This window comes from Camelus bactrianus, chromosome 11 (assembly GCF_048773025.1).
Source record: "Camelus bactrianus isolate YW-2024 breed Bactrian camel chromosome 11, ASM4877302v1, whole genome shotgun sequence".
Taxonomy (NCBI): Eukaryota; Metazoa; Chordata; class Mammalia; order Artiodactyla; family Camelidae; genus Camelus; species Camelus bactrianus.
In genome coordinates this window covers 10671193-11247908 of record NC_133549.1, presented here as the reverse complement: position 1 = coordinate 11247908, position 576716 = coordinate 10671193, and the positions used below count along the sequence as shown (strand labels likewise).

The window sequence follows — 576716 nt, the reverse complement described above, 5'->3', positions numbered from 1 at the left end:
GCTCATCTGAGTTCATTTTAACCCTGCAGCGTAACTAAAATTTCCCTAGTATCCACATTAAATAAAAGAAAAAGGTAACATTATTTTTAGTGACATTTAACCCAATACAGCTCAAATGTGATCATTTCAACATTTAATCAAAATAAAAATTCTCAATGAGATCCTTCACATTCTTCTCTCTGCACCAGTCTTTGTAGCTCAGTGTGTATGTTATCCTTACTGCCTGCATGAGTTCAGACGAGCCCCGGGGTGTTGTGGCCCCACCCTGGACCGCACAGCTACAAAGCATTCTATTGCATAAATCCACCAAAATTTGTATCCCAGGAAAAAAGGTGATGAGCTAGAGTTGAAGAGGTTGTTTATTTTTACTGCGGTACTTCTCAGAGCTTATAGCTCAAAGGGCAAAGTGAAACTCCCGAACCACGGCGAGGGGCACAAAGATTCAGCATCTCCCAAACCGACTTCACCAGGGACCACTTCTTCCTGGAGCTCTTTGTAAAATACACTTTGGGAGCAGGAAGAGCCCAGGTACTAGCTCTGGCTCAACCTAGGTGGAAGCCCGTTCTGACACTTACTAAACACTTCCCCTCGGGGGCCTTCCTTTCCACATCTGTAAACGGACAATTGATGCTGCCTTTCCAGCATCTTGTAAAGAATAACGCGATAACGTGTTTTAAGCACCCAGGGCATAGTAGGGGCTTAACAAATGTTAGGCTCCCCTCAGTTCTTCCCTCTTCCCTTGCCCCCTCTCTCCTAATGAAAGGAAACCACCTCTTAATAGGGAAAGATATGTGATTGGCCAATTCACATAACAATGAGCCGTTACCAAATGAATATATAGGATATTGTATGACAACTCTATGAGGTGTTTTTTTGTTTTGTTTTGTTTTGTTTTTTTAATGCAGATAACAAAAAATGAGGCACAGATGAAATGCCTTCTCCTTGCAGTAGGCGACTCGGAGCCCCTCTGTCATCGGCACCATGGTAGCACCAGTTCCAGGTTCTGGCTGTCCACTCTGTTCTGTTCTCCTGTGTCTTACCCTTTCGGCCCTGGACACACCCTCCGCAGCAGCGCTGTCTGCGGTGCTGCCACTCTGGCCCCATGGGTGGGACATCACCCTGCCCTGTGGGTGGGACATCGTCCTGTGCATCGTAGGCACCCAATGAGTACTGTTGATGGAGGATGATTAAATGAACCATGTTTGTGCAAATGGATGAGCATTGGAAAAACACGTGACAAACTAAAAATGGCTGGATGAGCGATTTGCTCTGAAAAAAAAGTTATGCCAGGTATTTGTGCAAAAAACAAAAACTATTTTTTAATTCATGCACCTCTGAGAAGGGCAACAAATTAATTAGTCATTAGTAATTGGTAGGAGTTACTCAGCAGGAATTTCCCAGTCTCAGGTGGAGAGCCAGCTCAGGTAGGGGGCAGGGTGGAGCCTGTGGGTGCTGGTGCAGGGGAGTAGGGGTGCTCGCCCACAGCACCACCTCCAGCATCGCGTTGACTACAGTGATCAACTGAGGGCCAGACCTAGAGGTAATCACACGTGATCCCTGGAAGGAGGAAGGAGGCTCTAGGGGAAGTTGCTTTGTGGGGGGCAGGCATTTATTACATTTATTTTTAATGGAGGGACTGGGGATTAAACTCAGAGTGCATGTTAGGCATGCGCTCTACCACTGAGCTCTACCCTCCTCCTCCCAAATGTAACTTCTTATTTCTGCTTTCAAAAACCTGTAATGCTATGGTTGAAACTAACACTTCAGGTCAGGGAGCAATTAATTTGTTTCTCTTAACTTGCTTTCTTTGAAAGAAATTTCCAATCCATTGACTGCTTTCCAAGAACTTCCACATGTAGTATCTCATTAAACTTTCCATCCGCTCTTCCAAGTGGGCATTACTGTCTTTACAACATTAATGGGGATGAAGGGCCCACCCAAGACCTGGAGACCGCAGAGGGAGGAACAGGGGTCTCTGCCGGCTCGGGGCCTGGCCCGGGAGCCCACATTCTCTCCCATACACCTCCCTGCCTCCTGCTCATTCCACCTCCCCAATCTCTGCCTACAGAACTCAGCAATGCTGGGGGGGCGCCAGGAAAGGTGGAAATTTACAGAGTCCCTGAACTTCCTTTAAGTGAACTTCCCTAGTGACGCCAGTACCCACTGCTTGCTGCTTGTTTTACAGACAGTGTCTCATCCAGTCTTCACATACACAGAAACAAAGCTTTGCCATAGGCATTACCTTCTCCCATTCTACAAATGAGGATTTTCATTTTGAATGATTTGCCCAAGGCCTCAAGCCGGTAAGAAGCAGCTGGATGCAAATCTGGGCCCTGAGCGTTTGACCCAGCCCAGCGGGACCCAGGATGGTCTAGTCAATCGCCCTTGTCCCAGCTCCATGGTTGGCAGTCTTACCCCTCCCTGCCCTCTGGTCAGGGGAGTCTGAGGACCCTGGAGGTAGCTCGGGGGTAAGGGCCAGAGGCAGCAAAAGGACAAGGATGGGCAAGGCCTCCTGGACACTTCACACCCAGCACACACACTGCCTGCGCTCTCCCTGGGACAGTGCAGTGCTCCCAGCTGCCGCCAGCTTTTCTAGTTTTCTTGGCAATTGGGTCTTGCCAGGTGGCCCCACTTTTCTGAGACTCCTGGACAATCTCCATTCTTGATCCTGTTTCATGAAGACCTGGCCTTGCCAGCAGGCTAGCCGGGCAGACAGGGGTGGCCCTGCACTGCACCCCGACCTCAGACCAGCTTGTGGGTTGGGGGCCATGCAGGGCCTGGGATCTGAGTCCAGGCACGTTCAGGGTCCATGTCCTACCCATGATCCATTCTCTCTCTCTTGCATTGTCACATCTTTTTTTACCCTTGTGTTTCTGCATCAGCTTCTCATTATTTTGCCCAAATTCCTCCCGAAGAATGTTCGTGTCTACCCTACTTCTAAAAATACATGAATTGTAGCTAATAAGTATCGATGCTCAATTTGTGAAAATCGCCATTGTGCTGCAGATTCTTTTCTATTACTCTCCTCTTTGCCCTCAAAATATACTAGTTCTTTCTTCCCCAGCTGCTCCATCCAGTACAGCTCCTGGCCGGGCACTGCTGGGCAAGCCCGCCCTCTCCCCAGCCTCACTCCCATGGCCAGCCTGGATCCAGACTCCAAGTTCTCCGCCCTCTCCTCAGGCCACCTCTCAGGAACGGAGGACAGACACACCTGTCCTTGTTTTGTTTTATTTTTTTAACTTGATATTAAACAAACATATACAAAAGTACAGACAATGACCCAATGTAACCATTACCTGGCTTCAGCAATCATCAGCGTGTTTCATCTATTTATGAGGCAAATACAGCCGACACTCACATCATTTTGAAGCAAATACCAGGGGTATCCTGTCATTGCATGTGCACATCTAACAGATAAAGCCTGTTTTAAAAAGTGTATCACCATACCATTCTCATCACATCCTTGAAAAAATTAATGTAAATCCTTAATCTCATCAGATATCCCACCATTGTTTCCTCTTCCCCAATCATCTTACCAATTTTAAAATTTCATTCAGTTGACTTGGGATTCCAAAAAAGAGCCATATGTTGAGGTTGGCCGGTGTGTCTCCAAAGTCTCTTTTAATCTGTACCTCCTCCCCTCCCTCCTTTCCTTTTCCTTTCTTTGCACGTTGCTCTTGTTGGAGAAGAAGCTGGGTCATTGTCCTGGAGAGTTTCCCACAGTCTGGATGTGCTGCTGGTTCTCATGGTGTCATTCAACACGGTCCCCTGACCCCCGGCTTGTTAAAGAGCAGTGAATAGATCCAGAGCATCCAGATTATACTTGGGGTTGATTGCCTTTTTGTGGGTGTGTATTTGCATCAGCACTGACCTTGACTCTTAAGACCCTTGGGTAAAAATAATCTTAATAACTGGGGACTCCACTTGGAGGTGGGGCGCTGGACAGGAACTTCCCTTCTGACGTCTTAGAGTGGAAGTCCTGGAAGTTGGCGAGTACTGAAAGTTTCCCACTCTATTTCTGATGCTGGGCACGCTGATCATCCCAATGCCTGAGTCAGGCTGGGGCCAGTTCTGTGACGTGCTTCAGCTCAAGGACCAGAGCAGTTTCAGGATGGAAAGTCATCGTGTGTCACAGTAACAGGAGGCCAGCTCCATTCATATGACTGCCTTGCCACAGAGCTGGCCCTGTGCCAGCTGAGCAGAAGGAATACAAAACAACCTGGCTTATCTGAGGCCTGTTTCATGTGCCAGAGTGACGTGTATAGATGCCACCTCCACGAATGGTTGTCCGTGCATGGTTGTAAACGTGCCGCTGTGGACAACTGTCCCTTAGAGGGACTCCCTGGAGCCTTCCCCGCTTTGCCATCAGGTGGCTGTGGGTTCAAATCCAGCTTCTGCCACATTCTAGCTGAGTACCTTTGCACAAAACCTTCATCTCCTCATCAGAAGAATGGAGCTCCTGTTATTTACCTTTTGGGTTGCTGTGAATATTAGGGAAATTAATATGAAATGCCCAGGGCAGTGCGTGGCCCAGGGTCGGCTCTCAGTAAGTGAAGATGTGTTACGACTGTCTGCTGGGGCAGCAGGCCACGTTCTAGGAAAACAAAATGTGAATTATCTACTGGGCATTGGGGAGGGGATTATTTATAAAAACGTTGGAGCCATCTAGACACAGTGAGTGGGAAATGTAATTTGAGCTTGGGAGAGGAGAACTGTCAAGTCTGTTTAAAGGACTACAATTTTATTAATTCAAAATCCTGCTTGAGTCGGGGAAAGTAGGGTCCTGGGAGAGATGCCAGGTGTCAAGGTCAGGCCCGGGGAGTGGAGGAAAGTTTTCTGTAGCCAACTGCCTCCCAGGGCCCCTGGAACAAAGTGTGCATTGTAGCCGCTGCCTGGGACTCTGGGCCAGGAGGAGCGCCTGGGAGTCGGTGGACCTGTGTACTGGAAAGAGGCTGGCGGGGGCTAAGGGGAGGCTTGGATCCTTGGGAAATAGGACTTGATCCATTCGTCTTGATGAAATCTTCCCTCCTGATATGATTTCCTTGAGCAGAACAAAAGGGAAATTGAAGGCATCTTTGCCAAAGCAGCTGGAGAAAGGAAAGCTGGAGCAAAGTTAATCATTATTTTCCTCCTGGCTTTCCAGACCAGAGATACCAGTGATGGGAACAAGCACACTTGTGGCCGCCCGCTCGGTCTCCGCAGAGATAGGAGCCCTTTCCTTGCAAATAAGTAACACAGAAACTCTGTCGGCCGCCTTGCGGAAGTGTGGGGGTGTGGGGATGTGGGGGTGTGGGGGTGCGGGGAGGGTGTAGCCAGAGTCCATAATGTGCTATTCTCTGCAGATCAAGAGAGGCACCTAATCTTACCCCAAGTCACTGACTCATCCAGGCAGCAGCTCTCCCCTGCAAAGCCCCTCCTTGCAGGAAGGCAATGTCGGGATGGGAGAATTCATGGCAAGTACAGTGGCTTAGTCCAGAGAGTCCCAGAGCTCCCTGGGGAAAGGCCCATCACTCTGGTCCTGAAGGAAAGACCACACTCCATTATGACTCACAGATGGCCAGTCTGTTCCGCCAACGTGAAAGTACCCCGAGATACAAGATGACTCATACACCTTGCATAGCACCGGCTTCAGCATTCAGCTTTGAGTTCAGAATCTGCCACTTTCAAGCTATTGGACCTTGATCAAGTCCTGGACCCTCAGGGAGCCTGTTTTCTTGTCTGTGAGGTGGGAAGAATCACAGGATGGTGGTGGGCAGGGAGCAAGCGGAAGGATCTCCTGCCGCCTTCAGGGAAATTGCAGGTGGCCGTAAGTCCATGTCTCAGGCGGTCGTCCACTCTGTAGATCATCCCGGTGAGCACAGCTGTCCAGCAGCCACGGCCTCCCTGGCACGGCCTTCGGTGGAGGCAGGGACCCAGCAACCTGGCAGTGCTAAGCTGGCCGTGGACATAGACGCGTGCTCAGCCTGGGCCGCGCAGGTGCACTGATGCCGCATCCCGGCAGCCAGGTCCTCCTGGAGCATGGACAACAGGGAACTCCAGGATCCACTTCTCTAAAGCTCAGGATGTGCACACTGGGCACACAGCCACCACACACACCCTGGTCATGCCATGGGCAGCCCATGGGAGGGCAGTGTCTGCCATGTGGGGCCTGAGCTGCAGCCAGATCTCGTAATTAGGCCAAGTTCCAGAGCAGCCAGACACAGAATGGAGGGAACTGCTTCATTCTGTAAAGAAATAGAAAATTGAGTAGTGCTCCTTTGGGTCCCAGCCCTGTAGATTCCTGTAGATGAGCAAGGTTAAGAAATTCAGGATCACAGGTTTATTCAGAGGTTTAAAAGTCCCTAAATGTGTAAGTAAAGTGACCAATCAGAGGACATTATCATCAAGGACAGCATCCTCGAACTAGACCTGACTCAACTTTTAGGTCTGTTTGGGCCCATAGCAACCCAGCCACAGTGAGGTCCATCACTGTATCTCCAAGGTCTGGTCACTGCAGGCCCTGGGAAGTGAGTAGGGAACAGGGGAAGCCCGCCTTCCAGCTTGCTGCGTGTCCCAGGGCTCCGTCTCCTCACCAGTAAAGTGCAAACAGGACTAGTTGCTGCCTCACTGGTTGCTGTGAGCGTTGAGCGAGCCGGTGTAGGTGATGCAGTCAGAAATCTCTGGAAGGCCCGGCCCCTCAGTGTATGGGGCACAGGGTACCAGCCTGCAATGCTGGAGGCCTCGGCCTCTGCCGGGTGGCTCAACCTGACCTCAGAGATCTCTGACCAGGCCCTGCCCCACCTGTGCCACGGGGCTGACACCGTCCTGACGCCACTCCCCCCACTCCCTGATCCTGCAGAGCAGAGGGCTGTCTGTCAGGTCCTGGGCCAGCGGCTCTGCAGGCAGCCCTGGTGACGGCGAGCAGCAGCACCTGCAGCTCCCAGGCGGAGGACTGGGGCCCTCTGGCTTCTCCTGCCCTGCCCCTGGCCCCTGGCCCTTCTCAGCGATGAGCCTCGCCCCACCCTGGGGCCCCTCTTCCAGCCTGCTCCGGGCACACTCCCTTCGGGTGCCTGGTACTCACACTCACCTGCAGGCCACTCAGCGTCTCTTTTTAGTTCCCTGTTGCTCTGCCCTCCCCACCGGGCCCTGGGGGAGGAGCAACGGTGGGGAGGTGGAGCTGCACTTGGCGCCATGGCCACAGGATGCTGCCCCCGACCCCAGCCCGCTCCCAGGCCTTCCAGGATGACCCGCCCCTGAGCGGCTGGAGGGAGCTGGGGTGCTTGCAAGGTGGGGCTCAGTGCTGCTGGTCCTCCCAGCAGGAAACCCTAGGTTTCTAGGCCTCATAAGACATCTCTGCATCACCTTCCCCATCAGTCCTCCCTGCCCCCTTGCCTTTCTCTTTGTAACTAGCCAGCTGGGCAGAGGCTTGGCTTCCCTGGGCCTCTCCCATCTTCTCCTAAGGGAGAGGCCAAGACAGGCCGCAGGGCGTCAGCCTGGGCTGCGAGGGAAATGTCCTCTGGACTCCCTGCCTCCAGCTGGGCCACCCTGAGGTCACAAGGAGAAACCCCAAGACTGATCCAAAGGAAGCAAGTGAAGCCGGCAGGAGCCGCAGCTGCTCCAAGTCCCTGGGGCTCTGGGGAAGGAGGAGTGGGGATTGTCCCCACAGAGAGAGATGGCAGGCATATCGTTTCTCAACCGCTGTCCATTTCCCCACTGTGTTCTAAAACGAGAGCCTCACTGAGGGTCGTCAGGATGTCCCATCACCCCTCTACCTGAACATCATGGGTTTTCCCCTTTTCCCTAAGAAAGAGGCTTTTGAAAATTTCTCCTTTGATGTGAGTGTGTTAGCCTGAATTAAACGACCCTCCCCCTGGGCTGGCCTTGGAGGCAGAGGTTACAGCTGCGGAAACAGCCATTAGCTCGCTGGCCTATTAGACGTGGGTTTCTTTGGACAGAAATAGCCTGTTCTGTGCAGTTTCCACATGGCTCTGGAAGCGCAGGGCCTGCTTTTATTTTTAAGTAAATAAAACATAAAAAATAATAATCATAAAAACATTATTTTTGTATAAAATAAATAATATTTTTGTATAAAGTTGATACAATTTTTATATAAAAATAAATAAAAAATTTTAAATAATAATAAATAGAATAATAAAAAAATGTCAGAGTTCATCTTGGAGCTAAAGTTCTACTTCCCTGTGAGGCTCTGTGGGTCCTGCCCTGTGTGAAGGGCCGTGCGGGTCCCAGACCACGGTTCACATCCTTAGGGGCACTGGGAGCCCTTGCATGGCCACCGGGCTGGACCCCGAGCACAGATCCAGACTTTGTTCTCTGAGAGGCTGAACTGCTCCCTCCATGGACCTGCATTTCATCTGGGATTTATTTCATCGTTCTGTTTGTTTTTTCTAGATGTACCCTCACTATCTGATCTGATCTGTTAAGTCTAATGGGGGATAATATAGACTGGGAATGAAAAGAAAAATTTCAGTGAAAAAACTGTTTTAGAAATAGAATACGTAGGTTGATGTGAATTCCCGATGCTTGTCATTTGACTAACGGGTCCTTTGGTTAATGTGACCTGTAAAGGATGAAAGGCAAGTGGGTAAGATGCATTCCTTAAAAATCAAGACAGGAAAGTCATCTGCCAGGCTTGCTGGACGGAGGGCGGCTGCCTGCGGAGGTCTGCTGAGTGTGGTCTGAAGTTGCCCTGGAGCCCCCTGCCTGCTGGTGCCCCTTAGCACACGAGTGTGCGGAGACAGAGACCCTCACTCTACAGGATGGGAGCTGAGGCCACCGGGCTCCACTGCGCTCAGGCGGGGTTAGAACTGGAGGCTCACTGCTCCGCCCGCCTCCCTCCCCCTGCTGCCTGTCCTGTCCCACAGCCCCTCACTCCCGTGTCCAAGTCCCCTGGCCCGGCCCCTCTAGTGTCCTTCCCTGGTCCTGTCACAGAGCAAGGCTTGCCTGATGATTACTCCACTCTGGAAATTACCCTGTCTCCAGACCCAGCTACCCAAGACCTCAACTTTGAGAAGCATCTGATACATCAGAGAGCAGCTTTCAAACTTTTGTGCTCATGACCCACAGCTCAGTACACCAGCACACACACGCACACATCTGAATCAAGATTCAGAAGCAATACTTTCCTTTACTACGCGCAACGCCTTCTGTGAGTCTTTTCTATTCTCTCCGCCCCACCCCCACATCTCAAACAGACTGGCTGAAATCCACTAAAGTGATTTCCAATCCCCTAAGGCCTATGGTCAGCAGTTTGAAAGCGCTGGCTGGAGCGCTAATGAAAGGGCAGGAAGGCGTCCACAGAGCCCTCCTCTCTGCCCTTCACCCTCATCCCACCTGTCACTTGTGATTAAGCCACATTTTAACATCTTTAAACCCCACTTTCACTCAAGGACTAACTCAATTAGGGCTGAGCTGGTGGGAGCCAGAGCCAGATTCAGGGAAGACAAAGGAAGCTGTAGGGTTTGTCTTCAGCTTTTATGTTTCTAGGAGCTCTGCTCTCTTCCTGGGCTTAGTCCCAGGCATCAAAGGGAAGGAAGGAAGGAAAGGGCGGAAGGAGGGATGGACAGATGGAAGAAGGATGGAAGGGAGGGGAGGGAGGGGAGAGGAACCCCTCACTGTGCACCCTCACCTGCTAAGGGCAACCAGTGCAGGAGTGGTCACTCCGCCTGGCTCCAGCTCCATCTGTCCAAATGAGCTAGGGCTGACCTCGGGAGTCACGTAGTATTCAGTGGAGGAGGTCATAGGTCATGCTGCTCTCAGGACTTGTGGTCAGAGCTGACCCCCCACTGTCTCAGCCCATGTCTTCTGTGGGATGACCATGACTGTGCTAGACATCTGGGGGTTGTGACATGTTTAGGACCCACTCCCAGGCTGGACATTCTTAGGGAGATATCAATGGTATGACTCAGGGTACCCATGGGTGCTGCTCCCCAAGCCCCACAATGGGGCCATTCCCTCCCTGGCCCTTGGAGCATGTAACCTCGCTTCCCATCTCCAGCAGCTCAGTGCAGGCAGCTGCGGGTGTGATGAGGAAACGACCCCCGCCGGTGCCTAACACAGGCACACAGAAGGTGCTCAGTGAGTATCTGCCCAGTCAGCCGAGATGGTCCATTCAGGCCTCTTTACAAGTCTGATTCTTTCTAGGCCAGTGCCAACCGATAGAATCTCAACATGAGCCACACGTGTGATCTTACATTTTGCAGTAGCCACACGAAAGGAGAAAGAAACAAGTGAAGTTAATTTTAGTGATGTTTTCTTTAACTCAGCATATCAAAACCGCTATTTCAATGCATAATCAGGATAAAAGTAATGACTTTTTTTACCTTCTTTTTTCTTTTGGACTGAATCTTTGAAATACAGGCTATGATTTACACCTCAGCACATCTCCATTTGGAATCGCCACATTTAAAGTGCTCAACACATTATTTTCTATAAACAAGACATGGAAGCAACCAAAGTGTCCATCGACAGATGAATAGATAAAGATGTGGTGTGTGTATATATATATACAATTGAATATTACTCAGCCATAATAGAATGAAATAATGCCATTTGCAGCAACATGGATGGACCTAGAGATGATCAGACTAAGTGAAGTCAGACAGAGAAAGACAAATACCATATGATTATCACTTATATGTGGAATCAAAAAAAAAAAAAAGGCACAAATGAACCTACTTACAAAACAGAAACACTCACAGGCATAGAAAACAAACTTTTGGTTACCAAAGAGAAAAGGGTGGAGGAAGGATAAATTAGGACTTTGGGATTAGCAGACAGAAACTACTATATATAAATCAGATAAACAAGATCCTGCTGTATAGCACAGGGAACTATATTCAATATCTTAAACTATGATGCAAAAGAATCTGAAAAAGAATATATATATAGATGTAAGACAGGATCACCTTGCTGTACACCTGAAACTAACACAAGATTGCAAATCAACTATACTTCATTGAAAGAATAAAATAAAACAACAAAGCACTCAGTAGCCACATGTGGCTTGTAGCCACTGCCCCGGGCTAGGCTTAGAAGGAAGGCAACAAGCAGGGCCATCCTGTCCCAAGTCACAAAGCAGGCTGCTCCCCGGAGCTTTTCTTCACAGCCCCCTCCTCACTTTCCCTCCCCACCCGGCACTATACCTCATGAGAGGAGAGGGGAGGGGAGGGGAGGGAATGAAAGGAACCCGGAGAGGACTTGGAGATGTGTGAGCAGCTGGCACAGGCCATCTGGCCACCCCCGGTGAGGAGCTGACCCCACGCTGGCCTAACCCCATCACCTGTAGAGAGCAGCCCGGCAGCACAGCTCTGCGGGCTGCATTCGGCTCCAGGTTGGCGACAGCTGAGTTCAATTTCTGTATCCATGGTGTGGTTTCCAAAGACTCGCAGCCCTCAGTCAACCTCAGCTGTCTTTTCTGGGACAGATTGGCAATTCAGTGTGATCTCATTTTATTAGAAGCAATCAACCATATGGCACTTTGCAATAAGTCAATCAGTGTCGTTCGGCCTGCTTGGTTATGAGCTGTTCCCGGTGCTGCTCTCCCGCAGAAGAACTCGCATCGCCAGGAGGGTGAGCTGGCCTTTGTCGGGGGGATGACTTGGGGTGCAGCCCGGAGCTTGCCACATGTGAGGCCACAGTGCCTCAGTTCCAGAATGTCAGAGCTGCCCCAGTTTTCTCCTTGTCCTGAGGTTTTAACTTTTCCTTGTAAGTACAAAGCCTTCTGCCAAGTGAAGGCAACGGGGACCCTGATAGAGACAGGTGACCCTCTGTCCCTGCCTCCTCCCCGAATATCTCTGTGTCATCCAGGCCAGCAGCTCACTGTCCCCATCAGCAAAGCACAGCCCAGAGCGGTTGTGGGTGACGTGGTCACATCGTTCTGTGACAGAGGCCAGAGCCACACACTCAGCTTCCAAGGCCTCTGTTTTAGTACCGTGTTTTCCCAGAAAGTCCTGGATCACTTTGCAAACAGGCAAGTGATCTCTTACTTGGAAATGAGATATGGAGGGGATGGTTAGCGTTTACGGAGAGCTGCACGTGGGGCCTCAGGAGGGGGAGTTCACATACATTGGCTTCCGTTCTCACAGCGATTTGATAATTTGGCTGTTGTCTTCACTTCACAACAGAGGGGACTGAGGGTCAGCTATCCAACCCACACAAGGCCGTGCGGCCAGTCGGTGATAACGGTGGGGTTGGAACTCGGCCTGACCCAGACCCAAGCCTTGCTCCCACGCTGCCTCCCACAGGCCCCGGGCTCAGGCTGTGGGTCAGGTGGGCAGACCGCCAGGCACATTCTCACAGAAGAAGCATCATTAGCTGCAGTCAGGGTCCCTGCCAGCTCACAAAGTCCAAAATGCAGTCAAAATGGTGCCAGAGCCCCAGTCGAAACGTGGCCATTCCCACCCGCCCTGAGGACTGGGAGCCACTCGAAGCCCAGCCCCACACCCCCAGAGGCCCAGGCACCTGGGGCTCCTGGTTCCTGAGCCCCGAGCCCCTGGGAGGCCCTGAGTCTGTGGAGCCTGGTCCTCTGAGAAGATCAGCTGGAGAGGAGACTGGGCCCCTGCTGAGGAGAGGCTAGGGGAGTTTCCAGGCAAAAAGGCAAGGAGGGGCCTCAGGGGGCCCTGGGAGCTCCTGGGCACAGCAGAGGAGGGTTCTAGATGGGGTGTGGGACGTCAGGGAAGATGCTGCAGGGGTGGGAAGGCAGAATCCAACAGATGGGGACAGGGCAGCTCTCATCAGTCAGGTTTACGGGTCCGGGAGGGCTTTTGGGGTCTGGTTACAGCTTGGGGACTGTGTGTGGCAGGAGAGTAATGGTCCATGGGCAGAGGCCTGGAGCCAGACTATGGACGCCGTCGTGACCTCTGCTCAGAGGGACTCCTGGGGACTCATCCACTCCCCATCTACCTCTCGATCTGCTCAGACTGTCTCTAACCAGTGGCCACCATTGTCCTCAAAGAGCAGAGGTGCACAGGCCAATGTCAGAGACCACAGGGGCACAGAGGGGCCCACAGGGAACAGCAGGAGGGACTCAGTCCCAGGGGTGAGGGGCGGGCCCCCGGGAGGCTGGCTGGCCTCGTCTGTAGCCAGGGCTCAGGACTGGGCTGCCGCCTACCCTGAGCACCCGTCGGGCAGGACACGGAGCCAAGACAAACAGTGTGCGTGAGCTCCCTGGCCCGCGCCCTCAGATGTGCTGTCGGAAATGTGGACTGTGGACCAAGGTCTCAACCGGAAAAAAAATAAGCCTGAACTCTTGAAACAAAAGAAAATGTTAGCTCGAACCATTTCACTGTATCTCCCAGCTCTTCAGATCTAAACATCACTAAGGGCAAAGCCCAGATTTAAATGGGCCTCCTGGGAAAGAAGTGAAAGGGGGGCATTTCCAGAAAAGGATAAGGAGGTTAGAACCTGCTGTACGTTAAGATTTAAAAAACAAAAGATAACAAACCAGCCCCAGGGGGTCAACGTGGATTCTGACGTGAGGGTTGGAGCCCACAGCCCCTCCCCGTCTGCTTCTTTGTCTCTCTTGCACAAGGCAGTTTGGAAAGTGGGGAGGACGCACTAGAGGAGACAAGGGAGGGAGGAGGAGGCAGTGCGGTAAGGAGGGGAGACTCAGACTCTGGGAGGGCAGCTCCTGGGAGCCACAGGCGAGGCCTGGACATCAGGGTCCTCACACCTGGTCGGGGCAATGGCTCACAGCCCACCTGCCCCTGTGTGTCTTTCCCTTTCTTGGGGAAGATGTTAGGTACCTGGAGATGAGATGTTAGGTGCAGAGAGATGAGACCTGGATGGTGAGTGGAGGCCAGACCTCAGGAAGGCCCAGACACTGTGAGAGGGGAGGGCCTGGCTGTGTCAGTGAAGGTGTGCAATCCCTACAGAGCCGCCTTCTCACAAGGGAGACAAGCACCCAGCCAGTGGATTCCGTGGCGGGTGATCGTGATGCGCTCTGACCGCACAGAACAGGGACCAACAGGAGGAGGCCCAGTTTTGGGGAAAGAAGTGTGTTCAGTCGAGGAAATGTTGAGCTTGAAGGGTCTGTCGATTGCAGGTGGCAAAGTGAAGTCAGCAGCTGAAATCTGTTCAGCCACACAGCGAGCGCTGGGAACGGAACAGAGAGCCTCAGACGCAGGTGGAAGTAAGCAGTGGACAGGGACCAGATGACCCAGGAACAGAATAGGGAAATGAGAGGGTCTGGAGTGGGGCCTTCCTGTTAGCACTTAACAGCTGGATAGGGAAGGCCGAGTCAGCAGACAAAACTGAGGAAGCCTGTGGGGTCGGACGCGTGAACTACTGTCTCCCCAGAACCAAGCCCAGGGCTTCGCACAGAGCACATAATCCATCAGTGTTCATTGAATTAATGAATCGATCATCTTGGCTGTCTTTACCAGGGAGGAAACAAGGCTTGTGCTAGGCAGCTACTGCTGCAGTGGTGCTGGGTGACCAATGGCCCCAAAGCACAGTGACTTCGGGCTCCAGTCTGTTCCACGTGGCCCATCTTGGGACTGAGCCTGAGGGACAGTGGTCACCTCAGGCAGGTTCTGTCATGGCAAGCACTTCTAGAACCACTGCCCACATCATGCCCACCCAAAATCCATCGGCACATCGTGGCCCAGCCGAAAATCAAGAGGCAGAAAGTAGATGAGAAAAAAAAGAAGCGCATAAGCATGAGCTGCAGAGCCCGAGGGCTCTGGGTTCAAAGCCTGAATGGACCACTAAGAAATGTATGGACTCAGCCCAGTTACTTCGCCTACTTAAGCCTCATCTTCCTCACCTTTCAAGTGGGTGATATAAGAGCTACTTTCAGGAGTTCTGGGGACGGAACGTCACACACGTGGAGCACCTCCCGCATTACCCGACACTCGGTAGGGAGCCTTAGCCAGGACCCACTGTGGTCTGTGCGCTGTCTTCAGCCTTGGCCCTGACTCTGAGGAGCTTGCGCGTCAATCTGAGTGCCGCTGTGCCTGTATCTGCCCACAGCTCAGCAGGAAAGCCCACCCTCAACGTGGTCCCCGAGATGCACCGGGGATGGGGGTGGGAGGGAGGCTGGGAAGATTGAGAAGTCTTGAGGCAGCGGCGATCAGCCCAGCTGTTGATCAGATCCCTCACAGGTCTGCCAGCGCCGATGCTGAGTTTCTACCCCTGCAGACCCACGCTGCTGCCTAGAGACATTCTTACAAGAAATCCTCTCACTTCCCAGGCCAGCCTTTAGTTCTGCCTGTGTCTTGAGTGAGACCAAAATATTAATGAGGAATACAGTTCTGCAGGCAAACAGCTTTTCCAAATGGTGCTTTTCCCAGATTGCATTTGAACTAGACCTTGGCCTGAGACGCAATAACCAGATGCAGTTTTATAGCTCGTGAGGCCTCTTTCCAAGAATGCTTATGTAAAGATGAAGAATTCATAAGATCCAATGACACGTCTGGCACCAGTCCCGGGTTTATCCACAGAGAAGGCTGTTTTCTTTTGCTCTTCTCCACTAGTTAGTAAATTACCAGCTTCGCTGTCACAGAAACAGAAGCTAAGAGCTGTTTTTCTCATCCTGATGTCATAATGATCATTCAAAAGGCTCGTCTCTATCACTCTTAAGAGGTATATTTTTGTAATTCAGCACTCCTTCTCAAATCTTCAGCGACAGGTTTTATTTGACATTGAGTCATTCCTTCCACAAGTATTTTTTGAGCACCTACGTGTGTCAGGCACCATGCTAGGGGCTGGGAGTTTAGCAGTAAATAAACATGCAGCCACTGCCCTTGTGGAGGGAACAGATGAGAAAGTAGAGGCCCAAAGAGTGGAAAATTTGGCCAAAGTCACAGGTTTTTAACCAAAATTGGAAGTCATATATCGGTAACAGGACCAGCAACGTCATTGGCAAAGGTGGTAAATGAAATCATGGGGTCCCTTGTTCAAAAATTATTAAGAATTTCAAGACATCAATAGCAGAGCATGAAAACAAATGCAGGGCCCTCTGTCTCACAGCTATGCAGCTGGCCCAGTTCTCTGGGTTGTTTATTTTTTTATCAGGTTCTACTAATTGCATCATTAAATGAGTCTGAAAGAAAGAGGGAGATGCTGCTGAGGAAAGATGGGACCACCATCTACCCTATACTTGCATATATTTGCACACACTAGTTGAAGTCAAGTAAGTCAGTGATGGGGTTAAAACCCCATGCTCAGCCTTCCTGTAGGGTGAACGAGGCAGGCCACAGCCCCAGAAAAGAGGACCAAGCCTTCCCTTTTAATCAGCATGACTTTGGTGCACAGTCTCAACCAAAGGCGGAGTCGTCCTGAGCCCCCTTCCTTTGATAGCTGATACTTCCTTTAAAAAGAAAGAAACCAGCAAGGCCACAAATGCAGCCTGTGCAAATAAGCCAGTGAGTGAACCACCAGCCAAGGGGCGCGCTGGGCTGGGCTGGCTGTTCCCATAAGGTCTCTTTCCTCGGAATCTGTACACAGACGAGTGTGCTTGCAAATCCAAACTCCTTTACATGAAAGTATAAAAATGCGTCTTCTTCTTCAAAAAAATCCACTATGGGAGCATTCTGGGATTCAAGCTTGGGTTTTCCACTGCTTTGTGAGACTAGAAAAATCACTCCGCCTCTCTGGGCCTCTGTTTCCCCATCTGCCAAATGAGGAAGCCGGAGTGGATCAAATCTAAGCCTCCTCCCAGCTGGAACAGTCATCTGAGTCATCCACGTCCTCCAGGCTGGGAGCTGCTTCTCTTTCTCCTAATCCTAGGAAGGGGAACGGGGCTCATCAAAGAAAGAAAACTTTCAATGCCTTTTTGCTGTTGTTTCACAACTGGAAACCAGCAGGCCTTGTAGCCTGGACTGGATGTCCTAGGGAGGTTTCCTTCCCAGTTTCCTGGTCCCCCATGGGCCAGGTCCCAAAGATGCAGAGGATCTGCCAGCAGCCTTTGGGCTGGATGGAGCTCAGCCTCAGCCTCAGCTGGAGAAGTGGCATCTGCCAGCACTGGGAACTGTCCTCCATGGGGCCAGATGTCCTCTCACCCACTCTCTCTGCATCTGTCTTTGGTTTTCAGGCCATGACACAAAGTGTGACATCCAGCGACTCTTGGGCTCACTGTCTTACGGGGCCAGGCTGATGGAAGGAGGAGCCAGACTTTTCCTCTGGCCTGGGAGCGAGGCACCTGCTGCAGCAACTCCAAATTCTCCACATGACCTGTCAGAGAGGAGAACCCTGGGCACCATCTTTGGCCATGGAGGGAGTTTAATTAACTTGGGCTCAGGTGGCACTCGAGCCAACAAAAAGCCTCCAGCTCTGTTCTCACTCCAGCTCTGCTACTAATTGGCTATCCAGTCCCGAGCAGAAAGCCCTTTAGCTCCAAAACCAGTGCAGGGCCTGATTAGGGGCTGAGGGGATAGGAAGACCTTGTCGCAGGAGGTTGTGAAGGGATTTGCAAGATGTTCATCAACTTTTGAGGTCCTTGGGGGAAATAATGAGGCCAGGTTCCCTGGGTTTCTTAGGGTGGCAGGTAAAGGGGGGACCAGTTGAGGGGACAGTGAGGTGGGCACTCTCTATAGCATGTGTGGACATACATACACATGCAGTGGGTAAAAAATAATAAGAAATAATAATAAGAAGAAAGTAGAAGTTTCTACCAGATTGGTAAACTAGCTGCAGAGAATTTCAAATGCCTGTGGGTAAGTTTTCCTAGGAAAAGGAGAGGCATGACTTCACAGAAGTTTACCTCCAGAAGCACTCATGGGTCCCCATATAATCCCCTTTCTTAAATTTCTCAGTGAAAACATCAGTATGAAGTGGGGTTCGGCCCTCACACTGGATGTCCTTGCAGATGGACCCAGGATGCATGGTAAGTTGTCCAAGTGCTCATGTATTTATTCCGAGCTACAACCCACAATGATTCAAAAAGGCTTTCAGCTGAAATGATAACATGTTAATACATAATTAAAGATTTTGTTGGAGGAGGGATGTCAGCAAAACGGCAGACGTGAAAGCTTCAAACTCTCTCACCCCACAGAATTATCACACACATAAAAACAGAAACTGTCTGAACCAATTTCATTGGAGTTCTGGAAAACAGCCAAAGATTTACAGCAACCAAGTAAATTCCCAATCAAGAAAAAGTGGTCTTCACAATGGTAGGAGAGTTTTGTGGTGTTCTTACTCCCCTGATCCCATCCCCTCTCCAGGCTACAAAACAATTCTCCATAAATTTTAAATGATTGAGATCATATAAAGTCTCTTTTTCCAATCACTATAGAATGAAACCTGAAATCAACAACAGAAGGAAAACTAGAAACTTCACAAATATGTGGAAATTAATCACCACACACTTAAATAATCAATAGATCAAAGAAGAAATCATAAAGGAAATTAGAAATACTTTGAGACAAATGATAATGAAGACACAACACTCCAAAACTTATGGGATGCAGCAAAAATGGTGCTAAGAGAAAATATATAACTCTAAATGCGTACATTAAAGAAGAAAGCTCTCAAATCCACAACCTAACTTGACACCTAAAGAACCTATAAAAAGAACATACTAAATCTAAAGCTAGTGGAAGGAAGATATTAAATAAATAATAAAAATTAGAGTAGATAAATAAAATAAAGAATAGAAAAACAGTAGAGAAAAATTAGCAAATCCAAATGTTGGTTCTGCAAAAATCAACAAAATTGAGAAATCTTTAGCTACATTGACTAAAAAAAAGAGAGACACTACAAATGACTAAGATCAAAAATGAAAGTGGAGATATAATGTTACCACCAATTTTATAGAAATAAAAAGCTTTATAAGAGAATATGACAAACAATTGTACACTAACAAATTGGATAATCTAGATGAAATGGAAAATTTTCTAAAAACACAAAATCTACTATAACTGACTCATGAGGAAATAGGAAATCTGAATAGACCTATGACTAGTGAGGAGATTGAATTACTGATCAAGAACCTCCCCAAAAAAGAAAAGCCCAGGACCAGATGGCTTCACTGGTGAATTCTACTAAACATTTAAAGAAGAGTTAACACCATCCTTCTCAAACTCTTTCAAATAATTGAAAAGGAAACACTTCCTAACTCATTTTATGAAGCCAGCATTAACTTGATGCCAAGAACAAAGAAACTACAAGGGAAAAAAAAAATAACAGACCAATATCCCTTATGAATATTGATGAAAAAAATCCTCAACAAGTACTAGCAAACCAAATTTGGCAGCATTTTGAAAGGATTATACACTATGACCATATGAGACTTATTCTTGGAATGCAAGGATGGCTGCACATATGAAAATCAATCAATGTAATATACCACATTAACAGAATGAAGGGGAGAGAAAACCACATGATCATCTGAATTAATGCAGAAAAAGCATCTAACAAAATTCAATGCCCTTTCATGATAAAAGAACTTGACAAATTAGTACTAGGAGAAAGTCTCCTCAACATGATAAAGTACATATATGAAAATCCACTACTAACATCACACTCAGTGGTAAAAGACTGAAAGCTTTTCCCCTACAATCAGGATCAAAACAAGGATTTTCCTTTCGGCACTTCTATTCAACATAGCATTGGAAGTTCTAACCAGAGCAACTAGGCAAGAAAAAGAAATAAAAGGCATACAAATTGGAAAGGAAGAAGTAAAAATATCTCTGTTCACAACCACATGATTGTGTAGAAAGCCCTAAAGATTACACACACACACACACATACACACACATGCACAAACCCATTAGAGCTAATAAACAAATTCAGCAAAGTTTCAGGATAAAAGATCAACACATAAAAATCAGTTGCATTTCCATATGCTAATAATGAACAATCAGAAAATGAAATTAAGAAAACAATTGCATTTACAATAAATCAAAAAGAGTAAATTACTTAGAAATAAATTTAACCCAGGATGCAAAAGACTTGTACACTGGAAATTACAAAACATTGCTGAAAGTAATTAAAGAAATGTGTAAGTGAAAAGACATCCTATGTGCATGGAATAGAAAACTAAGATTATTAAGATGACAATATTATCCAAAGCAATGTATAGGTTTAATATAATCCCTACCAAAATCTCAATATTTTTTGCAGAAATAGAAAAACCCATCCTAAAATTTATATGAAATCTCAAGGGGCCCCACATATCCAAACAATCTAGAAAAAGAAAAACAAATTTGGTGTTCCACATTTCCTGATTTCAAGACTTACCTTGAGATACAACAGAAGCAAAACAGCATGGTACTGGCATAAGGCGGACATGCAGACCAATGGAATGGAATAGAATAGAAAGCTCAGAATCAAACCCTTGCATGTACGGCCAGCTGATTTCAACAAGATCGTTCAATGGGGACAGGACAGTCTTTTCAACAACAGTGCTGAGAAAACTGGATATCCACATGCAAAAGAAGAAAACGGAACCCTACCTTACACGATATATAAAAATTAACTCAAACTTGGCCAAGGCCTAAATGTGAAAACTGAAACTACAAAACTCTTAGGAAAAAACACATGGGAGAAGCTTCATGACACTGGGTATGGCAGTAATTTCTTGGAAATGACACACACACAAAAATGTATCAAAAGGAAAAATAAATGGGACTTTATCAAAATGTAATACTTTGGTGCATCAAAGGACATTATCGAGAGAATAAAACAAAAACCCAAAGAATGGGTTTGCAAAGAAAATATTTGCAGATCATATATCTAATTGAGGATTAATATCGAGAATATTTAAGTAGCTCTTAAAACTCAACAGCAGACAACCCGGTTGGAAAGTGGCAAAGGACTTGAATAGACATTTTCCAGAGTGTATGTACAAGTGTCCAATAAGCATGAGAAAAGATGCTGACCATCACTAGCCATTAGGGAAATACAAATCAAAACCACAATTAAATATTCCTTCACACCCATTAGGATGGCTTTTATTTGAAATAGAAAAAAAAAAAAAACAAAACAAGTCTTGGCAAGAATGTGGAGAAATTGAACCCTTGGTTCATCAGCGATAAGAATGTCAAATGAAGCAGCCACTGTGGGAAACAGTTTGGCAGTTCTTCGCAAACTTGAACATGCAATTGCCATGTGATCCAGCAATTCCACTCCTAGATGTATACCCCAAAGAACTGAAAGCAGGGGCTCAGACTGACACTTGTGCACTCATGTTCACAGCAGCATTACTCACAATAGTCAAAAGTTGTGAGCAGCCCAAGCATCCATCAACCAACAGAATGAATAAACAAAATGTGAGTTACACATTTATAGAGTATTATTCAGCTTTGAGAAGGAAGGAAACTCTGACCCAGGCTATAACAGGGGTGAACCTTGAAGACGTGATGCTGAGTAAAAGAACCCACAAAAGGGCAAGTACTCTGTCATCCCACTTATAAGAGAACCTAGAATAGACAACTTCTTAGAGACAGCAGGCTGAGCAGAGTTTACCAGAGGCTGGGTGGAGGGGGAATGAAAAGTTATTGTTTAATGTGTACAGAAAGACACTCTGGCCTCATTTCACCAGATTGTTAATATTTTAAGTTAATCCTAAGAGTCACCCTCTTCCCACTCCTACTATGATGGGGCTGCTCCGCACGGCAGGGTCCACCAGGTTCAGACGTGGGATGTGGTGGGACCCTCACTTTCTACTGTGTCTCGGCCCATCCGCACGGCCCCTCCAGCCGGGTATCCAGGTCAAGTTTGGGCTCAGGGTTGGGACATCACCTCTGTGCCTCGGACACTGGCCACCGTTGCTACCTGGGGTCTTTCTCGCCTGTCACACTGTCAGGACAAAGGTGTCCTCAGGAGCCTCAAAGCTCTCCTGTTCCCTTCCCCTTTATCTTCTCCATCTTCCTCTTTCTCCTGCTCCTCCTCTTCCCCCTGCTCCTCCTCTTCTGCTCTCAGGTCCTCCTTACCCCTCCAAGCCCCAGGGACATCTTTCCAGTGTGAGGGAGAGGGCCCAGACTCCCTCCCTGTTTCTGTCAAAGACATTTTGTTTATACGCATCAATCCTCTCTCTTTCTGGGACTTAGGTTTTTGGAAAGAAGAGTCAGAGGACTTCAAACCCATCTCTTCTTGCTGACTTCCAGGGCCACCCTCAGAGTGCTCCCTGCTGGAATCCAGGGTGAGGGGCGTGGAAACGGAGGGGGAGAAAATTTCATGCAAATCAGGGTCTGAAAATATGACCTAGGCACGATGGCCCCACTTCACGGATGGGCAGACTGAAGCCCAGAGAGGATAAACGACGCACTCAAGATCGTCAGTGGCAGGGTCAGCGTGCAAAGCTGCCTGTCCTGACACTGAGGCTGGGGGCCTCCCACTGCAGCTGCTGGCCTGGGGCTGAGCACAGCTTCTCTGGGCCCCACCCTGGTCCTCGTTCCTGAGCTTTAACCCGGGAAAGTGCAGAAGTCCCTCCTCTTCCTTTTGGGCCCCATGGGCTGCTGTCTTGCAGCTGTGTGCTAATTTGACACAGCTGCCCCACTGGCATCTCTGGAGTTAGCCAGAGAATCTGTGCCAGCGACACACGTGGTTTCCCACTGAACTTAGTGAAAGTGTCTCCAGCCGCAGGCTGGGATGTGCGGCTGATCCGCACGTGATGTGTTGGGCGGATTCCTGCCTCTGGGTGTGGAGGTTCAGGTTTTCTGCTTCACATTACAACCAAGACCAGCAGAAGGTCCCAGCTGAGCACACTGCCCTGCCGGGTCATTTCACCTTTTCTCTACAGAGACTGAGACCAGTTAAAAACGAACGAAACGAAAACCAAACCTTCCCCCCATCACCCAAGTTCAGTGTGCTCACTGCTGAACTTGGGCAAGGTAGAAGCATGTCCAGAGGCAGAGAAGATCCCCGCATGCAGCCCTGGGGCCTCCAGCCGCTTGTCAGTGGGTCCCTGCCACCTCGGAGCCTGCTGCGCACGGAGCCCACTCCCACCCCACTGGCTGCACGGCTGCTCATGTCTGCACGGGCCTCCGGATCTGATGGTTCTGGGCACCCCAGGGCGCGTTTCTCATGTGCTCAAGTCCAGCTGCCCCCAGTAGCATCACTGTTCATTCTGCCCACTTCACCGCCCTCCTGTGCCCTCGTCACCTAGGCTGGGTGCTCTGGTTCCCACCGCATCCTCACCAGGGTGCCCACTACATCTTCTGGGCATGTGCACTGGGCATACAGCATACTGATAGAAACTCAGGTGGGAGAAGGAGACCATGCCATTGAAAAGATAGTCTGTTACTCATGGTTCCCAAGAGGAGGGGACACACCCCACTGCTCAGGGGTCGGAGGTACCCGGCGAGGCACCAGGGAAGTCAGGAGGCAGAGGTGGGGGGAACACGGACAAGAGCCTTTACTGTGATTCCCATGAGAAGGAACAGGCCAGGCAGGCCCAGCACTGGCTGGTTTGGGTCATTCCAGGGCTCTGGGGTGGGGGGCCATCCCTGGTTGTCTGGTGCCCGGCCCTGAGTGATTAGGGCAGGGGGACAGTGGCCCATGGTGAGACCCCCATAGAGTAGGTGGGGACAGGGGTGGGCTCTGGGTTGGTTGCTTTGCATCTGAAAAGCACACCCCTGGGGCGAGTGGTTAATCTCTCCAGGAACTGACCAGTCCTGGGAGGGGCCACCCCTCCAGGGTCAGCAAGGCCCCAGAGGTCAAAGCATCAGAAAACAAAAACAAAAGACATGGTTAATTCAGTACAGCAGCCTCTTGAATAGGGTGACACTAGTCCCCAGGGCCGTGCTATCCCACCCCTTCCTCCCAAGCCTCTGTAGGAGAGGCAGGGGGCAGCCTGGGCAGAGCGGGGGTGGGGGTGAGGGAGGGCACCGGCACCTTCCTGTCTGATCTCTGATGGAAACGCACTCAGGCCTTCCCTCCCATGCCCCACAGAGCCCTGAGTGGAAGGCTGTCTCCTGTGCATTCCCAGCTATGTCCTCCTGAGGACACAGATGGAAGTCCATGGGGCTGGACCAGGGTGAAGGGCCACGCCCCTCTGCCAGGCCCCTGATACTGGCCAGGATCTCTCTTCCTCCAGGCAGAGTCCCTCCTAGCAAGCTCCTCCATGTTCTGTCTGCCCACCCAGCCCCCAGACCCCTGGACAGGTGTGATCCCAGCACTGGACACACCACAGGCTCCCACTCAGGACCACTGTGGCCCGTGGAGCCCACACTGTGTGATATGTAATTTTGGAGAGTGCTTTTGTAGCATAACCTCATACTGTAAACGTTTCTCATGTTACTGAGAACGCTTCATAAAACCATTCCCTTACTTGTGGAATGATCCACCTGGGAGCACGTCCTCATTTACTGCGCCATTCCCCACCACTGTACTTGGGAAGGGAGAGGGCCCAGGCTATGGTCAAGGGTTCTAACGCTTGCTTGCGCCCTCCTAATGCTACTTCTGCTCACACACAGTGACAAGGGAAGAAATTAATGAGGAGGCACTGTGCAATCCTGAGAGCCTGCTTATGACCCCTCCCCAAGGCTGGCTATCAGCCAAAAGAGCATGTCTCAGAGCTCAGGGGTGGATGAAGACACAAAGCTGTCCTTTATGTCTTGTTCTTCTCTGTGGACATGATGCCGAGGTCCCTGAACCAGCCTCCCAGTGTCCCTGGGCTGGGGTGATTACTCCTGGGGACACCAGGTATTTTGTTACTTCTTTGTGCCCTTCCAGGTGCCCAGCACTGTGCTAGGCATGCCCTCGCTGCACCTCCTTGAAGGAAGCCTGCATTTCCCAGGGAGGTAAACTGATGTCCCAGGAATGGAATCAGCTTAGTGAGAGCCCAGTTGCAGGCCCCGGACAGAACAGCTGCCCGGATCCACATCCTCATCACTGTGGCTCATTCCAGAAAATGGAGAACCGCTGCTGTTCAAGGTCCCTGAGCTGCCTCAGAGGAAGCCAGGTAGGGCCACTGGGGGAATCTGATGTGAGGGGCACTTAAGGGAACTGTAAGATGTTTGGCTCATTGAATATTGAAATGACAAGCTTCTGCTTCCTAAATCCTACAACTAATTTCCAATGAGCATCAAATTCATATTATGTACAATTAACTTGGAAAAGGCAATGAAGAAGGAAGAGAGGCTCGGGGAGAGAAAAGGGATCAGATTGGACAGAGACGTGCAGGAGGGAGAGAGCCGGAGAGGGCGGGTGGGGCAGCCTGGAGGAGAAGGTGAGGGACACGAGTCTGGGTCCTCACTTCTGCCACTGGTTTTGCCACTTCAGGGTCCACAGCTTCCTCTGCCAGATCTATGAGATGCCAGCTGGTCAATTAATAATTGTCCAGAGTTCTAGTCTATCATATCTAGTCTAGTCAAAAATGACTCAAAACAGGACGGCCTTAGCTGAGCCCGGTCACTCTGGGGCAGGGGCTGCCCCAGCAAGCTGAGGGTCAGCTCTGAGGTGCAGGCGGGGCCAGGGTCTTCCACAGGGCCTTCCTGCCAGACGCCCACCCACAAGGCCAGGGCAGGCCAGCATGGTCCATTCATCACCTCGCCCTGTGCCACGAGCCCAGTGTGCGGCACAAAGCAGGCTCTTGAATGAATCAACCAATCAGTGAATCAATAAAATGCCTCACTAGGAGCCCTTTCTTTTCCTCCCCCTTCCCAAATGACACAACCTGGAAATTAATTTGATGAGACAGTATATTCAGTATTTTAAATGTGCTACCGATGCTTAGGAGAAAGAAAACAAAGAGAAAGGGATTTTTAAAGACCATGTAAATGTGTGCCTGTGTGTGCGTGCTTGTGTGCCTGTGTGTGTGCCTGTGTGTGTGTGTGTGTGCCTGTGTGTATGTGTGTGCCTGTGCGTGTGAAAGAGAAATGGACAGATGAGCCACAGACATAGCACACAGACAGTGCTTCCAGGGGCCCTTCCTGATGGTGGCAGAGGTGGAATTGCGGAGCTGGCATCTCTCTGCCTCTTCTCAGCCTCTCTTCAAGATGTTCTTGGGAGAGGAGTTCTGTGGGTATCGGTTGGTTAGGAAGCACCATGTGAGAAGTGACTTTGGGCACAGGCGATCGATGAAGTTCACATGTCATCTGCCACGGGGAAATTGACTTCAGCAAAGCCACAGCTGTTTCAGACCTAGTATCAACTCTGGACCTTGAATCTATTCTGCCAGCCATGAGACAGATGCCTTCATAGGGGGAGACAAAGGCCAGGGAGCCCACAGAGGGCTCACAGAGCCTGGGACCAAGTACCCAGGAGGCTAACTTGTAAGTGGAAACAAGGCGATTGTTCATGAAAAGTGGTCTGAGCGGTCATCCCCTGGAGGAGCTGCAACCGTCCAAGCCCCACCTGTGCTCCCTCCCTGGTTCCCAGGCCCTCTTGTGCAATGAACCCCAAAGTGAGGCTGGGTTTGGGCAGAGTGGCAGCTCTTTGGGGTGCACAGACTTGTTACTGGCACAGTGTGGCACACCTGAGGCACCCCCTCACAGGTCACCCAGCCTGTCCTCTGTACCAGACTTGTGGTGTCCCCAGCTTCCCCACCTGGTCTCTCCGCCCTTCAGATTGGAGCGGGGGTGGGTGAGCCCATCATGTCCCTCTTCCCTGTGTCACTGCAGGAGCCTGTCTTGTCCCTGCCGGGTCCAGGCTGTGCCCTCACGTTCTGTCTTATTTACCAAGGGGAGCAGGGCCCACAGCATTAGCCTCCACGAACTTTTCTCCAAGCTTAATCCTACTGCGACCACACTGTTCACAGCAAAAAGATCCAGAGTGACGGTCTGTCAGCAACAGAGTATCTGTCGCGCAGTCTGGAGCGGGTGGCCGGCGGCCTGGCTCACCTCCACAAACGCACACAGCAGGCACACAGGCGCAGAACAGGGGTGCCTCGCCTGCCTCTTTCACGCCGTGGGATGATTCAAGACTTTCCTACACAAATAAGCAGAGCTTGGATCCCACTCCTTCCCAGTCAGCAGCTGCCACATTAAACAGGAATCAATTAACCGCCGTGTTTGGAGCCCTAAGAAGCTGATTCGGTGGCGACGCCGCCCTGTGAAGTGTCTGAAAAAGACCTGCTCTTAGATGGCGACGTGCTCCCCCAGCATGTCTAGCGAGAGCTCTCCTCCTCGGCAAAGCACCCCTTAGCCGCGGGTTGGCTTGGCCTTGGCCCAGTGCCGCTCTGGCTGGTGGGACCCAAGTGTCCCTCAACGTCTCCCAAGTCCTCTGTCTGGGCAGGGGCAGCTCCCGCATGTGGGCCACCAGCTTCGTCCTCACAGCAGTCCTGAGGCTTGACAGAAGCAACAGAGTTCAGAGTTTGCAGTTAAGCTGAAACGGAAACCCCTTTTCAACAGAATTCTTCCAGCTCCCCCACCCCGCACCCCACTGAGGCCGCAGTGCAGGCGGTTATGGGACACTCAGAAAGCGCAGAAAGAATGTCTGAGCGGCGGCAGGGGCGGGGACCGGGCCGCGCAGGGAAGCCCCGGCCTGGCCCAGCTGCGCGGCGCGCCCTCGGGGCGGCCGGTAAACGGGGGATGAGATGTTAGCTCCAATTAGAGTTCAAATCAGAAAATGAAGCCTCATTTTAGGGGAAGAAGGGGACAAAAGGACCCCGTGAAAGAGCTCTCGGCCAGGAATCAGGAAATCAGGACGCCTCGGGTAAGATACCCTGAGGGCGCCACGTAAGCTGGAAACAGAAGCAGCCCCGCAGTACCGACCAGCAGTCGCCAACCCTCTTTGGTCGCAGAACCCCTTACGAATCTGATGGAAACGTTGGGTCAGACAACTGAGAAAACCACACATAAACACTCGCAGAGTTTTCACGTGCAGATTTTCAATCGCATTGGAAATAATTTGGGTCATAAGGACAGGATGTAAAACCAATGCAGAGTCGGGGAAGGTAGAGCTCAGTGATAGAGCGCCTGCTTGGCATGCCCGAGGTCCTGGGTTCAATCCCCAGTCCCTCCATTAAAAAAATAAACAAACAAATAAATAAACCTAATTACCTCCCCTTCCAAAAAACTATTTTTTAAATCAACACAGAGAATGTGACAGGATGCTACGCGAGGACTTGTCCTGTTGCAGTAGGATCATTGCTGAAAAGAGCTCTTACCAGCACCGCGCATTCTAAAGAGAGGCACTCAAAATAACAGCAGGAGGTGTGGAAATGTGGCCAAATACTAGTTTTTGGAATTTTAGTTACTCACCCACTTCCGGGCTACATAATGGGGAAAGGAGTTCACTAAAGGGGTGCGAAGATGCCTTTAAGGACAGTTGAGGCATTGGGTACATTTGTCCTGCTTCAGGAGAGGACGGACACCCTTCCTGCATCCCGTTCAAGCCAGGCGAGGGGAGAGGAGGCTTGAGGAGAACCAGCCCCAGAACCTGGAGGTCTAGGCCCGCAGGGAGACCGGTGGAGCCCGGAGGTTCTGCCTCCTCACCTGAGGACGCGCTCAGGGCCCAAACCAGGAGGGAGTGGAAGAGAGAACGAAGGGCATGCAGGTAAAACAGAGGAAGGAAAAGCACACAGTCGAGGCACAGTGCTGGCTGCAGCGTCCTGCCTTCACCCACAGGCCTCTCCCCTCTGGAAGCCAGCCAGGGCTGCAGCTCAGCCATGAGTTCCCACCCCCGTGCCCACCCCAGCACCTTGGGACCCTTCTCCATCCCTGCACGACGTTTATCTTGGCAGCAGCACTAGCTGGGCTCTCAGCCGGCTCCGCTTTCCGTCCCCTGGGTCTGAGGTGCTCAGCCAACACTTCAGGCGGGATTAGGAAAACTAATTGGCAGCTAGTTGGGCATAATTCTGTGGGGCATTTGTCTAAAGACAGCCTGAGACCAGCTAAGTTATCCCGAGCCGGACACCCCCACTTCTCCCTGCTCACCCAGCTGGGTCCTAGAAGACACAGGAAGCCCCTTTTCTCCAAACATACCACCCAGCCTGGGATCCCGTGTCCCCAATAGAAAAGCTGAGAATGTGCTTAGGGCAACGTCAACACAGGGACCTTCCCCTCAACACCTTTTTTAAGATTTTGATGATTTCCATTAAAAATGTTTTTTTGATGTAATCATCTTGAGATGCTTGAATCTTGAATGTTTTGGATTTTCGTAAACACACAGTTCAGAGTTGTATTCATCTTTAGTTGCATGTGGGGGGGGGTGCGCCCTGGGCTCCTGGCCCAAGGCCACCAAGAGTCCAAGAGTCAAAAAGGCGCCTGCAGCTCTCCCTGCGCCAGGCCCGCTCCCAGGCTCCACACTCACGCCCGGTCAGCCCACACATCAGGAGAGGGAGGCCCGGAGAGGTTTTAGGGAGTCGAGTCCAAGACCCCACAAGTGGCGAGCAGCAGAGCCCGGCTTCAGACCCCAGCATGCGTTGCCGAAGCCAGATACAGGATACACCCACCCTTCTTTCTGTGGCCCGCCTCCCTTGGGGCTGCAGCTGCTCAGAGCAGCCAGTGAGAGGATGACCCCAGGGCCTGAGTGGACCCCATGCAGGACCACTCCCAGGGAAGCCCGCTGTCAGCCTTTACCTGCACGCCACTGGGAAGGGGCAGCCGGGCCCCATGACACCTGAACAACTCGCCCCCCTTCTCTGGGTCTCCATTTCCTCAGTTACAGGAAAAGATGACAAGACCACTTCAGCCATAGTCAGTTAGACTTAAATGCAGCGGAAGAAAAAAGGCTGAGCACTTGCCAGAATCTAGAACACTCAGGTCTCCTCTGGGCGGGGCCGTCAGCCCGTGTGGGGCTCCGGGGACAGCAGGTCCCACCCTGGAGCAGGAGCGGGAGCAGGGAAGTGGGGCCCGCCTGGACTAACAGATCTAGAACTCACACCCCCGGGTGAAGCCCACCCAGGCTCCTTGGGCAGCACCGGCTTCCGGCTGCAAGTGGGCTTTGGGCACAGAGCCCCAGGCTCAGGACCAGGGTCCTGGGTGGGGCCCGGGCAGCACGGCTCATGTTCCATGGGTGCCAGGGCCTGCAAACCCCCAGAAACTATTCAGAGTAAGAGTAAGGAGCTCCGGGCAGAGGCCAGAACCTGAACACAAAGCTGAACCCAGGACCTGAGGGCTGGTGTCTGGAGTGTCAGAGCCTCAGCTTCACAGCACCAGCCAGCAGACTGTAGATCCATCCGTACTCCCCTCCCTCCCCAGGGCCCTCATTGTCTCACCCTGGGAGATGTCTCCAGGTACAAATGTTATCATTTGAAATGGGTGAAGGATGCGCTCTCATTTTTATGTAAACGTTGTTCTAAATGAAGCATCTTTGGAAAACCGCTCTGTCATTGTCAGGGGTCCAGCAAGCTTTTCCCTTCCAGGGCCAGACTGTCAGTATTTTCAAGCTTGGGCAGGTCATACGGTCTCTGTCACAATTACTTTCATCTGCCCCCAGCACGAAAGCAACCACAAATAATCGGTAAGTGAATGGACATGGGGCTGTGTTCCAATAAAACTTTATTTACAAAAGCAGGTGGTGGGCTGGATTTGGCCCACTGGTCCGAGCTGTCACCTCCATGCTCTTTAATTTGGCATCGAAGTAAAGCCAGAGCTTGCTGTGCAAACACAGCTGTAGCTGGTGATGCTAGCACCTTCCCCCCAACCCCCCAACCAGATTCCTGCCTCCAAGCCTTGTCTATGTAAAAACACTGGAGTTCCCCTGGTCCTGGATAACCTTTTCCTGATACCAGCCAAGGCCTCCGTCCATGGCACCCACCCAGGGTGCCTGCCTGGCCGGGGGGCGGAAGGAACCAGTGAGTCTGACTTAGTGCTGAAGACAGCCAGTGAGCAGAGACGGCTCATGATCTCTGCTGTTCAGATAGGAAATTGTTTTTCTGGTCTTTCTCCAAAGAACTGCACTGATAACAAACAGATTGATGCCAATTAAAACAAGAAGGGAGAGCTGGCCCTGTCCCCAGTAGAGGAGCTGGTGGCAAGCATGTCCCAACTGGAAAGCATTCTGCTTCCTTCTTCCCACCAGCACCGAGTGGGGAGGTGGGAACTGGGGCCACCAGGACCCAGGCGGACAGGCCCGAGGGACTCACATGTGCCCAGAAGGACACAGGGCTGAAAACATAATTGGAAGGATTTAGTCTAGGGGCGCTAGGTTTCTGGAAAAGGCCTGGATGGTCTCATTTCCTTGAGGTTTCTAAGAAAAGGGAAGGTTTTCACTGCTTAGAAGGAGTGGAGATAAGATTTCCTAAAGGCAAAGAAGGCGAGACTTCTAGTTTCTCTGTGGTGATAATCATCGTGGTGTGGATGAAAGTTGCATTTCTAATTTATTAAGAGTTCCCTCAGTGCCAGGCCCCAAGCTAAATGTGTAAACTCCATTTGACAGAGAAGGAAGCAAAGATTGGGCATAGTTGTGCCCAACACCTCCCAGCTGGGTTTGAACCCAGGTCTCCAAATCTCATTTGCTAACACAGTGCACTACACTGTCACTGCACAGAGTGCGGTCTTGTAGCAGTCAGGGCTCCCCAGAGAAGCAGAAAGTTGCACCAGTATGTGCAGGGGGTGGTCTCTGTGAGAGAGATTTATTTTAAGGCACTGGCTCACAGGATTGTGGAAATGTGGTAAGTCCAAAGTTTGCAGGGCAGGCCAGCATCAGGAGAACCAGGAGAGTCACAGTTCACATGCAAAGGCCCTCGCGTGGGCTGACAGAATTCCTTCTCCTTCCAGGAAGCTCAGTCTTTGGGCTCTGATGGTCTTCAACTGATTGGGTGAGGCCCACCACATTATGGAGGGTCATCTGCTTTGCTTCATGTGTACGCATTTCAATATCAATCTCATCTTAAAAATACCTGCACAGAAACATCTAGAATAGTATTTGACCACATATCTGGGTATTGTGGCCTGGCCAAGTTGACACATAAAATTAACCATCACAGGTCCCTTCAGCACCTGCATCACCTGGGAGCTGGTTAGAAACCCCACATCAGCCCTACCAGACCTACTGAGTCAGCGTCTGCGTGGAGAGTGGGAAATGCTGCCCAAGACCGCTGCTCTCTGCTGTTTCTAAGACTTACTACCTGCCTCCCACCGACACCTACAACAACTCGGTGATTTCTCCGGTCGCTCGGATTCCACAGTGAGGGGAGGTGAAATCTGGATGTTCCGTGATGGGCTGCGCAGGGATTCCTGGTCTCCACTGTAGAGCTCACTGCTTCACTCGCTCCACGCCTCCTGAACTCCTCCAGGTCTGATGCCCTGGGGTCCCAGAACACGCCCCCTTCCTGGTCCACAAGGCATGGAGATGCCCGCCGTCTTCCGTCCTTCACACTGGGGAGATGGCCCTGTGGGAGGGGAGGACCCCAGGCTGTGAGTCAGGAGAAGTGGGTTCTGCATGGATTTCTGACTCTGTGTGATGACAACCCATCACTAGCTACCTTCTCTGGCCCATCATTGTCTTAGGTGTAAAAATGAAGGCTTTGTCCCACATCAGTGGCTTTCAAGCCACTCTCTCCCTGCCAGTGGAATCCTTTTGGGTAACTGAAATATTACATACAACCCCAAAATGCAAAACAGGTGAGACTGGAGAGTGATAAATAAAGGAGAGGAGGGTAGATAACCTTGGCCGAGCCCTACCCAGGCTCCCCCTTCCCTCCCTCATACCTGCAGGCCACTCCTGAATGTGAGTTTGCAGGGAGCAACCTGAACCCCACTGCCAGGTCCCAGGAAGTGGAGGCCTCTTCCAGCCTCTAAATTCCTCTGCTGAGTCCGAGAGGCCAGGCCCTCCTGAGGCGGCAGGGCGAGTGGGGAAGCGTGGGCTTTACCACCAAGCAGTCGGGATTCACAGCCCCAGCCTCATGCCTACTCAGCCTTGTTAGTCCCCTCGGGCTGCAGTGACAAAGTACACACATCCAAGATCAAGGTGTCGGCTGGGGTGGTCCCTTCTGAAGTCCGTTTCCTTGGTGTGTAGATGACCGTCTTGTCCCTGTGTCCTCACACGGTCCTCCCTCCACGTGGGTCTGTGTCCTAACCTCCTCTTCTTATAAGGACACAGTCAGATTGGATGAGAGATCACACTCATGAGCTCATTTTAGTTTAATCCCCTTTTAAGGACCCCATCTCCCAATACAGTCCCACCCTGAGGTATGGGGGTTAGGACTTCAACATAGGAATTTGGGGGACACAGAACCCATCATAGCCCCTCTGGCACTGATTTCCTGTGAAGACACCACTGCAGGGTTCAGGGCTCACCCCAGGCCACTGCCTCAGGCACTCCTTCACCCACTGCCCTCCCCCAGCCCCTCTAGTTGCCCTCCCACCTGTGCCCACCTGCGGAGGGCTGGGGGGACAAGGACTGGGCCTGACTCACAGAGTGGACAGCGAGACATGGGCAGGGTTTCTGTGGCCTCAGCCACTCGAGCTGCTGGAGCAGGGCCCATGCAGGGGCTCGGCTGCTGGTCCTCAAGGCTCAGGCAGGCGGCTGGGCGCTGGGAGTAGGGTCCACAGCTCCGCTAAGTCACCCAGAGCAGAAACCAAAGTAGCAGGCTAGCCCCGCAATCAGGATGTGGTGGGGAGGGGACTGACTCAGGCTCAGAGACTGAGACTCAGGAGCACTGGGGACAGTGCAGGAGCCCAGGACTCGGTGTTCTGGGCTGTGTCCAGGCAACCCAGGTGGGAGGGTGTGCCAAAGCCAGCCCACTCATCTTTATATATAGGGGGGGGGGGGTTTAGCATGTACATCACTGCCCAGCCCGAGGCTAGATTTCCTGATCTCCCCAGAGGCTGTGCATGGCATCAGCCATGGGGTCGAAGTAGGAGTGGAGAGGGCACCGTGTCTTATAAAGAAATCCAAGGCTCCTCTTCCCTACCTGCGCCCCCAGGCTAAGGTGCAGACGAGGCCACAGGCAGACAACAGCAGGGCAGCCACTGTGAAGGATGTCGTGGAGCCAGCCACCTGCTGGACCCCGCCTCTGGAGGCTGCTTCCCACTTCTTTTGTAGTCCGGGAACAGGAGCTGGAAAATGACTCCAGCTGAGATGTCAGGGGACAGAGAGTGAGGCTGGGAGGACCACTCCTACTGACCAGCACCCTGGCACATCCTTAAGACGCCCAGGAGCCTCTGGGAGCCTGCAGTCTGCTCACCTGAGGCTCGCTCCCCATCTGCCTGTCCCGTTCCCTCCCCCTTCCCTCTCCACTAGCTTTCCCGACCTCAGACTGCAAAGGCGCCAAGGTGTCAGCTGTCTGATTTGATCAGTTACTCTGTGCCAGTGACAAAGGGCCCAGGGAACAAAGCTCCTTCTGATTTCAAGTTTTTTAATAATTAGGACGCATTGATTTAGAATGTTGTCATTTTTTACTGCATGTAAGAAAATGATGCATTTTCTACTTCCATCTATTAATATAATAAACTATATAAATTAGGTTTTGTTAATGTTATATTCACTTTGTTTTACTTGGTCTCAAGGTATCTTCAGAAAGTAGGGGAAAAGGGAAAGTCCAAGGTTGGAGCTCAGATCTGGAGGCCTGGGCGGTGACGTGTGCATGCTCTGACCACACAAAAGGTGAAATCTAAGGTTGTCAGCATTTTAAGAGTACATTTTTATACAATTTGGACAAGTAAATAATTTTTAAGGACAGATCACCTGGATTAAATGGGCGATTTCCTGGAGGGCAAGAAAAGTCTTCTCTAGTAAGATCCCGTGTTATCCCCTTTGTAAGGAAATTTACTCTCACACAGGGGCCTTGGCCAACTAGCAAAATATCATTGTCTTGGAGACACAAGAGATTGTTCAGTTTACCAATAAAAGGTCAAGGTCTCGGGTCTTTTTTTCTGGACAACAGGGCACTATAAAATACCCGGAGACCTGTGTCCCCAGAATGTGCTGGTGAATGTGTTCCAAACACCCCAGTGATGACCACATCAGGACCAGAATCCTGCTGGGCAAGAGTGGGGCATCAATTTGTGCCTCCCTTGATCCAGGGGTCTATCTGAGGGCTCCATAGAAGCCTGGAAATGGTGGCCAATGGTGTCTGGTTTCGTGTTTAAGGAAAGGGATGGCGTGGCAGGGCTTCCTGGGGAGTTTGGTGTGGTGCACGTCACCCCTTCCCTTGGAGAAGAGGGCAGGAGTGAGGAAGGGTCCTTCACCTCCTCTGATGCCACTGCCCGGCCCGGTGAGTCAAGGAGGGTGGGTGGCAACAGAGCAAGTGCCGAGAGGCCTGGGGTGAGCCAGGGAGGGAAGCAGGGAGAAAGATGAAGGCAGGAATTAGGTCACCATCAGGGAGGCGTGGCCCCTCTGAAAACCCATTCTGGATGGGCTGTGGGGGCGGAAGGATAAACAGAACATTCTGGGGCTCAGCTCTGCCTTTTTTGGTGCCACTTAAGCTGAGCAGCATATGGAAGAGATTTTATTTCTTCTCAAATGTTGATGCTAATTTTGAAATCTTCTATTCGAACAAGATATCAAACTATATCATAGGAGAACACACAGATTGTTACCCAAGTGACAGCTCTCCGAAGACAAGCCCACATGCTCTGTTCACTTGTTCCAGACCCTGGACCGCCTCGTCAGGGCCCCCACCCGCCCCTGATGCTGAGATGGGAGGCGGGCGGCTCCACTTGCCCTGCCCCCAGGATTGCCACACCCTTCATACTTGTTCCCGGACATCTTGTGGGCTTAAATGTCATTCCAGACTAGGGAGCAACACCCACCAGTGGCACCTCTTGAGAAGTGGGACCCTAGCAAGGCTGTTTCCTGGCAAGACACAGCTTCCAAATTTTTACCCACTGAAAGGACTTTCCTCCTTCAGTTACAGGGTAGCTGCCTTGCTGGTTCAAAAAAGTCCCCCGGACACTGCTCTCAGCCACCGATGGTGGGCAATGCATGGCCCTGCCTTGTCCAGGTGGGGAGGGACCACGGATCGGGCCGGCGCCCTCCCTGTGGCCAGCCCCCAGCCCCACCCTGCCCTTTCCCATCCACCCTTCCCGCTGGGGCTTCACCCACGTTCACAGCACTCCTGTCATGCTACTGGGCATGGCCCACTTGACTGCAGCAAACGTTTTCAAGATAATCATCCTGGAAAAACAGTCTTTGAATTGGACAGAACACAAACATCTGGACTCCAGAGGCTGATCTAGAAAGGAAATGTGCTCCAGCCCCCATCTGCCCCCTCGGAGTGACGGACCCTCCTCTCAGGCTGCAGTAAGGGGTCTGGGGGGTGTGCTTCCTGGCTTCGGCCGGGTGAAGGGTCTCTCAGTCTTGAAGGCAGCCAGTGGGTTCTTTATCCTGACCCAGGTCTTGTGTGGGGAACGATGCATACCCTTCCAGCTTCCATTGATTGCCTGTGCAGCCTGTGAAAGAGTAATGATGGTCACCAGAACTCAGATGTGTCGGTCACCTGCTACACGCCCCACCCTGTCCTAAGCCTTTTATGTGGCTTATCTGATTTGAACCCTCATCACCGTCCTATGCAATGATTATTGCTGTCCCCATCTTACAGAGAAGGAACTGAAGCCTCAAGGACTTAACTTCCGAGATGTCACAGCCCATGGACAGAAAGCTTTTTAAAGCCAATTCCCTGAATTGTCACATAATCCAGTCTCCCTGAACCCACACCAACAACCACCTGCTAACAGAGAAGCAGTGAGCCTCCTGACTTCCTGGACTCTTGACCTCTGGGACACGCTCCCGGCCTTCCCAGTGATGCTCTAGGCCACAGGGTGGGCCTTGGGTGATGAGTGTGGCAGAAGCTCTTCCTTCAACCAGGCGGCCTTCCTTCTGCAGCTGGTTCGCTTTCTTGCCTGGGGCTCTGCTCTCGGCCAGTTCTGCCACCTGAGTGCCTCCCCGGTCAGCTGTGTGGGTGCCTCTCTGTGCACCCCAACTCAGCACGCTTCCTCCCTGCTCTTGATTCCAAGGCCTTGAGTGGGGTTCCTCTGGGTCCTCCAGGCTCAGCCTCGGGACAGCAGTGGCCCCTCGCTGGCCCCGCGTCTGCCCTGCGCCGGGCTGGCCGCAGATACACCAGCACAGCCGTGGCACCGCGCTGCCACCGGCTCCCGGCAGCTGAGCCCGACTTGCTGACACTTGGAAAGGGCTTTATAAGCTTCCACGCACACTCATTCATATTCATGACCAGTGTCCCTTCCTCCTCCCGATGGTCCTGGGAAACCAGCGTTATGATTCTCATTTTATGGTAAAGAAATGAAGGCTCAGAGACACTGAGTAACATGTCCTGGGTCCTATATCCCCTATAGGGCCCAGTTTGTCCTGGAGCCCAGGTCCCCGATCCAGTAGTACTGGGCTTTCTCCTGTGCTTTATTTGCTTCAGCGCTGGCCTCTTCGCTGGCCGGCAGGGTGAGGCAGGCGGAAGGAGGCACCAAGGCAGATTCAGACAGGTGGCCCCTCAGACACTGCTGAATGCTCTGGGGTCCAGGGGGTCTGGCAGAGAACTCCCTGAGAGGTAAGTTGTAAGCCTGATGCCGAGAGAGCTAAGGGACGTGGGGTGGGGGACACGCATCCCAGAAGGAGGAAGTTGTGCGGGTGAGGAGATGCATTGTCCTGACCCAGCAAGGGCAGCAGCCTGGCCAAGGTGGACCCCACCTCAGGCTGGGGGAGGAGCTGAGTCAGAGGGGACCTGGGGATCAAAGAGGGGTGGGCGGTCAGTTGTGTGACCAGTGCTGCAGCGGAGGAAAGTCTGGGGATGGGAGAGCAGGAAGGGGTTCGGTGCAATATTCCAACCTCTGTGCACACAACCTTTGGCCCGGTAGGGAAACACCAAATCTTCCCCCTAGTCTACCACGTGGCTTCACCACCCCAAAAGGCTGGGCCACAGCTGGGGCTTGAGCAGCCAACCCCCGCCCTGCACGGGCCCCCAGGCCGGGGGCGTGGCCACTTCAGCTGCTGTGGGGCCAGCAGAGGGGACCTTCACCTGCAGCTCTCTTTCAGCCTCCACCAGCTGCCGGAAGGAGCTTTGCTCCTCTGAGCATGACCCACATATCCTGACATCACAGGACATGAAAAGTTTTCAAAGTGTGGATTTCTAGGCCCAGCTCGCCAGTGCGGCTGAATCAGTCTCTTTTGATTGGGCGAGTGGATCTCAGTGATCTGGACTTTTTTTTTTAATAGATTTATCTTTCTAGAGCAATTTTAGGTTCACAGGAAAATTGTGTGGAGAGCACGGATTCCCCCATAAACCCCCTTTTCCTGTACACATGCACAGCTTCTCCCACTGTTAACATTCCCCACCAGACCGGTAGGTTTGTTGCAGTGGATGAACCTGCATTAATGCATCATTATCACCCAAAGCCCAGAGTTTGCCTTCAGGTTCCCTCCTGGTGTTGTACACTCTATGGGTCTGGACCAATGTACACTGAGTGATGTGTATCCACCAGTATAGGATCATACAAAGTCGTTTCACTGCCCTGGAAATCCTCTGTGCCCCACCTGTTCAAGACTCCCTCCCCCAGCCTCTGACAACCACTGATCTCTTTACTGTCTCCATGACTCTGCCTTTTCCAGAATGTCATGTAGTTGGAATCACATAGCGTGTAGCCTTTTCAGACCGGCTTCTTTCACTGAGTCATATGCATTGAACATTAATGTGTGTCTTTTCGTGGCTTGGTAGCTCATTTCTTTTTAGCACTCACTAATATTCCATTGGATGTACCACAGTTTATCCATTCACCATGAACATCTTGGTTATTTGCAATTTTGGGCAATTATGTATAAGGTTGCTGTTGACATTGCTGTGCAGGTTTTCGTGTGGACATATGTCTTCAGCTCCTTTGGGCAAACACAAAGAAGCACGATTGCTAAAGCATTCGGTAAAAGTAGATTTAGTTTTGGAGGAGATCGCCAAACTGCCTTCCAAGGTGGCTGTGCCATTTTGTATCCCACCAGCAGTGAGTGAGAGTTCCTGTTGCCCCACATCCTCACCAGCATTTGGTGTGGTCAGTGTTCTGGTTTTACACCTCTCTCATCACGATCTGTAATCTGAACTTTTAACAAGAAGACTGAGAGCCACTCTCTGGAGGTGCGTACCCTGTCTAAGACATCGGGAGCAGCAAACTGTGTTGCAGGTATGGGGGGAATTTGAGAAAAGCAGCCCCAGCACCTCTGGAATGCCAGCTGTGGTCCCAAGTTTGGGTCTGCATTTAGTGTAGCTGCACTGGATTAACAGCCATTGGGTGATGCCTTAGCTGGGGATTTCAGAACTCCTAGAACCTTCTAGAAGTTTTGTGAAGAATCCTCAGGTAATGGTGGAGGTTTGCTTTATTTAGCTGTTTTGTTTTGTTTTGTTTTGTTTTTTAAGGGGCCAAATTCAAGCCTCCAAATGTGTATTCCATCCCGCACTGGCTCACAGCAGCCGTTTGGCCTTGGTCCCGGTTAGTTATTGCTGGAACACAGAGCAGCAGTCACGCTCAGCCAGCTTGCCAGGGCCAGGATCCCCGACCACCCCCGAGGGCCCTGTGATGCAGGAGGCTCTGTCAGCAGTTTCCAGCACTGAAGAGGCATTGGCCTTGAGCCAGCCCAGACACGTGGGGGCTGGGCTGCCCTGCACACACCGCCTCCCTGCCCCAGGCCTATGCTCAGGGCTTCCCAGCCATCAGGACCAGTCTCATTAAACTTGCAGAGCGAGCCTGGTGGGTGTTCAGCTTGCTCAGAGAGCCTTCCAGAATCTTCCAGCAGAGCCTGGCCCACTTCCGGATGTAAGCCACAGGAACTCAGCAGCCCCAGATCTCAGCACTGCTGTCCGTGGCCGTGGCCCTTTCTGGCCCCGGCCCTGCCCGGTGTGGGTGTGGAGGGGAAGGGGCTGAGGCGGGATGATGGAATCTGATCTTGCTCTTTGGGTGAGATCTGACCCTGTTCATTCAGTGCATTTAGGAAATGGGACTGAGGCACCTGCATCCTCTTCCTGCTGGGGCACTGAATCCCTGATGCCCTCCCCACGCCCTCGGGAGAGCAAGGTCAAACAGTCCCTCTCGGTGGGCCCAGCTTCACGTTCCTGGGGACTCTGCACACCTCTGTGGATTTGTAAGGTCACCTCCGCAACAGAGCCTGGCTCAGCAGATTTAATCCAAAACAAGCTCCATCAGGCACCCCATTGGAGAGACTCCGTGAGACAGACTTACACTGGGGAGAGCGATTTGAAGGAGAGGCAACTAAAATGCCCCTGGGGCTTGGGGAGGAGAGTCACCTTTTTCCCCAGATTCTGCCTCTCACAGTGGAAAAGACGCATAGCCTCAGACACCACCCAGATGTGAGCCCCCAGGCAAGGCCCGGGCCCCGCTGACGGCAGGGCACGCCTTAGTCACTCCATCAGCTTCAACTGCTCCTTCTACTTTCTCCAGAGAATCATCCTGCTGCCAAAATCGAACCCCAGGATGATGGTGATGTCAGCGACGCTCTCGGGAACTGTGCCAGAAGGACGCCCAGAAAGCCGGGCCTTGGCTGCAGTCACCAGGGGTCTTGGGTGTTTGTCTTGACTCCTCCTGCAAATCCACCACCAGGGGTGGCTCTGCCTGGGCCTGGGGAGAGTCCCCTGTGGACAAGGAGAGTTTTTCTGGTGATGTGAGCTCCATGAGCGACCAAGTTCAGTTACTAACGCACCCTCTGTGAATGTCATTCAAAGCAAAAACTCGGGCCTGGGGCCGGCAGGACGCCTGCAGACAGAACAGAGACCAGGTGGATCCGCCTGCTGGGGCCGGAACGGGGAGCCCCAGACCCAGCAGCTTAAACGACAGATGCCTGTTTTCGCCCAGTTCCAGAGACGGGAAGCCCCAGGTCACAGTGTCGACAGGGCTGGTTTCTCCTGAGGCCTCTCTCCTCAGCTTGTGGGTGGTCACCATCTCCCTGTGTCCCAAAGGACCAGTCACACTGGACCAGGTGCAACCTGATGACCTCATATAATTTAATCATCTCTTTTAAGTCCCTGTCTCCCAATACTGTCACATTCTGAGGTTCTGGGGGCTAGAAATTCAACACTGGGGAGGAGGAGGGGACACAATTCAACTGATAACACCTGGGAGCCTCTTCTGTCCCTGCCAGCATTTCCCCTGCCGCCCCTCCCTGGCCTTGGCCTCCCCAGGACTAGAGCCAGGGTGGACAGAGCCTTGGTGGGAGGGAACGGTTCTCTCTGTCTGGCTTTGGATCCCTGTGGCCACAGCGCACGTGGAAAACTGGCCTTTCTCTTGGGAGTGTCTACTTGGGTCCTTCAGGGGCCCTCTCCTGGGATTCCTGGGACCCTTCCACCTCCAGTTCTCCTGACAAGGGCGATGCTCTGCCCAGCTGGCCACAGCAGCTCGCCTTCAGTCCCTGGCTTTTGGAGGTTCATCTGCACACAGGAGGTGGGGGCATCCTCTTTTGGGGTGTCGAGGACAGAGGCCCCAGGCCTGATCTCTCAGGAGAGACCCGTTCCCCTTCTGGTGCAGTCCTTGGCAGGCTGACAACTTCCCACCCGCAGCCAGTGTCTCACCTCCTCCAGCCGCCTCACCAGTCCCTCACCCTTTGACTCTCAGGCCAGTGTCAGACCTGTGTCCCCCTGTCAGCACCTCAGTGTGTCTGCTTAAAGCCCCCTGCCCTAAACTGGAGGTGTGGGGACAGACCCCCACTCCTTCCCCACAGAAGGGGAAGGACTCACTGCACACCCACAGTATTATGAATCCTCTCTTGAACCACTCACCTCTCTCCATCTCTTTTATCGGCAGCCAGACACTGCCCAGAGACCTGTGACAGGTCAGCCGGGGGGCTGGGAACTATCCTCGGAACGTGGGGCTACTGGCCACTTACTGACTGGAGCCTCGAGTGAAAATCAGGCAGAGGCCCGTCTAATTACCCCTTACAAAGTGCAGCGTCAATCAAGGGTGGAAGTTGGGGGCTGTGGATGGGACGGCGGGAGCGACACTCACCACCAGCTGACAGCGGGCCGGGCGGCGGGCAGCCAGAAGCAGCCTTTTCCTCCTAATCTCAGGCTGTGGGTTCAGACAGACCAGCGCCTCGGGCTTTGGGCTTTGGGGTCTGAATTAACTCCTTCCAGAGGCACCTTTAACCGAGTGGTGGTGCTTTTCTAGCAATGTGCTCGCCCTGTTCAAATACAGACCAGTTAAGACAGCAAAATGTCATGGTAACCTTAGCATATTTTTTTTAAATATGATGCAACTTAGATAAAGTTCAAAGAAACACAAACAGGCCTGGAGGGGAGAGAGAACAAGTGTGGAAAAGAAAGTGAGGAGATGGGTGAGGACCCAGCCGGGGCCAGCGGAGGCCTTGGTCCGGGATTTCGCCTGAGGGGTCAGCGATCGGTCCCTCCTATCACCAGCTTCAAAGGGTCAGAATCTTTTTTTGACATTGGGTTAAAAACACCAGATCTGAGTCTCACTTACAAAGTCGTGATGTTCAATGCTCCTCAGTTTTGTAAACATTCCTGGTGTTCACAGCTGGAGACCCTTGGCGGCTTGTTTGTTCTGTTACAGAGGACGTGGCTGTATATCTTTCCTAATCCCAGAAAAAAGATGAGACTGTTTTTCCCTGCACCACTGCTCAGAGTTTCTTCTTCCTTCTTCTTTCCCTCTGGGGACTGACACACTGACAACACAGACCTCTCCCCAGGCGCCTGCTCTCCCCTTCCCTGACTCTGCCCCGGGGACCTCAGAGCCACGTCTACAGATAATGCACCTTGAACTGTGTGCTTTTCCCTCTGGGGCTGCAGTTGAACAATTCAGCTACCAGTTCCTCAGCTGGTGGCCCGACACCATCCTCTGGCTCCATGAGGCTGCTCAACACACAGTCATTCAGTCCTCGTGTCCCTTTATCCCCCACTCCTGCCCTGTCTCCCCTCTGCACAGCCTCGTGGTACCACAGCCTCCTCCCAGCCCTCCTCCCACACTGGTTCCTGTAGGGTTCCATTAAGTGTGATGTCAGCTGTGGATATTTTGTAGATGTCCTCCACCTAATTGAGGACGTTACCCTCTATTCCTAGTTTGATGAGTTTTTTAAAATCATGAATGGGTATTGGATTTTGCCAAAATTTTGTCTACATTTATTGATATGATCATGTAATTTTTGTTCTTCAGTCTATTGATATGATGGATTATGTTATGGACTGAGTGTTTAACCCCCATCCCAGATTCATATGTTAAAACCATAACCCCCAATAGAGCTGTATTTGGAGATGGGACCTCTAAGGAAGTGATCAAGGTTAAATGAGGTTGTAAGCATGAAGCCTTGCTCCAACAGAATTAATGTCCTTATAGGAAGGACTTCCTTATATTAGTGCCCTATATAAGAGACACCGGAGAGCTCACCCTCTCTTTTTCCATGTGCAGGTACCAAGGAAGGCCACGGGAGGGCCCAGTGAGGTGGTGGCCGTCTACAAGCCAGGAAAAGAGTTCCCACCAGAAACCAAATTCCCTAGCACCTTGATCTTGGACTTGCAGTCTCCAAAACTTGGAGGAAATACATTTCTGCTGTTCAAGCTACCCAGCCTGTGGTGTTTTGCTATAGCAGCCTGAGCAGACTAAGACAAATTACATTAGTTGATTTTCACATATTGAGCTGGCCTTGCATACCTGGAATAAATCCAGTCATGGGGTATAATTCTACTTGTGCACTGTTGGATTCAATTTGCTAGTAATTTGTTGAGGATTTTGCATCTGTGTTCATGAGAAATATTCATCTGAAGTTTTCCTTTCTTGTGATGTCTTTCTCTGATTTGGGTGTTGGAGTAACACTGGCCTCATGGAGTTAAGTGTTCCCTCTGCTTCCATTTTCTGAAAGATTGAAAAAAATAATACTATAGTGTCCTCCTTTTTTTTTGGTAAAATCCACCAGTAAACCCAACCTGATTCTTTCTGTTTTAGAAAATTATTAGTTATTGATTCAATTTTTAAATAGATATGGATCTGTTCAGGTTACATATTTCTCCTTGTGTGAGTTTTGTGTGCATTTCAGTGGGTTGTGACTTTCAAGGAATTAGTCCATTTCATCTAGGTTACCAGATTTGTGGGCATATATTTGTTCATAATATGCCTTTATTATCCTTTTAATGTCAGTGGGAGTAGCAGTGGTGGCCCCTGTTTCATTTCTGATACTATTTGTGTCTTCTCTCTTTTTTTCTTAGTTATCCGAGCTAGAGAGATACCAATTTTTTGATCTTCTCAGAGGACCAACTTCGATTTCATCGGTTTTCACTATTGTCTTAAATTTTATTTATTTCTACTCTAGTTTTCCTTATTTCTTTTCTTCTGCTTGCCTTGGATTTAATTTGGTCTTATTTTTCTAGTTTCCCAAAGTAGAAGCTTAGATGATTGATATTAGATCTTTCTTCTTTTCTAATATGTGCATTCAATGCTATAAATTTCCCTCTGAGCACTGTTTTCACTGCATTTTGCACACTTTGATAAGTTGTATTTTTATTTTCACTTAGTTCAAACTATTTTTAAATTTCTTCCTAGAATGTTTTTTTACTTCTGTGTTATTTAGAAGTGTACTGTTAAATCTTCGAGTATTTTGGACCTTTCCCACTATCTTTCTGTTATGATTTCTAGTTTGATTCTATTGTTATCTGAGAGCAAATTTTGTATGATTTCTATTCTTTTAAATATGTTAAGGTGTGTTTTATGATCCAGAATATGGTCTACCTTGGGAAATGTTCTGTGTGCCCTTGCAAAGAATGTGTATTCCGCTACTGTTGGCTGAAGTATCCTATAAATGTCAATTAGATCCAGTTGACTGATCGTGGTGTTCAGTTCAGCTGTACCCCACTGGCTTCCTGCCTGCTGAATCTGTTCATTTTTTGAGAGAGGGGTGTTGAAGCCTCCAACTATAATACTAGATTTATGTATATTGCCTTGTTTTCTATCAGTTTTTGTCTCGTGTATTTTGAAGATCTGTTGCTGGGTGTGTACACATTAGGGACTGTTATGTCTTCTTGGAGAATTGGCCTCTTTGCCATTAGCTAACATTTCTCTTTATCTCTGAAAAGTTATTTCTTTGCTCTGATTTCTGCTGTGTCTGAAGTTAATGTAGCTAATCCAACTTTCTTCTGATTATTGTTAGCATGGTGTATCTTTCCGCATGCACTTACTTTCAATCTGTCTGTGTTTATATTTAAAGTAGATTTCTTGTGGACAACATGTGATTGGGTCTTGGACTTGGTTTCTAGTTTGTTTGCTTTTTCACCTACACTGCAATAGGTGACGTATCAGTTACTTGACATTTAAAGTGATTATTGACATAGTTGGATTAATATCTGCCTATGTTACTGTTTCCTAGTCATTGCTTGTTCTTTGTTTCTTTTCTTTCTTTTTTTCCCCTTTCTGGTTTTAACTGAGCATTTTATGTGATTCCATTTTCTTTCCTCTCTTAGCAAATCAATGTTGATGGTTAAATTTTATATGTCAGCTTGACTGGGGCACATGGTGTCCAGATATTTGGTGAAAGATTGTTCTGGGTGTGTTTGTGGGAGTGTTTCTGGATGAAATTAACATTTAGATTGGTAGAATGAGTAAAACAGATTGCCTTCCTCAGTGTGGGCAGGATTCATTCAACTTGTTGAAAGCCTGAATAGAACCAAAGATTGAGCAAGAGAGAAGTCACTCTCTCTACTTGATGGTCTTGAGTTGGGACACTGGCCTTCTTCTGCATTTGGATCAGTTGGAACTTATATCATTGGCTCTCCAGTTCTCCAGATTGCAGATCTTGGGACTTCTCCATCTTGCACGAGCCAATTCCTTATTTACACACAGACACGTGCACGCATATGCACACACACATGCACACGCACACACATATCCTAATGGAGAACTCTGACTAGTACATCAATTGCAGTCCTTTTTAAAATCTTTATTAGTGATTTCCCTAGCAGTTGCATCATACATGTACAACTAGTTCAAGTCTACTTTCAAATAACACTACACCACTTCACATGTAACACAGACACCCTAGAACAGAGTACCCTCAATTTCTCTCTCCCATTCCTTATCCCATTGCTGTCATTCATTTCAATTATCCATAACCTATAATTACCAAACACATTGTTCTTCTTATTATTTTGAACAAACTACTTCTGTTAGAATATTCAACACTGTGTGTGACAAGCTGAAAAATGAACAACTTGGTATGAAGGGTTTCTGTCAGCAATGACAGGGTGTGAGCCGGAAATACTTGCACTAGCATGGATAAATCCCAAAGACAGGTAAGTGCGAAAAGCAAGTTGCATGCCCCACATATAAAGCCTAATTCAAAATGAACTACAGATCGAAACATAAGACCTGAAACTATAAAAGTCCCAGAAGAAAACAGGGGGAAAGCTTCATGACACTGGATTTGTCAAGGATTTCTTGGATATGACACAAAAAACACAAAGGCAACAAAAGCGAAAATAGATAAATGGGACTACATCAAACTTAAAAATATTTGCAAACCATATATCTAATAAGGGGTTAATATCTAGAATATAAAAAGAACTCCTACAATTCAGTAACAGCAAAAAATAACCAAATAACCCAATTTAAAAATGGGCAAAGGACTTGAATAGATATTTCTCCAAAGAAGACATACACATGAAAATATGCTCAACGTCACTGATCATCGGGGTAATGCAAACCAAAACCACAATGAGATATCACCTCGCACCCATCAGGATGGCCACTGTTAGACAAAAATAAAAATAAAAATAAAAATAAACAGGTGTCAGTGAGGATAAGGAGAAATTGTAACCCTTGTGCCCTGTTGGTGGGAACGTAAAATGCTCCAGCCACTATGGAAAACAGTAAAGAGTTTCCTTAAAAAAATTAAAAAATAGAATTATCATATGATCCAACAACCCCACTTTTGGGTATACACCCAAAAGAATTGAAAATAGGATGCACACCTCACAGCAGCATTATTTACAATAGCCAAGATGTGGAGGCAACCTAAATGTCCATCGATGGATGAAAGGATAAACAAAATGTGGTCTACCCATGCCAAGGGATATTAAGTTTGGTGCAGCCATGATGGAAAACAGTATGGAGACTCCTCAAAAAACTAAAAATAGACTTACTATATGATCCAGAAATCCCACTACTGTGCATATATCTGGAGGGAACTCTAATTCAAAAAGACACATGCACCGCAATGTTCATAGCAGCACTATACACAATAGCCAAGACATGGAAGCAACCTAAATGTCCTTCAACAGATGACTGGATAAAGAAGTTATGGTATATTTATATAATGGAATTTTACTCAGACATAAAGAATAATAAAATAATGCCATTTGCAGCAACATGGATGGACCTAGAGATCATCATTCTAAGTGAAGAAGCCAGAAGGAGAAAGAAAAATACCATATATCATTTATATGTGGAATATTAAAAAGAAAGACAAGTGAACTTATTTATGAAACAGAAACTGACTCACAGAGATGGTAAATAATCTTGTGGTTACTGGGGGGAAAAGGGGTGGGGAGGGATAAATTTGGGTGTTTGAGATTTGCAAATGTTAACCATGATATATAAACATAGATGAAAAACAGATTTCTTTTGCATAGTACAGGGAACTATATTCAATATCTTGTAATAACCTTTAATGAAAATGAATATGTGTGTGTATATATATATATATATGACTGAAACATTATGCTATACACCAGAAATTGACACATTGTAACTGACTGTACTTCAATTTAAAAAAAAAAGGAAGGAGAGTCTGACATGTTCCACCAACATGGATGAACCTTGAGGACATCATGCTCAGTGAAATAAGTCAGTCACAAAAAGACAAGTAGTCGATGGTTCCATTGATGTATCTATTCATAGAATGTTGAAAGGTGGCTGCCAGGGGTTGGAAGAGGAGGAGGTGGGGAGTTGCTGGGTGGGTATAGAGTTTCAGTCATTCAGGATGAGGGGATTCTGGGGATCTGTCATCCAACGATGTGCATGTGGTTGGTACTGTATTCTTGGCAATTGTTGGGAGGATAAATTTTATGTTGTGCTTTTTGGCCACAGTTATTCTTAAAAAGCAAGTTGCAGTACATGTACAGTAGAAAATCACTTAAAGAAATCACAGAAGTGCAAAAGAATATCATACACAGTTGTTTTTATAGATGCACACACATGCCATAAAGATATTAAGCAAGCATGGGAAAGATAAACATAAACTGATGGTAGCAATGAGCTCTGGGATGAGAATTACAGCCTATGGTTTCTAGTGGAGCAAGGGCGTTTTATTTCTGTTTCTTAAGATCGGGAGTGAACTAAGCAAAATTAGTTGAGTTGTTTTTAAAATTGCTCTATCTTTTGTTTGAGAAAATCTAGCCCCTCCTTCCTGTTCTTTTTCTCCAGAATTGCTGGTCTGGAGCCCTGACAATCCTGCCGGCTTCCCCACCATAAGTGGTGGCCTTTCTGGGCAGGCTGGGCTGGTTTCCTTCTGCCCCTGTCAGTGTGATCACCAGCTGGCATGCATTTGTGATTATTGGAGCTGGTTTCTGGGTTTATTTATGCCATGAGCAAAAACAATTATTCCTTCTTGAGAAACTCATCATGGCTCTGGAATGTCTTGGGGAGAGCATGTCTTGGGAAGAGTGAAATGGAGAATGAGCCTCTTGGGAGCCAAGACCGAGCACACAGGGCCCTGCTCACCTGGGCAGCCCCTGGGCACCAGCCTTCACAGCGGAAGATGCACCAAAGAATACTCCATCCCTGGGGAACTCCTTTTCCTGGAGAGCCAAGTCGGAGCTGGATAACCCTTTGTCAGAGTCCAAATAAATCCCAAATACACATCCAACCTGTCCATCTCTGTTTCCCCAAGGACCCCTTGGTTGTTAGTTGAGGTTACTCCAGGCCAAGCCCAGGATCAGGATATCACTGAGGAAGAGTCGTCTCCAGTGCCAGGACCAGCCCCTGACGTTCCGTTCTCCTCAGTGCTCCTCGATGACTTAATCTCGCATGCCTATGTGAATGTGGTGAGGCTTCCGGGAAAATCCCAAAGGATGCGGTTTCTACAAATTAATCAAACTCGAGGAGTGGTTCATTGGAACCTCCAATCGGTAGCCCGTTGGTCTGAAGCCCGGGTGACAACCTGGAGTTCTGACTGGTATCTGAAGGGGGTGGGTGCGGTCTTCTAAGACTGAGCCCTCAGCCTGCGGGATCTGGTGCCACCTCCACAGACAGCATGAGAGCCGAGCTGACCTGGAGGGCACCCAGCTGGTGTGGGAGAACTGCTGGGGATGTGGGCAAACTCCTGAAACACACACTGAAACCGGGCGCAGAAACGATGTCATTCAGGCAAACTTTAAAAACAAACATTGTGCTATTTACTGTTTATATGTTGTAATTCCCATAAACAATATGCTGAACATGTTAAAAATAGAGGGTAAAGTGACACAAATTCATAACAAGTTGCCTTTGGGGAGAGGGATGGAGGGAGGAATACAATGAAGGAATTAATTAAAGGGTTAACAGGGCCTTGAGCTTTGTGTGCACAGATATACTCCAGAGGGATAGGAAACAAATAGAACAGATTCTTAGATCAGCTACTCTGAGGGGTGAGTACCTCAGCATTTGTCATTTATTCTTGGTATGGTCCTTTGTCTTTAATTTTTTTTTTTTTTCCAAATGGCAGATTGGGGAAAATGCCTCCCACTGAAGCTGGCTTGGTTCCCTGAACACTTCCTTACACAACTTTATGCTCCTCAGGCAGGACGGGCGGGACACCATCCTTTGTGTGTCACAGGTGAGGGAAAGGGCTCGCGGAAGTGGATGACTCAGCCAAGCCTGGGGAAGGTAAACTTAAGATGACTGGAGCTGGCCTCCCTGACTCCAGGTTCAGAGCCCCTGGCTCTGCCTCACTTGTCCCGGAGGTCCAGGGGTCACCTTGGCCTCCTGGAGGAAGATGCTGCAGGTTTTAGGGGAGGCCAGACAGAGGGACGCCCACATCTCCTGTGGGCTTTCATGCCCAGCAGGGAGGGATCCCAGAGCCGGGCCATCCATGGGCTTTTGATGAGTCCACTCACTCACTCAACAATCGTCTAGCAAACTTGCATTGTGATCCACGCCCCTGCTAGGCATTAGAGATATAACCCATAAGCCAAACAGAAGGACAGAATCCCCTTACATTCCAGAGGTAAACGTGGGATGCTCTCGCACTCCCTGTGGGGGAAGACAGAGACTCTTCCCTGGCAGGGGGTCCTCACCCCTCTCTACAGCATGACTCTTCCTCGGTTCTTGGACCAGGCCCTCCCGCAGAGCATGCCTGGGCAGCTCAAGCCACCCTCCCGCCCCACTCCGGTGGGGAGGCACCAAACACTCCAGAGGGTCCCGCGCTAATGAATCTTCTTGGTATCTTCCCCTGGGCGTCTGGGCGGGGCTTCCTCCCGTCACCGCCACAGTTTTAGTCTCTCCATTTACTCTGCTCCCCATTTGTAAGATTTACTTTAAAAGCTTGCATAATTAATATCCAAAATCAATTCCTGACTTTCCCCAGCATCCTGTGCCCTGAACTGCTTCCCCTTCCCTTCTCCCTCTTGGTAAAGGTGACTGTGCAGCCACCCCGCACTCCTGTCTGTTCTACGGCTGGCCGCGCCCATCCTTCCTTAAGTGCCATTGGCTCTTCCTTGTAGAGGAGGCTCACCCTGACCACCTTTTTCCATGTCAATCGCTCCCCACCAACCCCAGGTCCTCCTCATCTTGCTCTGTTTTCATCCAAAGCACAGTGTCTTCTAACGCAACACTTGCTGATTATGTTTGCTGTTTGTCTGCCCTCCCTCCCACCTCAAAGTAAGCTCCATGGAGCCAGAGTTGTATCCATTTTGCTCCAAGTGTGTGGCCATAGAGGTCTGGGCAGCAGGTGGATGGTGCCAGGACAGACGCGCCCAGGTGTATAGAAATGAAGGGCTCCCCGAGAGCCTCACGTGTCCTTTAAGTGAGTTGGACCAAGATGCAGGGCACGGCCCCCCACGGGGTAAGGCGTCTGCTGGGGACAACAGCACCTGCAGAGGAAGAGCAGGGCTTGTCCCTAACACCAATGCTGATCCTGCCAGGCTCTCAGGTCTCAGGCTGACGGTGCTATTCCCGCAGCGCTGAGGACAATTCAGGCCCATTTATCTCGAGGGAGGAAGGTAGGAGGTGATGAAACTGATGCAAGTAAGGCTTTTAGGATGAAAACTGCCTCTGTTAAAAAACCTCACTCCACAGCTCACGCAGAATGCGGGGTATACACTGAGCACAATCTCTCGGGGGTGGGGGTCACTGAAGAAACCAGCTCTTAAATGCAATTCAAAACCAGTATTTATGGTGCATCCACTGTGTACAAGGCTGTCTTTGGGGCTGTGGGCAGGAGTCATTACATGTCACAAGGGCACTGACAGCCCTTCCGGAGGGGAGGGGGAAAGAAGCCTCAATCCATTTAACATGCAAATGGGATCAGTACTCCTCTCCAGGCAAAGCTCCATGGCTCGTGTTTTGTTATGGAGCCTTCTTTCCAGTGAATGGAGCATCCCAAGGGAAAAACCCATTTTCTGTCTGCATTGTTGATTTTTCATGGTCTCCCCACCCCCACCAGCTCCTTCTTTGCGAGACTGTTTTTTTCAAATTGAAATCTAGTCGATCTACTATGTTGTGTTAATTTCTGGTATAACGCACAGTGATTCATTTATGTGTGTGTGTGTGTGTGTGTTTGTATTCCTTTTCATATCCTTTTTCATTATAGGCCATTACAAGGTATTGAATATAGTTCCCTGTGCTGCAGGACTTAATTGTCATAGCTGGTTCCCACCCCCACTCCAGTCCCATCCACAGGATTTCATATGATTCACCTCCAAGCCTCATTTCATCTTACAGTCACTGTTTTCTGTCTTTTCTATCAGCAGATGTGGCCAAAGCAGCCGTTTCTCAGGTCAGATCACCCAGGAAGGATCTCTGACATCCAAAGAGCTATTTGTTTCTTCAACACTGCACATTTGGGATTCACACCAAGCCCTTGTATTTTATTCATTAAGTTTAGACTTAAAAATTCTGATGTCAGCTCAGGCAGTAGGTCTGACACTCTTAGTTCCCACCTGGGAGTTGGCGCTCCACATACTGTCACCAGGTGAGGATCTGCATTTCTCTGTAAGCCATCTCTCTGTGTGATGCACTGATACCCTTAGCATATTGGGATGGTGAGAACAGGTGGTCCTTCTGGGGAAGTCACAAGGGGGCTTCTGGTGTCCTGTCCTGAGTCATAAATGCTGAGTTACCTGTGGGTCATGGAGTGGCCTTACCCCTAGCTGAGCCATCCTGACTCCTCAATTCCTGGCTGGCTGGGCACCATCCAAGTCCACTCTCTCACCCTCCTGGAGGGGCTTCCAACTCCCTAGGACAATGTAGGAATTCCTCCCGACTTAAACTAGACAGATGGGACTGTTGGGACAGAGGGGAAAAGTCTATCAATTCCAGAGTCAAATCATTTAATAATTGTTCCTAAAAGCAATGGACAATATTTTCATTTGAAAAGGAACTTGAGGAGACCGAAATAGCCATCTTTCCTAAAAAGGTATCCAGATGGTCAACAGGGGCATGAAAAGATGCTCAACATCACTAATTATTAGAGAAATGCGAATCAAAACTGCAATGAGGTATCACCTCACACCCGTCAGAATGGCCATCATCAAAAAGTCTACGAAAAAATGCTGGAGAAGTTGTGGAGAAAATGGAACCCTTCTACACTGTTGGTGGGAATGTAAATTTGTGCAGCCACTATGGAGGAGATTATGGAGGGTCCTTTAAAAACTAAAAATAGACTTACCATATGATTTAGCAATCATACTCCTGGGTGTATATCTGGAAAACACTAATTGGAAAAGACACATACACCCTAGTGTTCACAGCAGCACTATTTACAATAACCAAGACATGGAAACAACCTAAATGGCCATCGACAGATGACTGGATAAAGAAGATGTAGTGTATATATACAAAGGAATATTACTCAGCCATAAAAAAGAATGAAATAATGCCATTTGCAGCAACATGGATGGATCTGGAGATGGTCATTCTAACTGAAGCAAGCCAGAAGGAGAAAGAAAAATACCATATATCACTTATACGTGGAATATTAAAAAGAAAGACAAATGAACTTATTTATGAAACAGAAAGACTCACAGACGTAGAAAACAAACTTATGGTTACCAGGGGGTAAAAGGGGTGGGAAGGGATAAATTGGGAGATTGAGATTTGCAGATACTAACTACTATCAATAAAATAGACAAACAACAAGTTTATACTGTTTATGCAGGGATCTATATTCAATATCTTATAGTAACCTATAATGAAAAAGAATATGAAAAGGAATATATGTATGTACATGTATGACTGAAAGATTCTGCTGTACACCAGAAATTGACACAACATTGTAAACTGACTATACCCCAGTTTTAAAAAGGTTAAAAAAATAAAAATAAAAGGGACACTGCAAAAATTGGCAATGTGTTTTTCCAGTTTGAGATTTTTGGTTTCAGCCTGAATATTATTTGAAAATCTCTAATGCATCATTTATTATATTTAGATCTTAAAAAAAAACTTTGCACATAAAACTAAGAGAAAGCATCCAGGTAGGAGGGTGTGAAGGGGCAGTTGTGGGAGTAAATCACCTCTGACCTGCCTCCCCTTTTAAAGTACATCATATAGCTTAAAAACCAAAACTAAGCAAGACAGTGGTTCATTTGTAGGCCTCTGGAACTGCCCGTGCAGCATCCCTGGTATTTTCTCACACAGAAGCAGACTGCCCATCAGGGTGGGTGCAGCCACAGATGCCTTCTGGACACTGCGGGGCTGGAGACAGGAAGCCCTGAGTGGCACTTCTCAGACCCATGGGAACCTGAGCTAAGACTTGCCATCCAGCCCACCTGTGCCTCTGGCTCCCCTGCAGCTCCTTCTTCTCTAAGCCTTACCTCCCCAACACCTCCCTGCCTCGGCCCTGCAAACAGGGGTGCTGGTCCCCTTCAAATAAACATCACTTTCCTGCATCTCCACCCACATCCCAAGACACACATCCATGTGGACAGATGCAGCTGTGGGCTCATCCATCATGCACATGGGACGCATGTTAGGTGTGGGGTCACAGGCCTGGGCTGAGCCTGCCAACGTCTGGCCTGCTGCATTTAAGAGTGAGGGTGCCAGAGGGGAGTGCAGGGGAGAGTCCTCTCCCTTCAAGGAGATCCAGTGTCCCGATGCCCTGGGACTTCGGGGACAGAGAGTGTGGACAGCAGGGGTGGGCGTGAAGAAAGATAATAATCTGCTTCACAAAAATGTCCAAGGGGCTTTATATAAACAGCTAATCTGCTGCATTTTCAGCACAATTCAATCTACTGAAACTTCATTTATACACAGCTTTTCTGGAACACATCTATTAATAGGAGGCGTGACTGTATATATATGCAAATAATTCCTAAATGAAAGCAATTAATCATGGGCTTTGTGATCCTTACAAGGAATCTGTAGGCTTGATTTTGCAGAGAATGTGGGAATTCTTGGGGCCAGAACCACTGAGAGAATGGGGCTTTTGCAAGAACCCTGCTCCCTGGGGGCCTTACAGGAAGCCCGGCCTGTCATTCAGTGACCTCACCAGTCAGGTGAGTGAGCACATCTGAGTCCCCTGAACCTCTTTCTAAGAACATTTTAAAATTATGTTTTGTCAAAGTAATACATATTCATTGATTCATTGATAACTGGAAAATGGAGAAAAACACAAGAAGAAAATTAATTCCATTATTCTGAGGTAACTACGAGTAATATATTGTATATATATATTTAATATATATGATATTTATTTAATATATTAAGTAGTATATTTAATTAATTGATTGAAATAGTTAATTAATATTAATATATCTAATATACATATTTAAAGACATGCACTGTCACCCCTCAGTATCCAGGGAAGACTGGTTTCAGGATCTGCCTTGGATACCAAAATCCACAGATGCTCAAGTCCCACAGGCAGCCCTCCATACTCTCAGCTGCAAATTCTCAAATTCAACCAAACTTGATTCATATAGCACTGTATGTATTTACTGAAAAAAACTATGTGTAAGTTGACCCATGTTGTTCAAGAGTCAACTGTATATACATATTTTAAGGTTATTTTTTGTCTGATAATATAGCATAATTCTTATTGGATGTCACTGATTATTTTTCTATAATGACAGCTTTAATATTTATGGCACATTCACTCTGTCACTGAAGAGCTATATCACTGTATGCATTGGAGTCCTAGGGCTGCTGTAACAGATTACTACAAACTGGGTGTCTTAAAACACAGAAATGTATTCTCTCAGCCATGGAAATCGGGTTGAAGGTGCCAGCAGGGCCTCACTCCTGCTGTGGGCTCCAGGGGAGGGTACTTCCTTGCTTCTTCCGGCTTCTGTGGCTCTGGGCACTTCTTGGCTCTTGGCTGCATCACTCCAAACTGCATCTCCATCTTTCCCTTCTCTTCCTCTGTCTATCATAAGGAAAATTGTCATTGGATTTAGGGCTTATCTTGGTAATCCAGGATAATCTCATCTCAAAATCATTAAATATATCAGAAAAGACTCTATTCCAAATAATGTCTCATTCACAGGTCCCAAGAATTTAGATATATCTTTTGGGGGCCACCATTCAACCCACTACAGTGACTTTGGGGAAAAAAATCTAACCAAAATCTCAGTTTTCTCATCCATAAAATGGGAGATTAGTAATCACTCTCCCAAACAGCTGTGAGGATTGAATGAGTTACTCCAGCAGAAGTACTCATCTGATATATGCCAAACACTCAGCGATGGTTAACTAGCTGTTATTTTATTCTTCTTCCAGTTTTATTGAGACATAATTGACCTACAGCACTGTATATGTTTCAGGTGTCCAGAGAAATGATTTGACTTACATACATCATGAAATGACTATCACAATAAGTTGAGTGAACAGCCATCATCTCACAGAGATACAAAATTAAAGAAATAGAAAAAAAACTGTTTTCCTTGTGATGAGAGCTCTTAGGATTTGCTCTACACAATTTTCATATATAGCACATGCCTTGTTAATTATATTTATGATGCTGTACATTACATCCCCAGTACTTACTTCTCTTATAACTGGAGCTTTGCACCTTTTAATCACCTTCATCCAACTCCCTCTCCCCTCAAGTCCTGCCTCTGGTGATCACAAATCTGATCTCTTTTTCTATGAGCTTGTTTGTTTCTGAAGTATAATTGACCGACAACACCGTTATGGTCCCTGGTACACAACATAGTGATTAGATATTTCTATACATTACAAAATGATTATGATGATAAATCTGGTTACCATCTGTCACTATACACAAATATTACATAATTATTGACTATATTCCCCATGCTGTACATGTCATACTTGTGACCCATTTATTTTGTAACTGGAAGTTTGTACCTATTACTCTCCCTCACTTATTTCTCTCCTCCCTCCACTACCCTCCCCTCCAGAAACCACCTGTTTGCTCTCTGTATCTATGAATCTGTTGCTGTTTTATTATGTTTGTCCCTTTGTTTTATTTTTTAGATTCCATGTATAAGGAAAATCTTACAATATTTGTCTTTCTCTGTCTGATTTACTTCATTTAACATAATACCCTCTAGGTCCATCCATGTTATCACAAATGGCAAGATTTCAGCCTTTTTATGGCAGGTAATATTCCATTGTGTGCATGTATTGCACATCTTAATCTATTCATCAGTCGGTGGACATTCAGGTTGATTCCGTGTCTTGGCTATTGTAAATAGTGCTGCAGTGAACATAAGGGTATATGTATTTTTTCAAATGAGTTTTTTCATTTTCTTTGGCTAAATACCCAGGAGTGGAATTTCTGAATCGCATGCAATTCTATTTTTAACTTTCTTAGCAAACTCCATCCTGTCTTCCACGGCGGCTGCAGCACTTTACTTTCCCACCAACAGTGCACAAGGGTTCCCTGTTCCCTGCATCCTCACCAACACTTGTTATTTGTTGTCTTTTTGACATTCATCATTTTGACAGATGTGAGGTAGTATCTCACTGTGGTTTGATATGCATTTCCCTGATAATTAGTGCTGTTAAGCAACTTTTCTGTCTGTTGGCCATCTGTATGTCTTCTTTGGGAAAATGTCTGTTAAGGTTGTCTGCCCATTTTTTAAGTCAGATTATTTTTTGATGTTGAGTTGTATGAGTTCTTTGTATATTTTAGATATTAATACAGGTAATAAAATATATTTTGTATATTTTAGATTATCCCCTTATCTGATACGTCATTTGCGAGTATCTTCTCCCATTTAGTAGGTGGCCTTTTTTGTTGTGTTGATAGTTTTGTTCACTGTTCAAAGCTTTTTAGTTTGTTTATTTTTGCTTTTGTTTCCCTTGCCTAAGGAAACATATCCAAAAAATCACCACGAAGACTGATGTCAAAGAGTGTGCTGCCTATGTTTTCTTCTAGGAGTTTTACGGTTTCAGGTATTACATTCAAGTCTTGAATTCATTTTGAGTTAATTTTTGTGCATGGTGTAAGACAGTGGTTCCATTTCATTCTTTTGCGTGTGGCTGTCCAGTTTTCCCAGCACCATTTATTGAAGAGATTGGTCTTTCCCCATTGCATACTCTTGGCCCCTTTGTCATAAATTAACTGACCATATATGCATGGATTTATTTCTGGGCTCTTGACTCTGTACCACTGATCTATGTCTGTTTTTGTGCCAATATCATATGGTTTTGATTATCCAGCTTTCATTCTTCATGACAGTGCTGTGAGTAGGGAGAGATAGAAATCTTGAGGAAAAAAATCACCGGGTACCAGTCCTTAATATACCTCCAGACGTGGGATCTAGTCTGAGCTTAAGTCTCCAAATGTCCACAGTTTCCTGAAAATTAAGAAAAAGCCATGTGCTCAAGATTTCTAAAGGTTTCCCCACTCTGTCCTGCGAACTCAGCTTGAGAAGAGAGAAGGAGGGGGGTGGCCGGGGGACACCAGCCAATTTCCCAGCCTATGTATTTGTTCTACTCTATTTCCTGCAAACTTCTGAAAACCCACCCCAGGGAGCAATAGTGTGTGCATTGCACAGCTCACGAGTTTTGATCAGGGAAACTGTTGCCTCCAACTGAAAAACAGCCAAAGTTTGGAAACGAATCTCAGAGCAAGAGAGTGGGGGAGAGAATGTCAGACCTGCCAGAGGGGGGAGCAGAAAGGGGTCCTGAGCCCCGCAGTCCATCCCCGGGTCAGTGACCTGCAGGGCGCCTCCCTGTTCCTTCATTTCTTTATGAAGATGACTTCACACTGGCTCTTTTCAGAGGCCGTTACAGCCCCAGTTCCATCTCACAAGGGGAGGAATCACGATCTTGCTGTAGGAGAGTTTGAACCTCCCAGCCTTTCCCCCAGCTCCAACGTGTGACTTTTGGCGAAGCTCAGGCTGCCTGCTGTCCGCTTTGGCCCTGCTCTGAATCCCACCCCCACATTCAGCTGGGAGGAAATGCAATCCATGTGTCTGGGACAGAGTCCGCCTGACTCATCACAGTGTGTCTTTGTCACGGAGGGTTGAGTTGGCTTCTCCTTGCAACCCCTCAGACTTGGGAAGTGCGGGGCCAGCCTCAGGCTCAGAGTAGTTGAGGGGCCCGTGGGCTCTGACCTTGCAGAAGCCCTAGCTCGGGGTCCACCAGCTTCTTGGCTCTACCCTGGTCTTAACTCATCTCCCCTCCCCAGCTACTTGGCCCTCAGCCTTCAAAATCTCCAATGACTCCCTTATGGCCAGTGGTTTAAGTGCTAAACACCCTTTGCATACATGTCAAGATGACCCACGTGCTGCAAACCTACCAGAAGTTGCAAGTAGCGGCTTTCCTCCTCGTCAGCTGTGAATGTCACAGTGACCACAACACGAACGAGACTGTTGTCAGCAGGTACAAAAACAGCCACTGCCCCCAGCCCCAGCGCTTTGGCAAGGTCCTGCTCTGTGTCCTTTCAGGCTCCCCTACAAGCATCTTGCCCGCAAGGTGCGCTGCGAGCCCGACACTGTGAGCGCCTCCGCACCAAGCCTTCTGCTCAGTCAGGTGACAGTGTCCCCCGCAGGGAGGGGTGGGGCTGAGGGCCCAGCAGAGGCTGCACTGAAAGCTCTGCTGGAGGGGAGGGCTTCCGAGACCCTCGCCCTCACACCTCATCATGTAGGTGCTCGTGCCGTCTTTCTAGCAACCACGTGTCCTAAAGACCACTTATCCACCAATGAAAAATTATTTCTAATACCTCACAGGCTAACAGGCTCTCTGTGCAGATTTATACAATGACGTCTGAAGCACTTGCTAAAGCTGCCTGTCGAGTGTTAAGTTCGTGATTGCTTATTAACCACTCACAGGGTGTGAAGTTAACATCTCGCTTTTCTAAACACGTCACAGGGTCGCACGGCAGTATTTTGAAATCTATGGCAAACAGTATTATAGAGTGATCTGGCCCTAACCAACTTCTTCTGGCTTCTCTCTGATTACTTCTCTATACAGACCTCCAAACTCTAGTTAGACTGTCCACTGTCACAAGAATAGAAGAGGTTATTTTTTCTCTGAATTCATTTATTTAAAGATAGAACACAGCCATTCAACATCATGGAACACAATATCAACACATGGAATAAATCTGGAGAATTAAATTGAATTGGTATATTTCATTTACATTAGTAAATATCTTAAAAGAAGCAAAAGGAGATTTTAAGATTCGTTAAGAAATGAGTGGCACAAGTAACTAAGAGTTTCTCCCTAAGTTAACAGTGGAACCGCCCGATGTTCAGGTTGAAAGATTCCCCATCCAGGAACTTGAATGTTTGGCCCAACCCACATCTCCTGCGGGACTGTGGATGCCTAGTGCCTTCCCAGAACTGCCCGGTACTGCCTCCCCACTCCCACCTCAAACTCCTGCTCTTACCTGATCTCTCAGCCCCTCCCGCCTCATCCCTGCAGCTGCACAGCTCCCCCTCCCCCACAACCTCCCTTCCCCCTACTCTCCATCACCCCCTCCCTGGACCCCGGCTTTCTACTCCTTCCTCCGGAGCGCATGCAGCCTCTTCCTCCTCCAAGCACAGCACACAACATGCTATTGGATCCAACCATCTTTACCTGATGTTTTGGGATCAGGAAGAGCTGAGCCCAAATGCTGGCTCATTAGTTCATCAGTTCCTTCCTCTCCTGGGCACTGGAAACCCTGCCCCTTCTCCTAGGTGCCAGCCTGTGGCCATATTGCTGGGACTCATTCCTCCCCTCTGCAGGGAATCTGCTCCCCTTCCCCATTCACTGACCCCAAGGTCAAATCCTCTGTCCCTCCAGGACCACCAAGGAATGTCTGCCATAACCTCTCCCACTCAGGTTAATTTTTATATAACCAAAGAGCCACTGAGGTATTCCACAGACCCAGGAGACTTTTCCTCCCTCAGAGGAATTTTGCTAGACCAAATTGTCCTAGAATTTGGCATTGGACTAGACCACAATGCCTCCATTTCCCCATTGCTGAGGCTCTGTGTGTGTATGCTCACAGGGGTGCTGGGTAAAGACAATTTCTTAATTATTTTATTTTCACTGCAATAATCTAGAAATTCAAACTAAACATATTCCAGATCACCTGGGTAATCTAGGAGATTTTAGTAGCCCTGCTGATATTTCACGGTTATATTTATTTATGATCAGGTTGGCACGAGTGAGGTCATTTTGCACACATGACCTCAAACCCTGAAGCTTGAAGGACTAGTTCCAGGATCTGAAACCGTTTTCTTTAAAAGGACAACACAGTACTTAATGGTAGAATATATATATATTATAGTGAATATATAGTGACTACATATATGCTATAAATAATGACTAAATATATATATGCGATATGCTACATATTTCATATGTGTGTGTGTGTGTGTGTGTGTGTCTATTACATACTATAATAACTAATTTCCAGATCCTGAAGCTGGTCACTATGGGGGAGGTGTGGTTTTATATATAAATATTCCATTTGGCATACATACAGGCGTCATACATAAGTGGCCAGCTTCAGGGTGTGGGACCGTAGACCCCTCCCCCTCTACACCATTGCCCATGTCTCTCTGCCAAGTCATCCCACTCACTTCCCTTCCCTCCACTTAGTCACAATGCAGATCATCTTGGATAAGCTGATTGGGTGACTGTTTCCAGTGTGAAGTCCGTGGCCCTCACGCAGGCTGCAGCAGCCTCTCCGTCCTCTGGTCACAGGCTGCTCTCACTCCCCGCACCAGGACCGGCACAGCCAGCCCCTGAGGACTCTGCTCCGAAGGGGGAGAAAATGGAGCTCATCAGGCTGCCTTACATTGTTCCCCAAACAGCCTCACTTTCTCATTACAGTGGCCTCATTGTCCCCTAGAACTTATTTTTATGTATTACTTATTTGTCATTTGATTTACGCATTCATTAAAGGAAACGTGTTTCCCTGGCAAAGACTGATGAAAGTCTACTCCTAGGGTATGAACTTGACTCTTTCTGGACAGATTAAAAAAAGCAGTCTTCTTCTTACTTGCATTTTGGGCATTTTCACTCACTCCAGGCAAAGGGAACAGAGTGTTGAAAGGCATGCGGGTGGGAGAATGTGTGTCTGCTTTATGCCATGGGGCCAGATGAGAGGCCGTATGGAAGGTCAGGATACAGGGAGAGGAAAGAGGCTGGCGGCAGCCAGACCAACTTTATTAAAGGCTTACTTACAGGCAAATCTTTCTGACCTCAGAGCCTGTGAGGAATTGTAAGCGGGGACTGGTGGGACTGGTGGGACATCTTCTTTGGTGCCAGTAGAAGGAGGGTTGGGAAGTGCACAGGAGGCAGGCACCTGCAGCAGAGAGGGACCCTGGTTCCTGGCTGGCCTGGACTTGGCTGATTTTAACACCTGTGAGGTTGACTCACTTTCCTGAGTGTTTCTGGCTCATCTCCTGGCCAAGGTCCAAGCTCCTTGAGGACAAGCATTGCTCCTGCACTGCTCCTGGCTATGGGTCCCTCCCTGTGTCCCATAGCAGGTGTTCAAGAATGCTTTGATCATTTTACTTACTTTTCTTTTTAGAGGTGGAGGTAATTAGGTTTATTTGCTTATTTATTGAATTGATTAATGGAGGGACTGAGAATTGAACCCAGGACCTCGTGCATGCTAAGCACAAGCTCTACCACTGAGCTACACCCTCCCCTCACTTACTATTTTTGCTTTTTAAAGAATCACAAGTCTGCTGAAAATACCATTGACAAAGGTGTTGATGGTTATCTTTGATTTCGACTCTCAGTCTGGGCATTTCCACCCAAACAGGAGCACAGGTTATGACCCCATACTAGCATGGGTATGCTAAGTGAGCTTGGAAAAGCACTGATTTCTCTAGGGTGCTGTTTCCTCCCTAAAGGATGAGACTGTACCCCCACCTCCCTCCTGCATTGTGGAGACAGACGGACAGAAAGGCGTGTTAGAAGGATGTGGCAATCAGTGTTGAAACCGGACCATTGACTCTTCTCCCAGGAGACATGTTTTTCTCACCCCACCACCACCACCCAGGCCCCCAGGGGCAAGCCAGCCTTTCCCAGAGCACCTGGCCCCTCCCCACCACTTCCCAAACCTCACCAACCAGATGAGGCAGGTCGGAGGTTGTCATTCATTTCACAGGAATGTGTGTCAGTTGTGCATCATACAACTCCCCTCTCTCTGATCCCAGATCCTTGCACATTGCCCACCTGGGCTCAGTGGGCCCCCCAACACCTGCCTGATGGCAATTTCTTCAAGTTGATCTGCAGCAAGACTGCAAGGGTAGGGGCATTGCCCATCGGAGCTCCCATCTCTGCAAAGAGCAGTGGATTCATCATGAGGACAAAGCTAGGGGTGACAGCCCAGAATTCCAAAGGAGCCCAGGGTCAGGCTCTGAGGATGAGCACCCTGTCCTGCTGGGCTTCCATGTGGACCCAGGATTCATGCCTAATGCCCAGGGCCTGGTGATAAACATGGGCAGGGTCCCCACCGCACACTCTTCCACCTCCTCCCAGCAGCCACCAGTCCTCCCCTACCTGCCAAGCACCCACAGGACCTGTCACCCACAAGTACTGCTCACCTGGTAGCAGGTCTTTTCCCCTCTTAATGCTCAGTGCTGAGCTCACCCACTAGGCTGAGCTTGGAAAGAGAACTAGCAATAAATTTCAAATGTGTTCCACATAAATGAGAGTAGCAAACATGAGTTGTCCATTGGAAGACCTAGCTTTCTATAACCACGTTAGTGTTTTACTAGCAATGAAGTGTTTTATTTGGGACTGGAGTGACATGAAAATCACTGTTGCCCAGAGATTTCTCCATTTTTGTTGTCAGGCTTCCACTGTTTACCCCTGAACTGCTACATACTCCTAATAGTATTTTCCCCCTTCAGAAAAATGCCCAGAAGTGGAATCACTGGATGGTATGGTAGGTCTATTTTTAATTTTGGGGAGAAATTCCATACTGTTTTCCATAGTAGCTGCACCAATTTCCATTCCCAGCAACAGCACACAAGGCTTCCCTTTTCTCCACATCCTCACCAACACTCATTATCTGTTGTCTTTCCAGTAACAGCCATTCTGACAGTTGTGCAATGCTATGTCACAGTGGTTTTGATTTGCATTTTCCTGATGATTAGCAACGCTGAGCATCTTTCCATGTGTCTGTTGGTCATTTATATGTCTTCTTTGGAAAAATGTCTGTTCAGGTCCTCTGATCATTTTGTGATCGGGTTGTTTGTGGTTTGCCTTTGGTTTTGTTTCTTATGTTGAGTTGTATGACATCTTTGTATATGTTGGATATTAGCCCCTTATGAGAGATATCATTTGCAAATATCTTCTTTCATTCAGTAGATGGCCTTCTCATTTTGTTAATTGTTTTCCTTTGCTTGCAAAAGCTTTTTAGTTTAATGTAGTCCCATTTGTTTATTTTTGTCTTTGCTTCCCTTACCTGAGAAGAAATGTTTTAAAAATATTGCTAAGATCAATGTCAAAGAGCATATTGTTCTTCTAGGAGTTTAAAAGTTTCAGGTCTTACATATAAGTCTTTAATCCATTTGAGTTTATTTTTGTATATAGTGTGAGAAAACACTCCAGTCTGATTCTTTTGCCTGTAATTGTCCAGTTTTCCAAATACCATTTATTGAAGAGACTGTCTTCTCCCCATTGTATATTCTTGCCTCTTTTGTGGTGGATGGATTAACCATATAAACGTGGGTTCATTTCTGCTCCATTGATCTATGTCTGTTTTTGTGCCAGTACCATGTTTTGATTGTTATAGCTTTGCAGTGTAGTTTGAACTCAAGGAGTGTGATGCCTTCAGCTTTGTTCTTTCTCAAGATTGTTTTGGCTATTTGGGGTCTTCTGTATTTCCATGTAAGTTTTAGAATTATTTGTCTTAGTTCTATAAAAAGTGTCATTGGCATTTTGGTAAGGATTGCATTGAATGAGTAGTTTGTCTTGGGTAATACGGTCATTTTAACAATATTAATTCTTCCAGTCCATGAGCACAGCATATCTTCCCTGTGTCTGTGTCATTTTCAGTTTGCTTCATCTATGTCTTGTAGTTTTCTGAGAACAGGTCTTTTACCTCCTGGGTTAGATTTATTCCTTGATATTTTACTCTTTATAATGTAATTATAAATGGAATTATTTTCTTAATTTCTCTTTCTGATAGTTTGTTGTTAGCGAATAGAGGCGTAACAGATTTCTGCATATTAATTTTGAATTGTGAAACTTTACTGAATTCATTTATCAGTTCTAATAGATTTTTGGTGGCATATTAGGATTTTCTCTGTTTCGTATCATTTGGTCTGCAGGCAGTGACAATTATGCTTCTCCTTTCCAATTTGGATTCTTTTAATTTCTTTTTCTTGAAATAGAAAGTGGCTAGGACTTCCAATACTAAGTAATAGAAGTGGTGAGAGTGGGCTTCCTTGTCTTGTTCCTGATCTTAGAGAAAATGCTTTCAGTTTTTCACCTTTGAGTATGATGTTGGCTGTAGGTTTGTCTATATGGCCTTTACTTTGTTAAGGTATGTTCTCTCTCTCCCTAATTTGTTGAGTTTTATTCAAAAATGGATGTTGAATTTTGTCAAAAGCTTTTTCTACATCTATTGAGATGATTATATGATTTTTAGTCTTCAATTTGTTAATGTGGTGTATCACACTGATAGATTTGTGGATGTTGAACCATCCTTGCATTCCTGGAATATACCCCCTTGATAATGGTATATAATCCTTTTAATGCATTTTGCAATTTGGTTTACTAGTATTTAAACTGAGTTGAAGATTTTTTTTTGCATCTATGTTCAACAGGAATTGTTGGTGTAAGTTTTCTTTTTTGTAGTGTCTTTATCTTGTTTTGGTATCATAAAATGTGTTTGGATGCATTCTTTCCTCAATTTTTTTTTTTTTTTTTTTTTTTTTTTTTTTTTGAGGATAGGTGTTAAACCTTCTTTAAATATTTGGTAGAATTCACCTGTGAAGCTGTCCCATCCTGAACTTTTGTTTCTTTGAAGTTTCTCTTATTATTGATTCAATTTCATACTGGTAATCAGCTAATTTATATTATCTATTTCTTCCTGACTCAATGTGGGAGATTGTACACTTCAAGGAAGAAATGCCCCAGTCATCACTTTCATTCTGTGTGTCTCTTTAAACCTGTAGTGAGTCTTTTATAGGCAGCATGTCTATGGGTCTTAATTTTTTTTTAATCAACTCAGCTGCTCTGTGTCTTTTGATTGGAGCATTTCTTCCATTTGCATTTAAAGTAATTATTGATAAGTATGTACTTATTGTCATTTTGTTAATTAGTTTTCAGTTGTTTTGTGGTTCTTTTTTTGTTGTTGTTGTTCCTTTCTTCTTCTCTTGCTTTCTTCCTGTGTGATTTGATGTTTTTAACTACCTTTGGTGTTGTTTTTGGATTCCTTTTTCTTTTGTGTGTGTGAGTGTGTGGGTGTATCTGTTATGGATTGTTTGTTTTTGGTTACTGTGAGGTTCAAATATAACTATATATATAGGTGTATATATAGTTACTTTGATGATCTCAAGTTTGAATATGTTCTAACCACCCTACATTTTACGTACTCCTCACGCTTAGTGTTTTGACATCATATTTCACATATTTTTGTTTTGTGTATCCCCTAAATACTTACTGTGGATAAAGATGATTTTACCACTTTGTCCTTTAACCTTTATACTAGTTTATAAGTGTTTGATCAACTGTCTTTACTGTATGTTTGATGTTCCCAATGGGATTTTTCCTTTTGTATTTTCATATTTGTAGTGGTGGTCTTTTCCACTTGGAAGTCCCTTTAACATTTCTTGTAAAGCTGGTTCAGTGGTGCTGAACTCTTTTCACTTATACTTGTCTGTAAAACCCTCTATCTTTCCTCCAAATCTGTATGATAGCCTTGCTGAGTAGAGTATTCTTGGTTGTAGATTTTTTTTCCTTTCATCACTTTAAATATATTATGCCACTCCCTTCTGGTCTGCTAGTTTCTGCTGAAAAGTCAGCCAAAAGTCTTATGGGAGTTCCCTGTACATAATTACTTGACTTTTCTCTTGTTGCTCTCTCTTTCTCTCTCTATCTTTAATTTTTGCCATTTTCATCATAATGTGTCCGTATACACCTCTTTGGTTTTATCTTGTTTGGGGCTCTGTCCTTCCTGGACCTGGATATGTTTCCTTCCCCAGGTTAAGAATGTTCTCAGTTATTATTTCTCCATATAAGTTCTCTGCCCCTTTCTCTCTCGTCTCCTTTGGGAACCCCTTTAATTTGAATGTTAGTATGCTTACTGTTGTCCCAGAGGTCTCTGAAATTATCATCATTTTAAAATTTGTTTCCTTTTTGTTGTTGTTGTTGTTGTTCAACTTTAGTGATTTCCATTACTCTATCTTCCAGTTTATTGATCTGTTCCTATGTATCACCTAATCTAATCTTGATTCCTTTCAGTGTATTTTTTATTTTATTTATTATATTCTTCAGGTCTGTTTGGTGTTTCTTTATATTTTCTAACTCTTTTGTTAAAATTCTCACTGTGTTCATTCATTCTTCTGAGTTCTTTGAGCATCTTTATGATCATTGCCTTGAGCTCTTTATCAGGTAGATTGCCTATCTCCATTTCTTTTAGTTCTTCTTCTGGGATTTTTGTCTTTTTCCTTCATCTGGAACATATTCTTCTGTCTCCTCATTTTGCCTAATTCTCTGTGCTTATATCTGTGCGATAGGTATGTCAGTTACATTTGACCTTGGAGAAATGACCTCATGTAGGAGATGCCCTATGCATCCCAGAAGCACACTCCCTGCTGGTCACCAGAGCTGTATGCTCTAGAGAGTGTCCCTTATGTGGGCTGCATGGAACCTTCTGTTGTGGTGGGCTGACTACTAGGGGCACCCTGGTAGATAAGGCCAGTCCCTACCCCTGTTAGTTGCCAGGCCCTGCCTTGTGCAGAGTCTGCTGGCCAGCTGATGGGTGAGGCTGGGTCATAGCATGGCTGGATGTGGGGCCCCTGAGGTCCCAGGGCTGATGTCAGCCTGCTGGTGGGAAGGGTTGGGTCTCAGGGCGGCTGACTGATTGGCCTCTGAGTCCTGGGACTGGTGCCCACTGGCTGGTGGACAGGTAGGCTCCCAGTGCTAATAGGCTAGGAAGAAGACTCCAAATGGCACTTGCTGGCACCAGGGTCGTGGTGGCAGAAAGCTCCCGAACGGCCACCACCAGGGTCCATATTTTCAAGGCAAGTCCCAGGTGCCTCCTGCCTCTCTGGGAGGCTTCCCAAGATCAGCACATGGGTCTGAGCAGCTCCTTTCACATTCCTGTCTCTGTGCTGAGACTGCTATTCTGTGTAAGGCTGTGCCCCTAGAGGGTGGGGTTTGCTTTTACAGCCTTTGTCTCTCCTGCATGCAAGCCCTGCCGGCCTTCAAAGCCCAATGTCCTGGGAACTCCCTTCCCAGGGCAGGACGCCTGGGCTGGGATGCCCAGTGTGGGGGTAAGGCCCTTCGCTCCTTGAGGAGGACCTCTGTGACTGTGACTACCCTCCTGTTTGTGGGTCGCCCACTTGAAGGTGTGGGTCTTTGTTAGACGACGTCCCCACCCCTCCTACTCATCTCACTGGGGCTCCTCTTTTATACCTGCAGCTGTAGAAGATCTTTTCTGCTAGTCCTCAGCATATTCGCATTGATAGCTGCTCTGTAAATAGCTTTAATTTTCATGTGCCTGTGGGAGGAGGTGAGCTCAGGGTGTACCTCCACTGCCATGTTGGCCACACCTCCCTCCAGGCTGGCTCTCTTGAAGCAAGAAGCCAGTCAAGGGGAGTGAGGCCTTGAGTCCATCCCATGAGTTCTCAGGAGGGACTTTGTGAGGCTGGAGGTTCAAGCAGCACCGTTTTGGGGCCCACAGGACCAAATCAGCCCATAGCTGGGGAAGGGTTTGTGCCCCATCTTTTGTGTGAGCTCTGGGCCTGTGGGTGTCCAGCAATCCCTGGTGGGAAAGCATCAGTGTGTGGAGGGGGCAGGTTTACACGTGAGCATGCCTTAGACATCCTCTGGGGCCTTAAAGGAGTGAGTGGGAGGATGCTGTGGAGGTCCCCAGATCCTACATCAATGACTGTTAATGTAGATGTGTTTTTCTGGGCCTTCTAGCCGGCGATGCCTGGGAATATTTGGGTTATGAATAGAAAACTGGTGACTAGCTGATAACACTCTATTGTGTAGTTGAAGTTTGCTAAGGAAGTGGAACTTGAATATTCTCACCAAAAAAAAAAAAAAAAAAAAAGACAAATAAGAAAAAAGAAGAAAACTGGTTAAGTCAGTAATTTGAACCACCAATCTGCTGAGGTTGTGGAAGAAACACTGGCTCTTCAGTTGGTCAGTTTTGGAAATAATTTTCCATACCCCCAACTCTGACACTAACATTTCTTTGCGGCCCCCACCCATGTGACTGTTTTTCTTCACCAGGTGTTCTGGAGTGATCCCAAGTTTAGAAACAGGACAACATCCTCACCGTGTATCCTCTGTGTTATAAGATGTCTTTGCTGTGCTGGTGTTTCAGACACCATTGTCAGTGTCCTCCAGCCAAAGGCCAGGAGGCCCCTGAGCTGAACAAGCTGAGTTTATGCCCTTTTGCACTGAGGGAAAACGCACACAAGGAACCCCCCTGGGCATCTCAGTGCAGGGGGTCGGAAAGCACTTCCAGGACTGGGCTGTGCTGGGTCAAGGGGGGAGGGCTGGAGGAAAGGGATCTGTATTGGATGCTGTCAGGGAGCAGGAGCTGTTGAAGACTGGGTATCTTAACCAATCTCACACAGAATGAGGGCAGGAGAGGCCCAGCTCCAGACTGGAATTGACAAAGAAGCAGCGGCCTCTCACATCAGCTGAGGAGGGGCATGTTTGGTGTTTTGCTGTTGGAGTGTGCGCATTGTCTGAGTTCAGACCTGATGGCAGAGGAGCCTTGCTTCTGTCTTGCTGCATCACAGCCACAAGCGGTCTTGTCCAATGTTGGTGTCCTGAGAAAATGTTTCTGTTCAGTAGGAGAGCAGCATGGCCCGGCCTTGAGGACCCGGCCCAGAGGACCAGGCCACCCCTGGGGTGGGGCTACTGCTTTCCCCACCCTGAAATAAAATTCATTCTACTTTGAATTTATCTCTGTGGCTTTTTTTTTTTTTAACCACCTGATCTATTATCTAGGACACAGCTGTAAATTCTCTGTCTGTTTACTTGAGAAAAAAAAAGAAAAACCTTGTCTTTTGGAACTCATCTGTGTGGCCTCCTGAAATCCACAGGGCTCTTCAGTCAGGCAGAGGTCATGACGGCGCTGTTTGGGTGCTGTCCTTGCCCAGGGCCCTGAGGTATCAGCCAGCCCTCAGGGGGACACCCTTCTCCTGCGTCAACATTCTAAATCCAGGCTACATCTCAAACATGGAAGAGAATAGGGTCGCAGGAACCTCTCTGTCATACTGGAGAGATCTCAAAGTGACTAGCTCAGAGGAGAGGGGCTGCATGGGGGAACAAAGCAGCTGTCCCTGGTTTAGAAAGACCCTCGGCAGTACTGGGTGCCTGGGTCTGTTGCCTTGAAGGGAAGTGGCCTGGGCAGTGGGGTGACTCTGGTCCTCTTGGAGAGTCTGCGGGTTCCGTTACCCTGCACCAGGCGAGCAGAGGGTGTGTTGATTTCACAACATATTGAGCTGTGTTCATCTACCCTCCCTCCATCCCCTGTCGCTACACGACCACAGCACAGTTGTGTCTGTTGCCAATAAGACAGGCAACCTGCTTTGTGCTGCAGAAATTGACTTTGGCAGGTGGCCTTTCCAGGCAAGGGGATACGAGATGTCCACCGTGAAAATCTCAAGAACTGACCGAAAAGGGGTCCAAGTGCCCCACAACCCAGACCACCTTGCTCCCTTTGCCTCAACATGGGGCTGGAGACTGGCCAGGGATCTCTCCATGCAGGGATCCCCAAAGCTGCTGAGTATGCAGATGCCCCAGGAGACATGATAAAATACAGATTCCTGGGTCCTGTCCCAGGGGTTCCAACTGAGTGTGTCTGAGGAGGGGTCCAGGAATCTGAGTTCTTAAGCTTTCTGGCCCGAGGTGTTCCTATAGACCACTGGAAGCTTGGGAACCGCTAATCTGGTTTAGTGGTTCTCAGCTAAAGAAGGGGATAGTCAGGCTAGGGAGCTTTATTTTCCTCCAAAAAAAATATCGTGTGTGTGTGTGTGTGTGTGTGTGTGTGTGTGTGTGTGTGTGTGTGTGTTCCTTCCGTCTCCTTTCTCCTTCCCCATATGCTGAAATGCTCTCTAGAGAGAAAAACAACGTGAGAATTTTGGAAAAGCTCCCAGTGATTCTAATATCTTCCCTCGCACCCTCCCTTCCTGCTTTGGAAACCACAGAACGGGAGCAGAATCTGATACCCCAAAATGTGCCTCTTTGGCATAAGGATTATTTTGAGCTGATTATTTTTAAAAGACAGCTTTCCCAGAAGAAGCTCTGAAATCCAAGTGGAAGTTACCCTTCATGAGCGGTATTTACATTTAGAAAGGAAATCTGCATTGGTAAGGGTGTCACCCTCGCTGTACCAGGAAAAAGGGGGGGGACCTCTGAATCTCTGGGAACTCTCATCTGTGGAGAAGGCAATAACTTAAATCTGCGTAACAATTCACTGGGCTTTGTCTGGACATCTCCCGTAGCTGGCTCCCCACCCCTCCCACCTTCTTTTGTCTTAGATGGAGGCGTTGGAGGTAGTGGCTGGGTCATTTGGTGGGGTCACTCATTTTCCTGGGCATCTCCCTTGTATACAGGAGGTCACATGTTATTAAACTTGTGTCTGTTTTCATCCTGTTAATCTGCCTTTTTATTGCAGGGAGGGTCTCAGCCAAGAACTCAGAAGGGTAAAGGGGAAATTATTTTTCCTCCCTTACCCAATGGAGCAAGAGCGGGTTCGCAGAGGCAGCCCTGAGGTCTAGGAGGGAGGCCGCCTGCTCACAGGATCAGCTAGTGAGGGAGCCAGGCCAACCGTACCCCCAACTTGGTGCAACTTGCCCGACGCTGCTCACAGGCCAGGAGCCCCACTTCAGTGCTCTGGGGATGCTCCCCGCCCAGCAGGCGAGAGGCAGGCGGGGCCCGGGAGGCAGAGGAGCACGCATGCGCAGCTCCACCGAGCAAAAAAAAAGCCTGCAGTGAGGTCCCACCTTGGTCACCCAGCCCCGGAGGGGGAGGGACGGCGACATCTGAGCCTCACCCCTGACACACTGCGCACTCTCAGCCAGCCCAGCGAAGCGACACTGAGCTCCCCTTACAGGGTGCGCAGGGCCTGGCTGGCCTGGGAGGCTGGGGTTTCGAGAACAGTGACGGGGGCGTGGAGCGGAGGGCCGGGTCAGGAGGAGGCCGAGGGGCAGCGCCTCAGCCACGCGAGCGTCTCAGGAGCCTAAAAGGATGAAAAGCCAGCGGGGCTTGGGCGGAGTCGGCCCGCAGAGGGAGGGGCCAAGCTGCCTGCAAGACAGGGCCCTGGGAGGCCCTCTGAGCTCATCAGCTTGTACAGCGGGTCTCGCCCCTTATCTCTTCCCCGCACCTTTCCCGGGGCCGCCTGGGGGATCTGCCCCAGACCCTGCTGCTGCTTCAGTGACTCAGTCACCCTGAGAAGCCGCTGGTGCGCGCAGCCAGTGATACGGGGGCCCCTCGACTGTGAACGCCTCCCAGCACCCAGAGGTCCCTCAGCGCCCGAAAAGGAAGTGCAGCTTCCAGAGGCGCCCGGCCCGCCGCTGGGGAGGCGCAGAAACCGAGGCCGAAAAGTTCAGCCTGTGGAAAGAGACAACTCAAGAGATCTAATTGAACCTTGTGGGTGAAAAAGGCTGTGATGCAAACAGCTGGGAAATCCACGAGCACAGGTCCCCCTGCCGCTCCCGCTGGAGCCCGGGCCCCGCCCTGGGAGGCAGCGGGCGGAGTGTGGTCCTCCGCCGGGCTGGGCACCGGGGTTTGGCGGCTGACCCTGCCCCAGGCCTGTCCACTGAACGTTCTGGCTCAGCATGCACCCAGCTGGCTGTTCCCAGTGCAAAAAGATTTATTCCAGGCCCTCTTAGGGTGTAAACCACAGACAAGTGGGGCAAATTGCGTTTACAGACTTGTTAATTAGCCAGTTAGACAAGGTTTGGTTCCATTATAGGGCTTTCCTGTTCCTCTTCGTTTCTCCTGTCAGCCTTTGGCTGCGTGGTTGCCCAGAAACAACCCTGATTTCTCAGGTACGGTCCAGCTCAGCCACTGAGCCGTGAGCCTGGGTCTGCTCAGCCTCTGTTCATCATGTAAGTATTTCCGCTATGAAACTTGTCCTCCCTTCTCATGCCAGCATTTGGCAACTGAACACAGAGAAAAGGCTTTAAGGATGCACTGGAACTGGGAGGTGGGGGGGGGGGTGAAGGCGGGGGAGGGAACCGAGTCTCCTCTTGGGAATCAGCTTCTAGCATCTCAACTGTTTCTAAAGCCGCTTTTATAAGCTTCTCAGTTACTTCTAAAAACCAGACATTCTATTGCTTGAAATTTTCATGGGATTCAAGGAAAAGATTTACCAGAGTCCTTAGCTGCAGGCAACTGGAATCTACACTGGCTCGACAGAGATCTAGACAATTCACAGAATTCTCAGGAGGGCTGAAAACAAAACAGACTGTAGGCAGAGTTTACAGCATAGGGCTTCTCTCCCAGCATCACCAAGAGGTCACCCCCTCTGCAGTCACATGCAGTGGATGGGACTTTTACAATAACAAGAGATAAATTTCCCTCCCAGGCCATCATTCTTTGAGGCTTTCGGTCACTCTCAGCTAAACGTATTTGTGACTAATTAACAGTACATTTGATTTCATCAAGTACTTGCCAACTAAAGAGTGCTGCTCACTACCCAGCTCTGCCAGGACTGAGTCATTCACTACTGCACTACTGACCTTCAGCACGGCCCTAAGGGAGCTCAGGGATGAGGCGCTCTGTGCTCTGGGAAGGTGGGCAGAACAGGTCTTCAGATACATAGTTTCAGGAGAAAATTTTATAAACCTGGATTCTTGCATCTTCCCATACTTAGAAAAGAACTAAAACCATTAACTAAGGTGTCTTTTCCTTGTGACCAGCTGCAACCTTCTACTAAGATGTGTGCTTACCCCCTTCTTGCATGTTGCCCCTTCTCCAAAGTCATATGTCTACTGACATCCCCTGGTACCTCTTCAGAGCAATTTCTCATCTGAGAGGCTGTCTCCCAGGCTATGGTCCTCAATAGAAACTGAAGAAACTCAATTCACAGCTTTTACTCTGTGTGTGTGTGTGTGTGTGTGTGTGTGTGTTGACAACACCAAACCCTAATCACTTATTTCTTCTCATTTTTCCCATTCAGATTCATTATTCATGTAATACACATTGACTGGCTGCCTTCTATGTGCTTGCTCCGTACATCTGGTGCCCTCACAGGAAGACCAGTGAAGAACCGTGGTCCTCTGAGACAGGTGCCCGCAGAGGGATGTCCCGATGCACCGTGGGAGTGTGTCAACTGGGCGCCTCCCCAGCCATGCAAGGGGTGGGGAAGGCTTCCCGGGGTTGTCCTCTGCCACCTGGGTGCTGGAGGGGAGAAAGGAGTTAGCACTGAGAGCTTAGCAGGGGCCTGAGCATGGGAGGCCCTGGGAGCCATGGGAGGAGATTTGAGTTTTATCCTAAGGTTAATGAAGAGCCATTGTCTGAGCTGGGGAAATTGATCAGGTTTGCAGTTAGGAAGCCCCAGCGGGCCGAGCGGTGGTGAGTGGACTGACAAGGGCAAAGGCATTCGGGTGAAATGCTATCTTGGTGTTTTCAGCAGGAGAGGAGCTGGTTTCCGTGTGAAGGCTGCTGGTACACAGGGCCAGCCAGGGAAGGGAGAGCCTCAGGGACCATGCACTCAGTCCTCACCCACCCCTCGGTGAACAATCCAGCAGGACAGAGGTGATTGGAGATGAGGGGCTGTTTCTGGGGTAACTGGTTTTGCCTCATTGTTCCACTTGTGAGTGACTCAGAATGACAGAGCTGGACCCAAGCTTAGAGCCCCCAGTTTTACAGATGAGGACACAGATGAGCACAGGGATGCAGCCAAAGTCCTGCAGGAGAAGTTGTCCAGCATGGTCCCCCGGCCCCCGCCCCCAGCCCTCCGCACCTTGCAGGCGGGCTCCGTGCTACTAGAACACGACTTTCTGCTCACACCTCCTGGCGTTCACATCTGCCCTCCTCTCACAGGAATGCCTCTTCCTTCTTCCCTGGCCACCCCCAAGGTTCCTTCATGGACTGGCTCCAATGCCACGCCACCAAAGGCCCCACTGCCTGGCCCCTTCTCATGTGGACAGATGCAGACTGGAAGCTTCCAGCACAGAGCTGTTCCAGCTGCTTTTCTGCCGGGAAGACCCTCATGCCCATCGCCTCTCCAGTTTCCAATACTGGCTCCCCCTTGGCCTCTGGTCCTGGCTCAGGTGCCTTCTTCAAGTGCTTCCCTGTCTGTCTCCCACTGTGTTGTCTCTCCCAGTGAACCTGCTTGTTGTTTTCTCAGCACTCATCACTGACCGGCATTTTATATTTGGTTTTGATGTATTTAATTTATTGAAAAAGATGTATTGCCCTCCTACTACATGCCAGGCATGTGTGGATAGATCTGGATTAGTCCAAGGCAATTCTGGTGGGAAAATTCACCCGACCGGTGGCCAGTGTGGGCCAGCAGGTGGTTTAGGTATGGACATGTGGCCCAGCTCTGCTCAGGGTGATGGAGGGGATGATGGGGAAGCTCCCTTTGCCCTAAAAGTTAAAAAAAGAAAAAGTGCACAGCAAATAATCATTGCCTCCTCCCCTGGGAAGTTTGTGTAGAGTCAGTGACCCTGAGCCTGCATGTCCACCCCGCGTCCACGCAGTGGGCCTGGGGCAGAGGGGCACAATGGACATGAGCCCCACCATGGCAAGGTGCTTCCAAGCCCGTCAGCCCACCAGCCATGTCCATCCTGTTGCTGGAGATCATGAGCTCTTTGGGGTTACTTTTTCTGCTACTGGATCAGGCAAGATGGATTTGGCTAAAAGTAATTAAAAAAATTTTTTAAAAACCCAACTAGCTAATGACTTAAATCAGGAATCAGCAACCATTTTCTTCAAAGGGCTGGATAGTAAATATTTGAGGCTTGTGGCCATGCGGTCCCTGTCACCACAGCTCAAAAGTGCCACCACCACCACGTCAGCTGCTGAGCCTGGCCGTGTGCCAGGAAAACTCGGTTTGCAAAATCAGGCAGCAGGCTGGACGCGGCCAAATGGTTGAAACCATAAAAGCATCCGTCACTGACCTGAAGGCAAGACTGAAGAACGTTCTGGGGCTGGTCCAAAACTATCACGTGGCAGCTCTGTGGTTCCCTGTCTTCCCACCCAACGCTCCAAGTCGGCTTCCCCAGATCTGAGCTTTATGTGGTGTCACCCACAGGAGATGGCAGGGATGAGGGAGGGGCCTCAGCATCCCCACACTGCCTGCACACTGGCCCCTCCGTTCCCCCAGGCCATGCTCAGCCAAGTGAGGAAATCTTTGGAGACTAAGACTGTCATGATGAGCTGTCAATGAGACAGAAGGTACAGTGACTCAGAGCAAGGGATCATTGGGGGAGGAGCAAGCTGGGCCAGCCTCCCTGGGCTGGGACAGCGGCTGCGCGGCACATCTTTTGACATATTAAATGCTAATATTTATATTTAATTAAAATTAATTTGAAACTTAAATCTTAAAAAGATAATTGCAGATGTAAGAAGGCCACTGAGGAAATTATTAGAAGAAAACGCCTAAGGGGTTGCATTTCTAACCTCATGTGTGTAATACTTTGCAAAATGCGTTTACGTACATTTTCATTTCATGCTTTTCACAAGCTTGTGCAGAGGTTTGGGGCCCAGGTTGCAGGTTAACCTTGCAGAGTTGGGGTTCAGATTTGGGTCTTCAAGGCCCTGAGCCCTGGCCTGCTCTCTCTACCGCACCCCGTGAAGACGAGGCGCAGATACCGTGGGAGGGAGGGGCTCATGAGCGCGGGCTGGGGCCCAGGTGTCCGATCTGGGAAAGCAGGTGCAGGAGGGGCTGCAGAGGACGGAGACTAGCTCAGAATATGCTCCGCCCGTTGCCTTTGTCTCTATGACAACACAGAGCTCAGCTCAAGCTAACTAACCTAACAGGCAGAATCCCTCCCTCCAGGGGGCCAGGCTGCCGGGGTGATGGGCATCAGACTGCTAAGGAAGGGCCTTGGGAGGAGCCGGTGGCCCCAGTCCAATAACCCTAAGCCCCGCCAGCCATTTCCACCTGAGGTTTGAGGAGTGTGGACAAAGGAGCATCGAGGAGGTTGGGGGGCGGGGGAGGAGCCACTAAGGGGGGCCAGCAGGGCCTGCGGGTCAGACTGGGCTTGGGGTCCAGGCACAGGAGGGGCGGGGAATGGTCCACGCAGTCAGAGAGGCCGTGGGAACTGCTCCGTCACCTCTGAGACCTCAGGCGGCCTGGGCAGAAGGGGATGCCGCCCACTGTTTTTTTCTTTTTCTTTTTAATTTTTTTATTGAAATGTAGTTGATTTACAATGTTAGTTTCAGGTGTGCAGCAAAGTGATTCAGTTATACATACACGTACATATATATTTTTTTTCTTTTCAGATTCTTTTCCGTTAAAGGTTATTACAAGAAATTAAATATAGTTCCCTGTGCTACACAGTAGGTCCTTGTTGTTTATCTCTTTTATACACAGTAGTGTGTGTCTGCTAATCCCAAACTCCTAATTTATCACTCCCTGTCCTTTCCCCTTTGGTAGCTATAGCTTGTTTTCTATGTCCATGAGTCTGGTTTTGGTTTGTAAATAGAATTTGTATTTTATTTTGGATTCCACATATAAGTGATATCATATGATATTTGTCTTTCTTTGTTTTACTTATTTCACTTAATACTATAATCTCCAAGTCCATCCATGTCACTGCAAATGGCATTGTTTCATTCTTTTTATGGCTGAGTAATATTCCACTGTGTATATGTGTGTGTGTGTGTGTATATATATATATATATATATATATATACACACATATATATATCACATCTTCTTTATCCAGTCATCTGTTGATGCTGCCTACTGTTCTATCCTCTTACACCTTTGGTTGTAGAAGAACTCAGACCTGCCCATACCCTGCCCTGCAGAAGTTTCAGGGCTGAATGGAGCCTCATAAATGGTTCTTACACATGCCTCCACACCCCCATACACAGCCACACACATGTGTGCATGTCCATCAATTCTGGATATTTCACAGATAAGAAAACTGAGGCTAAGTGGTGCTCACAGTCACATGATGTGTATGGACATTGACCAGGTCCAGATCTGAGGGCTTGACACAGTCCGCCTTTCTCCCTCTCCACCCTCAGCTGTCCCTGTCTCTGATCTGATGGAGGAGGAGAGGGGACAGGATGGCCCCATTGCCCAAGGACCCCACTGCCTACAACTGGCTGCCTTGGGATGGGCCAGATTATTAGGACTCTGCCTGGTGCAGTGGGAACTCTCTGAGGGGTGTACATCTAGACAGAAAAGAGAAGAGGAGGGATGGGGATGGGGGCTCAGGTCCAGCCCATCATCTGGGCAGCATCCCCCAGGCAGAACTCTTGAGGGTTATTAAGTGAAACCTAGTCAAAGAGAACAGCTCCCTGGGGTGCGGGCAGAGACTCGGTCTGTGGCTGTGGGCTAATGGCCTGCTGCCTCCCGGTCAGGGCACCTCAGGCTGGAGAAGGAGGCCTGCATGAAGCTGGTCTTGGCAAGGAGGGGACCAATGCCTCTGAGCCTAGAGACTGTGTGTCATCTGGGATGCATGTCTCCTGCTGTTAGCTGTCACCTCTGGTCCCCTGGCTTTGTCTCCAGGTGGGAAGGCCTTCCTGGGGACCGAGCACGTCCCCTCTGCCCGTGGGCCCTGGGATGCACTTCTGCAAGGGAAATCGAGGCCTCAGGGCCTCCCACACCATCTGTGCCTCATCTGGGCCAGAGGACCCCTCTGCGATGGAAGAAGGGACAGCAGGCAGACCACCCACATTCTGCTGAGAAAAGTGAAATCTTTTTGAAGCGAGCAAGGGTGGAGAACCCAAAGAAACCTAAGAGGAAGTATAAACGTTGTTTCCAGATTTAGAAAGAGACCCTCTCTCTGCCTGGAGTGGTTTTCTACAGGGGAGCTCAGCGCTGGCTGGTGGGTGCTAGGGAATTCTTTAGTCCCTGCCAATCTCCCCTCCCTCTTGGGGATGTGGGAGGGCCCCTGAGGAAAGAGGGATCAATCTTTCTGGAGGTGAAGAAACAGATTGTTTTTAACTCCCACGTACTGCAAACCTGCTAAATTTTGCAGAGGCATTTAGAGAAAGGATTCCTAAAGTTGAACCAAACTGGTAACAGGGCCTCCAGATGAGAAAAAACTTCCCATTTCATAGAAATCACATGTGAATTCTTTCCTTCTGACGGTGCCGACCCCAGCCAGTGCCTCAAAGCTGCATGTTCTTCCCAGATCTGGCGCTCAGACGCCGGGGGCCGTCCTTGGCATCCGAGGGAACATCACGGCTGAGTTGGCAACAGGAGTTCGCAGGTGGCCCCAGCCGAGCTGCCACTCACGACCCTGCCCCAGTGAGCTGGCCCTAGACCCAGGCCTCCCTGAGGCGGAGCCCCGAGTCCAGACCTCCCCAAGTCCCTGTCTTCTGTCCTCACCCATCAAGCCCCTGCTTTGTGTGAGTCTAACCAAACATCCCTGTGAGATATTATGCCTTACTTCCCTCAGATAACTCCAAACAGAAGATTTCCCACTTTTCAACTGATTTCCACACACGTGAGTCATGGCCTTCTCTGTGCCCAGCCCCCTGCGGTCATAATGAGGGATAAGACAAAGTTCCTTTCCTGGAAGAGGAGCCAGTGAATTCCGCCTGGGCCACATTAAGAAAGGTCTGTGGATGGAGAGGGGCCGATGGCTACTGAGCACGAACTCAGCGCCAGGCTCCGGGGAAGTGGGAGGGAGACTGCCTCGGAGATGGAGGTGAGAGGGAGGTAAGTCTTCCACTGAAATAGGAGGACCGCAGACTGGAACAAAGATGGAGATGCCCCCAGAGGAGTGGGTGGAGCCAGCCTTGTCTTTAAAACAGCATTTAAAGCAGGAAGGAGGTGGGAGGCTTCTGGGGGAGGGCAGGTGGGCCATAGGAAAGCACAGGATGAGCCAGAAGGATGCCCCTTCCTCTGTTTCTGCTGCAGCATCCGGCCCTGCCTCTATACGTGTTCGGGCCTCGGTACTAAAAGTCCGGGGGCTCCTTGACAGTCACCTCCCTTGCTGCATCCCCAGGCCTCAGTGAATGTCAAGTTAATGAATGAGTAGATGTCTTTTGTCTCATAAAATCCATCAAAAGGAGCCACAGGCGAATGGCGTGGTGGGATGGGATTTTAGCGAACTACCTCTAGCAGTGAGGAGGAAGGGGGGATTCGGAGGCAGGATGTAGGTCAGGCATCTTTTATGATACTCCCCTGAGCCAGGCCCCCCTGAACCCCTCCAGGGCTTCAGTGCTGCCCACCCTCAGCCCCCCAAGCCTGGAGACCTGACCCCAAACCCTGTCTCAGTGGCCCGGCCACGGCACCCCCCAAGGCCAGCCTGGACCTTCCTGGCTCTCTTGGCCAGTGCCTCGGATCCAGTCCTCAGGCCCAGCCATCACCTGCTCAGCCCACATGGATTCTGAGCACCGCTGTGTGCCAGGTGGCCCGTCACTCACCAAGCCCTGAGAGGGCATTCCCTTTGTGCTTTTGTTGTCACGCCTGGTGACAGAAGTGCCTGGTCACCTGTCAGCTGTGTCCTGGGGGCGTGTCCTGCTCCCTCACTCCCTGCAGGGTGAGACTCACAGTGAAAGCACCGGGCCCCCTTAGACAGTGAGCCTGAGCAGGTAAGGGGCATGGGAGCCTTGGCGTCTACCTTTAAGCCTAGTTATGGGGTCCAGGTCTTTCCATCTGGGTGGCAGGACATGCAGGTAGGCCGGGGCTGGGCTCCTGCCCCTTCTGCGGACTCTGACCTCGGCCCCCCTTCTCCTCGGTGTCCCCTGTGCTGCTAGGGTGTGCTCCTGCCCAGGCCAGAGGCAGCCTCCCAGGCAGTGCCCGGAGCAGCAGGAGTGGTACCCCACTCCTCCCAAGAGATCCACCCAAGCGTCTCCTATTCTTTCCTCTCTCATGTCCCTTCCTCAGCACCCCTTCCCTGTTTGCTTTCCCTTCCCCACTGCACAGGCCCCAGGTCCCCTGACAGTGCTGCCTGGCCCCCGGGGGGCCAAGTGCAGGGTGCTTGCCCAGGACTGCAAAGGGAAGCTCCTCTTTGCTCATCCAAACCCACAGGTGAGCGAAAGCACATGTCCACCCACGTGGTCTGCAAGCTGACAAAAAGAGGAGGTAGGGAAACCCCTGTATTAAAAGCTCCAACCTTTAAAAATCACCTCCACTTAGAAGCAAAAAAAGGATCCATTAAAGGGTCTTTGCTGCTCCCTGACACACATCACTGTCTCCCCTCATTGCTTGAGAAGAGCCATCACATCAGTAAAGGGTTCCAAGCAAATGTCATGTGGGGCCCTAACGGGCACCTGTCAGGTCGCCTGGACGCCACGCATGGGTGGGCTGGACCGCCAGCCAGAAGCGTGGCCGGGAAACCAGAGAGGCAGACAACAGCTTGTGGGCAGCCCCCACACTCTGTACCCTTCTGCTTGGGCTTCTGTAACAAGTGCCACAGGCTGGGGGACTTCTTAACCCATCAGAATTCACTTCTCCCAGTTCTGGAAGCTTAGAAGTCCAAGACCAAGGTGTGGGCCCATTCAGTTCCTGGCTCACAAATGGCCACCTTGTTTCCATGTCCTCACTGGCAGAGAGAGCAAGCGAGCTCTGGTGTCTTCCCTCTTCTCAAAGACACTCATCCCATCACAGGTGCCCCACCCACATGATCTTATCAGAACCTAATGACCTCCCGAAGGCCATCTCCAAATACCATCTCACTGGGGGTTAAGGCGTCAACATCTGAATTTGCAGAGGATGGGGCAGCCCACAGCACCCTCCTCATCTCAGGGGCATCTCTCTAAGCAGATGACCACTCCAGGGCAGGGGCTTGTGGTCCGCATTTTTAACCATCTTCCCATGGGACAGGGCCAACCAGGTGGCATTCAGAATCCCACCAACCTGCCGGTCGGAAAGGGCAGACCACCTCGAGGGAACCTCAGGGAAAATTGACCTTCCTGGACTAAAACTGCTCTTCTGTGCCCAGTCCCAGGGCATCCAGGGGCCCCTACAGCTGTCTGAGTGGGAATGACTAATTCAGAAAGAGAGAAATGACAGTAAAATGGTTGTTTCCATGTGATGACAGCCTTGATGCAAGAACAGGAGCTGAATGCCGACCCCACTGACCCCCCAGAATTGTCCTCCCAAGAGCACACGTGAAGATGGATGGGGTCTGGCTAATTCTGAACCACTTTGAGGATTAGAGGGTCGGTTCCTTAATAATGAGCTGCTGTCCAACTTGCAATTCTCTTTGCTCAAGATAACTTTTTTAGGTCAGCTTTCTTTCTATTTCCACTAACAAACTGTTAATCATGGTGATTTAGTGAGAAATTTTCAATAATTTCTTAATGAAATGTAGAGAAAACCGACTTAAAAAAAATTGTCTTAAGCAACAGAATTGTGAATCTGTTAGAGACAATCATTTTTTTATTGTTAAGTAAAATACTTATGATCATATAATAGACATGTGGTTGATATGATTTTGAATCACACAGCTAAGGTTTTTTAAAATGCTTCATTGTTCCCTCCCCAAATTCCTCAACTCCCCCAAATGTATGCTGGGAAAATTAACCTTTCCTACTTTGTTTCCTTAGGCCTCGAATGTAGATTTTGCTTCCTTTCCGGCCCCAGAAGGATGTGAGCTGGCCCTTTTCCAAGCCCTCATTGTTCCCCAAAGAATCTCTGTCTTGGTGATTATATTCTTTTTGGAATATAATTATGTTCCAGGCTCCCACTCAATCGTTACTTCCTGAGGGTCACAAAGACTCGGGTAATGTTATGGTTTATCCACAATCCACTATAAATGTGTGTGAAATGCCTTAAAGAAAAATATGACAGGAAACTGGCCCACAGAGAAGCTACCCAGAGCACCTGAGACCTGAGCATTATGTCCTCAAAGTGGAATCTTCATTTTACATCGCATTCCCCTAAAGAAGGTGGGTTTTCCATCCATCGCTGTGCACGTCTAGTGGTGGGAACCCACATTCTTCTTCCTGAACCCCAAATCAGGGTCTAGAATTGAAGCTCCTGTACCCAACACCAGCTTATCCTTTAAGCCAGCGTGTCCTGCTTAAATGGGTGGACATCTTCAAAGCTCGAGTTTTCATGTTTCTAAGGGTTGTTTTCATGACAAAAGGAGCTAGGAGATTTGGGAGGTGGAGAACAGACAAAGGCTAGACAGAGAATCAGTGTGACCATAAAAAAAAAAATCAAATAAAGAAAGAACCATGTGGTGTTTTTAAAGACGAAGAAAAGACATGTGTTCCATCTGCTCTTTGGCTCCAAGCGTTGCAACTGGAGACGCAAGAATTCCTGAAGGAGCCTGAAAAGTGATTTTCAAATGTTGTTTTGAGATCCATTACTTCACTCGATGGTATTTCAGGGAGCATGCGAGGGCCTGAGAATGCCAGCGTTCTTTGTAAGTCAGGTGCAAGATGGAAAGAAGTTCAGCAAGACGATGGGGGCAGAGGCTCCCTCGGCTAAGAGGTCTGGGAGGAAGGAGGGGGTGGGGGATACCTAAGGGAACTCGCAGAAGAGTGGGAAACGAGAGGAAAACTTTAACTGAAGAACATATGTAGGAAAAGAAATGTAAAGATAGGGTATATTTAACTAAACAACTTAGACAACAAAGACAAATGTCCCCAGAAAGCTAATTCTAACAGGGACGGGTGGTGTAGCTCAAGCGGTAGAGGGCCTGCTTAGCACGCGGGAGGTCCTGGGTTCAACCCCCAGTCCCTCCTCTAAAAATAAATAAGTAGAACTAATTACCTCCCCCTCAAAAAATTTTTAAAAAGCTAATTCCAACAAACATAATTCTTAATGACAGACGCCAGAGCTTAGGAATTTTCAGAAGAGGGGCAGGGGCAGAACATCTTAACATGAAAGGTTGGGAGCCACAAGCGGGTCCCTGGTGGGAAGGTGGAGGGGGTGGGGTAGCCCCAGGAGGCCTGGAGCCAGCCCTCCAACCCAAACCATAGCCAAGCTCACCACGGATGGTGACTGCTGCTGGGGTCCTCAAAGGCACACAACAGAGCTCTAGTTTGACTGCCCAGCCTCACCCCCAAATGTTGATCTTCTCAATGAAGCCCACAGTGAACTTCTGATGGTTAAGAAAGCCTTCGATTAAACCTTTTAAGAGGTCTTCCTGAACTTCCCTTCTGCACATACTTCATGTTGTGGGTATGGTGAGTTGGAGATTGTTGACATCAGGGATGGATTCAATTTATTCAGATGAATTTACTCAAAAATCTCATCCTAAAGATCAAATGTGAAGTAAGTGTGAATCAAGAAGTTGAGAAAACATTTGCAGAAGAGGTTTAGATGGACAAACGTGTATTTCTTCCCCTCCTTTATATCACTCCATAGTTTTGGACAAAACTAAGAAAAATCTCCCCAGCCTTCAGTATCTGTGAGGCTACATAATCACCAGGCAAAGGGGATTGTCCTTGCCTCTGATGGACCAAGGAGACCCTTCTACACCCAACTTAGGCCTTACCCGCTGTGTCTAGCCTGATGATGAGTCTCTGTTAATAACACAGAATTTATTTATCCCAAAGAAGGCTCATTTGGAAACATTTAACAGAAATAAAACACTCACTAAGTTGGAGTCCTGGGACCCTAATTGCTGTTGGCTCCTTTGCTGAAGTCTGGCCATGGTGAGAGAGAATCCAGCACAATTCATCTGCCGTCAAGGGAAGAAGGCTCTCGAGAGGGGAGAGAGGCAGGTACAGACAAAGCAACATCCCTGCAAAGCACCTGCTTCTTCCCTTCCTGAGCTGCTGCTCCCAGAATCCACTCTGTCTCCTCCTCCCCCACCCCAATGGGCTAATAAACCTGCAGGAGGGGCTGATTTGAGTTTGCCTTTTATACCTCGTTCTAGAGCCTGTTCTGTATTAGTTCATTTTTAGTGTTTTACTATTTGTTCCTTTAACTGATGGGGGAAAAAAAGGAGGCTAATTACAATCAGAGCTTTGATTCATTAGGTACTTCATGGTACCATGTGCTATTCAAATTTTTATCTGCATTATCTTATTTGATATTTCATAACAATCCAGTAAGCTGGGTGCCAGTTCTATTACCAATCTGTAGATGAGAAAACTAAAGCTCAGAGAGGTTTAGTTACTTCTCCAGGGTCACACAGCTAGTGGGTGTTAGAGCCCAGATACAAAGCTGCTCAGTCTGACTCCAAAGCCCCCACTTTCTTATCTTCCCCCCATCCCCCAGTATCTCTACTTAACCACAATGGGAAGTTAATAATCCAAATAGACTTTTCAACATTTATATTTGCTCTTGGAGAAAACTGAAACCCAACACATGAGAGACATCAAAGCACCAGACCCACCCTTGGATTGTTTTGGAAAATCAATGTAAGAGAAAGCATAAAGGCTTTCATGGAACAATTTAGCTAAAAATAAAACACCAAACAGAGGGAAGATTCCCAGGCCCTGGGCAGGAGGGGGATCAGGACAGCAGAGGCAGAGAAAGGCACAAGCCGAGCCTAGGGCCATATGTCACAGATCCTGGTTCATGGGTGCTTCTCACCGGTGCCCTGCCTCTGCCGGTTGTATGTCAGCAACCAGGTTCCAGCGGGGGACAAAGGGAGAAGGCAAAAGGAGAAAGACAAGGGGACTGGCCAGCCACAACTGTCCCTGTGGCACTGTGGCCGGAGTCCTATCACAGAGCCAGCCCTGGATGGGGGCAGGCTTCTCACTGCTGCCACTAGATCAGTGGCTTCTAGGTGGCAGGTGGGGCTCAGGGCTCCGCCGCAGAGACGGTAGATGGTTGAGAGCAGAAGAGGGTGGCTGGGAGGGAATCCAGCAGCTCACAGGATCCCAGGGAGGCCAGGCAGGGCCTCGGGCCCACTTCCCGCAGCCACACTGCAGGACCGGGCACTAAAGGCCTGCCTTCCTGCTATGATCAGGGACCTCCTGCCACCAAATCAGAAAGCCAGGGCCATGACTCGGTGCTTTCTCTAGGAGCCCTGCCTGTGAAACCATGCCTCCTTTCCTGCCTCCGTCTCCCCACTGAACTCCATTTCAGGTCAGTGTCATCACGTACCTCTGGTCTGCAGAACAGACATCACGTCCAGAGCCCTCATGCCGAGGGACTGGGAAGGACAGATTGGTTTCCCAGCGTTGGCAGAACTGGAAGACCCGGCAGGAGGCCATCCGAGGGGAGGCTGAGTAAACTGATGGATGAGCCACACACTAGCAAAGAAGCTAAGTATTTTGGCTTCTGAGCTACTGGGGGTGGTGGCAGCTTGGGGTAAGAAATACACCTTGTTTTCCAGTTTGGAGGACTCAGGACCAGGCCCATTGTCTGGTGAGCATAGCACGGGGTAGGTGAAGAAAAATTTTAAAAGAAACATGGCCCCGGGCTCCTGTCCTGAAGAGGGGGCTGCACTGTCCTCACTTACTTCATGGCTCCTCAGACCCAGGACCCACCAGAGAGTGCACACGGGCCTGGCCCCAGGGGCTGTCAGTCTAACAAGAATGCCAGGGCCAGACAGAGTGGGCAAAGCCACTTACAGATGGATAAGCTGAGGCCCCTGGAGGCGGCTGGCCCTGCCCAGTGTCCTCTGGGGTAAAGCTGGGACCACCAGCACAGACCCCACCCTCCCAGGAAGGGTGTCTCCTGCCAGCAATGAGCTCCCACAGTGTCCCCGGCTACAGAGCAGCTCCGATTTCCAGAGCCTTCATACTCCAAGTGCCAATTCAAAGAAAGAGCCATTTGACTAGAAATTTTAATTAAAAGCAGTTCAATACCTAGATTTTCAAGAGCACATCAGAGGATGGAGTTTCATGTACAACAAAACTTTTCTTAAATCCTCTTTCCCCATCTCTTCCACTGACCCTCCAAAATGTCTATCCAATGCTCTGCTCCTCTGTTCCCCAAAAAGCCTGTCCCCTTGTCGCCCCACGTGGATGCCTGTGTCTCCTTCCCTGCCTCCTTAATTCCTCATCCCCTCTTCCGCCACATCCTCCAGCCATCCCCTGCTACCTGCCTCCTTAATCCCCCATCACAGTCCTTGGACAGCGGCTAAGTCTTCAGAACGAGTCAGGACTTGCCGAGGCTCCAGGCAAAAGCGGATGTACACATACTTGGCAACTCCTGGCCCCCAGCTGCCCCACCTCCGCCCTGGCCTCTTTGCTGTCAAAATCCTTCAAGTGCTTTCATTACAAAATGTGATGATTTCTGGTGTCGGCCAGACTGGAAGCAGCAGGTGCCCACACTTTAGACCCCCACTGCCCACAGTGACACTCAAAGACTTGAGTTAATTAAATCTGTTTACTGCTTACTCTGTACCTCCGCACAAACGTTAGTTCATACCCTGTTCAGAGATCGAACCCAGGAAATGTTTAAATATAATCTCCTGCCCAACATGACACACGAATCATTTCCATCATGGAAAAAAAAAAAAACAAAACAGGCAGGAAAACAATAGCACATTGAAACCGGTTATGCAACAGAGCCCGCACGGTCAAAGTCCTGGCACTCAGCTAACACAGGGCGTCCAGGTAAGGGGCCGCCGGCCTGGTGCTGGCTGATGGGTTATGATATGAAGAAGCCTTGTCTTCTCCCTGGGTCTCCCTGTCAGCTGCGGCCCGGAAAGGAGACGCTGCCTCCAGCACCATCCTGCAAAGGCAGAGAACATCCCATTGGTTCCTGATCTCCTGGTGCCAGCACCCCCACCTTACCCCTGGAACTTGGAGCGGGTGGAGGGAGGTGGTCCCTCCTTGCTTCGCCTCCATCTGCGACTGCTCCACTGTGTCCCATCCCCTCCCTCCTTTACTCCAGCCTCTGCCTTTGCCTCTCTCACCTGGGCAGTAACTCATCTTTCTGGATCTCAGACTGGATCCCCATTACCCCACAACAAAAACCCTTCTTTGGCCAATGAGATGTGATGGACATGATGTGTTTCCCCCCTGGAGCCCCTGGGACCCATGCCTGCCCTGTGGGCTCCTCAGGGCCTCTGGCCACAGTGGCTGGCTATGTTCTAGCTTCTTTGTGAGCCTGGGTCCCCATGTGAAGGCGCCGAGGAGAAGAGCAGCACCCACCCACGAGGTCCCCACGGCACCCGTGCACAGCAGTGCTTTGTTCTGGTGAAGCCTCTGGACCTGGGAGCTCTCTGTTCCTGCAGCATAACCTCATTTGCCCTGAGTGATCGGGACATGCAAGCGGCTCTGGGTGTTTCCTTCTTTGGAGAATGTCACGACTTCCTCAAGCTCATGGTTAATGCGCACATTAGAATCCAGAAAATAAAACAGGAAGGCTAAGGGCTAGTATCATATGATAAGAATTTGACTAGCCGTTGTCCCAGGTCCCTGGGAGGGAGGCTGTATTTTTTTTAACTGAAGTATAGGTGGTTTACAGTGTGCTAATTTCCGGTGTATATCAAGGTGATTCAGTTATCATGTACATCTATATTCCTTTTTATAGCCTTTTTCATTATAGGCTATTACAAGGTATCGAATATAGTTCCCAGTGCTATACAGTAGGACCTTGTTGTTTGTATATTTTTTTTAACTGAAGTATAGTCAATTTACAATGTTGTGTCAATTTCTGGTGTACAGAATAATGTTTCAGTCACACATGTGCATACATATATCCGTGTTCATATTCTTTTTCATTATAAGTTACTACAAGATATTGAATATAGTTCCCTGTGTTATACAGGAGGACCTTGTTGTTTATCTATTTCATAGGTAGTAGTTAGTATCTACAAATCCTGAACTCCCAATTTATTCCTCCACCCCTCCCTTCCCCCATAACCATAAGTTTGTTTTCTATGTCTGTGAGTCTGTTTCTGTTTTGTAAACAAGTTCATTTGTGTCATTTTTTTTAGATTCCACATATAAGTGATATAATGTGGTATTTTTCTTTCTCTTTCTGGCTTGCTTCACTTAGTATGTTGCTGCCAACAGACTCTATTCTATTCTAAATCTAAATTTCCCAGGGAATATGAGTGTCCTCATTATTCATGAGCTCCCTGATCACACCTGAGTTTATGCTAATGAGGTGACTCACGTGACCCTCCCAGACAGTGTCAGGATGGGCTGGTCACGCTGAAAGACCGACCACGTGATTGATTAGAGGGCTGGGGACTGGAGCCTCTGATATGAGCCTAACCTCCCGGCCTCCAGGGAGGGGCGGGGCCTGGATATGGAGTCGTCACACGGCCAGCAAGTCAGCCCATCAGGCAGTGAAACCCCAGTCCAGACTCTGGTCCCTGAAGCTGGGTGGGCTTCCTGGTTGGTGAACGTATCGATGAGCCTTGATTCCATGGGGAGAGAACACTTGGGGACCCTGTGGAACCTGCCCTAAGGACCTCTTCATTTGGCTGCTTCTGATTTGTATCTTTTATAATAAAACAGAAAATGTAAGTTACAGCACATTCCTGAGTTCTGTGCCTCATTCTAGTGACTTATCACACCCAAGGGGATCATGGGAACTGCCCAGATCAGCAGCTGGTCCGTCAGAAATGAAAGCAGTCTTGTTGGAGACCATGCCCTTTAGTGTATGGGGTCCACTCGGACTCCAGGTGGGTGGTGCCAGGAGTGAATTGCAGAAAACCAGTTGGTGTCAGGATCCATAGGAAAATTGGTCAAACAGTGCATCAAGCTGGGAGATCCAGCGGGAGTGAAGTCCCCTGATGATGAGGTGTGGATGAGGAGACGATGAGCCTCTGGAGGGGCAAGGGTGTCTCATTGAAACCCAAGCTAAGTCAGCTTCTTAAATCTCTCACAGTCCCATCTCCTTGCAGCCAGAGGGGACCATATTTTTCCCCAGGGACTGGGTTCAGCCTGGCTTCAGTGGCTCTAACAGGGAAAGCCACCGAACGTCTCACCTCCTGGAGGGTGTGGTGTACCTGCAGGGATGGTGAGACCAGCCCTCCCCTCGCCCCAGTCCACTCTGTTCTACCCACTTTCTTATTCTGTGCTCCTCGAGGGCCAGATCACAAGCCACAGTTCCCAGGGACAGCAGGTCCCTCAAGTCTCCTCCTAATTTACCTTCTAGGAAACACTAAAAGCTCATTTGAACATCAGGACAGGCCGGGGAAATATGCATGCCTCCTAGGACAGTCCAGTTCTCCTCTGTAAGCTTCAAAAACTGTCTGCCCAAAAGGTGGCCCAGACTGAAAGTGTATCCCCTCAAAAACAGAGCCAGGTGAGAGCACAGACACCACTCACAACCTCAGTCCAGTGTGTGGTGAGCGGGGCCTCGAGCCTGGCCGAGGTCTAGAAAGAGAGGAGCAGGGTTGATGGAAGCAGCACAGCACGGCCCTTGGCCCCCAGACCTTGACCATCTATTTGTAGAAATAAAGTTTATAAATGGAAAAAGCACTGCAAGGCAGGCCATGATTACATTTCCAAGCGAGCTGGACAGATCGAAAGTCAGTCTGGGGAAGAATTTAAAGAAAGAATTGAGCCTTCAGTAAATGTCACAAGCGATGCAGGTCTTGAATGAGCTCCTGCCAAAGAAAAAGATCTTTTTTTAATTAGTTATTTTCATTGTATATTCTTCACCTACTGAAATTGCATCAAAGCCCACATCCCTGTGTTGTCACAAAACATGTGGACGCCATGGTCAGGACGGCTGGGACCACCATGCTGACCCAGAAGACAGGCTGAGTTCTGGAGGGCGACTTTCCTAAAAAGAAGGCGGACCAGCCAGTCCCCCTGCCATTCAACTCCCCTCCTCTTTGCTCCCTGAGAATCTGCCTTTTGCCTCTTGTGTTAGAGCCTAGAAGGGTACACAAGTTACCCCCAAAACCAGCCCATCGGAGGTCAGGAGCAGAACAGTACTAAGAGGATGCCACCAGCTCCAAAGTGAGTGGGCGGAAGTAAACTGAGGAGACATCCCAGAAATCAGTGCGACCAGGAACAGTGTAGAATTCTCTGGGTGTGGTGAGAATGGAAGTACAACCTGAAAACCTCCTGCCTTCATTTTGTAGGGGAGGGAAATTTTTCCTCCCCTCTTCCAGGTTCTTTCAGCTGGGCTGGTAATTAAATTGACATAAGACAGATTAACGAGAGAAAAACAAATTTAATTCTGCATATGCAGGAGCCCCACAAAGACCATGAGAGGCTCCCTAACAGGCAGGCAATTGAAGCTTCCAGGCCATGCTGAGCTGAGAAGAAGGAGCTAGGGGTCGGGGGCTCCAAAGGGAAGGAAGACAATTCACAGGAATGTGGGAACAACAGATGTTCTCCAGACCAAGCAGAGGCTGGGGGACACAGAGAGGACTTTGAACAAACAGGCCTTGCCAGGTTCTTACCATGAAGGGGCAAAACCCACAAAGGGACCAGCAAGACCGCCCAGGCAGGGCCATCACCTTCCTGCTTTTGCACTTCTGTAAAACTGCTTGCTTCTAGGAAAATGAAACTTACCCCTAAAATTCCATTGATCACTCTCTGTTCCCTCCATCACTAGATCAGGGTTCTCTGCTAAAGGCATCAGCAGGGCTCTGTTCCCATCTCTTCCTTTATTACCTGCACTGGAATGCTCCATTTTCCATCTATCTCCCCAGCTAGAATGGGTGTACCTTGGGGACAGTGTCTGTGACTGCCTCATCTTTATAACCAGCGAACAATGTCTGACGGTTGACAAGTGCTCGGAAAACATTGGTTGCTGCTGTTGCATGTGGACTGCAAATCAGGGGATTGAGTCAGAAACCTGGTAAGTAGGCTGATCTGCACTTAGGGAGCCAGTGGCCCTGAGACCACAAGCAAGGCTGGAGTGTCCACTAGCAGATGAGGCTTCAGGCTGCCACGGACACTTAGTACAGAGCCACCTGCTTACTCAGAGCAGCTCAGAAGCTCAGAGGGGCTGAGTCTACAGCTGGATGGTCAGTGTGGTCCCAGGAACATCAGAGCCTGTGGTCATATGGTCAGTGTGGTCCCAGAAGCATCAGAGCATGTGGTCAGATGGTCAATGTAGTCCAGAAGCATCAGAGCATGTGGTCAGATGGTCACTGTGGTCCCAGGAACATCAAAGCTTGTGGTCAGATGGTCACTGTGGTCCCAGGAACATCAAAGCATGTGGTTGGATGGGGCTACAGAATGTCACAAGCTAACAATTTCATGAGAACACTCTGTTAGGTCTCCACTATCTGATTAGTACAAAGACCCACTCTTATGATTGGAGGAAGACACGGTCGTGGCTGCTGCAGAACCTCTGCCTGCCGGCTCCTGCTCCTGACTCATCACTGTTCTCTCTCCCACAGGAACAAGTTGGCCAGGAAGCTGCACTGCAGCCATGGTTTTAAAGATCCCGGAAGACTCCCATGGAGCCAGAAGTGGCAATTTACCAGATTAGAATAACCCTAACCAGCTGCAATGTGAAGTCTGTGGAGAAGGTATGTGCTGACCTGATCAGAGGCACAGATGAAAAGAATCTCAAAGTGATAGGACCGTTCGGATGCCCACCAAGACTCTGAGACTAACTACAAGGAAAGTTCCTTGTGGTGAAGGTTCTAAGACTTGGGGTCATTTTCATGAGGCTCCACAAGTGACTCACTGACTTGCACAGCCCTCGTGAGACTGTTAAACAGATTACTTCCACCAGTATGGAGCCAGGAGTCAAGGCTGAAGTCACCACTGCAGATGCTTCCATCGGCCTTTTTAATAAATTGATCATCAGTTGTTTAAAAAAAAATCTGGATAGCAAAGTTTACACCAACCATGCTGAAGCCATAAAATCCAAAATTTAAGACTGTCAGTGCAACCATGGCTCTGTCCGTCCTCCACTTCAGAGTGAAGGAGAGATGCTGTGTTCTCTGTGTCTGGACTCACAGCAGGGTATGCACTGCACCCACGCATAGCCACCCTCCAAATGTGCACACAGCCCCCTCCCAGTCATGCTGGGCACAGGCCCTGGGCACTACACAGGCACACGCCCTTACCATCCATCACTGCACCTTGCCAGAGCCTAAATAACACTAAAATTAGATACAAAATGGGATGGGAAGGGAACAGTGAGGAGGGAGAGTCTAAGCAACATCTTTGTGGCTCAGGACAAGGATTTTCCTGTGGGCCTGTGAGCAGGGATGGAAGCATACCATTACAACGTTTTTATACTACACATGGAGAGGTTTACTATCACATAACTATAGACTATGGTAAGTTAAAGATAGATACTATAAGTGCTAAGGCAACAACTAAAACAACTAAAAGAGTAATAAATAATAAACCAACAAAGGAGTTAAAATGGAATAAAAAATACTCAAATAATCTAAAAGAAGTATTCAATTAAAAAAAAAGAATAGGTGGGACAAACGGAAAATACATAGGAAAATAACAGACTTAAACTATATAAAAATTATATTAAATGTGAATTCTACCATTTAAGGAAGAAATAATACCAAATTTAAACAAATTCTTCCAGAAAACTGAAGAGCAGAGACTACTTCCCAGTGCATTCTATAAGACTAGCATTACTCTGAAAACAAAGCCACGTAAAGACATTATAAGAAAGGAAATCTACAGATCATTATCTTTCACAAGCATAGACTTAAAATTCTTAACAAAACTTTAGCAAGTAAAATCCAACAACATATAAAATGGCCAGTGTCAAAAACGATAAGATGATCTCAGTTGGCATGGAAAAAGCATTTGACAAAAACCCAACATCCATTCTTGACAGCAGCCCTCAGCAAACTGGGCACGAAAGAGTATTTCCAGCCTGGCAAAGGTTGTCTATGAAAAAATCTACAACTAATATCACACTTAATGGTGAAAGACTGAATGTTTTGTATAATTGGAATGAGATGCAGGTAGAAGACAAGCTCCTGGCTTGGGGTGCCTTCGGTGACAAACAGCCGTAAGAAATGCAGAGGAAGCTGGCTGCTCTGTACTGCACTGGAAGCCTTTTGAAAAACAAAAATAATAAACTTAGGGCAGCCAACTGCCAATTCAATTTGGGTGGCTGAGCCTGAGAATTTTGAGCCCCTAGGTCCTGAACCCAGTGGACCACCCAATCTTCCTTTCTAGAAAAGAGTATCGCTTTGCCTGGAAATTAAGCATGAAAAGACCTTCCTGAAGCAGGTGATTTGCATGGTGGTGATGCTTGTTCTCAAGCTTTGCCCATACCTCCCCTCACTGATTCCAGGACAAAAGCCACCTGAAGAGGAAAAAGTAGCCCCTGCCCCAGAACGTAGTTTGCATGTTAAGGGAACTGCAGTCCTGGCTAATCAATACAGCCAAGAAGGAAAACATGCGGAAATAATTTTGAAGATGTTGGCACAGGAGTGGGGAGACTCACGCTGGGTAGGGCAGAGCGTACTTGACATGGGAGCCCTCACGTGGAACTTCAGGTCCAACGTTCTAACAACGACGCCTAGGAGCCAGACCTAGGAGTCTGCTGAGATGCCTCCTTGAAGATTTGACAGAAAGAAAACCTATATTTAATGAGGTAGAGAGACCAACTTCTTTGTCATAGTAGCGAGAAGAGGGTCAGTCGGCTCAGGGAGGTAAGGAGGTGAGAGGGGATGCCATCCCTCCATCCCTGTCTATATACCCTGAGACCCTCCACTAAGATAACAAGGGATACACTGTGCATGGCTATCCTGACATCTCTGAAAAGCCTAGAGAGGGCTGCACTTTTTAGGGCAGGGTTGACAGTGAGAGATGATGTCATAGAATTGGCCTCCTTCATGTCAGTGAGGATAATGTAATGAGAGAATCACAGAGGCCAGGGGGCACTCAAATTTCCAAAAAAATATATACTGGATGTGATGACCCAAGACAAGACTAGCAGTCAAGGCGCTGCTGGCGCTTGACCTGTAGGGCTGTGTGGTGATGGCTCCTCCACCACGGTGTCGTCAGACACAAAATAGACAGAGAGCCAGGTAGGGTGCCACTCAACTTGTACAAAAAGGATTGAGAGCTGGCCCTTCACTCAGTGATCAGATTTAAATCATTCACGGATCTAGTGCCTACTGACCAAAGGCGAGCCTGGATGCCCTGGAGGGAAGACTCTGCAGCGCCCTGCAACCATCTGTAGTAAATTTCCCCCATCCTTTCCCAGAGTGACCAGAGGTCACCTGCCAAAGTCACCAAACCCTGGGGAAGGGGTCTAGGCAGACTCTTCCTGAACTATTAGATATGGGTCTGGGCTGACACCAATCTCTGGGTAGCTGAAAAGCCATCACAATCATCCAGTTAGCGTTGAGAAATATATGAAGACCAGGTGACAAATAGACTATTTCCCCAATTCACCTCTGCCTGCAGAGAACACTGCCCAGAGTAAAGGACAACTTACTGCAACTTGCCCTTCCCATCACTAAGAAACACAGCGCGTGACAGGGCTCTTTGGGTTTTAGAGGCAGTCTACGTGGCACTGAGAATACTCCCCTGAGCCATTTGTCAGGTGACATAGAAGGCTACCAGTCTGAAGTGAGTCACTGAGTAAGAGGGTCCAGGCTGCTTGGGTCATATAACCCACCAGACCCCTGAAGATGTCCTGGAGCTGGAAGTATCTTTGGTGGGCAAAACCACCATGTGGGGCCTCAGGAAGTTCCCAGCAGGAAGGTCACAGCACAGATCTCTCAGCCTGAGAGTTCTGGGACAAGGCCTTTGCCTGTCTTTGGCTGAAGACGATGCCCTGCAGTAACCCCAGTGAGCAGTCCAGACCACGTCCCGGAACTTCTTGGGGGCCACCAAAGGTTAGGGACTGGAAGAGCCTTTAGAATTGAACCTGGTATCTCCATCAGATCCTGCCCCCAATCCTGCTCGGCTTCCCTGAGCTGAGTGCTGACTTCAAGCGGACATGAACTTGAATCCTGGCTCTGCCTCTTAGCGGTGGTTACTTAACCTCCCTGGGCCTCTCTCTGTTTCCTCACCCGGGAGGTAAAAATGAGGTCAATCATCTCCCAGAGCCCCAAAGACTCCTGCCACTTCTTTGTCCCCAGGGCTGACTTCCAAGGGGCCGTGTTTGTGATCCATCATGATTTTGTTAACCTGCCAGTTTTGATTTAAGCTTCATTGGGATTTTAAACTCGCAGGGGCAGAGCTCCTGGCTGTTCAGCTGCCTTTGTATTCCACTGAGGGCAGGACCTCAAGCCCGCTTGTTGGAGGAACAGGCCGACTCTGTGGTCCCTGCACCAGCCCCCTTGTCACCAGGCATTATCTCAGCGGCCACAGACCCATCAGGGAAATCTGCCCTTCAGCCCGTGCCAGGCCGTCCCGCCCCAGACTTTCAAATCAGGCCATTACCAGCCTGGGAGCTCAGTTGTTCGTCACTGGGCTTCAGAGTCCCAGCCCTTATCTAATCAACACACAAGCCCAGTGACTCAGCCTGGATTTACATAACCCCTTCCCTCTCCCAGCCCTCCATCCTCCAGCTGCTTCCCTGGGCACAAAGCTCTGGTTTCACTTAATCCACTGTGGCCCTGGTAACAATCCACTCACCCGTCCGTGTCAGCAGGACTGCGAGGTGCAGAAAAGACAGCACTGAGGTCTTCCTGCTGGAGCTGGGCCGGTGGAACGAGCTTCCTCCCCGGGGCCACTGGAGACAGCTCGTCCACGCAAAGTCACCCCCTTGGTGTCCGGAACTCACATGCTTGGGTTCCTTATCAAGCTCTGTCTCCCTGAGGACTGAATGCACGATGGGTGAGCAGGTCACCTGCTCCCACGGGCTCTTCCCCCACATGTGCACCTCACCGTGGGCAGGCAGCAAGCAGCTGGGGCTGGCTGTGCATCAGCTTTCAACTCCACACCCAGCTCTTCGCACGCAGCGTCTTCTCTAACCTTGACCCCAGCCCTGCCAAGTGTTGTTACTCCTATTTTACAGATGGGGAAACTGAGGCTGGGTAACTTGGCCTTGTGAGACAGGAGGGAAGGGGGCCGGGCACAACCCTTAAAAGAATAATAGAGCAATTAGCAGCAAGAGGACAGAAGATTCAACTCCCAGTAGAACTTGAGCTTCACTATCTGCTCACTGTAACACATTAGCTGCTAAAGGACACCCCCACAGGTGCCAGGGCAGTTTCAAGGCTGCCCATTAAACGTCAAATGTGGGAGGTGGCCCAGTTCCCGGGAATCCAGCCCCTTCCCCAAAGTAGTTGGAATAATCTTCCCACTTTTTAGCATATGAAGACCCCACACCTCGGGGTCTCATTTTTCGCAGTCGACCCCATGCTCTGAGGCTGCCGCTCTCCCTTCCGAGTAAGGTAGCCCTCATTCTCTCGGCCCTTTTCTTGCCTGTTGAGACGACCTGTCTATGGAGTAAGTATCTCTCTGAATAAATCTACTCTTACTCTACTATGGCTCGCTCTTGAATTCTTTCCTGCGTGAAGCCAAGGACCCTCACTTGGGGATGCGCCCCACCACGTCTCTTCCGAGACCTGGGAAATGGCCATCCTCTCATGCCGCATTTTTCCTGTATCACTTGGACAGACAGGCGGTGAGTGGCAAATCCACTCTGACTGTAAAACTCGTGCTGGATGGCTTGGCTGGGCAGCGCTGCCCCAGCTCAGCTCCATACAGCTCTCTGGGTTCCACCCCCTGGAGATCCTGATTCAAGAGATTTGCGGTGGGCCTTGGAAATCTGCCTTTTCAAGCCACTACACATAATTCTGCTGCATCACTAAGGCTGGCAATGCCTGATTTGACGAGCCCCAAGTTTCCTCCCATCTTTATAAGTTCTGATTTTGAGAGATTTTAATCAGAAAGGGCACGTTGGAGGCCCCACCCCCCTTCTCCCTGGTGACCATACCCATGTGCTCTCCTGTGCCCTCTCAGCAGTCCTCCGTGTCAAGTCAGGAGACAGGCTTCACAGAAGGACGACAGACATCTCTGGCTCTGGACACCAGTGCCAGCTTCCTTCTGAAGCTCTAGGCCTGCACATGCCCCTGAGGGGAGGGGACCTAGGCTGTTACCTCCACAGCCCCCAAAGATGAGGACTGAGGTCAAAGGGCTGGTGGTGGTGCCGGGACTGGGGCAGGACATAATTTACAAATTTACAACATGAGTTTGTCACTTACCAACATATCTTCTGAGCCTAAAAAGCAGGACGGAGACATTTCTGCTCAGGATAACACCCCTCTAGTCTTACCCCATTAGACTGGGCTAATCTCGGGCACAATCTACAGAGAGGGCTGAAGATGAAAACCATGAAAATGGGAACTTTGGGAGATGCCCTTAATCTGGGGTCCCATCCTGTAGTACACCGCAACAAACTGCCTGCAATCAGCACTTGTCAAGTTCAGAGGTGACAGATCTCCCTGCTGGGGGGTGGAGGAGGCTATGGGGGACTCAGCTCGGGGAGAACCTGTAAGAGCAGCTGGGAGATCCTCGGAGCTCCCTCCTCCAAAGCTCCCTGTGGGCACAAGCGAGTGGGGGGGCTCTACACACAGCAACGGCCTCTGATCTGGCCAGTCCGCCGGGCCACGGTCAGCCAGACCACACCGCTGGGATGAAGACAGGAAATCTCAGTGGAGTCCACCTGCGCCGGGCATGCTGACCAGAAGAGGCTCGTGGTGCCCAGGGATGAAGCTGGTCTCCAAGGAGGAACAGCGCCGCTGGGCAATGATTGGCTTCAAAATCACGAGCACAGGAACTAAAGCCGGAGCATCGGTGCGGGTAAGAGGGTCCTCTTTGCGGACTCGCTCTCCTCCATGAGGCATGAGCCGTAAGGATGCTGAGAAGGCGGGCGATCTCGCAGGCATGCGCACACGCGTCCTCCCACTCTGCTCGCCCCCCACCCCATCTGCTCACGTTCTCACTCGCTCCCTGCTTGCTCCTTCTTTCTGTCTCTTTTGTCTGTAAGTGGGGGACCACAGAAGAAGTGGGTCTTTCCCTTGTCCCTCCCCGGATAACCCAGAAGAAGTCTAGTGGGACAGGAAGGAGGCTGTGTAGACTGGCCGTCTGTGCAGTAGAATGCCCTCCTGCTCCCTGTGACGTAGCAAGTCCCAGAGGATGGCACAGAGGAGGCCAGGGCCGAGGTCTTGACTCGCCACGGAGCGAACTTTCGCTTGGAACTGCTCTTGGCGTTCATCTCCCGCAGGAAGCTCACAGACTCAAAGGCTGAAGGCAGTCCTGGGCCCTGTGCTCCCGGGCATCGGTTGCTTTAATTTCTGAACACACATGAAAGAATGTCTTTTAACTCATGACTTTGCACAGTCACAATATAAGGTGAATAGAATTGAATTCATTCTATGGTACAAAATATCAGCAGGTTATTCAACAGTTCAGTTAAATACAGACATCTAGATACACATGACCTTGAAGTCCTGCACTCACAGAGCTACACCGTGAGCCTGTTCCTACCTTCCACCCCTGGTCCTCAGCCCTGGCCCCGCCCTGGTTGGTCCAGCTGCTTCACTTTTGTCGCCTGGCTGTGTCCTCCGCCTGCGTGTCCTGAGCTAGTCCACACTAGCCTCTGTCAGGCTTGTCTCCTCCCCCCGAGTCAGCAGGGCCAGGCTGACTGCAAAGATCACTCAGTTCTTTGTTGTCCTCACTCAGAGTTCAGCTGTAAAAGTACAGAACCTTCCTACATGAGCACGCTGCGTCCTCAAAGCCGATCACTGTCTAGCTGCTGGTGGCTCTGCCTGCCTTTGCAAAGGAGTTTAGCACACGTTCTGTGAACCCCCATGGCATGCCCGCCACTGGAGGAAAGCCCGTGGCTGACCCGGGTGGTGGTCAGAAGTGGTGTACAGAGCTTGCGGGCACCCAGAAGGGCAAAGTGCCTCTCCTACCAGCGTCTCCTGTGTGCCCACCGAAGCCTTCCTCTCTGTGATGGTTTCCTGTCTTCTCGCTCAGTATCAAGACTCTCCACTCACTGTCCCCAGGTGTAAAATCCAGAACTAAAAAGCAACCACTCAGGATAAAATGATGCCTCACTGAGGTTGTGGATTTACTGTTTTCATGTTGAATATAGAGTCACCAAGACGTAGGGAAGGGTAAGACTGTTACTGAAACAGTTTCATTTGCGTTACAAGCAACAAGCCAAACACTGAGATGCCAAGGTTTGCAGCAGAGAAAGGGTTTATTCACGAGGCAGCCTAGTGAGGAGACGGGAGAAAAAATCTCAGATCCCCCTTCCCAGCGACTAGAGGCTTGAGATATTTATGGGATAAAGAACCTGAGTGGCTTTGGCCATGGGGGAAGGTGATCGGAGGTGGGGAAAAGGTGAGGTGATCAGTGTTCTGCGCAGGTGTATCTGAGTTACATGCTTCCTCATGGGATGCATGTTCAAAAATGGAGACGCTTAGCATGATATGAGGGTGGAGTTTTCGGGCCCCTGACATGAGCAGGTTGCTCACCAGAGACCTGTGCAGGCCCAGTTTTAGAGTCTGTGGTCCCAGCCAGTCTTAGCCGGCTTGAATTGGACAGGAGCTGATTCCAAGGTCCTGAAAAACAATTTAAGCATCTGTTACTATAGTAACTCTACATCCAAGGTATTAACTATAGGGGCAGTTAAGGTGTCAAAAAGAATAATTAAGGCGAGTTGGTCGTGAAGCAAGGTTACAAGCCAGGAGTTTTTAACAAGTTGTTCCCTTACCTGCTGTTCCGTAAGACAAACTCAAGAATTTTCATTAGTCACCAGTTTCTGTTAACCCTGTGGGGCACAGTGCTTGAGGAATAATCCTGGAGAACCATAAATACTTGTTAACTGGGTTTTAAACCTTTGTTTTGTTTTAGCCCTTATGGGTTTTTTTTTTTTTTTCCATCTTTCTAAATCTTTTTCTCTGGATCAGCTGAGACCCTGGAATTCACTCTTCTTCATTTACTAAATGCCTGATAGGATCTGGTTTTCTTAGGATTGATTTATTCTTGTGAGTTAAGAATAGACTCGATCTGTAATCATTTGAATTACATTCGTCAGAGCAGTGGGTTTAGTCTCACGAGAGAAGGGGCCAATCTCGTCAGAGGTTCAGATCCCTGTTGTAAGAGAGTTTTAAAAAGTCCAGTTTAGAGAAGATTTCAGTCAATTGGGAGAATCTGCTTGGTAGTAATTCCACCACGTGCAGCCTCCTGTGCCAAGGCCCCCAGCCCTGAGTACGTAGGTTTGACTGCTTCCCGCAGCAGCCTCTGGTTACCCCAGCAAGACATGACACCCCAATGCCAGGAGAAAGTTCCTTTGCAGGGATTGCCTCTTGCTCTTGGTTCATCGATGATATTGGCCTCTAGTTTCTTTTTTGGTCATGTCTTTGTCTGGCTTTGGTATCAGGGTGATGGTGGCTTCAAAGAATGAGTTTGGGAGTATTCCCTCTTCTTCAATCTTTTGGAAGTTTGAGAAGGATCGGTATGAGCTCTTCTGCTCTTCTTTGTATGTTTGATAGAATCCCCCAGCGGAGCCATCTGGTCCTGGACTTTTGTTTGCAGGGAGGTTTTTTTAATCACTGATTCTATTTCACTTCTAGTTAACAGTCTGTTCAAATGATCTATTCTTGATTCAGTTTTGGTGGACTGTATGTTTCTAGACACTTGTCCATTTCTTCTAAGTTGTCCAATTTATTGCTGTATAGTTGTTCATATCTTGCTCTTGGTTTTTTTCAACAAAAGTGGGACAGGCAGCCAGGAGGAAATAGTTTCTGCATCTGCATGAAGTTCTGATATGCCTTCCACTTCACTCTCAGTCATCATTCACTTCCTAAACTACACAGTGTCTTCATCCAGCTGACTGAACGCATGAAGAACAATCTCCCTGATGTACTCAAGACTTTAATGGGTTTTCCCTTCTCATGTCTCTCCTCATCCTCCTTCCAGCCTCCTCTCACCTCTTACTGATTCCTGGATGGTGGTACCTGCCACAGGGACCTAGGTCTTTCTGAAGTTCACCGTGCATCACAGGGGAGCTCTCCTGAATTCACTCAGGACGGTCCACACCTACAGCTGGTTTTCTGTTCCCAGACAGTGTTTTGTTCACTCATTCTCCCAGGAAACATGTTGTAGATGGCTATGCGGTGCCAGGCTCTATTTAAAGCACTCAGGACTCAAAGATAAACACATGTACATTTCTTGCACTAAACCTAAATATGATATAGTAGGAGACGGACCGCTATCACAACGTATAAGGATGCTGAGAGCAGCAAGGACAGGGGGCAGGGCCCCAGAGATGGGGCATCTCACTCAGACAAGGAGACAGGCAGAGGAAACCTGAGAAGTCAGTCGAGAGCTGCATCCTTGACACCCGGTGCTTTGGCAAGGAGAAGATGGCTCAAAACATTGACCTCTGCTTCTCTCCCATAGGGAGCAGTGGCCTGTGCAAAGGTTCGGCCAAGGTCCTACCAAGCACTTGCTCTGTCGAGAGGTGCTGCCTGTGAGCAAGTCCATGAAGGTGCCAAATTGCAGGCGTGTCACTGCTGGGACAGGGTGGGGTGCCAGCTCTCGCACCCAATCTTTAGGGTCAGGGAGGAGGCCCCCAGTCAGCCCAGCCTGTCCGCAGAGGCAGGTGACATAGGACCCTTGACCCTGCTGTCAGCCTTCCTGCCGCAGTGAAAGTGCAGACCGGCAGTCCTGGCAGCGCAGCGTCCCCAGCAGGAGGTCGGCAGATGCTCAGGGCAAGGACAGAAAGAGAGGCTCCATTTTTTAATTGATTTGTAACAGCAGTTGTAGACCCTTCATGGAGAAAACTAGAACTTTGCTGGACTCTCTACACGTATTTCTAGGGCTTAGGCTTGTTTCAAATGCATGGGGAAGTGAAGAGACCGAATGGTCTCGGTGCTCCCAAAGACCTCAGTCTGTTCCGAGTTTAAGGAACCTGGGCGCTAACACAACGTGGCCGGCCAGCCTGCCCGCCAGGTAGCAGGGAGGGCGCTTTGTGCCGCCCTCGGATTGCTTGGCGCCTCCCTCGGATTGCTTGGCAGCCAGACCTCGGTGGGGGCTCTCTCCACGTTCCCCTCTCTCCCTCTGTCCTTCATGACCACTTCAATGAGCATTAAGCAGATTTGGCAACTTCTACGAAATGAGGAAATTTCCCCAATGGTGGAATGGGGAAACAGCATTTTTGAAAATGTCTCCTTATCGGAGACCAATAGAATCTCATTCAGTGTCTTTGAATACGCCTGGACTTGTTTTTATGGCTCTGGGATGCAGCTCCCCATTTGGATCCAGTCACTTTCTTCCACCCCTCTGGATCCTGCTCAGATTTCAAGGCCCAGGTTAAAATGCCAGTTAATCTAACCCTTTGTTGGCTCTCCAGCCTTCCCTGAGTACCTGCCTCTAGATTTCTAAGCCATTTACAGTTATTGCTACACAGCACACACTCATGACTGTCCCTAGTGGATCCTAGGGCCCCTGTGAGCCAGTCTCAGCAGCCTTCCATGCAAAGATTTCCTGTAGAATCTTTTCTTTTAAAGAGCACCAAAGTGATCTGATTTAAAGTCTAGAGCAGCATTTACAAAACATCCCTGTCCTCTCCTCTCCTTTTTAACTCTCTTGTGTCCACAAATGATCTAAAGCCTCCCACTCCCTGAATGCCTCACCCTTCGCCCCCTCTGCCTCAATGACACCCCCAAATCTAAAGTCTGCAGTTCTTCTGGATCCCTTGCTCCTGTCCCCTGTGTACCAACTCTTGGTGATATACAAAGAATTAACCTCTTTCTCAGCCACCTCAGGCAGATTTACACTTCCCTAGCTGTTCAAGGAGCAGCTCCTCCCTGGGACATGCTGGTCCCACAGCAGAGGGACAAGAGAGATGGTGTAGCCATGCCGTGACTCTTAAGTCCTCTACTTGGAAATGGCTCCTTGTCGGCCACCCCATCCCAGGGCATTCCATATCCAGGAGCGGCGATGACCCCAAGATTCCCTTCGTGATGCAGTGGAAGGCTCATGGCGAAGGATCTTGCAGATCAGTGACTGAGCACATCACCTGGCCCAGGTGACTCATTGCAGGTGGTCACTCTGCCCCCAGTACCCTCCCATCCAGCCATCTACCTGGGGCCTGGCTGTCCACCTGGTAGCAAATCTGGAATCCAACCAGTTGCAATACCTCTTCATGCTGCCAAGAAACCATGTGCCTACACCCAGTAACTGGAAACCATTTGCCCCAGGCCAGTGGTGGGGACCATCCTGTCTTACAGCCTAAGTTTTATAAGCAGAGCCACCTGGTAAGTGTTCTTTTAGTCTGTAGTCCAGCTTTCACTGGATTTTATGAGAAGCCACTTCCACAGAGGTGGGATAGACCAGGGGGGCTATTGTAAGCCAAGGTAAAGTTACTCTGAAGCAATTTACTTAAGTTTTCTTGTCTCCCATGCCTGAGTTTTCTCGTTCTTCACTCAGGAAATACATTCGAAGTAGTTCAAGGAAAATAGCTGACTTGCTGGAGGAAGAGGGAGGGCCGTTGAGAAGATGGGTCTTTGACAAGAGTTCAAAGCTCCCTGATAAGCATTTTGGTGAGGACATTCATCTTTATTCTTCCTGCCAAAATTAGGAACCACCCTTTTCTCTCTGTAATAACAACTCTGAGGCTTACTCAGCAATTGTGTTGGAGAAAGAATTGTGTCCTTTAAGTCTGGAGGTTCACAATTCAGAGGAGGGCTGAAAATTTCCAGAACCGCCCTGTCCAGGAATGATTTTCCCTTTAGCCTCTTCCCAGATGTCCCTGAAAAACACCTGCTCTTCGGGGAAGGAGGGAAATGACACAAGGAAAAAGGCTCCCACAAGTAAGTAAACTTTGCCCAGGAGGTCACTTCAAGTGGGGTGGGTGGAAAAGTGAATCAGTTGAAAGACTGAGAGAGAGTGAAAGAGGGAGTCTTTGATAACCTCGCCAGCCAGCTTCAGAGATGCTCCAAGTGCCCAGCCAGCTGAGCTCACGTGCACCGCCTCGCCCCTCAGTCAAGGCGCATCGTATGTATTTGAATCCCTTCCCTTTGAGGACTGGGTTATGTGAGCCACCCGGCAGTAGTGGACCTACCCTTACCACGCAGGGGAGCAGATAAACACGGAGTGACGCACATGATTCCAGCACCCTCGGCCTGGCTGTCCGGGAAGCTAATTTTCACAGTGTCACCTTCCAGCATCCGTGTGGTTAGGGCCGCAGCTTTCAGATGTGACTTCCACGACCTCACACTTTCTAGAAAAGAGGCAGCTGGTGCAGTGCCTGAGCCCAGTTCACAGCAGCAACTGAAGCAGAAAGAGGGGTTTCGGGAGGCAGATGTGAGTGTCAAAAGCAAGTGCAAAACCAAAGCAGGAAAGACACTGACTCTCGGGCAATGGCATTTCAAAGAGCTTTACTACTGGGAGGGTTGCACTGACCCCCGAGGACAGATGCAGGTAGGGTCAGGCCAGTGAAAGACACGATGTCTCAACACATGAGGACACATGTTCAATCTAATTCAATATAAAAATTCAACTTGTTTTGCCTCTTTTCCCACCTTCCATCTGGGTAGGCAGGGGGAGGGGGAGCAACCTTTCCCAGAAAGTGCTCAGCAAGCAGAGTGTTGGGGAGCAGAGCCTTCCCCACAGCAAGCACAGGACAGCTGCTTCCTTCTGTTGCTAACGACTAGGAGTCCTGTTTTAAAGCATCGTTCTGATTTAGCCATCAGGGCTTTCTGTGAAAGAAAAGCCTGGAAGATAGCTTTAGAGTGGAAGAGAAACAGTGAACCCAGGTGGGGAAAGGCAGGAAGTGAGAAAGGGATCGAGAAGCGGGGAGAAGTGTCACGTGCATGGACTCACGGCCACGGGGACAGCGGTCAGAGAGGGCACTCGCTCAGCGCTGCAGCGAGGGATGTCCTCCTGGGCCAGCGCAGTGAAAATGCCCGGAGCTCCTTCAGCTCAGGCGTCTGCCCCCGGAGCTCCCAGCCTTAACCTGGCCATCCCAGTGCACCCTGGCCAGGCTCAGATCACGATCTTGGCTCCACACACCCGTTACACACTCATACGCACACACACACACCCCCCTACGCCCTGTAATACAAAGGCATCTCCTGGCGCCATGCAGGGTGGAAGACAGCAGCTCAACCTGTGCTAGGGATTGAATTGAGCCACTTGGGCTAGAACACTGGGGGGTCAATACACAGCAGGAGTAAGAATTCCTTAAGAAACAAAGGACTTTGTGTATCTGTGATAAAGCAAGTTTGGGGAAAACTACAGACCATAACCTCTCCCTAAGATTGTGTCACATCATAGTAGCCTGCTTCCAGGTGGCCCCACTTCTTACTCCTTATCCCCTTTCGTCGCCCCCTCTCAGTTGATTCAAGGCTGGTAAGGGTAACCAATCGAGAACAGCACAGGTGGTGGTGTGTGATTTCCAAGTGTCGGTTAAATAGGGCACTGCATCTTCCACTTGGTCCTCGGGGGAAGGTGGCCACCATGCCGTGAGAACACTGAAGCAGCCCCATGGGAAGATGCATGGGGGCAAGAACTGAGGATCCCACCAAGAACCAGCACCAACTTGCCGACCAGGGGAGTGAGGGATCTTGGAAGCAGCTCCTCCACCCAAGTCAAGCCTTCAGATGATGCAGCCTCAGGCAATACCTTGACTGCAACCTTAGGAGAGATCCTGAGCCAGAACCACAACCACGCTGCTCACAAATTCCTGACACACAGAAACTGTGAGCAGCATTCAGTGTACATTGTTGCTTTGAGTCACTAAGTTTTAAGGCAATTTGTTACCTAGCAATAGATAACTGATACACGTACATCTTAACATATTTGAATCTCAGAGGGAATCCTGCATTTTTAAAATGCATCTTACTGTGTTTAACTCAGTGTTTCCCAAATGCTTTGGTTATGGAACAGTTTTTCAGAGAATGCTTCATTAACATCTTGGGATGCTAGCATTCCACAGAGTATAGTTTGGGAAGAAATAGACTAGCTGTGGTTGTATTTATTACTTAAAAATTATCTCACACACCTTGTATGCAATAGTTTGGTGCCAGGTAAATTATCTCTAATAAAGCACATTTGAATAAAAAATAATTCCAATAATAGAAACATAACATTATATGCATTATAGTTCTCCATATAGTTAGCTCTCCATATAAAGGAATGCTAAAGGAATCCTTTATCCAGGTAGCATTTTGAAAATGGCCATGTTTTTCCTACCCCCCCCCCCATCTTTTAATGTATTGGTGTAAGCTGCCAGATATTTCTCCAGCAAAGGAAGAACTTTATTCAGAATCAGCGAAGAATTGCAATGCAGGGTCTGCAACCTTGGTGAGCCACGTGCAAGTCCACACACAGCATGGGAAGGAGAAGGCTTTAGTCCAAGGAAAAGGAAGTAGGAAAAGCTATAGTACAGAAAGGTTTCATGGCTTCTTGTTGGCTGAGTTCTTGCCAGGAAAGAAGAGGAGTCTTTTCCTTCTTCCCATTGGGCTCTGCTCTATCATTGCAGGTCATGAGAGCGCCCCCTCCTGGTGTCCTAACTCTATTTAATTGAGGTTCCTATGTATTAATCTTTTACATTTTCCCCTTTTGGTCAATTCTTTCTTTGAAAGCGTCATTGACAAGAGCCAGGTTTTCCAGTGTCAGTGGCTTTCTGCCCCCCCAGTGCTAGGAAGGACGTTTTCTGAGTGTAGCAGCCCACGTTAGAGAGGAAGAGCACAGATGGGGAACCTGTTGAGGTTCCAATCGAGCAACAAGGAAGGGAAGGAGGGAGAACTGTCAGGCACTTTTTTAATCTAAAATCTATGTTATCAAAATTACAGTATTATATACTCAGAGAACATTCGAAGTGTTATGTCATCATTGCCCACAGGCGTGGTTAAGATATCTTGGGAAAACTGTCTCATTAGATGTCATCTGCTTCAAATGAAGAAAATCTTTACTTTCAGGTCACAAGATGATGTCCAATCAGGGTTTGACACTTTTTTAGGCACATCGCATGAATCTAAGAGTCCATTCTCTGGAGTTTGACAGCACGAGGATTGGTTATCAGTACCAGACAGGACCTTCCCATTGAAATTGAAAAGAGTTCTCCTGGAGGTGTCTTTTCCAATAGACGAAATCCCCAGGTTGCAAGATGTGATACTCAAGGTCTTCATCTTCTGAGGACATACTATGAAAAGATTGTTCTACCAAAACATGGTTATTTTTAATAGAAGCAATTAAGCCTCTGCAATATTGGGGCATTTCTCCTTTTGTCAGTTGTGGGTGAAAACAAGCAGGATCCAGGTGCAGTAAGTATCCTGTGACTGTCTCAACTGGTGAGTTTACGAGTTCCAAAAAGGGTGGATCTAAGATTTAGAAAGTCTAGTGGTGATGCATTTTGGCCGAGGTGTTTGGAGGGCCTCTCCACATTTTGCCAATTGAGTCTTAATAATGCATTAATACATTGGACTAAACCAGAGGGTTGAGGGTGGTCAGCACAGTGAAAAGTGTTGTAACAGATTTGTTGAAGCATCTGGCAAGTAAAATTGGTTCCTGGATCACTATGAAGTTCAAAAGGAGCTCTCTGGGTAAGGATACTCTTTTCCTAAAGGACTTTGGCCACAGAAGAGGAAGTAGCATGGCTACAAAGGAAGGCTTCAGTCTAATGTGAAAATATAAAGACCAGGACTAAAACATAATTTATACCCATTAGACAGAGGAAGTTGTATGAGATCCATTTGCCAGAACTCAAGTGGTCCATTAGGCAGTTTAAGATGTCCCAGAGCAGTACAAGTAGGCTTTCCTGGGTATATTTTGGACAAGTGGGGTAAGTAAGGTAGGAACTTTTTGCGACCTTGTTAATGATTCCCCACCACATTGACTCCCGAAAGCTATCATTTTGTTAGTAGAGCAATGATTTAACGCATACACAGTGGTGAGGGGTGGGAATTTTAGAGTCTCCATTAGGGCTGGTTTATTGTTTGGTCCAAACCAGAGCTTTCTCTTTTTATCAAACCAACAATTGTTGAATTTTCAATCTTGTTTTTTATTTTCTGAAGCCGATTATTGGGCTTCCTTTTGCAGTTTTTCTAAATTTTCATTTGTGGAACTATCCCTTTGGTCCATGGCAGAACTTTGGCTGTTGTTGGTCCCTCTAAGGGCAGCATTCCTTGCAGAAATTTCATCAAGGTACTTTCCTCTAGCTTCCAGAAAATCAAGTTTAGAATGCTCCAGAATCTTAATAATACTTCAAGCAGCAGGTCGAAGTATTGCCTCTAAGAATTCCTGAACCTAAGGGCCAATTTTAATTTAAATTTCCTCTGAAAGTGAGGGAGACATGCTGCTTCCACAACATTCCAAAATCATGAGTTACTCCCAAATTATATCTATTATCAGTACAAATACTGGGAGTTTTTGTCTTGGCCAAAGTACAAGCCCGCTTAAGAGCAAGTAGTTCACCCTGCTGCGCTGAAGTAACCATAGTAAAGATGCCGCCTGGACAGTGTCAAAAGGAGCTGCGATACCCAGCACACCCAGCACAATAGTTTTCACCTCACCTTTTAAATAAAACCATCACTGAACCATTAGAAGTCTGCATTGCCTAAAGGAATTTCCTGCAGATCATTACCAGGAATCAGGAGGCAATCCGTCAGTGTCAAGCAGTCACGTCAGATTCTGTCGGTGATGGAAGGGAGAAGGGTAGTGGGGTTAAGGTTGTTACACTGTAAAAGAGTCATGTGAAACGTGGTTAACAAAAGGACTCCATAGGAGGTGAGGTGACTGACTGAGAAATACTGAGTGTGATAAAAACTCAAGAGAGCTTCTTCTGCACAAGGTGCAAAAATGGTTAAAGGAGATCCCACAATGATTTCCTCAGTGGCCCAAGTAAAAGGACAGTGGCCGTCATGGCTCTAAGGCAAGGGGGTTATTCCCATGCCGCAGGCTCCAGTTGCTGGCTATAATACCCTGAGGGTCATTAGAGGTCCCTGGTGTTTTGAGGTGAGTACCCCAAAGGCATTCCCTTCCTGGTCACATACAAAAAGGAATAGGGGAATCTGATATTTGGGGTGCCTGAGGACAGGGGAGGTCATCAAACTCTCCTTTAAGACCTTGAAGTCTATCCTGTCCAGCTCTTGCCATAAAATTGGGTTGGAGTTGTTACTGTTAAGGAAAACATATAGAAATTTGATCCTAAAGAAGAAATTTGGATTCCAAGTTTGGCAATAACCAACTAGCCAGAGAAAACCTTGCAGTTGGTGGTTCATTTTAGGTTTGGGGAAACTTAGAATGCCATAAAGCCTGGATCTAGGTGGACCCCTTGTTCTGATAGCAGATGCCCTAAATATTGAACCTGGATTTGGGCAAACTGCAATTTGTTTTGGGCAATCTTAGGCCCCTCTAAGGCTAAAAGCTTGAGCAAGTGGATGCTATCTTCCTGTGAGGAGGCTTGTGAAGGAGAATAAGGAAGCAAGTCATCCACATAGTGCACCAAAGCGGAACCTCTAGGGAACTTGACTTCATCCAGATCAGCCTTCAGGATTTATGAGAGAAGAGAAGGGCTCTCAGCAAAACATTGGGGCATTGCTGTCCAGGTGAACTGCTTTTCTTCCCAGGTAAAGGCAAAAAGACATTGGCTAGCTTCATCGACTATGTAAAGAATATACAACATAAGTCAATTACAGTTAGAAATTTACTTCCAGTGAGAATGGATGTTAGTAACACAGGCAGGCTAGGAACAGCAGGGTGTTGAGGGACAACAATGCTGTTTACTGGTCAGAGGTCCTGGACAAACTTCCACTCTCAGCCTGTGTTTCAGGGGCGAGTACAAGGGATAATGAAGCCTTGAGCCTTGTAATCTTCATGAGCTTTATGTCTTAAGGAGCATCTTCACTTATAGGGTATTGATTAATTCTGGAAAGAGGTTTTGAGGCGTCTATTTGAATTTTGATGAGAGATGCACTGTGAATTTTGCCAACATCTGTTGGAGATTTTGCCCATAAGGAAAGTGGTAGCTGATTCAATAAGGACAGATGATCAGTGTTTCCAGAATCAGCCCTAATACCATCAGAGATGGAACAAAGAAAAGATGTCAAAGGGTCTGGTGGGGATTTGATAGCTACTGTCAAATACTAGAATTATCTGCCCTTTTGGGAGAAGGAAATTCCAACATGTTACTTTTCCAAGAAGCCTCAGCCTAATAAATGCACAGAGATGCAAGACCTAAGGAAATAAGGGTGTGTCTCTCTCAAGGACCTTAAAGAAAGAGACCGGGTCCATGACTGGAACCTCCTGAGGTCCGTCAGAGAGCTGTTGCGGCGCTCCGAGGCAGGAGCTGCTTTGTGCTAGTGGGGGAGAGCCCTGGGAGTGTGGGTCCAGTGTCAGTCAGGACTAGAAGCGTTTCATCCCCAATCTGGGGAAGTATTTCTTCAAACTGATTAAGAGGGAGGATTGGAAGGAGCCCCTGTAATTCCTTGCAGCCCCACCACTGAGAATTGGGAGGACATTTGAACAGTTAGTTAGAGGGCTGAAGGTGCTTAAAGTGCTTAACTTTGTGACAGTCTTGCCCAATGTCCTGGCTCTGCAGTAGCAGCAGAAAGTAGCAGAGTTTGGGTTTATCTGAGGAGACTTTGTTTGACAGAGTTGAAGATTAAGAATTGTGGTGCTCTTCCTTTTAGATGACTCATCTAGTGTGTGAGAGGGCTGCCTTACCAGATTAACTAAATCTGGAATGGATGTGGTTTCTCATTCCATCCTGATCCTTTTTACTGGAAGGGAAAGGTCTGGTAAAGCCCTTTGGTAAGTATAGAGTTAAAAGCTACCTAGGTGGAATCAACATCTGAAGGAAAACCAGAATTTTCTTTAAAAACAGTCTGAAGCTGACTGTAACCAGTTCATCAGATTTTTGTGTGCAAGCCTGAATTTTGTTCCCATCAGCAGGCTTTGGAAAAGCCTTAGAAATTGCCAGAGGACATAACCAAGTGATTGCACGAGCCTGGTTATATAATAACTAAGTGGGCCGGTCTCCGGGTTGTAATTCTAGAAACCTTTCAGGATTTCCCCCATTAGCAGTTTTCATCCAGTGCTGGGTCAGGCCTTCACCACAGCATATGAACCAGCTGATATAAGTCAGAGAAGCCAGGTTGATGAGTTTGAATGACTCTATCAAATTCCTCAGCAAATCTGTGAGAATCTTTGGTCACTTTGGGAAAATCTTTGACTGTGGCTCATAGTTCAGTTTCAGTCCAGGGAATATAATAAATTAAGTGCTTAGACTCTGGATTATTCTCAGAAGGCTTAATGTTAAAGGAACAAGTTCTGACAGGTTCAAGGAAAAGAGAATGGGGAGAGTTTCAGAGAGGAGGAAGAGGGATTGGGACGAGGGAACTGAGGGGACAGTGGAGGCCCAGTCAGCACTGAAGAGGAAGAGGAAGAGGAAGATGGCCCCGGACGTGGCGTCTGGCCACGAGGAGCTCAGGGAGAGAGACAAGGCGGCATCAGAGGGGGCGCCTGAGGCTTCAGGAGTCACTTTAGCTTTCTCCAATTGTTCACCTCAGTTAATCTGAACGTCTCATCCTGCAGACTCTCCTGGTAATATTGGAACACCTCAAAATACCAATCAAATTAATTGTTCCACTCAGTTCTGGACATTTCTGAGCTATTATAGTCTGAGCCAGCTTTAAAGAAATTAAGCCTGGGGATTTCAAAAGCTCCCATAGTGGCCACTGATATTCTGAGTTGCCTTTGGTCAGGTCAGTCCTTTCAGTTAGCAATGTGTGTGAGGAAGGGCCATGGTTTTTAAACGTAAAATCAGTCAGCCTCCCTGCGGGGGGTGGGGCAGGCACCTGAAAATACTCAGATAACTGGGATTCCCGCATCTCAGAGGTTCCTCCCTAAAGAACAATTTTCAAACAGCTTGAACAACTACAGCACAAGTGGCTCAATTCAACCTGTTCACAAGCCAATCCCAGTCAGTTCTAAGGAAACAGCTTGGTCCTGGAGGAGGCAGACCAAACGCATTTTTAGCGAGTTTCCAGAGAATAGCCTTTTCAGAGGAATGGGCTGAAGGCTGAAAAACCAGCACAGCTTCAGAGCAACAGCCCCTGTTCCTAAAGGAATGGAGTGGCAGCTAGTCAGTTCAGGAGAGGCAGCCCCTGTTCCAGAGAGAATGGGCCAAAGGCAGCTCAGCCAGTGAAACAGTCTGATCTCAGTTCAGACCAAAGTCCCAAATGAGTTCTCACATACAGAACAGGGCCTTATTGCGAAAGATGAACTTATAAATAGATATCGAATAAAGCTTCAAATGCAAGAAGGGTGGGAGCTCAAATCCAGGAGAAAGAATTACTTTTAAACTCCCAGGTAAGAAAGCAGCGAGCACAGTGGGCCCCGTGTGGGTACCATACATGTTTCTCACCAGCCCTGGAGCCATCTGGGGTTTTCCCTGGTCCCCGAAGGGGCCACCAAAGCATTGACCTGAAACAAATAGACTACCAGTTATTTCACTTGAGATCAGCAAAGAGTTGAGAGTCAGGGTCTGCAACCGTAGTGAGTCGCATTCAAATCCCTGTGAGTTGGGGAAGGAAAGGAGACCCTTTTATAGACAGGAAAAGGCGGCTGGGAGGGTGATAGTAAGCAAAGAGTCCATGGCTTTTCACTGGCTGAGTCCTTGCCAGGAAAGAAGTTGAATCTTTTTTCTTCCTGCTTGGCTCTGTGCAGGGCATGAGAGCCCCCCATTCTGGTCTCTGAACTCTATTTATTTGAGATGTCTATTTATTAATTTTTTCATGTCTTTGTGAATTTGAATTTGTGTGTGTGCGGCTCTATTTAAAGAGTCTGTAAAATATGAGAACTCCTGGTCATTAAGAACGTTAAAACCAGGCAACTGAGCTTTTTGCTGCTCTATATCATCTGGTTGTCTGGAAGGATGGCCTTCATCCTGGAGAAGAGAAAGTAAAGGAAGAGGTGACCTGGCAGAGCCCACAGGGGTCAAGAGGGTTGGGAGAGAAACACTGAGTCACCGTTCATTTTCCACCAATCTTCGTGGCCACAGTGGAGCCCCCAGGGAAACTGTATCCAGAGAGAATCCATTTCCTTTCTTGAAGGATACAGTGCTCAACCCCAAAAATGGCTCAAAGAGCTAGAAGCGAGGGTGGCCTTCAAGTACAGCACCTAAGTCCATTGAAAGATGTGGATAAAGAAGTTGTGGTATATATAGATAATGGAATACTACTCAGCCATAAAAAAGAATAAAACAATGCCACTTGCAGCAACATGGATGGACCTGGAGATCATCATTCTAAGTGAAGGAAGCCAGAAAGAGAAAGAAAAACACCATATGATATCACTCATATGTGGCATCTTAAAAAAAAAATGACACAAATGAACTTATTCACAAAACAAAAACAGACTCACAGACACAGAAAACAAACTTATGGTTACCCAGGGAGGAAGAGGGCAGGGAGGGATAAATTGGAGAGTTCAAGATTTGCAGATACTAACTACTATATATAAAATAGATAAACAACAAGGTCCTACTGTAGAGCACAGGGAACTATATCCAATATCTTCTTGTAACTATAATGAAAGATAATAGAAAAAGAATATATGTATGTATATGTATGACTGAAACATTATTCTGTACACCAGAAATTGACACAACATTGTAAACTAAATATACTTCAATTGAAAAAAAAAACAAAGAACGGCACCTAAATTGCCCTCCAACTTTACTTCCCATTGAAAGGCCTGGATACGGAGGCCTGTGAGCACCGGGCCTGCCTCCAGGCTGGGTGGGGATGCAGCTTTGGACTGGGTCCTGGCATCTCTCATACCTTCTGTGCCACCTCGGACACAGACTTAACCTCTTCCAAACCTCATTTCCCTCATCTGCTAAGTGGGGTAATAGTACCGGCCTCGGGACTCTGGGGAGATTATGTGAGAGCAGGAAGCACCAGGCTGTCGGTTCTCCCCAGACCACCCTCCTTCCCCACTGCACTGCTCTACCCTCAAGAACCAGGTACACGGTGAGCTAATTGTAGCACGTTAACAATTATTTACAAGAGAAAGCCCGTTTATTTGAGGGATCAAGCCAGGGAGAATAAAATAGGGTTCTTTGCTTTACAAAAGGATTTACTTAAAATAGCTTATTGCTTTAAATAGAAAGTTCCCACCCTCACACATTTACAGACAATTAGCTACTTAGGAAACCAAAAGAGAAAGCGTTCAGGGATGCTTGACGATCAATCAGAAATGATACTCTGATATTATGTCAGCCAAAGGGAAAATATTTATAGGAATCAATTTGCACATAATTTTTCAGGAATATTCTTAATACAAGCAGCCACTCCAGCATGGATGTACTTCCCCGGTTCTCCAATTTCAAAGACAGTGTCAGTTCACTGCTGAAAGCAGAGGCAGGCCACTCTTCTCTGATGCTAACCAAAATTGGGCCAGTGCCTGGCTAAACAACCATAATTTAGTGGTGAAAAGTGGCCTGTAATTACACTGTCAAGAAGTCATGATCTCCCCAGCTTCCGTCTCAAGTTCTCATTAAACAGAACTTGTGCCTGTTTCATGTGAAAATCCCCCCTCCTGTTCCAATGTTACCCTTGAAAATGCCACAGGGTGTGGAAGCAGGAGACTGGCCACCACTGGGGAGTCCTCTGTCCCTAGTGGGCACCCAGGCCACCGTCCTCCCCTCCACCAGCCACAGATCTGCTCTGTGCAAATCCAGCTCTGGGGGTCTGTCCAGCTTAATTTAAGCACCCCTTAACTCCAACCAGAAGATTTTTCCAAGTGCCGTGAGCATGCAAAAGGAGCATGAAGGAAACTCGCCGTCTCTGTCCTCAGAAGCGAGCACCCTAGGATGGCTAGCTAACACAGTCACTGCAGGGAGGATGTTTTAGGGCTAAACTGGGTGCCCCCGCTGCACAAGGACTTGATTGCTGGGTCTCTAGAGCAGGCGGAGAAGCCCCATGAAGAAGGCAGGTGTGGGATGGAACTTACAAGTGGACGATGACAGTAACCGCAGCCATGTCTCCCAATTTTCCAGACGCCACACACAGTGCCTTTCATGTGACTCCACCACATCACCCTTCTGTCGGCAATTAGGAACTGCTAATGCTATTTTCATTCTACGCTCGGTGACCCTGGCCCTGAAGGTTAAATGAGCTCACACACAGCCAGCCAAGGGGTAATCACAGAATTTTAACCCAGATCTCTGTAACCCCATGGCCCATGTTCTTAACTACAATTATGCACATTAGGATGCGCGGGAGGCAGGAAGAGCTGTGCTTTTCAAAAAGGCAAGAGGAAAGGTGGGCATTTGAATGAGTCTAGGATCTGTGAGGGGCAGAGGGAAGGGCACCCTTGTTAGCCAGCAGGGGTCAATTCACAGAGGAGGGGAGAGGAGGTCAAATGGGTTGGGGAGGGCAAGATTGCAGTCTGTCCTGAAGGCCGACCAGGGGGCCTGCCCTTGGGAAATACGGTAGTAGAACCTACAATAGGTTCTGGAGCAGAGACTGGGCTGGGGCCACCAAGATGGGACCAGGGCCAGCCAGGAGGTCATTGCAGAGATCCAGACAAGGACAGCAAGCATCTGGACTGCAGCTGTGTTAAAAGCAAGCAAGAAAGGAGAAAGCAGAGAAGCATTTCAAAAGGAGGAGCAGAAGGATATGGAGAAGGGAAAAGGCAAGAGTCAGGATAAGGTTTCTGTGGTCCCAACAGAGCATCTAGGCCCAGGGCAGGGGCCAGATCTGCCACGCTGTGTCTGTCTCCCCAGCTGGATGGAATGCCATCAAGGCACAACTTTGTTTTAGTTACTGATGCATCCCCAAAGGGAGGTCTCCTTCCCACTCCAATTCTTTCTCCCCGTACACACAAACTCACACCTTCCTTAATCTTCCATGTGTCTCTAGATCTCAGGAGGAAGAAAAAGAGGGATGGGGGAAGGCAGACGCCTTAGTTGCTGTGTGGATATTTGTACATTTCATGACCTCTCTAAGCCTCAGTTTCCACATCAGTAAAAGGAAGGTAGTAACCTCCTGAAGTTATGAGGATTAAATTAGATACCAAATAGATGAAGAAGATTTCAAATTACATATGCATAATTATAATTTATATATAATTTAATATGATAAAATTTATATATAATTTATAGTTTATATAATTTATGATTTAACATATAAAATTAGAAGTTTTTACAATAATTATCACAGCAAGTCTTGTGCCTTCTATCTACCTGGAGTCTATTCTGGGTAGAATATTTAGGCAGACATAGAGAAAAATCTCAAAAGCAGCAAGAGAAAATAACTCATTACATGAAGTCATCCCGATAGGATTAGCAGCTGCCTTTGCATCAGAAATCGTGAAGACCAGGTGCAGTGGATGCTGCAAAGTGCTGAAAGGAAAAAAAAAAAAACCATCAACCAAGAATTCTATATCTAGCAAAACTATCTTTCAAAGCCCAAAGGTGAAATCAAGACTTTCCCAGATAAACAAAACCTGAGAGAATTCATTTCTAGAAATACTAAATACTAGAAATACTAAAAGAAAGTTTTTCAGGATGAAAGCCAGTGACTCTAGGCAGTGAATCAAATCCTCCTAAAAAAAAGCAAAAAGTAACCAATAAAGGTGACTATGTAATTATAACAGATAGTGTAAATTCATATTTCTTTTTTCTTCTTTTGACTGATTTAAAAAGCAATTGCATAGAGACTATGCGTATAACCTAGAGTTAAAGCTATGATGTATAGAAGTGTAATATACTTGAAAATAGCATCCCAAAGGAAGGGAGTGGGAACAAAGTTGTGCTGGAGTAAGGAAATGACACCATATGGTAAAGCAAGCCCTCAAGATCAAGTGAAGAGAAACAGAAATGGTTTTTTTTAAAAGTTAATATAATCAACTCCATAAATATATACTTTGTACTTGCTTTCTTTTCTCAGTTTCTCTAAAAGGCATAAAGTTATATAAAGTAATAATTATAACAATGTATTATTAGGTTTGCAACGTTTATAAAGCAACAATAGTAGTATGTGTGATTGAAGAATTATGCTGTACACCAGAAATTGACACAACATTGTAAACTGACTGTATCCCAATTAAAAAAAAAAGAAAAGAAAGCAACAATCTTAGAGGCAATGATGATTATAAAAAAAAAATCCACACTTCGGAATTTATCGTAAGGAAATTATCGTGGGTGTACACAAATATTAATTACCAAGAACTTTACTGCAAAATCAGCTTTCTCTTTCTGACTTTTTTAGCACAGAGAATTAGCTATGTATTTTACATTATATCCATAAAATGATGTAAATCAATGACTGCAGTCAGCTAAAATTTTGTTGCAGAATAGCATTAAAAAAAACAATAACATTAGCTTACAATATAAATGTTAAGTGTTATGAAAACAGTATGTCCCACTTTGGGAATGACACATATTTTTGCAATTTAGAAATGCACTGTTATCACATCTTACTCTTTATGAAATGGGTTCATCTTACCCCTGAAAGAACTTTCTTTTCTCTCTAAAAGGCTATTCATTGGTCAAGTGTGTGTCTTAGAAATGATGGTATCTCAGAATCAAGAAAACATCCACGAACGCATATGTCAAAGAACACATGCCAACATGTTACCTGCAGTTAAGACTGTGATGATTTCTTTTCTTTGTTTTTATTAATCTTTATTTTCTAATTTCTCTGCAATAAGCATATATTGCTGTAGCATCTCAAAAATGACAGTTTGTTATAGTTTGTCGTTAAGAAATGAAAACATAAACACATGAAAAGGAAAATAAAAACAGGTGACAGGAAATATCTTCAGGGGCTCCATGGGTAATTGTAGAAGGGACAGTACAAACAGGAAACAATAGGAATCAAAGGTGGAGTCACAGAGGGTGGGAGAGGCTGTCAAAGACTTCACCAAGGGTGTGGGGACACATCCAAAGCCAGCCTGCCTGGCCCACCCAGCCTGGTCAGCAGTGAAGGGTCTGGGGGAGAGCACCCTGGAGGTGTGAGGTGGAAGGGAGGAAGGGTAGGCATCATGGGGAAAATTCTCCACCCTGGAAGGAGGGGTTTGAGACTTGTCCGGGAAGGAGAGAAGAATTTTGAGTAGAGTCGCAACAAAATGAACAAAGTGAATTCCTTTTAGGATGGAACAGGAGAACTGTGTGGCTTCCTCACAGCTGTGCAGGGCTGGAGCTCATCTCCAGTAAAGAGCTGCTTTCAAACGCACACATGCGCGCGCGCGCGCGCACACACACACACCGGCCCCGCAGTGCTCAGCCTGGACGTGAGACTTGCCCGTGGAGAGCGACCATGCATGACCCACACAAAGTTCAGGTTAAGCTTTGAATGTCCCCGAGGGTTTGCAGGGACTCCGGGAGGAGCAGTGCCCAGATGGCCAGGCCCCTTCCCCAGGCGTCCCCACACCGACCCCGACCACCAGCAAATCCAGGCAGCTGCCCCGCCAACCCCGGGAAGAGAAGGAGTCACATTAGGTGTGAGTTGCTTGTTGCCTCAGTGAAAAGCTGGCTAATATCTTCTCCCGAAAGAAAGTCGAGTGGAGGAAGGGACACATCGTTCACCTGAAAGGTCTAGTCAGTTAAGTTCTGGTTACGCACAAATTTGCAATGGGTTTCATTAATACCAGTATCAAAGCGGGTAAGTGCCAAACCTGCCCCAGGCCGCCCCGCCCACTGCGCGGGTCTCCGCTCACCCACGGCTCCAAGCGATGGTCTGTTTTCACAGGCTTGAGACCTTACAGTGGCTTGTTCAATGTGCCCTCTGAGGTGCCTGCGTCCTTTGACTTCAGGCACTGCTTTGTGTCGCCGTGGCCTCGCGGTGTAAACGTGGGGAGGACGGGGTAGCCCTTCGGTATAGCCCAAGACCCCTCCACTCAGCACACTCACTCTTATGGGTCTGCCAGGCACTGTGATCGCCGCTGGAAACACAAATGTGGGAATGCAAAATCCAGCCCTTTAAAAGGCTGTGAATTGGTCAAGAGTGTGGATTTGCATGTTTCTTCCTCAGTTAGTAAATAAGCAGTCATGTCACCCACAGGGCACACATCCTTGGATCTTTGTTGAAAGTGGCCCTTGAGTTTTCTGCCCTTCCCCTGCACAGGCGTATCAAGGCTGAGTCTACAGCAAAAAGCCTGTCTCCACCGTCTGGGGACACAAAGTGCCTGCGTGTTTCGTGGACATCTTGGCCACTTCTCCAACCGTGAAATGAGCGAGAGTAACGAATCCCACTCTCCAATCTGTGGTTTGATCCAAGGAACCTCAGCATTTCAAGGCCACTTTGAGGAGGCTAGAGCATCAGATGAAACCCAGAGGAAGGTAGTTGTGAGTGGGGGAGGGTGGGAGAGCGCACGCGCACAACCTCCCACCACCTGCCGTGGGAGGAGACGAGCACAGGGCCCTCACCCCGCCCACCCCGCCCAGCTCAGGGCCCCTCGCGCCGCGCAGACTCCCCTCACACAAATAGAAAGAGCATCAGATGGGGCTCAGACCATCACGCTGTCATTCTCAGAAAGGCCTTCAATTTTCTCCACCTAGGTTTCTTATCCCCAGAGTGAGAATCAGAGGGTTTATGCGAAAGTGTGGGGACATCTTTGATTGACACCATGAGTGGGGAGGGGGCTCTGGCCTTTAAGGCAGAGGAGACTGGGAAGCTATGTATCCTGTGACACAGGTTTCAGTCCCACACACGAGGGACTGTCCAGGTGAGTGGGTGTCCCTTGGTAAGACACTCAGATTAATGGTACGCTGCCTGGCGTTTGATGCTTCTCGGATCATTTCTAATGGAGCATCTTAATAAAACTACCAGAAGGCACCCCTGATGACGCACCACAGGTCTGCTACCTCTGACTCTGCATATACAGGTTAATATTTCCAGACGGTGTCGGCATCATGAATTTATTAAGTGCCGACTAGAAATCTGCTCTTCCTTCTTCTCTGCCCTGAACTGGGTCTCTCAGGCTTCAAGGGTGCCCACTGGCTCCCCCGTGGAGACTGCAGCCTCGGGGCGCATTGGCCAGGGCCGGCCTCAGCCAGGACCTGACGTCATGGCGCCATGACGTCCACAGAACATGGAGGGGCTTTGTGTCCACAGATGGTTGAAACAAGCCTTTTACTGCAGACTCAGCCTTGATACGCCTGCCCAGGGAAAGCACAGAAAACTCAAGGGTCACTTTCAACACAGATCCAAGGACTTGCCCCATGGAAGAAACAGCTCATTTACTAATTGAGGAAGAAGCATGCAAATCCAATCAGGAAGCAACTGGATTTGAAGGCTTAAAATCTGGGATTGGATGTGGGTACAGGAAATCCTTTCAATTTAAACATCAAGAAAAATAGAGCCTGCAGCTGCAAGAGACAAAGCTACCTGCCAACAATGTAATAACAAACAAGCAGAAAAATCAAAGACACTGTCACCTTCGCTTTGCGCTTGGGTGGGGGGCTTTTTACTAGCCTGCTGGGTTTAACCTGCTACTGGCGACTTTTAGCACTTAGACAAAGTCATTGATCAAAACATCTGTTCACATGTGAATCCAGCTGGTGAGCCAAGAAATTAAGTAAATCTACCGGGAGTGGGGGGTGGAGAGAGACAGAGAGGGAAGGAAGGGGAGGGAAGAGGAAGGGAAAGGAGGACAGAGAGGAGGAGAAAAGGAGGCGGGTGGGGGCAGGGAGTGGGAGTGAGATCAGAGCTCAAATCCATAGGTTCAGGGTTTTCCTAAATTATTAGGCTCCCCCTTTGATGGAGAATAAAAAAAGAGCATCAACTTTACTGAGGATTAAAAACAGCGTTACTGAAGGCAAGTTCGTGTGCCCGGCACACCCTGCGGCCAAACAAACCACATCCCAGTTTGGAGGAGAGAAGGCTGACTGCAGGGCTGAGCAAGGAGGACGGGGTGGCTCATGACTAAGAAAACCCTGAACTCCCAAAGGCTTTCAGCAAAGTGTAGTTAAAGCCCAGGTGAGGCAGGGGGTCGCAGGGTGTGTGATCAGCTCGTGCACAGTCTTCTGACTGGTTGATGTGGAGGGAACAGGGCGTCAGCACCATCACCCCCAGGAGCCAGCAGGTCTGGGGGCCACGTGCTCATGATAATCAAGTAGTTCCTTTCTTCCCTTTGGAAGTATTTAGTATTTAGTATTTCCTGCTCACCCCACCCTTCCAGGAACTTGAGGAGGGGCTGGGACGTCAGCCTCAGCGCCTACTTTGAAAATACTTCAGGAAATGATCGGATGAGCCCCAACAGACATTTTACCTCAAATCGACTTCATTAGAGATTCTCTGGTGGGGGAAGCCGTTGGTAGGAGAGGGAAGATCAGAGTGTGCAGAGCACATTGTGCGTTTTTTACAATAAAACCAGAATCACTGGTTTGAGACAAAAGAATTTTTAATGAATCAGCTTAAACCAAAGTCAGTAGATAAAGAGTAGCGATCAAGGCTGATTTTTCACCTTTTAAACATGGGGGAGGGGAATCAAAAATAAACATTCATCCCAGGTTATACCAGGGCAGGTGATTTAGCACACCTTTCCCAAACTCTAATGGCTCAAGAAGGCAAAAGTCATGAGCAAACATGTGTAGAAAGCTTGAACTATCAGCTCTAGATAGGATTCAACACCTAACAAAGAGAAGACACACTCTTTTCAAGCAAGTGTGGAATCTATAAAAATTGACAGTGTACCTCAATGAGTTCTAAGGAAACAATATTTTATATATATATATATAATTATGCATATTAGTGACGTGTAATATATTCTATTACCATATAACAAAATTAGAAATCAATATTAAATGAGTATTTTTACAAATCCCATCTATCTGGAAACCAAAGAACATACTAACAAATATGCTTAGATTAAAAATAAAGCTGAAAGGGAGATTACAAAATACTTAGCAGCGGACTAACAATGACAATGCATATCAAAACCTGGCAGCTTCAGGCCCAGACCATTTCATAGGAAAGTTCTTCAGATTTTTGAGAAATAAATAATATGTTTCCATAATCTGACCCTAATCGGATATTAAGAAAAGATTATAACTAATTAAGCTTTATCTCAGGAAGGCAATAATGGCTTAATGTCAAAAAATAATGTGTCAATGTCATTTTTAACATTTCTAGAATAAAGGAGAATAATATTGTCATTATCTCAATTTTTGCAGAAAACACTCAATAAAGTCCAATACCTATACTTTAATTTTTAGTTTTTTATTGAAATGTAGTTGATTTACAATGCTTTATGTGTACAGCAAAGTGATTCACTTATACACATACATATTATTTTCAAATCCCAGGGTCCTTCCATCTAGCCAAGGGTGACCCTGCTCTCAGGACAGCCACATTCCAAATGCCAGGCGATGCATGGAATTCTAGAGACTTGTGGGAAGAGGTGGTTCTCACCCATTATTAACTATGTGAGAGTCTGTGTTGAAGAGAAGGGCCTTGGATCTTTGTAAAATCCCATGAAAATCTTCTGTCCTCTTTCACACTGAGTCTTTTTTTTTAATTGAAGTTAAGTTGATTTACAATGTTGTGATAGTTTCATGTACACAGCAAAATGATTCAGATATACAGATATATAACATATATATGTTCTTTTTCAGATTTTTTTCCATTATAGGTTATTACAAAATATTGAATAGAGTTCCCTGTGCTCTAGAGTAGGTCCTTGTTGTTTATCTAGTTTATATACTGTGTAGCAAAACCTATTTTAAAAAAAAAAAAAATTTTTATTGAGTTATAGTCATTTTACAATGTTGTGTCAAATTGCAGTGTAGAGCACAATTTTTCAGTTATACATGAACATACATATATTCATTGTCACACTTTTTTTCACTGTGAGCTACCACAAGATCTTGTATATATTTCCCTGCGCTATACAGTATAATCTTGTTTATCTATTCTACATATGCCTGTCAGTATCTACAAATTTTGAACTCCCAGTATATCCCTTCCCACCCCTCCTCCCCCCAGCAACCACAAGTTTTTATTCTATGTTTATGAGTCTGTTTCTGTTTTCTACTCATGGTCATTTTTTTTTTTTTTAAGATTCCACATATGAGCAATCTCACATGGTATTTTTCTTTCTCTTTCTGGCTAACTTCACTTAGAATGACATTCTCCAGGAACATCCATGTTGCTGCAAATGGTGTTATGTTGTCATTTTTTATGGCAGAATAGTATTCCATTGTATAAACATACCACATCTTCTTTACCCAGTCATCTGTTGATGGACATTTTATAAACACCTATTTTTAACTGGGAAAAAAAGAAAAACCTCTTCCAAACTGGAAAAACTGCAACTAGAAAGGAAATGCCTTAACTTAGAAAAAGTGATGCACCAGAACACTTACAGCAAGTGTTACACTGAGGGAGAAAGTTTATCCCCAACTCCCTTTGAGACTGAAAATAAGACTACACTCTCCCATCACCACCACCCTTTCCTGTAACACAGCCCTAGGGGTCACAGCCAACAGTAGAGGAAAATGCTTTTTAAAGGCGTAAGATCTGAAAAAGAAAGGAAAACTACCATTATTTGCAGACAATGGGATCAGCTATATTAAGACAAAAATAATGCAGCTCATAAAAATTGCCAGAGACAAGAAAAACTTACCAAAACCATTATGGAATTTTCTGTTACCAACAATAATCAACAGAAGTATCATCATAATAATAGAAAGATGACTCATGATAGTGCCAAAAATTATATTTTATATATATATATATATATTATGTTATATCCAGGAATATCTAAGACCTTCATGGAGAGCAGACAAACTCTTTTAAAGGACGTTTTGAAAGATCTAATTAAATAGGGTAGCACTCCATTCTCTGAGTTGGGTAAACATAATATTAGAAAGATATTTACTCTCCCTCCAAATTAATGTATGAATTCAATGCCCTGGCATTAAAATTTACAGTCGAAGTTTTTGAGGACTTTGATAAACACACACTAAAGTGTATATGGAAGAACAATGTTCATATGCACTAAATCTGTATCGAAAAAGAAGGGCAAAGAACAGGGACTTGACCTGCCAGATAGTAGTACCTCTCCTAAGGCCCCACTAATGAGGCAGCATGATGATGACTCAACAGCAGTAATCAGGACAAGCTTAGCAGAGAGCTCTGGCCAGTCCTGGTGTGTGTTGGGGGGGCTGTGGCAAGGTGGACGGCAGTGGCTGAGGCCAGGATGGTCTGAGATGGGGCTGGAAACTGACCCCCTCGGTGGCAATAAAGTAAAACTGGATGCTCACCGGAAGCACCGGAAGCTGTATAAAATGGCTGGAGCCAGGTGGCTCAACACCCCCAGCGTGGACAGTAACATCATACGCCTTATAGACGATAACGTAGGAGGGTACCTCTGTGACTAGCAGTGGGGAGGAACAACTTGAACAGATTCCCCATAAATGAAATTATTGATGAATGTGACTGCATTGAAATTAAAGAGTTCTGTTCACCCGAGAACTCCAGAGCCAAGGTAATGTTTTGTACTAATTTAACAGACACTTACATAATGCATACTGTGTGCCAGGGACTGTTCTAAGGGCTTTAAAATACTGACTGATTTAATATTCTTAGCAACCCCATGAAGTTTGTGCTATTAGTATCCCCATTTGACAGATAAGTCACCAAAATGCACAGTGGTTAATTAGCCCAGGGTCACTTGGGTAATGGTGTGGCCAGAATGGAAAGCCAGCCGTCAAGGTGCAAACATTGAGAGCCACGGGTTTTTTTTTTTTTTTTTAAATTTTGGGGAGGGGGTAATTAGGTTTTTATTTATTTATTTACTTAATGGAGGTACTAGGGGTTGAACCCAGGACCTCATGCATGCTAAGCACACACTCTACCACCGAGCTCTACCTTCCCCCGAGAGCTATGTGTGCTTCACGGCCACTCCGCAGAGACAAGATAGGTGCCATGTCCAAGGTCACAGAAGGACTACCATCTAGAAGATACTAGGAACTCCTGCAAACCAACCAGCAGAAACAGGAACGCCCCACAGAAAAATAGCATGCGTGCAAAGTACAGAAATGGGCAATGTACAGAAGAGGACAGAGAAGAACATGGAAGAGATACTCAAATGCATTATTCTCAGAAATATGAAAGTTATACAAGAAAACATCATGTTATGCATATCAGATTGGCCACAATTTAAAAAGGGGAGGGAACTGGCGCAGTTATCTGGAACCAGCATGGTGGCTGTGACTCCTAAAGTAAGAACTCATAAGAGTACTTTATGACCCGGCAATCCAGCTCCTGAGGAGTCTTGCCTTAGCCCATTTGGGCAGCTACGACAGAATACCATAAACTAGTTAGCTGATAAACAACAGTAATGTATTCCTCACAGTCTGGAGGCTGGGAAGTCCAAGATCAAGGCACCAGCAGAGTCAGTGTCTGGCGAGGCTGCTTCCTGGTTCATAGACGATCGTCTTCTCCGTGTCCTCACATGCCTTTCACATGGGGCAGGGAAGCCCTCTGGGGTCTCCTTTATCAGGGCCCTAATCCCATTCATGAGGACTCTGCCCTCACGACCTAATCACCACCTTCTAACACAATCACCTTGGGGGTTAAGACTTTAACATACGAATTTTGGACCACAAGCCTTCAGTCTACAGCGAGTTCTCCCAGGTGTCCTCGAAGGGGATCGGTGCATGGGTGTTCACCTCAGGTTTTTGTGATGTTGGAAAATGCGGGGTGATCTAGGTATTCATTTTTAGAGGAAGCAACATATTGCATGAGGAGGAAGCTCGTGGAATCCCGTGCAGCGTGGACAGACCTCCGGAGCATCGTGCTGAGTAAAAAGGAAACAGGATCAGACCTAGACAGAGCACATTCATTTATGCAAATTAAAAAGCACATGCACACAGAACTCCTGCCTGACTTATAAATTATATTTATACACAGTTTATGCATGAACTATATATTTTATAAATGATATGTTTGTTTACAATCATAAGGACAGATACAGATATAGATTGAAAAAAAGGAATGGTTGCCTATCAAGGGAGAAAAATGGGAGTGGGAAATGCCTATGAAAGGGAATGAGTAATGAAAACTAGGAACTAGGTTTGGATCTTGAGCAAAAAACTGATGACATTGTGCCCTGAGCCAAGAAAAGTGATTAGCCCTGCCCTCTGTACCTGGAGGTTAAAAAAAGCCCCAAACTATGAAACACTTAAAGGGGCTGATCATTTGTTTTACACAATGGGTTCATTTATCATAGGGTCACAAGATTCCCTTATCTATTTAGACTATTTTGTTAAAAAAAAAAAATGAGGTTTCCGAGCGATTACATTATACATCTGTCAAATAGGGCTACCCCCACATGCCTTTGGGGAGGTTTGAGTTTTCTTTTTGAAAAACAGCTATATATCAGATGTGCTTGTGGTGTTTGTCTTAAAAAGGAACTTTGGTCTAATGTTTAAAGCAGATGGTCTCCAGAGTAGGTGCGTGGACCTCAGAACTAGTCACGGCCATCCACCAGGGGATGGAAGGAAATGTTAGATATTTAATTAATGTTTATCTTACAAAATGAGAGGAAGTTTTATGCTATTTACTCTATGATGGAAGCAGCTGCTCTCTGTTTCTGTACCTCAGATTGTCCCAGGTTGGATGCCACACACAGGCCCCTAAGGGACCCCAGAAGAGCCTGCGTGGGATTCTCCTTCACTCCTGCTGTGGGATGTAGGGATGTTGCCCAGTTAGATTGTCTGGTTCTGTCAAGATTCACTCTTACAAAATGGCCCTAGAAGATTACTGCATGAAGACTATGGAGCGAGGATAAAGTTAACCATGCAAGCCCACGGAACGACCAGAAAATGGCAGAGATGACCTTCTTCCCAACCCTGATACAAATCCTTCATCAGCCACGCGAACAGGTAAAAACAGAGACAATCTAATCAGACCCGATGGAAAGTCAGCCACAAATATTTAAATAATCAAGACGATGACCTGAAGAATGGATTTGCAGTCACTCTTAATCTCCATGAAGAGTGTATTATGCTGAGATACTGGCTAATGATAACACGAAAACATCGTGATTAGCAGGACGTTTGAAAACTAAACAAGACTCTGGATGCAAGGATAGACCTCTGTCAGGTCTTCAGTAATGTTTAAAGTGAGGGAATATTTAATCCACTGCCTTTGAAAACCTCACTGGACTTAATGATAAATTTTAAAACTTCTGTCAAGGTTTCTCACTTCATTGCAGTAGATCAAAAAAATCATACTTGAAAAACACTTATTTTTCCCCTGCTTGGGAAAAAAATGACTGAAATGAAATATTTAAAACAACAACAACAACAACAACATGGCAACAAATTAAAATATATTCAAATCCTGGTGAGCATTTGAAGCCTGCAAGCATTAGAGCAAATTAATTAGTTGAGGAGATTGATTATACAATTAAAGTACAGATGTCCCCAACAGATCTCAGCTAACAGTATTTGTTACACTCTATGAATAATAAAATACATCTTAAAAATTATTTTTTGTGTGTGAGCTACTAAAAGATGTCCTGGAGAAGATGTACTCAGCAATAAATGACATCTTTAATAAAATAGCATCTTATGAGAGGAGGGTCTAGCTCAAGTGGTAGAGCACATGCTTGGCATCCATGAGGTCCTGGGTTCAACCCCCAGTACCTTTTCTAAAATAAGTAAATAAATAAACCTAATTACCTTCCCCCACCCAACAACAACAACAAGAAAAGTAGCATCTTATGGGAAGACTGTGTAAGGTACAGCCTGGGAGAAAGCTGCTGCTTTAGCCCAAATTCAATTTTTGTTAATAAAAGAAATTATGGGGTCAGGTTTACAAATAGAACACCTCATTTGATATTCACTTGCAGACAAGTGACTGAGGCATGGAGGCTGACATCACACGCATCAAGGGCTGCTGTATGTCACCGAGGTGGAGAGTTTTATAAAAACAAGGACTTTAGACTTTCTATTTGAGCAACCATGAAATTTTTGTACCACAGTGGTTGCCTCATAGCAAGATACTTAAAAGGCTTGTCAAACCAGCCATTTCCTTGTTCAAGGTGCTCCAAATTGGCTAGCATTTCCTATGATGACAAGTGGCACCCAACAGTATGCTTGCCAGTGGATATTATTAAGCTATGTAAATACATTTTTAAACAGTTTTAGGCACACGTTGTACCTGACTATACTTCAATTTTAAAAAGTAAAATAAAAAAATTAAAATTAAAATACTCTTGGTCTGTAAGGTAAGAATAAAGTTGTAACTGGGAGTGAGAAAATAACTCTTTTAGAAAGAAAATTGTATATTGGAGGAGGCATTTTTAAACCTGATGTTTGGCAATGTTTCCCTCGTTATGTGACTTCATTCCTGAAAACCATCTAAGAGTGACAGCTGCAGAAACCCCTCTGTCTGTATGCTTTAAAACCTTAGAAATATCAAGAAAATGAAAAGACAACCCAAAGGATAAGGAAACATATTTGCAAGTCATGTATCTGATATCATATAACATACTAAGAATGCTTACAATTCAACAATGAAAAAACAAACAACCCAATTTAAAAGTGTGCAAAAGACTTGAACAGGCATTTCTCCAAACAATATAACCAAGTGCCCAATAAGCCCAGGAAAACGTATTCAACATCATTAGTCATTAGGGAAATGCAAATCAAAACCACAGTGATGTACCCGTTTCACATCCACCAGGGTGTCCATAATAAAGAAGACAGACAATAATAAGTGTTGACAAAATGTGGAGAAGTTGGACATGTTGCTGAAATTGCCTCATATGTTGCTGGTGGAATATAAAATTGTGCAGCCTCTTTGGAAAACATTTGGGCAGTTCTTCCCTCAAAAAGATAAAACATAAAATTACCATATGTCCCAGCAATTCTACTCATAGGTATATGCCCATGAGAAATGAAAATGTGTCCACACAGAAGATTGTACATGAATGTTCATAGCATAATAGCCAAAAGTGGAGGGGAGGAAAGAGGGGTGGCTGCTATGGGAACAGGGTTTCTCTTTGGGGTGATGAAAAGATTCTAAATCAATTGTGGTGAGGATTGCACAACTCTGTGAATATACTAAAACCTACTAAATTGTGTACTTTAAATGGGTAAATTGTTTGGCAGGTGAACTCTATCTCAATAAAGCTGATACTAAAAAAATCCTCTCCACCCTATTTGTAAAATTTCTAAACAATGCATACATAAAAGCAATCCAATTAGTTTTAAGAACTTCGATGATCAATGCAAGAAAGGTAGGAATTTAGCTGCCAGATTTCAGTGGGGACCCTTGTATAATCAGTAGATATAACTGAAAGATGGGCAATAAGGCTTAGCGAAGGCCTAGTACATACCATCAACCATGAGTGGCTTCCACTTGGACCCAGTGTATCTTCTTTATGTGTGGCAGCCATTAAACCCAAGTATCCAAACAAACTGGACTTAACCTGGGCTTTTGAATCACCCCATCACTCAGAGTGGAGCCAAGATGTCAAACAAAAATAAAAGATATTCAAACACTTTCCCTCACTGAGGAAAAAATATTTTTTGACTCTTAATAAATGTTATTTCAAAATATTATTTAATTCATCACTTTAGTCTTTATTTTGCATACAGTTTTAGCATACAAAATATACTAACACAGTTGTGTACGGAGAAAATGAAATGCATACCTACTTTGGGGGTACATGCCCAAAACCTTTCTGCTGACATGATAAGAAAATGTAAGGACCCAGGTTTGGAAGAGGAAGCTGAGGTTGGAAAGCTGGGGGAGCCCGCCTTCCCTCGACCTGTGTATGACTCCGAACACAGTGTGACTTTGAGAGCCCAAGCAGCACTCAGGCTGCCCTAAGAAAGAGGCCCCATCAGAGGCCAGCTGCCTGATGTGGCTGTCCCCGTCTCCTGGCAGAGCCTCAAGGCCAGCCTGTGGGTCATGTCCCACACGCACACAGCAACCAGCTTGAAGCTGCTTCCTTCCACAAGCAGGGAGTGAGCAGGGAGGCCGGGTGATGCTGGTTATAGCAGGCATTGTGCCTTATAGGGCGCCCACAGTAGACAAAAAAGAAACACCAGGACTAGCAGGGACCCCCAAACAGCCCATCCCTTTTCTGTCGGGCTATCACCTCTGCCCTTTTGAAGGGCCTCGAGATCCCACGAGGTGGGAGTCCAGCTCTGCACAAGGAGCTCAGCCTCTGCACCTGTAGTTCTTCTGTGCAGAGTGCCTGGGCCCTTCACAGGTCCCAGTGAGGATTAAGAGAGTCACTGGGCGAATCTGAATTTTCCCAAAAAGAGTCTGGCCATACTCATGGGTATATCAGGATACCAGCTCAACAACCAATTGAGATTTCTTAGGGGTCTTCCTGACAAGTCCCTTTCATTTGGACTCCAATGGAAAAGCATCCAGAAACATCTCACGCCTTCCTGAGTATTCCTCTAATGTTGTTCTCAAATGCTATGTGACAGGTGTTCCTGACACCCTGGGGACAGGCGCAACATAGACTCACAGACAACCACAGCTGAAAGGAAATTCAGCCATCTATTTCTAACTCCCCATTTCACATGGAAGGAAATTGGGGCCCATGGATGGACAGTATCTTGCCCAAGTTCACAAGCTACGTAGACATTTTTCATGATACAGACCAATGTTCCGGAAATGGCTGGCAATTAAGAATGTTGGGAGGAGTGGCCAAGATGGCAGAGTAGGAACCCCTGAGCTCATTTTCTCCCTCAGGCACACCAGGGGTGCAACTATTAACAGAACCATTATCTATGAGAATGATCTGAAGGCTAGCAGAAAAGATTTTTCCACAACTAAAGATGTAAAGAAGAAACCACAATGGAACAGGTAGGAGAGGCGGAGTCATTGTATAGTTAAGACCCACAGCCCCAGGTAGGAGACCCACAAATGGGAGAATAATCACAATTTTAGAGATTCTACCCAAGGAGTGAGGGATCTGAGCCCCACAATGGGCTCCCCAACTTGGAGATTCTGCACCAGGAAGGTAAGGCCCCAGAACATTTGGCTTTGAAGACCAGAAGGGCTTGCATACAGGCAAGTCAAAGGGTTATGGGAAATAGAGACTCTGCCCCTCTTAAAGGGTACAAACGAAGTCTCACACCATCCGAGTCCCAGCGCAGAGGCAGTAATTTGGACAGAGCCTGGCTCAGACCCTCTTGCTGATCTTGGAGATGCTCTCAGCAGGGCAGGAGGCAACTGGGACTCCCCATTGGGACATAGACACTGGTGACAGCCATTTGGGGGAGCTCATTCTACCACAAGGACACTGGTGCTAGCAGACACCATTTGAAGTCCTCCCTCTAGCTTATTAGCACTGAGGCCTTATCCATCCACCAGCAAGCTAACACCCGCCCTGGGATCCCTGGGTATTTCACCAGCCATCCCAGGACCTGGCCCACTTACCAGTGATCCCAACCCATGAAGAAAGGACTAGAATCCAACAGGGCCAGGTCATGGCCCAACCTACCAGCACACCCACAGTGGTTGGCCTGGCCACAAAAGAAGGGCACATGCAGCCCGCCTAGGGGACACTCCTAGAACATACAGCTCCAGTAACCATGGGAAGTGTGCTACTGGGCCCCATAGGATGTCTCCTACATAAGGCCACTTCTACAAGATAGGGAAACATACCAGACCTATCTAATATATAGAAACAGAATCAGGCAAACTAAGGAGACAGAAAAACATGTTCCAAACAAGGAAACAAGACAAAACCCCAGAAGAACTAAGAGAAGTGGAGATAGGCAATCTACCTGATAAAAAGTTCAAGGTAATGATCATAAAGATGCTCAATGAATTCAGGAAAAGAATAAATGAAAACAATGATAATATCAACAAAGAGTTAGAAAATATAGAGGAAACAAACAGAGCTGAAGAATATAAAAACTGCAATAAAAAAATACAATAGAAGGAATCAATAGTAGAGTAGATGATACAGAGGAACAGATCAGCAAACTGGAAAACATAGTAGTGGAAATCACTCAAATGAAACAAAAAAGAAAAAGAAAAAAGAATTGTTTTTAAATGAGACCTTAAGAGAGAGCAATATCAAGCATGCTGACATTCATACTCTAGGGGTCCTAGGAGTAGAGAAAAAGAAAGGGGCAGGGGACTTATTTGAAGAAGTAATAGCTGAAATATTCCCTGGCCAGGGAAAGGAAGCAGACATCCAGGTCCAGGAATCACAGAGAGTCCCAAACAGGATCAACCCAGAGAGAACCACACCAAGACACACTGTAATTTAAAAAAGCAAAAACTAAAGAGAAAAGCAACTAGTTCCATACAAGGGAACTCCCATAAGGCCATCACCTGACTTTTCAGCAGAAAATCTGCAGGCCAGAAGGAAGTGGTAGGTAAAGTGATGTAAGGAAAAAACCAATAGACAAGAACACTATCAGGCAACACTACCATTCAGATTTGAAAGACAGGTGAAGAGTTTTACCAAAAGACAAAAGCTAAAAGGTTTCAGCACCATTAAACCAGTTTTACAATAAATGTTAAAGGGACTACCTAAGTGAAAAAGAATGGACTACTATAAATATGAAAATTACAAAAGGAAATATCTCATTTAAAAACATATACATGTAGTAAAGATAGTGATCAACCACTTAAGAAGTTATTACGATGGTTAAAAGACAAAAGTAATAAAATCATCTATAAACACAGTAAGTAGCTAAGAGATACACAAAACAAAAAGATGTACACTATGATGTCAAAAACATTAAGCATGGTGGACAGTAAAAATGTAGGGTTGTTGGAATACATTCAGACCTAAGTGATAAGCAAATTAAAATAATTATATATTTAGTTATATATGATCCATAAATGTGTACATATATATATAGGTATGGTACGCACAAACCAAAAATGTATGAGACACACACGAAAAGAGAAAGGAATCCATACATAACACTTAAGAAAGCCCTTAAATCACAAAGGAAGAGAGCAAAAGAAGGGATAAAGAAGAAAGGATTAAAAAAAGAACTATAAAAAAACTGAAAAAATTAACAAAATGGCAATAAGTGCATACCTATCAATAATTAAATGTAAATGGATGAAATGTTTCAATAAAAAGACATAGAGTGGCTGAACAGATTTAAAAAAAAAACCATATACATGCTGCCTACAAGAGACTCATTTCAGATCAAAAGACACACACAGACTGAAAGTGAGATGATGGAAAAAAGGTATTCCATGCAAATGGAAACACAAAGAAAGGTAGAGTAGCAATACTTACAACAGACAAAAGAGACTTTAAAACAAAGACTGTTACAAGAGACAAAGAAGGACATTACATAATGATAAAGGGACCAATCCAAGAAGATATAACAACTGTAAATGGATATGCACCCCACATAAGAGCACCTAAATACATAAAACAAATGTTTACAGGCATTAATGGAGAAATTGACAGTAACACAATCATAATAAGGGACATTAACATGTTAATGGATCAATGGACAGATCATCCAGACAGAAAATCAATATGGAAATTTTGTCCTTAAATGATATATTAGATCAGATGGACTTAATAGATGTTTATAGAATATTCTATCCAAAAGCATAGAATATTCTATCCAAAGCACAGAATACATGTTCTTTTTAAGTGTACATGAAACATCCTAGAGGATATATTACATGCTAGGCTACAAAACAAGTCTCAATAAATTGAAGAAGATTGAAATCATATCAGGTAACTTTTCCAACCACAGTGTTATGAGACTAGAAATCAATGACAAGAAAAAACTGTAAAGAACACAAACATGTGGAGGCTCAACAATATGCTACCAAATAATAAGTCACTGAAGAAATCAAAGAGGAAATCAAGAAACATCTGGCCATATGAAAATGAAAACACAACAATCAAAAATTTATGAGACACAGCAAAAGCAGTTTTAAGAGAAAAGTTTATATTATAGCAATACAAGCCTACTTCAGGAAACAAACAAAAAAACAAAAAACTCAAATAAAAACCTAAACTTACACCAAAAGGAATTAAAAAAAAGAGAATAAACAAAACCCAAAGTTAGCAAAAGGAAAGAAATCATAAAGATCAGAGTAGAGATAAATGAAACAAAGACTAAAAAAATCAATAGAAATGATCAATGAAACTAAGGGCTGGTTCTTTGAAAAGATAAACAAAAATGACAAACCTATAGCCAAACTCATCAAGGAAAAAGAGAGAGGACCAAAATCAATAAAATCAGAAATGAAAAAGGAGAAGTTACAACTGACACCACAAAAATACAAAAGATCATAAGAGATTACTCTGAACAATTTTATATCAATAAAATGGATAATCTAGAGGAAATGGACAAATCCCTAGATATGTACAATCTCCCAAGACTGAATCAGGAAGAAATATAAAATAACAACAGATCAATTACCAGTAATGATATTGAATCAGTTAAAAAAAAAAAAAAATCCCAACAACAACAAAAAAGTTCAGGACTGGGTGTTTTCACAGGTGAATTCTACCAAACATTTAAACAAGAGTTAACACTGATCCTTCTCAAACTATTCCAAAAAATCACAGAAGGAATACTTCTGAACTCATTCCATGAGGCCAGCATCACCCTGATACCAAAACCAGAAAAAGATGCCACATATAGGCCAATATCACTGGTGACCATCAAACAAAAATCCTTTGAAAAACAAAACAGCTGACCCTTGAACAACATGGGAATTGGGGGCACCAACCCCTTGTGCAATCAAAAAGCTGTGTATAATTCAATCAACTAAGCATCATGTGGTACCATAATACAAACTTATTAAAAATGAATCCATATATAAGTGGACCCAGGCAGTTCAAATCTGTGTTGTTCAAGGGTCAACTGTATTAATTAGCAAACTGAATTCAACAATACATTAAAAGGATCAGACATCATGATCAAGTGGAATTTATTCCAGGGATGCAAGGATGGTTTAATGTCCACAAATCAATCCATGTGATACACCACACTAACAAAATGGAGAATGAAAACCATATGATCATCTCAATAGACACAGAAAAAGCTTTTGAAAAAAATTTAAATCCATTTATAATAAAAATTCCCAACAAAGTTTGTATAGAAGAAATAACTCAACATAGCAAAAGGCATGTATGACAAACTGAAAGCCACCATCATATTCAGCAGTGAAAAGTATTTCCTCTAAGATCAGGAACAAGACAAGGATACCCACCCTTGACACTTTTATTCAATGTAGTATTGGAAGTCCTAGCCACAGTAATAAGACAAGGAAATGAAATAAAAGGAATCCAAATTGAAAAGGAAGAAGTAAAATGGTCACTGTTTGCAGGTGACATGACACTATATATGGGAAATCCTAAGGACACCCGAAAACTATTAGAAGTAATAAATGAATTCAGTAAATTTGCAAGATACAAAATTAATATACAGAAATCTATGTGTTTCTAAATGCTAACAACAAACTATCAGAAAGAGGAGTTACAAAAGCAATCCCATTTACAATTGCATCAAAAAAAAAAAAAAATACCTAGGAGTAAATCTAACCAAAGAGGTAAAAGACCTTTATTTGAAAAACTATAAGACATTGATGAAAGGAATTGAAGCCAACACAAATGGAAAGATATACCATACTCATGGATTGGAAGAAGTAATATTGCTAAAATGACCATGCTACCCTAGGCAGTCTACAGATTTAATGCAATCCCCCATCAGCATAACAATGGCATTTTTCACAGAATCAGAACAAATCACTCTAAAATTTGTATGGAAACACAAAAGACCCTGAAGAGCCAAAACAATCTTGAGAAAGAAGAAAAAAGCTGGAGGTATCGCGTACCTTGATTTTAAACTATACTACAAAGCTACAGTAATCAAAACAATGTGGTATTGATTTTGGCACAAAAACGGAAACACAGATCAATGGAACAGAATGGAATGGAAATAAATCCACAGTTACATGGTCAATTAACCTATAACAAAGGAGACAAGAATATACACCAAGGGAAAGACAGCTAAGGTTTGAGATATTTGCTACAGAACAATAGGTAACTAATGCAATGGCCTATTCAAGAGTGGAGGGGGGAGGTCTTCACAATGTCTGCCCAGCAGGAGTTCAAATATTCTGTGTGCCCACCCCTCTTCAACTTGTGCCCGGTTCTATATGCCCACCACTCTTCACCTTGGCGGGTGTGACCTTGTACTGTGGTTATCCTGTTCCCATCCCACCAGCGTACATGCGGTTCATGAGGACATGGCGGGGGCTGGGGAGGGAGGGACATACATCATCTCAGTTCTCAGGGCGTCAGACCAGGAGTGGCCACTTGTACACAGATGGGGAGACTGCACATCACTGGAGTGTGACTGCTGACCTGGACGCAGAGGCTGGGCGGGGTTAAGCCGTGTTTCCCTTGAGGAGGAATGAGTGTGGGAGAAAGAATGAAACAGATGTTTGATGGCCAGAAAGATTCCAGGCCTGGCCCCTAAAACATCTCCTAGCCATTCTTGTTACTACCCTCTTCCCTCACCAGCTGGCTGTATGCAGTGGAGCTGGTGCAGGACTCAGAGGCCCAGGGAGTGCAGAGAGCCCCAGACAGAAGGGGCCTGGCCAGCGCACACACACACACACACACACATACATACACACACGCGCACACACACACACACACATACATACACACACGCACACGCACACACACACTCTGGACTACAGAGTAAGACAGAAATAGGCTTTTATTTTTATTTTGTTAAGCCACTGAAATTAGATGTTCATTTGAGCAGCTAGCCTACCCTTACCAAAACAATTTAACTCGTCTGCTCTAAACCGCAATTCTACTGAGAGTCGGCACCAAATACTTCACAAATATGTGAAAGGAATCCTGGAGTTTGGGCAACCCACATTTACCATCTCTGACAACAACTCCCGTGATATTTAGTTCCAGTATTTAAAACCAGCAGAAAACCATCTCTCCAGGCTGGCTCTTGTCTTGACTCAGTACTACGTTCCTCCTTTAGTGATTAAGAGCATAAACTCTGGAGCTCGGATTACTTCTGTTCTCATATCAGCCATGTAATAAGATACGTTCTATCTGGGACAGTCAAGGCCCTAAGAGCCTTTGCCCAAAGCCACGCATCCAGCTCTCCCGGCTTCACATCCAACCGTCTTTCTCTCACGTCCCAACACAAGGGGGAAAAGAGAGCCCGTCAGTCTGTGGCCTTGAGTTTCTTCCCCTCTGCAAGTCTTACTGCCATCTGACTTCAAACACGTGAAAACATCAGGCAAGCCCCTCTTCCCAGTTCTAACGAGACCCTTCTCAGATAAAGATGATTCCATCCCAGCTGGAAATATTTTCCTGGAGCAGGAAAAAAGCCCTCCCACCTGAATTTCCCACCAGGCCAGACGCCACACCCCTTCCTCTGAGCGCAGTCTTCCGCGCTCTTCCCTCCCCGGGCAGGCCCCGGGGAGGGCGGCAGTCTTCACTGCAGGAGTCTGCACTTCTAGAGGTAAACGGATCCTAAGCCCCAGTCACTAAGCCAGCAGTCTGCCCCTTGGTGACACTAGAGACACCACCACAGGAGCAGGGGAGCCCACCTGCCGAGCACTCGAGAAGGCACTCTCAGCGGCCCTAATGTACACACAGCATCCCTGTCTGTGCAGAAGAAAGACAACACAACGGTCTCTGGAAACAGGTAACGCTCAGTGCTGGAAGCTGGGCAGAGCATCACCGTGGGAGGCGCTGTCTCCCCCACCCAGGCAAGTTTTACACAGAGCCAGCAGCTTGGGGGTGGGCCTCAGAGGCCAGACAACCAACGAGCCTTTGCCTTCGTGATGTAATGCTTCCAGCGTGGAGCGTCACTGGCTGCAGGACTTGTCATGAACTCACCAAGCTTTACAAGGACGAAGTCAGTGGAATCCAGGGTTTTCTCCCATAATGAGAGGCTCGGTAAAGCTCTGGTTGAACTCGGTGGCTGTTTTTCTATCCTACAGTGCACTTCTGAAATCAGGCACACAGTTTGTGGGGTTTTGGGGCTTTTGTGCATTTTCCTTTCCTTAGCATAAAAAACCCTTCAATTAATAGATTTTCCAAAGCAGTAAATATTTTCTGGACATTAATGCCCCATAATTTTCAGAATCCTGCGGTGACTTTTATTATCTCTATTTTATCCATGCAGAGAGCCTGGAGCAGAAAAATTCCCCAATGGCACTGATTCTAGGGGTGAGGACTGTTGGCCCCAGATTTGAAAAGCAGAAAGAAGAGGAAGGAGCCACGAGCCTGGGAGCGGCTCTGGCAATACCCTCCGGGCTGTGGAGGCACCGTTTCCCGTGTGTGCGCTCACTCTGCAGCCGGCTGCCGCGCCCCGGAGCGCCGCCAGGGGCCTGTGTGCAGGGCAGTGCACTGGGAGAGGTGGGCCCAGGGCGGGCTGAGCTGGGCTCGTCCCAGCAGCCACCTGGCTCTGAGCAGGTCCTGTGCTTGTGGGAGTGTCAGCTTCTGCGCCATAAAGTGAGCCTATGAGTGTCTCCCTGACAGAGAAACTGTCAGGAAGTAGGAGCGCTCATGGGTGAGTCCCTGGCACAAAGTTGCTGCTCGAAAAAGACTAGGTTGGCTCCAAATGGTGTCTGTCCCAGGCAATGAGCTTTAGGAGAGGTGGGGGTTCAGCCAGAATCCACGAGAGGCTGGGATGAGGCAACCTCCCGGGCTGGCCCGGGCCAGGTGCCCAAGGCAGTCTCATGCAGGGGAGACCACTGTCCCAGGAACATGGGCTCAGCCTTGCCCTGTGAACTTCCACAGGGGCCCTGAGGCGGAGCAGCCCCGCCCGGCAGTCACACTTCCCACAAGGTGGTGGCAGGGCCACGTGCTCTCCACCCAGATGTGCCCGCAGGACTTGACCAGCCAGATGCCCAGGTGTGTGACACATCTCCCTGGCACACGCGGGGGCTCCCTAAGCTTTGAGAAAAGCAGGAAGGGAATAGAGAGGCAACGTTCCTGGTTTCTTAGGACCAAAGTACACTTCTTTGATTTAGCATGGCGTTAGATCTGGATATTCAAAAACACGCCAAGCAGATGTGGGCTGGACAGCTATCTTTCCTCCAGTATGAGGACGAGATGAGGCAGCAGCCTGGGGAGAAGTCGTGTTGAAGATGGACGAGCCTGGGTAGGGGCCTCCTGGGAGACGGAGGGACATTGGCACGAGGGCATGTTTCTGGGGATGGGGAAGGGGGTGTGAGTTCAAAGGCTGTGTTCTCAGCCCTGCAGCCATCCTCTCTCCACACCTGATACCCAGCCACCAAGATGGCCTCCCAGCCAGCCCTGCACCAGCTCATGTCACCTGAGGGAACAAAAAAACGCTGCCATCACAGAATCATCTCAGAAACAGGAAACCCTGAAGCTTTTGTCCAGGCTGAAGAGGGAGTGAGCTGGAGAGCGCAGCCCTGGGCCCTCCCCCGCCCCGTCAGCGCTCAGGGATCATGAACAGGAGCGTGCAAACACCACACCTCCCGCGGTACAGACCACAGAGATGAAGCTACGGCATGTCACACTTGGCATCTGAAAATTCCCTTTTACACAGTCATCCAGACGACACCAAGGAGCTTCCAAAACTTCCCTGAGTGACACAATTAGTCACGCTTCACTGCAAGGCTGTTTCCAATTTACAGCGCAGCTTCCCCAGCATTTGGCACATGCAAATGTGAGTGCCTTCTGCCTCTGACAGTGTGTCTCTCAGAGGCTTACCACATGGGAGGGTTGGTTTCTTGCTTGGAGGAGCCACAAAGATGACAGCATCAGGAGCTCTCCCCCATCATAAAAGCCACCGACCCCTCCCTGCCACCCTCAGCACGCACGCACATTTGCAATGGGATTTTTTCTTTCTTTCTTTCACAAATGGGGACTCTGACAATTGGAGATTTTCTCCAGGACACGCAAGAGTTAAGTGATTAGACCTCGATTTCAGTCTGGCCTGTCTCCCTCCCAAGCAGAGTGTGTTTCTCCTCTGTAGCCACAAATCCAGAGACAGCACTGTTGTTGGCCACTTGCCACCACATCACTCAGCCTCCACACCCAGCTGGAGCTACATTTCTGAGTTGGGCTGGTCTCCCAGAGGCTGAGCTGCTCGGTTCTCTGACTCTGCAGTGATGATGGGCAAACCAAGAATTGCAAATTGGCTCCCTGTCAAACTCCTGCACTGTCATCCGGTGGGAGGTGGCCGCACACCAAGAGAGCCCACTGGGTCAGTCCAGTGATGGCTGGCGTGTCCTCTCTGCATCAGCAGCAGGAAAGAAGCCCTCGAAATGGTCTGAAATGACTGCCTCCTTCCTTCCCCTACCACCCCTCCCCCCTGCTGTCTTTTGGCTGACCCCTCCCCCATTTCAGGTCCTCAATTCACCCACCCGAAGCCTGAGTCTACTCTCCCAACCCATGGCCATCTCTGGCAATGTTCAAAGTGGTCAAAGTCTTCACTGAGTCTTAAACCTAGTTTTGAAGTCCATAACTCAAAACCTGGGAAAAGCCGCCCTTGGACTTGGTGGCAGAGGTCAGCGCCTGCCATCTGCTTCCTCCACCCTGATGAGCTGGAGAGGTGTAGTGAGACAGGTCACCACGCCTAGGGACAGGGATGGAAGGGTCACTCCCCAGCAGCAGAGCAGATTTCTCCTGGGGGCATCCGCCTCCCACCCTCTCTGGGCCCCGAGCAGCTCTCCCCTGAGTCACACATCCTTGAACTTCCCTGTGGATTCTAGTCGGGGATCTTAGAGCCTCAAACAGCAAACCCCTTTACCGAGCATCATTCAAGCACCAGGCACGGCGCAGAGCATGCACCGACCCACACATCGCGCAGCGGGAACATGCCGGGCCCTCCACACAGCGCAGGCCCCAGTGAGCAGCGGGTCTCCTCTGACATTCGGCTGTGACCCTGCTCCTCCCCCAGGCCGGGGCAGAGGGTGCTCTCGAAGTGGACGTTAGTCTGTGCTGTCGACAGAAGCCGTCCATGGTAGCAGGTGACTGCATGTCAGCTTTCCCCAGGGTGGGGGTCTGCACAGGGCCCATGAAGACCAGCCTTTCCCCTCCCATCATCACAGCACTACACAGAGCACCCACCTTCTCCTCTCTCCTGTGGGTGAATTAAGTACTGTTCCCAAGGTTTCGGGAAGGAGCTTTACTAGGAAGGCTCGGCAGGCCCTTGCGGTGTCACAGGATCTAGGGCAGGATTTTTTTTTTTTTTTTTCCAGTGAAAAGGCTGCAGCCATTTGTTCCTGGTCACACTCCTGCTAAACGGCCAAACATCACTGCTGCCTTCAGGGAACCGCATGATAAGTGATACTCTCAAAGAGCTCTTGCTGGATCCTCTGCAGTTCTACACATAAAAATTCTAATTTATTCGCCCTCTAAGTCTTCCAGAAACAGGGATGGCACATCCTGCCCCGGTGATGACTGCCCAGTGACATTGCAAATTAAGGACAGGGTGCAAAGAATATCTAAAGACCCCACCACTTCATCTGTGAGTCCTTTCTAAAGACTTTTTGTTAAGTAAGTAGGACTTTTCAGTCACTTTCCAAATCTCTGGACTGTGGTCCAAAGATGAACTGGGTCCACTGTTGGGGAGGGAGGGAGGGGGAGGAGGGGGATGGTAATACTCTCCCTCTGTCAGCAGGACAAGCCACTCCTGGGCAGTCAGTCCCTCACTGTGGCTGAGGGACTTCGAGACAGGTAAGAAAAGCCCAGGGAAGTTGAACAACTACTCCAAGATCAGAAAGAAAGTTGAGGGGTGAGTCCAGAAATAAGCCCAAGGTCCAAGGTCAGGCCAAGGCATCTCTCTCTCTGTCCAAGATGGATTTGCTTAGAAGAGCTGTGCTTCCAAGGCGGAGACTGGAGGCAGTGCTCGGGGCCCAGGTTCTTGACAGGAGAGCTCCAGAGAGGACCTCTTTCCTCGGATGCTGCAGAGAAGCCCCGCCTTTCTTGGTCACCGAGCACCACTCCCACCACCACCGCCACTTGCAGAAGTCTGAGAGCAGTCTGGGGGCCACTGCCTCCCAGACTCAGCCCTCATCCCCTCTGTGCCTCCTCCTGTGGCCCTGGAGCTTCTGCCGGGCAGGACAAGCACAGACATGGCCCTCGAGCAACCTCGGGGTTGTCTTTCCCAAGGAAGGGGCGACTCTAGTGTGTGTAAAGCTATGGCTTCAGGCGAACCGGAGCGCCCTGGTGTAACCACAACAAGCGAAGTGAGGAAAGGGGCTGTGGCTTCCATTCTCAGCTGTAATTAAATTGGAAACAATGGAGAGTTTTTATAATGAGTCTGTCTCATTTCTTGGCCTTGTGATGCAGGTCAGGCAAGATACCTGTTGATCAGGAAAAGCAACTATGCTAATGATAGCTTATTGGGTCTAACTCCCTTGTCCCCAGATGCCAGCTCTCTCACCTGACCCGAGCATCCTGCCTGAAATGTTTCACGGTGGAGAGGTCACTTAACCCGTCTGGGGTCACCAACACAGAGGGAGCACTAAGTAATTTACTTCTTTATCAAATGCTTATGTAGCAATTACATAACACTAAGTTACATAGCACTAAGTTTACGTAGCTCTTAAGTAACACTAAGTTTACGTAGCACTAAGTTTACGCAGCACTTACGTAACAACACTGTTTCACATCTCACAGAAGCACTTTACGTGCACTAATTCCTTAAGTCTTGAAAGAATCTTACTGGGTAGCTCTGATTATTGCCTCCATTTAAAAAATAATGGCTCCCTTCTCACCAGTCCTTTCCAGTGTTGTACTGGAAGTCCGAGCTCACGCAGTAAGAAATGGAGATCGAAGGTATAAGATTGAGAAGAAAGAAATCAAGCTGTCTTTGTTCGCAAATGGCATGATTGTCTGTGTAGGAATCTGTAAGAATCAATGACACAACAACAAAACCCCTGGAGCTAACACGCAATGACAGTGAGGTTGCCGGATATAGGATTAATGTACAAGAGTTGAATGCCTTTCTATGTGCCAGTTACGAACAAGTGGAATTTGAGACTAAAAACCAAACCCAGTGCCATTCATATTAGCACCCCAAAAATGAAACACTGAGGTGTAAGTCTAACAAAATAGGGCCAAGATCTACATGAAGGAAACTGAAAAGTGATGGAAAATTGAGTCACAGAGAGGGTGATTGACCTGTCTAAGTTCACACAGCTTATACGGGGAAGGTAGGATATGAAACTAGGAAGACTGGCTCTGACCCCCATGCTCTGCTGCCTTGCCGGTGAGGACTCCTGGCATCCAGGCCCGAGGTACCAAGGATTTACACATATACACTGCTCTCTGCTGACTCTAAGACATTGAGCATGAGGGCTGGCACTCAACTGTACAAACCACAGTCAGAGAAAGGGCCTGGAGATGACGTTCATCCCTTCTGCTCACATCCTATTGGTCAGAACCCAGTTCCGTGACCCTGTCTCTCTACAAGGGAGCCTGGAGATGCAGGCCAGGAAGAGTAAAGGGAAACAGGATTTGGCCAACACGTACAAGTCTCTATCCCTGCCCTTTACATGAACTATCTTTGGGGGAGGGGAGGAGGGTGGTAATTAAGTTTATTTATTTATTTTTCCAGTAGAGGAACTGGGGAATTTGAACCCAGGAACTCATGCATGCTAGTCATGCACTCTACAACTGAGCTCTACCCTTCCCCCTATATTATATTTAAATTCACTCTGTTGACTGCTGAATGTAATTGGACCTCCCTGGGTTGGCCTGGAATTGCTCAAAGGACAGGCTTTGGTGGGTTAGCACAGCCTCAGGTCAGCCATGTATGACCTCACCCTACTCTCCTCCAGCTCAGCTACACTCAGCTCACACATGCTCCTGGGACGCTTTAAGGACAGCCCCAAGGCTGCCAAAAGCACTTATGTGACTTAAAAAAAGCCCTAAACCCTCTGTCAGTTTCAGAACAGCCCAGACCTCTGCCAGACTTTCTGGGGAGGGATAACTACATGAAAGAGGAAAGGGTATACTTCAATAAGTAAAAGAAAGAAAGAGAGAAAGAAAGGAGGAAGAAAAGAAAAGAAAAAAGACATAACATTGTACACTGACTACACTTCAACAGGAAAAGAAAAGAGGAAAGTGTGACATGTGGGAGAAACATGAGAAGAAACTGTCTGTTGGAGGCAGAGTGTGTGTGCGTACACATGCTACGTGTAAGCACCACAGTAGGATGTTTAAATATCATACTGAGGAGTTACACACAGGTGAGTGCGCCCCATTCAGGTATCTGAACATCAGCTTTGATGAGGGAGGCAAGTGGAGGCCACTCATCGGACACTGAATAGGGAAGTGATGACATGAAGTGGTGATGGAGAGCTTGGCTCTGGCTGAGCTGTGCACAGTGGACTGGAGGTAGGGAGGGGAGCATGGGAGAATCTCTTGGTTTTGAAAACACGACACTGACCCCATGGTTGAAAAGGTCCTGACTCTAGTCTCATCTTTATCAAATGTGTCCTCCTCTTCCAAGGTCCCAATTGGCCCCTAAATCTGTGTGTATCTCATTCCTTCACTTTCAGATGATTGTACCAGTTTCCTACTGGTCGCCCTTGACATCAAAAGCATCTCCCCCACCACATTCCAGTGCCCTCAGATTAATCACCAGTAAGCGTGGCTTTAATCTTGAAAAGAACTTCCCACAGGTCATCATGATCCTGACTGAAGCTCCTTAGCCAGGTGTGGACGGGGTCCCAGGCAGGTGTAAGCAGCATGAACCACCACTGCGCACTGGGCAGCTTTGGGTCTGCACACCTTGGAGGAGAAAGAAAGTGGCTAGCCTGGATGGCAAGGGAATTATCCTTGCCCCGTGCCCTCACCCCAGTGGACTAGGCCAGGTGTGGGGCACGGGAGGGCAGTTGAGAAGAACAGAAGCGAAACCTCTTGGGAGAAACCTCCAAGAGAAGAGAAAGCCTGGGGGGAGGTGTGAGGACCAAAACGTCCGCATCCCGGGGGCGCTGGATGGTCCGCACCAGACCTCCTCAGTCAGGTGCTGCGGCATGGGAGTCAAACCTGGCATTTTTAACAGGATCCCAGGCTCTAGGACAGTGTTTCAGCTGAACAGCAAGAAAGTGGGACTCTTCCAAGCGTACCTGTTGGTGGACTAATGACTGGTCTTCATACAAGTGGATGGGGCAGTTCTCACCATTGATATGTGGCTCCAGCATGAACAGAGTGTCTGCTGTGTCAAGGTCCCCAAGACACCCCTGGGCTTGGTAACTCCCTAGCAGGCCTCACGGGCTCTGTGTACACATGTACGCGTCACCTTGAGGACACAGCACAATCGTCAGAGGGAAAAGGCACGTGGGGCGAGGTCCAGAGGAAACCAGGCGCACTTCCAGGACCCCCCAGGGGCACACGCAGCACTCATTCCTGTGTGAGATGGGCATCAGACACTCAGAGCCCAGGGATGTCCCTGGGGGCTGATCACGTGAGCATCCCTGCCTGGCAAGTCCCCAGTCCCCAGACCCGAGCGGGGAGCAGGTGTTCAGCATGAACCACACTGTCTGGACACACAGTGCAGGTGCAGGGAGCCACTCTCCTCGGCTTGGGGCAAGGTAGGGAGCTCCCAAAATCCACGTTCCCAGATGCCAGCCCAGGGCCAGCCTGGTGAGCTGGCCTCTCCGAGGACGGGCCTTCAGCCCCCCTAACCCCCCACCATGTTAACTCTTTTCTGCACACTAGCCAAAACAATTAGAGCAGAGAAAGAAATTAGAGATAAAAAAAAAAAAAAGACAAAGGACATACAAAACTACCATGATTTTCAAACAAGATGATTGTTTCCCTGAAAAAGAATAAGAGAATCAACTGAAAATGATCAAAAGTGAAGTCAGTACTTGGAACGAGCTAGTTTATTACCCCATCCCAGTCCTGACCTGCAGAAAGCCCAGCAGGGGACACAGGGGTCGGTGCAACTTTGAATCGAGTTAGCTTTCATTATTACACAGGCCTGGACATTCAAATGACCTGGTTGAGATGGTGTTTTGTGACCAGAATTTACCAAAGGACCCGCAGTTCTCTGAAGAGAAACTAGAGAAGCTCAGGGCCTCCGCAGGTGCAGAGGCAGATTGCACGAGGCTGGGGAGGCCGGGCCTCAAGCGTTCCCCTGCGCCCGCCTTCCGAGGTCTGGGAAGACCTCCGGCTTTCACGGGGTTGCATGTTGTTGAAATTTGCAAAGATAAGATATTGTTACTGCAATCAGTTAGACCACTCTGTCCACTCTGTCTCGGAGCAGGTGGCCACAGAATGGGCTCCTGCATCCTCATGGTCAGCACAGGACTGGCTGTAAGATGCTACCGGGAGCTGGCCCCCACCAGACACTGACAGTAACTGAATACACATGGAAGTGACTGCAAACCACTAAACCCAGAGTCCCAGCTCTCATCAGGGTCTCCAAAACGCACAGTCAAACCCCACCACATGAGTAAACAATGTTTTAAGGAGTCTACAATGTATTTTCCAATATAGGGAAGAGAAATCAGAACACCCCAAAATGCAAAATGTTTATTCCAAGCTTGTGAAAACAAATTTGTCATGATAACCACAACTGGAAACTATTTAGGAACATAATTACATGTTTGTGATTTGGACAATATGAAAGAGATTGTCTTCTCTCATCTTTAAGTTTATCTATTAAAAAACTGAAGGAAAGTCTAGATACAAACTAATGAAATATAAAACAATAGTGACAAATAGAAGTAAAGAAATTAACAGAAATTGTACCTGCATCCAGCAAATTGTAACCAAAAGAAACTTCAGACCATACCCAAAACAACAAGTCATGAAATAGGAAGAAATGGATTTCTAGTAGAAGCAATAGATTATAACAAATAGGCTCTTGGAACATTTGATAAATCAGCTAGTGATGAAAAGTGAATCACAGAAACCACTGGAAGAATATTTAATTTTTTTGCCTATTTGACAGAAAAAATACTGGCATCAACATAAATAACATAAAATTTCTGATACACCAGTACAACTAGGGAGCCATCCAGGACAAATCAATGAGCGCTGTCAGAGCTTTAGGACATTAGCCACAGGCCCAAGCAAACTGGAATTGACCCGTGAGAGAGAAATAATTTATCCCGTGAATAAAGATTAAAGGGAAGAGGGGAAAAAACTGGTTTCTATTGATTAAAACTCCCACTCTGTGTTCCTTATTCACAGACAATAAGACAATTCAGTACGGAGACTGAAGTTTAAATTAATATACAGAAGTAATTAACCTGAGATCCTTCACCATCCACTAATCATGAGTTAGAAGATACATTAAAGAAAAGAGTAATTTACAGTAGAAAAAAGAAAAATTATGTAGAAAAAACTCAAGAAATACGTAAAAAATCTGTATAAAAAAATTAAAATGTTACTAAAGGACACATAAAAAGTATCCTGAGCAAATAAAAAGGCCTGTCGTCCTCCTGGATTAGGAAAGATCATAAATGTCCCTTCTCCCTAACTTATATACAAATAAGTAGCCCATGAATTAGCAATCCAAATAAAATACTAACAAGGTAGTTGAACTAGATAAACTGAGCCTAAAGACCAGATAGAGAAATAAGCAAGCAAAGCAGTCTGGACTTTTCTAGAAGAAAAGAGTGATAATGGGTCAGCACAGGCGAATACTGACTCAGTGTAATTAAGAATTAGAATAGTGGGGTACTGGCGAGAAATACGTGGAGAGATCAACAGGACAGAACTAAAAGTCCATAAAGAAACCCAAGCACATACATGTGGGAGTTTGAGATTTACAAATGTTAGCCGCTAAATATAAAAATAGATTTTAAAAAAAGTTTCTTCTGTACAGCACAAGGAACTATGTTCAATATCTTGTAACAACCTTTAATGGAAAAAAATATGAAAACGAATATGTGTATGTATCTGCACACCTGGGACATCGTGCTGTGCACCAGAAATTGACACATTGTAACTGATGGTACTTCAATAATGAAATTAATTAAATTTTAAAAAAGAAACTGAAGCATAAATGAAAATGCAGTGTGTGAAAAGGGCAGCACTTTGAATCAGTGCAGAAAATATGACGTTGGAACAAAAGGATAACCATCTGTGGAAATAATGAAGTGGAATTCACACCTCATATCTTACACCAGGATAGATGTAGTAAGGATTTAAATTTTTAACATAAGAAATTAAATCATGAAAGCATTAGAAGACGCCATAGGATATTTTTTAAAAATAATTTTGACATAAAGAATACCTTCCTAACAATGAAAAAAAAATAGAGGACATAAAAGAAAAAAATGATCAACTACATACATACAAATATTTTAGAATCTGCATGGCAAAAAGCACCATAAAGTAAAGCTAAGAGACAAATGGCAAACTGGAAAACACATTTTGCAACTCATATCACTAACAAAGACGTAATCTGTCCTAATATATAAAGAGCTCCTTTTTGATAAAAACATAACCCAATAGAAAAAAAAAAATGGCCAAGAGGGAGTTCTTCCAAATAAAATGAAAATAAACATGAAGAGATGTTCAGCTCCACTTATAATAAGAGGAATGCTGGTTAAAATGTCATCAGGGCACCATTTATTTCACCTACAAAACTGCAATGTCAAAAAAATTGATAACTATCATGCTGGCAAGGATGTGGTGAACTAGGCACTTATGAATGGTTGGCAGCCACATCAATTGGTACTTCAGTGGAAGGAAACTTGGCAGTGCCATCGATATCCTTTGACTCCACAATTCCACTTTTAGGAATTTAGCCTGCCTTACATTTGTGTGCATCATAATGGGAAGAGTTTGAAGACAACCTAAACAGCCATTAAGAGGGAATCAGTGAACCAAAGCATAGGTCATCTATATCATGGCATCCTAGGAAGTCACAAAAAGAATGGGGGAGCTCCTTACATACTGATGGGGCATTATCTCCAAAAGAGATTTAAATACGCTGAAAGAAGCAAAGTGCAAAACAGCACCTAAAATGTACTAGAATTTGTTCTTAAACATGAAGAAAAATCCACCCCTTAATATAAAGAGACTGTCTCTGGAAAGATACACCAGAAACACGTCCTCTGGGAAGACTGATGACCGGGAGGCGGGAGCCACAGTGGTGCCGTTCGTGTGCCCGTCACACCTTTGATTTTTCAACCCCGTGGCTGCATTACCTACTCAACAAATAACTGTCAAATAAAAATAAGTACATAGGAACCAAACAGATGCATTTCCTTCTGGAGAAGGGAGGTTGGTGGTTGAGACCTTATCTACACAGAGCAGCCAGAGGCAGCCTGGAGGTGACAGTGATAGGGAGCCCGGGGCTGGGTCCCAAAGAGAGGGACCCAGGGGAGCCCCAGAGGGGAAGGGCCCCAAGTTTCCAAAGGCCACCGGTGAGAACTTGAGACAAAAGCTTGGAATTTTTTAATAGTTACCATTATCGGGACACATAGTGTGAGTTTTACCTGTCAGGCTGCAGGAAAGTGGGTTCTCTAATATTCAGGAATTCTCTTCTCATTCCCCATCATCTGGTGCCAAACCTTCTACACGGTATGGTTTCCCATTCACCCGTCCCTTTCATGAAGGCATCATTACACATCAGGGCTGGCTTGCCCACTCCCTGAATCCACCGGGAGCCCCAGGAGAGAGCAGAGGGAGGAGAGGCTGTATCCACTGTTACTCTAAGTGCCTCATATAGTGCCTGGCACACATGTGGTCTGTACCCATAAAATATTTGGTGAACAAACAAGTGAATAACCTCAAACACATTTTGTGCTTCACCCTCCCACCTTGTACCTGTCTTTCCCTTTATCTGGTGTTCTTTATACCCTCACCCCCAGCTCCTTCTTTGCAGGAGCACATCGTTTATGGATGGTTACAGATGACAGCTTACCCTCATCACCTCCACCACCTTTTAAGGAGCCCTCCCTTGGTGTCAGTAATATTACCTCTGGGTCCTGGGAGGACTGAATGACTCTGAGATCATCTCTAGGGACACCATGTCCACTGCATCAGCGAAGAGACACACTGAAGAGCAGAGGGTCCAGTCGACATGGGACCACCACTGGGTTTGGGTGGGTACACTGACTTAGTCCTCTTGCCTCAGCAGCTAGCTCAGAACTGAGTCCGAATGTCGTAGGCATGGTTAAGATGAGCAGGGACAATGGAGGCGGGAGGAAGAGGTTCTGACCAGGCGCACCTGTCCCCCACCCGCCTAGATTGTGAGCACATCCCCCTGGAGGAGGCCATGTATCTTAAAGTGACAGCTGCTGGCTGCCTGAATCCGATGCAGGTCCTCAGGCTCACCCCAAACCTGCTGGAGCAGACACCCGGGGGGGGGGGGGGCAGAAGCCCTGAATCCATACCTTAAAGACCCAGGGATTCTAACACAGACAGCTGGGAAGCATACCCCCAAAACATGGTCCTGAGAACTCTGCACCCTCCGCTTGTTTATTTTGTAACTTTTTATCTTGAAGTCATTTCAAGCTTCAGAGAAGTGATTCAGGAATAGTACAAAGGACTCCCTCATACCCCTTATTCACCAGTAATTCATATCTTGCTTGCTTGCTTTCCGTATGTAATAGTTGTTATTTTCTGAATCAGGTGAAAGTTGCAAAGACATCATTCCCTTTTGCCCCTAAATGGCTCAGCATTTTCCTTTAAGAACAAGGATATTCTTTTACATAATAACAGTATCATTTTCAAATTCAGGAAATTCAAAACTGATACAATTATCTATTCTTAATCCAAATGCCAACTTCTTCCAGTTGTCAGATAATGTCCTTTAGAGCCATCTTCCTGACCCAGGATTCAATCCCGGCTACACACTGGCATTTAGCTGCAAGCACACGGTCTCTCTGCATCCTCCTAATGGACCCCTGCATTTGGGCCTGTCTGTTTCTCCTCTCCCTGTGCACAGATTCTGTCCCTCTGAGGATAGAAGATGGACATCGGAGGGAACAGGAATGGGACGATGAGGACATCCAGCCCTTAAGACCTCGCTGTGGGGTCCAGCCTGACCCTGTGACCAAGCGGTGTGGCTCCAGGAGGCGGAAGGGCTGGCTCCCAGAGCTCCAGGGAAGACAGACACCATCGCGCCCCAGAGACCTGGTTGGCAAGCATGCAACTCATCTCACTTTAAACGGCACACTTCCATCCGCGGGAGACTCCTGGAAGTGAGCTGGCCAGTTTCCTCCTCGTGAATAATTCGACCTCCAGCCTCCAGCCTCCTGCTCCCGAACTTAGGGAGAGTCTGAAACTGCTGACTTCTCCGTTTCCTCCCACACCTGTAAGGAAAACATTTTGCAGCCCCCTCCCCCACCTACAATTCTCTCCTTACGTCTTTCTTTTCCCTCCCGCTCCTGCCACACTTGCTGTTTTTCTCATCTTTCTACTTCAAGACCTGAGCATTTGGATTTGCTCCTAAAATACTCCTTTTCCGGCCTTGGGGAAGACCAGTAATGATGGGGAGGGGCCTGGACCTGGAGCAAGTATCAAGCCTGAGCTGCTAGCTACATGATCAATATTTCATCCCTATCAGGGAGCCTCTGAACAGGGAGCCCTCATGGGGACCCCACGGGCCTGGACCAGATTTCCAGGAAGCCAACAGAGCTCCGGCTTCTGGCTGGAACCTGGTGGGGGAGAGGGGGATTGAGTGAAGAGGCCGGCACTACAGCATTTCTGGAAATTTTTGCAAAGTAAGATCCTTTATATTTTTTTTGCTTTAAAATGCCACCGACTTTTATAAGCTACCACCCTATGAAACCGACACCCATTCCTGTATATACAGATAATTTGTGTACGTCTGTGTGTGTGTGTGTGTGCACATGCATGTGCAATAGGAGATACAGATAGATATGTAGACAGATGGGGCGTGTAGTAATAGTGTCCACCAAAGAGCTCTTTTAGGGAGAATCCAAATTTACATAAAACGGTGACTGTGACCTTCCTGATTGTTTTCACACAGGCAAGTGAGAGACTATGGAGCCGATGGAAGCGTGCCTGTTAAAGAACTGTCCTGAATCTTTTGAGCCAAATTCCAGACTGCAGGAAGCTTTTTATTCTCTTTCTCTCTTTTTTAACATTCCTGGATTCTTTCTGGTTTTCTAATCCCAAAACCACTTCTCCAGCTTTCTCTTTACCAGACACAGTCTATGTGATACAGAAATCTGCAGCTAAAAGGCACAGCCTTTGGCTACAGGAGCCAAGAGCACTGCACAAGTAACCCAAAGCCCAGCTGAGGAACGGCACCCCAAGAGGGCAGTGGGTCCCCTCTCACCCCTTTTCTGAGTCTGAAATACCCAAGTCAACCCATCTAAACTCATTCATTTTGTCCTTTTGTTCCATAGGCAGTTCCACTCAAGAAAATAAAGACCTTTTTTTTTTTTTTTTTGGTGGGGAGAGGTAATCAGGTTTATTTATTTTTTTCTTAGAGGAGGGACTGGGGATTGAACCCAGGCCCTCATGCATGCTAAGCATGCTCTCTGCTGCTTGAGCTAAACCCTCCCCGCATAAAGAACGTTTTTCTTCACACTTGTTATTCCATTGGAAATATTCTTACTAAATAAATTAATCAAGTAAGTCATTACGATCATTTCAAGTAAGTCACATACAGTCATTTTTCAACTTTTCCATAATAATTCCAAGAAAAGCCTTGCACCCAGTCACCCTCCCTCTTCTTAGGAGGGTTCATGGGACAGAAGCAGGACGTTCTCATTGTTCCTCTAGTTACAGAAACAGCTTGTGTTTACCAGGCCGGGTAATAAAGCCCGCAAGGTAGTGGGAATCCAGGCCAAGAAAAGAATCTAAGAGGTGATGCAGAAAGGTTTCCCATTAGAACTCTCCTACACTGTTAGTGGGAGTGTAGATTGGTGTAGCCACTATGGAGGACAGTATGGAGGTTCCTCAAAAAACTAAAAATAGACTTACCGTGTGATCCAGAAACACCACTCCTGGGCATATATCCAGAGAAAAGTAAAATTCAAAAAGACACATGCACCCCAAGGTTCATAGCAGCAATTTTTACAATAGCTAAGACATGGAAACAACCCAAATGTCCATCAACAGATGACTGGATAAAGAAGTTGTGGTATATATATATGTATATATATATATATATACATATATATATATACACAATGGAATACTACTCAGCCATTAAAAAGAATGAAATCATGCCATTTGCAGCAACATGGATGGACCTGGAGATTGTCATTCTAAGTGAAGTGGGCCGGAAAGAGAAAGAAAAATGCCATGTGATATCACTTATATGTGGAATCTAAAAGAAAAAAAATAAGGATGCAAATGAACTAATTATTATTTTGATTTCTTGAATATGTGTGAGCACATCTGACTGTCCTTTATGATTGGGTTACCGCATTCTGTTGATTCTTATGTTGTAGCTGGCTTTATTCCTTTGATAACTATGTAAGTTTAAAAGGCTAAAGCTCTAATCTGTTGTTAGAAACAATGATCAGTACATAGATGTAAACTAACAAAATGTGCAGTCTTTTGTATATATGTATTTACATGCAGTATAATGTATATGTGCAGTCAAACTGTAATAATTCTACCTAATAAAACTGGAAAAGAAAAAAAAAAAGAAAGGATTCCCATTAAGCTATGCTGCTCCCTTCAAGAACCTCAAAGCTTGACATGACCCCAAGCCATTTAGGGCCTTTCCAGAGCAGAGTTGAATACACCACTCCCGTTCAAAGCCACACCCATGGAGTCCCAGGGCCAGTGATCTGTGAGGTGACAACTAGGAGTCTGGGTGGCTTTTCTGAGAAAATTGTCACTTACTCAACTTCTACAGAAAGAAGCAAAACCTGAAATACCAAAAGCAGCTATGATGTCCTGAGCCAAGACTATGCTGTGTGCTTTTCATCCATTCGCTCATCGAACCCTCAAAAATAAAACTATGGAGGGCTATTACCAAAAAAAAAAAAAAAGAAAGAAAGAAAGAAAGAAAATAATAAGTGTTGGCAAGGATGTAGAAAACTCGGAACACCACAGGTGCCGGTGTAAGATGGTGCAGTCACTATGGAAAACAATACGATAGTTTCTCAAATAATTAAAAGTAAAATTACCATATGACCTAGGGAGTCCACTCCTGGGTGTATACGCAAAAGAACTGAAAGCAGGGACTTGAACAGGTATTTGTACACTCGTGTTCATGGTGTGTTATTCATACTAGCCGAAAGATGGAAACAACCCAAGTGCCCATCGACAGATGAATGGATGAACAAAATATGGTATCTACATACAATGGACCATTATTCAGCTTTAAAAAAGGAGAGAGATTCTGACACATGGATGAACTTTCAGGACATCATGCTAAAGGACATAAATGAGTCACAAAAGGACAAGCATGTTTCCACTCCTATGAGGTGCCCAGAGGAGTCCAGTTCATAGAGACAGATTGTAGAATGGTGGTTGTCCGATGCTGGGGGTGCGGAATGGGGAGTCAGTGTTTAATGGGGACAGAGTTTCAGTTTCACAAGATGAAAAGAGCTCTGGAGATGGATGGTGGTGATGGCTGCACAACATTATGAAAGTATTTATTACCACTGGCCAGTGGGCTTCAGATGGTTAAGATGGTCGATTTTTTGTTATGTAGATTTTACCACAATAAAAACAAAATTTGACAAGTGAGGTGATATTATTTTGCAGATGTAGCACCTTAAGGACAAAGGCAGAGCCAGGACCATCACCAGACAGGTGGCCTCTAAGGTCTGGGACCAACATTGCCATCAGCCTTCGACCACTGGGCACAGTCATTAACCATGGACATTGGCCATTGACCACTGACCATCTACTTGTTTAAAAAAAAAACAAGTAAAAATAATAAATAAAACTATCCGCCCTTGCTCTGGGCAATCAGGGGTCCAAGTGGCCTTAAACTGTTGACATGGTCTTCTCAGAAGAGCTAGTTGTAATCAGAGACTAACCCTCCACCCAAATCAGTGGTCCCGTGGCTGCAAATTAGCAGTTGTCTTACTCTACAATGTGAAATGAAATTTGAACCCAGAACTTACAAAAGAAGAGTAAATTCTAATAATTCTTCATCAATTCACTGACTCCCCAGACTTCAGTGAAGAGACAGCCACCATCCTGCCCCTCCCAGCATGGTCCTTCCCCCGACACATCCGTGCCAGCCCCTCGAGTCATGGAAGGTGTCAGGTGGGTTGTCTGCCAGAGTCATCGCGAGGCTCCTGTGACTTGGTCATCTCCAGAAGGTCATCGGGCACTTGGTGACTTGATCTATGTACCTGGAGTGAGCGACAGTCCAGCAGGCCCTGGCAGGGGCGGGGCTGGGACCCACCTCGGTTGCACATCGCAGCCACGTGCTTGTCTCTCCAGGTCCAGGTCCCAGTGCCACTCTCACTTCTGAAGGAGGATGGGGCTGGAGAGCCGCACGTCTGCCAGACGACCCCCACCCAGGGCCACAGTGCACAGGCCGCTGATGTAAACTGCGGTGCTTAAACCCAAACGAAGGAGGGAAGGAGGCAAGTGGAGAACCTTCAAAGTAGCATTAGAAAACCTCCAGATCCAGAGGCGGGGGCGCAGGAGCTGTGGGACGCGGCCAGCAGCTTGCTCTTCCTCTGAGAGTGTGATGTTGATTTAACTGGAGAAGAGAGCCTGACGGAATCGTGTGTGCGTGTGCGTGTGCGTGCACAAGCACATGGCAGCCAAAGGGGGCTGGGGTTCTCAGAATGTCCCCTCTCTGTGTCACAAACAGGCCAGCGCTCTAAGTCAGTGACTAAACACGGGCCTGGTCTTGTTTCCAGAAAGAAAAGGAGGGCGGGCATAAATAACCACGTTAAATGCCTGCTCAGACTGGGCACATGCAGGCTGTTGGCTTTAAACATTTTATGCAATGACCCACATTTCACCATAGCCCAGCGCGCACCCGTGTACACACACACACACACACACACACACACACACACACTTACACAAATACTTCATAAAAGCAGTCTTGCTATTATGACTGGGACATTGAGCTGTACACAGAAATTGACACATTGTAACTGACTATATTTCAATTAAAAAAACTCTATCTAAAATACATATTAAAAAAACCATTGCTTGCTCTTACTACAGGTGAGGTGCTTGGTTGTTTTTGTTTGTTTGTTTGTTTTTAGGGGGTAATTAGGTTTAGTTATTTGTTTTTAGAGGAGGTACTGGGGATTGAACCCAGGACCTTGTATATGCTAAGCAAGCGCTCTACACTTGAGCTATACCCCTCCCCTACTTGGTTGTTTTCTATTCTGTTTTTTTAAATAATTTTCATGTGTGTTTTTTTTCTCCTTTTTTTTTTTTTTTTTTCGGTTTTAATGGATGGACTGGGGATTGAACCCAGGACCTTGGGCTTGCTAAGCACACACTCTACCACTGAGCTATATCCCCACCCCCCTATTTTTTTTATTTTTATTTTTAATTGAGATCTAACACCCCATAATAAAGTGCATAAATCTCAGACACACAGCTTGATGACTTTTGTGGGGCTCGCTAATCTTTTTGGTTTATAGTTCTATTGAGATATGATTTACGTAGCACACAAGTCACCCACTTAAAGTGTAGAACTCCGTGGTTTTTAGTACAGTCCCAGAGTTGTGCAGCCGTCACCATGACCTAATTTTGGAACTTTTAGAATTTTAGAATTTTCATCAGCAAAGAGAAACCTCATTCTTAATATCTAGTCTACTTATTTTCTTAATGCTGGTCACAACCCACCAGATTTATTTCATCACTGCGTCACAACCGCAGGTGATGAAACCAGTGTCATATCTCATTTGCTCTTCACAAGAGCCCTGAAAGACAGGTACTCCTGTCCTCAAGTCGCAAGAGAACCAAGGGGCGGAGCATCACAGTAATTTCAAGCTTCCAGCACTCAGTAGGGACAGAGCTAGGCGTCAAAGCCAGTCCGCAGGCTTGCAAGGGCCACTGTCTGTCTCTGAAGGATGGAGGCTGGTCCAGAGGACCAGCCAGCCTCCCCAGCTCCCCATCACAGGGAGTCAGAAGGATGACTCACTGCCCCAAGTGGATCACAATCAGAAAGGGTACCAGCCAACCTGAATTCAAACCTCACTGGTGGAGAACTCAGCAACGATACTCATAACCCGGGTGGGGCTGGGCGATGGCTACCGTAGGGGGATTTGGGAGCCAAGTTTGAGAAGCAATTGAGAACATAAAAAAGACTTCAGGGATGCTCTCTGCCTCAAATTCTTTAAAGAGGCAGCAGATGACCATGTTTCAGAGGTTACTTTTCTAGCATTAAACTGTTACCGGTAAAACGTAGAGCAACTTCCGTCAGACATATGTTGAAAATCCAACAGAATGATTGTTACGAAAAAGTACAGGTGAAAAGTTCATGTCTTCTCTTATAAGCCCAACCCTCCAACCAGTGGGAGGATGTGGGGTCATTGGGGTGGGGAAGGGGAGTATGTATATGTGTATGTGAATGTATGTGTTTGTGTGTGTGTGTGTATGTGAGTCTGTGTGTGCATGAGTGTGTGTTTGGGATAAGGGAGCATTCAATCCTCACCTCCACTCTGAATGGTCCAGACGCTGGAGATGTGAAGCAACAGGCAGACCTTCCAGCCCAAGAATGATGCCACGAATGATGCGGCACGATACCACATACTTGCCCTTTGGCTGCAGGGGGCACTCGGTCAAACACCAGACAAAAAGAAAACTCTGAGGGTCTGGTCCTGGATCTGTGACAAACTGAGCCATCGTGGAACAACTTGACCCCTGAAGGATCAAGGCAGAGGGCTGAGGGGCAGAAGACAGGCTTCCAGAAGTGGAGGAAGTGCCGCCCGCCTTCCACTGCGCATGTCGGGGCATCATGAGGGTACCTTATTCACTACCATTGGTCTGATGGGCAGGAGAGGAGAGCAGAGGTCACTAAGGGAAGGAAAGGGTGTTACAAGCAAGTTTCCCCTCCCACTCTCACCCTGCCCTGTTTCTAGGTACCCATAAGTAACCAAACCAGGTTCCCTCTGGCGATCCCAGCATCTTGTTCTTTAAGTGAAGTTTATTCATCTGCTCAACAAGCATTTCTTGAGCACTTCGTAAGTGCCACCAACTGGAACAGAGGGCACAGAGCGCTTTCATTGTCCCCTAGAAAGTCTCCACTGTCCTGAAGCCTCAGGTGGAGTTGAAGATGTTTGTAGGCAAACATTCCGAGAGCCTGCGAGCCCTGCTCCCAACCTGAACACACCTGTGCCTGCCGCGGGGAGGCTCGCCTGTGCCCCGCCTCCCCATCAGACGTGGGGTCCAGGGGCCCCGGCAAGAGCAGAAGTGAGCTGGGCTCTGAGCCGGCGAGGCAGCATCTGACCGAGCAGGGCCGGCCGGCTCACCGTGGTGGATTTGCTGGGTCTTGTCACACACGTGCTCTAGGGTAGTCCTGACATCTGCCTCGTGGCCTCTGTGGCCGGGAGGGCTCCTGCTGCGAGACACAGTATGGGGTCAAAGGGCACAGCCTGATCTCATAAAACCAAACAGATCTGGGCTTGGCAAGGTGGGCCTGCCCTCCCCTAGAGCAAGGGACACTGACACTGACAGGCCGTACAGGGCAGGGGCACCTCAAGTCCTCAGGACCATCAGATCCACGTGCCTTGGCTGCTGGCTCTCCCAAGGATAAGGGTTCCTTTGAACTTTTCAAAGGTATGGAAAAGAGCCTGGCTTTTCGCAAGCTTGGCTGCAGGCAGAGGAGGTGACTATGTGTGGAGAAGGTGGCCCATTAGAGGCAGAGGTGAGCAAGCTGCTGTCCTGTCCACCAGGGCAGCTCCGGGGCCCTGCTTCTGAGGGCCAGGCCCCCAGACAGAGGCGGGAGGCCATTCCTAGGCATCCACTTTTGGGAGGCGTCTGCCTTTGACGCCCTCACTGCTGTACTCTGGAAGATGGTGCCCTGGCCCAGCTGCCCCTTCATTAGGTGCTGTGAGCAATGCATTTCCTACAGGCCTCCTTGGCTGAGATCTCTCCCAGCCACACAGTGACTCTGCGACATCCCCCCAGGGCAGCCTCCCGGTGCCTGAGGGAGGAGGGACCACTGGCCCAAGGAAGCAGAGCTATGAGAGAAGTCTCACCAGAGGGACAGTACACAGCTTTCTGCTTCATAAACGTCTGTGTGCACAAGTGCACGGTGGATCTCCATGCCAGAGGGTGCTCCGTCCTCCCCAGGAGGGACCTCAGGTGCTGTGGGACTCTGGCTGCCCGCACAGCCCCGGCTTGGAGCTGGGAAGCAGCCGCTTAGCTCCCCCTGCTGGCTCTTCCGAGAGCACGTTGACCGCGGGCAGGACATGTGGACACAGTGAGGATGCTCCACAAAGACCCCACCGCCAGACGGAGACTGGCCTGGGTTAGGAATGTTTCATCCTGCAGACACAAGAGGGGAGAGGCCCTCAGCCGAACAAGACTTGTTCCTAAAGCGCAAATGACCTTCCAGATTGAAAAGTCTCAAAGACAGGTAGACTGTGTTCCCACCGTCCAGATTCCAAACACAAAGACCAGAGATGAGATTTGATCCTTGACTAAAAACAATGGTAAAATCCACACATGGATACGCAGGAGATGTTGACGAAGATGACTTGAGCCCTTTCTGTGTGCCAGGCACCGTTCTAGAGCTGCGCCTTTACTTCTCATTCAGTCTTCACAGTGATGATGATGTGATGATGTTAATTAATTTAGCAGATGCGGGAGGTGGGGCACAGAGGGGTAAAGTGACTTGTGCAAGGTCTCACTGCCCAAGCGGCAGAGCAAGGAGAGCTACAGCCAGCAAGGGCCGTGGAGGCAGAGTGTCTGCTTAGGAGACATCTGCCTCTGGGTGTGCGGTGACGGTGTCCCCACCCTGGGTGTGCGGTGACAGTGTCCCCAGAAACAGCAGGTGCTTGTCTGTCTACTGCTCCTTTCTGTTGTTCTTCCCCTGGTGACCAAAAACCAACCTGCCAACAAAGCATTTGTCAGCCCCACAGTCAGGGTGGCACCTGTCTGGCCGCAGCAGAGAGGATGCTCCCCACGCCCCTCCCAGAAGGGGACTTTCTGCCGCTGCACCGGGAAGTGCTGCCATCCCCCCCCTGCCCCCCACCGTCCTGTGGGCTGAGCAGAGGGGGCCCAGGCACGGGGGGCTTTCCTACAGCAAGTTATCTGTTGGGTTTGTACTCCAAGCGCAGAGACACCTGAATCTTATTCTTCAGATCCTGCAAGTCCCTGCAAGGTCTTATTTCCCACCCTGATTCCTGCTAAGCGATGAAGTTGTACCTACTTGCCTAACAGGAAAGGTAAATGAGTTCAGGGGGCAAAGTTCACCATGGCTGACCTCGCTGTGACTCCTGCCTCTTTCATAAACTACAAGCCTGCTGGAGCATGCAGCGGAAGGAAATAAAGAGGAGTCACCGCCTGGCCCCTGGCCTCAGTGACAGGGTTCTCTTGCTTTTAGGGGGCCCCTGAAGGCAGCCTGAGCCCCAGATCTTGCCCTTGGGTGGCCAGAGAGTGGATGAACTGGGTGGAGGCTGGAAGCTGGGGCCAGAAATGAGTTTAAACCCTAAAATTGAAAACATCTGGGGATCCCGGCCAGGTTTTAGCCCTCTCGTTTGCCTTCGGGGGAGGGACCCCAGGCCGACCTTCAGACAGTGTCCCCAGGATTACGCAAGGGCCGAGCAGAGCTTTGGCAGCAGGCCGGAGCACGGACGTGCCTGGGACATGCTGTGAACAAAGCACAGAGGAGAAGGAACAAACCAGCCTGTCCTTGTTCAGAGGGCGCCATTGTGTTCCTCCAACGTGACAGAACTGTTTCATCAAACCGCCTCATCACCGCCCCACGAAAGGCACATCCTCCCAGACCAGAACCTGAGCACCACACTGGGGCAAAGACTCTGAGCCCCGCCGTCAGGAGGCGGGCCACCGCCGGTCCCTCTGGGAGCTGCGGGAGGGCAGGCGGCAGGGGCAGTGCTCGCCCCGCGTGAGGAACCGCCTCCTCCCACTCGTGAGGGCAGAGCGGAAGGGAGGGCGTTTGCAGGGGCTGCGCCGTCCCTGATTGATGGTGTCCTTTCAGGGTGAGAGTGACAACAGCCACCCTCCACCTACCTCCTGCTAATTTGTCTTCTCGGGGCTTTAAATCACGGTGACAGCCCTGCAGGCGCTCTCCCCAGTCCGGGGCTTCCAGAGCCAGCCTGGCTGCTCCCAGCCCTCAAGGTGGTGGCCAGGCCAGGGGGTGGGGGGGACACTGCACTGCCCTCCACTCCCCCACCCGCTCCAGATCACACCCCAGCCCTTGCCGCTTGGGCCTCAGCTCAGTCGGATAATCAGTAAAGCAAGGACATTCTTTCTGTTGCCCACCCCCCCCCCAAAAAAAGGAAAAAGTCCTTGTCCTACCCAAAAGGCAAGATTACAGATGGGAGATGGAGCGTGTTGTGCAGCAAAAGATTTGTAAGGATTTATTTAGGGAAAGAAAAGTGCACCTCCAAGAGCGGGAGGGGGGCCGACCTGAGGGAGGGAGAGCGGCGGGTTTCGTCTCTGCTTCCTCTTACACCCTCGGTTGGAGGTGGTCTTCTGACTGACTGAGAGCTCTTGTCCCTGGAATGCTTAGTCATGCTCCCTTCTGCACACGTCCTTACCCCTGGTGTATACAGAAAAACCCACAGCGGGCGGTGCCCTAAACCGCGATGTTAATTATAATACAATGAATCTTGGGTCGTGTCCAGTCAATTGCTTTCTGCTACCGGGCAGTGGCTGTCAGGTTCTAATCAGTTTCTTGCTGGCATCATTTAGAAATAAAGCCCCTTTATGCTGGAGGCGGGCAGAACGCCATCTTCCAGACCATCCCCTCCTCTCCTCCATCTATCTGCCCAGTGCCCTCACTTATCTAACTACCCAACATTTTCATTGACTTAGAAGCTCCCTCAATTGAAAAAATAAAATAAAATAAAATAAAATAAAATAAAATATAGAAGCTAGAAAAAATGATTGACATTACGACTCACACTTAACCGTTGTATTACTGCTAAGCTTCAAAGCGAGCACCTGCTACTGTCAATACAGTGAACGCAAAAGCCCCAGGAGAGCTAAGTTCTTTTTAGAAAAAACAAATAACAAATTCTTCCACGTCACTTAAATCTTGCCGGGCTACGGGAATTTCCAACTGCCCAAGGCATCTGAGTGTCCGTTATCTCCACCCCCACCTTCAGTGCCAGACCACATCTTCGAGGTCTGCTGCCTCCTGCAAAAAAAGAAATAAAAACCACAGCACACTAGAAACCCTTTTTTCATTTTTCAGGGCAGCACCAAGGTAGCTCGCTCTCCGTATGGTAGCTAGAGTCACAAGCGCAAAAAGTAAAGCTGGTAGAGGCAGAAATCAGGTAGGAAATGGAAACCAGGCGAGCTTGAAATGGGAGGAAAGCTTCAGGCAGCGACGTGACAGGGCAATGGGGAGTGTGTGGGTGGTTTCTTCTCTGAGATCCGCCTTCCACAGCTAAAGTGAAGGCGAGCCATGCAATTATCAGGCAGCCAGGAAGCATTCATTATGCTCCCACTGGATGCTTGCCATTGTGTTTGGAATGAGAGGTTGTCTTTGAGATGATGTAGGCTCTTCTAGAAAAAGAAATCCAGCCTTAGAAATCGGAATCATCCAACGACGCCCAGGGAACCCTTCCCGTCCTGCTTCTCATGACAGAATAGACTGTTTCTGACACGGGGAGGGAGGCCGGAGATGCACTGTGACCCACTGATTCGGCTCAGAGGAGGCTCTCCTCCCTTTATGTTCGATGGGCTATCACCTCACTGTTCACCCCAAAATTCCAAACAGGAAGTGAGGGCTGTGATTTACTTCCAAGGGTCTTACGTCTGTCAAACGCACTGCAGCGGGAAAGTTCTAAGTGCCACAGCCCCTGATCGCCCCTACCGTGGAGTTTGGTTTTTGAGTTTGATTCTAATATGATCAAAGCAGTAACTAGACAGGGGAGACACTGCCAAATGGGGTTCTGATTAGGACTATCTGAATTTATATTCTATCCGGCCAAAACCACATCTGAGCCACGGACAAACTCCAAAATTCCAATGATTCTACAAGCTATCAGAATTAGAGACACATCACACCCAGAAGAGTGAAATGACCAGCGGCAGGCAGCGTGGGACTCAAAGCAGAGGCCAGAGTGGGCAGGGATGGCCTTGGCCTTCTCACTCAGGGGGCTGGGCTGATTTGGGACAGAAAACGGCAAAGACATCACTGTCAGGGGCACTATGGGCAAAGACATGAGGTGAAAATGAAACCAGCAGGCTTCTGAGGACGTGTGACCAACCCAGGAGGCGGGGAAAGTGCACTTGAGGGGGATACAGGGGTGAGGTCATCAGTCACACAGGGTCATCGCGGAATCTGCATGGGGGAAATCAAGATATTGAAGTAAATATTTTACAAATAGTAATCTGGTATCAAAGTGTAGGAAAGATATATGAATGTATATGTGTAACTGAAACATTATGCTCTGCACCAGACATTGACACACTGTAACTGACTATACTTCAATAAATTTTAAAAAATGAAAAGATAGGGGTAAAGATAGAAGAAAGGCCGAGAAAGTTTCTAGGAAGCCCCTAAAGTCATCCAGCCCCCCAAGCCCCAAGGAAGTGCAGACAGGGAGGCTCAGGTAAGGCAAGAGACCCTCGAGATCAGAAAAGGCAGGATGCAGTGTCTGGGTGACTCCAGAAGCCAGAGCAGGAGGGAAAGGCGTGGAGATGTTGAGCTCTGTACTTCCAACTAACCTGGTAGGACTTTCCATGGAAGCTGCCCTTGCTGCCACCGTTGTCGCATCCAAATTCTGCCTTCAAATTGGAGGCTGACCCTGCAAGAAGACTAAGGTCTGAGGTCTCTCTGGTGGCTGTTTTCCTTGGGAGAAATTTCAGATGTTCTAACAGAGACCCCAAAGAGTCAGGACGTAGGTAGATGTCAATTTCTCTCTCCTGTAATCGTCCACGTGCGACAGCCCGGGGCTGGTGTGGCAGCCTCCCAGGGCTAAGACCAGGTCTCCTTTTCCAGTCGCTCTGCCACCTCTGTGGTGCTTCCTTGTGGGCATTCTCCAAACAGGCTCGCTCCACCCCGCCACGGTCTAGCAGCAGGATGGAGGCAGGGGTGGAAGGAGCGCATACTCCTTCCTTTTCAGGAAATGACCCAGGAGTCGCACCTAAGAATCTCCCTTGCAGCCCTTTGACCAGAGATCAACAGAGTGTGGCCACACCCAGGGACAGGGAATCCAGGAGGCTGAGTCTCTATCCTGGGCAGCCCAGATGAAGATCCTATCTCTGTGGGAGAAGGCACAAATGGATGTTGAGGGGGTTGCCTGCAGTTTCTGCTACGAAAGCACCTCACCTAAAGTAATCAATCAGACTGTGTTTGAGCAGTGTGGAAAGAATGGTCCAAGAAAATGATGGTACTGTTCACGTAACCCGAGGGATGAGGAGGGGGCCAGCAAGTGAAGTGAGATGCTTAACTCACATGGGGATGTTGCGATGAGTCTCTCAAGGAGCATGGCTCCTTCATTTAGAGACCTGGCCCTGTAGCTCAGGACAGGTTTGAACACCCAGGCGACGATGGCAGAGACCAGGAGTGTCCTCTACTGGGACCAAGAGGACGTGCCTTCTCTGAGACTGTCCAGCCAGTATTGTGGGTATGTTCCTCAACTGTCTCTCAAAAGGTAGTGTTGCCTATTCCCAACGGCACTGGAGCTTAACCTTGAGGAAAAAAAGAGTTCTTTTTCCTACTGGGTCTGCCTTTGAACCCTTGATAGATAATGATTTCTCCTTACTAAGCAAGCTGGCACCTTCCCGATGCCAGTGCCTTCTAGTGGGTGTGTATATTGGTGGGGAGGGGACGGTGAAGACTAGAACAGAAGCGTTGAGAATTTCCAAGCCATCTACTGTAGCACTCGCTGCCTTTTCTTTGGCAGTCGCTAACAGTTTTTTTTTAATTTATTGAAGTATATTTGGTTGCAATGTGTCAGTTTCTGGTGTACAGCATAATGCTTCAGTCATACATACATACACATACATATATTTGTTTTCATATTCGCTAGCATTTTTAAGTATCCTGAATTTTTCACTCCCCCATTGTTCATTCACCTATTTTTAAAGTGTTTGTGTCAATAAATAGGATCAAGGCCAAATGGACGGGCCAGCCCCTCTCCTGGTGGCCAAGATGGAGCTCTGGCTGGCAGGAATGAGGCTGGCTCCAGAATATAAAGTCGTCTCCCGTTCCAGGCTGCTTGGCAAAGTCCTAGCTAAACGGGGGAGCCAGCAACCCATCTCTGTAGAAGATAGATGTAATTGTCAACGCTGAAGGAATGTGTGCGACAAATGTGGTGCCAAAGAAGGGCCATGTTCCAACCCACCACTCTGAGGAAGGCTCTCAAAATCACAACTGCAAAGAGCACTCTTTTGTCTGGCGAAATTCTGAGCATCAAAAGATAAAAATGTATACTGAATTCTTTCTGTCTTGGGACAAGATCTGAAAAGTCACACAAGATGTTTTGATCTACCTGGGGTGCAAGGTAAACTAACAGCAAAATGAAGTCCAGGTGATGCTTGATAATTTGGGTTTGTGGCCAACCAGCGAGGTACAGTTAGCAGAGAAGTAAGGTAATGCCCATTTTTAAGAGTTCTGTGAACTAATGAGGCAAATGTAATGAAGGCGCAACTGATGACTTTGCTTCCAGTACAGGAGGAAACTAATATTTACTGAGTACATCATACATGTTAGACACCAGAGATGCCACCTCATTGATCATCCCAACAATCCTAAGTGATGGATCTTGTTATCCCTGTCCTACAGATGGGGAGCCCCAGGTTCTGAGAGGTGAAGTAACTCACCCAAGGTCACACAGCTAGTAAGGCATGCGGCCAGATTATGAACCCAAGTCAGTCTTTCTACGGTAACTTACTTGTAAGGAAAGGAGGTTTATGAGTAATCAATGCTGGAATATTTCAGCTTAATATTTATGCCATGTTCTTTCAATAGAGCAGGATAAGACAAAACTTCAGAGTGAGGTATTGGATACCATCTCATAGGATGAATGAACAGTGGTAAAAACACACTGTGAAAAAGAAATGTGCAGTGTAGACACAAAGAATTCTTCACAGTAGTATATAAAAAGGTGAACATTATCATAAAATACCGAGAATTTTTATTAGAAAATATTGCATAAAATCTTGAATGTACAATGTTTCTATAAAATGTAATAGCTATAGATTAGAAAAATTAAAATATCTATTTTAAAACCAAACTGGGAGGGAGGGTATAGCTCAGTGGTAGTGTATGCTTAGCAGGCACCAGGTCCTGGGTTCAATCCCCAGTATCTCCATTAAAAATAAATAATTAAGGAAACCTAATTACTTCCCCTCCCCACTGAAAAAAAGCAAAAAACAAAAAATTAGAAAAAAAAATAAAACAAACCAAATAAGAATGGACAAAGTAAAAATATTCTATGTGGCATCAAATTAGGTTATTTAAAGAAATATGAAAACTACCAGAATGATGATTAAAACTAGAGGACTGAAAATACCAAAAGTCAGTGAAGATCTGAAGCAGCTAAGTTCTCAGACACCACTTGGTTGGAGGTTAAACTGTTTGTTTGGTTTTTTTTTAAACTGTTTAACATTATTCACTGAAACTAAGCATATACCTACACTCTGGTCCAATAATTCGACCCCCAGGTGAATATTCAACACAAAGCAAGTGATGTGTCTACCAAAGACCCAGGCACTCCTGGCAAGTCTGTTTACGATGACCAAAAACTGGAGAGAACCCAAATGTCTCTTTCCAGTAGATGGATGTTTCCCATCTCTTGGCTTTAAGGCCATCCAGGATTTCGTACTGTTTTCCTGATCCAAACTTATTCTCCTTAAAAGCTCGCATTTCCAAACAAGCAAAGTGTCGCAACACCAGTCCCCACCGGGCGCAGTAAGGAAACAACATGGGTACCCCGGAACTTGTGCCGGCAGGGCAGCCGAGGTCAAAGGATGAAGGACTGAGAAACCAGCCTTGGGAGTCAGAGGCAGAGAATGAATTACCCTGGGAAGGTTTGCCTGTGCTTACATTTCAAAGGGTAATAAAACCTGGATCCATCCGCTTCCGTTCCCAAGAGCTGTAACAATCCATGGACAGTGTTTTTATTTAAAGAAGGAAGCAATTCACAAAAGGGCTAATAAACATAAAACTGTCCAAACGCACTGATACTCAAAAAAAAAAAAAAGCAACAAAAGTCAGTACTATTTAGTACTATCAGTTTAGCAAAGAGTTCTTAAATGTTTTGATATCTAGTGTTGGAAAGTTGAGAGTAAGCCTTCTCACACACCAGGGCCCAAGGGTCCCTCAGTAACAAGTCATTCAATGCCTGAACGCGGATCCATGCAAAGATTGCAACTCCAACGGCCTCATCACAGGGGTATTTGTGATAGAAAAACCTAATAATCCAATAACTTGTAATAGCCTATAATGAAAAAGAATATGAAAAGGAATATATATATATATATATACACACACACATATATATATAAATACATATATATATATAACTGAATCACTATGCTATACACCAGAAATTAACACATTGTAAACTGACTTTACTTCAATTAAAAAAAAGAAAAACCTAATAATCCAGCCATAGGTGGTTGATTAGATAAATTATGGCATACCATGTGTAACTGAATCACTTTGCTATAGACCTGAGACTAACATTGTAAATCAACTATGTACATTTCAATAAATTTTTTTAATTATGGTATACTGATCCATTTTGAAATGCTGTAGGAAAATATGTAATGACACAAAAAATATTCACAATATATCATTCAATGCAAAGCAAGTTATGAACATTATGCAAAGTATATAAACATAGATATAAATGTATGTCTAGAGACACACATAGAAACACACTGGAAGCCTGAATACCAAATTGGTGAGAATACAGGATATTTAAATTTCCTTCCTTCTGTGTATCTGTATTTCATAAGTTTTCTAAAATGAGTTCTCATTACTACTGGATTAAGGAAAATGATAAACGCTATTATATTTAATAACATAAAGGAGTCGGCGGAGAACTGGATGCTGCCTGGTGGTTCCTGGGCAGGGCTCTGTCCCACCCCAGCTCCTCTACCCATTACCCTGGGGCGCAGAGCTGGTCCTTCCTCTTCCTGATCCTGGGCTCCTCCTGTCTTGGAAGCCACCGCTAGTCTCTTGGGGGGGGGGGGGGGAGGTGAGAAGGGAGGGAGCTTCTCGTGCTCCTGGGGGTTGGGTAGGGATGTGATGCCTCCGATGTCTTCTGGCCCCCAACACTCCCAGCACAGGCTGCTCAGGTTCTGAGTGCACAAGCGAGCAGCCACCTTACCACCATCCATGCATCCAATGTTTCTATGAGATACATTTCAGGCTCAAAGCAACTGACGTGCTAGCAACTTCCAGCACCTAGCACTCGTGTGAACTGGGAACTGCCCACTTACCCCTTTAGGTAACTTGGGGTTGCTTGGTCACAGCCAGCAGTGGGGATTCCTGAAGGAGAGCAGCTCTCAAAGTTTCCACTGGCAGTGACCACATCCCACTACTGCCCTCACACCGGCCCTGTGGTCATGAAGACCCACAGCCGCGTCACAGGGGAGTCAACGGGCCTCACTGACCTCACCTCTGAGACGGCGGGCGTGGGAGCTGCTAACCCTGCCCTAATCGCCACCTCCTAGGGTACAACACAACTAGGACTTGCAAGACCTCACTGGCTGCTGTCTCAGGAGGCCCTGTGCCCTGGCCAAGAATGGCTTGTAGAGAGGAGAGCCCAGGTCAGGGCCCAGGAACAGTCCTCCAGGCCAGGGAGCCAGCAAAGTACGGCCCAAAGGCCTTCTTGTAAATAAAGTTTATCGACACCCGGTCTCCCTCATTTGCCAACTATTATCTATGGCTGCTTCTGAGCTACAGAGTTACGCAGTAGTGAGAGAGGCCTTGCAGCCTGCAAAGTCTCAAATGGTTACTCTCTGGCCCTTTGCAGAGGGTGCCAACCCCTGCTCGAGACGTTGGGAAGCGGCTGGAGTCCATCCTTTTCTCTGGGCACAGTCCCCAGGAGATGCCCTAGCACCGCATCTCAGAAGCCATCACTGCTTTTTTTCCCCTTAATTTTTTTTTTGTTGGGGTGGGTGGGGGATTGGGTTTTATTTATTTTTACTTACTTATTTTTGGAGGAGGTACTGGGGATTGAACCCAAGACCTCATGCGTGCTGAGCATGCGCTCTGCCACTTGAGTACACCCTGCCCCACTCCCCCACCCACCGCTTTTCAAGGACAGATGCAGAGGGGTTGGGGGTGCGGAGTTTGGGGGAGAAACAAGTGAGAGAGAGAGCTAAAGATGATTTAAGATCAGTAAAAGAGAAGGCATCTCAAAAAATTACATTAATTCATCAGTGTATGTAATTAGATGTAGAAAATTATGGTCCTAATGCAAAGTTTTCACTAGTGCCTAAGTCAAGTACATCTGTTACAGGTCAGCAGGCGTAGTAAGAATTATAATAAGAATAACAAATCACCAGTGTCTAGAGTGATTCTTCGTAGCTGGCCCAGAACACTTTGCCCTATTCCTTCATCCACTGTCAACACCCGAACAGGAGCTGCTAGGCCCATCGACAGACAAGAAAACAGATTAAGCTATAACAGAACTGGATTTGAGGTTTCTCAACCTCAGGTGACCACACAATTGTTCATCTAATAAGCCTTTTGTGAGTGAATGGGGGTACAATGAATGCACTCAGACAACAGGTAACCAGAACTGTCCCGGGCACACAAGAATCCTCACACTAAAAACTGGAGTCCAGAGAGAAGCTGGAAGAGGAAACTTCACTTTGTGTAATTTTCAGCAAGTCAAATACCACCTAACTTATTTCTTGGGACTTTGGAATGCAGAAAATAGAAAAACAGAGGTTGCCGTTCAGAAACCTCACGTGCCCTGAATCCTAGGAAGTGTCTCAGCTGCCCAGTTCCAGGCCTGGAGCCACAGAGCAATTAACCCATCAAGCCGTCGCTGGAACTTCCGAAGCAGGCAGAGTTCTGAGGAGGGAAAGGCGTGGAGGCAGGGAAGCAAGACCTGTAGCCAGAGGCACTCTGAAATCAGCGGGGAAGGGGGGCAGGTCGAGGGCTGAAAGTTTCTATTCTTGGTGGGGCCAGGGACCAGCCTTTGTGGGCTATTCATCTTCGTATCTTTTACTGTCACACAAGAGACATCCTATGTTTTGTCGACTGAAATAAAATGCACAACCTAAAGGCTGAGAGCTATGTTTTACTCGGCAGATTTCTTTAGGACTGGAGCCCAGGACACAGCATCTCAGTTCACTCTAAGAAGCTGTCCCAAAGTGGCAAGGTAGAAGCCAGGATATGTGAGTTTTTGCAACAAAGACCAGATAGTCAGTACATCAAAAGATTACTGCTATTTAAAGAATACAAGTTATCTCAAGTTAAGGAATTTGGTGCTTTTCTATATATGGGAAAGTGCAAAGGTTTGGGCTCATGGAAATAAGTCCTTTGAGATGCGCCTGGCTATTCTGTTCTTCCACATCCTGAGTTCCCTCAGGGTACATGGTTGGGGGTGGTTGCAAAGGCCAGGCTACTTGCTTATCTGCATCTTAAATTCCCTTCACTCACTGTAGAGGGGGTAGTGGTTGATGACTTGATGGCCACTGCATTCTTTGTTTACTAGTATGGCTGGCAATATTTACAGTTTGATGAATGAATCATTGAATGTATTTCCTTGAAAGGGACTTAGGCAACAGAGTTACTAGGTTCAATATTGAAACAGTATTTGTAGTCATAAACCAAAGCTTCAGAGGCCTCCATGACTTATACTGTTTTCCTCTACTTTATCCAGATAATTCTCCCAAGTTCTATAAAATTAGGATAATAGTAATATGTATATAATTATATTATGGAGTTGATGTGATGATTAAAAGAGTAAATATATGCAAAGTGCTTAGAATAACACCTGCCCCATAGTAAACATTATGTAAGTGGAGATGAAGGTAAGTTGACGGTGGAGGCGGTGTAAGTGATGGAGATGGTGGTGGTGGTGGTAATGATGGTAATGGAGTCATGAAGGCAGCTAGGAGGAAAATTACCTACACAGGGTGAGAAACAATAATGATTATAGCTGCCTTCTTTAGAAACCGTGGGAGCCAGAAGACAATGGAGACACATTTTTGCACTACTGAGAAAAAAACCCTGTCCGCCTAGAATTCTAAACCAAACAAAAATGTCTTGCAAAAATGAAAGAAAAAATAAAAGATTCTTCACACAAGCAAAAGCTGAGATAAGTTATTGCTGGTTTATCTGCTGTATAAGAAATGTTAAATTCCTTCAGGCAGAAGGGAAATGATACCACATGGAATTTGGGATCTCAAAAGAGAAGAAAAAGAGAGAAAAGAAAGAAAGAAAGCGTAACAAGGTAAATATGTGGGTAAATATTTTTTTAAATCTTCTTTTTTTAAACATAATTTTTGACTATTTAAAGCAAGGATTACAACTATAGCCTCTAGGTGACAACCTACCCACTGCCTGTTTTTGTAAATAAAGTTTTATTGGAACACAGTCACACCCTTTACATACTTGTCATGGTGGCTTTTGTGCTACAGTAGTCAAGTTAAACAGTTGTAATGGAGACTATACGGCCCTCAAAGCCTGAAATATATACTATCTGGCTCTTTACAGAAGTCTGCCAAACCTGGTCTAAAACAAAAAACTCCAGAGGATTATGGGGTTTATAACATAAGTTGTAGATATGAAATAAATGGCAATAATAACACAAAGGAGGAAAGGAGAAATGGACTGTTGTATGATTTTTACACTGTGCATGGAGGCAGACTGTGACAAGTTAAGGATGTATATTGTAGACGCTAGAGCAGTCAGCAAAGAATAATAATAATAAAGAAAGAAAAGGTATGATAAATAAGCCAAGAGCAGAGATAAAGTAGAATTGTAAAAAAATTTTAAAATAATAATAATAATAATAATAAAGTACTGAATTAATCCAAAAGAAGGCAGGAAAAAGGACAGAGGAAATAAGAGACAGATGGCACAAATAAGGAAAAACTGCAAGACAGTAGGTTGAACTTCCTGAAGAATTACTTTAAATAAATGGTCTAAACACTCCAACTAAAAGGAAGAGCTGGTCAGGTATATTTTCTTTCAACAAAACAAGTCTCAATCTATGCTATCTACAAGAAACCCAATTTAAAGTTATAAATAGGTTAAAAAATAAAAGTAAAGGGCTGGGGAAAGATAAGCCATATAGACAAAATAATTTAAAATGGTGAAGAGCCTCTATTTACAGCAGACAGAGTAGACTTCAGGACAAAGGATATTATCAGGGACAAAGATGAATGTTTTACAGAGTAATGTACAGAAAAGTTGTCAACAGAGTAGTTCTGAATTCTCATTACAAGGAGATTTTTTTCTCTTTTCTTTTTGTTCTATCTATGTGAGATGATGGATCTTAACTAAACCTATTGTGATAATCACAGATATGTACATCAAACCGCCATGCTCGGCACCTGAAACTTACACAGTGATGTACGTCAATGACTTCTCAATAAAACTGGGAAGAAAAAGATAAATGTTACATTATAACCAATGGGTCAGTTCTTCAAGACATAACAAAGCCAAATACATGTGCTCCTAATAACAGAGCTTCAAAACACAGGAAGCAGAAGCTGATAGAAAGAAATAGACAAATGCAAAACTGTAGTGGGAGATTCCAACATTCCTCTCTTAGTGATTGCTAGGACAAGCAGACAGAAAATCAGCCAGGATAAAGAAGGTCTCAACAGTGCTGTCAACCAACCTGGCCTAGCTGACACTGACAGAAGTCTCCACCCCACGATAGCAGAATCCACGCTCTTTTCAAGTGCACCCGGAACATTCACCAAAATAGATGACGTTCTCGCCTAAAACAAATCTCAATGAACTTAAAGAGATTGAATTCATACCAAGTATATTTTTCTGACCACAATAGAATTCAACTAAAAATCAACAACAGAAATAAAATTTGATGACAGCCAGTGTTGTCTAGAGTGTAGAGAAACAGCATTCTCATGCACTGAGACAGGATGGAAATTAGCATAATGTTAATAGCACAATTAACACTCAGAAGGTTAATTTGGCTCCGTGTACCAGGAATTTACAATGTGCATTCATTTAACCCAGGTTTCCTAGTTCTAGGAATTGTGCTAAGGAAATAACCACTGATGTGGCCAAAGGCTTAAGTACCAGAAGGTTCAACATAGTGGTATCGTTAATAGAAAAAATGTGGGGAGAATATCTTAAATGTCCAATAATAGTAGATAAAATAAATCTTCATATGGTCGTCCAGTAGAATACTATGTAGTAATTTTAAATATCTTTATAGAGCAATACTAGCATAGAAAAATGTTCACCCATAAAATGTTAATGTGAAAGAAGTGGATTATGAAACAATATATACAGTATGTCTCACGTGTGTGTGTGTGTAAAAATGAAAAGACATAACATGGTAATGTTAACCTCAATTATCTCTGATCATGGAGTAACAGATCACTATAATTTTCTTCTTTATGCTTCTCTATAAAAGCCAAATTCTCTGGAATTAATATGCATTGCTTTGAATCAGGAAAAGAAGTTTTATTTAAGAACCGTGTTCTGTTATACTCAGTTTGAAATACATTTTTAACTGAAATCTACTGCTACATTTATACCGAGGTTTTGTTTCTTTTTTGTTTAAATGAAACTAGTAACCCATCAGCACTCTGCTATTAATAACTCTGGGGGCAGGAGTGGGTAGGAAATGAGGGAGGGGACAGGAGAAAAAAGCTTCTAAGAATCAGAAGAGGTGCCAACTAGGCAAGGGGGACTTCAGAATGCCAGTTTAAGCCACAGAGCGCACACACACATACACACGCACACACACACTCATGGGAGTGGGGGGGGGGGTACAGAGAGACCTAGGCAAAGAGACAAACAGAGAAACAGAAAGACGAAGAGAGAGAGAGCTCGAGAGCGTGGGCTTTGACCAGCAGGCAAGAGTAAGTCCCTCTGGGTCTCCTCCTGGCAGGATCACCTGTGACATTGTGGCACTAGCCTAGCTCTGTCTCGAGACTCATCACAGCTAAAACTCTACCAGAGGGCCTCTCCTTTAGGTTAAAGAGCTACTTTCTAGAGCGATGACCCAGAGGAGGAAGGGCTACTGGAGTTCCAGGGAGGATCTCGAGGTTGCCTGAGAGCCCGGAGGTGAAGCAGGCTGGGATGACGCGTCCTCTGAACTGTGAGAGCTGACCTCGTCACCCACACTGGGACCCACCGCCCCAAGGTGTGGGCGGAGACCACAGACGTTGGTGTTGCTGTAAAGGAGTCTGTGTTCCTCAGACAGCTCCTCCCCAATCTCTCTCAAATCTTCAGCTTTCTGGAGACAGCTCTTCCCACTCATGCACAACCAGAGGACGTACTTGTAAGCCCTGGCACCTGTCTGCAGTAAGTGTCATGCAGGGACGCCTGCTGTCATCCTCATGGTAAACCAGAGCTTCCTATAGACAAGGTCACCTGTTCCAACAGCCGCGTCACGTTCACAGAGTACGACCGTATACATCCCTCTGCCCTTTTTCTTCAAGCTTTGTAAAACTGCATTAGGACTGTCAGCCAAACTCAATACTTAAGAGGCAAGTGTTGGTAGAAATGGGAAAACATTGCTTTTAATCAGAAAGCCGACAATCTGGGGAGAAGGCAGACCCAGTGTGCCCAAAAACCAACTCCAAAGATTCTGTTTGGCCGTGAAAGTTTTTAACATGTTGATCACCACGTCACCCAAATCTGGGTGAGAGCTGTGTTTCCTCGGGGGCACCTGATCCACAGTGGATGGTCGATGTGCTAAAGGGAAAGGGGGAGTGACCTCAGCTAATCATTGAGCTTGGGGGTCGGAGTTGTTGCCATCCCCCACTGCGTGCTTGTTGACTTCTTGTGATCTTTCTTTTTTTGTTTGTTTTGTTTTATTTTGTTTTTGTGATCTTTCTTTAGACTCTCTTGTTCACACAGTTTGTTCATGGGATTACTGAAGGGGAAGCTAGGGCAGAGATCTGGTCATCTGTTAATTATTCCATCTTCATTTCTGCTTCTTTGATCTATGGAAAGAACCAACAGGTTAGGCAAGGTATAGTGTGATCAAAAGATTTGAAAGGTGTGCTTGGGTCAGAGGTGAGTAGAGCATGGAGGTGCCTAATTTAAAAGTTAGTTACAATGTAGCTTTGCTCAACCGACAAGACAAAGGGATTTCCTGCTGAGGGTGGTTTCCCTGCAAAGAACTGCTTACAAATCCCCACTTGTCACAACATCATTCCGTTTCTTTGGGATTATGGGCGAAGTTCCGTCTTCTGTAACTGCTTCATGCTGAGAAAGGGTGTCGAGGTCTTAGAGTGAAAGATACCAACGTGGGTTTGAAACATCTCTTTGCTGACAGTTTTAGGTGTCCAATTATATACACAGACAGAACAAGCTACGATTGTCTTGATGGCCACAAAGATATTGATTATTATGATCAATAGTGTTAATCCCATTCTCTTAAGACCAGTTCTTGGAACTGTGCTGGCCAGAGATTCAGTCCTGCTCAAAGTGGAGCAGCCTGTGTCATGGCTGCAGTGTGGTCATCATGCAATTAGCTTTTTCCCTCTGGTGGCAGCTGTAGTATCTTTAAACGACTCAGAAGTGTGAGTCAGATACTGAGAGTCTGTGACTTCATTGTCCTAATCATTATCTGCTTAAGCCTGCTCTTCTGTGACTCAGGAAGGCCTGAGAAACTTCAGGAGGCGGAGGACACAGAGTGGCCTTTGTACTGGGGTGGGTTTGGGGGAGCCCACAGGGTTCTGCTCAGTTCTAGGACCAGCTTCTGTAGCTGGTGTGTTCAGTTAATCAAAATGATTTGTGAAGCCCCCTGATTCCTGAGAGGTCAGGCTTTGTGAACAGAAGTTAACAGATATTGGGCTATGGTGGCTCAAGATAAGAGCCAGCCTCCCAAAGGACTTGGGAACTGGTGAGCTGGTAGGGCTCCCTAACCCCTGTCTGGGAAGTAGGCAGAAATCAAGCCCAGAGTTTTGGGGTAACTCTGTCCTCCTGTCCAGGCTATGGGGCTGCCCTGCAGCTGAGAGACCTCAGCGGTGGGCTCAGCCCTGCCTCACCATCCACGCAGGCAAGTCTAGAAGCAAGGCCAGGAAATGGGAGCAGAAACTAAGTGCATTCCAAAAGTTTTAGTGTGTCCCTTCCCAAAGCAAAAAATATAGTGATTTTCTGTTTTGTGCCCAGCATTGCTGGGTTCTGGGGCTGCCAAGAAAAGCACCCAGGGTTACTGCCCTGAAGGGACTGGCTGTCTGCTTGTGATAAACAAGATAAAAAAAAAAGAAAAAAGTACACCTGCTTTGTAGAGCAGAGGACGTTTAAGCTGGACTTGGAAGGATGAGTAGGAATTTGCCAGAAATAGAAAAGAGGAATGAAGCCCTGGAGAGGTGAGCAGGTGTGGCATGTTTGGGGGGTTTGAATGGAGTAAGCAGAATATTACAGGGGTTGCTATCACATGAGGTTGGAGAGGAAAGGGCCAGATTATGACAGGTTTTATGCGCCATGCTGAGAAGCTTGCGCTCCACCCTTTTTGATAGTCAGGCATTTAGTCTGATCATAAAATAAAGATCCGATGTTTAACTAGAGCCTTGCTTTTTAAGCTTCATCTGATCTCTTAAAGATGAAAAGTGGCTTTCTTAACTCATTTCTTTTCTTTCTTCTTTCTTTTTTTTTAACCTCTAGTGAATGTTTTCACCACCATCACTTCTTAGATTTGCTTACGCTGACACAAATTTGCTTAACAATGGAATCATTCATTTCTTTATTTCTCAATATTGTCCTTTTGAAGGTTTTCAGATTTTATAAAAATCTGAATACTCCTGGCTATTGTTATTCAGGGAAAGCCTGAAGGTACTCCAAAGCATAGCAGAGCGGACAGCTTCGGGGTGGGCAGGGGAGGGGGGAACAAAAGAGACTGTGTTAGATCTACTCATGGACTCTGCCACCAGGAGGGCTGGGAGCAAGATAAAAATGTGCAGCCGGAAAGGGAGCTGAGTTCTATGCTAATATGAGCAGTGAGCCCTGCCGCACGGTATCCGCAACGTGTCCCCCACAAAGCTAAGTACATAACCACCCAACAAACAATGAGTGCCTTTTTCTTTCTCTTTCTGGTTCGTACTGTACAGCACCGGCAACTATATTCGATATCTTGCAGTAGCTCACGGTGAAAAAGAATATGAAAATGAATATATGGATATTCAGGTATGACTGAAGCTTTGTGCTGTACACCAGAAATTGACACAACAGTGTAAACTGTACTTCAGTATTAAAAAAAAAAAAGCGCGACATAAAAAAAAAATGATTCAGTGCTTCCTAATCTCCCCCCGCCCACCACTCATCCCAGGTGGCTTTAATGCCAGCTCCGCACCGAAGCCTCCACAGTTCATTTCCCTGACTCTGACCTCTCCTGACTCGTACGTCCACCTGCCTACTCCGCGTCCCTGCTGCTCACACCTGACAAATCTTGCCGTCTGCATCCCTCGTGTGGCAGATTTCATTTCTTAAAAATGGGCACCACAGTGTCTCCCACCCCATATGCTCCCCCACGGTGTGGTGCTGACACCCTCCCATCCAGTGCCAGGGTCCGTGTCCCCTCCCTTTGAACCTGGCCGACCTTTGTGACTCCTTCAAGCAATAGAGGACAGTAGAAATGAGCCAAGGGACTTCCAGGGCTGGGGCAGGAAATGTCTGGGGAGCCTCACTCTCAGAGCCCAGCCACCAGGCTGTGAGGAACCCACGCCCACACGAAGAGGGCAGGTGGGAGCTCTGGAGGACACCCTCAGACATGTGAATGGTGAGCCTCAGATGCTTCCAGCCAGCATTTGAGCTGCCTCGGCCCATGCCCCCGGGGCCCACTAAGTGCCCCCTGAGCTCTGCCCACATGGCAGACTTGTGCGCAGACCTGAGGTCTGTGACTCAGCAGTAGACAGCTGGAGCCCTCCAACCCGGCTCCTCCCACACCCTCCCTTTCTCAGGTGATGGAACCATCATTTACCCCGCGGCTCTGGCCAAAATCCAGATTCATGGTCTCATTTTATATCTCATCTATCAGCAAATCCCCCTGATTGTACCTTCAAAATATATATATATCTCCAGAGTCCATCCACTTCCTATCACCTCACTGCCCACCACCCAATGCCCCAAGCCTCCACCACCTCTGGGACTGTTGCCGCAGCCCCTATCTGCCCTCTGTTCCTCCAGCTCGCCCCTCGACGGCCTGTTCTGCACACAGCCATGCAGTCTCAGTGCCTCCTGTGAGTCGTTCACTCACAGTAAAAGCCAAAGCCCGCTCAGCAGCCAGCGACACCGCACACCCACCCTCACCCTTCACACACCCAGCCATGCTGTGGTCTCCCCAGCCCCTGCCTCTGTCCCCACACACCCAGCACACTCCCAGCTCAGGGGCTTTATCCTGCCCCCATGTCCTCCTGGAGGGCTCTCCCGGACATCCACAGGCGCTGCTCCCTCCCCGCCTTCAGGTCTCTGCTCAAAGGTCTCCTTATCAGAGAATCCCGTCACTCTCCATAAAACTGGCCCCCAGCCCCACCCGTCCGCAGCAGGCTGGACCACCCTCGGCTGTATGTGTCACATTTATTTATTGTCATGGTCCACATTTATTTATTCATTTGCTGATGTTCTGTCTCCTTACACAAGCGAGCGTGCTGTCCGAGGCAAGAATGCGGCTTCATTCTCTGCTGCAGCCGCAAGAACCAGGACAGACCCTGAAACTGGCAGGCGTACAGTATGTGCTAGCCAGGTGAATGAACGGATGGCTCTGAAACCAGCAGCAAAGGCACTGTCAGCACCGCGGGGGTCAGTCAGAGGAGCCCACCTTTGCTTCTGCCCCCTTAACACAGGTTTATTTTTTTTTTTAAACTGAGCAGCACAAGACAATATGATTTCTTTCAAAGAAAATCCACCAACGCGTCCATAAGATGGAACATACTGAGAGACTGGCCTCACTGCTGGGTGCCCTCTGGTGTTGAGTAAGACGTTAGAAAATCCCCTGCCTCTTCTGCCTCTAGGCTTCCTGGCGCTCCTCAAAGACATCAGATCTAAGCCGCAAGCACCCACGTACACGATTGCCGAGCGGAGCAGTTACACACGGAGCCCTGCCGGAAGCCGCCCTCCCGCTGCTCTGCAGACCGCTTCCCGTGCGACGTGCAAGCAGCGTGACTGTATCTGTGTTCAGAAGGAAAAGTCACAATTTACAGTAAGAGCTTACCTTATCGCAGGCCATTATTCTTTTGACAACCAGAAGATTTTTAAATCACATGAGTAATGTATACACCTTCTAGAATCATTAGAAAACACAAATAAAAAAATATTTCAAAATCCTACCACCCAGAGGTAACCATTGTTACCATTTTGATGCGTATCTTTTTACCATTTGGTCAATGTATTTATATATTTATTTGTATTTTTTCTTATTAAAATGGAACCATGCCAAGGAACTGCTTGAAATCTGCTTTTCCCCTTAACATGCAGGAAGATTTTCAAAGCTGGGTAGAGCCTTTGCAAGTCCTCAAAGCGGTTTCTCGCTTCTCTCATACAAAACATGATGTTTGGGGGAAAGAAACCAACACGTGGGCTCAGGGCATCTGGATCCTGGTCCCTGTTAAGCAGAGCATTAAATGATAGGACATTGTGGGTAAAACGCTTCAATTTTCAGAGCCTCTTGTTTTCCCTTTTTGTTAAAATGGGACGAAAAGCTACTACAGCTACACACATATCAGCTCTGAAGCTTTTCCCTTTGGTGCTAACATGTTAAGGAACAAAAAATGGTAGAGAAGTTTCAGGTGTGGCATTACCCCGCCACCCCACGCATATCAGGGATGCCCTGGAAACAGCTACCGTCCTGGGGACTGCTGCAGACCCTTACCACATTTATTCAAAGGCTGAGTACACGGATGTGCTGGTTGGGTATTCTTGCAGAAAATGCCATTCATTCACTCAACAAATACACATTGAGCATCCATCCTGTGCCAAGTGCTGGGGAAGAAAAGGTTAGATAGACATGCCCGCTACCTACCTTCAAGGAACTCGGTCTGGTGGTAGTACACAGGCAAATAAATGGGCCTCTGACACAGCCCAGAGGCCGCTGTGGAATATGTAAGGCTACTAGAAAGCCACGGCGGGGCTGCCAGCTGTGACCGGCGGGGAATCCACAGAAAGCTTCATGGAAGGCGTGACACCCTGAGTCTTGAAGAAGGAAGAAGACACCAGACTACAATGATTAGAGAGGAAAGCTGGAGATGGGAGGAAAGGACTTTAAGGAAGAGAAACCTACCTGTGCAAAACCCCACAGCATGTCTGGAAATTAGGAGTCATCCTGAAGCCCGGGAGCAAAAGGTGTGGAGTGCGTCCTGCAGCCGCTGGGACGCAGCTGAGGGTGGGTCAGCACACTGACAGAAGGACTCCAGCTTGACCGTCAAGAAACTGGGCTCCATCCAAACTCAGCCAATCACTTTTTTTTTTTTAATAGACTTTATTTTTTTAGAGCAGTTTCAGGTTCTCAACAGAATTAAGCAGAAAATACAGAGTGTGAACATAGCCCTCCTCACTCACACACATATACTCCCCTGCCCTCAACACCCCTCATCAGTGGGGCATATTTGGTACAATCAATGAATCCATATGGGCGCATTATTATCAACCAAAGTCCGTAGTTTACATTAGGGCTCACTCTTGATGTTGTACATTCTGCGGGTTTTGACAAATGCACAATGACATGTAGCCACCACTATAGTATCATACGGAGTAATTTCAATGCCCTAGAAATCCCTTGTACTCCGTCTATTCATTCCTCCCTCCTTCCCTCTCCCCAAACCCCTGGAAGCCACAACCTTTTTGTTGTTTCTGTAGTTGTGCCTTTTCCAGAATGTCATTTGGTTGGAATCGTACAGTTTGCAGCCTTTTCAGACTGGCTTCTTTCATTTAATAACACGTCTTTTAAGTTTCTTCCATGTCTTTCATGTCAGCTACTCACTCTTGATGGGGCCTTGGAGCAGCTACATCTCAGCTGCAAGACTTTCCTGATCTCTAAAATGGGAATAATAGGGGGAGGGGAGAGCTCAGTGGTAGAGTGCCTGCCTAGCACACACAGGCCCTGGGTTCAGTCCCCAGTGCCTCCACTTAAAAAATAAGTAAATAAATAAGCCTAACTACCTAATATTAAAAAAAAAAAAAAGCACTCTTAAAATGGGAATAATACAACTCACTCCTTGCAGAGGCCTTCTAAGGATTAGAAAGAATATGGAAAGTCCTGGCCACACAGAATACACTCAATATATTAGAGTTGTTGTTACTGTTGTAAGTTGCAGTCACATTATGACATGCTGAGGAGATTTTTGTCTTGCAGGTACTGGGGTCATGGAAGGATTTTAAACAGGGAGTTAACATAATTCGATTTGTGTTTTATAGAGCTCTCTGTGGACCAGTGGAAATGTTGCAGTAAAGTGTGTTGCAGCTCAGTGTTACAGCTCAGTCGTGACAGCAACTTGGATCCCGGTAAGAGACCAAGCAGCACTCGGAGGGTTGGACAACTCGGGTTTATCACACCAGCTGGCCCAGAGGAGTTCACACTCCAAGCTCTGGACCCCATCTGTAGGTTTACACAGGCTTTTATAGGCTGCCAGTCTACACTTAGCAACATCATATGCAAATAAGGTGTAACAAATTAGACTAATTAGGAACGAGCTTTGTAGAAATGGACCAATCAGGAGTGGTAGAAATGTACCAATCAGGAGTGAGCTCCATGCAAATGAAGCACTACAAATGGACCGATCAGGAGTGAGCTCAGGGAACCAATAGAATCTTAGAGGTAAGTTCCACTTTCCTAGAAGTAAGCCGTTTCAGAGGCAAAAAGCAAGATAATGCCGCAGGGCCAGGGAACCGGATGGTGCTGGCAGGAGAGTAGTGGCCCTGCCTGGGGGTCCTGCTGGTCTTTTTCATGGGGCTTCCCACCTCAGTACTTAACCTTGGAGCCTCTTCAAATTCTCTCTAGGACATTCTGTGTACATGTATATGTGTCCTTTACTGGTGGGAGGGTCCCTGGTTCCTTTTAGATCTCAGCGAGTCTGTGGCCCCATAGAGATCAAGAACCACTACCAAGGGGAAGAACCTGGTGAGGCAGGCAGGCAGGGGAGGCAGTAGGGATGAGGAGGTGCCCTGTAGTGAAAATACTCAAGCAGACCTATGGAGAGGACCACACAGTAAGGAACTGAGGCCTCCTGCCAGCAGTCATGTGAGTGTGCCACCTTGGAAGTGGTCCCTGCAGCCCCGGTCTGAACTTCAGATGATGCAGCCTCAGCCAACGACTTAACTCCAGCCTTACAAGAGACCCCCAAACCAGAAGCACCTAGTTAAACTGCTCCAGATTCCTGTGCCACAGAAACAGGCAATAATAAATGTTTAGGTCTTGGAGAAGCAAGATGGCAGAATAGAAGGGATGTGAGGCTCACCTCCTCCCACAAATACATTAAAAACACATCTACATGACACTGCATCTCCATTATCTATTCAACTATTGATGCGCACTTAAGATGTTTCCATATCTTGGCAATTATAAATAATGTTGCTGCTAATAGCAGAGTGTGTGTATCTTTTTTAGTTAATTCTTATTTTGTGGTTGACTTTATTCCTTTGATAACTATGTAAGTTTAAAAAGCTAAAGCTCTAAATGTTCTTAGAAACAATGAACAGTAAATATATGTAAATTAAAAAATACATGTGCAGTAAAAAAATAATGATCTATGAAGTCATGAAAGACATGGAAGAAACTTAAAAGACATATTTACTAAATGAAAGAAGCCAGTCTGAAAAGGCTATAAACTGTACGACTCCAACCAAATGACATTCTGGAAAAGGCACAGCTACAGAAACAATAAAAAGATCGTGGTTTCCAGGGGTTTGGGGAGAGGGAGGGAGGGAGGAATGACTAGATGGAACACAAGGGATTTTTAGGGCGTTGAAATTACTCTGTGATACTATAGTGGTGGCTACATGTCGTTCTGCATTTGTCAAAACCCACAGAATGTACAACATCAAGAGTGAGCCCTAATGTAAACTATGGACTTTGGTTGATAATAATGCGCCCATATGGATTCATTGATTGTACAAAATATGCCCCACTGATGAGGGATGTTGAGGGTAGGGGAGTATACATGTGTGGGTGGGGAGGGCTATGTGCAAACTCTGCATTTTCTGCTTAATTCTGTTGAGAACCTGAAACTGCTGTAAAAGAATAAAGTCTATTTTAAAAGAAAAACCAGGAAAAAAAAAAAAAAAACCATCTACATGTGGAAAAATTCTCACAGAAAACACACTGAATGCTGGCAGAAGATCTCATACAACCAAAGCTTCAAGAAAGATCACCACATAACCACGCAGGACAAAATTTTTAAAAAAGGAATTGGGGTGGGACCTGCACCCCTGGGAGGGAGCTGTGAAGGAGGAAAGATTTCCTCACCCTGGGAACCCCCTTCACCACCTGGGGGATCAGCTGGGAGCTTCAGAGGCTCAGAGAAGAGTACGCCTGCGGACTGCAGCAGGCAGAACAGAGGAATCCAGCACAGAGGGCCCTTGCCACCTCCAGCCGGAGACACACGCCTGTTGGTGTGTGCAGTGGCCAGGTACTAAAACTCCGGCTTCAGCAGACAGACCTGGAGAGAAGACTGGGGTTGGCTGCATGCAGACAGGCTGAAGGGGCTGGTACGTGGTTCGCATCGTGACCGGGGGCGTGCACAGGACGGAGCCCGGGTCCCCCATAGGAGCCTCATTGTTAACATGCACACAGAGGGAGCAGCGGGGGCCCCCACGGCAGCCTCATTCTCGGGGTGTGCTCCCAGCGGGCGTGGCTCTGCCTCGGGGAGCTCTGGGCGCGCACAGCGCAGGGAGGCTGCCCGCACGAGGACGCAGGGCTGAAGTCCGAGCCGCGTCCCAGCAGCAGTGCTGCTTCAGCGGTTTCACATCTCCCCGCGTGGCTTTGTGAGCTCAGCGCCTGCAGGACATGCAAGCAGGTTACTGGTGCGCCCGCGGCTGCGAGGGTCCAGAGTCAGCCGTGGGCTTTACGAGCGCTCTGTGCAGAGGCAGAGCTGGGCTCTGGGCTGATCCCACAGCTCCCTCGGGGGGTCCGGTGCGTGGCTGTGGTGGTCCCTGTGCCTGCCTTGGGCGGATCTACACTGGGGGATCTGCGCCGGTGGCTCTGAGTCCAGCGTGTGAGACACCCGGCTTAACTGCCATCAGTCCCACAGTTAAGGCGGGGCTGAGGGCAGTGCCAACAACACTTCCTCACATCATACATAAAAATAAACTCAAAATGGCTTAAAAACTTAAATATAAGACATGACACCATAAAAGTCCCAGAAGAGAACATAGGCAAAACATTCTCTGACATAAATGATAGCAATGTTTTCTAAGGTCAGTCTCCCAAGGCAGTAGAAATAAAAGCAAAACTAAGCAAATGGGACCTCATCAGACTTATAAGCTTTTACAGAGCAAACAAGCCCCATCAACAAAACAGAAGGACAGCCTACGGTCTGGGAGAAAATATTTGCCAACCATACAATTGACAGGACTTAATTTCCAGAATATACAAGCATTTCCTACAACTGACTCAATAACAAAACAAACAAACAGATAAACAAAAAGCCCAATCAAAAAATGGGCAGAATACCTAAATAGACGTTTCTCCAAAGAAGACATACAGACGGCCAACAGGCACATGAAAAGATGCTGAACATTGCTTATTATTAGAGAAATGCAAATCAAAACTGCAATGAGGTATCACCTCACAACAGTCAGAATGGCCATCATTAAAAAGTACAAATAATAAATGCTAGAGAAGGTTTAGAGAAAAAGGAACCCTCCTACACTGTTGGTGGTAATGTAAATTGGTGCCAGCAATCCCACTCCTGGGCATATATCCAGAGAAAAATATAATTCGAAAAGATACATGCACCCCAATGTTCACAGCAGCACTATTTACAATAGCCAAGATATGGAAGCGACCTAAATGTCCATCAGCAGATGACTGGATAAAGAAGTTGTGGCATATTTATACAATGGAATACTACTCAACCATAAAAAAGAATAAAATAATGCCATTTGTAGCAACATGGATGGACCTAGAGATCATTATTCTAAGTGAAGTAATCCAGACAAAGATAAATATCATAAGATATGACTCATATGTGGAATCTAAAATATGATACAAGTGAACTTATTTATAAAACAAAAACAGACTTACAGACATAGAAAACAAGCTTATTTGGGGTGGTGGGTATAGTTCAGTGATAAGAGTATGTGCTTAGCATGCACAAAGCCCTGGGTTCAATACCCACTACCTCCATTAAAAATAAATTAATTAATAAACCAAATTACTCTCTTCCCCTCAAAATTTATTGTTCCTAGAGGGGAAAGGAGAGGGGATGGATAAATTGGGAGTTTGGAATTAGCAGATACAAACTACAAACTACTATATATAAAATAGATGAACAATAAGGTCCTACTGTACAGCACAGGGAACTAGATTCAATATCTTGTAATAAACATAGTGGAAAAGAATACATATGCATATGTATAACTGAATCACTTTGCTGCACACCAGAAACTAACACAACGTTGTAAATCAACTACACTTCAATAATAAATAAATAAATAAATGTTTATTGTTTTAAGACACTAGTGTTGGTGTGATTTTTTTTTTTAAGTTTTGTTGTAATTTGTCACAGAGAAAGACATGACAGATCCCTTTAACCTACTCCAACTCCATTCCTGAGCATCACTGCCTTTGGCTCATTTGACAACGCAGCTTCCACAATACCCTTCTTCATGATATTTCCACACATGGACCAAGGCAAACTGACTTCAGAACTGAGCTCCCAGCCTCCGTCCTGTATAACCTCCCTGCTTCCCTTACACAGTAATACAGCATTTGCGAGGCACTCTACTTACGGAACGCGTGATCACACTTCCTCCTCACAGGAACGTTGGCGTGAGAAACACTTATTTCGGCTTTTCTCTCTCTTTTTTTTTTTTTTCACATTTTATTTATTTATTTATTTATTCTGTGGGGAGAGGTGATTAGGTTTACTAATTTATTTTTAAAGGAGATGCTGGGGATTGAATCCAGGACCTTGTGTATGCTAAGCCTGCATTCTACCCTCCCCCGGCACTTCTCCATTTTGTAGTTTATAGAAATGAGGCTCAAAGAAAGTGAAGTGATTTGTCCAAGATCACACAGGGAGTGTAGCTGGAATTCAAAACAGGTCTTCTGGCTCCAAATCCCAGGCTCCTTCTGTATTAGTTTGCTGGGGCTGCCATAACAAAACAGCACAAACTGAATGACTTAAAACAGTAGAAACGCATTTGCTCACAGATCCAGAGGCTGAAAGTCCAAAATCAAGGCCTCAGCAAAGTCCTTCTGGAGGCTCTGGGGGAAGGTCTGGCCACACCCCTCTCCCAGCTTCTGGTGCTGGTGAGAGTCTTGAATGTCCCTTGGCTTGTGGCCACATCACTTAATCTCTGCCTCCGTCCTCACATCGCCTTCTCTCCTGGTGTGTCCCTCTCCTCTTCTTATAAGGACACTGGTCTTCCTGGATTAAGGGCTTGCCCTAAAAACCTGATCTTAACTTACTTCTTACACCTGCAAAGACGTTATTTTCAAATAAGGTCACATTCACAGGTACCAGGAGTTAGGCCTTCACCATATCTTTGGGGGGAACACAAATTCGCCCACAAAACTTTCATAAATTACATTCTTCCCTAGCAGATAATCCGGGGATAATCATCAAACTTACCCCTCCACTGGGAATTCTTGGGATTGTCCTTGCTGGCCTGGAGGAGTACACAAAGCATCCGCCAGGGGGCACCCCTCGACCAGAAGATCACTCACAAATAATTGGGTTTATTAAATTCCTTAGCTGAATTTGCTTCTTAATTTTATTTCTTAAATCAGGATCTCAACTTTGATAGTCCAAAGAGATTCAAGAATTTCCTGGGTTTCCAATCACAGATTTCTGAGCAGCTTTAAAACTCACTGTTTCTGAGTTTGCAGACCTGGAGCTGGAGTCACCCTGTGCTGGTAGGTTATCCAAGGAGACGGATCCCCTCAGTGTCTTAAACAGGAGACGCCCTCGGGAAACCAGGAGAGCTAAACTAGAGGGGCCAGAAGCCCACTGGGTCCAAGATTCAAGTGAGATCAGGAATAGAAAAGCAAGTTGAACAGTAGGACAGCATTTGCTTCGGGCCTGGCTCAGGCTTCTGTCTCTCCAAGGTAATTTTCAACTCTCAGCAAACCTGCCCGGTAAGAGAAGTCTGCTTCGGCCACCACCTCCTCAGGGCTGTCACTGCACCCTCCATCCCACTCAGACACACGTCCCACAAACTTGCCCCCAAACCCCACTGAGTGCCAATTCCCAAGGAGCCCCCGAGTTCCAAAACCGCTTCTCCCACAAACAACATCTCCCCTTCCCTTGGGGTCAGGAGTGAAGAAAGGCCATGTGAGATTTGTAAGCTGAGCAAGAAGGGGCTGGAAGGGGCATGTACAGAGGCAGCCTCAGAGGAAGAGCCCTGACTCCAGGCCCTGGGTCGCTCTCCCGTCCTGGGGATTTGGGCGCTAAGCCCCAGCACAGACTCTGAGCGCATCTGAGATGTCTTAAAGGCTCACCGTAGTCTCCGTGGCCATCTTTCCTGTTTCCTTGCAGGTGGTCCCAGCATTCGCTCATCCATTCACTCATCCCACAGATATTTGGGGGGGGGCACCCAAAATGTGCCTGGTGCTGAGGCAGGTGCGAGAAGGGAAAAGAAAGAAGCAGAAAGGAGGTAAAGTCAGGCCTCAGACAGGTTACACTCCTGGCTCAGAGGCTCCAGACACCCTGCCCAGTGGACAGTGAGCCACTGCTAAATCATGGGGTCAGGAGAGTGAAAGAAACAAAGAAACGGAACAGACTGCACCTTAAGAAGGTAAGACTCGGTACATCAGACCCTCTGGAGATGAGATCCAGAACTCTGTTTCTGCGGGTCCCCCAGGTGTCAGTGTTTCAGAATCTGCAGACGTCTGCTCTTCTGAGAAGAGAGGGGGGCCTGTACCAATGCCTAGCACTGCTGTGCTGTGTTTATGGCTTTGGAGGTCACCTGGGTGACAAAAAGTGTTACGCATTGAGTTGTGTCCCTGCTTTCCAGACTCACATGTTGAAGACGTAACCCCCAGTACCTCAGACAGTGACCTGATTTAGAAACAGCATCTTACAGATGTAATTAGCTAAGATGAGGTCATTAGGGTGGGCTGAATCTGGTACGACTGGTATCCTTATAAAAAGGGGAAATTTGAACACACACACACACACACGCACACAGGAAGAAGAATGCCCTGTGAAGATGCAGGTATAGATCAGGGTGATGCTTGTAGGAAGGCCAAAGATGGCCAGCAGTTTCCCAGAAGTTAGGAGAGCGGCTTGGAGCAGACCCTCCCTCGCAGCCTCAAAAGGAGCCAACCTTGCCAACACCTTGATCTCAGACTTGTAGCCTCCAAGGCTGGGGGACAGTAAACGTCTCCCGTTTAAGCCCCTCAGTCTCTGGCCCCTTGTTACAGTAGCCCCGGAAGGCGGAATTGTGCAAACACTGCACGTCTGCCGGCTGGGTCTACACCATCTCAGGCAAAGGAAGGGAGATTCTAACGCCTCTGACCTAAATCTCTCCTGTGAAGTCGAGGGAGCATCACTAAACCCGGGAAGCTCCTTCTCTTTGGTCCCATTAGTCTTCCACGAAAAGGCACACTCCACCGAGCTGATGGGTGGAAACAATATTGGCTACTGTTTGTGTCCAAGTAAAGATGGAGAGGCCAACACAAAGGCGGAGTTGGAAGGAGGGAGGAGGGCAGGCTGGAAACGGAGGACGTGGCAGGTGTTCACAGCAGTGAGAAAAAAATCCCACCACAGTCTCATGGGACTTGCTATACGTTCCCATGGGAAAGCCAATCAACTCCTATCAGAACTTCTTCAAATCAGCCTAGAGAGGAGCCCAAAAGAGCATGAAAGGGCTTCGGGGGTGACATAAAATCTCCACATCATGAAGACTGTGGTTGTCTGCCACACAACTGTGTAAGATTTGTCAAGATTCATTGACTCATACACAAAATCAGTGAATCCTGTTGCATGTAAATTATACCTCAGTAACACTGATTGCAGTAAAACATCAGCCCATAAAGGAAAATTTGGTGCAATGTGTTTGGTGGTGACTGGGGAGAAAATCCAAAAAGCCAAGCAAAACAAAACAAAACTTGTTTTGCATCTTTCTAAGGAGCCAGACTAAAAATAAGCCATTTGATTTGAAACACAGCATGGAAAAGAAATGGAAAAATAGAAGAAAGATAATTCCACGGTACTTTTATCAGAAAATGGAAAGAAAACACACGTATTTCAGTATCCTCAGGAAGCGAGTTAATTTGATATATAAAATATAATAAAAAGAGGAAATGGAAAATCTTCTTCTTCTGAATACAGAACAAAAATTAAGAGAACTCACGAATAATCCCTGAATGCTGTTAATGCAGAAATAAGCACAGAACTGCTCTCATTAGAACGAATGGAAGATTTGCTGGTAAGTTTCAAATTAAAAGATGGTTGTGCGTAATTACCACGTCTCTGAACTGCACCCGCAGCTCTGCAGCCTCCACTTAACACGCTACATTGTACATCTACATCGAGCACTTGCAGTATGGACCCGTCAGATAGAGGAGCGCCCCATGCTTTTAGAGGAGCCTTGAGTTGGGTGTTGGAGAACTGGATGTTAACTTCAGTGATGTTTTCTGCCTCACAACAGCCTGGGCTTATGCTTAAGTCCCAGAAGTGCTCTGGGAACTTGCTCCCATAAGCACTTCCCCACTCACATCTCTGGACACATCCAGCATCCTAGGGCGGAGAGAGCCCTGGTTTGGTGCCATTCTCATCTGTAAAGGAGGGTGAGGAGAGCTACCTGGGCAGGTGTTGTGGGGGTCAAGGGACGTTACAGAAAGCACCCAGACACAGCGTGGCTCAAACGGCGTTGTTTTGCTTAGGTTCCTTACATTAAACAAGTCGATGCCTTTTCAGGTCACACTTCTGTATTTTGGACGTATTATACTGCGTTTTTTTTTTTCTTACATATTATCGATGAAAAGGAGAGGTGTCTCGTTTAGTGTGGCCTTAGAGAAAAACCCCACCATTGGTACATATTAGCAGTGAGAACTGGGGCAAAATATGTAATCCATCCGGACCTCCGTTTCCTGATCTACAAAATGAAATAATACCTACCTCATGAGTCTGTTGTAAGGATTGGGTTTTATAATACACATAAAGCATGAAGCACTACACCTAGTGTTTAATTAAGTACTCAGTAAATAATATTGCTTGATACTTCTTTTTTAATTGGAGTACTGTCAGTTACAATGTGTCAGTTTCTGGTGTACAGCACAGTGTCCCCGTCATGCATACACATACACATATTTGTTTTCATATTCTTTTTCATCAAAGGTTATTACAAGATATTGAACATAGTTCCCTGTGCTATACAGCAGAAACTTTTTTAAAATCTATTTTTATATATACTGGCTAACATTATTAGTTGATACTTTGAAATAATTTTATTCCAGGCTTTCCACAATTACACGGTGCCATACAAAAGATTGACTTTTAAATTTCCCATCAATCAGTAAGTTTAAAATTAAGTTTATGACATTAAATTAAATCCAAATTAATAAAGAGCTGCTGAGTTTTGTTTCATTCACTCACTCATCCAACAGCTATTTGACTGCTGAGGGTTTACTAGGTGCCACATGTTATTTTAGGCATGAGGACAGAGCAGGGAACATGACAGACACAAGCCCCTTCCTTACAGAGCTCACAGAGGGGAGCAGAAAATATACTAACAAATGATGTATGCGATAAATGCCGGGGCAGGAGGTACCCAAAGTAGGAGGTATGTGGAGGGCTGGGGAGGAGAGGGATTGCTATGTTAGGTCTGAAATGGGGAGGCCTCACTGATGAGGTGACATGTAAGAAGAAAAGATGACATTTGGGACAAGAGCACTCCAGGCAGAGGAAGAGCATCTGCAAAGGCCCTGGGGCCAAAGCCTGCTTGGTGTGCTCAAGACCCAAAGAGAAGCCAAGAGGATGGCATGGAGGGTGGGAGGGGAGGGGTCAGAGCAGAGGCAGACCACGGAGGTCTCAGAGACCAAGGGCAGTAATGAGATGAAGGCTTCCGTTTGAGCGGAGAGCAGCAGGGCAGCGTGAACTTACATCCACCCCTCCCGAGCCCCCCAACACTGGCCACTGTGAATTGTTCTTTTTGGTTGTTTACCACATATTCATAGGTCCGCTCCCGCGTCCCTGTTCAGGATAGACCGCAGGGAGGAGGAGAGGCCAGGTGGACGCGGGACACAGCACAGGTGGTGAAAGGGCGGAGATTCTGGCTGTTTTGAAGCTGGAGCCCTGGGGACTCGCTGAGGGTCAAAGGCAAGCCAAGCCTGAGTGACAGGTGGAGTCAAGAAGGGCTTCAGAGCTTCCACGGCTGCAGGGGGTGCAGGTTTGTGGGAGCTTCGGATGTTAGGTTTGTTAGTATTTTTTAATTGTTTAAAATTGACTAATTAATTTACACGTATTCTTTGAGGGGGAGGTATTGAGGTTTATTTACGTATTTGTGTTTAGAGGAGGCACGGGGGATTGAACCCGAGGCCTCGCGCATGCCGAGCACGCACCCTACCACTTGAGCTATGCCTCCCCGCTGTGCTGCGGGTATTACGGAGCGCAGTAGGCGTCCGAGTGGCGCTAGGCTATGAGCACCCGGAGACGGAAGCCCGGGCAAGAGGGAAATGGAGGAAGCAGCAGCTTTACAAGATATTTAAAGGCCTGTGACTGGATGAGGTCTACAACGGGGACGTGAATGAGGGGAAAGAGGTCCCCCGCCTGCCGAGGGAGCAGTGCTCCTGGCTCCCCCCGGGAGACAGCGGGGGGCGGGGCTGCTGCTCAGGGCCGGGCGGGGGAGGGGAAGCTACCCGGGGTCAGGTGACGGGTCGCCTGTGCAGACAGGAGGGAGGACCCCCCCAGCACTCCCTCAGGAGCGCTCCTAATCCCGAATCAGTGGCAACCCGGTAACACAAGGAAGCCAGGGTGAGTCATCGGAAGGGCCTGGCCTCAGTAACGGGATAAAACGCCGCTCTGGGCCCAGCAAATGAAGCTTCAGAACAAGACCTGAAAGCATCAAATTTCTTTCCAAGTGGCTTAACTGTATCCTAGAACAGAGCTTAAAAATCTTTTTATATAGAAATAAAGTAAACTTCTCCACGTCTGGCATCCAATCAGAAATTACCTGGCACGTAAGGGAGGAAAGTACTCCAGTGAATGAAGAATACGGCCAGCCCTACCAGTCAGCAAAGGACGCTGTGCCATCGAGTCATCAGCTGCTACTGCCACCCCCTCCACACACACACACACACACACAGTGAGCAGAGGGAACTGGGGATGCAGACAAGCAGGCAGCCTGGCCTCTGCAGCCACCCCCAGCCAGGTACCCTGAGGGAACTCAGGATGTGAAAGAACACAATACTGGCCCTGGATAGCCAGGTGCGTATCAAAGGAATGATTTCAATGAGCCCAGATCTTTGCACCTTCCCAGAAATAGAAAGCACTAAATTCCTTAACTTGAGATGTCTGGTTTTCTTTGATTAACAGTCATCTTTTGATGTTCCGACTACCTGGTCTTTGCTCCAAAAACTCAGATATCCTGGCTTCTCCCTTGCCACTTCGGAGCAGTCTCTCAGAGTGACCTGAGAGGCTGTCACCCCGGGCTTAAGTCCTCAGAAATGTCCACCAAATAAAAGTCTCAAGTTTTAGGTGAATTTTATTTTAGTCAGCACTGCTCATAATGAGGACAAAAGCCAATCAACAGAAACTGTTTCAGAAATTACTCAGATGACACAGGTAGTAGAAAATGACATTAAAACCATTATTAGAACATTCTCCGTAGATTCAAGGTGCTAGAGCTGAGACTGAGTATGAACATGATCTCCATATCCCCAAGGTGAACCTGCAGAGATGAAACTACACTGTGTGACATGGAAAATACACTGGCTAGGACTGACAGCAGGTTAAACCCTGCAGAAAAGATGAGTGACTTTGAAGACATGGCACTAGAAGAATATCCAAAATGAAACACAGGCAGGCAAGAAACAAACAGAGCAGCAGTTAGCCATGGGGAAAATTCAAATGGCCCAAAATATGTGTGATGGAGTCACCGAAGCAGAAAAGAGGGAGGGGCAGAAAGGATATTTGAAGAAATAATGGCTAAAAAAATTCCTAGTCTGATGAAAACTCTAAACTCACCAGCCAAAGAAGTTTAATAAAACTCGAGGACAAAACCGTGAAGAAAACCCCACCAAGGCACGTCACAGCACATCACAATCAAACTTCTAAATCAGTGACAAAGATAAAACCTTAAGAGCAGGCAGAGATAAAAAGACACATTGCACACAAAGGGATACAGAGAAGAATGGCAGCAAATTTCTTATCAGAAACAATATAAACATCATAAACAATATAAACACTGTATTCAGAAAAAAACTGTCAACTGAGAAATCTAAACTTAGCAAAACTATCATTCAAGAGCGAAGGTGAAATAGACTTTTTATATGAAATAAACTTTTAATATGAAAGTTGAAAGAATTCGTCACCAGCAAACTACAAGATCTGCTAAGGGAAGTCCTTTAGGCAAAAGGGAAATGACAGCACACAGAAATCTGAATTTACACCAGGGGCTGAGTCCTAGATATGGTAACTATGGGCATCAATACCAAAAGCTTGATCTTATTGTTTAATCTATTTAAAAGGGAATCTGCTGGCAAATGTGGTTTTAAAAAAAACAACATAGCAGAATATACAGGAAAGAAATGCTGACCCGTGCCACAGCATGGCTGTACCTTGAGGACCTTATATTCAGTGAAATAATCAGTCACAGAGGGACAAATGTGAGATTCCATTCACATGAGGTGCCCAGAGGAGTCAGATTTGTAGAGACAGAAAGTAGAATGACGGTTGTCAGGGGCTGGGGGTGAGGCGGATGGAAGTTGGTGTTTCATGAGTGCAGGGTTATATTTTTTACAAGATGAGAAGAGTTCTGTGGATGGATGGTGGTGATGGTTACACAATGTGAACACAAGTGACCCTTGAACAATGTGGATTTGAACTGCATGGGTCCACTTAGACACAATTTTTAAAAATAAATATACAGTTAACCTCCGTATTCATGGATTTCACATCCACAGATTCAACCAACCGCAGATCGAAGTTTCTATCCGTGTTGTTTGAGTCCACAAATGTGGCATCTGTGGATGTGGAAACCACGGAAACAGAGGGCCGACTGCACTACACTATTCTATAAAAGGAACTTGAGCATCCATGGATTTTGGTAACCATAGGGGTTCCTGGGACCCATCCCCTATGGGTATTGAGGGACTTAATGCCTCTGAAGTGTACACTTCAAGAGGGTAAATTTTGTGTGTATTTTACCACAATTTTAAAAAGAGAGGAGATTGCCTGCTTAGAGCAAAATTAACAACAACGTCATGGGGCATATAAGACATGCGGGAGCAGAAGAGCCACTGGACAGTGCGGGGTGGGGGGAGCTGCTGCGAGGCGCACACTCTCCATGGGATGGCACATCACCTGCAGGCGGGTTAGAGCAGGCAGGTAGCTAGATATGAGCGGAGAAAGGGGCACGCAGGGCAAACAGCAGGAAACCCTCCATCATGTAAACAACAGGGGCCCCTGGACAGAGAAAGAAAAGCAGAAACCTCTGGGCTGATAAGCGGTCACACATTTTGGGGTGACGAGAGGCCTGGAGGCCGACAAAGAAAGGTGGGAAAAGGCAGGAATCTCCAGTATCCGAATGTAACCTTTTGCTCATGGTGCCCTCATTACAATAAAATTAGCCTTGCAGATTAGAAGTACCCACCATGCACTGACGACATGACACTTCCGATCCAGACTAAATAAGGACAAAACTCCCTCCTCCCTTTGGGAAGGTGGAGCTGGGATGAAAATCAGGGAATATGACCCCAAACCCTTCCCTCCCCAATGAATATTCTGCTGATTCATTTTTACACCCTATGTAACCAACTTGCCAAAGAAACTCAGGGCAGCCGCTCACCTGGGCCTGCCCGCGGTCCCCTTGAGTGTGCGCTGTCCATCCCTTAATAAATCCTCGCTTTACCGTCTTAATCTCCGTGTCCTGACTCTGAATTCTTTGTGATGGGACAAGAACCTAGACACCCAGCAACAAGTGGACTTTGATGAATTGAAAACCTTACTGTAAACCCCAAAACAACCACTAAAATAACCTTACAAGTGTTACTCCTAATAAGCAAAAAGGAGATAAAACAGAATCAGAAAAAAATGCCGCTGTCCACTGAAAAGGCTTAGAAGTCAGGGACATCCCAGTAGCAGAGACCACAGGTGTTCACAAACACCAAGAATGATCAAAGTGTGTACTTGAAACACACGCAGCCATGTCAGTTATACTTCAATTAAGTTGTTTAAAATAAAAGCAGAATGAGCTGCCTGGACAGGCGAGAGCTCCTGTGGTCGCTGTGTTGGTCACGGGCGTTTTTGTTACTACAGCTAACTTAGCCCGTCCTGACTAAACATTCCTTAACAACACACATGTCCAATGACAGAGGTAGTTCTGTTTGGTACTAGAAGGCAAACTGGTCCAGCGGCCGCTGAGGGCTTTTCTACCTTGAAGATGTGAGTTATACGTCACAGGTGTCACCAGGCTGGGTGTTTAACTAAGGTACCTCCTGTGCCTAGGAGTCTAGATGGATGGATGCCCAGTGCCCTTCAGCCACTGTCCTTCTGCCCCACTGGTCCCTCCAGAGACAGCACTGTCCCCACCCATGTGGTTCTCTGCCCGTCCCAGTGTGCAGGAATCTCTGTGAGTCTCGCAGCTGCTGAGGCTCCTAATTGGTCGTTAAATGTGAGGCACTGCCAGGGAGCAGAAAGGAAAACACCAGGTGCTCCCAGGTCTCACTGACCTGAGGAGGAGTGGGCGGGATCTATTCTGGAAGAAATAGATCCTCATTCCCTTAGACAAATCTCCAACGTGCTTGGGCTTTTGGAAACCACCCTGAAGAGAAAGGAGAAAATAATTGGAGAACATACAAATTAATTTTGCAATAAATTTTCCTTCCATACAATCAATAGTACCTCAGAATCAAAGCAGGCTTCAAGAATATTTAGGAGAAATTTATTTTCCCCCAAAGATCCAAAGTTACTGAGATGCAAATAATCTTTCACATCATGATTCAAGGAAGTTTGGCTCCTCAAACCTCAGTTCTTGAGCATTTCCTTTTCCAGTTGTGATATGTGGCTTTATATTTACAAACTTAATGGGTTCTTTGGGTGGTTTTTCCAAAGCAAATTGTCTTTCCCAAAGGCCTATCTAAGCATTCGTTTTCCGCAGAAAAGAAAACTGTTCTCAGCTTTGAAATAGTTGCTTAATTTTTATTTCTATCACCCTATCCATGTTTCACAAATTATGAGGTCCAGTATCCATCAAGAACCCACTTATTCTTTTCTTATCCACAGTAGTTTCTGACAGGAAGAAAACAAGACGTACAGAAGAGGATCTTTATTCTGAAATAGTTCTAACCAGAGTCAGTCTGCTACACTCAGGAGTGTAAATCAAATCTGACTTGCAGAAAGCCAGACAAGAAAGCAACAACGTATCCGAGCCATTGAACAAGGGATATGCACAAAATAATCCTAGGAAATTACAGGTCTCATCGTGTTTCAGCATGGGGCCTTCTCTGTGATTTAGAAGCAAGGTTATCTATTTTCTATTAGAATCAGAGAGGAGAGTGAAATGTAGAGCCAAATAGCCATAGGGGAGGAGTGGGAAAGGCCTCAGAAAAGGTCAGATGCCAATTTGGAGGACAGAGCCAAATTGACTTGGAAAAAAATGTATTTACTGGCATTTACCCCACAGTCCAAGTCACCTGGGAGCTTAGCCAAGGCATATTTTTAGTATTCCACTATGTCTTTTGAACAAGGTTGGGTCTTTTAAGATACCACGTTGCCCTGATCATGTTCCAATGGAGCAAAATCCCTACCAAAATTCTCTTCCCAGTAAACGTTTATCTTCACAAGTGCAACAGGAAATTCTGAATTCAGCTGCGCTCTTTAAGTCAAAATATTCAACCAATGACTCCTACCCTTAGAAATGCATCCGCAGCCGAACGCCAAGAGATGCTTCCTGCCCACTGGCCACATTTCCCCAAGGTGGGGTGCAGAGGGGCCGGTGTCTACAGGCTTCTGTCAGGTTTCCCCAGGCACCAGCTCCGCGCCACCGGAGGGCCTGGCAGGTTCAGGGTGGAAGCTCAGTCTCCCGGCAGGTAAGCCTGCCTCCCCGCCCGCAGGGCTGGCCTCTGCCTGCACACCTGGGGCCACTGCCTTCTGGTTACACATTCACCGCGTTCCTGGGTTGGTCATTACAGCTTAAAGGAGTCCTTTCCTGGCTGAGAGCCCCAAACAATGACGACCAAGTCTTTACTGAGTCGGACCAACTTGGCAAAGGACTGTCTTCCTCCCCAGTGCAGGCACTTTGCCTCCTCTGCCCGAGAGCTGGACCCCGCTGCCCCAGCCCTCCGTCACCCGCCAGCCTTTGGACCGCCCGCCCCTCCCCGGCCCTGCAACCCGGGCTGGGCCAGCCGCACCCCTCCGCCCGCCCGGGTCTCCGCACCCGCCCGCACCCCGCCCCGCCCCGCCCCGCCCTCCTCGCGCGCCCGCTCGGGCGTCCCTGCGCCCCCTGGTCCGACCCGCCCGGCCCCAGAGCGCAAGCGCGACCACCGGCGGGGGCCGGGCCTCGGGCCCCCTCTTCTCCTCCTCCCCCTCCCCTCCCCCGCGTCCTGACCGGCGGGGGGGGGGGGGGGCGGCGGCCGTGCGCCTGCGCGGAGCCGGCAGTCCGGCAGGGCCGCAGCCGCGGGGTGGCCGGCAGTTGCCGTGGGGACCGCGGGCCCCTCCCTCCTCGGGTCCCCTGCCCCTCGCCGTTCCGCACCGAGGCGCGGCGGACGACCCTGGCCTCCCCTGCCGCCAGCCCGGCCACAGCTGCAGCCGGTGCGCCGGCGAGAGGCGGTGCCGCTCCCAAGATGTCGCAGACGGCCATGTCCGAGACCTACGGTACGAGGGCGGGCGGGCGGGCGGGGGCCGGGGCCGGGGGATCGGGGCGCGGGGCGCGGGCGGGGCGGGGGGCTCGGGGTGCGGGGGGCGCGGGCCGCGCTCTGTGTAGCCCGCGTACGTGATCTGCTGCTCCAAGTTTCCTCTTGATTTTTCTTTACGCCCGTAGGGTTTTCCTTTCTTAGTCTGATTTCAGTAGCTCAGGGCTTGGGAAGCCAATTCGACTTTCATCTGCGATATTGTCCCCAGCGAGGGATGTGAAGGACTTAGGGCGACGCCTGCATTTCAGTGTGCTCCTCGACTGTTGCAGTTTGGAATTCTGTTCTTTGCACTGGGATTACAGACGAGCAGTTATCGATAGGCGGTTTAATCCATTTTTTCCTCCGGAGACCTTTCCAGGTTGCATTATGGCTGTTTTCAAACATGGCTTTTTAAGATCATAAACACCTGGGAAGCAAAGCCCGGGCTGCTTAACCTTTGCTTCCTCTGTAGCACCCACACCGGGAGGTGCTCCACAGAGATTTTTTTTTTTTTTGAATAAACGAAAAAGCCTCCCCAATTCATAAACTGTGTGTTTTGTTTTTGCTTTAGTCCTACATGGTAAAAAAAAAAAAATAAACAATACAGTACACCTCTGCTCTGTCTCAGGGTGGAGGAGGTGTTTGCCAGTCTGGAATCACCCTTTCAGATGTGTGCAGTCTCTGATTAGGTCTGATTTGGATTTTTCCAGTCCCAAAGGGAGGCTCAAGTTCAAAACTGTGTACTTCTTGTCAGATCAGTCATGTCTCCTCCGTTTGTCCTGGCGTGCTGCTCCTTGCCGGTCAACAGAGAGGTGTGAATGGCTTTCTGGGCCGGCATGGTGCTCTGACAAGTCGGGGTATACGACAGGCACTGCTCTGGATGGACTCAGGGAGCTTACAGTCCGGTGGGGGATACAGTGTTAATCCAGTTACGACAGTAATGACTGATTAAAAACCCAGGTAGAGTTCTGAAGGAATGTGGTCTCTGAAGGTATGTTGGAAAGAAACCTGACCCAGACCTGGCCTGGGGAGGCATTAACCAGTCAGCACCTGCCCAGGCCCTGAGGAGTTCAGAGTTCCTTTCTTGGAAGGGGAGTGTGGTTTAGACCCACAGCCCCTGGGAGAGGGTCCTTCTCCTCAGAGGGGCGCATTTGCTCCACCTTCAGCCATTCCTGGGTCTGGTACCTGCCTCTTGGTGACACTGGGAGCAGGACACCTGTTCCTGGAACGCTTAGGAAACCCTACAAAAAGTCCCTGGCCTGTAAGGGTCAGCGCTGTCAGAGCTAAAGCTATAGCGGGTCGCATCCACGTGCTCTCTCTCTGTGGAGACCACAGTCAGATTTTTTTGTAAAGAAAACCCATTTCTCCAGCAGATTTTCACTCTGCTTTTGCTTTTTCTTTATTTTCAATAGCTCCTTACCCCATGCTTTTTTTTTTTTTTTTTTTTTTTTTTCTCTGACCCGGATCAGGAGCACAAGGAGAGGTGGAAAGTTCAAGTAAGAAACCAAGCCTTGGGGCTGGGGAGGTAGAGCTCAGTGGTAGGGCACATACTTAGCATGCACGAGGTCCTGGGTTCAATCCCCAGTCCCTCCAGCAAAAATAATGGTAAATAAACAGATAAACCTACTTACCTCCTCCTCCCCCACCATTTTTTGAAAGAAACCAAGTAGGGTTTCTAAATTAGTGAGAAGGACTGGAAAACAGAGCTTTTATGTTTCTTTTGTCTTATATGAAACGATAGCCTTGATGCAATATGGCATCTCCACTTCAGATGGAGTTCACGGAGCATCATGGATTGACTGATTCAATTCTGTTCCTCAGACTTTGGCCTTTAGTATGCTTATTTCATGATACCTTCCAAATATATTTTTACCTTTCACTAACTGAATTTAATCCTTTCCTCTAATAGAGGAAATTAAACAGAATTAGTAAAAAAAATTAGTTTTAGAAAGAGCAAGTGTGGTACTTTGAAAGTGCCAACCCAAAATAAGTCACCTCAAACCAAGTCCTAAGCTGTCACCTTCACTTACCATTGACATATTTGCACAATATTGTTTCCACAAAGTAAAACAGTCCAGTTCCCTCCTCCTGGGCGTTTGCCTGTTAGTAGCTGGTGAAGGAATGTTTGCCTAATCTTTAAACTCCTTTGTGCCCTGTGCTTATGTTCTCTCTTCCGGAAAAGGAGTCTCTGTAGCTTGACAGGGATATGATGAAAAATAAAGAACCAATGTTGACAGTGTACTGTAACGTGCTGGATCAACACTGCTTTTCAGCATATTAAACAGTATTTCACCTTCCATTGACTGATTAGTGTTCCACATTTTGCTGCTCTGAAACCGTGAGCCACGTGAATACTGTATGTTATGTAATACTTTATATAATATTGTAATACAAAAAGTGAAATCTTGAACATATAGGTTCCTGATTGAAAATCGTCAGTCCGAATATCCCTAAACTGAAACAGTGTTTCCCAAATCTTGTTTGATTCAGAACTTTCTCAAAGCCCCGGCCAGTTAGAATGGCTTGGGGCTTCCCGAGGGGCTCCAGCCATCTGAGACTTGGGAGATCACAGATTGGCCCTAAAGAATTTGTGATTCCAAGATGTGAGAGAGAAAACTAACAAATCAAGTAGGTGATAGCAAGCAGGGACGTTCAGAAAAGAGCTAAAAAGTATAAGTGATGTAGAAGATGCTGGCAGTTGAAGAGTGAGGAAAAATCTCAGACAAATCTCTGTGCCCATTGGAATCGATGCCTTCTACAGTAACAGCAGTTTATGAAGTAAGAACACAAATTGTAGCTTTGATTACAATATACTCTTAATATTTTTATTTTGTGCTTTATTTTGAAAGTATAGCGCTTACCACATCATTTTGAGAACTATCAGGATATTTTCTTTTAAAAATGTATCACTGTAGGCTGCTGTGGGTTGAGTTGTGTCCTCCGAAAGGTACATTCAGGTCTAACCCCACGTAACCTGTGGATGTGACCTTATTTGGAAATAGGGTCTTTACAGATGTAATCACATTAAGATGAAGTCATATTGGATTAGGGTGAGCTCTCATTCAGTGGGGTCCTTATAAGATGAGAGATATTTGGACTTAGACACACGCAGGGGAAGTGAAATGTGAAGACAGGCTGAGGTTGAAGTAATGTAGCTGAAAGCCAGGGGTCACCAAGGATGACTGACAGCCGCCAGAAGCTAGGAAGAGGCAAGGAGGGGTCCTTCCCTGGAGTCTTCAGAGAACATGGCCCTGCTGACACCTTGACTTTGGACTTCTAGCCTAGATCCGTTGAGACAATAAATTTCTTTTTTAAGCCACCCGGTTTGTGGTATTTCGTTACAGCAGTCATAGGAAACTAATGTGTAAGCTTCTGTAGTCAAAATATGATTCAGGGAGAAATGGAGGCTTGGTAAGGCAAGGTGGAGTGAGGAGGGTATTCCAGGCAAAGGAGATGACATCTTCAGAGTCACCTGGTTCCAGTAAAGTGTAAAAACCTTGCTGTTAGGGAGTCACCTAAAGTGCCATTACTTAATTTCTTTGGACAAGGCATGTAAAAAACATCAGCAAAGGAAGCATACCGTATCAGAATAAAGGACATTTCTCTGGGTTGAATGAATGTGTCGTTTTAAATGATTGTACTCATTTTTTTCCCATTCATTGAAAATTGGTGAAACAAGGACCAAAGTTTGGGGAACACTACAACTGTGCTTCTCCAGTGACTGTGCCCCGAGCCCCCTGGCGTGCAGATTCCAGTTCAGCACGGTCGGCTCCGCACCCGACCAGCTCCCAGGCCATGTGGGTGCTATTGTTCCAGGGACCACGATTGCATTCAAGACACTATACGTGGGGGGAGGATACAGCTCAGTGGTAGAGCACATGCTCAGCACACACAAGGTCCTGGGTTCAATCCCTAGTCCCTCCTCTAAATAAATAAGCAAAACCCAGTTACCTCCGCCTCCAAAAACAAATAAACAACAACAAAACAACAGCAACAACAAGAAAGACACTATACTATATTAATGCCTCCATGCCATAGAACTAGGAAAACGTTGTTCTTTGGAAAATCAAAAGTTTATGATCATTTCTCTTGAGCATTTGAACTACAAAGCCTTCCAGTCCTTGCCTGTCACTTGCCTTTCTCTGAAGTCTCCTAAATATGTTAGTCATGTCAGTTCCTCAAGATAAATATCTTGTCTTCAGCTTCCTCACTATTCGTTTTGGATGGCCTAGGGGTATCCTAATATATGTCCCAAACCTAGCTGATTACCCACTGCTGCTTTCTGATCTCCTGTTGTTCTCATGTGCCCATTGCCTGAGAGAGGATCTCTTTTCTAGTGAAGTATAGTTGATTTACAATGTTGCGTTAGTTTCAAATGTACAACAAAGTGATTCAATTATACACATATATATACTCCCTCAGATTCTTTTCCATGATAGGTTATTACAAGATATTGACTACAGTTCCCTGTGCTATATGGTAGGGCCTTGTTGTTTGTCTATTTTACGTATAGTAGTATGTGTATGTTAATCCCAAACTCCCAATTTATGCCTTCTCCCCTCCCTTTTCCCCTTTGGTAACCGTAGTCTGTTTTCTACGTCTGTGAGTCTGTTTCTGGTTTGTAAATAGGTTCATTTGTGTCTTTTTTTTTTTTTTTAAAGATTCCACATATAAGAGATATCGTATCTTTACTCTGAATATTTCTTTGGAGTGAGAAGGGAGCTGCTGCTGTTTCTCTCATTTCTTCTCTTAAACCATCCTTTAGAGATTAGTCAGACTGATGTAATTAGGGTTTATTTCCCATTCTAATAACTCCATTAGAATATTTGCCAGTAAAAATAATTTGAGGGAAAACCTTTGGCTCTTCTGCATCCTGTAACTTGTCTTTGGACGTCACTGCTTTCTCTGCTGGCCTAATCTTGGGAACAGACTGAATTCCGTTTGAAGAACACTTGACTTCTGCTTCTCTGCAGCTGTGAATATGGATCAAAAGCTAGAATGACGTGCAGGGTATTATCATTTAAAGGCTGGGTAAAGTAAGGCAGATGTAAAGGGTAGCTCACTGCAACGCAACACGTCAGTCAAATTAACGCTGTCTGCAAATCACCTTCCCTTGTAATCCCTGCTAAGCTTTCTAAGCAAACGTAAGTTCATGTTGAGAGAGATTTGGCCAATATAAATAAATCCCTGATAGTGCCGATATGATACGTGGAGGACTCATCCTTTGTTATTCTGCCACAGCCAAATGCAACCCTCCTCGACTCAGATTGGTGAATGCTTGTATGACAACACTTAGTAATCTTTGTCTTTTAATACTTTCTTTCTCATGGGCTGTGTTTCTGGCATTTAAGAAGTCTTAAAAAGCAGCTGATGATAGTTAGATATGGGGGAGGATACTATTCATAAAGTGCTAGTAAATTATGAATAAGAGGATGAGGTGGGGGAGGATATAGCTCAAATGGTAGGACGTCTGCTTTAGCATGCACAAGGTCCTGGGTTCAATCTCCAGTCACTCCTCCAAAAAAATAAATAAATAAATAAACCTAATTACCACTCCCTAACAAAAAAAAAAAAATATGAAAACGAATATATGTATGTGTATGCAAGACTGGGACACAGTGCTGCACACCAGAAACTGACACACAGTAAGTGACTGTACTTCAATAAAAAATGAAGATAAAAAAAGAGGGTATATTTTAGAGGGAGGTTTATCATTTTTCAAATATGAATGTTTAATCTTCCAGAAAAGAAACTGGGAACTTAAAAACACAGCCTCTCTCCCTCTTTTGTTGTAATTAAAAATATTATGTAATTAAGACTATTACTAAGGTGTGCTCACTCAGTTACAGTACTGTGGCTTTAGTTCACTTGCTTACGCTGGTTATTACAGGAGTCCTCATAAAATAAACACCCCATCTTTGCTGCAGGGACTTGGCAGATCTGTTTTGCACTTCAGTCAACTCCCGATTGTGACAAAGCACATCTCTTTCAAGCCTAGACCGCAAGCTCTTTGAAAGCAGGGGACCGCTCACGTGGCTTCCCGACCCGTTCCTGACTACAGCCATCAGGGAGTGCTGGGCAAGCCTTTGGTCTGATTCTGCTTGGGAGGGGGTGTATTATCCTCTCAGTTACAGAATATGAAGCAAAAAGCCAGGATGAAAAGGACACCCAACTTGAGGATGTACTTTAATTCTTGTCTTTATGGTAGAAGTCGAACAGTTTTTTATATTGTGTGTTATATAAATGCAAATCTAATGAACACCTCTCCACAGACTGTGTTGTCTGAACTAAAGCGGTCACATGAGCGTCCTTTATGAAAATGGACAGCCCTCTGAGAAGTCACATCTGAGACCAGCCCCCAGCGCAGGGCAGAGGTGCCTTTGCTCCGCTCCGGGGGCTGCAGCCCTTGACCGCTGCCTGGTTGAATGTAGTTCTGTACCTACCGAGAGAACTGGTTGATGGAAGCTGGTCAGTCTGGGGGTACAAGAGCCCAGAGGCGAGTGTGCCCGTCAGGCACTTTGGGGAGCTGAGCGCCCTGCCCTGGGGGCAGACATCAGGCAACCTGAATCTGCTTACCAAACATTCAGATGCCCAGTAGTTATTGGTAGTTATTAAGTAAATATTTGTTGAATGAGCTCTTCTAGTTCTAAATCCATGTTTACTAAACCACCTTCTGACTATAAACTGACTCTACGTGACCAAAAATAAAATATTTTTAAAATTATGCTTCAAGGAGATTTCTGTTTGATAGATACTACATGGTTAGTTCTTGCGGTCATTTTATCAGGTGGAGGGTTTCCAGCTGCAGGTGACAGGAAACCCAACTCAAATGCTGTGGGGGAGGGCAGAGCTCAGTGGTGAGCGTGTGCTAGGCGTGCACAAGGTCCTGGCTTCAATCCCCAGTACCCTCTCCAAAAATGAATGAGTAAGTAAACCTAATTACCTCCGACCCCCCCAGTTTTTTTTTAATTCCGCCCACCGTAGGGGATACCTGTAGACGAGGTTCCAGGGCTCGTTGGTGCAGAAGCTCAGCTGTGCCAGCAGGGACCTGAGGTCTTCCCGCCTCTCTCCTCTGGCAGCATTAGCCTCATCCCTCACCCTCTCCGAGTCATAAAACAGCTACTGTTTGTCAGCTGGGTGCCCTTCCTTGTTTATGAAATAAAGTCCTCCCTCCCAGTCTGTTCAGGCCGTGTTAGGTCAGATGCCCGCCCTGGAGCAGTTACGGGGCCGGAGGAATGCCTCGCACTGATTAGGCCGATCCTGTGTTTCTTTCTGATCCAGGGAGGAGGGGGCTGGGAATGACCATAATTGGTTTACAGTAACCAGCACCTGTCCCGGAGCGCTGGGGGTCATGTCCCCCTAGATACTTAGGCCTCTTGGGAGAATGGCTGTTGGGCAGACAACTTCTGCAATAACATCTCCTCTAGTCTCCAAAAATGTCGGCCGCACTGCGGTTTGAACGTGTCGGCACCAGCTGGTGGTCTTCCTAGAGTAGGTGACGGACTTCGGCGGTCCTCCTCACCCCCTCCTGCAGCGAGGACGCGGTCAGCGCAGCACAGCTGCGGGCTCTCCGCCTAGGGCACGTACCGGTTAGAGTCCCTCGTCTTCTCGGAAAGATCAAAATCTCTCTTGTTATCTTGCAGACACAGTATACTTGCATTTGATCTTAGCTCTTACTGTCTTGTGAATCTGATAAAAAATATTGGGTGCTTTGAAGACTGCCATTCACAGAACCGCTTTGACCGCGATGCTGCTTTGGAGGGAAAGTGGAAGCTGGTTATTTGGTGACCATTGCTCTTTCCCCACTTTTCATAAGTTAGCACCTTGAGTAGTTTTGTCATGAGTATGTACGTAAACTAGGATGCTCTACCTGTATGAGAACGAAGCCCTTATTTTGGATTCCCTTTTAATATTAAAATGCAGAGACCTTAGTCTAGATGTTGACTGATCAAACGTTATTGGTAAAATTGATATTAAAACCAGTTCCTTTAATTGTTCACAACTGGGAAAGCATGAGCTAAAAGTGACCCATCTCTGTATTTCTTCCGGTATGCATTATTGAGTAATAAAGTTAATTTTCCCTCGTTGAGCAGGGTTATTTCATGTGACTAAAGGAGCTTTCAGATCAGTATCTCTGAGTAAGAGTCTTCTGATATTTACCTATTATTCTGTTTCCGTTGTACCTGGAAATCTTCCCTTATTGAGAAACCATTGGTGTGTTGGCCTGAATTACAATGCTAATCTCTCGGTAGAGGGGGAAGTTAGAATAATCCACACTAAGTACTTGGCACCATGTCGTCCCCACAAGAGCCCCCCACTCCCCTTTTCAGGCCATGAGCTGCTCCCTCTCCGGGTGTGACACCCGCCGCCTCTCCGTCCACCTCTTCCTCCTCCTTCAGCTGCACACGCTCTGCAGATCCTGACCCCGGCCTCCCAGCCGCCCGCCTTGCCTGCCGCTGTGCAGACAAAGCTCCCTTTAGATGGAGGTCGCTGTGGATTCCTGGTCTCTGCGGCACACAGTAATACTTAGCAGTCCTTTTTCCTATCCTGGCCATCTCACTTTTTCTCCATGTCTGCTGTTTTATACTTTCACTAATCTCTTCAAGCCTTTTGTCTCACCTCCAGGACATGCCCCTTCCTCCCCTCCCCTTCTCCAACCTGTATTTACCTCCAGGCTTAACCTTAACCCTTTTCCTGTTGTCTCAGAAGAAATGATAGCGGATACAAGGACCCTGAAATTAGGAAGAGGCCCACCAAAGTGTGGGTCCTTGCCGCCAGATGTGAAAGGGCTCACAGCAGAGGCAGAGGGACAAAGTGAATGACTGCTTTATTGCTTCAGAAGAGGAAAAGGAAAGAAAACGTTGGAGCAGGGAAGAGGAAAGCGCTGGAGCGGGGAGCCAGCAGCCGAGATGGCCCGTCGAGACAGCTCCAGGCTGGGCCATGTGGACTTTCATGGGAGGCTTCTGTCCTCATGTCTTCCATCTGGGTGTGATGGAGCCAATTGCCCTGTCTTCCATGCTTGTACGGGCTTTTCCTGTTGCTGTCATGGCGCTGGTGGGTGTGTCGTTTAGCAGCTCATACACTGCAGTGTGCTTGAGGCTCCACTGGAAGTCAGATCCTCTGCCATCTTGGGCTCAGTTGGTTCTAACCAGTTCTTGTTTCTTCTCTTTGCAGCAGCTTCCTGAGACTTAGATAAGAGTAATTGGTTTCTATTCAAAGGAGGGGTAGGGGTATAATCCTGGGGACAGCAGCCTTGGTAACAAAAAAGAAAGTTACTTTGAATCAGCATGCTGGCAATCTGGTGGACCCAGTGTCTCCCCTGCCCTCTCCAAAAAACCATCTCCAAAGATTCTGCCCAGCCAGAAACAAGAAGCAGGGGTTGGGGGCCAGAGAGGGGTGGGGCCTTAAGGAGGACCTGGGACCTTGCCCCAAGGCTGCACTGCTCCTCCCCTGTCTCTGCACTCCCTCCCTTCCCAGATTAGCTCCTGTTTGAGTCTGCCCTTCGGAACTCAGGGAAGATGAAGGAGGCGGAATGAAGCCTATTTCCTACAAACAGGAAACAGGGAACACAGAACGATCTGTACCAGGGAGGACCCCTCGGGGTCCCGCTCAGTATGAGAAAGGAGGTCTCTCTTCGTTTCTGAGACTAAGGTCTACCTTCCGCCTCAGACCTCATCTCTCAAGTCTCAGAAACTCCTGTCCCCAAGCATCCCTTTCTTTTTCTGCTGGTACCTTCCTGTCTGCTGGCCGTCCGCACCACACCCTCCGTTCCGGCCCCATCTCCTTCCATCACAGCCAGGGTCCTGCTGAGAGTCGGCAGTGCTTTTTACCTGCGGCGTGTCACTTCCTCAGCTCTTGGGCTGACCGCTCTCGGCCCCCCTCGCGTGGACCTGGTTGTACTCGGGGCGCCAATGGGTGCAGCCAAGGCCTTTGCAGCCTCTGTAACTTAACCGCTCTTCACAGCCAGCCCTTATAGGAACTGCTTCCCGATCTCCCCCGTGGGTCACAGGTGTTTGATCTTTCATCTCTCTGGATCTGCGCTCAGTATCTTGTCACAAAATGGACACGTCCTCAGAACCCTCAGTATTTCTTATCTCAGTTAGCAGTGTCACGAAGGAGCTGCTTCCCTAAGCCAGAAACCAAGGAACCTTCTCAGATGGCTCCACTGTCCCTGCACCGTTTCTGCCAGGAAGTGAACTGCGTGGAATGAATCCTGCAGTCAAGGCCATCTGCCTTTGCTCCTTCTCTGACCTTTGGGAATCTTGTGGGAGAAGCTACAAAGGCAAAGGTCATCTGGTGTACTCCCTCGGACTGAGCTTCCCTCAAGGCTGAAGGTCATCGCTGACTGTCAGTTGTTGAGCAAACATACTGTGCTCTTCAACACACTTTCTGGCCGGGTTCCCACTGTCGGCGGTTGTCGTTGTGGCTGGAGCTCAGTCTGACTTTAGCACATGCCACCACTCAGCTGGGGTCTGGGAAACTCAGCGTGGCTTGAAATGAGTGTGAAAACAAGTCAGTAAGTTTCAAATGAGGTTTCTCCCCTGGAGTTAATGCTTCGGCTTTGTGTTACCTATTTCAATGGAAGCCATTTTTTCCAGACCTATATTTTTTGTCTGTATTCCTGAATGGCTGACTTTTGCCCAAGACTGATTTCTAATTATTTGATACCATTTCTTTTGTCTCATTTAACATTTCTCATGCAGAATGAAAAATAGCGTAGTAGCGTGTAGCTGGTTTAGATTTTCTATTTGGGGATATGCTCTTTCCCCCGCCCTGAAGCTGCATTCCTTCCGAGGACACCCTCGTCAGGTGAATGTAATTATCATAATTTGGTTGCAAAAAATTTCTTGGTGATTTTGAGCAAATTAACATCCGCTATAATGAAACAACATCAAAACCAATTAAAGTAGACACAATTGTTTAAGTAGTTCATACTTAAACTATCTTATACAACCTAGCAATGTATCTTGCACAGCCCTCCATTCATTGCTCTGTCGTATGACTGTGTACCTGCTCCTCTGAAGACTTTTTGTAGCTGTTAAGCACTGTACACGTGACATATATACATGATGTGCAATGTGTATGTCATTTCAACTTCAAGAAAGGAAAGAGAAAAAGAAAGAAAAAATCCCACAGATTTTAAAAACAAAATAAGTCAGTATAACTGGTGCATTTTGTACCGGAATCACAGATGTGGGCGTGGTGTGTGAGAGCCTCACTGCTGTAAAAAACCAGCGAGCCTCACACCCCGAGGAGAGAACGTCAGGTTTTGTAGATCCGTCTCCTGGCTCTCGGTTCCAAGGAGGGCTGTGAAATCCAAATTCCCTCATCAGCAGGAGGAGTTTAACTGAACCTCTTCATAAAGTTGGATCCTTGTCACCTACGGGGAATGTGATTGCCCACTGGGGTGCTTGGTTTTATTTGTGTCAACCAAGCTCAGATATTTCCAGACAGAAAAATACCAGGATGCACAGCCTGGTGCCTCACCTGCTGCTCCTTCCTTCTGGGTACCGTTTCCCCCTTGAAGCACATCCTTTGGTAATCCTTTCTGTTTGAATGTGTGTAGTAAACTTACAGTCATTGTCTGATAACATCACCTATTCTTCTAATTTTTATAAAACTTTCTGAGATCATCATGGATTCACAGGCAGTTTTAAGAACAGAGATCTCATGTGCCCTTTACTCTGTTTTCCCCAGTGGTCACATTGCAGAACTGTCATGACATCACAACCAGGATACTGATGCTGCCCCGGCTACTGACACAGATCACTTCTATCAGCACAAAGATCTCTCCTGTGCCCTTTTGGAGACACATACTCTTCCTCCCTGCTCCCCCCACCTCCTTAGCCCCGGGCAACCACTGATCTGTTCATCATTTCTGTAATTCCTTTGTTTCAGGAGTGTTCTGTAAATGGCCTCACGCAGTGCGTAATCTTTCAGGATTGACTTTTCCACGCAGCGTGATTCTCTGCAGAGCCATCCGGCTTACTGCTTGTAGCAGCAGTTCACTCCCTACTCACTTATTGCCGAGTATTATCATTCTTTGGTATGAACGTACTCATTTGTTTAACCAGTCACCTGTTGCAGAACATCTGGGTGGTTTGCAGTTCGGGGCTATGACAAATAAAGCTACTGCAGACGTTCATGGGCAGGGTTTTGTGTGATCGTTAAGTCTTCAGTTTTCTGGGATAAATGCCTAGGGGTGCAGTTGCTCAGTCATGGTGGTTGAATGTTTAGTTTTTTTTGAGAAACTGTCAATTTTCCAGATTAGCTATACCATGTTATATTTCTACCAGCAGTGTAGGAGTGATCTAATTTCTGTGCATCCTCGCCAGGATTTGGTGTTGTCACTACTTTTTATTTTAGCCTTTCTGATAGGTGTGTAGTGACACCTCAGTATGGTTTTAAATTACATTTCCCTAATTTATTGGCTAACATTTTTTTTAGTTGGCTAACGATCTTAAACATATTTTCACATGCTCATTTGCCACATGTGTTATCTTCTTCAGTGAAATGTCTCTTCATGTCTTATGCCCATTTTCTACTTGGGTTGTTTGATTTTGTAATTAATTTTTTTGTTGAATTACAGTTGATTTACAATATTTTGTTAGTTTCAGTTGTATAGCAAAGTGATTCAGTTATATATATATTTCAGATTATTTTCCAGTGTAGGTTATTACATGATATTGAATATAGTTCCCTGTGCTTTACAGTAAATCCTTGTTGCTTTTCTATTTTACATATAGTAGTTTATATCTACTAATTCCATACTCCTAATTTATCCCTCCCCCTCTCCGTTTCCCCTTTGGTAAACATAAGTTTGTTTCCTATGTCTGTGAGTCTGTTTCTGTTTGGTATATACATTCATTATATAATTTTTTAGATTCCATATATAAGTGATATCACATAATATTTGTGTTTCTCCATCTGACTTAATATTCTCTATGTTGCTGCAGTGGCATTATTTCATTCTTTTTTATGGCTGAGTAATATTCCTCTGTGTGTGTGTGTGTGTGTGTGTGTGTGTGTGTGTGTGTGTGTGTGTGTGTGTGTGTGTATCCCACATCTTCTTAATCCAGTCATCTATTGATGGGCACTTGGGTTATTTCCATGTCTGGGCTCTTGTAAATAGTGCTGCTGTGAACATTGGGATGCATGTGTCTTTTCAAATTAGAGGCTTTTTTCATCTTTTCTGTATATATGCCCAGGATTGGGATGGTTGGATCATATCATAGCCCTATTTTTAGTTTTTTGAGGAACCTCCATACTCTTCTCCATAGTGGCTGCACTAATTTACATTCCCACCAGCAGTGTAAGAGGGTTCCCTTTTCTCCACACCCTCTCCAGCATTTGTTATTTGTAGACTTTTTTGATGACGGCCATTCTGACCAGTGTCAGGTGGTACCTCACTGTGGTTCTGATTTGCATTTTCCTGATGATCAGTGACGCTGAGCATCTTTTTGTGTGCCTGTGGGCCATCTGTATGTCTTCTTTGGAGAAATGTCTATTTAGGTCTTCTGCCTATTTTTGATTATGTTGTTTGCTTTCTTGTTATTGAGTTGTATGAGCTGTTTGTGCATTTTGGAAATTAAGCCCTTGTTGGTCACATCATTTGCAAATATTTTCTCCCATTCCATAGGTTGTCTCTTCATTTTGTTGATGGTTCCCTTTGCTGTGCAAAAGCTTTAAGATTGATTAGGTCCCATTTGTTTGTTTTTATTTCTCTGCCTGGGGAGACTGCTCTAAGGGAATATTGCTGTCATTTGTGTCAGAGAGTGTTTTATCTATGTTCTCTTCTAGGAGATTTATGGTGTCATGTCGTGTGGTTTTGATTTGCATTTTCCTGATGAGCAGTGATGCTGAGCATCTTTTCATGTGCCTGTTGGCCATTTGCAGGTCTTCAAACCATTCTGAGTTTATTTTTGTATGTGGTGGGAAGGCGTCTAATTTCATTGATTTACTTGTAGCTGTCCAGCTCTTCCAACCCTACTTGTTCAAGAGACTGTCTTTTCTCCATTGTATATTCTTGCCTCCCTTGTCATAGATTGATTGACTGTAGGTTTATTTCTAGTCCACTGATCGATATGTCTGTTTTTGTGCCAATACCATGCTCTTTTGATTACTATAGCTTTATAGTACAGTCTGAAGTCTGGGAGGGTCATTTCTCCAGCTTTGTTCTTTTTCCTCGGGATTGCTTTGGCAATTCTGCGTCTTTTGTGGTTCCATATAAATTTTAGGATAATTGTTCTAGTTCTGTGAAAACTGTCCTAGGTAATTTGATAGAGATTGCATTAATCTGTAGATTGGATAGTATGGTCGTTTTAACAATATTAATTCTTCCAGTCCAAGAGCATGAGATATCTTTCCATTTCTTGTTATCACCTTCAATTTCCTTTCCAATTTTTTGTGTTTTTCAGTGTATAGGTCTTTCACCTCTTTGGTTAAGTTTATACCTTGGTATTTTTTTGGATGCAATTTTAAGTGGGATTTGTTTTTTAACTTTCTGATATTTCATTATTATTGTGAAGAAATGCAACAGATTTCTGTATGTTAATCTTGTATCCTGCTACCTTGTTGAATTCATTTATTTGTTCTAGAAATGGGTTGTTTAATTTTTTTTTACTGTGTTTTGAGAGGTTTTTTTAAAAATTAATTTATATATATTCTAGATGCTAGTCCTACATTGGATATTTTGCAGATTTTTCACTCAGTCTGTAGCTTGTCTTTTCATTCTCTTAACAAAGTTTTCTATAAAGCAAATGTTTTCTATTTTGATGAAGTCCAATTTATCAATTTTTCCTTTTATAGATTTTGGGGGTGGGGGGCATCCAATCCAGTCTCAGACCTCTTTACTTTGTCCTGAGGATCTTCTCCTATTTTTCCTAAAAGTTTTATATTAATGTTGTACCTTTTAAGTCTGTGGTCTATTTTCAGTTAATTCTGCATAAGATATGAGGCTTAGGTCAAGGCCCTTTTTCTTCCCCCTTGTGGATGTCCAGTTGCTTCAGCACCATTTGTTGAAAAGGCTAACTTTCTTCTATTAAATGGTTTTTGCACCTTCAAAAGCAGCTGGACATATTAATGTGGGTCTGTTTCTTAGTTCTCTGTGCTGTTCCGTTGATGAATGTGTCTCTCCCCCTGCTCACCCCTCACAGTTGTGATTACTGTGTCAGATGAAGTGATTCCTTCCACTGTTTCTTTTTCAAAGTTGTTTTTGCTATGCTAGTTCCTTTGTCTTTCCATATAAATTTTAGAATCATCTTATCTGTATCTACCAAAAAGTCTCTTGCTAGAAATAGGAAATTTTCTTAAACATAGGCATCAATTTGGAGAGAATTAGCATCTTTGCTTTGTCCAGTCTTTAATCCATGGACACAGTGTGTCTTCCTATGTATTTAGAGGGGTTTTTTTGTTTCTTTCATCAGCATTATGTCGTTTTTAGCATAGAAATCCTTCCCATGTTTTGTTAGATTTATGCCATTTTTTTCAGTGATTATAAGTGGTATTATATTTTAAATCTTGATGCTGATGTGTTTGTTGTTAGTATATAGAAATACGATTGATTTTTATATCCTACAGTCTTGACCTTGCTTAACTCACTTACCAGTGATAGGAGGTTTTATTTTTTTTTTAAGAGTCCTTCAATTTTTCTTTGTAGACAATCATTATCTGCCAATAGGAACAATTTTATTTCTTCCTTTTTGATCTGTGTACCTTTGTTTCCTTACTTTGTATGCCTTACTCTTATTTAATATCAAACAGGGATATTAAATAAGAGTGGTGGGATACGATCCAGCAATCCCATTCCTGGGCACATATCTGGAGGGAACTCTAATTCAGAAAGATACATGCACCCCAGTGTTCACAGCAGCACTGTATACAACAGCCAAGACATGGAGACAACCTAAATGTCCATCGATAGATGACTGGATAAAGAAGTTGCCTATATTTATACAATGGTACTCAGCAATAAAAAAGAATAAAATAATGCCATTTACAGTGACATGGATGGATCTGGAGATCGTCATTCTAAGTGAAGTAAGCCAGAAAGAGAAAGAAATATACCATATGGTATCACTCATATGGGGAATCTAAAAAAAGAGGAAAAAAAGAAAGAAAAAGGATACTAATGAATTCCTCTACAAAACAGAAACAGACTCACAGACATAGTAAATGATCTTATGGTTACTGGGGTGGGGAAGGGGTTGGGAAGGCATAAATTTGGGGGGTTGAGATTTGCACATGTTAACCACTATATATAAAAACAGATTTAAAAGAAAAAAAGAGTGGTGAGAGCAGATAGTCTTACTTTGTTTCTGGTCTTAGGGAGAAAGCAGTCTTTTCACCATTCAGTGTAAGGTTAGCTGTAGAAATTTCTAAATGATCATTATCAAGTTGAGGAAGTTCCTTTCTGGTTTTTTGTTTCTGTTTTTGAGAGTTTTTATCATGAATGAGTGTTGATTTCTGTGAAATGCTTCTTCTGCATCAGTTGATAGGACCATGTGATTTTTCTTTTTAGCCTGTCAATAGAGTAATTGCATTGATTGATTTTTCAGATATTGAACCAGCCTTTCATCTCTGAAACAAAGCCCACTTGGTCATAGTGTATAATTTATATGTATATATAAAACTGAATTCTGTTTGCTAATATTTTGTTAAGTGTTCATGAGAGATACTGTTCTGTGGTTGGTGTTGCTTTAATACTGTCCTTTTCTGGCTTTGGTATCAGGGAAATACTAACTTCAGAAAATGACTAGGGAAGGGTTCCCTCCTTTTCAGTTTTCTCAAAGACGTGGTATAGAATTGGTGTTGGTTCTTTCTTAAATGTCTGTAGAATTCTCTAGTAAAACCATCCTGGCCTGAACGTTTCTTTTGTGTGAGTTTTAGAATTACAAATTCAGTTTCCTTTATAGTTATAGGACTATTTAAGCGATCTGTTTTATGTTGGGTGAGTTGTAGGACTTTGCGTTTTCAAAAAATGGGTCCATCTCTTGTAAGTTGTCAAATTAAAGTGTGTGGAGCTGTTATTGCTCCTCCTTTGTCATCCTGCTGGGTCTGTAGTGCTGCACCTTGACATTGGCTATTTGTGTCCTCACTTGCTGTCTTTTTTTTTTTTTTTTTCTGTCAGTGTTTGTTACATCGCTGAGTTAACAGTGGCCCCTGCACATTGGCGCCTCTGTGGTTTTCTTCTCCCCAACAAGCTGAGACGTTAGTTCAAAGCCTGCCAGCGCCAGATTCAAATTCTTACATACTCAGTTGCTTTAAATACGGCCCAGAGAAGCACATCATTATTTTTAGCCATAAGTGGCTGCCTGCTTTGAATACCCGGTGAAGCCGCGCTCACTGTCTGCTCACCTCTGATCAGGCAAGCTCTGGGGCTGTCACAGACCTCCAGCAGATGCTGCCGAGCGACGTCACCTGGACACGTTAAGCCCCCTTGGAGGGGGTGCTCTTCTCCCCAGGTGTCCCCTTGCCCTGTTGCCCGCCGGGCACCTTGTCGGCAAGGCCTCCTGCCGTGAGGGACTCCCCTCCCACGCAGCCTGTCTAAGTTGTCACGGTGCTACCCGGACGAAGGTAGGTGTGTGCCGTGACCGTCTCAAGGTCATGCCCTTTTCCTTGATCAGCCCCCACATCCTTCAGCTCACCAGTTTTGCTAGAGTTTGTCAATTTTATTGATCTTTTCAAGGAATCAGCTCTTTGTTTTTCTGTTTTCAGTTTCATTGATTTCTGCTCTTGGTTTCCTTCTTTCTGCTTGTTTTATGTTTATTTTGCTCTTCCTATGCTAGGTTTTGAGGTGCTTCGATAATTGAGACTTTTCCTCTTTTCTAATATATGCATGTAGTCGTGTAGTGCTCTGAACTTTCTTTTCAGCACTGCTTTAGTTGTAACCCACAAATCTTGATAAGTTATATTTTCATTTCCATTCAGTTCAGTGCAGTTTTCGATTTCCCAGGAGACCCTCTTTAAATCATGGGTTGTTTAGAAGTGTCCTGGTTAGTATCCGAGTAGTTGGAGATTTTCCTTTTGTCTTTATGTTACTGATTTCTAGCTTGATGCCATTGTGGTTGGAGAACACATTCTTTGTGATTGCAATCATTTTAAATTTGTTAAAGTTTATTTTATGGCCCAGGGTGTGGCCTACCTTGATACACGTTCCATGGGACCTTGAAAAGAATATGTACCCTGCTCTTGTTGGGCGGAGTGTTCTATAAACGTTGACTCAAACCTGTTGGTTGACTGTGCTGAGTTCTTCTGTATCTTTGCTGATTTCTGTCTAGTTCTGTCAGTTGTTGAGAGAGAGGTGTTGACGTTTACAGCCATAATGGTGGGCTTGTCTGTTTCTCCTTTCGGTTCTGTCAGGTTTTAGTTTGACTTATTTTATAGCTCCATTTTTTAGTGCACACATTGAGGATTCCTATATCCTATTGGGGGATTTACCCTTTTATCATTATACAGTGACCCTCTCTGTCTCTGGTCATTTTCTTTGCCCTAAAGCATGTTTTATCTGATAATGATAATGATTGACTTTGATTAAAATTTGCGTGATATTATTTTTTTTCATTCTTTCATTTTCAACCTGCCTGAAATCATAATTGAAGTGAGTTTCTTGGAGGCAGCATGTAGTCAGGTCATGTTTTTCCATCTGACCTGCCAATCTTTGTCTTTTAATTGGTATATTTATATGGTTTATGTTTAATGTAAGTATTGAGCTATTAAATTTGTTTTTTCCATTTTATATTTTTACTTTCTATTCTGTTTTTTTATTTCCCTCTTTTCTTTTTCTAATCTTTCTGTGGTTTATGAGAATATTTTTTAGAATTCCATTTGATTTACCTATTTTTTTATTGAAGTACAGTCAGTTACAATGTGTCAATCTCTGGTGCACAGCACAATGTCCCAGGCATGCATATACATACATATATTCATTTTCATATTCTTTTTCATTACAAGACATTGACTATAGTCCCCTGTGCTATACAGAAGAAACTTAGGTTTTTAAATATATTTTTATATACAGTGGCTAACATTTGCAAATTTCAAACTCCCAAATTTATCCCTTCCCACCCTCTTTCCCCCATAACCATAAGATTGTTTACTAAGTCTGTTATCTGTTTCTGTTTTGTAGATGAGTTCATTAGTGTCCTCTTTTTTTTCTTTTTTTTCCGATTCCATATATGAGTGATACCATATGGATTTACCTGTTTCTGAGTATGACCTGTTTCCCTGATGTTCTGGGGTCTGTCTCTTCGCATAGTTGTTTTAGTGGTCGCTCTGGGTATTAGACTGTATATACATACCACAGTCTACTGGTATCATCATTTTACCAGTTTGAGTGAAATATAAAACCCTTACATCCGTTGACAGCCATGCCTTGTGCTTCACAGAGTGCATTTTTTACAAATTGAAGGTTCACGGCAACTCTACATTGAACAAGTCTGCTGGCACCATCTTTCCAACAGCATTTGCTCACTTCACGTCTCCGGGTCATGTTCTGGTAATCCTTGCAACATTTTAAACTTTTTCATTATTATTATAGTTGTTATGGTGATCAGTGATCTTTAATGTTACTGTGGCCAAAAGATTATGACTTGCTGAGGGTTCAGATGATGGTTAGCGTTTTTTACCAATGAAGTATTTTTTAATTAAAGTATGTACATTGGTTTTTAAGACATAATACTACTGCACACTTAACAGACTACAACGTAGTGTAAACATAACATTTATATGCACTGGGAAGCCAAATCCAATCCTCCATGTTACTTAAATTCTCATATTTTATTTCTCTTCAATTCTCTGTTCTGCCTCCTTGTAATTTTCTTCATTCTCTATTCCAGTTCACTAATTTTCTCCTTAGTCATGTTAATTCTGTTCTTTAACTCATTTATTGACTTTTTAAAATTTATAATTCAGTGATACCTAAGATTCATAATGTCAGCATTTGTTAAAGGATGAGACAGATTTGTGGAACAATCTCAAAGCACACGTTTTGCTTGTGGTGTTTGTGTTTTGTTTTGTGTTGTTTTAATGAGGAGGAGGTAATTAGGTTTATTCATTGATTTCTGCTTGGAGGAGGTACTAGGGATTGAACCCAGGACCTCTTGGGTGCTGAGCATGGGCTCTACCACTTGAGCTACACCCTGCCCCCTATTGACTGTTTATTTTTAAAGACTGCAGTTTTTATTTCTAGACACATTCTAGAAATCTACCTCTTTTTATATCACTTTATTCTTTTCTTATGGATTCAATTATTTTTTACAGTATTAATCAGCTTGAGTATAGTTTCTTAGGTTCTTTTTTTAATCAGATTCTTGAAAGTTTAATGTTTTGGGATTGCTGACTAATTGAAGATGGACTGTTCCCTTGAGTGTTTTTTAATTTTAGATTGTGAGCTCATCTTCAGAGGAGCTGTAAGTGTGGGAATCCTCTATACCTCGGGCTGAGGGTGTTTCTTTCCAGAGTGATCTGCATTTGCTTCTTCCAGGCATCCCATTATTTTAAATTTCTTGACTTGAAGATTCATTTTCCACATTTTTTAAACATTTTTTATTGATTTATAATCATTTTACTCCACATGTTTTTTAAATTTGAACTTCAGACTCACATGATAAACCTTCAAAGTGGAATGTTTTTTTGCTGAGAGGCCAGGCAGAGTCAGAGAGGGCTCCTTGTCTTCCTGCGCTGGGGAGAGGATTTTTCCCCAGCCTGTCCTTTCACTTCCGGCTGAGCCCTGAAGAGAGTTGCAGTTCAGCTCACTACTCCTTCCTTCACGTGGGCACATAAGAAACATTCCAATTTGTGTACACAAATAATTTTTTCTCTCAAGGCTTACTTTTGCCTACATAGTGACAGCATCTTCACCTGATTTTCATCTTTCTTTTATATATTATATATATATTTTATATATTATATATATATATTGATTGAAGTATAGTCAGTTTACAATGTTGTCAATTTCTAGTGTACAGCACAATGCTTCAGTCATATAGGAACATACATATATTCATTTGCATATATTCACCGTAAGTTACTGCAAGGTATTGAATATAGTTCCCTGTGCTATACCATATAAACTTGTTGTTTATTGGATTTTGTGAGAATCCTCCTGTACTTCAAAGCGAGAGACACTGTGCCACAGTTCAGTAGGCATCTGTGTGATTCAGTTGGTTTATAGATGTAATTCTTGGTGTATTCATGGGAGATGGTGAGCTATGAGTCTCTCTACACTGCCATCTTGGTTCAACCTCTGATTTTCATCTTTTTTTATGTAATGTTTGGGGCTTTATTTCTTAAATAGAAGGAGATATGGAACCAGAGTGAGAAATTCCAATATTTCCATTTTAACCTGACCATCTTAACCAGCTTCCCTTCAATTTCTTGGTTTGTAAAAGCTGTTTGATGAAAATAATTAGACTTGGCACATTTTATTTTGTGTGTGTAGTGAAACATACATTACATAAGATCTGCCATTTTAACCCTTTTTAACTCTACAGTTCAGTGGCATTAAGTACATTCACATTGTTGTACAACCATTACCACCACCATCCATCTCCAGAACTTTCTCATCTTTCGTATCTACTGAATGCAAACTCTCCATTTCCTCTCCCCCATCCCCTCCCCAACAATCACCCTTCTACTTTCTGTCCCTATGAGTTTGATGACTCTGAGTACCTCATGTCCTGGAAGTGGAATCTTCTGGTATTTGTCCTTTTGTGCCTGGCTTATTTCACTTAGCACAATTTTCTCAGAGTTTATCCATGTTGTAGCATGTGCCAGAAAGTCCTTCCTTTTTAATGTTGAATAATATCCCAATGTATGTATATACTATATTTTGTTTATCCATCTATCCATCAATGGATATTTGAGTTGGTTCCATCTTTTGGCTACCGTGAGTAATACTGTTATGAACACTGATAGGCTTGCTTTTAAAACGGGCAGTGGGAAGCATAAAACTTGATATTTTTAAATGCTGACAATTCTAATAGCACTGCCCTATAAGTTTAATTGCCTACAACCATTTGAAAATCATGAGAGGCTGACAGCTTAATCTTGGAGTGATATGAATGTAGTTCTTAGGAAACAGGGCTAGCCCAGGCACCGGCAAAGAAATAGACTATTTGGGCTTAACTGGAAGGAGCCAGGGCCAGCAGTGCTTGGTCTGGGCTGGACACAGGAGTGCAGAGGTGACACCTGCAGGGGTGCACACAAGGGAACCAGGAATGTGGAGCAGGGCCTGCAGGGCCAGGGGATGAGCCTGGCAGCCAGGGGTGAGCAGTGGTGGGTCAGGATCAAAGGGTGATCGTGGGAGACGGGGTGGGTGCTCTGCAGGGCCTGGACTGAGCAGAACGAGAGTTCTTTCCTAATAAAAAGCAAAAATGAATCTCCAGGGCCGTATGAGGCTCCTAATGCTACATCACTCTAATTTACAGACTCCGTGCTGGAAAGCCTCTTTTTCCGGTTATAGAAAGTAGGATCCCAAATTAAATGTATTCCAAGTGGGGGAGGGTGTAGCTCAAGTGGTAAAGCACATGCTTAGCGTGCAGGAGGGCCTGGGGTCAGTCCCTAGTACCTCCTCTAAAAATAAGTAAATGAATAAACCTAATTGCCTCCCTCCCTGCCCCCCCAAAATAAAATAATAAAAATAAATAAATAAATTCCAACATGTAAAGAAGAAATGAAGAGCTTTATCTACACTGAATGAGGCAGACTTCTCACGTGGAATACCGACCCCAGCTGGGCTTAAGCCAGCCTTCCCACAGGTCACAGATGAGGGGACAGAGGCAAGGCCACAGAAGTCTGCAAGTACGGGGAAAACTGACACCTATTGTTTTTTTAAAAAAAAAAAAAAAAAAAAAAAAAAAAAAGGAAAGCGACTTCTCAAAGCCTCAAAGTCTACCAGGTTTTTTCTTTTGTACAGAAAACACTTGAAATTTCTAGGCGACTTTCGCTCGTCATTGTGTGTGTGTATTTTTTTTGAATAGTGTAGCAGAGAGACAGATTTTAGTCATTATAAGAAGTTTTCCAACTTTTAATATCAAAACAAATTGTCCCCAGTTTGAAATGGCGCTGAGTTAGCACGCAAGCCAGATACAGAAAAGGTGGGAAGGTAAGTCAATGTGTTTATTGCCGTTTTCACAAAATACTGTTACCTCTTTTTTTTCTGTTATATTAGCAACTAATATTTCATTAAATTTTTATGATTGTAGCGTAAGAATAAATTCATAGCACCTGTTTTAAAGTTGCTTTTCACAATCTCTTTTTGTCTTTCAGATTTTTTGTTTAAATTCTTGGTTATTGGCAATGCAGGAACCGGCAAGTCTTGCTTGCTTCACCAGTTTATTGAAAAAAAATGTAAGTGATGCCATGTGGTCTGTGTTCACACACGTCTCCTTCTGAGAGCACACTCCTGCTCGGATTTGTTTACAGCTGGACTTATGAATAGTTTTTTCAGGAAAAAACTCGTAGTTTAAAAATATTTTTAAATGACATTTAAAGTCTGTTATTAAACTTTTAGTAATCTGATTTTTATTTAGCAGTTCAGCCTTATAATGGTTCATAGTTCATTACGTAGTGTACCGTCTGTACATTTTCCAGATACTGAAATACAGTGGGATAATGTGGAATTTCATTTCCCAGCAGGCTCGTTGTGCATTTTGAATGAAATAACATCTGTCCTCGGCAGCCTTGTGTTGTCATTAAGGCAGTTGTAATCTTCAGTTCTATTTTGCAAGTAAAGAAACAGAGGTTCAGAGAAGTGAGTGTGTACCTCTTCATGGTGACCTCATAATTGGTGAGACTCAAACCCAGACATTTTGACCAGAGGAAATAACTTTTGCAACTGACTCACACTCTTGGTAAAGGGGATTGAATTTTGTATTCCAAACTATTGTAAAAGGTGGTAGGTTTGAAAGGCCCTTAAAATAAGTAGTGCTTTTATAATAATGGAAAGAATTGTGGAGAATGGCCTGTCTGTTTGGTAGTCAGATGAAGGAACGGAAACAGAATTAATTTCATTTAATGAAGTGCATCTCGGGGGGAGGGTATAGCTCAAACGGCAGGGCACATGCTTAGCATTTGCAGGGTCCTGGGATCAATCCCCAGTACCTCGTCCAAAAATAAATAAATAAGTAAACCTAACTACCTCTGCCCTGCCCCCAAAATTTTTTTAAATTTTTTAAAAAATGAAGTGCATCTTAAATATGTATGAGATACGTCAGGTGGTAGGTAAAATGGGAAAAGAGGCAGCATAGTGTGTCTTGGAAAAGAGCTTGAAGAATAAAATTCTAGAAGTGCATTTTGCTCATTGCATTTTCATCAGCCAAGAGCTTGCTGGAACCTCTGTATAGCGACACGGACCCAGCATGGCTCAGTCACGGAGCCAGTCCTTACTGAATTGAACACGTCTTCACTCACCGGGCGGTCCAGGCTTCTTTGCCAGTTACCAAGGCTTTTCCTTGCTCCGTCTCAGAAGCGAGCATCCGGACAACAGTGGACCAAGCGCCCAGCCTGCTGCTCTCCCCCTCCTCTGTGGGGATCTCCCCCTTGGTCGCCCTCCCTGTCACTCCTCACTGTCACAGTAATGTTGTCACAAGGTTTCACTTTATCTCTCGTGTAGCCATGACCTAGTCAGGATGCCCTTGGCCTTCGGTTATGGCCCTCTGAAGGCTTTTACTCCAAGGTGTGCGCAGTGGCTCGGTCTAGCAGGATGTCCAGTTCTGCACTGTCCAGGCGTGAGACAGGCTGCTGGGGTCCCTGTTCCCCTCCCCAACCCCCACGCTCCCAGGCAGCAATAAACATAGCTGTCAAGTGGCATTCCTGACTTCTGGTACAATTAAATTTTATCCTGTGGTTATAAAATATAAGCCAGCTAGTGGACCATATGCCCACGATATCCATCACAGAAATTTTCTTTTATAGACGGCTTATTCCAGTTGAGTTTAGCAGGCTACTTCGCCCGCCGCCCTGCCCATTCAAACAGTATTGATTTCTCCAGAGGATTCATTCCAGATTAGCGCCACGCAGTGCTAAAATTCATGAAATCCCAGCAGCTGTAGATGCATAGAGTTTTTGTTTTTTGGGTTTGTTTGTTTTGTTTTTCACACTATCTTTTCCTCGTTTCCCCTTAATCTTTGATGTCCATTAAGTTTCTTTGTTTCTTTCTTGGGCTTCAGTGCCTTTCCTTCCCTTTACTTTTATTTCTTTAGGAGATTTGGCGGAATAGTTAAAACCATTACTGGCCAAGTTGCAGGTCTGCCCCTGGGTGGTGAGGCCTCCACGTGGTGCCCAGGCTTCCGTGCAGCCGCCATTCATGAGAACCTTAACAGTGGACGGGGAGACACCATCTCCTGTGGTGTGGCCTCGTCCAAGCCCCGGCTTTAAAATACATGGTTTGTTTAGGATTTTTGAGGAAAGCTTTTATTGTCTCTTTAAGAACAGGGATTGTATGTGCTCTCTTTAAAAGAACAAGTACCTGTTATCATCTGACTGTTGGAGAAATGAATGGCTGAAGTAAATTGCATTTTCCATTGACTTAACTCTTGATTTTAATGTTACTCGTTTAAATCTGAGCCTGTTTCCTTAGTGTTCTAAAATGAAATTTCTTTCTCTTTTTCAGTCAAAGATGACTCAAATCATACAATAGGAGTGGAATTTGGTTCAAAGATAATAAACGTTGGTGGTAAATATGTCAAGTTACAGATATGGGACACAGCCGGCCAAGAACGATTCAGGTAGCTTTTTCTCTAAATTAAGAAAAATATTTGAAAATTGGGTTTGAAATAATCAGTTATATTCTCCTAATATATATATAGTCCTCCCCAACTCCCTCCCCTAGATTTTAGAAATTTTGCCTCTGGAAGCTATAAGACAAGCTAGAAGTCAGTTTTTCTCCATGCAGCACTGATTTATGAAAGAATGCATTAGAACCTCTTCCAAGTGAATGCGCCCTAATTTGGAGGCTAATTTATTCTTCGAGACTAGTGAGTGCATTAGGAGGGTGTGGCGTTGCCTGTTCCACACTGTACTTTTAGATTCAAATCAAAGCAAAATAGTAGCACAAACAATTCTTCTCTGCATTTTACTTTAAAAGGAGAATTTTTTAAAACTTCTTTGGGGGCTGGTTTTGTTTTACATTAAAACATTCCACAAAATATTCTCTCTTCTCTCCTCAACACTTTCATTGCACTATAGTCACCATCGATGTTTGCAATGATGGCCCCAGATCACTGCGGATAAGGTTACAGGTTTAATATTCTGTAAGTACTAAAGCAAGAAAGTAGATTAATATTTCAGTTGTGCTTTTTGAACAGATACCCAAAGTCAAGCAGAACAGATAGTCACAATTTCAAAATTCAGTTAAATAAAATTTAATCCCAGTGCAGGCATTTCATTTAAAGTCAGGTATATATTCTCTGCAGAAAGATGAATAGCCCCAAAGGAAAGGCTTAAGGATGCTAATATTTTGGTTTCCCCAGTGGAATAGCCCAATCTCTGTCTAGCCATTTCACGGTAAAGCCTCCAGCCCACACATAAAGGGGTGGGGGTTTTTTTAAGACTTTTATAATTCCTTGTTCTTGAATATAATTGATCAACCAAGGATCACCAGACACTTGAAGGAAGTTTTTAAAATAAAAGAAAGAGCCCAAAATAAAGAAAATAGAAACTTCCAGGGAATAGGAGAAAACTAAAACTACAAAAGAGCGATCAAATAATATATTAAGTAGAGTAATGATCTTCCTGAAAGTTAAACAGCAAACTTGAGATGGGAAGGGGAGGAAACAACAAAGAATCATCCAGAACTAATTCAGGAGGTCCAATGCCTGACTAATTAGGCATTCCCAAAGAAGGGAAAACAGAGGAAACACTAAAAGAAACAATTAAAGAAAATTTTCCACTGAAGGAATGAGATTCCACATTTATTGGCCCACCTTGCACCAAATACAGATGAATGGGAGAAATTCCAGACAGGGGTGTGCCATGTAAAATTTCAGAGCATTATGGATGAAGCGAAGATACGGAAAGACTCCAAGAGGCCAAAACAATCCCAATAAAGGATCAGGCATGGACTGTTCAACAGCAGCATTTGGAAGCTAGAAGATAATGGAAGCATCACCTTCAAACCTCAACGTGAAAAAATTTTTTTCCAGCCTAAAATTGGAAACTTGGCCAAACTATCCATTAGGTGTGAGAAGAAGAATCAGAATATCTTCAGTTATGCAAGAACGGGAGAGAATTGTTGTATTCTTTCTTAGAAACTTCAGGAAGCCACACCTCACCAACACAGGGGAGAAAGCCAGAGAGGGAGAAAGCAGCCCTGGGACCCGGCCCTGCAGGACGGGGAGGCAGCAGGGGCAGGCGCCACAGGCCGGTGCCTCTCTGATGCTTCTTCTCTGGGAGCTGGAGCTAAAATAGAAAAGAGTTGCCTCCTACTACATGTGGAAAAGACCTGCCCCCGGGGGCTCCCTAGGGGAGAGCTGACAGCTGGCCCCCCTCACCCCGCTGCTCTGCCCTCTGCGGTAGCGTCTGTAAGGAGACGGGGGAACGCTTCGAGCCTGGGAAATTTAAGGGCTAAAAAGTAAATTTAAAAATAGCTGCCCTTTTCAAAATATCAAAGAATAATGAGCAATTCTGTTTGTTTTCTGTAAGTTCCACGGTTTTCTTTTTCCCCAGAGGTAGGCACTGTTTGTTTCTTTGGTGCCTGTTTTTCTTTTTTTTTCTTTTTTTTTTTTTTACCTTTTTGTTGAAGTGTAGTTGATGGTGGTGCCTCTTATCTGACCCCAGGTGAGTGGCCTTTTTCCACACCACTCTGTGACCGACAGCCCACTTCGATGCTGACGGTACCCGGAGTGAGCACCAGACGCCGCAGGTTCAGGGCTCAGGCCCCCGACTGTCCGCCCTGCACACACCGGTCACTCTCGCGTCTGCCCAGCAGTCAGTGAATTCAGGGCTTCCATGGCCCTGCCCCCAGGCTCCCAAATTCACTGGAACGACTCACAGAGCTCAGGAAAGCACCGCATTCGATGTTACCAGTCTATTATAAAGGGTGCAAGTCACAAATGGCCAAATGGAAGAGGTGCAGACGGCATGGGTGTGGGGACCCAGCGCTGGGCTCCCCGCCCTCTCCACACCGCCATGTGCTCACGAACTCGGAAGCTGTCTGAGCCCCACTGCCTAGGGCCTCTTACGGAGGTTTCGGACTGCAGACATGATCGATTAAAGCGGTTGAGTCACTGACCATTGCCCCATTCCGGAGCACAGGAGCCTTGTAGACCTTGAGGAGGACTTTTGTTGCTCTGGAGGTCGCAAGTGACAGCGGGGACACCAGCTGTAGGAGCCTGCAGGGGTCCAGGCAGAGAGCTGGTGGCGTGGATTAGGACAGTGCTGGTGAGGATGGAGAGACATGTACATTGTGGGGCGTGAACAGTTGGTGAGACAGGTCAGGACCTGATGGACTCAGTATAGAGATGGGCATGAAGAGGCGTGGAGGCTCCGAGCAGAGATTATAAACAGATTATAAACAGAGTGGATGGTGGGACCTCCTCACCCCTCACCCCACCCCCCGCCAGGAGGGACCTGAAGGCTGGGAACCAGGGTTCTCTCTTACAGATGTTCATCATGTGGTCACATGGAGATGCTGGGGTAGCAGCGGTTGGATCTTACAGATGTAGTCTGAGCTGAGGATTAAATCTGAGTCAGGACTGTTGGTAGATAAGAGAGCCAGAGCCCAGCCCTGGGGAAGGAACTCTGGTACCAACAGGGCAGATTCAGAGGAATGATTCAGCGTAGCTGGTGAGAGAGGAGGAGGCCGGGAGAGAGGGGGCTGCAGCAGCGGAGCGGGGCAGACAGGTGCACTGGGTCTGGACCCACAGAGCTGCGTGACCTGGACCAGCTGTGTGGGAGGAGCGGCAAGGCAGGGCGGCGGTGGGGGGAATAGGAAGGGAGGGGCACTGGTCAGGCAGCTCTGGGGAAGGTTGGGTGTCAGAAAGAGAAAGCGATGGAACAGTAGCGGGGGATCAAGCCTCCTACTTTGTTCTTTAAGATGGGAGGTGCCGGAGCAAATTTGATTTTGCTAGTGGGAAAAATGTAATGAACCAGGGAGGGATTCGTGCTGCAGGGGAGAAAATGTGTTACTGAAAGAAAAATCCTGGAAATTGTGGACCCGGACAAGATACATTTGGGCACTGTAGAAACAGGTGAGGGGCGAGAGGAAGGTCATGCAGGGCAGCGCGGCTGTGGAGTCCGGGAAGAGGTCCCCTCTCCCCGGGGGGAAGACACAGGACCCCCGCGCCAGCAGAGGGGGACTGCCGAGCACCCAGGGCCCACTCAGCTTCTGAGAGGGCTCCCTCTCTGCCCGCCCTGTAAGTTCTCAAAGATGCCCTTGGCTCTGCGGAAGAGCTTCATCCACCCTTTAGGGAATATCATACTTGTCCCAGCTGGACGTCCCCACCTCCCTGCCATTTCTGTGACACGATTTCAGGTGGAATAGCTCATCATGCATACTTTCAGGTGACCCTGAATCATTCCTCTGAAAGCAACGTCTGCCCCTGTATTGTGGTTTTCAAGGCAAAAACAGGTGCTTTCATATGAGCGGATGGTGCTCAGGAGTCCAGGCTCTGGCTGGTTGAAAGTAAAAGCGTGTAACTCTTCCAGGTCTGTGACGAGGAGTTACTACAGAGGTGCAGCGGGGGCCCTCCTTGTCTACGACATCACCAGGTAACAAGCCCCCGGAAGAGGCGCCGCCTCTGCTCCCTGGGTCCGCGCCTCCCTGCAGGGGATGCTTTGTGCATCAGCAGTGGGGGGGGGGGGGGGGCGGCGGGCATGGCTGGGGGTCCAGAGCCCCACAGCCCTTTCACGGGGAGTCTTGGAGGTTCTTGGACCCGCCACTACTTTACCACGTAAAGAAGGATGTCCCCAAGGTTTTAGATGAAGCATCCATGGTGTTTCACTGTGTTTCTTAACATGATGTTTTGACACTGAAGGCTTGCAAAAAAACCCCAAAGAACAAACAAAAGAACTTAGAGTTTTCCTTTGTGGTAAATCATTAGAAGTAATTGCCGTCCATCAAGCACAGGCTCTAGGTCACGTCTGGTCACTGTGTGGCGTCCTCAGACAGGGCACTCTGACTGGACTTGAGCTTCCTTGTCTGTGGAGTAATGATGATCGTGTGAGACTCGTGAGACTGCTGGGCGGTCAAGTTGGTTAGTATAAAGCTCTTGGCACGCAGAAGGATCTGAGTGCACTGTCCTGTGTGTAGCCATCACCGCAGCTATCGCAAATTAAATTAAATTAAATTTTCAGCTGCCTGGTCTCACTTGCCCCATTCCCAGTGCTCAGAAGTCACCTGCGGCTGGTGGCCGCTGTATTGGACAGTGCAGGTCATAGAAGGTCCCCGTCCTCGAAGGAATCCCATCAGTCTGTGCTGATCTCATTGTTCGCCAGCACCACCTCTGAAACGTCAACTGAACTGTGTCATCTGGGGGCTCCTTCTGGGAAGACGCTTGTGAGAGGGTGTCTGTTGCACACCCGGCCTGTATTCAGAATGAGGGGCTCTGGCGAGGAGGCGGGCAGCCCTGCCGCCCTTGCCTGGGGGTGAGGGGCTCTGCCTGCCCGCGTGTGAGGCCGCCCCGTCAGAGTGTGCCAGCAGAGGAAACTGGCCCTAGATAGATGAGGGCCGAGAACGGTCCTGAAGGCGGACGGACCTGGTCAAATCCTGGCTCTGCCACTGGCCCAACGTGTGACTTTGGGCAACTTAGTTTCTTTGGGCCTTGGGAGTCTCAGAGAAAAGGGAGATAATGAGAATCTATGCCATAGAGTCCCTTACCAAGAATCCAGGTGATAACTTCCTGGGAAACAAGGTACCAGCAGGTTGCAGGGATTCACTGAGTGGCAGAGGCGAGCTCTCAGGTGTCCCTCATCACCTTGCATGTACTGAGAGCTCCATAAATACTGTAAAATGAAGGGAGCAACTTCTGTTTCCTTTTGTACCCCGGCTGGGCAAACAACAGACCGCAAGCTGTCAGACTCCCCGTCTCATTCTCCTGGAAACAAAGTGAAACAAACGGTGTGGGTGTGGAGCACGCTCGGGGCATTCAGGTTGTCTGAGTTCCCTTCAAGGTTGCTGGCGTCGCCCCACGTGTTTGAAAGTGGTGTGAGTAGTGTGAGTGCCTGGAAAGAGTTGCTAGCTTTATAAAATACATGTACTATTTCCACAATCTTATATTACGCAGCCGAGAAACCTACAATGCGCTTACTAATTGGTTAACAGATGCCAGAATGCTAGCGAGTCAGAACATCGTGATCATCCTCTGTGGGAACAAGAAGGACCTGGACGCCGATCGGGAAGTCACTTTCTTGGAAGCCTCCAGATTTGCTCAAGAGAACGGCAAGTGACCTCTCACCTGTTACCTCTACTGGAGTTTTAAGATGAAACTATATTTAGGAAATGTGGAACTTCCTCTTGTTCTTACTGTAAATTTAGACTTATTTAGTATATTTTCGCTGTATTGCATTCTGCCTACAAAAGTTACTATAATGATAAAAGCAGATGTCTTAGTGTTCTGCAATGACTTTTCAGTCTAGGATTTCTGAATGTTACAGGTCTTGGTTTCAAGTGAAATTTATCACAGTAATTTTCAAAGGCCTTAATCAGATGGTGTCATCTTTCTTTTTTAATTTTTTTTGAATGGGGAAGGTAATTTTATATTTATTTCTTTGTTTATTTTTTTAAACAGAGATACTAGGAATCGAACCCAGGACCTTGTGCATGCTAGACATGCACTTTGCCACTAAGCTGTACCCTCCCCCCAATGTCATCTTTTTAAAATGTGATTTGAAGCTAAGTTGGTGAAATACTAGATCTAAATAGAAAGGGAAGCAGTAGAAGAAATACTGGACTTACTGGCTTTATTTTACTACATTAATTTTAAGTCATTTGGCTATAGTTGCCTTTGAAACTTGTCTGAATTTCTCTATGGAATACATTAGAGTGATACATAAAATTAATAGTTGCTTATAGATAGCAGAGTAAGAATTCAGACATTTTAAAATTACTTTAATCTTTAGAACCAGTCAAGAACTAAAAATATCCTGATATCAATTTTTAACTGGACTCGGGCTGCCAAATTATACTCTCACAGATTAACTGGTTTTCTGCTAAGAAAATTAACACGTGGGATAAAAACATGAGTTTACAGAAACAGACTCACAGACATAGTAAACAATCTTATGGTTACTGGGGGAAAAGGGGTGAGAAGGAATAAATTTGGGAGTTTGAGATTTGCAAATGTAAGCCATTATATATAAAAACAGATTTTAAAAAACCAAATTTCTTCTGTGCAGCACAAGAAAGTATATTCAATATCTTGTAATAACCTTTAATGGAAAAGAATATGGAAACGAATATATGCATGTATATATATGCATGACTGGGACATTTGTGCTGCATGCCAGAAATTGACACATTGTAACTGACTGTACTCCAGTAAATTTAAAAAAAAAGAGTTTGTAAAGAAGCTATTTAGAAGCATGCAAGCTTAGAATATTGAAGCTCAAAAGGAGTTTATCTGTCATTTAAATGAACCTGATCTTTACAAGTAAGAAACAAGCGTCTAGGGAGCTTGTGTTTGCTCACAAAAGCAAGGAGAGTGGGCTTTGTACCGGGTGAGTGACCACCTGATGGTCAGAAGAGCGTTTGTTCATACAACATTCCTTCACTGTGAGGACGTCACACGGCCACGTAGTCCCCCCAGAGTGTGAGCTCCTGTAGGTTGTATTTGTGGTGACGTGAAGGTGATTGGAGAAGGAAGTTGCTAGTTTATTTCATATCGACCCCTGGGCGGTTTCAGCCAGCTTGCTTCCTTACTCAGCGTTGCTGCCTGCTTAGTTTCTTCAAAAGCTTTAAGTGCTGGCACAAGATACTGGTTACTTTTTGGGAAAAGTTAGAATTCTTCTAATATTTAAAAACATTTTTGACATTTATTGATTTTATATTTGCAGAAATAATGGTTTTAAGTAATAATTCTATTTCGCCCGCTATTCCAGGAGAATACTAAACAGGCTGTTATTAATTGAATAGTTGTGGTTGTCTTCTAAATATGGCTTCATCTTTTGTTTGATGTCAATTTTAGAGCTGATGTTTTTGGAAACAAGTGCCCTCACAGGGGAGAATGTAGAAGAGGCCTTTGTACAATGTGCCAGAAAAATACTTAACAAAATTGAATCAGGTAAAACACTTTCCATTCATAAACTTTTCTTCAGCATCTTTCACTCCCTGGCTCAATAGTATCCATTTTCAGTATTTCCAGGAGCAATTTGGTCAAAGAATGTTCTCTCTACACCTGCCAACCTACACTTGCCAGTTATGGGTTTGAAGGTCTTGTCCACGTGGCTGAGGGGAGAGCCCACCCCTCTCTTCCAGTGGCTTCCTCAGTCCCACTGATGCAGGGGGCGGGCCTTCAGGGTGTCAGGCTGTGTTTGCTTTTAGAACCACAGCCTTTTTTGTATCCATCACTTAAGGAAGACTGGACCTTTGTCCCCGCGCTTGCAACACCTCGCTGGCTTCGCTGGGCCAGTGGTCGTGTGTCATGGCGGGGGGGTGAGCTGTGTGATGTTAAGTGAGTTACAGGTACATTGCATGACGATGCTGGCTGTGGATGGGGCATTGTGGAGAATTTTTTTTTTCTTTGGTGGAGGTAGTTAGTTTACTTGTTTACTTATTTTTGGAGGAGGTACTAGGGGTTGAACCCAGGACCTCATGCGTGCTGAGCATGCGCTCTACCACTTGAGCTATACACCCTCCCCACCGAGAATTTATTTCTGAAGCTAACCGAGCATACCTCAGTAGTACTCTGTCTCATTACTGTTGTATTTGTTGCTTCAGTAAAAATGAATTTGAAATAACCCTGATTTAGGCAGCTGACAAAATAATATGTAGTTGTCACTTATTAAAGCTGATTTTTATTTAAATATCACCAAAATTGTATGTGGACATTCAGTTTTTAATTGATTCATTCAAATATCTGAATGCGTATTCTTTATCAGGTCCAGGGATACAAAAATGAATTTAATCACAATCCTTGCCCTCAAGAAACTGTCTTTCATGGGAAACAATCAAAAGATAATTCTAATACCGTGTGGTTGATACGAAAATTGAGCAGTGCATGGGATCTGGGGTCACACAAGGACGGGGAACCTGCCTGTCCAGGAGATGGTGTCAGGAGGGGCTTCCGGAAGGAGGTGGTGACTGAGCTCGGGCTTTTGAAGTGTGAGGAGGGGCCGGGCAAGGGGGTGAGGAGGAGGGTTAGACCCCAGAGGGCCTAGCATGAGTTGAGATTGGGAGAAAAGTTGAAGGAACAGAAGGACCCGGCGGGGAATGGTGGGAAGGAGGATCGGAGAGAGGCAGCAGCCAGGCCAGTGATAGTGACCCGGGGTCTGGAACTCGACCTTGTGGGCGACTGACTCCCCACCCTGGGCAAACGCTTGAGTCACTGGGGTGCATGAAAATCTGAATTCCAGGGCCCACTTCCGAGATGCTGAGTTAATTGGGCTGACGTACGGTCAAGGCATCAGCATCTTTAAAAGCTTCCTCACGTGACTGATCCTGGTGTCCATCGAAGCCTGAGAGCCCCTGCTGTGGGGGCGGGAAGCCGCAGGGGTGGTCGGCAGCGAGTGATGTGGTCAGGGTGTGACTGGAGACTGATCGTGGTAGGCGGTTCTGTCAAGGACAGACTGAAGGAATAACAGGGCTGATGGCCAGGGTACCGATGAGGGCGTGTTTGAGAACTCCAAAAACCGATGACCGATGAAAGCCTTGACAAGGATGTGGAAGTAGAGATGAAGAGATACAGATGGATTTAGGAAGAATTTTGGCGGGGGCATCATGATGGTCAGTAAACAGCAAAGCAGGGCAGTTGACCTTGGGGAGGAGAGAGAAGTGGGGGCAGGAAGGGAGGAGGAGCCACACTTGAGGTCACATTTGAGTAACTCAGTAAAGAGATGGCAAAGCCAGAGGATAAGTCAGTTCCAGGGAATAAAGGTGGTTCTGTGTGGGGCATGTTCCCTTGGTGATCTCACTGGAACAAACACGTGGAGGTGTCTGGTCAGCTTTGGGGAGAATTCCGGGCTGCCGGTACCCATTTGGGAGCCATCAATACATGGGACTAGTTGAGACTCTGGGAGGAATGTGGTCACCCAGAGAGCAATGGAGACAGAAGAGCGGTGACCCAGAGCGAGACCCCGGAGAATGAGGATGAAGGAGAGAAGGATGGAAAAGGTCAGAGATGTGTGACAACAGCCAGGAAGGTGGGTGTCACTTCAGCCGAACTTGAGCCAAAGGATCGTTCGTTACCACATGCAATAAAGTCTCATCAGCTAAGACCTGAGCTGAAAAATATCCCTTGGGGTGGGCAGGAGGAGGCCACCGGTCATCTTTGCCAGCAGAAAGATGAAGGTAGAGGACAGAGAGCAACTGAGCGCAAGGAGGCGGTGAGGAGGCAGGAAGTGTTGGCCCCGCCCTGGAGGACGAGGGTGCAGGTGGTTAACTCAAACTGAGAGGTTCCAGTAAGGGAAGAAGTTATGAAGATGCTGGGAGAGGAGAGAGGCAGGGAAAGGAGGGAAGGGCGGGAGGGGGGCTGACAGAAGCGGGGGCCGGGAGAGGTACCCGGGAGAGCCTAAGGCCCAGACAGAGGGCTGGTCTCTGCAGGAGGAGGGACTCTGCATCCCTCTGTGCTCTTTTGATCTGAAGACAACAATAAAAAACCTACTCAGCTTGGTACAACACTGATTTTTAAAGACTCTAGCATAAATGGTTATCATTAAAATTGGCAAGGTCTTGAGTAGTAGTAAGCTCAGCATGAGGTTTCATTTGAACGACCTTCCTACTTGAATATTGCATCTGTGAAAATCATGCATGGAAGTGAGCTCACACAAAACGTTCGAGATCTTTTTCTTCTGGTGTCATCAAAATCATAATGACATCTGGTGAAAAACTGTAAGAATATAAATTAGAATTCTTCAGTAGTACTTTTTAATTTTAAATTTCTAAATAGGCAGTATATTCACATGATTCAAAAACCATTGCTTTTTCTCCCCCGTTTTTTAAACAAAAGTTAGCATACTATAAATTCTGCCTTTACTATACCTACCGATCATTACAATTCAGTATGCAGAGACTTCCATCCACAGATACATGCTGACACACACATATACACGGTGTGTGTGTACTGTTCAGTTGTGTGTAATGCCGTAATGTATTTAAGCAGTCTGCTTTGGACATTTGGGTTGTTGCCAGTGTTTTGGTGTCACAAACAACATGGCAGTAAATGACCTTTTTTATGTATCATTTCACCTGCGTGTGACTGTGTGTGTAGGGTAAATTCCCAGAAATGGAATTGCTGAGTCAAAGAACATAAGCATTTGGAATCTAGGTAGAGCCCGTCAGATTCCTCCGATCAGGACTATAGCAATTTATCGCCCCACTGGTAATGAATGAAGGTGTTTATTTCACTGAAGCCATGCCTTCGGGGTTTGTTATCATACTCTGGCTTCTACCAGTCTCATAAGTGAAAAATGGTATTTTTGTGGTTTAATTCTTAAATTAGTCTTTGTATACATAATATGTTCACATAATTCCAAGTTCAGAAAGTACAGAAGAGGATACAGTGAAACTCACCCTCCATTCCCCCGTCTCCTGTCCCCTAAGCCATCTAGAACTCTTTCTTGAAGTCAGCCATAATTATCAGTTCTTTATGTATGTATCCTTCCAAAGATGTGTTTATGCCCTCACAAGCAAACGTGTACATTTTTTTTCCTCTTTATGCAAAATTGTGGTGTCTGTACGCAGTGTTCTGCACTTTGCTTTTTTCACTGAATGTGTTCTGGGGCTCACAGAAACATGAAAACTTTTTCTAAAGACTTGCTTGGTCCTCAGGTGAGCTGGACCCAGAACGAATGGGCTCAGGTATCCAGTACGGAGATGCGGCCTTGAGGCAGCTTCGGTCCCCACGCCGCGCACAGGCCCCGAGCGCTCAGGAGTGCGGCTGTTGAAGCAGCGTGGGAGCGCCAGGTAGGTGCCACCTCGCAGCGTCCCTGCTGCCCCCGGCCTCGCGCTCTGGTCACCGCCTGGAGCTCTGCGGCTTTAACCGTGGGGGTTGCCATTGCTTTTTGCAGCGACATTATGGAAAGGAGAGGGGACTGCATACTTAAAAGTTAGATATTCTTAACAGCGAACTACACATTCTTCTCACGCTCACGTGGAACCCTTACCAAAACAGACCACCGTCTGGGCCATAAAACACACCAGAACAAATTTAAAAGAATAGAAATCATACAGTGTCTGCTCTCAGACCACAGTGGTATTAAACTAGAAATCAGCAACAGATAACTGGAAAATCCAAAATACGCAAGGGTTAAACAACACACTTCTTAATAACAGTGGTCAAAGAAAAAAATCTCAGTAGCAATATGAGAATATTTTGAATGAAAGGAAAAAACACAATTTATCGAAATTTGGGGCGAATTCAACAGAAACAGTGCTTAGCATGAAATACATAGCATTGAATACATATATTAGAAAAGAAGAAAGATCTAAATGTAATCATCTAAGTGTCCACCATAGAAAACCAGAAAAAGAAGAGCAAATTAAATCCAAAGTAGGCAGAAGAAAAGAAATAGTAAGAATTAGAAATGAATGAAATTGGGGGAGGGTGTAGCCCAAGTGGTAGAGCACGTGCCTAGCACGCAGGAGGGCCTGGGTTCAGTCCCCAGTGCCTGCTCTAAGAATAAATAAACCTAATGCCCTCCCCCCGGCCAAAATAAAATAATTAAATAATACAATAATAAATACATAGATTTTTTTTTTCAATGAATGAAATTAAAACCAGGAGATCAACAGAGAAAAATCAATAAAACCAGAGCTGGTTCTTTCAGAAAGACCAATAAAATCAATAAGACTCTAGCCAGGCTAAGGAAAAAAAGAGATAAATTACTAATATCAGAAATGAAAGAGGGGACATCATAGCAGATTCTATGAACATTAAAAGGAAAGAAAAGGACTACTGTGAATAACTCTGTGCCCAATCCTTCAAAGACACAGTTGGCCAAAACTCACACAAGGAGAAGCAGACAAGGTGAATAGGCCTCTATCTATTAAAGAGAGTGGGCCGGTAATTAATGACCCCCCAGAACGGAAAGCGCCAGGCCCACGTGGGCCACTGGCGAGCTCTATCAAGCACTGAAGGAAGAAAGTACATCCGTTTTCTGCCGTCTCTTTCACAGAACGAAAGCAGCACAGGGAGCCAGGTTCTCCCTAACGCACTCTGTGAGCCCAGAATCACCTTCATTCCCAAACCAGGCCAAGACAGTACGAGAAAAGAAAACTTCACGCCAGTATCTCCCATGAACATAGGTGCAAAAATCTTCAACAAGGTACTAGGTTGAATCCAACAATGTACACAAAGAATTACATACCACTCCCAAGGGGGATTTGTCCCAGGCGTGGAAGGCTGGTTCAGCATTCCAGAATCACTTAGTGTGATTCACCGCATCAACAGGTTCAAGAACAAAAACCATATGGTTACATCAAGAGATGCAGAAAAGTCATTGGGCAAAATCCAACATCCATTCATGATGAAATCTCTCAGTAAACTAGGAACAGAGGGGAATCTGTCCAACTCGACAAAGAAAATTACAAAAAACCTACTGCTAACATCATACTTAATGGTGAGAATGTGGACGCTTTCCTATTAATATCAGGTACAAGGCAAGGATGTCCCCTCTCACTATTTCTCTTGAAAATCATACTGGAAGTTCTAGCCATTGCAATGAGAAAAGGAAATAAAAAGTATGCAGATTGGGAAGGAAGAAATTAACTTTGTTGCAGATGACATGAGTATCTATGCAGAAAATCCTAAAGAATCCACAAACTCCTATGTAAGTGATTATTTAGCACACTTGCAGGATACAAAGCTAACATATAAAAGCTCATTGCTTTTCTATATACCAGCAATGAACAAGTGCAATTTGAAATTAAAAAAACACAATACCATTTACATTAGCGCCCCCCAGAAAGGAAATACTTAGGTAGGACTCTGACAATATATGAGGAAAACCAAACTGATTCTAAAGTTTACGTGGAGAGGAGGCAAAAGAACCAGGATAGCCAACACAGTGCTAGAAGAACAACGTTGAAGGACCGTCACTACGCAACTGTAACACACTGTAAAGCTGCAGTAATCAAGGCGGTGCGGTGTCAGTGAAGTAACAGACGCGTAGCTCAGTGGGACGGCACAGAGGGCCCAGAGGTACAGCCACACGCACACGGCCAGCTGATGCTTGATAAAGGGGCAACGGCATACAATGGAGCAAAAATAGTCTTCTTAATAAATGGTGCTAAAACAAGTCATACACCAAAAAATATATATATAGATATATACCAGACCTTATATCCTTCACAAAAAATAACTCAGAATGGATCATAGACCTAAATGTAAAATACAAAACTCCTAGAAGTTAAAATAGGACAAAATGTAGGTGACCTTGGGTATGGTGTGGACTTCTTAGATACAACACTAAAGACACGATCCGTGAAATAAATAATGGATAAGCTAGACTTCATGGAAAGTAAAAACTTCCGCTCTGCAAAAGACAGTGTCAAGAGAGTTAGAAGACAAGCTACAGACGAGGAGAAAATATTTGCAAAAGACATACCTGATAAAGGACTGCTATCCAAAATATACGGGGAACTCTTAAAACTCGACAGTAAGAAAACAAACAACCCAGTTTAAAGATGGGCTAAAGATCTTAACAGACCCTCACCAAAGAACATACCCAGATGACAACAAATGTCTGAAAGGAGGGTCCACATCATATGTCACGAAAGAAAAAGCAAATTAAAACAATGAGATCCCACTTCAAACCTATTAGACTGGCCCAAATCCAGTACACTGCCAACACCAAATGCTGGTGACCACGTGGAGCAGTGAGAATTCTCGCTCACTGCTGGTGGGAATGCAAAATGGTACAGACACTTTGGAAGACAGTTGGGCATTTCCTTATAAAACTAAACATATCCCTACTGTATGAGGCAGTAGTCTCACTCCTTGGTATTGACCCAGAGGAGCTGAAAACTTACGTCCACCCAAAAACCTGCACACAGATGTTTACAGCAATATTCGTAATTGCCAAAACTTGCAAGCAACCAGGATGTCCTCAGAAGGCAAATGAATAAACTGTGGTACATCTAGAGAATGGAGTATTTTTCAGCACTAAAGAGAAATGAGGTATCACGCCATGAAAAGACATGGAGGAACCATCAGTACTTGTTACTAAGATAAAGAAGCCAACCTGAGAAGGCTACATACTGTATGATTCCAACTGTATGACATGGGAAAAGGCAAAACTATAGAGAAAGTGAAAGGACCAGAAGTGCCAGGGGTTGGGGATGGGAGGGGTGAGTAGGCAGAGCACAGAGGATTTGGGGGACAGTGAAAGTACTCTGTATAATACTGTAATGATGGATATGTGTCATCACACATTTGTCCAAACCCATGGACATCCAACACCAAGAGTGAACTGTATGTAATTCAACTATGGATTTGGGGTGATTATGGTGCATCAGTGTAGGTCCATCGCCTGTAACAAACACATCAATCTGGTGGGGTTCTTGATAATAGGGGAAGCTACTTATGTGTGAGGGGAGGGGGTACATGGGAAATCTATGTGCTTTTCCAGCCTCAATTTTGCTTTGAACCTAAAATGCTCTTAAAAAAAAAAAAAAATCCTAAAGCAACCAGTGAAATCACACAACAGAGAGTTTGGGCTGTTAAGCCAACATGGGAATTAAAATGGAATAAACACCTGATTAATCTAAATAATTCAAGAGTAGGCAGAAAAAGAGAGGGGGGAAAGCTTAAAGAACAGGTGGGAAAAATACAAAACAGTAAGCAAAATGCTGGATTAAACCCAGCCTCGCCAGTTAAAAAGGCAGTTACATACTCTGCTTGGACTATTTATAGGAAATCCTTATGTTCTTGCTCTGAAAGAAGGGAGAGGTGGTAGCTGATGGGAGTGACTGAGTCAGACATTCCTCTGGCTCTTCTGCCTTAATGGAAGTGAGGAGTCTTCCTTGCGTTAACTGAAGTCTAAACGAATGTGCCTGTAGCTCAGGCTCATTTATAAAAATTGCAGATGGAGATTTTAACTTTGTAAAGCTGCCTCCTTTTCCCGGTTTACCACAGTGGACCTTGTATGTGTGGTCAACATTATCTAACAGGCATAGGTAAGTTTAAATAAAAGCTGGCAGCAGTCCCTGATGAATTCCCTTTGTGACTATAAGCTGTGTTTGCTTGTACATTTATTGTCATGCATATTTCTAAATTATTCTTAATATTTTTTAGGTGTTCAGACAGTGGTATTTGGGACACAATTGTTGGAGCTTGAAGAAGAAGTTTTTTACCACCATCTTTTTCTACTTTATACAGAAGTAGATCTTTGTGCGAAAAAAATCATTTGGGGTGTTATGCAAGCTAGTAGATGTGGTACAGCAAACCGTATAATAAATCCAGGTCACTGGACAAGACCATTAAGTGTGTACATGTATGTAAAAATGTTCCGTTCTGTATTCTCCCTTCCACCTTTGGTTTGACTCCTGGCTCTGTACTGTATATATGCTAGTCCAGTACGTCTCCACAGCATGGTTTCTGATGTATGATATGATAAAAAGTTGCATTGATGCAATCTAATATTTTATTTTTTTTAATCATATGAACTAAAATCTGTTAACTGTGAGGTGTGCTTCGATCATCAAGTCGATTATATTGCACAGTTGGTTCTATTTGTAACCTGATACTCAGAAACTGGCAATTGGTGGCCAGTGCAGTGCTTAGCTAATTCCGTTGACCACAGTCCACAAGGCGTTTACGTGAGCTACACTTGAAATATTAGATCGGTAGTTACTCACAGGCTGAAATAAAATGAAGCATGGAGTTTTCCCATGAGCCTTACATGCTCCTGATTTTAAGGCATCTTCATCCAGATCAGTTCAGTAAGTCCAGCTGGGTACCCGCTCTGTCTTAGGCACCGTGATCAGCAGCGAGGACTCGGTACCTTTAACCAAGCTTACGAGGCAGCCGACGCTACTCTCAGTGGCTGGTAAATGCAGTAGATAAACCACGCCACTGGGAGCTGCTGGCCTGTTCCCAGCTTGCTGAGCTGTATGGTCTCCCTGTCAGAAAACACGCTGTTGGCCACTGTGCTTTTTCTGGGATCCAGTATTAGAGCATCACTGCCTCTTTTTCAGTCTTTTATCGTTTTGTGTTCATTTTAAGGAAACCCACTAAATCAAGTTAATATCAAAGGGATGCCACTGAGGAATTCTGTATAGCTGTTGCTGAGTACTTAAATGCCTTACTACAGTTACCAAGTCGACCTGTTTTTAATTCACATGAGGTATATTGAAGTCTAATATATATTGTATTACAAAGACTTGTTCTAATGTCTTAAAATGTTAATGCAAAAAATATGTAATAGCACTTTTCTTTAAAGTTAAAATACAGTACTATTTAAAGCTGAAAGGTTAAAGAAAGCATTCTTCACCTTTTATATGTTCTTCCACTGTGACTTCTTAACTGCATAAATTCCATTACCTTTTCATTAGAAGCTGCCTGTTGCTTTTTAATTTGTTACTTTAATCAACAGAGCGCAGCGGCACGTAGACTCCGGGAAGTGACTGGATAAAAGCATCAGAATGTTGTCCTGTTAGGTATTTTAATTTTGCTTTTCTTCTGTCTTGAATATTGGATTTGGAGAAGTTAGAATATGAAGCAGGTTCTCAGACCGAACTACTCCTTGGACCTCACTGGGAGAACATTTCATTCGGTGTCTCATTGGCAGTAGGTCTGCAAGCCGCTCAGTTTCAAACAACTTTTTGCATGGGTTAGGAGCATGCCCAGTCGACCACATCAGTTTATTCAAAAGCAAACAAGTTTCAAATAAGATAAATGTTAAGTTGGTTTATAACGAGCCTGTTAATGAAACCACAGGTACTGCATATAATTCCATACCCCTTGACCAATAAAAGTTGCTAGAGAACCAAGCCGTGGTGGTTCTTATCAAGGCCTTCAGGGAAAATGGAAGAGGGGACATCACGTGGTATTGGTCCCTGGGGTGCTTTCCACCACCGCCAACCTGGCTCTGATTCTTCAGACACCAGATGGGTGTTCTGCGGTCCTCTTCTGACACAATCTACCTGGAGATGGCATCAGCTCCCGCAGGTTACGGGCTAAATCTGCACCCCCTCCACCCCCACCCCCACCACCAGACACACACATTTCAGGTGCCAATCACGAGTCCAGGTTGTCACCTGTGCTTCTGACCAACCAGCTGTAGATCAGACATTTTCATGAGCCCCTACCTGGGTTCAATTCACTTGCTAGAGCAGCTCACAGAACAAAGAGAAACAATTTACTTATGAGATCACTGGCTTATTACGAAGGATGTTAAAGGGTACAAATGAACAGCCAGATGAAGAGATACAAAGGGCCAGGTCTGGAAGGGTCCTGAGCACAGGAGCTTCTGTCCCCATGGAACTGGGGATGCGCCACCCTCCCAGCACACGACGTGTTCCTCTTTACCAACCCAGAAGCTCAGAAGCTCGTCACATCTTGCTGTTGAAGAATTTTCCTAGAGCTTAATCTTCTCCCCTGAGGTCAGTTCCCACCCTCTAATTCTTTGACCTTTCTCACACCTGGAGGCTTTCCAGAAATCAGCTGATTAGTATAAGTTCTGCTTAAGAGGAAATCATCACTCAAGGAAATTCCAAGGTTGTTAGGAGCTTTGTGCAGGCGCCAGAGACAGAGACCAGATACATCTCGTAGCAAATGCTCTGTGTCCATTTCCCACAGCTTAGTACGTTTTCAGGATGCTCTTAACTTGCATTTCTAGAAGAGCATTTTTCAGTCTTCCTAAAAAGAGATTCTAGACTGCATCTAGACTTGAGGTGGCAATTTATTCTTTCACAGTCCAGCGTTTAAGTGAAAAGAAAAACATCACAATTTGGGAAACTATAATGGTTTTATTGGAAACACATTACTTGTGACTTATGTAAGAGGTTCTGAAATCTTTTAAGAACATTGACTCCTAGCAGATCAACATTTTTCAGAGTGAAGAATCTGATGCTTAATTTAGTGACTCAAATGGTTTGTAAGTCATACTGTGACACAGCACATGGTTCTTCATTTTCTGTCAAATTTGTGCTCTTCTTCCTTTTTCTGGAGGGGAAAATTGGAGGGGCTTTAAAACACCTGTGAATTTTAAATAATGGTTTTGCTCTGGTTATAAAGTGATTTCTCTTACTAATCAACCTACCTATTCACATGTATACGGTCTGAGTTTGTCCCAGTTGTTGCTTGGTTACAGCCTGATTGTATTAACTTGAAGGAGTTGTTTTTAGAATTTTAGAGAGAGCTATTTATCTAGGAACACTCAAGTTGCCAGATCAGGAAGAGGAGTGACTGAGTGGGCAGCCATCGCCCTCTAAGGTTGGAAAACACTGCTTAATGCCAGAAAGTAATGTGATCAGGGAAACTTTGTTTTTTCTTTTAAAAAAGCATTGAAATTCTTTTCTTTTTTTTTTTTAGTATGGAGTTTTCAAACATACACAAGTATGGAGAAAAGAACACACAGAACCCCTGTATCAGTTAGCGTCCACAATGTCTACGGTGTGCCAATCTTGTTTTAATCTGCCTTTACTCCACTTGTATTATGCTGTAGTATTTGAAAGCATCCAAAACATCTGTCATTTCACCCAAAAATAGTTCAGTGTGCATCTCTGACAAGAATATATTTTTTTAATTTTATATAATCAACATACCATTGGGAACTTCTTAAAAGATATTATTACGAGCCAAGAATGTTCTTTTTTGTTGTTGTTCTTGCAATTATATAAAGTTTTTCTGGCATGTACTGAAAAAACAAAACGCAGGGGGAGGGTGTAGCTCAAGTGGTAGAGCGCATGCTTAGCATGCACGAAGTCCTGGGTTCAGTCCCCAGTACCTCCATCAAAAAAAAAAAAGAAAAAGAAAAATGCACAGCTCTCATACAGTATTATGAAAAATGATTTCCCAGTATGTGGCTAACTGTACCAGAAGTTCTGTCCCCTGGCGCAGGGGACAGTGGTACCTGCAGCAGGGACACCAGGGCAGCCAGCCTGCGACCCACAGCCAGTGTCCCACTGACGGCTAGGTGTGCTCAGTGTCACCCCCACCGGTGCGGTAACATGGGCGCACTCGCTTTCAATGATCTCAACATGCCTGTATGAAGAACGTATTTAACTTTGACCCGCGCACCTCCGGAACTTAGGCCAACCGAACACCAACCGAGTGTGAGGCGGGCTCAGCCTGCAGTAGTCTCAGCATGTGCTCCTGGACCTGTGGGAAGGGCCTGGAAAGGAGATAAGCCTGTGCTCTGACAGCACCTTTCTCTAACGTCTTGATGTCTGGTGTAAATTTCATTTTAAAGGAAACTAGCATTTTAAAGAAACAAACACTAAATTTCCGAGTATTTGATAGTCCAAAATACCATAGAGACCATTAGGTTCACCACGTATTTAAGGACCAGCTACCTCTGTGTGAGAGTAAAATGCTAGTTTCTGTGTGTTGGGTGGGGAGCCCTTAAATCCGCTTACACTGAATAGGGAATGTTGTGATTAATTCAGGGTAAGTCCGCCACATCACGTTCCTTTCCAGAAGGGTCATTCTGTTGGTTTCTCTGGCCACAAGCTAGTGTCACGTGCCCTCATGCTGTGTCTAGTTCCTGAGGAAAATGGTGCTTTTACCAGTCACTCTCGTGTTTCTCTGAATGCCCCTTGCTATCTCATAGCTTCTGAGACTTTGCATGGACTGTTTTGTTTCCCTCACCTGCCACGCACCCTCCCGGCTCTCTAAGTCTGCCAGGCTGCAGCCCCTCATCCTGTAGGGCGCAGCATAAAACCTGTCCACTGGGAGCCTTCAGTGACCCCCTCCCACCCTGACATACACAGACACACAGCCCTCCAGTCACGTGCTGTCCTAACCTTTCTTTTGGTTCTGATCACATTGATCTATATATTGTCTTTATTTGTCTTCTGTCCTGGGCTAAGACTTCCCTGTAGGGAAGGGCTGCCATCTGATTGCCCAGTGCCTGACACATGGAAAGGACTCCAGGGCTTGTGGGAAGGACAGACGATCGGAGTCAGTTGTGTCCCCAGGTCTTTCTAAAGTACCTGGAGATCAAGCCTGTCCACTGCAAGATGCCTGTTTTGCAAAATCTCCCAGAGGGTGGTCATATGGTCTTGCTTAGTCCTTTCCTTTCCTAACTCCAAGAGCCCATTTTCAAGCAACATCCCCAAGATGGCAAGGTGGAAGACACCAACCTTCATCCCCCTCAACAAAGATCGACAGGGTATCCGCAAAGAGACACATCTCTGGGAGAGCTCAGGAGCCCACTTAGGACACTTCAGCAGCACAGTGGACCAGAAATCTGAGAGTGGTCACACAGAAAGGGAAGCAGGAACAGCTTCGTGCTGCCTGCATCATCCCATCCCCTGGGCTGGCACTGCTCAGCACCAAGAGGGAACTCCCCCACTAAAAGAAATTGGAAAGGGAGAAGGGGATGAGTGACCAGCTCCCCCAGCCTTGCAGGGCTCTGCGCCGAGGACCTGCTTCAGTTTCACCCCAGCTGGAGACCAGCAAAGCTGACAACAAGCTGGGAACAAGGAAGAAGGGACGGGGCTCTGCCAAGGAGCCCAGCAGCTTTCACTAGTTTTCCCTCCCCCTCCCCCCGGTATTCCCATTCGCAGGCTCCAGATGCCTGAGTCCCTCCCACCCTCCCCCTGTCCTCACCAGAGCCCCGGATCTGCACTGGCAGCCTGCCCAGGCCTCTGCAGCCACACACTGCAATATGCCAGCCTGGGCCCCCACGGCTGACCCCCCCACTATGTGTACACGTGTGGCCAGCCCCTTCCAGCTGTGTAATTGCAGGCTACCAGCCTGGCTCCTCAAGGCCATGGGAGTGCACGCTGAAGCCAAGGCCCCCACTGGGCTCAGTTGTAGCCAGCCCCCCAGCTGTGCACCCAGACCAATCCCCGTCACCAGCCTCCACTGCTGTGTACAAGCCTGTGGGGAGATTCTGCAGCCCTGGGAGAGCGCACCAACAGCCAGGGCCCCCCAGCCACTGTGAGCCACGCGTGGCTGAGGCCCCTGCTGCTGGCCCTGTCCCCCACCACTGTGCCTGTCTGCAGCTAGCCACAGCCACGACACAGGCATCTGCAGCTGGCCTCCACAGCCGATTGTGTGCACATCACCGGCGCTGGCCATCACTGCTTCCTGCCCTGGTCTCCAGCCACTGGACCTGGAGGTGCCACCAAGGAGCCCACCAGCTCTTGCAGCCACTGGAGACCCCCCCACAGTGCTTGCCAAGAACCACACAGTTGATACTGTGAGCCTCAGCAGCCTGAGCCAATGACACGTCATCCCTCCCACCCCAGACCACCACATGCCCCTGCTCTTGGTACCCAGCACCACCAGGCCTGGGTCACAGCATGCTCCAGCATGCCCCCGCATGCCCCCACCTAAGGCTGGAGTCTTTGCTTGCCAAAGGCAGTCCATAAAGTCTGGAAGAGGTGACTGCTGCTTCTAATGCACAGACACCTATGCAAGGCTTCAGGAATCACAAAGAATCAGGGAACCATGACACCACCAAAGGAACACAGTAAACTTCCAGTAACTCTCTCCAAAGAAACAGAGGTTCATGAGTTGCCCAACAAAGAATTCAAAATAATTGTTTTAAAAATACTCAGAGAGCTACAAGAGAACACAGAACAATTTAACAAAACCAGGAGAACAATACCATAAGAACAAAATAAAAAGTTCAACAAAGAGAAAACAAAAAAGAACCAGACAAATTCTGGAGCTGAAGAATGTAATGATTGAACCGAAGAATTTAGGCAGAGCTTCAACAACAGACAGGATCGAGCAGGGGAAGAGTTGGTGAGCTTGAAGACAGATCATTTGAAATTATCCAGACATAGAAGCAACCAGAAAAAAGAATGAAAAGGAATGAAAAGCCTACAGAGCTGGAATCATCACTGGAATACCAGGAGACGAGACGGAGGGAGGGCAGGAAGTTTATTTAAAGAAATAATGGCTAAAAACTTCCCAAACCTGGGGAGACATTTGGACATCCAAGCACCAATCCAAAACTGTCTTCTACAAGACATGTAACAAAACTGTCTGAAATCTTAACTGCTAGAGCAGCTTCTGCCTTTGTGACTCTTGGCTTCAGCGCACAGTTACCCAGTGGTCTTGTTTTACATTCTAGGGTTAAGAGCTTTACTATTTTGGTCACAGAATTTGCTGTTTGGATTAGCATTTCTTGGGAACACGTCTCTGCCCTCTCAGTTGGCTTCCTGACACCTCGTGGTACAACCACGGACAAGCAGGTGTCCAGACTGCTGTGTTCCCTGTCTGCACCGACCTGTCGCTGTAAGGATGGAGCTTTAGGCTTAAGGTTGTGGGAAGAAACTGCGGATGTGTTTGTCGATAAATCTCTGCTTTCAAGCCTAGGCATGCCCAGCTGTCCAGGAACTGCAGGATGGGTCCTAGATGCTTGGGGTGAAATGTGTTGAATCTCTCAATCCAGTTAACTACACACACTCCGTTACAGTTGACAAGTCCCCGTGCTGAAACAGAAGCCAGTGCTCTGAAAACCCAGTAACTGCTGCCTTTTCAAAGCCGTAGTAGAGAAATGGCAAATACTTGTTTTCCTGCTCTACTTTTAAGATGCAATGATTTTACCTGAAGCTTTTAAATTCTGTATTCTATTTCAGTTGTTCACACATGTTTTTTGCCTGAATTTTCACACCATCTGAGCCTTGAGAACTATCCTTTGCATTTGGAGGAATCCGGTGCCCTGGGGCTTCTGTCATTGTTCACTGTGTCTGTGATCAAAGCATAGGATTTCAAGCCCACTTTTCTTTTTCTTTAAAAAACAGTTTATTGAGAAATTACTGGAGGATTTTTAGTTTCACAGACTCCTCGTTTTTAATACTGTCATTTGAAATGTCCGTAATAAAACCTTGAAGGGGCATCGCAGTTTTTTCAACTTAGTAGTGTTCTTACATTTAACATCTCCTTTAACCTTCAAAACGACCCTCGGCAGTGGTGCAAAGCGGATTAGGCCCGTCTCACAACCCAGGGGCCCTGCGTGCGGGGGGCTGGGGCTGCCACCTCCAGGAAGCAGCCCAGGCCTGGGTGTGGCCCTGGGGGGTCCACTGGTGCACCGCGACCAGCCAAGGCACTGGGATTCCTGTTGGCTGGAATCCTTTTATTTTTTCCCAAAAGTTATGGAAATTTTAAACACATATGTTGATTGGAATTTCAAGAACTATACAGAGTTCTAACTGGTGAGAGTACTTTCCACATGTAAAAATACTTTTAGTGTTAAATTGTTAGAGGTGAGACATAAGTTGATTTCATCACTGTGAAACCATGTTTTGATTAAAAAAAAAACTTGCAAGTTTGATAACTTGCTTTTTTGTGCCTGCCTTCCGGAAACTGAAAATATTCTAAATTAAACATGCAAACCTGCAAATGCGTGCCAACTGCTTTTCAGAGCTGTTGTCAGAAACCTTCTTGTCTTCGTGGTTAAAGCTGTCCTGAGGTTGCGTGTGAGTCAACTATTTCCCTCGTGAAGGGAGGAGTGTGCCCGTGGGTCTGTGCTAGTGGCCAGGGCCCTCGCCCTGCGGGGAGGGCGGTCCCTGCCTTACCTGTCCCTCCCTGACCCTGATGTCCAAGGAACGCATCCACTGCGGCAACGTCCCTGTGCTGTCCGCCAATAAACCCTCCACCCAGACTGGCCGTCACCTGTTCTGCTCTGTTTATTTAACTTAGTCCTTGAGCAAGAATAAAAGAAAAATTTCATTACGTACTCAGGAATTTTTTTTTTTTTTTACTTGATCTGTAACCATCAGGTTATTCTACTCTGGCCATCCTGTTTTCCGCTTTTTATTTCCCGGAGCAATGTTGGCTTTAAACACTAGCCTGTAACTTCAGATTTTTACCAATTGTAGGTATGATTTGGGCTACAGGGAGCAGCCTCCACTTGAGGACACGTCTGGTGTCTGTCCTCAGGGATGTTTCGTCAAGATGGTTGTTGGAGGTGTTCTCACGGGTGACGTTGCGCAGCAGAGGACTCAGCTGGGCACAAGGACCAGTCTAGTCCCACAGAAGATGTCACAGCAGGCGGTGTTGGGAGCCACCAGAGGCCCCAACAAGATGAGCTGTGTAAGGGGGGCTCTTGGCAGGAAGCAGCCATTTAGTCCCGACCCCCGGGGCTCCTCCCAAAGACCAGAAGGCAACACAGAGCCAGGAGAATCCCCTAGTTCTGCCGAAACCCTCAAGTGAAAGAGAAACAGTCATCTTGGCTGGGTCCTAGTCAACACCTAAGTCATAAAAACAATAAAGGATGGATTAATGGGGATGTTAGTTTTCACAAATAGTCACCTTAACCGGTTCAGACTACCTGTCACGGTCAACAGAGCCAGCATTTTAGGTTGAAACTGAAGCCACACACACAGCAAGATCCCAGGCAGCAGGGATCCCATCCCAGATCCCTTGTGTCCCCTTCCCACAGGCAGCCAGACTGCTTCCTGAACCCTGTGCAGACATGAGCAGACAGCTTCCACCGCGTCTTCCAGATGCTCAGGACCGCCCTGCACTTTCCTTTCCTCATTCCACCCCTGTAGGTAGCTCCTGATGGGGGCAACGTGCGAATGCCCCCGCCCTGCCCCGTCTGCCAGAGATGCTCCGCTGTCGTGAACTCCCTCAGCCAGGACGTCTGCCCATGTGGGTGCACTGGCAGATGCTCAGGAGTGAAATTGCCAAGTCAAGGGTGTGTTCCTGGTGAAGAACATACACAGCCATTCATCAAAGAGATAGATGACTGATGAACATGAAAAAGATGCTACCCTCACTAATCGTGAAGTGCAGACTCAGAGAACCACATTTCCTTCCTGACATTGCTAATGTGAGGCTTGTTCTTTTATGTCAGACTTGCTAGAGGTTTATCTATTTTACTGATCCTTTCAAAGAAACAGCTTTTGGCTTCTTTTTGTTTGTTTTTAATTTCATTGATTTCTGCTTTTTCCTTCATTCTCTTAAGATGTGGGTTCGTTTTGCTCGTTCTCTTCTAGTTTCTTAAGCTGGAAACTTAGATTATTGATCTGCGATTTCCTTTCCTAATATAAGCTCTCAATGCTATAAATTCTGCCCAAGCACTGCTCTAACTGTGCCCACCAATTTCAATGTGTTGCAGTTTCATTTTTCTTCCATTGAAAGTATCTTCAAATTTCTCGAGACCTTCTTTTTGGTGGATTATTTATGAGAATGTTGTTTAATTTCCAATGGATTTGAGATTTTCCTGTCTTTACTGATTTCTGGTTTAATTCTATTATAGTCAGAAAAATACTTTGTATGATTTTAAATTTAAGCTTATTTTAATAACCAGGATATGAACTGTCTTGATGAATGTTCCATGGGCACTTGAAAACTCCGTGTTCTGCTTTTGTTGGGTAGTGTTCTATAAATATCAGTTACAGTGATTTGATTAATGATGTCGTTTAGCTCTTCTATATCGTCACCAATTCTTGTCTACTGGTTCTGTGACTGATAGGAAGGAGTGTTGAAGTCTCCAACTGTAATTGTAAATTTGTCTAGTTCTCCCTTCAGATGTCAGATGTTCCTTCAAATACTCTGCCTGAGGACAATCTTCTTGGCAGTTTTAGCCTTTTCCTTGAAGATCAGCTTAATCTTCCCAGCACGGCCACTGTTTGCTGTCATAGTGCTGCTTTCCCTGTGCCTACAGAGAACCCTTGTTCATCTTGCATTCTGTCATTTTGTAGAGTTGACGCCTGCCACACTTCCTATAGGGGTCTGCCAGGTTTTACGAACATTCACATGCTCACGCTCAACCACTCTTAGCACAGATGCTTGTCTATTTGGAAACTCTGTTGTTAGGTTCCAAGGAAAAGCCCACCCCCACGTGAGTCTCCTCTACTCTCGACACTCCACTACTGCACTACTCCACCTCTGACCCCAGATGAGCGCAGGCTTTCCACACATCTAGTAATTCTTTGACACCAGCTGCGCATCCTACAGTTCAATTCAATTCTGACACTGCCTACCTGGAGATAATGTCGGGTCGTGTGGGTTAAGGGCTCAGCGCCACAAGACTGCCCTCTGCCCTACTTCAGATGCCGATCACAGGTCCAGGATGTTACCTGTGCTTCTGACTAACCAGCTGTAAATTGGAGGTTCCTGGGACCCTCCAACTTGGGTTTGACTAACCAGCTGTAAATAGGAGGTTCCTGGGACCCTCCAACTTGGGTTTGATTAATTTGCTAGAGCAGCTCACAGAAATCAGAAAAACAGTTTACTTGCACTTAGATGACTGCTTTATTGTAGAGGATGTATCTCAAGAAGAGCCACGTGGAAGAGAAGTATAGGGCAAGGAATGGGGAAAGAACGCAGTTTCCAAGCTCTGCGGGCACACCGCTCTGCGCACATCTCCACCTGTTCACGAACGTGGAAACTCTATGAGCCCCATCTGCTTGGGTTTTCGTGGAGCCTTCTTCACATAAGCACCAGTGACTAGGTCACTGGCCAGTGATGATTTACTCAGTCCCCAGACCCTCTCTTCCTGCCCAGGTGGGACTGAAACTTCCATCCCTCTCATCCCAGGTGGCTTCCCTGACAACCAGCCCCACTCTTAGTGGCTTTCCAGAGTCACTTCAAAAGGTGTGTCTGAAAGGGGCTTGTTATGAATAACAAGCCACTCCTTTCACCTTTATGATTCTGGAGCTGTTTCAGGAACCGAGGACAAAAAACCAAATACCAGAACTGTTGTTTTCATTCAGAGTTCCCAGTTTCCCTTTGGTACCACTTCTCTTCTGCCTGAGGCGCACCCTTTCTTTAAAAGCAGATCTCCTGGCTGTCAATTCTCTTCATCTGAGAATGTCTTTGTTTTGCCCTCATTCTTGAGGGATATTGTGCTGGGTATAGAATTCTGAGTTGACAGCTGTTTTCTTTCAGCCCTTTAAGAAATGTGCCATTTCCTTCTGGCTCCATAATTTCGGATGAAAACACGTACTGGCATTTAAATTGTTGCTCCCCAGTAGGTAATCTTTCATTTTTCTCTGGCTACTTTCAAGATGTCTTTTAGTTTTCAACAGTTTCTGAAGTTATGTATCTGGGCTTGGATTTCTTTGGATTTACCCTGTTTCAGGTTCACTCAGCTTGGGAGGTTTTTAGCCATTGTTTCTGCAGATGTTTTAAAGCACTACACTGTCTCTCATCCTTCTATGACTCCTATGACACAGCCCAGAAACTTTTTCCAGTCCTTTTTCCTGCTGTTTGGGCCGGATGATTTGTGTTGGTCTGTATCTTTTGTCATCTTCAGTGTGCTCTTGACTCTACCCAGTGAGGCGCCCCAGCACTGCCAAATGGAGAGGAGGTCCCCTCCCTCAGACTCCAGGCTCCTGCAGGCTCCCACCTGCAGCCTGGGGAGTCCCTGGGGGCTCCTACATGAAAAGTGGAGAAAAGGAGAGGGAAGAGATAGATGGCGTCTCCCCCACGTGCTCTGAGCTTTATCTGTTCCTTTCGTGTTTGTCAAGCCAGGCTTTTTCCACGATCTCTGCACCACTGTGTTCACTTGTTTGTTTTATGTGAGGAAAAAGAAAGTCTTTATTGGTACATAGGTTACAGAGATGGTTTTTAGGGGAACTATTTTGTGTTAAGGCTGAGAGAGGAATTTAAAACTGGTAAACACCACTTCAGTGGTCCTTAGAATTCTGGTGTTCCTCCCCAGCCTGCATGTTGCTCTTTAATTCTTGGAGCCCTTGAATAGCTGTGCCATTCATCCTGTCCAGATTTTATAGTTTGGTGAGAAAAGGAGGGTGTGTGTTAACCCCATCTTACCCAGAACCCAAATCTTCCCTTAGCTACTAAACAAAAAAACGTACAGAAGCGTACAGCGTTATTTCACATCTGTGGGGGATAAAACAGTATATATGTACCTCCACAGATAAGTGCCTAGAAAAAAGGTCTGGAAGTTTACACGCCAAACTTAACACCAGTGTCCTCTAAGAAGGGGTACAGAATTTTGGTGAGGGAGTGGTATTGAAAGGAACTTCCACTTTTTACCCTATACTTCTGAGTTATTTTAACCGCGCACTACTACTGTGGTAATTTTCAAAACAGTAAGGAGTGAGGGGAAGAGTGAGGGAGTGAGTGGGAGCAACGTGGAGCTAACTCAAAGCGTATACACGGAAGGTGTCTTTCCCTGGGTGTACCTAATGCATTTTGTTAAATGTTCATCTAGTGTAAAATCCACTCCACAGTCAATGCGATCACCCATTTTCTTCAACCGCTGATGTACTAATCAGAATTATTTCCCACAAAACAGAAGTTTCAGCCCGTAATATTAATGAACTTTATTCACATTTTTTTCACCAAGTAACTGCAATATTAAACATAAGTTAAAAGCAATACATAGTTTTAAGAAAATACAACACCGAATTTCCACTGCCTGAGCTTTGTGGTTACAAGAGCCCAGCCCTCGTTCCTTCAGAATGTGAGAGTGAATGAACGGTCAAAATAAACGTACGACACGGGCAGACCGGCCCTAAGTACAGTGCTGCTCGTTACAAAAGAAATCCAAGAAGAGACCTGTCCTGTCTTCCTTCAGGCGTCCCGACTTTCAAAATGGAAATACATACTAAAGCTACAACTCTTCCCCGATCTCATTCTAGCCGGCTTGAAGGGAGCAAATCTGGGTCAGAAATCTAGGCAGAGCCCCTCGCACAGGATGTGCTACTAAGCTCACACTCACACTGGGCAGCCTCCCATTCATGCTATCGTACAAACATCCATGTCAAGTGCAAGCATTTGGAGAAGACCGGGCCACACTCTGGGTCACTTTTTAAATATTATGTAACTGATCACAAGACTATTGTAAGGACCTTACGGGTCAAGCATTGGCAGTTTGATACCAAGCCAACTACACAATCAGACCACGTAAATATTAGCACCAGTTGTTTTTGTTTTTTTTTACCTAGTCCAGTGAAATGTAAAACTATCCACCAAACTGTTTTTCACTGAAGCCAAGAAAAGCTGCCTTTTACTCCTAACACATGGTTGGCCCCTCTCCTCCGCCAGTAATATCTGAACACTTCAATGACCTAGTATGTTCACCCTTCTTCCATGCAATTCAGTTAGCTGAGTTTGACCCCGCAGACACACCTTTCAAGTCACTAGTAATTTCTCTTTGATGCAACGATGACAAAGCTATTACATAAGAGCCATAAATGTGTGCTCACTACATTGTGGGCAATTAAGACAACCTATATCCTTTTTTTTTTTTTACCAAACTTTAAGAATGTGTGTGTGTATGTGTGTGTGTGTATATATACACAAGTATATGCTTAGAAATTTTACAGCAGTGAGGGAGTACACAGAACCAGATGTGACCCGGATTTTTACACCTTCTAAGTAAGAGCAGTCTGTTAGATTTTAAAAGAAAAACAACAGATTCCTACTTACTGTCCTTCACCTGGGACTAGCAGAGCGCTACATGTTACTCAGTATGCTACTGCTGCTTTTAATAATGTAACACAGAAAGCATGTTTTTGGCATATTGTTTTACTTAAGAACTTACAACCAAAATTTTTAAGAGAGTCTCATGTAGCGATTTTTTAATTCTATATTTTAAATATCACTGGATCTTCAGTTTCCAATTTTTCAACATGAAAGGTAGCTTTAAACTAGTTTGCTGTCTCGTAAGTTGTCCCAAGAAATGGGAGCATGATCACGACCACATTAGTTCCCAGAATGAGAAGGAAAAAGGAGGACATCAAATTGTTAAAACAAAAAAATTCTGTGGGCTCAAGAGGTAATTTTTACCCCCAAAGGGAAACAAAGGAAAGAAACCCTAACTAATGACTTGGACATAGGAGGGGGACTCAGCTAATTCACAGTGATTCATTCATTGCTCATGCACATTAAAGGTGCTTTGTAAATCTTGTTCATCTGTCCTCTACTTAAAAAGGGAAAAAACTGGCCAATATTGCCTGCTAGCTTCTCCCAGATCTCTGCCTAGAGTTCGCAGTAGTAAAGCACATTAAATACGAGTCTCTTGTCCAAAGGAGAGTGAGTCTAGCTCATTCAAAGTCTAGAGGGAGCTGGCTTCCTAAGGCAGCCCGTCAGTGTGGGGCCTGAGCTACTCCGCAGGGCTGTCTTCTCTTAGATTGTCAGATGCAACGCTGCAAACACTGGAGGCGGGTGGTTAAAACTGAACATGCAGGAGGCGGTTTTAAAGGAACAGTTTCCACAGTCAGCTGCACCATCACAACGCCAGGGTGGTTTCATCGGTAAGTACCTGTAACGTTTAAGGACCATAATAACAGCAAAATTCACCAGAATTACTAGCAAGTTTGTTTGGGACAACATATAAAACTTCCTCTTATTAAATATACATCTCAGTGACTAGGAGAGCTCTCTACATAGTCACTTCAAAACAATGCAAATATTTTTAAAGTTAAAAAAAAGTTCATGATTCTTCAGTATGACTCCACAAAGCTTTAATACAGTTGTGTAAGATGATACTGTGTGAAGGTTTAATGAGGAACAAAAACATGTGTTCCAAAAATCGACCATCAAACTTCAAAGACCCAGAGTAAAAACACCAAGGAAGTGCTCAGTCTCACAGTGACCACCAGGGTTTCACGCACACGTCTCCACGTGCTTCATTCCCACATCTCCACGTGCTAAGTTGGCAAAATACCTTTCTTCTCCTCTGTAAGGAGTTTAGCACTCACCCTTCCTCTGGATCCCTCCCTCTGCTGGATGGAAACCAGCGTTTTGCAAAACCACTTTTTACCTCAAAAGCAAATGTCTGAACGAGAAGGAGCACGTTATTTACATACTTACATCTGTGCCTGTTCCCACACCACCATCCTCTCACACGAAGCTCTACCCAAGATCGACTGGCTAGGAAGCTAGGAGAAACATATTTCAACCGGAAGTCTGGACAATGTCCATCAATCAAGGCTGTGTCACAAGTGCGCTCTACAGAGGAAAATGCAGACAAAGCAGGGGTGGTCCACCTCTATAAGGGGTGTCTTCATGCTCGTCCTCCATCCCCAGTGAGCAAGACAATCTCCATGTATTAAATGGAACTTCAGATTATCAGTTCTAAATGTCATTGCCAAGCTCTTAGAGAAGAGGCGAAAGTCCAGAGCGGGTGTGTGTCAAAAGGCCAGCGCGCGGCAAGTGACTGACGCCCCAGGGTGTGTTCTAAACACACTGTGCCGGCACTTCGCCTACTGGGATGCACCTGAAATATTAAACTACTACTCACGGCCTAAGTGATCATTTAAAGAGGAAAGAGGATCTTCGACCAGCCCGGAGAACTCTTAGACATCACAGGCTGCGTGAAGTGATGCTGAACTGAAATACAGAAAGTTTGATTTTCTAGGAGCGACCGAGGTTCTAGTTTGACTGTACGTGGAAGCAGTGTTAGTGCTGAAACTCACTTTTAACTTGATAATCTTTCACAAAGAAAACTACACATAAGGAAAATGAGTCTTACGCTGCAAGCCGGAACGATCTTAACCAGCCACGGAATCTGAGAAGTTACCTAGAACAGGATGAAAATAAACGTAGGAAAGAACACTGCGTGTGAAGCATCTCTAAGCCATTTAAAGGCATTTGGTGTATCTTAAAAGATTAAGATGCTTTAAAACAAGACCCTTACAAGAATATCAAAGATTTAGGGAATTCCCTTTGTATATAACCAAACGTCTATGGCTTCAGCTGTCACTCTGCTGCCGAGGTAGATGACCAGGATTCATCACAATGGAACAATCTTCTGGAAACTCCCTAGGGAGAACCCTGCATAATCAGCTGGTTTCTTGAACCTGTGTCCAGTTTCCTTTGTTTTGTTTTATTTTGCCTTCTTTTCATTTGCACTGTTGAAAAGAGGCTGTCGGAGCAGCTGCTGCTCTCTTCCTTTAAGCCCTCGCCGAGTAGCATCTCATATACTCTGTCATCCACGGGTTGTCCGGGGAGGGCGGCGGTACCCTTCTGGCTTTCTCCACGTCTGCAGAGTGAGCGCCCTGCCTCTGAGCCACCAGTCTCCTTTTCTCCACCTGCCTCCTGTTCCTGGCTCGCAATGCTGATTCGTGAATCTGAGTGGAGTCAGAATAAAAGTACAGTCAACTCAAGTGGCTTTTGCACTAATTTTCACAACATTCACAACGGAGCTTCCTGCTGGTCACCTGGAGCAGGGCAGAGGCAAGCCGGCCTCACTGTTGTCACGACTTCTGTGCATAAAAGCTTCTCCAGAAAAGCCACTCCCCCTGGCTTCTGTCTTACCCAAATGTCAGCCGTAAAGACACTAAGCAACAGAAAATGTCCACTGGACTAAATTTCAGATGTAAATGAAAAAAGATGTAAGCAACTAATCTGCATGTGTCTTGAGAAACTGGCCCTGGAAAACTACTGGAACTGCTTAGCACAAAGGATGGATAAGTATTCCACTGAAGAAATTCAAATGCTTTACAGCAAAGTACTAAAGTGAGCCTCAAGGGCTTTTCCCACCTAAGACCTTCAATGAACCCTGTACAGCTTAATCCCACGGCGTTGCCAGAGGCCAGCTCCGTTGTCTCAGCCATCACTCCAAACACCACCACCTGCTACAGCTCAGAAGTCTGTTCGGTAAAAATGTGATCAGAAATCAGTTTGCACTTCCTGCTTCTTTTCATTCATTCTTGTCTCTGGGCTGTGGTGACAGTGTTCACGCTAACACAGTCACTGTTGTGCGGCCCCGCACGCGGGACATGGCACAGGGAGGGGCCGGGGCTGAGCCAGAGAACCAGAGCTCGGAGGGGCAGGGTGAGCAGGGGAAACAGAAGCCCTCCTAATGCAGCCGGAAGAGGAAAGGGGAGTCTAGACAGATGCTGGGAACTGCAGGAGATGCCATCTAACCAGCAGTAACAAAGCGGCCAGCGGTGAGTACCAGCTATCGCGGCTGGCGGAGCCAGGGCCTCTCAGGGCCGGGGGCAAACCTAGACCGGCAGCCTCCAGCCTGGGCTGCACCTCCCAGCCCCCAGGAGCTTGAGAACCCCAACTCCCACTGCTTCTCCCCCTGGCTCGGTGTCCGTACACCCCCCAGGTACCAGCTAACTCCCAGCAAAGCCCCTTGACCTCCCTCCAGGCAGCGAACGTCCTGAATCCTGTTTGCAAATCAGGTGCCCAGTTCTCGGCTGTCCTCGGCCCACTCACTCTATCACCCGCTAAGACCTACCCTGTCTCAAAGCATCGCAGTGACCACAGGAGATGCCAGCCAGTGACAGGAACGTGGCCAGCCCTCCCCCTCCCCAGGAGAGCAGAAAAGCCGGGTTGCCGGAACCCACCTCGTGCACCGGGGCAGAAGCACAGACGTTGTGAGTTTTCTGGCTTCCCGTATCTGTCTGTTTCTCTCCCCACCCGTAAAGAGCAAATGGATGCTTGTTTTCTCTTATTTTACTTGATGATCTCTGAGGGTTCTTGGCTGCTTTCCGACTTCTTCTAGCAAGTAAGGCACTTGGTCGCAGCCGAGGCTTGGTACTGCTGGGTAATCTGACAGTCTCTTTCGTCCTGAGCCGTTTTTCTTTCATGTCTTTCACTGGCAGTGCTTTTTCAAAAAGGAAATAAAACAAGATGAATGCTTTAAAAGTAGATTTGCATGTATTTACTTTAAATATTTGGGATGAAAAATTCATAATGCTTCATTAAAGTAGCTTTTTCACTTATAGCTCAATTCACAAGTTTCACTTAAAACAGAAGTACAGAAGCCAAGTCAGTATAATAATTTTCAGTCTATCCCATTTTAAAATCAGCAAGCTTTTAATATTTTCGAGAAGCTTAATCTAGAATACGAGTGATAGTTGTCTCGCGGGTGACAGGGGACCACGGGGTGGGAGGACCAGGTCACAGCAGGCTGCAGAGTGAGGAGCAGAGAACCCAGGCCAGTAACAGTGGGTTAGTGGGCCCACAGTCCTCACTATGGATTATTAAAAGGGCGGACGTTAAAAACAGTAGTGTCAGGAGAGGGGACAGCTCAGTGGTAGAGCGCGTGCCTAGCACGTATGAGGTCCTGGGTTCAATCCCCAGTGCCTCCGTTAAAAAAAGAAAAAATTTTAAATAAACCTAATCCCCTCCCCCCTCAAAAATTTGAAAACAACAACAACAAAAAACCCCTGTAGTGTTCAGAGGCACCCAATCCAAGAAACTAAAATCCTCTCTGGGGATCCTAGCCCTCAGATTATTCCTACAGATAATTTCCCAAACACAGTCACTGAGTGTCCTGCAAACGATGACCAGGCCCACAAGGAGACAAGATAGGACCAGAAGACTTGAGATAAGGATCATCACCGAAAGACCGTCAGTGATGCAACTGGGTTTACTCTCTGTTCTCAAAGAAAATACAAGAGCTCAAAAATACCTGCAGCAGGAGACAAAAGACGGAAAACACAGAAGAAACAGAACTTACCACTATAAAATATTTATAAACCTCTTGAAATAGTGCCTGGTACAAGCTAAGTGTACATAAGTATGTGTTTCCAAAATCCTACTCAGAAGAATGAAGTTTCAAATAAAGACATTTTCAGACAAACAAAAACAGTGTTCACCACCAGTTCCTGTGGAAGATCATATTACCCCTCAGTAACTGACAAAAATAAACTAAGTCTTGATTTAGGACTATGCTACTCAATACAAAAGCCACTAACCACATGTGGCTAATAAATATAAGTTTAAATTAACTAAAATTAAGTAAAAATAAGTATTCCGTTCCCTCAGTTACACTCATCAGAGTTCACGTGTTCAGTACCTGCATGTAGCTAGTGGCGACCATGCTGGATGGGACAGAGGACCTGTCCGTCATCACAGAAAGTCTGGTTGAACAGACTCATCTTTTAAAGTATTTCAACAACAGAATTCACGTATTTGACTCAATGGGTATATACAGAACACTGCGCCCAGCGACTGCAGAATATACGATGCTGTCAAGCACGTGCGGAACATTTACAAGAATTGACGTATCCCAGGCCATAACGCAAATCTTGACACATTTACAAAGTTAAAATCATATAGGATGTATTCTCGGACCATCGTGTAAAGCAAGATACAACAACAAAAAATTACTTTTTAAAATTTCCAGTTTTTTTGATTTTTGGTTTTTTTAACTATAGTTGATTTACAATGCTATGTTAGTTTCAGGTGTACAGCACAGTGATTCGGTTATATATTTTTAATAGATATATATATAAATCTATTGTTTTTCAGATTCTTTTCCATTATAGCTTATTACAAGATACTGAAGATAGTTCCCTGTGCTGTACAGTAGGACCCAGTTGGTTATCTAATTTATATATAGTAGTGTGTATATGTTAATCCCAAACTCCTAATTTATCCCTCCCCACCTTCCCCCTTTGGAAACCATAAGTTTGCTTTCTATGTTTGTGAGTCTATTTCTGGTTTGTAAATAAGTTCATTTGTGTCATATTTTAAGATGCCACATAAGTGATATTGTATGGTATCATATGATATTTGTCTTTCTCTGTCTTACTTAGTATGATCATCTCTAGGTCCATCCATGTTGCTGCAAATGGCATTATTTTATTCTTTTTTGTAGCTGAGTAGTATTCCATTGTATAAATATACCACAACTTCTTTATCCAGTCCTCTATTAATGGACATTTAGGTTGCTTCCATGTCTTGGCTGTTGTAAATATTGCTGCTATGAACATTGGGGTGCATGTATCTTTTCAAATTAGAGTTTTCTCCAGATATATGCCCAGGAGTGGGATTGCTGGATCATATGGTAACACAATTTTAATTTTTTTAAGGAACCTCCCCATACTGTTCTTAAAAGTGGCTGCATCAATTTACATTCCCACCAACAGTGTAGGAGGGTTCCTTTTTCTCTACACTCTCCAGTGTTCCGTGTGAGGTGATACCTCATTGTAGTTTTGATTTGCATTTCTCTAATAATTAGCAATATTGAGCATCTTTTCATGTGCCTGTTGGCCATCTGTATGTCTTCTTTGGAGAAATGTCTGTTTAGGTATTCTGCCCATTTTTTGATTGGGTTTTCCTTTTCTTTTTGGATATTGAGCTATAACAGCTGTTTGCCTATTTTGGAAATTACTCCCTTGTTGGTTACTCTGTTTGCAAATATAAAATCTCTAGTTTTGAAATTAAAAAAAAAATTTTTATAACTGAAGTATAGATGATTTACAATACTGTGTTAGTTTCAGGCGTACAGCAAAGTGATTTCAGTTATACATACATGTATACATATACACGTGTATACAGATTCTTTTCCATTACAGGTTGTTACAAAATATTGAATATAGCTCCCTAGGCTGTACAATAAATCCTTGTTATGTATCTGTTATATATACAGTAGTTTGTTCATCCCATGCTCCTAATTTATCCTGCCCCCTTAAAAACATTTCTAAATAATGCATGGGTCAAAAACAAATCATACAGTTGCACAAAAAGAGTGAATATATTCAATATCACTGAAGTATACACTTGAAAATGGTTAAAATGATAAGTTGTTTTGTGTGCATTTTACAATTTAAAAAAAAATTTTAAAAAGTAGTCTTGGCATTCCTTTCTTAATCCTGCTTTTATTTAGAAATGTTTCAAAAGTTTCCTCATTAAGCACAATGCAGCTAAAGCAATAATCAGAGGGAAATCTATAGCCTTAAAATCAATATATTAGGGAAAAAAAAGGCAGGGTAAAAAAAAAAATCAAAGGTAAGCATCCACCTTAAAAAGTTATAAAAATAAGCAGAAAAAAACTAGAGTAAGGAAAAAAGATCATAAATTAATAAATATATAATTTTAAAAACCCAATATAGCCAAGGGTTTGTTTGGGGAAAAAAGTTAATAGAATTCACAAACCTTTAGCAAGACTAATAAAGAAAGAAAAAAGTGAAAAATAAAAATAAGTAAAAATAGAATAAACGAACCAACTGGGTTACATGTGCACTGGCAACATGTGCATATAGTGCCTTCCTCCCAAAACCTCACTAAAGGACCGGAAAAAGGTATAAACCCACAGGAGAAGGGCAAGGGAGGCAATGATGCCAGACACATTTGGGAAGATAAAAAGTAGAAGCAGAAGTAACTTACTGGATTGAGCAGGATGAATGCCAGCTCCCTGCAGGAGAAAGGCCACAGGACATAGCTGAACCCCAGAAGGAATGGGAACCAAGGAATACGAATCCCCAGAAGGCCAGTGGGACAGACTGCCTTTCCAAAGGTGCGGCATCCCCCAGTGCCCAGCCCACGTGCTCTCTGACAACATAACGTGAATGTGCCTCAGCTGAGGACCAGGGTCCGTGCTTCTTCCCCTTGAACCTGGGCACAGAGTGGGTGAAAGAGGGACCACGTGGCTCCTGGTGAGAAGTCGTAAAGTCCTCTTGGGAGGAGAGCCAGCCTGCATGTTTTGAGGAAGGCCAGGCGCACGAAGATGTCACACGTGAGTGTCCTAGAAGATGGCCCCAGCCCTGGAGCTGTCAGCAGATGCCGCAGTTAGCGGGCAGCAAAGGCACATACGCCCCTGTGCCCAGGTCAAATCTCACCCTACAAAAACCATGAGCAGTGAGAAGTAAGAACTGGAGTTTATTTAAAACATTCGTTTTCAGGGTAATTCTGTTACGCAGCAATGGATATTTGTTCAGTAGCCCTTCCTCCAGTCCCTGTGCCAGGTGGTGGCACCTCTCTCCTCCAGAAAGCAGGTGGGTTGCAGTCTGGAGAGGGAGAACTAGCGTGGGTATGGACTTGGGGCGCCCAGCACAGTGGAAGTAAGAGGTGACACCTTCCTGGAAATAGGCTTACATGGTAAAGAACGGGATCCCTCCTCCCTTTCCCCAACTCTGCTCCCAGAAAGCTGACAGCCAGGCCTGTTCCCTCCCAGGCAGGAGGATGGAGGGGCACTGTCTGGAGAAGTCACACAAGAGAAAAAACGGGCACATGTGAATGTGGGGAGCCCCTAGAGAAACAGCTGGGTCCTCATGCAGGTACAGTCAACAAGCTCCCCTGTGAGTCCCCAGAAGCTCTTCAAGCCTCACTTTTTTTTTTTTTAATAGACTTTATTCTTTTAGAGCAGTTTCAGGTTCACAGCAGAATTGGGCAGAAAATATGGAGAGTTTGTACATAGCCCTCCCCACCCACACGTATATACTCCCTTGCCCTCAACATCCCTCATCAATGTGGCAAATTTGGTACAATTGATCAACACATTATTATCAACCATAGTTTACATTAGGGCTCACTCTTGATGTTGTACATTCTATGGGTTTCGATAAATGCATCATGACATGTAGCCACCACTATAGTATCCTACAGAGTAATTTCATCACCCTAAAAATCCCTTGTGCTCCATCTGTTCATCCCTCCCCTTCCTCTCCCCAAACCCTTGGAAACCACGATCTTTTTATTGCTTCTGTAGCTGTGCCTTTTCCAGAATGTCATTTGGTTGGAATCATACAGTTTGTAGCCTTTTCAGGCTGGCTTCTTTCATTTAGTATTAAGTTTTAAATTTCTTTCATGTCTTTTGTGGCTTGATAGATCATTTTTTTACTGCACATTTTTTTAAATGTACATATATTTGCTGTTCATTGTTTCTAAGAACGTTTAGAGCTTTAGCTTTTTAAACTTACATAGTTATCAAAGGAATAAAGCCAACCACAAAATAAGAATTAATTCAAAAAGATACATACACCCTACTGTTAACAGCAACATTATTTATAATTGCCAAGATATGGAAGCATCCTAAGTGCACATCAATAGTTGAATAATGAAGATGCAACATATATATATGTAATGGAATACAACTCACCCATGAAAAAGGATATTTTGCCATTTGCAGTCTTTCATTCACTTTTTTTTCACTTCAAAAACCAGAATTTTATAACTGGCAGAAACATTTCCATTACATAAAAAACAACAAAATACCTAGAAATAAACTTAACTTAAGGAGGTTACCCATACTCTGAAAACTGAAATGACACAAAGAAATGGAAAGATCTCTTGTGCTCTGGAATTGGAAGAATCAACATTATCAAAATGGCTGCACTCCCCAAAGCAATCCACAGATCCAATGCAACCCCTATCAAAATACTCACAACAGTCCTCAGAATACAATAAACAGAACTAGAATAAACAATTTCAAAATTTATAAGGAACCACAAAGACCCCAAACAGCCAAAGCAATCTTTTGTAGGTCTCTCTTTTTCTCTCTTTCTTCTTTTTGTTCTCTTGTCTTACGATTTGATGACTAGAAAAGGTCCTTTAACATTTGTTGTAAAGCTGGTGTGCTGGTGCTGAAATCTTTTTTTGCAGGGGGGAAAGTCTGATTCAACATTTTAGTGAATTATTTAAATAATGGAGTACACAGTGAACTGGCAAAACAAGAATAAACAACTGAATGTTTTCTTGAAATATAGAGAGAAATTTCATAGAAGCTTAAATATAAACAAATACAAAATAATAATTTAATAGAAAAGTATGCATATTTTATTTATATAAACTTTGATTCACAGGTTGGAATCCAAGACTTGCCATATTTATTAGGTGAACTGTTATCCAAACCCAGTACTGTTGTGAAGTAAGTTTTCAGCACTCTCCTCTCGATTGCCTTACTAGAGTAGGGCAAGAGGGGATGTGAAATAAAATGAAAAAAAAAAGTATTTTCTATGTAATATTATCCTGTCAAACAATAAAGTGTCTGAAGTCTTGAACATGGGAAATACATTTATTTTAAAAAGTCAACTGGTTCATTTTATGTGATTTGAATTTGAAAAAATGAGTGTTATGAAGATTGCTTTTTGTGCAGCTAGAAATATGTCAAATTAGCTTATGTAACAATTTAAAAGGGAATTTGTTTACTGATGTAAACAGGAATCCTGTGGAAGATTCTTCTTTGTTGATTAGACAGTGAGATTCCCTGTGGCAGGAAATACACTTCCTGACTCCTAAGCTTCCAGCTTTGAACCTGCTAGAAAAAGCCTATTCTTAAAGTCTAGAAAAAAATCTTCATGGCAAGTCGTGGTGGGAATGTGTCAGATCACGGGCCCAGCACCGAACCAATCACCTAGCTGAACCAGGTACCGAGGGCACCGTGTTGAGGGCCCAGCTCTCCTTCCCACATCTCTGACTGGTGGAGAGGGATCAGTGCCCCCCACGTGGTATGTAATTGTTTCCCCTCTGAGAAATGCATCCTTTTGTTACCAAAGTAAAGCATGGTATTGAGAACTTTTCAAATAAACAAAATAAAATGAAAAACAAGCAGCTAAAAACTAGAATGAATTTCCAAAATGATCCAGGTAGAAGAGCCTTAGATGGTGAGCAGTCATGAAGAAGGCCTCATGCACTTTTAAAGGACCTTCCAGGATTAAGCATGGTTTGCAGCCAATGATGTGAGGATGTGACCAGGAGGCCTGAGAGAGGAAAGGTTTTCTGAACTGCTTTGTCTGCAACTGCGGATACTCCAGAGCTGGGGGTGGGGAATGCCCTCTCTGCCCACATTGTCACATGACTTCCCAGAGGTCAGCTTATTTATCACTTTCTCAAAAATTCGGGGTTCTTGACAACCCAAATCTATTATCTTCATAGTATTTCTTTCAATTATCTTAATAAGTAAATAAATGCTTATTTTCTTACCGTCTCCCCTCACTATAAAGATACAAACATAATATGATAAGGGAATTTCTCTTCCTGCTTTTACTTTATTTCTAGAGCTGAGCAACATGGTTGAAAAATAATAGGTAAAAAACAAAACAAAACAAAACAAAACATACATTTGGGTCACAACACTGATCCGAGCTGCCAAGTACCTCACAGCTCCACAAGTGGTCCGCAGAGCGAGCAGCTCCTCCTGAGTAGCTCTGATTTAACGCAGGGGTCAGTTGGGCCACAGTCTTTAAATGACAGCGTAGATGCATTGTTTAGAGCCCTGCTGTTGAAGTTGCACTTCAGAGCAACCTGAGAGGTACCTTTCCTGAACAAAGCGTCCTGTGTATATACATCAGCTGAGCTAAGAATCAGATCTCTGACTCAGAATCTTTCATTCTGTTGAAGAATCTCCAGAAGCCCAAGTACAGAAATGTTCACAATGCTTTGCATATAATACAGCCCTGCTTAAGAAACGTTTGTTTACTGAACAATGGTGGTGCTGAAATCTTTCAGCTTTTGTTTATCTGTGAAGCTTTTGATTTCTCCATCAAGTCCAAACAGGAGCCTTGCTGGATAGATATTCTTGCTTGTAAGTTTCCCCCTTGCATCACTTTAAATATACCATGCCAGTCCCTTCTGGCCTGTAGAGTTTCTGCTGAAAAATCAGCTGATAACCTTAAGGGAGCTCCCTTATACGTTATTTGTTGCTTTTCCCTCGCTAATCTTAATATTTTCGCCTTATCCTTAACTGTTGTCAATTTCATGACTATGTGCCCTGGTGTGTTCCTCTTTGGGTTGATTCTCTGTGACACTCTCTGCACTTCCTGGACATGGGTGACCATTTCCTTTCCCAAGTTGGGAAAGTTTTCAGTAATTATCTCTCCAAAAATCTTCTCAGGTCCTTTCTCTCTCTCCTCTTTCTGGGACCCTATAATGCAGATATTACAGCGCTTCCTGTTGTCCCAGAGTTCTCTTAAACTATCCTCATTCCTTTTCATTCTTTTTTGTTGTTGTTGTTCTGCAGTCGTGATATCCACTAATCTGTCTTCTAGCTCACTGGTCCCCATTCTTCTGCCTCATTTAGTCTATTCTTGGTTCCTCCTAGTGTACTGTTTATTTCAGTGATTTTATTCTTCAACTCTGTTTGGGTATTCTTTATATTTTCCAGCTTTTTGCTAAAAACTTCACTCTCTGCATCTATACTCCTCTTGAGTTCTCTGAACACCTCGGCCATCACTACTTTAAACTCTTTGTCAGCTAAGTTGCCTATCTCCTCATCACTTATTTCCTCTTCTGGGATTTTATCTTGTGCCTTGGCCTGGGAGATAGTCCTTTGTCACCTCATATCGTCTATCTTCCTATGTGTTTGTGGATTCCTTCCACAGGCTTTGAGATTATTGTTTTCTTATTTCTAGTATCTGCCCTGGTGGATGGGGCTGGACTAGAGGCTTGTGCAGGTTTCCTGGCAGGAGGAGCCGGTGCCTGCCCACTGCTGGGTGTGGCTTGGTCCTGGACCTCTGGTGGGCAGGGCTGTGTCTAGAGGCTTTTGTGGCTTAGGAAGTCTGTTGATGGGTGGGGCTGTGTTCCCACCCCGCATGTTGTTTGGCCTGAGGCTTTCCTACAGGCTGTTGGGTGGCAGGTCTTGGTGCTAATGATCTAATCAAGATGCCAGCCTCCAGGAAAGCTCATGTAGATGAACACTCCCGGAATGTCCTGTCCGCCACCAGCTTTTATGTCCCCTGAGTGAGCTGCAGCCGTCCCCCACGTCCCCAGGAGACCTTCCAAATCCAGCAGGCAGGTCTGGCCCAGGTTCCTATGACATCACTGCCTCTGTCCTTGGACCTGGTGCACGTGAATTTCCATGTGTGCTTCCCAAGTGAATGGAGTCTCTGTTTCCCCCAGTCCCATGAGGCTCCCAGAGCCAAGCACCCCTGGCCTTCAAAACCAGATGTCCTGGGGTCTCTTTCTCTTCCCAATGCCAGGACCTGAGCTGAGGAGCCTGACATGGGACTTAGAACTCTCACTCCTGTGGGAGGGCCTCTGTGACACAGCAAATCTTCAGCTTGCGGGTCACCCACCCAGGGAGTATGGGGCCCAATTATATCGTGAGCACGCCTCTCCTACCATCCTGCTGTGGCTCCCGCTTTATGTTACCAGTTGCAGATCTTTTTTCTAGGTTCCAGTCTTTTTTTGATGGTTGTTTAACATTCAGTTGTGGTTTCGTTGTAGTCGTGAGGAGAGGCAAGCTCGTGGTCCTTCCACTCTGCTATCTTGACTGGAAATCTTCAAGCTTCACTCTTAAATATAAGCAGACAAGCTAAGAGCAAACACTGAGTACACCCTCTAACAAGAGAACAAAATAGAGAGAAAAAGACTAGGCTGGGAATATAACCGTGCTCTCAAAGGATGTTTAAGAACCTTTTTTGGGGGTGCAGTTAAAAGAAATCCAGAAAGAATAGGATGTAATTTTTTTTTTTAAACACTTGGGACAGAAAGAAAAAAAAAAAGTAATCTCTCTGAAATTAAAAACTAGAATGGAAGAATTTAAAATTTCAATAGAAAATCTAGAAGACAAAATTGAAGAGTTCTCCCAGAAAATAGAACCAAAAATTCCAATATCAAAAAATGTTTAAATAAAAATGTTAGGTTTGATTCAGGAAGTACACCATCCAACTAAAAACGATTATAGAAAGAAAAAAAAATGAATAAGGCTGAGGAAAATTTTTAAACAGTACTAGAAAATATCACTGAACTGAAGAAAACGTTTCCAGATGAAAAAGACCCAAGTTGTCAGCCCAATGAATAAAAAGTGACACAAACACAGAATTTTAGAACACTTAGGATAAAGAGAATGCCTAAAACTCCCCCTCAAAAAAGAAAGGTCATATTAACAAAAAAAGTGTCAGATCGGCATGGGACTTCTCAACAGTGAGACCAAACCCCAGGACTCAATATTGTAATGACTTCAAATACTGGCATTTCCAAGCTAGGAATTCTCTATCTTGCCAAAATGGCAATCTGGCCTTTGGATAACAGCACGGTTGAGACATTCAAGGTGACAAAATTTTTCTTCTCCTTCAACATTTCTCAAGATTTATAGAGAATGCGCTCCACCAAAAGATAGGGACATGCAATACACAGGGAGACCTGCGATTTGGAAGACAGGGGTCACACAGAGGAGGTACACGGAAGAAATACTCAGGCAAACAGCGAGGAGATGCCCCCATTTGACAGCTGTGTCATTTTGGACAGCATGAAGTCAAAATTAAAACAGGAAAGTCAAAGGTTCCAAAAAAAAAAAAAAAAGTCTGCAAGGAAAATAGTGAAATGAGTAGAACACTTAATATGTCGAGCATATGCCAAGTTCCACAGTACTACTAGACTATTCCCGGCTGAATCAGTCATGAGAGTACCAAAAAGTAAATACAATAAAAGTCAAGCAATGATGAACTCTAGGAAAAACAAATAACAAAGAAAATGTAATCAGAATGTACTACATGGATTACCTGTAAAATAACATTTACATAGCATTGATCATCCAAGCACAGAATAGTGCTTAAATGACATAGTTATACAGTTACTAGCATGGGACAAAACAGGCCCTGGTGTACGTCTGGGGGTGGAGGTGGCCAAGCTGAGATCTTGCGCTAAATCATCGCTAAATCATCTCCATGACAGGGAAGTCAATACGTAATTGTTTAAAATGAAATAGGCAGCAGATTGGCATGAATGAGAAAAGCGTTGGCCGCAGTGCTGGAAGGAAACGTGAAAAGCTGAAAGGAGCCCCCGGGGGAACAAGCAGCACGGGTGGGGAATGGCTCAGGATCACTTTTTCATTTTAAGTGTATTTTTTTAAATTATGCATATGTGTAACTAGTTAAAAATTACATTTCATTTAAAAAGAAATGTGAATATGAAGAAAGGAATTGGAGACATAGACGCCCTTCTAAGTGTTGTGGGCAGCAGAGAGAAGGAACGTCACAGCTAACAAGCATTTCCACCCCCACATCCAACACACAGGGAACTTCCCTAAAGCTTTTTAGGACCCATCTCTTAAATGAGAACGAGAAGCCAAGGATCATTTGAGAAAAGTCATGATTACAAGCCAAAGAAACAAATGCGGGAAGGAGGGGAAACAGAGACTGTGCCTAAGAAGCACACAAGAAAATGAACAAAAAACTCCTAGCAATATCCTCAGCAAGAGAAGAGGAGGTACACACAAATCAAGAGAAGAATACTATTTTTTAAAAGAGAAATGAAAAGAGGGAGAGGGAGGGAGGGAGGAAAGCCCAGAAAACAATTCAACAGCTCTTATATTAAAAAATATATAGGATCCCACACATAAGAAATAGAAGAGCTGGAGGGCTGAGAATACTGCCCAGAAAAAAAGAGAGAAAAAGACAGATGGAAAAGGGAGTGGGTTGACGGGTGGAAACTCATAGGATAAACCTGTGGAAGTCCAACATCCAACTAAGGAGTTCAGAAAGAAAGGGACAGAAAAAGAAGAAAGGAAGGAATAGAAAGGAAAAAAGGAGGAAGAAAGGGAGGAAGAAAGGAGAAAGAAAGGAAGAAAGGAGGAAGAAAAGTGGAAGAAAGGAAGGAAGAGAGAGAGAACAATTCAAGAAAACGTCCCAGAATTACAAAGCATGAGCTGGACTGCAAGGATGCATTAAGCACAATGGCGGAAAACAGGCCTCAATCGAGAAGAGTTTTCAGAACACAGAGGACAAAGAGAGGACCCCAAAAGCAAGGGATTAAGAGTCAGAATGCCACGGGACCGTGACAGTGACATCAGAAGTTGCAGCACTAGACAACAATGCCTCCACTTTTCAGAGACAATTACTTCCAGCCGAGGATTCCATGCCCAGTCACAACCCACTGAACTGTGAGGGCAGAATGTTTGCACATGGAAGGTCTCTGAAAATTAATCTCTCACACACTTTTTCTCAGGTAATCTCCACCTGGGGTGGGGGTGTAAACCAGGAAAGAAGATGATGTGAGAGCCACACAACAGAGGGACCTGCCCAAGAAAGCAGCCAGGGGGTCCCCGGGGTAGAGGCCCAGGGCTTCCCAAGATGCAACTGGGCAGCAGCAACCAGGTCAGATGGAAGTAGGTCAGAGGCCCCAGGAGGAATCTCAAAAGATGTCGAGATTGATAGGGAACCTGATGTGTTGATGATATTTTGAAAGAAAGAAAAAGGAATCGTGGCAAACAATACAGGGCAGCTGTGAGCAACCTCTTCCAGGGGCACAGTACTGCAGGGACTGACTGTGAATCTGACAAACTCTATGACTGTGTTGAACAGGTGTGGGGATGGGCCAGGTGTCTGGGTTAGGAGATCGATGAAAAGAATTAAAGCTAAAACAGGATGCTAAAAACCAAAAAAATCAAGAAGTGTCAATAAAAGCCGTATTACTCGGAAAAACAGAAACACACACCAAAGGAAGAACCAGCGGAGTCGGGAGCGGTCACTTAAGGAGAAGGCAATTGGTGTGTGAGTGTGATGCGGGGAGGGAGGGGGCTGCTGCATCCTTGTACTAAGCCATACAGAACGAAGTGATTTTATGTATACATACAGTGAGAACAAAACCGAACTGTTTATGCTTTACAGAAACTCATGTGCTCAACATTCTGATATATAAAACCGTCCACTTAAAGACAAGGACTTCCACTCCTGCCAGACACAGGTATCAACGGGGCTGTGACAGGCAAGAGCAAAGCCAGAGATGCTGGGATTGGGAGTCCTGAAAGCAGAAACGTCCTTTCTTCTCCCTGATGCCTAAACCAGACACATTAGCAGAGAAGAAATAATCACCTTAGTCCCTGGGAGGATTCAGTGTCCCTAAGGAAACCAAAATACTCACGAACTCTTGCAAAGACAGGCTACATCCATTCCACAATGCTCTCTAAAAACTGCCTTTATATTTGCATGGAAATAACTGACAGCTGTTTCACAAACCATGAAGAAGAGCTGGGGAGAGAAAAGCCCACTCAGTCCCATAAGGAACATCTCAGAGTTGAGCTGGTAGGTCAGTGCCCCTACCCTCTCCACCTTCTACCGTTCGAATTTCCACCAAAGGTCAGGAACTGGTGGGAAGTCACAAGTAAGGGGAGGACGAGCGGCGGCTGTGCCCCAGGTGAACTGAGAGCAGCCGAAAGCAGCACGAGACCAAAGCAGCCTGGCGCGCAGGCCACACCTCCTCTCCTCGCGTCTCACAGAAAAGCTGGGACGAGTCTGATGCAAGTTTGCGAACCACTTACAATTCGGTAAACAAGCAAACATAAAGTCACTGATCATTTATCCTGAGCTTCCTTCTTCATCTGTAAAACTGAGAAAAACTATGGTCCTACCTTTTAGAACTCTTTTGAATGCTGAATGAGAAAATCCATAGTCTACGGTCAGTGACCGGACAAGCTCTCGGTAATTTTAGTTATTTAGTTATCTTTCTCATTAGAGTCTCTTTAAAACTGAGTGATGTCAGACGGTGTCTGGTCAACGTTGGGAGAGGAGCGGGGAGAAACCAGGGGTTACTCCAGGCATTATCTGAGGCATCCATTCAGCCTGGCCCTTGGCATCTGCCACCACCCACCCGCCTCACGTGCTGAGAGCCCCCAACTCTGCAATACTCCGGGCAGGGGAGAAGGTGCAGGGCCATGGCTGCAGCAGCAGATGCACATTGGAAATGCAAAGTGGCAAGAGCCATTTTCCAACTCCGGCTCCTCCAGCACACAGCAGCGGCCTGAGGAATGGTGCTCTGTGCTGAGTGGGAGGCAAGACGCGGAGAGGACCCAGCACTTACAAGGAATATTCTCCCACCAGCTAGGAGTTACGCAACAGCCTGCGTAAACAAATGCAAAATATTCTCCAGGGACAGCGCGGCGCGGTCAGGGAGCTAATACAGAAAACAACGGCCCCATTCACAAGACAGAACGCTTAGCTCAGGGATTCTTAACCTCTTGCGGTCACCTGGGAGAAGCTAACAAAAGCTGGGCTCCTCTCCTAAACAAATGGGCGCTCAGAAATAAACAGATGGGCTTTCAGTGCCTCAGAGGCCACCAATGCCCCGAGGAACTGAACCCGGACGTCGCCAGCGGCACTTTAATGGAGTGTACAGCTGGCTCAAATGACAGAAATAAAAGGTGGGAGGGCGGAGGCGGGGCCGACACCTTCCGGCCGACACCTTCCTTACCTCGTCAGGTGAGGCGTATTCTTCCCTTACCAGAACCAAATAAACAAACAATAAATTCCCTAAATAAAGATTTTGCCCTGAGCGCTGCGAGAGACAGCTGGGGAGTTCAGATGTAAAGCAAAAGCAAACCCAGCCCCGCGAGCGGGCCCCTCGCGGCGCCCTCCCCCGCCGGGTACCTGGCAGCGCCGGCTCCTCCGCGGCCTCCGCGCCCTGCTCCTCCCGGGCCCTGCGCTCCCGCTGCTCCGGCCCCTCCCGCGCCGCAAGCTCGGCGGGCGGCGGCGGCGGAGAGGCCCGGGCGCACTGGGGCGCGTGGCCCCCGGCGCCCGACGACGACGACGACGACGACGACGACGACGACGCCGCCGCCGAGTCGTCCGAGGCGCGGGCCGGGCCCCAGTCGTCACTGGGCCAGGGCTCGTGCGCCTGCTCCCGCAGCCGGCGGCTCAGGCGGTAGTGGCGCAGCGCGCGGTAGCACGGCCCGTACTCGTCCCAGCTCGGCTCCTGGTAGCGCTTCATGTACTCGCTCTTCACGGCGCTCCCCGAGAACTTGGTGCAGCCCGTGTCGAACATGGTGCCCTACGGAACCCGCGACACGACACAGAGAAGCTCCCGCCCCTCCGTCCCGCCGCGACGTTTAAACCCGGAGCCCCGCCCGGACGGGGCGGGCGAGGGGCGGAGCGTGGGGGCGGGCGCAGCGCTGCCGGGGGCGGAGCGTGGGGGCGGGCGCGGCGCGGGCGGGCCGGGAAGGTGGGCGGGGCGTGGGGCCGAGGGGCGGAGGGACCCGGGCCCTCGGCACCTGGGCCGTGGGGGGAGGGAGGGAGGACCGAGGGGCCGCGGCTGCGGGGACTTGGGGGTCTCTTGGGAGAGCAGCTCCCGATGTCCGAAGCCAGAGGCAGCGGGAGCCGGGAGATGGGCGGTGGAGGAGGGAGGCGAAGGAGATGTCGGCGCGGGGAGCGGGGCGGCCTCGGGGTCCTGGGATCGCCCTCCGAGCGCGGCATGCAGTCGGGACAGTCTGGAGGGGCGGCCCCGACTTACCTCCTTCGTGCGGCGCCGGCCTGGCCCTGCGCCCCCGACCCCGCGGCGCCCGGCGGGTCTTCAGCGCGCGTGGCGCAGCAGCCAGAAGCCGCCCGCTCTCCGCGCGCTTTCCTGCCGAGCAAGATGTCGCCGACGGCTCGGCGGCCCGCGTTCTTGCGGCAGCCGGGAGGCGAAGGCGCCGCCTCAGTCCCCGGAGCAGACGCCTCCCGCGCGCGCTTCCGGTCCCCGGCTCGGCGGGGGCGGCCGCTTCAGTGCAGCGCGCGGGGCCCGGGGGCCCCCAGCCAGGTCCCTGGCCCACCCGCCCGGGGCGCCAGCTCACCGCGTCCTAGTATGCTCTGCCCCGGGCACCGGCCACTGCAGGGGGCGGCCAGTGAACGATGCAGCCCTCCAGCCAGCGACATTCTGTGTTCTCTTCCTGACACCTGCGCTGGTCGCGGTTCCCAGAAACAGTCGCAAGTCCACACGTTGGCTCTTGCTTCCTTCCCTCTGTTCACAACACCTGTTACTCTGGCTTTAACCCCTTTTCACGTTTTAGTACAACTCCTTTCTTGTCTACACCCCAAACATTTTTTAAGCCATTGATTAAAACTGCCAAGCCGCCCTCTCAGAGACCCGTTGGCACAGAAAACCTGGACAGACTCAGTTGCGTTGTGCCAAATATACAACGTTGCTCTATTTGTTAACAGTTTCCAAAGTGGCCCCACGCAGATTGTCCCCTTTATTAAAAGGAGACTTGGTACATTAGTTACAAAAAGATTTGAAGGAAAAGAAGTTTGGGGAAATCAAAACATAGTTAGCAGTGGAAAAGCAGGCCTAGGCCATGATGAGTTACCCGGTTCTGGCTTCCACACTAGACTTCCACCAATTTACAGCTGGTTTCCCTTCTGTCTCCTGTCTCCGTGTCCTGCCCCTCCCCCATCATAGCTGAGTGTTCCGGAAGTAGGTGCTGCCCAAGGTGGAGGAGTCCTCAGGGTCCCTGAGAACTTGAAGTTAGCAGTCCAGAAGTCATTAGCACTGATTGTTAATGGCAGTTTTCTGGAGAGACGCTCACAGTGGCCCTCACTTCTCTCCCCAGCTTTACCTTCCGTAGCTTAAAGTACCCCAGGAACTTTCTAATGCCTCTCCCTTTTCTTTAAACTGATTTTCCATGGTTGCAGACTAAAGAAGTTTAATAAATATATTAATAGCATGGCAATGATGCTGTGCAGTTATGTGGAAAGTTCAGAACACAATCTGTTTCCGTTAGCCTTGGCTGCATAATTAACCATCCCAAAACTTGCAGTTTAAAAGAACAAAGATTTATTATTTCTCACAGCTCTGCAGGTTAGCTGGGCAGCTCCACTGCTGCTGTCCCTCCGCTGGTTTAGACTCACTTATTCAGTTGCATTCCGTTGGAGGCAGAGCTGGGCTGGAAGGTTCGAGATGGCCTCACTCACATGCTTGGCAGTGGGGCTGGCTTAATCTCCTCCCTGTGGTCTTATCCTCCAGGAGGTTAGCTTGGCTTCTTCACCTGGCCCTCTCTTCCAAGAGGTTAATAGTAGAAGTTGGAAGGCCTCTGAAGGTCATGTACATCTCTTTTGCTTCATTCTAACGCTCAGGTAAGTCACAGGCCAGCCCAGATTCAGGGGAGAGAAACATACTCCACCTCTGCATAAGAGGAGCAGCAGGACACTTACATTACAAAGGGGCGCGTGCAGACTGGGTAGAGGGATTTGTGGTCATATTTTATAGTCACACAAACACACATACACAGTATATAAGGTATGACACCACTTTTTTGTTTAACTGAAAGATAGGGCTAGAAATGGTTTCTTTTCCTTGTTTTGCACAACTAAGTGTATTACATTCATTCTAATTTTTTGAAGTGTTATTAGTCAGGGCTCATCCACTTGGAAGTGACAAAAATCCAAGTCAGCTATCTTTGAATTGAAATGTATTGGCTGTGGCAGAGCTAGACCCAGGGATCCAATCAGTGTCATCAAGACTCCTTCTTTCTCTCTGTCTGAGCTCTGCTTTCCTCCTGGGGGCTGGCTGCTTCTCTCCCTGCAGCAATTTCCTCCACACAGCTAGACAAAGTGCCACTTGTAGCCCCAACCTTATGTTGTCTCAGCTGAGAACTGTCAGCAAAAGAGAACTTCTCGGTGTTCCGTTTATAGAGAAAGATTCTTCCGTTACATGCTTAGCTGTTGCCAAGGCTGAAGGTGATATGATTGGCCAAGTGTAGGTCACGTGCCCATCCCTGCAGATGGGGATAGGCTGAGATTGACAGCCTTAGGAGAACCACATGGAACAAGGAAGTGGCTTCCCAGAGGAAGGAGCAGTAGGCAGACAAAACAACATATGCCCATCTATATATTCATTTTTGTGTGTGTGTTTAAAAGAACAGGATGAGAAAGATCTAATTTGACAGCACTTGTAGGGGGAACCTTCTGGAATGTCATTGACCATAAGTAAGGTACAGCTGTTAAGAAATTGAATGCAATTGTGAGCAGTATCTACAAAACCATATTTCTATATCAGGAGAGGCAAACCTTTCCTGTAAAGAATCCTCTGTTCATACAGCACTGAAGGAGTGCCAGTGGGTGTCGATTTGTTCTACAGGGGGAATCAGGACCAATGAGCAGAGATTACAAGATATAACTGTGGCAAATATTGTAAAGTTGCAGCTGGTTTCTTCTTCTTCTCCTCCTCCTCTCCCTCCCTTTCCTCCTTCTTCTTCTTTTTTAATGGAGGTGCTGGGGACTGAACCCAGGACCTCATGCATGCTAAGCACGTGCTCTACCACTGATCTTTACCCTCATCTACCCCCCTGCAACTGGTTTCTTAAGCAAGAGGGAAGTTTTAGGAATGGCCTAAGAAGCTCACAGGAGAAATCAGGAGGATAGGAAATGGGCAGGCACTCAGGGGACCCTAGAGGCCTGGCAGCAGGGTCCCAGCATGGACGAGAGAGGAAGGAGCTGCCCCTTGACTTTGGTAGAGGGAGCCTTCAGTGAGAGGCAGGGCCTCTGGGAGGGATATTGGGGAGCCAATAAAAAGGAAGGTCTGGTGCTGGATTCCTGAAAGATCATAGAAAAATAATAGAGATTTAGTTCATAGGCTTACAGATTCCATATAAGAAAGCCTGCTAGCAGCTAAGTCCGGCAGCACTGGAATGGCAGCCTCACAAGAGATGAGCTCTGCAGGCTGTCAGGGGTGCTGGCCTGAACTTGCTGCACCTCTGCTTCCAGAGCCCTGCCATCAGAGGCCTGTGGCACTGTCTCTCCCTCACCTCAAGGCGCTGTCCTATCCTTTGTCAAAAACTATCCTTCTGAGCCTAGGGAAGCCATCTTCCAAGAGCTTCCCCGACTTCACTCTTCCTTCCTTCCTTCAGAGAATATGTTCTTTCCATGTTGTGGGCTCCCCTCCTGCCTGTCCTGATCACCTCCCTCCCCCCACTGGTCCTATAGGCGTCAGCCACCATCTGCCCGTTTGTCTCCGGACTGTGCTCTTCCCCACCCTCTTCCTTTCCCTTTCTCCCTCTCTCCAAACACAAACATACTCAGGAGTCCCCTCTCCACTCTGCCCTTTTTATAAGCCCACCTCCCAGGGTAGGAGCTACAGGTGCTAGATATTTCCCCCAGCCTCCCTGGCAGCTAGAAGGCAATCATGAGACCTAAGCTCTGTTAATCAGATACTGCTGCCCCCAAGCTTAGAATCAGGATCTACTGGTGCACAGAAGCAAAGACCAGGAGGATCTGTCTTTGGCTGAAACGCCAATTTCAGGACCGAGTTCTTGGAGCAGCAGTGTCCCCAATGCGTAAGAAATGCCAGTTTCCAGAGCCAGTGGTGTCAGGGATGCAGGACACACTGGTCTCAGTAATGTTCTTCCTCTCAGAGTTCCAAACCTGTTCCAGAGATTCTAGAAGCCCCCCAAGCAACTTTTGAATCTGTGTCTTTTCTCCTAAAATTAGCAGAGTTGATTTCTCTGAGAGCAATCAAGTGCTGTGTTTCAAACCCTGGACTGTCTCGATTCCTTCCCCCTCTCTGATCAGCTTCCTGTTTCCTTGGCAGTTTCCCAGTGCTCCTCCTCCTCTTTTTTAAACTAAGGATTCCCCATTCTTTCCTTCTCCACCCACCATTTCTGCACATGGGACGACATAGCAATGGTTACTCCTCTTTCTTTAGTGGCATTAATCTCTGTGCTCCATCCGCCTGCAGGGGCCAGGCCACCTTCTAGCTTACTGGCCATTCTCCCCTGTGCATAGCTTGCCAACAGCGCATATTTGGTGTTCATATTTACCATCTTACTCTCCCCAGCAAACCCTTGGTCCCCGCTCCCCGTACCTATTAATGGCATTTTCATCCTCTCAGTTGCAAGGTCACAATGTCAGAGTCATCTTTCAGCCTGGGTTCACACTTGCAATCACTTGGTAGGGAGATCGTATCCATCCCCTGCCCTTATCACCTTCATCGGGGATGGGGGCACACCCACAAGCATCAAGCCCCCTTCATGGCCCTGCAGAGAGCAAGCACCTGATCCAAATAACAGGTCTGCAGCCAGGGCAGGCTTGGCTGAGTTACTACACCCCAGCACTGCCCCCATGCATGAGTGCAAGGGAAGCCACTCCCCTGGCCCTGGGGGGACTGTCAGAGCTACGGGCTGATCGGACTGATCGAGACTGCTGAATGAGGGCAAAGAAAAATAACATTAAAAAAAAAATTCTTGCAGGGGTGGGGGGATAGTATAACTCAGGGGTAGAGTGTGTGCTTAGCATGCACAAGGTCCTGGATTCAATATCCAGTACCTCCAAAAAAAAAAAAAACCCAAGTACAGCTCAGTACTGTTACCTGCCCTCTTTCTCTTCTTGTCTACAATAGATGTAACCAGGGACTGTCATATAGAAAAATACATATGGACAGTTCCTTTTACATGACAGGATCTGGGCGAGCTATTTGTTTCGCTGAGTTAGTCCCATGGTCATCACCTTATGTCTCAAGGCCATACCAGCCATAGGAGAATCAAGAATATGCACTGAAAACAATAATGTATTTAGCTAGAGTTCCCACCCGGAAGCCTGGGGATGTCTGGTCACCTGGAGCCCTGTTAATGGAAAGAGGGTTCTCGAGCAGCGAACCCCAGCCTCTGTGCAGAACGGTCTCTATGCCGAGTCACGTTGCCCGACTCCTGCTTGCCTGGGGAGATTCCGGAGTCCCAGCAGGGAAACTAGCTTCAGTTCTTTACTTCCTGACAAGAGGCAAAGAGAGGTTCTGTGCCAGGACCCACGGACCACAGATCATGACCTTGACCCCCAGTTGAGCTCCTCCCTGAGAGACTACTCAGCCCCGGGACTGGCTCTCAGGTGAAGCCCCCAACTCAGACTGATATAACTGCATATCACCATATTCCACTATAACGAAGTACCGCCCACTGGGCAGCTTGTAAATGACAGACATTTATTTCTGACAGCGCTGCTATCAAGGTGCCAGGATGGTTGCGTTCTGCAGAGAATCACCTTCGTCCTTCATAAACTGCATCCTCACGTGGTGGAAGGCAGGACGGAGCTCTCTGAAGCCTCTTTTATAAGAGCTTGAATCGCGTTCATGAGCGTTCCACCCTGAGGACAGAATCACCACCCGAAGTCTTCACCTCAGTACCACCACCTTGGGGGGTTGGTTTCAACAGGTGAATTTCAGGGGGATATGAACATTCAGACCATAGCAGCCTACATCGTCTGCCCTTTCTCCACCACCGTTGCGTTTTATCTCCCAGTGCCTTTCCTGAACAGCCCGCAAGCTCTCCCTACCACCCTCCCACCCCCGCCTTCCCCCCACTCCTAGCAGAATGCCTCTGTCTCCCTCCAGAACAATCCCCCTCCCCTGGTGTTCCCACTCTTGGTGCCATCTAACAAAGAAGCAAAAATATCCCCAATTACCTTGACTACTAGATAATAAGCCATCAAATCCAGAAAGACAGTGTGATTACCATGGCAATTTGTCAGAACATGGAATTCTCTCCGTGGTCTCATCTGGCAGCCTCAGGAACGCCTGCTTTGAGAGCGCGCCCAGACTCTCATTCTGGATGCCTTGCTCCGCGAGGTTGAATGCTGAGCCCCGGGCTGCCTAGTCGTGGGCATGTCTGAAGAAATTCTTGGCCAGGCTGCGTACATTCCATCAGCCCATGGCCACCACATCAGGATACCCATCTTTTTCTGAGGCTTTGTCATTTTCATGAGAAGATGGACAATCTACCATGCACTTAGCTGAGCAGCATAAACTATGCACACTTCAGGTTTGGCCCCTAGAGAACAGAGCCTCCAATTCTGCCAGGCTGGGGAACCAGAAAATCTCCTTCATGGAGGACTGCCTAATGATTATGCACTCGCTCCATCGCTCTAGGATTCCAAATTCTTTTTTTTTTTCTTTGCATTCTAGCCAATTTTATTAGAAAACAGCTAACTTCAAGAGTATTGCTCCAGCCCCTCACAGAGTTGCTTTTTCTGAATTGCACTCGGGTGTCAGAGCGGTGGCTTTGCTGAGGCTCTCTGCAAGCAACAGCCTAACTTGGTTAAATCTGTGAAGGGAGGTGCCCTGGTCCACACTTCACCCATTATCCCCTTGTGAAAGACCATGGGAGAAATCTGTCTCAGTCTTTAATTAACAACTTGTCTTGCTTTTTATATTTTGGACAGTGAAGATTCTGTGTTGCTGTTTTTTTCTTTTTTTCTTGCTTCTTCAGCTGCTATAAAGCACAGAGCCAAATGTGTGGCCTACTTTTGTGTATTATCATTTCACAGCTTTATTCTATTTTATATTCTTGTCCTTGCTCTGATTTCCTCTTTGAGTGACTTGATCCTCTTCTGTTATGTGCATTCTGGAAGCCCACTTAAATCCTTTTCTAAGTGTTTGAAAATTGTTTTTAATTCTCCAGAATTCATGTAAAATGAGGACTTTTTAATTCCATGAGACTTGCAGGAATATGTAATGTAAAACTACACAGATCTTACATAGACATATAAGATACAGAAGAGATTTTAAATACCTTAATTAGAAATCAGTATCTAAATATGCATAAATTCTTTTTCAGTTGGGGATGGGTGTTAATAAACCACAAATAGAAGGGTTTTACAGAAATAGTTTGTGTCTCCATTCTTTGCATGATAGGTGACATTATTTTTGTTTATTGGATCTTTTTAATTTTTTCCCTTCATTATATTTTTTAAAATTTTATTTTTTATTTTGGGAGACATAATTGGGGGTTCTTTTTTGGATGGAGGGACTGGGGACTGAACCCAGGACTTTGTGCATGCTAGGCATGCACTGTACCACTGAGCCGTACTACCCTCCCATCCCCCAAGCTGCTGTTATTTTAAAGTGTTCAAGTGAAGGCAGGGTTGTCACATAAACAGTCATCCCTTCCACCTGTGTGGTCGTCAGCTAGCAGTAACATCATAGGGCAGTTTGATTGATATAATCAGCATCATTTTCCAATGCAGGATTCGGGATACTCAGCTTTGAAATATCGTTATTGGACAAAAGACGTGATTTGAGAAATCTTTCAACAGTTGACATCTTTGAATGGAATGAAGACAGGCTGGTAACAGGGACCTCAGCATCCCAGGCCGTGACAGAGCTGCTAAATTCCAGTGGAATTCAATCCCATGCACGTTACTGAGAGCTTACTGCGTGCCCAGCGCTGTGCTCAAGGAAGGAAACCTAAAAGACCCAGGTCCTACAGTGGCCCAGCTGGGCTGAGGGCAGGACATGTGAAGGACTCAAGTCTCAACCTCCAAGCTCATTTAAAGTTCCAGGGTTCCAGGGATATAATTAGGTCAAAATTAAGTGTTTATCAAAGACAGGAGTAATCTGTTCATATTCGGTGAAGAGGGAAAAACCGAGGAGAGAAGGGGGCTGAAAATGCGGTAAGTGAGACTTCACACACAGTCAGACGTCTCAGCCTTGGGAGCCAGAGGGCTGCCCGTTTTCTGAGCCTGGAGAGAAGGAGAAAGTGAGGATGTGAAAGGCAACTGAGTGGCAGTGACAAATCAGCTGCAGATCTGCAAGCCGCTGACGTCGTCCCACATCCCATCGTGCCTTCTTTTCAGAACCCTGGGAACTGGCAGCCATGCCCCAAATAACAGTACTAGCCAGAAGCCAGGCTAAACCTCGACCCTCTGGATAAGCATGTCACACGCCATAGATAAGACAGTGCCTTCTGCCAATAGGTAAGACATGGCTAAGACCTTGTAAGATAAAATGTCAACAATTATCGCAGGAGTTTCCAAGCACAATAGTAGATGTTCAAAATACATTTACTGTGGATGATGCAGTTGACTCTGTTTTGTCTCAAATAGAAAACAAGATTTTAAAAAATATGAAAATGAATATACATATGTGTATGCAAGACTGGGACATTGTGCTGCACACCAGAAATTGACACATTGTAGTTGACTGTACTTCAATTGAAAAAAAAAAAAAAAGACTGTTGTTTGCAATCTTATCTAAAAGGAAACTTTCCTACATATGTAGGAAGGATTTTAACATTGACCAGGAGGAGGTCTGGCCTTTGCCCTCATCCCCTGGTGGATAATTTCTAAGCCCTTGGAATGTCCTACCCAATGAGTGTCGTGGTTTCCCTGGGAGTTTTGGCTCTCACCAGGATGTCTAACGATATGATTGATTGTGGGGGCTTTTGAGTCACGCAGTATCAGCTTAGACTCCAGAAGGTCTAGAGACTGAGGTCAGCCATGTGGACAGGTGACCGTGGAGGCCCAGTGAAGATTCTGGACACCAAGGTTTGGTGAACTTCCTGGCTGGCAATATTCCCCAAGTGCTGTCACGCATCACTGCTGGGAGGAGTTAACACTGTCCATGACTCCGTGGGGAGAGGACGGCTGGAAGACCTGAGCTGGGAGCCCTCCTGGACTCCACTCACGCATTTCTCCACTTATTTTAACCTACATCTTTTGGCTGTTATAATCTGTCACCATGAGTATGGCAGCTTTCAATGAGCTCTATGAACCCATCTAGAGAATTATCAAACCCAAGGGTAGACTTTGGGGAGTCTCAAATTTGCAATTGGTGTCCAAAGGGAAGGTGGTCTTGTAGACTGTGCTCCCTAACTTCTCACTACTTGAGATTAAACACAAGTCCACAGGCCATCAAGAAATTTCAATTAAAAAGCATAGAAAGTAGAGGAAAAGTATCTCAGCCTTCCGATCAGGGCTGAAAAGTTAAATTAGAATCTCTACTGGTGGGAGTAGGGGACGGTGAGAGTGAAATTAGATATAGCAAATCATCCTTTATGGGTCCCCAGAAATTCAGAGGCTGCTCAGATATTGGTTACTCCACATCCTTATAGTCTTAAAAGCTGAGAACACACATATAAGGTCCTAGCAAAAGTCAGTGAGTCTCCCAAGATCACACCCTTATTGACAGAGCTGCAGAATTTACTCCTTCATTTTGCTCATTCACATGGAGGAAAACAGATTACATTCTGTGAGAGCCTACCTGCCCTCACCCCAAAGATGATTCAGAAGAATACTGTCTATGATTCACAATGAAGATGTTTTCAGATATATAATTTAGATTTACAGAATGTTAAAATAGCAACAAAAATGCAACACGAGGGGAGCTGCAGATTCTGAAAGCAAAATGGCCAACATCGTCCTTCACTCCTCACCATGATGCTGAGACGCACTATGTAGTAATCCTCCGTTCTTTGGTGTGATACCTCTGTCTGCAGTGGAAGACTGGTTGGAAACTCTTCTTTAGCTCTTTCCTTTTCCTGTACAGACCCTTTGTCTTCTTAAAATGGAAAGAGGCATACATAATGTAGTGTAGAAGGACCATGATGACTTGACTCATGAAGCATTTATTGGAGGCTTGGGACTCAGATTTCATATCAGGGTAAAGAACTCTCTTACAAATTAAAATGCACTGATAATGTGATTGGCTGCTCCACCAGCTAGACTATGGAAGGCCCTTGTTGGGGACTCAAGTGTTAGTGGAGGACTGAATTAGATCAGTGGAGTCACTTAGCCATTAGGAGCGGGGGCTCTGCACTCAGACAGACCTGGGCTGAAAACCCAGCTTCCCCACCTCCCTCCAGGGTTTCCCAGGGTAGCCATCTGCCTCTGCTAACCTTAGCTTCCCAACCTGAAGGATGCGCATGGTAACAACACATACGTCGGAGAGTTGTTGTGGACAAGATGCACACGACAGACTCACAAGTCTCCCATAAATGCTAGAAGTTTTTGTTTATTTTATGCCTTTTAAAAAAACAGCAGAATCATTTCACTAAAAAAAAAAAAAATCTGATCAAGGGAGCTTAAACAAGTGAAACAGATCAATGAAACCAAGGTGACAATCCTCACTCCCTAGAAAAGTAGGGAAATCTGATAAGGTGGTTATTGCCCATCCATCTCATCTGGATGAGGATAATAGTCCCCATGAACACTTCCCACTTGGTCAGTGTATTAGATGGGACAAGTAACCACCAGCCTTCACAGGAGATAAATGCAAAAATCTCAGTATCTGAAAACAATAGAAGTCTATTTCTCACTCAGACAAAGAGGGGCTGTTCTCCCCACAATCAGTTAGAGATACAAGATCCGTTCACTCTGTGACACAGCCACCCTAAAATGGAGCTTCCAGGTCACAAGGAGAAGGGAAGGGGGAGGATTTCGTTGGCAAAAAGCACTCCCTGTGTGTTTCCCCTTTACTCTCACAATACACCAGACTCACAACACTTCTGACAGCAGACATGTAGGTTTTCTGTACATCAAGCAATTGTGCAACACCAGCTGGGTGTCCTACAGTTCGGTTCAGTTCTGACCCGGATCCTACAGGCTAAGAGTTCCGTGCCATAAGCCTGCCCCTCCTTCAGATGCCAATAGCAAGTAGCAGGTCCCCAGGTTACCTACAACTTCTGTCCGACTTGGCTACAAATTGGAGGTTCTCGTGACCTTCCTCCTTGGATTTGGTCATTTGCTAGAATGACTCACAGAACTCAGCAAAACACTTATATTAACTGGTTTATTAAAAAGGATATAATTGGGGGTGGGTAGAATAGCTCAGTAGTAGAGTATGTGCTTAGCCTGCACGAGGTCCTGGGTTCAATTCCCAGTACCTCCATTTTAAAAAACAATAATTATGGTTACTGGGGGGGGGGGGATAAATTGGGAGTTTGAGATTTGCAGATACTAACTAATATACATAAAATAGATAAACAAGAAGATCATACTGTAGAACACAGGGAACTATAGTCAATATCTTGTAGTAACTTATGGTGAAAAAGAATATGAAAATGAATATATGTATGTTCATGTGTGACTGAAGCTTTATGCTGTACACCAGACATTGACACAACATTGTAAACTGATTATACTTCAGTAAAATATATATATATATATAAAATATAACTGTATACCTCAGTAAAATATATATATATAAAATATAAAAAGATTTAAAAATTTTTTTAAATAATAATAAAAATTAAAAGGATATAGTAGAGCATATGAAGACACATAAGGTAAGGGCCAGAGGAATCCGAAGCACAGGTGTTTCTGTCCCCGTGGAGCTGGAGGGCACCACCCTTCTTGCGCGTAGATGTGTTCATCGGCCTGGAAGCTCTCAGAACCCCACACATTTTAATACAGGTTTTATCACAGAGTCACGAGAGATCACTAATCACTCTCAACCTCGCTTTCCTCCCAGGGGATGTGAGCGTAGGGTGCAAGTTCTGAGTATGACTAGAATGGCTTGGTCCTTCTGGTGACCAGCCCTCATCGGGAGCCACCCAGGGACCCACCAAGAGTCGCCCCATTAGAACAATAGACAATCCTTTCACCCGCAAAATTCCATAAGATTTAGGGGCTCTGTGTCAGGAACCAAGGTCAAAGAGCAAATATTAGAACAAAAGATGCTCCTAGTGTTCTTTTCACTTAGAAAATTACATGGATTTTTAGGAGTTCTGTGACTGGAACCAGGGACAGAGATGATAGATAGACAGACAGACAGACAGATAGACAGATATTCTATTATTTCACAGAGATGGAGGAGACATACCAGCTCTAAACATCCATGGCCGTGAAGTGACATACATCCTTTTTAGATCTGGTCACATGACCTCAACCGACCACAGAGGAAAATGCAGGAGAGCACGTGGGTGTGGGCTAAGCACTGCGTCTGATCACCTGGACCTGCACTCACAGTCCTTCCGCACTGCTCCACCTGGAGCCCTTCCTACTGTTGTCACTGGGTGAGCCCCGACTTGTCCCTAAACTCCATCCAGGCCTTTGGTCCTCCAGCCCCTGCACTGCTTCTCATAGGAGACCCTGAGCGCTCTCCCCACCCCAGCCACGTTGGCTGGTGCCTGGCGGTCAGATCTCCCTTGTAGGGTCAGGGCTGCCTCCTCTCCCTCCAGCCCACCAGGTCTGAGGCAGGAACCAGAAACATTCACTCAGCAGAAGCAGCTGAGCCCCCCGTGTGTGCCTGGCACTGGTGTAGGAACAGATGTGACAACGTGAAAAAAAAAACTCGCCCTCAAGGAGGACACAGAAGAAACCAGCAGCCAGGTGGCCTGGGTAACTCCCAGTGTGGAAGAGAACGTGAACTGGAAGGGAGACTTCTCTGAAGAAGGGACATTTGGGAGGAAGCCGAAGCTGCGCAAACATTTTGAGGACACTTGCCCCAGGCAGAGGCAATGGGGAAAGGTGGAGGGAGGAAAGGCCACAGAGGGCTGGGGACATGCAGGGAGGGCCAGGCGGGGGCTCTAAAGGGCTCCCTGCCTCCCAGCAGCCCGCCTGTGATGGCGGTGAGACCAGGGACCAGGCATTGCCATCTGGGGCAGTTACTCTCCCAGACATCACTGACCAGCCCTGAATTTCCAACCCTGCCAGTGATCTCAGTGTAATTCACAATGGGTTTCAAAATATACTAAATCACTCTTCCCTGAACAGTTAAAAGCAGAAAGGAAAGAGTGGGAAGGAGGGCAGAATCAAATTCAATATTTTGTAATAACCTGTTTGAAAAAGAATATGAAAATGAATATATGTATGTATATGGATGACTGAAACATCATGCTGTGCACTAGATATTGACACATTGTAACGGACTATGCTTCAATTTAAAAAAAAAAAAGAAAAAAAGGAAGGAGGACAGTAGGAGGGAGAAGTTTTTGTGAACAATTTTGAACTAGAGTTTTGAAAGAGCTATTCTTTTCTGGATGTTGATGCAACATATAATGCAAATTAAAATGCATCTGACACAGCTAAGCATAAGATTTAGGAACATTACCACACATTCATAGTTAGAATTGCTATTAAAAAAAATGGAAAACCTTCTATATTGACACATGTGTAGCTTGATCAGAAACTTGAAGGTGGGTGGGAAAGATCTCCAATTCTTTGGGCTTTCCCTTCAGAAAGGACTTGGAATTTGAGAACTTTTTCCTTCTATGTGTTTAAGATTCTTAATGCAGAGGAAGAAATTATTTCAACACTTCTAACACTTTAGGATTTCCTTTCTCAAGAAATGCAATTTCTTAATAAATGGGAGTCTGGATTAGTGAGGCTCTCTAGGGGCTGGGGCTCATGGAATACCCTATTTGGGGGTGGTTCTAATCACCTGTGAAGTTTTCTCAGTTTACCTGTCACTCCACCCCCTGATTCTAGTCTCATCTTCTGGAGTCTGGAACTGCGTTGATCAGTCTACTCCCTTGGGTTTCCTCGCAGCCTTTCAGCTATTTGGAAACAGTCATGTCCCATCAGTAAGTGATTCGTAACACTGGACGTGGAGCCAAGCCTTTCGTTTCAGCGATGGGGAAACTGCACCTCAGAAGCCGCACCCTGCTTGGATTCCTCTCTCCCGCAGCCTCATCCTCTGTTTGAAAATGACTGCTCCTGGATGCCTCCTTTTTCTGGTCACCTCCATGTTCTCTGGATTGTCACTGTCCCTGATTGTAAATCCCAGAACTGAACCGAGATGTGGCTTCACAGAAACTGGGTGGAAACGAATCTTCATATATAACGACTTAGACTTGATCCCGACACAGCTGCTCCAGGCAGGCGGTGCAGGTTAGTGTATGTTCTTTTTTAATCACATCACACTGTGATCTATTTAACGCCCCAATTGTTTTTCACATGAATGGCCAAGATGCTTTTCTCATATTTAAACATTTTAACCCAAACTTGACATTCACCTGGCTGGCATCTTCCTCATCGACCTGAGCCCACCTTTCCAGGCTGCCATACTGATGTGCTGAGTTTGATCTACATACCAGCTTCCCTATCAGTTCTGGATCCCGTATGTCCAGATGTAGCAAGCACATTTTCCACTTCCAGACACTGAGAAGCAAGAGCAGAGCATTCCACTCTCCCTATGACATCCGTCCAGTTTTTAATGTAATTGTTCAACCAACTCACCATGGACCTAATAGTGCTAATACTCAAGCCATATATTTCCCTACTGCACACACGAGATTTTATGAAATTACAAAAATGTTCTCTATGGGCCTTCTCTGAGGTGTTCACTGAGCACCAGGATCCGAACAAGGAGTGGGGAGAGTTTGGCATGACCTGCACTAGTGGACGCCCAGCCATCTCTGTATCCTTTCTGTAATGGTCACAAATCGTATGTTCAACGGTCAACACCCAGAGTTCTCTGGGAAGCACTGTCAGCACACCTACAGTTTCTTAGGATCTATTATATGTTCTTTAAAAAAAAAAAATGTGTGTCTGATTCTAATCTTTTTGATATTCCTACATTCCTCTATGGTTCCTTAAATATCACCCCCAAAAAGTGTTCCAAATTAAATCCAGGGAGATCTTCAGAGGGCCCAGCGGTAGATCATCTGGGTCTGGAGTCTGGGCAGTGAATGCATCTCGCTCTGCCTTAGGTGATGCTGGCGCCTAAGAGGACGAGGCCGAGGATGGTGCGGCCAAGAGAAATTCTAATTTCCATTATAACATGTGAGAGCTTCTCCAGGTGCAGAAATGGACAAAACCAAGTACTGGAGCCTTCCCCATCCCAGTGCATGTGGCTGGTCCCGACGTTTCCAGATCTACCAGCTGGGGTCCTCAGGGACTGAACTTTCCCGTGGGGCCCTGGCTCCCACAAGGGCTCAGAGGGCGTTCCCTGGACAGCAGGCCACCTCAAATTAGAATGCAAGTGATATCATGAGATATATCAGATTCAGACTGTTCCATCCTCTCAAAACTTCAAGTTCTCTGTGACCCACTGGTCAAGGCGGGTATCCTCAGGTGTCACGTTGATAAATAGCTCCAAACATCTCTGGAGGGGCTCAGGGCCCCTAGACATGAAAGGTGTGGCTAAGATGAGAAACGGGAGAGTTTTTAAAGTCCTTCAGTGGTTGCTTTGCATGAAATAAAAGCATTGGACCAAGCCCAAGAAGGACTGAAGATGTTCAGATTAATCTGCTCCCTTTTGGAGTTAGATTTGGGGGTTTTGACAACAATGGTCAACACATGACCAGAATTTTCTTAGAGGTTAGGGAACTAAGTTTGGGGGATGTGTAAAGGACTGAGATGCTGAAAAAAAGACTTAGTTCCTGAAGAGACTGATGGCTTGATGTTTTTGAGAATCTGGAACCCCATTTTCAGCTTTCTGATTTGACACCGCCTTCAACCTGGTCCCCTCTGGACACCTTGGCCAACCAAGAGTGCCAACTCAGCACCTTCTCACTGACAGGGGCTGAAGTCTGGACCTGGCTTCCCCGGAGAGACCGGCGTGGGTACTTGACTGGGGGATGTATCTGAAAAGTGGCCAGTAGAATTTATTCTAACAGCAATAATCCTTGCCTGATGGTATTCTGCATAAACCCAGGCAGCTCGTAAAGCACCCAGGACCGTGGTCTGAGACAGAAACCCATCGCCCACGGAGAAGATCTGAGGCCTAAAAGATGCTGACCCGCTGTCCACTGAGCGCCTGTACGGCCCGCCGCTCAGCAGGGGGCTGCTTTCAGTGTGAGTCTCGGCCCACAGAACACTGCCACCTTGTGTCCCCATCACTGTTTACCACTGTCTGCAGCCCCACAGGTGTCAACCAGAGCGTGAGGCTAGCACCAAGACCCAACTGCAGTGAGCAGCTGACCAGGTCCTAGCCCATCCCTCAGTCCTGCGAGAAGTAAGGGCACACCTGGGCCAGGGCAACGTGGGGAGGGGCCGGGGCTGTCCACTGAAGGCCCCAGGGAGGACGCAGCCACCGTGTTGTGATCCGTGTCCCGTCCCTCTCCCTGAACGAGCAGTGATGCGGGCACTGGTCAGGGTGAGCACGAGGCTGGGGGGAGGGCGGTACCTACACTCATATGACCCAGGGTTTGCGGTCCCCAGAGAACAGCACCCAACCTCTGAGGACCTTCGGGGCCATCTCCCTCTTGGAGGCTGGAGGAAGAGCACCTGAAATTGCTCTCCTGCCGGCAGGCCAGACAACTGGTATGCTAGGTGAAGCCTCCTGCTCCAGGGGTGCCGGCAGATACCAGCCAAATCATGGTTGGAAGCAAACCACACGGCTTTCCTCTCCCTGGCCCTGACCCCCGGGCCCTCTGCGCCCACTACAGTTATATCATGATGATCTTGGTTCCCAAACTCACCCAGAAGCCCATGAGAATACCTTCCCGGGTCTGTCCTTCTTAACCCAAGGGCCCAATAGGGCTCCGGTTTCCACTCAGAGCCCAGGAATCTGAGCCTTCAGATTTGACAAGTTCCTTTAAACAAACATGCCACCTCCCCCATCTCCCCTCCCACCTGCCACACAAGTCGGAGAAGTTGGAAGGAACAGGAGCCCCCAGCCTCAGGCCTTCTGGCTGAGTTCCCAGATGTAAACGTGAAGGCTCGCCCGGGAGCAAGACTCAAGGCAGTGAGTGACCCCAAGTACCTCTTGTGAATGGTGTTCTGTATTCAGAGTGCTCCAGGCCTTTGCTGGCTCTGGGGTCAGCTCCGGGGCCCCTGGGGCCCAGGCGATGCCCGGGAAGACTCAGGAATCCAACGTGGACAAGATACTTGCCCTGGGTCCCACAGGTTTGGGTCTCTTCACTGGAACCTGAGCTTCTCAAGGGCTGGGTGCATGTCTGATGATTCTGGTACCAATTCCAACCAGCAGTACTTTGGTGGGACAGTGGGACAGCTCTGGTGGGACAACTGGCTGGGTGTCCTACAATTCAACTCAGTTCTGACATTGTCTTCCTGAGATGATGTCAGATCCCACAGGTTAAGGGCTCAGCTACAGAAGACTGGCCCTCACTTCAGACACCAGTAACACATTCAGGTTGTCACCTGTGCTTCTGACCAACTGGCTATAATTTGGAGGTTCCACAGACCCCCTCCTCGGGTTTGACTAACTTGCTTCAGCAGCTCACAGAAGTCAGAGAAACACTTTACTTACTAGATCACCAGTTTAGCAAAAAGGATATAAGTCAGGAACAGCCAGATGCAGGAGACAGAGGGCAAGGTGCAGGGCAAGGGTGTGGAGCTTCCATGCTCTCTCCAGACGTGTCACTCTCCCCCACCACCAGGAAGCTCTCCAAACCCCATCTTTTTGGGTTTTTATGGAGGCTTCATCACATGGAAGTGGTTGGTAAAGTCATTGGCCATTGGTGACTGAGTCAGTCTCCAGCCCGTCTCCTCCCAGGGAATCAAGGTGTTAGAGATGGGTCAGTCAGCTAGTTAACAGGATTCTACTGTCTTCCTGTACCTTGTATATTTGTTGGCTTTTTAAGTCTTTCTCATTTTATACTTGAAGGCTTTTAAAATCTTATCATTTGTTATGTTCTCTCATTCTAAAGAAATAATTTATTTGGAACCAATTTTTTAAAAAAAAAATTTGAATTCCTTTTCTCGGAGAGGGCCTCCAAAACCATATAAGCGTCAGGCCCCTAGGAGCTGGCCCTGGCGCTGACTGTGGGCTTGCACTGGCAGACACTCTTCTGGGCCCCCAAGATGTGGCAGGGAGCAAAACAGACAAGCCCCCTGCCCCGTGGGTTTGCCCAGGGCCCAGGACAGTGCCAGCACTCAGCAAAACTAATGAACATCACCTAAACCCAACTGCACCCTGGAAGGAGTCAGCTCCTTAGGGAGGCCCAGGGCTGATCCCAACCACACCCAGGGGCCCTGGGACAGGTCTTCAGAACCAGCCCCCAACCCTTCAGGGTCGTGGGTCCAGGCTGGCATCAGCTGCCTCTGCCTCTGCCGGGCACACAGGCTGAGAAAGGCCTCCGTCCAGGCACGAGCTAGTGGCCCATGACCTGCACACCCCCTTGGCCTGTCCCCTGGCCTGAAATGCTTCCGCATAGGTGACTTTTTGTATTTCTTGTTTTGTTTTCTTTCAAACGCTCAACGTCTATGCTCCAAGCCTCACCACTTAACATTGCGGTGTTCTTGAGGACGCACCTGCCGCCTCGTTTATTGTTCCCTTAAGATAAGTTCCTGAAAGTAAAATCACGGAACAAGCGATGGTTGTGGCTTTGGGTTTTAATCTCCCAAATGGCCTTCAGGAAAGTTTCCGATTCCCCTGTCCCCAGCAGTGTTGGGGGGGCCCACCTTACCAGTCTCCCCAGTACTTGGGCATTCGCTTCTTAAATAGAGCCAATTTGCTACAGAAACAGTGGCAACTCCTTGTTTAAAGGGTCATGACTTTGATCTCAAATAGTGTTAAATATTTTTTTGTGTACTGGTTTATGCATTTATGTTCCTTGTGTTTCTATATATTATTTATTTTTTTAATGGAGGTACTGAGGATTGAACCCAGGACCTTGTACGCGCTAAGCATGTGCTCTACCACTGAGCTATACCCCTTCTCCCGTCTTAAAGTAGTTGTTTATACACGTCCTTCTCCTGTTTTTCTATTGGGTTTTTCTTAAGGTCAGTTTTCTGTTGTATTCGGCGGGACTGCATGGACCATTGCCCTAATCCGGGCCGTAGTCTCCCCATCCGTTGTCTGAACATGAATTTGGTGGCTGGGTTCCATCAGTCCTACCGCCTGCATCCCAGACATACGATAGACTCTGTCTTCATTGAATAGATGTATTCAGGGCACCAACTAGGGCGTGAAGGGTAGCGTGAGAACTGACCTGCGAGGAGATGAGCACTTAAGCCGGCAACCATCTCTTAGCGCAAGCGCAGAGCTGGCTCTCCCGGGGCCCTTCCCTGCCAGGCCGGCAGCTGCGCATGCGTCCTCCAGCGCCCAGGCCTAAAGTCTCCTCTGCCAAGGGGGCTCCTGCGTGGGGGGGTGAGGGGTGATGGGGGGCAGGAAGCCAGTCTTCTCTGGGCAGGACATAGAAAACCTTTCCCGGTCTGGCGCCTGCCGGCCTTTCCAGCCTCCCCTCCCGAGCCCATGCAACGCGTGCTGCGTCCAGGTCCCTGCGTGCAGACACCTTCCCGCCTTGGTGTGTTTCCCTAGCAAACTCGGGCTCGGTCGCCAGGGCTCGCTGCACGCATCGCCGCTTCCAGAAGCCTCCCTGCCGCCGCCCCACCCTCACCGGGCTCATCTCCGCGGCTCCAGGGGCCCGTCTCTGCCACCGCTCTGTGCCCACTCTGACGTCAGGAGCTGCCGCTTCCCTCCGCACTGCCCCGCGCCCGGAGCGAGGCCGGTGTGTTCCGCGGGGAGAAAGTCCGGGAGAGGCCGGCGGCTCCGGGCCTCTGCAGAGCTGGCGCTGCGGAACGAGCTTCCAGCTTCCGAAGGGCAGCTCCTCCCGCACAGGAGGGACGCCATCCTTGCTGTCAGAGGTGGTAATATTAGGGTCGTTGTTCCATCTGTATTAAAATGGAAGTGGAAGTCATCCGCATTTCCACACTGAGCAGGCAGACGACCTTCGTGGAAGATAAAGCCATTGGTTAAGGGTGAGACTTCTCACTTGACAAGAGAAATGAATATATGAAGCCAAGGTGGTGTAATTACAGCCTACTTACGCTCTCTCGCTAGGGTTTCAGCTACCACCAGGTGTGAGTGTCGAGCGGACCACACCATCTGCTCGTGTACTTAGATCTGTCCGTGATTTGTCCCCTACGGCTTTCAGGCATAGAAGCCAGTGCACCGCCTGCTGGGGGCTGGGGCAGGAGCAGCGTCTGCTGTGCTAAACCCCATTTGTCGGCCCTGCGGGATGGTGGATCTGCTGGGAGACTCTGCGATCCTTCACCGGGAGCCTGGGTGCTGCCCGAAGGCAGCATCCTGAGTTAGCAGCCAGGGTCCTGCCTGCCGGCTCTGCACAGTTCACCAGCCTCCTGGCCTCATCAGTGGCTTGGGTGATTCCTCTGTGCCACGTGCTGGAGGCGCAAGTGATGTTCCAGGAAACAAAAGTCGGGTGAGGGTCCCTCCGCACCCTGCCCCAATCCAATGCTCTCCTGGATGATTTTTCTTTTGGACGTCAGTTCCCTCAAGGGCTTCATTATGCCAAGATCTGAAGCGCTACTTATCAAAACCATTCCACAAAGACCATCTCCTACTTCCAGGAGTTGGCAAGCTAAAACCCTGGGGACCCAAAGGAAGGAGGCTGTGCACACAGCAGCAGCACAAGTCCATGGGCCATGGAGACCTCAGCTCTCCCCAGGGGCTGTAAGTCTTCCTGTTCCTGGAGCAGCTGCTCACCAAAGTCTGTCTGCATGAGCGTCATCTGGGACTTTATTCAACTGCAGATGTCACATCCTTCCCTCAATTCTGACTGGTTGGAGCCCACACACCTCAGGGGACTCCGATGCAGACAGCCTGAGGACCACACTGGGTTGAGCAGATTGAATTGGGAGTTAGAGGGTCAGGCTTAAACCGTGGTCCACAGACTGGCAGCATTGCCTCACCTGGAGCATGTTAAAAGGTACAATCTCAGACCCCCAGATCTACTGAATTAGAATCTGCATTTCAATAGGTGATACTATGCACCCCCAAAATTTGAGACACACCGACCCAACTGTGGGGGAGGGAAAATTGAGAAAAAGGCAAAGCAGGGTCCTACAAGATTCATAAGGAAACACAAGTCACCCTGGGGAAAGTTGGAGATGTTTGGAGGTACAGTGTGTTCTCTCCCAGGGTGTGACTTCTCAGGCAGGGAGGCAGGCTGTACTCCATCTGCCATGGACAGGGAGGTGTTACATGATCAACGTGGGTGAGCAGGGGATGGTGTTCTCTCTGGAATGCTGGACACATCTTCAAGCATGAACACACTCAAAGACCAAAGTCCAGGGCTCTGAAATGGGTGACATTCTCAAGGAGCACAAAAAGGAAACTGCAGGCTGGTTTTGCTTTTCATTCCAAATTCACTTGTTTATTTGTGATAGATCACAGATGTCCACTGGTGCCCTCTTACACCATAGGTCTAAGTTTGGCTGAGACCCACCTCCAACCCCACTGTCAATCTTGGGGCCCATCCTGACATCCTTGACCCCCACCCCCACCCCACCACCCCACCTCCGATTCCTATCATTAGTGCATGCGGTGTGTGCTGGCCCCCTGGCAAAACTGAGCCTCTGCAGCTGCCCAACCAGAAATTCACTCACCTGGAGCATTTGGTGAATTTCTAAAAGTGTATTTTATTGAAGATTAGGGCCAGTACAGAGGGGTCTTTTTTCCCCCTCACTGGCCCTTTTCCCATCTGTGGGTCAAGCAGCTTATGGTCATGTGCTTCCAAATAAATACCTGTGCTTCCCCTCGGAGAACTTCCTATAAGTAACAGCTCCTCCACCTGTGGCAGTAGGGTGGCCAGTTCCTGTTAAGGCTGCAGGTCAGACAGGATGAACCAAAACTGATCTCACTTATTCCTTAGGCTGCATTGAAGATACACTAGCCAAGCCTAACTCCTCCTTGGCAAGTCCCTCCTCCCACCTTAAACACTAGATTTCTGATGGGGAATCTGGGCCAGAAGAAGAAGAAACTCAGTGGGACGCCAGCTGAGGCTGTTCTGTGGCCTTAAGGATACATCTCATGGTAGCCAAATGGATCTCTGGCCCTAGTGCCTTCCTGGGCTCAGTCTATTGTGACCAGGGGCCATTTTTGTAGACATAGTTATGTCACTGGTAGTCACATCCAAAATGCACTAGACTAGGACCTTTGTGTTGAGGAGGAAGACCTGGGAGTACACTTCACCCCTCCCCGATCTGTGCCCTAAAAGAGTGAGCATGGAGGCTGGAAAGGGAGCCTCCCCGGCCCCAGCCTCCCTGCGATGGCGAGCACAGAGCAGGTGCAGGCGTGCGCCAGGGATGTGGAAGGCTGCGGCAGACAAGGCTTAGGGGACTAGGAATTCTCGATTCGTGTTTGCCCTCCTATGAAATAATATGATGTGTCCTTTCTTTGCAGGGAAACTCTGAGAGGGTTTCTTTTTTTTTTTTTTTTTTTTTTGGCAAATAAATTCGAGGAAAATCGCTTGATAGAGAAGCAATTAGGCCTTCCACTTAGGGTGACTTGCAAGGAAATAGGCCACCCACAGTCCGTATCCAATTATAACCCTCCATTTTCTTCACCACATAAGGACAGGTCCCCCACGCGTGCAATGGGATGACGTCATAACTTCCGGGAAGCATCTTTCTTTTTCAGGCTCGAATATTTGCTTTTTCTTGTCCAGTTAGATTCTCCTTGGGGAGGTCTGAAATGCACTAGAGGCACGCACACCGGAACAGCAGAGCATGTGAAAAACAGAGCTGCGTCACAAGCAGCACTTTCTCTGTCTCCTTGTGGAACAGAACAGACACAGCCCTTCCCCCAACATCCATCAACATCCATGCCCCTGTCCTCGCCCCCACCCCATGCATTAAAGGATGGTTCAGAAACAGGTATTGACAGCCCTGAACGACCCCTTCCATGTGCCAAGCAGTTGGGATGTTGAATCAGATGAATCCGGATCAAGGGGACGTTTATTTGATGATCAGTTCCCTGATCTGTTGGGGCGGGAAGAGGGCGGTTCGTCTTGCATCCTTCGGCTCGAGGTGCTCCCTTAGCCTTTTTCTATCCCGACCTGTCCCGCTATCCCGTCTGTACCTCTGGTTTTCTCACGCACCAGACGAGAGAACTCTGGCCACCCCGGTGGCCCCAGTGCCCCGAGAGCTCAAAGGAGTGTCCGTGGTTCCTGCGCTGGGGGCGGTGGAGAGGCTGCAGGAACCACCTGGCGGGCACCCCGCGGGAGGCCCGGGAAGCCGCCAGGAAGGGCGCGGGAGGGAGCGGCGGGCTGCGCTCAGGAGGCGGAGCACAGGACAGCGGCTGCTTCCATCGCCGCCCAGCCGGCTGCCCCGTCCCTGCAGGTCCCGGCGGGTCCGCGCCTCGGCCGGGCGGGGGCCCCCACGGGACGCGATCGAAGGCTGGAGGCTGCGTGACCAGGGCAAGGGCTCAGGGGAGACGCCAGGAGCACCTCTGATTCAGCCTCCGCAGGTGTGCCAGGGCCCAGCTAATCCCCGGTCCCACAACCCGACCCCGTAAATTCAGCCCTTCCCTCCGTCTCACTGACCAGCAAGCAGGAATGACATTAGTAAAGGGATCATTTTAACTCTGTATACACACACTCAATAGCTTACAACCAGACGGTTTACTCTTAGGACGACAAATTACACGCAACCCGCCTACTGAGGACGCGCTGACCTGGTCTGAGGGCAGGGACGTTCCGCCCCCTTCCCCGGCACCCAGGGATGGGTTAGAATGGCAGGCAGGCGAGTGCTGGAGGGGTGGACAGTGGGCTGGGCGGCTAAGGAGGATGAGAGAGTGGGAAGGAAGGAGTGGGGCATGAAGAGCCTTCCCCCGGGCTGCTGCGCAGTTCTTCTTCTCGCCGGGACTGAAGTGTCCACGTGGGGAGTGTCCGCACTCAGGTCCTCACATTGGAGGTGAACAGCAGGCACGCGGCAGGTGCTCTGCTGGCAAACCCCTGCCGCTGGGAAAAGGCTTCAATTACGGTGGAATGCAGGCATGATGCCTTGAGACCATGGGCGTGGGGAGGGGCCCCCACAAATGCGGTCGCCGCGACTTGGAACCAGAGATACACCGACAAGAGGGCAATCCTTCAGAGAGGAAAGGACGCCTGTACAGCCTCCTCCAGTGAAGGCAGCCTCCCGGGTTCAGGAGCCCCGAGGGATGTCACACAGCAGTGACACGCGCAGCCCTGGATTTGCAGTGCAGAGGTGCTTTCAAATAGGCTATGGCTGGTCCAGGGATCTGGCTACGCATCTCTGGATCACCTTCCACATACATGGATCCACTCCAAATGGCCCTAGGGGATGGAGACTTGGTTTGAAGGTCACCAGAGTCCTCCAGGACCTTGCCCACCTGCAACCCCAGGACGAGACACTCCTGTAAGGAGGTGAAGCTGAGCACTGTCAGTTGCATGGAGTACACAAATGAGGCAGACCCTGGTGTTCCCATGCTTCCAGTGAGGCTGTTCCTGTCCCTTGCGCCTGGGCAGACAGGGCCTTGATGCCAGGTTTATGGGGCAGGAGAGTGCTGGCACTGGGATGGAACGGTGGCAAAACAAACACTGGGGCTCTGGGCCCCTTAAATGCTCCATGTGGTTCTACCAAAAGCAACATGTATGCTTTTCAAAACTGTGAAATCAAATTCATTCATTAGATCTGTCAAGGCAAGGTTCAGAGGCAAAAAGTATTCCAAAAAAAACAAACGATTTTTATTTGCAAAAAGGCAAGGGAGCCCTTCAATAAGACTAGCTCATCCAAGGAAAGATCCAATACATAGCTAACGTGACAAAAACCCCCAGGATCACCATGTTGACATCTCTCTCTTTATGATGGGAAAAGACCAGCTCCTCATATCTCAGACATTAACCCAAAAGCCCGGGATGAGGGGGTTCCTGCTGGGAGTCCAGGCTTACAGGAAATGCTCAAGATTTTGTTCTTTAGAGACTGAAACCAGACAGCATGACTGTCTGCTTTTTATTTTGTATGAAGGTACAGAGTGCTTTCCCCTCCCTGACGGTGGAAAACGATCTGCACCCACAGTGGTCGTGGGGGCTGGGCCAACTGCCGTTCTCCAGGGGGTGAATCATTTGTTTACATTCTGATCCGTTCCTCTGCTTATTACAGTATCATCCAGGACACTCAAAGACGTAATCAAAATCAGAATCACTCCGAAGAGGACACTTTTTCCTTCTGCTCAGATCAGGAAGTCACCAGCGCCGTGAGGAAGAGTGGCTTAAACAAAAATGACACGTGTCGTTTCACAGGGAAGAGAGGAGATCAAGTCGTGCCAGCGCTGCTCGATTCTGCCTCTTTCAGCTTTTTCCTTTTCTCTGAACACGCGCTGAGACACATGAATCATTACATCTGTTGATCCTGATGAGGCAGAATATCTTGAAACATCACTATTCTCGGCACTTCCTCTCCACCCTGTGACTATCTCACCATTAAAGAGGCCATATTCTGTTGTCTCAGGAGAGGCGAGTATCCTTGGCTTTGATGAGTAACCTAGGGTCTTGAAACCCTCACCGGAAATACGGAAGACCCCAAAGTCAAGGCTTTTATTTACAAGCACCTGACTCTCTGAGTAAGAATAATAAGAGTATTGGCGCCTCATAAAGGACTCAGAGTGAAAGGACCAAACACACACACGCACAGGTGGGCTTGTGCGCAGACACGCATGCGTATTTGTACCCGCCCCGTCCCCCTCAACACACACACAGGAAGAGCTCGTGTTTAACCCATTCGTTCACCTCTCCAAGAGGAGAGAAGAGCTTTCTGGGCTGGATACTTGGGCCTGTTTTGCCAAGAAGACCCACCTTTGATTCAAGCTCCCGCCCTTCTCCTGGAACCTCTGAGAAGGCCCTGGCCTCTCCTAGTCCTTCACTGAACAAGTGGTTATTGAACTTTGCAAAATGGAGGCCCTTGGCTTAAAGACTTAAACATAAGACAAGACATGATAAACCTCCTAGAAGAAAACATAGGCAAAACATTTTCTGACAGAAATCTTAGCAAGGTTCTCCTGGGGCAGTCTACCCAGGCAATAGAAATAAAAGCAAAAATAAACACATGGGGCCTAATTAAACTCATAAGCTTTTGCACAACAAAGGAAACCATAAGCAAAACAAAAAGACAACTTACGGAATGGGAGGAAATATTTGCAAAAGATGAGACTGACAAGGGCTTAATTTCCAGAATATGTAAACAACTCATAAAACTTAATAAGAAAAAAACAAACAACCCAATCCAAAAATGGGCAGAAGACATAAACAAGCAATTCTCCAATGAAGACATAGGAATGGCCAATAGGCACATGAAAAGATGCTCAATATCACTAATTAGCAGAGAAATGCAGATCAATATACAAGGTATCACTTCACACCAACCAGAATGGCCATCATTCAAAAGTCCAAAGGATAAATGACGGGGAGGGTATGGAGAACAGGAAACCCACCTACGATGTTGGTGGGAATGTAGTTTGGTGCAGAGACTATGGAAAACAGTATGGAAAATTAAAAATAGACTTATCCTGTGATCCAGCAGTCCCACTCCTGGGCATATATCCAGAGGGAACCTAAATTTAAAAAGATACATGCACCTCAACCTTCATAGTAGCACTATTTACAATAGACAAGACATTGAAACAACCTAAATGTGCATCAATAAATGACTGGATAAAGAAGCTGTGGTATATTTATAAATGGAATACTACTCCACCATTAAAAAAGAATAAAATAATGCCATTTGTAGCAACATGGATTGACCTGGAGATCATCATTCAAATGAAGTAAGCCAGAAAGAGAAAGAAAAATACCATATGATATCATTTATATGTGGAATCTAAAAAAAGACACCAATGAACTTGTTTACAAGACAGAAACAAACTCACAGACATAGGAAACAAACTTACGGTTACTGGGGTGGGGGAGGAGATGAGAAGGGATAGATTGGGAGTTTGAGATTTGCAGATACTAAGTACTACCTATGAAATAGATAAACAACAAGTTTCTACTGTAGACCACAGGGAACTGTATTCAGTACCTTGTAGTAACCTATAATGACAAAGAATATGAAAAGGAATATATGTCTGCATATGGATGACTGAAACATCATGCTGTACACCAGAAACTGACACACTGTAAACTGACTATGCTTCAATTTTAAGTTTTTTAATAAAATTAAAAAAAAATTTTTTAATAAAAAATTTTTAAAAAGTTAAAGTGAGATCATTAGGGTGAGCTCTAATCCAATATTGCTGGTGTCCTTATAAAAAGGGGAAACAGATCTGTGTGGAGGATGCCACGTGAAGAAGACCGCCGTCTGCAAGCCGAGGAGAGAGTCTACCTCACAGGACTGTGAGGGAACAACTCTGCGGACGCCCTGATCTTGAACCTCCAGCCTCCTGAACCATGAGACACTCGATGGTGGTGTTTAAGCCCACCCCAGCCCCCAGCGCGCCCATCTGTGGTCCCGTGTTGTGGCAGCCCAGGGCAGACTAATTCAGGGACCAACCTGAGCCCCTCAGCCCTTCATCTCACGACACACGGCACGCGCAGATGTCCCCAGAGCCCGCCGAAAGCCGTGCTCGTACTGTCCCTGCTTCCCCTAAGGACTCCGCCTGCCCTGCCCGCCCTGCCCGCAGGTGACCTGGCTCCAGCGGCGCGCGGGGCAGGCAGGACGCAAGGCCGGATGGCTTTTGGATTGCTGGCCTTTCTGCTCCAGCTGTTCTTTCGAGGGGTGTCTGTTAGGGTGCCTGCCCCACCCCCCGAGCCGGTCACCCGCTTCTGCAGGACGTTTCCTCTCTTTCCCCTCCCCCATCGGGGACCACGACCTCCCATCGGCCAGGTTACTGCTGGGGCGCCCCTTCACCTGGCTGTCGCTTACAAGAGCGGGGACAGAGCCTTGACTCAAGCTAGGCCAACCCGATTTTCTCACTCCTAGCATTGCCAGTTAGAGCTGAGAGGGAGTCGGAGCTGCTGCCTAAGGCTGGACTGAGAAGTTTAGATTTGGAGCTGAAGGGATCTATTCTCTAAAGCAGGCTACACAAGCGGAGAAAACCATCCCACAAAGGCAAGAGCAAAGCAGACATTCGGGAAGGAGGGCGGCGAGCAGCGGGGGGCGGTCCCTGTGCCCTTGGGCCCTCGTTCAGTCCCTCCCTGAGGGCCAGCTGCGTCTCTCACGCTGGACACTGGGCTCCCCTTCTCGCCTTGGCTGGAGCTGGTCGGGCTGCAGTCCCCGTACTCACAGCCACATCTCTAACATACCTCCTTCTCTTAATGTAGCCAAATATCTCTAAACACGAATTTTGTACCTGAAAACAACCTTCATGATCCAAAATCGTGTATCCATTTCTTTGATCAGGTGCAAGAATGCTAATTTCCTCTTGGTTGGAATAAAAATAGTATGAGCTATGTGTATGTTCTTTGTATTAACGAGACTGGAGTCCCAGTTCCAGCTCTGCCGCTTACCTGCCGTGCGATGTTGTGCAAGTTCCTTGTCTCTCTCAGCCTTGGTCTCCTCATCCATCACACTCAGGTAGTGACAGCATCACGTGGACGGGTCGCTGGGAGAAACTCGCTTCACAAACGGTGTGGCAGCGTGTACCCATCCACAGTCTCACCACTGGTCTTTGTTCAGGTGACAGAGTGTGACGCCATTTGTTTAACTACTTACATATATTTGCACTGGAAAAAAAATAATCCAGATCTAAACATGGCAAAATCAGCTCTTTGGGTGGGTTGAACGTTTTTATCTTTTTGTCTCTATTTTCTCATTTTTGAACCAAAACTACATTTTACTTATATCAAAGGAATTGAGGGAAAATACCTTCCTCAGTGAAGGGCCAGAAATCTTTTTGTTAGAGACGTTTTGGAAAGAGTGCCATACTGTAACCTTTGAAGTTGGATGTAAACTTAAGGATCGTTTAACTTAAACATTTCTCCTTATGAAAAGACTGAAACGCTAATTATATACATATTTTGTGAATATAGATCTGCAACGTTGAAATGCATCAAAAAATCGGAAGGTGGGGGAGGGTATGGCTCAGTGTTAGAGCACTTGCTTAACATGCATGAGGTCCTGGGTTCAATCCCCAGGACTTCCACTAAAATAAACAAACAAACAAACAAACCTAATTACCTCTCTCTCTAAAAGTAGCAGAAATAAATAAAATAAAAAATAAATTTTAAAACATCAGCTGAATTGGAGGGTAGGTCAAGGGATGGACAGGTGGGTGGATCAGTGACAAAGCAGGTATAGTAATGTTAGTGCTGGGGGACTCTAGGTGGCAGGTGGATAGGTGTTCATGTATAATTTGTTTTTAATTTTTTATTATTTTAATTAATTAATTTTTAATTTTTATTTAATTTTTTTTAAATTTTTAATTTTTTCATAATTCTCGGACATTCTTTATGCTTGAGGTTTTTCATAATAAAATATTGGGGAAATTCACAAATACACAGAGATTCTGATAGCCCACGTGGTGCAGAAGTAGATAGAAGGAAAAGTACAAGTTCCCTTGGCGTCTAACCTCCGCTCTGCCTTCCCTCCCCACAGGCAACCTCTGTAAATGTGTAGCGTAACCCCTTAAACATCATCCCTTCACTTTTTTAGAACAGATCAGTCCCCGAGCCCCAGAGACATTCCAGTTCTTGCCAAGACCTCACTGCAAGTTAGGAGGCTCCTGTCCCTGGGTCTGAGTCCCCATCGCTATTCTCCCTGTCACCCTGGGCTTTGTCGGCTGCCTGCTGTCCCTTCACCCAACGGCAAAGGTGTCACAGAGCCACCCAAGCTCGTAAAGCGATCTCAGCCCTGCTCAACCAAAGACTCTTGACGGAAGCAAATTTATCATCCCAGCGACAAGAGTTTTCCTCGCCAGCGTGAAACTCAAAACTAGACTCCAGCCACAGATGTGTGCGCCCGCGCTAACTGATAATGTGCAAATACCCGCAAAGCCGCCGCAACTTCTCGAAATGAGGAGGCGCAAAAAATGAGCGCGAGAGATTAACGCACCCAGAAACTGGAGTGTGAAGAGGGCTTACAAACCAATAAGAGAAGCGGATTCTTTAAAAAAATGTTCCCCCTTTTTTGTTCTTAAGCAGGGATAGGCAATTGCAGGTTTATTTATTTGTCTATTTTTTTAAACAGAGGCACTGGGGATTGAACCCAGAACCTTGTGCATGCTAGGCGTGCACTCCACCACTGATCTATACCCTCCCCCCAAGAGAAGTGGATTTAATGATCACCAGAGGATGCGGCAGCCCATCACAAGAGGCAAAGTTTGCCCAGTAAGCTTATTCCACACACGTCCCACAAAAAACAAAGTTCTGTTCACTAGTGAACAAAGAAAAGCACTGAAGTCAACAACCAATGCCCTTTTCCACCCATCAAATTTCTAAGGGAAAAAAATGACAATGCCAGTGTGGGGAGGGCCCACCCACCCAGCCCCCTGCTGTCTCCACGCATCTCCTTCTCTCCTTCCCTTCACTTTTTTTTCATTTCTTCATTTTTTTTTTTTTTCCTGCAGCTGGGAGTTAGCAGCCTACCGACCTCATTTTCTTCCAGTTATAGAAGTCACTTACTTGGCTCCACAGCCAAAGGGAATTCGTCCACGTTTGGGGAAATGCCAGCTGCACATTAGGCCAGTTTGGAGAGTTACACGCTAAGGGAGTTAATTCTACAGGAATTAGCACAAGCATTACATCCCAGTAGAGATCTGGTCTAGAAAAGAGGTCAGCTGGAGACACCACATCCTTTTAGCAAAAGTACAACCTTCCCACTCTCTTGATGCTTTCAAAGCAAAAATGCCCTCTTCCTCCCAAAAAAGGAGTTGGTAAGAAAATAGCACGTACGCTACAGGTGCAGCAGCCTCCCTCATCCCCCGTTTCCCCTCCAGGCGGCACTTTATTGCTGAGTCATGGGTGGGAACATCTGTCCAAACATTTGGGAGACCTGAGAGGGCAGACCAGCCGGGGAAGAACACACTGTGTTGCAGACCTGTCTGCAACTGAGACTGGTATGTCCAACTTAAACACACACACACACACATGCACAATTAGGGCGTTAGTAGAGGAGATCTTAACATTTCAGAGTTTGCCAAAGCAAACATAATTTCATTCACTTATTCATTCACTATTGGGCATCTACTAAGTTCTAGACACTAGAAATACGCCAGTGAAAAGGACAGACACGGCCCCTTCCCAGAGCTCGCATTCTAGCGAAGGAAACAGAAACACAGGGAACTCTGTTCAGTACCTTGTAATAACCTACAATGAAAAAGAATATATAGATATATGTAGAACCGAATCGCTTTGCTGTACACTTGAGACTAACACAACATTGTAAACGTGCTTCAATAAAAAAGAAAAGAAAAAAGGGGAAGAAAAGAAAATACAATAAACATTATTGTTCTAGGAAGGCTTCTGTAGTAAAATGTCTCCTATTTTCTGTATTCTGGTGCTTTGACATCTGGATAACACCTGGAGCGACTGCTCTTCCCGGGACTAGCCAATTCCTAGAGAGAAAATTACCTCGCCTTTTCAAATGCAAACCAGCCTCCCCAGAGCCCACCGCCCCCCCCCACTCAGGATCACTGTTACCTGCTCTAATCCACAGCCAGACAGCTAGGGACACCCCCACACCTAGAGTCCACTGAATGATCCAAACTAGCACATCTGGAGGTGAGGAGGGTAACAGCTCAGTGGTAGAGCACATGCTTAGTATGCACGAGGTCCTGGGTTCAATCCCCACTCCCTCCATCAAATTTAAAAAAACAAAAGAAGAAGAAGAAGAAGAAGAATGCAAACTAGCACATTTGGAGCCTGCTTGCCCTGCCTTGCCCTCTCCTTCCCACAGAAACCTTAATAAAGACCCACGCCTACATTTTCCCCTTGCTTCCTCTGCCTCCTGACGAAATTGGTACTTCCCCCAGTGGCTCTGCATAGCTTGGCCTGCCTCCTGTTTCTTGGGAACTTTTGTATAAAAACTTCTTTCTTCATGATAGTCAGTTCCATGTCTGAGTGTCTTATCACATCTGATTAAAGCAGGTCCTGGGTCCCCTCTGCCACGTGGAGCTTTACCTGCTTTCTGAAGAGTGAAGGAGCCAACATGTCCGGAGGTGGGGAGGCTGGACCATGGGCAGTGGGGACAACATGAGCAAAGAAAGGCCTTAAGGTGGGAGAGAGACTGGCTTATCTGAGGGCCTGGAAGAGTCATTTGGGGCCAGAACATGGCCAGCAGGCAGTGCATCCTCCATGTGCACATTCTGTACTGAGATCTGGGAAGCCTGTGGTACCCGGAACTCCTTCTTGGAGTCCTTAAGGTGAGGAGCTGTGGTACAAATCCATACAGAATATCCTCATGGGTTCCAGGCGCCCCCGGGAGGTCCTCCCACAACCACAGTGAGAGGGGTGGGTCTGTGCCTCTAGACAGGACATTGCCTGAGTTAACACCACAAACTACCTGACAGGCGAAAATACTTTTAGAATTGCCATAAAAAGGATTTAACAGGATATTTTACCAGTTAGCATGGCATTTAATAAATAAAGCAGAAAGACTCTTTCAAATATTAAACACCCATGCCCATTTTCCAGCAGTTTTCTCATTAAAAAAAAAAAAATCTGTTGCCTGAGGATTTGGCAATTGAGCCATCTTTGAGGACTGAGCAGTGGTTGGTGTATAGTGCCAGGCACTGTCCTGGGCAATTTTTTTTCATTTTTACTTTTTATAAATGTATAATATAAATCCAGCAAAGTGTCAGATCCTAAGTGTACAGCTCAAGGAATTTTCACATACTGAGTGCACTTGTATATTCCACACCCTGATTAAGAAACAGCGTTACCAGTGACCCAGAAGCCCCTCAGAATCTTCCTTTGGTCACTATACCCAGTGTACGTGATCACTATCCTAAGTTTTCTTACTGAAGTGAAATTGACAAGGGGAAGGCTACAGCTCAAGTGGTAGAGCACGTGCTTAGCATGTGTGAGGTCCTGGGTTCAATCCCCAGTGCCTCCTCTACAAATAAATAAAACCTAATTACCTCCTCCCTCACCAAAATTAAATAATACAGTAAGTAAACAAAATATTTTTTAAAAGAAATCGATATAATATTAATGATTTTAAAACAAACAATTCAATGGCTTTTAGTGCATTCACAGTGTTGTGCAACCAGCATCTCTACTTAGTTCCAAGCCATCACTTTATAGTAAAACCGCATACCCAGTAAGCAGATATTCCCTGTGACCCCTCTACCCTCAGTTCCTGGTGACTACTTATCTGCTTTCTGTTTCTACAGATTTAACCATGCTGGATATTTCACATAAGTTGGAATCATACAATATGTGACCTTCTGTGCCTGGCCTCTTTCACTTAGTATAAGATTTTCCAGATTCATCCACATTACAGGATGTATCAGTGCTTCATTCTTTTTCATGGCTGAATAATAGCCCACTGTATGGATAGACTACATTCTGTTTATACATTCATATGTCGACAGGTTATGGTCACTTTTTGGCTATTATCAAAGAGTGTTGCTATGAATATTCATATACCAGTATTTGAGTACCTGCTTTCCAATCTTTTGGGTATATACAGAGGAGTATAATTTCTAAGCCATATGGTAATTCTATATTTAACTTTTTGAGGAACTGCAAAAATGTCTTCCAAAGTGGCTACACCACTTAACATTCCTGCCAGCCATGTATGAGCATTTTGATTTCTCCGTATACTTGTTAATAGTTTTTCTGGTCTCTTTTCACATCTTACTGGAGATGAAGTGACATCTCATTGCAGTCCTTATTTGTATTTCCAGGATGACTAGTGATGTGGAACATCATGCACTTATTAGCCATTTTATCTTTTTTCCTGGAGAATAGTCTATTTAAATCCTTTGCCTATTTTTTTTTTCATTTTAATTGCAGTATAGTCACACTGTGTCAATTTCTGGTATACAGCAGAATGTCTCAGTCACGCATATACATACATATATTCATTTGCATTTTCCTTTTCATTAAAGGTTATTATAAGATATTGAATATAGGTCCCTCTACTATACCAAAGAAATTTATTTTTTATCTATTTTTATATATAGTGGTTAACATTTGCAAATCTCAAACACTCAAATTTATTCCTTCCCACCCCTTTTCCCCCGGTAACCACAAGATTGTTTACTATGCCTGAGAGTCTGTTTCTGTTTTGTAGATGAGTTCATTAGTGTCCTCTTTTTTTCTTTTTATGTTATTTATTTTTATTGTTGAATTTCAGGAATCATTTACCCATTCTGGATACAAGTCTCCTATCAGCTATATCAGCTATATGATTGGAAAATATTTTCTTCCATTTTGTGGGTTGTCTTTTCATCTTTTGAAAAATTTTTTTATTTTGGGGAGGGAGGTAATCATTTTATTTCTTCATTTCTGTAAATAGAGGTACAAGGGATTGAACTCGAGAACCTCACACATGCTAAGCACATGCTATACTACTGAGCTATATACACTCTCCCCCCTTTCCATCTTCTTGATGGTGTCCTTTGAAACACAACATTTTTAATGTTGAAGTTCCAGTTCAAGATGATGACATAGGAGGATCCTGAACTCAGCTCCTCCCATGGGCACATAATCTATAGCTACATGCAGAACAATTTCCTCTGGAAAAAAAAAAAACCCAAACCAGCTGAATATCTCCTACACATTGAACAAATGAGAAAAAGCCCACATCTAAGTAGGTAGGAGGAAATGAGATATCACCTCACATCAGAATGTCAAAATGGGCATCATTAAAAATTCTACAAATGATAAATGCTTGAGAGGGTGTGGAGAAAAGGGAACCATCCTACACTGTTGGTGGGAATGTAATTTGGTGCAACCACTATGGAAAACAGTAGGGAGATTCCTTAAGAAACTGAAAAAAAAATGTACCCTATGATCCAGCAATCCCACTTCTGGACAAATATCTGAAGGTATATCTAATTCAAAAAGAAACGTACTAAATAGTTCATAGCAGCACTATTTACAATAGCTGAGACATGGAAGCAACCTAAATGTCCATCAACAGATGACTGGATAAAGAAGTTGTGGTATATATAGAGACAATAGAATACCACTCAGCCATAAAAAAGAATAAAATAACGCCATTCGCAGCAACATGGATGGACCTGGAGATTGGTATACTAAGTGCAGGAAGCCAGAAAGAAAAAGAAAAATACCACATGATATCACTTACATGTGGACTCTAAAAAAAGGACACGAAGGAACTTATTTATAATAAAAAGACAGATTCGCAGGCATAGAAAGCAACCTTATTGTGGGGAGAGATAAACTGGGAGTTTGGGATTTGCAGGTACAAATTACTATATATAAAACAGACAAAAAACAGGTCCTACTGTAGAGCACAGGGAACTATAATATCTTGTAGTAACCTATAATAAAAAAGAATGAGTGTGTGTGTGTGTGTGTGTGTGTGTGTGTGTATAACTGAATCACTATGCTGTATACCAGAGACCAACACAACATGGTAAGTCGACTACACTTTAATTAAAAAAAAAAATGTGTAGGGAGAGGCTGAGACTCAGTCTCACCATAAACCCCACCCCCAACCTGGTGACCCACAAACTCACATCCCCGAGTTTCTCCCTGAGGAGGGAAAGATCTGAACCCCACACCTGGCCCCCTAGTTTTGAGGCTTGCACCTGAGAGATGAGCCGCCCAAACTTCCAGATTTGAAAACTGACTGGGCTTGTGCCCACAAGACCCACGTGGCTGTAGTGACCTGAGAAGCGGTTCTTCCAGGGCTTCCCCCACACTTTCTGTGAAAGAGGCCAATAGGTTTATCTTAAAGCATCAGCCTGAGGGGCAGAGTTCTGATTTAACTCACATCCAGGGGCTTGGAGGCTGGTAGGTGCCACCTTGGCACTCTCTCTGCCTCGCTTCAGGTTGCCAGTACCTCCCAGAGGGGAGCTTGTACCCTCATCTGACACCCAACTTTTTCAGCTGCCACCCAGGGGACACCGATTGCCTGGCTCTGCTGACCAGTGGGGCTGATGCTTGTGGGTCCCACAGGACTATAACAAATGGAGAAAGGGTTTTAAACAGCCAGTACCCAAAGCACAGCAGAGGTAAATGGACTGAGGGCCCAGCCAGTCTGTGAAGGAGGCAGGTCTACCAGGTCATCTTCAGAGCTGCAGCCTGAGGGGCAGACTCTTTATTAACACATATCTAAGGATCGACTAATTCTTTCCAGAGACCTGGAGGGCAGGCACTGACTTCACACTCTCCTCTGCCACACTCCAGAGTGCATGTGTCCCCCAGAGAGGAGCTGTCCACATCCGGTGCCCCAGTTTTCACATCTGGCTTCCTAGTTTGTACATGCAGTGCCCTGGTCTTTGTGGCTGCTGCCCAGGAGGTGCCCCTGTGTCCCCTGGCTTTAGTGGCCAGCGGAGCTTGCATTTGTAGGTCCCATGGGACTGGAACAAACAGAGAGACAGTTCTTGGCCAGCTGCCCCCTGGGGCACAGCACAGACACAGCAGACTGAAACTCACCCCGTATTTCTGCAAAGGGGGCCTATTAGCTTATCTTCACAACTCTGTTCTGAAGGGCAGGCTTCTAATTAAATGTGTATCTAGAGGATGATTGCAATCCTCTCTAGAGACCAGGGAGGCTGGCTGGTGCTCTCTTCACACTCTCCCTCTGCCCTGCCGAGGTCATTAGTGTCTCCAAGAGAGAAGATTGTGTACACATCTGGTTTTTGTGTCTGCTGCCCAGAAGACACATTCCTTGATAGCCTGGCTCTGGTAGCCAGTGGGGTTGTACTCACAGGGTTCAACAGGATGGAAGCAAACAAAGAAACAGTTCTTAACTGGCTACTACCCAGGCCTCAGCGAAGTGGGAGTAGACAAAAATGCCCATCTCCCAGGCTTCCCTGTGAAGGAAGTACATTTACATACTTTAGAAGCTGCTGTCAGGATCTGGCTTCCAATCAGCCTGCATCTAGATGCTAAGATTCTCCCTTTTGGGACACTGATGGGTTTTGACACACTCTCACCTCCTGGGAGCTACTAAGACTAAAGTAGACTGTCTGGACAATCACAAAGGTTTGAGAGACAACCAAGAGCTAGGACAGGGTTGAGCAACAAGGTTCATCTCCTACATGAAGCCACTCCTTCAAGACTGGGAGAGGTGGCCATTTTATCCCATGCATAGAAACCAATACAGAGAGTCAAGGGAAATGAAAAAATAAGGAATATGTTCCAAATGAAAAAAAAAAAAACTCACAAGATAAAACCTCAGAAAAAGACCTTAATGATATGGAAATAAGTGATTTATCTGATAAGAGTTCAAAATAATGGTCATAAAGATGCTAATAACCCTTAGGAAAAGAATGAATGAACAAAGTGAGAATATCAACAGAGGTGGAAAATTTAAGATAGTACCAAAAGAAATCACAGAGCTGAAGAATACAATAACTGCACTGAAAAATACACTAGAGAGGTTCAACAGCAGGCGATATAAAGCAGAAGAAAGAATCGGTGAACTCTAATACATGGCAGTTGCAACTCACTTAATCAGAGCAGCAGAAAGAAAAAAGAATGAAGAAGGATGAAGATGGTATAAGGGACTTATGGGAGTGGCACCATATATTCAAAGGGATGAAAGAAAAAAATTGCAACCAAGAATACTCTACCCAACAAAGTTGTCCTTCAGAATTGAAGGAGAGAGAAAGAGTTTTCTACACAAGCAAAAGCTAAAGGAGGTCATCACCATTAAACCTGCCTTACAAGAAATGTGAACAGGACTTCTTTAAGCTGAAACAAAAGGGCACTAATCAGTAACAGGAAAACATATAAAAGTATAAATCTCACCGGTAAGATTCCTAATAATCTAATGCTGTAAACATGGTGGGTTAGTCACTTATAAAGCTAGTATAAAGGTTAAAAGATAAAAATAGTGAGTAATAATAATAATAACTACAACTACAATGATTTGTTAATGGATATACAAGATAAAAAGATGTAAATTGTGACACCAAAAGCATAAAACATGGTGGGGAAGTAAAAGTGTAGATTTTAAGAATACACTTAAACTTAAGTTATTATCAACTTAAACCATTACATTTGTTTTATGTAAGCCTCATAGTAACCTCAAAGCAAAGCCCTACAGTAGATAGACAAAAGTTAAAGAGAAAGGAATAGAAGCATACTGTTACAGAAAATTATTAAATCACAAAAGAAGAGAGCAAGAGAAGAAGGGAACCAAGGACTTAGAAAATAGCCAGAAAACAATGAACAAAATGGAAACAAGTTCATATATATCAATAATGACTTTAAATGTTAATGGACTAAATTCTCCAGTCAAAAGACATAGAGTGGCTGAATGGAAAAAAAAATTGATATGCTGCCTACAAGAGACTCACTTCAGATATAAGGACACACACAGACTGCAAGTGAAAAGATGGGAAAATATATTCCATGGAAAAAAGAAACCAAAAGAAAGCTGGGGTAGCTATACTTTTATCAGGCAGAATATAGTTTAAGAAAAAGACTGTAATAAGAAACAAAGAAGGAGATTATATAATTACAAGGGAGTCAATCCAACAAGAGGATATAACACTTGTAAATATTTATGCACCCAGCATAGAAGCACCTAAATATATAAGGCAAATATTAACAGCCCTAAGGGAGAAATAGACAGCAATACAATAGTAGAGGACTTTAAAATTCCACTTTCAACAATAAATAGATCATCTAGACAGAAAATCAATATGGAAACATTGGCCTTAAACATATTAGACCAGATAGACTTATCAGACATTTACAAAATATTCCATCCAAAAGCAACAGAATGCACGTTCTTCTCAGTCACACATGGAATGGTCTCCATGATAAATTATCATAAAACAAGTCTTAATAAATTTAAGGAGGTTGAAATCATATCAAGAATCTTTTTAGACTACAGTAATGATATAAAACTGTGTGTAATTATGATTACAATTTAAAAAACTGAAAAATTCACAAATATATGGAGATTAAACAGCACAATACTGAACAATGAATGCATCAAAAAAGAAATAAAAAAAAGAAATAAAAAATTTCTCAAGACAAATGAAAATGGAAATATAACACACTGAAATGTATGGGATGCAGCAAAAGCAGTTCTAAGAGGAAAGTACTTAGCAATAGATGTCTGCATCAAGAAACAAGAAAAATCTCAAATAAGCAACCTAATTTTACAATCCAAGGAACTAGGAAAAGAAGACCAAATGAAGCCCAAAGTTAGTAAGAGGAAGGAAATAACAAAATCAGAGTGGAAATAAAGACTAAAAAGACAATAGAAAAGATCAATGACACTAAGAGCTGGGTTGTTTTTTTTTTTAAGATAAACAAAATTGACAAAACTTCAGCTAGATTCATCAAGGAAAAAGAGATGACTCAAATAAAATCAGAAAGAAAAGAAGAGACATTACAACTGATACCACAGAAATACAAAAGATCATAAACAACTACTATACACCAAAAAAATTAGACAACTTAGAAGAAATGGATAAATTCCTATGAAGATTGAATCAGTAATCAAAAACTTCCCCAAGCCCAAAAGTCTAGGACAGATGGCTTCACTGGTGAATTCTGCCAAACATTCAAAGAAGAATTTATAGCAACCCTTCTCAAACTCTTCCAAAAAAAGTAGAAGAGGAAGGAATTCTGCCAAACTTATTTTGTGAGACTAGCTTTAACCCTCCTACCAAAACCAAACAAGGATATTACAAGAAAAGAAAACCACAGGCAAATATCCCTGATGAACATAAATGCAAAAATCTTCAACAAAATATTAACAAACTGAATTCAACAATACATTAAAAGGTCTATAAACCATAAATAGGTAGGACTTATTCCTAGGATGCAAGGATGGTTCAACATCCACAAATCAATGTGATACACCACATTAGCAAAATGAAGGATAAAATCACATGATCATCTCCATAGATGCAGAAAAAGTACTTGACAAAGTTTAGTATCTATGATTTTAAAAAAACTTTCAACAAAGTGGGTATAGAAGGAATGTACCTCAACATAATAAAAGCTATATATGACATACCCACAGCTAACATCATACGTAACAGTGAAAAGCTGAAAGCTTTTCTTCTAAGATCAGGAACAAGACAATGATGCCCACTCTTGCCAGTTTTATTCAGCATAGTATTGGAAGTCCTAGCCATAGCAATTAGACAGGAAAAAAGAAATAAAAGTCATCTGAATCAGAGAGAAAGAAGTAAAACTGTCAGTATTTGCCGATGACATGACATTATATATAGAAACCCTAAAAACTTCATCAGAAAATGGTAGCTCTAAAAAATGAATTCAGTAAAGTTCCAGGATACAAAATCACTATACAAAAATTTGTTGCATTTATATATATATGAAATAATAAGCTCCCAGCACAGAGCTCCATAAATTCCTAAGTGATGAGAAGATCATCTAAGATCATCGCTTGTTCTATTATTTCTCTTTGACTTCTTCCCTGACACAGGGCTCCAAACCCCCCGTAAATTCCTAAGTGGTAAGAGCACTAGGAGCATCTTTCATTCCACTGAGATGACTCTGGATGTCTGCATGGGTGCTCGTCACCAGAGAAACTGAGCAATGACTAGAAGCTTGCAAATGTCAGCCTTACCCCTCATTTTCCAGAGAAGGGAGAAAGTCTAGAAACAGAGTCAATAATTAACCATGTCTGTCAGGAAGCTTCCATAAAATCCTAGCAGTACAGGATTTGGAAAGCTTTCTGGTTGGCAAGACACCCACACTTGGAGCGTGATGCACCCTAACTTCAGGGACAGAAGCTCCTGCACTTTGAGCGGTTAATACCCAAAATACATAAAGAACTCACACAATTCAATAGTAAAAAAAAAAAAAAGTTTAAAAATGAGCAGAGGATCTGAATGGACATTTTTCCAAAGAAGATATATGGATGAGCAACAGGTACATGAAAAGGTGCTCAACATCACTATTCACCAGAAAAATGCAAATCAAAACCACAGTGAGATATCTTACACCTGTTAGTATGGCTATTATCAAAAAGATAAGAAGTAACAAGTGTTGGCAAGGATGTGGAGAAAAGGAACTCCTGTGTACTGTTGGTGGGAATGTAAGTTGGTGCAGCCCCTACGGAAAACAGTATGGAGGTTTCTCAAAAAAATTATAAATAGAACTGCCATATGATCCAGCAACTCCTCTTTGGGATATTTATCCAAAAGAAATCAAAAAGAATAACTCAGAAAGATATATGTGCCCCCTTGTTCATTGCAGCCTTCTTTACAGTAGGCATGGAATCAGCCTTGCTGTCCATCAATGGATAAATGGATAAAGAAATATATATATTTGTAATGTATATATAATGGTACCTTATTCATAAGAAAGAAGGAAATCTTGCCATTTATGACAACATAGTTGAACTGTTGAGGGCTTATGCTAAACTAAATAAGTCAGATAAAGATAAATACCATATGATCTCACTTATACATGGAATCTAAAAAAACAAAACCAAAAACAAACTCACAGATACAGAATACAGATTAGTGGTTGTCAGAGGAAGGGTGGGGAGGTGGGTGAAATGGATGAGAGTGGTCAAAAGGTAAAAACTTCCAGTTATGAAATAAGTGAGTCCTGGGCATGCAATGTACAGCGTGGTGACTATAGTTAATAACACTGTATTGTCTATTTGTTAGGAGAGCAGATCTTAAAAGTTCTCATTACAAGAAAAAAAAACTGTAAATGTGTGGTGATGAATGTTAACAAGACTTTTGTGGTGATCATTTTGTAATATATATAATATCGAATCTGTGTGTGGTACACAGGAAATGAATATAATATGTCAACTATATCTCAATTAAAAATAAAAAGAAGATATGACACAACATTGTAAAATGACTATAACTCAATAAAAAATGTTAAAAAAATAATTTAAAATTTTTTTAAAAAATAAAAAGAAGATATAGAACTTGGAAAAAAGGGTTTTAATTTTGAGAAAGACTAATTTACCTATTTCTCTGTGGCTTGTGCCTTCCTTTGGTGTATAGTTTCTTAGATGTAAGAAATAAGATATAATAAGAAATAAGATACAAGAAACTATCACCTATTCCAAGGGCACAAAGATTTACTGTTGTATTTCTTCTAAGATCTTTATAATGTAAAATTTTGCATTTAGATTTACGACTGATTCTGAGCTAATTTTGTGTTGGTGTAAGGTAGGGGTCCAACTTCATTCTTTTGCATGTGGCTCTGCAAAAGTCTTGGCACTTTTGTTGAAAATCAATGGACCATCAATCAATCAAGGAGTCCACTCGGCACAAGCTACTCCGAGTAGAATTATAGTCCCCAGGGTGAGACATGGGACATGTCTGACAAATCCCTGCCTTAAAGAGATGCTGGGAGGGCCTCTAAAATGCTGGGCACCTGAGAACCTTACGAACATCATTTCACGTCATCCTCAGAGCACACTCCCGAAGGCAAATACTGTTACCCTCTCCTACAGAGGAGGAAACTGAGGCACAGAGATGTTAAGAGTTTGGGCAAAGCCATTCAGCTGGTCAGAGGGGAGCCAGGAATTGAGCCCAACAGTTTGGCTCCCAGGTCTGAGCTCCCAACCACCACACTAGGTATAGAGCCTAACACTGTCCCTGCCGTATCTTTTTTTTTTTTTTTCATTTGAAGTACAGTAGTTACAATGTGTCAATTTCTGGTGTACTGCACGATGTCCCAGCTGTTCATATACATACATATATTTGTTTCACATTTTTTTCATTTAAGGTTATTACAAGATATTGAACATAGTTCCCTGTGCTCTACAGAAGAAACTTTTCCCCTGCCATGTCTTGAGTTCTCAAAAGGACAAAAAAGAACCCATTGGTTATAAAATGAGAATAGATCTAAGATGACACATATGCACGTGCTGCTTTATGGGCTCCAACGAGCTGATCCGCCGAGCCGTCTGTGATGTGATGGAGGACGTCCATTTGTGGAAGTTTCTGTTGGCGGAGAAGCCTTACCCGAAAGAACAGATTTCTGGTTCAATCTTAAATCAGCAACAAGGCTGAGAGAGTAAAGTAGGTTTGCTGCTGTTGAGGCTTCCTCAGTCCCATGGAAGGTTTAGTCCATCTATTTCTGGAGAGGTTTAGAGCACAGGAACCCACACCCTCACAGACATGTGCGCACAGAAATGCCACGGTCCTGCGTGCCCAGCTCCGGGAAGATGCCTTGCCCTCGAGACACTTTGCTATTTAGAAGGGAAAAGCAACGCGTGGAAATAAACCTTCAGGCGCAGAGGATCTGTCTGCAGGATATTGCTGCCATCCTGATATTCAGGAACTGAAGATGCTCTAAAATAGCACAGGGGGGTAATTACTGCCTTCGAAAGAGAAGGCAGCAGGAACTTGAAAGAATGCAAAGCAAGTTTGCTTCCAACCAAGTCAGGTGGATGCAGACAATAAACCTGCACCCAACATAAACGTCAGTGTGAATTACTCTGGGGCAGCATGCTGGGAGTACAGACTCTAAAGAAAACACCCGCCTTTGTGACGTGATCTCTGCGGCTTCTGCACAATGTTCGGTCCGTGTCAAGAGGAAAGCCAGCCCTAGAGAGGGTCATGTTCATAAGACACCTGGATTGGTTTCCCATTGCTGCTGTAACAAATTACCCCAAACTTAGCGGTTTCAACAATACAAAACCTACCGTTTGACATCAGTGGAGGTCAGAAGTCTGAAGTGGGTCTCAAATCAAGATTTGAGTGCCTTGGGGCATGCACCCTCCCTTCCTGCCTGGACGTGCCTCCTTGAAGTTGCCCTGAAAGCACTCAGAAGAGAGCGGCAGGCTGGTGGCCTTGGACCTGGACCTTCGTCTTAAAGAAGCATGACAGGTCCTCCCAGTAACATCTGCAGCCCACCTCGCCCCAGCTGAGACCAGGCAGACGTCAGAGCATCAGTCCTCACAATGTTCTCGCAATTATTCGTCTTGGTTTAGTGACAAGGTAGTGGAGACCTGGAGGGGTGATGTGAATCTCCCAAGGTCACACATCTGGGGAGTGACCTCTAGGATTCATGACCATCAGACTATGAGTCTGCTCCCAAAGGCCCAGGAAGCCAGGTCGTGACTGGCGGGACCACGGAGGTGTCACGGGCCAGGACCACTGCTCCCAGGGTGGTTTCTTGTGCATCTTACTTTCTTTAGGGCAGGGGAGATGTCTCCTCTTCCTTTGCTGTCTTCCCTAGTGGCCAGCGGAGTGCTAGGTACACAGTAAGTGCCCAATAAGTGTCTGTCACCTTGCCTTACCTACCTCTGATGTAAATCCCATGTCTCTCCCAAGAGCACACAGTTCCCTGTGGGGTCAGCACTCATGAAGCACCAGCCTGGCGTGTCCTCTGCAGGGCCACACCTGTAAAAGGTCCAAAGCAGAAGGCAGAGTTAGGATACCTTCCTCTGTTTCACAACAGTCTTGTCTCTTAAGACTCTTGGTGCTTTGAGCCAAGATTCCTTTCCCTTTAATACAGAAGCTTCTGGAACCCATGCACTGCACGTGTCCTTCAGATGTGCCTTCTGTCCTGATTTCAAGAGGGAGACCTCAAGCCCAGGTGGTACAGCCCTTTTGTGCCCACAGAGGAGGGGGCTGGTGACAAGCAGGTGCAGCTGGCGGCCAGTCACCACTGACCTCCCCAAAGGTGAAGGCGGAGCTCAGCCAGGACGGCAAAGCCGGCCACCTTCAGACTGACGGGGGCCAGGAATCCAGCATCGCCTAGACTGGCCTCTCCTGCAGGAGCCAAGACCAGGTTTCTCACGGTCCTGTGGCCAAGGCAGCGCCTCATGCGCCCTTCTCCGTGGCTCAAATAGCCCAGCCTTCTGGGATTTATGGAGGCTTCATCATGTAGGCATGATCGATCATTAACTCTGTTTATAGATGAAAGGGGGGTGGTGAGGGTGCTGAAAATTCCAAGCTTCTGATCATGGCTTGGTCTTGCTAGTGACCGGCCCACATCCAGGAGCCATCCGGAAGCCCACCCAGAAATCACCTCATTGGAACAACAGACACTCCAATCACCCAGGAAATCCCTAGGGTGTCAGGAGTGTCCAGAACAGAGGTCAAAGGCCACTATTATAACAAGACATGCTCCTCGTGCTCTTGTCACTTGCGAAATTCCAAGGGTTTTAGGAGCTCTGTGCCAGGAACCCGGGGCAGAGACCAATACATACATTTTCTATTACCTCACGCAACCCAAAAGAGCTTTTATTGCCAACTCCAGAACGATTTGAGCAACAGAATAAATAAGACAGCATTGGATTATGACCCAAGGTGTAACAAGGCATATGTGAATCCACACTGATGTAAATGATGATTGAAGAAGTAAATAAGCGGGTGAGAAGAGGCAGCTTCTCCTTACAAAGGATTCCAAACGCCACATGGACATGCTTCGCACTCCAGGGGGTGGTGCTTAATTCCCCCTTCCTTTAAGCTCTAAGCCCAGACTCTGAAGAATATTGCAGGGAAAGTGAATATAGTAACTCAGAGTGGAGAAACCTGACAGAGACCCCCTCAGCCACGTGGTGAGGGTTAAGGTCACCAGGGTGCCACACGGGTCTCGTGTGCCCCCCTGTGTGATGCGAGGCAAAGGGCACTTTGCCTCTTTAGTATTCTTTCTGAAAACCCATAACCCCAATCTGATCATGAGAAAAACACCAGAGAAACACAGACTGAGGGACCTTCTCCCAACTACCTGACCGGTACTCCTCCAAATGTCAAGATCGGGAGGGGACAGATCAGTGGCAGAGGCGTGCTTAGCGTGCACGAGGTCCTAGGTTCAATCTCCAGTACTTCTATTTTTTAAAAAAGTAAATAAAGTTAATTACTTCCTCCCCCCCAAAAAAGTTTAAAAAAATGTTATTTTTTAATTTAAAGAAAATTTTTAAAAAGAAAAAAAAGCTGTCAAGGTCACAAAAAACAAGACTAAGAAACTGTCACAGACCAGAGATGATTAACATGAAACTAAATGCAACGTGGGGTCCATGGGATCCTGGAACAGGAGGAGGACACCGACGAGAAAACAGGCGAAACCCAAATTCAGCCTGGAGCGTAGTTCATAGAAACACACCCAGGCTGGTTCCTCAGAGCGACAGATGTCCCAGGTGATGGAAGGTGGGACAGTGGGGGACCTGGGGGGGGCCGATGGATGGGGGTCTATGTACTCCCCTGGCAACTCTTCTGCAAATCTAAAATTTTTCCGAAATAAATTTACTTTTGAAAAATCTCTGAGATTTTAAATAACAGCTCCTTCACTCAGTCAGCAAACACATATATTGCAGTTGCTCCATTCGAGACACTATTCTAAGCATCGCACGAGCATCAACTCATCCCTCTGACACTGTTGTGGCCACGTCTGGTCCCAGCCGGCCGGAGAGAGGACAAAGGACAGCCCCTACACTAAAAGGTCAGAGATCTGGGCACCACAAGCCAGGGAGGACAGTTTCTCTGGGGCGGGGGGATGTGGGGGAAATCTGCCAGCACTGACCACAGGCCACGGGGGCATTCAGGAGCCCAGTGTGTCCGGAGCTGGGAACAGAAGGGCAGGCAGGACTCCAGAGACGGGGCAGAGGGCCCCTGGAGGTGACTTGCTGCCCTTTGTTTTACAGATGCTAAAGATAAGACCAGGGTTGGTGGGGAGGACCGAGTCACAAGGGACTGTCCCCGGGAGCGAGGGAGGAGAGACGAGATGCCCAGCCCGTCGCTCCCTGGGGGCTGTGCCCTCATCTGTGTCTCCCCCATGGGAGATGGGATCTCTGTCCCCAGGAGGTGGGGCCACCCAGGGCTGTGAGAGCGCAAATGAGATTGGCAGCCAGGCTGCTCGCTTTGGGGGACGCTTGCTGTGAAGAAAGTCTGGAGCCCTCACCCTGTGCCACCCCGGACGGAGGGGGTCTCACCAAGGGGTCAGGTTAGGGGTCAGGGCAGGATAGCCTGGGCATGGCACAGCTGCTCCTGCGGCTCCTGCTTCAGGCCTCCGGGGACCAGGTCCTCACCTGCGTGTTCCTGCCAAGGTCAGGAGCGATGGGGGCATGCAGAGCTCATGCAGAACTCTGTGCAGGCTTCCAAGAACGAGGCAAGCTGCACTGAGTCAGCTTCTGAAGATGCAACTTAAAGACGTTGCTGGGAGCTGCTGTCCTACATCAGGACTGCTTTTAAATGTTTGCTCTTTGATCAGGAAAAATCTGAATTTCCCCTTGGACACTGCAGCTCTTGTCAGCCTTGGCTTATACACAATTCATTCTTTGCAGCTATTGAAGCCGAAGAAGCCTGGAAATAAAGTTTGAAACAAAGTTTAAAGAAGTACTTTGTAAATAACCATCATCATCATCATCATCATCTGGCCGGGCCTTGGCTCCGAGCCCCGGAGAGGCAGAGGGCAGGCTTGCTCACCTGGATGAAGGCAGTGGGTGCGGGGGCCTCGTCCTGAAAGTGCCCGTCACTCCTGGGCACCTCAGCAGCAACGCTGCACAGCTTTTCCCCTTCGACAGTCATTGTCAAATAGTGTCTGAGCAGGGGCAGGACCAGAAGAATGTGCATCCTCCCCTCCCTGAAGCTCGGCCACCCAGGGCCTTGCCTGGAAGCCAGGGGGCTCTGTTCCCTGGACAGGGCCCCCAACCCTCGCCTCCGGGGCAGCGTGGTCCCAGTTTCCAAAACTGACTCCCCCGTAGAGCTGTGGCATTACCGCCCCAGTAAACAAGCCTACATGTTACCAGGAAGAGGAAGCAGTGAAGCCCCCATCAGCCATGAACTTGGTTAATTCATGGAATAGAAACCAGCCACTGGGTGGGGGGCTCGGGGGGGCAGCCGAGCAAGGTGGGCTCAGGGACAGTCAGGGGACAGTAAGAAAAGGTACCTTCATCCAAGGCCTGGAGGAGGTGGGGGGCCTGCCCTCCCGGCCAGGCTGGAGGACCCCCAACAGAGTTCAAGTTCAGGGACAAATTCCCTTCACAGACTGGACTGGGCCCCTCCCTCTGAGGCTCCCCCTCGGCTGCAGGAGTCCCGGGACCTAATAATACACACAAATCAGAATGCGGGCTGCAGGCCCTGGCCATGCAAGGAGAAGGGGAAAGCTGACGCCAGCCCGGCCTGTCCCCACCGGCCTTGCCCTAAAGCAGCAGGGCGCCCGGCCTTGGAGCGAGGCCGCCCCCCTCCGCTGTGCCAGCGGCACCCTATATCGAGAGAATGAGCGCGCTGGGGGGAATGGCAGGCATGCGGCCCAGCTGTCACTGTGAGCCCGGCCCAGGAAGGCCACTCTGTCCGCACACCCCCCTTCCTGCCCGCAGGCTGCGGTCCAGACCCAGCTCCTGGGGCTCGCAGCCTAGATGGTACCCGTGAAATGGAAAACCAGGTGCACAGAGCCACGGGAGGCCACTTAGAAGAGGGAAAAGTGAAAACCTGCTAAGGGAGGTGGTGGCTTTTGAGCTGACTGCCTGGGGGGGACCTGGGCCGGCCGTGCCCCCTTGGCCTTTCGCCCAGGAAGGAGCCTGAGCCCTGTGTTTCCAGGCTGGCCCGCCGTCGGCACCGCCACACCCGGCCCGGGGCAGCGCCTCCGGAGAAATGATACGCTAGACATGCAGGCTTCTTAACGCAGCAGCAGCCTGGGACATCGCATGCACGTCTCAGCCTTGTTTTTCAAACCTCCAAAATAGGAAAACTAGCTTTTTTCCTGGAGCCGGCTACTCCTCAGGGGAAGGAAGGCCGTCTGGCCCCAGCTCAGTGGGCAGAGACTCACTGCTGGGCCAGCAGCTCCCAGCGAGCCAGCCCTGGGGGAGGAACGACCGGCTCTGGGGTCCCCATGGGGGTGGGTGAGGCGAGGCTTGGCCGCCACTCTCAAGGAGCGCCTGAGGTGAACGAGACCCAGGCCAGGCCCTGCGGGCCCTGGGAGAGTGTCCCAGCAGTCTCAGGCCAGGCCGCCTCTCCCCTGGGGCCGCACCTGGCCGGCTGCCTGGGCCGTGGAAGGCGCCCGCAGGCTTCCAGGAGCTGGGCCCCTGAGAGGCAAGGAAGGCAGGAGGGGCGGGGCACAGTGCGGAGCCAGGGGCCCCAGGCACTGAGAGGCCCCCAGGAGGATGGGGCTAGGCTCCGGCTACAGTGCTCGGAGAGGCGGGGGCCACGGGGGGGGGGCAGTGCTGAGAGGATGCCTGTGCTCTGAGCCTGGCTGGCCCCATGCGCGTCCCTGGCAGGCTCTGGGTGCCCTTTTTCCTCCCTCAGGGCCCACCGCAGCCGCTTTTGGCTTTAAAGTTTGGGTTTCAAGCCATGCTTGCTTGCCCAAGGAGGAAAGGGAAAAACCACGCCGGCCACTGGTCCGTGTCCCTCTGTTTCCTTCTAGGGTCAGGCGGAGCGTGTGAAGGCGAGGACAGCTGCCTGCCCTGGAGTCCCCAGGAACGCGAGGCTGTGCCAGTGGCCGGGCGCCTGCTCCCGCGGGCGTGACCCTCGGGGCGCTCAGAGCTGCTCGGGGTCAGGGTCAGTCTGTCCAGGCGCAGCCTCCATGCGCGGGCAGGCCCGGGCACGGCCACCGAGCTCCTGCTCTGAACATCGGAGGAGAGACGCATGCTTCCCCTCCGCCAGGCCCAGGAGCCGGGGGAGGACGGCAGGACCAGCGTCTGCCCCCAGGCACAGTGGCTCTAGTGTCCACCCCTCGGCATGGTGACTAGGGTCGCTGCTCCCAGCCCACCCATGTCCTCCCAGCAGGAGAAAACCCCACCCCCTCTTCTGAGGGCCTGTAAATCACCAGGATTGACACAGCGACAGTCTGTGATTTGATGCAAACAAGTCAATTTCAGGAGCCGGGTCTCAAACAGCAGCTCTGATTCAGACGCACCAAATACCCAAGTGGTTGCAAGTGCGGAAGCTCAGAGGAGCAAGTCACCCGGGGTATGAGCCAAGATGTTTTCTTTTCCTAGGTGCGGGCTCAGCCCCAGAGGGGCCCAAAGGCACATGGCCTTTGATCCCTGCCCATGATCAGAAAGGCCTGTGTACCCCTCACAGACCAAGGAAAGAGCGACTGTAACTCTCCAGGAGGCACTGGGGAGGGGGGCGGGGCAGAGCTCTTCTCAACATACAGCAAGAGGAAGAACTGAGCCTACAGCCCCCATCTCAGCACAGCTAGTGTCTGCTCAGGTGGCTGAAACCCTCCAGCCCTGCAGGGCTGGACCCCTCTCCCCTCTCACTGAAGGGAGGCGAAAAGACAAACAGTTTGCAGAAGGCAAGGTGTCTGGGCTCGCGGGGAGGCAGCTCCGCCACCTGACGGCCCGTCCCAGGCTCCTGAACTGGTTTCTGATCATCTGTTACCCGCCCCCTCCGTGGTTGCAGTCTGCTGGGGGCTCACTATGCCGGTGTCACAGTGAAGTGCCTATTAGCACAGCTTCCAGCTCCTCCTGCAGCTGCCACCGCTCGGTGCCAAAGCCAGGCTGTTGTTCTGGTTGAGTCTACTCTTGTTCGGGGGCTGGCAACGCTTCACACCCTGTGCAGCAGCCACTTAAAGCTCCTGCTTATGAAAAAGGCGAAGATCTCCTCATAAGAGAGAGGGATCGCTTCATAATTCCTGCTTAGACCACGACATCATTCCCCTGGTCCTCATCCTGCCGCCAGATTCCCCTCCACCACTGGGACGCTTATTTAACTCGCCAGATATGAGCAGGCGCTGATATAAAAATAGAGGCAGGCTGTGGGAGCTGGCACCTGACTCACCGTGTGGCAGGCGGCAGGGCTGGGCAGACAGCTGCGGCCTCCTCCTCTCCCCCTCCCCCATCCCTCCTCTCCCCCTCTTCTGTCCCTTCCCCTCCTCCCTTCCATCCCTCCCCCTCCCTCCTCATCCTTTCCCCTCCCCCTCCTCCATCCCTCCCCCTCCCCCTCCTCTGCCCCCACCAGTCCCCTCAGAGCAGACACTGGATAAAGCAGTACTATTTGAGGCAGGTTTCTTCAAGGCTCATTTATCATTTACGATCTCCCTGCTTTAGGGCCTGAGCTGGGAGGAAAACAGCACAAACTCTCATTCCCCTGTGATCGTTATGGACTTTCTGCAGAGAGCACTCTAGCTCCCTGCCAGCTCACGGCGGGAACGGGCTGGGCCGAGAGGAGGCGAAAGGGCTGCAGCCCACATCTCGCTCCCACTGCAGGGCCCAGGCTGTGCCCCTCCCAGAGCCTGGACTGCTTTGCGCTCCCCCTGCCTGGGACCACCGGTCTGCCTGTCCCCACACCGGCCACAGCTCACAAGCTCTGGGCGCCCTTGTTTCAGGGAGCATCTGAAGGTGAGCCAGAGACCCTGGAGTCCTCCCTTCTGCACCAGCGATGCTGGTTCTCGGTTTCTCTGCTTAAAACAGTCCCATGGCTTCCCATCACTCTTAGAATAAAGGGAAAACGTAGGCTCAGCTGTGGAGGGTCTTCAGGCTGGTGGCTTCCCATCACTCTTAGAATAAAGGGAAAACGTAGGCTCAGCTGTGGAGGGTCTTCAGGCTGGTGGCTTCCCATCACTCTTAGAATAAAGGGAAAACGTAGGCTCAGCTGTGGAGGGTCTTCAGGCTGGTGGCTTCCCATCACTCTTAGAATAAAGGGAAAACGTAGGCTCAGCTGTGGAGGGTCTTCAGGCTGGTCTGCCTCCCCCTGCATCCTCACTCGCCACCGCCCTACCCCACCCCCACACCCCCTAGTCCCACCCACCTTTCTGCAGGGTGTGAACCTCCAGCCCACCTGGCCTGGCAGGGGTGGCTCCCTCCCCACTTCACCTGCTCACTCCTCAATGTGCTTGCTCACGGAACTCCTCTCCTGACCCTTGGCTTCCTCTGTATCGCCATCACACCCCACACCTCTCCTGTAACGCGCGCTAAGCGTACAGACTAACATTGATTCGCATGGTTATTGGATGAATTCTGTCTCCCGCCCTGCACTGTAGGCTCCCTGAGGCTGAGACCTGTACTCTCTGGTTCACCTTTTGTTTTAGCAAATTGTTGGACGGCTGCAGGGTGTGCCAACAAGCAGGGCAAGAGTGGAGTGACAGAGCTCCGGATGCTTTTAGAAACTGAGCTAGAGAAGAACCCAGACTAGATTTTGGATGTCTTGACCCCTCCACCTGAGGGAAGGACAGCCCCACACCTGGGTCCTTGGATAACCAGGAAGACGGGTGGAGAAAAAGGACACTTGCCTGGCTGTGAACCACGACCCTATGTTCTGCTGTGGTCAGGTACAAATCTGTTTGCCTCACCGTGTTTGGATTGCCCTTTTGGGAAAAAATGACCACCCAGTGCAGGGCTGGGACTGGGGTGTAGCAAGTGAAGTGCCCAGGGAGGAGAGACTTGAGGAAGCGCCCACCGTGGGTGGCCACCCTGTCCCTGCAGACCCCCGTGCTCCTCCCACGTCCGCGAGAGACTCCCTGTAATTTCAGAGCTGCTGAGATCCCCAGCTTTCAAATTCCAGGCCTCCATTTCCAGCGCTGCGTAGGAAGAAATAAATTCACGGTTCCTCCCAAGGGATGCAGGTCCTGCCTGGGCATCCCTGGAGATGCTAGCATGCCTGCTGGCTGTGGCCCCTGCATCCAGCCCTAGAGGCCTGAAATAAACATCAGAGGAAAACCTGGGTTCCAGAGAACCTTCCAGAGACAGATGCAAAGCGCATTAGGCATCTTTTGTAAGCATTTATTGGAGAAGTTTAATTGCAGTCGAATTATTCCACTCACTAGTGCCTCCCAGTGCCTGCAATAAAAAGGCTAATCATGAACTACGTGCTGATGAATGAACACGGCCGGGGGAGGGACGGGGGCAGAATTGTAAGCACTCTGCCTTAGGAAGGGCAGAGTGTAAATGGAGCCTTTTCAGAACTTGGACGTGGAGGAATATTGATGGTACTTGAGTGTCCCCTTCTCCTCATTCTTCCTCTCGTCCTGCCTCCTGCGGGGCTTCAGAACAGCCTCTCCTCCCTCTCCCCGGGGACCCCACCAGGAGGAGTGGGGAGGGCAGGATCACAGACTGTCAGAGGGACAGGGACCGCCTGGAGCCAGGCTTCTGCCTCCTGTTAGAGATGGGAACCCACCATCATCCTCAGAGCCAGTGCTGTCCACCGGGTTCACTCAGGACGCCTCTGAGTCTCAGGGAGGAGAAATGAAAGGAGCAGATTTAGTCCTCTCAGCAGGTGCCTCCTTGGATGCAGTGGTCCTCTGCCTGCCTGCCCAGCCGGAAGCCCTAAGCTCTGTCTGCCTCAGGACCCCCGCCTCCCGTCACTGTCACTGGTGTGGGTGTGAATGGATCTGTCTCCACGGCTGGAAATACCATTCAGGTTCCTGGGGTCTTTTCTTCTGGGTTTTTTTTTTTTTTTCATTTTTCACTTAAATATTTTTAATATTAACATAACATATTTCCTAAGAAACGTTGAAAAATTTTGACATATAAGAAAGGCAGAAAAAAATTACCTGTCACCCCCCTCAAGAAACCCTCGTGGTGATTTATCACTTTGACCTACTTGCTTCGTCTCTTTTGCCCTTAATTTTTTTTCCCCCTGGTTCAGCAGATCCCTGCTGACACGTGGCACATTAGCGACGAGCTGAAGGGCTCCAGGCAGCTCTGCCGCCCAGCTGGTGCCCGCTCATCCTGGGGAATTTTCAGACCCAGTGCATATTTCAGCCCAGGGAAAACATAACAGCTTTAAAATAAGGCAATAGAATTTGGGGCAAAATTCTTTAAGCCTGTGTGTGAGATTTGAGCTGTTTTTCAGGGATGGCTAAAGCCAGACCTGAGCAGTGAGAGAGGCTGTGTTCTATTTTTAGGGAATACGAACAGGCTGAGGTCTTGGAACAACACTCCCTTTGGAAACAACTAAAAAGCCAGATAAAGTACTTTGAACATCTTACAAGCACTGAAGGGTTGACAAGATGGTAACGAATTACTAGGCCAGAGTCTAAAGGGAGCCAGCCACGCAGTGATCTAGAAACAGCTGAGAGCGTTCGCTTATCTCAGTCACCTTGTGCATGGGCGTTAATGGCTTTGCAAAGCGGGGTGCTTCCGTCATGGGGTTGGGACCCTGAAGTGTTCCACCATGGGGTGAGCCCTGCCCCACATGGACAATCAAGGATCAGCAAGGCCAGTTGCCTTGGCACTGAGCATGTGGCCGTGGCGTGGGGTGCAGATTTCTGGGAAATTGTAAGCACAAGCTGAGTTCTCACACGTATTTGCAGCCCACATTCTTACCACCTGGGGGGACCAAGAGACTTCAGGCTGTGAACTTAATTTAACATCGTCTCAGATGAGTTGCATCCTAGGACACCCCTGGCAGAAGCAAATGCAGGTCCTTTCTGGAGAGAGTCACCTTTATTCTGGGTTTCCAAGTGTCCCACAAATAGATTCATATTATTCCACAATTCTGCTTGCTCTGTTAAAGGAGTAAGACACAAGATAACAAATACCCACAAGAAGCAGAGAACTATAAAAATATGACCCAGTTCATCTGAAAAGTAATAAAATAATTTCTAAAATTTTCTGAAAATTAAAAATTCAATAACAGAAATTCAGAACTGAACAAAAGGGTTTACCAGTAGGTTAAGTAAGTTACAGGGAGAATTAGTAAATTGGAAGACCAGCTAGAGGAAATTACCCCCCAGTGCCATTCAGATAAACCCTCTAAAATGAAAAATACAAAAACAAAACAAAAACCTTCTTAAAGGCAGAGGATATAGGAAGTTCTGACATTCTATTCTTTGCTTGAAATTTTTTTCTTTTGGTTAAAATGTACGTACAGTGAAATGCACAAATCTTTAATTGTATAGTCACTGAACCTGACCTGTGTAACCCAACCCTTTATCAAAATGTAGAACATTTGCAAAATAGAGAAAATATAGGACTCCAGAAAGTTCCCTCATGCCATTTCTCAGTCTCCACTCCCACTCCCAGGGACAATGATTGTTCTGACTTTTTCTATACCATAGACTAGTTTTGCCTTTTCTAGAAAATTGTGTACAAGAAGTCATACAGTATATATGCTTTTGTGCAAATTTTCATTCACACAGGATGGTTTTGAGATCCATTTATGTTGTTATGTGCATCTGCAGTTTGTCCCTCCTTATTGAGGAATGGTATTCCAACAAATGGTATTCCATTTTTCTATTGATGGACGCCTCAGCGGCTTCTAGTTTTTACTGCTATGAATGAAGGTGCTATTAGCATTCTTATATAAGTCCTTTTGTGATTATGTCTTTTAATCTTAGTGGGCAAATTCCTAGGAATAACCTTATCAGGTATTAGAGCAGGTGTATGTTTCATTTTATAAGCAACTGCCAGATGTTTTCCAAAGTGGTTGTACCATTTTACATTCCCACTCAGGGTATGAAAGTTCCAGTTGCTCCACATACTTGCCAATATTTAGTGTCAATCCTTTTCATTTTAGCCGTAATAGTGGCGATGTAGTAGCATCTGACTGATCTTTTGTTTTGCATCTCTTTGATGATTAAAAACATTGAGCACTTTTTCATGTGCTTATCTTTTTTCTTCAACTGTGGTTAAAAAAAAAAAACCCACATAACATTAAATTTAGCATTTTATTTTTTAAATTTTTTTTAATTGCGGTACTGAGGATTCAACCTAGAACCTCATGCATGCACATACTGTACCACTGAGCTACACCCACCTCCCCCAAATTTAGCATTTTAAACATCTGTAAGTGTACAGTTCTGAGGTGTTAAGTATATTCACATGCTTGTGCGAGCATCACCACCAGCCATCCACAGAAACTTCTCATCTCCCCAAACTGAAATTCTTTTCCCATTAAGCACTAACTCCCCATTTCCTCCTCCTCCCCCTGCCCCTGGCAACTGCCAGCTGACTTTCCATCTCCATGAATTTGACTCCTCTAGGTACCTCCCATAAGGGGGATCATATCATATTTGTCCTTTAGTGACTGGCTTATTTCACTTAATGTAATGTCCTCAGGTTCATCCATGTGGTACCATATGTCAGAATCTCCTTCCTTTTTAAGGGTGAACAATATTCCATTGTATGTATATACCACATTTTTGTTTATCTATTCCTCCATGAATGGACATTTGCGCTGTTTCCACCTTCTGTCTATTGTGAATAATTCTGCTGTGAACATGGATGTGCAAATACCTCTTTGAGTGCTGTTTTTATTTCCTCGGTGTATATACTCAGAAGTAGAATTACTGGCTCACATGGTAATTTTATTTTTAATTTTTTCAGGAATTGCCATAACATTTTTCAGACTGGCTATACCACTTTAAATTATCACCAGCAATGCACAGGAGTTCCAGTTTCTCCATATTCTTGCCAATACTTGTTATTCTGTTCTACTTGTTTGTTTGTTTTGTCAATAACCATTGTAATGAGGGTGACTATATGCTTATTTTATTGGCCATTTATATATTCTTTGTGAAGTGTCTGTTTAATAAAAATATGCCCATTTTATTGCATTTTTGTCTGTTTTTATTGAATTTTAGAGGTTTTTTAAGATAGCTTGGATACCAACCCTTTGTCAGATATATGTGTGGCAAATGTTTTCTCCCAGTATGTGGCTTGACTATTCATTTTCTTAATTGTGTTCTTTGATGAGCAACTACTTTAAATTTGCTGAAGCCCAATTCATCAATTGTTCAGAATGGAAAGAGAGAAAACATGGGATTGCAGGCAACTTGAAAAAACAATGGCTGATAATTTCCCAAACCTGCTGAAAGATACTGATCCACATATTCAAAAAGCTTGTAAATCCCAAACCAGATAAGTAGAAAGAAACTTACAATTAAGTGCGACATAGAGAAGCTGCAGAATATCAAAGACAAAGGGAAATATTTTTTTAGAAAAGCTGAAAAGTGGGGAGAAGGAAATGCAGATGGCTTCAAAGAAGGAATAGGCTGACTTTGACTTCTCAACAGCAACAGTGGCACACAGAAGGCAGAGAAATGTCATCTTCAATATGCCAAAAGAAACACCTGCCAACCAGGAATTCTATGTTAGAAAAAAATGTCTTTCACGAATGAGGAAAAAATAAAAACATACATAAACAAACAAAAACGGAAAGATTTTGCAACCAACAGTTCATCAGGAAAGGAAATCCTAAAGGCTGTGCTTCAGGCAGAAGCGAAATGACCCCACTTGGAAAGGACCCACAGGAAAGAAAAAAATGAGCATAGAAAATTGTTATTATACAGGAAAATCTAAACTGTATAAAACAATTATAGTATCTTGATGAGTTTAAAACCATGACTGAGTACAACAAATAATAATATCTAGGGGTTTATAAAGATAGAATGAAAATGTGTGACAAGTTGGGAGGAAGGTAAATGGATGAGTTAGCAGTTCTCAAAGGGTCTTGTGTTGTCCAAGGAGGATAAAAGTATTGATTAATTTTAGACTTTGATTGGGCTGGACTAATAGCACAAGATAAAAAAAAAAAAAAGATTTAAACCCAAATATGCCAGTAATGGGGGAGGGTACAGCTCAAGTGGTGGAGCACATGCTTAGCGAGCACTAGGTCCTGTGTTCAATCCCCGGTGCCTCCTCTAAAAATAAATTACCTCCCCAAATGCCAAAATAAAATAGTTAAATAATACAATTTTTAAAAACACACCAAAAATAAATAAATCTTCACTAAAAATTTATGTCAGTAATTATATTAAATATAAATGGACCAAGTGTCTCAATTAAAAGATAAAATTTTCAGGCTGGAAAAACTATTTAGCCTTATACTGTTTACAAGAAATATGTGTGTGTGTGTATAATATAAGGATACATCAAAATTGAAAATAAAAGAATAGAGTCAAGAGTTACAAGTTCACCACTGTCTTTGCTCTGTCACTCTTCCTAGTTTACAAATTTAGGCAAATCACTCAGTCTTGAAGCCTCATTTTTATCACTTATAAAGGCAGAATAGTAATCCCTGTGCTGGCTACCTTTTTAGATAAAATGAGCTAGTGTACATGACAGTTCTTCACATAGTATAAGACAGTATTAACACACGAGATGCATGGACTATTAAAATGCGTTGCTGGGGGGGGCCTCTTCGGTGCTACACTGGGCTGAACTGTTGCCCCGTTATGGACTCATTTGTGCCACCATCACTCCAAATTCATATGTTGAAGCCTTAACCCCCAGTACCTCAGAATACGACTGTATTTGGAGATAAGGTCTTTGAAGAAATCATTAGGTTAAGAAGTCTCTGGGTGGGGCCTAATTCCATGTGACTGGTGTTCCAGAAGGAGGAAATTTGGACACAGGCACGGAGACAGGGAAGATGAAGGGAAGACAAGGGGAAAGACGGCCGTCTACAAGCCAGGGAAGGAGCCCTCAAAAGAATCCATCCCATCCTGTCTTGATTTGGGGTTTAAAGCCTCCAGAACTGTGGGGGGAAAAATTTTCTGTTGTTTTAAGCCACCCAATGTGTGGTAATTTATTACAGGAGCCTAATACAGGTCCCATGAAGGAAATTAAGATAGATGGGGTGGACAAGGATCCCACCCATGGCACATGATGTACAGAGACCGCTATTCCTGAGGCCAGCTCCAGGGACCAGAACCCTCTGCCTAGTGATGAGTTGTAGGAAACCCCAGCAACTGTCACGCAAAAGGCAACCCTGATTCTACAGACCCCTATGAGAACCACCAACATCACTTGCGCACATTTCACAATCTTTCTTTCGCTCACTCACCATCCCCAGAATCTCTTCAAGATCAGGAGAAGCCATTTAGAAGCTGAGAAGCAGGGGCGGGGTCACTCAGAAGGCTGAGGGCACCTTCTTCAAGTGACAGGGCCAGCCTTGGTGAGGCGTCCCCTGTTCCTCCTCCAAGTCAGCTAACCTCCAGCTGCCTTTACTGGCCGTGCCACTTTTGGAAGTTGCAGCCATGACCTGCTGGGGAGAGTAGCTCTGGTTGTAGTGACCAGGATGCAGGTGGACCAAGACACTGGAACCCACTGTGCTGAGTGCCATCAAAGTCGACCCTCTCGGCCGCTCTCTAAGTGCTGCGTCAGCTTGTGGGAGCTCCTCAAAAGGACTGTGACATCAACAAAGCTGAAGGGGGTGACTTTGAAGGACAGTGCAGAGCAGAGAGGAAATGGAAGTGACAGAAATGGGGCAAAAAGGAAAGGGAGGAAGGCAGGCAGGTAGACTGGCCACACAGGCACCCACAGGGGCAGGGCTGGTCTGTGGCCTCACCCCTTTTCCGCCTCCAGTCTTGGGGCTGAGACACTGCCGGGTGACAGCAGGGCTGCTCTGTGTCCTCAAGGCTGGGGAAGGCGATGAGGAATGTATTTCCCTGTAAGGACCCATATCTGGGACCATCAAGCCTTGTCAGAAAACAATACTGCACAGGAGGGAAGCCAGCCCCATAGTGGTGAATGCAAAGCCACCAGGATGTCCACAGTATCCAATAGTTCATGGTCCAGGGTGGACCCTGCCTCCCTCCCAGCCAGCAGCTCCCACAGCCTTTGTGGTGATCAGAGCCAAGGCATAAGGACCTGGTGATGGTGGAGTCGTGACAGCAAACTCCCGAGGATGGGACCACAACTTAGCCATCTCTGTACCCCTTACACATAGTAGATGGGCAATAAAATATTCCATTGACCCTTTGGGTTCTGCTGCATCTGAGGGTGACAGGTCAGGGGACTAATGCAGCCAGGAGGTACCCTGATATTCCATGGTCAAATTCTAACTCCCAGGGGTTTATATCATAGAGCCTAGGGTATACCACAACCCCAGATCATAGGGAAATTTTTTTGTTGTTTTCAATCCTCTCACAGCTCCAAAAATGGATTCTCTGAGATGGCTTTTCAATGGGAAATCAGCCGTAACATTATTCCCTCTCATGCCAAGTGCACTGCTGCCACACAGGGCTTTTTTGCTTCTTACTATTGTAGACACACTTAGAGCTGCTGGAAACAGATATCTCTCTCCTCACTCAGCACAAATACATGTATGTGTTCTCCCTCCTCCCCCCCCGTGTGTGTATATATATATATATATATACATATATATACACACACATACACACACACTTTAAATACATAGACTTTAAATATATACACTTTAAATATATATTTAAAACTCATTCTTTACTATACCACACCAAAAAATATACTTCCAAGCCTACTATGAGTAACACACTTTACCAAATACTTATAATCACAAGCTAATAGAAAGAAACCTAACAGAAAGAAAGGTACAGAGCACTAATGAAATGTGTGATGCTTGTGTCTTTTTAGAGAAGTATCAGAAAAGAAAAGGTAATTTTTAGGTTTGGCACATTTCCAGTGAAACCACACAATTTATCATTTTTGCACATGTTTTCAGTAGAAGAGCCATGTTAAAGATGGTGCAGAAGGAAATGCTACAAGATTACATCAAAAATTTCTGTTGGTTCTAAAATATCGTAAGTCACTGGATGATTAAGATCACAGCAGAAATGGGTCATTTCCTCCTTACATACTTACTTAAATCCTGATTAAGTGATCTTGGGTTTTGGTTAGAAAAGGATTAACATGCCAGTAAGCTGACTCATGTAATTTTGATTTTTTTTCCCCCTGGCTGCTGGCTACATGAATTATTCAGGCTGTGTGTGTGTGTGTTGTTTGCTCTGAAATGCTTGTGTAAATTTATTATTATCAGTAAAAGCAGGATTCCCCTGAAAGACTAGAATTTAGCCCACTTTTAACCTTAATCCACCGTAGGTGGAGAAATACATGGCTTTCAGTGGACACAGTATCATATACTTGTTTTATTAAAATTTTAAGTTCTACTGAATGATTGATTCTCTTGATATCTGGGTTTGGCAGTATTCCTATCCTGGAGGCTTCGGTGATTTCAGAAGCTTCTCAATAGGTCATAAAATGAGGGAGTAAACATATGAAAAGTTGGCATATAACATAGTTATACTGGTAACCCTACTTAAAAACTTATTTCCAAATGAGTCTACTACCTTCTCTGAGTCAGAATCTATTTCATCTAAGGACCACGTTTCCTGGGAGTCTTGACTGGAGAGAAACATTAGACTACTTTAAAATACGTAAAGAGAGATACAGTGCTCTCTCATAGAAATCCGAACTGTTACTATGTTTTGTGCTTTTAAAACACTGCGGGGGTGGGATAGAGTTGTTCCTTCGCCCCCTGCTTACGCCCGGTACCAGCCTCGGCTCCCTCCCCGGCGGACATTTCCTTGCCGGCCTGCCCTCAGCCCCGTTCCCGCCTTGCATGCGCTGTCTTTCTTTTGCAGTGCTCATTTGGTTCTTCCTCGCCCTCCTCCCACCTCTGGGAGCCGCTCTCCTTCCCAGTCCCCGCCCCGGAAAAGGAGCTTCTTTATACCACCATCACCCGGCACCAAGCATAGTACTTCCCAATCGGGAAGAGAAGTGGTTAGCTTCGCTTACGAAGGAAAACTGGCTCCTTAAATGCAGAACACAGCGCTTTCAATCAGACCTCGAGGTTCGGTAGGGACCTCTGATTCGGGAAGGACACGCCCGCCGTAGGTGGAGCGGGAAGGCGCCCCGCGGGGCGGCCCTCGGGCCCCAGCACCACGGCCAGCGCCCGCCGCCGCTGACTCAGACTCCGCCCCGGACTCCGGCGCGCGGCCGCCCCTGCGCCCGCTGCCGACCCGAGCGCTGCGCAGGGCGGGGACACACCCGAGGGTCAAGCCGGGCCGCGGCGGGCCTGCCGTTTTGGGGAATGGACCCCATCCAGAGGGGAAAGCCGTGAGTATGGGAAGACTTCACTCATGGTCTTGCAAGGAGTGCACTCATATTGCGAAAAGTGACGTAGGACGATGGGGTCCCTCTTCCTCCCCTGATCCCCGCCGCTCCCCGTCCCCCCCACCACCCGCAATTAAAGACAACAAACAACTTTTGCAGCATAATAGAATGGCTGAGTTTAATGCTTCAAGTTTTCCATTTCTTTCCACAGGGCTTTGCTTTAAAAATAACAAAATGAGGTAAATAAGTTAATGTATGTACACGTTATAAACATTGTGTCGGTTTGCGGCGGCAGCAACGCCAGTGGTTGGTGAGAAGTTGCTGCGCGGTGGCTCGAGGTCAGCCACCTGCACCTTGAGCAGATTTGTCGTCCTGAGGAGAAGTCGCAGCTGTTGGAGAGGGGTCTAGAAGCATTTGCGGTGGACGATGGAGGGGCCGGCCTCGTCGTACTCCTGCTTGGTGATCCACATCTGCTGGAAGGTGGACAGCGAGGCCAGGATGGAGCCGCCGATCCACACGGAGTACTTGCGCTCAGGCGGGGCGATGATCTGTAAGACAGCGCGTCAGGTGGGGGAAGCCGCGCCCCTGGGCCCACTTGCGGGCGGGGGGCGCGGGCCTCTGCCCACCTTGATCTTCATGGTGCTGGGGGCCAGCGCGGTGATCTCCTTCTGCATGCGGTCAGCGATCCCGGGGTACATGGTGGTGCCCCCCGACATGACGTTGTTGGCGTACAGATCCTTCCGGATGTCGATGTCGCACTTCATGATGCTGTTGTAGGTGGTCTCATGGATGCCCGCCGACTCCATGCCTGGGGGCGGGGGGAGGAGCGTGAGAGGGCGGACGCGAGGCCCCGGGGAGCGGGAGGGGGTGCGGAGGGGGCGGGCGAGCCGGGCTAACCGATGAAGGAGGGCTGGAAGAGCGTCTCCGGGCAGCGGAAGCGCTCGTTGCCGATGGTGATGACCTGTCCATCAGGCAGCTCGTAGCTCTTCTCCAGGGAGGAGGAGGAGGCGGCCGTCGCCATCTCGTTCTCGAAGTCCAGGGCCACATAGCACAGCTTCTCCTTGATGTCGCGCACAATCTCGCGCTCAGCTGTGGGAGGCCGGGACGGGAGAGGACCCCTCAGCGCAGGGCCCGGGGGCCGCCCGCCCGCCGGGAGAGCCCGGGGCGCCGCGCACCTGTGGTCACGAAGGAGTAGCCACGCTCAGTGAGGATCTTCATCAGGTAGTCGGTGAGATCGCGGCCGGCCAGGTCCAGACGCATGATGGCGTGCGGCAACGCGTAGCCCTCATAGATGGGCACGTTGTGGGTGACACCATCGCCGGAGTCGAGCACGATGCCTGCGCGTGGGGCAGAGCCGGAGGCGGGGCAGGGGGTGAGCCGCGGCCCCGCGGACCGCAGGGGACGGAGGCCTAGGCGGCGGCGGGGGAGGCAGGCCAGGAGCTCTGGGAGGTGGGCGGGGGCGCGCCGGGCGGGCGGGGGATCCGCAGCGGCCCGGGCTGTGGGGCCCCGGGACACTCACCGGTGGTACGGCCGGAGGCGTAGAGGGACAGCACCGCCTGGATGGCCACGTACATGGCGGGCACGTTGAAAGTCTCAAACATGATCTGGGTCATCTTCTCGCGGTTGGCCTTGGGGTTGAGGGGGGCCTCGGTGAGCAGGGTTGGATGCTCCTCGGGGGCCACACGCAGCTCGTTGTAGAAGGTGTGGTGCCAGATCTTCTCCATGTCGTCCCAGTTGGTAATGATGCCGTGCTCAATGGGGTACTTCAGGGTCAGGATACCTCTCTTGCTCTGCGCCTCGTCGCCCACGTAGGAATCTTTCTGACCCATACCCACCATGACACCCTGCGGAGCGGAGACACAACGCACACGTTACCGCGGCTCAGAGAGGCGCGGGGCTGGGCTGCGCGGGCTCCCCGGCCCAACACTCTGTCGAGTGGCAGCCTGACCTGGTGGCGAGGGCGGCCCACAATGGACGGGAACACGGCCCTAGGAGCGTCATCGCCGGCGAAGCCAGCTTTCACCAGGCCGGAGCCATTGTCGCACACGAGGGCGGTGGTCTCGTCTTCGTCACACATGGTGTCTAGTTTCTGCAAGGACAGGAAGGCCGTGCAGACACATGGCGTGTCAGGCAGGAGGCCCCGCCGGCCCGAGCGCCTTCCCTCCCCCGGGATCTACGGATTCCCCCTCCCCAAGCCCTTCACGCATCCAGCCAAGGGAGCAATCAAAGCCACTGGCCCGAACTTCGTTCGGGGCTTGGGGCTGTGGTGCGCTGGGGAGAGAACACAATGAGAATTTGTCCACCAATGAGCCCAGAACACATTGTCCCTGCGAGTTCTCTGCCTTCACTGCAGGCCACCTGCTGCAAGCGTCAGGCGCTAGCGCCTGCCCTCGCTGCGCTTCGGTGGCCTCACGTAGGGGGTTAAGGCTCACGAATCCTGCTCCTTGGGACTGTGAGGATGGGAGAGGCGGCCCGTGGGAAGGGCTTTGGCGCTCCATCCAGGAAGGAATGGCCTATTCCGGACCCCCACGAATTCCAGACACAACCAGGGACCCTTTCGCCTGATGGAGAGCCCATGAAGTAGTGGCCCTTCCTTTCCTTTGGCTCTTTTGGGAGGGAATAGCCCTTAGGACGGCTAAAGCAAAAGCTTTCATCTACCTTGGCACATACTAAGCGTCAGGTAGAGCAGCCCAAAGGGGCTGGGAGTAAATTTGGAAACTTTTTTGTTGTTGTTGTTTCTGTCCCCTCTTTAAAGGCTTAAGATAGAGTGTGACGACTGGGATCTACCGGAGCTGTCCGGGCTCCCCTCGGTGGGGCCCTGTTCCCCTGTCCCCATCCCACCCCCGCCCTACCTGGGCGGGTGGCTACACCTGCTGCTCTCCGGCTGGGCCCTGGTCGCCGCGGGAGGGAAGCGAGGCTTCTCTGGGCGCTGTCCGCTGTGGTGGCCGCGGGTCCCCCCGCTCAGGTTTTATATAGCCCGCAGGCGCTCCCCCCGCGCCGCCCCGCAGGAATGTCGCTCCCCTTCTCGAGCCATATTTGGGTGTTGGGCACTAGAGCCCCCTCCCCGCTGGCCGGTTCGCAGCCTGGGCCCCCGCCCTGGTCCCCTGCGCTGACCAAAGAAGGAGCGGCCTGGCCCCAGCCCAGGTAACGCGGGCCGGGCCGTATATGGAGTGTCTCCCCGGCCGGGCGGCCCCGCCCGACCCGGCCCAGTGGCCCCGCGGACGGGCTGGCGTGGGGCGAGGGTCACCGCGAGCTGGCGGTGCGCGTGTGCGCCTGCGCCCCCGGGGCCGCACCTGTCCGCGGCCGCCCCGCCCGCGTCTGCCCCGCGCGCACCCGGCCTCCGGAAGGCGCTCCCACGTCTCACCCCTTCTCTGAGTCCTTTACTCAGACCCCCAAACCCTCGGGAAAAGGTCCAAATGGTGGGCCCCAGAGGACAGGAGGGGCGCTCACGCTCGGCCTCCCGGGAAGGGAAGGGAGGCGACCCCTCCCCTAGCTCCCCAGCGAACCTCATTTCTCCCTCCCAGCCCCGAGCTCCCCGAATCCAGAGGGCTGACCCCGCCGCTCCCCCCCCCCCCCACGAGAGGGCCGCCGGCGGCGGGAGGGCGCGCAGCTGTCGCGGGGCAGACAACTGGCGGCGGGAGGCGAGGGCGGAGCGGCGGGGAGGAGGCGCGGGGCTCCCGGGGACAGGCCGAGGCGACGGCTCTGGCAGCGCCGGGCACAAAGCCAGGCACCCGGAGCTGTCCGCATGGGGACGCGCAGTGCGCTCGGGGGATCGTGAAGGGCGTGAATTTCGGGGGGTGACCGGCCGGCTCCGGGGCGCGGGGGCCGAGGTGAGCGCCCTAGCCCCCACATCCTTGGTGGGGCTTGGTGTCCCTCTGCGGGGGCTGCAAGGTAAGGGGCACACCCTCGGACAGGGAGGTGGGGACGGGTGAGGTGCTTTGACTAGATGGAGCCGCGTTCTTCTTTCCTCCCGACGAAGGGACGGGACGTCGCACTGTAGGATGGGTAGCATTTTTCCTTCTGCAAGGGCTGAACAGACTCATCTTTATATTTAGAGGATGATGCCCAGCCAAGGCCAGGCTGCTTCCCAGTCCACCTTGGAGAGTCACCGGCCGCAGGCACCGCTGAAGCGGTTCTATTTATACCGCTGATATATGGGCCATGCCTTTCTAATTTTCTAGAAGGACTGCAACTACTTATGGTAAGGTTGAGCGGGGGTCAAAAGAGGTTATCCAGTTGGTGCCTCAGACTTTTTTTTTTTTTTTTACCCCTCGGGACAAGAAGAGTCCTAACCTTGCTGTGGAAGACACAAGGAGAAAATTTTCTGTGATGAACTCAGCGACATGCTTGAAGGGGGTACATCAGTGATGTGGTGAGAGCCAGAATCGAACCACTCATTTTTCTGATGTGCTTAAGTGTTCCCAAAATAATTCCCATTCACATTTGGTGGGGGGACTCAGCAACCCGGACAGGTGCGGGTCCTCTGAGGAAGGATATAAGAGTATATGAAATGGGGGGAGGGTACAGCTCAGTGGCAGTGTGCCTAGCAGGCACAAGTCCTGAGTCCAACCCCCGGTCCTTCCATTTAAACAAACAAACCTAACCCCGCCCCCCCCCCCAAAAAAAATAGAAAAAAAAAAAGGATATGGAACCCTCTTCCGAAGAGCCCACATCAACACCACCCTTCCTAAAATTCGTAAGTCAATTACAAAATAAGGAGCTTGGTTAGCACAGGGCCTGTGTGGTGAGTGTAAAGCTACTGTGGCTTCATGCTCAGCGTTTTCAGTTAGAGAATGAGAGAATACCTGACAGACCTACATTTCATTTTCAAGGCCTTGTGTCCTGCTGTGTCAGTGGGGAGTGAGACACTAGGGGAAAATAACCTGGCAAGCGCACAATATGTACAAGAGGAGCAGCCTACATCTGGGTCTTGAAGGCAGGACACGGGATGCTGTCATTTGCTGAGCACTTAAGCATTTACTGACATTTTAGAGAATGAGGGTATCAGTGTTTTCCAAAACTCTTGCTCAGGGCCACTCTTCTCTCTCCTACAGCAAGCTTTTCTAAGCTCTGAGTCTATTAGATTCAAACATACGTTAAAAACTATGACTAAAACACTTGCAGGCTGGCGGAGACCTGCTGGTACAGGTGGGCCCCGCCTGGGAGCGCCGGGCCGCTCTCTGCCCTGGTCCGGCTGGTTTAAATAGGCCCTGATGGGTCGCTGGGGGCGCCTCCCAGTCCCTCTGTGGTCCTGTTGAGCTCTCATTGGCTTGGGAGCAGACCTCAGGAGCAGGTGGGAAGCCGTGTCCATACATGTACGCCGAGTAAGCGGGCCACTGCCTGCACGGCCTTTTGAGAACTACCAGAGCAAAGGTCAGCCTTGTAGGGTACGCGCGGCAGACAGCTCCTGCTTCTAAGTTTTCAGGTGCGGCCTCAGCTCCGGGTACTGACAGGGCCTTCCTTCTGCTACAAGCCAGCCATCGGGCTCACACCCACCTCCTCCAGCCTTGCCCCCTCTGCTCCTCGCATATCTGTGTACCCCAGTCTCGCAGGCTAAGCCTTCTCTCATGTACCCTGCCTGTTTAGACGTGAATTTGGAAAACACCTTCTATGCTTTTGTGTTGTTCCCATTAATCCTGTAATGCCTTGGGGTAGATGAGCTGAGTACTATTCATTCCAGCTTTAAGAGTAAGAAAACCAAGACTCAATGAGCCAGGCAGCACGTCCCAGGTCCCACAGCAGCTGGGGGACACGCAGGGGCTTGGGGAACCCTTCCTTCCCCAGGGCCACCTGGGGAGGGGCGAGGACTGCTATCTCCCTTTAATCTTTCCCAACACTTGGTATGTTCTGGAATATAACAGATCCTCAAAGGATCTTTTCCAAAAAAGGGCCAAAGACATCTTAAATGAAGTCATGACTTCATTCGCCACTGTCACTGTTGTCTCAAAAAGAACAGTGAGGGCGGCTGAGTGGCAACAAAGTCAGAAACATACCAGTGACCAGGTGGGTAAATGAAAAAACCAAACTCACTTTCCTCACAAGCCACACGTCTGAAAACGTCCAGTGGAACACGGCGGTCAGGCAGAGGGCTTCGCTCTCCTCCCCCTGGGGCTCGCTCAGCTCTGGGCATCTCTAAGGGCCTAATGATTCCACCAGAGCCGCTCCCTTTCCTCCCGCCACCTCTGCACGCCTGGTACAATGAACTAGTGATAAGCATGCACTTGGGAGGAGAGCGCACCTGGAGTGCCTGCCCCTCTGCCTGGCCACGGGACGCTGGGCAGCTCACCTCCTGAGACGCAGCCTTCTCCGCTGAGGACACCACCGACTCCGAATGACTGATTCGAAGGCTGAAACTAAGTGGGTGTGTCTTACACACTCAGTAAGAGGTACTGTATTTCTTCTGAGTGTTTGGAGGAGGTGGGAGGGATGAGGGGGTGGGAGAGGTGAGGAAAGGACACGAGAAATCATTAGCCCTGTTCACTGAGCACTTACCAACGTCATCGCTAACTGAACAGGAAGAGCGATGCAATTTTACACGTGTCTGGAACACACACAGATTTTTGTACAAAGATTTATTCCAGTATTATTTAAAATGATAAAAAAAACATAACACAACCCAAAACTACTAACCCAAGTGTTTTAAGATTGTTAAGAAGAGAGAGAGAGGCAGAGAGAAAGAGAGATAGACAGACACCTGTTAAATAAATGATGATATAGCCATTTGGGAAAGTGTCATGCAGTAATTAAAATTTTTTATCCGAAGAATACTGAAGACATGCCTTCTCTGGGGGAAATTTGGTTCTTTGGGGGTTAAAAAGCCCTTAGATATTATGATGATTTGTGGCCTCCAGAGGCTGTGGTAAATCGAGATATGCAGTATTTATCTGTGGTATTAAACTTCCACGGCGGCGTGAAGGGAGCAGAGTGATTTTTTTTAAGCTGTCTAGAAAGTCTCCTTAGGAGTGATAATGAAAAAGGTTGAGAAATAGTGGATTAAAGATACACAGACGTGCTCACAATATCTCACATCAAAGGAAGTAGGTTACAAAATATACCAGTATGCACAGTCTGAAACATTCTAGGATGTGTTTCAAAATGGTAACTGAAATTATTTCTGGCTAATGGATTACAAGGGTTTATTTTCGTTTATATACTTTTTTAAAAATTAGTTTTCACACTTCCTACAATATTTTTAAAATTTTGGAATTACACAAGATTATATATTTAAAAATGTACTTTGGAATTTAACGAGTGGGTTTTATATAGAAATATATAAAGCTGTTTTCTCTAGAGGCATTCCTTGAGTAAAATGTCCAGGAACAGGGAGGTGGGGCTACACTAGTATTTCTGTAGTGATCAGCCTCAAAACATGCAAGCGTGCGGGAATTGAGGCGGACGGCACCCCAGAGGGGCTCTCCTTCGGCTCAAGTTACCTCGCAGGAGGGCCGTGCCACACACGGGTTCCCACAGACCGGACGCTTGGTGGGTGATGCTTTAAGAAAACCATGACTCAGACCCCAAAGCGAGAAAAGCAGCACAACCCAAGGTTTAAAGTTTTCTTTAAAAACAAAATCTCTGAAACAGAGGGTGCCAGCTGCCCTCTCCTCACCAAGGATTTCAGCAAGTCTCGCTGTGTTTCCCAACTTCTGTCTTAATCCTTGACACTTCTCACAAACTCCTGAAACATACCAAATCACAGAGCCCGCCCCTCAAGGTCAAAACCACCACCTTGCTGTTCGATTTAATGGTTGACACAAGCTGGGACTTCCCACCAGCATTCAGACAGGAGTGAAGAAAACCTTTTCCACGTCAGTGAAGTTTCTCTTTCCTTAGAAAACATGCTCGCCTTTATAGCACCTTTTTAACACATTATCAACGACTCAATTTATATAAAAATCAGCAATTCTTTGATAGACTATGTTGTGGAGCAAAATTTTAAACTTCAGAAGAAAAATATTATTCAAAATCTTAGGCCTTAATTTCACAATTACTGTTAAACTAATTTTTGAAAAACCCAACCCTTTTGGTACCATGGCTACCACCTCTGAGGGACAGAGGCAGGACAGAGGGCCTTTTTCTCCCTCAAAACGAGACAGTGCTGTCGTGGTGTGAGAGCAGCTGTTTTACATCCACGTGCTCTGTGGCCAGGGTTGTATGGGACTGGCCTTGGTCGCACCAGGGGTAACCGCGTTTGTGGCAAGTGACGGTGGCAGGATCCTGTCCCCAGAGCGCATTGTCCTCTGCAGGATCTCACAGGTGAGACCTGATGTCTCTGTAAAACCAAAGCCTCATCTTCTACCAAGAATCCAACAATTTCGTACCCCATCTGACAAGTTCTTCCTAACTTCCCTCAGTGCCCTTCAGTGTGTTACTAACCGGGACCCTGACGCTGTCCTGACAGCACACGCTGCAGACACAGGAAGACCAGGTTGCCCCTTTCCTTCCTTCGGACAGTGATGCAGACAGCTCCAAACCTGCTCAGAAGCAGGACGTGAAGCCTGAGGGGAGAAGGCATGATGGCTGTACTTCGTGAAGCCAGGAACCGGACTCTCTTCACCATATTTAACTTCTGACCTTTTCAGCTGTCGGAGCAAGCTGTTTAGTGAGCATTCAACTGGGCCAAAGTCTGAACATGCCAGCAACCCCGTCTTTATTTAAAGCCAGATAAAAACTGAGGACGACATAGGTCCGGACACAGAAGAGTTGAGAACCACTGGTTTTCAATTAAATCAGCTGCCTTATTAAAAAAAAAACAACCCTACAACGGTTTCTAGCATTACACACACCTTAGATTAGCTAGACAGACTGTGGTAAGGTGGGAATTCAGTGTCAACCATCCGGAGAATCCATGAAGCTGACTGAATCCCCACACTGAACACTGAAAGATTATAACCTACTGTATGGTAACTTATAGACAGGTTAGAAAGCCACGTAAATATGTTTTATTCACCAAAATACTTTAATATTCCATTATTTACGTAGAAAAGTTTTGACATTTTCCCCAACGGACTAACCAGTTATCAAGCTCACAGTGAATCAGGCCGCTCTGTCTCTCCGTTCCGCAAGTTCGCAAAATTTGACACTTATCTCACTAGGCATTTCCCACTAGCCCTAACCAGGATACCAAATATTCCACGGACTCTCCGATGCATAATATCCAGAGACGCAGCAACTCCACAGACAATTTAGTGCAATCTTGTCATTTTCAGAGTTACAGAAGCTGAAGCCTAGCAGTAAGCTGTACGGACGAAGTGGCCAGAGCCAGGACAAGAGCTCCAGGGCCCCGGACGAAGGGAGATAAAAAAGGAAGGGTAGCAAGTATGCAGACAACTGATAAATTTCAGATGGAAAAAGGGAAGAAAAAAAAATCATGTGACTGAAAACCAAAACTATAGTCACATAACTATTTTGTAGTAGCTTCCAAATAAAGTATAAGAAACCCTCAGTAATACATGTTATAAAACTGTACAAACTTCCAGACGTTTCAGGTCTAAAATGTTTTGTAAGGAGACATGCTTATGCAAATTTTTGGGAACAATGACCACTTTTAGAAACAGTTACATTTGCCCTTGGACATAATATTCGTAATTGGCTTTCAACACAAACTCAAAGTAAGGGTTGGCCTTTAAGCTCCCCAGCTGGTCGGCCTGTAGCAGGTCCTTCACCTCTGGCAGGTACTCGCTGAGCTGAATGCCTACAAACAGAGACACAGAAAGGTATTTTTTATTTTGACATAACTGAAATGAATTACAGATGACTGATGATAAAAACACCTGTGCTTCTATTTAAACTATAATGTCACTCCGCTGTTGGGAAATGCTCTGTTCTAAATTCCTCCCACCTGTCAGACACACTTGCAGGTCTGACAATATGACATTCTTCACTTAGAAGAGGTTGCCTGAGTGTTTTTCTCTCTAGTGGTCAAAATAGTCAATCTGCTTAAATTCTTTAATAAGATCTGAAATATTTTCATTTTTCTCCACAGCTTAAGTCATTCCTTCAGTGCAGAACTGAAATCATAACTTGAAAACAAGTATTTCAAACAATTACATATTCACCTATTTGGGAAATAACTTAGTAGGAATACTGTCATGGAAGCTGGCTACGGGACCTCCAAATGTGTTACAGTTTAACTCTAATTACATAGCTGGAAGGAGCATGTCTTCAGTCTCCACTGAGCTGGAAAGCCAATGAGCATCTGTGTGGTTACAGAACAGTATGTACAATCTCATTTGATAAATAAAACTGGAGGAAAAATTTGAAATTAATATGGCAACATTTTATAATTTGTTACTTTACTATAAGGTTCTCAAAATCAAATTATGGCAACATTTTATAATTTATTACTTTACTGTAAGGTTCTCAAAATCAAATACTGTTTTGTTTTATTTTTTTCAATACCTTCAAAGTGCCCAGCACCATTTTTGGTACTTAATTGTTCTATAATAAAAATCTGGGTTAATAAATGTTATGAGCCTAAGTCTGCAATATTTGTTACAATTAACATACTTTCAGTAAAGACTTTGTCTCTGTAAAACAGTATTACACTTCTGCAAATACCACATTAATTTCCTAAAGATCAATTCTCTAAAACAAAACAAAACAAATCATTTTATTCGTCTTCTATTTTTACAGTGAATGCCTACTATTTAGACCTAATATTTGATGGTTTATTTCTTCTTCTTAGAGCAGGGGTGGTAACTCGAGTGCCTGCAAAGGTTTGGCAGGTCCCCCGAGAAAGGTGGCCTACGGATTTTGGTAAACAGAACCAGCGCCTCATTCAAATTGGGCAGTGCTCATCAGCTCTGGCTGACAGCTGCCGGGTATTTTAGTCTCGTGTGGGCAAATCTTTTGATTTTCTGAGAAGTCAGAAAATAAGACTTTTATAAAGAACAAGGTCCTACATTATGGCAAAGGGAACTAAAACCAATATCTTTTAATAAACTATAATGAAAAAGAATGTGTGTGTGTGTGTAAAACTGAATCACTATGCTGTACACCAGAAACACATCATAAATCAACTGTACCTCAAAAAAAAAAGTTTTAAAAAGGAAAAAGAAAAAAGAAAAGAAGACTTTTGTTAAGAACTCTTCTCAACTATTAAATGCCAGCAACTAATTAGGAAAAAGTTTAAACTCTATGAGATGACATGTGCTTTTTTTCTTGTATGTATAATGTAATTCAGTAATGTGCAAAAACTGAAAAGCTCCAGGTGGGTAATTTAAATATATCTGCAGGCTGAATCCATTCCACAGGCTGGAGTAATTGCTGGGCTGTCCAAGTCTATGAAATACAATGTGAGGCTCTCTATATCTTCCTTCGGAATCTGTCCTTTAAAAACATTTACTATTGTACATGAAAGCCATATATTATTAAAAGCTTCCAAAAATAAATGTCTTTGGCTTGTTCTTATATATAAAATATTATTATACATACTGTAAAATATCATATTACTATACATAACTTTAATAATAGTTTCCACTTGTTTTTGTCCTTTGGTCAAAATTTAATAATTCTTTTTGTAAGATTACAGCTTTCTATTTCTGTTTTCTATCTATGATTTATGATCTAAAAATAGCCAAAGCTGCAAAGCCAACTTTAAACAGCACCAAATACCTGATCAGCCACAGTTCAGTTCAGGAGCACTTTCACAAGAACTCACTTCATGGAAAGCATCAGATTTGGGTCCAAATGTTTTCTAATAACCTAGTAGGCGTAACCGGAGAATCTCTCCAACTACACAGAGAAACTGACCATATCCAGTTATTTCTTCAATTCCAAATATAGAAAAGAGAAAGCCTCGTAGATACATCTTAACTCCTTCTGAATTTCAAGCATTTCAAGCAAAAGATATTTTCTTAGCTACATCCCTTCCTCCATTATTTAATTTTTATTTATTTTTTGACAATGAAAAGGCCTTTGTGTTATCTGTTCATCTCTGAAAATAAAAGCACTCCACTAAACCTGCTGACAGTGTGAGGTAATCAAGTATGCATTCTTCATAAATAAAAAACCAGGTCAATTCTGAGGAAGTTCCAAGTTACAGAATTGCATTTACATTTGATCAGTTACAAAAGGAGACAGAAAATCTGAGAAGTAATGCTAGGAGGTCAAGGCAGACAGGCTCCATCTAAAGTGACAGCTTCTGGCGCAGAAACACCGAGAGGGTCTGCATCCCTTTCGCCTCACAACGTTGGTCGATGCAGTTAGTTCCAGTCCCGCTCAGAGGTCCCCCTTCGTTTCACTCAGTTAAGTCAGTGACCCTCAAATGGAGGACTGCAGGGTGGAATCTGGTACAGAAGACCTGGGGCTATGAATCTGTAAAATAATTCTAGGCATTCAAAGAACAAATGTTTACTGAGGGACTGCTATGTGCCAGGCGCTGGGTTGGGCATGTTTTATGTAGATTAAATGATGTATCTTGCAGATACATTATAGAAAATTTCCAAATGTGTGTCAATGTCAGCATTATGAATAAATTTCACATCCATCTAGAAAGGCTGCTGAATTTATAAGTTTTTTGTCATTATGTGTTTTTTTCCAGTTGTTATTAAAGAGATTGTCCTTATATTTGAAAAGATTGATAAAAACTAAGTTAGCTTATTTTGCACACTGCCTGGATTTAGCATCATATATTTTGATTTAATAACTACAATAAATATGAGTCACACTTGTCTTTATGTATAAAATGTACAAAATCTCTCATCTCTAGTCTATCATTCTCCATGTATTAAGCTCCAATAATATGAAAGGAAGTCAAAGTTAAGTATCCTCTAATTCACCCTTTACTTTCATAGCATACATTTAACCATAAGTTTCTTTTACCTGTTTGCATCTTGATCAGCAAATGGAATTTTGCTCACTGTCTTAGGTACAAAACATATGAAACATATTCCCTTCTTGTTTCCTTTTATTTTGTTCTTAAAACTAACCTTAGAGTGTTAACGTCCAAAATGGATTGGTAAAAACACTTTGTAATTTGTTCTTAAGCACAGTATGGTCAAGTTTAGCGCACGATAATATATCAAGAAAAAAAAGTCTGTATCTCATTTCAAGTTTTCAAATCTTCACGAGAGTTTCGTAAGTTTCAAATCTTCACAAATTGAAAAACGAAAGGAAATGATTACTTCTCCCAGTACAGATTTTTGGAGTCACGCCAACATTTGTAACTGTTCCTCGTCCATCCTGAATTAGCATGGAGACTTTGCTCACTACAGTCACCCAGGACCCTAGTGGACGGGACACCACCATGATAAAAGCTCCCTGGGTTGGAGAGGGAAGAAAAAGCCCTTCCTTTACTTTACACAAATCTCTCTAACTGCCACATCGTTTAACCCTAAGCCCCCCGGCATTCGACACCGGGGCAAATCCCCATTATTCTGAGACTCTAAAACTGAGGACTGATACTGTAATTTCCAATATTAACAAACCACTTACCGTCCTTTAAAAGCTTCTGTAAGATTTTCACAAATATACTGTCTTTCGATACCTCAATTGGATCATCTTTACCATCTGAACTGGACCAGCTAGAAAACAAAATCACTGTGAGGATAAAACGAAATCATGGACAGAATCTGAAATAAACAACTGGTTTGCTAATGTGGCTAATGTGGATTTGTTTGATGTTTGGCGGGAAGGGGGAAGAATCTTGAGTTTTGTAATACTGTTGCAAATTATTTAAATAAAGGAACTTTAAATGTTGGGCACATCCAGAGTCTTATATCAGATATAAGATGCTACACTCAGGTAGCTCTTCACCCAATATAACCAGCATGTATGGGATGTCAAAACCAAGAAGTGAGGTATCTTTCCCAAGAAAATTCTGTAAGTAAATTAACAAACCTAGTAAAGAGCCTAAAGTATGATTTTCCAGAGCACAGGCAGTAGGTAGAGTATGTTATATTCTGTTTTTCATAAAAGTAAAATGGCAACTAGTGTCTGATGTAACGTTTAGATGTTTTCTTTATCTAGTTGAGATTATGTACTATTGAAATACACACACACACAGAACCACTGCTTTGCAGGAATAAATGGCTATATCCCACATGGAACTCTGAAGTTTTTAAACAAGAAGCCAAAACAAGGAATTCCAGTCTAGTGACCTAACACATTTTTTATGACCGGGAAGGTGAATCAAACAGGCAGAGTGAGATGCTTCAGAGGACGACTTCCAAGACCAGATTTCACAACAATTTTAACTATTTGGGAGTGATCAGAGAAGGAAATATTTTAGTAAAAATAGTTTCTACTGTAATTTCTCAACATTATAGGAAAAGAAAAAGTGTGAGTAGAGAAGGCCTTTAGCACTCAAGTCTTGCTCTCTTTAAAACTATCTTCCCAGGGAAGTCCATCCCTACCACTGATTATTCGCAGTCTTCCTTTGCCACTGAATCTGACAGCATCATTTCAGTGGACAGAAATCCTCCCCTGCAGGGAGGTTACAGCGAAAAAGAGGAAGCAACAACTTTGAAGAGGGCAGTGATTCTCAAATTATAACCACTTTTTATTTAAAAAGAAATCTAGCCTCAAAAGTCTTGCTTGGCAGAAGTGGCCTAAGTTCTGCAAAAATAAGGAACATTTTACTTCCGTGCAGACTGACAGTCTACATTTTAAGATCAAAAGTAAAGACTTATTATACCAGTGGTCCTAAATCCTTAAGCAATTCCTTAATTACTGAATAAAAATTAGGATTACCAGTGCAACCAATAACATTCTTGTAACATACGTGACAATACAATTAATTAGGTTACAAAACCAATTGATGCAGGATATCATAGTCTTCCTAAAGAGTCCTTTCCAAGACTGCATCTTAGATTCATGCTATGAGAACGTACTTATCTCTCTGAAGAGCTTTGCAAAGGATTTCCAGTTTTAGGTCATTTATATTTACATCTTCCTCCTTCACAGCAAAACAAAACAAAATCCTCATTAAATTCTGATTTTAAAAAATACATGTTTTAATTTGAGTTACGTCAATTCCTAATTCTGCCTAAGATGTTAATACTATTCATAAGAGTAAGACTATTAATAACTTTGTGGAAATTTATTTCTGATTATTCTAAGATGATCTGATTTTATCAGGAAGCTTCAGAGACTCAAGATTTGAAACAGAGTAACATAAAAGCCAACACGTTATGTTTTTATAATCCATCAAACTGCTTTCAATTGCAGGCTGACTACTTGCCCTACAGAATTATCATTACAATCTTTTTTTTTTAAAGAAGGCTGAGAAATAGTTTCTCTTGGGGCGAGTACTATGAAGAATAAATCCACAGAGCGACATATCAGTCTGAGGAACTAACAATGACTCAATAAACAAAAGAGAAAAAAATGACAGGACTTTGAAAAGCAGCATTTTTTTATTTGTGCAGGGAAAAAGGCATCCGGAAATGTGTGAGAGTTATCAGGAAGTGAGATCTCCTTGCAGCTTTTGTAAAGAGCTGTAGGTACTCCAAGAGTATGGGCAGCTGAACCAGAGAGTCTTTTATAACTAACACATTTTCAAACTGTATTCGGTTCTATAGAAAACCACACACAAATTGTGTTACCCGCCTGCAATCAAGTGATTTTACTTACCTCACCAATATACTCCAGCAAGTCCAAAGCTTTCTTAAAATCATATTCATTAGCTCTTCTGTTTTCTTCACAGATGTATAGCTATGGCAAGTTAAAATAAGGTCGAGGATCATTTCAAGTAATCAAATAACCCAGACTAGAGAGATTTACAGAGAAGTCATTATGTCTTTCAAGTAAGTGGTAGATATTTTTATAGTAAAGAACAGTGTCACATTTGGAAATTACACTCTGTCTACCTCACAATAAACTGTCTTTTAAAACGTGCCTATGTTCAGTCAGTAATTCATTTGTATAACTCTGTGTATATACTTCTTAAACGTCAGTAAATTTATATTCTTAAGTTCAAGACAACACACATTTCAGTGTTCTTTTGAGCATCCTCTGCAATAAACTGCTGCCCTTGCATTTTTAAGCTGGATATAATGCTTTTGAAATGTTGCCCTGAAAGGCAATTAAAAAATTGAGACCTATGATAAAGCCTGCAGTTGGTCTATAGTTTAATTAAAAGGTAAGAAAACAGACACCAATAAGTTACCGACAGTTACTGGTGGTTGGTTAGATCATAGCTGACTATATAATCATAAATTTCTAGTAGTTTTATAATCAGAAAAATGTTTACCTTATTAAAAATACCAATTTGAATTTTCCTATTTTCTTTTCCCAAAAACTATTTATAGCATAACAAATTTCATTTGTAAACACTGTATATAATCCTTTAACATCAAAAACACTACTCAAACCATTTCAGAAAAAAAAAAGCACTGTCTGCATGTCCTTGTTTAATAACACTTAACAACAATACTTTATTTCATTGTTTCTGAACATCCTTTTTTCTCCACAACGTTAACATCCCTGAAACTGGAATGTGGTATTAAAATTGATGGTGTACCAGTAAAACTGGCACTATTTCTTTTTCTCACCAGTAGTGGTGAGTCTTACAAGCCTCTTAGATTTTTTAATTAAATATCCTAAATCAGGAGAGGCTGCTGTGAGATCATTATAGGAAATCTGTCACAAACAATGGCTAAAATACTGAAGTTTTTGAATTGTTTGCTTTCTTTTTTCTTTTTTAATTTTTACTATTTTATTTATTTTTGTTTGCTTTCTCATTAATACAGTTGGAGTAAATTCAAGCTGATCCTATGACCTCACCCTTGCATTTGAAATGCTTTCTTGAAAGGAAAAGAGAGAAATAGAGTTAAGGCTATAAGTATGCATAACAACAAAATCATCTTATCTGGGCTGCAGATAAATGAGTCTGAATTTAAAAAGGAAAGCTCTATTTCCATACATATATGCACGTGTATAACTGAATCACCATAATCTAGCTATGTCCTTAGGAATCTGCAGAGGAAAATGGTGAGGATGGCACTTACAGGCTCTGTAAACCCAGTTCTTAAGATCATTTTCTTTTAGAAGAACTTGAAATATGTCTCACGGTATGCATCCGTCCTATGTATGTAAAGCACAAGTAGGTTCCTAGGGTGGGTCACCGGGATAAGCACCGTCAGGAGCAGGCGGGGACTTACGGGGTAGCAGCGGCTGATCCACTGCTCTCTGCTACCTGGCATCCTGCCCTCAAGCGGCTTCTAACAACTCATTCTAGGGGAAAGTCATAGGAGAAGAGGAAATGGAAAGATGACTACTCTTAGGAGCTGTACCACGTGGCCCAAGAAACACTGTGGCTGTTGTGCGACCGGGAAATGGCACAAGGATCTGAAGAGCACGTACGCTGATGAGCTCCGGCGCGCTGAGCACGGGCATGGCGCTCAGGCTCAGCTGCTTCTCCGCCAGCAGCTGCTCAGGCAGCGTCTCCTGGTGCAGCAGGAAGCGCTCCTGCTCGGCCATTTCTAGAAGGCAACATGGGGGAGAGGGAGACTTTCACTTTTGCTCTGTCATAAAACAAATCTGAATTTAAAAAGGAACTCTCTCTGTATATACAGACATATATGCGTGCGTGTAACTGAATCAGAGACCAGCACAACATTGTACATCAAGGATACTTCAATCAAAAGACAAATAAATAAGAGTTTCTAGTTTAATTTCATTTACTAAGGGAAATGATCTACTTAAAAGCCACCATGAATACATTCCAGGAAAAACGAAACCCAGACCATCGTGCACCAAACCGATTACTAGCAATGATGGTCTCCATCGGATGAGGTGACAGAGGCTCCTGAGCTGCATGAACGATCCAGGCTGCAGGTCATTACCTGGCTTTGCCTATGAGAGTGAGGTGAGTTGCAGGGGAAGAGGGCTGAGAACTACCATGCAGCTTCAAAAACACAGTAGTCACAGAAAAACGGAGTGACCACAGCACAGATATGCTCATTCAAATACTAGCGTCATTTCACATGATCCCAATCTTGTAAAAATTAAATAAAATGTTTCTGTGCAATTTCCATACCTCGGAAAACAGACTGGGAGGATACACAAAAAAGTAATAGTAGTTATCTCTGGGGCAGTGGGATTATAGACAACTTATTTTTTTGTTTATTGTTTCTATACTTTACAAATTTCCATAAGGAATTATTTATATAACCAATAGAAAGTTACTTTTTAAAAACCTACTCCCTTCAATTATTTATACTATAATAATAGTCTGTAGGAAATTACTGAGACCTGAAAATACTCCCATTGTGTTAAGAAAGCAAAAGCTAAGAAGTGATCAAATGCAAAATGATGATCTGAAGTAGGGGAATCCAGAAATAATAAACCTTATGTTAAAATATTTTGATTAATGTGATCTATCTTTGGTGGCCAAGTTAAAATATGGCTCCCCTTTCAGATCACCAGGCAGCCTTGCAGAATATACACACACTTCTCTAGAACAACAGGCACTATTAGTGTTTAAAAATAAAGGACTGAAGGAAGAGACTTCCTAAACAGTGGAAAATAATTTTAATAATAAATGTTAAATGCTAATCCCATGCTTTGAGTACTTAATATGTATAAGACAAGGCTGGACTCTGTGGCTAAGCCTTACAGCCAAATGTCCATATTTACACACACTTCACCTCTGACAACATGGCCGAGGTTCCCCTCTCATTTTTATTTTGGAAAATTCCAAACCCACAAAAAGTTGTGCAGAATACAATGTGCAGCACTGTATACTGGTCACCTACTGTTAATATCTGTCACTTCTGTTCTATCTGCCTACTCCCTCCTAAACCATACAAAAGTTGCTGACATCATGACACTTCACTTCTAAATGCTTCAGCCTGTATCTCCTAAGAAGAACATTTAACCAAAATATCATTAATGGGCCCAAAGAACTTAACATCAAATGGTAAAATTTCCCCAGCCATCCTCAAAAGGTTTGTGATAGTTGTTTTGGTTATTTGGGGGATGGTTGAGGAGCCTATCAATAAATTCACACTGCAGTTTGCTGTCATGGCTCTTGGGCTCCTTTAATCTAAAACAGCTCCCGTCTTTTTTGTTTGCTTTTCACATTGCTAAATTTTGAAGAGACTGGGCTGATTACATGTATTGTAAAACGCCCCACAATCAGGATATATCTAATTGTTCCGTTGTGATTAGATTCAAGTTGAACGTCTTTGGCAGGAATACAACACAAGTGGTTATTATGTATCTGGCACATGACATCGCTCCAGGAAGTATGTAACATGAGTTTATCTTACTGTTGGCGATGGGATCTGCTAGATCTGTGTAATGATATCCTCTTCCCCAGCCTGTAAGCTCAATGGCTTTTGAGCCCTTTGATGACCAGTTATTCACCATGATTGCAAAATGCTGACTTCCCAAATCAATCACTCTTTCTACAGTTAATCGCTGGGGTTCCTCTTTTGTAAAGAAACATTTCACTGACCCCTTCCCTTTTGGGTATCACTGTGGATTTATGGATTTTTCTTTTTGAATCTGTGAAATAAAATCCTCCAACATCATTCTTTTTGGTGTTCAAATTATTCGTAAATTTGGACAGTGGAAACAGTTGTGCAGTTTGACATCTCGACATTAACCTTGCTTTCTGACCCAACAAGACTCCACAAGATAATTTCTTCGGTAAGCCCTCATTTCCTCTTGCTAAGAGATGGTAGCTTGAAACCAAAATACAGGATTAGGTATACTTATGCTACCAGAGTGTCACTGCTTTTAGGTCTTTCCAGGGGACAGAGCCAAGAAACACATTTTTTAAACAATCATGATTACATCTGATATCTTTAGTTCACATGCAATAATACAGGGCTCTTCCTCATCATCTTTCTATATTTGTATCTCCTTTCTCCTTGGTTCTCAAAAGTAACAACGTAGTCTATCATTTTCCCAATCTACAATATACACAAAATAGTTTCACTATTACGACATCAGAAAGTTTTGAATCCTAAAATCAACAGTTTCAGAATTACCACCACCTACAGCAAACCCACCAAATGAACGTCAAGATTTCTTTGCAACTCTTCTTGTTCTTAGCATATGAGTCACTAAGGGTGTAATCAGAGTACTCCGTTCAAATCATTTGAATTTATTCTTTACGAATTCTTATTTAAAGCACAGATTACTTTACTATACAAAGAGAACCCTAATTATACAACTGAGTGATTGTTTAAGAACACCAAATAGAAAGCACTCCTCTTAAAGGAGAGATGCTCCAGTTTCTGACAGATCCCGTGACGGATAATGGGAACGCATGCTGAGAGTGCACTGACAGCACAACTGATTTGTATGCCTTCTTGTTCAGATACTTCTTTTTAAAAATCATTATCGAGTTTAGTATTTGTTTACACTTTAAGTACAATTTATATACAGTGACATACACAAGTATTAAGCATTTCTTTCTGTGAGTTTAGATAAATGTGGACACTAGTGTAACAGACCCCCGTCAAATTACAGGGCATCAAAATGATGACAGAAAATTCCCTAAGGCACATCACAGCAAATACCATCTCTCACCTTCAATTTTTTCTTGCAGTATATCTTCTGAAAAGTCTGAAGCTAAAGCAGCCAATTTACTCAAGCCAAGAAGGGTTTTTTTCTTTGCAAAGTAACAAGTCTCCATATTTGCCAAACCCAGAAGTGTTGCATGAGCCTACAATAAACAAAATACGAAAACTGGGGTAAGATCCTGGGTACTGATTCAAACTGAAATAAAGGTTAAGTACAACCCAAACTTACACCAATGAAAGATCAATTCATCATTAGCAAAAAACTGATCAGTACCATACTTTGTAAGTAATTACACAATAAAATATCAGCCACCCACAGTAACTACTGGGAAAAGATATGTATAAAACATTTGCTCTATAACAAACATGAGCACTTCAACATCCTGTCCAGGACAAACTTTAATTCATGTACTGTTTTTACTGGAAATTTGAACATTTTTATTATGAAAAAAAGGCCAACAGTTATTTACACATTAAAGTTTTTGTGCTTTATTTTAGTGTAGTAATAGTCAAAATGCAACAGCCTCCATTTTTTTTAAAAACTGAGATATAACAAATAATGGCAATAACATCATAAATAAAAAGTATGTTTATCAAAAGTATTTACCCTATGATCCAGCAGACCCACTCCTGGGCATATATCTGGAGGAAACTCTAATTCAAAAAGACACATGTACCCCAATGTTCATAGCAGCACTACAACAGCCATGACAGGGAAACAACCTAGATGTCCATCGACAGATGACTGGATAAAGAAGATATGGGGTGTGTGTGTGTGTACATATGTATGTGTGTATATACATATATATGTATATATATATACACATAAACACAATGGAATACTACTCATCCATAAAAAAGAATGAGATGCCATTTACAGCAATATGGATGGACCTGGAGATCATCATACTAAGTGAAGTAGGCCAGAAAGAGAAAAATACCATGATATCACTTATATACGGAATTTTTAAAAAAGAACACAAATGAATTTATTTACAAAACAGAGACAGACTCACAGACATAGAAAACAGACTTATGGTTACTAGTGGGGAGAGAGGGTCGGCAAGGATAAATTGGGAGTTCAGGATTTGCAGATACCAACTACTATATATAAAACAGATAAACAACAAAGTCCTACTGTACAGCACAGGCAACTATATTCAATACCTTGTAACAGCCTAACGAAAAAAATACGGAAAGGTATATACACACACACGTGTAACTGAATCACTATACTGTACGCTAGAAATTAACACATTATAAATCGACTCTACTTCAATAAAAAAAAATAGCCTAAATCTGCTCCACATAACTGAAATTCTTCTTACCTTTTCTAATTCTTGGCTGTTAATTTCATGTAACCAGCTGAGATGCTCATGAGCTTGCAAAAAATTTGCCAACTGTCCATGCTGAGAAATGGGCTGAGACAACAATTTGCCTCGCTTTCCTTTCTCCAGATACCAACGGAAGAGAAAGTCTGAAAAATTCTACAGAGAACACAGCCAAGAATCCAATAATATTCAGTAATAGTTTAAAAAATACATTTCTGATAATAAAGTACTAAATTTCTTGCAAAGATCTTAGACTCCAGAAAAGAAATCCTATTTTAAGCACTAACTCCCTGTGTTGTACAGTCCTCAAATCACTTAATTCAATCAGCTTATTTGACAAACAAGGATATTCAGATTCAGAAAAGGGATCCTGCTCAAGGTTCAAGCTCACGCAGAATCTAGCACTGTCCAATATGGGAGTCACTGGTCACATGCAGCTGTTCACACTTAATTTAAAATCTAAAATTCAGTCCCTCAGGCACACCAGTCACGTTTCAAGCACTCAGTGATCATCTGCATGTGGCCAGAGGCTCTTGTTTGGGAGAGCACGTATGCACAAGATTTCCATTATCACAGAACGTTCTACTGGACAGTACTGAGACTCTGTCATTCAAGAATGAGAGATCTCAGGGCAAGAACTGTGTGCCAGGTGGCTACATGGGCTGGCATGATAAATCGGAATCTAGAGAGGACACAAACATCCAGCCAGTTTTCCCCACAGTTTGCTGGATGCTGGGGTGGCGTGAGAGGCTGGGCTGGAAAGGAAGACAGAAGTGTCCTGCAGTCTGGTACTTCAGAGGTATTCCCACTAATAGGAGATTCTGCCAGGAACACATCAGTCCCACAAGATTTCTGAAACCAGGAATGAAATGAATGTAACAGAAGTTGCAACCAAGCCCTGGCCCACCTCTGCTCTTGATGAGCTGAGTTATCTGCCTCTCATCTGCCTCCAAGGAGGAATAAGAGCATTGATTTCCATCTTTACGGTTCTACTAAATATATTAGAGAAAAATTTTTAAATGCAAAAATGGGTGGAAAAATATATAGAGAACAAGAATCCTCAAAAAGAGTAAAAAAGCCTAGCACAAAGTATTTAGTTTAGCGCTACTGTGAAATACTAGATAAGCCAAGTCCAACAATCAGGGACTGATCAAATCAGGTAGGTAGCCAGTCCATGAAACAGCAAAACACCATGAAAAACACAGTTGTGTGATATTTAATGACATGGACAAACGCCTGTGATGTATTAAGTGAAATAAGCAGTCAACAAAACATGTTCATCTATAATAATGTAGAGTAAAAAGACAAGAATGTAAACCAAATGTTTAAAAGGGTTCTTTTGGGGTGATGGAATTATGAATGATTTTTTTAATCTTTTTTGTTTACAGTGGTTTCCTGATTTTATGCAATGTTACTTTTATAGTAAGAAAAAAAATCAGCTTTTACATAAAGATCAAATGATTGAATAAAACTGGCTTTAAGGAACAACTATAAATTCACCTAGTGTCATAATGGGTACTTTTTAAAAAATTAATAAGCATTAAAAAAAAAAAAGGAAGCATGTCAAACAAGGAAAACATGAATCTCGGGTGCATCAAAATCTGAGCTCTCTGAAAGTAGCATCCTGTGCTCCCAAGATGGTCATTCAAACTTTAGAACTCTCGACCCACATTTATGTATTACTTTTCTATCATATATTACTTTTAATTATATCTGAAAATACATGAATAGAAATGAAAAGCCTTAATATGTTTTTCACAAATCAAAGAATCTTTCAGTAATGTTTATATTAAGTTTATATAAAGACTTCTCTGTCAACTTACAAAGAAACATAATGTACAAATTAGGATCGAGTTAACTGCAAAAACCCCAAGTAAGATTTGAAATGGTAAAGGACTTACTGCCTACATCCCAATGCTCGTTACCTGATCAGCAAACTGGGTCATGTAGCGCTGGAGTCTGGTCTGGTTGTCAGTCTGCTCACACAACTGTACTAAGATGTCAAAGTCACAGTATTTTTCTGCTAACGAAGCAGCCCATGAATACTGGCCTAGTGTGACTGTAGAGATAAGAACAGACAGGAAAAAAATGCTGTTGGTGAAAATTTAATATGTAATAAAAAATATTACTCGAAATTTTACCTTTATTCATATTGTACCCTAAAAATAATTAATGGAAACCTTTCCAGTTTACTGGCATTTAGCTTCATAACCTACATAAACTCATTACAGATGCAAATGCGGCCCCTTATCCATCACTGCCTACCTCAGATGCTATTTCCCTTCCATCACGTACCAGCAAGACAAGCTACTTGTCTTAATCCTGGCTGTGAGAGTCACATGCCCTTTGCGGGACAGCCACGCGGTCAATCTAACGGCCCTTATCTGCTCTACTTTGCAGTCCAGTTACTCCTGTGAAGGTCCTGATAAGCTCTTTGAGCGCAGTCTCCACATGTTATTAATTTATTCACTTTTAAATCATCTTTAGCATCGTCTAGGACACTTGTACCTGGTAAGTGATGACAACGAGGCTGAATGAACGAACACAGAAAGCTGCACAGACCAGAGCTCTGCTTTAAGTCCTGAGCTACAGCGGGTTAGTGACATTACACTGAGTGACATACTGCATGAATGATCTGGCTCCTTTATCCGTTCCACGAGTTCAAAAAACCACAGCCCTTGCTAAATACCACGCACTTACGAAGCGGAGACAAGAGGTCCGATCTTTTCTGTAGGTATTCCACTTCCAGACTGGTGTATCTTTCTTCATCACTGGATTTGTCCACAGACCGCAGCTGGCAAATATAGCCATCCAGGAAGCAATCTATCAGTGCCACCAGCTGCTCTGTCAGAACGTTTCGGAGGTTGCTGTCTGCCTGGGGATAAACCCCTTTCAGGACAACGCCATGCTGGCGCATGATTGCAGTTCGGATGCCAGCAGGGCCACTCGTCGCTGTGAAATCATGTAATACGGTAAATAAGGGTTCCATAATGGCTACAGGAAAAACCAACTGCCTAAAAATCTTATCACTGCACTGTTGTTGGAAAAAGAAAGCAAGTAGCGGTTCAGCAGATACTTCGCCACGTCCTGCGCAAAGGACGCATCTTCCCTATGGAGACGTCCCCGGCAAAGAAAGGGAAACATAATTCTTTCTGTTTCTAAATTCCTTTAATGCTACTCCACGTCATTTCTTGTATTAAGTCAACATAAAATACAGTCAATACCCCCAGGGCCTGCTTCTGTGAGTAACTGTATGTACTAAAACCTACTTGATGCACAGGTACCGGTTAAAAAAATAAATTATAGAGAGATCTACAAAGTATTCCAAGGGAATAACATGAATTTCACAAGAACTGCTCATTAGGGAGGTGGCACTTAAGTTATTTTTGACTTCACTTACAAACCTGCATTAGGGGAATAAGACGGCTTCCAAAAATAATAGATGATTAGAAATATATTTTGAACAACTGCTAACAAATCAGTATATTTGGGCTCAGTGCTTGCAATCTCACCTGTCCAGGGAACATACTCAGGTTCTTTGTCTAATGGTTCTCTTCTGTACAAGGAGCTTCTATTTTGTCGATAATGAGTAGCAGCTTGCAGCATGTCCTGGGGAAAAAGGAAATATGTTATCCCATGCAGAAAGTGGTGAATCCCGGGATTTCTAACATAATTTGAAACATCAAAGTCTATTATTACAAAAAATTACTCAGCACAGGCCTGTAGGATTACTTTCGTGTTCTTTCTGCATGTGAGCTTTGTTTGACTCCATCATTTACCTTCAACTGTAGAAAACTATAGTAACCAGAAGTACAAAAACCATTACTATAAAGCCCATTAGCTAAAATCAAATAAAACATTTTAATCAATAATATGTAAGTAGTGAGCTTCTGAGCAATAAAAAATAGAGAGTCATTTAGACAGTTACACTAACATTAATACATTTGCAGTGATATAAATATCCTTCCCCAAATAAAAGGTTTATTCTACCAAACAGAATTCAGGATTATAGAAATTATTAACATGCCCAAGGCAAACACTCAAAATGTTTAGCTGATTGATAAAATGACTGACATTTTCCTAACGCTTTGGAATTAACAAATGGTCAAACCATTACCAATTACTGGTGATACAAGGTTGCAATACGGACACTACCGTCCCCTATGTCCACAGTCTGGCCTTTGACTTGCTGAAATCTTCGCCGTATTTTTGTACCTTGAGAATACTGTTCACGTTGATCACCACCTCAGCCCATTCAACCGATTCCAATGATACGTCCTTTAAGACTTGCTCCTCGTGCTCCAGTAAACACTCACAGATGGTATCTACCTGGGACACCTAAGGGAGCAGAGAGACGACAACCACTGTGTAACAGAAATCATGGGGATGGGTGACAGTTACAACTCCCTAGACTCAACTCAGGGGGCTTTTCTCAGGAAGTCATATTCTCTGCTCCTGAGTCAGAGGAATAGTTGGTGGTGAAAATAAATTTAACAATCAAAAAATGTTAGAATCTCCTAACTTTTAAAAGGGAAAGACTCCAAATAACTAAGCCTGATAAACAAGCAAATTCTGGATTGTTAGCTGGCAGATTTTTTATTTAAATATCAAGTGACTGAAATATTTGTTTATTATTGCTATTAGTGTTCAATGTCCCCTTTAAATAGTACTAAGTTACAAACGGTGTCCCATCACAACGTAAGACCTCAAAGGAATGAATTAAACTAACGAACTAGTGGATTAAAATAATACCCAAACTAATGAACTTGCTCATTTCTTTCTTTGAGGAGCCCCTCTTCTTCACACATAGCAGAAATGTCCAGAGAATAGCAGTCGCTACATACAAACTCAACTAAACACGTAACTTCTAACTGCTGTTTTGGTTTTTTGTCATTAATTAACACGATGGTAACTGTGCAAAAATGTTAAGCACTGAAATATTTGTTTCCAGCTTCAGCCCACAGTTAAGCCTTTCCCCTTTATTTCTCAAGTGGATATTGACTTAGTATTCAGAGTCTGCATAGCACTGGGCCCTCAAAGATGAGAGGAAAGAGAAATCAGATTTGCTGCCCTCAAGGAGCTTACAAACTAGAAGAAGGAATAGGACGTAAACACATGCACAATGTAGCCCAGACAAAATCCTTCTGTCTCGCAAAACTGGTTCTTCCTTTTGTATTTCTGATGCCAATCAAAGGCATCCTAACAGCCCTAGCAAGAAACCTCTGGCACATTTAATGTGGAAGAATTGTTTATGCTGGTAATGTGAAAAGATAACGAAGCATATTTTGCTATTTTGAAAGGCAGAAAACATAAAAGCAAATAAAATGCCAAAACACTTGCTACACACCCTTACCATGTGAGTTATGTGTTCAGTGGTTTCAAACACTGCTCATAAGCTGACCCAGCACAGATCAAGGCCTGTTCCTGAAGCAGTTCACTCGCTTTACAGAGCTCCAGGAGGGGCGCGGCTCCTCCCCAGACTGGAGACAAGGTGGTGGGGGGGGGGGTCTGTCAAGAGTATGTATTATTTTACCTCTATCAGGGCTGCCAGATCACATCCCCCCCACAGCCCACCAATGAGAGGCTGATTTGGGTTAAACAGCTCTTCTCGTAAAATGCTAATGCCTGTTGGTAACATAATTTGTCACTCTCCAGTGGATAGACAGGTAAAAAATATGTGTGTATATATACATATATATTGATATATATTTTCTCATCATACTCACGCATTCCCTCTTCAGCCCCCTCTTTAGGTTACGCCATGTGGCAGGGCCTTTAGAACTAGACCCAAAGGAAGCTTAAGATCAGTAAATGTAATGAGAAATTACGATAAATGGTGAAGTAAACAGTTTTTTTTAATTGTACATATATATTTTTTATGGAAACATAGTCAGTTTACAACATTGTGTCAGTTTCTGGTGTACAGCATAGTGCTTCAGTCATCCAGGAACATACACATATTCGTTATCATATGAACAGTCTTAAAGATTACCATTTTCCATATGAAGCATTCTTCTGAGGAACCAATCACATTTTCAGTTTCTTTTCCTATCATATTCCTGAGGCACTACTCATGAATTATGTATCCAACTGATAATGTCCAGACCCTTCTTTTTTTTTCAGTTATTAGAAAATGTACATATACTTAATTAACTAGTATGCTTTGCACTTTGAGCCAAACGCAGAAAAAGGAACCAGGCTCTTGCTCAGTTCAATTTGTCATTGACAATTTAAAAAAAAAATTAAAAAAAAATTTTTTTATCATGTAAGGTTATGTATAAAAAAAGACAAAAAAGAACAATTACAAGTTTGGTTAGATCATGAAATTTGAGGTGAACTTTCTTTTTTTCATTCAGATTTCAGGCATATTTCCTAGATTAAAAAACAAAATAAAACAAAAAAGTGCTTTGCCTTACATTCCCTAGAAAAAACCTCAAATGTATAAAAATGAGGCCTTCTTCAAACTGCATATATTTATGGAGCCAACAGAACTGGAAACAGTTCCTGTCTTAAATTGCTCTCAGGTTACAGTACATAAAATATGAAGGAAAAAAGAGACTCTTGGCGCAGGCTATCCGACGCTAGCTAACAGCCGGACTGCAGGAGGAAGGAAATAAAACTAGAGGCACCAAATAGAAGTTTCCCAAACGCCAAAAACAATTCTAAACCCCACGAAGCCAGGAGTAGAGCCAGCACTGTCCCCAAACCGCGACAGTGCCACAGAGGGAGGACAGTCCTAGTTAAGGACTATGAACTCGGAAGCGAGCTGCCGGCATGCCCGAAATAGAGCGCTTAGCACCGGCTCAGAGCCAGAGGCCGTCAGCTCGCCTCGGACAATCAGCCTCAGTCTTACCAGCTTCAGCGCCTGCAAAGGGAGGCAGGGAAGCCTGCCCTGCCATTTCCCGAGGTAACGAGGCATCGCACAGGCACAAGAGCTGTGCACTATTACTAGTGGCCAGCTGCCACCAGCGGGCCAGCACCTTACCTTTTCTTCCCTCCCAAGTTTACTGCAGGTTTTTCTTTTTCTCTGAAAATAAATCTGACTTTAAAGGTGAGGTGTAGAGCAGGAGTCCAGCTGAGGAGAGTCTGGTGAAGGGACTGTTTACAAAGATGTGAGCAGGAGTATGGGGACCAATGAGGGACGCTGCAGCCCCCGGGGCCACTAGCCCTCAGCCACAAGGGGAGCCACAATTAAGTCCAGGCCTGAAGAGGTACCAGGAGGGAGAAGTTACTGGGAAAGTGGAGAGGGCAGTCAGAGAGGAGCCAAGGTCCCTGACAGAGGGCACAACAAACTGGTGGAAGTAGGCACCAAACTCTGACCTCACAGTGCCTCCCCTTTGTCAAAACCGGCAGGAAGCCAGAGATCCAGGGAGCTCACTGCAAGGCTGTCCTCCCGGGACAGAGTCAAGAGTGGTGTGGAGCACATCCTGGGGACAACGTGGTGGCCTGGTGACGCTCTAACTCGCTGGCCTGCAGGCTTCCCCAGGACAGGCTGTGCCTTTTTGCAGCTGCTGCTCCTGTTAGCCTAGTCCTGCTCCTCTGCTTGAGTCCTTTTCTGACCTTGAGGATCAAACACTCCATTACTTGCCCAAAGTGGTTCTTTTTACACGTGGTCATGTGCGTGCACACACCCCCCGCCCCACACCTCCCTTTCTCCCTGGAATCGGTGAGCAGCTTGAGAGCCAGCCCTGCAGGGCCATCACGGGACCCTCTGTTGTGCTGGCACTCATGGTGGTCCTGCAGGGCCCCGCGCCACACGTACGTTGCTTTTCTTGTGCAGTCAGTACTATAAACTTTCTGTTTTGAGTTCACTTTGTAGCATATTAGATAATGTTGTGTTTGTACTTTGTTGGGTAGAGTAAAAGGATTGTGTTGACTAAATCTAGGATTACAGTGAAAAAAAAAAACCCGAAAACCCCCCAAAATACCAGCGGTGTGGAGAAACAAAAAGAAATACCCAGAACGCGACAGGGAGGCTTCCTAGCCTCCCCAGCCCTCATTTACAGGGAAAGTAACAGATGAGTCACACTTTCACCCAGAAAACAAGGAGTCTGATTTAAAATTTCAGTGAAGTCTTTCATCCTCAATCCCTTCCTCCTTGGGGCCTGTTCAATAAACGGCACAGCTCCACAGAGCCACGTCTAAGGGCAGGAAGAGGACTCATCTTACCTCTCTGAAAAAGACGTCTGCGGGGGTCAGGTTGGACGGGACCTCACAGTCCCTCTTGTTTAGGGCAATCAGTATCGCCGTGTTCACCAGCTCAGACAGCCGCGAGTGGTGGTTCTTGAGCACAATCGCAGCTGACAACTTCTCGGCGTGCTCGCAGAGCAACAGTCGCGTTGCCATTGGCATCCCTCTCACTGGGAAAGTGCCGAGACGTCCAAATAAGCCAACCTTGTGAAAAGACAAACACACGTTCTTGGAAAACACTTCCAGCAACATACGGGAGAGTGCAGTCACGTTGCCACCCGAAGCACACTGGGTACAGAGCCACTGGCCCTCACTCTACCCAAGACAGACCTCCCCTGTCTCTCTTTCGGGCTGTTTTTAAACATACACACACAAATATGCACGCGTGCATGTGCACACGCGCACACACACACACACACACACACAATTCACCCAGGGTCACTGACAGCTTCTAGAAAGAACAGAAGTTCCTGTTCTGAGATTAGGGTCATCCCAGAGGTTCAGCTACTGCAGTCCCTATTTTATTTCTCAAATTATTGTTTATGGTTCTCAAAATTGTAAAATTGTTCTTTTCTATCACAACAATCAACTCCCCTAGATTCCGGACCTTTGGGAACTAGAAACTCAGCAGTCTCCGTCCTCAAGGACTGATTTCCAGAACCTAAAGCCACAGGGAGGGTGGGAGAGTCTCTGGTCCTCTGATTTGATCCTCTGATTTGCCTGATGCCCATTTCTGGTGTGTTGCTAGGTTCTAGAAGTTTCCCTAAGCCTTCTCACTTGATAAAACATTACAATAACCTGAACTAGGAAGAAGCCAATAGACAAGCATAAATAATGAGTATTCTTCCACATTTTAAGTATAATTCATTAATAAATGACCTGATTTTTATATATTAAGGTTTATTTTAAATATAGAAAAGGACACAGAAAACAAAAATGAATAGTAATTCAAATCCCCAGAGAATTCCTACTGATATGAGTAAAAAATGCACATGGTTAGAAACGTAATAGTAGGGGGTTTTGTGACAGTCCCCAGGCCGCAGCCCGTTACTCTCCCTACTACAGCTGCAGTTAAGTTTCCCTCGTATCTTTATGTTTCTATGGTATTTATGTGCTAGGAGATACCTTTTTTTAAAACACAAAGGAGTCATACTATCTATATTGTTCTGCTCCTTGTTTTGATAGCATCTCATTTTTTCACCACGCATTTAGATATTCCTCTAATTAGATTTTAAATGATCATGGAATATTTCCCTGAATCAGTCTCTCTTAATTTATTCAACCTGTTCACCTGGTTATTTAAAAATAAGAGCTGCACAGGCTTCCATGATTTGAATTCGCTTCCTGGATCCCTCGCAAACACTGTCGAGCGTAGTTTTATGTGAGGACCGCCTGCTTTTATTCACCTCTGCATGGTGGCACTGCCGTGAAGCGGTAATGACATTACGATCACTCTAGACACACAATGAAGAGGACCACATGCACACCCTGCTTCCGCGTCTCTATGCTACGGGTGAGGACACGGGCCTTCCTTGAGACTAGGAAACCAGAGGCAAAGATGCTGCCCTGAGGCACTGATGTTACTTCCCATCCGCTTCGGAATGAAGCCATGGCCTTGCTGAGGCTGAGCTGGGCTTGAGGAGGAGAGCCTTCTATGCAGAATTGTTTCTTTAGATACCAGTAACTAGTTTAACATTTTCCCTGATTATTAATGCAACTTATTCAATGAAATCAGCTGTAAATATTAAAGGAAATAGGAAGGCACAGGAAGAGAGGAGATTTTCAGGTCTAGCTAGACATTACCCTGCAGTGGACACTGCTGCCAACAGCTGGGTGACTCCACGCGGGTCCCCAAGGCCCAGGGAGGCTGTGCTGAGACATGCTGTGACTGCTCAAGCTCCGAGACCCTCTCTCCTCCAATAAATCAGCATCCCCTCCCTGGGGCAGACCGGAGCCACGAACGCCCCCGTCCCAGCATGCACACCCATCTGCGACGTGGCTTTGCCACTCCTCCCCCAGGAGGCAGAATCTATTTCTCCATTCCTTTCATCTGGGCTGGCCTTGTGACTTGCTTTGACCAATGGCACTTTGGTGGAAGTGACATTATGGGATGTCTGAGGTGAGACCTTAAAAAGACTACAGCTTCTAAGTTTGCTCCCTTGGAGGGCTGCCCTGAGACCACAGGAAGCCAGCCCAGCCTAATGGAGGATGAGAGACTAACAGGAGAACCAAGAGGCCCAGTGGACAGCCAGCACCGACTGCCAGCCAGACGACAGAAGCTGGGCACCTTCCAGCTCAGCCCACCGTAAGTGCAGTTCAAGGCGTGGTCCCAGGTGAAATCGGCAAAGAACTGCCCAGCTGACCCACAGAGTTGTTTTAACCCACCACGTTTTGGGGTGGTTTGTTAACAGGTAACTGATACACTTGACTGATTAAACAGTTACATCAGGAGAAAATGCTGTGTTTTTCCCCTATTAATCTGTAGCCTCCTTAAAACACTAAAAAAGGGCAGACTCAGTGAACGAATGAAGTTCTCCTACCAAGACAACAGGAATAGACAGGAGGCAAGTCATGCATTACAATGGAAGCAGAACTCAGGACTGGAAACAATCAAGATATTTCTGGAATCACCTAGAACTACCCTATCCAATAAGGCAGCCACTATCCAACAAAATGGTGATGCAAGCTAATTAAATTTAAATTAAAAAAAAAAAAATTCAGTTCCTCAGCTGCACCAGCACATCTCCAGGGCTCTGCAGCCACACGGGCCCAGGGGCCACCATCCCAGGCGGCACAGACACAGAGCCTCCCCACCGCCACAGAACCTCCCGTGAGGCAGCGCCGGCCAGAATCCGTGCAACGCGAAGGTGCTACTGAGTTTGGAAAAAATACGCAAAAACGGAATTAAATTCATTTGAATTACGCCTGGGAGCCAACAACTGATCGACAAGGCAAGGATGGGTGATTTTGTGTAACAATTCTGTCGAGCAGCAGAAACATTTTCTAATTTTAGGCTTAATATAAATGGGGATTCCCCCACCCCTTAATGAAAAAGAACACTTTTATCTGATCCTAATGGCACCTCAAAATTAAAAACCCACAAACAAAACCCTGTTATCACCTTCAGACTCTTCACTGTCCTGCTTAAATAATACAAAATCAGCTCATGAAAATCCAGGTTTTACATAGAAGCACACCAGAAATCCAAATGAAAAGCAGGGTGTCATAGCATGTAACAAGAAAAGTTAAAATAACATCTCTGCTGAAATATACTATTTTCTTCTTTTTATCTTATTTTCAATGCAGCTTTGATTCTTACAGTGACTGGCCTTCACACAGGCCTGGAATTACTTACCTTAAGTCAGCAAAGAAAATGGACAACACTAGTCAGGTCCCATGCAACAAAACACCTCAGAGTAAGAGAGAAAGGACCTCCCACTGGCCTGGAGAGATAGAAAAAAGGCAGAGCAAAGCCAATGTCCTGACCAGCCCTGTTCACAGCGACTGGGATGCTTACTTGGTGAATAAAGTCCATGAGGAAAGAGTGCGCTTTCATCTTGTCTTCCAGCTGGTGAAGAATAATCAGTGACGTGTTGCTGAACCCGGGGGCTTCTGTTGAAACACGGTAACAAAATGTAAACATAGTAACATGCTGGCTTTACAATAATTATTGCTATTAAGACAAAAAGTTAAGAAAAATCTATACAAAAGGGAAGTACCAACCTTTCAATGCCGTTATTAATAACGTTACCCAAGAGTTTAAAATTTAGAGGAAAATTTGGGGGATTCCATACAATTCATATCCCATTTACTCAAAACACAAATGTGTTATTATCACCTTAATCATTTTCATCATTCTAAGCTTGACAGCTCAAAAGAATCAGTCAAAGAAAGAAGGTAAGCACTGATGATTTCTTCCTGAATTTCTAACGAGGCTTACTTGCCAGGTAGGAAATCAGGGACAGAGACGAATGTTGGAGACAGTTCCCTGGTACGTGGTACGTGGGAGTCCCCAGGGCGCCCGGATGCTGCTGCGTGGACGGGTAAGAGGGACAGTCACCCAGGGCAGGCGGGAAAACATGGTGTGCCCGCTTCTACGTGCTGAGACGTGATTGCTGCTGCTCTTACAGAAATGTATAATTTCTATTAGCCAAATATAGTAATTATGTGAAAATTAGCATTTAATACGGGTCTAATAAGTGCCAAATGCCTACCTACGCCACCAATTTCCCTGCAGAGGTAAAATGCTGAGAAAGCTCAGCAGGGCTGATCAATCTGCTTCAGAGAGAACAAGCAGGGTTTGTTCCAAAGTTCCGCCAGTTTCTATTCTACTGTGTAGATCTGTTCTGAGCCCTTTAAAAAAATCTACTACAAGGAAAGTTACAACCTTTAAAAAGTACTGGATTAATATAAAATTGTTTCAGAAAACAAAAAATATGCACTGAGAAATGCCTTAAGAAAAGAATCAGAACATTCTTCTCAAGACAGATCACTCCATAATATAAAACTTATTATTTTTTCCGAGGGGGAGGAGAAGAGGTAATTACATTTATTTACTTACTTTTAGAGGAGGGACTGGGCATTGAACCCAGGACCTCATGCGTGCTAAGCATGCGCTCAACCACTTGAGCTACACCCTCCCCGTAATTCCATAATATTAAAATGAGGATGTCCCTACCCTCGGGCACAGACTCAGCCCATCGTGGGTCAGAAGCTGGGTAGTCGTCCACCAGGTCCACACTGATCTGGGTAACAGCTCTGTCTAGTTCACAATCGGAATCCGAATCAGAGTGAGAAGAAAACAGCTCATCAACTATCAACTGCGCGTGACCTAAGTCTTTTCTGAAATCAAATGGGAAAACTAAAGTATTAGAAGTAAAAATATTAAACTCACCATGAAGAAATTGACTGTGAAATTAAAGTGCCATATATTAGCCCCAAGTTGATCATTTTTAGTAACATTTATTTAAAAGGGAGATGACCATTATGCATTCAGTAATTCAACAAATCTATGCTGAATACTTACAATATGCAGGCACTGGAGACAGAACAATAAACAAAAAATCAGAAGACAGTCCCAAGACTTCACAGAGCATACAGTGGCCTGAGGGGTCAGGCAACTGAACAAGCAGTTACTCACACACTATGACAGGGGAATAAAAGGGCCACAGAGCACACAGAAGGGAAACCAAAGCCATCGGGGGGCAGGGAACACCTCCTGGAGGAAGAGGTGCGGGGAGGACGGGGAGGGGCACACAGCGGCACAGAGAGCACCTGTCACACCTGTAAGCAAGGATGCCCGCATCTCAGGAGAGAACTGAAGCCCTGGGGGGAGGAGAACACCCAGGGAGGAGAGGAAAGAAAGGGTCCAGGGCAGACCGCTTAGAAACACCACCAGCTAAAGGGGAGAGTATAAGAAGTCTGGTCAGCCATGTGATGAAGTTTGAACTTAATCCTAAGGACGGTGGAAAGACACCGAGAAGGAAATGTCATGATCTGTTCTATTTTTAATGCTCCTTCTAAGAATGCTACAAAGATCGGGGATCAGACAGGAGGGAGAAAAATCCAGTTAGGAAGTGACTGCAGAAATGCAGGCACGTGGGGGTGGCGGCAGCCTCCACTAGCAACAGCTGCAGTGGAGAAGACAAGACAAGTCTGAGAAAGATCCACGAGGGAAGTTTTGGCAGTTGACTGGATCTAATATAGAGGCACGACTCCCACGTTTCTGCTCTGAACAAATGAATATGGACTGTAGGACCTGTCACGGGAATGGAGGTAGAAAAGAAAGAAAAGCCTTGGAGGAGACAGGCGCAGTTTCAGACAGGTTAAAACTGAGGTGCTTCTGGAATGTACAACTGCTTTCGAAAGTTCTTCATTTGTATATAATGGCCCAGAGTATGGAAGAGCTGTGTTTCTTCAACAAATGAAGCCAAGGAAGGAGAAAAGACTGTGCAGGGAGCGGAGAGAGAAAAACATGGCAGACAAGAGCAAATGTGGACAGCTTTTCCAGCAGTTTAGCTATAAACAGAACAAACAGAAGGGCTGCTAGCTCAAAAGGGGTCACAAAGCCAAAGACGGGTATTTTTTTAAATGGCAAATTAAATGTGATTAACGGCTGATGAGAAGGAGCCAGCTCAAGGAAGGCCAGAGACAAAGGAGAGGAGTAACTGAGAGTACAGTCACCAAGGAAACGGGAGACGGCGGCACTCAGAACACAGACAGAGAGACCGGTCTCAGGAGGAGGAGCACTTCTTCCTACTCTGCAGGGAGGGAAAGAGGAAAAGGAGCTGGGATGCGAGCAAGTCTGCAGGTGGGCAGTGCAGGGACCTGTCATCTGATGGCTTCTGTTATCTCTGTTAAACAGGCTGAGTGATCTGCTCAGTGCGGGAGAGGAAGAGAGAAATGGGAGGGTGGAGGAGCTGAGAGGCGGGCTGACACGGTCTCCAGAACAGGAGACAGGGCTGACCAGAGAGACACAGAAAACCTGCCGGAAAGTGTTAAAGACCAAGGTGAAGCTGGACTCTTCGCTGCACTACCAGTTATGGGAGTACAAAGTGGACTACGGCAAGATCAGTCAATAATGAATCATTTCAATCAAAAGAACACGTTTCTTAAAACTCTCATGAACAATGAATTTTATATTTATACTGAGTTAAGTAAAATGAATATAAAAATACAGAAATTAATTTCAAAGAAACCATGCTATAAAAATGGTAACATTACCTTAGCCAAAAACTAAACGGGTAACACTTTAGAGGGCTATCTACCAATACTGACCCCCAGGGAGCATCTGGCAATGCCTGAAAATAATTCTGGTTGTCACAGGCTGGGGGCAAGGATGCTACTGGCATCAAATGGGAAGAGGCCAGAGATGCTGCTAGACACTCTATAAACCACAGGACGGCCCCACCACGGAGAATTAGCTGGCCTCAAATGTCAACAGTGGTAAGGCTGAGAAATGCTGCTTTAAAGGTACTACAGTTCCATTTGTGAAGAGTCTAATTCTTTAAGATTATTGGCTGACAGGCCCCCAGAAATGATTACTTGTTAACCTCATGGTCCTTCAACCATGATACAGGGGGTAAGGAGAAGGCAGAGTCATGTTAGAGGCCCAGCGACACTGCTCCTAAGAGATTACTACACTCAGCATTAAGGTCGGGGATCCCTTCATAACCTTCCCCAGTAAAACGTTTAGAAACGACCACGCTGGGTTGAGTAATGTTCCCTCAAATTCCATGACCACCCAGAGCCTCAGGATGCAACTTCACCTGGAAATAGGTTTTTAAGGATATGATCAGTTAAGTTACGAGGGGGAGCTACACTGGATTAGGGTGGGCCTTAAACCCACTGACTGGCATCGTCATCAGAAGGACATGTGAAGACAGACAGACAGGTGGCAATGGAGACATCTGGACTGATGCATATCCAAGCTAAGGAACGCCAGTGAGTGCCAGCGACCCCAGCAGCTAGGAGGGAGGCAAGCGAGGATCCGCCCCGAGAGCCTTTGGAGGGGGCGTAGCCCTGCTGGCACCTTGATTCCAGACATTCGGCCTCCAGAGCTGTGACAGAACACCTCTCTACTGTTTTAAGCCACCCAGCTTGTGAATTTGTTACAGCAGCCCAGGAAACTGACACAATGACTCCCACTATCACTTAAACCTTTGAGGTACCACAAATCTGACAGAATTGTTCATCAAAGGATAAACTTATACAAGATACAATCACGGTATTAACCCGAATCTCGGCAGCCAGACTGAACACCAGGCAACAGAACAAGATTTAAAGGCTACTATTTAAAAACAGAAATGAAACACTTATCGAACGGTGCCCTCTCCTGGACAAGCAGCTAAGCTCAGTGGATGCTTACGACGGCAGAGAGCTTTAAAACAGTAAAGCACTGCGGAGCCTGCTGCCCTTTCCGTGAGAGCGAGCTGCTCCGCATCAGACACACTGTGCGTGGAACTGCAGGCTTGTGAGCTGAGGACTAGGGGAAACGGAGGCAGTAAAGTCTGAATATTTCTTCAAAACGAAGATCTGCTAGATAAACTCATGAGTCTTCATGCTCTCCAACTGCCAGCCCCCTCAACACTTCACGGAGGAAAACTGAGAATTCCAGAAGTGGTGAGCAAGTCTAAAGTCTCACACAGTTAATTAGGGGCAGAGCAAAGGGCTGGATCACAATCTTCCTGAGTGTTCATTCAAATATAAATTTACTGCACTTTTTAAGGAAGGTACCAGATGCATAATATGCTGAATATATGTGTAGGACAAACTGAAATGACTGAATTTGCCTTAAAAGTTGCCAGAAGTAACAGGTCCACAAGTGTGACACACTGAGTACAGTTCTTCCCCCTACCCCATACACACTCTCCCCAGGAGCACCCATCCCCGGGGGCTCACCCCTGTGACTCGCTCTGGCCAGCGGGACATGAGCAAACACGACCCCAGCAGAGGCCTGAAGAGCACTTGTGCAGCGAGGTTTACCGTCTTGTCACCTCTGAAACCCTGAGATTTGTGGAAAGGGGCAGGGCGGCCTGCTAGATGAAGGGAGCCCCCTGAAGCAAATGGAACCCCCAGTACGGGAGCAAGTCTAGCCAGAGACCCGGCAGCTGACCACAGACAATGAGGGAGCCCAGTGGGAACCGGGAAAGCCATCGCCCAAACCCAACCCCAGAGAGCCAGCCTGCAGATCCAGGAGCTACACGAAATAAGCCACTAAGTTCCATGGTGACTCCTATGCATCAAAACTCAACTAACAGGCTAAGTCTAATTCCTTTAAAACGCCGATGATAACACTTTGTATGTAACTTAACTGCCTTCATGTTATACAGAAAAGAGGCTTGCAAGCTATGCTCATGATCACCATTTCCAGCGGGACATTGTTTCCATTAAGTGGAGAGGGTATGTTACAGTACCTTGTTACCCGAGCCTAGCTGGACCCGTCCTGCAGCCACCAAGTTCAGAACAAGTTGGTTCAAGTGCTAAAGCTCAGGAAAACATTTCCTCCTGGCTGGCCCCACCCCTCCGGCTCGCTCCCACTGGCCAACACGGAGGAGCACACGTCAGTAAAATGTGCCCTCAGACATCAAATAAGCCGTAATTTAAAAAAATCTGTTATACCTGCAGTACTGCAGAAAAGCAGCTTTTAGCAACTTTGTTTTGTCTTCCTGGGCAATGGTTTCGTTCTTTGCAGAGGTCTCAGAAACCACACTCTGTAAAATAACAAACTATAATTTAGAGGCGAAGGTGTAAGAAAACTTCTAATTATTGGACTAAAAAACTGGGCTCACCCACAGGGGCAACAACACAGACACACGCTGTTTACCATATTCCACACCGGCAGTCTATGCACTTAAGACGTTTATTAAAACAAGATAAAACACCCCAAAGGACAAATGAAGCACCACAGAAAACACACATGTAATTCTGGGATTGTATCGTGAGCACAGTCATTTGGGGATTTTATCATGACCAACACAACCTTTTTATAGGTTTGCTCTTACGCAACTTATGATAATGTATATTTCTAAGTGTAACAATTGATTTCAAGCTTAAAGAAAAATTTAAAATTTAAAAGAAATGGAATACTGTCAGATAGCTCCAGAACATACAGCGGTATTACAAAAACCACATGATTACAAAAGAAAAGTAAAAAAAGTCACTTTCTCTTGAAACTGTACCAAATCATTTTAGAATTGCAGTCTATGTATTTCACACACTATTCAAATAAAAAATTACCCCCAAACAGTATTAATTTTTAGTCTCCTATAAAAGAATGATAGAAATCTTATGGATCAGAGGCTTTTGGGTTTCAAGAGGACAGAAAAAAAAAATTGATGATTTTTATCCAACTTTCCCCTCAAAACTTGTTCCAGAACAACCAGAAAAAGCAACACAACCACCCAAACACCTGCAGTTGTTCCAACTACAACACACCAAGATGGAAACCAGGAGTGACGAGCGACAGAGCAGGGAGCAGACCAGGCAAACCTCTGTGTGGTGCAGGGACAGGTCCTGATGAGGCTCTGAGGACAATGAGAGGGGAAGTTCCAGGATGGGAGTCGGTGTAGGGTTTCTAGAGGTCTGACTGTGGGGAAGGCTACACTGAAAAGCATCTACAGAGCTGCTGGAGGGGGTGGGAAGACTAAGCCAGGCATTAAAGCAGCAAACGCAAAGTCAGTCCATCACACACTCCAAGAATCACACGGAGCTGTGCACTAAGGGAAACATGATCGGCGCGCCGCCTGACTCTGGACTGTAAACAGTCCTCGCGTTGTCACTAAAAAGGGAAAAATTTATATTGGATGATAAAGGCAGAGAAAGAGTGTAAGATACCCCAGTCCTCATCTTCTTTAACAGGAAATCAAAAAATGTTTAAAACTGGTGAATTAGAGGTAACAACGTATACATATTACTTAGAAACATGAAGGACAATACCAAAAGAAACAACTAAAGGACTTACACGTAATTGCTTCTGTTTTCGTTTTGTTTTTGCGGAGGGGGGAATTACGTTTATTTATTTGTTTTTTAACGGAGGGACTGGGGATTGAACCCAGGACCTCATGCATGCTAAGCACACGCTCTGCCACTGAGCTATACCCTCCCCCAAAAGCAACTGCTTCTGAACAAGAGGACAAAGGAGATGAGGGAGATAAAAGAACTAATGCCTTCACTGCAACTCTCAGAACTGTCTGACTTTTAAACATTTGCGGGAAATACTCTGCTAAAAATGTTTAAATTTTATGGAACTGTGTTACCTCATTGCTTCGTCCAGCAACTGAAGATGCTAGGGAATCTTCAAGGTCTTCAGCTAACATGGACACATTTTCTCTTGAAGTAATAGACACCAATCCACTGTTCCTAGAAAAAAGGATAGGAACGCCACCACAGGATCCGGCTCCTAAAATACTGTCTCCTAAGAGAAAGGGAAATGCACAATCAAATACACATAACAAAAAAGGACTTTTCAAAATCCACCTCCTTAAGCAGAAAATCCCCCTGATACCCCTTTACCGTATCACCCCTACTATGAACTCAGTTTTGTAATCCCAGATCAGAGGTCTAGAGCTCGTCACTGTTTCGAGTAGCAGGCTGTACCCTTCAGCTTTAGGACAATAAAACTAGTCTTTGCAAGAGCAGTTGAGTATCGTGAACCAAAAATGAACATTTTTCATTCTGCAAAACTCAGAATAACAGCTTTTTAATCTGACGGAGTCCTCTTACCCAATTCTAGCTTCACTTACAGTGTAAGCCAGTGGGGAAGGAAAAAGTTTAAGCTTGCTCGGTGCCTTAATAGCATCCTACCCACCCAGTCAAGGCTCTTGTGCTGGGACTAGAAAATCTAGGTTCCATCCTATTGCCTCACCTGGATTTTGCCCTTTGCCCAATCCCTTAAAATAATATCCTGATGAGGCTGCCTACTTGGTTTTTTTCCACTCCTGGCTGCCTGCCCCATCTCCCCTGCCCCCCAGCCCCCATGCAGGAGTCCAGCACCTGGGGTGCTTCTTACCCAGGGATCTGGACAATCTTGCTTCAAGAACATCAGCTTAGAACAAGTCACTCTTACTAAGAATAATCAATCACTTCTCTTAGCATTGGTTCTTTCCCTCTTGGAAAATCATCACTATTTTTTGCTCATAAATATAACAGCTTGGGAGCTCTATCTCCCTTCCAGTTTCCAGCAGAGTTGTGACTTCAGTTACCGTCGGTGTGATACTGGGTGTTGCGGTAACCCTTGCAGGTAGGTATCATGCTCGAAGCAACACTTACAGAAAGAGAACAAAAACCGCTACGAATGACTAATGAGTTCACTAATCCTGGTTTCTAAAACTGGTGCCATACCTTGTGAATTAAAGACGATTTTCTCCCGAGGAAGAGAAAACTTTCCAGTTCCAGTGGAGCACACGTAGACAGCACTCTCAGTATACAGATAGGCAGTCTGGTTTGAAAAGTTTGGGACCAGCAACCGACACATAATCAAGTCTTCAGACTAAATTAATTTTAAGATTACAATAAATGATAATTGAAACAGAAATACTTATTTGTATGATTTTATACTGCACACTTTTATACAATACTGTCTCATAAAAACAAAAAAATAATTCACTGATTGTCCTTGTGAAAACCTAAACATGAGATGATTTATAAAACATGACAGAATAAGCTTATAAACATCAATTATAGAAATCATTTGCTGCATTGCAAATAATTAGCAAATTTTGAAAACATTTCCATGGTCACAAGATTTTAACTAAAAGCCTATAACAAATGTGAGAAAGAAAATAAAATAATTAATTCATGATTTAATTTAGAATTGGCAAATACTTTATAAATGATTCCTGATAAACATTTAGTTTCTACTTTACTGTCCAGACATCAAGCACAAGAAAACTGAGTTAATATGTTCATACATGAAATGAGAAAGAGAGACAGAAATAAGACCTAATTAAATGACAAAATCAGCAAAAGCTAAAAGGATAGACTGTTCATTATTAAAAAGAATTTTACTAACACAACATTAAAAGTGGAATCCCATGAGGTTTTAATTCTTACAGTTTTCTTTATACCGTTTCATGTTGCCTGAAAAATTTTAGAACTAACCATGTTTTTCTTGTGTAATCACAAATAAAAGACCAAATTACAAGATTTCCTTACAGCATTCAGCTACGTGAGTTGTGTTAAGAGTAAGAGTTTAACAGAATTAGGTACTGTACAAGATTAAATGAAACAATTAACAGCAGTTAAGGCCTTTCCTCATAAACATCATAGTTATTAAAAATGTTTAATTGCTACTAGGAAGCTTAAAAGTAGATCTTTCAATCGTTTACAGGAACTCTGCTGAGCAGATAATGTGGCTGCCTACACAGGTAATCCTCCTTTAAGCAAAAAGGGGATTTTTCTCTAATAAACAGGGCTCAGAACCAAAGCCCAATTCCCATCAAGGGTCTTCCTTATTTTTCACTATGCAGTTCATCATCAATATTTCCCTCCTGCTCAATGATAGAGAAAGAAAAATTCCCTTTACAGAGTTACTGCAGTAGGAGAAACCAGCTCTCACTGCTGTCACTCTCAGCTCTCTTCAGCTAAGGCTGAGCAAACGAAGGAGTCTGAGATGACAAACAGAACACAACACCTAAAAACTAGCTATTAGAAGCGTGTTTCCAAGCCCCATAGATGAGTCTTGCAAAGAACCTGACCCTGCGATGGTCAGAGGAAAAGACTCAGTAAGTTACTGTCACTTTGTAATTTAACTTGGCAACAGGAATCTTACCTGAAAAGGTGGATTATACTGAGTGACTTCTACGGTGACTGCGTCTGACACTTGGTGGCCATTGTTTTCTACTGTTACCAGAGAGTAATAGATGAGACACGGGCTGTCTGCGGGGTGCCACGCTGCTGCCAAAATCAGCAGCCCGTCACTAACCAATAAAAAAGACACGATGCCTCTTTAGAAAACAGCCTGGCCATTTCCTTTAGAGTTAAACACGTACTTACCATATGACCTAGCAATCCCACTCCCAGATATTTACCCAAGAGAAAGAAAAACTTGTGTGCCCACGAACACCCGTGTGTGAACATTTAAAGTGGCTTTACTCACAATCGCCTCAACTGGCAACAGGAACCTTTCAGCTGCTGAACAGATAAACAAACCCCTGGTAAACCTATACAACAGGCCACTGCTCAGCAGTAAAAAGGAAGAAGCCACTGAGTGAATGTCAAATGCATCATGTTAACTGAGAGAAGCCAGACTCATGGGATAAGTTAGCTTCATCAGACTAACCTGGGGGTGGGGGGCGGGGCGTAGAGTATAGCTCAGTGGTAGAGCACATGCTTAGCATGCACAAGGGCCTGGGTTCAATCCCCAGTACCTCCTCCAAAAATAAATAAACCTAATTGCCACCCTCCTCAAACAAAAATAAAGCTTACTTTTGTCCAGAGGAAAAACATTTTATTTTTAATCTTAACAACCAGTTCTAGAACTGCTGCTGTTTATGTGAAAACAAACCCTTCTCCACCTTCAAGTCTGTATGCTCCTCTTAAGTCTATCAACGTTGTTGTCCCCAACATAGAATTAAACGGTGCCTAATTTCAACCCTTCCAAAACATTCAGCAGCATTTTCAGCAGCTTTCATTCAAGTCTCAGACATATTAACAGGGTGGCATGCTAAAAACAATAAACTCTACTGATAATTAAAAATAGTAAACCAAGCTAGTGACTAAACGACCTGCCACTTCAAATCAAGCAGTCCCAACGTGGCTCTCACTTTCCTTCACTGTTCTCTTCCCCCAGCTCCCCAACCTGAACTCCTGAGAACTCAAGGACACGGGCCCAAGCCTGGAACATATGGGCAGTGACCTAAAGCGCTAACAGATGACACGTAAGAAGGAACTGAGCAAGGTCAGTCACACCTATAAGGCTGTGTTGAAATTACTCTGAAGACTGAATCACTGTGTGACAAGAGGTGCCCACTGAGTCGCGGAGACACAGCTGGAAGACAGGGTTCTTTACGGAGTGATGCTTGGACCAGCTTCATTTGACACCCTCATAAAAAAATATTTATGTTTAAAAAAAACCTAGGTTTAGCAATTCCTAAGCATGTTTCTCTTCTCTGTTCTCAACCCATGTCTCCATTCTGAAAACTGAATGTGGAAAAAATGTCCATGTCACATGCCCACAGTGTCCCGGCAGCAGCTCTAAATTCATGAAACTCTGATAAAGGTAAATGAAAACAAGATAAACTGTACTTAGTTAAACTGTTTTTGGAAATTAAAATATATACTATTATTTTTACCTCTTTGATAGCTTTTATAAGGTTTTCAGAAACTGTAAGGGAAGATCCTGATAATCTCAACAGCCCAAGAGAAAAATCACACAGCAGAACTGCAGTGTCCTTCCAAGAAAGACACAGAACTTGTTCTACTAAATTACTCTAGAGCACATAAAAGTCATCCTTGACTTCGGATAAGTTGTGTTTGAAAGAGTTACAAGTCATGCATTTGTACTCATTATGAATTCTGTCATAGAAGCCATGTTACAAATGGTTTTTAAGCTCCATATGACCTTTGGTATCAAAGCTAAATAATAACATGGGGTAAGTTAGCTTCATCAGACTAACCTGGGATCCTTTTTAAAAATTTTTTATTTATTTATTATTGTACTGTTTAATTTTTTTTTTAATTTTGGCAGGGAGGAAGTAATAAGGTTTATTCATTTTTAGGGGAGGTACTGGGGATTGAACCCAGGACCTCGTGCACACTAAACACGAGCTCTACCACTGAGCTCTACCCTCCCCCCAACCTGGGAACGTTAAGTGTCACTTAGAGCGCTGTCTCTAGGAGGAAATTCTATGTACAAGCCACGACTGAGTTCTACCTTGTGCTGCCAAGACAAAGCCTCACTCCACCCCCCGTCTAGTCAATAGAGCCACAAACACAGGTTTACTAAAGCTCTGTCAGCAACAGAAAAAGCACTGGAGAAGAGAGCCTGGGATCTCCACTGAGATGAGGGAGATGACGGCACGGGGCCCGCACAGCAGCAGGGAAGGCATCTGTTAGCAGTGAGGAAAGAGTGGCTCCAGCTGTGACAGCAGGAGAGAGGAATACCTAACTGGGCAGAAACTAACGTGATACACAGCCGAAGGCTGGGAACTGCCTGTATTTCTCAAATGAATTAGCATCACTGGATAACACAAAACCACTTAGTAAGGCGTACTAGTCTGAGATTAGCATAAGAAGAACAGATAGCAAGTTTGCTCATCGCTGTATAATAAACATCAATTTATTTTTCCAAACTACCCTTATTCTTTATGACAAATTAATTGCTTACCAGTTCTGCTTCAAATCCAAGTACCGAATGTTGACCCCTTCTTTAATAGCTTCATAGTTACTTTCAGATCCCTGCATGAAAACATGAATGATGTAAGTGCCTTGAGCACAGGAATCATTTCTTTCCACCTTTATATCCCAGCACCTTCTGAAGTGCATCATCCCCAGCAGCTCAGCTACTGAACGAACAATCTATGCCTCTGAAACACTGACTAAAGCAGTGAGTTCCAGTATTTCCAAATACTGAACACTCCATTTCTGCTTGTCTGATGGCTAAAGCTTTCTGTTTGCATATTGCATTCAAATGTGTTCTAAACAAAGCAACGAAAGGAACTAGCAACCTCATATAGCCATGAGCGCCGGTTGCAGAGATGAATGGTACTGCTCCTTACCCAGATGGCATCAGTGACGTTCTCCTTCAGGATTCTATTTACATCCCAAGTATGTGCCTGTTTTTCTGAAGAATCATCTAATTCCCATTTACTGATGCTTGAACTTGTCAGGCTATAAAAGCTTGATCTTTCTCTATCCCAGAGGACACCTGAAAGCTGTATGAAGAGGAGAAAAAAGCTTACAGGTTATTAAATTCTAATGTTAATGAACTATGTTTCTGAAGTTCAAAATTCGTGTTTATTTTACAACTGTTTGATTGGTAATCCTAGCAGCCATCTTCATTTAGGATTCAAGGGAAGGAGTGACCCTGAAACAGACCTTGAAAGTCAGGAGGATTTCAAAAGGCAGAAATATAAGGGCAGAGGGTCCACAAAGAGCAGGTTGGGAGGTGGGGAGGTCATAAGGTGTTCAGAGAACAAGCAGCAGTCCTGCTTTACTGGGAATGAGATTATAACAAGAAAAGCAGCAAACGTAAGATTCAAATGAAAAATGAGGGACACAGAGTCTAGAATCTGAGTTTAGAAACCTAGTAAGCCAGGGAGATATTCTCACTGGCTTTCGAACACAAGGGCTGTGCTACAGGAAAAGGAATCTGGCAGGGATGTGTGTAGTTACACATGGGTACATTTTTTCGTCTTTTAAGCACAGACTTGTTTCTGAAGTACAGATGTGTTTAAGTTGGATATACATGACTGTATCAAGTTCAAACCCTAACTGTCTCCATTTCTCCTGTCCCCATGACTCTGGCCACTAATGGGATAGGAGGGGCCAAAAGTGAGTAAAGTCAACAGGCATCAAGTGTTTAGGGGAAATTTACTAAGAGTGTAGATTAGGGCATAACAATGGAAGCAGAAAGATGGGGATGGCAGTGAGACATGATGACAGAAGGCAAATCTACAGTACCTGGTAAATAATTTGCTACAGAAGAAAACACCAAAAAAAAAAAAAAATCAGAGTTTTATGCCTGGGTTTCTGAAAAAAAGTGACAATGCCATTAGTAACAGACAGGTCAAAAAAGAAACAAGTTTTGTAGTATAACATGTGGTCAGTAGGAGAGAAGAGAACATGAGCAATTCATTTCAGACATGGTAAGTTTTAGGTTCGAAGACCATTTAAGGAAGCAGAGAGCAACCTGAAACTGGAGGGAAACGGCACAGTAAAGAAAAGGACACGCTTTTGATTCAAACAGGCCTGGGCGGGAATGTGCCGCTGAGGAGTTCTGTGAACTTGGGCAGTTTAAGCAGCCTCACTGAGGCCATCTCTTCACCTACGAATTGGAGAGAAAGCTCTCTACGTTACAGGCCATCTAATAATTCCATGAGGTAACAAACAGGGGCACCCAGCAGAGAGCAGAAGTTCCACATGTGCTCCGGAGACGGAGGCAGAAGCCCAGCCAGAACAGATCTGAGTCACCCACTCAGACAGCTGGAGTCGTGGGAGTGGAGAACACACTTCTGGTTAAGTCCAGAAAGCAAAATCAATCCTTCAACACATTCATCACTTACATCACAGTTTTAATTCAAAACATGTACTCATAAGATAATCTGTGTGATTTAAGAATATTCATGTTACAGGGTATGCCAGAGGGTTAGTATGAACTCATTTATCATCACAATAAAAATCCTTCACTGAAAAGATCAAAGGTTTCACGTCATGTACACTGCCGTTCACACAGAGGCAGTAACAGCTTCATAGGGAACTTCCAACCTGATTTCACTAAGAAAGAAGCGTATAAAACAAAGTCATTTTATCCACTTACCATGAGATCACTACTAGGAGATAGAATTCCCAGAAGAGAAGAAACCTTCCGTCCAATTCCTGAAAGCATGCCTTGCCCCTGAGGCAAGACATGCTGATGAATTTTTCCTAAACTTTCAGGTATCAGCCGAATCAGCTGGCCTCCTGATGAGGACAAAATAAAACTTCCTCCCTGTGAACAAAGGTTGTGAAATTAGTTCAGTTAAGCATGTTAAGAATAAGAAAAGAAAATTAACACAAACTGTTTTGATACAGAGGGACATCATCTGTACCTTAAAACAAATCTAAGAGAATAAAAAAAGAACTGTTAACATTAGTAGAACACTTTACTTATGAATATATTCACTTAATATTACTAATTCTACATAGAAAAACTTTGTTGCAGTTTTTTTTAATTACATTTTTTTTAAAATTCTGATGTTCAAGTTGTAGGTTCACCATATTGCAGGATCAACAAATCAAGTATCAGATTTTAGATCTTTGCTAAATCTGCAGAGTATGTACTGGCAAACCATTCCACATAGTGTCTGAGTTTGTTAAGTCACTCTCACAAGATGGTTCTGAAAGAAATGCACACCACTGGCTCCTTGCACCACAGATATTTCAGAGTCCCAGGAGAAGGGCTTCCCTCTGTGTGTTTGAATCCTAGATCCTTCCATTTTCTTACTTTCTTTCATCCCCTTCGGCCTGTATGTTCTGTTCAAAATCCTGAATTTTCAGTCATTCAAATCCCACTTTCAAGCCAAATCACAGCTTTCTAATATAAAAGAATGAACTATAAACCCATCGTGTACCTGCACTGCTGTTAGGAAGCTGTAAGTCTTATCACCTCCCAAATCGAGCGAAGTCTCTGTGTAGGTGTCTTCACTGGCAAGGCTCGGCCAGTAGCGGATGGATCCTTCTCTGGTGGCAATCATGACAGCAACAGCCTGGAAACAAGATCACGATGCTCAGCAATCACAAGAAAAGAAGGACCCCAAAATGGGGAGTCTGATGACACTGATACAAAGAGACCAGGGCAATTTACTATTGATTAACAGAAATCAGAAATAAAAAGTCCTTCCTCTCATATTCAAAAAAGTACCATACAGCAAAATCGACCTTTCCCCCCCAACTGTTGTACAGTTCTATGAATTTTAACACACGCACAGACTCATGTAACTACTGCCACAATAAGGATACAGAACAGTCACAACAACACCCAAAACTCCCTCATGCTTTCCCTTTATAGTCAACCATTATTTCTATCATTATGGTTCTGTCTTTCCAAGAATGCCAAACAAATGAAATCATATAAAATATAATCTTCTGACACTGGCTTATCTCACTTAACATAATGTCTTTAAAATTCATCCAGGCTGTTGCATATACCAGTAGTGCACATCTTTTCACTGCTGAGTAATATTCCATTCTACGGATGACCCAGTTTGTGCACTCACTTGTTAAAGGATATCTGGATTGGTTCCACCATTGGCTGTCACAAATAAAGCTGCTATGACATAAGTGTATTGGTTTTTGTGCAAACATAAGCCTTCATTTCTCTAAATAGCCAGGAATGGAATTGCTGGGTCACACGGCAAGTGTATTTTAATTTTATAAGGAAGAGAACATCAAGTAGTGTCCCATCCTGCATTCTCATCAGCACTGTATGGGGTTCCAGTTGCTGCACATCCTTGTCAGCACTTGGTAGTGTCAGTATTTTTCATGTTAGCCACTGTGATGGGTGTGTAGTGGGACCTCACTTGTTTTAATCTGCATTTCCCTCATGGCTAATGATGCGAACATCTCCTCATGTGCTTGTCTGACATCCTTATATCCTCTTTGGTAAAGTGTCTGTTCCAGTCCTATGACCTATTTTCAAATTGGGTGGTTAGTTTTAATACGCTCTGAGAGTTCTTTTCACGCTCTGGATACAAGCCCTTTGCTGGATGCATGACTTACAATATTTTCTACCCGTCCGTAGTTCTCTCTTCATTTTCTTATCAGTGTCTTTGGCAGAGCCAAATTTTAAATTACGACGAAGTCCAATATGAATCATGCTTTTGGTGATTTCTAAGGACTCATAACCTAACCCCAGGTCACGATGATTTTTTCCTGTTTTCTTCTATAAACTTTATAGTTTTACATTTTACATTTAGCTCTACGATCCATTTTGGGTTAATCGTTATGTAACATATGAGGTTTAGAAGGATTTTTTCCTTTTTGCATAAGGATGGCCAATGATTTCAATACCATTTACTGAAAAGAGCATCCTTCCTCCACTGAACTGCGTCTGCACCTCTGTCAAAGACACAGGGCCTCTCCGTGTGGGTCTGTATCTGTCCTCTCTACTCCGTTTGTCCTATGTGTCCATCTCTTTGCTATTACTACTGTCTTGATTCCTGCAGCTTTAGTTATATCTCAGAATCGGGTTGGATGATTCCTCCAACTTTAGAACTCCCTTATTTTAAAAAAAAAATGTATTTCAGTAAGCATGTAAGTCACCTACCTGAGTGGAAAGTGTTTCACCTGAGGTAGCAGAGTAAGAGAGAGCCACCAAGTCGGCACTCCAGTGGGAATCACTAGGCGGCAGCCGAAGTTCTTTGCAAACAGATAACTACAGAACAGAGCCAAACAAAACAATCTTTCATAGCAAATCTATTTTTTCTTTTTAGTTTTTTATTTTATTTTTTCTTTTCAAATCCAATTTTTTGAATATGCATCTGACTTCACTATTTCCTTTCTCTGCATACTTTAGATTCTAATTCATTCTTGGAAATACCATTCTACAGATATTCTTTCTTCTCACATCTTTTTGATCAGGCTTGCATCATCATTTTCAGTGAATTCAAAACAAAATATTTTGGGGGAGGGTGTGTAGCACAGTGGTAGAGTGCATGCCTAGCATGCACGAGGTCCTGGGTTCAATCCCCAGCACCTCCATTAAAGAAAATAATAAACAAATAAATAAACACATAAAAACCTGATTACCTCCTCCACCACCAAAAAAAAAAAAAAAAAAAAAAAAACTGAAAAAAAATGTTGAGGATATAGAATCAGGAAAACAACAGCTAAACGAGACCTTAAATATCAACTAGCCCATCTCTTCCTGGACCAAAAAAGCCTACTGGCTGAAAGAAGTGTGTTGGCTTCCAAAGGAATCTTCCCAGTTTAATCCTGATCTGTTTACTTGACATTTAAAGTCAGCACCACTACAGACGAAGTGTACCAAGCTGCCCAGAAAACATTTCTTAGATTCAGTCACACATCAGGCCTCCTCTGCTAACTCCGGATGCCCCCGCCAGGACTCCTCCCTCACCTGTGCTCCTGACCACAGACACTGCTCTCTGCGGCAGCAGTGCAGAGGCCAGCAGACACGAAGGATTTAGCTAAGCAGGAGCCCAAATCCCAGTGGAACAGGCAGTGCAAGAGACAATGCCTGATCTGGAGCAGACACGAAAAGAGGATGCCAAGGGTATGTAGACACACAAATGACAAGCCCTGGGTGAGAAGCTGACAACTGAAAGTTAAACTAGCACTTGTAAAATTGGTACCATTTTTTTCCTATTTTATTAAGCATCATCCAAGAGATTCAGTGACACAACATTATAAACTGACTACACTTCAATTAAAAAAAAAAAGACAAAAAAAAAAACAATTCACACAGTGAAATACCATGCAACTATGTAGAATGTTGCTGTAGAAATATTTAATGCATGGAAAAAGTTCACAATATATACAGTGAGAAAAACAGGATATAAAATAATATACCAGATATGATCCCAATTAAAAAAAAAGATTCAGTGAAAGACATTCCTATCTTCTTAGAAATAAACTCAGCTCATTTAGTCTTAGACTTCATTAAGCAGACTGATTAGCATGCATTCATTAAAGATGTCAATATCTCTAATTTTATCAAATGTAAATAAAATGGATCTTGTTTAAAATTATTATAAAGGGAGAAACTTTTTTTCCCCAACACACAAATGTGTATGCAGGCTCAGTATTTCATCTTACTATAAACATGCAAATCCACAATGCTTCAGTAGATTCAAATTACTGTCCTCCATCCACTCTAAAAATTTAGGGTGAAAATTAACAGCCAGTTAACAATCCTCTATCTCCTTCCAGCTCTCTAAAGAACCATTACCTTTGTAATAGGTGACAGAGCAATCTTCCAAATAATGAGTTTCTCTTTGCAGACCAGACAGGCCCATCCACCTTCTTCTATGTGAACAGTAAGCTGATCATCAACTAAAGAAAACAAGTGAGGCACAGGTAAGAAAAACTGTTAAAATTCCTCATACTAAAATCTTCTTTATTGCCAGATTCCTCACCAAAAAAAAAGTAATCACCAGACATGCAAGAGATTAATTCACAACAAAAAATACTCTTGAATAGTTCAACAGTTAACTAATATCCAAAGCGAGAGATTTATTTAACTTTGATAACCACTTATAGAAATATATCTAACGCAAAGAGTATATTTTGAGCCTAGGTTTAATATTTCTTACTTTTGTTGTAAACAGGTATCTTACTTTTTAGTAATATTTAGTAACATTTGTAATCTTATTTTGATAAAGCAACACAAATAATAAACCCTCTCATTAAATAAAGAAAATATTTCAAGGAAAAAATCATGTTCCTTTAAAAGAACAAGATTTTCAAATAAGAGCCCTTTGAAAGTATGATAAATTACTTCATTATATGGCAACATAAAGGGTTACATTCCGCACAAAATGATAAAACTAAGTAAGTATACAGCAGTCCCTCCTCATCTGTGGTTACACTTTTCATGGTTTCAGTTACCCACAGTCAACTGTGGTCCAAAATGTTAAATGGAAAATTCCAGAAGTAAACAATTCATAAGTCTGTGATGAAACCTTGCACTGCCCTGCTGCATTCTGATGGGGAGGGTATCCACACCATGCCCACCACCCTCCCATTAGTCACTGAGTAGCAGTCTAGGTGATGAGATTCACTGGCACAGTATCACAGTGCTTGTGTTCAAGTAACACTCACTTTACTTAAAAATGGCCATAAAGCACAGAGAAGTGATGCTGGCAATTTGGATATTCTCCTAGTGTGCAGATTTTATAAATTTATAAATATTCTCTTATTGAGCAGATTTTATAAGTTTAATTTTTATAAATTAAACTTTCCATGAGTATGTGCGGGAAAAATCACAGTATACACAGGGTTTGATGCGAACCTTGGTTTTGGGGGTCTTGGAAGGGATCCCCATGGATAAAAGAAGACTACTCTACGGTTGTTGTAAGTGTTGGTGGTAAACCTGCATAAATGTGTTAACAGTCCTAAAATTTAATTAACTTGAGCTTTGCTCTTCGCTTAAGGGTAGGCTAGAGGGGCAAAATGGAAGGCATCGACAATGTACAAGCTAAAACATCAAACCCACACATAGGCTAAGTGCGGGCTTTCTGCTGAACCGGAATACCTGCTCAGCATTTGCTTTTCCTGAAAGCACTACAGCTGCTCCAAATCCTCTACTGGTAAATCCTTGAGGACCCCAGCTCGACTCCATGTGGGGAACAATTCTCAAGTTTACACACCTCTTCAGTTTACACATCCTGATCTCTAGATGCTCTCTCCTGACGCTGTGTACTATTTGTTGCTAACATGATCTGGTGGCATGAACCAGGAGTATGTCAAAAGGTTCAAATGCAATCTAAGCTGAAATTGTTAGAGGATAATAAAATACAATATGTATGTAAAGCAGGAACAATGGATGACAGAGGTTAGCGGAAGTTCAGGTGTCTGGAAACAACTGTACCTGAAGCTCCTACTCTTATAGGCAAGATGTGCTAGTTCAGATTGATGAGAAATATTCCTTCTTGTAGAATGTAGCACTTTAAACTTTTCTGACTGTCACTCATAGTATGAAAGACATTTTACGTCATGATGCATTCACATGCAATTTAAATAAAACAAACACAATGAGAAGCACTTTGAAATTTTGCAACCTATTTTATTTCATTTTTTTTAAAATGCTGTTCATGAACCACTAAACTGACTTCAATCACTGTCTGCAGTTTGAAAAACACTATTCCAGAAGATCACAGGCTGCTCTGAACTCTGCTTTTCTAGTCACCCCAACTCATCCTTAATGTCACCTTTCTGAAGCCTGTGTTGACTGCACCTTCCAAGCTTCCACTCTAATTCTCTGCCAAGAGAATCTTCTAATGGCACACCAAATTGATAACATATACTCATGCATACAGCCTCTGGGACACTACACAGGATCCAGAAATGGAGGAAAGACTTGACTTTACTGTATTATTAAACCAAATATTGTAAGGCAATAGTTTTTTGGATTTTTTTAAAAAGCTAAACATCATAAACTCAATCAACTTTTGAAACTGGACTGAGTTTTGCATATAAAGTATTTACAACCACAAATACTTATATGGATTGTGCTAAAATGAACTCATTCTGCTTCTCAATGTATAATATTTCTCAATTAATTACAGTGAAAACCAAATAGGCTACCTATTTCTACCCCATTTAAGTGAGGATATACCAGAGAAGGCACAAATTTCAATCTTGATGCCAGACCTAGGCTCCGTTTTTAATTGCTAATAGAGGCAAATGGAAAATGACACCCACCTTCAGTCAATGTTAGGGCTTCCATGATTTTAACAGGGAGAGAAGAGCCAAACGTTTTCACATCATAGTTCACAGACTCAGTTATGGAGTGGTGTGGGAAGATCCGTGTAGGTGTTCCTCTAAAGAAATGAGATCACGTTATCTCGCCTGGAACTTAAAATTTTCCATTATCCATTATAATTTTTATGTATATATTTTCACAATAAAGAAAAGGTCTTTGATAAACAAGAAGAAAGATAAAGTATAACAGTGAAAAAAAACCTCTGCCTCTTGTATATTGTGTAATTAAATTTATTTTTCATTAAAAAAAGACTGATAGGATTCAGGAAAACTTGGCTTCAAACTCTTATGCTCTAGTAATTAGACGCATGATCTGTTCAGTTAGGCTCTTTACAACTCTGCTTCCTTAGCTGTGAAATAAGAAGACTGGAATAGATCAGTGTTCTTCAAATTATGGGTCATTTTGAGGGTCTCAATCAAAATTTTGGAAAAATAAAACAGAATATAGTCTATCATACATACACTGTGGTCAGAAAAGTTTTATAAGCATTGGGTTAGATTACCTCTAAGCTCTCATCAGATGTAGAATTACAAGAATCTAGTAGATTATACAATCAAAAAAGAAATTAAATAGAATTATGAGTACCTGCTATGACCTGGTCTTCAATAACAGATATAGCAGTAGAAATTACGTTTCCTTCTCACTTTCTTCTTAACATTCAGAGAAACAATGTAAATTTATCAGTATAAAAATTATCCTATCTTTTAAATGAGATGCACATACAGAGTGGATGAGAGCAGTTTCCTGACAGTATTGTAACAAAGGTTTTTCTTTAAATTATCAAAAAGTAAGAAGTTTTTAAAGTATGCCTTTTATCCACTGACTTTTCTCAAAACAAGTAGAAAACAATGACAGGATCACCATTTGAAGAGCACGTTACAAAATGCAAAAGCCAAGGATACAATGTATTTCTTTAAAAAATCGTTTCTCCTTTAAAGTATTGCTAACGTCTATATACACTTTAATTATAAGTTCAAAACCCAGCATTACCATTTTCTTGCAGAAGAGAATTCATTTTTCCTTTGTGTATATATATCAGTATTCTTTAATTGAAGTAGACTCAGTTTACAATGTTGTGTCATTGTGTTGTGGTGTACAGCATAATGCGTCAGTCATACATGAACATACATTTTGTTTTCATATTCTTTTTCACCATAAGTTACTACAAGATATTGAATATAGTTCCTTGTGGAGAATTCATTTTTGATAGACGAATTCAAAGGAAACCACTCAAGAAACATGTTAGCTTCTTCTAATACCTAGATTAATTATTAAACAGTAGAGGACAAGCATGGTTTCCCGAATGATGTAGACTGGTTGGGCCACGCTTTTATTTGTAACAAAACTACTACCCTTATCTCACTGATTATAGAAAGACTTTTCAGTATTAATTTAGCTCCAAAGTTAACTTCCGTAGCTAAAATCTCTTTCCTTATCAATCAGCAGGTATTAATGGCAGAATGGCAGTTAGTATGTTAGGTATACGTGACTTTGCAGGGTTTGAGGTCCTCTTTCCCATCATCGCTTTACATCTGCATCAAGGCATTTCACGTTGACTCCTTTGGCAGGCTTCTGTCAGGTATCATCGCCATTTCGCAGATGAAGAGTCATGAGTGACCTACTCAAGATCACAGGGGTACTAACAGTGAGGCAAGTAACCACTAATCCAAACCCAATTTGTTCTTCAGCCCTACACAAAGGTAATCTCATGAAAAGTAGAACGCGAAGATTCAACTAATCAGGATGAAATAACAACACGCGAGGGTGGCGGAGGTCTATTTCACTAACACCCTGGAATTCTCGGCGCCGTCCCGCGTTCCGGCGGCTTCCGGAGGCCCGTGACCCAACCTGGGACGAGCACTTACCGCGAGCTCAGCGAGCTACGACGGCCGACCGGCGAGAAGAGCGCCGGGGAGCTGACTACAGACCCCAGGGCCAGGCCCTTCCTGCTTGTCGACCGGGGCGTGGAGCCGGGCCCGGCTCCGCCCAGCGGGCCCCTTCGGGCCCCGTGTCCCGGGGTCCGCGGAGAGGAGACGGCCGGGAACATGACGGAAGGGAGAGAAGAAAAGGAACGCACGCTCCGACTCCGGGATGCAGCGCGGCCGGCGCCCGCCGCTTGAACACCCAAGGGGCGGGAGGACGCGCGGTGATGATGTCAAAGCGCAGCGCCGAGCCGCAGGGCGTGGTCGGAGCGGTAGGCTACAGGGAAGTGGTGGCGGTTTGTGATGACGTCAAAGTGTAGCGCCGGGCCGTGGGGCGTGGTCGGGCGGCAGCGTAGAGGGGGAGGGTGCGCTGTGATGACGTCAAAGCGTGGCGCCTGGCCGTGGGGCGTGGTCGAGACGCTGGTCCCTGGAGGGGCCCAGAGGACTGTGGCAGGTGGACCCCAGTCTGAAGCGGCAGGAGTCCGGAGTTCCTAGGGAAGTGAAACCAGAAAAACCACGCCCCCATCTCCAATCCGGCGGGCGGGGCTGGCCCTCCAGTAGCTTGAACGCAAAGCCTGTGTACGCTGCTCTTTCCTGAGCCTCTTGGGAAATGAAGTTTTCGTTCCCTGGTCCAAGCTGAGGCGGGAGAAAAACTGTAAAGCTGACAGCGGTTTTCATACTCGGTGTTATATATATCATTGTCTAGGTATTTCATTTTCCCACTCAACTCTGCACAGCCTCATCCATGCAAGTGACGCCACAAGTCCGTATCTTTAACTCAGATCCTACTCAAAACCCACAGGCTTCTGACAGCTCCGTAGTGGATGCTTTCACCGGGATGTCCTGCAGACTCTTCACGGTTCACTCGTTAAAAGCTGAACTCCTGTTTTCCTATAGGACGCCTGCCCCATTTGGTAAAGCTGACAATGGTAAAACTGGCCAATTGCCCAAGGCAAAAAGAAGAGCTCTTTCCTAGAGTCATTCTTCACACTTAACGTCCACTGTAGCGTCCTGGTACATTGTTCTCCTGAGTATTTCTAGTAGAAACTACATTTGCACTGTCTCTTCCCTGATTCAGGTGCTTACCTTTTCCCTTCGCCCCCCCCCCCAACTTTCAGCCTCTTTGGTCTCCTTGCCTCTATCTAGTCTTACAACACTGCCAACATCCAGAATTAAGGCAAACCAGAAGCTGCTCTTGGGCTTCTAACTGCTCTGATAGGTGACCGTTGCCCATATGTAATTTGCTAAGCTCCCACAGAAGGTCTTCGCGATTTAACTCTGGCTGGCTTTTCTGTCCTTCCTCTACTTGCACCACTTCTCACTTGAACTTGACATTCCAAGAATGAAAAACCCGCATCCCTTTCCAGTGCCCTTGCACTTATTTCTTTTGCCTGGAGTGCCGTCCCTCCCACATTGCCCGCAAGCATCTGCCTCGTACATCAAATCTTCCTTCAGTGCTGCCCTCTCAGTGAAGCCCTCCACAGGAAGGTATCCCTTTATCCTTTGCCCCCTGTGCCCCTACCTGTGGGCTATTTATAATATTTTTATTCTGCATGATAGTTGTTTCCGTAATTGTCTCTCACATAGCTCCTTTTGAAGGTCTTAACAGCTGTTACCTTTGTGCACACTGTAACAGGTGCATAGACTTTCATTAAATATTTGTTGAAATAAAGAATCCTTAAGTAAACACTGTCGTGTGCATATGTGGGAGACCACAATGTGGCTGTCAGTTGTTGGCGTTTACCCAGGAAAGCCATTCTTTTGTGCACATTAGCAGCATCTGGGCAGTTAGCTCATCAAAGTCACACAGGGAAGCCGCTTTGCTCCTTCCCCTTGGGTTTATAACCCAAAGTTGCACCTCATCTTTGAGTCATAGCTTTTATAGCCCAGTGCATTTCCTCCTTGTCTCATTCTTACCCAGGGAATGGGGTATGAGAGTAGTTGTGTCTAAGAGGGTATTTGTGGAGTAAATCTGTTCTTGGGCTTTGATGGACTGGTTAGTAGTTTGCCCACCATCCAGTTATAAAAGTTGCTATTTGCAGGAGCTGGAGCAACTCGCCAGCACCTTTGTGTTCAAAGGAACTTCCCTTTAGTCTGACTATTGAGTATGACTACTGAAGGCTGGTGAATACACAACACGATGAGTCACTCATTCATTCTGGACTTATTGAGTCCCTATCATGTGCCAGGCTATGTGCTAAGTGCTGAGGTTTATTAACTGTAAACAAATCAGACATGGGCCCTGCTGTCTTGGAGATCACAGGCCAATGAGAAAGACAGGTACTGAACAAATGAACACAAATTTAAGTACACAACTTCAAATGTAGTATGAATGTGTACTATGGAAGAAAAGAGCAGAGGGTCTGACAGAGAATGACTGGGGTACCTAATTTTGGAGAAGACTGATGAAGGCCTCTGAGAGGAAAGAACATCTTCACCAAGACATGTAGTCAGCCAGGCTAAGAACAGGAGGAAGAGTGTTTGAAGCAGATCCTCAGGCAAAGGTCCTGAAGCAGCAAAGAGCTTGGTTCATTCCAAGGACTTTAAACAAGCCAACTAACCTCAAGTGACTAAAAGAAGGGGAAACTGGGGAAATAAGGCCCATGATGGGCTTTGTCAGACTATCAAACAAGATCCAGAGGAAACAGCACCCTCCAGCTGGGTAAAGAGAGTTTAATAAAGGACTGCCAGAGATTGCATAGAGCCCTGAGACTTCTAACAACAGATGGGCCAAGAAAGGAAGGCGTCACCAGAACCTGTGATAAAGGGCCACCTGCCAGAGTTGTGGCCTTGGGTCAGGAGATGCAGCCAACTCATGGCTACCCAGAAGGGGACTGGGGCTGTAAGTATGGTGACCTCACTCTTCTCCTGGCCTCCAGCCATCTGTGGAGGCCAGAGTGTGAGGGAAGAGGACAAGAGTACAGTCCCTGGCAGCCCACCTCCTGGAATGTATGATGGAGGCAAGTGGAAGAGAAGATATATGGACGACAAACGCCCTGGGGCAGCGTAAGAGCCTCTTTATCCACCCCCTCCCCCCCTAGTGTTCCACCTTTTCCTGGTGGCTACCATTTCCTTATCGACCTTTTTACCTTATTTTATCCAGTGTGGCCATTTAAACTAGAAATCCAGAAGAAAGGGTAGTGTAGGGCAGTAGCTCTCAAGTCTAAGCAAAGCATCCATTTGTTCTTATCTAGTGGCAGTGGAACTTTGTGAGTTAACTCTAAATTTCAGTGCAATTTAAACATCCTTCAAGCAGTGAGGAACACTTGATGTGTTTTCACTGGTTCTGGGGTCTGCAAACTTTTTCTATCAAGGGCCAGAGAGGAAGACTCTCTGGCTTGCAGGCCATAGTCTCTCTTGCTCTGAGTGTGGCTCTGTTCCAATGAAACTCTACTTATGGGCACTGAAATTTGAATTTCATATAACTTTCATGTGGCAAAAAATTTTTTTAAACCATTTAAAACTATAAAAACCATCCTTGGCTTGCAGGCCATACAAAACAGGTAGCAGGTCACAGCTGGTGTGCCTCTGTGCTGGCTTCAGGAGGGAGGCCCAGCCAGCACCTAGCACAGGACCTAACAAAATAGAATGTGCTCAGTGAATGTTTACTGAATGAGTTGAGTGGTGATTACCAGCTAAACTCCACGATGCCTGACATAAAAACATGTAGAAAAACACCCCCAAATGAACATTTACTGTGTAGTTTCCACATACCTTTTTCATAAATATACTTAATGTTTTGTAACAGTTACATTCATTGTCACTTACTTCTAACAGCTTTGGCACTTTCCTGGAATACAGTGGTTTCCCAAAATGGAGCCCTACTTTGTAAAACGGCATGTTCAAGGGTATGGCTTGTAATGGGTTACCTTGAGATTACTTCCTGGGAACCAGTCGGGTCCAAGGCCAGAGACCTTGCACGCAGAGGAGCCTGGGGAGTGGACAACAAAAACCACGAAGCTCATTAACGTGGCATTTTATCTTCACAGGTAGGCTTTCAGGCGATTTAAATTTTCTTTTTGCTTCTTCTCGTCTGCTTCTAAATTGCTTACATAAACATACATGTCCTTCGCTGGCTCTCCATGCACGCAGGATGAAAGCTAAAGGGTTCCCTCACAGCACTGATGGCCCAAGACCCAGCCCTGCCTGTCTCTCTCTCCTTGTGCACAGCATCAGTGTGAGCTACCTGGCAACTCGCTCGTGCTTCTTTCCTCGTGTGGGAGTGGGGATAATAGGTATTTGTTTATTTATCTGTTTTATTTATTTATTTTTAATGGAGGCGCTGGGGATTGAACCCAGGACCCTGTGCATGCTAAGTACGCGCTCTACCACTGAGCTCTACCCTCCGCCCGTCCCAGGTGTTTCTTTAAATTACAGGGTTGTCAAAGGATCAAATGTGGTAACATGTGCAAACACGCTGGAAACAAAAAAGGGGCACCAAACAGTGTTAGTTACAACACCTCTGACATCTAGCTAATTTCTTGTGATTAATTTTTATACCCCCGACTCCTAGACTAGAAGCTTCCGGAGGGCAGATACTGCGCCTTACTCACCTGCCACCGGCTCCACAGCACAGTCCCTTGTCCATTGTGGTGACAGGGGTGCCTACTTATGTACTGAAGCAACTGAACAGAATGTTTAGAAGTAACAAGCAAATGAGGACATTAAAAATCTTAGATTAGGAGGAAAGGAAAGGAACTTGTAATTACTACTCACTTTTCTGTATTTGTAATGTTAGTTTTTTCTTTATTCCTGAATCTTCATAGCTAAATTCTAATAAGAAGCTGAATGTAATAAAGGTTTTACAGTAAGTGACAGACACAGATCATGTTCACTATAAATTTTAATTCATGATATAAAATGTTACTTTAAGGACACAGCTGAACATGTTGTTTTAGAAAATAAAATATAACAATCAAATTCAATTTTGTAAATACTTCTATGGCACAGAGATTTCCCTCAGACCCAACCTTGTAATTGTGTTTTACCCGCTTTCTGAGAACTACACCATAATAGTAAACCATGAAAAATATACATAAATCTTGTTAAAATGATTGTCACAGATGTCTGGTTTACTGATTCAAAGAACACTGAGTTTATTCATCCACTGAATTCACTTTAGTCATTAACAGATTCCCTTACGTAGAATGAAATGTAATATTCCATGCTGACCATGAAATAGTGGTTTCTTCTTCCAGCATAATCAGGAAACTAACGAATACTCAGTCTATGAGAAAACATTCATTTTAATTATATCAACATAGTTACTTCTTAGGTTCTGGCATTATTAATGTAGAAAAAGTACTTTTTCTTGAGGCAACAGCAAATTAATAGCACTGATATGAAATACGGCAAATGCAAAGGCTGTCAGCATTACTTTAGGAATTTTGAGACATTTAGGTGAATAAAAATATACCCATATATAAAAGAAAAATGGTTAATTACTTCCTCTTTTCAGAAGAAGAGTGACAAGTTCTTAGGGTTTCTTGATACTCTGTAGAATGGCAAGAACTAAACTTTCTTCAAATGTTTTAAGGTTGAAAATTACAGTTATAGTAATAATTTCAGATGTTAGCCTCACTGAGTGAAATTTCAAAACTATTTAAATAACTGATAAAAACAGCTGTAAAATTTGGCTAGGAATTATAAGCTTTTAAAAGATAATTTTCAAGGTACAGGCCTTCAGACAACATAAATGTAGAAGTCATTTTTACATCTTTCTTGACATCTGCCAGTTCATGTCTCAGTTCCCAAAGTATTCATAGAAATAAATATGTGAACAATGAAAACAGAAGTTTTCATATTCAAAGGACGGGGCTTATTCCCTTTTTAAAACTCACCAGGCTCTCATGTGCCAAAGATGTTGAAAACTACCCACATCCAAACACAGTATCATCCCAGAGGAACACATATTCCTAAGCTTTCACACCTTTGGAGACAGAAGAGATGAGGAGTTTAATGTTCCCTTCTCGCCATGTGATGTTAGCTATTTCTGTATATATATTAGGTTTCCTCTATGAGACTACCAGGTTAAACTAAAGGGTTACATTTTCACCTTCTATTCTGCTACCTGGTAAAATGAGACCCAAAGTAGAACACTAAGAGATTACACAGTGCCTGGTAAACTGGCCTACAATAATTAGGCTCTTTATTTATAATTCCCTCTTAAAAGTTGTCATCTGACAATAGGTTCAATTTAAAACAGCAGATGAAAGAAAATGAGGTGCCATGCTATATTAATTAAAATATTCCAAGATAAAAATATAAAACCTGAAAATAACTTCAGTGCTATAGACATTTAGAAAGTTATAGTTACTAAAACTCTGAATAAAAAGGTCTTGAGAACAAGGACATCTCAAAACAATATTTTATGAACTTTGGGGAAAATAGGCAGATTTCAAATAACTTGAAGTATGATTTAAAGATTTCATACAGTCTGAATTTCTTCTTTTTTCCTGTAATGCTGGTTTGCTTTAAAGTCTCTCATATTCAGTGTACCAGTAATTGCTGCTTTATGCTGAAATAAAACTTTGTTTGTTCATTAGTTTTCTGTATATCCCATCTGGTTTTGAGAGCAGCTCTTCATGCTTCCCGTATTCGGTAATTTTCCCTTGGTCAAGAACTGCCACCATGTTAGCATTCTTAATGGTGGATAGACGATGGGCAATGATTAACACCGTTCTTCCTTCCATTAGTCGATCGAGAGCTTGCTGTACCAGGTACTCATTTTCAGCATCCAGTGCACTGAAACCAGACAACCCACAGGAAAGCGAAGATGTCAGTGCCATGCACACTGGTAAGTCATGTACTTCCTGTTACATGTACAGTGGCCCTTCACGAGCAGTGAATTTTCACTATGATCAACACTGCAACTTCCTGGGTCAACTATATATATTTTATATTATAAAGTTACTATTAAAAAAAAAGAAGCTCTGGACCCTTGATTTCCATAGAACTAGTAATTTGGCAGCATTGCCCACTAAAGTGATCAGAGATTCATCACAAGTGTCTGAACTGGAACTAGAGCCCTCAGCTCATGACTCAGCCTGTTAGCTGCCTCCCAGCTGGCGTTATTGAGTCAGACGCTGTCCCTTTAAAGTCTGAGACATTTCTCAGCTGTTTCACTTGAAAGTAATAAGTTTGTGGTACAGGAAGAATTTGGTTTAATACAATTGCACATTAAGATATCCTCACCTGGTTGCTTCATCCAGGAGAAGAATTTTGGGATTCTGAAGGAAAAACATTAAAAAGAAAACATAACTTTATTAGAAAAACACAAACTCTTAGGAATAAAAGAAAGTACTGATACAAGATGCAACATGGATGAGCTTCGAAAACATTATGCTGAGCGCAAAGAGCAAGACACAGTATGTCACAGAATGTATGAGTCCGTTTGTATGAAATGTCCAGAATAGGCACATCTGTGAAGCAGAAAGTAAACTAGTGGTTACCTGGGGCTGGGGTCCGTGGAGAGAGAAGGCAGTGGGGTGTGTGAGACTGCTGAAGGGTAGAGGGGTCTCCTTTGGGGGTGATGAAAATGTTCTAAAATTGGTTGTGGTGATGGATGCCCAACTCTGAATACACTAACACTGAGCTGTACTTTAAATGGGTGAATTTATAGCATGTGCCTTATATCACATTAAGCTACTACAAAAAAAGAACACAAACTCTTAAGTGAGACAAGCTCATAAATAGAAGAGTTAGAGATGACTTGAAACCATGATCACAGTCATCACTGAGCTGGACAGTCTTTCTAATGCAGTTTTGCCCTGCTGGCCAGTCAGTGTGAGGTGGGGACGTAAGGTTACTTAGACAGAGTCTAGATTGTCAAGGTCGTGCTCATAGTCTAGTTAGGACTAGGACACACAACACTGAGGGAAAATAAGAGCAAGCCAAGGTATGTAACATGTTAAATTCCAGCTCTGCCTAGGAACCTACCCATAAGACATGGAAACACACCCAAACAAATACATGCGCACAGAGTCGTGCTATTCACAACAGCCCTAAACTGGAAACAACCCAAATGCTCATCACCCAGTGAATGGACAAACTGTGGTCTATCCACACAAAGGAATGTAACTCAGCGACAGAAAGGAATAAAGTGCCGATGCTATCCGAGTACGAGAGGCTAGCTGCAGAGGACCACATCCTGTCTGACTCCTTGTATCTGAAATGTCCAGAAAAGGCAAATCTAGACAGACAGAAAGCAGAGTGCTGGGAAAGGTTGGGGGAAGGTTGCAAATGGGTACAAGGGATCTTTTCAGGGTGACGGAAATGTTCTAAAATTGGACTGTGTGATGGCTGCACAACTGCAAATTTACTAAAAGTCACTGAAAAGTACATTTAAAACTGGTGAATTTTATATGTAAATTAGGTTTAAAAAAGCCGTTTAAAAAATCACCAATAAATCTGAGCAGAGCAATTATATAACAAAGGGAAGGCTGTTATTTCTTGAAAAAAAAAAAAAAAAAACAATGTCCATGACTCTCAGCTTTCCCCTCTCCTCTCAGGAGTCTTGCGTTTAAGTATTTCAAGTCTTTACTGTTGAGTTTGGCAGGTGGTTGTTGATCATATAAGAGGCTATACTTGCATTGTTTTGTTATTTTGATATAATCACTTTCACCAGTTAGACCATATGCGTCTTTTTAAAAATCTTTCTAATTGATTATCTTTTTATTTTTTGACTTATTTTGGGGAAAGGAGATAATTAGGTTTCTATTTATTTATGTATTTATTTTCAATGGAGGGACTGGGGATTGAACCCAGGACCTCGTGCATGCTAGGCACACGCTCTACCCCTGAGCTATACCTCCCACACTGTACACTTCTTCGTGGAAGATCCATGTGTTAAACTCCTCTCCATCTGGCAACGCTCGCACAGTACTGTGCTCCTAATACTCATGAAATACTTGTTACATTTGGACAAGTACTCGGTGGAACACCCAACTCCCCTTTCACCAGAACTGCCAGCCACATACCTACCCTCCCCCCCAAAAAAAGGAAGAAGAAGAAAAATAGCATATTACAAATTACAAGGTCCCTAATTAAAAGCAACACAAAAAACCCCAGCCAAGGGGCTTCAGGCTTACCTTAAGCAGAGCACGGGCGATTGCAATCCGCTGTTTCTGCCCACCTGAAAATGACCATTTTATTTTTTTTAACTGAAAGCCTTAACAAAAATTCTTGGTAACAGGCTTTTCTAAGCTGTGTGGCAATCTGAAGGTAGCTTCTCCCAGCCAGTCATAGCTGAGACAGATGGGAGAGCAGAAACCTATGTTTTAAATACACTGTTTCCTCATCAGTCTAAAGGCTAGTAATAACAAGTTGCTATCAGAGCGAACGTTGTGGAACCCTTCTGCACCAGGCATGTTCTAAAGGCACTACATGTATTATCTCATTCAGTCTCAAAAACAAGCCCATCAAGCACGTCCCACAGCAACTCCCTTTTCACAGATGAGGAACTGGCACAAAGAACCTGCCCGGTCGGTCAGCAGCAGAGCCAAGGCCTCAGCTGCACAGGCGGCTGTGCTCTCAACCACACAAGTGCTGCCCCCGCAACAGAACACCCCAGGGACAGGGGAGCGGGGAACTCAAGGTATTCAGAGGTTTCTGAAGGGCACGTGAGCTGCATGGGCGCAAAGGACATCAGTGAGATGGGCTCTGTCAGCCTGCTGTTCTGCCTCAGCGCGCTGCTCGGTTCTTCCGCCCTCACCTTATTCTCTTCCTTTCCCTGCCCCGCGGGACAGCTGGCACATGGAGCAGTGAGAGAGAGAGAGAGAGGGAGTGTGTGTTTAGGTGTGTGTGTTTGTATGAAGCTGGAGGCAACAAATGGAGTCAGCCACTCTAATGCCCCCTTTTCTAAAACTCAAATTCTACTAAACCAAGGAGCAGACTTGGGGGGGTCGGTGAGTAGGGGAAACATAAAAGGTCAGACAGCTGCTGACTTCCCTTCCTCGTTTCTCTTTCACACCACCCTCTCTCCTTCCTCCCAGGGGACACTAAGTTACCACCAGTAAAGCCTCAGAGAGCAGTACTCAGAACTCACCCCTCCCAACTTACTTCATTTTAGAAAACTCAATTCCATTTTTGGTGACGAAAGCATTCCTTTTTGCTTGATTGTATTGGCTGAACATACTTATTAATAGTACTTGATACACACAATTTCACTTAAAAGAAGTTAATCATTTAGACTGAACTGTGTGGTGCCGCTAGAAGCCGCCCGCAGACAGGCAAGCCCACGCTCCCGACGAGGGCAGGAAGAAGGGCACGGTCTTTCCGAAGCCCTCTGCCTGGGGGGCTCAGCGCTCTGTGTGGGTCGGCAGAGCCGCCGGCGAGGGCGGGGGCCAGCTCTGCGGAATCCCCGGTTCCACCCAGCGCACCGCCCACCTACCGCCGGCTGGCCTTTCTCCCGCCCAGAGAGTGACGGCGCACCGAAACCTCGGGTACTTCCACTGCGGAACAGAGCTGGAGAGTCCCGGTAGCGGAAGGGACCTGCAGAAGCCGCTCCAAGGGAGAAGGTGATGTGCTTGCGGGCCAGCGTGCAGGTGGCTCCCAACCCCACACGCCCCTGCCTGATCATTTCACCATGAGCAGCCGAAACCGGTGTCCTGCCCGAGGACATGTTTCAGAGATGGAGCAGCACTTCACGCGTGCACAACAATATGTAATTCTACTCCTGGAACTTCCCGATCTAGCAAAAACATTTTTTATCTACTGCCTATAGTTTGAAAAAATCACACACCATTAACTGAAAACATTTGTGTTAAATTTTCTGTCGTTTAAGTTCAAGCAAAAAGAGTTGGAAAGCACTGCTGCTCCAATCCAGCCTGGCAGCCTCTGCACTGACACGGTGTCCACCCTCTGCTTCAACACTTGCAGTGACAGAGGGCTCACATCGTGAGAGGAAGCACATTTCAATATTTGTAATAAAAAACAATGTGTTTAACCAAAATTTTATTTCCCTATTATTGGTCCCCCTTCTGCACTCTAAAGCATCAGAACCATTTCTCCTTCCCTCCGGGAAACATGGCCCCGGGACGCGATCTGACCTGCTGGGTGAGCCCCAACGACGACGTCACAGGGAGCAGAGAGCAGCGCACGCCTGAGAGTCCCTCATTCGCCAGGATGGGGAACCGAGGACTGCACGTGGGCCAGTCTGACTCAGGGCCTGTCTGTGCACAGCCTCAAGCTAAGAATGGTTTTTACATTTTAAAAGGATTGTTTAAAAAAGAAACAAAGACTGTGTGACAGAGATCACATGTGGCCCATAAAACTTGAAATATTTTTAAAAAACCAAAACCCTAACATATTTATTCTCTGGCCCTTTATAGAAGAAGTTTGCCGGCTCTGGGTCCAACACAGAACCTGCAAAGTAGGGAGTAACGGGCTCCTTCGTTGCACTTCTGCTCCTGACTCGGGCTCTGCCTCCTTCAGCAAGTCATGTTGCCACCTGGTATCTGTCTCATTTTCTACAATTTTCAAGGATCTCGAGTTGCAAAACACATCTCTCCTCAGACGAGAAAAAGCGGCTGTGGCTGAGTACTCCTCAGTGGGACACCCCGTGAGAATCTGGAAATACCTTTGGGGTAGAAAGTGGAGGAAACCGGGTTGCTGTCCACAAACAAGAGAGATTTCAGAAAGTGAAAAAGATGAATTTCATCAATTCTAAGGACAAAAGCCTAATTAGAAAATTACACTGCGGTACGAAATGTCTGGAGAGTTTTTGGAGCAGAGTTTTGCTACAAAGCAGTAATAACAAAAAGGTACCTGAAAGGAGCACGCCCTTTTCTCCAACCACGGTGTTGAATCCTTGAGGGAAGTTTCGGATGAAAGCAGCTGCGTTGGCTGCGCAGGCCACTTTCTCCACCTGCGCGGCAGTCACCAGGGAAGGGTCGTCGGCACCATAAGCAATGTTCTCCGCAATTGAGCAGGAAAACAAAATTGGTTCCTACGAATTGGAAATACAATGCATTGCAAATTTCAACTGTCTAGGAAACACAGGGGAGCTTAGTAAGCACTTATATCTGAGAAACGATTAAACTGCTCCCAAAGAGTATATACTGTTTTCCTGGTTCTACTTCCTCATGCTCCATAAATTCACCCACTGGATGATTTAAAAATTCATGTATTACCATGAGCAGGACTGACTGTATCATCTAAAGTTTCCCCACGCTGCAGGAAATGGGATTCCCCTATGACCCATACGACTGGCACGCAGTAGGCCCTCCACAAATGCAAGTTCTCCTTCAGGAGGAAGACCGAGCTGGTCTGCATTTCCCAGCTGCCTGCCTTCCACTAAGGGAGAATCCATCTGTATCTACTACTTTTTGAAACATAAACAAAGCAGACAGGAACGGGGCATTTGGACAGAACTATTCTTTTTTTTAATTCGTTTTCTGTCTTTCTTTTTTTGCGGTAGGAAGTAATCAAGTTTATTCACTTGTTTTTTTTAATGGAGGTACTGGGGATTGAACCCAGGAACTTATGCATGCTAGGCATGCACTCTACCACTGAGCTATATCCTCCCCACTTTAATTCTTATTTTTTATTGAAATGTAGTTGATTTACAATGTTAGTTTCATGTATACAGCAAAGTGATTCAGTTATACACATACATGCATTTTTTTTTCAGATTTTCTTCCATTACAGCTCATTACAAGAAAATGAATTTAGTTCCCTGTGCTATACTCTAGGTCCTTGTTGTTTATCTATTTTATATACAGTAATGTGTGTCTATTAATCCCAAACTCCTAATCTATCCCTCCGTCCTCACCCAGTAACCACAGTTTGTTTTCTGTGTCCATGAGTCTATTTCTGGTTTGCAAATAAAATTTGTATTTTTTTTTGGATTCCACATGTGAGAGACATCATATGATATTTATCTTTGTCTGACTTACTTAATATGATAATCTTTAGGTCCATCCATGTTGCTACAAATGGCATAATTTCATTCTTTTTTATGAAAGGGTAATATTTCATTGTATATAGAGACCACATCTTCTTTATCCAGTCATCTGTCGATGGACATTTAGGTTGCTTCCATGTCTTGGCTACTGTAAATAGTGCTGCTGTGAACATTGGGTGCATGTATCTTTTCAAATTATAGTTATCTTTGGATATATGCCCAGAAGTGGGGGGGTTACTGGATCATATGGTAAATCTGTGTTTAGTTTTTTAAGGAGATAATAGTGGCTGCACCAATTTACATTCCCACCAGCAGTGTAGGAGGGCTCCCTTTTCTCCACACCCTCTCCAGCATTTATTATTTGTAGACTTTTTAATGACGGCCTTTCTGACTCGTGTGAGGTGGTACCTCATTGTAGTTTTGATTTGCATTTCTCTAATAATGAGCAATACTGAGCATCTTTTCATGTGCCCGTTGGCCATCTGGATGTCTTCTTCGGAGAAATGTCTATTCAGGTCTTCTGCCCATTTTTTGACTGGGTTGCTTGCTTTTGTTGGTATTAAGCTGTATGAACTATTTGTATATTTTAGTCTCTTGTCAGTCACATCATTTGCAAATATTTTCTCCCATTCTGTAGGTTGTGTTTTCATTTTGTTTATGGTATCCTTAGCTGTGCAAAAGCTTTTAAGTTTAATTAGGTCCCCTTTGTTTATTTTTGCTTTTATTTCCATTACTCTAGGAGCTGGTTCAAAAAAATAAAAACATTGCTGTGATTTATTCAAAGAGTGTTCTGCCCATGGTTTCCTTTAGGAGTTTTACAGTAAGTTTATTCCTAGATATTTTATTCTTTTTGATGCGATGGTAAGTGGGATTATTTCCTTAATTTCTTTTTATATTTTTACATTTTATATTTTATATAGTATATAGAAATGCAACTGATTTCTGTATATTAATTTTGTACCCTGCAACTTTACCAAATTCATTGATGAGCTCTAGTGTTTTTCTGGTAGCGTTTTTAGGGTTTTCTATGTGTAGTATCATGTCATCCACAAACAGTGCCAGTTTTACTTCTTTTCCAATTCGGGTTCCTTTTATTTCTTTTTCTTCTTGGATTGCTGTGGCTAGGACTTCCAAAACTATGTTGAATAAAGGTGGCAAGAGTGGGCATCCTTATCTTGTTCCTGAACTTAGAGGAAATGCTCTCAGCTTTTCCCCGCTGACTGTGATGTTAGCCGTGGGCTTGTCACACATGGCCTTTATTACGTTGAGGTATGTTCTGTCTGTGCCCACTTTCTGGAGAGTTTTTATAACTGGATGTTGAATTTTATCACAAGCTTCTTCTGCAACTATTGAGATGATCATGTGGTTTTTATTCTTCATTTTGTCGATGTGGGGCATCACACTGGTTTGCAGACACTGAGAAACCCCTGCATCCATGGGTTCACCCCACTTGCTCAGGGCGTACGACCCTTTTAATGCGTTGTTGGAGTCGATTTGCTGGTATTTTGTTGAAGATTTTTGCATCGATATTCATAAGTGATATTAGTGTGTAATTTTCTTATTTTGTGATATCTTTGTCTGGTTTTGGTATCAGGGTGATGGTGGCCTCACAGAATGAGTTCAGAAGTGTCCCTTCCTCTGCACTTTTTGGGAACAGTTTCAGAAAGATAGGTGTTAACTCTTCACTAAATGTTTGGTAGAATTCCTCTGTGAAACCATCTGGTCCTGACTTTTGCTTGTGGGGAGTTCTTCAATGACTGACTCAGTATCAGTGCTGGTAACTGGTCTGTTCATATGTCCATTTCTTCCTGGCTCAGTCTTGGCAAATTGTACCTTGCTAAGAAATTGTCCATTTCTTCTAGGTTGTCCTTTTTGTTGACATAGAGTTGCCACGGTAGCCTCCTATGAGCCCTTGCATTCCTCTGGTGTCAGCTGTAGCTTCTTTTTCCTTTCTGATTTGATTAACTGGGGCCGTCTCCCTTTTTCCTTGATGAGCCTGGCTACCGGTTTATCAGTGATGTTTATCTTTTCAAAGAACCAGCTTTTTGTTTCACTGATCTTTTCTATTGTTTTTTTTTTTTTTTGTCTCTATTTCAATTATTTCTGCTCCAATCTTTATGGTTTCTTTCCTTCTAACATGGAAAGTTTTATTTGTTCTTCTTTCTTAATTGCTTGAGGTGTAAGGTTAGGTTGTTCACTAGGTATTTTTCTTGTTTCCTGAGGTAGGCCTGTATTGCTATCAACTTCCCTCTGAGAACTGCCTTTGCTGTGTCCCAGAGGTTTTGGACTGCCATTTGTTTTCATTTGTCTCTAAGTATTTTCTTATGTCCGCTTTGATTTCATTTGTCTCTAAATATTTTTTTATTTCCGCTTTGATTTCTCCAGCGATCCGTCGGCTGCCCAGTAGCACACTGTTAAGCCTCCACGTTAGTGGTTTTTTGCGGTATTTTTCTTGTCGTTGATGTCTAATCTCACAGCATTGTGGTCAGGAAAGATATGACATGGTTTCAATTTTCTTAAATTTAGGAGGCTCACTTTGTAGGCCAACATGTGCTCTATCATGGAGGATGTTCCACGTGCACCTGAGAAGTCTGTGTGTTCTCTGCTTTCGGATGGAATGCTCTGGAAATATCAACTAAGTCCATCTGGTCTAATGTGTCATCTAGGGCCTGTATTTCCTTACTGATTTTTTTGTCTGGATAATCTGTCCACTGACGTAAGTGGGGTGTTCAGGTCCCCACTGTGATTGTGCTACTGTCGATTCCGCCTTTCATGTCTGTTAACAGTTGCCTTATATACTGAGCTGCTCCTACGTTGGGTGCACATGTATTTATAATTGCTATATCCTCTTCTTGTTGGATTGACCCTTTGATCATTATGTAGTGAACAAAACCATTCTGTGGAATAGTCCTGAAAAGCAGATACATTTCCAGTTTCTTTTCTCCATCCCTAATGAAGATACTGCATTGCTGTGATCCTTAAACTACCAAGCCAGCCCCGTCACTGCCCCACCTGCCCCTCACACAGCGGAGTGGGGCTGACGATAAGGTCTGAGGGGGTGCTCGTTAGAGGGAGAGGCCCAGAACTGGGGGAAAGCTTGGGTCTGTCTGCTGTGCACATAGCCTGGTAATAAAAATACAAATAGCTGTGTCAAATTTCCCTGCACCAAGTGATCCTGTGAAAACAGTCTCATCAAAAAGACCATATTACATTAACACTCTTGAAATCTGCAACCTCTTTGCAAGGGGCCCCCGGCTCTTGCCATAGTCTTTGCTTGCTTATCTCTGAAACCCTTTATGTAAAACAGCAGACTGGCTAGTAGTGAAAATGGGAATTGGGGAAGAGTCAGTAGAAGCTAAAAGGTTGTGTCATTTTCTCCCCCAGTTTCCTAGACTATCTGCATTACAAAGTGATGTCAGTCCCCAGCTACTGATGAAACGCCAGTGCTTCAAGTGGTTAGTGCCTAAGGTCTTCAGGAAACAGCACTATTTACAACTCTAAACAACTTGCCCTGTGAGATTACATTAGTACATCTGGAAAACTTCCCTTTTGAGAGGTTCAAGACCAAGGAAAAAACAAACGACAAAAGCAGTTTTAAATGAAAATATAATAAAAATGGAACCCCCTCCTCTTACCTGACTCACAGTCCCAATCTTGGATCTCAGCCAGACTGGATTTAGCTGACGAATATCACGGCCATCAAGACTGATAGTTCCTTGCAGAGAGGAAAGGAAAGAGTCACTGAGTGTCCTGGGGTCAATGAAGGACGTAAACACAGAAAGGATCTGGTGGGAAAATTCCAGACTTAGTTTTTTAAAGATGAAAAGTACACTCAGAATCTCCAAACAGAATCTAAAACCAACATATTCTAGGGAACTTCGGAGCCAAAAGGGACCTTCTGGGTCTCCCATGCCTCCTGTCTCCCTGCAGTGGTTACATGGCTAGCCCACCTAGTTCATCCATCCAGCTCACCTTCCTGCATGAACATAGCTGGAGGGGACTCTGTTATCTGCAACTAAAATCTGACTGACATCGTGGCAGAGCTTTCAAATAATCAGATGTATCTCTGTGACCTTAGCCAACAAAATTAACTGTACACCTTGAGGGAACTCAATCGTCCTTCATGATAGTGATGGCAGCGGCCAACATAATCCAAAATGGGAGCTGGTGCGGAGAGACATTGACCCCAGGGCGCTGCCGCGGGCGCCGGTGCTCAGCAGCTCGTGAGGCGCCTGCTCGGAGCCCTTCTCCCAGTAAGGGCCTCCCATCAGAAGGGGACACCAGCATGGACGATGAGGAGGTGGAATTCAGGAAGTCACTCTGGACTCGTAGATATGCAACATGCCTGACAGGCTTTCTGTATGAGCTGTCACAGCCTGAAAAGTGAAACCTTTGTTTAAGAGATTCCTTTCCTGAGAACAAACCCCCTGGCATTCAGAACTCTCACACTACCAGGTTTCTGCATAATCTGACCCTCTCCAAGGGCGCAGGAGAAGAAGGGCTCCGGAGAGCCCCCCCCGATCCTACAACGAGGTGAGCCACTCACCAGAAACGGGGTCATACAGCCTCAGGAGGAGGGAAATAGCTGTCGATTTGCCAGAGCCACTTGGGCCAACCAGCGCCGTGACTGAGCCTGACGGGATGGAAAGGCTGAAATCCTGGAATATGGGCACTTCTGGCCGAGCTGGGTAGGCGAAATGCACATTCTTGAACTCCAAAGCACCCTGGAAGCTTTTCTCATTTAAAACGACCCCCTCTGAAACATAAAATAGAATCCTAATTACTCAGTGCAGAGATCACACTCAGAAGCTGAACTCGGCTCTCCCACCTAACTGGCCACAGATGGCGGCCCGGCGCAGCTGGTCCTGGAGCACGAGCTCCCACTGGGCCCGTCAGGAAGAAGCCTCCGTCTAATGCTCACCTGAGCTGCTCTGCACCACCAGGTACAAGGCACTACACATCTGCATCCTGTTTGATTCCCTCAGCCCTGAGAAGTACAAGTCACTGTCCCAGTTTTGCTGACAGGACACTGAGGCTCAGAGACAACCACCTGCCCATGCTGACCAGCAGTCCGGTCTCCAACCAGCTGCCCTCTCCCTGTGCTGCTGCCTCTGCAGTCCCCCTGGCCTAGGGTTTCTCTCACCTCCTCTAAATAAAGGTCTTGAGAGAATGACGATGCACAGGTGGTGCTGCACAACAGCCAGGGAGCTCGAAGGGGTCAGAGGCCGATTCTGTCCTGGTCCTACCTTGCTACTGACTTGGGAGAGGCTGCTCAATCTCTCACAATTGGGCTTCTCTCTTCCAGCCAATCCTACAGGAGAGTCCTGGCTATTCCCTTACTGGCCGGGGCTACCCAACAATGTCCCAGGCATCAGTGAGTGGTTGGGACTGGTTACTGCTCACGGCCATCCTCCTGTGCCCTCGCTAGTTGGCCCAGGCCACACGGCTCTCCTGAGTACTAGCTTCCAGGGAAGCAGCTGATGAGAGGGTTCTAGCCGATTGGTACCAGCATCCTCCACCCCACCTCCAAAAGCCAAGCAACTTAGAGGCTTTTGTATGTGTAATCCCTCTTCCTTTCCTTCTGTCCTCCACACAAACATCAAAATCACTAAGGAAGACAGATCTGGTGGACTGGCCCAGGGCCTTCCTCTGTGCACCCAAGCTGCCCTCACTTCTATCCTGCTGTTTGTGGTAAACAAATTACCTGCAAGGAGGCAGACAGTGGCTGCACACTGTGTGGTCAGTCCCTTGGCTTCCAGGGACACCCTCAGGCCCCAGAGCAGCACCCCAGCAACCGTCCTTCCTCACTGCCCACCCCTCTGAGGACTCTGTCCCTGTCATGTGGAAGGGACAACGTCCTGGTCATGCTCATCTTTCACAGGTAGTGCAGGAAGCTGATCTGTCTAAAACCACACCTGATTAATCCTAGCGAATAAAAACAAACCCATTTCAGACCCACCATTGAAAGGAAGCGCAGGTTCTCGCTCCAGCAGCTCCCAGAGGCGTCCCCCGGCACCCAGTCCTTTCATCAGCTCTGAATAGAAAGAGCTCAGACCTGAGAATGAGAAGCAAAGCCACACACATCCATCACCTGTACCAGGAAACGGCCATCTGCTACTCCCATCCCTCTGGGAACAGTGACAATAACTTGCTTTTAATATAAAATCTGTTACTTTCAAAAAAGGGTTTGCAGCAGCCACCTGCGAATCCATCAGAATTCCCTCTGCCTTATCCCCTTGTCTTCCTTCAGCTTTTCCTCCTCCAATTTCACTATTTCTAATAAGGATTTAATGTTTGATCAGGGAATTTACAACTACATATAGTCATACCAATCAACCACTGAATTAAAATCATAGTGTTACACAGAAAGTCTACCTAGTCAAAAACAGAGCAATATAAATAAAATACAACACTTATCCCATACTCAAAATGGATATAGTGAAGCCCCATGTTCATTTTAAAGACATCTACAAAATCAAACCCTCCTCTCACTCAGCAAACACAACCTTCACTAGGCTGAAACTGAGAAGAAACTTGGTGATGTTAAATAGTCCAACAGTCTCTTTTTAAAGTCACCTTTGAATTATGACTTAATGACTTAAGCATCAAGCACCTTGGCTCATGTCAACTGCCAGAATATATACTTGTGTAACACTTTCCCTCAGTAAGAATGCTGGAAAAAATGGAATTTAAATACTCTAAGGTGTGTGAATATTTGTGCAAGATGTGGATAAGGGGAGACCATTGCATACAAAGAATTCTTAAACCTCAAAGGCTCCACACAAAAACTACTAGAGCTGATAAAAGAATTCAGCAGGGTAGCAGGAGATTCAGCAAGATTAACAGCCAGAAATCAGTGGCTTTACAGTAACAATGAAATACCAGAAAAGGAAAGTAAGGAACAATCCCTTTTAAAATCACATCAAAAAAATAATTCTTAAAACTCAACAACAAAACAACCAATTAAAAAATGGACAGACATCTCACAAAAGATACACAGATGGCAAGTAAGTATATAAAAGGATGCTCCACATCATATTACTGGACAAAAGTAAATTACAACCATGAGCTGCCACCACAAACCTATCAGAAGAGCTAAAATCCAAAACTCTGACATCAAATGCTGGTGACGATGTGGAACAACGGGAACTCTCATTCATGGCTGGTGGGAATGCAAAGTGGTAAAGCCATTTTGAAAGAATGTTCGGCAGTTTCTTACAACACTAAACATGCTCTCACCATACAGTGTAGCAATCATGCTCCTTTGTGTTTACCCAGAGGAGTTGAAAAAGTATGTGCACCCAAAAACCTGCACACGAATGTTCAAAGCAGCTTTATTCATAATTGCCAAAATCTGGTAGCAACCAAGACATTCTTTGAATGGATAAGTAAACTGCAGTACATCCAGACAATGGAATATTATTCAGCATTAAAAAGAAATGAGCTATCAAGCCATGAAAAGACATGGAGGGACCGTCAATGCATATACTACATGAAAGAAGCTAATCTGAAAAAGCTACATACTATATGATTCCAACAACAGGACATCTAGAAAAGGCAAAGCTACGGAGACAATAAAAAGTCAGTGGCTGCCAGGGGTTGAGGGGAGAGAGGGTTGAACAGAGCACAGAGGTTTTTTTAGGGCAGTGAAACTACTCTGTGATACCACAGTGGTGGATGCATGTCATTATTCATTTGTCCAGACCCACAGAATGTACAATACCAAGGGCGAACCCTAAGGTAAACTCTGACTTTGGGTGATAATGTCAGTGTGTGTTTGTTAATTACAACAAGGATATTGACGATGAGGGAAGTTGTACTTATGAAGGGGCAAGAGGTGTACGGGAGCTCTCTGATATTTCTGCTCAATTTTGTTGTGAACCTATAACTGCTCTTTAAAAAAGTCTATTAATAGAAAGGAAAAAGGAAGGAAGGAGGAAAGAAGGAAGGGAGGGAGGGAGTGGAAGAGGGAGGGGGGAAGAAACAGAAGACAAAGGAATCAGAAGTAGTTTAAAACAGTTAAGGAGTTCAGACTCTGGCAAACAAAAACAAAAACAAAATGGCCCTAGATAAACAAACGTGGTCTATTCATACAGTAGAATATTACTCAACAATAAAAAGGAATGAAGTACCAATCCATGCTACAATGTGGGTGAACTCCGAAAACACGCTAAGTGGAAGAAGCCAAACATATAAGGCCACGGATTATATAATTCTATTTATATGAAATATCTGGAATAAGGAAATACATAGAGATAAAAAACAAACTGCGGTTGCTGGGGCTGGGGTATAGAGGCAGACTGCTAAGTGAGCAGGGGTGTTCTCTGAGGTGATGAAGATACCTTGGAACTAAACAGAGGTAGTGGTTGCACAACACTGTGAATGTACCACACAGCACTGAGTTGTAAATTTTAAAAAGATTAATTTTATGTTTTGTGAATTTCACTTCACTAAAAAAAAAAAAGTAAGAAAAAAGAAAGTGGAGTTCAATAGAAGACGTAAGAGCATTCTCTGGTATAAAATAAACAAGCACGTTTTTCTTCAAACAGCACTTCTGACCCTCTCTCAACAGAGAACATAGAATCTAGCTTTTTTTCTTCAGTAGAATCTGCTCTAAGCGGAAACCAACATTTCTGCTTATTTATTTTAAAATTCTCACTTATTTAATAAATAAAATGGGATTTCTTGCTTGCGGATTCATTACAGAATTACTCTAAGCAGTAAACTTCACAAAAACTTTTTTAAATTGAGTTATAGTCAGTTTACAATGTTCTGTCAATTTCTGGTGTACAGCACAATTTTTCTTTTCAGTCACACATGAATATACGTACATTCATTTTCATATTCTTTTTCACCATGAGCTACTACAAAATATTGAATATAGTTCCCTGTGCTGTACAGTATAAACTTGTTTATCTGTTTTACATATACCAGTCAGTTTCTACAAATCTCGAACTCCCAGTCTATCCCTTCCCACCTGCCTCCCCCCGGCAACCACAAGTTTGTGTTCTATGTCTGTGAGTCTGTTTCTGTTTTACATTTAAGTTCATTTGTCTTTTCTTTTTCTTTTTTTTTTTTTTTTTTTAGATACCACATATGAGTGATATCATACGGTATTTTTCTTTTTTTTTCTGGCTTACTTCACTTAAAATGCCATTGTCCAGGGCCATCCACACAAAAACTTTTAAAATCCAACTCAGCTTGCTGGATTAAATTCCCATAGCCTTAGGTATCTGTCTGGGTTGTGCATGTGGGGAGACTGGTGGTAATAGTTCCCCACAGATCCACCCACACGTTTACTCTCCCCTCCGTCACCAGATGGCAGGCACTGTACCAAGGAGCTGACCAGAGCTGTGGGAGGGCCTGTGCCTCGGAAAGCCAAGTTCCCCAGAAGTCTCAAAACACAGACAAAGCCTCGGGGGCACTTTCTGAAACCAGGGGAGATAACTGACTCCCGGTACACTGGAACTGTGTTTCCAACTATTCCGGTGCAAGACACAGTTATGAACCTGTCGGGACAAAAGGCAGGGCAGTAGAACACCCAAAAACAGAGGTAGCTTCTGTCAGGCTAAGCAGTATGGGAAAAAGGTGTTAGAAGAGGGACCAGGAGAAATAGAATCAAATGTGGCAGACCACAGAAGATTAGGGAGGCCAGGGAGGAAAGCTGACTGTGGTCAAGTGTGGCATGTGCACAGAAAGGCCACAGAGAGGGAAAGCGAGGGCGGGAGGGTATAGCTCATGTGGTAGAGCACATGTGTAGCAGACATGAGGTCCTGGGTTCAATCCCTAGTACCTCCTCTAAGAATAAATGAATAATAAACAACTTAATCACCTCCCCATACCAAAAACAAGAAACAAAACAAACAGAAAAAAGAGAGAGGGCCGCCCTGAGGTGGGACAGAAGACTTAAAGGAACCCGACCACGCGGGTGTGGGACCCTGCAGCCCAACAGGCTCAGCCCAGGGTCCGGAGAGAGAAGAGCAGCACCCTCATGGCTCTGTCCCCCTGAACTTGCTCCCAAGTCACTCAGCACCTGGAAACATCTTCATCAGGCTTTTCTTCAAGACCGGCCAGCAGAACTAAAATGCTGTTTTCGGAGTCTCTGGAAATCTCAGTCCAGACAACATCCTCACTTACCTGCAGGTCTAAGGAAAAGCCTCTACCTGTAACCAATAGACATAAAACCCAGAAAATTAAAATTTCCAGCTGAGGCGACACTGTGCGACACCTGAGCTCCACTGACCAGACCGCAAGCTGTTTATCTAAACTTTCATCTCGGTTTTCAAAGAGAGGAAGGAAAACAAAAAGCAGGAAAGCACCTGCCCCCGGCGGCTGGGGCTCAGGAAAGTTACAGAAAGGAAAACCTCGCAGACGGCACGCAGCTTCGCCTCCAGGGATCTTGCTTCCCTTCACTCAGAAACGGACAGTGAAAGCTGAACTCTCAGAAATTCTCGACAAGAGCAAGCAACTGTTTCACACACTTTATAACTTATGTATTTTGATTCTTTGCTAGTTTTGAAAATGAATGATATTGTACAAAAGGAATTTCACTCCCCAGTGATTTTCTCACCTTGGGACTATCCCTACCGCAGGACTGTGGGTGTCCCGCACACACCTTTTCAGCACCGTCCTTCCCCCTCCCACCGTTCATTCTGTGATGAAAGGGAGCACGCTGCCTTAACAAGCAGGCTGGACAACAGCACCAGTGTGACTGTGAGCTCCAAACTTCCCAACCCAGGGAGGACCATACCCCTTTATTTATCTTTATTCTTTCTTTCAAAGTCAGGTTGAAATAACATTCTAGGAAATGCTTTTGCAGTTGGAGTTAATTGATGTGAAGTGGAGTAATGGGAAAGTTATGTTTTTATTTCAGAAAACTATAACCTGATTTTTCATGTGTAATTCCCCAAGCCGATTTAAATTACATACCTCCAACGCTTAATCCAACCCAGAAAGCATACATTAGGAAGGAAGAGAGTTCACCCACGGTCATGTGGGCACTGCCCATCAGCAGGCCTCCTTTGTACAGGACAGAAAGCACGATCAGGTTCCCGGAGAGTCCAGTCTGTCGGGGGAAGAAAACACAGGAGTCAGATGAGAACCGAAGACCCCAACATAAAAAGCAATCACGTGGTCTGTGAGTCTCTTTTTGCATTTAACCATCAAGCAAGGTTTTTCTAAAATATTAAGTTTTAATCTGAATTTTAAAATATTTTTGAAATACCACAGTATTAAAGGAAATAGTCTTAACATGAAAATCTAGAAGCTAAGTCACCCATCAGATTCCGATTTTACTCAACCTACTCAATTTGTAAATGAAAAAAATGAAATTTAAGATTCCTTCCCTCACTGGAGGAAATAAATACCTTCTACTGTGGTGGGCTGGGCAGAGTGCCCTGAGACACTGGAGCCCTGAGTCACATTGACCTGTCCTGACTCTCGTTAGATATGTGGTCTCTGGGAAGCGCTGCCTCCTCTGGGCTTCCTTATCTGTTAAGTCACGGCCATCATTGAATCACCTCTAAAGCTCTCTCCAGTGTGAACATATGAAGTTGCCAACACGGTGATTTTCTAGTTCAGTGTCCTACTTGAGTTCACTGTGATCAATGTGATCAATTTTTTGATAGTTCTCTCTTGAAATACACTGATGTTATTTCGGTTAATTCTCAGTGGGTCTCAAACTGCCTGCATCAGAATGCGCTGGAGCTAAAACACAGACTGCTTGCCCCACCCCTAGAGTTTCCAATTCCGCAGGTCCGGAGTAGAGCTGAGACCGTGCACATCCGACCAGTTCCCCGGCGAAGCTGACGTGGCTGGTCCGGACCACGCGCTGAAGTCACTGCCTGATCCCACACTGTTCTGGTCTCACCACCCACCCCCTGCCTTCTCTCTAACTGCATGTACTTATTTTCCTCCTCCTTAACAAAAATATTTTAAGGAAGGTAATTCTCAGTCTTGAGGTAGAAGGATTCTCTATGCATGGCAAGAGTCCGGATCATAACATCTACCAGACTCGCTCTTTCCAAGGCGATCGACTTACTGCCCCGAAGAAGCCGGCGCGAGCAAACGCCTCTTTCCTTGCTAACTGCATCACGTGGTCCACGTTGCTGGTGTATTTCTCTATTTCAGTGATTTCTTTCCCAAAAGCTCGAACAGTCCTTATATTTCCGATACGTTCCTCAGCTAGCTAGGAGAATAATACATACATTTCAGGGGGAGGAAGGTCACATGTCATGATTTCTGGAGGCAAAATTCAAATGTCTCATCTTTAAGATGCTATCAATAGAAAGCTGCTCATGATACATGACTAAGTCAAAACAGATTACAAAGCAGAGTATATGAACAATCCTATTTTTGGAAAAAATATTTATATGCACACATCATATATAGGTAGACAGAAAGATAAATGGGAGGGAAGGTAGATTCAGAAATATATTTTTATGTGGTGAGAAAGATAAAAAAGGATAGAAGTCAAAGAAGGATTCTGCATGTTATTTTTTCTCATTTATTCCCAAATTTCTAGTTTAATAAACATGCATGGCTTTTGTAGCATGAAAATACATTATTTTTAATTTAAAAAATACACGTATTGGGTAGCACCACAAAACTACCTTCATTAGTTAATGAAGGACAGAGTATCATCCAGAAACGATTTTCCGGGTGCGATTAGCTGTTTCATCCTACAAGAAACAGTGGTGGTAAGAAGTCCACAGGGTGCGGTCAAGTGGGATCCACGCTGAGGTACAGGTAGTAACCTAGCCTAGAAGGCACAGTATTTTACGTTTCTGGGATCGGGGGGGGGGGGGGCCAAGGTAAGGAAAATTAAGTACTTTTTTTGAAAAGCTCGAGCACACTCCTTAGAGTCTGCCCGCCAGGACCTTGGCTCCGAGTTCACTCTAGCGGACACCACGCCGGAGAGGGGCCTCTACCTGAGTGGCTTGTGCCAGGGAGTCCTGAGTCACTTTGGTCAGCTTGCGTAGATACCGCCCATAAATCACAGCAAGGATGGATATTGGAGGCACCACACTCAAAACGAAAGTGGCCAGATTAGGTGAGACAAAACACTGTCAAAAACAAAAGCCACAGGTATTTTGTTACACAGTGTAGCAAGACATTCTCATCGCCTACTGTAAGTGTGTGTGTGTTTAAATTAATAGGCAAGCTGAAATTAAGGAGCTGTCTCAAAATCATACATCCTATTTTGGTGGAACTTTTCGGACGTCTTCAATCTTCGTGTGAAACGCCGGGAATACTCGGCGTGCCACACAGGAGTAACATGACAGGGCGCTGCTGAAGAGAGGGTGGGGCTATCTTACCCTCCAATATCGGACCATACTGGGGCAGTGCTGTGCCACTGCTTGGGAATTAAAGCGTGTTGTTCAACAACAGAGAAGCAAGAGGCAGGAAGGGAGCAAAGGAAGGAGGCCTCTTCAGCTCCACACTGGCCAGAAAACACCAGGAATTCTGTATTCAAGTCTGGATCATGGGCACTGAACAATGTGTCTCGACTGAAATGACTAAGAAGGCAGTGAGACCAAAATACCCTACACATCCCATGACAAAGACTTGAAAGAGAACTTGGTAGGGGGTGTAACAAACAAGTGGAAGAAGGGTTGGAGCCATTTCCACGCCTCAGAGGACTGAAATCTCAGCTGGACAGATCTGGACTCAGCACGAGCAGCTTGCTGACAACTGGAGTTGCTCAAAGAGGAAGTAACACAGTGGGCTTTTCCCATCGTCAGCCCTGAAATCGGGTGGTTGTGTTTTAAATGGTACTAGCATCTCTTCAATAAATTATTAAAACAGTATAATCAGTACCAGGCTCTCCTAAAAGCTGAGAAAAAGCTGCAGACTGAAATGCACAGTAATGGATGGATGAGGCAATCATTTATTTACTCACTCATTCAGCAACTTGTTACTGAATGCCTACATGCAGCAAACACTATTGTAGGCACCTGGGAGAAAGCTGAACCTCACGGGGTTTCATCCAAGGGGAGAGGAGAGGTGGGAGTTAGACAGTGGAAAGAGAGAAAGAGAATCACCTGAGTGTAACATGGTCTTGCAAGAGCAAGCGTACAGACCCCCTGAGGCAGCAACGAGCGTGGCACCTTCAATTTATGGAAGGATCCACCTAAGCAGACAAGCCACGCGGCCCAGCAGGCAAAGGGTGATGGTGGGCAGGACACGCGCAGGGGCACTGAGGCCGTCAGGCAGGCCTGAACACAACACAGCTCAAGCAAACCCCCGCACGGGTGTCCTCTGCGGTGGGTCAGGAACATCCACTGATGTTCCCCAGGCCCTGGCAGATGGTCTCAGAACCACCCGCCTCCCGGTGCTCCGGTTCCATGCTTAGAGAGAACCTGAAGAATAATGCAGGGTCCTGTCACCAGAAAGGAGGGCTGGAACATGAGGAACACACATCTTAAGGTGGGGAGGAAGATCCCATAATGCAAATCACTAAACTGGCAATACGGTATAAACACTGGGTTCTTGGGAGTGGGGTTACCATAATACAGGTCCAAGGAGCTTGTGAGAAACAAAGAACACGTCTGTCCCTCCAGAGCTGAAGACCAGGGCCCCAGGTGACGCCCCGACATGAGACCTTGTTGTGAGCTGATTGCTTGTGTCCCTCCGGAATTCATGTGCTGAAGCCTTAACCCCCGTGTAGCTGGATTTGGAAATGGAGCCTCTGAGGAAGTAATTAAGCTAAAATGAGGTTACAGGGGTGGGGCCCTGATCAGACAGCATTAGTGTCCTTGTTAGAAGAGACACCAGAGAACTAGTTCTCTCCACGTGAGCACGGAGGAAAGGCCCTGTGAGCACCTGGCGAGACGGCGGCTGCACACAAGCCAAAGAAAGAGGCCTCAGCATGAACCTGCGTCGGCATCTTGGTCTTGGATTTCTACACTCCAGACCTTGGGAAGTAAACGTCTGTTATTTGAGCCCCTGGCTGTGGCCCTTTGTTACACAGCCCGAGGTGACCTGCTGTTATGAAAGGAGGTTCCCAGCTCCTCCTGAGCCCAGACTATTAGTATCTGGAAGTGGTGCTGTAGTGCAGAAGGGGTCTTCTCCCAGAGCTCTGCTTCTCTCTTGGCTGGGAATACGTGAGATTTCAAAGCTGTCTTCCATTCCCTAAGTCCAATCTCACAGGCTTACTCTGGCACATCCTTCTGCTCTTGACCGAATGCTATGCAGGACACAGGACAAGCATCTAAGCTTTCCCACCAGTGAGAACAGATGAGTTACAGTCCTCCGTCTAGGGGTCTAGAACTGCACCATCCACGGTGACAGCCTCACATGGCTGCTGGGCACTTGAAAAGTGGCTAGTGTGACCAGGAAACTAAATTTTTAATTTTATTTAGTTTTTAATTAATTAAAATATAAATTTAAAAACTGATACCTCATTTCTTTTCAGTTATTGGTGAAGTTTTAAATATGTCTGGAAAATCTGGTATGTCAATACATTTTTTTAACCACAAATTTTATGAAATCTACATATACATCAAATATTTCCAATGAAAATTTAGCATCCAGATTTAGATGCTCCATAAGTATAAAATGCACACTGTATTTTAAAATCTCTATATGAAAAATAATTTTATATTAAATACATGTAAAACTGATAATATTTTTTCATATTGAGTTAAGTAAAATATATTATTAAGATTAATCTCACCTTTCTTTTTCCTGCTAGAAAATTTAAATCTGCCTATGTGGCCTGCATTACACTTCTACTGGCCAGCAGCGCAGGGCTGAAGAGAAGCCTGGTTGGAAGACATGAGGCACGCAGATGTGACTGCCCAGGCCCCCAGGCAGGGAAGGAAGGAGCACAGGCCATGGGGTGAGAGGGCTCACCTCAAAGGGGTGCAGATCGACCTGTGTGTGCAGGAGGGGCTCCTCCTTCCGAGAGGAGGAGAGGAAATCAGCCCTTGGGCTCGTCAAGAGCGCAGCGGCAGCCCCCTGCCTCCAGAGGGGGTGTGACGGACAGGCTTCTCTCTAACCCACAGCTCGGCACCTGGAGGCCTCCTTCCTGTTGCTCTTTCCTGCCTTCAGGCACACGTTCTCAGAAAACTCAGGCAATAAGGTAATCTCTTTTAAATGCAACAGTCCATTCTCCAGATAACAAATCATTCTGGAGAAATGAAGGTGCAGGAGGCCACCAAGGAAGAGGCGAGCGCCACGTCCCGCAGCCTCGTCCCGCAGCCTCGTCCCGCAGCCTCGGTGACAGCCCTCTTGGCCAAGTGGCTTATAGAGTCATCAGAACAGCTCACCTGAGCTCATCTCAGGCCTGAGAGGGCCGGTGCAGGCCACGCCCCGACCAGAAGGTACCAACGGAAGCCGGGCCGACATACCATCATGCCAATGCCAACAGAAGCCTGGGCTCCAGCCCTGAGCCCATCTGAGAGGTTTTCAGTCACCGAGCGCCCCAGGAGTGCAGTGTCTGAGGAGAGGCGGTTAATCAGTTCCCCCGTGCGAGTCTTGTCAAAGAAAGCAACCTCCTGCCTCAGAACAGAGGAAAAGAGAGACGCTCTCAACCTATTCACAATGCGCTGACCTGCAAGGCAAACAGGAAAGCATCAGTGTGGGCACAGCCACCTCACACACTGCGCCTGGCCTGATGGCATCACGTCCTCAGAGCTGCAGCCTCTGCGGCATGACTGGCGCCCCTGCCTGAAGGGTGGCGGAGGGGCATGGGTCTGGTGGGCCCGCGTGCACCCGAGCCCCGGCTCTCACTGGTAACAAGCACTCATCTTCTGTAGTAACTACAGACTGCGGAGAAGATACAGTGACGGATATAGTATGATCAAGAGATACTTTTTTAAGGATCATTTACAAAAAGTTTTCCTATATTAACTTCTCAAGAGCTAATTTTGTTCCTCCTTGGATTGATTTTGTTCCTTTCCTGGATTGCATGTTCAAATGGCAAGAACTGGTTAATTATCTGGAGTATTTTATCAGCTAAATGGCCAGCAACCGACCTCAGAGTTGGGTATCGCCGGCTCTGTCGTCACATGTGGTCAATGCTTATTAACAAGCAGGCCTCACAGAAGCACAGTGCAAACTACCATCCCAGCTCCTCCTGAAGGGGAGACACAGCATGGGGCAGGTGAGTGGCCTCTGCAGAAGCTTCAAGAAGGCCCAGAACTCTAACCTCCCCGAAGACACACAGGCTGTTTCCCTCGGGGCTCGACTCCGGCTCACGTGAAAGAGCTGAGATGAGAGCGGCCGCTGTAACGCAACGCACGGCCCCGGCACCGGGCCAGACCCTGCGCTCGGGCCCAGGTGGCGCTAGGAACGGAGGAAAGGCTTGGGGCAGGAGCACATGAGCCAGAGAGCCACTAACCCACGAGATCCCCCTCCAAGGCTTCTGAGATGACGCGCCGCCCAAGGAGGGACATTTTACCTGAAGTCTGCATGAGGTAGACACGAACAGCGTTTGCAGCAGCCCCGCACAGGAACACGCCACTGAGCACAAGGCAGAGGTGGGTCAGGTTATAGCTGTAGTCCACAGTGGGGTTTGTGTAAATGACGTCGATGACCTTCCCCAGGAAGAAGGGAGCGGACATGGTGATGACACTGGACACCGCCAGAAACCCAACCGCAGCTGGAAAACACAAGCAACTCTCAGGTTCAGCGGTGCTCCGATCAAGGGGCGGAGTTCATCACGCCTCTTTTCCCAATGAACTTTGCAGAGCATGTGGTGCGCTCAGAGCTGGGGGTTTCCTCCCTTTAGCTCCTGGACCCTTAGGGCCTCCTTAGGGCCAGACCATGTGGGACGACTGCGGGGGGGCTGGCCACACCCAAGTACCCCAGCAAGACACCTTCTGCTTTGCCCTGGTCCGCTCAGCTCTTCTCTGGCGGGAGTAACTGAGCACTAGCCACAAAATCCCGCTCTGGCCTCCCTCCCTGCCTCTTGATCTGGGGGTTCAACTCAGACGATATTTTTCTTACATTCATGCTGTATGTTGTTATTCCTTGGCATCTAACTGTATCTTATCTTGAAGATCAAACTATGCAAGTAAAGCTCTCAATTATATCTAAAACTTCAAAGCACTTTAAATAGCCTTTGGAAAATAGTTATGGGCATCCATTACACATGTGATGTGTTCCTTCTTACTATTATGACTCTGGAGAACAAAGCACCAGAATATCAGCATGATATAAAAACAGACGAGAACACAACTGTTCACACATCTAAAAAACAGACAGAGGGGACAGAGTCTTACCAGGAAAGAAAACAGTGAGAAAACCCAATTAGGAAAAAACATGTATCCCAGATAACTGCATTCATAATAAAGGAATGCAAATTTATACGACAAAGATTTGTCTTTGTATCTACTGGACTGGCAAAGATCAGAGAGTTTGATCACACCGTGTTGGTAAAGCTGTGGTACAAGAAACATTTACACTGTTAGTGGGTGTGCAAGCTGTACATCTACAGTGCAGAGAGTGTGATCTTATCAGTCAGAATGTATATGCACACTCCCTTTCATCCACCAGTTCTCTAAGATTTTAACTTACAGATACACTACATACATGTACGTAAAAGTCATGCATTCAAGGATGTTCATTACCGCATTGCTTATACCAGCAAAAGATTCAACATTCCTAAACATTCATCAATAGAGAACAAATTAAATCAATTATGGAGCACTTATTTTATAAATATTATGCAGTCACTAAAAAGAATGAGGTGACTGTAGAGCAATGCATATGAAACAATCCACCAAGATACACTGTTTGTGAAAAAAGCCCAGAACACAAATGTTAACATTTGGGGGCTTTTTTGCTTGTTGGTTTTCAAGTTCATCTATGCACAGAATACCTCCAGGAGGGTAAAAAGAAACAGGTAACAGAGGTTCCTTCTGAAGCGTGGCACTGGATGGCTGGGGGCATGCTGCATCCAATGAGTACCTTTTGAGTTTGGTCCTGTTAGGAACCCAGCTAGCGCCATCACTGGAGTCAGTGGCAAGGCTCCCAGGTGGACACAGCATGGACTGAGCCCAAGAGATGGGAGCTCCCAACATCCGGCAAACAGCAGTTGCTTCTCTATCTGTGTCCTGCCTAACGCCAAGCCTCCAATTAAAGTCTTTACTTCTACATAACCTTAATAAAAGTACACAGCAAACTCAGTGCCAACTGGTTGACAAACAGAGCCGTAGGAGAAACGGGAGCCTGTCAGGGAATGTTTCACCCAACCCCTCCCTCCCCTCCCTGGGGTCCTCTAACACCCCCTTCTTGAGGCCTGCTCAGACAACCTGATTTGAAATACAGATTCCCAGCAGTGCCCGTCTCCCTCCCTTCCCATTTGTCTCCCAGCACCTCCCACCTCCTGGCATTCCAAGTGTTTCACTTGTTTACTGTATCACTCCATCAGGATAAAAAATTTTTGTTTTGTTCACTGTTGTATCCCCACTACCTACAGGGACACGCACACAATAAAAGGTCAATAAATAGTTGTTGGATGAATGAACAAATAAACTGAGCGTTGGCAGAAGAGGCATAGAAGTGTGTTAGATCAAAGTTCGATGACAGCCTAAATAGAAACCTAAGATCTGGCAGCTCAGGAACTCCACGTGGAAATGACTCCTCCGCACAGTGCCAGAAAGTCCATGTGCCTGGCTTAAAGTCCCACAATCATAATTTCACTGAATAACGTGAACCTGGCCAAGGGCCATTTCATTTCAATGTAAGACCCGGGGTCTTGTTTCAAAACGCCGTGTTCCTGACGACAGTGCCAAGAGGGACCGAAGCATGAACTCGCTCGCTCGCAAACCAGCGACCTGGGGAGCCAGGGCTCAGCCCAGAAGTGTCTGTTTCACCTTTCATCCGTAGCTAGTTTCTCTAGTCTGTTCTCTCCCTTCGGCGAATACTTCCAGAAGTGTAATGTATGTGAAGTACTATAAAGACCTCTCTCTCCCTCCTCTAGTCTTCGAATTCAAAGTTATGTTTCTAAAATAAGAACCTGCATATCGTGAATACGTGCTGGTTCTTACACAGTAATGATAATGATTACAAAGTGGAAAGAATTTAGCTGAATCCAAATTCGTTTTAGGATCCCCTCTTTTTCCTTATAATTAAAAAAGTGATTAACGGCTTGTTTTATTGCCATTTGCCTTTCTTCTACAAGTTCAATGAATACAAAAGTAAAAAAAAAATGTTTTTCAGTCTTTGGTTACCTGGGTTTGTGTTCATTAAGGTTTTACTGCACAGCACTGTCTTTGACATTAATAATACTTTAGCCTTGCCCCACAACTATCATTTCAGATTCCTCCCTAAACCCAACAAGCCAAGGATACCACAGTCCTTCTGAAATTCTCCTCCACCTCTTCTCTGTACTTAAGCATCTCGCTGGCCCCCGTCCTTGCTGGATGGGCCCCCTGCAACTGTTATCTGTCTCCTGACATACCTTTAAGTATCCTTCTGTTACCTTCATTCTATTGAATCCTGGCATTCAAAGAACGAAAGGAATCTCCTTCAAAAGAAAGAGGAAAGAAAATCTAAAATGTACACAGCTCCCGGAAGGGCAGGTTTGGGTGGGTGGAAGAGGCAATAACGCGTGGCTACCACCAGCTGGACATGGGACAGACCTTTCAATGATTCATTTGATGACTACAGGAGGCAGGTACCGCTATCCCAACTGCCATTCAAGGACTACAGATGCTGCACTCACCACTGTCTGAGGCACTGGACATGCACTGTCTCTTCCAACAACGCTCTGATGGTCCTCATTCTTTTCAGAGAGAAAACTCAAGCACAGAGAGGTGAGGGAGCTTGGCCAAGGTCACCCAATTCAAATAATGAAGAACCATGTTCCAAGACAAAGACTGTTTTCCTCGTCTTCCCACATTCCAGGCAGAGGAAACAGCACCGGCCAGCCTGGGGGTCAGGACAGGGCAAGGAGGAGAAAGGCTACAGGATAAAGCTGGAGCAGGCACCAGAGGTGCAGAGGAAGAAGGACTGAGAAAGGAAGTGGAGAAGTTCCAGGTCCTAGGTGCTAAAGTAGAACAGGGGCTGCTGCCTGCGCAAGGCGGGCTTAAAAGAGCTTCAGGCTGGGAAGCCAGTCAGATTTGCTTTTTAAATGATCCTCTCTGGCTGCAGAGTGAAAAGAAAGCACTGGAGGCCAGTGGCCATAGCTTCCAGGTGAGAGGGGCCCCCAGGTGAACCAGGGTAGGGCAGAGAGGATAAGGAGGGTGACGAGGATTGCAGATATTTTGGAGAACTAGACTATAGGACCTGATGACTTTTGGATTTGGGGAGCATGTTGGAAAGCTCAGTTCTGAAGTTGGGACTGACAGGATCAGTACACTAGCTCTGCCATCTAGCTGTTTGAACTTGAATGAGTCACTCAACCTCTCTATCTCAGTTTCTTCATCTGTAAAATGGAAATAAAAATAACACCTCCCTCATGGAAATGTTTGAGGTGTACATGAAATATGCATACGTAAAGTGTCTGGCACAGTGTCCAGTGTCTAGTGAACAGTAAGTATCAGTTATTATCTGTGTTTCTGCTGCAAGGAGTCAAAAATGATCTGTGTTTGGTTTTAGCCACGGGGTCCATACAGCAGTTCCACTCTCTGAGAGAAGGGATGGAGGAGGAAAGGCAGCTTTGGAGAGGAAGGTAACTCTGTATTTTAGACATGCTGAGTTTTCAGGTGTCTACAGGGGACAACGAGGTAGAGGGTACATGCAGGTCAGCGGCCAAGGTGAAGGAACCCGGCATCTAAGCTGGATGGGGCAGGAAGTGAAGAGGGGCTGACAGATGAGCAGGAAGTGGAGAGCTTAGGAAACTTTCCAGGTTTGTGGAGTCATCTGTAGAACAAAGATCTGAGCAAGGCCAGAATGTCTGCGTGTGCTACAGAGTCTGACCTGTGCCATATTGTCAACAGCGAGGCCTGCCTTTGACTCAGTGCTCGCTGTCCAGCAGACACACCATGGGAGCCACCCATGGAACTTAAAATTTTCCAGTTGCCACATTAAAAAGAACAAAAAGAAACAGGTAAATTGATTTCAGTAACATATTTTATTTGACCCAAGATATCCAAAATGTTAATTAACATGTAATGAACATTAAAAAAATAGTAACAGTTTAACTTTTTTTTCATACTAAATCCTTTCAAATTCTGGTATATATTTTACACTTCAGTTAACTCTGACTAGCATATTTCACAGCACAGCTACAGAACATTAACGTTTTCTCTGCAATATGGTATCTCCATAGCACACAACATCCCTGGCTTTCTGGAACAGTCGCGAAGGTTCAGCCTCACTGTCCCACCAGTCCTTTTCTTGTCAGAGGCTCTGTCCTGACTTGGGCTTCAAAAAGCAGCCATTCTAAGCCCTCTCCTTGCTTCCCGCCTCCACTGGTTTTATCTCGCTACTCGGTTGGGTCACTTCACGGTCTATCTTCATAAAATGTAACTACAAACTCAGCAAAGGCTCCTGGCGGGCATCAGGTTCTGAGAACAATCCTAATCTCAAACCACATAAGCCCTTATCAGTCCTTAAGTGAAAGGCGCCCTCCCAAGTCCTCCACTGAGGCCCTAACTGAACACAGCGGGGAGGATGTGCACCTTCCGCATCTGACCAGGAGCCCGCCTGGGGGGGCCCCTGGTCAAGTGCACAAAGCAAGCTCCTCTGCACCGAGGCCACCACACAAAGAACTCACGCCTGAGACCCAACTTCGTGCACAGGGCTCCCTGCCTCTGACTTACTGGGGTGCTTGGGGTCCTCAGCAGCCCCTTCCATCTGCCAGGCGCAGCAAGATGGCTCTCACCAATTACTTCTTATCCCTTCAGGCCACAGGGGGCTCCTCAGTGAGCTCCTCCATCTTTTAAGACTCTGTGACTAAGGTGATAAGATGAAGAATTATCAGTAAAAAAAAAAAAAGGCTGGAGAGCAACTCTGCAGGCCAGAGCTGGAGGAAGATATCTGCAAACTACACAAAATGAGACAGGGAAGGCGGGAGGGGGGGGGGGCTTCGAGGACTGCAGTTCCTTTAGAAGAGAAATAGAAATACTACCAAAACTGTCCTCAGCAGGTATCTATAAGCATTTTAAATGGTAGACCATGTTTTCAAAGTTTCTGATACAAATCACTTAAGCAAAGTTTCCTGGTCACACAGTTCAGATGACATACTCAGCAAACTGCTGAACACCGATGAACGTATTTTTATTCAAATGTATAGCTGAATTTTTGAAAAAGGATTTCTGTATTCATGTTTCTAAAAATTAACATTGGAATTCCTTCTCTTTAACTCAGCTTTTTTGGTCTCTTGATTAAAAAATACACACACACATCGTGCTTTTTATTTCCATCAGTTTACAGAGGTGTGTCAACATCTGCGGCTGCTCTTACAATGATACGTTACAAATGAATGATGACCCCCCCACCACTTCCTCCCAATCTTACAAATGCCAACATCCAGAGTGCCTTCAATATATTAATGACTTTTGAGGAAATCATATATCCTAATAAGGAGCTTTCATCAGATTTCCTTATTATATACCATATATATTTATTATCTGTTTAAAAACTGGAAAAAAAATTAGTGAACCAACCCCAGATTTATTTCCTCAAATTATATGTACCTAGTTATTCAATACAGCAGATATAAATAGCTCCCCTCCTTAAAATAAAAGGAGGTACAGCCTATGCCTTGTTTAATGCTAGCACAGCACACTAACATGGCAAGACATGTGGGAACGGGCTAGGAGGGCACAGGGCTGGGCTGGGCTACTCAATGTGGCTGAGCACATGTGGGCACCAGGAAAGCCTGACACTAAAAACACCTTCAGAAACAAAGTGGATTTCCTTACGCTGACTTTGACTTACATATGGGAATGATGGCAATACCCCACGGTGCTCAGGGTCTCTAAATTCAGGCCACAATCTGGACTTGGCTGTACTGTCATTTATTCCTTCTTCTAAGGCACCCTGCTCTGTGCCACACACATGCTGAGAACTAGACACAAAAAGTTGAATCAGACACAGTCCCTTTCACAAGAGCTCACAATCCAGTGAGAGCTCCTAGTCTCAAATTTTTCTTTTAAAAGAGGAAAAGATCTTTGAAAGATCCTTGAAAATATGCACACAACTTACTAAGCAACGAGATGATTCCCTTAATGCCTCAGTGACACCAAGAATCCCCCTAAGTCAGTGAGGGGTAAAATGTTCCCACTTTAAGTGCCTCCTCCATGGCACCAACCTGCCCTAAATCACAAATCACTCGCTAGGACTATCCTGTCTAAAGCAATGGATTTGTAGTAAAGACCGTGGGATTCACCCCTGTTTCAACGGTTGCACCTGATAACCTCACAAGTCCTCTTTCCAAGCCCTCATCACAGCTACAGTTTTATCTCTGGTCATACACGATCTGTTCATTAATGTTTCTCCCCGACTAAACTGCAAGCCCCAACAGGAGCAGAACCATGTGTCCTTCCGCTCACCAATGTAAACCAACCGACTAGCACACAATGAGGCACAATAAATATTAAAGAAACAAACACTTGGAAAAATCTCAAAACCTTTTAGATCTTACAAGGCCCTTGCATTAAACATTTCTCCATTCATGGCTAAAAATGAAAACCTGTTTATCTGGATTTTGTTTCTAAAAATATTTAGATTTCTTTAAAAAGTTACTCAATTAAGATTCAGTTGGGTTATGAGCTAGTTTCTCAAAGCTTCTACAGTGTGCAGATCACTGATCTTGGTCAGTGTTGACTGTCCTGAAAAGAGTTTAGTAACTTCCTGCCTGCCACCCAGGAAGGCAAAGGCATGAGACAAATCTGAAAGATATAGATTGTTTTGTGTCACATTAAAACTACCGTTGACTGCTTAATAAACTTACCTAAAGCAAATAATGTTTTTTAGGTAAGTGTAAGTGCAAGTGCATATTACAAAATAAGTCTATTTGGGGCTAGAATTAATTTTACAAAGAATGACTCAGGTCATTTTGAGAATGCTGGCAAAGCGAAAGTAGAACAGACGCAAAGATTTTAAGAAGGAGGTACTGCTTCACTGGTATAATATGTCAAGCTAAGAAAACAAACATTAAGACAGTTCTGTGAACGGATTCCCAGCTGACCCGAAAGCCTTGGCAATGCTACTGTGAGACGCGCTCCGTCCGGCACTTGTCGGGAGAACGCCGGGGGGAAGCCATCCCGTCCCTCCTCACCGTTTCCAGTGGCCCAGGGCCTCTGCCACCCCCGCAATGTCCCCTCCCGGTGGCCCCGGGCCCTCGCGCTCGGTAAGGCGTGCCGGCGACAGAGGGAAGAGGGGAGCACCCACCTGTCAGTCTCCAGCGCTCGGGGTGCGCCAGCCTTAAGAGCTTCCGGGCCTCCGAGCGCCGGGCCGCCGCGGGCCGCAGCAGCGGGTCGCGGCCGGGGGTCGCCGCGGCTGCAGGCACCGCCGGCCCGCGCCGCCAGGCCTCGCCCCCCGTCCGCGCGACCAAGGCCGGGCCGCCAGGGAGCCCCGCGCGCGGGAGCCGGGGGGCACCGAGCCCGGCGAGCGCCCCGCACCTGTAGGGGCCCGGGGGCCGCGCCCACAGCCCCAGGAGCCGCGCGAGGCCCGCTCCGCCCGCGGGGCCGCCGGGACCCCCGCCCGGGCAGCTGCCAGCCCAGCGGCGAGGGGCTCGCGCGGCTCCTTCACCTGCGAGGAGCGCCGGCCCCGCGCCCCAAGGCCGCGCAGGCCCCAGGCGCGTCGGCGGCGGCCGGACTCCGGGGACGCGGGCCGCCGGGCCCCGTCTCACGAGCAGCCGCAGCGGCCAGCCAGGGGGGCCGCGCATGGCGCCGCGTCGGACCCGAGCGCCTCAGACCGCCGCCCCGCCCGCGGTCGCCGCCGCCGCCGCTCGCCGCACCGGGCCGACGCCCCCGCGCCCGCCCCATCCCCGCCCGCGCCGGCCCCGCCCCCAGGGCGGCGAGCCGGGTCCAGACCACCCCCCAGGAGCCCGCGCCGGCCTCGGGCGCCCTCCCGCAGCGCCCCCTACCGGGCGGCCAAGCGACGGGCGCGCTGCCCGAGCCGCCGCGGACGAGGCTGGGAAAAACGAGAAAAGCGACGCGCGCCGCTGCGCCTGCGCACCGCCGCGCGGGGAGCATTTTCGCGCTCTCCCGGCGCCTCGGGAAGAACCTGGGAGCGGCGGGAGCCCTTTCTCACGCCGGTGCACAAGGCGGAGCGCGCAGACGCGATCACACGATGCCCGGCTCCTGGATGCGGGTGGACGGCGAGCTCCCCGGGCGGTCCAGGCAGGGGCGGCGCCTGTCACCCCACGTCTCGTGCCGAGCACTCGGCTCGGGCGCTGGAGCGCTGCCGGACCCGACGCCGCTGCGGGTCAGCGCGGTTCTGGAAGGGGTTGTGCAGGACAGGGTTGGCGAAGAGTGAAACTTGGATAGCTCTGAGAAGAGAAAGAAATATACGGTGAACAGAAGTGCAGAAGCGGACCTGGTCGAGGCACTCCGGCTGCTCCAGAGGGAGAAGACTGGTCAGAACGCAATGTATTTTAATCCACGTGCAGGGAAAGCCAGAGGAGAGGATCTTAAAACCCACTAGGACACAGAGACTTAATGGTGGGGCATCTGCACGCTGGGGGATGGTGAGGGCACCAGTCTGGTTCTTATCTAAGAGTGGTTGAGAAAGATGGATAACTTGGTTGACTTGTCGGTATTTTTACAGGCTGGGACTAGGGTGAGGCAGTTGCCTCAACTGCAGTATTTATGGAGTCTGGTTGGGGGGAGGTCTATAATCAAGATATATTTCAGAGCAAATTTTAAAAAAAATCAAAGTTAATGAAAAAAAATTCATGATGCAAGATGTCCGTTGAAGCTGACTCTACTGATTTATGAGTAGGCATTTGATACTGGGAAAGATTTGTTAGGTGACTAATGAAAGCAAGAGAGATACAGGACCTCATACCCCACGTCAAAGAATGACCTCCCAGTTGGAGAGAACGTGACAATTTTAACTCAGATCTAACCTTCCCCTTCTTTTCTCTTTTCTACTTTCCAGAAAACTCTTGCTGCTGCAAAGCTGGGGAAGGCAGGACTAGCCTTTGCGTTCTGCCTTCCCCAGAATGAAGTCCACCAGGCTGTTTCAGCCAGCACTCTCTGGGGCCTAGAGTCAAAAGATAAATAGCTCAAGTGTAGCTGATTTAAAAACAAACAAACAAAAAACCCTCTCTGTGTTGCTTACGTTTCTAAGAATCAGTCAGATGATAATGTGAAAATAATTATCCCTGACAAAACTGTCATGCTTAAAAAAAATCCCGCCCAACTGTCATATAATATACAAGACAAGAATTATTTACTAGCATCGAATCTAAAGGAAATATCCATGGTGCTTAAAAAAAATAAAATTGGGGAACGGCATAGGGAATAAATATTGGCTGGGGGATCATCTGGACTCCCATAGTCATCACACCAAAAAAAAAAATTTAAAAAGCATGGCCTACTCTAAATATATATTTATATTTATTTTACATATATATATGTGTATATATATATATATATATATATATATATATATATATTCAATAGGAAGAGAGGTCATAGTAAATGCAAGGCAATTATATATATTTTTTCCCATTTTAAAATAAGGATAATTTCTCACTGCCTTTTTAGAAATTAGGATAAAATTCCTTGGCCACTGGAAGAACCAAGAAATGCTCAAAGGTGTATTTGGGAAAGAAGAAAACCAACCACTTAGATGTGAGTGGATTAATAGTACAAAATACCTCAGGAAAGCAAGGAAAGGCTGTATATTAACTCTGAGACAACAAGCAGAAGTTCAATTCCTACCCACAGAAAGATGGAAAGGGCTTTGGTGGGGGTGTGACTGAACCAAGGAGTAAAATCTGGCCCTCAGTGAATAGACTTACTAGATTGGGTGGCCAAACAGGTGTTGAATTCAAAAAGGACGTCTTTTGAGCGAAATCTGAGAACAGTTGAGGTTACTTCAAGGACAGTTCCACCTGTGGGTTCTAGCCTCTCCCAAAGGGAGACCACGGACGGGTCCCATGGAGCAATCTGTGATCTGATGGGGGAATCATTCAACCCTTCTTAGTTCCTTTTTCTTAACTCAAACTTTGCAACTCGTCCTGTCAGGGGTAGCGTGGCAGGGTGATGGCTAAAGGTGGAACATGCAGTTCAGTGGAGCACAAAGCAAGAAAGGGGCAGAAGTGCTTTGTAAATTCCTCTGAAGTCTGGATTTAAGCTTTTGGTAACCATGCTTAACAGAGAATGCCGAGGCTGTAACTCTGTAGGCTTAGGCAGGCTGAATGCAATGTATGTAGAAGATGTCAGCATCTTTGGCTTTTACCTGCTCTCTCCCTTACCTTCTCCCAAAAATTCTAGAGGAAGTTTGATATGGGTTAAGTTGTGTCCCTCCCAAAAAGGTATGCTGAAATCCTAAACCCTAGTCCTTCAGAATGGGATCTTACTTGGAAGTAGAGTTTTTGCAGGTGTAGTTAAGATGAGGTCATATTGGAGTAGGAACAGGTTGTCCTGATAAGTTGGCCACGTGGAGACAGAGACACACGGGGAAAACGCCATGTGATGTCAAAGGCAGAGATGGCAGTTCTACAGCTGCAAGCCAAGGAATGCCAGAGATCGTCCACAAATCACCAGATGCTGCCAAGGGCGAGGAAAGGATTCTCCTACAAGTTTCAGAGGGACTGTGGCCCTCAAAACCTTGATCTCAGGCTTCTAGCCTCCAGAACCATGAGACAATAAATTTATTTTAACCCCCCTGATTTGTGGTACTTTACTAAGGTAGCTATTGGAAAGGAATCCCCAGGCTTAACAACAGTGTCTTGTGTAATTCTGCAGTAGTTGCCCAGTGTTTGTCCACTTACCCATGTTTGACCAAAAAAGCAACTGAGTTATTCAGGCTACTCTAAACAGTCACTTTGCATATCATTTCTGCTACAGTGCTTAACTTTATTTTACCAGAAGTTTATTCAGCAGCTGTCAGGATTTCAGGCTACACAAAGAACCATGCATGTTCTAATGAAATGTAGCTCAGAGCGGGGCGAGGGTGTAGCTCAAGTGGTAGAGTGCATGCTTAGCATGCATAAAGTCCTAGGTTCAATCCCCAGTACCTCCTCAATGAGTAAATAAATAAACCTACTTAGGAGACACAGGCAAAATATTCTCTGACATAAATCTTAGCAGTGTTCTCCTAGAGCAGTCTACCCAGGCAATGGAAATAAAAGCAAAAATAAACAAATGGGGCCTAATTAAACTTATAAGCTTTTGCATAGCAAAGGAAACCATAAGCAAAACAAAAAGACAACCTACGGAATGGAAGAAAAAATTTGCAAAAGATGAGACTGACAAGGGCTTAATTTCCAGAATATGTAAACAGCTCATACAACTTAATAAGAAAAAAACAAACAACCCAATCTAAAAATGGGCAGAAGACCTAAACAAGCAATTCTCCAATGAAGACATACAAAAGGCCCACAGGCACATGAAAAAAAATGCTCAATAGCACTAGTTGTCAGAGAAATGCAAATCAAAACTACAATGAGGTATCACCTCACACCAGTCAGAATGGCCATCATTCAAAAGTCCACAAGTGATACATGTTGGAGAGGAAACCCTCCTACACTGTTGGTGGAAATATAGTTTGTTGTAGCCATTATGAAAAACAGGATAGAGATTCCTCAAAAGACTGAAAATAGACTTACTATATGATCCAGCAATTCCACTCTTGGGCATATATCCAGTGGGAACCTTAATTCAAAAAATATATGCACCCCAATATTCATAGCATCACTATTTACAACAGCCAAGACATGGAAACAACCTAAACGTCCATCAACAGATGACTGGATAAAGAAGCTGTGGTGTATTTATATAATAGAATACTACTCAGCCATAAAAAAGAATAAAATAATGCCATTTGCAGCAATATGGATGAACCTGGAGATCACCATTCTAAGTGAAATAAGCCAGAAAGAGAAAGAAAAATACCATATGATATCATATATATATCTAAAATAAAAAAAAAACACTAATGAATATTTACAAAACAAATGCACAGACATAGAAAACAAACTTATGGTTACCAGAGGGAGAAGGGGATGGGAAGGGTAAGTTGGGAGTTTGAGGTTTGCAGATACTAAATACTAATCTATAAAATAGATAAACAACAAGTTTATACTGTATATAACACAGGGAACTATAGTCAATATCTTGTAGTAACCCATAATGAAAAAGAATATGAAAAGGAATATATGTATGTTCACGTGTGACTGAACTGGTATGCTGTACACTGGAAACTGACACGATGTAGTAAACCTGATGCTGATGTGAATTGCTTCTGGAAAGCTCTTGTTGTAGGTATTAAAATTTTAAATGCATATATCCTTTGGTCCTGCAGTATAACCTCTAGGATTTTAAAAAATAGACTTTATTTTTCTAGAGCAGTTTTAGGTTCACAGCAAAACTGAGTGGGAAGTACAGAGATTTCCCATATACCTGTCTTTCCCACACATGCACAGTATGCCCCAACATCCCTCACCAGAGTGGCACATTTGTTACAATAGATGAGCCTACATTGACACATCATTATCACCCCAAGTCCATAGTTTACATTAGGTTTCACTCTTGGTGTATATTCTGTGAGCTTTAACGAATCCGTAATGATCTATATCCAGCATCATAGTATCATAGAGAGTATTTTCAGTGCCTTAAAAATCCCCTGTGCTTTGTTATCCCTCCCCACCAACCCCTGACAACCACTGATCTTTTTACTGTCTCTATAGTTTTGCCTTTTCCAGAATTCCACATAACACTGTTGGAATCATATGGTATATAGCCTTTTAGATAAGCTTATTTCACTTATAATGCATTTAAGTTTCCTTGTGTCTTTTCATGGCTCCCTAGTTCATCTATTTTTCTTATTGACTCATGTTCCATTGTCTAGGTGTACTGCAGTTTATTTATCCACTCACCTAGTGAAGGACATCTTAGTTGCTTCCAAATTTTCGCAATTATGAATAAAGCTGCTATAAACATCCATATGCAGGTTTTTGTGCACACATAGTTTTCAGTTCCTTTGGGTAAACACAAAAGAGCAAGATTGCTGGATCATATGGTAAGAGTTTGTTTAGTTTTGTAAGAAACTGCCAAACTGCCTTCCAAAGTGGCTGTACCATTTTGCATTTACACCAGCAATGAATGAGAGTTCCTGTTGCTGCACGTCCTTGTCAGCATTTGGTGGTGTCGATGTTTTGATTTTAGCCATTCTAATAGATGTGTCACTTCTAGGAATTTAAGCTACATATATACTCTTACATCTGTGGAATGATCATTGCATACAAAGATATTTACTGCAGTATTGTTTATAATAGCAAGACTGGAAATTGCAGTTCATCATTATGGCATAGTTAAATAAATTGGGGTACATTCAGGCAATAGATGACCATGCAATCTTCAGGAAGAATGAGGTCGTTCTCTCTGTGGACATTCTATCTATGTGGCTGACTGGCATCTCTTCTGAGGGGGATGCTTTCTGCTAAGCACAGCATTCAGAGGTCTTCCTACCCTGTGCCCACACCCTGATGTCCATTCGTATAAGGGTCCTCCGTCCCAGACCTCCTCCTCCTTGGTCATCCAGGTCCCTGAAATAGCCAGCCAGATCATTCAATATATATGAGTCCATATGTATTTTTATCTTAGGCCACTTTTCCTTTCCCACGATGAACATAACCAGGCACACTGCCTATCAGGAAGATTTCCCCTTTCCGCTCTCTTTCAAGGTCATGCCTGATTGTGGTTACAACGGAGCTGCCATCCATTTTTTGAGCTTGAATTTTCTCACTGAGCCAGCCCATCCTTAATCAACTTTGGGTGCTTTCTTCTTGCTTCAGCTGGTTGTATGGGACACCTCCTTCCCCCACACATGGCCATTCATGTAAGTTGCGGGAGGGGTACTGATGCAACCATGGTGGGGGGCAAAGGGTCTGGCTACCTGCTCACGTGGCTCACCTGTCCCCTCCTGTCCTGCTGGGGCTCAATCTGGATGTACCATCTTGTGTTAAGTTATCTCTGGGCTCACCTGATCCTACGAGTTGATGGGTCTAAACGCAAGTCACGATGGGCAGTCCTGGAGGCCTGACCACTTGCTGTCCACGGTCAACATTCGATCCTTTCCGGAGCCCTGTAACATAATCAGGAGTGATTTTTCAAGACGCGGAGACGACGGCCCTGTTCCAGAGCTGCCTCTCCCCCGTGCTTGCCACCACCAACTCGCGGCATCACCTCCATTAGCTTCAGATCTGCTGGATCGTGTGACCCCAGCAGAACTGCCTTGCCTGAGCCTGGGCTTGCCGAAGAGCCCCTTTCTGCTCCAGGTTCTATTTGAAGGGGGACCGTCTGTGTCACCTGGCATACGGCCTGGAGGGGTAGTCCTGAGGGTGAAACGTGTCCCTCCAGGATCCAAGGAGGCGTCTCTCTTAGCAGTGATGTTGCAGCGTGTCTTTTACTTTGAGTGAGTATCCCATACCCCTGGCACTGGGCTGATGGGGCCTTTGAATCTTTTCGTGAATTATCTCTGGGTCTTACCTCCAGCAATACGTCAGCCCTGCATATTGTATTTACCTGGAGAGGTCAGGCATCTCCTCATGGGTTGGGCCAGGCATATGAAGTGGTAGAAACATGTGGCAGACATTTCCAATATAAACATACGTGCTTTTCAAGCAGTAGAAGAATTATTAAGGAAACTGCTTTTGTGTGGGACCAAGTCATCAGGTCAGATAATGATTAATGTGACAAAAATAAGAGGTAAGTTTTGGAATTTGCCATAAAACTTGATTTTGAGCATTGTTTTAAATCCACTGAGTTTGAGAAAGGAAATTTGTTTTTCTCTGATAGGCTAGATCCAGGGCATTAATGTTCATAGAAATTTCTTGAACAGTTGGACACATTTATCAAGAAAAACAAAACAAAACCACTTACTGGGCAGGCTTAGCAAACCTTGTTAGAATTCAACTGACATGCAAACATTTCAGGTGTCTGAGTACCTGCAAGTTACAAGACTGACCTCTCGGGTAACTGAAAAATGGAGGTACCAGTTGAGCAAATCTGGGTGTGCAAAATATTCACCCTATATCAGTCTTTATAACTTCCAGGTTGTGCCGTCTACGGATATTTAAAGGGCTTAGTTAACATAGTGCTGAGTGTAATGAAATATTTCACATTGTCTTAAAATTCCTGAACACACTTAACATCATCCTCTTTGAACCTGCAGGATCCCACATCCGGTGATGGGGCCCTATGCTGCACCACCAGGCTGACCGGCTGCAAGTATTTTGGGTATTTGCTTTTAGTTAATAGATTAGCTCCATGGTATTACTGCTCATAGGGATTTCCTGAGCTGTTGCGCGTACTGACGAGAAGCAGGTAGATCTTAAGCACACGATGCTGACCTTCACCCTGAAAGCAAACATTTCAGTTCAGTGATGGAGTACCTGCTGTGACCAAGGCCTCTCTGATAATGGAACAGTGAAGGTACCCTTTGTGCACCGTCACTATCCAGTTAAAAGAATGGAGTTTCTGGCACCTAGTGCAAGGCCTGGCACACAGTAAATATTCTATAAGGGGTAGCTTTCATTATTAGCACCTACTCCCTTCTTTTATCTCTTCCCCACCCCCAATGTCTCAGTTACCAAAAGAAGAACCTTGCCCCCAAAAGTCAGCTTGGTTTTGGTTTAGCGTTGATTGTAACCTAAGTGCCGGTCCTGCGGCTGCACTGTGGGAGCCCACAGAGAAGAGATGCCTGGCGGAGAGAGGGGGAAGCTACTTTTCTCCTCGAGGGAGTCACCCTCTGCGTGGCTCACAAGAAGGTGGAAGGACAGGGGAGCGAGGGAAACCGTCTAGGCCCTTCAAAAAGGAAGGCACTAACTACTGGCTGGAAGACCTGTGTCATTAGAGCATAAGGCCCTGAGAGAATAGGTCCAAAAATAGAGAAAAGGAGAAGGGACATTAACTCCTGGCCTGTCTCCAATTTATTTGTGTTGCTCAGGGCTCAGCAGAGCCAGAGGGGACCCAGGCAGGAGCTGACGAGAAAAATCTCAGGGGTCCTTTTAACAGCGCTGCTTTGGATCATGGCTGGGATGGGCTCTGCACCCAACAGAAGGCCATTTCAGGATCCCCAGCTGCAGTCAGCGGGCCCTCTGTGCGCTTTGGCTGCAGCTGGAAGGGAGCCCGTGGCGGCCCCGCCTTCATCGTTCAGGACGCGGGGAAGAGCTGTTCTCAGAGCCCGGGCTCTGCACGCAGGCAGGCGGATCCCACCCATCTTCACCCAGTCTCAAGTCAGACGCCAAGCCTGATCAAGTTTTTGGACCTCTTCGCAAGGAGAGGAAAGGCATTGAAAACAAGGTGGACCTGGCTGAGAAAAGAGAGAGGAAGATAAGAAGTGAAGCTGGCTCTCCAAAGAGTGGGCTAAACTTTGGGGATGGTAAATTCTCAATTCCGTTCTCAAACTGGAATTAGGGCTCTCATTCTTTTTGTTTTTTTTTTTTTATTTGTTCCTTTTATTTTTTTTAACTTTTTTTTATTGAGTTATAGTCATTTTACAATGTTGTGTCATCTCATTCTTTTTTTTAGGATGAAAGAGTTTAACATTACAGAGAAATATTTCTCATTAAGGAGACTTTAGTTTTCTGTCATTTAAGCGGTCAGATTTTGACTTCTCTGTTTTCCACAACTAGCCCTTAACAAAGATGACAGTTGGGAAGGTGGGAGGGTCTAGCTCAGTGGTAGAGCATATGCTTAGCATGCATGAGGTCCTGGGCTCAATCCCCAGTCCCTCCATTAAAAATCAATAAGCAAATAAACATAATTAGCACCCCCACCCCCCGAAAAAATCTAAAAATAAATGGAATGATAAAAAATGAACAAATAAAAAGACGAAAAAGTCCCCCAAAATATTTTTTAAAAAGATGACAGTTGTGAAATAGACTAAGTGTACAGCTCACTATAGGGCATTTCTGGGCACTGACTTATAGCTTGATCTCTCTCCCGATCGTTTTATTTACTTCTTGGCTTAAGCAGGAACTGCAGTATCCTGTCCCTTTGTTGTACATGCCTGTGGTTTTGTTCTGAGAGGCCAAAGGATTTTACCAACAGACTCAATGAGCCATCAGATCAATTTGTGGGTTAATTTGGATTTGAACTTTATTTTATGAAGAAAGGGAAGCTTAGAAACATTGATAAACTCAAGAATATTGGTTTATCAAGAATTACCTTTCAAAGAAAAAACCAAGAGACAGTTTTAGGAAGCATAAATCCCATATTTAAAAATAGTGAAAGAACAATGGGGTGCAGGTGTCTTTTTGCATTTGCACCCCAATGTTCATAGCAGCATTATTTACAATAGCCAAGACATGGGAACAACCTAAATTCCATCAACAGATGACTGGATAAAGAAGTTGTGGTATATTTATACAATGGAATACTACTCAATCATAAAAAAGAATAAAATAATGCCATTTGCAGCAACATGGATAGACCTGGAGATTTTCATTCTAAGTGAAGTAAGACAGAAAGAAAAAGACAAATACCATATGATATCACTCATATGTGGAATCTAAAAAAAAAAAGAGAAGAAGACAAATGAACTTAAATATAAAACAGAAACAGATTCACATAGAAAACAAACTTGTGGTTGCCGGTGGGGAGATGGGTGGGAAGGGATAGACTGGGAGTTCGAAATTTGTAGATACTGACAGGTTATATATAGAACAGATAAACAAAATTATACCCTATAGCACAGGGAAATGTATACAAGATCTTGTAGTAGCTCACGGTGAAAAAGAACATGAACATGAATATATGTCTATTTATGTATGACTGAAGAATTGTGCTGTACACCAGAAATTGACACAACATTGTAAACTGACTATAACTCAATAAAAAAAAAATAGCAAAAGAAACGAACAATTCCACAGACAGGACTTGGCGCCTTTTGTTAATACCACCCTCTACTGAAGTAGTCAGCCTTCAATGTCCTGCCGGAAGTTGAGCTGAAATCTTCTCAAAGACACAAGGCCCTGCCCATTGGCTTCCCCGTGTCTGTGTTGCTGTCCTTTGCTGTGCAGTCATTTACTCACTCATTCAGGTGGCCTTTGAGGACCAATTTCAGGCCAGTTACATCATTTGGAGGCAGAATCTGTCTTTTGAGTTTTTTTGGTAACAGCTTTATTGAGATTTAATTCACCCATTTCAAGTGCACAACCCAGTCATGTTTCGTATATTCACAGGGCCCTGCAGCTGTCAGCACAATCATCATCACCTCGTGTTACCTTTTGATTTTCAGTTTGACTTCTCTAGGCAAACTTTTAGGCTTTTCCAGATATTGGTAAGAGATATATCAGATTTTCACTTACGATTTTTAAGTGCATATTCTGGCATCCTTTGACTATTAAAACTTAACTGCCTTAAACGCTACCTACGTCAGTTCCTTTGGTCCACATTCATGGATGAGCCAGCAGGGTCAGAGAAGTCAAGTAACGTACCCCTGGCCGTGGTGCTGGGATTCATCAGCACACTTATCTCTAAGGTCTTGGCCTTCCATTCTGCAAACAGACCCTGGGCTCCACCCCTGCACCAGCCCAAAATAAACAAGCCAACTGAAATAACCTTTCTCGCCCCCCAGCCCCTGAAGTCCAGATTTCTTTCTTACAGGTACATGTGTTTCAAAGTCCCAGAATTCTGCACCTGCACTGCTGCAGGGAGTGGACTTTGCATCCTATTGCTTCTCTTGGAAACCGAAACCAGATGAGAGCAAGTCGCTTGGCTCCGGGAGGCTCAAGTTCAGGCTGAAGGCATCAGAATCACTGGGACTGGATCCAGACAGAATGGCCAGCATTAGTGTACCTCTCTGGGGTTTTGTTTGCTTTGTTTTTTTCCTTCATGTTTTGAAAAAACAACCTCAAGTTCAGAGAGGCTAAGCCACTGGCTCCCTGCAGCATGTCTGTTGTCAAAGCTGAGTGATGTCAACAAGACCTAAGGCAGAAATATTAATCCCAGGGAACCAAATGACATCGTATGGGTTCAGAAGCTCCTTGTTTTCTTTACAACTTCCCTCAAACTCCCTCTCCTTTCCTTCTTCCCACCTGTGTTCTCCAAGGAAGGGCCAGCCTCTCCGGCTCACGACCCCAACCTTCCCACCTCCCCCTCTCCACCGGCAAGACCTCCTTCCCCAGCCCTCCCCACTCTGGGCTCCTGCCACCAGCGTTCAGGTGGGCCCCACAGCAGCTGGGTCCAAACTGCCTGCACTGGCCTCACTCGTGGGCCATGAGCTTAATTAGTCGGTTGTGACCAGTATTAAAAATTAGATCTCAAAAAAAATATATATATAAAATAAGTTAAAAAATAAAACAAAATACAAATAAAAATTAGGTCTCCCAGTATATCACACATGGAAATTTATTTTTAAAATATACTCTATTGAGTCATGATGTAATTTAAAAAAGAAACCATTTTTGGACATTTCTGGAATCAGACCTGGGGAGAATGGGTCTCACAACTGGATGGCACCTTCCCCGCCCTCGGCCAGGTGGCAGCTGTGATGTGTGGAGGGGCTTGTTCATCCAGGTGCTAGGACTGCAGGATGGCAACCACTCATCATTTTCTCCCTGGAAAATATATAAGGACCATTTAGGGAGGAATAAGGAGCCTGGCTGGTTTCTGAAAGCTTCTGTTGAGAGCAAGATAAAGAAAGTGTCAGCATCGAGTCCTGCAGAAGGGCTGTGAGTGGCCTGGAGGGATCTCCTGGGGGCCGTGGTGGTGCTCATCCAAGAAGCATCCCCGAACGCGTATTTGCGGGCAGGGGGGAAAACGTCGGTACTGATGACTCGTTCAAAGAGCTGGGCTCAGGGTGAGGACGTCTTAGGAACACCCACACCCGTGTATTTCACTTATGCTATAAAACGATGTAAGTCTAAAAGTGCTTTAAATAAACCCAAAATAAAACAGATCTTACAAGTGATAGGAAAGCATTCTTCATCGTTTGATGATAGCTTAAAAAATGCCTCTTACGATCAATGGACCCTTAGTTTCAATGAAACCCTATATATATGCATCTGAGGTCTCAGTATAAAATATATTCTTTACTGTTGGCTGAGGTCTAAAGGTTTGAAAGCCCTTGCTTTAGGAACTTTCATTAAAACACCCCAGAACAAACCAGCAGGCAAACAATTCTGCTTCTACACGGGTCAGTCTCTGCCGCCTTTGAGTGTCTGTCTCAGGAGACGTCTGCACGCTAGCTCCACTCCCCACCCCCTCATCAACTATTTGCTCCTTTGGAGACATTTTAAACATAACGAAATAAAACTTCTCGGACCGTGTAACAGACAGTCCTCAAGCGCACACCATGGTGACGAAGTCATCCCTGGCAGGCTCGCGGCCCCTCCTGAGCAGGGCCCTGGCCCCCTTGACAGTTCGGTTGTCTTTGAACACATACTCCAAAATCTACAGTTGTTTTGTGTGTTTGAGCTGTGTAAATGGAGTCATTCTGTAGGAATAATTTGTCTTTCTGTCTCTTCGGTGCCGGCTGTAAGGTGGAGTTCTTCCCCGTCATTGCTTGAGGCTCTGATCTGTCCATTTGACTGGCTGTGGTTTATCCGTCTGTGACTCTTCTTCAACAGCGTATTTATCCTTCCTATACATGGGCATTTCGCTTGTCTCCAGCTTTGGGAAATGATGAACACTGTTGCCATGGGCAGTTCCATGTCTGTATCCTGGAGGATGTAAGCGTGCATCCTCGACCCGGGGTGGGATTGCTGGTGACAACAGAGCTGGCCTTTCTCCAATTTTGCTGTGTAATTCCGTGTTGTTTCCCAAAGAGATCACTCATCTGCATTTTCATCTGTGTTAGGAGGGTCCCGGCACACCGACACTTAGCATTGCCAGGCTTTTACAATGTGCTCAGTCTGATGTGTATAGAATGGAATCTGATTGTTTTAAATTTGCATTTCCCTGAGGAATACAAGGATGAGTAATTTTTAATTTGTTTTTTGGCTACTTGAGGTTCTTTTGTGAAGTGTTTCAGACTTTTGCGTTTCTTCCTCATTGACTATATGCATTTTTCCTCACTGATTTGTAAGACTTTTTCATGTGTTTTAGAATTCTGTAGACTAATATGTTAGCCAATAGTCTCACGTGGTTAGTTACAATGAAATTAATAAAATTAAAAAAAAATTAGCCCCTCCGTTACACTCACCATATTTCAAATGCTCAGGAGTTACGTGGTGGCTACTAGCTACCTCACTGGACAGCAGAGAGCTGCAAAACATTTTTGTCTTTGAGGAACATTCTATAGGACAGAACTAGAGAATATTTTCATTTTCCCAGAATGTTCTATAGGACAGGACAGACTGAAGAACATTTCCATCACACAGCTGATTCTCCTGAACGGCGTGGCTCCAGACACGTGTGTCTGTCCCTCACATGTTACAGGTACCTGCTCACATTCATAGCCTGTTCATGAGTTCCTTTGATGATTGGGTATTTTCAAATTTAATCAACTTTTTTTTTTTTTTTTTTTGGTTAGAGCCTTTTGTTTCTTTAGAAATTTCTGTCTCAAAGTCATGAGAATGTTCTTTTAAATGCTTTTCACATTTAGATCTTTAACTTACCTGGAATTGATTTTTGTGCAGAGCAAGGTAGGGGTCTAATTTTATTTTTTCCTATGGATAGCCAATCGACTGTAGTAAAAACTCTGTCCTTCCTCCATTGCTGTTTGTGTCACTTTCGCAGTGTTCATGTTTCCTGTTACCTTTCCACTTTCAATCAATTTCAATGCTCTTTCCCATTTCTATTACTCAGCCATGACTTCTAGTGCTAAGATTGCCAGCCATCTCCCCACCAAATCTAATGGATATTCTCAAATTCTTATCATATCTGAAATCTCTGTAGCACAGCCGATCACTTCTATTTTGAAGTCCTTTCTGCTCTTGGCTTCTGAACGGTGCGCTTCCCTGTTTTTCTTGCTTTGTTGGCTGTTCACCCTCCTGACCTATAAAAGTCAGAAAACTTCAAGGTATAGGCTTAAGCCCCCACCTCCTCTCACTGTATCCTTGGCAATCACAACTCTTTGCAAGGCTTCCACTCCAACGATGTGCCAATGGGTCTCGCTCTTGTCAGAGACTGGTTCAATGGTGAGCAAGCCTAACCCAAATTGAAGAGTTTTGATGGGGCTTCTAGAATTTTTTTCCCCTTGCTCGTAAGAGCAAAGCTAAGGCCACATTCCCACTAGATATGAACGAGGGGGTGTCTGGCTCTTGCTGCCGGCACAGCTCCAGCAGCCTTGGGAAAGCTCGCCTGTGATGAAGCCAGCCACAGGCAGCGGTGGGCTTACAGAGCAGAGCAGAGGCCCTTAGCGAGTTGCACGTGACACCCGCCTGACCACTAGACTTCCTGTGGACCAATGAAATTCCTAATTTTTAAAACCACTTGGAGTCGTATTTCTGTCCCTGGTGGCTGAAAGCTCTATAATGAATTACAGCTCCCGAATCAGCGTGTCGAGGCCTGAGCTCTCTCCTGAGAGAGACTTGTCTATCCGTCTCCTGAGCCCTGTCTGACATCTTCACGTGGTTCTCTCTTAAGCACTCAAACTTTAGAGGTCCTCAGCTGAACTCTTTTCCCCCAAACGTCCTCTTCCTCTAGTACGTCCATCACGATAGATGACAACCCAATCTACCAAATTTCTTGTGCCAGAAATGTGGGTCCACCACAATTCCTTTCTTTTCTCCCCATCCCACCCAGGACAAAGTCCAGCCAAACCCCCTCTAAGGTACTCACTGGATTTGTCCACTTCTCTCCATTTGCCCTGTGGCCCTCTGGTCCGTGTCGCCGTCACCTCTCCCCTGTGCAACAGCAGTGATGCTAACTGACCCCCGGCTCTCCCTCGCATACTCCCAATCTATGTTTCAGAGAGATGCCACTGAATTTTTTAAATTAGTAATTATTTCATTTTCTATAGTGCAGCAGCTAAAAGAATAGACTGTGGAGTAAGACAGATGGGCTGGCTATCCATTACTACACAAGAAACCAGCCCAAACCCTAGTGTGAGCTGGGAACCCTGGCACTTAGCTGAGTGCCTCTACCCCCAGGTCGGTCTGGAGCAGTCCTGTGGAAGGCTTGCCCAGCAAGATCAGGATCTGCACCCAAGCTCACTTGTGTGGCTGTTGGCAGGATTCGGGTCCTACTGGCTGTTAGTTGGAAGTCACTCTGAGTTCACTGCCCTGGGGGCCACTCTGCAGGGCAGCTCATCCAGCTGTGCCTGGCAGTGTGTGGTAGCCTGAGTTCAGTAAATGTTGCTTGGTTGTCCTGATGTTGAAGTGAATTCCAGTTGTAAGTATGGTGTCTGTACGCCCTCCTGTTGCCGGTGACGCTGGGGTGGAAACTGGACTGACTGCGTCCCTTCCCTGTTCTACACCCTTCGGTGGCTTCCTTCCCACCTGGGATCAAAGCCAAACTCCTGACGGTGCCCAAACTCACGTCAGGCTGTTACATTTCTCACTTGCATTGCCTCAGCCCCTCTGGACCTGGAGTGTTCCAGGTTCTTTCCTATTTGGGGGTCTGGACCATTTTTTCCTGAACTCTGCCTGGCTAACTCCTACTTACCCTACAGGTCTCGGCTTAATTGCTTCTTCAGGCAGCCCTTCCTTGAATGTTTGACCTAAATTAGATCCCTAGGTACTCTTCCGTAGCACCCACTAGAGCACTCACTACAGACTGAAATGATATGTGTGTGTGAGCATTATTTAATTGATACCTGCCTCCGTCTCTAAACTATAAACTCAAGCCAGGACTACATCAGTTTGCTCACCTTCCCGACTAACACAGTGTCTGATTATAACAGACACATGTTTCATATGAAAATACTTCTTTTAGGAACCGCAGTCAATCCTAGGAGAGCATCGTGGTTGCCTCTCCATGGGTGAAACTGACAAGGGACATTTGCATTCCTCTGATTCCCACGGTGAGGATTTTCTGTTGACCACAAAGCAGTTTGAGTCATTTGGCTGATTTCCAGGGGTCAATAAGAAGAATTTTTATTGTGGGCTGGGCAGGGATATAATGGGCACTTTTCTAAAACATGCAACTGAAAGACAAGTTGAAGTACAGACTAATATTTTAATCCATACACTTAATATCAGTCGGGGCAACGTCAAACTTAGAAGCCTACATACGAAGCAGATTTTCTCTTATACAACCGAGACGTTTTTAATACACAAATAAAACAAATGAAAAGCTACTAGTCATGGCTATCCTTAAAAGCTGGCTCTTGAATATAAAAGCTTTAAATTATTTCCTGTTTTATCTCTATTCATTACTTTCCTTTATTCTAATTTTCTCTCTCTTTTGGCCAATCTATTGCTAAATTAAAATTACAGATTTTCAGGGGGAGGGGATAACTCAAGCAGTAGAGTGCATGCTTAGCATGCAGGAGGTCCTGGGTTCAGGCCCCAGTAACTCCTCTAAAAATAAGTAAGCCTAATTACCTCCCCCAGCCCCCCACGCCCCCCAAAGTATATATATTCAATACCTTATAATGACTTAAAATGAAAAAGAATATGAAAAGGAATATATATATGTATAAATGAATCACTGTGCTGTACACCAGAAATTAACACAACATTGTTAATCAACTATACTTCAATTAAAAAAAAAAAACCTTAAAAAATAAAATAAAATTACAGATTTTCTAAGCCTGCCAGTCTAAGAGATTTCAGCTGGGTTCCCCGCACCCCCACTTTATACACATTACAGAAACAGATCATCATGCTTTGAAATTACTGAATATTCTGAAGTTTCTTTCAGCCGTGTATTGTTTTAAGTTTGTTCTCACTGCCAGTTCCTGATCCTGCAGTTGCTGCTGATTTATTTGGCAAAGGGAAGCATGAGTCTTGTAGCTGTTGCCAGGGGCATCTCGTTATTGCTAACCTCAGTCACTCTTTACCTGGCTCTGTGGGAAAGGAGGAAGGCATTGGCCTGGGTAAGAGTGTGGACCCTGGACCCAGACTACTCCAGGTCAAATTCTGGCTTCGTCAGTCACTACCTATCACTGATGACCCTTCAGCTTCATCCATCAGTGCCTCAGATTCCTCATCTGTAAAATGGGGATAAAAATGAGACTTAACTCAGGGGGAGGGTAGAGCTCAGTGGTAGAGTGCGTGCTTAGCATACACGAGGTCCTGGGTTCTATTCCCAGTCCCTCCATTAAAATAAGTAAGTAAATAAATAAACCTAGTTACCTCCCCCCAAAACAAAAAATAAAATTAAATTGAAAGAAAAGAGACGACTCATAGGGTTGTCAATGGAGACAAAATGAGTTAGTTTTCATTAAGCTCTTGGGGTGGTTTCTGGCAGAGAATTAAGCACTATCTATACGCCTGTTAAATAACTTTATATTCATCTTTCCTTTTTGGAATTGTTTTTTTTTTTCTTTCAAGTTTTTCTATCTTTAGGGTTATACCCTCCAGCTGGAACTTGAGGATACTGAATATACGCCCTTTATGTAACACATTCAAGACTTGAGACTAGTCCATGGTGGGTACAGACCGATAACATGGCTTTTCTGGGTGTTTTAGTTATTTCATCTACAAAATGGTAATAGCCCTAGTCCTGCCTCACAGGACTGCCCTGGAGGTAAAGTAAAACGATGCAAGAAAGCACACTGGAGACTGTGACCGTGTTCTTCCGCACCCTTGTGGACACAGACATACATGCCCCTTAAAACGCTTCTAAGACTTTCGGGAAGCTGTGAGGGGCATTCTAAAAAGTTAAGTTACCCCAGATCAAAATTAGTTCACAGAAGAAAAAGGTCAAATATGCAGATTATTAAGAGCCTGAACTGAAATCACAAAGCGTATATATTATATTTCACTGGTAGTATGAAGATTGACCAACTTAATACATTTTTGTGTTTAATCAAAGAAATTCTGTGTTAAAAGACAAACATAAAAACTTCCCCAAATCACCCCAAATCAGTGATATTTTCACTTGAGAAAGATTCAGCCCAATTTAGAGATTGTTTCTGGCAATATTCCACAAAATGAAACCTAAGAGTTCACTTATTACAGGTGAGAACACACTTTCATGCTTCACCTGCAGACCATGCAAAAGGTGATGTTGTCTGACTAAACTGCCAGAGTCCTTACAATGTCTCAAATACATGGATTTTTATGAATAAGAAACATTTCCGGTTAATTAGTACCTTAGGCGCAAAAAAAAAAAAAAATTTGGCATAGAACTCTAGTCTTCCTATTTAGTTTCCTGATACTTCTTGGTGTCCTTCCCTGAAAATTATGTTTGAAAGTACATTTAAAAAATTCTTACATCATTTAAATCTTTGAAATGAGGCCTTTACCTGGAATTGTTCAATAAATAGTCTGAGTTAATTAAACAGCACTGTTTTTATGCCCATGGGAGATTTCATAAGGGGGTCTTCAAAGAAAAGCTGGAAATAGAATCTCACTAAATAACTCCAGATAGGGAAATACATGTCGTCTCTGGTCAGCAACTGGCGATCCTGGAGGTATAAAAAGTATTCGGTGCTATTGGGACTCCACATGAATGTCACGAGGAATCACGATTCGAAGCAGCTGAGCAGAGTACAAGAGACGGGAGGCCCTCCCTGGGCGTGTCCGGCCTACATAACCGGCTGTCATCCTGAAGAGCGGGGAGCCGCGTGTCACCCTAGAGCAGCCCACACACCCGCCTGTCCTCAGTTTAAAAGAGATGCCAAAACACTTTTTTTTTTTTTTGGAAACTAAATACATTTTAATAGAAAACAAAATACAAAATAACTCTTTTCAGAAAACAGAAATATTTAATCCTTTTCCCACAAATTAGAAGTTGCTTTATCCTCAGAGCATAGTCTGTCTGCGCGTGTACGTACTTAAGATTCGTTTCACAGAGTGTTCATTAAACTGCTATTGCGAAGCAGGAGGTGGGAGGGACGATCTCAGGAGAGCAACACTGGAAAAGCCACACCTCTGAATCATTTGAAAATTCAACATTTTTTAATTCTACCTTTTGACTTTTCACTTCAAATTATTTTCATTTCTTTACCACAATCTGTCCTTCCAGGGGAGAGAACTGTTAAAGAGAAATGCAGTCATGAAAAGAGTCTTTCCCACCATCACTGCGAGAGCCCAAGACTTTCTCAATCAGATCCACCCACCCACTTCGAGAAACGTGTCAGCCAGAGTGATCGATCTGTCACCCAGAAATGTTCCCTTTCTCCCATACACTGTGCTACCAAATTCTCTGAATTCCCTGAACCTCAAAATTCCAAGTATCACAGCCAGTGCCAGGAGTAAAACCTGAAAGATGAGAGCAGAGAAGGCCCCCTCTGCCAGTGCTAGGTTTCCTCTTCTCAATAATAATAATTATTATAATTATAATAACAATAATAAAAAAATCCTGGTTCTCTGTAATTACGGGAAAGGAAAGACGTGTTGCCAGGATTACCCTGCCCCCTTTCCTAGTGCCCACCCACGCCTTCCTCCCGGATAAAGTCCCTTTCACCCGGTGGCCCCGCAGCACTGCTCCCAGTGGGAGCAAACATCCTTGGACCAAATGCAGCGCCGGGGACGCGGGGAGGTGGGGAGGCAAGCAGCATCCTGGCTCCTCGGAAGACGAGCAGAGACAGGGAGGGGCTCGCGCAGGGACACAGTGGGATCTTTGTGATTCTTGATCTCAGGTTCCCCGTCGCAGCCCTTCCTCGCCCCAAGTCCCTGGACCCTGCGGGGCTGAGTGAAGGCTGACGAGTGAGGGCGGGGTGTCAGTGAGGGGAGCGGGGGGGGGGGGAGCGGGGGAGTCTTTCACAGTCAGTGATTCCATTGCAGTCTGTCCTCAGACTTGCCACCTGGAGCCCCTACGCACGCCCCAGTCTGTTGCGACAAAGAGGGAAAAAAAAAATCAATGCTCCTGATTCTCTTGCGTGATTCCAGTCACCAGAAGGAGGTTGCAGGCCATGAACTGCACGCTGAGCACGTTGCTCGTCTGGCCGGTGTAGACGCCCACCAGCTCGCTGGATGAGCCGTCGGCGGGCGCGCTGCAGTGGGCGCTCCTGATGTCCCAGACGCGCACCGAGTTGTCCATGGATGCCGAGGCGATCAGACTGCTGTCCGGGCTGAAGGTGAGGCTGGTGATGTTGTCCGTGTGGCCTCGCAGCTCTTTGTACAGGGTCCCCGAGGCCAAGTCCCACAGCTTCAACCGCTGGTCCTCGCCGGCCGACGCCAGGTACTTACCGTTGGGAGAGAAGGCCAGAGACAGCACGGGGCCGCGGTGGCCCGTGAAGAGCCTCACCGAGTTCCCCTGCTGGGCGCTCCACAGCCGGACCGTCTTGTCGGTCGAGCCCGTGGCTAAGTAGTTGGAGTTAGGGTGGAACTTGACACAGTCCACGTCGGCCAGGTGTCCGGCATAGATTCTCAGCGGGTACGTCCGATCAAACGACCAGAGCCTGGCCGTGCGGTCGTGGGACCCGCTGGCGAAGTACAGGCTGTGCGGGCTGATGTCCAGGTCCCACACAGGGTAGGCGTGGCCCCGGTACAGCACAGTGTTTGTGAAGCTCCCGAGGTCCCAGTACCTGATGGACATGTCTTCAGAGCAAGAGAGCAACCCTGAGCTGTCTGCGAGGAACCTGGTGCTGTACACTGGCCCGCAGTGGCCCCGCAGGACCTTCATCTCTGTGCCCGCGCTGTCGTCCTCATCGTCCTGGGTGGGGAGGGCAGGGGGAAAAGGAGACACACAAGAAAAGAGTGTTCAGTGCTCTGCCAGGGAAAACAAGAAGTCCGGGGGCGGGGGGGGGGAACCAACACTGCTTGGGAGAGAGCGCCTACCCAGTAAACCACCCCTGCCCTTGAGGGTGACCCCAGGAAGACAGTTCAGAATTGAATAAAAAACAAATCATGTCCCTTAAATTCACCTGCAGCTAAGGCTTTATCAAGTCAAAAGACACAGAAATGCAAGTCTACTACTACAGCGCAAAGACTGGACCTTACTCTTAGGTTGAGGATGACCTAAGACTTGCAAAAGTCGATCAAAAGGTAGAAGGTAGTTTATGGTAACTTTCACTGTTTGTTCTGATAATGTCATGTGAAAAGATTTAGTCAATATGCGGATTTCGACTGTGTAGTCAGTCAGTGGCCCTAACCCCAGAGTTGTTCAAGGTTCCACTGTGTATAGAACAGTGAGGTAGATTCTATAATTACCGCCCCAGTCCGTTGCGACAAAGAGGGAAAAAAAAAATCAATGCTCCTGATTCTCTCGAGTGAAGCAGGTAGATTCTATTATTAGGTAGGTAGATTCTATTATTATCACTATTTTATAGATAAGGAAACTGACATCTATAGAAGTTAAATAACTTTCCCCAAATTGCACATTAGGTAAAAAATGGGGCCTAGATTCAATTCTAAACAGAGTTAACACTATGCCAGAAAGGTACAGTTATCAATGAGTCAGCCTCACACCTTATGACCAGGCATAAACTCCTGGTGTCCAAAAAGAAATAAAAGTTTCGAAACCATGATTCTCTGGAGGGCCTCAAATATTTCTCAAAGTAACAAACAAGGCATGGATTCTGAATTGCTTTAAACAAAGGCAAGTGGTTCCTGTGATTCTTGGAAGTAAATTCCTATGTGTGGGGACAGGAAAGAAGCCTCATGGTATGGGGGGTGGTGGGGGGAGAGTCCCCCTTCCTCATCCTCGTCCCCACAAGGACACTCTGTGTTCAGAATCCATTTGCCCTTCATTCATCTCACAGGCAAGCTCCTTAAAACTACAGCGGTCTCAATCCTGAAATTCACACATTGAAAAAGTTTTAATTACACACGAGAAGAATAAGGAGTAAGATAAAGCTTCTTGAACGAACTGGCTTTGCTGGCTTAGAAATAAATATCTCTGTGAGCCTCTGTACAGGGAAAGGGCACCCTTTCAACTTCTACTTGAAAACCATTAAATTCAAAATAAAACAAATGCCTCCAAAGTGCACATATTTGAGACAAGTTAAGAGAAAATAAACACTGATGTCCATGAATATTCAAAATGGCTATTCCAGATACTCAGCATTAAAAATACATAAGCATTTGGGAGCTTAAGGTTCTACTGAGCGTTACCAAGAATATTAGTGATTTTCCCTTCCAAAGAGGTTACAACAACACTTTAAAATTTCAAGAATGACTCATTGCTCTACACCAGAAAGTTTATGTAAGAACTGTGGGAGCAAAAGACGACCCTAGATGACACAAAGGTCCTTTGAAAGTTACCAGCGGGTTGAAGGACACAGTACTATCTCTGAGGCTTAAGCAGTCTCAGTTTGGAGCAACTCGTTGTGGGAGTGGACCTCACCTCCTTAGTGGGGACCACCACTGCGTGCTCAGAGATGGAGGGAGGGGGGCGGCCACGAGTCAGGCTGGCACTTCCCAGGGGTCCCTGTGAGTGTCCGAAGCCTTTGGAAAAGAGCCTGGTTGACTCCATAAACCAAGAAATGGGGAAACCAGAACGTTCCTGCTGGCTATCATCAGCAGCCCCTTGCCAGGACCACAGCTTAAAATAACCCGGCCACGTTTTCTTCTGTGGCTCAAGCTGGTCCCACAAGGGCCTCTGCACAGCCGAGCAGAAACCCCAAGCAAGCAGCTGAACGTGAACACAGGCCCAGCCCCAGATTCTCTCTCCTCCCTCCCAGGCCAACACCCCAAACTCCCTACAAGTGTCTGAACACCCCACAGGAAGTTCCTATTTGGGATGCACCCCACATGCACCCCAAATAGGAATGTTTAATTTATAAAGCATATTCATGTAATAATGACGTTCTATACATTATAAAATATGCTGAAAACAAAAATTTAAAAAGAATCAAAAATAAGTATAAACAGATCTTCAAATACCGTCTTCTGTGCTACAGGCTGCTGACCCTGCGTTAGACCATGGAATCCCTGAAATCTCTGACTTGCTGCGGACATCTGCTTCTGGAATGGGGTGTTCCAGGTGCCCCCGCTCACAATGCAGTCAGTGCTAGATCAGGGGTACTTTTGGGGGCCTGAAATTTAGCCCTGGGCTATTCTCCAGTTAGCTGCCAGTGGAAATGAAAAAAATTAAATATGGCTAGGCTTGGGGGGTGGGTGGGAAGCAAGCGAAGACACTGCTATCTGTGGGAGATGGCAGCCCACACTAGGATGGAAAAGGGGGCTACGGGTTAGCGTGGAGGGACGCGTGTGCTGTGAGTATAAGAGGCACGCTGGGTTCTAAGACTTGGGACAAAAAGGGAGAATGTAACAGATTTCATTGATTTCTTTTTTTATATTGCCTATATATTGAAATAACATTTTGGCCATATGGCATTGCATCAAACACATTATTAAAATGCATTCTGCCTATTTCTTTTTACTCTTTTAATGTGACTACTAGAAAAATTTAAATTACATATATGGCTCATGTTATACTCTTCTTGGCCAGCACAGATGTGACTGGCAGATTTATACACCAATGACAGAAATGAGCACTAGGGACAACACTGGCTTCGCAATTCACACTGAGAGATGACCAGGCTGGAGGAAGGAGGACTCGGCCTGACGGGGGCTGAATGCAGGGTGGCAGTGATGAGGGTGGGGTGGGCCCGCCCGCCCACATAACTGGGAAGAGGAGCGGATCCTCCGTCTGGCACCCGGGGCTTCGCCACGCTGCTCGAATATGGAAAAGCCACAGAGTTACCAGTCAACAAGCGGGAAAGCTGGACCTCACTTCTATCTCCATTCCCGGTGGAACAAAGGAGGGATCGCAGGCCTCGCTCTCCACGCTGAGCGCCTCCAGCAGCGGGAGGGGCTGCTGGCACCGGGGGGCGCCCCGGTGGGGCCAGCGAGCAGATTTCAAAGGCTAATCTCGGTCATCTTCCCGTGGGGACCACAGGCACTGTGGGCAGGGGCTGAATATCCAGTTGTATGTGGCATAATTAATAGAGAAAATTTTATGCTTACATCAGAGCTTTTGGTTACTGGTTTTGACTGTTTTTTTTTTTAAATACAATTCACATATGATAAAATTCACTCTTTTTAAAGTGTACAATTCAATGGTTTTTAGTGTATCCACAGGCTTGTGCCATCTTCACCACTAGGTAGTGCAGGAGATTTTCAGCACCTCAAAAAGAAAGCCTGTTCCTGTAGCATTCACTTCCCACTCCCCGGCCCCCAACCCCATTCACCTACCTTCTGTCCCTGTGTTATGCCTATTCTGAGTATTTCCTATACATTTCCTATAAATACCACACGCGGTTCTCTGTGACCGGCTTCTCTGGCTTAGCACAGCGTTTACAAGGTGCATCCACGTTACGGCATATTTCATGTATCACATAGCTTCATTCCTTTATATGGTGAAGAACATTCCAGTGTATGGATACACCACATTTTGCTTGTCCATTAATCAGCAGAAGGACCTCTGGGCTGTTTCTACTGTTTGGCTATTATGAATAATGTTGCCATGAACATGCATGTACCAGTCTATGTGTGGATGCAGGGCTTCAGCTCTCTTGGTTATACACGTAGGAATGGAACTGCAGGGTATGACCGCTGTTTTAAATATTTACCGTTAAAATGTTTTATCCACTAAGTTATGCAACAGTTATTGCTTCACAAAGATTAAAGCAGAGACAGAAACCTGACTTCCTAATTTGGTTTCCTCAGTGCTTTCCTAGTTCCTTCCATCTCTGAGCCAGGTGACCTCACCATTCACCTGCTTGGCTTCTAAGGCATCTGGGTTTGGGATCTCTGCTTTATTTAACAGGCTCGATTTTAATCGTGATGTCTACAAGGAAAACAGAAACCCCAAATTCTCACTGAAGAAACATTAAAAACCAACTACTACAACTAATGTATATCTTGCCTTCCCCTCCAAATGCTCCTTGTCAGAAACCAAAAAGAAACCTGCCCCAAACGGCCATGACAAAATGGGTGGGGGTCGGGGTGAGGCTATGGAAACCCCTCAACCAGACTAGGAGGATCTCAACTTTAGTCTAAAATTAAAAACAGACAAATAAAAAAACAAAACCAAAATCACACTGTTCTTGAGGAAAGCAGAGGCTAGAAACTACGGACTTCCAATATGGATAATGAGAAATAAACCAGAAAGATAGTTAAACCGAACAACCACTCCCCTGGCATCCTGTTTTGGCTGAGGTGGATGTCCAGCCTGCGACACACGTGCTGCCCTCAGCCCCCTCTCCCCTCCAGCGGCCCAGGCCCCGCGCTCTCATCTGGTCCATCCACCGGTCCAAGCACCGTGCTCCCTCCCCGGCCAGCACTGAGCCCGGCCCACCACCATCTCTGACCCAGACAGCGGCGCCCTATGGCTTCCTGTTTTACCCTGCCCGACTCTAGCCAGATTTAATTTCTCTTAGTTCCTGGAATTCACCCCATTACTCTTCACTTCTGGGTCCTCAGATACATGCCTTCTGATGACCTGGGAACCTTCACAGAACAAGGCACAGAGCTGGTCTTCAGTGGAAACCAGGGTAGATAGAGCCTTAACGTTTTTTATTTTGGCCTAATGTTCTTTCCATCTATCTTTGCTATCTTCCTTTATATTACTTTTTAATGCCTTGAATAAACCCCCAGACTCAGTACCATCAATGCTAATAAGGTCCAGTAGGAATAATTTTTTTTTTGTGTTTACAGAAAACTAAAAGTAGACGAGGGCAGTATCTGTCAGTTGTGTGTGAAGAAACCCCAAGGGGCTTGCACTGTCTCAAGGAGAAGAGAAATCTGATAATTCAAATACACATGCAATGAAATACATTTTGGAAGGCACTACAGAACTCTAGAAATCAATGTTTGCAGACTGGAATGTAGACTCTTTATGCATCATAACGAAATCCTCTAATTATACCGTCTTAGCTGTAAGAAACAAAGACTCAAAGGCCATACTAACTGGAAGGTGACTCAGCAAACAGGAGGAGGTAAGAAAGGGCTTAACTGGCACACCTAATATTCTTTTCTTTTTCTGTTTTCTATTTTTTAATTACATCTAATATTCTTGATACCCCTATCAGCAGCTGGTAATTAGCTCGAGTGATTTTTTTTAACTCATTAATTTTTCAACTAGGTGCAAAGAATTTTCCATCCAAAGTAACCTGAGGCCGAGCCATCTGAATTTCTGTGGCAGTAGGACCAAGGTCCTCTAGCCCACAACTCCGGCGGTGCCACTCCCAGGACAGGTCAGCTCCGTGAGGTCCGGTTTCTAGCTCTCCTGGCCTGTGTTTTTCTGAGGCAGTGACCCTCAGTGCCCTGAACGCAGGCCACTCGGCCTACCCTTTCCAACGACCACCCCCAGACAAAGCACACGGGATCATGACACCAACTGCGGGATGAAGTGCCAAGGAGGCTTCCTCTGTGCCTTCCCACACGGGGGCTGGGGGCTCCCTGGGTGAAGCCAGAGGCTGTGCACTGGCCCTTCGGAGAGAAACTGGTTCTTGTTTACTGTTTTTTTTTTTTTTTTTAGTTTATTTATTCTTGTATTATTTAATTTTAGCGGAGGCGGGGTGGATTAGGTTTATTTATTTATTTTTGGAGGAGGTACCGGGGACTGAACCCAGGACCTCGCATGCTAAGCATGCGCTCTGCCACTGGAGCTACACCCTTTCCCTTGGTTTAGTGTCGATGAGACTGGGAAACCGCCAAGTCACAAGAAGGCAGGCCCTTCGACCCAGGGATCCACTTCTAATGTTTACACTTGCACACATGTACACGCACAAACGCACGCACGCACTTACATCGCAACATTAGCTGATGAAGGTCCTTCATCAGGCCCAGCAGCGTTACCCACACTTCAGGTAGTAACATACCTGCCCCTTCACTGATCATGTTCAGTTACTGTTAAACACGGTTTTCATCTCTGCTCAGGTTAGGCCTGAGCAGGAACTCGCTGGCTGCAGGCTGCACGGCACGCGTCTGGTGTTAGCTACACAGAGAGGGAGATAATGAAGGCAGCTCTCCGCCAGACCTGCCACGCTCGGTAAGAGCAGTCTAAGCACAGAAGTGAGGCAGGTGTAGGGAAGGAAAGGTGAGACTCGTACCTCCTCCTCCAGAATATCACAAGCCAAGTGGATGCGGGACACGTCCACTTGATGGGGTTCTGATTTTAACTTCTTGGATCGTAAACTCCACAGTTTGATACAGGAGTTGTCGAACCCGGCAGCAAGCAGCTTGCTATCTGGGGAGATTTCTGCAGTGTTCAGCAGCTGCTCCGTGTTATAGAAGGCATAGAAACAGATGGTGGTGAGGGAGGGGGGGCCGTCCTTGACGCGCTTAATGCTCTCCTGCAAGACCTCCAGGGCGGCCTCGTTCTGCAGAATCGGGGTGGGCATGTCGGCGGGCTCCAGGCCGTTGCCCTCGCCTCGGGAGGAGCTGCCGCTGGCGTAGAGCTGGTAGTCTGTCCTCTTGGCAGGCTGCACGTCCAGGTGGATGTGCAAGGTGAGGACTTTGCACAGGGCGGTGTTGTTGTCACTCTGGAGGTAGCGGAGAAGGTAGTTGTAGCTGTCTTCCTGGAGGCGGACCACGTACTTGTGGTCCAGGAACGCCCGCAGCCGGAAGTTGGACAGGATGTCCTGGATGGTCTGAGTGGTCTGCAGCTGCTCGATGACATCCTTCTGGCTCGCGTTCTGCAGAAACATGCCATGGAAGCGGCTGTAAAAACTTTCCACTGTGCTCTTCGGACTGTTCTGGACCAGGCTGAGGTGGAGGTAGACAAAGAGAGGATAGAGGAGAGGCATCACTTCGTGGCTATGCTGGGAGTCAGAATCTACAATGAAAAAAAGAAAAACACAGCGAGGGCTTTATAATCAGTATCATCTCAGAGGAACAATGTGCTCTCCTGGGGACCCTTTCTTGCCAGGATCCTATTTTCTGAGGCTACTAACTGAAGTACAAGCTCAATACAGAATCCTGGAAACCCGACATCTAAGCCTAGGGACCGAGGAAGGACGAGCATGGACCCTGTAGTCCAGCAAACACGGGCCCGAAGCCAGTGACAAATCGGGAACTTGATGCCCAGAGGTGAGTGACTTGCCTAAGCTCTCATGTCCGTTCGGTAGCTTGTACCCCAGTCTTCAAGATTTAGTATTTTAGTGTTGCTCCAACTGGGTACCTCACACCTTGGGGAGACCTTAGATGTATTATTGGGAGATCGAGCTCTTCACAGAAACGTTTTAACTTGAGAATTAAAAAAACAATGAACACAAGTAAACCTGGCATTATCTGGATGGACTTCAGCAAGTTAAGTACTGACATAAAGTTTCAGTGCTGTTTCGTTTTTATGATGGCTTTTGGCCCTATCACCTGCAGTAACATCAAAATACTAACTTCAGTGGTTTCCTCAGCATGCCTGGCTACCCCGGCTGGCCTGTCCTCACGCTGAGACGACATCGTTCACACCTAATGGCCCCGCATCTGTCGGTGTATTCATTTTGATTTTGTTGGTTAAAAAGTACTACTTCTCTTCTGCAGTGATAACTTACAAATGGAACGTTTTCACGCCATTATGACTACATCACTTCCGGAGGCTTTAACACCACGGAACTAGGTGACAAAGAATGTTCAGAAAAGCGTGCAGCCTGCTTTGTCGCAGGCTAATGAGAACAGTGCAGAGGCGTATGTGACACCTGCGTAGGGAGGGCAGAGAGAGCTGTGACGGGGCAAAGGTTTTGCAGCCATTTAGATGGAGACGAACTGAGAGGCTGTCCCAGGCCCGAGTGTGTCACAGCCCTCGGTGCCGCCTGCAGACCTGTCTGGAGCAGCAGGTTAAGTCTGGCAAAGTCCATCCGCTACGTTCACTTGCTGTTAATTTGAACTTTACTTTTTGTGGTTTTGCTTATGCTTTATTTGCAGATGAGTTTAGGTTTCGTACAGTAAACATAAAGGCCTCCCATCTAGTGTAATGTCTGTGCATACTTAAATACATTAACATAAAAATGCTTTTAGTCGGCACTTAGCACTTCAGCTAGCATTTTTTCTTCCTCTTTTTCATGAAAAGGAATCCATACCTGGCTCAAGAGTCAGAAACACTGTATTAGGGGATCTTGTCTCCCTGATTGGAAGAGGAATGAAACCAGCATGACAGAGCCTGTCTCTGCTTAACACTCCTTTTCACCTTGTCACAGGCGGGTTGCTCAGTATGTGCATTTGAGAATAAATGTGCTCCCGCTCAGATGCAGACTTAGAGGAACTGTAACAGTCCCGCTGAACTGGAAGTCAGGACTGCTGCCCAGCCACTCTGGGTCTCTGGGTCCTGCCTGGGAATCAGCAGGCAACGGGAGCTCCTGTGCTGGCTGCGGGCACTGACCCTGACGGCCCTGGGGAGCCGGGGCTGCTGCTCCACGTGGAGGCAGGGAAGAGGGTGTCTGGGTCAGAGGAGTCACTTAGAGCTCCTCCTGGTGTGGCCATGCCTGAGGCCACGATGAATGCAAGACTGCAACAACCCAATGGCCAGACCCTGCAGGAACGAAGACTTGAGTCATCCCGCCGGGAAAAGAACCAGCACCCGCTGTAGGGCGTACTGAAGGCAAAGGGGATGCAGAACGGGTAGCGGAGGAAGGTAGTTCAGTGCCAGCTACGACCAAGTGACCAGGTACAGAGACGAGGGCTGCACCTGTCATCAAATACACATTCCTTCTTATTTTGTCGGAAATGGTTGTATGCATATACTCTGTATAAACACGTATCTTTGTTTTCTTTCCTGTCTTATCCCCTGATCATGTAACAAGTTATACTGACTTTGTATCAGTATTTAAGTATTGCTGACTTTACATCATAGTATTTAAATTACAGGATATCCATGAGAAGAGCAGATATGGCTAGCGAACCCTGCTGCTGCTTCTGCAGAGGGGATTCGTGCATTTTCGGCTGTACCCAGGATGGCTGTACTCAGGATGGCTGTACCATGTTAGGTGCAATTCCGACCTTGTTAATCACAGTTATTTGGAGATTAAGTATGGTTTAAGGAGATGGGTATGGGTGCCAAGTTCACAGAGTTTGGACTTGTGATGGTTAATTTTATGCCATCTTGGCTGGGCCACAGTGCCCAGATACTTGGTCAAACATTATTCTAGCTGTATCTGTGAAAGTATTTTTTAGATGAGATTAACATTTAAATCAACAGACTAAGTAAAGCTGATTACTCTCCATATGTGAGTGGGCCTCATCCAATCAGTTGAAGGTCTTAGGACAAAGACTGAACTCCCTGGGAGGGGGAGGAGGAATTCTGCCAGCAGACGGCCTTTGGATTTGACTCTTCTGGGTCTCCGGTCTGCAGGCCTGCCCTGCAGGTTTTGGACTTGCCAGGCTCCATATGATGTGAACCAATTCCTTAAAATACATCTCTCTCTGTATGTACATTCTGCTGGTTCTGTTTCTTTGGAGAATCCTGGCTAATACAGGTTTTGGTATTTCTTTAAATACTACAATTCTTTTGAAGATCACTGGAAAATCTCTTTCCCCAAACACTGCTTAAAACAAAAAACAAACAAAGATTCAACCCTGACCAATGAGACTTCCAATATATTCCACTGGGATGAAGGGCTGTTTTCAACCCTTTACAATCTTAGTTTCAGGCTTATTTTCCAAAACGAGAGGCATTTAACTTAACTTTTCTGAACTTAATGTAATAAGTTCAAAGGAAAAACAAAAGAAACCAAAAAACAACTTGCCATCAAGGACGCGCTACTTTAAAACTTACTGAAATTCAATGATGTTTCAGTCATAGTTTCAAAGTGGCTTAATTGTTCTCTCTTGACTGAAGAGAACAGTGTATTAGATATAAAATAAAATTCTGATCAACATATTCTATATGTGGAAAAGATGAGACTAACATTAAGTCTCAAGTCTCAATTTTAATCTTGTTCCCTGTGATCACAACATACACCTTTATATTTTACTGAAAGTGTACTTGCTTAAAAAAAATTTTTTTTCTAATTACAGAGTAACATATCCTCTGAAAAGTGGGCTTCTTCCTTCCCTCCTTCCCTCCATCCACTGAATGTGTAACGAAGGCCTACTTGGTGTCACACCGTTGGTGGTAAACAAGAGAAAAACAGAGTTTCTCATGGAGTTTGCAGGAATTAGTGAAAAGGACACCAAGCTGACCCAAACCGAGCTTGCCGGTCCTCATTCCGCCAGTCCCTGCGGGGCTGGGCCCGCCGACCTCACACCCATTCTATGCTCTGAAGCAGCAGTACCCGGCCCGACTCTTCCCGTCCCTGCCCTGGGGGCTCCTCTTCCTCCTGTGGTTCCGAAGGGCTCACTTCGCTTTAAAGAATTAACACCGTGTGTGCCTCCTACGAGCCAGGCACTTTACATCCACGCAATGTCTAAGACTCAGTTGTCCCCAGGTTTAAATCCAGAGTCAGTCTCTTCCCAGTCCGCATCCTGAAGACAAGAGCCTAGAGCCACAGGTGAGCTCACAGACCCTCACCCCCGGATAACTTCCGGAGGAGAAGTATGTTTAGGGTGTTACAGCCTTAGAAACCCTTAGGTCTTTATTATCTCCTTTGAGATTTATCATCTCCTAAGACTTTAATTTGTACCTCCGTGGAGCTGATGCTGAGTTCTTTATCACAAATTTGTATCTTTCTCTTAAATTCCAACCTTAAAACTTCACACTGTGAGCTACACAGTCGGGGACCATTGTCGTAAGGATGTGGAAGATACAACCTGACTTATTTCTGTTCCCCCGCCCCGCCCGCCTCATGGAGTCATTCTCAGCTCTTCTTCCTCCTTTACTCCTGAGCCCTGGAGATTCCACTTTGAACATTTCACTATGAAAGCGAGACGGTGCTTTCCACCTTCACAACACCGTCTCACTTCTCGAGCACTGCAGTGGGCTTGAGCTGGCCTTCCACTCACCCCCGTGCGCACACTCCCCTAAACCGCTTTCACTCACACCTCCACGCCACCGCTTGTCTCCATCACACAGGATGAGGTCCACGCTCCTAGGCCTGGGGTCACATCTCTCCTCAGTTTTGTCTGTCTTTATCTCCAAACTGAAAGCCTGTGCTTGACAAAGCCGCTTCCTTCACTGCTCCTGAACAAAGAACCACCATCTCTGCCCCTTCGCCCAGGTCTTCACACGCACCCCAATCCTCCTAGTCCTCGCCCACCGGGCACTGAAACCCAGCGTGTCTCCAGTGCTAACTTGAGTCCTGCCCTCAGTAAGGCCTCCTCTGACCACTCTACATAAATCCCCCTCTCCTTCCATCCAGACGCACCCCACAGGCACAAGAGCCGGTCCGTGAAAACACTTCAACCAGATTCACAGTTCATTTGAAAACTGTGACTTCCAGCCCTCAAGTTAGGATTAAATACCAATTTAGATTAATGACTATGTGTTATAGTTTATCTTGTTGCTTAGGAAATAATTGTTCATTTGATTTGGCTGACTGCTCTTCAGAGACCTGAGGGTAAAGAAAAGTGTTCCAGGAAAAGCAGTCTGTAAGGAAAAATACATATTTTCACTCCCTCAAAATAACATGTGACCAATGGATTAAAGAAATAAATTGTGGACACAGTAACAAACAACTTTCTCAGTTTTTAAACAAGACAAGAAATTGCAAAGGAAAAGGCTGATTTGTTACAATTTATTGAAAATAAAGAAGGTACACATATTAGGAAAAAATACAAAGTGTTAACAGCTATTCTCCATTAAGAGCTCTGGCAAATATTTAAGAAAAACATCCAGAGCCCAAAGAGATACATTTGAACAAAAAACTACACCAGGATAAATCACAACAGTGATCAATTAAATGTATTAATTCTTCACTGCAAAGTCAATGTAGTTCTATATAAAGTTATTCTAATAAATCTATTTTGCTATAGCTATGCTTCAGCGCTTAAAAATATAAACAAAAATTGATATAACGTCACTACAGTCATCTGAACGTCATAATGGAAATCAGTCCTGCCCGTGACAAGAGCCATCTCCCAGCACAAGCACGCAGAGTGCGAGGCCGACCAGTGCAAGGACAGCTTCGGGGCTTCACGCTGTCTGCTTCCCTCATCAGATGGTAGTGCTTTGTGCAGTCAGTGATCAAACGCAACATAAATGCAGGCAGAATGAATGAAAGAGAAAGGCTGCAAGGGGCCAGGCATTTTCTCCTAAACCAGCTTCCTCACCACTAGAATGATGAGAGAAATCTATCATGGGGAAATCATAATCGCATTTAAAAAACCGAGTACGATAACTTTCTAAAAACTGATTTAAAAAAATTTAAAAATTGCTCAAAGCCTCAAAACCGATGCCAATAAGTAACTCATTAGTGCACGGGGAACTATATTCAATGTCTCATAGTAACTTACGGTGAAAAAGAATATGAAAACTTATGTATGTGCATTCCTGTATGACTGAAGTATTGGGGCGTACAGCAGAAATTGACACAGCATTGTAAACTGACTAGACTTCAATAAAAATATATATATATTTTAAAAGTAACTTACAAGCTCCAAGTTCCTGCTTACCTCTGAGTGAAATGCTTCTTATAAATCCAATTTTTCTTGTTTTATCTTTAGTAGATGTGGAAAGCAGCTGATCACTGTTCTGAGATATTTATCATTCATGTGATATGAGGATCTTAATGGAGTTTTTTCCTTTCCAGTTCAAACATAATAGACTCTTTTTACTAAACCTTTAATCTTCACGATTTTATCAGTTTTGTAACAATTTAACAGACTATCCTGTACTTATGAATCTGATCTGTGAGACTGATAACTTTCTCTAGGGTTTTATTTTGTAAACTTTATTTCCTGTAACATTTGGGCCATGGTGCCCAACTACAGAATACAGGAAATGTGGATTCTTTCCTCTAGAATACTAGCCATTGTGAGAGCCAAATAAAATTAGGACCTCTCTAAGTGTGTAAAATAAGGTACGTTATTTTGCTTTATGTATTGATCACCTACAGTGAATCTTTACCGTTAGGGATTATTAACCTGAGGATCGTTCAAATAAGGCAAGAAAAGAAAACAATTTCAAAGTATTTTAACTATGCTGATTACTCTCCATCCTGTGAGGGCAGTGAAAGTTTTGTATTTCTTATACCTTGAGGGATTTTGTATAAAGAAAGTACTCAAGAAAAGACCTTGATTAATAACCAGAATCAACATGGTCTGATTATTGTAATCATCTTACTAATATTAAAATTATAATCAGTCATCTTAGGACTAGATGAAAATGCCTGGTTTCGCCTTTGAATAGCCTCCTTCACTTTTACATCTGAGAAGTGAAAGGCCTCCAAGAGGCTAAATGACTCCATTTCTTAAAAAAAGTGATTAAAAAATCAGAGTGAATTAGAAGACCTGATTAGAACTCGTATCTTCCGGTTCTATGTCTCTGTGGTCATTATACCATTGATGAACTGGTCTAAACGACAGCTTCTCATTTTTTTGTCTTGCTGGTTCAGGAGGATGACTGCCTTGCATTTTCAGAGGTAAGGGACGAAGACCACTTTGAGACACACCATGTTACAGCAGTCATCTCAATCAAACATGCTGCATTTAAGGGTGTTTCCCTAACACGGCTGATTGAGCTTTTCCTTATTCAGCCCAAGTCACAGCCACTGTGCTGAAGGCCACGGATAAAACTGCGAGCAACACACCCGGAGCCCTAGCCCATACACACTCTCACCTCGTGATTTAACTCTCAGAAATCCCAAAAGATCCTAAGTTTGAATGCGAGGTCTGTGTTAAACTACCTTTTAATCCTCAGTACCTAGCACCGTACCCGAAATATCGTGGGTTCTGAGGGAAATCTGCATCGCTCTTCCTTCATCAGAAAAGACCCCAGTGCTGCGTACTCACCGGTGAGGAAGTTCCGCAGCCGTCCGAACTGTACTTCATACTGCTGGGGCTCTGCCTGGCAGGGGGCCGCAGACACTATGTTGGCACAACCAGACTCTGATTGGACTAAGGAGGAAAAGACACACAAGACGGGGTGAGAAAGACAGTCGCTAGCCACGGCGTGGCAGGACAGATGGAAGAGGGTGCTGCCGGTGTATCACAGCATCTGACACGTCAGCAGGTTCTCAGAGTACGTTGGGGCTTCTGGTCACAGACGACAGACACATCTATCTCCTCTACCTCCTGATACTCAATCAAATGACAGCGGAGGGGCAAAAGGTATGAGGCACGGGACAAACAAGCCGACCAGAGAGGAGAGGCGCACAAGACCGGGGGGGAGGGGCTCCCGGGGCGCGGCTGAGCCCGCGAGCTGACCCTGTCTCACGCCGACCCCTAGGATGGCTCTACTTTCAACCCCCGGGCCGGGCATTCTGTGGGCCCCTTCAACCTGGAAATTCATGTCTTTCAGTTCGGACAGAGCTTTTGTGAATCATTTTGTAGACCGTCTTCTATTCCCTCTTCCTGGGACTCCTACAGTATCAAGGTGAGATCTCCTGAGTGGATCCTTTAATCTTCTCTCCGTTGTTCCATTTCTTTGTCTTTCTGCTCTACTTTCTGGGAAGCTTCCTCAACTCTCAACCTTTCTACTGATTTTCCAGTTTTACTGTCATGTATTTATGTGAATGTCCTTTCTCCTCTTAAAATAGCACTCTCTTCTTGTTTCAAAGCTATCGATTATATTTTTCAAGCTTTCTTCTCTCTGCTGTTTGCTTCCTCCAAGTTGCTGCTCACTGTTTCTTCCCATTTCCATTTTCCATATTAACTGGATTAGTTTCTCACAGGGTCTGATGGCCCCTGGTTATCTGAAAATGAGGCACCCCAGAGCTGATGAGAACTCTGCGCGTTTATCACCCAAGAGGACCTGGATGGGCAATTTACCACTGGACCATTGGATGGCCAATGCTGGTGTCCTTAGGTCTCTCCTGTTGGGCAGGGTAGATCCACCAGGAACAAATCTTTTAATCACCTTCCTGGACAGCATGTGCCTGGTGTTCTCGGCAGCGGGAGGAGAAGGAAGGCTGGAGTCTCAATGTTCAGTATGTAAACACGCACTTCAACTCCATTCTGTGAGTTTATGCTTTCTAAGAAGTCGAGCAAAATTCTCCTACCCTTTCTGCTGGGGGCAGGATCATGGCGGGGGGTGGGTACACATGGCTGGGGAAAGGTAGCTGGGGACTGGGAGGAACCATCTTCAACAATAATCTCGATGAAACACTGACACACCTCAGAAGGTGGAAGTGGGGATGGTAATTAATGCAGCAGGGCTGGGGAAGCCACAACATCAAATGGAAAAGGGGGCACAGAGAAGAAAGTCAGTGTCCCCTGCTAGAGCTCGGAGACAGCCGGAAGCAGGATGTGCTGGAGGATGGTACAGAATCCCATAGACTCCTAACACACACCCTCTCCCTGTCATTCCTAGCACTGCTCTCGGCTCAGGCTGCCCCCACTTCTCAGTGGGGCTACCATAAGTGACTAGCTTCCCTGGTTCTAAACCAGGCCCTCCCTTGTCAACACAGCCACCAGAGCAACCCTTCCAGAATCCACATTTGATAACATGGATACCCTCCTCTTACTTACCCCAGATAAGCTCCTAATGGTTCTTTGGAAACTCAGCTCATTCCTTCTACGATTTACTGACCCCTGAGTATAGGCTGGGAACCACGGGCCTTTTAGGAAGTCCTTCTGACCTGCCAGCCTCACTGAGCTGACTATCTTCTTTGTTCCTAGAGAACCCGGGCAGCCCCCTTCAGGGAACCCACCGCATCACAAGCTACTGCAATCGCGGATTCACCCGCCTCATTCCCCGATTATAATGTTAAGCCCCTCTGGAGCCATGATCAAATCTTCGCTACCCCGAGAACTTTTCAGCACCTGTTCAAGACTACAGCAGGTGTTCAAGACTGCTGAACGAAGACATAATTATTCAGATGACTCAATTAACAGAAAGACCTAGGACAAAATCTTACAATAATCACATTTCACGCGTCTCACATTTCCTGGTGGTTTTCCAGGAACAAGAGTGACTCTCCTAATACGCCACTGAATCTAAACTAAGACAATGAAGAGCAAATTTAAGTTTGCTCCTATTTCCTGCCAACAACAGCACACAATTATGTCTCCAGGTTCCAGTGAACATGGGGCATCAGGGGATTATTCAAGGCTGTGATGGCAAGTTCAGAAGGAATTACTCTGGTCCTGCAAACTGGCCACCCTACTAGAAACAGTAAGGCATTTATGAATCTATTCCAAGCCCATCACCTGGTACACAGGGGAGTGTGAAGGAAAGGAAGGAGGAGTGGGCCTGACGCTGGAGTGTAAGGTGGCAGACAGATGCTCACTGGGCCTCTACTGTCTCGGAGGGAGTCGGGAGCCACTCTTCTGGGGGCCCCTCAGGTGTTTCCTGCCCCATCACTCCTTTCCGACAGCAGTATAGTCTTAGAGTGTGAAGGGCTTGGGTCCTTGACTTTGAAGGTAAGAAAAGAGGAAGCTGAGGGAGCCGCCACTGCCAGCATGGAAGCTGAAACCACTAAGGGATAAAGTGGTGGCGACGGACATCGGAAGAGTGGCAGGAAGCACAGGAACAAAGCAGAGAGAGGGCCCGGTCCGGGCAGGTAAGAGGAAGCGGGGCTCGGCTGGACAGAGCCCCGCACCCTGGGACTCCACACCCGGCCGTTTAAAGACATTCACAAGCTCCCAAAAAGCACTGCAGGAAGAAATGTTCCAAGTCTCCAGTACATGAATTCAACTGAAGAAAATTACCTCACATAAAACCCTGAATTCACAAAACAGCTAAGTAACAATTTTTCCCCCCAAGACGGACTCAAGACAAATTTTTCTAAAAAAGCATCCAATTTCAAAACAAACAACAAACACAAAAACACATTTTAAAAATCTCAGGAACCTAACCATGATGTCAATGTTTCCAACCACCGATCCCAGAGGACTCACCCACCTGGCACACCTGACTTCCACGGGCGGGGCCCAGCTTGGGGGAGAGGGGACACATGCAGGAGGGGGACACAGACCCCGCCCCAGTTCAGGGAAGGAGAAAGCTGCACCTCACATCAGGTACAGCTAAAAGCACCCAGGACCCCGAGGGAGGACGGAGGACGCGCTCAGCGGGAGGGCTCTGCGGGGCCGCACTACCTGCGAGGTTGGTGGCCATCTCCTCGGCGCTCTGTGACAGCCGCAGGCCTTGCTTCAGCGGGCCGTCCGCGTCCCCGTACTGCCGGCGCTTGAGGTAGCAGGACACGGCCATCTGAATCTGCTCGGTGCGCACTCGTTTCATGACCTGCGGGGAACGTGGGGACCCGCTGTGAGCGGCCTGGGGTCGCCTGCCCAAGCGGGACGTCACAACACACACATCAGCAACTGGCGAGTTACATGGCCACGTTTAGACGCAATTCTAAGCTCCTTAATGGGCAACCTGGCCCTGCCTTCCACGTCTCTGTGTTCCCAGTGACAACAGCCAACTTCAATGATGCAAAACAGGAACGGCCTAGATAATAAAACCCCACAGATCACCCCAAACTCCATTTAATACCGTGATTTCAATGTGCCCCGTCTAACTTATCATTAGAGAAGCTAACGAAAAGCAAATAGGACCCAGGGACTCCCAGGCCTTGTATCTCCCGCCTACTGGGTGAGAGAGGTGTTAATTAGCAGTGCGCCAGCCAAAAAGGCAGGCAGGAGGCAGCACAAAATCAAAGACCTGAGAAGTCCAGCAACCAGAGAGATAGATTTTCAGAAAGTGAGAAGTTAATCCTGGGGAAAAGGAGAGCTATGTTTTTTCTTAATAATCAGGAGAAGGCAGCTAGCACTGAGTCGAGAATGTGAGCAGTGTGTTTTCATTTCAAGCATATCATTTACCTCTTTCACTCTTTATTTTTAACTCAAAGTACAGAAAAGCATCAAAACAGTAAAAGGTTAAGTACATGTGTTACAATGTGTCTCGTGAATTCCTATAAGGAAGGAAAGAAAGTACACTTGACGGGTAAATAACTCGTGATAACTCAAGCTTAATTGAGGGTTCCACCTCCCAAAAGGACTCCTTTCCTTGCCTGCTAAAGTTATTACCAAGAATGACAGGAACCCCTGACATTGCCATAGGCCTCAGACGCTACTTTGCCTGAAGTAAACAATACTGCAGTCCAGATTTATTTGAAAAACTTAAAGTATCTTTAACAACAAAGTAAGTATGTGGCACGTGACAGGAGAATTCACAAGAAAAAAGGCTGGAGGGGGGAGCTTAAAGTCAGTCTTACTAACAAATTAATACTCAGTCCTTGGGACAACGGCAAGCATTAAAGGGGGTTGGGCAGGAGGTGATAGATCACCACCAAGATTGAGAAGGAACATTCTGGCCACACCGATGGAGAATGTGTTGTAAAGAAAGTCAGGTGCACACACAGTGGAATGTTGCTCAGCCATAAAAAAAGAATACAAAGTGAAGTAAGTCAGACAGATAAAGACAAATACCATACAGTATCACTTATATGTGCAATCTAAAAAAATGATACAAATGAACTTAACCCAGAAACAGACTCACAGACGTCGAAAACAAACTTATGGTTACCAGAAGGGAAGGGGAGGGGGGGAGAGTGACAAATCAGGAGTATGGGATTAAGAGATACACACTATCATATATAAAACAAACAACAACGATTTACTGTATAGCATAGGAAACAGCATTCAATATCTTGTAATAACGTATAATAGAAGAAAATTTTAAAAAGAATATATACATGTATCTATTTGAATACACTTTGCTGTATACCTGAAACTAACACAATATTGTAAATCAACTCTACTTCAATAAAAAATATGAGCGCTAAAATAAAAGAAAAAAAAGACAATCAGATGCAATGGGACCAATCAGATGAAGGAAGAGGATGGGCTGAACTGAGGCAGTGACAGAGGGGAAGGCCTTAAGGTGACAGGATAAGAGGTCCTGGTGGCAGCTCTGATGCCAGGATTGAGGGGGAGAAAGCTCCTGGTGCGTAAGTGCCTGTGGAAATGGTGAGGTGAGTGAAGAAAGGGGAAGGGGGCGTTCTGGGAGGGCAGTGTGGGCTCCACCTGGGACAGGGACAGGTTGAGTCGAAGTGTCTGTTTTCTGGCCAAAGTTAGATGCTAGTATGAAGTTTGATCTGGATCTAGATTTAAGGGAAAGGTCTAGGCTGCAGGTAGCAGCGCAGTGGAGAATTCAGTGGGAACGGGAAAGCGACCTTGACAGGGCACACTTAAAAATAATCAATAGAGAAAGCAGAAAAGATCTCATAGCATAGGGATTAAATGCTCCAACTCGGAAGCTCTACTTACCACCTGGTTTTCCAAATATTAAATACTACTTTGTAGTTTTTATGTTTGAGAAAGTTAATTAATGTCTTTGAGATTTAGTGTCCTCTGTAAAATGAAGGTAATAGTTAAGAGGTTTAAATAAATTCATATTAATAATACACAATCTGCTTTGAATAGTACCTGGTATTTGTTGATAACCAATACATGTGTTTGTGTCAAGAAAAAAAAAAGAAAAAAAAAAAAGAAAAAAAGAAGGAAAAAAGAAGAAAAAAGGACACTGCAGTCTGGACAACCAATGACAGCTGGATGAACTTTCTAGGTTCACGTCTGTCAGGTAAAAACTATCTTCCTCTTCATGATCAAAATACGGTGCCCATTTTGGGATGCATGCAACACATGTGATCATCTCCATCAGAGCAACTTTCTCTAAATCAAGGGCTTCTATTTTTTGTGTGTGGAAGACCTGCTTTTAATGATTTATTTGGATGTGTTTAGGTTTTCAGTTTCAATTACATGCAACGGCCTTCTCCTTTGTGATTTCCTCCTTTCTTTCTTTAAGATTGAAAATCCCTCCCCCCATTCCAGAAATCTGTTATTTATTTTTTCTTTAAATATTTAAAAGTTTATCTGTAGCTGATTTTTATCTATTGCAATTTCTTTTAATGTACAAGGTGTGATAAATAACCAAATTATTGTACCCAGATACTGTAGCAAACAGATTGTTCCAAAATCATTTGCAAATAACCCTTCCAAACTGATTTGTGGTAACCCTTTTAAAATATATTATGAAGGTCTACTTTCCAATTGCTTAAGTCATATAACTGCCCTTGGCGAAGGCTGGAGACACACAAACACAAAAACATATACATTTACATATAAATATAAAATATTAGGACATTATAAATGTGTTGTTTTAAATGACGGGTAGACAATGATTGTGTTATATATGCATTTCATTTCTGGATTACCAAAGACAGTATAAAATATTTGTTAAAAAGGAGGACACTGGGTCTGATATGGTTCAGATTCAGTGATACAACGAAACATACTAATAAATTTCCTAACACTGAACCACGTTTCACTATGGAATTTGCCTTACTTGGTTATGATGTGTGGGTTTTTCACTGTATCGACAACTTAAGATTATTTTTTAAGGAAGATTTTTTTCTATTGCTCATACAAGGATTCTGATGCTTTGAGTGGGGATCCCTGCTCTAAGCATTCATTTGTCCATCAGTGAAGATGCATAATTGCTTCTCTGTGGTTACTAAGAAGCATTACCATATCAGCTTGACTCTATCAGTGATTCTCTATGGTTGCACAAAGGAATCTCCTGTGTGTGTATAAATCATGTCAGCCCTGGAGATTCTGATTCAATGTTATATTTAGAGGGAAAAAAATTCAGATGCACACTCTGTGACAGTAGTCCTTTCCCAGTTTGGACCAAAGTCAGAACTAATCAACCCACCTGGCTCTCCCCAACCCCCTGCCCCAACTGCAGCCACACAGCCTCACACTGCTTGCTAAAGATGCTTTTAATCTACCTCTTCCAGAGCAGCCTGATTCCTTGCATTTTAGCTGAGACTAAAACTTTTCCAGATTTCCTACAGCCAATCTCTTGTTGCCAAGGTAACGTGTGCTTGTATCAATGTGTGTCCCTAGTGTTCCAAATAACACGGAAGTTAAGAGCTCACCTCTCTAAGGGGGGAATAAAAGGGAAAAAAATGCATGTAGAAATACAGGAAAACTGACAGAACAGACTCTGCAACGACAGTGTCCTCACAGTGGGACGATGGATATGCATGTCTGCAGACGCGAGGGAAAGACATGAAAGTCGTGAAAGAACGAACAGGAAGCAGCGGGAACGAACAACAGGAAAAAGTGGTCATCTCGGAGATTACCGGAAACTGCTTTGTAAATTACTGAGTCTAATGAATTTGCCCAGATTAGTTGCCTCCAACAGCAGTTTTGGTGACTCCAAACCACCATTTATGACAAGGACCTTCCCTGAGGGTGAGCGGTGCACCAACTGTAGGGCCCAGGATCTCAGGGCCGGAATGCTGGCATGAAGTCTCTTTTACAGCCACACTCAACTGAAATACCAGACGTGATCCAACTGACTTCCCTGCATTTGATTCCAGCGCACACATATTTTAAGTGAAATAAATAATAAATGAAGGGAGCTCTGCAGAGAAATCAGTTCCCTTCCCTTTAATGATTTCCATAGTACTAATATCCATAAATGGACACATGAGTAACAAAATAAAAAAAGCTCCTTAAAATAGACCAGTCTTTTGAGAAACTCAGACATGAGATTAACACTGCAGTTCCAAGTTACCTGTTTATCTTTTCCTGTAATTATAAAATCTTTTAAATTTAAATTATAATGTTTCGACATAATTACACCTTTATTAAAAATGTCAGGATTTCCCTTAATTTTCAATTGACGTAAAATAGTTTAAGTTTAAAGCCAAAAACAGATGATCATATATCTTTCCCTTCATGGCATATTATTAGTATTTCTGGAAATTCAAATGAAAATTCTGATACAATATGTATCTATTTCTCATACATTAATAGCTGCCTACTGTTTAAGACTTAAACAAAGTTGCTATACAAAATCACTACAGGATCGCCTTCCTGTCTCAAAGTAATAACTGTGTAGGAAGAAACACCACCACCCTCTTCAGCTCTTGGCTGCGCCCTAACTCCATCCATATACATTCAAATGTATATGGCTACCCGAGTCCATGAAATGCCAACGCAGTATACGAACAGTGTGTCTCCTGCCGGCCCCTCAGATGTAAGGTGACATCTCTGAGTATGGATTAATTCAGAATAAGTCCAGGCAAACCCACACCCCGAACTTCAAATCAGTTCCCCAGCTGAGTATCCTGACAGGTAGTTATGTGTTTCTATTATTGTTGTTTTAAGTAAGTACCTTTTCTTCCAATTATAAATTCATGCTTAAAAACAGATTAAAAATTATTTTGTATTTTTTTCTTAAATGAGATGTCATGTAGAGTGCCTACCAGGTACTCACACACCAGTTCCCTTCTCTTCCCGTACAGCAGTCTAAGTGCTGGTAATATCTATCAAAAGGTTGTTCTAAGTAGAACCTAAAAACCTAAGCTTTTGCGTTAGTCGTCATGATAAAATGTATTCAATTAGCTTTGTGAAAATATGAATCATAGCTGAAAAATAAATGAACCATACCACTATCAGTCTCCGTCATGCCTAATAAAATTGAAAAATCATGATGTCTTTCATATTCAGGCTTTGCTCAGACCCCGACTTCCATGAATACACTTGAACTAAAAGCTGTGCCCTTTCTCGTGGTGTCTTAAGAACAAACGGCACACGGATAAGGCTCACAGCTGGGGGCTCAGGATGCAGTGTAGAATCTGGACATCTTTTTTTTTTTTTTTTTGGTGGGGTGGGGAGGGTGTGGAGCAGAAATCATACAGCCAGGCAGACAGAGGCCACCAGAAATTGATTTCCTCCAACACCAGCTGGAACTTCCATGAAGTCCCACCAGTCTTTTCTTGTCAACTACCTTCTTTCCCTACAGCTTCCCACCCCGAGCCATTCCAGACTCGTCTCCCTACCCAGCCAGCTGACCCTGCTTCCCACCTCAGGGGGCTATTTACCAAGACTTGAGATTCCTCAACTCCTGCCAATCGGACAGTTCCTCTTCCACACTATCTGACATGACCTCTAGGATGCTGAACATGCGCCTCCCTTGAAACTCCCTCCCTGTGCTGGTGTGGCTCCCGGCTCCCCCTTCCATCCTTCACATCCCCCACATTGTCCCACCACTGACACAAGACTGGCAGGGTCTCTGGTCAGATCACCTTCCTGAGCTCAAGTCGAAGAGACCTTAACCTCTGAAATTCAACGTGTTCAAATTATCTTCCTTTAAGACCTCTTCCTTCTCCTAGCTTTCCTAGCCAGCTTGATGGTGTCCACCACCGGCCAACATGGAAAACAACAACAAAAAGAGAAATCAAACACACTCCCCCTTGAAAAAAACAAACCAAACCAAAAAAACTAGTCATCATCCTAAGATTCTTTTCTCTGTCTCTCCCCTTCCTGTCCACCCTCCTCACTTCTAAATGGCCATCAGCTCCTTCTGTTCTAGACAGGGTTCTCTCTTGGAGCCATTACTGCTACCACATCCTCACTGTCACTATCTGACAGCACAACTCACCTCGCAATGGGACTATTCCAGTACCCTCCCACCTCGAGCTCTACCTCACACACCCTTTTGAATGCAGCCAGAGCAGATCACAAACCTGCTTATGCTACCCCGTGCTTAGACTCTCTCCTGAATGACCCCAGGGGCAGGCTGTCCACTCCTGCCACCACTGTTCCTTAGTTCCCCTCCAGTGGACAGTTCTCTAGAACAGGGCTTTTCTTATCTTTGAAATGCCCATTAAAAACAAAGTGAGTGCTGTCTAGCTTCTGCTTGCAACTCTTAACAGTTTACTTTAGGGTCATGATTTCTCTGGATTTTTATGAACCAAAAAAGCCACAAGTATTTGATTCCCACTTCAACACTATTTCAGGGCTCAGAAAAATTAATTCTGTACAAAACCTTGTTAACATGGAAGAGTATGGCACAGTCTACAGGATGGTGACCTTCACTCACCATGTTTGACTTCATTAAAAAAAACCTGTCACATACGCTCCATGCGCAACCACTGCAGACAGAAGAAACCGGGTGTCGTGCTCTTAGAGTAAGGGGGAATGTTTGCCTACATTTATCATTCTCCCTAAAACTGAATTCTAATGCAGCAAGTGAGGTCTCAGAGACTCCTGAATGACACCAACCCTGTGTGTGTGTGTCTCAAACTGGAATGATCAATTATTCATTCTGCAGCAGTTCTGTCCACAGGACTCCCTGCAGTGATGGACACATTACAGGGCTGCACCATTCAGCCTGGTGACAACCAGCCACAAAGGGTTCTCCAGCAATTACAATGTGGCTAATGCACCTGAGGAATTGAATTTTTAATTTTTTTTATTGAAGTACAGTCAGTTTACACTGTTGTGTCAATTTCTGGCATGCAGCACAGTGCTTCAGTCACAAATGAACATACATATATTCATTTTCATATTTTTTCACCATAAGCTACTACAAGATATCAACTATAGTTTCCTGCACTATACCGTATGAACTTGTTTATCTATTTTACAAATACCAGTCAGTATCTGCAATTCTCGAACTCTCAGTCTATCCCCTCCCACCTGCTCCCCCCATAACCATGTTTGTTTTCTATGTCTGTGAGTCTATTTCTGTTTTATATGTAAGTTCATTTGTCTTTTTCTTTTTTAAGATTCCATATATGAGTGATATCATCTGTCTGGCTTACTTCACTTAGAATGATGATCTTCAGGTCCATCCATGTTGCTGCAAATGGCATTATTTTATTCTTTTTCATGGCTGAGTAGTAGTCCATTGTATAAATATACCACAACTTGAATTTTTAATTTAAATTAAATTTAAGCAACCACACGTGGACAGTGGTTACTGTATTGGACAACACAGTTCTAGAGCATAGTATTACTTTATGAAGCCAAAGCATCAGCAACTTGGCTTAAAAATGTCAGTTCATAAAGCTTTGCAAATCACTTCTGATTCCTAAATTACCAACTCTCCAAAAGTTAGCATTTTGTTAGTAAAAACAGAGCTAACTTTTTTATTATTATCCAATGCTGTAAGGTTACTAAGACACAGCTACGTTTCAATACATCTTAGCAGAAGGATGTCTTATTTGACTGCTAAACAAACATTTATGAGTGGAAGTTTTCTACAATGTTTCCTGAAATTTGCCAGCACACAACATTCTCCAATTCTTAAAGTTTACAAAAATGAGAAGGGAAAGGGGAATCTGCTTCAGCAGAGAAACAGAGCAGCAGTCAATGTCTGTAAAACACCCAAATAAGAAGCAAGCTCAAACCTGGGACAACCTTACCTCTGAAATGAGAAAATTAAGAAGAAAAAATTTTAGTTTAAAAAAAAAAAAAGACCCATCAGGGTCTCTGTGGTCACTTAAGCCACTCTGGATCACCAAATTCCACTTCCCAGAGGACATCACCTTCGCATCTACTAAATCATCCGTGAGAGGGCACTTCTTGAATCCACGTGCTGCTCTCACTGGAAATCTCAGCACAAGCCGCCAATACCCATTCAGGTGGCAGAATGTTTCTCACTCATCACTTACTATATTGATTGTATAAATATCCCAAACTAGCACTGGCTGAGACAGTTTCAGTCCAACATGTATTTCCCAGACGGCATCTTGCTGTTCAGCAGAGTAACCGAGACAGCCCCTGGAACAGCAGAGACTTAAATGTGTGGCCACACCCTCTTTTCAGAGGGATACTTCTGGGGGGCACCTTGCCTTGTACTCAAGCGCACACAGTACATCCTTGAAGATCCTTTCTAAGAGGGAAGGTTGCCTGGAATGAGCTACAGGTATCCTCCTTTCTTCTCAGAACGCCTCTAAGTGTCCAGATTTGGACTAAAACGTTTGTCTCTGCTAAGCAGTCATCTTCCTTTCAGAGTCACAGGCTGACAAAGCTGCCAGGACAAGCGGTGGCTCTTCCCGACTTTCCACCCCACACCACCACAGGCACAGTCTTTCCACAGAGCTAATCTGATGCCATCTGTGCTCAGCTTAAAAACTTTTTCCTGCCTCCACCAGTGTGGAGAATAAAAAAAATTCTATCTCCATCATGTCATCTTGAGGTTACTCTGATCTGCCTTTGAGTACAAAACAGGTGGGTGCCACCCTACCCTTTCACCTCAGGGGCTTTGGTCAAGGCTCCTCCATTAACTGGAGGAACCCTCCACACTGGCACTCCAACCTGATTTAGCTCAATTCCACTCGGGCTTCACAGTTCAGCTGGGCCGTCTTTTCCTCGAGTGTAATTTCTTCCACCCACCAAACCCAGGAACAAACCTGGAGCACAGTAATCACCATACTATTTGTCTCCTACACCACCACTACTAACACCTAACACCTGTCAGTGCTTTACAGCGATGATCTCCTTTACGGCCTTGCAACAACCCTCAGAGCTAAGGAACGTTCTTTAGGCGAGAAAGCTGAGGCCCAAAGAAGTCAGACAAGGTGTCCAAGGGCCCGCAGTACTGGGAGGAGAACATGGGCTGCCTGGCTAACCGGTCTGAGCTCTTCCCCTCTGTGGTGTCCTGCTGCTCAGTGGGTTCTACATTAGGTCAGGAGCCTCTTGGGGAACACAGCAGTGAAAACTCACCAAACGCTTACTGAGAGAATAATCAGAACAGTTCCTACCTGAGTAGCTGTCTGTCACATGAAGAGAGGCTGGAAACTTCTAGAGAGACTTCTAGTGCTGTTCACTGTGCAATGCTGGCTTAGCAGAGCACCCTCAGGGCTCCCTTCCAGCTTAAACGAACCAACAAAATCAAAACCCCTTCCCTCTCTCCAGAGGTGTCCTTCGTAGGTGTTAGGAAGGACATCTGTTTGCAAAAATAAAATTTGAGAAACAGCAAATGAACAGTTAAGGGAGGCCTTTACGGAGCTTCACAGGGACAGAACCAAACACAAACCTTACACATTTAGAGGCAGAAGCAACAAAACTACTCCAAAACACACTAATCAGATTAACTGCTGATGACAAACAAAAAATGCTCAAGGCTAGCCCACATTTTGGTTTTCTAATTTAACACTGATTTTCAAGACAAGAAAAATTTACAGTTCATAAAGAAAATCAAAAGTTAGCATGCTTCACTTAATGCAAAAGATTAGGCCTACGACCCAGAAGGTATTCTGCCAATGAGAAATTACAATGGCCGATAACTAGTATTTACAGAACACCAGAATGCTCTCTAAATGCCGGGCATTTTCATATACAGTATTCTTTTTTTTTTTTTTTGATGTCCTTTAAATGGCTCACGTTAAAGTTATCAGTCATTACTTCATTTTACAGAAGAGGAAACTAAGGCTCACAGAGGTTACAGATGGTTACATGGTTTCCACCTAAGATGAATGCAGTCACCAAGCCCCCATCCGTTACATTAAGCTTCTCCGAGTTGAAAGATGAGGCACTGACTCCTCTTCCTATTCTCACTTTGAAGCAGGGCTGTGACCAAGGCTGGGGACCGGCCACCGAGTCCTCCCCACCACTCAGGTATATCTACACTTGTATCACCTAACAGAAGACAAGCTCCGCCCTTACCGTTCCTCCCTACGCGGCGCCCAATTCTTGCTAGCGGGAGTTACCATTCCAAGATTTCAATCTGCAAGGTCAGAGTTTAGGTAATTCAAGACGAACGCCGCATGGGACTGGCCGATTTACCTTTGGATCCAGAACCTTACAAGCTGCGAGATCCGCATTGTAACGACACTTTCACAACTGATGGGTGAACTGCATGAAGCTTTCTTGTACTCCACTTCCGCTAAGTCTAAAATGACACCACTATTTCTAACCATCAGCTCCCTCCGGACCAACGCCTTACCTAAGGCGTTTTCAGAAGCCCCGGGGCTTCGCGAGTGCCGCCGGGGCGCGCGCACCTTACCTCGCTGTCATGAGTTAAGCAACCTCCGAGGCCACCTCGCAGGTGGGCATCCTCTAGCAACAGCTCGCCCAACTCTAGCTCTCCAGTGTCACATGCAGAGGTCGACTGCAACCCCGTCCACCCACACCCACCATGTGCGAAGTTTAATCTTGAGTTCGGCCAAAAGACATTTCCCTTCTCCTTAAATGAAAGAGACGAGGACCCGTGCTCCGCCCCCCCACCCCCGGCGGGTGCCCGCAGCCGCCCCGCAGGACGCACCGAGAGGATCGCGGAGCCCCCCGGTGCAGCCGCCGCCGACCGCAGGCCACGCCGCCCGCGCCCTCCGGCCGGCCCCGCCCGCGCGCGCCCCGCCCCCACCGCCGCCTAGGCCTCGCCGCGCCCGCCCGCGCGCCCTCCGGCCGGCCCGCCCGCCCGGCCCCGCCCGGCCTCCCCGCCGCGCCCGCACTCACTGAACATCCCAGGCGGCTCCCGCTGCTCCCGCCGCCGCCGCCTCCGGGATCGCCTTGCTTCCTCCTCCGTCGTCTCCGCGGCAGGCTCTCGCTCCGACGGCCGGCTCAGCCGGGCCCCCGCGCCCCGCGCCCCGCCGCCCCCGCGGCGGCTCTGGGCGGCCGCCCCATGACTGACTGACGCGGAGCCGCCGCGGGCTGGGCCGCTCCGGCCTCCGACGCGCAACCGTCTCCGCCAATGGGCGAGGCGCCTCGGCGCTCGGCTGGCGCTGCCTGGCGTGCGCGCCGCCCCGCCCCCGCGCCGCCGGCGTCGGGCGGAAGGAGCGCGGGGCCGGCCCCACGTGGTGGGCGCCCGCGAGCCGGTCCAGCCGCCGCCGCCGTCCTTGCACCCCCGCGTGGTTCCCATCGGGGGCTGGCCTCCCGGAGAGCTCCTCACCTGGGGACTGCACTCCGTCCCCGCCCGCCGCCCCTACCGGGCGGGGCCTGACGTGAGCGTCTTACCTGGGGACGGTCTGCAGGTGAGCCCCAACCCAGAGAAGACCCAGAGGTGGGCTCCTTACCTGGGGCCGACGTCGAGGTGAGCGCGCTCCCGGGCCGGGCCTCTGCCCCTGCCCAGTCCCTCCTCCTTCCCTGGGGACAGCCCTCCTTCCCCGCCCGCGACCCCTAACCAGAGTCGGCCGCGAGGTGAGCTCCTTACCTGGGGACGGTTTTCCGTCCCGGGCCCGGCCTTTCCCCGGTCAGCAAGCGCTGGACAAGAGCCCACTGGGTTCGCCCCTTAGGTGGTCTCTCGCATCGCTCCTGGCTGCTCCTGTTTCTTGCTACCTGGTGTCCTGCTGTTCCGCAGGGCTGTGCCTAAGCGGTCTTCGCCTGAGTACTGACGGGCTTTGCTGTCCACACCGAGCTTTTCACACCGCCTGTCAAAGATCATTGCGGGGCGCCGAGAGCGGAAGGTGGGTAGACTCCCGGAGAGTGTTTCGGGCGTGTTTGTAGCCAGTTCTGCAAACACTTTTTAAGTACTTTGTAGCTGTCGCGATGGCTGTCTAACGTTGAATTCAGACATTAAGTAAGTAGCTGTTGAATGGATATTGGACGTTTGACAAAATAGGAAGACTGGCAGCACTCCACTCTTCTGTTCTCTGTAGAGTGAAGAATACCGTGCTGAGTAAGTGTCCTCATCCGGTGTTCGCTCATTCCCTGTAAATATATACCTGTTGGGAATTAGTTATGAAGGTAGGACTTCAGGCCCCTTAGATTTAAAAAATCCGGTGATCCTTCTCAGTATAGCAAATTCTTTTGGTTTACCAGTATTTAAGTTAGAATCATAGGACTGAGATTCTCTTTTCTTTTCTTTTCTTTTCTTTTCTTTTCTTTCTTTCTTTCTTTCTTTCTTTCTTTCTTTCTTTCTTTCTTTCTTTCTTTCTTCTCCTTCTGGTCCTTCTTCCCCTCCCCCTCCCCTACCACTTGGTCCTATTTTGTTGTTGTTTATGGTAATTTCAGTATTAAGTATCACGACAAACTTTCTCCTTTGAGGAACTGACTTATTTACTTTTATATAATGAAATGACTTAACTTGATATATTTCCCGTTTTTGCTATGACTTTTAGGAAACTCGAAGTTACATTTACCTCAGTTAGCTACATATAGAGCTTTTTATGTAAAGCTGCATATAATCTTCAGTTTTATAGGATTATAGGTGGTTGCTGTGTTTGTGTTCCTTCTGTATTCATGATTTTATGATACTGTGTTTTTTTTCTTAGTGTTAATTGTGTAACTATATTTTGCAGTGTCTTTAGAAGCAGTGTGTGTTTGTAAATTTATACATAAATGGATAAATCTGTAGTGGGGAAGTTACTGTTGCAGCTGAAATAAGTCTTTTTTATTGGGACTGGGCTTATACAATATTTCTTTTGTACTTTGGAGGAGTATTAGTATTGCCAAACACTGCTTATTTATCTCTTTAAACTATTTAATAGAGCTAATACACACTACATAGTATATATATTTCAGAACAGTTGTGCCAAAACTTACCTTTTTCCATCTAGAACCATGTGTAAATGAATCTTTTCACAAGTAACTTGAACACTTAGGGTTTTAAATTAAATTCCTGTGCACTGACCTCTGAGGATGTGATGTTTGATTACCGCAGGAATGCTTGTGCGTGTGTGTGTGTGTGTGTAATCCATCTCTTGCCTGCTTTTGTCTGAATATCCCCCAGAAAAGTCATGGACTTGAGCATCTTATGTATAGACTTTGCCCAACAGTGTTTTAATTCATTAAAAAAAAATTTTTTTTTAAATGAATATGTGTTATGTAGGCAGTAAGATACATGATGTTCATTTTCTGATGTCTCTTAAGTTTGACCTTAATATAAATACTTTTTCCTTTGCTTTAAATTGTAGATAAAGTGCAACAATGGCTGCTGTTTATTCTGGCATTTCCCTGAAGCTTAAAAGCAAGACAACTTCTTGGGAAGATAAACTAAAACTAGCTCACTTTGCTTGGATTTCCCACCAGTGTGTTCTTCCAAATAAAGAACAAGTAAGTTTAATGTGCAAGTTACATTTTTACAACTTAAGCTAATTATCACGTATGTAAGTTGCATATTGACATTGAGTTAAAACTTTAAAAGATTAGGGAAAAGGTTGGGGAAAGAAACATGATCGGAAAGTTAAAAGTAGTGTCAGTAAGAAAAAGTCAGTAAGCCCGTATTTCATTAAAGAAGTTTTTCTGTTACCAAACCTCAGTTAGCATTTCTTTTGTTTGGGAATATCTCTTATATTCCGATTGAAGTATGTGCATCAGTGAACAAATTAGGACTTAGGTTACAGAAGTTAGGTTCTGAGTCTGCTGGTATCTTCATTGGTTGCAGAGCAAAGTGCCACTCTGTAGGCAATTGCTCGTTGGTGCTTTGTTACACGTCTTTGCAATTTGATGAACTGAAGGTTGGAAAGTAGAGAAGCTTTAGCATTTGTAGTAGGCTGAGGGGATTAGATTAGATTAGATTAGATTAGAAACCAACAGATTAGAAACAGATTAGGAACCAAGGAACATATTGCTGTTGTTAAGATTTCTTAAGCTTATTTGAGTAAAAATTAGTGTTAAATACAATGGAGACAACCAGGATGATGAGCTCACTAGACTGGGTAACGTACACTCGTATGCTGCTATTAAGACAGCACAGACGTGTCAAAGATGGGTTATGTCATTAAAATGGGGAGCTACCATGTGTGGAGCAGCGTCATACCTAGTAGTTCCTAAACCTGGCTGCACCTGAGATTCCTTTTGGCAGATTGACAGTCACCTGGTGGTCCTGGCAGGCAACTGATCAAGGTCTCCACCATCCTTATCCCGGGAGAATGTTTTCCTTTTAACATTTGTCACTGTTCATGCTCTTATTGACAATTTTGGTATTGTGAGCTGAGGCCACACCTCCTTTCCTCCTGTTTACTAATAAGGAAACATGTCACAGTGATGGAAACTGTATTTGGCCAACCCTCCTTCTAATACAGCACTTGTGAGTTATCTCACCGAAGTCTGTCTCTGACTTCTGAATGCGGTAAATAGACTTACAGATGAAGCTGCAGGTAACACGGGAAGCCAGGACACTAACCCCGGTCTTCTGACTGCATTTTTGCCTTTGTGTGTGATTCATTTCGTAGCAATGCTGAGCAATTATTGTTGTGCTTTTAACTTTTAAAATTTAGTGTAACTTAAGAGAAGCTAGTAGAAGGAACTCTCCCACTTGAAACTTCTTATTGCCTCCAGGTGATGACAAAATTAGTTTTTTTAATTGATTCTTTACTAATAAATATTTTAAGATACCAAAACATTTATGTATTGTAATATTCCCCAAGATAAATTTTAAAGAAGAGTTTTCCCCCTGGCAAGTGTCTTTGGTTACACACGGGGTGTCTCTATAAATGTCCAGTGTCGTTTTTTCTTGGTAAAGAAGTTCATTTATTTTTAAAGTATTTTTCTTCCAAATTCAGGTATTACTTGATTGGGCCAGACAGTCACTGGTTGCGTTTTATAAGAAAAAACTTGAACTGAAGGAAGATGTTGTTGAAAGGCTTTGGCTCTATATAGATAACATTCTACATAGCAGAAAATTGCAGAGTCTTCTCAAGAATGGAAAGACAATTAACCTTCAGATTTCCCTCATCAAGGTAATTAACAGTTTCCTGTGTTATCCTGCACGTTTTACCTACATCTCTGCTGATTTCCTGTTAATGCTGGAGGCTCCTTTGTTTTGGGGTTAATTATATGAAGGTGTAGGAAATGTCAAGGTAGGCGAGAAGAAAGAAATAATATTATTAGAGTAATAATAATGACTGATACGTATTAAAGACATATTGTATGCTCTACATTTTGCTAAGCACTTTATATTATTTAATAATCAATAAAAGTGTAGAATGTTTTCATAAACTGGTTGTTAATTACCTTTTCAATTGGAAAAGGTAGCCAGCAAATGATGCTACTTGATGATGTTTTATCCTCCACCTTTCTGTTAGACTGAAGGGAGATCAAAGGCCAAAATCTAGATGAGAATTTCCTCAGAGGTTTTTAACTTGAAGTGATTCTGAAGTCTCAGATCAGAATCATGAGCTTCATCATCATTACTGAGTATTTTGAAATATTGTGCGAATAGCCAGTGACAATAAAAAGCACTAATAATGAGCACTCAGTGTGGGCCAGGCCCAGAGAGGCCAAGTAACTTGCTGAAAGTCACACAGCTGGTAGGTGACAGAGCTGGGATTTGAACCTCCATCTGTCTGGTTGCAAAGCCTGTGCTCTTCACCCCCTCAGCACCTTGCCCACGTGGGTGTGCAGGTCTGCGGAGAAAACCAGTAGAGCCTGCTAACAAAAGAATGAAATAGTTGAGCTGCCTTATGGTTCACAGGCTTCAGTGGTTTTTGAAATTACGTTCTAAATTGTGTAACTTTTAAAAATAATGGGCCAGCGATCACCACAGTGGGTTATTCTGAATGGTCCTTTGGCAGTGTGGGGAGAAAACCTTACAACATCTCTATATGTTGAAAGAAAAGTCTCTTTAGTTTTTATACATGCATTATAATTATATATTATATGTATTAGTATTATAGTACATGTATGCGATTTATAACCTGATTAGGTATAACTGTGGAAAAAGTTTTTACAGGTAAGTTGTGTAATCAGAAGAATTTGGAGATTACTGGAGCAGGGTGCTGGCATTTAAGTACATTAAGACATTTTTGTTTCAGCTTTTCCAGAGCCAGCTGTTACTTGAACAGAGATAAACACACCTGTGTCATTGGGCTACTGATAACTTAGCAGTTAGAATAAATTTGATTCTCGGATGCTCTAAGGCTGGGAGCAAGTCACTTGGCTGATGAGTGAATTTTGGAATCTGCCTGGCCCTCATGATGTCTGGTGTTTGTGAATTTCAGCGTTTTGGAAGCAGTAGACCGTGGGTTTGCTGTATAATAAGTGTTAACTGGCAACATTTGCTTTCCTTTCTTAAGAATGCCTTTTTACTTTGGTTTTTAAAATAGAAATAGTATAACTGATCATAAAAAATTTATTTTGGACCACAGGATCATAACCCAAGGCCACTTGTCCATGTACCTGTAGCATCTAAGTTGAATTGCAGGTTTAGGATCTAAGAAAAAGTGAAATCTTTGGAGATTAAGCCTTGTAAAACTCAGCTCTCTAAAGAGGGACCAGACTTACAAAGGCACTGATCCGTTTCCCCACTTTATATTGGTAGGAGATGGGTGTGTGAAGGAATTGACAGGTACTCCGCCTGCCTTTGGTGTGCAGATGTCAAGTTCATTTAGATGTGATGATCTGGGCATTTCTTTCTCATTAAGATGAGGGCAAGGAGTGAGTTCATTGATTCGGTTGTATTTTTTTGTGTGTACGTGTGGGTTTAGGGTCTGTGATGAGTTTTCTTTCTTTCTTTACACCCAGATCATAAATGAGATAATAGCCGAGTTCTCTCTTTCGGGATCCCAGAGGAACATCAGTGCTGTGCTGAGCTGCTGCCAGGGTGTGCTCTCGACGCCCGCCCTTGCTGCCATCTACACAGCCAGACAGGAGCTGACAGTTGACCTGCTGGGCCAGCTGTGCTGGTCGGCCTGTCGGCAGCCAGAAGGAGCTGCGATACCCCAGTTATTTGATGTCATTCACCTGGCCCTCGGCCATTACCTCTCGATTCAGCAGCAGCAGGTCAACCCAAAACGTGCCTTTGGGGAGGTGACCGGGCACCTGCTCCAGCCCTGCCTGGTCCTGAGACACCTGCTCTCAGGGGGCACGTGGACGCAGGGCCAGCTGCGGCCAGCGCTAGGCCGGGACATCAGGAGTCAGATTGAGGCCATGCTCCGAGGCGGTGCTTTTCCGCCCGACCTGCTCTCTTCCTACAAAGAGGAGCTCTTGGACCAGCAGCAGGGTGACACGAAGATGGGGGCCATGAAGAATCTTCTAGCTCCCTTGGGCACTGTGGTTGCCAAGCTGGTCGATGCTGGCTACTGTGAGGCCTCCCTTCATGCGGCTGTTGTAGCCAACTCCGTGGCCTTGCTGTATAAGCTCTTCATAGACTCTTACTTCAAGGAGGGGAACCAGCTTCTCTGCTTCAAGGTGCTCCCCCGGCTGTTTGGTTGTTTAAGGATTTCACGCCTGCCGGAGGAGCAGATAAAAGCCCTGTCCACGTCCGACTGGACCACAGAACTCCTGGCCCTGGAACAGCTGCTCAACTCCGTGGCCAGTAATAACATCTACAACATTGCCACCGACAGGATCCGGCACGGAGAGGCTCAGTTCCACTTTTACCGCCGTTTGGCCGAGCTGCTGATAAACCACGCGCAAGCCCCTGTGCCAGCCTGGTTCCGCTGCCTCAAAGTCTTGATGTCTCTGAATCATTTGATTTTGGAACCAGACCTGGACGACCTGTTGGCTTCAGCCTGGATTGATGCAGAAGTAACAGAGTCTCGGACCAAAAAAGCCCAGGAGGCTCTTATTCACACGCTCTTCCAGACATACGCCAAACTCCGACAGGTGCCTCGGCTGTTTGAGGAGGTGCTGGGGGTGATCTGTCGTCCAGCCGCCGAGGCGCTGAGACAGCCCGTGCTGGCTGCGGGCCCTGCGGCTGTGCTCCGCCAGTGCCTCCTGGAGCTGCCCCCGACCCAGATCTTGGACGCCTGGGCCCTCATGCTGGAGAAGTTCCAGTCTCTGGTCTTGCCTCATCTGCGGGGCGACGGGGACATGGCGCTCAAGTCGCTGTCCCTGAGCTCACTGCTGCACTGCGTCATGTTCCACATGCGGAGCCTGGACAGCGGCACGCCTCTGCCCGTGGTTAGGCGGATGCAGCGCACCATGGACGAGATGCTGCGGGACCTTGTGAAGCCCCTGCTGGACCTCCTCCGGGACCCCCAGTGCCCAGCACCTGAGCCGTGGCAACAGAAGGTCAGCGACGCGGCGCTCCTGCTTTCCCACACCTGGGCGCAGGTGGACACCATGCTGGCTCTGACCTGCAGCCAGTATCGCTCCAGGGCTGGGGCTGCCCCGGAGCCCCCGCGCCTCCCCCCGCTGCTCCCGGGTGTGGAAGCCCAGCACTGGAAGCAGATACAAGAGTTTACGGCTCAGTTCGACTCCCTTGGCAGGTTTTGCTTAGAACAGCTCTACCTGCAGAAAATGAAAAGGACTTTAATGCAAACGAATTTCCAATCTGAAGAAGCCCTCGATGCTCTGAGGCACGATGCTGCCTACATCCTGGGCTCGGGGAGAGCCAGCCTGGCTCAGAGGATGACCGCTTCCTGGGACGGCCAGGTCGGGACAGTGAGTGCCCTCACGTACCCCGTTGCCCACTGGCACTTGATTGTGTCCAACCTGACAATTCTAACGTCCTATCTTAGTCCCGATGACATGAGGTACCTGGCCAGCGTCCTGCTGAGAACTTTACCAGTGAGCAGAGCCCAGGAAAGCTCGGCAGAGGAAGAGCCAGACTTGACACTTGAAAAGATATCTCAGGCCGTCCTTCACAGCCCCCTCTTCCCAGAAATGCCACCCCTTTATCGTGCGTTCTTACTGAGCCTGACTGCTTCCTGTAGCAGCATTCTGCGTTCCGGTGTCCAGGGGGACCCGGCCCTTCTTAGTCAGCAGCTGCCCTGGCTTTTTGAAAAGGACCACGTGGTTGTGGCTCATTGGGAAAACAGATTTTCCAAAGTCGGGTCTGAAGGTGTAGAACCAAAAGGAGAAATTGCCCAAAACATACTATCCTTGGTCAAGGGTGGCTTCCCCATCCAGCTGAAGGGGGAGCAGTTGGAGCGCCTCCTGGGGCTCTTGGAAGTTATTTCTTCTCTGCAGCTGGACAGCCTCCTGGCTCCCTGTCACATTCATTATTTTCTTCTGTTACTGTCCGTGGCCGTCACCAAGCTGGGGAGCTCTTGCCCTTCTGCACTGACCCTCAAGTTTTGGATGACTTGCTACCAGCTTCTCGGTTACCTACAAAGAGGGAAGAGTGCCCACTCCGTGCTCAGGGTCATGTACGTTAGCGATATTTTTGAGATCACACTGACCTCCTTGTTCAAAGCCAGCAGTAGGCTTCTTACGGCTATGGATGACCCCTCGTGGTTGGAATTCCTCCACGTGGTGGGAACATTCTTAGAACAGCTGCTGCTGATGCTGATCCAGAGAAAGCTCAGCCCGGTGCTCAATTTGGGGAAAATCGTCACGTTCCTTTCACGGTGCAAAGTGTACACGGCAGTGACTTCAGGCAAGCAGTTGGGAAATCGGAATCCTCTGGGCCAGCAGCTCCTTCTCGTGTCTATAACCAAGTTGTGCCAAGTCCTGGGGCCTTTAGTCAAAGAGCAGAAGCAGCAGCAAGAGGCCCCGGAGGCCCTGCCCGAGCTGTTGGAGCAGGCGGTCCTCCACGCAGGCGCCGTGCTCCGCCTCTGCGTGGCCCGCGGGGCCCAGGGCCAGCGCCTCCCCTCCGCCATCATCTCGTCAGTCAGCACGCTCTTGGAAGCCGACGTGGGCCGGCAGTCCAGGCCAGGCAGGACAGAGGTTTCCCAAATGATGGACAAAATGCTGCACTCCCAGACCGCCCTCTACCAGACCGTTTACTCTCAGATCCTGGCAGAGCTGCCGGTTCTGGCCAGAGACACTCTGTCTTTCCAGGCAGCCGTGCGATTTTTAACTCTGTTCTTTCTGGCCCCAGACCTACACCCTGAGGAGGAGTCTGTGTTTACCTCCGTGTTTCACTCTGTGAGAAAGGTTCTTGCGGGTAAGATGGTTTCTCTTGGGCTGGTCCTGTACTGTAGAGCTTTGGGTGGAGAGAAGCGACCGGCCTCTCCGCCTGTGGGAACAGGTGTACATTTCAAAAAGTAGCACGTGACTCCCTCCCACGAGCTCACTTCTGGTGCCCGTGTCCCCTGCACGTGGAAGCAGTTCCTCTCGCGGCTGGTTCCCCGCTTTGACACAAGCAGCAGCTTTCCAGGTGTGTTGCTTCACACTTCGCTTTTATTTTGACTTATTTTGGAGATTGTGCTAGTTTATAGTTTTGAACCGTTCTCTGTTTTAGCCTTTTTGTGTCCTGGCCCCAGAGATCAACATGGACAGTTTGATCCTTATTCGTAGGCTCCTCTGTATCAGATCGTCAGTGCCACCCATTTACTTAAGAAAGATACAAAATCTGCCAACTTAAAAAAAAAATGCAAGTGACTTAATTTATAGGGAACCTCATAAAATTCCTGGAGGGCAGGATGTCCTCCCCTGGTTCTCAGAACAGTACTAGCTCTCGTGGGGCTGTGGGCGTGCTCAGGTAGGGAAGTGTTAACCTGGGCTTTGTAAGAGAAGGGCCGGCTGGTCCGGGAGGGCTAAGGTGAGGCTGAGTGCTGGGCCCTGAATGATGCTCTGCTGTGTTCCTTACCGTGTGGTCCTCGTCTGCCTAGACTGTGGATTGACTGGAGGGCTTTAGTCTCACGTGTTCTGTCTCACTCTGTCAGCACCTCTCTTAGGGAGTGGCGTTCACCCTTTGAACAGCGGCTAAAATTCAGTCTTCTGTGAATGCTTCTATTTTGCCATTCTAAATGAATGTCCGAAAAAAAATGGCAGCCGGTGGTGAAGCGCTGGCCCCTTCGTCCCTTTGTTAAACAGAATACAGTGTCCTCCTTTATCCCTGCAGCCCTCGTGAGTCGAGGTGGCCTCTGAGTCCTAACTGTGTGTCTCTGGACCTCAGGGGCGGAGCCACCGTTGGGGTCAAGGACAGCCACCCCACTGTGCCTTCAGGCCACAGGCCCCAGTGTTGCCGCCGGGTCCAGGCCTCACTCACCTGAGCGGCTGGACTCGGTCTAAGTAAGGGGCAAGAGTGGTGAGAGCTCTGGAGGAAAGACCAGCTGAGGAGGGGCCCGAGGCTTTGGGCTGAGAGAGGGAGTGTTCAGGTGGCTACAGATAACCAGAGAGTGGCCACTTGTGTCCCCAGGGATGATTCAGGTAGGTTTCAGCCCAGAAAAATGAGCTTTTGTAAGGAGTGCTTTCTGACAGTAGAACAGACCACCTCAATTCAGATACAGAAAACCGTTACTTTAAAAAAAGGTTCATATATATGTGGAACTCTCTCCTACTCCGGAGATGAATGAAGTGCTGATTTTGACCTATCTAATTAAGTAATCGGACATTCACACACGTCACAGGATGACGAAGTGCTGTGAAGTGAACCAGAACTGTGGGACTGGGCTGCGTGAGTGCAGGCAGAGCCTCCGCCAGTGCAGGTGGCTGGAGGGAGGGCAGGTGGGGTGGGGGGAGTGCCGACGCTGAGCCTTCCGTGTGACAGGGTTCTGCAGGGCCTCTCCTATCTGCTGACCATGGGAGTTGGTGCCATTATGCCCATTTCACAGATGAGGGAATTGAAGCTCAAAGGGGTAGTGGATCCAGGATCTTAAAGCTTGTAGAAAACTTGAACCTAGATGTTATCTCTCGAAGCCCTGGTCCTGCCCGCCCCCAGTGCTGTCTAGTAAGCAGTCTGGGACGCAGGAAGGTACTCCGGCCGTGTGGGATAGTCTGATGGCTGAAATGCGGCTGGGGTCAGATTGTAAAGGGCCTTGAATGTCCTAACTGTGGGCTCTGTTATGAAACCTTGGGACTCGGGACTTCAGGAGGCTTTCCTGCATTAAGCAGAAACAGCTGGATGACTGCAACAGGCAGTCCCTGAAAGTTTGGGGTTCTTTCCATTGCATCAACGTTCCCATCTGTCTAAAAGGACCACTCTGCCCTCGGGCCCCTACTGACTTTATAAAAGAATACAAGGAAACTAGAAAGAGGTTAGAGAAAGTGCCAGTCATCTGTCTCCCGGCGTCTAGAGCTAAGCCCCGCGAAACATCTCTGTCCTCTCAGGCTTTCCTCTGAGCTGTGCTCAGTGCACAGGTGCCATGTGTGTGAGAGGCTGATGTCAACGCTGTGAGCGTGCCGTGCTTTTTTCGCCTGCACCACAAGTGTTTCCCCTTCCATGAGATGCTGGCTTTTAAGGGCCGTACACTGTTTCACAGTGCGGCCGCTCTGGTTTATTTCACCTGCCCCTTGCCGGTCACATCCTTCAGCAGATTTTCTTTTCCACACAGATCCTGCAGTTCCAGTCCAGGTGGTTCAGGACATGGAGCCTCACTTGGGAGCCTTGTTCACCCAAATGCTAGAGGTTGGGGCGACCGAGGACTTTAGGATGGCAATGCAGTGTATTCTCCAGGGACTCGACGTCAGCAACGTGTGGAAAGCAGATCTGCAGGTGGGCTGCTCCTCCCCCTCACGCGGCGGGCGCAGAAGTGATACTGGCTTCCGTGGGGCAAGGGATTTGAGATGCGGCGTCAGCACTCAGACTAAACAAACATGCAAAATCCATCCGCTAGAGACTGTAGGCACAGGAGGAGTTTGGGAGGGAGCTGTGCCCTCTGGGGAAGCCCGGGGCCTCAGTGCATGGAGGCCTTGTTTTCCAAAGGGGACCTCTTTCAAATTACAACTGTGTTCTCATTGTGTGAAACACTAAGTGTTACGTACTCATAAAATTGACACATAAAAAAGTTAAGTTCGGCTCATCCATTGCTTGAGATCTCTCGCATCATACTCTTTAAGAAATTTTACTTGGCTTGGTCACATAGCCCGGATGCCACTTGAGAATCTCTCAGGGAGGCAGGCTGCCCTTCGGTCCTTTGCATCTTAGGCGGCTTGGTAGTTGCTGATGAAGCCCTGCACTTGCACTTGGCGTTGTGTCTTTTGGGGGCCACTGCGTGGAGCCAGTGTGCTGGAATCCGGTCCTCTGAGCAGCCCCATGCACTGGCCTGGCCAGATGCTGACCCTGCTCACACAGGAGGAGGAAGGCCGGAGAGCTCGCTGTCTGGGGCAGGGTTGCAGCCCAGGCCTTTGGGTTCTGAGCTTTCTCTGCCTCACGAGTGGCTTCTTGACTTCTGGTTATAATCAGCACAGGAGATGGGTTTTGGTTTGGGTGGAAGGAGAGCTGGAGAGGGTAAATTAGGGGCAGCAGGGAGAACTCACATCTCCTGTGTGTGAGCAGGGGGCCCGGCTCTGTGCCACCCCCACCCCCGTCTCATCACCTGTGACGTACGCCCCTCTCTGGAAGTTTTCATTGTCTGCAGCGCAAATCAGGCCCCAGCTTTGAGAAGGCATCTGGCTTTCCTTTCAGCAAGCCAGGGAAAAACAAACCATCAACTTCTTTTTTCTTTTTTAATTTTTTTGGGGGGTATAATTAGGTTTATTTATTTAGTTTTAGAGGAGGTACTGGGGATTGAACCCAGGACCTTGTGCATGCTGAGCATGTGCTCTGCTGCTGAGCTACATCCTCTCCGCCCCTCCCCACCAAACCATCAACTTCTATTTAAACCAGTCAGATAGAGAAGAGTCATGAGACTGAGCTAAGCATTCAGTGATGGAGAGGATTTGGATAGGGCTGTGGCAGGGGCATTGGTATGGAGACAGGAAGGAGGGTGGTGAGCAATTATGTTTGAGTGTGAGAAGGCAGATGGTGAGGGGGGGCCAGGGGGGTAGAAATATCCTGCAGGTGGGTGGGAGAGGGGACCGGAGCTCAGCAGGGGAGGGGGAGGGGTGTGTCTGGTCAAAGGGAGGGAGAGAGGGAGAGCAGAGGGCAGAAGGCATTTCTTGGTGGTGGGTCTGCAGGGTTGGGGGGGGAAGAAGGGGCTGGGGTGGGGCTGAAATGGATGGTGTGAGATGCCCAGTGTGGTCACCAAAGTTATTTCCTTCCTTCTCATCCTTTAAAGCCATCACCTGATCTAAGTATTTCACCTTGTCCGTGTTTCCCTCAGCCCCTCCTTTATTTATTTATTTATTTATTTTTATTGAGTTACAGTCCGTTCACAATGTGTCAATTTCTGGTGTACAGCACAGTTTTTCAGTCATACGTGAACATACATATTCGGCCCCTCGTTTCATCTGCAGGCACAGGTGGTTCTCGCACAGGTAAGTTACAGCGGGTCCCCTTGACGAGAGGGGCTCCGTGATGAGGTCGCTGTCCCCGTGTGTGGCCTTCTGTTTCACCGTCCTGGCACGTTTACGTGTTTGGTTTGGGGAGCCGCTAGGGGAAAGGCCCTTCCTTTGCCACAGTGCTGCTCATCTTGCTCCGTTTTCCCCTGACCACTTGGGGATGTAAAGGGCCTCACCCAGGACCTGTTCTGGCCCTGACTCGGGCTCTGCTGGATCTCAGCGCCGGTGACCGGCTCCTTCCCCGGACTGACTTCCTGAGAGGGCCGGCCCTTCCCGCCGCTCAGCTCTCTCCCTTTGCCCCTAGGCTGTTCTGGCGGCGGTGACGTTGATCAAGTTGCTACTGCAGTGCCCGTTTGGCGGCGAGAAAGCGCGTTTGTTCTGGCGGGCGTGCCCGCAGATTGTCACCGCCCTGACTGTGAGTACCCCTGGGGTGTGTGTCCATCTGTCACTGCTCGTCACCCGCAGACCAGGGGCAGCGGTTTTGCTTCTGTTGGGCTCAGAGTGTGTGTTCCTGGGGCTGTGTCCTGGAGACTGCTGTAAGCATGGCACTTTTCTGTCTGTGTGTCCCGGCAGTGCTTCTGTCTGTCTGCACACGTGATGTCACCAGTAGGAGAGCTTCAGGAAGCATTAGCCAGGAAGGAGTGTAACGGAAGGAGTGTGGTGACAGGGTTGTTTGAATTAGGTGAGACTAGAAGTTCTGGGGCTTTCTTGGTCCGCACAGAATTTTGTGGTCTATTTAGTGCATTCATTCATCTGTAGCTGTGTGTGTGTGTGTGTGTGTGCACGCGTGTGTGCACATGTGTGTGTGTGCGTGTGTTTAAGTTATGGTTTAGTGAGGAAAAAAATGGCTTTAGAATAGGATAGTAATGTTGCAGGTAGATTCTTGTTAATTCTACCCAAGTGTCAAATTGTGGCACCTGGTGGAGTCACATGACTTTCTGTTTCATTAGCACAAAAGCCTGGTTGTGACTGGGGCTGTCTTCTGTTGCCTTCTGCTTCCTGCCCTCTAAAGAGTCTGCAGTCAGTGTTCTTACACTTGGGCTGGAGAGAGCAGTCTTTCACCATCGTGATCAGCCCTAATTCTAGCTCGTGCTCCCTGAGAGAGTCGCCTGGGTTAGCATATTCTCAGGGCAAAAGGGCCTGAAGAGTAGAATTAACGTTCTCTTCTGCTCTTCTGTCTTCTTGCTTTGTTGTTTCCCTGGGCCCCTGCATTAGTGGACGAATCCCATTTGCACTTCGGTGTGTGGGAGGGGTGTGAGGGGGTAGAGGAGGGAAGGGGGCCCAGGGGGTGCCTGATCAGTGTGGGTGGGGTGCCTGTTAGGTCCACGCTGATATAAACACCAGGCTGGAGAGCACGTAGGTTCCTCTAGAGGCGATAGCTTGAAGTCAGCACAGCCAGGGCACCCAGGAGGAGGTGAGCACTGGGGGAGACAGGCCCCAGGAGGTCTCCCCGCGGTGCTGTTTACAAACTGCCGTGTGCGGAGGACGGTCACAGGTGGGCTCTCCCAGGTCACTTAGGTAAGACTTCAGGCAGCCCCTCACCTTGTGTCACTTTATTCTCTAGAATAATAATTGAACATCTTTAACTAGAGCCAAATTTTAAGAAATGTAACAAATGGAGTTTAATTACAGACGTGTAAAGCTAATGATCTTTTGAGGAAAATATTGTTATATGTGTCTGATGTGACGTTTTCTTGTTCTGAGAAATCGGATGAATCAACTCTTTTATAAGAAATTACTTCTCTTTGTGGTAGATGAGCCCCACAGAAAGTGTGGACCAGGACGTCCAAGCCCATAGTAGGCCCCTCCACCCCGCCCCGCCCTGCCCCGCCCCGGGGGTTGGACACTGGTCCCCTTGTCTCTTCAAACTGCCCAGTGACCCCTCAGTTCATGCTGGAGGCTGGACATTCTTACCTCTGTCACTTCCACTTCTGTGCCGTTTCTCTGGAGAATCACCATCATTTTCTGTCCTGTGTTCCCTGCCCCATAGCTGCAGAACCGAGAGGCGTGTCAGGAGCAGCCCGTGCCCCTGGCGCTGGTTGGGCCCATCCTGGACGTCCTGGCTGCGCTGCTGCGGCAGGGGGAGGAGGCCATCAGCAACCCGCACCACGTCAGCCTGGCCTTCGGCGTCCTGCTGACGGTCCCCTTGGACCACCTGAAGCCCCCTGAGTACCGGAGCATCTTCCCCAGGGTGCACAACGTGCTCTTCTCAGTCCTGCAGTGTCACCCGAAGGTGAGGAGGGGAGCAGGGCGTGAGGCAGCCTCCTCTGTGTGGACAGGGAAAGTCAGCCTTCAGAAAAGAGCAGTGGGAGTGGGGAGGGTACAGCTCAGCGGTAGAGGGCAGTGCTTAGCATGCACAAGGTCCTGGGTTCAATCCCCGGTATCTCCACTTAAAAAATAGGAGCAATCATAAATAAATGAACTTAATTACTGCCCAAAAAAACTTAAAAAAAAAAGAAGCAGCAGGATAATAAAACTAATGACTCACGAAGCAGACTTTTTGCTTCCAGTGATTTCTAGAGCCAAAGTGATTCCTCAGACATGGAAATGTCTGACTGCATCAGGCTACGTGAGTCCATCTTTGTTGGAGCTGACACTCTGAACATGCTTGTGTACTAGGTGTTCCAGGAGCCCATAAGAAATCAGTCTGCTTTCGCAGAGCATATATTTATATGTCAGTCACTCGCTTAGATCTCTTCTTGGGCTTATAATTCACTTGGATGTAAGGAGTGAGGCATCCTGAGCTTGCATTTTATGGGGTGCTGCTTTCCAGATTAGACTGAGACTAGGAACATGTGCCCTGTAGAAAAGATTCTGGTTCAGCCAACATTTATTGAACATTTGCCGTGTGTCCTGTTTCACCCCTGCAGCAAGTCTGTGTAGTAGTTGGCGACCCCGTTTTCTTGGCAGAGAAACTGATGCTCAGAGCTGCTAAATGATTCGGCCAGTGTCAGCCAGCTGAGTCTGAATCTTAGCAACAAGACCGTGGATTTCTTTGGCCCGTGTTCTTTTCATTGTGCCACTGCTATACGTGGGATGCATGGGAACTCAGAAATGGGATAGATACACACATTCTTAGGCACATTCAAATATTTTTAAGTGTTTTCATGTTCTAAAGATGGAGACCTGCCAACAGTGCAGTTTTAAAAAAATGTATTCTCTGGTAAGCTAAATACTCACGGCGTTGCACCTCCAGTGCCATCCCCTCCTAACTGTCGCCTCCAGCCCTGCCCATCCTGCCAGCATCTTTGTTATGGGATCTCTGCTGATTCTGAGATTTTGACTGTAGAGTAGAAATGCAATACTAATCAATTACAACCCGAAACTGCAGATCTTGCAGAAGATGCAGGATTTCATGCGGTTGATGAAAGCAATGTTGGAAAGCTGTGTGGCTCTCCTGCAAAACCAGTAACATGACCATGTAGCAGAATGAGACCACTGAACGAGGGGAGAGGATTGACAAGGATAGTGACGCAGCATTGCAATGAGGAGTGACGTGACTAAGAATAGCAGCTGACACGCACTGCCTGTGGGGTGGGGCGGGGGGGGCAAGCGGGTCCCCACGTGTTGGGCCGTGTGCATCGTAGGTGGGAGCTGCTAAAAGCACCGGGCTGGAGTCTGCTTGAGTAAACCTGAAGGGACAAGCACAACACGAGCCCCGCCAGAGTAGACAGTGGAGCTGTCGCAGTTGGCGCTGCTCTAAGCTCTTTACATGCTTTAACTTATTTAATCCTCAGCACAGCCTATTATCATCCCCATTTTGCAAATGAGCAAATGGGCACAGAAAGGCTGAGTGTTCGTCCAGGATCGCACATTAAGCCAGGGTGTGAACGCAGAGAGCCTGGCCCTGGGTGTGTGTGCTTTTAATCACTGGGATAGAGAATTGAGAGGGGTCCTTGGGAACTCTGATGAAGCTCTGGGATACTTTGGCCAAAATGACCTCTTTCTCAACACGTTGCTAAAGTCGATCGTTTGACACAAAGAATGTGACATTATGCTCTCCAGAATTTGGTTCGATAAATTACACCAAAGAAAAGAATCCCCACGCTTGACCTGCTGTTGGTTCGTTCTAAGTATCAGAGCAGCGCTGTCCAGGAGCGCTCAGCGGTGGTGCGCGTGTTCTCTCTCTGCCTTGTCCAGTGCGGGAACCGCTGGCCACACGTGTCTTGACCACTTGAAATGTGGTGTAGGAATTATATGACTAGGAACTGAAATTTAATTTTCATTAATTTAAACTTCAGTAGCCACATTGGCTCGTGGCTGCTTTATTGGACGGCGCATGGCTTTGGTCCTGATCAAAGGACAGTTGAGTATAAAAGAGGCATGTTTCATAGCTTGCATATCATTTTTTGAGATAAAGCCCTAGGCAGACCTTTTTATCACTATAAAATGCGAAGTTTTGTTTCTCATTTTAAATGGAGTTGCTTTATGTAATCTTTTTTCTAGTGCCAATTATACTTGAATACATTGGTTATTGTGCCTTTTATTATTTACTTCTACCCATTTCCAGGATGCACTAGTAACAGCTTAGAGTAAAAGACACAGATTCAGCAAATTCTAGGCTAGGATTACTTTATCAGATTCCTAACATTATGCAGCATGGAAGCCCTACCCCAAACCATTAAAACGAATGTTAAAGAGTTAAGCAGGGTGAGCAATTTCCCCAGAAGATCCTGGCAAAAAAGAATTTGCCCCAACTGTTTTGAGTGTCCTGATAGACAAGATTAAGGAGGAAATAAATGTGAGCTCCTTTAAAGTAGAACTTGAAATACAGTTTCCTATGTTTTTATATTCTTTTGTCTGTTACTATTACAGGTGATGCTGAAAGCCATCCCTTCTTTCCTAAACTGTTTTAATAGACTGGTGTTTTCAGTGATACAGGAAGGACGGCAGAAAGACAAAGGTAATGCAGAGTAATGGTACCCGATACACAATTTCAAATGTGTTAATTTTTACAGATGTCTCTGGCCACATATGTTACTGAAGATAAAACCACCCCGTTGAGTTTAAGTAAGAGAAATATTCAGGTCATCAAATGAATGCTCAGAACAATTTTAAAGAAATTTCCAACTGTCACTTTTTTTTTAAAACTATATCCACAACACAATGCATTTGACATCTGTTAATTGGAATAGTTGTTCTCTAGAAGAAAAAAAGAATCTAGATTCAGGAAACATTTGCTCTCCTATGCAGGGGATATAAGAGCGACTAGGGTCCCATTCTTGCCCTGATGGAGTCCGTGGTTAACCGGGAGATGGAAAAGGAGCGGTCAGTTGTAGCGCGCTCTGTTTTATAAAACGGTGGAGTTCCTGCAGCGCCCCATTCCAGCCGCATGCGTCTTGGCAGGGTTGTGTTTGTTTACCCGTGAAGCAAACTGCCATATGGCAGTCATATAAGCTATGTGTGCAGCTCGTTCTCCAGCCTTGAAGTTTGCTGATTCTTGCTAAATGTCTAATCTGGGGGAGAGTCTCATTAATTAGAAGTGTGCATATAAAGAGAGACTGTCTACACTGTGCTATTTCGAATTCGTGTAGCATGGAACATGCCACCTGATGTGTCCCGCGGGAGGGCAGGGGGTCTGGTCAGGCTACAAAGGAGGGCTTAGAGCTCAGCTGGGAGGGTGTCAGGGAGGACTCCGAGGCAGTGGTTCTGGACTGACTAGGAATGTATGAGCGGCGAGAACTCCTCCCCACTGGCGTGAATCAGGGTAACAGGTTTAGACGTGTAGATTTAAGCTACTCAACCAGGTAACTTTTGAGAAGAGAGAAAAGTTAGAGTTAACACTGGACTATAATTCCCAAATCATTCCGCCTAGTTTTGGGGTCAGCCAGTGGCACAATTCGGTCTTTGGCTTTTTACCAGCCTGGTGCGGAGGAACACCAGGTGTCACGTGATGCTGTGAAGCGGCGGGCGGGGGGCTGGGAGCTGGGATACAGGTCCCCCCACGCCGGCCTTGGGCAGGTGGCAGCGGCTGCGTGCAGCTCTGTGCTGAGGCCACGAGGATCGTGTCTGAATTGACAAGCCAGACCCCAGTTCCGGGTAGGAGTCTGCCTGGGCAGGAGCTGGGAGTTAGCTGCCAGGGGTCCTTGGCGCGCGCGGCAGTGCGCTGGGCGTGGCGTGTGCGTGTTTAAACGCATCCTCTACCGCAGGGCGCGTCCCCGCTGGCGGAGCTCAGCCACCCCGTCTGCCGAGCCTTGGTTCTCTGATGCGTTCGCCACGTAACCGAGGAGAGTTTCAATTATTTGCTCTCTTTTTGTTGGTCTCTAATGTACTCTTTCATGACCACGCGGTGAACCTGGGCTCAAGTAGCAAGCGCCGGGTGTCCGTGTGTGAACCGCGTGCGCGTCTTCAGGAGCCGGAAGAGAGAGGAGTCGTGGTGTAGGTGAGACTGAAAGTGCCTCCCTCAAGAACGTTGCCTGTTGAAATGTCCAGCGAGTGTTAACAACTTACACACTTCCACAAAGCAACACCGATCTAGAGAAATTTCATATATGTAACATATTTGTGTATTCAAGATCTTAAAAAAAAGACACCGTACCTTCTAAAACTCAAGTTTATTGAGACTATGTGTAACAGCGTGCGTCTGTTTAAAGTGTGTACTTCGATGAGTTTTGATAGGTAAATTCCATCGCAGTCAAAACAGAGCATTTGCGTCACCCCCGAAAGCTCCCCTTGCGGTCCATTCCTGGCCCCAGCTTCTACTGATGTGCTTTTTATCACTGTCGGTCTGTTTACATTTTCTAGAATTTTGGAGAAAAAAAACAGGGGGCATATTGCTATGCTGATTGAAAGCCAGTGAAGTTGCTCTGCCTGAACCCAGGTCCCCACCGCGGGCTCGGCTCTGCAGGCCTGGCGAGCGGGAGTCTCGCTGGTCGTGGGAACGTTCAAGGCTGTTAAAATTCTCAGGAGGAATTTGTTAAGAAGACCGAGGTGATCCTGGCACCTCAGAGTGTGAAAAACTAGGAATCAGAAATAAATCTGAGAAGCTGGGGGGATACCCAGTAATGCTAATTGAGTCTTATATCTGTCTGTCTATTAAAGAAAAATCCTAGACAATGTTTGAAACTTAACAGGGCCAAGACATAATCAGGCCATCTTATCTCTCAAATCAGGGGGTGGGGATGAAGGGATAAATTGAGAGTTTGGGATTAGCAGATACAGACTACTGTATGTAAAATAAGTAAACAACAAGGTCCTGTGTAGCACAGGGAACTGTATTCAGTACCTTGTAATGGCCTATAATGAAAAAGAATATGAAAAATAATACATGTATGTGTGACTGAATCACTATGCTGTACACCAGAAATTAACACAGACTTGTGAACCGACTAGACTTTAATTTAAAAAAAACAACAACAAAAACCCCCAAAATCATATGTTGTCAAAAGCCATTTTTAAAGATAATTTTTCTTTTTCCCCCATTTGGAGCTTTCCTTGTACAGATCCATCTCCTTTTTAATGTGATTGCAGTCCTAGATTTCATCCTAAAAATCTTGGTTATTCTAGTTAGATTCTTTAAAAAAAAAAAACCATGGACTCTAGAGTATTTTAAGTGTTCTTCCCTTTGTAAGATGGTTAAATATTTGGACATATTGTCTCCCTCATTCTGGCTTCAAAACGAGCCAATTAAAGAGTCTGGGAAAAAATGAGAGTTTTGACTACTTTGGGCCTGTGTTGAAAGTACAAAATTAGAAGAGTTAAAATGTAGGAGTTTTGAACTAACGGGCTTGGAAACACTTTGCTCCTGTAGGAAGCCCAGATGACCTGCCGGTGGTCCTCGAGTGCGCCCGACTTGTGGAAAGGATGTGTAGTCACCTCGCAGCTCGGGCCGAAGAGTTCAGGGTGTTCTCCCCCTTCATGGTGGCCCAGTACGTGACGGAGGTGCAGAAGGTGGGTCGAGCTGTCTCCCCAGGGCTTCTCCGCCAGCGCAGCAGGAGGCATTCGGTGCCTGGTGGTCGTCCTCCGCTGTGGCGGGTGGGCTGTCACACTTGTTGACACACTCCTGCAGGGTCATCGTGGGGGCCGCGCAGTCATGTGCAGAGGGCTGGCCGTGTTGGTTCACGAAAGACCCCCGGTCACCCGTTAGTTCTCTTCTCGCTCCAGCGCAAACCCCCGGGGCCTGTCCTGGTCTGTCTTTCGAGTAATAAGGGAGATGAAACGTTCCCCAGGTCCGAGAACAGGAGCTCTCGCAGAACCAGGCTGAATGGAGACCGGGAAGAGGGGCCCTGGGGTCCTTCAGCAGCGGGAGTTCACGAGTCCCTGGTGCGTGTGACTCAGCTCCTCTCACTCGAAATAGATGACACAGGGGGAGATACCAGTAGATGCGTTCACCTGGATTAAATACTCCTTTCCTGATTAATTTGACTTTTGGACTCAATATTCTGGATAATTAATTCATTGTTCAACAGTGATCTCACTTTGGAAGGTCAATGTGCGATTTTCAAAATTCCCCAAGACGCTGTGTGACCTGTGGAGTAAGTTCATTACAAGACTTGATGTCTCATTTGTTTAAATTGAGTGTCAGAGGCTGAAAGTACAGTGTGTTCATGTGTACATCTGTCTACTTGGGCAGATATCCATATACATTTATATCATTTATCTTGCCCTCAGCAGAATGCCCCCCGCCCCCTGTCAATCTCTCAAGAATTCTGGCGAGCCGCTGGCGAACGTGTTATGTTAGAGGTGTCAGTGTTTCTCAAGCCTGAGAGTTTCCATTGGTCTGAACGGGCTTCCTCGGAAAGCCTGCTGTGGCCTCAGCTTCCATCCTGAGCCCGTTTCGGGGTGAATCTACGATGGCTCCCTTGGCCAGTGGAGATGCCCGTCACGTGGTGGGCAGCTGGCCAGGGTGCTGGTGTGTGTTGGGTCCTCCCAAGGCACCGAGTGTGAGAGCTGGGGCGGCAGGAGAGGGTGCCTTCAGATCATCCTTTGAATGAGAGGTGGGCTTGGTTTCCTCGCAGCTGTTTAGCATTTTGATAGAACCCTGATATTTCCCAAGCACTCAAGTCATTAACACGTAGGCTTGCGCTGGAGCGAGAAGTGGCGTTATTTTCTGTTTCACTGAAGAGCAAAATGAGACGCAGCAATATCACTTCACTGAGGGCCAAGAGGGGAGGCCTTGATCTGAACCCTGAAGTCACTGATTAATATTCTGAGATTTACTTTGTGAGAAGTCTCAGGTTTTTCCAGCCTCATTATGCATGTCTAATTTATGCTTATCAGCTATTTTTTCATTTTAATCTTGAAAGCCAAAGGCCTTGGGAATTCTCTCAGGCTGTTGCCTCCTAGAATCCATTGGCAGGGCGGTCTATGTTTTATCTTTAATTTGTTTTTAAAATCAGTAATGAAGAAACTATTCCATATGCATTAGAGGTCTACTGAGAGAGCCATAGATCTTTCTAGACCAGGAAGACATTTTTAAGTTTAATTAAATGCAGGAGAGCAAGTACCGCTTTGCATTCCCCTCGTGTGTCAGTGGCAGGCGGCCTTGGTGAAGGTCTGGTGGTGGTGAGGGCGGGTGGCGGTGGGGCCGCATCAAGCAGGGGAAGCTGCGGCTCCTGCAGACTTTGCAGTAAGGTGTCACCCTGGAGATGTGTCAGGGAAATTACGGTCACTTTAATCTTCTCTTTTTCCCACAAATTTATAACTGTCCCTCTGTATCGATGGCTTAGAGTAAACAGTTTGTACAACTCATCTTGTTTAAGGTCCTGTTAAGTTACTCAGTGGTGTTTCCACTTGTTGGCCACTAAGTGATCTTAGTGTTGTAGAAATAGACTTTTTTTTTTTTCTTGTTTTCTAAATAAGCGGTCTGTAACATAAAGATGCGAAGTGGCTATGTTGTCCTAAAAGTCCTGGCCTTTGTGTTGCCCACCAGAGCGCCGTGCTCTGGGCTGTGCCTTCACTAACGGGACCAGCTGAAGGGATGGTGACGTCTGGACTCAGACTGCCCAGTTCAGATCTCACTTCTGCCACTGGGGAAATTACTTAGCCTCTTTTTGCCTTTGGAAGTGGAATTATTTGCTTAGTGTGATGATTCAGTGAATGAAGGAGCAGTCAATTTACAACATCCTCGCCCAGCTAGTAAGATTAAGGACTTCTTCTGTTTTCTGTTTCATTTTATGTTTTCTTTCTGTCCCTAATAACTCAGTGTGGAGTCACAGACAGGCCATCTGTCTTTGGCCCTTGAGCATTCTTGTCTATAAAACAGTCAAATTTAACCAAGATGATGATCTGTCAAAAAAGTTTTCGAGCTATTCTGTGAAAATAACTGTGACTTTGAAGAGTAGCATCATCTTAGTGGCAGAAACAAATTGCTTCTTTAGGAATATGCCCCTCAGTGGTTGCTTCGGTGAATCACACCTTCTCCTGGTTAAAATGTGTGCCCGTTAGAAGCCGTGTTTGCAGAGAGGCAAGAACTCTTAGGTCAGCTGGACATTAATGAAGAACCAGCCACATCCCAGGCCTGTTAGCTGGACCCTTCCTGCTGCTTTCTGGTTTCACCTGCCACAGTGCAAGACTGCTTAGTTCGGCTGAAGCTTGCACAGCCCTGGCCAGGGCGAGTAGATCCTGCTCTCTCGGCCTTTTTGTTCAGATACTAGTCTGAATCTCTGATCTGAAAGTTCATGCCCAGTAGCTGATACGGCCAAACTGGAGTTGGACTGCCCGCTCCTCCTGCTGTGCTCGGATTTTGGTTAACCCAGATTTTCAGGAAGAAGTGCATCTTTGGGCACAGGGACCAACTCATCCATCCTGGGGCACTTAGGAACTTAGGGCCTTTTGTGCTATTGTTGACAGAAATACAAATATCTATTAAGTGGTAATTATAAATCATATCTGATGCTGGGTGCTCTGATGGCTGCCCACCTGCCCTGCTCTGGAGGGAGGTGGGCCGGTCTTGGAACATACATTGCCGCCATTATCCCAATTAATGCAGCTTCCAACGTGATTGGCCATGTGGAGGAAATCTGATGCAATGTTCAGGTGGCTCTTATTATAAGATTTTTAAACTTAAAGATTCAGGTTTTTAAATGCCCCCAGTAAACACATAGGCATCATTTACTGAATAGCAAAGCTACTCCTGAGATTTTGTGATGTTTTACTCTAAGTTTTTGTTGGCTTGAGTTGGCCTCCATTTCCCCAAATATAAACTTTCAAGATATGAATATTCAATTATTTAAGTTATGTGCAAAATGATATTTTAAAAGCAATGTCTTTTCTTAAGTTGGTGGCGGGGGTTGAAATTCCTTGTCAGGCCATTGAGGGCTTGGTGTCTGCCTGTTGGCTCTTACAGAGCTGTCTGTCCCCCTTGGCCAGGTCACCTTGTACCCGGCGGTGAAGGGCCTCCTGCAGGAGGGCATTTACCTCATCCTGGACCTCTGCATTGAGCCAGACATCCAGTTCCTGCGGGTCTCGCTGCAACCAGGAGTGAAGGATGTCTTTAAGGAGCTGTATGGTGACTACGTGAAGTACCACAAGGCGAAACACGAAGGCGAGAAAAGATACACCGTCTGACTCTGCGTCACAGAAGTGCTGCTTTGGTACCACAGAGCAGCTGTGGCCCTGGGTCTGAAAGAGTCGGAGAATGAAAGACTTCATCAGGTGCTTTAGTTCACAGCGTCGAAATTTGTGGAAAATCCTTTTGGGATTATATAATATACATTGTATTTTACAGTTTTGTTTTTCACACTGAATATTTTTTAAGGTATCTTTTTATGCAGTAAGTATTGCAATAGAATCCTGAAAACAGATTCTGGAAGGAGGTGAATGCAATAAAAACTTGCTGAATGTCTCCTGTGGCCATTCCAGATGTGGTTCTTGTCTCGGTCCAGTGGTTTGGTGTCCCCTCTACCCACTAGGAACTATGCAGAACCTGGGTTTTGGGATTTTTTTTTTTTAACTCCAGGTACATGGCTAAGTAATTAAGTCCAATTTAAATATCTTTGCCTTTTACATTCTTCAAGAAACATGGGAAATGCCCTTGACATGCCAGTTTACTGTCTTTCCTCTGAGTGTACCTCCTGATGGGGCCGGGCAAAGTCGGGACTTGGTGTTGGCCAAGGTGCCTGCTCCGGGCGGGAGTGGTGCCCTGTCGTGCAGGGGGCTGCTCTGCGGGAAGGTGCCGGGCTCGGGATGCCAGATCCTGCCTGCACTTCTGGCTTCATCTCTCAGAAGTTCCCTTGGGAATTTTGTTTTACTTTTCAGTCTAAGAAATACTCTTAATTATATTTTTCATATTAACTAAGCAATATATTTCATTGTAGCAACCTCAGAAAATAAAAATAAAAGGGAAAGAAATGGAAACACTCCCAGGCTGTTACCCAGACAGCCACTGTCATCTTGGGAGTCCCTTGTTTCTCTCCCTTTGCAGATAGATAGATAGATGGGTATATTTAAGTAAATGTATAGTTGCCAAATTGGATTATAAGTACATTTTTGTTTGTTTGTTTACCCAAACTTTTTTTCCTGTGAAATATTTCAATAATATCTTGGGGTTTATACAGACATACTTTTTAATGACTGCATAGTAGTTCACTGAGTAGATGCAACTTTTTTTTTTTTAACATTTTTATTAAAGTATGGCTGATTTACAATGTGTTAATTTCAGGTGTACAGCAAGTAACTCAGTTATATATATATGTATTTTTCAGATTTTTTTCCATTATAAGTTATTTCCAGATGTTGAATATAGTTTCCTGTGCTCTACAGTAGGTCCTTGTTATTTACTTATTTTATATATAGTAGTGCATATCTGTTAATCTCAAATTCCTAATTTATCCCTCCCTTAACCCCTTGCCCCTTTGGTAACTGTAGTTTGTTTTCTATGTCTATTTTTGGTTTGTAAATAAAATTTATATCATTTTTTTTTAGATTCCATGTATAAGTGATATTATGGTATTTGTCTTTGTCTGACTTACCTCACTTAATATGATAATCTCTAGATTCATCTATGTTGTTGTAAATGGCATTATTTCATTGTTTTGTATGGCTGAGTAGTATTCCATTGTGTATATGCACACCACATCTTTATCCAGTCGTCTGTTGATGGAGGTTCAGGTTTCTCCCATGTCTTGGCTATTGTAAATAGTACTGCTATGAATATTGGGGTGCATGTGTCTTTTTGAATTAGAGTTTCCTCCGGATACATGCCCAGGAGTGGGATTGTTGGATCACGTGGTAAGTCTCTTTTTTAGTTGCTTAAGGAACCTCCATACTGTTCTCCATAGCAGCTGTACCAATTTACATTCCTGCCAACAGTGTTAGGAGGGTTCCTTTTTCTCTACATCCTCTCCAGCATTTATTATCGATACAGCTATTTTATTTAATGAATTCCCCATGGTAGATATCAGATTCTTTCCAAATTTCCTTTGACGGATGATGCTTGCAGCCAACTCTTTCCTTCTATCTTTAATTATTTTTATAAGGTGAATTTCTGTAAGTTGTGTTATTTGTCAAAAAATCCTATCGATTTTTAAGGATTTATGTAAATATTGCCAAATTGCCCTCCAGAAAGTATATAATTTATTTTCCTTCTAGTGAATTGACTTAAATATTATTGATCTTTGTTTTAGCCCTCCTTTGATAGAGAAGTGTTATTTTGTTTTGAATTTCTCTAATTACTAGGAGATTTTCTATATTTTGTATTTCCAAGTTTATTTCTTACATGAATTATGTTTATGCAATTATATTTATGTGCCAGTAGCCTGTTTCTCAGGATATTTGCCTTTTTTCTTACTCATTGTCTCTGTGGAATCTGCGTTGAAATTCTCCTGATACCCCTTTTTACAGTCGGTCAAAATATAGACTTAATCATTTGAGGGATCATCCCTAAGCGAAAGGTGTTTTTTTTTCCCCTATTTTTTAAAAAATTAATTTTATTTTTTGCCCTTAACAGAGGCACTGGGGATTGAGCCCAGGGCCTCGTGCATGCCAAGCACGTGCTCTACCACTGAGCCGTACTACCCACCCCCATTTTTACCCTATTTTTTAAACAAGTGTGATTGGAGCAGACAAAATAAAGTGTGGGTGGTTTTCTTTTGTTTGCTACCTAAGGGAACTATCCTATTTTTTCATGCTTCAGATTTGATTGTGTTCCTTGCACTGGCTTGACTGAGTCTGGGAGGTGGTTCTGCTTTGCATACTCCATGTTTTATCCGTCTCCTTCCTTCCCTCTTTCTAGACGTTTTGAGTGTAGAGGCTTCCTAAGACTCTGGAATGATTCAAGTGGCCTGACTTAATGCTCCGCAGTGACCAAATCCTGTCCCGGTGCCCAGTTCCCTGCGGCATCTTCTAGGAGAGGTTGAGAATGTTAGTTCTTGTTCACATCTGGAGACGGGGTGCTGGAGGAAGCAGGTGACGTTTCAAGGATGCAGGCTGTAAACAAAGCTGGACTTAAAACCATGTTCTTGGCTTTACCCTTTTGGTCAGGTGTCCTGACAGGAGGGCCACTGATCACGGAGGCCCTCACGGAGTTGTACTTATTTTTTTCTCTGCTAGGAGTTCAGGAGGGCTGGAAGGTAGGGGTTCTCGGAGTTGCCTGCTTTCGGAGTGTTCGCGGAGCGCAGACCTGGAGCAGTTCCTCGGCCGTCCTGACGGGGGCACTGCAGGGCCGCAGCTCCCGGCCGTGCGCTGCTCTGAGCCGGTCTGCTTAGGAAGAAGGCTGTGGACTCTGCGCAGGCAGATGTGGTCTCCCCGGTTCCCGCTCCTGGTTTCCTCGGTCATCTCTATTCGAACTCTCAACCTTCCTCAGGAAAGAATGATTTTCCACTCTAGTTTGGTGGTTAATAGGGAAGAGGAAACAGCTTTCTTGGTGGTAATCACGGACACTAGGCTGTGTGCATTTTTATTAGGAGAGTAGACCTCACGAGGAGAGAGGTGGCCCAGGCGGAGTGGGGTCTCACGGAGGGGACGGTCGGTGAGAGGCTGAGGCTGAGCCTGAGCGAGACCCCTTTCCCCCTGCAGGGCCCCACCCGCGCTGTGCTGGAGCCCCCCCGCGGCTCATGCCTTTGACAAGTGGGCATCGGTGTCCTCCGTGTGGGGCCTGATGCTGGTCCTCGTGGTGTTTGCTTCCCGGCGGGGCACACTGACCACGAGCCCGCCATCAGGGAAGCGTGGTCCTTCCAGAGGGTTGGCGCAAGGGCCGGGAAGCATGGAGCACAGGTGCGGGCATTGCGAGGGCGAAGGCCGGCCGCCTTGCTTGCCTGGGCTCTGGGTCCATCTCCTCTCCTGTTTCCTGCCCGCGTTCCTTCCCTCGGCATCCACGCTGAGGATCCTCCCGAGGCCCTGGCCCCACTTCCCGCGACCTCCGTCTCTGTTATAGCCACCACCCGCTAACAATTAGCCCTCCCACCGGAGCCTCCGTGCCCCAGGGAGCCTGTCGCCAGGGTCCCCGTCCCTCCGCACTGCCCGGTCTCAGCCTAACCTCAGCCCTCCACCCACCCTGTTCCCTGTTGCCACCACGTCCACCAGGCCCTCACTAACATCTCCCTCCTTTGGCTGTTGTCACTTTGTCACACTCTTGGCTCTCCTACCCCGACCCTGACTCCAGGGAGGGGCCAGCTCTGTTGCTGGAGAAAGTAATAGAATCATGGCGATGATTCTCCACAGAATCCTGTCCTCTCTCCTCAGCTGGGTCCACCCACTGGGAGGAAACTCAGAGGAAGGAGCACGCAGCAGGCAGCGAGGCTCTGAGCCGGAGCGGATTAGTGGTGTGTTACAGTTGGAGTGTTATAATGATTTAAGCGAGAGGTTATGGTCGATCGTAGAACATAAAGATTATGCATGAGAGAAAAGAGGTTTGAAAAATGCTGCATCATGTACCAACTGATGTGAGTGGGAAAGGGTTCTTATTACGAAGGAGGACCAAGGGGTGTGACTCAGCCCATGACCGTGCTAGAGGCAGCGGGACCGGGCTCACTGGGTGTCCGGGATGAGAAACCCATTCAAAAAACCGAACCGCGAGGATCCCAGCAGACAGTGCCTGGCCAGATGCCACAGAGGTGAAGAGCCCGGGAGGAAACACAGAGGGAGGCCATGCAAGTGAACGCACAGGACGCGGCCACAGTGGCCACTTTCAAGACTGAGATGATGGCCCCTATGTGTGCAGACGTGGGTGCCCGTAGCACTCGGCTCAGATGTCCCTGGCCGTGCAGCGTGTGCTGGTGTCTTCCCCACCCTATGAGCCTCTATTCCAGATTAAATGAGACAGACAGTCCTTTTCCCAACTTTCAAATCACATCCCTCTGTCTTTCAAGTCTATTACTTCCCTTACTGTTTACAGACGTACACAGAACACTGTTAATCTAAAAAATTTGCATGTTGATCCTGTAATTCTCCTGAATTACCCCAGGCCTGACTCTTGACTGCCAGCTAGATATAAGGCATTGTCTACGTTCGTTGTTCCTACTTGCCACTCATTTACCTTGGTGTCCTCCCCAAACAAGCTGCCCTCAGAAAGACCCTGGGGTCAGTGTGGACCACCCAGCTTCACAGCTGTTGGGTTTGTCCACGGTCTTCCTCGTCTCTAGGTACCTTTGGCTTTTCTGACTCTTCTAGCACCAGGGTCCCAGGTGTCCCTGGTGCCCCTAGTGCCCCCAGGAGTCGGTTCCTGACAGTCCTCTCCCGACCTGCCTCCTCTCCATCCCTTCCACCCCTCCAACGTCACCAGCTACCTCTGAGCAAGTCCCTGTCAAGCTTCCCAATTTCTTCTTGAATTGCCTTGTCTCTTGAGTTGACCCCTGGGGAGGACAGGATTGGTTTCTCAGTTGGCCATCACCTGGATCTGTGTCCCTGCACCAGCCCCTGTCTTCCTTTTTCTTGCTGCCTCTGGTCAACCATCCCGTATATTGTTTCTAAATAGCCCTAATGGTTGTACCTCACTTTAAAAACCTTCAAAGACCCGTTTTCCCCCTCTAAAAACAACCCCCTTATCCTGGCACTGTAGGTAAAGGCAGGGATGGGGAAAGCATCCGTTGAGCTCTGGTAAGTTGCAAACTCTATGCAAATGCTGTTTCTCCAAGTCTCCTTGTGCTGGGCACGTGGAGAGGGGTCAGATGTAAGTCAGAGCTCCAGGAAACTCAAGCCATGAATGACTGACTTTCCACACCACACTGGCTGTTTTCAAGTGTTTCTCCCCCTCTTTTAACAGTGAACGATATTCCAAAGCAAAATCTGACGTAGAACATTAAGAGTTAGAACTGATGAAAACAGGGCTACCATAATTGAAACATCTGGTCACCTGTCACAGCCTGCTCTGCCCTCCCTCCCCTTCCTCATCCCTGCTTCTTCTGGTCTCTGCCCTCCTCCTGCAGCTCTGCCTCCTTCCCCCAGCCCCCTCCCTCCCTGCCCTGCTGGACCACCAGGGTCTCTTTTTCTGTCAGAGCTTTACTTGAAAGTTTCTTTCTCCAGGAAGCCTTCCCTAGAGACCCAGACAGCCTCCCTGCTCTGATGGTCCCTCCTCTTCCCTGCTTTATTACTTTTTCCTCGGGGTTTATTACTCTCAGTTTATATGTATTTATTTTACTTATTAATTTTGTTTGGTGTCCTCTCTCCCAGGAGAAGTTAAACTCCACGCGAATCGGGGTTGTGCTGTCTCAGCACCAGGAAGAGCGCCTGCACACAGTAGGCGCTCAGTTCATACTTGTGAATATGTCTTTGTAGAATAAATATTTGAAAGAGCAACTGAGTGGGCCAGTGATGCTTTCCATCCGGCGTGCAGCCCGGTGGCCTGAACCTAGGGAGTGGCTATTTACTGCAGGGGTGTGTCACTGCAGCACTGTGCAAATACAGCCTCCTTCCACTTAACACCCACAGCTTACCTTTCAGAAAAAGCTGGAAATGGGAAGCGAGCATTGTATTCTGTTAGCTTCCTGATTGTCGCAATTTCCAGATCCATCATCTCTAATCTGGCACACGGTGGGAGGGTGCCTTCAGCCCCAGAGGCTGACGTTTTTGGAACCCATTCACCGGGCACCTAGTTTGGGTTGCCGTTCAGACCAGGCAGAAGACAGCTCTGCTGGATTTGAATTCTGATGAGGCTCCTGGCCACACGTTCTGCTGCTGGGGCTGGCTTGAGGGCTCGCGGTGCTGGAAAGGCAGGGACCGGTGGCTCCCTTTGCAATGAGGGTGTGAAAAGGGAAGAAAATATTCAGAGGAGCTGGAGTGGGTTAAAAGCAGCCAGCCCATCTGTCTGTCTGTCTGAGGCACCTTTGTGCAGAGTAGGGGCACCCGGCAGACCTAAATGCCCACTTGCCTCTCGGGGGTTCTCTGAGTGGCATTTGGATGCCCCTGCTGGCTTTCAGTTGACGGGCTGTCAAAGTGATTAGTGGGCTTGTCCACGGCCGGTGCGTTAGCTGTGTGTTCAGCGATGGCTAATGGTTTCCTCCAGCCCCTTAAATGCATGTTCATCATAGATGCAGGCATGCAGTCAGGGGGCCTCTCTTTCCCTCCCTAGAGGAGACGAGGGAGAACCTTCTAGTTTCCTTTCAAGTTCTCCAAAAGGGCATCTGGGGGGCCTTACAGAAACCCACCCAAATCCCAGGTGGTAGGGGGAGGGGGTGGGGTGGCGGGGGTGTGTTCAGGATAAGAAAAAGAAAAGGTGTGTCTGCTTTGAAACCAAATGTCCTACCTATCTCTGTAAGGCTGAGGATCTTAAACTGGCCTCCGGGGGAGCATCAAACCCGGGGAGACTCCGTGCCTCAGCATGTCTGGATGTGCTCTTTTCTGCAGAGTGGGCTTCCCTGTATTCTTCCTTAGTCAGGCTCCCCAGAAAGACAGAGGACATGTGAGATCTTCCTGTGGGGTACGATCCCGGGAGCAGGCATGAGGGACGGGGGCAGTGATGCAGAGGAGAGAGCACTCCTGTAAAGGAGGGTGTGTTCTGCCCCTGCCCCCCGGGCTGCTCCTGCACTGTTTAGGCTTCAGGTGGATGATGGGCAGGAGGCCTCCATCAAGGAAGCAGTGGGGCCGGAGTTCAGAATCCACAAAGAGCTGGAGCGTGAGGCAGGCGGGGTCTGGGGTTCTGAGGCTCTGCATTGCAGCAAAGAAGGGGTCTGATTCAGATTCTTCAACTGCCTGACTAACTTCAGGGCTGCTATGTATGGTTGTACAGTTTGTGCACCGCCCAAGCGCAGATGCCTCCTCATGAGCAGACTCTGCTCTCACTGCTCACGAGGTTCCTCCCTCCCCACCTGAGCCTGTTTCTTGGAGGCAGATGTTGTTGCCTTGGGTCTCCTGTGCCTGCTCACATGTGAGGATTTGGCCTTGGTTTCTTCCCTCCCCTTCCTGTGGGCTCCCTCAGCTCACACACCCTCCTTCCGCCAGGCTGTGCCAGTGTGCCCTGGCGTCAGGGTCCTGGGGCACTGGGCCATAGGCTTCCTCTGGCAAAGACATCTGGCTTATGGAATCTATGACAGCCTCTGTATTTTTATTTCTAACTTGCAAAACTGTAGATTTGTGCTTTCATTCAGCAAATATGTGTTAACTTTGACTCTGCAGCAGGAACCATTTCCCAGTTGTGAGTTTCTGGGGAAGAGACAATTTCCCGAGTTCCGTTTTCTCATCTGTGACAGGGAGATAATAATTTTTTAGCCTAGAGTGGTCCTGCACCTTAAATAAGATAATGGATTTTAAAGGACATCACCCAGCACCAGCTGGAGAAGGTGTTCAGCAGGTGTGAACGTTCTTCCCCTGCCAGTCTTCCCTCTCTTTCCCCGAGGGCAACATGGTGGAGCGGCCCCCAGCAGGGTGCTCACGGCCAGTCCTGCCTTCACCCCTGTTCCCATGTAACCAGCTCTCTGGGGATGGTGCCTCCGTCTCTGCCCTGCAGTGGAATGACGCTCCAAGGCTCTGTTTACTGCCCGTGGCTCCTGTGCCTCATTTTCCTTCTAGAACGCACCTCACAGAGTTGTTGGGAGAACTGAGTTAGGTCGCATAAGAAGAATACTTAGAAGAAAGTCCGGCACAGAACCGGTGTTCGTGCAAACAGTGGTGTCTCATAATCCTTGTTCTTCTATGACCAGTGAGAGAGGAGTGAGTTGAAATCCAACCTTGATTAAGAGCCAGCAGTTTTTGAAATAACTTGTGTTGGCCCTTGCTGGTGGGTGGCTGGAGAAAATCATCGGGGTTATGGGAGACAATAGAAAAGCAAATGCAAGGAGGGAAGGGGATAGCTCAGTGGCAGAGTGCGTGCTTAGCATGTATGAGGTCCTGGGTTCAATCCCCAGTCCCTCCATCAAATAAATAAACAAATAAACCTAATTACTTCCCCTTCCCCCCTCAAAAGAAATTAACACAAAATTGTAAACCAACTATAATTCAATTAAAAAAAAGAACACTCAGAGGGGAGGGTATAGCTCAAGCAGTAGAGTGCATGCTTAGCATGGACAAGGTCCTGGGTTCAATTCCCAGTACCTCCATTAAAAATAAATAAACCTAATTACCTCCCTCAGAAAAAAAAAAAAAAGAACACTCATTAAAATTTTTGTTGTTGTTGTTGTAAGAGGACCCAGCAGGTCTGGTCCTGTGAGCAGATCAGCTTCCTTGACTGCAGTCACCATCAGGGTCCTGAATCAAGTTTCTGGATGTTTCTCTAAGTTCATATCCCGCTGCTGCTGGGTCTTTAGAATAAAACGGCTTTTCTGAACTTTGATCCTGTTTTGAATGTTTTGACTTTGTGCACATCACCTGACTTCTCTCTCTGTTCCATAGTTTTTCTGTGAAGAAAAGTGTGTTAATGATCACACATAGGTGTTTGTATAGTTGTTTCAGAGATTAAATGTGATGATGTAGGAAAGACTTTTAGTATATTTTAGTACAGTTCCTGGAAGAGAATAAATGCCATTATTACTATTTCAAAAAATTTGCCCTCGACTTTTTATTGTAAAAACTTTTTAAATTATAGAAAGATTGAGAATATAGCACAATGAATACCCATATACTCTGCACCTGGATTAAAAAAGTATAAGTATTTTGACATATTTGCTTTCTCTCTATATAAATATATCAATCTATAGCTATATATATACACAAATAAAATGTTTGCTAATAAAAAATAAACAAATGGGACCTAATTAAACTTACAAGCTTTTGCACATCAAAGGAAACCATAAGCAAAACAAAATGACAACCTACTGAATGGGAGAAAATGCTTGCAAAAGATGAGACTGACAAGATCTTGATCTCCAGAAAATATAAACAGCTCATACAACTTAATAAGAGAAAAACGAACAACCCAAACCAAAAATGGGCAGAAAGCCTATACAAGCAATTCTCCAGTGAAGCCATAGGAATGGCCAATAAGCATAAGAAAAATGTTCGCTATCACTAATTATCAGAGAAATGCAAATCAAAACTACAATGAGGTATCACCTTACACCAGTCAGAATGGCCATCATTCAAAAGTCCACAAACAATAAATGCTGGAGAGGGTGTGGAGAAAAGGGAACCCTGTTACACTGTTGGTGGGAATGTAGTTTGGTGCAGCCATTATGGAAAACAGCATGGAGATTCCTCAAAAGACTAAAAATAGATTTACCATATGATCCAGCAATCCCACTCCTGGGCATATATCCAGAGGGAACCTTAATTCAAAAAGACATATTCACCCCAATGTTCATAGCAGCACTATTTACAATAGCCAAGACGTGGAAACAACCTAAATGTCCATCGACAGACGACTGGATAAAGAAGATGTGGTATATTTATACAGCGGAATACTACTCATCCATAAAAAAGAATAAAACAATGCCATTTGTAGTAACATGAATGGCCCTGAGGAATGTCATTCTAAGTGAAGTAAGCCAGAAGGAGAAAGAAAAATATCATATGATATCACTCATATGTGGGATCTAAAAAAACAGACAAATGAACTTATATATAAAACAGAAACAGACTCACAGACATAGAAAACAAACTTATGGTTAACCGGGGGGAAGGGCGGGAGAAGGGATAAATTGGGAGTTTGAGATTTGCAGATACTGACTGGTATGTACAAAGTAGATAAACAAGTTTATACCATACAGCACAGGGAACTATATTCGATATCTTGTCGTAGCTTATGGTGAAAAAGAATATGAAAATGAATATATGTATATTCACATACGACTGAAGCAATGTGCTGTACACCAGAAATTGACACAACAGTGTAAACTGACTATACATTTTTGCTAATATAGTGTAAAAGGAAGTTGCTGACATCATGATGTTTCACTGCTAACAACTTTATCCTGCTCCAATAATGACATTCTCCTACATAAACACAATGCCCTTATCACATCTAAGAAAATTCAGAATAATTCCATACAGTCTTTTATTGTCCAGTCTATAGCTAAATTTTTCCATTTGTCCCAAGAAGAGTATTTGATGATGCCACATTATCAACCCAAGGATTACAAAGGAGTAAAGTGCAAAGAAGGAGGAAGGTATCTTTATCATAGAGACATCTGGCCCTGTTAACATAATAGCATATACCATACACTTCTTATACACCATCACCTGAGAGATACAGCTGCCCAAATTCTCACCTGTAGCCTAATCAAGCCTTTAGACCTGCACTGTTCAATATGGTAGCCACTAGCCAGTCATAGGTGCTGGTGAGTGCTTGAGATGTGCTGTAATATAAAATATGTTCCAAGTTTTGAAGACTGAGGTTGAAGAAGTAATATAAAATATTTCATTAATAACTAAAACATTAAGTATTGAAATGATAAGTTTTAGATACAGTGAGTTAAATAAAGTATGTTATTAACATTAACATCACTTGTTCTAGGTGAGGACACTACGGAGATAAAACAAGAATTCTTGAATCTGAATTGGATCCCCCAACATAGGTGACCCAACAGCGCCCCGCCCCCATCACCAAACAAAAAGTCATGAGACATTCTTAGAAATGGTCATTATTAAAGATCAGCCAGACCTAAACGTTGAAGGGCGTGCTCTGTATTTGGCGAGGACAATTCAGGTCGCTTAAAAGGGTTTTTTTTTTTTATTAGATGTGGTTCTTGTGGAGATTTCCTTTGGAGATTGAGGTGCTAATATTTTAAGATTGAGGTTGAAGAAACTCTAGGTGATCAGACAAGATCCATTCCATCCTTTCGGACATAGCGTCCCAAGGAAAAGGAAGTTTATGTTGAGAGATCACCTTGCATGAAGTTGGGGTTTGGTGGGGTTTCGTTTTGGACGCTGAAACTGCTCTCGAAAGTATCAGATGGAAGTTGGGGTTTATTACAGAAGCAGCAAAATAAAATACAGAATGAAATTTAAAACAATCCTTGACCTTCTTAGCCATTATTCTCTTTATGGTCCTCGCCCTTGGGTCGTAGACTTAAATTGATATCCTTAGTTCCAGGCAATGAAACGTATTTTGACACAGAAAGAGAAAAGACATTTTGGGTTCCTGAAGTGGACACCATCCTGCTGGAATCAGAATATCGTCTGAGGTGACTGGAGGTTGTGGATTTCACAGCCATTTCATTTGCTACCTCTTTGGACCAATTCACTTTCTGGGAGCTTTGAAATTGTTTCTGCTCTATTTCGTTTTAGAAACAGCTAAACACCAACTGATTGAGATGAATTTTATGCTAGCTCTGGGCTTTTCTTCATCCAAATTACACATTTATCGAGAATAGCTATGTCTATAATTTTCACGGAAAATGAAAAGATCGCTTAAGCAAACTGATAGGCAGGGCGCTGTGTATTTTAGATTATATTTACAATGTATTTCTGATTGGGGTGTTCTCTGTCTTTTTTGTAAAGTTTTGTTATTTTGTTTCCATTGTAGCTGTTGGCAAGAGATGTGCCCCTTTTTTTCTCCCATGATAGATGAATCCCAAATCAGTGATGGTAAATCAGAAATACTAGAATGGTCTAATTTTTCAGTGCTAGGGAAATGGCATTTGAGGATTTCTGTGCCTTTTTGTCCGGAGAGTTTCTGTGATTCCTGGTGACCTCAGAGCATCTGTGTCCCATCTGGATGACTATGGGGACAGGTTCTGCCCTCTTGTTGCGCCCTCTAGTTGGCAGGCGGTCATTCTGGTGTAAACGCGCATGTTTAAGCCGTGAGGCTGTTGGGCTAACTTCTGTTGCCTGGAGACCTGCGGTGATAGAAATGCCCGGGAGTCCTAGTGGGCTCCCTGTATGGGCAGGGCTCTCCCGCGGAGGGGGAGACGGCTAACCCAGGGCCCCTGTGTTCCGGTGACGGCATTCACGTACTAGTTGGGAAATAATCACCGTATCAGTGAGTCCAGCATCTGCGAAGTTCTCAGAACAAACTCACAATGTTATGATCCCCAAACTTGAAAGAGGCTTACAGGGGACAAGACTATTGACAATGACTCCGTGTCTGACCCGTTAACGAAGGCACCGAGCCCCGCCCAGTCCCAGAGTCCTGGAGCAGCTGATTCTCATCGGGGTTTTGCTTGGTGAGGATGATTGTGTAAAGGGGGCTGCAAGGTCCTGAAGACGCTCCCCTCGGGTCTTTCCACATCATCCCTCTGAGCTTCCAATGCTGACAATGCCGATCCCTGGCAGTGCTCACGCGTGGCTTTCTAACCCAGGCTCTGCACTCTCCTTCCTCTGATTACAGAGTGGTTCTGAGTGCTTCTCCCTCCTCTTCCCCCTGCTGTGAAGTCCGTGGGTCCACCAAAGCCATGCTCATTTACCCTGGTGTGTTAGCTGCAGCTCTGGACCTTGCTCTTAACTCAGAGTTGTGTTGAAATGAAAGACAATAAAGGAGATGTAACCCCCCAAAAAGGTCTCTGCCCTCATGGAGCTTACTTTCTCACTAGTAAGGGAGTCAGAGAAATGAACAATTCTTAAATTTTTAAAAATTTACTTTTAAAAAGTTTGAATTTTAATAAAATATTTTTTAATGGAAGTACTGGGGATTGAATCCAGGACCTCCTGCATGCTAAGCATACACTCTACCACTGAGCACTACCCTCCCAGCTCCTCCCCAAATTCTTAATCATTGATCCTCTATTTCCTAGATCTCATCTTGTCACTGTTTTTCTCCAGCAACATATAAAAAATTAGTCTCTTATTTTCTTGGTTGCAATTACATTATATCACAACTCCCCAGTTCTATCCTCCATATCTTTTTTTTTAAATTGAAGTGCCGTTACTTACAACGTGTCAATCTCTGGTGCACAGCACAGTGTCCCAGTCATGCATATACATACATATAATTGTTCTCATATTTTTTTCATTAATATACCTCATATCTTGATTCTACTTAAGAGTCTCAAATCTCCTCATCCTTACATGTATAGGCAACCTTTTGGGTGATTTTTACAGCTGTGGTCTTTTAGTATATCTTAGTATTAATTTTTTCCCAGAACAAAACCTTATTTCCAGGTTTTGGGGGGCATTTACTTCTGTGCCTAAATGACATTCATTCCTTCAAAAGAATGCATTCATTCTTCTAACAAATACTTCTTGAGCAGCAATTATGCGCTGTACTGTTCCAGGTGCTGGAGGTACAGAAACGAAGCACATAGACAAGTCTGCCCTCACGTAGCTTATGCTCCAGTGGGGTAGTGGGCAGTGGGCAGTGATGTACCATTCAGCTCTGATTGCAAAGTCATATGCAAATAACGCTATACAAGAAAGAAAATATCATGACCGAATTATTTTAATTCTACTTAAAGCTATAACTGAGGAATTTGCCTAAAACCTGCATCCTAACTCAAACATCATTATATACTTTCTTTATTGTATGTTATAGCAATAAAGATGTTTGAAAGGCTGATTCTAGTCCACAGTTTTCTTAGTGAATTTTTTCTGGTTTCCACAATTAGTTTCATAAAGACATCAGCCCATTTTTTTTCCCATTAAGATTTTTTTTTAATATATACTTTATTGACCCATTAAGATATACATTCATTTTTTGCATAGCCCTTGGATCTTAGCCACCATTACATTCAGTCTGTGTAATGAAAACCATTTCATGAGCAAAAACTATTGCAGATGATTCGCAAATGAATTTAATAGTTTTCTTTTATGTTGAAATCCAGGAATACTTTTTGATGAGCCCAATTGTGAATGGTTCACTTCTTGGCAACAGGCATATTAGTTTTGCATTTTATTCCTGGCTTAAATAGATACATCAGAATATTTTGTCTTCAATTTTGGCTGTATTTTGGCTGAATACTACCTGCTGACTTCCAAGTAATATTTTCTTCGACATCTTCATATATTTTGATGTATTTTCTACTAATATGTCTTCCTCACCAGTTCCACCTCATTCCAACTTCCTTTTGCTCTCATTGCTTTCTTTCAATATTTAATAAAAACTTCATTTATAAGGCACTTTATTTCCATGATAAAGAAGAGAGGGAAATCTTTAAAACAAGTTTTTGTCACATGAGCAAAGCTATGCTTTAAAGGGAGCGGCCTCATTTGCTCCTATTTATAATCCAGTTGCGCACACTGGTTGTTGTTTATTACATTACTAAAATGCTTCTCTATTTAGAATTAAACAGTAAGAATCACTGTTTTATTTTCAAAACAATTGAGACAACACAAAATGGCATTGGCATATAAATTTGTATTTCACATATTGTTCTTAAAATACTTTTCATAAGAGTTTCATAGAATTTTGCTTATTAACATTTTAAAATAATATTTATGAGATATATTAAAATAATATTAAAAATGATACTGGTCAAAGATAAGGCGACCATCCATCTGGGTAAGCCTTTCTTAATTCCTTAGTTTTTTTGTGGGGGGTAGTTAAATTTCTTTATTTTTACAGGAGGTACTGGGGATTGAACGCAGGATGCCATGCATGCTAAGCATGCTCTCTACCACTTGAGCTATTCCCTCCCTCCCGCTTAGTTCCTTTATTTTAACCCCCATCTCTCTCCGGGGTTCTGTTTTTAATCAGCAGCGTAGTCTACAGCTACAAGTTCATCCCAGAAATCCCAGCTAAGGCTCCCTGTATGACTCCTATTCAAGTATGCATGTGGGCTTCCCCGAAGGAAGTGCAGTCTGTACACACACACAGACGCACAGACACACACACTCAAACGCACCCTGGTTCAAATCAGTTCTTCAGAGAACTGTGAATTGGACCTGCATGGGTTTGGCCTCACATAGAACTTCTTAAACCTACACGTTCTTTTGCCTAATCCTGACTGCAATTAAACATGTGAATTGCAAGTGTATGAGGTATAAAACTTGTCATTAAATTTATTGTATAGATGTGGTCAGGACGTTATTCACAACATTGTGAAGGCCCACGGGTAAAATTTGCAGTATCAGAAAAACTGGGGCTATCCTATATTTGTTTTTATCTTAAGGGTATTGTAGCTTTTAAAATTAGCATTCTGTTTTTGCTTTGTCTGCTAGGAATCTTTAATATTTTTGACTCATTCCTGGCTTCCAATCAGGAGGATATGGAATATAATTCTCGGGGATAATCAGGCTGTAATTTCTTAATCATGTTCTTCCTTTACCTTGACCTTTCAACTACTTAGCCTAACGGTTAAGGCCTCAGATCTGACTTGAAGTCTAGGTTTACCACTTACTAGCTGTTATCACATTGTGCAATTGAAGTCTCTCTAAGCGGGGAGGGGATAGCTCAGTGGTAGAGTGTACACTTAGCACGCACGAGGTCCTGGGTTCGGTCCCCACTACCTCCATTAAAATAAATAAATAAATAATAAAAACCTAATTACTCCCCCAAACAAAAAAACAAAAAGAGGAAAAATAAATTCTCTCTAAAGCTCAGTTTTTTAATACAAAAAAATGGAGAAAATAATACTGCCTACTGTAAAGGGTTCTTGCAGGTAAAATGCAATAGTTATTGTAGATAATAATGCAAACTTAAGCATATACCTGCCACATGGTAAATGTTTAAGAAATAATTTTTGAAAATTATGTATTCTTACATGCCTCTCAGAAACCTTATAAAAACAAGTCATTATATCAGCAAACGAATATGTTTGTGAGATTTTTTTTGGGGGGGGGGTACTTGCTTAGACTGGCAAAATATTTTTCTGCCCGAAAAGCTGTAGTATTGAGTAGAGGGAAGAGCATGGCCTTTGGAGTTGGATAGACTTGGTCTCAGCATTCAACGTGCAAGTTACGAGCTGTGTGAACTTGAACTGTGACTCTTTCTGGTTCCCTCGGAGCGCCCTCAGGGGAGAAAACGTTTGCAAAGCCTGTATCTGATAAGGGTTTAATATCCAGATTATATAATGAACATCTATAACTCAATACTAAAACAACAACCCAATTCAAATTGGTCAAAAGACTTGAACAGACATTTCTCTAGAGAAGAAATTTGAATGGCCAATATGCACATGAAAAGTGATGCTGAACATTGCTAGTCATTAGGGAAATACAAATCAGAACCACGATGAGACGCTATTTCCCACACACTAGGATGGATAGAACCAAAACAGAGGAAAATCGCAAGTGTTGATGAAGATGTGGAGAAATTGGAGCCCTTTTAAATCGCTGGGAAGATGGATGTAAAACGGTATAGCCACTGTGGGAAACAGCTTGGTGGTTCCTCAAAAAGCTAAATATAGATAACCAAATGAGCCCAAGAGAATTGAAAACAGGGGCTCAGAAAATATTTGTACTCCATTGTTCACAGCAACATTGTTCACAACAGCCAAAAGGCGGAAAGAACACAGTTATTCCAGGCAGGCTCCGAGCCAGATAGAACCAGCAGCTTGCCTTCACACAGGCCTGCAGCATCTTCTTTATGTATGTTTAATTTTCTTTGGAATGCTTTCCAGTTTTCAGTGTACACATTTCCCCCTTCCTTCGCTAAACGTATTCCCGAGTACTTTTTCCCCCATGATGGCATAACTGGAATTGTTTTCTTAAGTTCCTTTTGGGTTATTCATTACCAGTGTCTAGAAACGCAATTGATTTTTAACTGTTGATTTTTGTATCCTGCACCTTTTCAGAACTCATTTATTAACTCTAATAGGATTTTTAAAATTTCAAGATGTTTTATTTTTTTAAAAACAGGTCACGTCACTAAGCTTCTAGCCCATTCTGCCAATGCACAAGCTACTAACAGATTTTGTTTTTGTTTTGTTTTGTTTTGAGTGGAATTTTTGTTTTCTACCTATAGGATCATGTCATACGTAAACAAAGATAATTTTACTTTTTCCTTTCCATTTAGTGCTTTTAATTTATTTTTCTTGACTAACCCTTTTTGGCTAGAATTTCCAGTACTAAGTTGAATAGAAATAGTGAAAGTGGACATCTCTGTCTTGTTCTCATTTGAGTGGAAAAGCTTTATTTATTCACCATTGAGTATAATGTTAGTTGTAACTTTTTCATATATGGTCTTTATTATACTGAAAAAGTTTCTTCTACTCCTAGTTTATTGAATGTTTTTGTCATGAAATTGTATTGAATTTTTTCATATGTTTTTTTCTGCATCAGTTGAGATAATCATGAGAGTTTTTTCTGCCTTTATTCTAACAATGTGGTGTATTCATTGATTTTTTGTATGCTGAACCATCCTTGCATTCCAAGAATAATTCCCACTTGGCCACAACATATTTCCTTTGAAAATGCTGCTGAATTTGGTTTGCCAATATTTTGTTGAGGATTTTGCATCATATTCAAGAAGGTTATTGGTCTACAGTTCTCTTGTGATGTCTTTACCTGACTTTGTATCAGAATGATGCTGGCTTCATAGAATGAGTTAGAAGGTATTCCTTCCTCTATTTTCTGGAAGTATTTTAGAAAAATTGATATTAATTCTTCTTTAAATGTTTGATAGAATTCACTAGTGAAGCCAACTGATGCACTTTTTTTTTTAAAAGCAATATTTGTGAATTGCAAATTAATGGCCAAAAAAAGAGAACTTATTTACCAGCCCTCAGCTGTGTTTGCACAAGGGGTCCTTGGACTAAAGGTATGGGTTTTGCTGGGCCGTGTTGCCCTGGGTGCCAAGCCTGGAAGGGCATCTGCGCTCCTATCCTGTCATTGATCTGATCCCCAGCATGGTTGTGGGTTTTTTTTGTTGTTGTTCCAGTCAAACCAGTATTAGTTTCCAGAAAATCTGGCAGCTTATAATGCCCAAAGTGTAAAAATCTGTATTTCACAGCTATATGAAGTAAAGGCTTTAGTAAAAATATTTCAAAAAAATTTGTTGAGCGGTTTTTGATTATTGATTTAATAGCTTTACTTGTTATAGTTCTATTCAAAATTTCTATTTCATCTTGAGTCAGTTTAAGTAATTTGCATATTTCTAGGACTTTTTAAAATTTTATCTAGGTTATCCAATTTATTGGCATACAATTGTTCATAGCACCCTCTTATAATCCTTTTTATTTCTGTTAAAGTGATAATAATTTCCTCACTTTCCTTTCTAATTTTAGTTATTAATGTATTCTCTGTTTTCCTCTTTGCCATTCTAGTGAATGGTTTGCCAATTCTGTTGATCTTCTAAATAACCAACTTTGGTTTTGTTGATTCTACTATTTTTCTATTTTCTATTTCATCTATCTCTACTTTAGTCTTTATTATTTCCTTCCTTCTGCTAGCTGTGGGTTTATTTTGCTCTGTTTTCTAGCTCCTGTAGGCATAGAATTAGATTGATGATTTGGGCTCTTTCTTCTTTTTTTAATGTAAGTGTTCTCAGCAATTATTTCCCTCCTGGCACTATTTATATTGCATCCCGTAAGTTTTGGTGTGTTGTGCTTTCATTTCCATTTGTGTTTCAAGGTATTTCTAATTTCCCTGTGACTTCTTATTTTATCCATTGGTTATTTAAGAATGTGTGGTTTAATTTCTACATTATTTGTAATTTTTTTCCCAGTTTTCCCTGTTACTGATTTTATCCCATTGTAGTTGAAAGAGATGCTTTGTATAATTTCAGTCTTTTAAAATTTATTAAGATTTATTTTGCGATCTAACATATGACCTATCCTGGAGATTTTATCATGTACAGTTGAGAAAAATGTATATTCTGCTGTTGTTGGGTTGAGTGTTCTGTATATACTAGATCTAATTAATTTATTGTGTTGTTCGAGTCCTCTATTTCCTTATTGATCTTCCATCAGGTTGTTTTATCCATTATTGAAAATAGAGTATTGAAGTCTCCAACTGTTATTGCACAAATGTCTGTTTCTATTTTTGATTCTTACATTTTGAGCTCTCTTGTTAGGTAGTTATATGTTTATTTTTGCTATATATATGTGTGTGTGTGTGTATATATATATATATATATTGCTATATCCAACCTTTTATCAACATGTAATGTTTTTCTTTATCCCTTGTTACTTTTTTTCATTTAAATCCTGTTTTGTCTGACAATAATATGAAGCCACCTCAGCTCTCTTTTCATCACTAGCTGCATATCTGAATATCTTTTCCCATCCTTTTATATTCAACATCTTTGTGTCCTAACGTGAGTCTCTTGTAGACAGCATTATAGATGGATCCTGTTTTTTTAAATCCAATCTGTCAATCTCTCTGCTTTTTAATAGCTGAGTTAATTCCATTTAAAGTGATCACCAGTAAAGAAGAATTTGGCTCTGCAACTTACCTACTTATTTTCTGTACGTCATAATTTTTGCCCTTATTTTCTCTATTACTGCCCTTTTTGGTATTTAGCTTATTTTTTGTAATATACTATTTTGATTATTCTTTCTTTTTCTGTATATTTTTAAGCTATTTCCTTAGTGACTACCTTGGAGATTACTATTAACACCTCAAACTTATAACAACCTAATTTGAATAGCATCAACTTAGTTTCAATAGTGTATAAACACTCTATTCATATACATCTGTCTCCCCCCTTTATATTGCTAGTGTCACAAATTACATCTTTATGCATTTTATGTCCATTAACATAGATTTATAGCTATTGTTTAGCATATTTGCCTATTAAGTCATATAGGAAAAAGAGAGACTTTATAAACCATATCAAAAGTACAGTAATACTGGCTTTTATTTTTATTATTTTTTTAATATTTACCTATGTAAATTTATTAGTGTTCTTTAATTTTCTTATGGCTTTGAGTTACTCTCTAGTGTGATTATGAACTAACTGAGAGTCACTTCTCTCTTTTGCTTTTAATATTCTCTGTCTTTGGATTTTGACAGTTTGCTTATAATATCTCTAGGTGTGGGTCTTGTGGTGTTTATTTTATTAGTGTTTGTTGAGTTTATAGGATTTATAGACTCACATCTTTGATGAAATGTGGAAAGCTTTCAGACATTATTACTTCAAATGTTTTTTCTGTTTTTTTTCTCTTTCTTCTCCTTCTGAGAGTCTTATAATGTGTATGTTAGTCTACTTGATAGTGTCCCACTGTGCACTATGCACGGTTTACATTCTTTCTTTTTTCTTTCTGTTTCTCAAACTTGATAAGTTCAATAGTCCTATCCTCAAGTTTGCTGATTCTTTCTTCTGCGTACTCAAATCTTCTGTTGAGCCCTCTAGTGAAACTTTCATTTCAGTTATTGTACTTTTCAGCTCCAGAGCTTCTATTTTGTTTCTCTTTATAATTTGTATATTTTTATTGTTATCTTTCTGTTCTTCTGTTGTGTTTCTGACTTTCTTTTGTGCTTTGCAAATGTTTTTCTTCAGTGGTTCGATTATATTTTAGAGAATTTAAAAATCTTTGTTTAGTAAGTTTGACTTCTGGCCTTCCTCAGGGGTTGTAACACTCAGTTAGTTTTATTCCCTTCAGGGAGCCATACTTTCACGTTTCTTTGTATGCCTTACAATTTTTCACTGAAAACTGGACACCTGACAATTAGAATGTGGTAAATTTGGAAATCAAATTCTTCCCCTTCCTCAGGCTTTTTTGGTGGTTGAAAGCTATAGCATAGTTGTTTAGTGACATTCCCAAAGCAGTATTTCAAAGACTTCATTTATGTCAATGTGGGTAGTAAAGTCTCTGTCAGCCGAGGGCAGCTGAAGAGGGATCCGAGGAGGTGAGCTGCCCAACGGGAAGAATGCACACGGAGCCAACATGGAGCAAAACAGCACTTTATTGCAGTACGAGCGGGTGGCGCTTGTGGCGGGCGGTGGTGCTGGCAGTGCTCAGCACTTTCTTCTAATTTAACAAGATGGTGCCCCTCCCCACCGTGGCGCATTTGTCCTGCTTTTATCTGCTTTCTGCCTGCACGTGCACAGTGTTCATTTTTTTGTTCATGAGTCTTACATAACACCACTAGCGCATGTGTAATTTTACTTTCTTTGTTTTAAAACTTATATAATTGGCACATGCATACAATCATCATTTATTTTATACTGCAAGCATGTTGTTGTGACCTTGGCCTTTGGCCCCACGGCCTACTCATCCAAGGTCATTGACAGTCTCTGTTCCTTAGCTTGAATTCAGCTAGAGTTTTGATAGAGAATTCTTTGAATGCCCAGAGTGCTCCAACTCTTTACAAATTCATTCTGTGCCGGGATTCTCCTCCAGCTTAGCCAGGGTTGCACTGTGCTTAGGGATCATCAGTACAAAGTGAAAGCTTAGGGTCTTCTTAGGTCTTTTCTGAGAATGTATCTTGCCTTAGGCATCCATATATCTACATAGATTCCCTGGTTGCTTTTGAATGCCCTAACTTCCTGGAGAAACTCTCCACAGCTTTTGCCTTAGGTTGTCAATTGTATGTTGTACTGTAACCTTTTCCCCTAGGCATCTGAAGGTTGTTAAACCTGCTTTGTTTTTTAGCTTTTTGGCCTCAGTTCTGATGAGGTAAAACAGAGAGAGGTATGAGTTTTTCAGGTATCCTCCAGCAGGTTAGATGAGACATGTTGCTCAGACATAAGTGGCGTACACAGTAATTTGCAAATAAAGTGTGCTCTGCTCCCTCTAGAACCAGAGAAATGTTTCTACACTGAGAGATCAGGCTGTCACATCTTAAACTTGCTGTCACTTTAAGATTGTTGCCACTTGAAGACCATTGCTGCTTTAAGACTTTGGCCACTTTAAGACTGTTGCCACTTTAAGACTGCTGTGACACAGGAGAAGGGGTGGGGGAAGGACTAATAAAATAGCTAGGAAAACTGCTTACAGTTTTGGAGAGCCATTTTCTTGATTCAGCTCTCATTGTTTGCTGTAAACTTTTAACTGTTTTCCAGAACCCCTACAAATTTGTTCTCATAGTTTCTGCTTGCTTTTTTAAAAAATTGTAATATAGTCAGTTTCCAATGTTGTGTCAGTTTCTGGTGTACAACATGTTTCAGTCATACTTATACATACATATATTCCTTTTCATATTCTTTTTCATGATAGGTTTATAAGATATTGAATGTAGTCCCCTGTGCTGTACAGAAGAAACTTGTTGTCTATCTAGTTTATGTATAGTAGTTAGTATCTGCAAATCTCAAACTCCCAATTTATCCCTTCTCTCATCCTTTCCCCCTGGTAACCATAAGTTCGTTTTCTATGTCTGCAAGTCTGTTTCTGTTTTGTAAATAAGTTCATTTGTGTCTTTTTTTTTTTTTTTTTAGATTCCACATATTAGTGATATCATATGGTATTTTTCTTTCTCTTTCTGGCTTACTTCACTTCGAATGAAAATCTCCAGGTCCATCCATGTTGCTGCAAATGGCATTATTTTACTCTTTTTAATGGTTGAGTAGTATTCCATTGTAGAAATATACCACAACTTCTTTATCCAGTCATCTGTCGATGGACATTTAGGTTGTTTCCATGTCTTGGCTATTGTAAATAGTGCTGCTATGAACATTGGGGTGCATGTATCTTTTCAAATTAGAGTTCCCTCTGGATGGGATTGCTGGATCATAGGGTAAGTGTAGTTTTAGTTTTCTGAGGAATTTCCATACTGTTTTCCATCAAGGCTGTACCAAACTACATTCCCACCAACAGTGTAGAAGGGTTCCCTTTTCTCCATACCTTCTCTGTCTGCTTGTTTTTTAATATTTCTGTTAGGAGGGAATGAGACCTTGAGGCTTCCCATTCTGCCATTTTGCTGACATCACTCTGCTATTTGTTTTTTGCATCCAGACTTTCCTTTTGTAATAAAACATTCCTTAAAAAGCATCTGTAATGGTATGCCTATATTGATTTCCAGGTTAAGAATATGTACTTTCTTCCTAATATTACAGGTTGAGATATCAATGTCCCAGGTGGGGCTGGCTGTGCTCTGGAGTAATGGCTGTCCCCATGGTCTCTGCAATGTCCATCAAGTGGTGACCCTCCTCCCATCACTAGAAGTCTCAACATTTTCAGCCAGACAGCAATGTGCATGCCTTTATTTGCAGCCCAGATGAGCATGTTGTAAAATGAATTCATTTGAAAACCATTTATTGAGTGCCTACTGTATGTCAAGCACTGTGGAAGGCGCTGAGATATAAACTGGGGATAAGGCAGAGGCTCCATGCTAGAGGAACTTGCTTCTAGAGAAACAGATGGCAAGCAAACAGTTTCAGGACAACAGGAGCCTGCCATGATGGGGGCATGTAGAGAGTCCTGTGAAAGCACAAAGCAGGAGCTTCCTGGAGTTGAATCTTGAAAATTGGTTAGAAGTTGGCTCAATGAAGATGGAACGATGGCCAGATGGAAAACTCATGGCAGATCCTGAATTAAAACCTAGGCTTCCTGAGTCCCAGTTCAGGATTTTTCTTGCTTATCCAAGTTTTAGAGTCTCATCTAAAGTAGACTTACTTTCTTGTTAGAGAAGGCTGATAGCTAGATATGAGCAGAGAAAGGGGGACACAGGCCAAATGGCAGGAATTGGGCAAAAAGGAGGGGCACGGGGCCCAATGCAGGAAACCCTCCATCATGTAAACAACAGGGGTCCCTGGGCAGAGAAAGAAATGCAGGAACCTCTGAGCTGATTAGCAGTCACATATTCTGGGGTAATGGGAAGCCTGGCGACCCATAAAGAAAGGTGGAAAAAGGCAGGAACATCCAGCATCTGAATGTAACCTTTTGCTCATTATGCCCTCATTTCAATAAAATTAGCCTTGCAGATTGGAAGTACCCATCATGCACTGACGCCATGACACTTCCCATCCAGAAAGCGTCAAAAATCCCTGCTCCCCTCGGGAAGGTGGAGCTGGGATGAAAATCAGGAAACACGACCCCAAAACCCTCCCTCCCCAATGAATATTCTGCCTATTCATTTTTACACCCTATGTAACCAACTTGCTAAAGAAACTCAGGGCAGCTGCTCACCTGAGCCTGCCCGCTCTCCCCTTGAGCGTGTACTGTCCATCCCTTAATAAATCCTCGCTTTACTCTCTTAACCTCCACGTCTTGTCTCTGAATTCTTTCTACAACTGGACAAGAACCTAGTCACCAGCAACATTCTCATTAAATCTGGTGGGGCTTTTTTTTTTTTTTTCTTTCTCTAGGAAGGCTTGTTGGAAAATGAGGAGTTTTGTTCTACTTGAGGGGCTCATCCATTAAAAGTGACTATAATCACTGCTCTAGGCGCCCGCCTCCTCGGTCGGATGTGGTCCGACAGAGTCTGTGTCCTGGTCTTTCTCACACTGCGATCCACCGTTTCACCCAGTGTCCGACACAGCTTGACAAGCTGTTTGTTTCGTGGCTTCTGGAAGTGAGGCCTGAGTGCTTGCTCAGTTCGAAGGGACTGGTCTCTACTGGAGGGGTAAAGCCAGGCAGCCTCCATGTCACTCATTCTCCCTGGAATCAGATGAGTGGGCGGGGTGGGGTGGGGACCTGCCAGCCTAGCGGAACAGCCAGATCCTGTCTCCCTGCATCTGGAGGTGGGACGAGGCCGATTCCAGGGGCTGGTGTGGCCAGCGGTAGGGGCCAAGTGCTCGCAGAGCACTTGCAGAACCAGGCTGCAGTGATGCTCAGTGGGACAAAGCAGTAAGCAGGCTGAAATTACAGGGGAGCAGAAACCCTGGGCAACCAGGCAAAGCCATACATAGGGAGAATCCAGGGCCGGCATACAGAGAGAGACGGCATTGCAGTGGGGCGGGAGGGAGAGGGTGCCCCTCGCCCTGCTGTTCCCTCGAGGCAAGGCTGTATTCTTACAGCTGGGTTCTGTCCGATTGCTCCGCATCTTAAACCTGGTAATAAAGCTTTGGCTGGAGTTATCTTGTGTGGGTTCCTTTTTTTTCTTTTCGCAGGGGGTAGGTAATTAGGTTTAAACATTTATTTATTTAGGTTTTCAGTGGAGGTACTGGAGATTTGTGTGGGTTTCTGATCTCCCGACAGAAACCGTCCCTGATTGCAGCAGTCCCTCCGCAGTTTCTCCCTGGGCCCTTTGGCCGACGTCTTCCTTGCCGTCTGGCCTGGGAGGGAAGGAGCTGCCGTCAGTCTCTGGGAGCTCCTTCCCCAGCTGCCGTGAAGGCATCTTGCACTGACTGGGGCTTGGAGGCAACGACCCTGCTTTCTCCTGTGGAGATGGAGCAGCCTCTGGGGTGAGCGGGGGCCACCTGCCGGCCGTTCCACGCGCGCTGTGGGTTAGCATTGGATTGCCTGCCACCCAGAGGCGGTCATTAACTGAAAGCAGAGCCTTTACTAATTGGATGTACGTGTGATGGGCTGGGAAGTGTACCTGACCGGGAGCCAGGGGGACAGCGCGCCCCTACTCATCTACTGATGCTCTGACGACTCTGAGCGCAGTGTCGGGTTCTAACGCCCTCCCTCCCTCCTGCACCGGCTCCAACAAGGCAAGTCCACGAAAGCTCTTTGAGAAAGTACAGGGTGTGCCATCCCGAGATACACGAAGATATCTGGCTGGTAGGAACCAGAAAGGGCTAACTTCCCTCCCGTATATCCTATCACGGACCCACCGCAGGACCACTGGAGGGGAGTTCAGAGACGAGGGGAGCCCTAGACCTCAGTTCTGGCTGCACTTGGAATCTTGGTGGAGCTTTGCATACCCAAGGGCCACGGCTCACACAGAAATTCCCGGGCAGTGCTGGGTGGCGGGCTGAGAACTTGTCCTGGGGCCCTTTCTCCCACTGGGAGCAGTGTTCTGCGGGAGGCAGGCCTAGGTGGGCTCCAGGCGGATCGTGGGGTCAGAGCTGCTTGAAGAGGCAGCATGTCCCACGGCACCCGGCTGGGCACAGACCCGAGCTCATCCTCCCCTTTGCTGGTCACACTGGTGGGAGCCAGGAGGAGAGAGGAGGCATCTGGACTAGCAGGCTGCAGCTGCTGGGTGGCTGCCCCAGGGGCTGAGTCGGCAGGTGATGTCTGGGTTAATTTGCAGCAGGAGAGGGGGCCGGGGCGGCCTTCGCCATCTGCCTCTCTTTGCCTCCAGCAGAACCTGCCCCTTGGTGCGCAGTGCAGCTGGGGGAGGCAGTCAGATCTGATAAACATCTGGTCCTATGGAGACAGAGCCCTTCGGATTTTTCCATTAAGCCAAAGGCAGGCTTTTATTTTCAAGATATGACCCCTGGCACCTGAAAAGACAGGTGATGGGAAGTTGTCTCATGTGTTTGTAGCTGGACTCTTGAATTTAACCATTCATTTCAAGTGGCCAGGGTATATCGAATAACAGATTTTTGACCCCTTGAGAATGAATTCTGGACTCTTCTAGAACCTTCTAAAGAATGGCCTGGCCCCTTGCCCCTGGCTCCTTCAGCATCACCCCTCACATCTCACAGGTACACTGGGGTCTTCCAGGTGTGCCCCTGCCCTGCACTTCCACTGTGGGCACATGGTTTTTTTCTCTGCACAGACCACCTTCATCCTGGGATGAAGTCGGGAGGAGGACTCGCCTTTGGCCGGGCTGACTAACACGTCCTCTGAATCTTGGGTCAGGAGTCATGTTTCCTGGAAACCCTGCAGGTGCTCTGCTCCGTGTCTGGGTGAAGCCCCAGCGCAGGAAGCCCCGGTGCAGGGGGCTCACAGGTCAGCCGGAGGTCAGACAGCTCTGCTGTGGAGGTGGGCCAGTTCTGTGCCCCTCTCCACCTCCCGCTCATTTCCCTTGTGTGCGCAGCGGGGCCAACAGCATCCATCCTGCGATGATGTGGCGGGGTTGCGTTAGCTCATTTGCACCAAGTGTTTAACGGGCCATCTGACGTTTGGTCAACTTTCAACAAATGACCGCCACTGTTTCCTAGCGCTACATTGGTTTAGACGTCTCCTTCAGAGACCAGCTAGGGTCCTGGCGACTGCAGATGGGGGGCTCAGCAGCGGTCCGAGGGTGAGCACTTGAGGCAGAAGAAAGGAAAGCTAAGAACCTGATCTGCTGGTGTCAAATTAACAGCAATTCTAATCGATTTTGGGAACTAATAGTCACTTCTAGGCAGTACAGTAAAGTACTGTACAACCATGACGGACATTTACTTCACATTTGCTGTGTTCTGGGCATGTTTTAGGTATACTCACAGTGACCCTATGAGGTAGGCCTTCTTCATTTTAATATCACATTTTGCATTTTGCCAGTGAGGAAACGGACGGCTGGCGTAGTTAATAAACTCACCCCAAGGTCACGCGGCAGAACCAGGACTTCAGCCGCGGCTGCGCCCAGAATAGGTGCCCCTAACGCGATGCCACGGTGCCCTTGCCAGACTGGACTGTGAGTAAGGCACGAGCGAAAGCCCCCCGCAAGTGAAGGAGGCCCCCCGCCCCCCGCCGTGGCTCAGGCCTCTGCAGACCAGAGGTGGGTGGGCTTCGGTCTTGGACAGGAAGCGCATCCTTCAGAGAAAGTGGCACGGTTTTAGGTCAACACCCCTAGCCGCCTGCATACTCCCAGATGGAGTCCTCAAAGCAAGAAGCTTAGGGAGATCACCTGGCAGGCAGCAGACGTGTGGGGTGGGGGGCCGGGCATGGAGAACAGAGCTTCAGAACGGGCAGTAAAGCGGTCCCCTTCCTGCGTGCGATAAGGAGTGAGAAATTCCTTTCAGAACTGGCCTCCGCCTCTGCCGCCAGCCCTGCAGAGGGCGCTCTTCCCTCACCTCCAGAAACTGCAGCCCCTGCCAGCCCCGTCTGCCCGTCTGGGATGCTGAGAAACGGAGCACTTCCGCTCAGAATGTCAGAGTGCTTTGGAAACTCACTCCCTCCCTCCCTCCATTCCTTCCTTCCTTCCTTCCTTCCTTCCTTCCTTCCTTCCTTCCTTCCTTCCTTCCTTCTTTTTCTTTCTTTCTTTCTTTCTTTCTTTCTTTCTTTCTTTCTTTCTTTCTTTCTTTCTTTCTTTCTTTCTTTCTTTCTTTCTTTCTTTCTTTCTTTCTTTCCTTTCTTTCTTTCCTTTCTTTCTTTCTTTCAATTGAAGTATAGTCAGTTTATAATGTGTCAATTTCTGGTGTACAGCATCATGTTTCAGTCATACATGGACATACATATATTCCTTTTCATATTCTTTTTCATGATAGGTTACTACAAGATATTGAATATAGTTGCCTGTGCTATACCGAAGAAATTTGTTGTTTATCTATTTTATATACAGTAGTTTGTATCTGCAAATCTCAAACTCCCAAATTTTCCCTTCCCACCTCTTTCTCTCTGGTAACCGTAAGTGTGTTTTCTATGTGAGTTTGTCTCTGTTTTGTAAATAAGTTCATTTGTGTCATTTTTTTAGATTCCACATATAAGTGATATCATATGATATTTGTCTTTCTCTTTCTGACTTAACTTCACTTAATATGATCATCTCTATGTCCATCCATGTTGCTGCAAATGGCATTACTTTATTCTTTTTTATGGCTGAGTAATATTCCATTATATATATATAATGTGTGTGTGTGTATCACAACTTCTTTATCCAGTCATCTCAAACTTCACTTCTTAATTAAGGGCTTGGACCAAGCTGGCAGTTTCACATCTTCTGAAGAAACACTGACTGACAGAGTATCTCGGAGTGAACAGATGGAGACCACAGAATTAGAGACCCAAAAAATAGCCCAGGCTAAGCCTGGCCTGTCCAGTGAGGCTGATACAGGATCATATGCTACTGTCCTCCCTGTCGGACAGAACTGCTTCCTGGGGGGTGAGTGGAAATGTACGTCTTCAGGATGGAGGAAGTTGGTGCCCTTGAAGGGAGGTGGGGCTTTAATGGGGTTGAATTTTTGTTTTGCCACTTACTAGGTATGCAACCTTGTATAAGTTACTTGACCTTTATGTGCTGGCCTCTGTAATGGTCCAGTGGGGACACAATGTGAGTCTTACTGGCTTGAGTTAGCCAGTTAGCATTAGAAGTCATACCCATCTGGACCTTGCACAGTGCCTGGCATGGAGCAGGCAGCTCCAGCACCCGGCTACGTGGACACACCCTTTCCAGTGCACTGGACCACACAGGACTGTCATAGGAAGTTGGACAGCAAAGCCAAGGTACTCTGGGTGGCAGTTGGGCAGATCCTTCATGGTGGCCCAGAGATGCAATGATACAATGTTCTTTTGCATCTTCTCCTTGAATTTTTTTTTTCTCCTCTGGGACTCCCATTCAAGGCCAAACTTCAACAGGCACAACTATGGAACCAAAGACATCCTCCAAATGATTGCCGTGGACAGACACAAGTGACCTCAAATTCCCCTGTCCCTGACTGGCCTCAAGTTTGTAAAGACACATTACCCAAGACCACGTATCTCTCAGGGTTTTGGAGAGAGGCAGGATAGATGGTTTCCCCAGGAGCATAAATGCTGAGGGAAAAAATGTCCATGTTAATGAGGGAGAACCACTTAGTGATTTCAGGACAGCTGGGCCCCCTGATTGGGACTTGCAGGAGAGGAGCGTGCTTGGCAGAGATTAGACTCCCTCTTTGATTTTTTATGTCATTTCTTTGTTCCTTGTCCTAACCCAACAGTGTCTCAGAAGTTCTAAAAGAAAAAAAGTCCACACCATGTGGAAATGACTTGAGGTCATGCAATAACTAAAATCTTTTGCACAAGTCTTAGTAATTTCCATTAAATATATAGAGAAAATATAGCAGAAAAAGATGCCATAAAAATGAATAGCTTTCCCACACACGTACGCATCCCAGACTCAAAGGACCAAATTTGCTGTTTATATATGTATTGAAAGCACTGTTCCTAGTCTTGAGAAGTCTGCAAACTAGTTTATGTTGGCTTTACTTGGGGAAGGGCGCTACATTTGGGGTTCCTTCTACCTCTGTTTCTGTGACAGAAACCAATATCTGGCCTTTCTAGACTAGAAAGTTACATTTCATCTTCTTTCAGGGGCAAGAATCAGGATTCAGGGACGATACCTTCTTTGGTTCCCAGACTTTAGGATAGATTTTGCCAGCTGCCAACACACATTGTCCTTTATTGTAAAAGCTGGAGTCACTTTGTGGCCGGCCTTGGAATGGGGGTGGTGTCCATAGTGAGGGAAGTGGAGAGAGGTGTTAATCTGTGGCCATAGTGTGCTAATTCTGATAAGGAAGGTCGCTGAGCTAAAGGCACTCCGGAGACCATTTATCTTGCCTACCAGATGGTGTCAAATATGCCAGTCTTTGAGAAGGCATAGGGATGGCTTAACCAGGAATTATATCTTTGTATATTAGCCTTAATTTTTTTTTAATTGGAAGTAAAAATTTCTGCTACAGTTCTAGCCTTCTTTCTTATGCATTTGGATATCTTGTAACCAACTCCTGGGTTGTATGGTTAGCACTGACCTTGGCTCACCTCACCATCAATAATGTCATTCCCTTTCTTTTTTTCTCTTGTTTCTCTAAAAAAATGTTTTTATTACATATTAAGTAGAGTTTTCACGGTTACTTAGGATACAGAAAGCTGCATGAACTTGTTGCTCCCACGCTGATGTGAAAAATCCAGATAATCTGCACAATTATAACTTTTTAAAGACCTACCTCGAGCTGAGGCTGTTGAATTCCAAATGCAGGTAAACCAAGGGTGCAGCTGTACAGCTATTTGCTAGTATCTCAGAGAAATCAAAGATGAAGGACCTCAGGGTTAAGGTCCCTGAAGTGGGGAGGGGATCACAGATTATTCAGGTGGGATCAAGACGTAATCACACGAGTCCTTAAATGTGAATGGAGAGCCTTTCCTGGCTGCAGAGAAATGGCTGCATGAGAAAGACTCTGTCCTCTGCTGCTGGCTTTGAAAATGGAAGAGGGGATCACAAGCCAAGGAATGTGGGTGATCCCACTTTAAATATCAAGTTGTGTACAGGATAAAGGTCAATGGATGAGAACAGTAAACAAAAGAAAGCAGGAGAGACTATATTATTATCAGAGAAAGCCAGTTCCCAAGGCAGGAGTTTCACCAGGGTTAAGGAAAGACTTTTTATAATGATAAAAGGCTCAGTGCCTCAGGAAGGTGTACTAGTTTAAATGTGTATGCATCTGAAAACACAGCTCCAAAACACATAAAACAACAAAAAAATGATACACTTGAAAGGAGAGTCGTATTCACAATTACAGTTGGAAATGCCAGTTTTCCTCTCTCAGTAATTGAAAGACCCAATAGCCAAAAGAAAAAATAATCAATAAGGTTATAGAAACTTGAACAGCACAGTTGTGGGATCTGGTCCCTACCTTCTGAGTAGTCCCCACCCATCACACCAGTGTGAGCTGAGACACACGGCAGAGGTGATGGCATTAGGTTATTACAGACTGTGGCTTCCGTCTTGTGGCTCATGTTCCCTCTCTTGGATTACTCACTCTGGGGGAAGCCAATGTGTGAACAGCCCTATAAAGTGGCCTGCATAGCAAGGAACTGAGGCCTTCTGCCAATAGCCATGTGATGGAGCTTGGGAAGAGATCCTTCAGCCCCAGTCAAGTCTTCAGAGACTGTAGCTCTGGCCAACAGCTTGGCTGCAACCCCATCAGACTTTGCGCCAGAACTACCTAGCTAAGCCACTCCCAGATTCCTGACTCTCGGAATCTTTATTGTTTTGGGGTAATTTGTCACGCAGCAATAGATAATAAACTACCAAAAATTTGACCTAGGTTGGTTTACAGCCTACTCCACCTAACAAGAGCAGAATATACATTCTTTTCAGTTGCCCAAGGAAATTTAAAGATAGATCATATACTGGGCCATAAAACAAATCTCATCATGTTGCTCACCATTTATTGTTCTTCAATTTTTCTTCTCATCATTTCTTTAATTTCTCTTTTCTTCCCTTCTATTTTTCTTCCCTTCCCTTCTCTTTCCTTTTCTTTAGACCTTCCATCTGATGTTTGAGATATATCCTTCAAGAATTTGATTCTGTTTGTGCCTAGCTTTGATTTTTATTTGTAAGAAATAACCTCTTTACTTCTTCCATCTGTGAAAGTTACTTTGACTGGTATCATTTTAGGTTGGTGGTTTTTCTCTCAGCACATTGAGGACAATATTCTACTGTCTTCATTTCTGCTATCGAGAAGTCAGATGCAAAACTAATTGTCATTCTTTTATGAATAATCTGTCTTTTCTCTCTAGTTGCTTCTAAGATTTTTTTTGTCTATGTCAGGAGTCAACAAACTCCACTGAGTCTTCCGTAAAAATGGAATAATTCTCATCTAGCCTCACTGAAGTATTGTGGAGATTAACTAATTGATTATAAAGTTTTTCAAGATTGCTAAAAAAGTACTATTCTAGGAGGATTCCAGCAAAAAGACATTAGACTACACTAGAAATCTCTTAAAGCTCTTAAATGGGCTTGACTGAAGGAATTAGTCAATAAATTACAAAGTAAAAGAAAATTGGCTTTAATGTATGCAGCAATGCATTCCACAGTGGAGTGCTGAACTTAAATCAATTCATCATTGCTTGCCCGATAACATAGCAAAATGTTTAAAATCTTTGAGGCAAGAAACAGTACCAAAATTTTTCCAGGTATTTATGGGTAGACAAAAATATAGGCCTCTTCAAATGAGACAAAAATTGCTTAATGTTTATTAGTTAATAAAGATAATTTATTATTCTTTAACTTAAATTAATTTTAAATTCTTTAAGTTTTCTTCTATGAGTATCTGATTAATTTTTGTATACTCTCATCTTTTTCATATATATATATTTAAAATATATGTCATATCAAGGGTTCTAAATTAAAGGTGGTAGCCTTATGATCACTCCCAGGTATTCCCTGCCTCCTAAGGTGAATAATCCTACCATGATGTTTTCAGGAGTGCTGGGAGGCTGATGTCATTCTCCAGTGCTCCTGTCTCTCAAAACACTAGGCAGTTAAAATTGTTTACAAAGATGAGGATAAGACACTTTCTAACTTTTAAGGGTAGATTAAGGATCCCACTTCCACCCCACCTGACTCCTCCCCCTGATGAGAAGTGTGAAATGGATCAAGGATCAGCAAATATGTCAATTGCCGGGTGTGGGCAGACTTCTCCAGGAGAAACAGAGGTTAAATGTGTTTGTGCCTTCAAAGGGAGGCACTCTTTTGGGAACACTCCTCTTTAGGTGCTCCTGGATCCCTTTTCTGCTTTGAATTACCTCTTTATCTCCCCTCTAATGGAACATGGGTGATAAAGTAGACCTAGATTATCTTCCAAATAGAGGAGACATATCTCTTCTCATCCTCTTTATTTCTTTGTTGTTAATCTTCTGCCTATTGTTCTATCCATTGTTGAATGTAGAGTATTGAAATCTCCAACTATTATTGGCTCCAACTATTGTATTGTCTATTTTTCCCTTTCAATTCTGTCATTTTTCCTTTGTGCATTTTTGGGATTCTCTTGTTATGTGCATACAGGTTTAAAATTGCTACATCTTTCTGATAGATTGTTCCTCTTATCATTATAAAATGTTCTTTTTTGCTTCTAGTAACAATTTTTGTCTTAGTCTGTTTTGTCTGTATAGCCATTCCAGTTCTCTTTTGGGTACTATTTGTATCAAGGTGTGATATGTCTTTTTCCATCCTTTAACTTTCAACCTATTGTGTCTTGAATCTAAAGTGTCTCTTGTAGACAGTATGTATAGTTGAACCATGTTTGTTTATTTTTTTTAAACCATGATGCCAGTCATCTCTGCCTTTTGGTTAGAATGTTTATTCCCTTTACATTTAATTGCAATTACTGTTGAGGTAGGATTTATATCTGCAATTTTGTTATTTGTTTTTGGTACACCTTATGTCTTATTTGATATTCTGTTCCTTCATTACTGCCTTCTTTTTAGTTAGATATTTTCTAATGTATCATTCTTATTTTCTTGCTATTTCTTTTATTATATTCTTAAGTTACATTTTTAGTGGATTCCCTGGGAATTACAATTAGCACCATAACTTAAAACAATATGGTTCATATTAAAACTGGCTTTATTTCAATAGTGTATGAAAAGTTTGTCCCAATATAGCTTTGTGTCCTCCCCCTCCTTTGTGCTATTATTATAACACAAATGAAATTCTTGTACATTATAAAACCATCAACACAGTTTTTGTACATTTTTTAAGAAGTCAGATAGGAGAATAAAAGAGTTACAAACAAAATACATTCACACTGTCATATTTACCTAGGTAGCTACTATCATTGGTGCCCTTTATTTCTTCATGTGGATTCGTTATTGTCTACTGTCCTTTCATTTCAGCCTGAAGGGCTTCCTTTAAAATTTCTTTTAGGACCAGTCTGCTAGTGATGAATACTCTCAGTTTTTTTTTTTTTTTCTTTTTCCTGAAAATAGCTTAATTTTCCCTTTGTTTTATGGAAGATAGTTTTACAGGATATAGAATTCTTGATTGATTATCCTCCCCCGAATTCAGCTGTTGATCTTATTGGAGATCCCTTGTATATGATCAATTGATTCTCTCTTATCTTGTCTTTTGACAATTTGATGATGGTGTGTCTAGGTGTGAATCTTTTGAATATATCCTACTTGGACTTAATTAAACCTCTTAGACATGCATACTGATCAATGTTTTCATCAAATTTGAGAAGTATTTGCCCATTGTTTCTTCAAACAATTTTTCTCCTTTCCCTTTCTTCTCTCCCATGCATATATTAGTATGATTGACGGTGTCTCTTAGGCTTTATTTATTTTTCTTCATTCTTTTCTCCTTCTTTTCCTCAGACAAGATGATGATCTCAAATGGTCAGTCTTCAAGTTTGCTGATTCTTTCTTCTGACAGTTCAAATCTTTGTTGAGCTGCTCTAGTGAATTTTTGGTTTCAACTTCTGTCCTTTTCAACTCAAGAATTTCTATTTCGTTCTTTAAAAGTAATTTCTATAATTTATAGATATTCTCTATTTTTCTACATCATTCTCAAGATTCTCTTTAATTCTTATACATAGTTTTCTTTCCTTCTTTGAACATATTTATAATAACTCATCTAAGATCTTTTTCTAGTAAGTCCAATATTTGGGCTTCCTCGGGGGCAGTTTATCATGGTTGCTTATTTTAACTCTATCTGGGCCATATTTTCCTGTTTCTCCTCATGTCTTATACTTTTTTTGTCTGAAACTGGACATTAAATAACACAGTGTGGTAATTCTGAAATAAGATTGCCTTCTTCTCCAGAGTTTGTTGTTTCTGTTAGGTGTTGTTGCTCTTTGCTTAGTGATTTCCCTGGACTAAATCTGTAAAATCTATATTCTTTGTTATGTGCAGCCATTGAAATCTAAGCTTGCTTAACATAGTGGTCAGCTAATGATTAGACAGAGTTTTATTTAAATGCTTTGAACCAGTATGTCTCCCAGTGTTTGACAAGTGGCTGTGTGTGTGTGTTGAGGCATGCCATCAGGGGTACTGGCAGGCAGTTTAGAGTTCTTCCTTATAGTCATCGCTTTTTGCTTGTGTACAGCTTGAAGGTCAGTCAGAGGGAAATTAGGGCCTTCTCAGGTCTTTCCTGGGCATGCACATAACCCTGCACATGAGTATGGCTTTCTAGAGTCTTAGGATTATGTTGGAAATTTTCAAACTGTAGGATTATTCCCTTACAAATATCTTATTCTCCAGTTTTTCCCTTTAAGTTTTTTGGTCAGCCTATTGTTGGCCCCAACTGGTATTCTGCCTCAGGTAGCTGAGATGTTAAACAGTTGTTCATTGTTTTTGACAAATGCCCTGGGGAGAGGACTGCTTGCACTGAGTCAGGTCAAATAAAGGCAAGTCCTGAGAATGGAGGTTTTCAGTCAGCTGTCAAACTGTTTAATAGTGATAAATCTCTGGGGATAAGTCTCTGGAAGAGTTCCAAAACCATTCTCCCCTCTCCAGTGATTATTAGGCTGAAGATTTTCATAGTTACTGTACTGTGAGGCTATTGGTTTTCAACACTAATGTGGAGCTAAGGAGAGGGAAGTGGAATTAGGACAAATGAAAATACTCAAAGCTCACTGTTTTTAGTGATATTCAGCTATTTTTGTTGAATAAATATTTTTTGGATTGCTGCAAGCCTTTGGTTAATTTCCAAAGTCCTGAGACATTGATTTTGCTGCTTTTTTTTTTTTTTTTTTTTTTTTGCCAGTGTTATTGATGCTGTTATGGGGGAGCAGAATTTTGGAGATCCTTTCTCTGCCATTGCAGAAGTGCTTCCTCCCCTCTCATCATCTTTAGAAACCATGTGAAAACAAGGGCCCTTCCCTGGAAAAAGGATACATGGAACTGGCAGTTGTTTCTTAGTCTAGAGGGGCTAAGAGTTTTCACAGCCCAGGTCTCTAGGGTATGGATTTGGGGCTATTGGATGCTTAGGTCTGAATTGTCTTCTAAAGAAAGCCTTGGACATCCATTGATATAGCAGGTTGTATTCTGACATTGGAAACCCTGGGGTCACGAATTACAACTAGCAGGTTGATCACCTTTGCCCTATACCAAGGATTTCTTCATTCTTGGAACATTCTGTCTTTCAAATTAATTTCACATGTGTGAATCCTGGCTCATTTGCCACCCCCCCCACCCCACCAAATGTTTTCTGATCTGTGCATTCAAACCTCCTCCACCATCCTTTTTTATTGTTAACTATGTTGTCCCTCTCTGTTTCTTAGCTTCCCAATTTGAATTCTGATAGTAACATCTAATTCTAAAGACCCCCATATGGGTCCCAATGTCACAGTTTAGAGAAAGAATCTGAGCGTAGTAGAAGCATGGAGAAACACCACAAAGGTGAACCCCTACAATGGAGAATGGGACAGATAATATCACCTAAAGTCAATTTACTAGTTTTTATATGATAAACAGTAATCTTGGTAATTGCAGCTTTTCATGGTAAATGCCAGCTGTTGGATGGTAGTAAGACAGGAGGGAAGTGGGCAGGGCAGAATCATTAAAAGAATAACACAGCCATTAAGGATATGATATAAACTGGTTAGAACCAACTAGCTTCAGGATGGCAGGAGATTCGCCTCCCAGTAGACCTTGAGCCTCATTAAAGGCTCATTGTACTACATTAGCTGTTAAATGACACACCTACAGGTGCTATGACATTTCCCAGGCTGACCATAAAAGGCCAAAAAGTGGGTGGTGACCAAATTCTTTGATATCCCCACCCCGTTCCCAAATTAGTTGAATAACCCTCCCACTTGTTAGCACATGAAATTACCGAGCCCATAAAAACTAACCACCCCTGTACCCCCAGGCCAGTCTCACTTTCCTAGATGGCCCCATGCTCTGGGGCTGCTCTCCCTCCTGAGATGGTCCCCATTCTGTCTGTGGAATGTGTGTCTCTCTAAATAAACTCGCTTTCACTTTACTAAGCTCGTTATTGAATTCTTTCCTGTGTGAAGCCAAGGACCCTCACTTGGCAGGGTGCATCCCAGGGACTTGCCCAAGACCTGGGACATAACCATCGTCTTGCACCCCATTTTCCTGCAACAGTAGTTTGTGTGGAATTTAGAAAAAGAAGAGTTTAGAGGCAAAAAGTTTGTGTTTATCTAGCACTGTCTGAGGGGGACAAAGAGAGACTCTGAATTTAACAGAAAGGTAAAAAATTACAGTTCCTTCATCAGTTAACTCTAGGGTAGCACTGAGATCATTCTCCATGGCGTTCTCTAGGCTGGATAAAATAACCCACAAAGCTCCCTTTGCTCTGATTCTCAGCTTAATTTTCCAACTGCTAGCTCTGATAACTTCCTCATGAGGAGGTGTTCTACACAGCAAATCTGAGTATTTCTGGCTGTACAAGTACCCATCTTCCTCCTCCCACCTCCCTCTCTCCTTCCCTGGCTGTAGTCAGTGGCCTTCTCCTTTATAACTCAGTCTCCTGTGGCCTTGGCTGGTGTCTTATCCCCTTAGAGACCGGTCTGAGATCTGCATAATCCCCAGAAGCCTCTGGTGGAAATAGCTTTCAACCTCTTCTCTCTCCATTACAGCAGTGGGGAGACCCAAGATCACAACCACAGGCACAAGGAACAAAGGCACTCTGAGAAAGCAGGGCCTCTCTTGGCACCAGTGTATTTAAAAGTGACAGTCAGTGATCGCGTTTATAAATAACAGTTTAAAAGGACTGTTGATGTCGGTAATTCCAAGCCTCAAGCATCCACCACCAGGATGTGAGTGGTATATGGGCACATCTGTGAAGGGAGGCCTCTCTTTTTACCTACAATGCTTCAGGTCTTCTCACTTACTAACACGCCATTTCCCTAACCCTGCCAAATGCGAGCTGCACTCATTTATATTAGTGAGGATTTTCAGGGCCCCTGGGTTTCTTGCTGGTGTCTCTCAAGACTGCTGCTCCTTGCATTACTAGGCTGTGATGTGCTTTCAAGCAAAAGGACCATCTCCACAGAAACAGATGTTAACATCCCCGAGCACAGCGTGCCCTCTCCCTGTGATATTCTCTCCAAATTTGCATTTGTGCTGTCAGTTGGAGAGGTGCACAGAATGACAATTGATGCCACCAGTGAAAGAAGTTATGATGGTAATGAGGGATGAGGGGGAAGAAACAGACTCGTTAATTAATGGTCCAGAAGGGGGAAATGGGCTCTCTCCGCTCACATAAGCTGCTTGAACTCAAGGAGGGTTAATTGTTTTCTCTGCTAGCCCCACAGTAGCTTTCATCTCCGGAGATGGCGAGAATGAGTCTTAATTAGCCAGCCTGACCTAGTCTCATTGTCAGTTACAGATAGGACATCACCCAGTTTGTTCTCAGGCCTCTGGAACGAATTCACACACACACATACACACACCCCTCGCCCTGCACACAGAAAATGGTTAGTCATCTTCTCCTTGAAAGGTATGGGAGGAAATGTTCCTCTAAAACATTTGAATCAAGTGAGCCTGGCTTAAGGCAGGCCAGTGTGTGGGTGCAGGCGGGTAGCTGCCTTAGGTTAGCTTAGCTTCTTTGCCAAGAGACAGTCTTTTAGATGGAGAAGGCTTCTAGGAGGTTAACTGGTGGGGGGGGGTTGCTCTGGGGAACAGCCCCATAAGGAAGTGAGGAAGCAGAGGGGAGGCTGGACTGTGATGTGGTTCTAACAAAGGCCTCAGCTCATCTCACAGGGACCCTGCAACCAGGACAGCCCTCTGGGGTGTCTTAAATGAGGCTAGGGGACTGGGCCTTCAGGCTGCACATGATGAGGAGTCCCCAGGGAGGAGGGTAGCCTGGGTGCTAGGCATTCCCTTCAAGTGAGGGGAATTTTTTTTTCCATTTTTCAGTTTTATTAGGTAGAATTGCTGCAATTTGACTGCATATATACAATATATTGCATGTAAATACATATATACTGCACATTTAAAAAATTTACATATATGTGCTGATCATTGTTTCTAAGAGCAATTTAGAGCTTTAGCTTTTTAAACTTACATAGTCATCAAAGGAATAAACCCAACCACAAAATAAGAATCAAAAGAATGCGGTAATCCAATCATAAAGGACAGATAGATGTGCTCACACATATTCAAGAAATCGGTCTTCTAAGGTGTAAGTAGTCAAGTGAGGGAAATTCTCCAAGAGCAGCTCGGCTGGGGCTCTCAGCCACTGGCCTCCAGCTTTCCTGAGATATCTGCCATGTAACATTGTGTAACTTGAAGGTGTACAATGTGTTGATCTGATACATGTATATACCTGTGAAATCATTTCCAAAATGTTAATGAACATCTCCACCACTTCACCCAATTACCTTGTGTGTGTGTGTGTGTGTGTGTGTGTATGTGTGTGTGTGTGTGTGTGGCGGGGGTGGGGTGGGGTAAGATTTAAGGTCTACTTTCTTAGCAAGTGTCATTATGATACACTATTGTTAACTAGAGTCACCATGCTGTACAGCAGATCAACAGAAGTTATTCATCTTAGAACTGGAAGTTTGTACCCTTTGAGCACCTTCCCATTTCCACCGGCCCCCAGCCCCTGGCAACCTCTCATCTTCTCTCTGTTTCTCTGAATTTGGCTTTTTCAGATTCCACATATAAATGAGATCACGCAGTATTTCTCTTTCTCTGTCTGACTTACTTCACTTAGCCCAATGCCCTCAAGGTTTGTCCATGTTGTTGCAAACGGCAGAAGTGCCTTCTTTTTCAAGGCTGAATAATGTTCCACCATGTGTGTGTATAGTTATAGGAACAGCTATAAAGAAAATGTGATCTATAGATCTCTATCTTTATGTCACGTTTTCCTTATCCACTTGGGTCGTTTCTGTGTCTTGCTGCTGCGAATAACACCGCAATGAACATGGGGGAGCAGATATCTCTTCTAGGCAGTGATTTCATTTCCTTCCGATAAATACCCTGAAGTGGCATTGCTGGACCATATGGTAGTTCTATTTTTAAATTTTGAGGAATCTCCGTACTGTTTTCCATAGCGACTGTACCAATTTCCATTCCACCAACCGTGCACAAGGGTTAGCCCCTTTCTCCGCACCCTCATTAGCATTTGTTAGTTCTTATCTTTTTGATAATAGTTTACTTACTTTTTTGTTGTTGTTAGTGGGCTCCTTTTATTTTTATTTTTCAGTGGTGGGTTTTTTTTTTTTTATTTGGGTGTGTGTGATAAGGATATAACATTATTTTTTCCAAACGGATAAATGTCTCCTGTTGATTACTTTTTTTTTTTCTTTTTTAGTTTACTTTAAATCTCCAGCTCCAAGTAGAGAATGACCACCTGAGGGCTTTCCAGGTGCAGGTGTGGCCTAGAATATCTGAGTTAACTGAGAAACAAAGTAGTTCCTGCTAAATCAAGACCCGAATGAGGGATGCCATTATGGTCCTGCTGGTTCCGCACAGCACAGAGCCCTGTCATCCCCGTGGGCCAAGGCGATCACCCTTTGTGGCCATTTAAGGTTGGAGGGGGAAGGAGGAAACATGGGAGCAGGTAGGAGGGGCACTGGCCCCAGGGCGGGGTCCTGGGACAGCACACAGTGACTCACTAGGCAGCCGCAGAAACTGTACCAAGTCCGCGTGTCCCCTTCAGTCTCCTCCTTATTTCCCCGTTTGTTCCCGCCCCGGTCCGCCTCCTTGCTCCTGTGAGTGGGGTTTCCTCCCGAGTGCTGGCACCCAGATCCCCCACCAGTGCTCAACGCACAGCAGCCACTTGATAGACATTTGTGGGTGAATGATCATTGGTCCCAGAGGCTCTCAGGTTGGCCCTGAAAGAGACAACAGGACCTTATCAATCTTCCTTGTTTATAGTCTCTCTGTGGCCAAGCTCTCTATGCTCCTCAGACTGAGCTGATATTTCCCCAACTTTTCCTCCAAAAAACCCCCTCAAACCATGCAAGTAACTGACATGCCAACTGTCCAAATTTGTGACCGACCTCTCTGAGTGTCCTGACTCTGACATGGCCACAGCCAGGAGCATGGGAGACAGTGAGTAGGAAGGTTCCTAGGCACCAAGGAATCCTATTTTTATATAACAGGGTGTTCTAAATATAGGTAGGTCGGCCTGTCCCAGATTCCAAGACTTGCTGGAGACAAGAGTAGCTGGGTTTTCTGGGGACCTTATCTCAGGCTGCAGCCCTTTGCTCAGAGTGGGCTGTTTCTCCGGGCTGTTTCCCGTTGCCGTGGGTGGGCTGGGATGGTGTGGGCAGTGGCCCTGACATCTGCTTCTTTCTTTGAGAAACAAGTTATCAGCAAATGCAGAAGGTGGGGGTGGGTGGGGGGAGGCCCTTTCAAGTCAACTGAGGGGCTAGAGAAGGTGCAATGTGACAAAATATGAAACACATGGTCTCTTTTCCAGACTTTCCCATGAAAGAGGAAAGATGCATACGCATATCTGCATCTGCACATGTGCACACACATATTGGAAAGGTATTAATGGGCTCAGCAAACACACATAATCTCTTGGGAAAGGAAACAAACCCAAGAACCCGAGACCAGGGCAGACAGCGGTGGCTGCAGCCACCCGAGGTCTGACCCCATCTCTTTGCTGACTTAAGCTAGCCAGTTAAGCTTTCTGTGATCCACTCCCTAACCATCTAAGTGCAAGAGAACAACACTGACCCAGCCCCGAGGGCTGCTGGGAGATCAGCCTGCATCTCCCAAGGGCTAATCATCGTCAGAGTGCTGCGTGAAGGCAGGGGTTGTGTTCTCCTGAAGGGCTGGCTGGCTATTCACGAGCGCTCTCCGCACTGCCACCTGCCCTGGGCTTCCCTGGATCCTGCTAAATTGTGGGCGTGAGGCTTCTGGAACGTGTCAAATGGAAATGTCCTGGGCTTCGAGTGCTCTCTGCAAATAGCACTGGTTTGGTGCAATGTGAAGACACTTCAGCAGTGTGTATTTACCGAGGAAATGTTAAAGAACTGGAGTGGCCTTTGGGTGTGAAACCAAGTGGAACTTTCGAGGTGGCAGCGGGTGGTGGTGGGATAAGGAACTAACATTTAGTGAGTGCCAAGTGCTGTGAACACATCTTATCCAATGTGACTAGGACTGGTATTATGGTCTGTTAAGAAGTCAGTTGAAGTGGGAAATCACGCAAAGTGATATGTTCAGACCTTGAGCATTTAGCTTAAGCATGAATCCATCTATCTTTTATCTATCTATCTATTTTTTAAGCTAATCTATTGATTTAAGCCTGAGACTCTTTCTTTGAGGACAGAAGCTGACTGGTGTTCCCTATCATTCTTCTTGCATAAACTACATCTCTGATCCATCAACTAAGATTTATAGTTCAAGATCCTTTAAAGTGGAGCAAGGACTTAAAGGAACGTGGGACTGACCAAGCACGGTGTCTTTCTAGATTTTTACTGTTTCCTAGACGTCTCATACGTGTGTGTAATCTGATAGCAATTGATTTTAACAACTTGCCTTTATGGAGACTTTCCAAAGCATTCAAGTTATCTTTTCGTAGAAACAAAAGTGTCCTTTCTTTCTGCACCCGTATTTCATGGATTTAAGGAATATGTAGTTAAATTACATCATTATAATATGAAAGTATAACTAGCAAACAGGCTTGATATGAGACACATCTGATCTGGAGCATCTCTGACTGCACTGGTGGGAGCAGAAGTACAGTCGTCCCTCAGTATCCATGGGAGACTGGTTCCAGGACCCCTGTGGGTACCAGAATCCAAAGATGCTCAAGGTCTTTGTATAAAATGATGGAGTGCAGTCAGCCCTCCACATCCGAGTGTCCTGCACTCCGTGGATACAGAGGGCTGATTCTATGGGGAAGTACATGACCTCAGCCGGCAGGCCTCGGTCAGGAGGACAAAGAAACTGAACTGGCAAGTTGGTGGAGGAGACAATGGGTAAGAGAGCGTCTCCTATATTTTACTTACTCTGTCTCATCTAATTCTTACGATAACCCCATGAGTTTGCAAATATCATCTCTATTTCATTAGGTACAGCATTTGAAGTCCAAAAAGGTTGGCTAATTCATCTTAAGTCACATAGCTTGTAAGCATCAGACCAAGAATTTCAATCCAATTCTGCTTTTGCTTATATGGGATCTCATTGAGGACTAACTTTCTTCGGGAGCTGCTTTCTTCACTGGTTTTATTGAGTAAAAAAATTTTTACCACTTCCAAATTTTTTTAATTTTCTGAAAATTGAATGAAAGACTTTAAATTCTATAGTGCTTTGCAATTTTCAAAAGTTTCACACACATAATTTCACACAATCCCATAATACCCCCCTTTTTTTTTATCCCCTACCCCTCTACTGCTCCTCCCCCCTTCCCTCTCCCCACTGGTAACCACTAGTTTGTTCTCCGCATCTGTTAGTCTTCTTTTTTCTTATTTTATTCAATAGTTTGTCAATTTTTAGATCCCATATATAAATGATATCATAGAGCATTTATCTTTCTCTTTCTGATTTATTTTACTTAACATAACGCCCTCTAAGTCCATCCATGTTGCTGCAAATGGCAAAATTTCATTCTTCTTCATGGCTGGGTAGTGTTCCAGTGTGTGTGTGTGTGTGTGTGTGTGTGTGTGTGTGTGTGTGTGTGTATCTCACACCTTCTTTATCCATTCATCTGTTGATGGTCACTTAGGTCAATGTGGTGTATTATATTGATTGCTTTTCATGTTTTGAACAATCCTTTGCATTCCAGAAATAAATCCCACTTTGTCATGGTGTAGAGTACAGATATCTACACGGGCCACTCCCTCTCTGTCCCTCTCTGCCTTCAGGTCTTTGCCCAAATGTCACTGTGACAGAGGATCCTTTCCTGGTCTCTCTGTATAAAGCGGGAGCATGTGCCAGTCCCCACCAACAAGCTCCTTTTGCCTTGCCCTGCATCATTCTCCACAGGGCTCATTATCTGAACTGTTGTATAGTTACTTAGTCTTCAGTCTCCTTCCACTATAATGAAAACTCCACGAGGGTGGGACTTGCCTATTCTGTTCAATGGTGTAATGTCCAGTGTCTTAAGAAGTGTGTGGCACATAGGTCAAAGTCAGAGAATAAATGAGTAACTGCATCACCCTCTGTTCACGTCTTCTCTCAAGATGTTTCTGCTGAAACTTCTGCTGTCCTTGTTGGTGGTGCCCTGCAAGGGCTTGCAGCCTCTTGTCCACAAGAAACTTGTTTTTTTTTTTTACTTTCATTCTTTCTTTCTCCTACTTGCTGTCTGTATTCTTTGAAAATGTGCAATATTTCCTATCATTTATCCTCTTTTTTTAAATTGAAGCACAGTCAATTACAATGTGTCAATTCCTGGTGTACAGCACTATGTCCCAGTGATGCGTATACATACATGTATTTGTTTTCATATTTTTTATCCTTTTGTTTTTTATTTTTCCCATTATTCTCTTTTTTGCTGTTCTTGCAGATATTAAGAGATGCCACTCTATTTTACCCTCAGGAAATGTCTGGCTTCCTGACAATGACACCAAGAAGATAATTCCAGTAGGGAGCAACTCTTGCTTCTCCACAATTTTCTGGTTCTTAAGAACAAGAACTGGAATATTTCTTTTTTCAAAATACACATGTAGATGTTGGACAGAGACCAAACTGGCTGCCAGTGAAAGATTATCATTGTTTTCTTGGCAGAAATTCCCTTTCAATACCTTAAACTTTTTTTTTTTAATTGAAGTACCATCGGTTACAATGTGTCACTTTCTGGTGCGCAGCACAGTGTCCCAGTCACGCGTATACATACACATACTCGTTTTCATATTCCTTCAACACCTTTAACTCATCACTACCCACCTTGTGTTCCATATCATCTTCATGGGACATAAAATCCTCAGATCATACCCTTTAGGATGGCTACTATTGAAAAAAAAGCCCGGAAAGTAATAAATGTTGGTGAGGATGTGAAGAAATTGGAACCTCTATGCCCTGTTGGTGGGAATTGTAAAGCAGTGCAGCCACTGTGGATAACAGGGTCATGAACAGATATTCGTACATCCTTGTCCACCTCAGTCTTATTCACAAAAGCTAAAACATGGAAACAACCCAGGTGCCCATTAACAGATGAGTGGATAAACACAGTGTGATATACACATACAATGGAATGTTATTCAGCCTTAAAAAAGAAGGAAATTCTGACACAGGCTATAACATAAATGAACCGTGAGGACACTGTGCTAAGCGAAATAGGCCAGTCACAAAAGGACAAATACTGTCTGATTCCATTGATAGGAGGTACCCAGAGGAGCAAATGCATAGACAGAAAATAGGATGGTGGTTGCCAGATGCCGGGTGAAGGGGGAACTGGGAAGTTGCTGTGTCATGGGTGTAAAATTTCAATTTTATAAGGTAAAAAGAATTCTGGAGATTGGTTTCACAACAATGTGAATGTACTTAACACTACTGAACTGTACATTTAAAAATGGTTAAGATGTGTATTTTACTTTTATATTATATTTGTGTTATGTGTATTTTTATGTTTTATATTATGTGTATTTTATATCATACGAGGAGCCCAGAGGGTGGGGGAGACAAGGAGACCAAAGCCAGGATGGAGGCTTATATTTTATATTATGTGTATTTTATTACAATTTAAAAAATCCTCGGAGACCAATCACTGTGGAAATATACCAGAAGATGTAACTTGGAAAGGGGGATTTATACAATCTTATTGAATTTTAAAGATGTAAAGGCCAAATTTATATATAATGTTTCAGCCCTGCAATCAACTTTATTAATGATTAAATGCATATAAAATAAAGCATCTTTAAAAATCTGCTATCATATTATCAGAAATGAAGCAAAACAATAAAACTCAATGTTGGCAATTTTGGGGGGAAATAGGTATCCTTATACACATTACCATTACGCCATTGTTTACCACAATTCTATAATACGTTGGCACTTTTTATTTCTGGAGAAGAATCTGGCGGCAGGTAATAAGATCTTTAAAAATGGTTATTTCCTCTGGCTTGGTTTTTCCACTTTGGGGAATTTCTTTCTTTTTTTAAAAATATTTTTATTGAAGTCTAGTCGGTTTACAATGTTGTGTCAATTTCTGGTGCACAGCACAGTGCTCCAGCCATACATGAACATATGCATATTCATTTACATATTCTTTTTAGCCTTAAGTTACTACAAGATTTTGAATACAGTTCCCTGTGCTCTACAGTATGAGCTTGTTGTTTACAGGAATTTCTTCATTCAATGAACAGTTACTAAAGCTTTACCTTCTCTGTGTCAGGCACTGCTCTGGGTGCTGCGAACACACTGGCACACTCCGTATAATGCCTGCCCTCAGCGTCGATCATCCTGCAGGGAGAAAGAGACACATTCATGGGTGTGGTGGACACGTCTGGTTTGGTGCCCAGAATCTATGATCTCTCCTGACAAAAATAGTCTAAATCTTCTCCAGGAAGCGTCTCTTCCTCATTCCCAGCACGTGAATAGATTGATCACTCTCCCAGACTCCCCTGATTTAATTCTATCCCTGTGTTTCACCCCCCTCGCCCCAGTCATTCGTTCAGAGATGGTACATAATGCATTTAGAACCAATGATATCAATAAAGATGTTTGCTGGGGCTTGTGGGAAAGATACATTTTCTTTCACCCTATTTTGTGAAGTGTGAGGCTTGGAGCTGCCACCGCCATCATAATCCCCTGCAGCGTGCCAGCTGGAGGACGAAATCAACAATTGGAGAAAGGCAGAAAGAAGCAGTTAGAAAAACGGCTGGCTGGTGTGCTCTGAGCCTCTGGACTGAAGGGCCTGGGGTCAGCTCTACCCTTGGACTTTCGGCTGTGTGAGTCAGTAAGTTCTCCTGTGTGTACAAGCCAGTCTTCACTGCATGCTATCACCTACAGCAGAAGGAAAGCCAGCTCATCACATGTGGTACACTGACGGGATGTCACGGCAGAGGGACGGGGGTGCGAGTGAGCCAAGGGGCCATGTAGGAAGGGAGGCTTCCTACATGAAGGACATAGGTGAGAAGAAACTAGAGCAGCGTTTGCCGAGATGTTTATAGCAACCCTGTTCCTAAGAGGGGGAAATGGAAAGAACCCAAATGTTCAACAACAGGTAGGTTATTAAGCACATCACTGCAGAGAGATATAACGCAACACACACCAGTGTGATGAAAGGCCATCGAAACCGGCAAATACAGGCACTGTTTAGGCACGTGGTAACCCTCAGTCTGGTTTTCTTAAGCACTAAGAACTCAGTGAGATATTAACATGAGATAGTTTAATATTTTTCCACTCACTATCCTCTGTCAAGTCTCCCTTTCCTTACCTTAGCAGCGTTTTGGCCAGTCCCACAGGTTTCCAGACACTTTTAGGTATTCCAGCTCCAGGCCTAGATGTGATTTCCATCTGAGCTCGTCCCCTTCCCCAGCCCAGGCAGAGCCTAGCGGCCTCGCTTAGCAGGGAGTGGATGTGAGCTGCTCCCTCGCTGTCTCCTCCGCAGGACTTTAAAATGAAGGAAGGTGTATGTGGGGGCCTTGTTAGCCTCTCAACTACCACTCACTCTCAAGGCCTGATTCCTGTGGTGTTGGGGACTGGGAGAGGAGGAGAGGAGGAGAGGAGGGGAGGCAGTGATCTCACGGTCCTGCCTTGAGAGCGCCCTGCGTGGCAGGTGCTGCTGGACCACTGACTTGGCTTTGATCTCCTGGCCTCCTCCATCCTCTGGGCTCCTCGCCTGTGGGGCTGCTGGGACTCAGGTTCTCCCTTCTGACCTGGGAGAGGATGCTGAGAACCCTCCTCCTGACCACAATCATAGCACTTTTCTCCCCCTTTGCCTTTAGCTGCTCTTATAAGCTTCTTGCCTCCAGAAATTTCCAGAGAAGAAGAAAGTGCTTTTTATCAAACTCCCGGGGCTACAGATCAAGCTCTCCCAATAATTCTCCCATTTCTCTCCATTCTGGCGGGTGCACTGCTACGGGCCTGCTTCTGGCTCACCGAGGATGCAGCCCGCAGAGAGGTGGCAGCCGCTCCTTCAGGCAAGAGATCTCGGACTCTGCAAGGGATTTTCTTGGGTCCCTCTTCCCAAAACTAGGGTAGGGGAGCCTCTTAATATAAGCCTCGGACTCCTCCCACGGCCAAAGACTTCCAGCTTCAGCTCTTCCCCTTGACAACTGTCTCCTTAGATGGGCTGGTGATGAGGCAGGTGGATGTTAGCTGGAACGACAGCAGAGAGTAGTAGGGCTAATTTCTCTGTCTCGGAATAAAGGGTTGCTGGCTTCAGTGTTTGGCAGCTTTCTTTAGAATGTGGGATTCTTAGAGCCTACTGTTTTCAGCTATAGGCCTTAGCGCCAATGCCCGGACAACAGTCTTACTGAAGATCCTATTTCATGTATTGTTCAAGTCTCATATATCTCTGCTGATTTTCTGTTTACTTGTTGTATCAAATTACTGAGAGAAGAGTGAAAGACTCTTCAACTACAATTGTGGATTTTTCTATTTTTCTTTTTAATTATATTACTTTTGCTTCATGGGTTTTTCTTCTTTGTTTTTTTGAAGCTTTGTCTTTAGGTGCTTATATGTTTAAAATAGCTATGTCTGTCTGATGAATTCACCCCTCTATCAATATAAAAGTTCCTCTTTATTCCTGGCAGAATTTCTTGTTCCAAGACCTACTTTTCTGATATTAGCGTACCCGTTCCAGCTTTTTTGAAGGGTAGAGTTTGAATGGCTAATCTTTTTCATTCTTTTATTTCTAATCCACTTATGTCTTTATACCTAATGTGAATATCCTGTAGATTGTATATAATTCACTTTTGATTTTTAAATCTAGACTGGCAATGTACGTCTTTTGATAGTAGTGTTTAGAATCTATATGATAGTTTTGAATATGATTGGAATTAAGGCTACCATGTTGCTGTTTGTTTTCTTTTTATCTCATATTGTTCATTTTTCACTTTTCCTGGTTACTTAGGATTAATTGGTAATAGACTTAGGATTCCATTTTATCTCCACTATTGACTTATTAACTAATCCTCTTTTCTTTTCTTTTTACTATACATCTTGCCTTAGCAAACACAGTTTTGTTTTGTTTTTCTCCTTATTAATTGTTGCTTTCGGGCTTAAAATGTGCATTTTTAACTAAACACATTTTACTTTCAAATAATACTAGGCTCCTTCAAGCATAGTGTAAGAAACTAGCAGTATATTTCCATTTCCCCCTTCCTACCCTTTGTGCTGTTGTTTTAATAGCTTTTGCTTTTATATATGTTGTAACTCACATAATTTGTTATTATTACTTTGCATTAAATAGTCAATTATCTTTTAAGGAAATTTAAAATTAGAAAAATGTGTTATATTTAGCTACATATTACCATTTCTGATTTGTGTGTGTGTGTGTGTGTGTGTGTGTGTGTAGATTCAAGTTTTATCTGGTTTCCTTCTTCCTAAAGAACTTTATGAAGAATTACATTTCCTTTTTTTTTAAAAAACTGAAGTATAGTTGACCTACACAATATGTTAGTTTTGATGCAGGAAAAACGAATGTGGGGTGTGAGAAGGACCGTGTTCCAGGCCTTGGTTGAGCCCCTGGGATGTGCCCCGCCAAGTGTGGGTCCTTGGCTTCATGCAGGAAAGAATTCAAGAGTGAGCCACAGTTGAGTAAAGGTAGATTTATTTAGAGAGATACTTACTGCACAGAGTGCAGGCTGTTTCAGAAGGCGAGAGAAAGGCCACGAGGTGTGGGGGTTCGATGTTCAGATTAGAGTAAAAATAGGTACACACTCCATAGACAGAGTACAGGCCGTCTCTAAAGATGAGGGAGCGAGAGAGGTGACCATGAGGTGCTTTGTTGCTAGTTTTTATGGGCTTGGTAGCTTCACATGCCTACAAGTGGGAGGATCATTCCAACTACCCAGGGGAAGGGGCTGGGATTCCCAGGAATTGGGCCAAAACCCACTCTTTGACCTTTCGTGGCTAGCCTTGGGACTGTCATGGCGCCCGTGGGCATGTTATTTGTCATGTTAATATATTACAATGAGCATATAATGAAACTCAAGGTCTACTGGAAGGCAAATCTCCTGCCATCTTAATCCTCAAGGCCAACTGGGAGTTGAATCTTCTGCCATTTTGGTGTTAATTGCTGTGTCATTCCTTGAGTGGCTGTGCCCTGCCTCCTTCCCTCCTGTCTCAGGTCTAGGTGCACAATATAGCAGTTCAAAATTTTTATACATGACAAAAAAATTGTTGCCAAGTCCAAACTCGTTCTGCTCGCCACACGACAGGCCAATAAATTGGGAGACGAGGTGTTGGGGCAAGGAATAGCGACTTTATTTGGAAAGCCGGCAGATCGAGAGGATGGCAGACTAATGTCTTGGAGAACCATCCTGCTCTAGTCAGAACACAGGCTCCTTTTATACAAAAAATAAGGGAGGGGGTGTGGTTGATTGTTGTAATCTTCTTGCCGCAGGCATTCTTAGTTCTTGCAGCCTTCCCGCGAGCCAGGTCATGGTGTCCCTGTAAACCCCCAGCAAAACGAAGGTTACTCTCTACTGCAAAATCGGCACCACAAGTCTAGTTACTACCCATCACCATAGGAAGGTATTACAGTGTTAGTGACTGTATTCCCCACGCTGCACATTTCATCCCCCCGACTCGTTTATTTTGTAACCGGAAGTTTGTACCTCCTAATCTCCCTCACCCAGTTCACTCAGCTTCCCACCCTCTCCCCTCTGGCAGCCACTTGTTTGTTCTCTATGAGTCTGTTTCTGTTTTGTTACATTTGTTTTAGTTTTTAGATTCCACATATAAGTGAAATCATATGGTATTTGTTTCTCTGACTTATTTCACTAAGCATAATACTCTCTAAGTCCAATCGTGTTGCTGCAGATGGCAAGATTTCATTACTTTTTTAAATGGCTGAATAATATCCCATTGCATGTGCATATTTATATCTCATTCATCCATTCATCCATCAATGGACACTTAGGTTGCTTCCACATCTTGGCTATTGTCAATAATGCTGCAATAAACATAGGGGTGCGTATACCTTTTTTACTTAGAGTTCTTGTTTTCTTTGGAAAAATACCCAGAAGTGGAACTGTTGGATCATATAGTAGTTCTATTTTTAGTTTTCTGACGAGCCTCCATACTGTTTTCCGTAGTGCCTGCATCAATTTATGTTCCCATAACTGTGTAGCAGGGTTCCCTTTTTTTTACATTATCATCAACCATTGTTACTTGTTGTCTTTTCAGTCATAGCTAATCTGACAGGTGTGAGGTCATATCTCATTGTGGTTTTGACTTGCATTTCCCTGATGATTAGTGATGCTGAGCAACTTTTCATGTGTCTGTTGGCCATCTGAATGTCTTCTTAGTAAGAATGTCTATTCAGGTCCTCTGCCCATATTTAAATCAGATTTCTGTTCTTTTTTTTTTTTTTTTTTTTTTCCTGACGTTGAGTTACATGAGTTCTTTAGTGAGGTCTCTCCACTCTGGCTGGTGGATACTCAAATAATTCTTAACCCTATGTGAGCTCTGTAAAGCTTTTGGTTTCAAACTCCTGATAACATTCTTTTCTTGGAAGTTGTTCTTTGTCCTGCTTTGTGGAGTTTTATCCTAAGCACGTGCAGGTTAGTTTTTCAGTCAAAGACTCAAGGGGACCCAATTCAGATTTCTGGAACTCTCTCTCTGTGTATCCTTCTATGTGTACTCTGCACTGAATTTTAGCTGCCTCGGCCTCCCTGAACTCTGATCTCTGTCATCTCAATTTGATGAGACTTCCAGGATCCGAGTGCTCCCTTAGCCTGAACAGCAGTTCAGAAATTGCCTCCAGGCTGGAAGACTGGAGGATTGTATAACTCACTTCTCTTGTTTCCCTCCTCTCAGGGATCGCGGTCCTGTACTGCCCGTTGTCCATTGTCTGAAAGCAGTTCGTTCTGTTTTCTATTGTTCTTTTAATGATAGAAGGTAGTTTGGGACTCTCTATATTTTTATGCCTTTCTTTTGATGAGAACTATAGAGAAAGGAGGTGCTAAGCTCATGGGACTTTTCCAGTGTGGGGTAAAGCAAAATTGCAATGATGTATTTAATAGTAAAAGCCTATGGGTGTAAGGCAGGTGGGACTACTCTGCAGATACATAAAAGGCTGTCCAAAGAAACAGACAGCAGCCAGAGCTACAAGAGCTGGTCAGAGGTTCTTAAACTAATGCAAAGAGAAGCATTTGAGTGTTAAACAGACAAGAATCTAGGCTTCCTACAGAAGAGCCTATTCAGAAGGTCTAGGGTGGGACCTCATAATTTGTATTTTTAATAGGCACCCTAAGGTGATTCTGATGCAGCTGGGCTGTGGACCTTTCTTGGAGAAGCACTAGCTAAAGATCCCAGTTGGAGTGTCCTGGTGTGAACCTATATAATTCCATCCCAGGCGCATGGACAGGGCCTCCTACATGGGTAAAAAACCAGAGAGCAAGCAAGAAAGGGGTGGCAAAGGGCCAATAAGAAAGGAGTTGGCCTTCAGGACCACATGGAAGATCAAGGGATAAGGAGAGTACGAGCAGGAGGTGACGGGGTATTGGGGAGAATTGCTTTCCTTTGGCAGGTGCCTGTATTGTATGGAAGTGCAGTAGGAAGAACAAATCTGACTCCATATTAGATCGCTTTCTTTAGCTCTAACCCTGTGCTCTGTTTCCTGGGCTCAGTCATGCTGGTTCTGTACCTTTTGTAAAAGAATGTTGCCCAGAGCCTGAAATAGGCAGGAGAGCTCATTCTCCAGGCTCTGACCTTTAAGGGTATATCACTGTCCCACTCATATAAAGATAAAAAGTTGCAGAACAGAGGATAGCACTTGTCTTGTTGGAGGTTTACAGGGGTGCTGTGATCTGACCCACGTGGACAGCCGCAAGAACAAAGGATTCTGACACAAAGAAGCAACAACCAGCCCCCCACCCCACACACTTTTAGTGTAAAAGGAGCCTGAATTCTGACTTGGGGAATGGTTCTCCAGGACATTAGTCCTCCATCTTCTCAATCTGCCAGCTTTCCAAATAAAGTCATTATTCCTTGCCCCAGTACCTCGTCTCCTGATTTATTGGCTCATCGTGCAGTGAGCAGAACAAGTTTGGACTCGGTTGACAGAAGGTGCACCTCAGGAGAAGGTGGCTGAAGGCCCCCATCATGGAAAGTTTCAAACACAACAGCAAGAGCAGCCTGAAGGAAAACAGCTAGAGTCAAAGCGGAAAGGAAACCTTGCTTTGCTGGCTGACTCACCGGCAGCTACAAACACTGATTTAGAGGAACCCTTTGCCTCTGCAGGGATCTGGCCTCTTTGATGAAATACTCATCTGTATCTCTGTGAGCGCTCTGGGGACATGATTTTAGCTTCGCAGTGATTCGTGCCAGACTGTTACAGAGGCCAAATTACCTCAGTGCTCAGTTGAAGAGCTGAAATGGGGAAAGTGGGGTCAATCCGCATCAGGGTTCCTAAAAGCTCCATCTCAGCAAGAATTTAAAAATTCAGGTTAACTGAGCACTGCTCAGAATTCTTTATTAATTTTCTCTTGATGTATCCCCGGTGAAAAGTCAAATCTTTCTATCTTCTGTCGAAAACCACTACCTACCACTAGTGCTTGGAGCACAGAGAGCAGTCTTTCAACTATAGATAAAGGAACAACACAAGGGGAGTCCTTGGGGACAAAGAATGCCTAGTCTGACAAGCAGCGCCACCGCATGGCTTCTTCAGAGCAGGATGTGCACTTGGACCTGGGAGCAAGGAGACAACATTGGGCTTTCGTGTTAATTAATGACATGAAGGAAGGTGAAGAGGTAAAACAACAGGGAGGTGTCTTCGTGGCTTGTTTTATGATCTTTGGTGACTGAAGACGGCTCACAAGGCCAGGAAGTGACCCTGTTCAGAGGCGACTGGCATTAAAGAAAGAACAGACCTGCTGGCTGGGGAGTCGAGAGCCTGCAGTGTTGCAGGACTTCGCAAGCCTGGTCGCAAACTGTCAATCCCAGTTTTGTGGTGGGTGTTCTCAGGAGAAGAGTCACAGAAGTCTTACTCTTGGAGAGGATCGATGAATTTAGAAGGAGATTTGATTAAATACAAACAGGGAGACCCCTTCCCTTTGCGGAGAAGAAAAACTGTGTCAGCTAATGTATCCTTACTGGGAATCCATAGATTGCGCTGCCTCTATGAATTGTAGCAGCATTTCCCAAAAGGGTTTTGCCTGATATTTACCCTTTGGGATATTCTGCAGGAAAAGGGATTCATGGTCAAGTTTTGGGAAAATGCTACCTAAAATACCTTTTTTGCAGACATACGCAGAAGGCTATTCCACCAAAAAAAAAAAAAGAAAGAAAGAAAGAAAAAATACAAAAAAAAAGTTGGCTTATATTCGCTTTCATTTTTCAGTTTTATTAGGTAGAATTGTCACAGTTTGACTGTACATGTACAATATATTACATCTAAATACATATATACATTATAATGCACATATTTTAAAAATTTACATATATGTACTGTTCACTGTTTCTAAGAACGTTTAGAGCTTTAGCTTTTTAAACTTACATAGTTATCAAAGAATAAATGTTGGCTTATTTTTTTTTTTTTTGTAAAAGATGGAATTATAAACTGTTAAAAAAGGTTACGGGGAGGGAGCATAGATAGAAATTAGACTTACCTGAATATACATTGTTTTTTGTATATTTAACTTCACAATTATGTAAATATTATGGAGAATTCTAAAACAAAGCTAAACAAAATATGAAAAAGCAATCACTGAAAATTGAAAGTAAAATAAAACAAATGAACCTGTTCCGAGGTGGGACGTCATTCTAAGAAGGAACTATTCCAGTTGACTTTGAAACAGAATTATTTAACTGTATATCCCTTGTGTGCATAAACTCTTAGCGTATAAACCAGAACAAACCAAATCACCCAACCAAACAAGAAAACACCCCCAAGATACGAAACTGTCTTCAGTAATCATTCTGTTGATAGGAGTGTTAATATTGTCATTTGGAAACTCTTGTGTGTGTTGTTATTGGAAAAGTAATTACGCTGCTGGTGCTGAGAATTGAGATTTTTGGTATAGTCGAAAGGAAATACAAATGCAAAATTGATGAGGTTATGTAAAAACTTGTAGCCTCAAATTTGAATTTGAAATATTAATATGAACTCATGATGTATTTTATCTTCAACAAAACAAAACATATTTCTAAACTCCATCCACCCAAAATGCCTAAAATCTATAACCTACCCAGTAGCAATTAGCACCCCTAAAACCTAGACTGTGTTCTTTAAATGTCACTTGTCATTAAAAGGAGCCACGACTCTTTGGAGAAATGATTGCTTCCAGGTTTGGGGCACAAAAGAGTCTGGAATTTTTTGTCAGACCAGGAAAAAAAAAAGAGCCCTTTAATTCTACTAGAATGATGTCAAAAGGACTGGAGAGCTGGCTTATCTGAACAAATTCTCATTGACCAAAGATGGGATGACTTCAGCATCAATGAGGCTAATTAATACAATATTTACAGGTAAAGGTTCATAATGATACCAAAAAGGAAAACCCTTACTGGATATCTTTAGAGCATTTCAGGGAACCACCTATTTATTTTGAAAACAAGTAAATTAAGGGAAAGAATCAGAAGTCCATTTTGGTTTTCTTATATGATCTGTATCTCAGGGTAACCAACAGGAGATAAAGGAAAGTTTCTCTTCAAAGGAAGTCAACTGTTAAATGAAGAAGAAATAGCAAACTTGAGATATCATCAGGCAGTGATGGTCAGTGACTGCTGACATCACACAGAGAACAATAATAAAGAATAAAAGAATGAAGAATAAAAGAATAAAGAATAAAAATTAACCTAAATCTGATCAAGACTCTAGAACTTATTACTGATTTACAGAACTAAAAGGGACAGAGGAACTTGCTAAATGACACCACAGAGATATAGTCAGCAAAACCCAGATAGTGGAAAACTATAAATACGACCTTGTTTCTTAAATAGATATTTTAGGGGGAGGAAGGGAAGAAATGGAGAATAAAATGTAGGTTAAAAGAGACTTAGAAGACATAACAAACAATTGGAATATGTGGGTCTTATTTTCATTCTGATTTAAATAAGCTATAAATGAGATTACAATCCAATCAGGAAAAGGGAACACTGAGTGGATTTGATATTAAGGAATTATTAACATTTTTAGGTCTAATGACATTAAAGAAAACAGTTCTTTTTTGTCACTTTTAAAAATTGAAGTATAGTTGATTTAGAATGTTGTGTTAGTTTCAAGTGTACAGCAAAGTGATTCAGTTTTATATATAATACATATATATATATACACACACTTTTTCAGATCATTTTCCATTATTAGGTTATTACAAGATATTGAATGTAATTCTTTGTGCTATACAGTAGGTCCTTGTTATTTATCTATTTTATATGTAGTAGTTTTTATCTGCTAATCCCAAACTCCTAATTTATCCCTCCCCCCTTCCCCTTTAGAAACCATAGTTTGTTTTCTATATCTGTGAATCAATTTCTGGTTTGTAAATATGTTCATTTGTATCACTCTTTTAAGATTCCGCATGTAGGTGATATGATATTTGTCTTTCTCTGTCTGACTTATTCACTTAGTATGATCATCTCTAGGTCCATCCGTGTTGCTGCAAATGACATTTCCTTTTCATTTATGGCTAAGTAAAGAAAAGAGTTCTTTATTAACTTAAAAAAATGGTATTAAAGAGAAAACTGTGCATTGAAGGAAAAAATTCTTATCTTTTAGAGCAGGGGTTGGCACACTGTGGCCTGTGGGCCAACTCTGGCCCACTGCCTGCTGGGTAACTAAAGCTTAATGGAGCTCAGCCATCCCCATTTGTCTACACTGCTTTCCTACGACGGTGGCAGATCTGAGTAGTTCTCAACAGAGACCTTACCTGGCCCTTTGCTGACCAACCCCTGTCTTTACAGATTAAATGATGGGACACCTGGGCTTTGCTTTAAAATATTCCAGGGATGGGAGGATGGGTGGTGACAGAGATGAGCTGGGATTGACTGTGTTGACCTTGGGTTTACATTTTAGTTCATTATACTGTTTTCCTTCTACTTTCATGGGGTTTTGAATTTTTTTATAATAAAATATTTTAAAAATAAGGTAAATCTGTGCTTAATGACATAAAAATATTTTCTAGATATATTTTTAAATGAATAAAGTCAGTTGGAAAAAATGATTCCATCTGAGTAAAAAGTATATTTATATTGTATATATGTATAGACAAACATGTGGGAAACAGCAAACGAAACTGTTCAGAGTCGGGGTGGCCATGGTGGAATGGGAAATGGGTTTTGTTTTTTACTTCATATAATGCTGTTCCATTTAACATTTTTCTTAACTATGTTTTTTATAGTAATTTTGAAAAAGTTACAGACTGTATCACAGGTTCTCTCTAGTCCCGCACTGAATTCCAAATAAAACTGGTGACCAGTTCTTGATAAAAGATTTTCCAAAGACATTTTCTTATTTCCTGGCCAGCATCTCTTGAATATCTTTTCTATTTTTAAAGAAAATTCCACATCAGGAGTCCCACGTTTCCAGAGTGGAGGGCAGGACTCAGCATCCCAGCCTCCTCTGTGGCTGGTGAGTGGGTGTGAGAGCCAGGCTCTGCGATCACACAGACCCAGTGAGGGGGGGATGGGAGCTGCAGGAGAGAGGACCACCATCGGGCAAGTGGGTCAGGGCTGTCTACCTTTTCCCAGGCTCCTGGTGTGGGACCCACACTGCATCAGCACAGCTGTGGCCCCAGAATCACTGCCCACTGCGGGGCGCTGCTGCCAGGGGAAAGGGGTGGGGCTTTGCTGGAGCAGCCCTTCCTGCAGAGCGTCTGTAAGCCCCTCACATCCTCTAATAAATCCCTTTCTTTTCAAAACGAGACTCAATGGATACTTTTGTTTGCAAGTATGAATCCTAATGCATACTACTGTGCACTTTCTTTATATGATTATAACAGCTGCTTTCTTTTCCTTATCTTGTTTCTCCGTTTAAAAAATAATAGATGATTGATAAATATTTGTTGACCGAATGAATGGTTGAGTCTGTTACTGCTTCTGTCGGCAGGGCCGAACACAAGGGCAGGTTTGAAATTTATGTACAGGGAACATTAACACCCCGTAGAACTTACCCAGAATTGCAGAATGAGTCACTTCTGAGCCAGGTGCATGCAGCCTGCTTTGGGTACAGCTGGGACCAGCTCCCAAGTCACCTGCTTCGTAAGCCTGGCCTTTCCACCCTGTTGCTCTGTCTGGTGTCATCAGATAATTCTTCCAGCTTTGACCTCTGGGCCAGATTTACCTTTAGAGAGGCAGGCGAGTAAAGAATAAGTGGGGAGAATTACAAAATACAGGGTTGGGGGGTACTCATTTCCTGTTTTTTGTTTGTTTGTTTTATGAGGAGGGTAATTAGGTTTATTTATTTATTTCTATTTGGAGGAGGGACTGGGGATCGAACCCAGGACCTCGGGCATGCTAAGCATGTGCTCTACAACTGAGCTGTATCCTCCCTCCTCATTTCCTGTTTTTATCAAACCCTGGAAATTTATCTAAGATTTTCTTCTGTATCAAAAGCCTTTAAAGGCAGTGGCAATGTTATCATTTTTGTTGTAATAACCCCAAGTACAGTGACCCATAAAAAGCTGAAAAATCTTTGAAAGTCAGGGTGTCAGATCACTTGAGAACAACCCTTCCCGTGAGCTCAGTGCTTCAGACAACTTTCATCAAAAGAAGAGAATGAGCCGTCACGCTGATAACCCACGTTTCCATCTTTAGCCTTCAGTTTTCAGTCCCTCTGGCCCAGGAACGATAGACCTTCTATAAGACCGGGCGAAGAAGCCATCTGAGTATGGGACACCCAGTCCCCGTGGCCGTGTCTCCCAAGGCAGGACAAATTTTTTGAGATAGGAAAACCCCAGAGGAACCTAGCAAAGGCCAATGAGAGGAGACCCCAGTCCCTTCCTTCTCCAGGCTTTGAGGCACAAGGCTGTGGTTTTCCCAGGGGAGCATGGTTCACTCAGGGACGATTCTTTGGCTTGGCAGGACTTTTTCAGATCCTGCTGTTTCAAACCTAAAGTACCTTGAATACTCTAGAAGTTTAAAGTACCCGGAACGTCTCGTGTTGAAGAGGTCTAACAAAAGTTACTGTATGGACAAGCTTCCTTTATGTTTCAGTTCTCTAAGTTTCTAAATTTCATCTTAACTCATTGGGAAGTTCATTAAACTGCCTTTGCACTAGCTCCTGGGAGGCAAATGCCTTCCTGGTTTCTTAAAACATTTCCTCAACAAATCTCTTCATGGTTTCAGACAGAACGTGAGTGGGGAGCCTCCCCCTCTTCTTCCCTGGAAAAGACCCTGGCTATTTCTGACAGATGGAAGCACATTGATTAAATCTAAAGCTACTGAATAATAAAAGCTCATGAAAAATAAATGTGCTCAGAGAAATAACCTTCTCTATAGCAGCCCATTCCATCATATTTTCCTGACGGCCTATCTAATTTATGAAGGCAATTCCATGGCAATTTCTCTTAATTTCCTATTATGGGTAATTTATTTTTCCCCCTTTGGAACGTGTAGTGTAAAAGTTTTTATTGCACACACGAGGGGAAGGGAGACAGCCTCCCACACTGAGCTGCTGCCAACCCAACGTCTTGAATTGCCCCTTGGTTATAAGCTTTGGTAAAAGTTAACCAGTTGAAAGGCTGTCGAGTATATAGTGAGAACAGTTTTGATGAGAGTCCCTATTTAAACCCTGAATGCAAGGAGAGGTTCTAGCTGCCACAAGGTGAAAATTATTGGGGAAAAATCAGGTGCCTGCGGTAAGATTCTGAAAGCAGATTCTCGGCATTTTCAGCACGATCCAGAGGAACCAGCCAACTCCCCCATGATGTTGTCCATCCACTGCTGAGTGCACAGCACCCCACCACTGGTGATCTAACCACCTTCAGTAGACTAGGAACAGAATAGCAGTCAGAATTGGGAGGAAACAGGAATACGGTTGTCGGCTAAGCGGGACACACAAGATGGAACTCATACTGCTTGACCCAACCCCGTGGAAGTTTTCTTTGGGAAGAAGAAAACCGCAGAGAAGGTCCAGAGTGGCAAAGTGACTGCCTCCCCAGGACGTCCCCAGGGTGAAGGGGAGAGGCGGGTGGAGCAGCCGGGACCGCAGTGTGCATCGCGGTCGCAGGCACCGCGTCCCACAGGGTGGCAAATTCAGCTTCACGCACCCTCTTGGCCAATAAATGTGGATTCCATAAATCTAACTATCCTGCCGAAGAAGGCTAAGCTGTTTCCTCCTCCCAAACAGAATGAAGACCAATTGTTAAATTTCTAATGTCTATGAAATGGCTATACTGGAAAGGACAGAGACCTTAGAGCTGGAAGACCTTCATCTGCATCCAGGCTGTGTGATCTTTCATTTGATGTTCTGTTTCCCATCTGCAAAGATGCCGTGACTTGGAATGATATCTCTGCCACTGAGAATGGTGTGACGTGGGCAAATACCTTCCTCTCATGTTGCTCCATGAAGCACCATTTTGATCTATTCTCAGTTTTTACTAACTTTACTGTCATTTCCATGCAATTCATTACTTGAAAAAAAAATGGAGGGACTGGGACTTAGCATGCACTGTACCACTGAGCTGTACCCACCTCCTGTAATTCAGTATTTTACTTTTATCATCTTATCTGTATTTTGTTAAAAATTGAAGTATAGTCAGTTACAATGTATCAATTTCTGGTCTACAGCATAATGTCGCAGTCATGCATACACATACATACATTCTAAATGCAAGCTCGTGGGCCCAACACACTGTGAGGCCCAAGAAACTGAAATGTTGGAATTTGGAGCAGAGAAAGATTTATTGCAGGGCTGAGCAAGGAAGATGGGGTAGGGGCTCATGCCTAAGAAAACCCCAAGCTCCCTGAAAGGTTTCAACAAAGCATATTTAAAGGCCAGGTAAGGGAGGGGGGGTCGCAGGTACGTGATCGGGTTGTGCACATTCCTCTAATTGGTTGAGGTGGAGGGACCAGGGCGTCAACACTATTACCCTTTAGGTGCCAGAAGGCCTGGGGGCCACGTGCTTATGATCATCAAGTAGTTAATTTTTTCCCTTTGGTGGTGGTTTTTAGCATCTGAAAAACTCAGAAAATATATACATGAGTTGCTATTATCTGGATGCTTCAGGGAGGGGCTGCAGCAGAGGATATAGGGGAAGGGGCTGACCCAGGAAGGCCACACAGGGTCCTACTGGGTTACATCTTGAGCTCGTCTCAGAGGCCCTTGAGACAAAGGCCCACGTCTTAGGACTCCCTGTTTGGCACAGTGCTGGCTGTGTACTGTGCTGGGAAAATACAGGGTAGGTGAGGAAATGCTTGGGGATTAAGGAAAAGACCTTCACTTTCCTCAAGTGTCACTGCCCAGTAGTGACCTAAAATGTCTGGTGACTACCCCTCTGGACTCTGGGACAGCACAGACTCTTGGGGTGTCCACGGGCATCGCTGAGAAAGCATAAATTGGGGCCTACCATGCACATGGGAACCACGTGACAAGGCTTTCTCCCTCTGCTCACCAGATTGTCTTTTTAATTAGTTGAAGTGTGCAGGCTTTAAGTCATAACAAGATGATGCAAGTTGGTTTCCCTGCAGTAATTTAAATGTAGGCACAACTGTGATGTCTGAATTAAGAAGAGTGTGATTGCTTTATGGCGCTGTAGTTTTCCAGAGGTGGGGAGCCCCGCCCGGGACTGCCTGGCTGCGGCTGATAAGAGTGGTGGCCACACTCAGCCGGCTGCGAGAGAAGGGATCTTCAGACCCTTGCCCTGGACAACCTGAGCTCTCCCGACAGGTGGGGCAGGCCCTGCCAGCTGCCAAGACCCGGCCACCCTCACCCCATCTGCAGGGGAGGAAGAGTAGATAGATCTGAAGAGAGCCACCCCGAGGCTCGGTATTTATTGGGTAGCAAGATGGGGCCAAGAACTGCGCTCAGCAGTGCGCATCCAGAAAGGAATGGGACAGCCCCCTGAAGAGTCAGAATCACTTAAGTCATTAAGTCATTGAAGTAGGATTCAGGGCCAGTTGAGAGATTAGGTGGATGTTTGTCCATGTCTCTCTCTCTGTCTCTCTCTCTCTCTCTCTCACACACACACACACACACAAACACACACAGGATCAACCATCCCAGTAGGAGGAAATGTGTAGCTCTGACCCTACCGTTGGAAAGGGGTGATGCCAAGAGCTCCAGGAACAGCAGGATCGACAAAGCCCCTGTTGATGGTGGCTTTGCCAACACCTAACACACAGGAAAGCTCTACCTTGAAGATGGGCAGTTAACTAGTGACCTATGGGGTCAGCACTTTGTATATGTCCCCAGTGCAAAGTGTCATTGATCCTCCAGCTTCTATCAGTTGAAATGTTGCAGCAAAGTGTGTTACAGCTCAGTGTTACAGCTCAGTTGTGACAGCAACCTGGATCCTGACGAGAGACCAAGCAGAACTTGGAGGGTTGGAGAACTCAGGTTTATTACACCGGCGGGCCCAGAGGAGTTAACACTCCAAGCTCTGGACCCCGTTTGTAGGTTTACACAGGCTTTTATAGGCTGCCAGTCTAGACTTTGCAACATCATATGCAAATAATGTGTAACAAAGTTGACTAATCAGGAATGAGCTTTTTGGAAATGGACCAATCAGGAGTGATAGAAATGGACCAATCAGGAGTGAGCTCAGGGAACCAATAGAATCTTAGGGGTAAGTTCCACTTTCCTAGAAGTAAGTCGTTTCAGAGTCAAAAAGCAAGATAATGCTGCCGGGCCAAGGAACCAGATGATGCTGGCAGGAAAGTAGTGGCCCTGCCTAGGGGTTCTGCCCCTCTTTTTCATGGGGCTTCCCACCTCAGTACTTTCTAGACTGGCTCTGTAGGGAACCTGCCCTGCCGTGGGCAGAAGTCCCAAGCCGAGAATCTCCATGTCAGCTCTCTGACACTGGCATCATCATCATCACTTCTTGGCTGAATTGCTGACATGGTCTGGTCACTCCAGGCACGATATCACCACTATAACTGGTTCCAGCTTTGCTTGGCTCTGACAGCTGAAAAGTCCTTTTCCATGTCATAGCTCTTCTTCCTGTGGTTTCCTCCAATCCTTGTGGTTTCCTATGACTGACACCACCTCAGGGTGTGTAGAGCCCCTCAGGAGTCTGCCTGTCTGAAAGGAGGAGAATGTGGAATAAGAAACAGTTGTAGACCCATTTCTTATTTTTCAGAGGAAGAGGTATTTCCCAATTGAACAAGCATAAGTCAGGAAAGGTAAGCCACAGATTTTGAGAGATGTTTCCTTCATACCTGGACATGTGAGGACCTTGGAGGAAGCATCCAAATTTAGATTCAGGCAAAGAAAGTGAGATTAAAGATGGCACAAGAGTCAAGGGGCCATGACTGGTCAGTGTCTGATGGGAAAATAGAGTCACGGAGATGGGGGGTAAGTTTATATAATCCCAGGGGTCCCGACTTCTGGAGCATCAGAACTGCTACTTGTGGTCCGGAATGTTCCTGACCTCTCAGTGGCCCTCTTGGAGCTCCTACTAGAATGAAGGTTCTGGGAAGGGAAGAGCCATGCCGTCTGGTTCTCCATTGCCAGCCAGGTTGGGATTTCTTTAGAATAGCATTTCTCTGAAAAACTTTGTAATCTTTTAGTGTGTCTTCTTTCAAGTTGTTCTCTGTGTAAATAATCAATCAAAGATCTTGTCTGTACACCGTTTTTCAGCCTGCAGACTCCTGTCTTACCATTTGTTCTGTCCCCAGCTTAATGTCTCTGTTGCAGGCCGTCTGAAACAGTGCGCTTTGGCGTGAAGGTTAATATCCGTGTCAGCAGGCTCGCTGTCTTTATGAGCGGGTCACCATCTTGTTTTCTCTACATGGCTGTTTTCTGGCTCCCACTCGTCATGCTTCTGTTGGGGGTGCTAAAGCAGGGGCTGTGGGCAGACAGCCCCTCCCCCCACTTTGCAACTTCTTTTCCTTCTCTGCCATCTGGATCACTCTGTGCTGGTCTCAATCTCTCTGTCTTTCAGGATTTTGTTCAAGGAGACATGGAACCAGTAGGCAGGACTGCCTACCTAAATTGCTGGACTCCCTACCAAGTGAAAATGCAGAGCCCCTTGCGCAGAAATCCCGAATGCCAAAAAGGTGATGGCAGAGCCTCCGTGGAGGGCAGGCTGCTCAGAAGTGGGAGGGCAGGCTGCTCAGAATTGGGAGTCCTGCCTGGGCTGCCCACCTGTGAAGCCAGGGCTGAGCATCTGCAGGAGACTGCAGGGGACGTGGGGCAGTGGTGACAGAGCCCGCTGCTGCTTCACACGGAGGAGGTGACCCAGCAGGTCAGGGATGAGCCACACAACGTCTGCAGCTCCTGCCGGCCTCCAGGCTTCCCAGGAGGCTCTCGCATGTCCCACCCAGTGGAACCTGCAAGGTAGGGTGTTCTGGGAAATGCAGTTCAGCCTGAGCAAGCTGGCCCGTTTCAAAGCCATTGCTGTTACCACCTGCCAATTCTGAATTCTCCCCACCGAGTCTTCCGTGACCAGATCTTGTTGCTGAAGGCAAGTCTGTGTGCCCAAATGCACTGTGAGGCCAAACAAACTGAAACGTCATCAGAGTTTGGAGCAGAGAATGGTTTATTGCAGGGCCGAGCAAGGAGGATGGGGTGGCCCATGCCCAAGAAAACCCCGCACTCCTCGAAGGGTTTCAGCAAAGCTGATTGATAGGCCAGGCGAGGGACGGGGCTCGCAGGTATGTGATCAGCTCGTGCACAGTCCTATTATTGGTTGATGTGGAGGGAACCGGGCGTCAACACTATCAACCCCTAGGAGCCAGATGGTCTGGAGCCACGTGCTCTTGGTCATCAAGCAGTTTCTTCCCTTTGGTGGTGGTTTTAGCATCTGAAAAACTCAGGAAATATACGTGAGATACTATGATGTGGGTGCTTCAGAGAGGGGCTCCCGCAGAGGATACGGGGGAGGGGTCTGACCTGGGAGGGCCCCACAGGGTCTTGCCGTTACAATCTCAGTTGGTAGACTCTCATCCAAGGGACAAGAGGTGACAGTTTTACCAAAAGCTTTATCACTGCCTATCAAGGCTCCCCTACTTTTCAGCTTAGAGCCAGCCCTTATAAACTGCTGTCTGACAACATTACATTAATGATGGTTACATTTTAGGTTACCTGGGGGTGAACTCTGTGTGCCCTCAAATTCAAAGCAACAGTGGTTTCAACAAGCTTAAAGTGTCTATTTGTCTCACATGGAGAATCCTGGCTAATGGGGTGGCCTCAGGGTCACCAGGGACCCAAGCTCCCGCCACCTTGTTGTTCCCTCATTCTAGCTTGGGTCTTGCTGGCGCACGATGGTTACTGAGCATTAGACACTGTCCCCTACTGAAAAAATCTTCCCTGGAAGTCCCAGAAAGTGCTTGTGTGCATCTCAGTGTCTGGACTTCAGTCACTTGGCCACATGTGGCTGCAAGGAGGCTGGGGAATGTCTTCCATTGTGGGTGGCGTGTGCTGAGCTACAGTACTGGAATTCTGTTGCTGAAAAGGACCATAAATATGGAGAGACAAGTAACTCTCAGTCTAGGGAGTCAGGCCAGGCCCAGCCAACTTCATAGCGCCTCCCCCAGTCACAGGCTGGGGCTTGCTCTCAGCAGAGGGACCCAGCGCACGACTGCTGCACCTCGGTGCATTGCTGCAGCCTGGAAATCCCCTTCCCTGCTCTTCAGCTCCGGGAGCAGACCCCCTCGGATATAAATGGTGGCTTGAAATCCTGTGGGTCGGCTAAGTGTTGCAGGAAGAGTTGCTCCCAGAGTAACACACGCTTTGCTGTAGACAAACAGAAACCGGTGATGGGGATGTCAGGCAAAAGGTTTTCAAGCATTTTCAGCAATGGGAGCATTTCTTTCACTGCATTCTGAGCACACAGCCCCACATAAAGAAGGGCTCAGAGTTGAGCTGCTTCTATTAAAGATGGGGGTCTGGGCAGACCTGGAGCCCTGCTCCCCCCCGACTTCTGTGCAGGTTTCCCAGCTCCTCCGCAGAACTCCTTGAGCTCCTCGGTGCTTTGCTGGGACCAGCTATTCTAGTCCACATCCCTTGCTTTGCTGATGAGAGCACTGAGGCCCGGGGAGGTTGTGACCTGCACTGAGCTGGAGGCAGTATGCTTTGTCCCCGTTGGTGTGTGTGTATCTGATGTCGGAGGTAACCCGGCTCACTGGGCTGAGAGGTCTGAGATGAGCAGAGTCGTAATGGCCTGCAGACACAGAGGGTGTGGGCGTGCAGCCTGCCCACAGAGGGTGGGGTGATTGAAGCCGGCCCATGGATCACAGAACGTCATCACTATTTATCTGCAGGGGCTGTGGGCTCTGGGCTGAATTGACCCCGATTATTGATTTTTTTCCCCCTTGGTGGTGGACACAGCAGATTTTTGGATCCCTTTGATAAACTGAGGCCTGGGGTAGGCTGTGTTTTAATTTGTAACATAGTAAGAAAGAGGCGTCTGAACAACCGGCATCCAAATTCCTCTTAGGGAGGGAACTGCCTTTGCTTAGGAAAATGTGATAAGAAACCACCAGAGGTGGAAGGTGGGCCTGAGGCTCTGGGTTCATGGTGAGGCTGTCCAGGCTGCCCCAGGGCCTGCCTCACTCCTTGCCAACTCCAGGGAGCTGGGCGTCTCTCTTGCACCCCCAATCCTCCTGCCCTCCTGCCCCACTCTCCCCTCTCCACCCTCCTGCTTCCTCTCCTCTGCCTGAAGTTGTTATTTTTTGTTGCGGTTCTTTTTTTTTTTTTTAATATAAGTATAGTCAGTTATACTGTGTCAATTTCTGGCGTACAGCGTAACGCTTTAGTCATACATATACACACATGTATTCGTTCTCATATTCTTTTTCAGTACAGGCTACTACAAGATATTGAATATAGTTCCCTGTGCTCTACAGAAGAAACTTGTTTATCTCTTTTATATACAGTGGTTACTATCTGCAAATCTCAAACTCCCAATATATCCCTTCCAACCCCCTCTCCCCACTACCTTGGTAGCCATAAGTTTGTTTTCTATGCCTGTGAGTCTGTTTCTGTTTTGTAAATAAGTTCATTTGTGGGTTTGTTTTTTTTTTTTTTTTAAGATTCCACATATAAATGATAATCATATGGTATTTTCTTTCTTTTTTTTTTTTTTGCTTGATCACATGGGATTTCTCTTTCTCTTTCTCTTTCTCTTTCTGGATAAAGAAATTGTGGTACATTTATACAATGGAATACTCCATTTATACAGTGGAATACTCATTAAAAAAAGAATAAAATAATGCCATTCGTAGCAACATGGATGGACGTGGAGATCAGCACTCTAAGTGAAGCAGTCCCTGAGTTTTATTCTCCAGGAACTTTGGCTCGCCCATGGCCCACTGTGGCTGCCCCAGCTCTTTTGTCACCATGACCTTTTGGGTTTTATTTCCTCTGCTAACTTCTTCTTTTCCTGAGCATTTCTTAATTCAGATTCCTGAGAAAAATGTGATCAGATGGAACCAGCTTCTCTTTTCAATCAGGTCATGGGTTTAAGGTGATAAAAGCAATTTTCTCGTGTTGCGGGATGGGGAGATCGTTCTGGCTTATACAGGGGTTAACGTGAACTTTGTGCTAACTGACATAGCCTGTGTGTGGCCTGTCCAGCATACACTGTGCATCTGCTTTAATTATTAAAGAAAGGGCACACCGACCAGAAGCAAAGAATGTTTATGTTAAAGATTAGATGCCCCTCTTCCTGGTATGCCAGCACTGGTCCTCCCTTGGTGACAAGTCTCCCTTCCTAGGTGCCAAGGCCTTACAGTACACACGTCACTGAACCAAACTTGGGCCCACTTGCCCTCAGGCAGTAAAGCCAATCTACTGACACTGGCTTGTGGTGAAGAAAAGTGCAGCGTTTCTTGTAAGGGACCAAGCAAGGAGAATGGGTGGCCTGTGCTCAAAACCCCTGAACTTCTGAATGAGTTTCAGCAAAGCATTTTTAAAGGCCAGATGAGGCAGGGGCATCCCAGGGTGCGTGATCAGCTCGTGCACAAGCCTCTGATTGGCTGATGGCGAGGTAACAGGGCAGGGTCACAGGGGTTAACACTATCAATCCTCAGGCACCTGTATGTCTGGGGACCACGTGCTCATGATCACCAAGTAGTTGATTTCTTCCATTTGGTGGTGGTTTTAGCATCTGTGAAACAACCCAGGAAATGTGCATCAGATATGATGATCTGGGTTCTTCAGAGAGGAGCTACAGCAGAGGGTGTGGGGGAGGGGTCTGTCCCAGGAGGGCCCCACAGGGTCCTGCTCATTTACACGTGTACGTGCTGGCCTGGTTTTTTTTTTTGTTGTTGTTGTTGTTTTTTAAACTTGAAGAAATATATCTCTCTGACTTGTTTCATTTCTTTGTTCTGACAAGATAGAAAACTGCTGAAAACCATGCTTCTCCAGAGCAGTTTCTCAGAGTAACCTGGGAAGTGGGCTTCCGGGCTAGCCCTCCGTTTAGCTCAGATAAAACTCTTTCCTATTCTTCTTACTGATTGTGTATTGATAATTTTCATAGACAAAGGCCAGCCTAAAGAACTCGTGTCACGCGTGGTGTGGCTTGGCCCTCTCGGCCACGGCCAACAGTCAGAGGGGCCGTGCGGGGGGCTGTGGCTACAGGGGGCCTTGCTTCTTTAGCGATGGTTACAGGCTGGGCCAGCAGCCTTCCCAGGGTGAATTGTCCCCATGGCTGCGATTTTTAGTCTCTGACCAAGCTGAAACCAGCATTCTATTGTCCCCGAGTCAATTGTTTAGGAAATTGCTAGTCTTCTTGTGCAGCCATTTAGTAACATCCTCCCCTGCACATTTTTCTGATCACTGACTTCATCCGAAAGTGCTTTCTAAGCATCTGATTGCATTTGGTGCCAGAATCGCTGTTTTGCAGAAAGAATGAAAGCCTTTGGCCGTGTCTGAATGCAGATCGTCTTAGAGGACGCTGTTCAGAGAAGACTCCCATCTCTTTGACAGACTCTAATTGATTTGCTGGTTGTTTTTTTATAAAGCAGGAGCCAAGAACTCAGAACTATCTGACAGGTATTAAGCAAAAGAAGTTCCCCAACGTCCCTTTCATTTCGAGGTCAGGAAAAATTTGAGTAATAATCAGATATCAGCTGAGATGTTCCACGGGCCTTTGTGGGTTAGTATTCTTTCTTTGGACCCAAACACCTGACGGTGGAGACCCTGCCTGTGGGAAGATGGGTCTCAAGGACAGGGCGGTCCAGGTTTTAGCTCTGAGGGCCTCACATGATCACGGCTTCAGGCCCGGCCCCCCCTCTCTTGTAGCTGAGACAATTGTAAACACTGACACCATGGTGAGCCACGTGCCGATCCCAAACTTCCCATGCCCCTCCCTGCAGCAGGTGGACATATCCCTGTTTAGCCAAAAAAAAGTGAGCGGAAGTGATGTGCACCACTTCCGGGCAGAGACTTTCAGAGTCGGTGCTGTCTGCAGAGATCCCACCGTCTTGCCTTGGTGATTGGAAAGCGTGTGTTAACACAGGACCTCTGTCAGCCTCCATGCCTGACTCACTTCCATGAACGAAGCCTATTTTGTTGTTTAAGCCAGTCACACTTCTGTGTGGTTTGTTACCGCAGCGTAACCTCGCCTATCCACTCACACTATACCATAGACAACTTTGCTTTTCTCACTGGGGCGCCGAGAGGTGTCCAAGCTGTTTTTCAGAGTAACTGTACTGTTTTGCATCCTGGCCAGCAGTGTGCGAGTGGCTCAGTTTCTCCACATCCTCCGCAGCATCTGGTGTCATCACTATTTCTCAAAAAGTCATTCTGACAGGTGTGTGTAATATCACATTGTTTTAATTTGCACTTCCCTAGTTGGTAACAATGTTGGATATCTTTTCATGCGCTTATTTGCCATCTATATATCCTGTTTGGTGAAATGTGTCTTTGTATTTTTTGACCATTTCTTAATTGAATTATTTCTTTTTTACTGTTGAGTTTGAGAGTTCTCTCTATATTCTAGACACTATTTGTTTGTCAGATATGTGGTCTGCAAATATTTCCTCCAAGCCTCTAGCTTGTCTTTTTATCTTCATAACAGGATCTTTCCCAGAGCAAAAATTTTCAATTTTGATGACAATTAAATTTTTTTTTCCATTTTTCCTTTCAGGGATCATGCTTTCAGAGTCAAGTCTCAGAACTCTTTGTCTAGCCCTAGGTCCTGAATATTTTTATTTTTTTCTAAAAATTTTATAGTTTTATGTTTTACATTTAAGTCGGCGATCCATTTCGAATTAATTTTTGTAGAAGGTATGAAACTTAGGTCAAGGTTCATTTTTTTTGCTTCTAGTCCCACTGGTTGTATGTCTAAATCCTCTAGCACCAGTTGTTGAAAAGGCTTAGTTCCTCGTTGAATTGCTTTTGCACTTGAAAAAAGAATCATTTGGGCATATTTGTATGGGTCTATTTCTGGGTTCTCTGTTCTGTTGCATTGATTTTTAAATCTATTCTTCTGCCAGTACCACTGACCCTTGATAACTGTAGCTATAAGTCCCAGAATTAGGTAGACAGATTCCTCCAACTTTATTCTTCTTTTTCCAAATTTTGTTAGCGATTCAAGTTTGTTTGCCTTTTGTTTGTATAAAGTATAGAATAACCTTGTCTAAAAAAATCTTGCTGAGGTTTTAAGAGGAATTATGATAGATCTGTACATCAATTTGAGAACTGACATCTTTA

The 576716-nt window shown here is 45.6% G+C and overlaps 7 protein-coding genes, 3 long non-coding RNA genes and 1 pseudogene across 33 annotated transcripts; 5 read left to right on the top strand and 6 right to left on the bottom strand.

The window, feature by feature from the left end:
- Positions 1–71080: 71080 nt before the first annotated feature.
- LOC141579243 (uncharacterized) lies at positions 71081–77111 on the top strand. Of its 2 annotated transcripts, none has more exons than XR_012510396.1 (3): positions 71081–72583; positions 73657–73765; positions 74558–77111. It is a non-coding gene; the product is annotated as an uncharacterized LOC141579243 (long non-coding RNA). The 2 variants fall into 2 exon arrangements; XR_012510395.1 differs by having other exon boundaries at positions 74523–77111.
- Positions 77112–86845: 9734 nt separating this feature from the next.
- On the bottom strand, positions 86846–96474 carry LOC141579242 (uncharacterized). The gene is made up of 2 exons (XR_012510394.1): positions 95982–96474; positions 86846–87207 (listed from the first exon to the last, which is right to left on the bottom strand). It is a non-coding gene; the product is annotated as an uncharacterized LOC141579242 (long non-coding RNA).
- LOC141579241 (small ribosomal subunit protein uS10-like) lies at positions 90254–93825 on the top strand (annotated as a pseudogene).
- Positions 96475–198205: 101731 nt separating the features above from the next.
- RAB4A (RAB4A, member RAS oncogene family) lies at positions 198206–241220 on the top strand. The gene is made up of 8 exons (XM_074373211.1): positions 198206–198629; positions 221915–221995; positions 224259–224373; positions 228293–228355; positions 229870–230024; positions 231769–231864; positions 235569–235703; positions 240034–241220. Exons 1-7 carry the CDS (start codon positions 198599–198601, stop codon positions 235682–235684), a joined length of 657 nt encoding a protein of 218 aa, XP_074229312.1. The 5' UTR covers positions 198206–198598; the 3' UTR covers positions 235685–235703; positions 240034–241220.
- An 11925-nt stretch (positions 241221–253145) lies between these two features.
- On the bottom strand, positions 253146–324307 carry LOC105075094 (centriole, cilia and spindle-associated protein-like). Of its 14 annotated transcripts, none has more exons than XM_074373217.1 (6): positions 320992–324208; positions 320595–320868; positions 317866–317964; positions 302021–302236; positions 258141–258400; positions 253146–256913 (listed from the first exon to the last, which is right to left on the bottom strand). In XM_074373217.1, the coding sequence occupies exons 4-6, from the start codon at positions 302076–302078 to the stop codon at positions 256737–256739; spliced, it is 495 nt and encodes a 164-aa protein (XP_074229318.1). In that variant the 5' UTR covers positions 302079–302236; positions 317866–317964; positions 320595–320868; positions 320992–324208; the 3' UTR covers positions 253146–256736. The 14 variants fall into 14 exon arrangements, 5 of the variants coding, with proteins under 5 accessions (XP_074229318.1, XP_074229317.1, XP_074229316.1 ...); XR_006727556.2 differs by lacking the exons at positions 253146–256913; positions 258141–258400 and adding exons at positions 279555–293486; positions 293586–296255 and having other exon boundaries at positions 320992–324307; XR_006727555.2 differs by lacking the exons at positions 253146–256913; positions 258141–258400 and adding an exon at positions 296280–297853 and having other exon boundaries at positions 320992–324213.
- Positions 324308–335415: 11108 nt separating this feature from the next.
- On the bottom strand, positions 335416–338282 carry ACTA1 (actin alpha 1, skeletal muscle). Of its 2 annotated transcripts, none has more exons than XM_074373210.1 (7): positions 338135–338282; positions 337213–337353; positions 336784–337108; positions 336440–336601; positions 336162–336353; positions 335891–336072; positions 335416–335812 (listed from the first exon to the last, which is right to left on the bottom strand). In XM_074373210.1, the coding sequence occupies exons 2-7, from the start codon at positions 337339–337341 to the stop codon at positions 335669–335671; spliced, it is 1134 nt and encodes a 377-aa protein (XP_074229311.1). In that variant the 5' UTR covers positions 337342–337353; positions 338135–338282; the 3' UTR covers positions 335416–335668. The 2 variants fall into 2 exon arrangements, with proteins under 2 accessions (XP_074229311.1, XP_074229310.1); XM_074373209.1 differs by having other exon boundaries at positions 338117–338274.
- A 5901-nt stretch (positions 338283–344183) lies between these two features.
- Positions 344184–392060, bottom strand: NUP133 (nucleoporin 133). The gene is made up of 26 exons (XM_010962843.3): positions 391771–392060; positions 389845–389963; positions 387371–387474; positions 385730–385837; positions 384036–384170; positions 383243–383413; positions 381483–381638; positions 381092–381162; positions 378536–378683; positions 377107–377254; positions 376023–376180; positions 374386–374477; positions 369944–370107; positions 368783–368877; positions 365245–365469; positions 361291–361413; positions 360588–360684; positions 359776–360027; positions 359001–359134; positions 357073–357231; positions 355752–355887; positions 352572–352690; positions 350841–350921; positions 350099–350163; positions 348702–348790; positions 344184–344958 (listed from the first exon to the last, which is right to left on the bottom strand). The coding sequence occupies exons 1-26, from the start codon at positions 391950–391952 to the stop codon at positions 344822–344824; spliced, it is 3468 nt and encodes a 1155-aa protein (XP_010961145.2). The 5' UTR covers positions 391953–392060; the 3' UTR covers positions 344184–344821.
- Positions 392061–396652: 4592 nt separating this feature from the next.
- ABCB10 (ATP binding cassette subfamily B member 10) lies at positions 396653–430585 on the bottom strand. 2 transcript variants are annotated; one of them, XM_010962842.3, is made up of 13 exons: positions 430022–430582; positions 422136–422336; positions 421084–421286; positions 417661–417795; positions 416772–416918; positions 415661–415796; positions 410691–410786; positions 409278–409487; positions 408367–408446; positions 403594–403774; positions 400917–400960; positions 399022–399056; positions 396653–398571 (listed from the first exon to the last, which is right to left on the bottom strand). In XM_010962842.3, the coding sequence occupies exons 1-13, from the start codon at positions 430515–430517 to the stop codon at positions 398340–398342; spliced, it is 2196 nt and encodes a 731-aa protein (XP_010961144.3). In that variant the 5' UTR covers positions 430518–430582; the 3' UTR covers positions 396653–398339. The 2 variants fall into 2 exon arrangements, 1 of the variants encoding a protein (XP_010961144.3); XR_012509915.1 differs by having other exon boundaries at positions 398502–398571; positions 400917–403405; positions 430022–430585.
- A 108-nt stretch (positions 430586–430693) lies between these two features.
- On the top strand, positions 430694–433475 carry LOC141579027 (uncharacterized). The gene is made up of 2 exons (XR_012509916.1): positions 430694–431321; positions 431735–433475. It is a non-coding gene; the product is annotated as an uncharacterized LOC141579027 (long non-coding RNA).
- Positions 433476–446854: 13379 nt separating this feature from the next.
- On the bottom strand, positions 446855–480149 carry TAF5L (TATA-box binding protein associated factor 5 like). Of its 2 annotated transcripts, none has more exons than XM_074373206.1 (5): positions 479988–480149; positions 468825–468969; positions 465579–465683; positions 457811–458535; positions 446855–451464 (listed from the first exon to the last, which is right to left on the bottom strand). In XM_074373206.1, the coding sequence occupies exons 2-5, from the start codon at positions 468964–468966 to the stop codon at positions 450667–450669; spliced, it is 1770 nt and encodes a 589-aa protein (XP_074229307.1). In that variant the 5' UTR covers positions 468967–468969; positions 479988–480149; the 3' UTR covers positions 446855–450666. The 2 variants fall into 2 exon arrangements, with proteins under 2 accessions (XP_074229307.1, XP_074229308.1); XM_074373207.1 differs by lacking the exon at positions 479988–480149 and adding an exon at positions 479797–479863.
- Positions 480150–480297: 148 nt separating this feature from the next.
- URB2 (URB2 ribosome biogenesis homolog) lies at positions 480298–506403 on the top strand. 7 transcript variants are annotated; one of them, XM_074373205.1, is made up of 11 exons: positions 480298–480561; positions 480829–480934; positions 482384–482522; positions 483974–484150; positions 485934–489243; positions 491576–491736; positions 493768–493878; positions 495454–495696; positions 498279–498366; positions 499773–499845; positions 501214–501352. In XM_074373205.1, the coding sequence occupies exons 3-11, from the start codon at positions 482397–482399 to the stop codon at positions 501224–501226; spliced, it is 4302 nt and encodes a 1433-aa protein (XP_074229306.1). In that variant the 5' UTR covers positions 480298–480561; positions 480829–480934; positions 482384–482396; the 3' UTR covers positions 501227–501352. The 7 variants fall into 7 exon arrangements, with proteins under 7 accessions (XP_074229306.1, XP_074229305.1, XP_074229304.1 ...); XM_074373204.1 differs by having other exon boundaries at positions 499613–499845; positions 501214–501349; XM_074373202.1 differs by lacking the exon at positions 499773–499845 and adding an exon at positions 504774–506403 and having other exon boundaries at positions 480300–480502; positions 501214–501353.
- Positions 506404–576716: the final 70313 nt, after the last annotated feature.

Bases quoted from the DNA above. Each gene is read 5' to 3' on its own strand.
- LOC105075094 (XM_074373215.1), bottom strand. From the start codon at position 273,219: ATGTTCGACACGGGCTGCACCAAGTTCTCGGGGAGCGCCGTGAAGAGC. The intron at 258,401-272,825 runs GTACCCGGCGGG...TTTTTGAAAAAG, and splicing joins GGAGGAGCCGGCGCTGCCAG to CACTGCCAGTGAAAGACATG. The intron at 256,914-258,140 runs GTGGGTTCCGGC...GACTCCACTCAG, and splicing joins CTTCTGCCCCGGTGCACGAG to ATTCACGAATCAGCATTGCG.
- ABCB10 (XM_010962842.3), bottom strand. From the start codon at position 430,517: ATGCGCGGCCCCCCTGGCTGGCCGCTGCGGCTGCTCGTGAGACGGGGC. The intron at 421,287-422,135 runs GTAAAATGTCCC...TTTGCCTTGCAG, and splicing joins CTACCTCATGCAGACTTCAG to GTCAGCGCATTGTGAATAGG. The intron at 408,447-409,277 runs GTGAGTGGCTCA...CCTCTCTGCAAG, and splicing joins GCTGTATGACCCCGTTTCTG to GAACTATCAGTCTTGATGGC.
- RAB4A (XM_074373211.1), top strand. From the start codon at position 198,599: ATGTCGCAGACGGCCATGTCCGAGACCTACG. The intron at 230,025-231,768 runs GCAAGTGACCTC...TGTCAATTTTAG, and splicing joins CAGATTTGCTCAAGAGAACG to AGCTGATGTTTTTGGAAACA. The intron at 231,865-235,568 runs GTAAAACACTTT...CTTGGTCCTCAG, and splicing joins ACTTAACAAAATTGAATCAG to GTGAGCTGGACCCAGAACGA.
- ACTA1 (XM_074373210.1), bottom strand. From the start codon at position 337,341: ATGTGTGACGAAGACGAGACCACCGCCCTCGTGTGCGACAATGGCTCC. The intron at 336,073-336,161 runs GTTAGCCCGGCT...CCCCGCCCCCAG, and splicing joins CTTCCAGCCCTCCTTCATCG to GCATGGAGTCGGCGGGCATC. The intron at 335,813-335,890 runs GTGGGCAGAGGC...GCTGTCTTACAG, and splicing joins CCAGCACCATGAAGATCAAG to ATCATCGCCCCGCCTGAGCG.
- NUP133 (XM_010962843.3), bottom strand. From the start codon at position 391,952: ATGTTCCCGGCCGTCTCCTCTCCGCGGACCCCGGGACACGGGGCCCGA. The intron at 378,684-381,091 runs GTAAGCAATTAA...TTTATTGGTTAG, and splicing joins TTGGATTTGAAGCAGAACTG to TGACGGGCTGCTGATTTTGG. The intron at 376,181-377,106 runs GTATGGCACCAG...CCTTTCTCTTAG, and splicing joins AATCGTCTTTAATTCACAAG to GAGACAGTATTTTAGGAGCC.
- TAF5L (XM_074373206.1), bottom strand. From the start codon at position 468,966: ATGAAACGAGTGCGCACCGAGCAGATTCAGATGGCCGTGTCCTGCTAC. The intron at 458,536-465,578 runs GTGAGTACGCAG...TTTTCATTGTAG, and splicing joins GCTGCGGAACTTCCTCACCG to ATTCTGACTCCCAGCATAGC. The intron at 451,465-457,810 runs GTACGAGTCTCA...CTCCCCACCCAG, and splicing joins GTGATATTCTGGAGGAGGAG to GACGATGAGGACGACAGCGC.
- URB2 (XM_074373202.1), top strand. From the start codon at position 482,397: ATGGCTGCTGTTTATTCTGGCATTTCCCTGAAGCTTAAAAGCAAGACA. The intron at 484,151-485,933 runs GTAATTAACAGT...CTTTACACCCAG, and splicing joins TTCAGATTTCCCTCATCAAG to ATCATAAATGAGATAATAGC. The intron at 495,697-498,278 runs GTGAGGAGGGGA...TTACTATTACAG, and splicing joins TCCTGCAGTGTCACCCGAAG to GTGATGCTGAAAGCCATCCC.